General features: G+C 46.8%; 8 protein-coding genes and 1 pseudogene across 21 annotated transcripts; 4 read left to right on the forward strand and 5 right to left on the reverse strand.

The window, feature by feature from the left end:
• Positions 1-28,825: 28,825 nt before the first annotated feature.
• On the forward strand, positions 28,826-55,246 carry LDLRAP1 (low density lipoprotein receptor adaptor protein 1). 4 transcript variants are annotated; one of them, XM_049878312.1, is made up of 9 exons: positions 28,826-29,016; positions 39,299-39,441; positions 40,653-40,774; positions 42,850-42,964; positions 48,557-48,629; positions 48,984-49,070; positions 49,604-49,734; positions 51,140-51,205; positions 52,829-52,892. In XM_049878312.1, exons 1-8 carry the CDS (start codon positions 28,929-28,931, stop codon positions 51,179-51,181), a joined length of 801 nt encoding a protein of 266 aa, XP_049734269.1. In that variant the 5' UTR covers positions 28,826-28,928; the 3' UTR covers positions 51,182-51,205; positions 52,829-52,892. The 4 variants fall into 4 exon arrangements, with proteins under 4 accessions (XP_049734269.1, XP_049734266.1, XP_049734267.1 ...); XM_049878309.1 differs by having other exon boundaries at positions 28,827-29,016; positions 51,171-51,205; positions 52,829-55,246; XM_049878310.1 differs by having other exon boundaries at positions 28,827-29,016; positions 51,174-51,205; positions 52,829-55,246.
• A 52,954-nt stretch (positions 55,247-108,200) lies between these two features.
• Positions 108,201-282,596, forward strand: MAN1C1 (mannosidase alpha class 1C member 1). 3 transcript variants are annotated; one of them, XM_049878313.1, is made up of 13 exons: positions 108,201-109,819; positions 177,406-177,502; positions 227,564-227,704; positions 235,906-236,021; positions 239,022-239,102; positions 248,323-248,417; positions 257,344-257,470; positions 261,201-261,294; positions 271,509-271,624; positions 277,133-277,352; positions 278,418-278,590; positions 279,851-279,966; positions 281,036-282,596. In XM_049878313.1, exons 1-13 carry the CDS (start codon positions 109,280-109,282, stop codon positions 281,160-281,162), a joined length of 2,043 nt encoding a protein of 680 aa, XP_049734270.1. In that variant the 5' UTR covers positions 108,201-109,279; the 3' UTR covers positions 281,163-282,596. The 3 variants fall into 3 exon arrangements, with proteins under 3 accessions (XP_049734270.1, XP_049734272.1, XP_049734273.1); XM_049878315.1 differs by lacking the exon at positions 227,564-227,704 and having other exon boundaries at positions 281,036-281,816; XM_049878316.1 differs by lacking the exons at positions 108,201-109,819; positions 177,406-177,502; positions 227,564-227,704 and adding an exon at positions 219,752-219,843 and having other exon boundaries at positions 281,036-282,000.
• LOC126072739 (adenosine 5'-monophosphoramidase HINT2-like) lies at positions 120,444-120,935 on the reverse strand (annotated as a pseudogene).
• Positions 282,597-306,712: 24,116 nt separating the features above from the next.
• Positions 306,713-324,769, forward strand: SELENON (selenoprotein N). 2 transcript variants are annotated; one of them, XM_049878317.1, is made up of 12 exons: positions 306,713-306,904; positions 307,842-307,959; positions 311,660-311,793; positions 314,727-314,939; positions 315,145-315,269; positions 315,835-315,972; positions 318,198-318,279; positions 318,677-318,865; positions 319,155-319,260; positions 320,264-320,376; positions 320,468-320,569; positions 322,342-324,769. In XM_049878317.1, exons 1-12 carry the CDS (start codon positions 306,713-306,715, stop codon positions 322,510-322,512), a joined length of 1,683 nt encoding a protein of 560 aa, XP_049734274.1. In that variant the 3' UTR covers positions 322,513-324,769. The 2 variants fall into 2 exon arrangements, with proteins under 2 accessions (XP_049734274.1, XP_049734275.1); XM_049878318.1 differs by lacking the exons at positions 306,713-306,904; positions 307,842-307,959 and adding an exon at positions 307,967-309,272.
• Positions 324,770-327,544: 2,775 nt separating this feature from the next.
• Positions 327,545-340,563, forward strand: MTFR1L (mitochondrial fission regulator 1 like). Of its 5 annotated transcripts, none has more exons than XM_049878321.1 (7): positions 327,545-327,603; positions 330,619-330,759; positions 331,255-331,359; positions 334,169-334,278; positions 334,542-334,753; positions 335,954-336,275; positions 338,928-340,563. In XM_049878321.1, the coding sequence occupies exons 2-7, from the start codon at positions 330,745-330,747 to the stop codon at positions 339,031-339,033; spliced, it is 870 nt and encodes a 289-aa protein (XP_049734278.1). In that variant the 5' UTR covers positions 327,545-327,603; positions 330,619-330,744; the 3' UTR covers positions 339,034-340,563. The 5 variants fall into 5 exon arrangements, with proteins under 5 accessions (XP_049734278.1, XP_049734279.1, XP_049734277.1 ...); XM_049878322.1 differs by having other exon boundaries at positions 327,546-327,627; positions 330,689-330,759; XM_049878320.1 differs by having other exon boundaries at positions 327,547-327,637.
• AUNIP (aurora kinase A and ninein interacting protein) lies at positions 339,095-380,168 on the reverse strand. Its single transcript, XM_049878324.1, has 4 exons — positions 380,052-380,168; positions 348,015-348,156; positions 341,699-342,526; positions 339,095-339,162 (listed from the first exon to the last, which is right to left on the reverse strand). Exons 1-4 carry the CDS (start codon positions 380,127-380,129, stop codon positions 339,095-339,097), a joined length of 1,116 nt encoding a protein of 371 aa, XP_049734281.1. The 5' UTR covers positions 380,130-380,168.
• A 1,123-nt stretch (positions 380,169-381,291) lies between these two features.
• PAQR7 (progestin and adipoQ receptor family member 7) lies at positions 381,292-393,906 on the reverse strand. The gene is made up of 2 exons (XM_049875899.1): positions 393,850-393,906; positions 381,292-383,291 (listed from the first exon to the last, which is right to left on the reverse strand). Exon 2 carries the CDS (start codon positions 383,267-383,269, stop codon positions 382,223-382,225), a length of 1,047 nt encoding a protein of 348 aa, XP_049731856.1. The 5' UTR covers positions 383,270-383,291; positions 393,850-393,906; the 3' UTR covers positions 381,292-382,222.
• Positions 393,907-425,502: 31,596 nt separating this feature from the next.
• Positions 425,503-431,429, reverse strand: STMN1 (stathmin 1). Of its 2 annotated transcripts, none has more exons than XM_049878325.1 (5): positions 431,348-431,429; positions 429,623-429,690; positions 428,984-429,156; positions 426,664-426,855; positions 425,503-426,019 (listed from the first exon to the last, which is right to left on the reverse strand). In XM_049878325.1, the coding sequence occupies exons 2-5, from the start codon at positions 429,633-429,635 to the stop codon at positions 425,948-425,950; spliced, it is 450 nt and encodes a 149-aa protein (XP_049734282.1). In that variant the 5' UTR covers positions 429,636-429,690; positions 431,348-431,429; the 3' UTR covers positions 425,503-425,947. The 2 variants fall into 2 exon arrangements, with proteins under 2 accessions (XP_049734282.1, XP_049734284.1); XM_049878327.1 differs by lacking the exon at positions 431,348-431,429 and adding an exon at positions 430,410-430,428.
• Positions 431,430-478,457: 47,028 nt separating this feature from the next.
• PAFAH2 (platelet activating factor acetylhydrolase 2) lies at positions 478,458-509,471 on the reverse strand. 3 transcript variants are annotated; one of them, XR_007516567.1, is made up of 12 exons: positions 509,419-509,471; positions 506,315-506,455; positions 505,176-505,329; positions 504,267-504,363; positions 499,877-499,945; positions 499,361-499,502; positions 497,537-497,650; positions 492,868-492,959; positions 491,111-491,281; positions 489,142-489,293; positions 481,534-482,095; positions 478,458-480,758 (listed from the first exon to the last, which is right to left on the reverse strand). XR_007516567.1 is itself a non-coding variant. In XM_049878329.1 (11 exons), the coding sequence occupies exons 2-11, from the start codon at positions 506,402-506,404 to the stop codon at positions 482,001-482,003; spliced, it is 1,176 nt and encodes a 391-aa protein (XP_049734286.1). In that variant the 5' UTR covers positions 506,405-506,455; positions 509,419-509,471; the 3' UTR covers positions 478,458-482,000. The 3 variants fall into 3 exon arrangements, 2 of the variants coding, with proteins under 2 accessions (XP_049734286.1, XP_049734285.1); XM_049878329.1 differs by having other exon boundaries at positions 478,458-482,095; XM_049878328.1 differs by lacking the exons at positions 478,458-480,758; positions 481,534-482,095 and adding an exon at positions 486,680-486,857.
• Positions 509,472-537,449: the final 27,978 nt, after the last annotated feature.

Genomic DNA, 537,449 nt, shown 5'->3' on the forward strand with positions numbered 1-537,449 from the left:
CATTTACCCCATCACATCATCCCAAAAGTCTTAAATCAACTCCAAATCCAAAATCTCGTCTTCTAAAGATTCTAAATCAAATATGGGTGAGATTATAGGTGTATTTCATCCTGGGAAAAATTCCTATTCATCTGTGAACCTGTGAAATCTAGAATACAAGCTATCTGTTTCCAAAGTACAGTTGTGGAACAGGCACAAGGTAGACATTTCCATTACAAATGGAAGAAAATGGAGGGAAAGAAGGGATAACAGGCACCAAGCAAATCCAAAACCTAGCAGATCAAATTACATTAACTCTCAAGGCTTGAAAATAATCCTTTTTTCCCTGAGACCATCTGGCCAAAGCCCCACACTCCCGATTCTGGGTGTTGGACACACTCTCCGGATTCTAGGTGGAGGCCTCTTGGCCCTGGGCTTCAGCTCTGCCTTCCAGGCCCTCTGGGATTGCAACTTTGTTCCTTCAGCTTCGGGCAGGCCATTCACCTCGTCCGTCTGAGTGATGACCCCACCCCCTCAGCCCTAGCAGGCGGTGTTCTTCTTCCCCTTGGGCATGAGCCGTACTCCCTCAGATTTGGGCAGCAAGCCTATCCTCCTGGCACATCTTAATGGTAGCTGCACAGTCCAGACCCGAGTTGGAGAAGGGTCGACTCTTTGAAACCTAGGAGGCTGTGGCCCAGTCCTTTGAGATCCAGGAGTCTGTGACCCCACCCTTTGAAATCAAGAAGGCCCTGCTTCCTACGCTACTTCCAAGAGCTCTGCTCATCTCCAAGCTGCTCCAAGGATTGTCCTTTTCTTTTCTTGGAGAAAAATAGATGTAGCTCCTTTGGCCTGTTTCCTGCCTGTAGAATTCCAAGATGCAGACAACATTGTTCCCTTTCTTTCTTTCTCTGTCCTCTTAGTTCTAAGCTGATGGGTTTTCTGCTGTGGTAGCTAGTTAGATCCATCAGTCACAGGCTTAGTCGCTTTACCAAAAGATTTTGTAGTCAGGGCTTCGAACCAGTTCTAAACAGTTCAGCCATGGCTGAAGGAAACAAGGCAGGACTTTGAACCAGTTTGAAGCAGTTCAGTAATGGTTGATAGAAACAAGGTCAGTGTATGCATTTCATATCAATCAAATCTCTTGTGCATCAGCTTTTGACCCAAGTAGGAAACAGGCAGTGGTGCCCTTCTCAAAGATGGCAGCTGACTACACTGCTTTGAATGTGTGTCACTCTCCAGAGTCCTGCCGGTAATCCAACCTCCCACATCAGGAAACTTTTAGGAGCCAATAACCCACTCTCTTGCATCAGGAAATTTTCAGGGTTAACCACAGTCATAGAGGTTAGGATTTACAACGTATCATTTGGGAGAACATAATTCAATCTATAACAATGCTCAAGGCAGACATTCTTTACTAATTGAGCTAAATTGTTTTTTGGTTTAAAGAAGACTTCAGGAAATATTTTTGGTTTAAGTTTTAAAGAGTATCTCAGGGCAGTAATTTTGGGAGTTCATCCAGTTGGGCAAGTCTCTTAACCTCTCTGAGCCTTGATTTCCTCATCTAGAAAATGGGGGTGATAGTAATACCTACCCCAGAGGGTGATTGGGAGGATAAATGTATGAAGCATGCTCAGCAGAGTATCTGTTAAACTCTTAATACATATTTATTGTTGGCTCTGAGTATCTGCTGAATGACCAAGAGGTCAGGATAAGACTAATCCATGAGAGAGCTTTGTCTAGGTAAAGTTTCAGCCACTATGCAGAGAGATTTTTCTCAAGAAAATCAGCTCCCAAAATGTACATGCCGATCCCTTGGAAACTCAAGCTGCACAGCTTGATCTTGATTTTATCCAATTTGGCGCACAACTAATTGTTTTAAAAATATACCCAAGCTGTGCCTGTGCATATGCAAGCCTGGACAGTGTTCAGCGCACAGAGCCAGGTGGGTCCTGGCCTACGGAGGGCCGTGGCAGTCAGGAAAGATGAGGTCCTGCTGCAGTGACAAACAGCCAACAAATCTCAGTGCTTAGAATGATGAAGATTTCTCAGTCCCTCTTCATGGACATCGTGGGTCACCTCTGAGACTCAAACCCAGGACTCCCAACTCTTTTTGTGTGTGTGTGTGTACTTTAAGTGAAAGTTTACAATTCAAGTCAGTTTCTCATACAAAAACTTATACACACATTGTTATGTGACCCTAGTTGCTTTCCCTACAATGTAACAACACGCTCCTTCTCCCCACCCCATATTTCCCATGTCCATTCAACCAGCTCCTGTCCCCCTCTGCCTTCTTGTCTCGCCTCCAGACAGGAGTTGCCCACATAGTCTCATGTGTCTACTTAAGCCAAGAAGCACACTCCTCACCACTATCATTTTATGTCTTATAGTCCAGTCTAATCCTTGTTTGAAGAGTTGGCTTCAGGAATGGTTTTAATTTGGGGCAACAGAGAGTCAAGGGGCCATGACCTCTGGGATCCCTCCAGTCTCAGTCAGACCATTAAGTCTAATCTTCTTACTAGAATTTGAGATCAGCATCCCTCTTTTCTACCGCTCCATCAGGGATTCTCTGTTGTGTTCCCCATCAGAGCAGTCATTGGTGGTAGCCAGGCACCAACTAGTTCTTCTGGTCTCAGGCTGATGGAGTCTCTGGTTTATGTGGCCCGTTTTGTCTCTTGGGCTAATATTTTCCTTGTGTCTTTGGTGTTCTTCATTCTCCTTTGCTCCAGGTGGGTTGGGACCAATTGATGCATCTTAGATGGCTGCTTGCTAGCTTTTAAGACCCCAGATGCCACTCACCAAAGTGGGATGTAGAACATTTTCTTAGTAAACTTTGTAATGCCAGTCGACCTAGATGTCCCCTGAAACCATGAAGACTCCCAAGTCTTAATTCAAGGGGCTCTGCTCGTGGTAGACACTCAAGGGCCCAGGCTGATGGAGCAGCCACTGTAAAAACGGCATCGCAGTGTCATCTGAGCTCCTTGTCTAACTTCACAAGGAGGAGAGAGAATCAAGAACAACATCAGGCCAAGCCTGTTGAGTCCTATGAGGTGGAGGTCAGACATACCTCCTCTCTCCAAAGTTTTTACCAATTCTGACACCAGCCGTCCCTCCCACAGCACTCTCTACTTCTTCGCTGGGTTAGATAATTCATTGCAATGGCCACAGAGAACTCATAGACCATACTTGAAGTTATGGGGTTTATTAGGGAAGTAACAGGTTACAATTCAGGATCAGGAATGACTGAGGATATAATTCTTTGATCAGGACAGTTTTTCTCAGCCCTGCCTACAGGCAAGCCTCTCTCTGGCCCTTGGCCCCTTGGCACTCAGACCTGGCCTCTGCCGTGCTTGGGCAAGTATTACAAAACTCCTTACCTCCACCAATAAGTGCCTGGAGTCACCCCACTTTGCCAGTAAGCCTTGGCCAAAGGCTCTCAGCTCTCTGGCTCCATGGGTTAGCAAGTTCTGGAGGCACCCCATTCTGCCAGGAAGCTTCCTGCCTGAAGGTGCTCAGCTGTTTTCTCACTGGTCTCCTGGTTCTGCTGCTGGTGTTTGCCTGCTGCTGCTTCTTGCCATTTCACACCATCTTTGGTGTTACAGTTCTCTCTCTCTGTATCTTGGTCTAGGAGGTTCTCAGCACAAGGACCCTGAGTCCAAAGGACACACTGTACTCCCGGCTCTTCTTTCTTAGTGGTAGTGACATTCCTCCTCTGCTCTGGGATTGGCTGTCTTCTTAAGCCTAGCAGTATGGCAAAAGTTGTGACCAACCCGCTTGTTGGTGTTCCATATACTTTATTTGCAGGGTCCCACTGCCACATGGGTTCCATGCACCGTATTTGCATTGTTAGCAAGCTGTCCAATCCCCTTGGTGGGCCACAACACCTTTTTCCCATAGTCCCACCCAATCATTCTGTGGGAGTTGAAAAGCCCATGGCTAGAAGGGCCGTATTAAGTAATTCACTGCACCGCAGCCACCCACTCAAATGTTGCTGTTCCCTGTGCCCAAGGGAAAGAGGGCTCAGGAGGGTCTCACACTGGCAATTAAATGCCCTGACTTGGGAGGGAGTCACATCATTGCTTGAGTCCTGAAGTAGCTGCCGCTTCAATGAGGCAAATCCTTTAACCTGCCTTAGTTATCTAGTGCTACTATAGAAGAAATACCACAAGTGGGTGGTTTTAACGAAATGAAATTTATTTTCTTACAGTTAAGGAGGCTAGAAGTATGAATTCAGAGTGCCAGCTCTAGAGGAAGGCTCTCTTTCTGTCTGCTCTGGAGGGAGGTCTTGGCTCTTTTTCAGCTTCTGTTCCTTGGTTCCTTGATGATCTTCATGTGACATGGCATCTATCTTCCCCCATCTCTGCTCACCTAAGCTGCTCCTTTTATATCTCAAAAGAGATTGACTCAAGGCACAGGCTACACTAAAACTGCCTCTTTAACATAACAAAGAAAACCATTCCCAAATGGGATTATAACCACAGATACAGATAAAACCAAAAAACCAAACCCATTGCCACTGAGTCAGTTCCAACTCATAGCGACCCTATAGGTCAGAGTAGAACTGCCCCATAGGGTTTCCAAGGAGTGGCTGGTGGATTTGAACTGCCAACTTTTTGGTTAGCAGCCGAGCTCTTAACCACTGGGCCACCACGATTCAATCCATAACACTGTCTGTTTCCCATCTCCATAAAGGGAATCAGAACATACATACCTCTAGGGCTAATGTGTAGGGCTAACTGGTAGGAGGCTGTGAAACTCTTAGAACAGTGCCTGGAATGGTGAAAGTGCTTGATAAATGATGAGTCATAATAGCCAAAACGTGGAAACAACTTAAACATCCGCCGACTGATGACTGGATAAACACCATGTGGTATAGCCATACAATGGAGTATTATTCAGCCATAAAAAGGAACAAGGCATTGATGCATGCTGCAACATGGATGAATCTTAAAACATGATGCTAAATGAAGGAAGCCAGACCCAAAAGGTCACAAACTGTATGTCCAATTCCATTTATACGAAATGTCTAAAACATGCAAATCCTCAGAGGCAGAAAGTAGATGAGTGGTTGCCAGGGACTGGGGGTCAGGGAGAATGGGGAGTGACTGCTAACAGGTAAGCGGTTTCTTTTGGGGGTGATGGAAATGTTCTGGAATTAAATAGTGGGGCTACTTGCACAATATTGTGAATATACTAAAAACCACCGAATTGTATACCTTAGAATGGTGATGTTTATGTTATGCGAATTATATTTCAATGATAATAATGAAAAAGTTAAAAATAATAAATAAATGATGGATAAGGAATACTCCTCCCCCTACAGAGTTGCTCTCCCCCACCCAAACACTGTGAGCGCCCTCTATAGTCCTTACCTTTATGTCGTCATTGCCTGGGGACTGGCCTGTCTCCCTGGGCCAGGAGCCCTATAACGGTGTGGTGAAGCCTGGCTATTTGTGTTCCTCTCTGTGGCCCCAGGTCCTGGCAGCAGCATCAAGTGTGTGATCTGTACTCTTTCTTGCTGTTACTCATAGAGCTCTGGCCCCACGCCTTGTGTGTGCACTGGACCTGGAGGCTGCAGAGAATGGGCCTCACAGCCATTCCCTGGGCAGGGGCTTCCTGCCCTTTCTGGTCTCCCCAGACCTATCTCCTGCTGCCCAAGGATCCCATGGAGGGAAGAGCCTTTGTCCATCAGCCATCTGCCCCCTTCCATTTAGCAATGAGGAAAGCCAGGCCCAGAGAGGGAGGGACCAATGACCCAGGCACCTCTCAGCTGGCCCAGTGCCTTCCTGTGATGATAGATGTCAGAGGGCGGGCCAGTGGGGCTGGGCAAGCACTGGAGAGCTCTTGGACCTTCTTAGAGCACCTCCACCAGACAGGCGGTCAACCTAGTGAATGAGGAGGTGAAGAAGACAGAGAGCTGCTGGGATGGGGGAGGGCTCAAACTAGTTGGGAAAGGTCCCAGCTTCTTTCCCTCTGACACTTCCTGTTTTTGTCATTGTTTGTCAAGGGCGGCAGTTGTTACTACAAAACCACAGCAGCAAACCCACTTGCTCCAGTTGCTTCCTTCTGTATGTGGCCCTCCCTTCCTAGGCCTCTCTTTGGGATCCTGGCCCCCTTCGTCTCCTCAAGGCCTTCAGAACAAGGTCCCCTGTGTTGGAGATGGGGCTGAACCCAGAGAGGGACCAGCCATCGATGTCAGTGTAGTCAGGTCCACAGCCTCACTGAAGTTGGGGCCCATCCCTCTTCCAAAGGCTCTTCATTCCTGCATTTATTAAACACCTACTATGTGCCAACTCCGATATCATGTGCTGAAGTTACAGGGAGAGCAAAACTGACACAGGCCTTGCCCTCATGGGGTGGGCAGTCTAGAGGGGAGACAGGCACCCAACAATTCCAGAAATAAAGCTCTCAACTGCATCCGCCATGACTGAGTCATCGAGGATGGACAGGGAGCCATGTGATGGGGTGAGAGGTCCTGACATGGTCTGGGGGTGGAAAAATTTCTCTGAGGAAGAGAAGCCTGAGGCAGAAGGGGTAGAGGGTAATCTACCTTCCTCTTCTCTCCATGTCTTGTGTCTCCCCTCCTTGGGATAACTCCACAACATGGACCAGATGAAGAGTAGAGTCCAATGGATATGTGCGTATTGTGTGTGAATATGTGTGTTGTGTGTGTACTATGCTGTGTGTGTATAGTGTGTGGTGTGTGTGTGTATATGTGTTGTTACAGCCACTGTGTCAAGCTATCTCACTGAGTCTTCCTCTTTTTTGATGACCCTCTACCAAGCACGATGTCCTTCTCCAGGGACTGGTCCCTCCTGATAACACTTCCAAAGTATGTGAGATGAAGTCTCGCCATGCTAGCTTCTAAGGAGCATTCTGGCTATACTTCTTCCACGACAGATTTGTTCATTCTTCTGGCAGTCCATGGTATATTCAATATTCTTCGACAACACCATAATTCAAAGGCATCAATTCTTCTTCGATCTGACTTATTCACTGTCCAGCTTTCACATGCATATGAGGTGATCGAAAACACCATGGCTTGGGACAGATGCATCTCAGTCCTCAAAGTGACATCTTTGCTTTTGAACACTATAAAGACGTCTTTTGCAGCAGATTTGCCCGATGCAATGCGTCTTTTGATTTCTTGACTGCTGCTTCCATGGATGTTGATTGTGGATCCAAGTAAAATGAAGTCCTTAATAGCTTCAATCTTTGTTTATCATGATGTTGCTTATTGGTCCAGCTGTAAGAATTCTGGCTTTCTTTATGTTGAGGGGTAATTCATACTGAAGGCTGTAGTCTTTGATCTTCATCAGTGCTTCAAGTCCTCTTCACTTTCAGCAAGCAAGGCTGTGTCATCTGCATATCTCAGGTTGTTAATGAGTCTTCCTCTTAGGGCACAGAATTTAGGGAGACACTCATTCTTAATGATTACTCTTAGAGTAATTGTCTCCTTAAATTTTGCACCCTAGGCATCTCACTTGCCTCATATAAGTCCCAGCCCTGCAAAAGAGCAGGCGAGAAAGAAAGCCTGCTGGCTAGAAAAACATTCTGGAAGTCACTGGGGTTCTTGAGTCATTCTCACTGTAGTTCCCCCATAGGACCATACACTATTTCAGGAAGGCTGGCCAGCAAGTCTGCTGCCTAAATACAGTTGAATGGGTTGTGCATTGCACAAGAGCATGAAGCCAAGGAGAAAGCCTAGCAGAAATCTGGCTTGTTTCCACCCTGTGTGTTTGAGCGTGGCAGCTAGTCAACCTGGAGGAAGGAACATCTTTTAATATTTTGTCCACTGAAAGGGCACTTTTCAGTACTGCCTACAAAGGCATCAGGTGTGCTAGGGGTGGTCCTGCAGCCAGGGGAAAAAAATTAGAGAGGACGGAGACTTGCTCTAGGATACTCAGTAGCAGGGTCAGGATTCAAGCTTCTTGATCCCTTATTTAATCTTCTTCCCTCTACCTCAAACTACTTTTCACTGTAGTAAAATATCTTAAGGAACTGAGCATTCCCCATGGCAGAAGTAAATCTGGAATATGGTGTCTCTTTCTCTGTCCTTCTTGTCTGCATTCCCTCACCCCCACCCCCAAAAAAAAAATTTTTTTTTTTTTTTTTTCCACCAAGGCAGAGTTAATTCCCTCCTTGATGCCTTTCAGTAGCTTGGACTTGCCTTTAATCCTGCGCCTGTCCCCCCACCGGATTGTGAATTCCTTGAGGGCAGAGACCGTGTCTTTGTAGCCTCACTCTCAGCACAAGGTCTGGTAACTTACAAGTGCACTGTATGTGCATAACCCACGTACATATCTTGGGGCCCAATGGGACCCAGTCTCAGCACCATGTAGGCACTTAATAAGACACAGTCCGTTAACCAGAAGTAATTTAAAAATAGTTCCAACTTTTATTCGTGTCTCTCTAATACTCTTAAAGTCCTTTTCCTTCCATGTCCCTGTCCCTTTTCCTCTCACTTTTCCACTTCAGGCCCTCTGCATCCATTTTCTCAGTTCTGTGACACAAAACCAGGAAACCAGGTTGTCCAAAATCTGGGCTCACCTTAGAGAGAGAGAATAGGTGTTACAAAGACAGCTGGTTGTTCTCCAAAATCCATTGTCCTCTTCCTCATTGGCACGTGGCTGCTGTGCTAGACTGCATTTCCCAGTCTCCCTTGTGGTAGTGGCCGCAAGGCTAAGTCCTTGCCATTGGAATGTGAATGGAAGTGATGGGAGCCACTGCCCGGCCTAGGCCAGAAGTCACTGGGTGACTATTAGCTCTTTGTCCTCCCTGCTGCCTGAGCCCAGACATGGTGACAATCCAACTTCAACCATAAAGACGACAATAAAGTCTTATGGGATGGAGGAGTAACACCTTGGAAGGAAGGTGGGTCTCTGAATGACCACATGGAGCAGAACTGCCCTCTAGACCTGGAACACTCACCCCAGGACTATTTTACGAGAGGGAGCCATACTTTTATATTCTTTAATCTACTGTGTTTTGGCACCTTTTCCTTTAAATACATAACAACTGCCACCGCCTCCACCACTTCCACCACCTCCACCTCCACAACCACAACCACCTCCACCACATATGTCTGTTGGGAATCCTGTAGAACAGGGTCAGGACTAGGATGAGTCTAGCGAGGCACTTGTTGTTGTTAGCTGCCATTGAGTTGTCCCCATGTGATCAGCATGGAATTGGACCATTGTGATCCATACAGGGAAACCCTGGTGGCGTAGTGGTTAAGTGCTACAGCTGCTAACCAAAGGGTCAGCAGTTCAAATCCACCAGGCGCTCCTTGGAAACTCTATGGGGGCAGTTCCACTCTGTCTTATAGGGTCGCTATGAGTCGGAATCGACTCGACGGCACTAGGTTTGGTTTGGTTTTTGGATCCATACGGTTTTCATTAGCTGATTTTTGGAAGTAGATTGCCACACCTTAGGAGGCCTCAGCAGTTTAGTCTTACCCTAGGTAATAGAGCAGGGAAGAGGGAGAAGCTGGCTGAGGTGTTATTGCAGCACTAGATAACTAAGCCAGAATTTGATACTGAGAGGGGATGCTGTTCTAACAGATGCCTAAAATGTGGAAGAAGATGCCTAGAAGAAACTGTTGGTGGGATTATGGATGTCAGACAATTCTGGTGAGGACCGAGAAGGAAACGAGGAGGGCTATTACACTGGTGACCATGCAGATGGTAAAAAGCAGCATCAGAGAACTGGCAGCAGCAGAACCAGGAGAACAGCGTGACATGGCACTGCAGCCAACCCATAGAGGAAGAGGGCTGAGTGCATTTGGCGAGAGGCTTCCTGGCAGAGTGGGGTGCCTCTGAGCACTTAATGATGGAGCTAGGCTTGCCAACTCATGGAGAAAGAGAGCCGATTGTCTTCCAGTCGAAGCTTACTGGCACTCATCGGTGGAGCTACAGAGCTTTGGAACATTTGCCCCAGTAGGGCAGACATGGGCGGTGAAGCCCAAAGGGCCAAGAGGCCAACGAACCGGGAAGCAGAAGCTGAAGAGACAAGGAACATAGGAAGCAGAGTTGCCTCAGTCTCAAAGAGTAGGGCCATGACCTCTGGGGTCTCAAAGGGTAGAGCCATGGCCTCTGGTGTTTCTAAGGGTAGAGTCACCACTCAGATGGACTAGGAGAATGGTGTGCCTAAAGCCAAGGGAGCAGAGTTGCCATTCTGGGGGGCCTGGAAGGCAGAGCTGAAGCCCAGGGCCAAGAAGCCTCCACTCAGGATCTGGAAAGCGTTGCCAATATCTAGAGTTTGGAGGGCAGGGCTATTGTATAAATGGTCTCAGACACAGAGGATTATTTTCCAACCTTGAGAGCTAATGTAATGTGTTCTGCTGATTTGCTTGGTGCCTGTTATCCCTTCTTTCCATCCAGTGTCTCAAATTTGTAACAGAAATGTCTAGGTTGTGCCTGTTCCACTGTTGTACTTTGGAAGCAGATAACTTGTATTCTAGATCTCACAGATGCAGAGGAATTTTTGAATTCTGGACTCGGAGTTGATTTAAGACTTTGCTATGATGGGATGAATGTGTTTTACATGAGGCAAGGACATGAATTTTTGGGAACCAAAGGGTGAAATGTCATGGAATGAATCGTGTCCCCCAAAAATATGTGTATCAATTTGGCTAGGCCATGATTCCCAGTGTTGTGTGATTGTCCACCATTTTGTCATCTGATGTGATTTTCCTATGTGTTGTAAATCCTATCTCTATGATGTTGATGAAATTAGTAGCACTTATGTTAATGAAGCAGGACTCAATCTACAAGATTGGATTGTGTCTTGAGCCAATTTCTTTTGATATATAGAGAGAAGCGAGCAGAGAGACATGAGGACCTCATACCATCAAGAAAGCAGCGCCAAGAGCAGAGCGTGTCCTATGGACCTGGGGTTCCTGTGTAGAGAAGCTCCTAGGCCAAGGGAAGATTGATGACAAAGACCTTCCTAAAGAGCTGACAGATTTTCCCTGGAGCTGGCACCCTGAATTCGGACTTCTAGCCTACTAGACTGTGAGAGAATAAACTTCTGTTTGTTAAAGCCATCCACTTGTGGTATTTCTGTTATAACAACACTAGATAACTAAGACAGAAGTCAAGACCAGAGTTCTCTTTGAGAGAAAGGGCGAGCAGAGGCTGGGACTACTCCCACGTTTTGTGCTTTGTTCTATCACACATGCTCGTGGAATTTATGAATGGCCAGGTGATGGTTGCCATTGCAATAGAAGCTGACTGTTTTTCTCATGACTAAAGGAGAGGGAAGGAGCCCTGGTGGCACAATGGTTAAGCTCTCAGCTACTAACTGGAAGGTGGGTGGTTCAAACTTACCAGTGGCTCCGAGGAAGAAAAGACCTAAGGATCTGCTCCCATAAAAATTACAGCCTAGGAAACCCTGTGGAACAGTTCTACTCTGTCCTATAGGGTCTTTATGAGTTGGAATCAACTCAAGGCACACAACAACAACAAAGGAGAATGGAGAAGAGTAGGGTCATGGGCATCAGGGAAGCATCGGGGTGCAGCGTTCACAGCAAATAAAGCTTGCTGGAAGCAACTTCTTTTCATCCAGTATTGTTCCTCTAAAGGACTCAGGCCCCTGCCACCCCTCCCTGGGAGGAGGGAGGGACAAAGGCACTCCCTCCCCCATTCCACAAGGGACCTCTCAAGAGGTGAGTGGCTGGCTTGCCCAAGGTCAGCCTGGCAGTTAGAGACAGAAGGGGCCGAGGAAGCCCCAAGAGAGGTTTTGGAGCCAAAAAGGATTTGAAGCTGGAAGCAGATGGGGAAATCAGCAAGGGAACTTTTCCGAGGGGGAAAGATTGACTCCAGAAATTGCAGCCAAAGACAATCGATGGAAGTGACCTAAGGAATCCCAGGCGGGTGGGAAGCCTGTGCAGCTTGCAGGGCAGCCGCCATTTGCACCCACAGTGCTGGGGGACAGGAAGTCGAAAGGCTGAATCGCTGAGGGCCAAAGAGGAATGCCGGAACCCTGAAGTTCTACGTCTGGGCCAAATGGACAAAGAAAAAGAACTGAAGCCCAGACTGCTGGGAATAGAAAGCCTGATGGGCTGAAGTCACGCCAGAGAGTGTCCCTTCATTCAACATCCCTGGATATTAACCTCCCTGTCCTGGGAACCCCCATGCCCTGGGGGAAACACCACAAACTACACAGACAAAACCCCTGGCCTCCAGGCACCCACATCCTAGTTGGGGAAGCAGACCATAAGCGATAGTCGTGATAAGTAAGTCATACAGAATGTTAGATGTGATGAGTGCTATAATAAGGTGACTGGGAGTGACGGAGACAAGGCCAGCTACAGGATTTGCAGATCCTGTCCGAAATGAAAATGTGGGGCCCCTTGTTCAAAAAGACGAGAAAAAATTGCCTTTAAAGATACACATGAAACTTGTTCTTTCTTTCTGCAGTCTCTCTCTCAATCTGCCATTGCGTTTATTTGCTAGTTGTCGTTCTAAGTAAAGAAATATTAAACAGTTAAATTACTAGCATGGATTTGGCCATTCATCTTTGTATTTTGCAATGCTAGTTTTAAAGAGCCCTAGTGGTACAGTGGTTAAGTGCTCAGCTGCTAACCAAAAGGTCAGTGATTCAAACCCCGCAGCTGCTCTGTGGGAGAAAGATGTGGCAATCTGCTTCCATAAAGATTTACAGCCTTGGAAACTTTACGGTGCAGTTTTACTCTTAGAGGGTCACTATGACTCAGAACCAACTCAGTGGCAGTGGGTTTGATTTAATGCCAGTTTTAAATACACATGTCAGAACATTTAAAATCATATCTGAAATCACGGAAATTACACAATTCATATTTCATGGCTCATCCCTGGGGGTGCCTGGAGGTGGCCAGAAGATACAGACACGAACCAGACTCAGAAAGGTTGGAAAGAAGAAGAGACGATTCCCAGACACAGAGCGAGGGATGGTTTCTCAGGGCACAGGGACACTCTCAGGGCACAGGAATACTGTAAAAATGGTGTGGTGACAGCATTGGCCCTCATCTAACATCACAAGGGGGAAGGAGACTCAAGATCAACAGTTCAAGGCTGATTCCTACTAGGTGGAGGTCAGATACATCTCCTCTCTCCAGGCTTTTCGCCAATTCTGACACCAGTCATCCTTCCCACAGTACTCTCTACTTCTCTGCTGGGCTTGATAATTCGTTCAATGGCCACACAGAACTCACAGAAAATACAATTACGGGGTTTTTTTAGGGAAGTAACAGGTTACAATTCAGGATCAGGAACGACTCAGGACACAGTTCTTTGATCAGGACTGCCTCTTCTCAGCCATGCCCACAGGCAGGCCTCTCTCTGGCCATCGGCGCCCTCTCGGCCCAGCCTCTGCCCTGCTCAGCCAAGGGTTACAGAGCACTTTAGCTCCACCAATAAGTGCCCAGAGGCACCCCACTTGCTCAACCCAAAGACGCTCAGCTCTCTAGCCCTGTGGGTGGGTAAGCCTAGCTCCGCCAAGTGCCTGGAGGCACCCCACTCTGCCAGTAAGCCTCCTGAGCAAAGACGTGAAGAGCAAGAGGGAATAAGTTACCATGTGAATTTCTGTGGGAAAGATGTTCTAGACAGAGGGAACAGCAAGTGCAAAGACCCTGAGTTGGGAGTATGTCTGGTATGTTCAAGGAGTAGCAAGGAGGCCAGTGTGGCTGAAGTGGAGGGAGTGAGGGAGAGAGGGGGGCAAGTTGTGTACGGTCCTTGTCTTAGTCATCTAGTGCCGCTATAACAGAAATACCACAAGTGGATGGCTTTAACAAACAGAAGTTTTTTTTCCTCACAGTTTAGGAGGCTGTTGTTGTTAGGTGCCTTCCAGTCGGTTCCGACTTATAGCGACCCTATGCATAACAGAACGAAACACTGCCCGGTCCTGCGCCATCCTTACAATCGTAGTTATGCTTGAGCTCATTGTTGCAGCCACTGTGTCAATCCACCTTGTTAAGGGTCTTCCTCTTTTCCGCTGACCCTGTACTCTGCCAAGCATGATGTCTTTCTCCAGTGACTGATCCCTCCTGACAACATGTCCAAAATATGTAAGACGCAGTCTTGCCATCCTTGCCTCTAAGAAGCATTCTGGACGCATTTCTTCCAAGACAGATTTGTTCATTCTTTTGGCGGTCCATGGTATATTCAATATTCTTCGCCAACACCACAATTCAAAGGCGTCAACTCTTCTTTGGTCTTCCTTATTCATTGTCCAGCTTTCACATGCATATGATGCAATTGAAAATACCATGGCTTGGGTCAGGCGCACCTTAGTCTTCAGGGTGACATCTTTGCTCTTCAATACTTTGAAGAGGTCCTTTGCAGCAGATTTGCCCAATGCAATGTGTCTTTTGATTTCTTGACTGCTGTTTCCATGGCTGTTGATTGTGGATCCAAGTAAAATGAAATCCTTGACAACTTCAATCTTTTCTCCGTTTATCGTGATGTTGCTCATTGGACCAGTTGTGAGGATTTTTGTTTTCTTAATGTTGAGGTGTAATCCATACTGAAGGCTGTGGTCTTTGATCTTCACTAGTAAGTGCTTCAAGTCCTCTTCACTTTCAGCAAGCAAGGTTGTGTCATCTGCGTAACACAGGTTGTTAATGAGTCTTCCTCCAATCCTGATGCCCCTTTCTTCTTCATACAGTCCAGCTTCTCATATTATGTGTTCAGCATACAGATTAAATAGGTATGGTGAAAGGATACAACCCTGCCACACACCTTCCCTGACTTTAAACCAATCAGTATCCCCTTGTTCTGTCCAAACAACTGCCTCTTGATCTATGTAAAGGTTCCTCCTGAGCACAATTAAGTGTTCTGGAATTCCCATTCTTCGCAGTGTTATCCATAGTTTGTTATGATCCACACAGTCGAATGCCTTTGCATAGTCAATAAAACACAGGTAAACATCCTTCTGGTATTCTCTGCTTTCAGCCAGGATCCATCTGACATCAGCAATGATATCCCTGGTTCCACATCCTCTTCTGAAACCGGCCTGAATTTCTGGCAAGTTCCCTGTCGATACATTGCTGCAGCCGTTTTTGAATGATCTTCAGCAAAATTCTGCTTGCATGTGATATTAATGATATTGTTCTATAATTTCCACATTCGGTTGGATCATCTTTCTTGGGAATAGGCATAAATATGGATCTCTTCCAGTCAGTTGTCCAGGAAGCTGTCTTCCATATTTCTTGGCATAGACGAATGAGCACCTCTAGTGCTGCATCTGTTTGTTGAAACATCTCAATTGATATTCCATCAATTCCTGGAGCCTTGTTTTTCATCAATGCCTTCAGAGCAGCTTGGACTTCTTCCTTCAGTACCATCGGTTCCTGATCATATGCCACCTCTTGAAATGGTTGAATATCGACTGATTCTTTTTGGTATAATGACTCTGTATTCCTTCCATCTTCTTTTGATGCTTCCTGTGTCGTTTAATATTTTCCCCATGGAATCCTTCACTATTGCAACTCGAGGCTTGAATTTAGGAGGCTAGAAGTCCAAATTCAGAGGGCCAGCTCCAGGGGAAGGTGTCAGCTCTGTGCCAGCTCTGGAGGAAGGTCCTTGTCATCAATCTTCCCCTGGTCCAGGACCTTCTCCACGAAGGACCCCGGATCCAAAAGATGTGCTCTGCTCCTGGCACCGCTTTCTTGGTGGTATGAAGTCCCCTTGTCTCTCTGCTCATTTCTGTCTTTTGTAACTCAAAAGAGATTGATTTAAGACACAACCTAATTTTGTAGATTGAGTCTTGCCTCATTAACATAACCGCCTCTAATCCTGCCTCATAAACACCATAGAGGCAGGATTTACAACACACTAGCAAATCACATCAGATGACAAAATGGTGGACAATCACACAATACTGGAATCATGGCCTAGCCAAGGTGACACACATTTTTGGGGGACACAGTTCAATCCATAACTGTCCTGAAGGACAGTCTAAGGTCTTGGGTTTTTAATCTGAGAGAAAGGGAGAGCCAAGGGAGGGTTTTCAGTAGAGGAGCGGCATGATCTGACTTAGATTTTAAAAGGATTCCTGCTATCTTGAAAAACACCACGCTGAGTGAAATAAGTCAACCACAAAAGGACAAATATTGTATGAATCTACTTATATGAAATAAGAATAGGCAAATGTATGTTGTTGGGTGCCATCAACGAGCCAGAGCCCCTACAGTGCTATATTCAAAATCCTGTTTCCTTTGCTGGTCTTCCTCCACCCCAGCTTTGCATTTGAATCCTGCTTTTGCCTGGAGGTTATATGTAAACCCCATTGCGCCTACATGGTATGATCAAGAATGTCGCTGGCATAATTTGTATGAACTCCCTACTTGCAAACCCCTTAAAAGTAACTTGCCTGCCCGCCCTTGGGAAACGGTCTTGGCAGCAGCAGCTCTGACTGACTCCCTTTCCTTGTACAAGGAAGTAAAGGTGCCTTTCATATTCTCCCACCTGGGTCTCTTGTTTATCGGCCCATACGAGTCATGCCTAGCAAGCACCTGGGGTTTCCACCCAGTAACATCAAGCCAATTCCAGCTCATAGCAACCCCTGTGACAGGGCAGAACTGCTCCCGATTTGTTTGTTTAGCTGTGATCTATACGGGAGCAGATCACCAGGTCTTTCTCCTGTGTAGCCACTGGGAGGGTTCAAACTGCCGACTTTTGGGTTAGCAGCTGAGTGCTTAATCATTGCACCACCAGGGCTTCTTGGCACATGTACAGTCCTGAATTTGTTGTTTAGGAATCAATGAGTTTATGGTGGGAAATTTGCCAATGGTTATAGATGATGGTCGCACAACGTGATTAATGTATGTGTCATCACTAAATCATACACCTGAAAAATGTTGAATTGGCAAATGTTGTGTTTTACACACACACACACATTACAACAAAAGGAAAAAAAAAAAAGGATCCCTGCTGGGTTGAAAATTGGCTGCAGGGAGGCTGGAAGACAAGCAGGGCTATTGCAACAATCCAGGAGAAGGATGGTGGAGACCTGGATCAGCCTGGAAAGGTGGTTGTCAGATTCTGGATATTTAATAATAAGGGTTAATATAATGAACATTTACCTGACCCCACCTAGGCTGGGCAGGGTTTGAGGCTCAGAGTGGTGAGTGGGAAAGACGAAGCTCCTGCTCTTGACAGTCTGAGCAGGTGGTGTCAGATGATAAGAAAGAACTAAAGAACATCAGTCAGCAATAAATGTTCTATACAAAAAAAAAAAAAAAAAACCCAAACCCCTTGCCGTCGAGTTGATTCCGACTCATAGTGACCCTATAGGACAGAGTAGAACTGCCCCACAGAGTTTCCAAGGAGCGCCTGGTGGATTTGAACTGCTGACCTTTTGGTTAGCAGCTGTAGCTACATATGTAGTAACCACTACACCACCAGGGTTTCCAAATATTCTATAGAAGAATAAAATCAGGTAACTGGGAAAATCTTTCAGATTGGTGGCCAAGGAAGGCCTCTCTGAAGAGATGACATTTAAGCCAAAATCTGAGAGACAAGGAGGAACCCCCTCGAGAAGATCAGGGGAAAAGAATTCTAAGCAGTGGGAACAGCACGTGCAAAGGCCCTGAGTTGGGAATGAGCTTGGCTAATCTAAGGTAAAAGAGAGGCCAATCAGCAAGGGGGAGAGTGCTGCAAACTGAGATGGGAGAGGCAGGCGGCGGTCAGCTCGCATAGTCTTATGAGCCAGGCTAGGAAATTACTTCTAAATGTAGATTTTTATTGAGCACTTACCATGTGTCAGGCCCAGGTACGGTGCTAAAGGCTCTTCAGACATGATCTCATTTAATCATCACGGTAATCCTGTGAGGTAGCTATTATCTCTGCCTGTTTCTGTCAGTTTGTTGCACTGTGGTGGCTTCTGTGTTATCATGACGCTGGAAGCTACGCCACTGGTGTTTCAAATACCAGCAGGATCACCCATGGTGGACAGGTTTCCAGGGAGCTTCCAGACTAAGACAGACTAGGAAGAAGGGCCTGATGATCTACTTCCAAAAATCAGCCAGTGAAAACCCTATGGATCTCAACAGAACTTTTTCCAACTCACTTGCTGCGGACATGTCATCAGGAGGGATCAACTGCTAGAGGAGGACATTGTGCTGGGTAAAGCAGAGGGCCAGCATGAGGGTGAGCGTGACCCTTAATGAGGTGGATTGGCACTGTAGCTGCAATGATGGACTTGAACATGCTGGTGATCATGAGGATGACACAGGACTGGGCGACGTTTCATTCTGTTGTACACAGGGTTGCCCTGAGTCAGAGCCGACTGGACGGCTGCTATCTGTCTCTATTTTACCAGTAAGGAGACTGAAATCTAAGCAGCAGTGTTTAGAGAGGCAAGACTCCCTGCACTCGTCCCTCTTACCCCTCAGCCCTGGTCCCAGCGCCATCAGAGGACAAGTGCAGGAGCACCCCTGAGCTCAGCCAGGCAGGATGGGCCTTGCAGACAGGCTGGCCTCAGGAGCAAACACTGGACTCAATCCAACAAGCGCATATTGAGCACCTGGTCTAGGTGAGGGGTCATGGGTTCTCCAGGTGAATCAGGCTCAGTCCCTGTGAGCTAGGCCAGGGTTTCTCAAGGTCAAGTTCTCAGGTCACCAATATACACATCTCCTGGGGCACAGATGCCTGGACCCCACCTGTGGATACAGCAGCTCTGGGGTGCTGCTTGGGAATCTACCTTTTTAACCAACATCCCAGGGAGAACTCCTGCTGTAGGGGGAGGGGGCAAGGAGCTGGAGAAGGGGCAGTGGAGGCCTGCACACACGGTGCCTGCCAGGAGGGCTAGAGCCACTCCTGTTGGCCTGGAGGGATTCCAAATGACTTCCTAAAGGCAATGGTGTTTCAGTTGAGCATCCAAGCCGTAGTAAAGATTCTGTAGGATGGAGAATGGGGCATGGGGGAGAGGGCATTCCATGCAAAAGGACCTGTATAAGCAAGGGCTCGGAGGCCGGCACGACTAAAGGAGAGGGAGGCAGGAGAGGAGCTTAGAGGAAGTTGTACACAAGCTGTTTTTTTTTTTTTTATGACCAAGGGACACTGTGGGCAGGGCTATTGCAAACTGGCCCCTGTGTAGCTACACAGGCAGCTCCTACCTTTCCAGGCCCCTAAGAGTCATTGATGGATGGATCTGCTAGGCCCACTGTTCGTCCTCAGAGGGAGAAGAAAGATGAGCAATTTCACAGGCTTTTATCCCAGAGAAAAAATAGGCTGGGGGGCGGGGGAAGGAATGAGTGAGGACCTCTGTGTAGGGCATGGCTAACCTTCTGGCCCTTCCCTTGGGTGGCCCTCAATGTGCTGGCTGGACCAAAGGCATGGGAGGGCAGCCCACCCCCCGTTGGGGGCCTGGGCCTGCTCTGGCTGCTCCTCCGCTCAGAATAGTAACATTCAGAAGGGCGCTGGATCTGGACAGCTCACCAGAGCAGACTGTTAAGTATCCAGGAGTTTTGCAGGTTGGTTGTTAACTTTCAGTAGCTCGAAATTGGCCATGGTAGGTGTATTTACACCATGGAAATTGACAAACGCTCCAAATCAGGACTTCTCTTTTTTTCTTTCAGAGAGCTGGTTTATCAGCTCTCCAGTGAAAAGGAGCCACAACTGCCAGCACAATGCGGCAGGGACCAGCGAGAGAACTGTATCCAACACATCCCTCTGTGCAAGCCCTGTGCTAGGAAACAAAAACACCCAGGTAAATCGGATCTTTTCAAATGTCTGCTCTCAAGAAGCAACTGATCTAGTAGAGAGACAGACATAATATTAACAACAGCCACCACAGCTTGAGTCTCTGCTCTGTGCCGGGGGCTGTGAGCTTTTCACACCTCATCTACATTCCTCACAGTAGACCCCACTGTACAGATGGAAAAACTGAGGTTCAGCCCAAGATTACCCAACCAAAACCAAACCCATTGCCACTGAGCCAATTCCAACTCATGGCACCCCAGATTGTCCAAGATCATAAAGCGGAAAAATCAGGTCTGAAACCTACTGAGTCTGTAGCTGTAACCAGTACAATGTCCTGCCCCCACATATTATGCTGCACTGTGGGAGCATGGAGAAGGGAACAACTAACGCTGCTGCCGGGGGTGGCATTGGGAAAGGCTTCCCAGGAGTGGTGACATTTGTTCTGGGCCTTGAAGGATCAATAGGAGTTTGCCAGTTGGAGAACAAAGTAGGGAAAGGCATTCCAGGTACAAGGAATAGCATAGGTAAAAGCATGGCAGAGTAAGAGCGCATGGGGAGTTTGGGGAAAGAAAGCAGGGCTGTATGATGAGGGTGTACAGTTGGGGAGGAGGCAAGACAGGAAGGTAGCTTGGGATTAGAATGAGAAAGGCCTTGAAAGCCAGACTCTGTCGGACAGAGTAGAACTGCCTCATAGGGTTTCCAAGGAGTGGCTGGTGCATTCAAACTGCAGACCTGGTCAGCAGCCAAATGTTCAACCGCTGTGCCACCAGGACCCTTTGGGAGCTGTTGTTGTTGTTGTTAGGTACCATCGAGTTGGTTCTGACCCATAGCCACCCTACGTACAACAGAATGAAACACTGCCTGGTCTTGAGCCATCCTCACAATCATTGTTATGGTTGAGCCCATTGTTGCAGCCACTGTATCAAAACATCTCATTGAGGGTCTTCCTCTTTTTCCCTGAGCCTCTACTTTACCAAGCATGATGTCCTTCTCCAGGGACTGATCCCTCCTGATAACATGTGAGATGTAGTCTCGCCATCCTTGCTTCTAAGGAGCCTTCTGGTTATTCTTATTCCGAGACAGATTTGTCTGGTCTTTCGGCAGTCCATGGTAGATTCAATATTCTTCACCAACACCACAATCTAAAGTCATCAATTCTTCTTCAGTCTTCCTTATTCATTGTCTAGCTTTTGCATGCGTATGAGGCAATTAAAAACATCAGGACTTGGGTCAGGTGCACCTTCAAGGTGACATCTTTGCTTTTCAACACTTTAAAGAGGTCTTTTGCAGCAGATTTGCCCAATGCAACGCATCTTTTGATTTCTTGACTGCTGCTTCCACGGACATTGATCGTGGATCCAAGTAAAATGAAATCCTTGACAATTTCATCCTTTTCTCCATTTATCATGATGTTGCTCATTGGTCCAGCTGTGAGGATTTTTGTTTTCTTTAGGTTGAGGTGTAATCCATACCGAAGACTGTGGTCTTTGATCTTCATCAGTAAGTGTTTCAAGTCCTCTTCACTTTCAGCAGGCAAGGTTGTGTCATCTGCATAATGCAGGTTGTTAATGCATCTTCCTCCAATCCTGATGCCCATTCTTCTTCACAGAGTTGGAAATGAAGAAGGATCAGTTTTTGGAAAATATGACCTTGACGATAGAAACAATGGTGGAGATCGCATGATAGAATTTTGCAAGACTAATGATTTCTTCTTTGCAAATACCTTTTTCACCAACATAAACAGCAACTATACATGTGGACCTTGCGGGATGAATGCATAGGAATCAGATTGACTTCATCTGCGGAAAGAGACAATGGAAAAGCTCAATATAAGCAGTCTGAACAAGGCTAGGGGCCAACTGCAGATCAGACAAACCATCAATTGCTCATATGCAAGTTCAAGTGGAAACGGAAGAAAATTAGAGCAAGTCCATGAGAGCCAGAAGACCTTGAGTATATCTCACCTGAATTTAGAGACCATCTCAAGAATAGATTTGACATGTTGAACGCTAATGACCAAGGAGCAGACAAGTCGTGGAATGACATCAAGGACTTCATACGTGAAGAAAGTAAGAGGTCATTAAAAAGACAGGAAAGAAAGAAAAGACCAAAATGGATGTCAGAAGACACTCTGAAACTTGCTCTTGAACATCGAGTTGCTAAAGCAAAAGGAAGAAATGATGAAGTAAAAGAACTGAACAGAAGATTTCAAAGGGTAGCTTGAGAAGACAAAGTATTATAATGACGTGCAAAGAGCTGGAGATAGAAAACCAAAAGGGAAGAACATGCTCTGCGTATCTCAGGCTGAAATAACTGAAGGAAAAATTCAAGCCTTAAGTTGCCATAGTGAAGGATTCTACGAGGAAAATATTAAACAACGCAGAAAGCATCAAAAGAAGATGGAAAGAATACACAGAGTCATTATACCAAAAAGAATTGATCGATGTTCAACCATAAGGAGGTAGCACATGATCAGGAACCAACGGTACTGAAGGAAAAAGTCCAAGCTGCTGGGAAGGCACTGGCGAAAAACAAGGCTCCAGGAATTGATGGAATATCAACTGAGATATTTCAACAAACAGATGCAGCACTGTAAATGCTCACTCGTCTATGCCAAGAAATTTGGAAGACAGCTTCCTGGCCAGCCAACTAGAAGAGATCCATATTTATGCCTATTCCCAAGAAAGGTGATCCAACTGAATGCAGAAATTATCGAAGAATATCATTAATATCACACACAAGTAAAATTTTGCTAAAGATCATTCAAAAGCAGCTGCAGCAGTATATCGACAGGGAACTGCCAGAAATTCAAGCCAGATCCAGAAGAGGACATGGAACCAGGGATATCACTGCTGATGTCAGATGGACCCTGGCTGAAAGCAGAGAATACCAGAAAGATGTTTACCTGTGTTTTACTGACTATGCAAAGACGTTCGACTGTGTGATCATAACAAACTATGGATAACACTGCGAAGAATGGGAATTCCAGAACACTTAATTGTGCTCATGAGGTACCTTTACATAGATCAAGAGGCAGTTGTTCAGACAGAACAAGGGGACACTGATTGGTTTAATGTCAGGAAAGGTGTGCATCAGGGTTGTATCCTTTCACCATGCCTATTCAATCTGTATGCTGAGCAAATAATCTGAGAAGCTGGGAGCCACAGAAGTTGAAAACTTCCTGGAAATCAAACCCTAGAACTATGTAAATATTGTGGTGAGATTACCACCACACCTGTTTTACGAAGTCCCCTAAGCAGTCCTTCTCAAACCACCTGTGAAAAAGGACCTATTTTAAAAAATTTTCCTATTGTCACAGACCAATAGTTTTGTAAGATACAATGAAAATGAATTACTAGAAAAAAATAAAGACCAAAAAATAAACCTAATCTTTTTATTATTAGATTCAACAGACATAAAATTACGCTATCGAATTGCTCTACAAGTTTCTCCATCCTTAGTCTGTACTCACCTCGATAGGGATAGGCCTGTCCAGGGCTCTCCGTTAGAAGCAGAGGTTTAGAGCAAGTGTAGGCTCTCCTAGTAAAAGCTAAGTGCTCTCAAGCATCTCCCCATTTTACAGATGAGAAGTTAGTTGACCTGCCTAAGGTCACACAGCTACTGGGTGGCAGAGCTGAGATTCAAACCCGGGGCTGTCCGCCTTGTTGAACTCGACCAATTCAGTAGGTGCAGCCCAGTCCCTCCGCAGAGCCCCTTTAGCCCAGCCAGTTAGCCTTGTCCTTCCTTTCACCCCCTCTTAAGACAAGGGCTGGTTACTCTGTCCTATAGGGTCACTATGAGTCGGAATCAACTCGATGGCAATGGGTTAACACAAGGTCAAGAGCCCTGCAGAGGAGGAAATGGAGCTAATATAATAAGGGAACTTCTTTGCCCAGGGTCCCAGGGCAAGTGGGTGGTGGGGGCAGCCAGCCTCCAGACCTCCTGACACCAGCCTGTATTCAGTTACGCCACTCTGCCTGCCTCCTCATCTGGGCGGTGACCTCCAGGCCAGACAGTGCCAAGGAGGGCAGGGGAAGGAGGGGCAGGAAGAGGCAGGGGACTCGTCAATGGCTGGCAATTACCTGGTGCTTTGTCATTCTTAATTAGCTCAGCAGCTCCATAGCCCAGAGATCTCCCGTGGATGCCCAGGCTGGGGAGGAGACAGCTGCTGGCCCCCCTGAAGGAGAGCAGACTAGACAAGCAGGAGCCAAGAGGCCCCTCAGGAGCACCTCCCCCAGCCCCACAGGCACCGCTGTTCCTCCACATGCAGAGGGACACCGGGTCACTTGCCGGGCAAACACTGAGAGCCAGAGGACAGGTCTTAAGTCAAGCCCTGGGATGTGTATTGGGCACCTCCTCTGTGCCAGGCACTGGTCGGCTGCTCCAGGGGGTCCTGGGGTAGATGAGGATTTAGCCCTCTGCTTGAAGCATGCTCAGGCTGCTGGAGGAGGCAACAGGTTCACCAATAACCAAAGTTACTGTTTACTAAGCATGTGCCACATTCTAAGCTCTGGGCTAAGCATCTCCCACATATTATCCTATAGAAGCCTTACAAAGCCCTCCAAGGCAGGTATGATCCCCATTTACTGATAAGCAAACTGAGTCTCAGGGTCAGCTAAGGTTGTTAGCTGCCATCAAGTTGGCCACTGACTCACAGCAACTCCACGCGTGACGGATGGAAAAGCTGCCGGTCCCGTGCCGTCCCCAAGATCAGCTGTGGATTTGGACTGTGGTGGTCCATAGGGTCTTCACTGGCTGATTTTCAGAAGCAGATCACCAGGCCTTTCTTCCTACTCCATCTTAGTCTGGAAGCTCTGCTGTAACATGTTCAGTATCATAGTAACACCCAAGCCTCTACTGAGAGATGGGTGGTGGCTGCATGGCTGTGCATGAGGTGTATCAGCTGGGAATCGAACCTGTGTGTCCTGAATGAAAGGGAAGAATTCTACCACTGAACCACCAATGCCCGCTCCAGCTGAGGTTACACAGCTATAAATGGAGGATTTGGTTTTAGAGCTCAGGTATGTAGAAAACTCCAAGGTCAAATAGTGTGCGTGTGCGTTGGGGAGGGAAGGCTCGTGTGTGGGTAGTTGTGACTGTGGGTGTTGGGGAAAATGCCAACTAGACACTCTGGGCAAAAGCAGGGGAGCCGGGAGAGTCAGGGAGGGAATCTATCTGGATGTTTCTGGGAGAGGAAGCAGCATGAGAAGAGTCTAAGAAGGAGGGGTTCAGAGGCAACTGGTTAGGGCTGCCAGGTCAGCAGGGCACAGCAAGCAGCAGAGGCCCTGCGGGCGGGGTGAAAGGTCAGAGTTGCGTCTAAGCAGGAATCCCTGAGGCTCCCGACTCACCCTGTAACCCTGGTTCCCTGACTCCCTGGAAAGAGGCTGCCTTAGACCTGGGCCTGAGGGAGGGTAGGGTACTCTGCTCTGCCAGTTGTGCGGGGCGTTACAGGTGCTGTTGGGAGGCTGGACTGCTCAAGGCTCAGACTGGGCCAGGCTGCTTCCAATCCTGAAAAAGCTCCCTTGCCTGAGGACCAGCCAAGAATAACAATGATAATAACCACCCAGCCATTTGATCTTCACTGTTTATCCAGTCAGGAAAATGATGATTTATTTTTATTAAAATAAGTAACGTATATAACATGCACGATATGCAAATCATAATACAAATATTAACTCATTTAATCTTCACAACAACCTAATGAGGTATAAGCCCCATTTTACAGATGAGGAAACCGAGGTCCCTGGAATTTAAATGGCTTGCCTAACTCATGAAGTAAAGAAGCAGGGGAGCACAGATTCCACACCCCAGCATTCATATGTTTCTGTCTTCCATTGATAGCTTCCATTTTACAGATAGAAAAACTGAGACCCAGTCAGGTGGAAGATCTAGTTCAGGGAAGTAAAGAGAGAAAGATACACTACTTGAGGAAACCAGGGCTCCTGATCCCTGTCTAGGCTTCTGTCTTGGTCCCACTGTAAGCCCAAGCGACAGCTGGAGAGAAGCTGACAGCTCTGAAGCTGACTATCTCACTGGGGTCCCAGGAAGGCCCAGTGGGAGAAAAAGCAGTAAGACTGCAGTTCTGATCCCATTTTTCTCAAGACAAAAGCCAGTGATTCCTACAGGTACCTTTTGCTCCATGATTTTTTTTCTTTCTGCTTACTAAAGGATTGTCATGGATTGAATTATGTCCCCCCAAAAGTGTGTGTATCAATTTGGCTGGGCCATTATTCCCAGTATTGTGTGGTTGTCCTTCATTTTGTGATTGTAATTTTATGTTAAAGAGGATTAGGGTGGGATTGTAATACCCTTACTAAGGTCACATCCCTGATCCAATGTAAAGGGAGTTTCCCTGGAGTGTGGCCTGCACTACCTTTTATCTTACAAGAGATGAAAGGGAAGCAAGCAGAGAGTTGGGGACCTTATACCACCACGAAAGCAGTGCCACGATCAGAGCTCCTCCTTTGGACCTGGGGTCTCTGCGCAGAGAAGTTCCCAGTCTGGGGAAAGTGACAAAAAGGCCGACAGAGAAAGAAAGCCTTTGCCTGGAGCTGACGCCCTTAATTTTTACTTTTAGCCTACTTTATTGTGAGGAAATAAATTTCTCTTTGTTAAAGCCATCCACTTGTGGTATTTCTGTTATAGCAACACTAGATGACTAAGAAAAGGATATATGATCATGTTAGAAATTTTTGCAAAGACAGATCAGATAAGGCAAAAAAAAAAAGAAAACCATCTTAAACCCCCTTCTTGAATACTGGTGTATTTTCAAGATTTCTTTACTCCCTCCTTGGTTTTATAAGCATCTGGGCTGGCACACAGGAGACCTGGCTTCCAGTCCTGGCTTGCTGTGTGACCTTGGGTAAGTCACTGCCCCTCTCTGGGCCTCAGACTCTTCAACTGTGAAATGAGGGGTTGGACATAGTGACCTCGGAGAAGGCCCCTTGCAGCTCTGACCTTCTGTTTCTGCTTCTGTTTCTAGAACTTGCAGAAGGACACAGGCAGGCTGCCCTCTGTGGGGAACACGTGGCTGATAGCTCTCAGCGTGATCTCTGGGAGGATGTGAAGGCCCCACAAACAGCCTTCCTTGCATGTACATTTCCAGGCCTGGTTGTTTACCAGGCCCATATGGCACCCCCTTCCAGCCAACACCACCCGCTGCCCTTTCCCAGACAGCCCTGGGTGATTGCTTTTTCTTCGGACTCCAGAATGTTCTCTCTGCTGCTCCAAGGCCCAGCTGGCTCAGGGTAAGAGAGCTGGGGTCTCAGCCCTGAGGGCCTACCTACCTATCACCATAGCCCTTCTGTCCTGTGTGAGGAGGAAGCGTGGTGTGGTGAAAAACTAAAGAGAGGAAGGAAAGGACGGAGGAGGGAGGGAGGAAAAGAACACTGACTTTCTTCCAACTCCATTTGGACCCCTTGCTAGGCATTTGGGATTTATAAATGAATCAGAAAAACTTGCCGCCCTTGAAGGACACAAGGTCTGGTGGGTGTGAGAAGAGTAAAAATGGGCAGTGGCGACACTCGTAATGGCAAAAGCTCAGGCCTGTAAGAGCCCATGAGGAGAAACCTAACCCATGGGTGGCAGTCTTGGGAGGCTTCCTGGAGGGGGTGACTTTAAAGGTGAATTCTCAAGGTCAGGACTCAGTCTATCCAATTGCTTGCAGACAGTCCTGTGGAATAGGTATTGTTGCCCCTTTAACAGATGAGGCTCAGAAAGGTGAGGAGTTTGCTAAGGTTAACAACTACCTAAAGGAGGAGAGTTAGGTTCAAACCCTAAGCATTCTACTCTGCCCTATGGGCCTGAGTTTGAGTCTGATCTGGGTCTCTGACTTGCCAGAGTGCCTTGGTTAGTGCTTCACTTCCAGCCTCAGGCTCCTTCTCTGTAAAGTGGGTCTGTTGCTGGCTGCCTTACCCACCTTAGCCATGTTGTTGGGAGAAGCAAAGACAGAATGGTTGAAAAAGGCACTTTATTTATAAATAGGGAGTGGCAGTGTTGTCCAGGCCTCCCTAGCCAGCTGGGACTAGCACAGCTGCCTCTCTCCAACACAGATACCAGGCTCCTGGCTTCTGACCCTGGAGCAAGCACAGAGGCTGACATGAGGGTTAGCTTGCCCTTTTCTCTCTCCGGCTCGCCTGGCTGAGGCACTGCCACCCAGAAGAGGCCAGACCATGGGCCTGAATGTACATACTCTCCTTTAGACTCCTTTTGGCAGTCTCACAGGAAGTCACAGGATCCTACAGAGTCACAGTTCTAGAGTCCTGGCGTTAGGGCATCTGCTTAAGGAATTCCGGAATGGAGACTCCTTGGCCCTTCCAGGGGCCTCCTAGAAAAAGGGACGGGGTGGGGGTGGGGGCGGGGTGGCTTGGTAGGTCGGAAGGAACAATAGTGATGGGGTCCCCTCTTATGTTACAGATAAAGAACAAGACCCATAGAGGGCAAGGACTTGCCCGAGTCACCGGACAAGTCAGTGTCAGAAGCTAAGACATAACACCCCAGGCCCTACCACCTTCTGAGGCCTCCTGGGGGGGCGGGGGATGGGCACAGTGTGCCCGGGTGGTGCCAGGGAGCAGCCCGAGTGTTATGTGGGTAAGGTGCCAGCTGGCCTTGCTAAGGCAAACTTTTATACTCCCGCCCATTTCCAGCAAAGTTCTACAACCTCCACCCTCTGCTTCTAAGCCGCCCTCTGTCCCTGAACAGGGCCCTTCTCTGTGGCCCTCAGTCTTCCCATCCACAAAGTGGTCTCCAAGTACCTTTCGACTGGGCTGTCTAGGAAATCCTAGGGTCGGGCGTCCCGACGGGAGAGTCCTGCGGTGGGGCGGTGGCCCTCGGACCTGCCAGTTCCAATGGGGTGGGGGGAATGGGGTTAGAGAGAAGGAGGGAAAGGGGGAGCCGTCTTCCTTTCAGCTCGCTATTTTAGGGGTGCAAATCCACCAACCGCTCCTTGGGAATCCTACGGACAGTTCTGCTCTGTATTAACACGGTCGCTAAGAGTTAAAAACCACTCGCTGGCAACAGCTACTGGCTTTTTAAGGCGCACTACGCCAGGTAGCGCGGCGCGCCCAGCCCCGGGGGCAGGGAGGGCGGAGCGAGGTAGCGCCGCCGGGGGCGGGGCGGGGCGGGGCGGGGCTTGGCGGCATTGGCCCCGCCCCCAGGACGCCGCCGCGGAGCTCGCGCGGGGGAGGGGAGAGCGCGGAGCGCGCGCCGCCCGGCCCCGGCGGAAAGTTTTTCCTGGCGGAGTTTTGGCGGCGGCGGTCGGAGCGGGCCATGGACGCGCTCAAGTCTGCGGGGCGGGCGCTGATCCGGAGCCCCAGCCTCGCCAAGCAGAGCTGGGGGGGCGGCGGCCGGCACCGGAGTGAGTGTGCACGCGTCCCCCGGGGCCAGGCAGGGGTCGGGCCAGGGCGGACGGGCCGGGGCTCATGGGCCTCCCGCGTTGCCCGCAGTTCGGAGAAGTTGGGGAGAGGCGGGGCCTGACCCGCGTCCTGCCCGGCGCGCGGCTGGGGCGGCCGTGCCGGGGCCCGGCGGGGCTGGGGGGTCGCTCCGGGTCAAGCTGTGCCCCCCACCCCCGCTCTGTGCAGCTGGGCAGGAAGGACAGACATCGGGGGACGAGGCCGCATGTCCGGGTGCCCAGGTGCAGGAGGGAGTGGGACGGGGTTGCAGGGCAGGAGAAGAAACCTGAGCTGTCCTGCACAGCTTTGGGGAGGCGGGAGCTCGCTGTCGGTGGCCCGGGGAGGGGACTGGGCGCAGGGGCTTGGGAAGATGCCTGGGTCCTCGCACCCCTGCGCCACCACTGACGTTAACGGGGGTGGCAGCACACTTGCCTCTTGCCCCAGTCCGACCCACGAGATCCTCTCTTGACTCCTGGGCTCCCAGAGACCCACCCAGGTGTGAGCCTGGGGTTGCAGGTACCTGCTTGAGGTTGGGGCGAGGCTCGGCCTGGGTCTCTGTACGTAGGTCCCTCACACCGGGCGATCTACACCCCCTTTCCCCTCCACTAGCCGGGTTGAGGTGGTGAAGTTGGCGTCCTGGCTATTTTTGAAACCTGTTTTCTCTCGCACCTTCGCCCTCGGGCTTCTGAAGTCCCGGGGGTGCCCAGGCAAACGGCAGACTCGCCGCCACCTCCCAGGGGTGTCTGGGAGGCCGGGAGGGGCCTCATACGGCCTCCTTGCCCCATCTCTCTCACTTGTCTCTGGTTGCAACCCGTCACCTGGCACCTTCCCCTGAGGCCTGAGAAACCCAGCCCAGATCCCTCCTTTTTCACCAGAGGAAATGGAGGCCCAGAGAGGTGGAGTGGCTTCCCTGGGGTCACAGAGGCCTTCTTGGCAGATGTGGAGCTTAAAGCCCAGGACTCATGCACACTCCTTCCCTCACCTGGTCTCTTCCTCCTCCTCCTCTTTTTCCTCCTCCTTCTGTGTCATCTTGGCCAAGGCCTCTCCCCTCTCCAGGAAACAGCAGGCAGTACAGCCACACACACACACACACACACACACACACGGTCCATCTTTGCCTTCCCTGGTCCCACCAGGGGAGCCCGAGCTTCCTCTCCTAGGAGTGCCAGCGTGTCTGGGCCTAGGGAGTCCGCCCTGCCCCTCCTCTTGCCCCACTCTGTTGTTCCAGCTGTAGCCGCCTCCTATATGAGATGAGGCTGACATCGGGAACTTGGGCTGGTGCCTGCTGGTGGGAGTGCCAGGCCAGGCAGGGACCATCTTCTATACTTCTTGGCTCCCAAAATATCCCCTTTACATATTTGTGGGATTCCACCAGGGGTGGGAGTTGCCCACTGCTTCTGAGAATGATGGTCTGTTCCAGCGGGGGGAACTCTGTGGTTCTCTTCTGGGATGAGGGAGAGAGGGTGGGTGGGGCAGCCCCCAGGGAGGTGGTTATGAAGTAAGGAGGGCTGTGGGCCCTGGGCAAGGGAGGGTAGCTTAGCCACACCTCTGAATCTGGAGTAGGGACGAGAGAGCTGCTGTGGAAAAGAGTCTCTCCTGCCTGCTCTGATTGGGTGAGTCACTTATCCTTTATAAACCCTGTTTCCTCATCTGTAAAACTGGGATAAAAATTCTTTCCCAGCCAGGGTGTTAGAAGATTACTGATGGTAGCACCCCCTCCTGACACCTAATTGGTGGTTTCTGTCTTCCCCTCCCCTTCCCCCTGCCTGTCCTCTGGACCTTCCACATGATTAATCCTACAGTGGAACAGGTTTTGGGGGCTCAAAGCCTGTGGTCACCTGCAGAGGAGAGAAGAGGAGAGCCTCCGCCCTCCCTAGTAAGCCCAGAGTGCTGCTGGTCCTGAGCCTTCTGTGCCCAGACTGATCTGGGTTCAAATCCCCACCTATCTCTCATTATTAAGCCCCAGTTTCCTCATGTGTAAATTGCAAATAACACTAGTACCGGAGTTGGATGTTTTTGTGGGGGTTAAATGAAATCACACCTGGCATAGAGGAGGAGGAAGAATGCTAAGTATTGCCTTTATCACTTTATGGTTTACAAAGTGTTTTTGCTTCCATTATTTCATTTGCTCCTGTGAAGTGACGGAGCAGGGGATTCTTCTCATCAGACCCATTTTAGAGATAAAGGAACTGAGGCTCAAGGAAGTGGTGTCATTGGTCCTGGACATAGAGCTTCCAAGAGGCAGAGCTCCAAATCCCAGCCCAGGGGTCTCACCAGTGTGTCCCGTGGGCTCTGTGGCTGTGGGTAGAGCTGGTGCCCCTGAGGACAGTAGTCGTCACAGGGCAGGGAGGGAGGTTGTGGAATGTGTGCCGGATGAGGGGTGGGGGGTAGGTTTGCCTTAGGTCATAACCAGCCAGGCCCTTGGGTCCAGTGCTGTTGGTCTGAGCCTTATGGTTAAATGATGGTACTAAGCTGAAGCCCAGTTAAGGTTAGACCTGACCCCTGCCCTTGGCCTGTGACCCTTTCCTTACCCCTTAGGTCCTCAGAGCTGGGACCAACATTATGACTGTTTTTGTTAGTAGAGAAACTGAAGCCCAGATAAGGGAGGCATCTTGCCTGAGGTCACACAGCAAAGGCAGCTCCCTGGGCTTCTTTGCCTCGAATCTCTTGCTTCCTATCTTTCACTTAGTCTTGACCTCAAAGAAGGGCTCACTCCCTCTCCCACACATGGCTCTTTTCCTATCTCTTCAGGAACCATAAATATTTTATTTTAGTTCCAGGCCAGGGATTTTCCTTTCTTCCAATTGCCTGGAAGCATGGCTTACCCTGGCCTCTCAGAGTCTTTCCTTCCATCGAAAGGTTCTGGGGTTACTTTAACCCTGGGGCTCCTTCAAGGGTTGTGCCAGCGTTGAGGTGTAGGTTCCGGTAAAGCTACAGGCAGTCCCTGGGTTATTAGTGTCTGACCCAACCTCAAACCCAGTTTGAGGTACATTACTACTGTATTATTATGTTAAAAATGTTTTAGTGTAGCTGGAAGTGTTTAATGTTTTTTATGCATAAAAAGATACGCTATAAACCATATACTAAGACAAACATATGGGATTGCTGTGAGTTGGAATTGACTCGCCTGCAATGGGTTTGGGTTTTTTTGTTTTGTTTTGTTTTAAGACAGACATTTAACTAACTGTCGTTAGATAGGAACCGTACCTAACTGTTCTGATTTACATACATATTCAGCTTAATGATAGACTTAGGAGAGGAACTTGTAATCCAGGACTGCCTGTACTTTGTGGTGGGGGGAGAGGAGTCTGTTACCTTCCAAATATTTATCAAGCACTGACTGTGTGTCAGGCACTGATACAGGTGCTCGGGACTCTGGCGAACAATGAGACAGCCTCTCTTCGGACAGAGCTTATGGTATGTGGAGGAGGCAGACAAAATGACAGCCGTGGACGCAAATAAGTAATTCAGTTATGGGTAGTGTAGGTGCTGTGAAGAAAAATAAAGCGGGGTGAGGGAGCAGTGGGGACAGCTTTTTTAGATAGGGTGGTACCTTCATTTGGGTTCTTCCAGAAGCAGACCCTGAGGCAAGGATCTGAGTACAACTAATTTATTTGGAAAGTTGTTAAGGTGCTATCAAGTCGATTCTGACTTAAGGCTACCCATATGACGGAATAGAACTGCCCCATAGGGTTTTCTTGGCTGGAATTTTTCTGGAAGTAGATCACCAGGTCTTTCTCCTGTGGAGCTGCTGGGTGAGTTCGAACCACCAACCTTTCAGTTAGTAGCTGAGTGTGTAACCATTTGCACCACCAGGGCAGAGATCCCAAGAAACACCATTACAAGTGAAATGGAAAGGGAGTCCCAAGAGTTGACACAGAAAGCGATTACCACAGCGGGCTAGTAGAGGCAGGGGAGAATATGCTCTTCAGAGCTGTTCCATTTTGATAAGGGTACTTCTTGTCCCTGGTGGGTGAAGGCTACTGGGGATAGGTGATCTTAACTTTCCAGTTTGCATGGGCCTGGGGCATCTTCAGCAGCCAGAGTGAGCTCAGGTAGACAGATGCTGGCAGTTGGAAGTCAGGTGGTGTGCACAGAGGGGATGTGGGCGGGCACTGGTGGTGTCAGCTGCAGGGAGTCAGGGCAGGCCTCTGAGAAGGTACCACTGGAACAGAGTGAATGCAAGGAGGGAGGAGGCCGTGCACACAAATCTGGGGAAGAGCGGTCTGGGAGCTCTGCAAACAACAGTACTGGGCCCTGCTGGACCCCTCCCTCGCATCCAGAGGAGCATGGTGGGCTGCAGGAAGGAAGAGTAGGTAATGGTACCGGTCGGGGATTCAAGTCTCAGTGCTGCCTGTTATGTGACACTAACAAGTGGCTGAACTCTGAATGTGAAATAAGATATTAATATATCCTTGACTCTTCTCATGGACCGCTGGTGGTGCTGTAGTTAAGAGCTCAGCTGCTAACCAGAAGGTCCTCAGTTCAAACCCACCAGCTGCTCCTTGGAAACTCTACAGGGCAGCTCTACTCTGTCTTTTAGGGTCGCTATTTATGAGTAGGAATCAACTCGACAGCAACAGGCTTTTTTTGTTTGTTTGTTTGACTCTTAATAAAGGAAACCCTGGTGGCATAGGGGTTAAGTGCTATGGCTGCTAACCAAAAGGTCAGCAGTTCAAATCCACCAGGTGCTCCTTGGAAACCCTATGGGGCAATTCTGCTCTGTCCTGTAGGGTCCCTATGAGTCGGAATCAATTCGACGGCAATGGATTTTTCTTCTCATAAAACACCGTGAGTGGCTGTGTATGTGTTAAAACACTTAGTAGCTCAGTGACAGTAGCTCACACTTCAGTGGCACTTGGTGTATGCCAGACACTCTTCTAAGCACACCTCCTGTGTGAACTCATTTCTTACAACAACCCCATGGGCTGGATACTCTTACTGTCCATATTTTAAAGTGAGGTAACTGAGATCCAGGGAGGCTGAGTAAACGGCTCAAGTAGCAGAGCCAGGTTTTGAACTCCACAGGCTGGTTCCAGAGTTCGTATTTATAACCACAACAATATATTTTTTTCTTACAGTTTAAGTAGGTACTTAAGAAATGGTAGCTACTGCTGTTGTTACTGGAAGAGCCCTGGTGGGACAGTGGTTAAGCACTCAGCTGCTAACTGAAAGGTTGGCGGCTTGAACCCACCTGGCAGCTCCTTGGGAGAAAGACCTGGCAATCTGCTCCCATAAAGATTACAGCCTAGAAAATCCTATGGGGCAGTTCTGCTCTGTCACATGGGGTAGCTATGAGTCAGAATCGACTGAGTGGCAACGGGGCTTTTATTAGTATTTATCTGCTCTTCTGATAACAGTCTCAACTTTAACTTCTGAAGTTTGTCTCACACTGTCCACACCCTGATGGTTTTTCTGATGATGCCCCCAAAGAGGGGCAAGAACCCACTGGCCAGATAAGAAGGAGCAGCACTTCAGGTCAGGGCAGAGCTGAGGCTTGAGTCCCTTTCTGAGGTGTTGTCACTCTGCAGCTTCTGAAGCCATCTGTCCGCCAAGCTGGAGGAAGCTCAAGGCCAGGCCCTGGTTGGAGGTTCTCCCCGGGGCCCATGAGTTTGGCTACAATTCTGATGTTCTAGACACCAGCAGGGCTGGACTCCCGGGGCAGCTGAAGGAGCAGGGGGCACCCTGCCCAGCTCTGACTCGTGTGCAGGGCCTTAACCAGGAAAGGGCACATGTTAGCAGCTGAGAGATAGGCTGGGCATATGGTCTGTCCCTAGTTAACTCCGGCAGCAGGTCATCTGTAAAACTGCACAGTTAAAATAGCACAGTCATTACCCACCACAGGACCAAAAATAACCAGGACCGGAACAGGGCTGTGGACGCAGGCCTGTATTTGCCTGGGGGCCTCTGGGAGCTCTTCCCAAGGCCCTGGGCTCCCCCTGGGAAGGAGCATGTGGCCTCCAGCCATTGGACTTGAGCTTGGCCCTAGCCAGACCTCCATCTGAGGTAGCTGGATGGTGAGCAGGGTGGGTGTGGAAGTAAACCCTTCATGTCTTTATTTATTGAGTGCTTCTATAGGGTCGCTATGAGTCGGAATCGACTCAATGGCAATGGGTTTGGTTTTTTTTCTTTTCTAGGTGTTGGTTTCTATGGGGAGGGTGTGAGGTGTGAGAGACGCACCTCTGTGAAGAGATGAGCCACATGCACAGAAGTACAGGAGGGAGACAGGGTTCCCCAGAGGAGGAGGATCTCAGCCGGGCCTGGGAGGATGGGGTCCTGGGGCTAGGGGGCAGGGGACAAGCAGGATATGACTGGACAGCAGTACTAGGCAGGAGAGCGCCTTCTCTCTACTAGTTCCTGGGGGAGGGAAACACGAATGGCAAATCCTTCCCTCCTTCTTCTTGGGGAGGGAAGACACGTGTAGACAGCTGCTTGGCAGTAGGTGATCTGGCTTCAGAAGGAAGAAAAGGAAACCCACACTTGAGAGAGGCATGAGCAATCCATGGCCAGGAGCCTCATCAGAAGGCATAACGTTTACTGAGCATCTACCGTGGGCAGGGCCCCCTGTACTCAGCTCATATTTTATATCTCATTTCATTTTTAAAAATCTTATTCAAGGGTTATAACAACCCTCTGAGCCAGGGACTGTTGTTTCCCCCATGTTGCAGGTGAGAAAATTGAGCTAACTCACTCAGGATCCCTCAGCCATGAAGTGTCAGAACTGAGATCCTAGAATTAAGGCCCTTGCTCTTATCCACTGGTCCGTACTGCCTCAAAGAAGGCTTCCTGGCAGAGGAGGCTGGACGTGTGGGGGTTTGATCAAAGGAGGGAAAGAAGGGCATGTCGGGTAGAAGAAACTGCTTGAGCAAAGGCTCAGAAGTAGAAAAATGAATACTACAATATGAAGGAGAAGCACTGCATGGTTGGAACTTCTGGGTGTGTATGTGTGAGAGAGAGACAGACACATACACACACAAGGCTGATATTGTGGGAGAGGAGCCTAAGGGCCTCTATGGCCTCCTGAGCACTCTTTGTGGAAATTGCCTGTAGTGACAGAGCTGAGCTGGGGCTCCCTCTGACTTGCTGGGTGACCTTATCATATCCCTCTCTGGGACTCAGTTGCATAATCTGTCCAGTGACGGCTTTTGACATAGGGTCTCCAAATTCGAAGAGTGCTGGCTGGTCTATCAACGTCCTCATCCTGGAGATGGTAGAATCAGGGAAGGGTCAGGCCAGGGAAGAAGGAATGCAGAAAAATGCCTGGCATTTCAAAGGTCAGGGAGGACTGGGGAATGTTTGGACAGCAAAGAGGTCATCAGTGACCTTGGCAAACTTTGGCCCTTTGGAATGGAGGGAGCGGAAGTGGCTTTGGACAGGGGCCAGGAAAGAACAGAGCTGGAGGAAATGGGAGAGGAGGGATATTTGCTGAAGGGCAGAGATGGCTAATGAGATAAACAAGGCCAGCCCTCATTGATTGGCATAGCCTGCCTGGAGCCTTGTGTGGAGAAACAGTCCAAAGCCCCTCTGTAGAGTCAGAGGGAAATAGAGCCACAATTGATTAACTTTGTCTGCCAAGGACATAGGCAATAGGCGTGACAGCTTGTCATTTGCTATCCTTGCTTAGATGGGTCTGGGGTTGAAGGCGATGATCTGGGTATATTGGCCTACAGAAGGGAAACCTCAGGGATTAGGAATTGTGAGAGGAAATATCTCCAGCCCCAGGAGCTTCTCCCTGACTTTCTGCTAGAACTGAGGTATTTTGCCTATGGTAAGGTATGGCCTCATGGTCAGGAGCGTGGGCTTTAGAGTCAGAGAAGTCAAATTATGTATCCTTTGAGCCTGTTTCCTCATCTGGAAAATGGGAATGAAAGAGTGCCCGCTTGCAGAGTGGCTGTGAAGGTTAGAGGTAATGGTGATAACTGCTGCTTTATTATTGTCATTGTGGTTCCTTGATGGCTCTGTTGATGGTGCCGTTGTTTTCGGTTTTGGGGGGAGCAGGGCCCAAGTCTGAGTTGATCCTGGCTCCCATCACCAGCACAGGTTTGGGGACACATCAGGGACTTTCTGATTTTTTTAAGGATCAAATGGAATAGACTCCTGGTTGGTAGAACAGAGGATGGGTCACTGTGGGCTTTGGGACCATCACTGCAAGGACTGGCCTCATGTGAGGTGGCGGCCCAGGGGCAAGGGTTAGAGGACAGCGGGTCAGGGCCAGAGCTTGGGGTAGGGTTGGAGGGTAGGTCCTGACATTGCCATGGGAGTGTCCAGGTCATTCCTTCACTCAGCAAACAATGAGTGCCAACTGCATGCCAGACCCTGTGCTGAATGACCAGTAAATGAGTCCCTGCCCACCTAGATCTCAGTCCAGAGGGTAGGCATACCCCATAACACAGACATTTTTTTCAGATGAGGAAACAGTCTCAGGGAGGCCAGTGGCTTGCTCAAGGCAAGTCCAGAGAGGTGTGAGTGTACAAAGCTCCCTGGCTAGAGGTGGGGGTGGGGCAGAGCCCATAGAGGACAGGAACTAGAGGAGGCTGGGGATGAGACAGTAGCATGGGCCCAGGCTGGGTTGAGGACACAGTGGTGGTACCTGGGCCCCCGTTGCTGCTCCTGACAGTGCAGGAGCCTCAGAGTCGGGCTGTGGCTTGTAGGGGGAGCCCACTCCAGTCTTCAGCTGTCTTCTGTGGCCCTTCATTCAGAACCTGTGAGGAAGACCCCAGGAGGAGGCAGGAAGGACACAGGACTTCTCCCAGCTCCCCTCAACCTCTTGGTGCCCCCTGGAAGCTATTCCTGTCTGGATCCTGCTCTGTCCAGGATTGTATATGAGGCTGAAGAGCAGGCCCCTCATCTTTAAAATGGGTATAATCATACCTCCTACAAGTGCAGTTTCTGAGGGGATGATGAGGGACAGGAAGAGTGCCCTGACAGGCAGGAATGCGGGGTGTCCATTCATCCTAGAGATGGGGGTTTGGTAGGAGCCCTGGAGACCTTCTGTCTTATTCCAGCCTCATTGCTTCCCAGCTGAGAAATATGGTTCATCTGGCCTCAGCTTCCAGGAGGAGGATCCTTGGGAATAGTTAAAGCACTGTTGAGCACCGTGCTTCCCCTTTTGTCCCTCTGTCCCAGGCCCATCTCCTGGCATAAGTGGGGCAAGGTGGGGGCCTCTTTACAACTCTCCCTCCTGGTCTGTTTTCCCACTCAAGGAGCCGGCTCCTTCGCTCCTTTCCCAGCCTTCCTAACATCAGCTGTGATCAGAGTTTTCAGAGGGTGCTTTCCCTGTGCCATTGCTGCAGCCCGGGGAGGCAGGCATTGTTCATCCCCGGGAAGGGACTTGAACCCGGGTCTGCCAGATTCACATGGCCTCATGCTGCATCATTTGAGAAATCACCTCCCCTTTCCCCACTGGCCCTTACTGCCCCACCCCAACTCTCCCTTGCTGCTTCCCCCCCCCCCCGCTCCACCCAAACCTCTTGTTCTCTGTGGATGTGCAGGTGGAGGAACAGAGAAGAGTAGGCCGGGGCCATGGACATCACCCAGGTTTGCGTTCTGACTCCAACACTACTCATTGTATGTAGCCTTTGTCTAATGACTTTGCCTCTCTGAGCCTCAGTTTTCTTATCCGTAAAGTGGGATAATACCTAATTCACAGGATTGCACTGAAGATCAAGTAAGAAAATGGCATGGTAGACCCTCAGCAAGCATTAGTGGAGCATTGGTGTTGAAGTTAAGAGTTTAGGCTCTGGATTTGAAAATATGGATTCGGATCTTGCCTCTTGCGTTTAACGGCTCTGTGGATTTTGTTGTGATTTTGGCTACCTGGGCCTCAGTGTCTTTGTCTTTAAAATGGGGATGATAAAAGTGTCTCCTTTGATTCTCACAAGAATTGATGAAAACACGTGTAAAGCTTCTTACCATGGTGTTTGGTATATATCAGAAAATGTTTGCCCAGGAACCCTGGTGGTGCAGTGGTTAAGAGTTTGGCTGTAGACCAAAAGGTTGACAGTTCAAATTTACCAGCCGCTCCTCGGAAACCCTATGGGGCAGTTCTGTTCTGTCCTATAGTGTCGCTATGAGTTTGAATTGACTTGACAGCAACAGGTTTGGATTGATTTTTATTAAAAAATGAAAATAATGCTGGCTGAGAGAACCCCAGTGCCCCTTCTGGGTTTCCCTAGGAAATGGGGCTGGCTGGTTGCTGGTGGTGGGCCCTGCCAGCAGGGTCTGAGGTCCTGTCCTGCCCTGTCCCAGAGCTGCCTGAGAACTGGACAGACACTCGGGAGACACTGCTTGAGGGGATGCTCTTCAGCCTCAAGTACCTGGGCATGACGATGGTGGAGCAGCCCAAGGGCGAGGAGCTGTCAGCCGCAGCCGTCAAGAGGATTGTGGCCACGGTGAGAACCCCAGTCAGGGCTGGGAGGGGGACAGCCATGGGCCAAGGTCAGCTCCTTCCTAGGGTGCCCCTCCCTCCGTGCCCCTGCTCATTCTCCCAGTTGAATGTGCCTGAGCCTGGCCCTGCCCTTGAATCTTCTTTCATCCAGCTTAGGGACCCTTGGTGGAGGGGAACCGTTCTACTTGAGGGGTCAGGGTCAGTGTGCACCTTCCCAGCTGTGTGGCCATGGCCTCTCCTCCCCCAACTCAGGCTCCATGCCTGAGGGTTGGAGACTTACCAGTGCCAGGGAGGGTGGTGTGGGAGACAGTTGGGGGGCTGCTGTCACCTGACCGCTTGCCCAGTAGCCCAAGGGATTGGTCCTTGGAGAGTAGGGCAAGGACAAGGTAGCCCACCGGAGAGTAGATTTTCCCCTTCCCACCTCTGAGTGAGTGTGGGCCCTTTAAACCCACCTCCCTTGCTTGCCTGAGATCACCTCTGGCAGGTGCAGTGGGTGGAGTGAGTCTCCCGGAGTCATCTTGCCGGGTTGTGATGGTCCACTCAGTGTTCAGGATCTATGGTCCCTCCTAGCTGTGTGTTTTTGGGCAAGTCACTTAACCTCTCTGAACCCATTTCCTCCTGGGGAGAAACCCTGCTGCCCTTGAGATTAATGATGCCAGGTCCAGCGCTTGGCAGACAGTAGGTGCTCAATAAGTGGTAGTTGTTCTGTTCTACAAGAGGGTGCTGGCAGGAGTCCCTGGGTGGCACAAATACTCACTGAAAGATTGGCAGCTCAGACCTACCCAGAGGTGCCTTGGAAGTAAGGTCTGGTGGTCTGCTTCCAAAAGGTCACAGCTTTGAAAACCCTATGGAGTGCAGTTCTTCTCTACATATTGGGGTCACCGTGAGTCAGAATCTACTCAACGACAACTAACAACAAACCAATTGGGGGTAGACCAGAACAGGGATAGCCAAGGAAGGGGCTGGCTGAGTTGTCTTCCCCATCTCACCTGCCAGCCACCTGAGGCGAGGACTCTCTGGGGGCTAAGAGCAGTAGGTGTAGCCCACAAAAGCAGGTCCCAGCGGGACAGTCAGGTTCCTCTGACCCATGTCTGCTCTCAAGGCTAAGGCCAGCGGGAAGAAGCTGCAGAAGGTGACCCTGAAGGTGTCACCACGAGGAATCATCCTGACCGACAGCATCACCAACCAGCTCATTGAGAACGTGTCCATTTACAGGTATACTTTGCATGGGGGCAGCCCAGATCCACTTTGTCACTTGGGACAGTGATGGCAATCTCTTGTCTGGATCCAGGCTCTACCTGGAAGTGGAAACACCCTGCCTTACAGTGGTGTTACAAGTAAGAGCACCTCGTTCACATGAGCACTCTGTTAAATTACATACTACTGTCATTATCACCAATGGCAGAAGTATAGGCAGCTGAGGCCTGACCAGGCCTGGAGCCCACTCCCACCCCCATTCCCCACATGTTGCTGAGTCAGGCTTGGAGCAGACTTGCAGAGTCACTGCCTTTTCCTTCTGCCCTGAGTGCAGTAGCTCAGCTCTGGCCATCTGGCTGGGTGTTCCAGGGAGGCGTCTGCCAGGGTCTGAGGCCAGGGTGTAGATGGCTTCCATAGCGGGGCTCCTGTTCGATAGCGGGGCTCAGTCCTTAGAGCATCAGGCTACCCCCACCTCTCTCTCAGGCGGTCAGTTGTAAGATTTCAGAGCTGGAAGGGACAGCCTAGGTCCATTTTACAGATGAAGAGGCTAAGGCCCAGAGCAAATTGCCAGTGCTCCATGGTGAGGTAGTGGCTGAGCTAGAACCAGGCCAGAGCCCGGTCCAGTAGGCTCCCATCTTCCAGGCATCCCTCCTGCTGCTTTGTCCCCAAGCAGCTGGCTAAGCTGGCTGGAGCACGAGCCAGTAGTGGATGTAACTCGGGAGGTGAGGAGAGGGGATCAGAGTCTCTGGCTGGTATCTTTCTCTCACCTTCCTGATTCTGCCTTCCTTTCTTTAACCAACATTTCCCACATATTTGCTCTGCTGAGGTCTGTGCCAGGTGAGGAATTCATCCCCTGCTCTCACAGAGTTCCCAGTCCAGGAGTAGAGAAAACAAAGGAGATAGAGTATGATAAGTGTTTCTCAAGAGGGCAAAGGAGGGTCCTGCTTGGGGGAATCTGGGAAGGTCTCTTAGGAGAGGTGGCTGGGCCTTGAAGAATAGCGGGGTCTGATTGATTGATTCCAAGGACAAGTGGCGTTTGGGCAGGAGGCTGGATCACCTGGGGTGAAGAAGAGGCAGCCGGAACTTGGTGCCTAGGGGTTTTAAGTGGTGCTGATCCTGTGGCCATGCCTGTGATCCAAGCTCAGGCCAGCCAGGGAGAGGGAGTGAGCCTGCCACGTTCCTGTCCCACCTTGGGGCTGCCAGCTCCTCTCCTGTTTGATATTCCCAGGCTGACTGGGGCTTTGTGGAGGGAACAGACAAGTGAGAAAGGGTGGGAAGACTGTGAGTGTATGGGGAGCCAAGACTGTGGCCTGGAGCGTGTCTGGCCTCTGGACTGGGCGATCGATGAAAGGGTGGGCAGGGGAGGCCAGGCAGGGCAGGGGGAGGCCAGGGGAAGGGCATCGAGGGGTGGGGGCAGGGTGCTGTCCTGCTTCCCTCCCAGCTGGTTGGTACAAACCCTGAAGAGGCAACACAGCAGTGGTTACGGCCCACGGGTGAGTTCAGGTCTCAGGTCTGCCACTAGCTTGTGGTCTGTGACCATGATCTCAGTTTTTTTCATCTGGAAAGTGGCAATGATAATGAACCCATCTCAGATGGAAGCTGTGAGAATTAAACGATTATAAGCTCTTGGCACATTGCCTGTTACACGGCCAGGGCTCAGCTATTACTGTTTCAGGGTGAAGGCTCCATGTGGAGTGGGAGAGTAGAGAGAGGAAAGTGCCTTTGCTCTGGTCTTTCTGCTTTTGCCCAGCGGCTGGGGTTTGCAGCATCCCACACAGTCCTCCCATAACGAGCATGTGCTGTGAAGCATGAGAGACGCTGGCTAGATGAAGGAAGGCAGGATTCAGAGCAGGAAGCTTCTTTGGCTCTGAAATGATTAAGTCCCAGGAGGTGGGGTGAACTCCTTTCCTGGTGCTGACTTCTGTAAGAGAAGTCTGGGCTAAGCTCTGAGGGCAGGAGGGAGCGGATTACGTCTGAGGCTGCCTGGAGGCAGATAGTCAGTTGGTCCCCTGACTCCCTGGGAAGCTGGTGGGGTCAGGACACTCCATAGACAACTCAGGAAGCCAGGCCTGGAGACCAAGGCCACCTCTCCCGAGTCTTGCCCTGGTGTGGCTGGAATAGTGGGCCCTCTAGAAATCAGGGCGATGCCCCGTGGGATGTCCCGGATTTGGTCAGGCCCCCGTGCCGGGGTCTGGTGACGTCGCTTACCTTTCAGGATCTCCTACTGCACAGCAGACAAGATGCACGACAAGGTGTTTGCGTACATTGCCCAGAGCCAGCACAGCGAGACTCTTGAGTGCCACGCCTTCCTCTGCACCAAGCGGAAGATGGTCAGTGGGGAGAGGGCTGGGTGGGGGGGTGCTGGCCTGGCCTTGGTGGTCCTGCCTTGACAATCACTTTTTAAAAGGCCTGCAATCCCTCAGAACCCCAAGTGAGTCCTGAGAGCTGAGTGGGGAAGGAGTAAAGCTGTGGCCAGGCAGGTGGGACTTCTGGGTGGGCTTGTCTCCACCTCAGCCTCTGCCCTGCCTGGTCAGCCTGGCCTGTGGTACTGACTAACCCTGGGCATCTTCCTTCTTCCTTCCTGCAACATGATTTGTTGGATTTAAGATTTTTTTGATCCCCTGGAAACATTGACAGTTCAAACCCACCCAAAGGCACCTGGGAAGACAGGCCTGGTAATCTGCTTCTGTCTGAAAGGTCACACCGTTGAAAACCCTGTGGAGCAGTTCTACTCTGCACACACGGGGTCTCCATGAGTCAGAATAGACAGGACGACAACTAACAACAGTGTCATTAGTACAAGAGAGGGGTGTGGGGCCTTGTAGGGATTAGTCCTCGGAGATTGGAGATAGAGGGGCCCAGGGTACAAGGCAAAGACAAGGGCCCTCAGAAGAGCTGGCTTGCTGTGGTCAGAGCAGGGAAGAAAATGATCCTTTTTTTTTTTTTTAAACTTCTACTGTGTACCTGTTACAGTGCTAGGCTTTAAGGTAAATCAACTGTGCAAGGTGAGTCTGTTACTGTCTCCATTGTTTCTGTTTTTGTTTTTTAATGGGGAAACAGGCTCACGGAGGCTAGATGTCTTGCCGAAGATGACACAGCCAGCCAGGGGTAGAGGGAGGGCCTACACCTATGTTTCTTCCCCTCTTGCATGACTGGGAGGGTGAGTGTGAGGAGCTGAGAGCCCTCGTCCCATTCCTGGGCCACCTCCTGACCACATTTAGCTGGGACGAGGCGGGGGACCTCAGGTCTCTGTGGGCTGTCTGGTGAGGAGTCAGAGGGGTCAACCTTTGGTGTCGAAGCCTTTATTTCGGAGGCCCTGGCATCTGAGTGTCCTCCCTGGGAGGAGGTTCCTAACATTTATTGACTTAATGCTGGCATCTGTTCACCTGTTTGTACTGAGCTTAGAGCCCTGGCCTTCAAGCCCTGTGGTCCTTGGAGCTGAGGAGACAAGATTCTCCCCAGTCCCCCATCATCAGGACATCACAGCCTTTCAGTGGCCCCTAGGCCTTCTGCTCCCTAGCAGGGCACACCTAAGATATTGCGTAAATTCTCTACTGCTGCTGTAACAAACTGCCACAAACTTAGCGGCTTCAAAACTGCATAAATTTAGTCTCTTACACTTTTGGAGGACAGAAGTCTAAATCGGTCAGTGGGGCTGTATTCCTTCTGGAGGCTCTAAGGCAAGATACATTTCCTTGACTTTTCTAGAGCTTCTTGAGACCACCTGCATTCCTTGCCTGGTGGCCCCATCCTCCATCTTCAGAGCCAGCAATACAGCATCTTCCAGTTTCTCCATCTGCTGCTGTTGTTGCCTTTTCTAACTGACCTTCCTGCTCCCTCTTACGAAGATCTTGTGATTACATCAGGCCCACCTCATAATCCAGGATAATCTCCCCATCTCACACTCTATAACTTAATCACGTCTACAGGGTCCCATTTGCTGTGTAAGGTAACATAGTCACAAGTTCCAGGAGTTAGGATGTGGACATATTTGGGAGATATTATCCAGCCTAGTGCAGGTTTCATGAAAGGGCCACTGTAGGATAAGACAGACTAGTGGTTGGATCCTGGCTGATGTGCTGTGTGACCTTAGACAAGACTCTGCCCTTCTCTGGGCTGCTTGCCTGTCAGTAGAATGAGAAGATCTCCTCAGTGCCCTCCAGAATTAGTCTGAAAGGCCCCAGTTTCTTTTGTGCACCTTGTTTCTTTCCTGCAGACTCAGTCTCACTAGCTACTCACCCAGGGCCTCGTGACATTCGAGGGCCTGAGCTGCGGTGGCCTCTCCCGTGACAGCCTTGTTCCCACAGACAGTAACTCTTGGCTTTGTCTCTTATGGGGCCACACAAACTTAGAAATACAAGCTCATTATGTCCCCATTGTTAGTCTCTTCCTCCCCACTGACTGGAGCGAGCACTGGGCAGGGGCAGCTGGCCCATGGCCCAGATTGCTGCTGAACATGGGCCTTGGGTCCGAGGGGTTTTCCAAGATGCAGAGGCTCCCTCTGGCATGGGGGTCCTGGGGCAAAGAGAGAGTGGGTGCTGGACCAGCAGTTCCAGGGAGGCCTGGCCTGGGGCCAGAGGACTTTAGACAGGCCTGAAAGAAACTGCCTGCCCTCAGGCCAAGAGGTTATTACTAAGGAAAACAGAGCCTGGCCATTGCTGGCAGCTGGCTGTAGAGCCCTGAGCAGGCAGGGGAACAGCTACAGCTAGACCCCCATGGCCCAGACTCCCACTTTTCTTCATGTTCCCATTGTGGTTGGGGGCTACCTTGAGGCTTATCCTTCTTCTCCTCCACCCTTTCTCACCTGGCCTCCCCACTTCAAGGAATCCTTTCAGAGAGATGGGTCCAGCCCAGTGTAGGGTAAATAGACCACCTGACTGGAGGGTGATACTGTGGCTCCCAAGGCCTCAGCTGAGCCCAGGTTGGCTTGGAAATCCTGAGATTCTCAGAGTTCACATGGAAGTTTCTAAGGAGGAGACAAGAAGACTAAATAGGTACCTCAAGCTCTGCAGCCCGCCTGCTGGCAGGTACCTTCACGGACCTTTGCTGCAGGCTGTTCCAGGCCTGTGTAGCTGCTGGGGCCCTAAAGGATCAGTGGGGAAGTGAGCCTGGAGTCGGTACTTGGAGTACAGGGGGCTTGGTGTGGGGTGGAGGTTATTCAGTCTCCCTGGGAGATCAGTAAGACTTCCCAGAGGGGGAGACATTGTGAGTTGGGCTTTGAAGGATTGGTGATGAGTAGGTGTTGGCCAGGCTGAGGTGAGAGAGAAGTACACTTCAGACACAGGAAATAACATATGCAAACACATGGAGATACAAAATTAAATGGTGTGACTGGTGGTTCAGGAATTGGATGTCACTGGAGCCTGGGGGTGGGCAAGGTGGAGTCAGCCTGCAGGAGCCTTGAATTTGGATGTTAATGTAGCCTTTATCCAGTGCCAGAGGTCTGGAGTCTTTACATCTCCTGCCCATAAATAAGAGGCTTATGACCCACCCTGGCAGGGGAAAGAAGCTTCCAAAGGGGTCCCTTTCTGGGTCACCTAGCAATTCAACTCAAAGCTATCCAGGCCCCGCTCTCCCAGTGGCACCTGTTTGGCATAGCCAGGGTAAGTTTCCCTACAAAGTAATGTTACGTTTCCATCTGCCCAACTGGGTGGCCATGTCAGCCTCTGAGCCCTGGAGTCAAGGTGGAGTTTGCGGGAGGGGACGTTGATGTTGGCCAGGAGCTCAGGGTTGTAGAGCAGGTACTGAGTCTGGACTGACAGTAAGCAAACTGTCGCCCCCTAATTCTTTGGGGGCCTTCAGCCTCTGTTGCGGGGCAGGGCTGTTCTCCCCCATGTGGCCATTTGGTGTTCCTAGAGTATCCCTTTTGTGTAAGACTCGGTTCTGGGGCCATGGCTGCTAGGAAGCACAGGGTCCGACTTGGCCTAAGTATCAGGCTGGGATCCAAGGTCTCAGGGTCTCTAGCCCTAAGGTCGACCTGGCCACTGTGAAAGGCTAGCAGCCTGGTTATTGGGAACAAGACAGGGCCATGTGGACGAGGTAGGGCCTGGTCAGGGTAATAAGACAGACCCACAGGCCACAGGCACTCAGCGAGGGGTCAACAGCAGGCCTGAGGAATCGAGGAAGGAGGCCTCCTGGTGGGCAGGCCCAAGCTGTCCCTCAGTGTCTGGATTCCTGCACCCAGATTCCAGGAAGCAGGGTCACTCCCCTCGCAGTCCTTGCCCAGCCTGGGCTTGTAACCACCTGCACGCATCTGCATCTCAGGTTATATTTGGCTTAACTTGCAGCTCGGGACTTCAGGGTGAAAGGGTAGGGATGTATGCAAATGAACAAGCAGATTTACACAAAAACAGTATCAAGCTAGTGCCCCCAGATTTCCTAGAGGCAGAAAATAATGGTGTTTCCACATTCCTGCCACACTGGGTGACCAGCCCTTGCTTGGGTATATAGCGATGTGACTTCGGCTGGTAATTAGCTCGTATTTTTAGTTCATGGGCAATCCTCAATGGTAACTGGGTCTATTAAACTTGATTCAGACGTGACAGCTTAAATTGTAAACAGCTGTGAAGTTTCATACTTAATTACCATATTTAAGTTTTGCCATAAAGCACCCCTACTTCCATCAAAAATGTAAATGACGGAGATATTCAAATGAGTTTTTATACTTCGTGAAGTTTAATTGGCATGGATCAGTCAGCTTGTTTAGGGATTTAAGAAAATTTTTTTAAAAAAGAATTTTAAAGGCAGTAGCCACAAATTCATTTCTCAATTAAACTGCGCTGTCTGGGAGAGGCAGGGCGTGGGGCTGAGACTGGCTAGGCCTGAACTTGTACACATGCAGGTGAGGCTGGTGCTTTCTTCCTGAGGCCCAGCTTGCAGAAGGAAGCTCGATGTTGCTTCTGGCTACAGCTATGAGCTTGGGGGCTTCCAGAAGCTCAGCTTACTAACCCTGCACTGGAATCGTTGTTGGGGAGGCTGGGAGAGGAGGGGGTTGAGATGTGTGTGGCTTGGGGCAGGTCCTGGCTGGCGTGTGAGGCTTCAGCCCCAGGAGCCTGCCCCTTGGACACATTTGTTTCCGCCAGCATTGTTGGCACCTCTGGAGGGCTTTACCCTGTGCTGGGGCGCAGAGGTGTGTGTTCAGACATGATTCATGCCCAAGGGAGCACACAAATGGGGGTGACACAAGCATGTGAGCTGATGACACTTACACATGCCTGAGGCCAGAGGTGGGCAGGGGGCTGTAGCGACCCAGTGCTGGGTGGTGGTGGTGGCATTTGAGTTGGGTTTTAAGGGGTGGATGGGAATTCACCAGTGGTCAAGGGCCAAGGTGTGGGGAAGGTCTCCTTATGAATCCCTCCTTCCAGGTGGGTTATGGCACTGAGTGACTCCTCCCTTCCCTTCCTGCGATCCGCGCTGGGGATAGTGCTAATCAGAGTTAACCTTCTTCTCTCTGGCTGTGGCTCATTCAGACAGTGGCTGGGCCCTTCCAACTCTCACTTTATTGTTCTCCGGTTCCGAGGGCTAAGGTAGCATGTGAAGTCCTCAGGTAATTAGGGAGGGCTTCTCAGAGGAAGTAAACCTCAAAGTTAATTGAATTCAGCACAAAGGGGAAGGAGAGAAAGTGGAGGTGAACAGCTGTTGCTGGGGTGTGGGGCTGGGATGAAGGTGGTGTTTGCTGACACTGCAGAGCTCTGGCTTGGGGGGCAGGTGGTGGGGGTGGTGAAGACCAGGTGCCAGCTGCCTGAGGAGGGTGTGGCCTCTTACATCCTGGGCTGCCTTGGTGACTTCCACCCATCAGGCATTCCAGAGCCAGGGATGGAACCCTCAGCATCTTCAGGGAGAAGCCAGGGTCCTCCAGTTCAGACTTGCTGTCCCCTGCTGACACTGCATGCACCCCCCCCACCCCACTTCCTGTTTTTCAGGCCCAGGCTGTCACCCTCACGGTAGCCCAAGCCTTCAAAGTTGCCTTTGAGTTTTGGCAGGTATCCAAGGAAGGTGAGTGTTTCTTCCCATGAGGGGAGTGCGAGGGGTGGGGAGGAAGGTGGTAGAATAGTATTGGGGGTAGGGGAGGAAGGTGGGCCTGGAGTCAACTTTATCACTTACCCAATATGTGACTTTGGAGAGGCCCCTTCATGTGAATCTCAGCTTCCCCATCTGAAAAATGAGAACAGCCATCTTCCTCCCCCAGAATGCTTGTGGAGATTAAATGAAATCTGTGAGGTGTCTTTCCTCCCTGCTGGAGACCTGAAACCTGCCCCCTGGGATTGACCAAAGCCTACCCCTTCCCAGCGGTTGTTGAGGGGAGTGCTGGGGTCGGAGGTGCCAACATGCTGTGCCTTGGTCCCACAGAGAAGGAGAAGAGGGAGAAAGCCAGCCAAGAGGGAGGGGACATCCCAGGCGGGGCCCACCGTGACAGCACCCCTTCACTAAAGAGCCGTGAGTCTTGGGCAAGGGGAGAGAGCCAGATTCATCTCCTTAGGTTTGGGTCAGCCCTCCCCACGGGGCCTCACTCCCTCCTTGGCTGGGGCTGACTCTTGGTTTGTTCGTTTCGTTTTTAAATCAGTCATGTGAGTTGACTATAGATAAATTAGAAAATGTAGAGAAAGGGAAAAAAACAGCTACTTGTTTTGGTGCCTGTTCTGCATATGTCCCTGTGCAAACGTCTGTACGAGTCTCTGTCTACACTTCACAGCCTGTTGTGTGATCCCTTAAAAAATGGACTGTTGTGCCTGTAAAAGTTCCAGCCTAACCCCAACCGGCAGTGAGGGGAGATGTTCCCACCCTGTGGGCTGCTGCTGGCAGAGGTGCAACGGTGGGGCTCCCTGGGTGATAGGCCTGAGTCCTACCCCTGGGTCCTGTTCAAGGAGGGAATCGGGACCAGGACAGCCCAGGACGCCCCAGGACGAGTTACGGGGTGGGGTGGGGAGAGGAGGCTCACCTACTGACACACCTGACCAAACCCCTCGTAGCGGTCGCCACCGGGAACCTGCTGGACTTGGAAGAGACAGCCAAGGCCCCGCTGTCCACGGTCAGCGCTAACACCCCTAACATGGACGAGGCACCGCGGCCTCAAACCTTGAGCACCAGCAGTGTTGTCTGGGTGAGTGGTTGTGGGGCCTAGGGAACTCTGGACGAGGTCTGTGGCTGCTACAGGGCCCCAGCCCTGACACACGTGACTTGCAGGCCTCCCTCTGGGAAGGCAAGACCCAACCCAGCAGCACCCAGGCCCAGGGAGGGAATGAACAATGTCCCTTTTGAACTCGGGGCTACGTCCCCAGCAGGCCTGGCAGCCCGCACAGCTGTCTTCTCACAATGCCCAGGCTCTTGGCCTGAGCAGCCATGGCTCTGCCCACCACAGGACCAGCCAAAGGCTCCCTTGTTCGTGATGTGGGCAGAGTTTGCTCCTGGCACCCCTCCCCCTCAGCCATCCGAATTAGAAGTCAGGGGCTTGGGCAGTTGGCAGCCTGGCCCCTGACTTGCTGTGTGACTCAGGGCAAGCCCCCTGACCTCTCTGTGTCTCAGCTTTTTCATCCCCTCAGTGAGGGTGTGACCTCTGCCTGCAAGATTACCCAGAGGACCCTGACTTTTTTGTTTTGTTTTGGTATTTAAAAACATGTTTAACTTTTCAATTGGAAATAATTTCAGACTTTAAAAAAAGTTACAAAAATAGCACAAAGAATTCCTGTTCACCCTCATCCGGATTCCCCAAATGTTAACATCTTACATAGCCATCTTACAATGATCAAAATCAGGAAATCAACACAGATGCCATACTGTCATGGACTCTGCAGACCTTGTTCACGATTCTCCGCCTGACCAACCAATGTCCTTGTTCTGGTCCAGGACCCAGCGCAGGATCATGCCCACTTAATTTTTTACAATCTGAACGTTGAGAGACTTGAATATCCTTGAAAAACTGTCAAGTCCCTCTGACTGTTGGGGGCACTCATGAGCAGGCACCCATGAGTTCTCTGCTGTCTGGGAGCCGCTCTTGCCATGTGCCCATCCTCATGGGACACCATGGTGGGAGCCTCCCCCCTCATTTTTCTACTTAGGCCATGGGATCCCTGCCATTAGGTATCCCTCCTTCATGGGCTTGGAATTTGGCTCAGCTCTCGGAAGTAGATGAAAGCCACAAACCCTCTTTCTCTACTCGCTTCCTCTTGGGATTTGAAAGCTATAGAAATCATCTGGTCCAACCACCTCGTTTTGTGGAAGGAAAAGCTGAGCCTCAGAGAGGAGCAGTGACTTGCCCAAGCTCTCCCAGGCAGGTAGTGGTAAAGCTGGCAATTAAATCCACCCTAGTCTCCAGACGCTCTGTGTTGTGCCCTTCTCCTGGCCCACCATGACCCCACAGTCCATGCTCCGTGTCCATGAGCAGAGATGCTGCTGGCCCATCTGTTCCTCCAGGCACCCCCCAGACTCCTGTGCTTGTGTCCTGAGTCCCTATAGCTTCCCCAGGGCTGGGGACCGCCCCAGCGCTGAGCCTGGGCTCCTCCACTTAGGGTTCATGTCTCCTGCTTTGTTTCCCCCAAGGAGCTGGATGACGGCCTGGATGAAGCATTTTCAAGGTAACACAAGCTGGGTTTCTTGAGCTGGGTTGGGGGTGGAGGGCTAGCATTTGTAGGCTGTTCCTGCTTACCCTTTCCTCCTGGGGCCCTTTGCTGTGTTTGAGACCGGAGCCACTTAGACCTTCTCCAGAGCAGGAATTTCCATCCCCTCTGCTTGAATACCTCCAGGGGCAGGTTGCTGACTGTCTGTTGTCAGAGCCCCTCCAGTGGTGGCCAGGTTTCTTAAAAGCTCTTGCTTTTGAATAAGAAACTTTTTCTGGTCGCTGCTGTAAGAATCTGAGCTGAGCTAAGCTCTCTGCAGCTTAAGTGGATTTCCTCATCCTATACCTGGTGTAGTCTTCAGAAATTGGCTCTTTTGCAGGATTTGTTTCCTCCAAAGGTTTTACATTTATGAAAAGGGGGAGGGAGAAGGCAGTGCTTCATTAAGCGCCAGGATTGTTCTGTAGAGGAGGTATTTTGATATAGCCAGAGGGTGGTGACATTTCGCTGTTTTCCCAAGGGCCATCCCTGTAGCCATGGCTACCTTCAGCTTGGGAACATACCATCAAGAAGGCTGTGGCTGAGGGACATTTTGTCCTGGGCAGCTCAGAGTTCTGAGTGTTGGGCCCTGATCAGTCAGGCCCCCCTTTTCCCTTTGGGACCCTCAACAGCCCCCTACAGCCCTCCCACACCAGAGGCTTTGTTTGGAGTGAGAGCCAGTAGCTTGGGGGTTACCCGCTTCTCCCCACTCCTCATCCCTTCCTGCCAGAGCCAGGGTGGAAGCCCCTTGGCCCAGCCCTGGCGGGGTGTATGTGTGGCCCTTCACGGAGGCAAAGGTGTTCCTTTTACCATCTCCCCTGCCTGCTTCACTAACTGGAAGAAAATCATGTTTGCTTTTTCCAGGTCATTCAAGTATCGCATGCTCTTTATTGACAATTTTGAAATAGAAAATAACACCATCCCATAATCCCACAGCCCACACTTTGGTTTAATTCATGCTTTTCCTATACATACACATATACTTTTTTTTTTTTGGCCTTGATCAGCCCCTTGTGTTTGCATTGCGGTACCCTGATTTTTCACTTAACATCAGTAGAAGCATTTCTCCAGGCTGTTAAAAACTCCGTGTAAACACCATGTTCATTGAGTGCCTAACGTTTTTTTAATGGCACAGGCCATAATTTACTTAGCTGTCTGCTATACTTTTGGACATTTGGGTATCTCCTTTTCTAAATCTACACTTTGAACACCACTGTGTTGACATGTATCTTCTCACTGGTGGAAGGGCACCAGGGCCCCCTTGCCCACAGCATGTCCCTCACTGCCCTCCCCCATACTGCCCTTTCTCCTCTTCCTGGGCATGCCCTTGTGGAGTTGTGGCACTACGTGGGTGCTCTGGCCTCTCAGTGGCAGGGGTGCTCACTGCCTGCCCCACGTTTTTCTGAGCTGTTTGGCCCTCGGGGTAGGCTCTTTGGTTAGAGGCTCTACCCCCCTGGCATCTGAGACTTCTTTGCTCCTGTGTCCTGGCATCCCTGCTTCTCATGCCCTTTCACTTCTGCCGCCGGTGCTGACTGGGCTAGGCCGGCTCCTCAAGCCTACCAGCCCCTCACCTGGGCCCTCAGTTCACACAGCTCTGCCTTCCAGGCTGGCCCAGTCTCGGACCAACCCTCAGGTCCTGGACATTGGACTGACAGCCCAGGACATCCATTACGCCCAGTGCCTCTCACCTGTCGACTGGGATAAGCCTGATGGCGGTGGCACCGAGCAGGATGACCTCTTCAGCTTCTGAGGGCCTGGGGCTAGCAGAACGTGACCGACCACTACAAGAAACGGACCAAAGCCACAGGCGGGAGCCAGCCCTGGGCCCGCATCGCACCCTCTTCCGGCCTGCAGCACCTTCAGCCTTCACATCAAAGCTGTAGCCAGTCAAGCAGGGGGAAGGAGAGCTTTCCTTTTCACCCCACCCTTCTCTGAGAACTGAAAGATGCCTTGAATATTTATTCAGTGACTCTCCTGGTTCATGCTTGGGAGCCAGTTTTGCGTCAGCCACGTCTCCCTCTGTGTGACGTGTGCGGTGTGATAACCAGCTTCCTGCTCTCTCTCTCTATCAAACAAGCACCATTCTGGCTGCGGGTGTCAGGACATGACCAAAGCATTTCTTGTACCTTCTTTCTAAGGACCCAGATTTCCCTGGAGGCATCTCTGTCCCTTACTGAAAGCAGTTGGATTTCCGTCTTCTGAGCACAGACGGGCACTGGCACTCACAGCTGCAGGAGAGGACTGTGTCCTCAAGCTCACCTTCCCTGGGGCCCCAGCAGGCCTGGGCTTGAGCCCCTGGACCCAGGACCTCTCAGGGACAGAGGGGTGGGTCCTGACCAAAGACAACATGTAGCTTGGCACTTTAAAGCACAAACAGCCCGCTGGGGCTGCCTTGAACAGAGCTTTCTTAGTGCCCTTCTTTCCGGAGAAGGGGCCCAAAGTCCCTGTGGGGGATCCCCATCAATGCTTGGAACTAGTCTAACTGGCCACCCTGGGACTCCCGGAGTCTGAGTGGGACTGGGGATCATCACCGTGGCTGGCCTGTGTCAGGTCCCACCCCCACCTCCTGTCATACGGACAAGGCTTGCCTGCTCTTGTGTTTGTGTTTGTGGATTTCTCTGGTTCCCGCCTCCCCATACTTACTGTGTGAAACCTAATACCTACATTCACTTAAAACCATTTTATTGCCATTATACGGATGAGGAAACTGAGGCCACAAGGGAGGAAGGGGTAGAGACAAGAGTGGAACTTAGATCTGATGCCAAAGCTGCTTTCTCCACCCCCATCTCCCACAACTCACACCTACTTTTTTTTCCCCTAGCTTTGTTGTCCTCCCAGAAACCAAAAACCCCAGCTATTTTCTGACCAAAATGTGTTTCATAACAAACCATCTGGTGCCTTTCTACACAGAGCTGGCATGAGTCTCCGTGCCCAGCTAGCTGTCTCGCTGTTGATTTCCGGGAAAATGCAAGTGTTTGAAGTCTGCTAATTCAGAGGGTGAAACAAAATCAAACTCCATAAGCATCACGCTGTTCTCTTTCCTGACCCTCAGACTCTGGGTCGGGACACACCAGCAGCAACCTGTCATCAGAATCTCTTCTTCCTCACCCTTCTACCCCCACGGGGCTCTCAGCATCCTGAAACCCAGCAAAGCTAAAAGCATCTTTTCCGGCCTGAGGTGCCTGCCAGTGGCCTGGCTTAGAGCAGGTTTCATGAGCTTCAGGAAAAACACACATCATTTCTTAAAAGCCACTTACACTAATCAAAACACATTAGAGACTGAGTTCCCAGTGAGGGGGTGGGGTGAGATTTGTGGGGTCTTTATTGGAATATGAGGATAACTTCCTTTCCCGGCCACAGCTCCTGCTCGCCTCCCCACCTCAGACCTCCTTGGTGTCAGCCTCTGTGTTTGTCATAAGGCAGCAGGGTTGGGTGTGACACAGACTGTGCTTGGCAGGAGGGGCCAGGAATCCTGAGGAAGACTGCTGTGTTGGTGTGAGTACGCTGTGGCCTTCGTCCCCCTGTCTTGTCAACAAGCTGTGGCTATGCTCCCCGTGTGTCTGCCAGTAAGCCTTGGTTCTGCTGTACTTTGTGATGCTATAAAGGAAGTTCTAATGAGGGGAAAATAAACCTTCTCTTTCTGAAATACAAGCAGCACTTAGATGGAGTTGGCCTGGACACTGGCTGTGCACACTGGGTGGGGGCAGTCAGCCTCCGTTTCACAGCAGATGAGTGTGTGTGTGATGAGGTGACCTTTGGGTGATTCATCGGGGCAACTCCAGGAATCCTATGTGTCAGCACTGAAGAGGCCTTTGAAAACCTAGGTTGAGGATACCTGGCCAGGGGCCTGCGAACCCCCTGAAATGTATATAAGATCCTGTGTGTACATGCATGTGTTTGTTTTCCAGGGATATTCACTCGATAGACTTGTTCTCTGCCAGCCGTGAGCCAGGGCTGGGGCTCAGTGCTGGGACGGTGGTCCAGACAGGATCCAGATGAACCCAGGCTGTGGCTTGAGTGTGCCGGGGCTAGGGCGGGGCAGGGTGGGAAGTATGTTTTAGTGATGTGGGTACCCCTGGGTCTAGCTCTGGCTCTGCCACTTGGGAGCTGTGGCAATGGGTCAGTCACTTCTTCCCTTGAGCCTCAGTGCCCTCATCTGTGGAAGAGGTACAGTAGCCCTTCCTCTTCCTGTGCCCCTGGCTTTTATGAGACTCAGGTGACCATTATCATATGATAACTCTTGGAAAATGGATAGTGACAGTTCCACCGTGTTAGTAGTGTACTTATTAGCTCAGGAGCAAAAGGCAGTTTGGACCAAGTACTGTTTAAAAAAGATAAAATTCATAATAGCTACTGTAACTGGGCTCTTACCCTATGCCAGGCACTGTGCGAAGCTCCTAACTTATTAATGTCCTGTTGAGCCCAGATGGTACTATCTTCCTTCACTGCTGAGGGCATCAAGGCTCAGAGAGGAAGGCAGTATCAGGGGTGATGCCTCGTGGACTTTGCAGAGCCCTGGCCCAGACTCAGATCTGTCTGACCCTCAGCCCCACCATGTCCTGGCCCCCCAGGAACCAAATCTCTGGTCGTGCTGCCTGTGAGTCCTATTTGCATAGTGACCTTCACGGAAAGGCCGTTCTCTTCAGGCTTCTCTGTCTAGGCACACCCTAGACCTCTGCCCTCCCCTGCTCAGCTATAGCTTATAGGGTTTCTTCGGGCTTTTATCTCTTTGTCCCTTTCAAGCAGTGGTATTTAAAAGTGTGGAACCCAGAGGCGGAGCCCTGTGATGGCAGCCGTTGGGCAGACTTGCTGTGAATTCCGATTGGATCGAAGATGACTAAGAAATTCTCTCCTTCTTTTCTCATAATCTGAAAAGACACCCAACAAGTTCATCTTTCGGTTTAAATTTGGCCAGTGTCTTTAGTCTCCAGATGTCTCAAATTATGAATCCTGAGCACCCGCCGTCTGCTCTTTCATGCATAACGGATGAAGCCGGGAAGAACAAAGTCGCCTTTCAGATTTGATATGACCTTCAGCTTCAGTGGGGAGTGGGGTCTTCTCTCCCAGGAGTAGAAACCAGCCCACTTAAGCCTCTCCCACGACTTTCCAGCAAGCCCGAATAGGGAATCTGGGCTGCTTCTGTGCCTTCGGTGCCGGTTGGGGTCTGCTCTTCACCTGGCCTTCCTCCCTCCATCACTCCCCGTGTGTGTCAGAACAGGCGGCCTGCTTATTTATTAGGAAGTGAACCTTTCTCCAGTGCTTACCGCACTGGGGTGTCAGGGCCTCACAACCATTCTGCGAGGTGGGTGGTCATAGTCCCACTTTTCAAATGGGACAACTGAGGGTCAAAGGGTAAGTGAATTGGTCAAAGTCTCCCAGCCAGTAAAGGGAACGCGGGGCGGGGGGCACAGATTGAACCCCGGTCTGTCTGAATCCACAACTTGTATATTTCCGCTGCTCCCTATAGGATGAAGAGCAAGCCCAAGCCAAGTTGCCCCTGCCCTACTCTGCAGAACAGACTGGGAAGCTGCCAGGCTAGATACTAAAGCAAGGCCGACTCCATAGACTGGTCAGAACAGATCCTTCCCAGGGGACTGCCCTTTGGGGCGGCTTCCCTGGACATGCCCATCACATCAGGGTATGCCTCATTACATCAGGCCTCCCTCCTTGCCCCCAGCAGGCATTGCCCAAACTGCGACGGGGCCCCGAATGAGCTTCAGTGTCCTCGGAAGAAGGCTCCCTCTGGGAGCAGACTTGTCCAAGCCTTATGGCAGTGAATGCCAGCCTCAGAGTGGGCAGGAAGGTGGAGAAAAACACATCTCTGGAACACCAGCAGCATCTACGCAGCGTTAGCTAGTTAGAGCTGCTGCACAGTGACCGTGATTGTAGCTATTATTAGCCCGTTTAGAGGTGATGACACAGAGGCCCACAGAGGTTATATTACCTGCCAGCTCACACAGCTGGTAAGAGGCAGGCCTGGGATTCAGAGCCTGCTGTCCTGGGGTGGCCCTGCCAGCCCTCTGCAGGGCATTTGGAGAACACAATGACCTTGCTTATGTAGGAGCTCCTCAGGCCAGCACAGGGCAACCCTGAGATCTCCAAAGCATTGTTAAGCACTTGCACATGGGACCGAAAAAGAATAGTGCTTTTAAGCTGATAGCTGGATTGCCTTGTGGAAGTTACCCTCTCTGGCCTTAGTTTCTGCCTTAGTCCTTGATTAGGATAATGCCAACCTCAGAGCTGTGAGGATTTGGACCAGCCCTTAGACCAGTGCCTGGCACAGAGGTGCTAGATCAGGTTGATGTCTTTGCTTCCCAGCCAGGACAGAGGTCCTTGTTGCCAGGCAGCAATTCTGACTGCACCCACTAAGCCCCAGCATGGGATGACTGAGGCACAGTTCCTGCCCTTGACCTTTTCACAGTCCAGGGATTGTGGGTCATGGTGCCCCGTAAAGCTGCTGGGTATGGGCTAGGTTTGCAGTATACCGGCGGACATGTGAAGCCAGAGCTGAGAATGACGTGTGGGGAAGTCAGGGATTGCTTCTGGGAGTGCAGGGTGTGCCAGCTGGGCCTTGAGGGTAGGTTGGAAACTGTTCTCTGCTTGTCTGGAGCCCAAGAGGTCAGGGCCCATGTCTGAGTCACCTGGTGCAGGGTAGTTTATCAGAAGAGGGAGAACCAGCCCGGCTTCCCATGAGCTCTGCTGGGCAAAGGGACAGCCCTGGGTCAGCAGGCAGCACTGGAGCCTCTGCAGCTGGATGGCCCACTTTGCAGGCTGTCTGGTCAGAAGGCAAGCCCGTCCTGTGCAGACTCACCTGTGCCCACTGCGCTCAGTGCCATGGGTGCTCATCACATACAGACCTCAGGTGATCGTATCTCACTGCAGAAGCTTACTGCAACTCTGCCTCCAGGCGCACGGTCCCAGCCTGGTTTGGTCAAACGTGTGGTCCACTCTCTGCCCTCACCAAAGATCCGGGTTTTTTAAATGACCTCAAAGTAAGATTCTAGAATGGTAGTGCTGAAAGAGCTCCTAATAGTCCTCCAGCCTACCCACTGTTCACAGCCGGGTAATTGAGGCCCACGGGGGAACAGGACTTCCCCAGGCCATGCAGGCAGCTGAGAAGCAGAGCTGGGATTTGCATCCTATCCTTTGCAGAGGCCCCAGGCCCAGTCCTCCACCCCATCTCACCGGAAGGGGACCATGTGCTTGAGGTCTGTGGGGCTTGTGGGGAAGTGGAAATCATTATGACAAGAAGAGGCTGGAGTAAAGGACCTTGGTGAATTCTCAAGCACGTAACAAGCATCAACTCATCATCCATCTCTTCACTCTCCCTCCTCAAGGGCCCTGAGGCCTCATCTGCAGCTCAAGCTGCCGGCACAGCTGCCCGGAAGAGGCGGCATAGACTGGTGGTTACGAGCACCGCCTCTAGAGCAGACTGAGCTGTGCCTGATCTCAGCCTGGCCACCTACTAGATGCTTGACTTTGGCCAAGTGACCAGAAAACTTTGTGCCTCGGTTTCCTCATAGGTTGATAACACTCATGTCCGAATAGAGAGGTTGTGAGGAGAAAATGAGTTAAGAGCAAAGGTTAACGCTTGTGAAGTGCTGAGAACACCTTTCACTGTTGTCATTGTTCTTATTGTTGTGGGCTGATCCAGGGTGGGACAGGGCAGGGGGCTGGGCAAGGCTCACCCAAGGTGGCAAAGTTGGGGAGGGGGAAATCATGTCCCACAGGCATTCACCCTGCTGCCACTGTATTGGACACTCTGGCCCCTCCTCACCATCAGACTGTGCCCTCAGAAAGAGCCCTAGAAACCTCATGCTCAGCATTCGGTCAGGAAAGCGTTCTGTTCTAGGTGCTTCAAGAAAGAAGGTATTTAATAAAGGGAATCAGCTCACATTAGAAGGGCTGCCGTGTGGAGGAGGTCCCTGCGGGGTTCAGGGAATCAGAGAGGGTGGGAGTACACGGAGCTGCCACGAGCCATCTCGGGGGCCTCCTGCTGCTGCCAGCGGTGATGGCGTCCATTGCTTCAGCGTCTAGACCTCAAGTGGTCACACCTCCCTCGCCAAAGCTGGTTGGAACCCTGAAGACAAAGGAAGATGGGAGAAGTGGCTCCCAGGCTTTCAGCCCCTGTGTACAGTAGGGAACATAGGAGGGAAAGAAAATGGTGCTGAGCTGCCAACAGAACATCTGGTACCCCATCTGCCCTGACACTCCTGTGGGGTGGGCTGGGTGTGAAAGAAACTAGGGGTGGTTAGCCCAGAGAAAACCTTGCTGCCGTGCCTACTATGTGTCGAGTACTATGCTGAGAGTTCACGCATTGTCAATTAATCCTCACAACAGCCATGTGAGAGCTGAGAGTCGGAGGCAAAGTGACCGATCAAAAAGTGACAAAGCCAGGACTGTACCCCAGGTCCATCTGCACGTGAGCTTGGGCCTGTCCCCTGGAGGCCCTTTGAGCCAGGCTGGGGTCAAGAGTCATTCATTCAGCACGCACGCATTTGTTGAGCACCTACTATATGCCAGGCTTGGTTCTAAGTGCTCAGAATGTGGCAGCAAACAAGATGAACAAAAATCCCTGTTCTTGTGGAGTTGATATCCTAGTGGGGAGGATACTGACCCTCCCAACTATATGTACCTAATATGTGTCGTGCTAAGTATTGTGATGAAGAAAACTCGGAGGAGGTAGAGAGCGACATGGTAGGCAGAGGTGGCTAGAGATGTTGGAGTGGAGACCTAAAGGAAGTAGGGAGGCAAACCACGTGGTTACTTTAGGGAAGAGCATTTGAGACAGAGGGAAGAGCAAGTTCAAAGCCCTGAGGCAGGTGGAAATTTGGAATGATCAAAGAACAGGAGGGACAAGGAGGTCAGTATGGCTGAAGAGGAGCAAGCAAGGAGGTGAGCTGGGGAATGAGGTCAGAGAGAGCAGGACGAGGCCACATGGGACCTGGGAGGCCAGGTGAAGGCTTTAGACTTGCTTCAGAGTGAGGTGGAGAGTTGTTGGAGGGTCTTTGCAGGGAGAGACATAGTTACACAGAAAGCTTCTGTGAGGGTCGATGCTAAGAGACCTGTTAGGGGCTGTGGCAGCTGTCCAGGGTCAGGCCGAGAGAAAGCAGGCCACGGGATTTAAAAGGGACTGGTAGAAGATAGAAAAGGAGACAGCATTTCCCTCCCTGTTTTCTAATTGGGGACATCTGGGTTAGTTGAGGAAAAGGATGTGTGTGTGGCCACGGGGCTGGGTTTGCAAATCTCCATGTCATGTCTCTGGATGTCTGTATGTTTGGGGCTTGTGTATTCTTATGTGATATGAGGGGTTGTGTCTCCAAGCCTCTGCCAGCCATGAGGCTGTGATGCAGCCACTGTCTCGGGACACATTTTTTTCATCCACTGGGTGTGGGCGAACGTGTCAGCTCAGTAGCTCTGTGTGTGCAGCAGCAGGTGTGTGTACATGAACATGAGTGTGCATACATCTGAGTGCAGGGTGACGAGGCCTGTGTATCTGCATGTGTGTGGGTACCTGCTTATCTGTAGAGGGAAGCAGTGGGGCGGGGGGAGGGGGTATCCGATTTTGGCTCCGTCACTGTCTAATTTCTCTCCTTCCTTGAGTATCTACAGAGAGTTTACAGTGAATCAAACCAGATGGCCTCTGGGACCCAGTGGGGTTGGTGTGTGCTTCTTGGGGGCTTGGGTTGAGGTTCTGCTCCCTTGGGGTGGCGATCTTTGACAGATGAAGTAGGGAAGACATTCAGCCCCAGGCCCTACAATGCAGTGCTTTAAACCCAGAGACATCCCCCTCCAGGTGAACAGGTTGGACCAGAGGTCTTATCCCCCAGTTAGGAAGACCAAATGATATTTGGGCCCATCAAGCCCTAAATGACAGTCAGATTCCTAAGCTTGGAGAGCCCTCAGGGAAACCAGGGCTTCAGCACTGTGGAAAGAACACAACCTTGGAAGTCAAAGCCACCTGGTTTCAAATCCACTCCTGTAACTTACTAACTCCATGGCTCCGTTAAATCTCAGTTTTCTAATCTGTAGAGTGGGCACTCACCTCGTAGTGTTATTGTGAAGATTAAATAATACTAAAAGCTGGCACATATTGAGCACTTCCTGGGTGCCAGGCACTGTGCTAAACAGCTTTATATGAATTACCACATTTAATCCTCACATCAACCCTGTGAGGTGGGTACTCCTCGTCTCCCATTTTACAGAAGAGGAAACAAACTAAGAGAGGTTAGGCTACTTGCCCAAGGTCACACAGCTTAGAAGGGACAGAGCCTGGATTTTAACCAGGCAGCTGGACTTCAAAAGCAGTGCCTGGCTTACAGTAGGTATGTGGTCAATGGTGACTGTTATTATTGATGCCAAATAGCCACTCAGGATCAAACTTATGGCCCCCAAAAGTTGGCTCTGGACTTTCACACATTTCTTTTCTAAGTTCAAAATTGAAGAGGGCAGTAGAGCAGATCCGTGGGAGAAAGACCCAGTGATCTGCTCCTGGAAAGATCACAGCCTAGAAATCCCTATGGGGATAGTTCTACTCTGTCACACGGGGTCACTTTGAGTTGAAAGTTGACTCAATGGCACCTAACAACAACAACAACCACATCGGTGGAAAGGGGAACAGACTTGGGAGACAGAAGTGCAGAGCCAGCTCTGACTCACTCACCCAGTGACCTTGTACTAGTCACTTTCCCTCCCTGAGCCTCTGGTTTCCTCCTCTGTAAAACGACCCTAATTTTTGGCCTGCCAGCTTCCTTAATTATAAGGATCAAATGTGTACACAAGAACTTTGTAGTCTGTGACATAATACCCACCACTTTTAGCTGGGTGTTTTTGCAAACACACACCCTTACTGTCCCTGGGAAGAGATCAAGGCTCAGTGAGGTGCAGCCACTAGCCCAGGCACACAGCAAGTGGGCACAGTGTCAGAACTCGAACCCAGGTCTGTGTGAGTCCAAAGTCAGTGCTCCTCTGCCCAGGAGCAGGGCATACAGCTGGAGGCCAGGTGGCCAGGGTAAGGCTGGGGCAGCCCAGGAAACCAGCTCTGGCCTTCAGTGCTGCCCTGTGGTCCCTTCCCCTCACTGGCTTCAGCTTCCTCATCTGTTTAGTGGGGGTAGTTGCCTTGGCCTGCCTGCCTCCAGGGCCACTGGAGGTCTCAGGCCTGGGTCACAGGGTCCCAGAGGGCATCATTGGCCACTTGGCATGTGCAATGGGAGGTGATGATTAGTGGCTCACTGGTCTCAGAGCTGGAAGCCTGAGTTCATGTCCCGACTCCACCACTGCGTGGTTGTGTGCCTTGAGCAAGTCTCCAACGCCTCTCTGAGCCTCGGTTTCTTTGTGAAATGCTGACCATGGATGGAGCTCCACTTTCCTTGCAGGGTGATCGTGAATGTCCAGTGAGGTCAGGGTTGGGAAGAGGCTGCCCGAGCAGGGCCTGTAAATGGAAGAGATAAAGTCATGCCTGGGGTCACCAGAGTACTGCACCCCTGACACTGATCAGCCTGGCCTAACCCGGAAGGGAAAGAAAGGTGGTTTTGGCTTAGGAAGATTCTAAAACCCCTAACTTGCCTCTATCAGTCTATCCACCTGACTCACCTCTGAGCCCATTGCTGCAGGGAGGGGGCCATGGTGAGGATAATTAATAGTAATAATTTGTCAAGTGCTTTGTTTTTGTTAGTTGCCATCAAGTGGGCTCCAACTCATGGTGACCCCATGTACAACAGAATAAAATGTTGCACAGTCCTGTACCATCTTCACAATTGATAGCGTGCTCAAGTCCATTGTTGCAGTCACTGTGCATTTTGAGTGCCTTCCAACCTAAGGGGCTCATCTTCCAGCACTATAAACCTGTTGCCTTCCAGTTGATTCCAACTCATAGTGACCTTACAGGACAGAGTAGAACTGCCCCACAGGGTTTCCAAGGCTGTAATCTTTACGGAAGCAGACTGCCACGTCTTTCTCCCACGGAGTGGATGGTGGGTTCAAGCCACCAAACCTTTCAGTTAGCAGCTAAGCACCTTAACCACTGCACCACCAGGGCACCATTCCAGCAGTATAGCAGGCAATATTTTATTGTGATCCATAGGGTTTTCATTGGCTAATTTTTAGAAGTAGATCACCAGGTCGTTCTTCCTAGTCAGTTTTAGTTTAGCTCTGCTGAAAACTGTCCACACAGGTGACCCTATTGGTATTTGAAATACTGGTGGCCTAGCTTCCAGTATCACAGCAACACGCAAGCCACCACAGTAAAACAAACTGAAAAGACGAGTGGTGAATCAAGCAGTTAGGCTGTGCCATGTTCTTGTTTTAATATAATGTTCACAACAGCTCTGCAGAGGAGGTGATACTGGTTCCATTTTATAGATGAGAACATATAGCTCAGAGAAATGAAGTGACTGGTGGGTCACACAACCAATAGGGGCAGGGGCAGGGGCAGGGGCAGGATTGAGCCCAGACTTTTCCAACTCAACATGCCTCTGCTCTTTCACAGTGGCTCCATCATGCCCTCCCAGCCTGTCATTTGGTGGAAACTGAGATGGGGCCCAGAAAGGGCGTGGAACTTGTCTGAGGCCACACAGAAGGGAAGGAGAAGGGCAGGCGCTAGACTGCTGGCCCAGGCCTTTCTTCCTCTTTGGAGAGCGGGATGGGAGGGCAGAGACAGATGCCTGCACGGTTAGCAAGCCCCAACTACAGGCCTGGAGGAGGCCATGTGGTGCCATCGTGCAGTGGCACTGAGACTGGCCTGAGGCATGGACCACAGGAGGGCTGACAGTGTGGCCCGGGCCAACGCTTACCCTCTCTAGGAGGCAGAGGGACTTCTGCCTAGAGCACGGAACCCATGTTGGCTGGGTCGGGGAAGGCCTCAGCTGGGCCACAGGTGCCGGGCATGGTCCTGACTGTAGTGATGCACCTGCGGTCCTCCTGTGAGCACCGCACTCGCCCCCAAACAGCAGGGGCCCCAAGGCCAAGCCATCTCCTTTCCACTGCCCCCAAAAGATCAGGAAAGAGCATGTCTTGACTGCTGCTTTATCGCAATAAGTTTGTCGATTCAGCTCATTACATTTAATTAGAATTATTTAATTAGAGTCTTAATAAAAGAGTAAAGCAGGAAGGAGGCTGAGAAGCAGAGGTAAGGAAATCGTGCTAAGCCTGTGAAGTAGGCCCAGCTGGGGAGGTAGGGTGGCAGGGGGTGGGAGGGCTGCGAGGGCATTTGCTGGAAGGTCAGGTGAAGGGAAAGGGGCTGCACATGCCCAGACTGCCAGGGCTCAGGGACCCGGGCGTCGGGAGGAGGGGCAGCGTGCTGGGGACCCAGAGCTGGACTGAGACCCACACACCTACCCACCCACCAGCCAGGTCCTGGGCTGAGGTTACTGGTGATGAGACGAGCAGGATCTATTCCTGCCTCAAGGGAAACAGACAGGAAACCAGACAGTTCCAACGCCCAGTGCCGATGGCTCTGACAGGGGAGGCAGAGGTCATTGGCGACCCTCTCGACCACTAGCTGGGCATCTGACAAGGCCTTCTGGAACAGGGATGCCTGCAGTGAGTCCTGAATGTTGAGTTGGAGTCAGTCAAACAGAGAGGGGAGTGGACTTTGAGCACATTTGGAGAAAGGCAATGAGTTTGAGGCACCTGGTAGAGGCAGGGTAGAGTAGAGCAAGGACCTGGAGCCAGGCAGTTGGATCATACCCTAGAACCACCACTTCATGGCTCTGGGAAGTTGCCTTGACAAGTTATGTCACCCCCTCTGAGCCTCATTTTCCTCATCTGTAAATGGGGATAATAATGGAACTCCCTTCATAGGGTTTTTGTGTGGATTGTTGTTATTGTTAGGTGCCATCGAGTCAGTTCCGACTCATTGCGACCCTACGTACAACAGAACGAAACGCTGCCCAGTCCTGCGCCATCCTCACAATCGTTATTATGCTTGAGCCTATTGTTGCAGCCACTGCTTCAGTCCATCTCGTTAAGGGGCTTCCTCTTTTTCGTTGACCTTCTATCTTACCAAGGATGATGTCCTTCTCCAGGGACTGATCTCTCCTGATAACATGTCCAAAGTATGTGAGACGTAGTCTCGCCATCCTTGCTTCTAAGGAGCATTCTGGTTGTACTTCTTCCAAGACAGATTTGTTCATTCTTTTGGCAGTCCATGGTATATTCAATTTTCTTCGCCAACACCACAATTCATAATCGTGTGGATTAGATGAGCTCATACACGTAAAGCACTTGGAACGGCATCTGGCACAGAGTAAGTCCTGCCTGCATTAGCGATTACTATTGCAGCTATCATTGTCCAAGCGAAAGTGGCCAGTCGGCAGTCAGTTACATAAGTCTGGAGCTCAGGGAGATATCTGGGCTGGGTTCACAGCTTAGGGAGCATTAGTGAAGTCACAGGCGTGGGTGAGCTGCCTCCCAAGATTATGGTGGTAACTGTTGCTACCCACTCACCTGTATTTACCTCTTTCTTCATTCCCCGAAGAACCCTAGTTTTGTCCAGGCGTCTACCCCTAAAAGAGCCCTGGCTCTTCAGGGAAAGCTGACCCCATACCAGCTCCAGAGAGGATCCTGGGGAGACTGAGCCAATCTGATCATGGTCTTCCCCTGGTGCTGGCTCTTGGTGAGGCTGGAGAGCACGGTCTGTACCTGGTTCCATGGTCAGGGGAGAAATGTTTTATCTTTCTGTACTCTGCACATGAACAAAGAAGTAGTCGGCCTCCTTGCCACCCTTGTGTTGTTAGCTGCCATTAAGTCAGCTCCAACTGATGGGAACGCCATGTGCATACAACAGAATGAAACGTCTCCTGCTCCATCTTCATGATCATTGGTATGCTCGAGTCCATTTTTACGGCCACTGTGTATTTTGAGTGCTTCCAATCTAGATGGCTCATCTTCCAGCACTGTATCAGGCAGTATTCTGTTGTGACCCATAGGGTTTTCACTGGCTGATTTTCAGAAGTAGATTGCCAGGCCTTTCTTCCTAGTCTGTCTTAGTCTGGAACCTCCACTGAAACCTCTCCACCATGGGTGACCCTGCTGGTATTTGAAATACTGGTAGTATAGCATCTAGCATCATAGCAACACACAAGCCACCACAGTGCAACAAAGAGATGGGTGATGCATTGCCACTCTTAGTGAGTCAGATTTAGGATGAAGCTAGTGGTGTGCTCCTATACCGCCTCTCCAATTAAAAAAAAAAAAAAGCCCTGATTTGCAGCATTTGCATGTTTCCATGGTGTAAATACTCCCACCATGGCCGATTTCAAACTACCAAGAAGACACAACTGAGCACAGAGCTGGGATTTACACGATCAGCTCTTGCAAGCCACTATGAGCCAGCTTCACATACCACTGGATGAAGCCAACCATGAGAACGGCAGAGCAGAGAGAGGAAAGCACACGCTTCTGACAACATTGGTTGTTGCTGCAAATCTGCACAACGCCAGGTGCCTGCCTACCTCTGGACTGCCGCTTACACAGGATTTCCTGCTACTTGCAGCCAAATGCATCCCACATGCTGCAGCGAATGTGCAGGGTAAGAAAAGAAGCGGACCCAGGACCAGCCTGGAGGGACTGTCAGTATTTATGGGGCGGGCAGAGGAAGAGGAAGCTGTGCACCAACTGCCATTGTAATTTGGCACTGCAGACCATCAGACTTTGCGTTTGGTTCTCCACAGACCTAATCCTGCTGCAGTAAAAGATAAGAGATTTTTTTAGCCCAGTTATAGAAAATTCCCAAGCTGCTTTCTGTGCTGTAAGCCAAGAATTTAGGGATTTAAACTTGCCATTCTTTTTCTTTTGATTGTCCAGGGTCACAGAAGCAGCCACCCCAGCCAGCCTTCTCTGAAATTTCTGTGCCCTTCATGTATTCAATGGCAGTGGTGACTCGGGTCCTCAAAGCTTTGCTTTCAATGGCACTTCTTTTCCAGATGGCCATGGGCCATAACTTAATTAATTTAATTTAATTAGCTGTTTCACAACAACATTCCACAGGCAGCTAGGTTCTCATCCCTGGATACTAACTGGATTTTTACTACCTTTAGCCCCAACGGGACCAGTAATCATTTCCCCCATTTTTCTGAGGCTGTGTTGCCTGAAACCCACTCCCTAGACCAATTCCCAAACCAGTCAAGTTTCTGGGTTGAAAAGAGTGGAAACTGACCCTCCCTAATTTAAGCAGAACAGGCATTTATTGGAAGGACATCCAGGAGCTCACGGAATCAATGGGAGGAACAGGCTAAGGGAAAAGGGCAGGAAGCGAGGGAGGCTGGAGGTTCAGGACACAGGCCCCCTACAGGAAATGTCTGCACATCACAGCCTTGGCACTGCCCAGACCCTCTCCTCCTTATACCCCCAGTGAGCTCCGCCATCGTTCCCTGCAGCAGGGATTCAGGGTAGACCTCCTCACTGGCCGAACCAGATCACCTGGCTGCCCTGGGCGAAATGTCCGGCTCCATTCAGCTTCCACATTATGAGTGCAGAGCTGCCTCCATCTAAGGTTTGCCCAATGCAGAAGACTTCAAATAGCAAAGGGATTTGACTGCTAGGAAGAAGAAAGAAAACAAACAAACAAAAAAACCCCAGGACATGTCCACCTTGGCTAGGCACAGTGCTAATATATACATATATTTTTTAAATTTATTATAGTAAAATATAAATAGCACGAAATTCACCATTTTAACGATTTAAGTGTACAATTAAATGGCATTAATTACATCACAAGGTAGCACAACCATTTGTTGTTGTTAGGTATCGTTGAGTTGGTTCTGACTTATAGCCACCCTAGGTACAACAGAACGAAACACTGCCCGGTCCTGCGCCATCCTCACAGTCTTTGCTCTCTTTGAACCCATTGTTGCAGCCACTGTGTCAACCCATCTCGTTGAGGGTCTTCCTCTTTTTCACGGACTCTCTACCAAGCATGATGTCCTTACCCAGGGAGTGGTCCCTCCTGAAAACGTGGCCAAAGTATGTGAGACAAAGTCTCGCCATCCACAATTCTAAGGAGCATTCTGGCTGTACTTCTTCCAAGACAGATTTGTTCGTTCTTCTGGCAGTCCATGGTATAGTCAATATTCTTCACCAACACCATAATTTAAAGGCATCAATTCTTCTTCGGTCTTCCTTGCTCACTGTCCCACTTTCAAGTGCATGTGAGGCGTTTGCAAATATAGCTTGGTGCAGGAACACCTTAGCACTCAAAGTGATATCTTTGCTTTTAACACTTTAAAGAGGCCTTTTGCATCAAATTTGCTCAATGCAATAAGTCGTTTGATTTCTTGACTGCTGCTTCCATGGACATTGATTGTGGATCCAAGTAAAACGAAATACTTCACAACTTCAATCTTTTCTCCGTTTATCACGATGTTGCTTATTGATTCAAGTGTAAGGATTTTTTTTTTTTTATGTTCAAATATAGTCCATACTGAAGGCTGTGGTCTTTAATTGTCATCAGTAAGTCCTTCAAGTCCTCTTCAGTTTCAGCAAGCAAGGTTGTGTCATCTGCACATCGCACGCTGTTCATGAGTCTTCCTCCAATCCTGATGCCACGTTCTTCTTCATGTAGTCCAGCTTCTCGGATTATTTGCTCAGCACAGAGATTGAATAGGTATGGCGAAAGGATACAACCCTGATGCACAACTTTCCTAACTTTAAACCACACAGTATCCCCTTGTTGTGTTCTGTTCCAACAACTGCTTCTTGATCTATATACAGATTCTGCATGAGCACAGTTAAGTGCTCTGAAATTCCTGTTCTTTGCGATGGTATCCATAATTTGTTATGATCCACACAGTCAAATGCCTTTGAGTAATTGATAAAACACAGGTAAACATCTTTCTGGTATTGTTTGTTTCCATCCAAGATCCGTCTGACATCAGCAGTGATATACTTCTTTCCACATTCTCTACTGAACCCACCTTGAATTTCTGGACGTTCCCTTGCCACATACTGCTGCAACTGTTTTTGAATTATCTTCAGCAAAATTTTACTTATGTGTGATATTAATGATATTGTTCAATGATTTCCACATTTTGTTGGATCACCTTTCTCTGTAGTGGGAACATATATGGATCTCTTCCAGTCAGTTAGCCAGGTAGGTTGGTGTCTTCCAAGTTTCTTGGTATAGATGAGTGAATGTATCCAGCATTGCATCTGTTTGCTGAAACATCTCAATTGGTATTCCATCAATTCCTGGAGCCTTGTTTTTCGCCAGTATCACAGTGGAGCTTGGACTTCTTCCTTCAATACCATTGGTTCTTGATCATATACTACCTCCTGAAATGGTTGAACGTCAGCCAATTTTTTCAGTACAATGACTCTGTGTATTCCTTTCGTCTTCTTTTGATGCTTCCTACATTGTTCAGTGTTTTGCCTGTAAAACCAAAAACCGAACCAGTTGCTTTTGAGTTGATTCCAACTCATCGCGACCCTATAGGGCAGAGTAGAACTGCCTCATAGTGTTTCCAAGGAGTGCTGGTGGATTCCAGCTGCTGGCCTTTTGGCTAGCAGCCATAGCTCTTAACCACTGCGCCACCAAGGCTCCATTTTGCCCATAGAATCCTTCAGTGTTGCAACTTGAAGCTTGAATTTTTTCTTCAGTTTGAGAAATGCTGAGTGTATTCTTCCCTTTTGGTTTTCTAACTCCAGGTCTTTGCACATGTCATTATAATACTTTACTGTGTCTTCTCAAGCCACCCTTTGAAATTTTCTGTTCAGCTCTTTTACTTCATCATTTCTTCCTTTTGATTTAGCTACTTGACATTCAAGAGCAAGTTTCAGAGTCTCTTCTGACATCCATTTTGGTCTTTTCTTTCTTTCCTGCCTTTTTACTGGACTTTTGCTTTGTTCATGATTGATGTCCTTGATATTATCCTACAGCTCATCTGGTCTTATGTTATTAGTGTTCAATGCATCAAATCTACTCTTGAGATGGTCTCTAAATTCAGCTCAAGGAGACAAAGTATTATAATGAAATGTGCAAAGACCTGGAGGTAGAAAACCAAAAGAGAAGAGCACGCTTGTCATTTTTCAAGCTGAAAGAACGGAAGAAAAAATTCAAACCTTGAGTTGGAATATTGAAGGATTCTATGGGCAAAACATTAAATTACACAGGAAAAAAAGATGGAAGGAGTGTGCAGATTCACTGTACTAAAAAGAATTGGTTGGCGTTCAACCATTTCAGGAGGTAGCATATGATCAAGAACTGATAGTCCTGAAGGAAGAAGTCCAAGGTGCACTGAAGGCACTGGAAAAAAAAGCAAGGCTCCAGGAATTGACAGAATACCAAATTGAAATGTTTCTACAAATGGATGCAATGCTGGATGCGCTCACTCACCTATGCCAAGAAACTTGGAAGACACCTACCTGGCCAACTGACTGGAAGAGATCCTTATATGTGCCTATTCCAAAGAAAAGTGATCCAACAGAACATGGAAATTATCGAACAAAATCATTCATATCACATGCAAGTAAAATTTTGCTGAAGATAATTCCAAAATGGTTGCAGTAGTACATCAACAGAGAGCTTCCAGAAATGCAAGCTGGATTCAGAAGAAGATGTGGAAGGAGGTATATCTTTGCTGATGTCAGATAAATCTGGATTGAAAGCAGAGAATACCAGAAAGATGTTTACTTGTGTTTTATTGACTATGCAAAGGCATTCGGCTGTGTGGATCATAACAAATTATGGGTAAAATTGCAAACAATGGGAGTTCCAGAGCACTTAATTGTGCTCATACAGAACCTGTCCATAGACCAAGAGGCAGTTGTTTGAATAGAAGAAGGGGATACTGCGTGGTTTATAGTCAGGAAAGGTACGCATCAGGGTTGTATCCTTTCACCATACTTATTCAATCTGTATGCTGAACAAATAATCTGAGAAGCTGGACTATATGAAGAACATGGTATTAGGATTGGAGGAAGACTCATTAACAACCTGCAATGCGCAGATGACACAACCTTGCTTGCTGAAAGTGAACAAGGGCTTGAAACACTTGCTGATGAAGATGAAAGACCACAGCCCCCAGTATGGATTGCAGCTCAACATGAAGAAAACAAAAATCTTCACACCTGAACCAATTAGCGTCATCATGTTAAATGGAGAAAATACTGAAGTTGTCAAGGATTTCATTTTACTTGAATCCACAGTCAACACCCATGGAAGCAGCAGTCAAGAATTCCAATGATGTATTGCATTGGGCAAATCTGCTGCAAAAGTCCTCTTTCAAGTGTTAAAAAGCAAAGACGTCACCTTGAGGACTAAAGTGCACCTGAACCAAGCCGTGGTATTTTCAATCACCTCATATACATGTGAAAGCTGGACAATGAATAAGGAAGACCGAAGAATTGATGCCTTTGAATTATGGCGTTGGTGAAGAATATTGAATACACCATAAACTGCCAGAAGAACAAACAAATGTTTCTTGGAAGAAGTACAGCCTGAATGCTCCTTAGAGGCCAGAATGGTGAGAATTTCCTCTCACTTGCTTTGGACATGTCATCAGGAGGGACCAGTCCCTGGAGAAGGACATCATGCTTGGTAAAGTAGAGAGTCAGAGAAAAAAAGGAAGACCTTCAATGAGATAGATTGACACAGCAGCTGCAGTGATGGGCTCAAACATAGCAACAATTGTGAGGATGGCACAGGACTGGGCAGTGTTTTGTTTTGTTGTACATAGGGTCACTATGAGCCAGAACTGTCTCAGCGGCACCTAACAACAACAGTGGGTATGTGTTTATCCGTTCATCTGTTGCCGGACATTTGGGTTGTTCCCACCTTTTGGCTATTATGAATAACGGTGCAATGAACATGCGTGTACAAGTATGTCTGAGTCCCTGCGTGCGAGTCTTTTGGGAACATACCAGGAGTGGAATTGCTGGTCACATGGTATTTCTATGTTTAACTTCCTGAGGAACCACAGACTGTTTTCCACAGTGGCTGCACCATTTTACATTCCTTTTTTTTTTTATCAGCAAGGCATGGGGATTCCAGTTTCCCCACATCCTTGCCAACACTTGTTATTTTCCTTTCTTTAAAAAAAAGGAAAAACAAACTCTCTTAATTACCTACTGCTGTCATAATAGAAATACCGCAATTGGATGGCTTTAAAGAACAGAAATTCATTTTCTCACGCTTTTGAAGGCTAGAACTCTGAATTCAGGACATCAACTCTAGGAGAGGGTCCTTCCTTATCTTTTTCAACTTCTAGTAGCTACGGGTAATCCTTGGTATTCCTGGGCCTAAAGATCCATACGTCTCTGTTGTCTGTCTTCCTCTTGCCCTTTGTGTGTGTGTCTCTGTCTAATTAGGTTTAGGACCCACTGAGCGTGGGGATTCACAGGGCCGGGCAGCGTTTCATTCCCTTGTGTATGGTGTGGCCATGAGTCAGGGTGAACTCAATGGCAGCTAACGAAAAGAGCTACTCTGGTATGACTTAATTAACATAACAAAGAAAATTATGTTTCCAAACAGGATCATATCCACAGGTATAGGGGCCAGGACTTCAATACATATTTGGGGGGAAACAATTCAGTCCATAATACCATCCTAGTGGGTCTGAAGTGGTTTCTTATTGTGGTACCGTGTGCTCACGTTTTGGCTGCATTATCTGAGTCCAGTCTTCACAATGATCTTTAGAGAAGTGTTACTTTTATTAGCCTCATGTTACAGATAGGGAAACAGGCTCCAAGTTATTTCATCACTAACAACCTCAGACATTTGGGGTACTGTGAGGACCAGGCTGGACACACAGATGCAGAACAGCTCAGAGCCAAGCTCCCTGGAGGAGTCGCCCTTTAGGCCAACCGCGGTCCTTGTGTCTCACAAGACTCTGGAAAAGTCTGTTCAGTCTGAGTACTTCCTAGTTGTAGGGGCTGCTGTTTTGGCCTGACTGGAGCCAAAGCCAGACCCTGCAGGTCCTGGACCAAGGGCGAGTCACCCTGGGGACCAGCAACTGCAGCCAAGCCAGAGAGTTTCTCACCAAAAGCAGATGGCGTGTCAGGAACATGTGTTTTCTGTCAGGCCTCAGCAGTGGGCAGCCTCTCACGATGCTGGCTGCGGCCAACAGCCTGAGGCAGGACCCTCTGCTGTGTCAGCCCAGGAAGATGCTGAGGTCTGAGAAGCAGAGAGAAGCCATCCATTCACCCTGTGGCTGGGGAAGAGGGGAGGATATCTGAGAAAGGGAGGAGCCGACCAAAGCTCTGACAGAGGACACCTGCTGCCTGCTCAGAACATCCCCATCAGACTAGGAATTTCTGAATCTGAAGTGGCCTCCCTCTTCAGACTGGAGGCTCCTAACAGCAGAGCTATGCCTCTTCCAACATATCAGGAGCTTCTGTGTGTAGGACTGTGTCTCTCCCTTCGGGCTGAGGCGTCTAAGGGCGGGACTGTCTCTTTCCTTAGACTGGGGCACCAGATGGCAGGACTGTGTGTTCTAAGAAGTCAGTGTCAGCAAGAGGCCAGCAGATTTGAGGAATGGGACTAACACAGCTGGAGAAAACATGATTACACTGAAGGGGAAACTGAGGCCCAGAGAGGGGCAGAGGCCTGCAGAGCTCATCCACCAAGAAGTAACCAACTGGGACAGCATCCCAAGGCTCCTGCCTCCTGGCCAGGGGGATTTGGAGTGACAGGGTGAGGTGTGGCCTTAGGAATGTAGCTCCCAGAGCCAGAAGGAGGGGGCAGCCCTGCAGGGACCCAGGCTCGGCCCTAGGCCGCCAGCTCCACCCCTTGGAAGCACCTCCTGTTGTTCTGTCCTGGCTGCTTGAGTCCTTGGCTAGGTTCCTGGGTGATTGCCTCATCCCACCCCATCGAGGCTGACAGATGTGCACAGCTGGGAGAGGGTGCTCTCAGTGAAATCCAGCTCAGTGCGGGCCTGGGCCACGGGAGTAGAGATATGGGTTCTAGGCCTGGCTGTGCAGCTACCTCACTGTGTGGCTCTGGGCAATGCTCTGACCTTCCTGGGCCTCAGCTTCCTTCTCTGTCAGACACAGGAGGCTCTTCAGACTTTCATCAGACCTTGACTGAGCCCCCATGAATGTGCCAGGCACTGTGCTAAGCCCTGACCCAGTAGTCCCAGCCTCCAAGGAGCTTACGCTGCACGGAGAGCTGACGTTAACCATTTGTAGCCCATTTATTGAGCTCTTTGTGTACAGGGGTTGAAACAAGAAACAGTTTCATTTTTCTGCAATCACTGGCCTCAGCTGCACAATGGCAGAACCCAGGGTGTACGGTCACATTTCGTTAGTAGGATGCCATCAGTCTGAAATCCTAATCTCAGAAACAATGCTAAACTTTGCCCTCTCTTGTCCCCAGACTGTGATTTGAGGGACTTGGAGTGGGGTGTGTGTGTGTGTGTGTGTGTGTGTGTGTGTGTGTGTGTGTATGTGTGTGTTGGGAGTGGGGTGGCTGACTCCAGCATCTTTGGGGTACATATCCTGGTGCTGGGATACCTTTCCCCTCCATTTTTTAATAACAGCTTTATTGAGATATAATTCACATCTCATATAATTTACCAATTTGAGGTGTACAGTTGAGTGGTTTTTAGTATATTCATAGAGTTGTGCAACCATCACCACAATCAATTTTAAAACATTTTCATCACTCTTCCCCAGCCCCCATGCCCGTTAGTCACTTCGCCTCGTCCACCCTCCACCCTGTTGTTGTTGTTGTTAGCTGCCATTGAGTCAATTCCGACTCATGGCCATCCCATGTGTTACAGAGTAGAACTGCTTCATAGGGTTCTCTTGACTAAACTGTTAAGGGAAGCAGATCACCATGCCTTTTCTTCCATAGTACTGCTAGGTAGATTGAAACCACCAACCTGTAGAGTAGCAGCTGAGTGCAAACCATTTTTGCCATCCAGGGATCTCCCTCCATCCTAGGCAACCACTAATCTACTTTCTCTCTGTAGATTTCCCTGTATGGACCAAAACCCAACCCTTTGCCATTGAGTCGATTCTAACTCACAGTGACCCTACAGGACAGAGTAGAACTGCCCCATAGGGTTTCCAAGGAGTGACTGGTGGATTTGAACTAGTGACCTTTTGTTTAGCAGCCAAGCTCTTAACCACTGTGCCACCAGGGCTCCCCTGTATGGACATTTCTTATAAATGGAATCATATAACATGTGGCCTTTTGACTGGCTTCTTTCAGTGAGCATCCTGTTTCCAAGGATCATGCCTGTTAAGGCAAGTATCAGGACTTCGTTGCTCCCCTCCATCTTTAAGCTCTAGCTTCTCTGGTTGGGGGCTGAGGGAATAGAGGCTTGTAGGCAGCATCTCCATTCTTACTGTTCCTCTCTGGGTTACTCCTGCCGGCTGCCAATGCCCTCAGCACGGCAGGTGTCCCAACGCTGGCTCTCTGCTGGGTGTGTGTGTGCTCTTTGGGGTCTTGCGGGTTCCCTGATGTGGGTGATGTGGCTCCTCTGTAACCTCTTCCACCTCCCCACCAGCCCTGCCCAGAGCAATCTGCCCACGTTGTTTCTGTTGCTGGGCCCCCTTGGGTGGCAGGTGCCTTCTTGGGTGAGTACCAGAAGTTGGGTGGATACCGGAAAATACAAAGTAACACACAACAATGGCAGGCCTGAGGCTGCTTACTGCCGGCCCCCTCCCACCTGCCATCTCTTTCCACTTCTCTCCTCCTCCCCTTGCAGGAGCCCAAGTCCCCGGGAGGGAGATGCCAGCCTGGACTCCTAGCAGAGTGCCCCTCACACCCAGCATATAACAAGGGGTCTCTGGGGGAAAAGGGGGGATGAAATCCACCTTCCAAATGAAACTGAACAGGGACTCCTGTCTGACCCAATTCTTCTGGAAGAATCACTGTGGTTGGGCCAGCGAGTGAGCCCTAAAGGGAGTATCTGCCCCAGCTGCTGGAGCTTCTCTTCAGAATGTGAGATGTTCTGCTTTCTTGACCTCCACTTTGCACCCAGTTGTCAAATCTGGGGCCCTTGGAGAAGATCCTCCCAATATCCCGTGACACGTACAGTCTTGACAAGCTGTACAAGGGGAAGTGTAGAGAGTGTCCTGACCTTATCTGGGCTTGTCTTGAGGAAGCGACTTTTAAAGGGAAGACCAGTCCATGAGAACAGCATGTCCTGAGGTCCTGAAGCAGGAAGGAGTTGGCATGTTGGCAACACAGAGGGGCGGGTGTGTTAGTGACAGTGAGAGTGAGGGGCGGGTGGTAGGAGATGAGGCTGGGCTGCTGCCAGGCCTGCAACTGTGACAGCAGCACCAACGTTTGTAGATAATTTACCCTTTACAGCACTTCTTCTCCGATACAGATAGTCCCCGACTTACAACAGGGTTCCGTTCCCACGACAAAATTCGGTTCTGACATAAATCGAATACCTCTTTTTTTTTTTTTTTTTAGTTTTCATTATTATTGCCGTTTATTATCAGTATTTTTATAAAGCTGGTCTTTGAACACCTGAGAGTGAACATCTGAGAATGGTTACACTAGCAAATTACATGGTGCAAAATGGTATGTAGTTGTTGTTGTTGTTGTTAGGTGCCATTGAGTCGGTTCCAACTCATAGTGACCCTATGTACAGCAGAATGAAACACTGCCAGGTACTGTGCCATCCTCACAGTCGTTGCTATGCTTGAGCCCATCGTTGCAGCCACTGTGTCAATCCATCTCATTGAGGGTCTTCCTGTTTTTGCTGACCCTCTACTTTACCAAGCATGATGTCCTTCTCCAGGGACTGATCCTTCCTGAGAACATATCCAAAGTATGTGAGACACAGTCTCGCCATCTTTGCATCTAAGGAGCATTTTGGGTCTACTTCTTCCAAAACAGATTTGTTCATTCTTTTGGTAGTTCATTCATATTCAATACTCTTTGCCAACACCATAATTCAAAGGCATCAGTTCGTCTTTGGTCTTCCTTTATTCATTGTCCAGCTTTCACATGCATATGAGGTGATTGAAAACACCAAGGCTTGGGTCAGAGGCACCTTAGTCTTCAAGGTGACAGCTCTGCTTTTTAACACTTGAAAGAGTCTTTTGCAGCAGATTTGCCCAATGCAATGTGTCATTTGATTTCATGACTGCTGCTTTCATGGGCGTTGATTGTGGATCCAAGTAAAATGAAATCCTTGACAACTTCAATCTTTTCTCCATTTATCATGATGTTGCTTATTGGTCCACTTGTGAGGATTTTTGTTTTCTTTATGTTGAGATGTAATCCATATTGAAGGCTGTAGTCTTTGATCTTCATCAGTAAGTGCTTCAAGCTGTCCTCACTTTCAGAAAGCAAGGTTGTGGTATCTGCATAACCCAGGTTGTTAATGAATCTCCCTCCAATCCTGATGCTGTGTTCTTTTTCATGTAGTCCAACTTCTCAGATTATTTGCTTAGCATACAGATTGAACAAGTATGGTGAAAGGATACAACCCTGATGCACACGTGTCCTGACTTTAAACCACTCAATATCCCCTTGTTCTGTCCTTCTTCCTAGTCTGTCTTAGTCTGGAAGCTCAGCTGAAACCTATCCACCACGGGTGACTCTGCTGGTATTTGAATACTGGTGGCATTCAGTATTCAAATACCCCAGCATCCCCCACAGTATGACAAAGTGACAGACACGTAGGGGTTGTATGTAGTATATATTAGTAATGATACAATATTAAAAAAAAAAAAGTGATAAATGGGGTTTGTTGTAACTTGAATATGTCATAAGTCAGGGACTACCTCACAAAAGTGGAAGTGACTCTGATTATCCCCCTTTTATAGATGGAGGTTTCTATTTTGCTCAGAGAGATGAGGTGACTTGCCTGAGGCCACACAACAGTTTGCAGGAAAGGTGGGATTTGAACTTGGGCCTGTCTGGCTCTGGAACTGGAGCCTTCGCCAGGCCATGACAGGTATGGCTTCCGGGCCCATTTGACTCTGCTGGGCTCCATGATCCCAGAAGGACCAAGAGGGGGCCTATCCTGCCCCCTACCCACCCCTTTTTCTCTTCTACTCCCTGCGTGGGGGTGGGGGTTGTGCAGGGTGTAGTCAGCCTTGGAAACAAAGGAGAGCTGATGGGCAAGAGAAGGAGGGGCTTTGGAGTCAGCAGGCCTGGGTTCTAGACCCCACTCTGGCCCCCTCTGTCCTGCCAAGCTGTGTGACTGTAGGTTATTCTCTTCCCTTTCTGGTTGCCAGTTTCCTCATTTGTCAAATATCCATCCCTTTTAACTTATTTTATTCCAATTTTACAGATGGCCCAGAGACAGGAAGCAAGGCAGTGGTGCCCAGGCCCCTGGCACCTAGCCCAGGGCTCTTTCCACCTGGCCATCATTCTCCCAGGGACCCAGGCAGTGCCCAGGGGACCAGTGGTGGGCAGCGTGGGCAGTTGTTGCTGAGACTCAGGTTTCTGATGACTGTTGTTACCAGGGCTCTCACGACAGGCAGGGTGCAGGGGCTGCAGCCTGAGCCACCCTCCCTGCCGGCACTCATCTCTGGGCTGCCTGGGAGCTGCTCTGATTTCCCTGGAGCCCCACCTGATCTGGGCAGACTGCTCCCTGCAGACACCAGACGCCAACACTGCCACAGCATTCCCAAGGGCCTTATACCCTGAGCCCTGCTTCCCTTACACTGTGTGGGTGTGGGTGTGCTGGGCAAAGGAGGGGGGAGGGAGGGGGTTGAGTTAGGGGACCTGGAGCACAACTCCACAGTCGGGGTCTTGCTGGGTCTGGAGAGTGGGGTGTGTCTCTCTGTCCTCGCTGAGCGCTGCCCCACTCCCACCCTTGGCTCTGCTCAGACCCCAGGACTGAGGGGCTGAGAGCCCAGAGCTCTGATGATCCTCGATCCAGTCATGAGTGTAGGTTCACATCCCAGGGCCCTAGCCCAAGGCTGAACCCTGGTTCTGGTTCAAGGCTGAGACTCAAACCAGGCCCTTGGCTGAGCTTTGATCCAGCACCATGCTAAGCCCTAATTATAGTCCCCAACTGAGCCCTCATGCTTGTTCTCTGCTGAGCTTACCTCCAGTTCCAGGCTGGGTCTGGCCCTGGTTCCAGGCTGAGACCTGACCTAGTTCCAGGCTGAGTTCTGACTCTGATTCTAGGCTGAGCCCTGATACAAGTTTCAGGCTGAGCCTTGACTATACACTGAGGCCTAAACCTGGCCCTCAACTAACCCTCGACTGGCCAGAGATTTAGTTGTGATCTAGATTCAACTTCTGTTCTGACCTGAGTCTCCTGGCTGAACCCTGACCCTGGCCACAGTCCGATCCCTAATTTCCCAACAAACCTAACCCTTGAACCTCAAACCTAACCCAAATGGGAACCCAGGACCCCTTTGAACATCAGCCTGTGTGCCGGAACTAGAAGGAATATTAGTGTTTCATTGGGCAGAGTTGCAGAAACTGTACGCACAAAGGCACGGAGGGGGAAAGTGGAAAATGAAAATGGCCAGTCGTCCCCCAAAAGAGGAGAGTCACCAGGGCCTGGAATCCAAATTGCGAGTGGGTTATGGTGGGAGCATTTTGAATTCAGAGTCTGCAGCTGTGGCTCAAATCTCAGCCTCATCATTTATTGATAATCTTACTGTGGATGAGTCAGTTGGCCTGACTGAGGTTCAGTTCCCTCAGTTAAAATGGACCCACCCTGCTTTCGTCTTGGATTGTATCAGCTCCTTGAAAGTACTGTTTTCTACCTTGCCTTTAGGTCAGTAAGCACTATCTTGTCTTGACCACCGCGCATTCGCAAGATGAAATGTCCCTTCCTCTAGGAAGTCTTTGCAAAGCTCCCTCTTGTGGACATAAAATTGGCCGCCCAGATGCCCCTTTGGTGGAAGACTGACCTCTGGGAGTGCTGTCGGCAGGCAGCCTTCAGTCTCCAGCCATCACCCTGTTCAGGGCCACCTTTATACCCTTTATACCCTCGGGGTGAGGGCATAAAGACCCAGCCATCTCCGACCAACTTAGGACAACTCAGAAAGGCTGTACTAGCCCCAGAGCTCCCCACAGGACCAGCTGAGGATGTCACTGGGCCCGTATCACAGCTCAGTTCCCCCTTCCCCATTCCCTAGCTTTCTGCCCTTTCTTTGACAGGTGTTAATCCAAGGATAACCAGTTGCCATGGAGTTGGTTCTGACTCATGGTGACCCCATGTGTATTCGAGTAGAACTGTGTTCCATAAGGTTTTCAATGGCTGATTTTTCAAAAGTAGATCACGAGGCCTTTCTTCTGAAGCTCCTCTGGATGGCCTTGAACCTCTACTTTTTGGTTAGAAGCCAAGCGTGTTAACTGTTTATACCAGCCAGAGACTCCTGATCTGCGGATACTCCCTCATAAATACCCTGGCACCAATGGTTAAGCACTCAACTGCTAGGCAAAAGTAGATTGAGCCTACCCAGAGGCACCTCCGAAGACAGGCCTGACAATCTGCTTCCGAAAGGTCACAGTCTTGAAAGTCCCATGGAGTGGTCCTACTCTGCACACGTGGGGTCGCCTGGAGTCAGAATCGCCTCAACAGCAACAACATGCTGACCTCCTTTTCAGATTCTGCTTCTAGAGACCCTAGCCTGTGACACCCTCTGGCCAAGTTCAAAGTTACTCCCATGGCACGTGGCCATCTCCTTTGTAATACTCATAATAACTTAGGGTATTTGCTTGTTTCTTGTCTACTTTCGCTAGAATTGTCATGCTAGGGGGACATATATAGACACGCAGCACTAGCATCTCTCAGTGCAAATAGGGTTTACTGGGAGAAAACTTAGAGGCAGAGAAGTAGCAGAGTGTCCACAGCCCCTGAACTCTCATCATCTGCAGTGTGCAATCTGCATGTACACAGCCAGTGTTCTCAGCAGAGAGAGGCCTGGAGCTGCCAGCAGGATGGACTTGCAGCAGTCGCCAGGATAAAGGACCCTGCCCCATTCCGCTAGCCTAAGGGGAGGGAGGGAACGTGCAGTTGCTCTCAGTAGCAAGAAATATATTGGGATGTCCAGGAATGTCCAACACGGGGGAGTACATGTGCCGAGGCCCAGGTCTGCACGCCCAGGACTCTGCAAGAACTTGGAGAATCTCAGTGCAGCGAGAACTCTGATATCCACCATGGCAGACATCCTTTGTCCCTCCGCTGACTGGCCCAGTCCAGCTGAGCCAGCTGTCTGCTAAGCTACCAAGTGCGGGAAGAAGGCGAGTCTCCAGGCCCTCCAGATTTCCCTCTCATCCAGAATGTATGCTTCATGAGGGCAGGGCTCAGTCTGTCTTGTTTCCCTGCTCAGTGAATATTATGTGTGCTGTGGATAGAGGCCAGATCAGAGGTAAGGGATGAAAAAGCATCATGCAAGGCAAAGGATAACTGGGGAGACATGCTTCTTCTAGAAGTTATTCCTTAGGAAAGGGGAAAAAAAGGAGTCTATTAATAGACCCAGTTAATAAACATCAGCCAAGGTAAATGTTAACAGGAAGGACCTAGGCAAACATTGGCGGTCTCTCAGGCAGGGCTCAGGGAAGCTGGCGCGCGACTGGAGAAGGCAGCCTCCCCTTGTCTGCTCAGAGCACATTCTCAGTCCAAAGGGAGCCCCCTCCCTGAACCCCAACTCACTCTACTCCAGCTACTCCGGCACCCTAAAAAATCCCAAAACCAAACCAGTTACTGTCGAGTGGATTCCAACTCATATCGACCCCATATGTTACAGAGTAGAACCGCGCTCCATAGAGTTTTCAGTGGCTGATTTTTCGGAAGTAGGTCGCTGGGACTTTTTTCTCAGGCACCTCTGGCTGGACTTGAACTGCCAACCTTTCAGTTAGCAGCCGAGAGGGTTAACCGTTTACACCACCCAGCTACTTCTCTTTGGCCTCCTAGGGGTTGTGTAAACCTGCCAAGTTTGTCAGGGTCTTCATCCTTGCTATTCCTGTAGTCTAGAACCCTCTTCTCACTTCGTTCAGGTCTCTGTACAAATGTCATCTTCTCAGAGAGGGCTTTTCTGACGCTCAACCTGAAATAGCAGCCACTGGCCCCCATTGCCACCCATCTTTTTCTCCTCCAGCGCAAGGTCATCATGAGTTAGAGCCAACTCAAAGACAAGTAGCAACAACAACACTATTTTTAAAAGCAAACATGTCACTTTGATGACTAAGGTGAGCCTGATCCGATCGCCTTTTCAATTGCCTCATATGCATGCGAAAGCTGGGCAGGGAAAAGGAAGACAGAAGAATTGATACATTCAACCTGTGGTGTTGGAAAAGAATACTGAACGTACCATGGACTGCCAGAAGAATAAACAAACCGGTCTTAGAAAAAATACAACTGGAATGCTCGTTAGAAGGAAGAATGGTGAAATTTGGTCTTGTGTACTTAGAACAGGTCATCAGGAAAGACCCTTGTTATTGTTGTTAGGTGCTGTCGGGTTGGCCCCAACTCCTAGCGACCCTATGCACAACAGAATAAAACACTGCCCAGTCCTGTGCCATCCTTACAATCGTTGTTATGCTTGAGTCCATCGTTGCGGCCACTGTGTCAGTCTACCTTGTTGAGGGTCTTCCTCTTTTCCGCTGACCCTGTACTTTATCAAGCAGAATGTCCTTTTCCAGGGACCGATTCCTCCTGGCAACATGTCCAAAGTATGTAAGACGCAGTCTTGCCATCCTTGCTTCTAAGGAGCATTCTGGTTGTACTTCCTCCAAGACAGATTTATTCACTCTTTTGGCGGTCCATGGTATGTTCAATATTCTTCGCCAACACCACAGTTCAAAGGCGTCAATTCTTCTTCGGTCTTCCTTATTCATTGTCCAGCTTTCACATGCATATGATGCAATTGAAAATACCATGGCTTGGGTTAGATGCGCCCTAGTCTTCAAAGTGACATCTTTGCAGGAAAGACTGGTCACTAGAAAAGGACATCATGGTTGGTAGAGGGTCAGTGAAAATGAGGGTAACCCTCAGTGAGGTGGATTGACACAATACTCACAACAGATTCAAACAGACCAACAATTATGAAGACGGTGCAGAACCAGGCAATGTTTCTTTCTGTTATACAGAAGGCTGACGTGAGTTGGAGCTCACTCCACAGCAACTAATGGCAACAACAGCAACCCTGTTTTAATTTCTGGAAATGATTTATCACAACCTGAGATTGTATATATAATATATATGCATTTTTCTAATCTATGAATTTTCCTTTATTCAACTCCAGTACTTGAGGGCTTTCTTTACCAAGGAATAAAAAAGTTTCAACTGTTAAAAATACAAAGCAAGGGCCAAGTAAACCAGGGAATACATCAGCCTGAGACCAGAAGAGCTAGATGGTGCCCAGCTACAACCTATGACTGACTGCCCTGACAGGGAACACAACAGAGAACCCCTGAGGAAGCAGAGAGCAGTGGGATGCAGACCTCAAATTCTTGTAAAAAGACCAGACTTAATGGTCTGACTGAGACTAGAAGAATCCCGGCGGTCATGGTCCCCAGACCTTCTGTTAGCGCAAGACAGGAACCATTCCCAAAGCCGGCTTTTCAGACAGGGATTGGACTGGACTATGAGATAGAAAATGATACTGGTGAAGGGTGAGCTTATTGGCTCAAGTAGACACATGAGACTATGTGGGCAGCTGCTGTCTGGATGGGAGATGAGAAGGCAGAGGGGGTCAGAAGTTGGCCGAATGGACGCGAAAATAGAGAGTGGAGAGAAGGAGTGTGCTGTCTCATTAGGGAGAGAGCAACTGGAAATATAGCAAGGTGTATATAAATTTTTGTATGAGAGACTGACTTGATTTGTAAACTTTAGCTTAAAGCTCAATAAAAATTTAAAAAAAGAAAAAAAAAACAAAAACAAAGCAAGCCTCCATCAGACTGAGTTCATCACAACTAGGTGGTGCCCGACTACCACCACAGACTGCTCAGACAGGGATCACAATAGATCCTGAACAGAGTTGCAGAAAAATGTAGAACAAAATTCTAACTCACACAAAAAAAATAAAAGACCCGACTTAGTGGTCTGACAGAGAGTATGGCTCTTAGACACCCTTTTAGCTCAGTACTGAAGTCACTTCTGAGGTTCACTCTTCAGCCAAAGATTAGACAGGACCATAAAGCAAAATGAGACTAAATGGGCACACCAGCCCAGAGGCAAGGACGAGAAGGCAGGAGGGGACAGGAAAGCTGGTAAAGGGGAACCCGAGGTCGAGAATGGGAGAGTATTGATGTGCCGTGGGGTTGGCAAGCAATGTCACAAAACAATATGTGTATTAATTGTTTAATGAGAAAATAATTTGCTCTGTGAACATTCATCTAAAGTACAATTGAAAAAAAAAAAAAAGATTCCCCAAGAGCCTGGAGAATACTGGACTGAGGCACTAAAAAAATAAAATAAAATAAAGATAGAAAGCAGTTTTATTTTCATGCAACACAATTTCCCTCCTGCTATCTTATAAGGCTATCTTATAGTCTGTGGATGTTAAATTATAGACTGCAATTTAATTTTATGACTTTGAGGGTTCTTTACATTTTAGGGTTGTTGGGACATCATTTTGGGTAACCTGGTGGGGGGGCTCTACACAAAGGCATTTACATTCATAAAAAGAATTGGTCTACAAATTAAAATAAAATAAAAAGCCACTCAAATTACGTGCACATCTTGTGACCTCAATTTGACAAAATAGAAGCGGTCAGTGGTCCCTCCATCTGCAGATGCAGTTTTGAATCATATTTACCAGTGACTCACTCTGTCATGCCTTGTTTTATCCCACCTAGTATTCATTTAAGTTAATTTCATTTTTTTTCTTTTGGACCAGAATCTTTGACTTCTTTTTTCCTCAATATTAACTAAATCTATATGCTTCTCTGCCCCCCCCCTTTTAATTGTAAAATACATTGTTGTTGTTAGTTGCGTCAAGTTGGCTCCAACTCATGGTGACCCCATTTATAACAGAACGAAACATTACCTGATCTTGTACCATCTTCTTGATCTTTGATATGGTTGAGCTCATTGTTAGGACTATTGTGTCAGTCCATCTCAATGAGGGTTTCCCTCGTTTTTGCTGACCCTCTACATTATCAAACATGATGTCCTTTTCTAGTGATTGGTCTTTCCTGATGATGTGGCCAAAGTAAGCAAGATGAAGTTTTACCATTCTTGCTTCTAAGGAGCATTCTGGTTGTATTTCTTCTGATTGATTTGTTCATTCTTCTGGCAGTCCATGCTATATTTAATATTCTTGGCCAATGCCACAGTTCATGTTGGAAACAAAAAAGAAGGATCAGTATTTGGAAAACACGACCTTGGTGATAGAAATGATGCCAGGGATTCCACGGTAGAATTCTGAAAGACCAATGATTTATTCATTGGAAACACTTTTTTAACAACAGAAATGACCACACATGGACCTTGCCAGATGGATTACATAAGAATCAAATTGACTACATCTACAGAAAAAGGTGATGAGGAAGTTCAATATCATCAGTCAAGACAAAACCAGGGGCCAACTGTGGAACAGACTATCAATTGCTCATGTACAAATTCAAATTGAAGATGAAGAAAATTAAAGCAAGTCCACGCAAGCCAATGTACAACCTTGAATATATCCCATCTGAATTCAGAGACCATCCGAAGAATAGATTTGATGTGCTGAACACTAATGACTGGAGATCAGAAGAGTTGTGGTATGTCATCAAGGACATCATATATGAAGAAAGTGAAAGGTCATTAAAAAGATAGCAAAGAAGGAAAATACCAAAATGGGTATCAAAAAGAAACTCTGAAACTTGCCCTTAAGTGCAGAGTAGCTACTGTAAACCAAAGAAATGAAGTAAAAGAGCTGAACAGACGATTCCAAAGGGCAGCTCAAGAAGACAAGGTAAAGTATTACAATGAAATGTGCAAAGTAAAATATATACAACATAAAATTTTCCATTCTAACCATTTTTAAGTGTACAGGTAGTCTCCTACTTACAACAGGATTCCACTCCAACGACTCTGTCCTAAGTCGATTCTGATGTGACCCAAATATGTCATTTTTTTTAGTTTTCATTATTATTGCCTTTTATTATCAGTACCTTTATAAATCTGATCTTTATTTGTCTTTGGGGGTTGGAAACATTACATACAAATTTACAGATATATATAAAGTACATTAAAAATACATATGTCCGTAAAAAGTGGACAATGTTGGTGTTTTGTCAGTTGTGGTAATAACCCCACCTATGAAAGGTTCTGGATCATCTGGATTATTCCTGGGAAAGTCAGAAAATTAGACAGTTGCCTGTATGGTCCTTTTATGCACGGTAACATTGAATGTAGTACATATTACTAACAATGAGGTATACAAAAGCAAAAACAAAAACAAAAAAACACCAGAGGGTCGTAAGTGGTGCTGTTCGTTGTAACTTGAATATGTTGTAAACGGGGGACTACCTGCACAATCCTCTGGCATTAATCACACTTACAATGTTATGCAACCCTCGCCACTGTTTGTCTCCATAACTTTTTCATCACCTCAAATAGAAACTCTGTACCCATTAAGCAATAATTCCCCATTTCCACTCCCCCCAGCCCATGGTAACCACTAATCTACTTTTTGTTTCTACGCCTTTGTCTGTTCTATAGACTTCATATAAATGGGGTCATTTAATATTTGTGCTGTTAGATCTGGCTTTTTTCACACAGCGTAATGTTTTCAAGGTTCATCCAAGTCATAGCATGTATCAGAACTTTATTTCTTAATATTCCATTGTATGGATATACCACATTTTGTTTATCCATTCATCTGTTGATGGACACTTGGGTTGTTCCCACCTTTTCCCTATTGTGAATAATGCTGCAATGAATACTGGTATACAAATATCTGTTTTAGTTCTTGCTTTCAAATCTTTGGGGTATATACCTAGGAGTGGAACTGCTGATTCATACAGTAATTTTCTGTTTAACTTTTTGAGGGACTGCCAAACTTTTCCTCAGCGGCTGTACCATGTTACATCTCCATCAGCAGTGGATGAGGGCTCCAGTTTCTCCACAACCTCGCCAACACTTGTTATTTTCCTTTTTTTAAATAATCGCCATCCTAATGGATATAAAGTGGTATCTCACTGTGGTTATATATGTATTTTCATTTTATTACTTTTTGTCTGCCTCCCCTTCTAGGATGAAGATAGGGACTTTTTCTGTCCCGTTTACTGTTATTTCCCCAGCACCTAGAACAGTGTCTGGAATGTAAGTAGACATTCAGTAAAACTGTGCCAAATGAATAAGTGAGGGCTGAGCTGGACAGAGGCCCTTCCTCAACAAGCTCCCCCTCTAGTATACAATGCAGGCAGGTAAGTGAGCAGTGATGTGAGGGAGGCATGCAGGACACTCTGGAAACCTGAGGAAAGGCATATAACCCTGCCTGGGATGGTGGGAGAGGATTGAGGGAAGGCTTCCTGGAGGCGGCCACATCTAAACAAAGATCTGAGGAAAACCAAACCCACTGCTGTGGAGTGGATTCCAACTCATAGACTGAGTAGGAATTCTCCAAGTAAAGAGGGAGCAGGAGAGAATTCCGGGCAGAGATGTACAGATGCAAAGATCTGAAGGCAAGAAAGATCCTGGGAAGTTGGTAGAACATAAAGAAGTTTTGTATGACTTGATCAGAGTGGGGAGGAGGGAAGGGGCATGGAGGCGTCTGGACTACTTGGCTTAGCAGGGGTTGGCTCATGAAGGATCAGGAGTGGACGTGAAGCTAGCAGTGACATGACATACCCACTGCCGTCAGGTGGATTCCGACTCATAGCAACCCTGTAGGACAGAATAGAACTACCCCATAGGGTTTCCAAGGCTGTAATCTTCACGGGAGCAGGCTGCCACATCTTTCTTCCTCAGAGCGGGCTGGTGGGTTGAAACTGCCGACCTTTCAGTTAGCAACTAAACACTTTAACCACTGCACCACCAGGGCTTCTAGGGCAGTGACATGAGCAGAGCATATTTCTGCATGCTGGTATAAGTTTGCTGTGAGTTGAAATTGACTCGATGGCAATGGGTTTTGGCTTCTTCTTTTTTTTTTTTTGTATTTTCTAAAGGAACCCTGGTGGTGCAATGGTTAAAGTGATAAACTGCTAACCAAAACGTTGGCGGTTCGAAACCACCAGTGGCTCCGAGGGAGAAGGATGTGGCAGTCTGCTTCCATAGAAATTTACTGCCTTGGAAACCCTATGGGGTTGCTATGAGTCGGAACTGACTCTACGGCAGTGGGATTGGTTTTTTGGGTGGGTGTTTTCTAAACATTCAGTCTTCAGGAATTATGTCATATCCTGTTGTGTTAGTCATCTAGTGCTTCTATAACAGAAATACCACAAGTGGATGGTTTTAACAAAGAGAAATTTATTTCTTCACAGTAAAGTAGGGTAAAAGTCCAAATTCAGGTTGTCAGCTCCAGGGGAAGGCTTTTTCTCTCTGTCAGCCTTCTCATCAATCTTCCCCCGGATTAGGAGCTTCTTTGTGCAGGAACCCTGGGTCCAAAGGATGCACTCAGCTCCTGGTGCTGCTTTCTTGGTGGTATGAAGTCCCCCAGCTCTCTGCTTGCTTCCCTTTCCTTTTATCTCTTGAGAGATAAAAGGTGGTGCAGGCCACACCCCAGGGAAATTGCCTTTACCTTGGATCAGGGAGGTGACTTGAGTAAGGATGTTGTTACAATCCCATCCTAATTCTCTCAACATAAAATTACAATCACAAAATGGAGGACAACCACACATAGCCTAACCAAGTTGATACATACACTTTTGGGGGGACATAATTCAATCCATGATACCTGTCCTCTCTTGTCCCAGTGATAAATACCATTCACTCAATATTTTACTTTTAACTGACTCACTTGACTTAAATACGTTCACTTAAAAGGGAAACTCTTCATATCACTATCCTACTTTGTGTTACGTACACAAGATAGCAGTAAAACTAAACCTAGCAAAAACAAAATAATGCTATAGTCCATCTGGATTCGTACCTGCCTAAGGCTCTGAGCGCAAAGTTTACTATCTCTTTTTAAAAAGGGAGATTAACAAGTGACAGAGAGGTGTAGAACATAAGACAGCACCAAATGGGACTTTCCCTTGACATAATCATCAGAAAGATTGAAAGAGGATTCTCAAGGGAATATCTTTCTTGTTATATGATTCGATGTTACTTAAAGCTGTGTCTGGATTCCTTCTAAGATTATTTAAGTAACTGCATAAAATAATCTTATATATCACCAGTGGTATAATTTCCACATGTTGGGAAACTCACTCTAAATCTTCCAGGTGTCTTTGACTGAATGGAAGTAGAATATGGAAAAGGGAGGCTAGATGGCCAAAAAAAAAAACCAAAACAAGCAAATTAATTTTACATCAGGGATTTTATCCTCTCAGTCCCCTTACATTGTAAAGCCTACTCATCAGCTCATCCACCCATCCAACCCTCTGGGCATCCACCTGCCCGCTCATATGCCCAGCCACCTTTTTGTTCGTCTGCCTTCCCGTCTGAAAATCCATTTACTTCCTCACTTGCTGAACTGTCTGCCCATCTACCCAAACATCTGCCAGCCCATCAAATATATATCTATCCCCTCCACCCATATATTCTTTTGAACATTCCATTCATTCCATTTATCCACCCACCCACCCATCCACCCATCCATCCATCCACCCACCCATCCACCCACCCACCCACCCATCCATCCTTCCATCCTTCCTTCCATCCATCCAACCCATCCATCCATCCATCTACCCATCCATCCCACATATGTCCTGACCCCTAGTTCTCCTCTTCTTGCTAAAACAGAAACCATGGCTGTGACCTCTTTAACTGAATTCTGTCTTGGGGCTTGTTGCCCCTTACAAGCTTTAGTCCTGTTGGGCTGCCTTTGGGTTCTCCCTGAATGAAATCTCTGAAAATCTCATTCTTGCTGTCCCTCCCATTACCCTTCCTCACCATGGGTCTTAACCTTGCCAGGGCAGAGCCCTAGATCGTCAGAGCTGGAAGAGACTACAGAGACCACCATGCCCAAAGGTTTCATTTTATAGACAGAAAAATTGAAGCCCAGAGTGGGCAAGGCACTTCAGCGAGGTCGCAGGGTGAGCCATTTGCAGTATTGGAAGCCTTTTCTTTCCCAGGCTAAATCTCTCATCCATCCACTATTCATGGATCTCTAAAATGGTAGGGTTCGAAGCAGCCTTGGACATCATCTCATTGAGTAGTTTTCCACTGGGATCCTTGGGACCAGGGGCCTCTGGAGTGCGAGTGGTCTAGTCTGAGTCCTACATACCTATTCAGCCAGAGCATAGGTACCATATAAAATTTGTTTGAACAGAGGGTTTTGCTGCTACAAAAAGTGTTTAAACACTTTGTCCTCATCCAGTGCCTCATTTTATAAACAGGGATGTATGTGTGCTCAGAGAGGAGAAGGTTCTTGTCCAAGGTCACACAGCAGGTAAGTGGCAGAGCTAGGCTGCAAACCCAGGTTTCCTGGTCTTGTCTTTTTTCTTTGCTGAGCATCTGCTGGCTTCAGAGGGACTGAGTTGGGGTGGGCAGGCAAGAGGGAGTGCTGTTCTTCCATGCCAGTGATTCCCAGACCTAGCTTGGGGAGGGCAGGAGATTCCATTTGTTGGTTATGAACAGAGTCCATCAGAAAGGAGATATTACATTAAAAACACATCAGATGTGGTCCTCTGGGTTTCTGGGCTCCCTTCACAGGGTACTGGCTGCTGCGGGGAGGCAGGCAGGGGCAAAATTTAAACCCCAAGTTCCTCTTTTATGATGGCTCCCTCTCCTTAAATAGCTTTCTTTTGCCTTACAACATTCTGCCTGTTAAAGTTATGAGAACTCAGCACGTATGTTCACTCTGATCATGGGTTTTGCCACCAAAGTTGGTAATCCTGGTTGGGAAAGACAGGAGATACGTTTCCTCCCCTGACACATAGTGTAAATTGTTAAACAGTACAAACTGCTTTCCGCTCCTTGAGTGGAGGGCAGCAGTATCGGGGCTCTGTGGACTCCTCTAGCTAGTATTTGAAACTCAGCCTATCAATGCTCTCTGTGAGACAGGCCAACCTCCACAGCATCCACCCTGTACTGAGACCTCCCACCTGCACCTCCTCCACTCCCAGAGTTTTCTGGGCTCTTTCACCTTTGCTGAGCTGCCATCCCTGTTTATTTGCAGGACAGCTTTATGCCCTGCCCTTGGCCTTTTAACACAGGTGAACTCACCTTTGCATAACATAATGTGGCTGTGGCTCCAGAGCCAAGCTGCTTGTGTTCAAGTCCCAGCTGCATTGCTTACTGGCCCTATAATCTTGGACAAATTATATAACCTCTCTGGGCCTCCATTTCCTGATCTGTAAAATGGAGATATTAGGAGTCTCTAGGCGGCATAAACAGTTAAGGACCTGGCTACTAACAAAAAAAATTGGTAGTTCAAATCCACCCTGAGGCACCTTGGAAGAAAGGCCTGGCAATCTACTTCTGAAAGATAACAGCCATTGAAAACCCTATGGAGTGCAGTTGTACTCTGTACACATGGGGTAACCATGAGTCGGAATTGACTCGATGGCAACTGGTTTGGTTTTTGGAAAATGGAGATATAAAATAATAGGAAGATGAGAGAAGATTTCCCTGAGGAAGTGACACGTGCTGGGATCTGAAGGAAGAATTTCCCACCCCAGATGTATTGAGTCAGAATCTACACTTCAACGAAATCCCCAGGTGATTCTTAAATAAGAGTCAGTATATCTGGGGTGGAAACAGGGAGCCCTGATGGTGCAGTGGTTAAAGTGCTTGGCTGCTTGAACCCACCACTTGCTCCACAGGAGAAAGATGTGGCAGTCTACTTCCGTAAAGATTACAGCCTTGGAAACCCTACGGGGCAGTGCTATGCTGTCCCATAGGGTCACCATGAGTAGCGGAATTGACTCTACGGCAGTGGGTTTGGTTTTGGGTGGAAAGGCAAGTTCTCAGCAGAGGGTTGAACCGGAACCAACTGTTTCCAAGCCCTAGAAGGAAGAGGAAGAAGAGGAGAGGGAAGAGGATTGCAGAAAAAAGGGAACAGCAGGTGCACAGGCCCTGCAGCAGGAGGAAGCAGAACAATTACTAGGGATGGAAAGGCCCAGGACTGCGAAGATACTGAAGCTTGGCTCACTCAGCATCCTTTCTAACCCCTTTGTAGTGTGTCAGCCTGTACTACAGAGACTAGGAAGCTGGACTTTTCTGAAGGCAGGCTAAGCTCTGATTTAGGCTCTAGCAGCCACAGGCACTGTGGATTTTAACAGTGTGAGGCAGAGGCCATGCTTCTCTGGTTTGCGGCAAGTGGAGTTATGGGGGTATCTGTTTCTGCAGCATTGTAGCAGAGGCCTCGGTGTCCAGACCCGAGTTTTGCAACTGTAGGGGAAGGGCTCGGAGGACTCATTCTGCTGGCACAGCCAGGGCAGAGAGATCTGTCCCTGGAGCCAGGAGCAGTGATGGTGGCATCCTGATTCTCCAGCTTCTTGACCATGACAGAGGCTGAAGCTCCCATGGCAGGCCCATTCTGCAGTGTTACTCTGGGAATTGTTTCTGGAAGCTCAGCCTGGAGTCAGCTCCTCCAGTCCTCCCACTGGTGTGGTAAGCACCCCTTTCCCTGTATTAAATTCCTTTCTGCTTATATGAGCTGGGGTGGTTTCTGTGGTCCAAAACTCTGACTGACTGTGGTGGGTTAACCCAACCTGACCCAACCCACTGACATTGAGTCAATTCCAACTCATGGTGACCCCACATGTTACAGAGTAGAACTGCTCCATAGGATTTTCTTGGCTATAATTCTTATGGAAACAGATCACCAGGCCTTTCTTCCATGGTGCTGCTGGATGGGTTCAAACTGCCAACCTTTAGGTTAGTAGTTGAGCACAAATTATTTGTATCACCCCGGTACCAAGAGAGCCGCAAATTCATTATCATTCTCCTTTATAGAGAAATGGAGTATATTTCTCCTTTCCTTCAATCTGGGCTGTCCCTATGATTTCTTAACCTAAAGAAAGTGGCGGAAATGATGCTGTAATAATTCTAGGCACAGTCAGCATCAACACTGGACACATCAGCCATCTTGGAACCCCAGACCAGTCAAGCCTCCAGAGGACTACAGTCCTAGCCAACATCGCATAGAACAGAAGAACCACTCAGCTGAGCCTGGCCAGTCCCCAGAATCATGAGAGGCAATGTAACAATTGTTGTTTTAAGGCACTATATTTTGGTTTAATTGTTATGTGGCATTACATAACCAAAAAGATGACTGATACAAGGCAGAGGGAGTAAGAGGATATGAGATGAAGCTGGAGAAGTTAGCAGGGGCAGACCATATAGAACCTGGTAGGCCATGGTTAGGAGTTTGGTTGTTATCCGAAGAGCAGTCGAAAGCTGTGCAAAGGTTTTAAGTAGGGAGATGACATGATTCCATTTACCTCTTATATCTGCCTGCTGAGTGCAGAACAGACTGGAGGGGAGCCAGAGAGATGGGCCAACCTGTTCAGGCAAGAGATGAGGGTGGCTTGGGATAGGGAATCCAACCTTAGTGGTATAGTGATTAAGAGCTACAGCTGCTGACTAAAAGGTTGGCAGTTCGAATTCACCAGGGACTCCTTGGAAGCCCTATGGGACAGTTCTACTCTGTCCTGTAGAGTTGCTATGAGTTGAAATCAACTTGACTGCAAACGGTTTAGTTTAGTTTTGGTTTTTGGAATAGGAGGGTGGTGGTTGAGAGGGAACAAAGTGGATGGATCTGAGATATTTAGGAGATAAAATGATAATACTGGGTGGTGGCTGGGGGACTACAGGCTCTCTGTGTGGACCCTACCTGACTAGTTCTTTCCACTCTCTTGTGTTTATAGCTGTGTTATTCCAATCTCTGCCTCCATCCTCACATGGGCTTCCTTTCTGTGTGTCTCTGTGTGTTCTCCAGTCACTGGTATCTGTGACTGTTAATGTTATGTGTCACCCTGGCTAGGCTGATTCTCAGTGGTTTGGCAGATACTGGACTGGTTGCTCTTCCATAATGTGATATAATGTAATCATTTTTCATGATGAAATCTGATGTGATCAGCCAATCAGTCAGAAGGGGAGTTTCCTTGGGGGTGTGGCCTGCCTCTTGTATATAAAGGGATGTTCTAGCAAAGTTCGTTCTCTCTTGACCCTGCACTCCTCTCATCACCTGACCTGCGGTTCCTGGGATGTAAGCCTGCAGAAGTCTCCAGCCTGCTGCCTGACTAGAAGATTTAGAATTCACCTGCCCCTGCAATCCCATGAGCCAGTATAGATCTCCAGCCTGCCACCCGACCTACGGATTTGGGACTTGCCAGCCCCCACGATTGCGTGAGCCATTTCCTTGAAGTAAACATCTCTATCTCTGTCTGTAGATATATCTATAAGTCTCGCTGGTTTTGCTCCTCCAGAGAACCCAGCCACCCCTTGTCTGTCAATTTGTCATACTGTGGTGACTTACATGTTACTGTGATGCTAGAAGCTATGCTACTGTTATTTCAAATACCAGTAGGGTCACCCATGGTAGACAGGTTTCAGTGGAGCTTCCAGATTAAGACAGACTAGGAAGAAGGAGCTGGTGATGTACTTCTGGAAAAAAAAAAATGGCCAGTGAAGATCTTATCGGGAGCAGTGAAACATTGTCTGATATGGTGTTGGAAGATGAGACCCTCAGGTTGGAAGGCACTCAAAATAGGACTGAGGAAGAGCTCTCTCCTCAAAGTAGGGTCAGCCTTAATGACATAGATGGAGTAAAGCTTTAGGGACCTTCATTTGATTTCATTTTACTTGGATCCACAATCAACGCAGCAGTTGAGAAATCAAATGATGTACACAGTGGCGGTAATGATAGACTCAAATATAGCAACGATTGTGAGGATGGCACAGGACCGGGCAGTGTTTCATTCTGTTGTACATCATGTTGCTATGAGTTGGAACCAATTCGATAGCATGTAACACCAACGACAGCAGAGAGCCCAGACTAAGGCAGTACCATTACTCAGAGTGCTTTGTACCACTACAGAGGCACACAGTGGAAAAAGCAAGGGCTTAGGTGTTACAAACATTTGGGTGTGAATCCTAGATCCACCGCCTACCTGTTGTGTTACCTTGGGCAAGTCATCTAACCTCTCAGAACCTCAGCTTTCCTCTTCAGTCAAATGAGTGACAATAGGAAGAATGATCGTTGTTAATTTTATTGGCTTCTAGAACCAAGCCTGACACACAGTAGGTACTCAATAAATACTGGCTGAATGAATGGATTGAATAGACTGGGATTGATGAGACGTAAGGAGAAAAATGCTTTATTTTTCTCCTCCACCTGCAAACTTTTTCTGCCAAGGGCAGGTTTCCCTTCCTTGCCTCTTGATGGTATAATTCAGGCAGACCCGTGACTTTCTAGTCCCTTTTGGTCAAAATAATACTTTCATTTGGTAATTAAAACTGACTTTCAGGAACTAGAAAGTCTACTCAGACCCGTGAAATGTAGAACTTTAATTTCACATCCAGTTCAAAGCTCGAGCAAATCCCTCCTTCAATGAGTGCCTGGTATGTGCCAGAGCCAGTGCTGGGGGCAGATAGGGGTACCAGATAAAATAGAGGAAGTCCAGTTAAATCTGAATTTCAGATACATGATGAAAAATTCACTAGTATATGTATGTCCCAAATATTTTATGGGCCATACACATAGCAGGAATTATTTGTTTATCTGGAATTCAAATTTAACTGGGCTTCCCGCATTTTTCTTTGGTAAATCTGGTGACCTTAGGGACAGAGGACACGACAACTAAACTGACTTGGCCCTTGTCCTATGGGAGTTTGAGCCTTAGAGTCCTTTCCCTCTGCCTCTGCCAAAGGCATTTGACTCCAGGTGGGCAAACAGGTCCAGAATACCTGTTCCCCTGTTTTCCCCTTAGTGCAATTGACAGGTAAGATTTTCACCATTATAGCTACAGAGCCCTGGTAGCACAGTGTTTAAGACCAATGGCTGCTAACTGAAAGGTCAGCAGTTCAAATTCACCAGCTGATCCTTGGAAACCCTATGGGGCAGTTCTACTCTGTCCTTATAGGATCAACGTGAGTCAGAATCAACTAAATGGCAGTGTGTATAGATAGCTACAGTCGTTTGGTCTTTGGAAGCTTGTTTCTTTTCAGATGATTGGGAAGTGCTTTTGCCTCTGGGAGGGTGAAACTACATCAGCTGGGACTTTATATGACAGCCAGGTGGGGGCAGGGGTTTCTGAGAAGAGGGTTCAGTTTTGATTTCCTAGAAATGGGTGCCGTGCTGCCCAGGAGTGGGGGGAGTGGCCTGACAGAGGAGTAGGGGGGGTCCAAACTGGGGATCCTGGGCCTGGCTACCAGCTGAGTAGGACACTCGCTGTATGTCCCTGTCCCAAGCATGGGATGAAGAGGAAGGAACTGGAGCAGGGGCCTGGAGGAGGCCATTGTCCACCTGGGGGAAGAATGGGGGGCCTCAGAGACAGCTGGGGATGGGGAGATGGGCAGAGGCAGGCTAAACGGTGAGGATTTGGAGAGAAGCCCCTTCTCAGACCTTAGAGTCCAACTCTGCGTTAGTTCCCAAGGGCTTCTGAGTGGATAGTAAGCAAAGCCAATTTTTCTGACACCAGTTAGGAGGGTGTGACAAATCTCCACTTTCCATTTTTCTGTTCGGTTCTGACACCAGCTGCTCACCCTTCTGCCTTTGACTCTAACCACCAGGAGCCGGGGCAGAGCTCAGAAGTTAAAGGACACAGACCTCCAAATCGCCAAGATGGCACAAGACTTTAGATGCCAGCTGCAAGACTGGTAGTCCCCAGGGCTTCCCTGACTTCTGACCTGCTGGCTATAAATTTGGGGGTTCCCTCTACCCCCTCAGGATGCCAGCTGTAAGCTCTGGGGTTCCCAGTCCATCTCACTTCTGACCTGCTTGCTGGCTTCCATGACTCCCTCAGATTTGGTAGTTTGCTGGAACAACTCACAGAACCCACAGCTTTATTGTAGCAAAAGGGATACTAATAAGACACGTAGGATGAGGCCAGGAAGGGTTCCCATCACAGACCTTCAGTGTCCTGGGAGATGTCCTACCCTCCCACCGCATCCATGTCTTTCACCAACCAGGAAGCCCATGGAGACCGAGCATCAAGAGCTTTCACTGGAGGTCTCCTTACATAATACCAACTCCAGCCTCTCTTCCCTGAGGTCAGTTGCTATCATGAAGTGCTCACAGGTATTACATAATGGGTCTTTTTGGACTGGACAGCCCTCATCCCAGAATCATCTCATCACCTCACCTAACCTGTTAGTTATTTGTAGTCTGGAGTCCTTATTGAAGACACCTAAATTCGATAAGTTCTTTTTTTTTTTTTTAAGATTATCTCTCAGGGACTGAGGACAAAGACCAAATTCTTTGAGTAAAGTTAATGTTAACCCCACAGCTCCCATAACAAATGACCTTGGGTAGCTTAAAATAACAGAATTTATTCACTCACATTTCTGGAGGCTAGAAGTCCAAAATCAAGGTATGGGCAGTGCCACACGCCTTCTGAAGGCTCTAGGGAAGGATCCTGTCTCTCCTCCTCCTCGCTTCTGGTGGCTCTCAGCAATCCTTGGAGTTCCTTGGTTTATAGCTACATTATGCCAGTCCCTGTCTCTGCTTCATATGGCCACCTTCTCTCTGTGCCTGTGTGCCCTCCCGTCACTGGGTTTAAGCCCACCCACATCCAGCATGACCTCATTTTAACTTAACTAATTATATCTGCAAAGACCCTTGTATTAGTCATCTAGTAAAGCTATAAACAGAAATATCACAAGTGGATGGCTTCAACAAACAGTTTATTCTCTCACAGTCTAGGAGGCTAGAAGTCTGAATTCAGGGTGCCAGCTCCAGAGGAAGGCTTTCTCTCTCTGTCAGCTCTGGAGAAAGGTCATTGTCATCAGTCTTCCCCTGGTCCAGGAGCTTCTCAGTGCAGGGACCTCAGGTTCAAAAGATGCACTATTCTCTCTGGCCCTTGGTGGGATGAGGTCCCCATGTCTCTTTTATATCTCAAAAGAGATTGATTTAAGACACAACCTAATCTTGTAGATTGAGTCCTGCCTCATTAACATAACTGCGGCTAATCCCGTCTCATTAACATCATACAGGCAGGATGTACAACATGTAGAAATATCACATCAGATGACAAAGTGGTAGGCAGTCACACAATACTGGGGATCATGGCCTAGCAAAGGCGACACACGTTTTTGGGCGACACAATTAAACCATAACAACCCTGTTTCCAAATAAGGTCATATTCTGCGGCTCCAGTAAGACATGAATTTGGGGGGAACACAATTCACCCACTACACCATCTTAAAGGGGGCAGATAGAACACATGTCCTGGGTGAGACAGCCCCCAGACCTCCCCACCCAGACCCCCTTTGCTGATCATCTCTAACTCAGCATGGCAGGTTGCCCTTTCTTCTGGGCCTGGCAGAGTCTCACCTCCTAGGAGAGCCTACTTCTGCTGTGTTTCTGTGTCATCTCCTCACTCCCACCCCACACACCTGTGGCCCATCAAAGTGCCCAGCACAGAGCAGGCTGCATGTACCCACGGAGGAGCCAGCCTCTCTCACACCTGTCCTTCAGATCCTGGCCAGTGTTTTCCACCCAAAACAGGAACTGGATTCAGAGAAAGCCAAGGAAGAGGAGGGAACCGCTCCGCTGTGTGTAGCTCCATCTCACCTTGGCCTCTGTAGATAATTCCTGTTAGCAATTCCTGAGCCTTTTGGGGGTTCTGCAGTATAAATCAGGCTCCTCTCAGCTTTCTTCCCCATTGGCAGTTTAAGATTTGGGGTTCTTGGTTCCACTAAGTCAGTAACTATATTTTGATCTGCTTTTCTGCTTTCTGGAAACCCTGGTGGCATAGTGGTTAAGTGCTACGGCTGCTAACCAAAGGGTTGGCAGTTCAAATCCGCCAGGCCGTCCTCCGAAACTCTATGGGGCAGTTCGACTCTGTCCTATAGGGTCGCTATGAGTTGGAATCAACGCGACGGCACTGGGTTTGGTTTAGTTTTGGTTTTCTGCTTTCTAAATTTTCTTAATGTCATCTTCTCTTCTAAGCTCGTTATATTTGCGGTTTTATGCCTTTAAAAAAGTCTCTTTTGTGTTAGTGAAGCTTCCGGAGGAGCAGAGCTCTACGTGCGTGCTCGGTGTCTTACTTAACCAGACATTATAGTCTAATTTAATCTTTACAATAATACCCCAAACCTGTTGCCATCAAGTTGATTCCGACTCATAGCAACCCTATAGGACAGAGTAGAACTGCCCCATAGGGTTTCCAAGGAGTGATTGGTGGATTTGAACTGCTGGTGACCTTTTGGTTAGCAGCCAAGAACTCAACCACTGTGCCACCAGGGCTCCTCAACAATACCAAGAGGTAGGTATTATTATCCTCATTTCCCAAATAAGGAAGCTGGGGCTCAGAGAGAATATCCACAGAACCAGTAAGTGGCAAGACCTAGCACCACCCAGCCCTCTGTCTCCAGCACTCTTCACAACTTTACGTGGCCCTCCTGGTAGTGCTTGGAAAAGGCTGTGCCCCTCACCTCCATGAGACTTGGTGTCTTATGTGTACAACCTCAGTTTGCCAGAAGGATGCCTTGGGTGATCACCCCTTGGCCCTCTCTCCATCTGAATTTATCCCCTGACTGCCCATTCTGTCAAAAATGAGGCATTATGAGGATGATAATTTGTTTGGCAAATGCAATTGGCGAGTAGAAACTACCTAAATGCCCAGTGATAGGGGATTGGATAAATAAATTACGATATACCCATTCAAAAAAATACTGATCAGCTGTTCCAACTGATAAAGTTGAAGAATATTGAATTTCATGGGAAAATGCCCCTGAGGTATTGGTAAATTAAAGGAGCAGATTTCCTAAACAGTAGGCACAGTATAATCCCATTTTAATAATAACATGCACATAAGCCAGTTGCCATGGAGTCGATTCCAACTTATGGTGCCCCCATGTGTGTCAGAGTGGAATTGTACTCCATAGAGTTTTCAATGGCTGATTTTTTGGAAGTAGATCTCCAGGCCTTTCTTCCAAGGTGCCTCTGGTTGGACTCGAATGGTCAACCTATTAGTTAGCAGCTGAGTGCCCTAACCCTTTGTACCACCCAGGGACTCCAACACACGCATATATAATAGCAAATTAATTAAAATGTACCTGCAACTCCTGATCCTGGATGTACAGGCCCTAAGCTCACATTCAAAGTCAAAGGGAATTCGATCTACCCCAGGGGAATGAGATCAAGCTCTAACGCCTTAGTCTCCCCCCCCAACCCCCCACCCCAGTCCCTAATAATCATGAAGCCCACAGTTTATATTCTCTGGAGAAGAAAGTCCATCATGTGCCTCCCCCGACCCTACCGTAGTCTGGAGACTCTGCTCCTGGAGCTTTGTGGGTGCCAAGTACATTTCAAATAGAGTTTCTCTTTACTTTCTATCTGAGTCTCTTGAAAGTCCGATTTCTCTTGTCTTTGGGGGAGGGCGGGGTGAGCGGATTTTCGCTGTTATTAGGTGCCATCTAGTCGATTTTCAACTCACAGCGACCTCACGTGACACCAGGGATGCCTAGAACATAGTAGATGCTTTATACACCCTTGTTGAATGAATGAATGAGTTCATGTAAGCTCTTCCCTACGAGCCTATGAAGGCAAATGCTCTCTTCCTGCTCTGACCTTCCAAGCCACCTTCTGTCACTGCCATTACAAGATGGAGAACAGTTGATTCTGAACAACACAGAGGGCTCTGAGCCTGACCAAATGGGCTCAAGTCCCCCTCTCTATCACTTCCCAGCTTATGACATTGAGCAAGTTCCTTAACATCTCTGTGCTTCAGTTTCCACTTCTGTAAAATGTCAGTAATAATAGTACCTGTCTCATGGGGTGTCTGCGAGGACCAAATAAGTTAGCTTCTATGTTATTATGATACATAGTACAGGTTTCCCTTGCTATCCGAAAGTAGCGTGTTCCTACGAAACCTTTCATAAGCTGAAATGGTATAAAGCAAGAAGCAATTACCATTAATTTATATGGGAAATTTTTTTGAGCATTCCCAGATGAAAAAAATAACCTACCAAATAACACATAAAACCTAAAATAGCAGTAACATAGTAAAAGCAGGAATGATATGATGCTCACAGACAGTTCAAAGCTATGGCGGCTTGATGCTGAGATGTTGAGCATAGTTCCTGGGGACGGAGCTTGGTGACACTACTCTTGCTGCTTGGGGTGCATGCTGCCTCTTTAAAACTCTTTCATGACCCTAATATTTTTGCTTTAAATTTTTGGTTGATAAAACGTTTTTTCATTAATTGAATGCAGACTGAATCATTGAGTGTCTAAATTGAGTTTGTCCCTCTGGACTCTGTGCAGCGGGAGCATAGGATTGGTGGGACACATATGTAACTATGGACTCTGGGATAGGATTAGTAGGATGCATATGTCCCTCTGGGCTCTATGGGATTGGGTTGGCGGGATGCATATGTCCCTATGGCCTCTGGGACACACCTTTCCCTGTGGATTTGGTTTGAGGATTGTTGGGACACACAAGTCCCCACAGGATGCACCACCTCATACAATACCTGTAACAAGGGTAATTTTTGGCACACTCCCATTTCTTCCGTTTCAAACAGTGATAGAGGTCTTCTCCAGACAGCAGCATGTACTGTCAGTAGGAAAGTAACTTCCCAATGAACCCCAGAGGGAGAAGATCTATCTGAGAGCTGTATGCCCCTTGGGTCAAGAGAGCTTAATAGCTTGCTGCAAAACCAAAGCTGAATGCTATTTTCACCTTTTTTTTTTTTTTTTTGTAAAAGTGAGACTCCTCTTTGGGTTTCTTTCAGTTAGTGAAAAAAGGTATTAATGTAGGTCTTTCACCATACTTAATGGTCTGACTGAGACTAGAGGAATCCTGGCGGTCATGGTTCCCAAACCTTCTGTTGGCCCAGGACAGGAACCATTCCCGAAGATAACTCATCAGACATGGAAGGGACTGGACAGTGGGTGGGAGAGAGACGCTGATGAAGAGTGAGCTAATTATATCAGGTGGACACTTGAGACTGTGTTGGCATCTCCTGTCTGGAGGGGGGATGGGAGCATAGAGAGAGTTGGAAGCTGGCAAAATTGTCATTAAAGGAGAGACTGGAAGGGCTGACTCATTAGGGGGAGAGCAAGTGGGAGTATGGAGTAAGGTGTATATAAACTTATATGTGACAGTTTGACTTGATTTATAAACGTTCACTTGAAGCTCAATAAAAGTTAATAAAAAAAATGTAGGTCTTTCATAAAACTGAAGTGGCATAAAGCGAACTTTTGAAAAACGGGGAATACCTATAACTACTCGATTAATCTTTATTGTTGTTAGCTGCTGTCAAGTCAGCCCCTAGCTCATGGCAACCCCATGTACAGCAGAACAAAAGGCTGCCCGGTCCTGCGCCATCCCCATGATCAGTTTTGGATCGGACTGTTGTGATCCACAGGGTTTCTATTGGCTGGTCTTTTTTTTCTCAGGAGTAGATCGTCAGGCCTTTCTTGCTGGTCCGTCTTAGTCTGTAGGCTCCTCTGAAACCTGTTCAGCATCATAGCAACATGCAGTCCTCCACTGATGGAGAAGTGGTAGCAGTGCATGAGGTGCATTGGTCAGGAATCGAACCTGGGTCTCCCTGCTGGAAGGCAAGGATTCTACCACAATTAACCTTAGTTATTTTTCCCTCTGTGGCTTTGAACAAATGACGTCAACCACCCCGACCTTCAGTTTTCCCATCTGTTAAATTGGAATCTCAAGCCCTCCTCAGAGAGAGTGGTGGGGAGGGTTGGCTAGGATGTGAGTGAAGCATTGAGAAAAGTGCCTGATGCCTGGCGGTTCCCTTCCTGATGGGCTGAACCAGTCCATGTTGCCTTTTAGACAAGAAGCTCCCTGAAGGTGGGCTCCATGCAGGGGCGGATTACCCAATAAGCAAGGTGAGGCCAAGTAAGGCCATGCTTACCTCGCTTATTAGGTAATCCACCCCTGGCTCCATACCTGCCTCATTCACTGCTGTACCCCAGCCCTTCCATGCATGTTCAATAAATGATTCTTTACTGAATGAGTCAATGAGGACAGGGACCGTGCTTTACTCATCTTTGTGTCCAGTCGAAGACTAGTGTAGTAATCCCAAAAAATGTTTACTGGCAGAATTGTTTTTTTTTTAAATGGCTGGGTCATTCCCAGTTCCACATAAGTTTCTAAGTTAAACTGAGAAAGATAATTATTAACTTATCCCAAATCAATCTGAGCCTTAGTATTCTTATCTGTAAGATGGGGCTATTAATAATATCTACCTCATCATATTGTACTGAAAAATAAATGAGACAATGTTTTTGGCACACGCAAGCAAAAGGTCATTAAAAAGACAGGAAAGAAAGAAAAGATCTAAGTGGATGTCAGAAGAGACTCTGAAACTTGCTCTTGAATGTAGAGTAGCTAAGGTGAATGGAAGAAATGATGAAGTAAAAGAGCTGAACAGATTTCGAAGGGTGGCTCGAGAAGACAAAATAATGTATTATAATGAAATAAACAAAGACCTGAAGTTAGGAAACCAAAAGGGAAGAATATGTTTGATATTTCTCAAGCTGAAAGAACTAAAGAAAAAATTCAAGCCTCAAGTTGCAATATTGAAGGATTCTAGGGGGCTAAATATTGAACAATGCAGGAAGCATCAGAAGAAGATGGAAGGAATAGAGTTACAGTACCAAAAATAAGTGATTGACATTCACCCATTTCAAGAGGTTTATGATCAAGAACCAACGACACTGAAGGAAGAATTCCAAGCTGCACTGAAGGCACTGGCGAAAAATAAGGCCCCAGGAATGGAGAGAGTACCAATTGAGATGTTTCAACAAACAGATGCAGCACTGGAAGCACTTACTTGTCTATGCCAAGAAATGTGGAAAACAGCTACCTGGCCAAATGACTGGAAGAGATCAATATTTGTGCCCATTCCAAAGAAAGGTGATCCAACGGAATGTGGAAATTATTGAACAGTATCCCACATAAGCAAAATTTTGCTGAAGATAATTCAAAAATAGCTTCAGCAGTACATAGTCAGGGAACTGCCAGAAATTCAAGCTAGATTCAGAAGCAGACGTGAAACAAGGGGTTTCATTGCTGATGTCAGATGGATCTTGTCTGAAAGCAGAGAATATCAGAAAAAACGTTTACCTGTGTTTTGTTGACTATGCAAAGGCATTTGACTGTGTGAATCATAAGAAATTATGGGTAATATTTTGAAGAATAGGAATTCCAGAACACTTAGTTATACTCATATGGAACCTGCATATAGACCAAAACGCAGTCATTCAAACAGAACAAGGAGATACTGCGTGGTTTAAAATCAGGAAAGGTGTGTGTCAGGGTTGTATCCTTTCACCATAGTTATTCAATCTGTATGCTGAGCAAAGAATCCGAGAAGCTGGACTGTATGAAGAAGAACGTGCCATCAGGATTGGAGGAAGATTCATTAACAACCCGGGATGTACAGATGACACGCCTTGCTTGCTGAAAGTGAGGAGGACTTGAAGCACTTACTGATAAAGACCAAAGACCACAGCCTTCAGTATGGATTGTACTCAACATAAAGAAAACAAAAATCCTCGCAACTGGACCAATAAGCAACATCATGATAAAGAGAGAAAAGATTGAAGTTGTCAAGGATTTCATTTTATTTGGATCCACAATCAATGCCCATGGAAGCAGCAGTCAAGAAATCAAAAGACACATTGCTTTGGGCAAATCTGCTGCAAAGGACCTCTTTAAAGTGTGGAAGACTAAGGCGCGCCTGACCCCAGAATTGGTATTTTCAGCCACCTCATATGCATGTGAAAGCTGGACAATGAATAAGGATGACCAAAGAAGAATTGAAGAATTATGGTGTTGGTGAAGAACATTTAATATACCATGGACTGCCAGAAAAAGGAGCAAATTGTCTTGGAAAAAGTACAGCCAGAATGCTCTTTAGAAGCAAGGATAGTGAGACTCCATCTTACGTACTTTGGACATGTTATCAGGAGAGACCAGTCCCTGGAGAAGGACATCATGTTTGGTAAGGCAGAGGGTCAGCGAAGAAGAGGAAGACCCTCAGTGAGATGGACTGGCACAGTAGCTGCACCAGTGGACTCAAACGTCAATGATTGTGAGGATGGCACAGGACCGGGCAATGTTTTGTTCTGTTGTACGTAGGGTCACTATGAGTCGGAACCCACTCAGAGGCACCTAACAACAATAACAACCTCATCGTTTTGTACTGAAAAATAAATGAGGCAATGTTTTTGGCACATAGAAAAAATGTTAGGTCATTATTGTTCCCTTCCCAGACCCTCAGTTTCTTCATCTGTGAAATGGGCATCCTCTCACTCATTTATGCATTCATTTACTCAACAAACACAATGCCTGGGTGCAAGGCTTTGTGGTTAAGACCTAGGGCAGTTAAAGAGTTGATTAAGCCACGTCCCTGCCATGAGGAACTGTCTGCTCTTAGACAGCACGTCAATAGTAAAAATCCAGCAGAAGAAGAGCCACAGAATGTGTGAGGTCTATGGGGGTCCTGAGGTGTGACGGTGAGGAGCTCTCCTAGGGTTTCTGTGAGCTCGCTAGGGAGGTTGTAAAAGGTTATATGGCATCACCAATTCTGTGTAATCACATTCACCAACACTACATCGGTTTGAAATAAAGTTGCTCCCTGTGGGCTCTGGTTTTTATAGTCGGGGCCTGTGAAATGCATGTCAGTTCTGCTGCAGCCAGACTTTCTACCCTGGCTCACCAAGCATGCCAGAGACTGGCTGGAGTGTTGGAATCATGGTGCTAATCCAGTTCAGATAGGCATTTTGTCCTGAGACCCAGCCTTGCCTTCCTCCCCTTCTCCTGGGTCTTCCATTCCCAGGGGACTAAACAGTGATTCCCTTACACTCTCAATGTAGAATAACATGGACAGTGCCTCCAATGAATGGTGGGTCCCTGCCTAGTTTCCAAACACAAGCCTGCTCCTTCCCCAGGTGGGAACCAATGAAGAAACACTTGGGCATTGGGGGACTCAGGAGAGGCCAGGTCTCTGGGCTCCTGCATCCGAGTGGGTCACATGCTTTTCTCTGATGTTCACAGTTGGCTCCAGGGAAATGACTCCTGCCAACCAAACTCATGAGAGACTGAAACTCCTGCCTTAGAACTTTTCATTTAAATTGGGTGTATTTATGGGATTTAAAGAGAACCCTGGTGAAACAGTGGTTAAGAGCTTGGCTGCTAAATAAAAAGGTCAGCAGTTCGAATCTACTGGCCATTCATTGGAAGCCCTATGGGGCAGTTCTACTCTGTCCTGTAGGGTTTCAATGAGTCTGAATTGACTCAACAGCAATAGGGTATTCATATCCAGTGAGTAAGGTATTTTTGCCTTTTGTTTTTAATTGAAAGAAATTTACAGGCCAGGGCTATTTAAATACCAGGGGAGGGTCTGCTATCAGTGCTCTGGCCAGGGAAGGAGGGCAGCCTGAGTCCCAGTGGCCCATCTGCAGTAGGCCTCAGGGAAGAATCAAGATTTACGAGGTGAGAGCCTGGCTGGGCCGCTTCTTCTGTCGGGAAAGGGCTCCCTGCAGTATTTTCTATCTCCTCAACGCTGCATTTCATTTTAAATTGCAGCTGAAAGCAGATATTTTCCCTCATGCCTATTACACCTCTTAATTTGTCTCTCCCTCTGCTGTTATTTGTCTCTATAAAGTATTTTGCATGAAAGACCCACACAGCACAATGTTGCTTTGCCCTGGGATAGGTTTAACAGGATGAGAAGACGCCGGGAGGCTTAGGTTCAACGAGGAAGGTGTGGGGGCCTTGGGTGGAGACACACGTGTCCGAGAACATATACCTGCCAGTGTGTACATGTGTATGCTTTGGATGGTATCTGTTGTCTGACAGTGTCTGTGGGTATGTGTGTGCACATGTCAGTATTTGTACACATATATATACGTGTCTGTATATTTCTGTATAATCACTTGGGTATCCACACCTGAAGTATTTTTGTGCAAGCACAGAGCCTCACACCACTTTGTGTGCATGTCTACCTATGCACAGGAGTACAAGCATGCACACAGGCATGGAGGCGCATAAGCGCCAGGTGATGTGTGCGTTCCTCCGTGCCCACGCCCAAGGTTCCCTCTCTCTCCTTGCCCTCTCAAGGCTGGGGTTACCCTGTCCCTGCCCCCGTCCCCCAGCTGCCCTGGCCCATTTTGGGGTTATGGGAAACGGAAGGCAGAGCACTGGTCTGCGGGAGACCATGGAAACACTGTCTTAGCTCGGCCCAGCGGCGGCCACAGCTCCCTGGCTTGGCTCCAGCCACACCCCTCCCTCACGGTCCCCTATAGAAGCCCCCTCCCACCCCCGTGGCTCCCACGGAAGCTCTGGAGACCCCTGGACAGCCCCCAGGAGCGCGGCCCACAGCTATCTATACCGGGCAGGCCCTGAAGGGGTAAGAGAGGTCACCCAACGATTGGCAGAGACCTCCTGGCGAGCCCTGTCCCCTGCCCCCTCTGAGTGACCAACAACCAGAGCTGGGCAGGCGGTGGTGGGAGGGGGGTCTTGGTCGCTCCCAGTCCAGCGAACGCGGGGCAGTAACCAATGGGCGACTGCGGCCCAACGGGGATCCCTTGTAGGCAGCCAATGACCTCGCTCAGCTCTCCCCCCCCCACCCTCGCCAGCCCCGCGCAGCTGGACCATTGGTGCTGGTGGAATGGGAGGGAGTGTGCGCAGCGCTGGCCCTTTGGGGTGGGGCGTGGCTTGAAGTGCCGTCCCCCCTCCCCACCCTCGCTCATCCCCCGCACCCCCTACCCTCCCGCACGAGGCCATTGGCCTGGCTGCGGCGCCGCGGGGTGGCGGGCCGCGGGGCCGCGGGGTGGGCGTGGCCGGAGGGCGTGGCCCGGCGGGAGGCGGGGCCGCCCGAGCTGTCGCAGTGATAGCCCGAGCGGGCGGCGGCGGCGGAGGCGTCCAGGCGGGTGTGCGCGCGTGTGGGGCGCAGGCTCGGCGGCGGCGGCGGCGGCTCAGCCTGCAGCGGCGGCGGCGGCCCGTCTGGAGTGGCCGTTGCGAGGGGGCCAGCTGCGGCGGGGAGGCGCAGTCCTGGCTGCGCGCTCCGCAGAGCCGGCGGGGGCCGGGAACAGGTGATCCCAGCGGGAGCCCCGAGCCCCGCCGAGTTGGCGGGGCGGCAGCCGGCGCTCCCGGGCGCAGCTGCCGCCGTCAGCCGCGGCTCGAAGCGGACGGCGTCCGGCTCCGGACTTGGGCTCGGGCATCCCTCCGCTCCGGGGGGGCCCGGCAAGCCCCCTGCCCCGCGGGCTCGGCAGCGCCTGCTCCCGCTCCCCGGCGCCCGCCCCGCGGCGGAGCAAAGTTGTGGAGCAAACGGGTCCCGATAGCCGAGCCCGGGCGCTGTCGCGACCCGGCCGGGGCGGCGCGCTCTCGGAGCGGGGGGACACGCTAGCCCCGCCACCGCCTGGCCCCGAGCCGGCCTCCTCTGGAAACTGCTTCTGAGGCTGAAACTTTGGAAGCCGCCGAGCGCGGGAGGGAGGCCGAGGGGCTGAGGACAGCTCGGCGCGGGGGACTAGGACACTGCCCGGCCCGGGCCTGCGGGCGCCCCTCCGCGCCGACAGCCTGGGCGCTGCGGACGGCATGTGACGGCCCCGGCGGTGGCCGCAGCGCGGGAAGGCGCGGGCCTCGCAGGCCGGCCGTGTGGGGAGGGGCTGCGCGGCGGCCGGCGGAGAGGCTGCAGCGCGCGGCCGGCCGTTGCGGGCCCGGGCCCCGAGCCCTGCCGCCCGGCTCGCCCGGGCCCCGCTGAGGCCGCTGCGCCCCTGCCTCTTCGCAGGAGGACTCGTTGCAAACTCCGGGAACTTCGGGGGGCAGTCCGAGAAGCGGCGAAACTCTCCGGCTTGGCAGCTCTGCTCGCGGGCCCCCACCCCGGGCGGCGCCCCCCAGCGCCCTCCACTCGCCCAGCCTCTGCTTGCACGTGCCTGAGCTCTGAGGACCACAGAGGCCCTGGACGGAGCTGACTGCCTTCAGGCCCGTGCCAGGCCACGATGCTCATGAGGAAAGTGCCCGGCTTCGTCCCAGCCTCCTCGTGGGGGCTGCGGCTGCCGCAGAAGTTCCTTTTCCTTCTCTTCCTTTCTGGCCTGGTCACCCTGTGCTTCGGGGCCCTTTTCCTGCTGCCCCATTCCTCTCGCCTCAAGCGCCTCTTCTTGGCCCCGCGGACGAAGCAGCCCGGCCTGGAGGTGGTGCCTGATGTCGCTGGCTACCCTCCGGTCCAAGAGCAGGAGCCGCCTCCCAACCCGGCCCCTGCCGCGCCGGCCGCTGGAGAGGACGACCCCAGCAACCGTGCCAATCAACTCCGCAGGAATGGGTGGCCGCGGCGCACCCGTCCCACCAGGCCCCGGGAGGAGGCCACAGCGGCTCGGGGCAACAGCATCGCAGCCCTCAGGCCCCGGGAGAGGAGCGTCCCGTTTAGCTTTGACTTCAATGCTTTCCAGAGTCGTCTCCACCACCCGGTGCTGGGGACGAGACCCGACGAAAGTAAGGAGCACCAGAGCCGAGTGCATGCCCAGAAGGAGAAAATTAAGGAGGTAAGGATACCCCCTCCAAAAACAAACCAAAAAAAAAAAAAAAAAAAAACCCTCCAAAACCCATAACACCGACAACAAAAACTAACCCCTTGTATTTCCACCCATTTCTACCGGCCCTAGTCATACCTGGACCCTCGTCCACCCTAGCCCTCCAAGCACACTCTACACGCTCTTTCTCTTCCCAAACTTTGCACCTTCTCATCTTCCCTGTGCACTTTCTCAGCACCCAGTTCAGTTAATCATCCCCAGTCCTGACCATGGCAGCCCAGACCCTGGACCAGCTTCCCCCTACGCCCTGACTCTGGTCTTTCCTGCCCAGTCCCCAGCTCCCTGGTGGGCTCCAGTCTCCATTCCTTTTTGTCGTGGAGGTCCTGGTGAGACTGGAGTTCTGGTCCCTTAATCCGCACCATCTCTACTTGCATTTGTATACTGGGAGTCACTGGCCACATTCCTTCTCACTGCTTGTCCTTGTGTCCTAACTCCTGAAACCTCTTAGGACCTGCTACCTAGAAACCCAGGGTTTGGGGGGTATTTGGTGTCCTGCAAGTATTTTGTCATCTAGCCGGCAACCTACACACCAGAGGATATTGTGCATTCTTGCTGTTTCTATTAAGGTTTGGAACACTTGTACATAATTGCATGTGATGCAGGAAGCAGTGATCAATAAAGCGGTGGTAAAGAACACTGGTGGCGCAGTGGTTAAAGTACTTGGCTGCTAACCAGAAGGTCAGCAGTTCAAACCCACCAGCCGCTCCACAGGAGAAAGACGTGGCAGTCTGCTTCCATAAAGATTTACAGCCTTAGAAACCCTATGGGGCAGTTCTACTCTGTCCTATAGGGTCACTATGAGTCAGAAATGACTCAACGGCAGTGGGTTTGGTGTTTTGGTTTAATGTTACAGAAGCTCTGAGGTTATTGGGTTAATGAAGCAGGCCTTGGGCTTGTTCCCTGTAGCGACTGGACCAGGGAGGGGTTTAGAAGAATGACTTTGAGTCTGAGTCTTAGTTTAAGAAAACGGAAACAAAGGCATCCTAGCCATGGCTTGAAGACCATTGCCAGGTCGCCACCGGTGACTAAATATTCTGCCTGACCACTATGAGAGCTGCCTGTGTGAGGTTTGTGCCTAGCAATGCAGAGGGGGCTGCAGTGACACCCCCAGGCCACAAGGGGGCTGTGGGCAAGCAGTGGGCTGGGGTCTCCTCCCTAGAAAAGAGATGAGGCTCCCCCTTCTCCACAGACCCAGAAAGGGCTGGTTCTGTCTGTACTTCTTGGTTTACTGAAAAGGAGTCAGCAGATCTGCCTTGATTTCTAGGGAGAACAGCAGCAAGGGTTAGGACCCACCCTGCCAAGACCTTCTTGGAGCTGGTGTAGAATTTGGCTGTCCCTTTTTCCTTGTCCAGGCTGTGTTCCAGGACATGGCCTCTACTTCTTATTTCTGCTGTTACTGAGCCCTTCTGTGCTAAGCCCTGTTTAGAGACTCTTAACTAGCGATCACAGGGCAAGTCAAGAAGGAAGTCACAAAGAAGCCGAGTCCTTCTTATCCGTGTGTGTCTGTGTGTGTGAGCACGCAAGTGTACATGTTCTCAGGTTCCAGATTCTTGTTGAAATCTCAGAGGTTAATTGAAGGCTGAAACTTGCAATAGCTAGGGGGAGGGGACCTGTTTTCCCCTTTCTGTTAAGGAACTTTGTTATTTAATACTCATCTGGACCACCTGCAGCTCCCCTTCTCAAAGCCACCTTGAGCACAGTAGCCCATTCAGCCATTCTGGACCTCCTAGGAGGGCAGTAACTCTCACTGATATTACATATAAATTATATGCATCGGTTTTTCATGGGCTGTCCGGAGCTGCCATCAGATATTCAGGAGGATCTCTGGAAGGCTTAAGAATTAGCTCCTGTCCTCCTCAGAAGAGGTGCCTTGTGACCCGTTTCTGAAAGCCTTGGGCTGGAAGCAGTGGCAGGGAGGGTGGACTGGCTACTAGGAACTTGGCTTTGCCCATCTGTGTAAGGACAACCTCCTTTGCCAGCAGAGGCTACAGGTGGTGACTTGCAGCAGTGGCTGGGGGTTGGTGAGTGGTATGGAGGCTCAGTGCTTTGCAGGAGACTCTGCTTAACATGGCCAGTGGAGGTCTATGTTGGTTGCCAGGTGTCTGGATCTTTCTAACTGGCGTTCCCTTGTACCTATGTTAGTAGATAGAAGCATTCTTTTATACATCTGCAGTTGGTGTTCAGTGTCTGAAGCCCCCACCTGGAAGACCGTTGTTGTTGTCGTTAGCTGCAGTCAGGTCAGCCCCTAACTTGCAGCAACCCCGTGCATAGCGGAATGAAACGCTAACTGGTCTTGCACCACCCTCACGATTGGTTGCGGAGAGTACCCTTTTGATCCATAGGATTTTCAATGACTAATTTTCAGAAGCAGATCACCAGACCTTTCTTCCTAGTCTGCTGAAACCTGCTCAGCCTCGTAGCAATACACAAGCCTCCAGTGACAGATGGGTGGTAGCCAAACATGAGGTGCAGTGGCCAGGAATCGAACCCAGGTCTCCCACATGGAAGGTGAGAATTCTACCAGTGAACCCTCACTGTCCCTGATTTTAAGCTCTTTAGAATGGAGGGGTGCTGGGACATATACACTATTGTGTTTTAAAGCTTCTCATCTCCTTAGACTTCTTGAGCTTGACCTTCTCCCAGATAACGTGAAAAATGTGGGGCAGATTTTTTAGTTTAGCCGTTAATGCAGAGTTACCTTCCCGGGTGGCCCACCTGATGAGGAATGCCCCTGACTGCTGCTGGAGGATGTCGTTCCGTTCTTCTCATGTAAACTCCTATCTGTGTCCTGCCCAGGAGTGGAACGTTTTAGAGTGGTGCCTGTTTTCACAAAAATGACTGTTGCTTTCCTCTCTGGTTTATTTCCAGACGTGGATTGATTAGGCCCAGGGAGCAGAGGGGAGTTAACATCAGATAAAACAGGCCCAGCACTTGTAAGATGAGGTTTTTAAAGTGAAAGTAAACATCAAGAGAGAATCAGAGAGGGTGATAAATGAGAGTGTATGAAGACTGGACACTCGGGCTCTAGGTCAGCGAAGTATGTTTATGAACATTCTAGTTTGAGAGATGGACATGGCACAAGACCTGTGCTGATAAGATGGGCTGGAGGGGTGTGTTCTGGGTGTACGTGTATCAGGAAACAATCTAGAACCAACTTTTTCTCCTCACTTCAGGACTTTGGAACCTTGGAGGAGGCAGTGTATTAGAAAGCGGAGACCCAGAACATGAGTGCAAATCTCCGCTCAGCCATCAACTGGCTGACTTTAGACAGCCACTTCCTCTCCCTCCTGGACCCTCATTTTTTTCTTCTGAAAAATGAGATGAAGGAGGGGGAGAATAGAGTAGGGGCTATGGCCAGGTTTTAGAACTTAGCAGCTTCATGACCTGAGAGGCTTTTAAAAGTTGCAGTAATTTTCCAATTGCAGGTCTGCTTTGAAGGGAGCAGGGAGGTGGTACCCACGGGTAAAATCTTTTATGCCTGGGTAGCAGGCATCTGGAAGTTGGTGGCACAGTGGTTAAGAGCTTGGCTGCTAATCAAAAGGTCAGCAGTTCAAATCCACCAGCCACTCCTTGGAAACCCTATGGGGCAGCTCTACTCTGTCCTATAGGTTTGACAGCATTGGGTTTGGGTATTTTTGGAGGTTGCCCTGTGACTTGGCAGGAAGGGCCCAGCTCTTGCCCTCTGTGCCTGCTGCCTTAAGCCTCCAGGATATCGCTGGTTATGATATGTGACCATGTCTGAATAAGTCATCTTGGCAAATGATCTTTGCTCTCCATTAATGGCCTGGTTCGTTAGTCAAGTGTGGTTTCTCTGTATGTCTGATTTATTGTCGCTGGTGCCAGGGACAGGTATGAAAATTAAAAGGTGTTGTGTTCCTTGTAGCATGTGAATCTGACCCGGTGAGTTGTTCAGGATAATTAATATTAGGAACACCTCAGATTTAAGTAGATTTCAATAGCTCTGTTCGAGTTGCAAATCCTTTGAAGAGCTTTCTTCTACCCTGTCCTTCAGCTTCTTTGCTTCAGTTTCCCTCTTGCCCTGCTCTACAATACCTTTCATGTAAATGGGAAGACAAACCTATCATGACTGTACAGGTTCTTTGGGAGACCTTTATATCCTAAGCCCAGCCACAAACCTCATTCTTCTTCCTTAGAACTGAGTGCTGCAGGTAGGGAGAAGCTTGGAACTTGTCCCCACCCGGGGATACAACTTAGCCCCCACACAGTTGGTTGGGCTTCTCTGTTTTCATCTTGAGTTGTACCATCATTTGGGGGAATTACGGTAGGTATTTTATAGGCATTCCAGGAGCAATTGCTTTTCAGGCCTCACGTTCTTAACTCTATCTTTAATGTTAGGGCTAGAAACAAATAGAACGATGACTTTTAAAAGTCAGCTGCTTATTTCACAGTACAGTTAGCAGGGGGGCAAGAATATAGATTCCCTGGCGGTTTCTAGAGGACTGATTTACACCTGAGCAAGAGAAATGCCTTTTCTCTAGCTTTCCCCGAAGACTGATCCATTACTCTACCAAAAATAAATATTGTGATATATATCAAGCATACTTTGCTCAAAGGGACTTACATCTTTTCTCTTATTGAAAAAAATAAATCAGGCTAACGGGTTGTAAAGCCCTGTGCAGGGAACCTGTTCGGTAATCTTGGTGGGCGCCCAGTCTCATGGGTATGGACTCTGGCTTGGGGAAGGTTCTGGCTTCTGCATCCTAAGTGGAGTCTGTTTGGGGAGGTGTTGGGAGCTTTCAGAAATTCTCCCGTCCTGCCTTGTTTTTGTTGGCCTGGGAATGATGGACACAGGATTCAGGAGAGCACCTTAGGTGAGTTCATGCATATTTATTACTTTACTTTAAAACAGGGCTACACGTGGAGCAGGGATGAGTATCCTGAACCAAGGATAAATAACCAATTATTATGATTCCAGTTCTGTGCACCTGTGATCTAGAAACACCAGACTCATCTAAACAATAAGCCCTGGTTGTTGATTTCCCACCACCCTGAGATCAAAGCCTGAAGTACAGGTGTTTGTATAATTTTGGAAAAAGATACAGCAGACTTTGTTAACCCTGTTTTTCCATGCCAGATGATGGTAAGAAACCAAATTGGAGACCCCTCAAGGAATTCTGAAGACTCAGGGATAGAAGTCTAGATAGTTCCCTCTCTCCTTCCTTCCTTCATTGCCCCCTACACTCCCTCCCACTCAGGGGGGCTGGCCCATAGCCAAGGGCTATGCATCCCAGAGTTGATGCAGCCAAGATTGCTGTAGGTCAGACCTGCTTTGGTGTCTCCACACCCAAAGACAAGAGGAGGGCCAAGGCCACAGTCACAGTGTGTGGTCTCAGTGTGGTGGCCCAGTCAAAGGCGTGTTCTCCCTTAATAGGACTGGATTCTGAGATTTGGGGTGATAGCTCCCCAGGCTAGGTAGGCGGAGTTGCAACAGCTCTTACTCTCACAGGGGCTGAGTTTGTCTCTTAGCTTTGGATCTTCATTAATTAAAGGCAGTTGTCCATTTATCTCAGTGCAGTACCTTTAGTGGTAACCTTTACAGAAGAAACTTTGGCATATCGATTAGCACGCTCTTTAATAGATGAGTAATAGTTGTGCTTTTATGTGGACGTTCAGAGTCAGCTGCTCCACAGGTGAGTCTTCTAGGCAAACAGTTTTCGCCTAATAGCACCTGTTTTCAGTGGCTGAATAATGTGAGATTTTGCCCTCTCCCCCTACCGCTGGCTCCTTCTCTCTCTTTTTTTTAATTGTGCTTTAAATGAAAGTTTACAATTCAAATCAGTTTCTCATACAAAAACTTACACACACATTGTTATATGACCCTAGTTTCTCTCTCGACAATGTGACAGCACACTCCTTCTCTCTACCCTGTATTTCCAGTGTCCATTCAACCAGCTCCTGTTCCCCTCTGCCTTCTCATCTCACCTCCAGACAGGAGATGCCCACATAGTCTCATGTGTCTACTTGAGCTAAGAAGCACACTCCTTAACAGTATCATTTTATGTCTTATAGTCCAGCTTAATCTTTGTCTGAAGAGTTGGCTTTGGGAATAGTTTTAGTTTGGGACTAACAAAGAGTCCGGGGGCCATGATTTCCAGTCTCAGTCAGACCATTAAGTCTGGTCTTTGTACTAGAATTTGAGGTCTGCACCCCACTTTTCTCCTGCACCATCAGGGATTCTCTGTTTATTCCTTGTCAGGGCAGTCATTGGTGGTAGCCAGGCACCATCTAGTTCTTCTGGTCTCAGGCTGATGGAGTCTCTGGTTTATGTGGACTTTTCTTTCTCTTGGGCTCATATTTTCCTTGTATCTTTGGTGTTCTTCATTCTCCTTTGCTCCAGGTGGGTTGAGACCAACTGATGCATCTTAGATGGCCACGTACTTGCTAGCTTTTAAGACCCCAGATGCCCCTGGCTCCTTCTTAAGCATCATTTGTTGTCATATGCCATGGAGCTGATTTTTACTCAAAACCTGTTGCCACTGAGTCTATTCTGACTCATAGCGGCCCTATAGAACAGGATAGAACTGCCTTATAGGGTTTCCAAGGCTCTAATCTTTATGGCCCCCATGCGTCTATCAGTTTGTCATACTGTGGGGGCTCGTATGTTGCTATGATGCTGGAAGCTATACCACCAGTATTCAAATACCAACAGGGTCACCCATGGTGGACAGGTTTCAGCTGAGCTTCCAGACAAGACAGTCTAGGAAGAAAAGACTCGGCAGTCTACTTATGAAAAGAATTAGCCAGCAAAAACCTTATGAATTGTAGCAGAACACTGTCTGATATAGTGCTGGAAAATGAGCCTCCCAGGTTGGAAGACACTCAAAAGATGACTGGGAGAGAGCTGCCTCCTCAAAGTAGAATTGACCTTAATGATGTGGATGGAGGCAAGCTTTTGGGACCTTCATTTGCTGATGCGGCAAGACTCAAAATGAGAAGAAACAGCTGCAAACAGCCGTTAATAATTGGAACCTAGAATGTATGAAGTATGAATCTAGGAAAATTGGAAATCATAAAAAATGAAATGTAACACGTAAACATTGATATCCTAGGCATTAGTGAGCTAAAATGGACTGGTATTCACCATTTTGAATCAGACAATCATATAGTCTGCTATGCTGGGAATGACAACTTGAAGAGGAATGGTATTGCATTCATCAACAAAAAGAACATTTCAAGATCTATCCTGAAGTACAGTGCTGTCAGTGATAGGATAATATCCGTACACCTATAAGGAAGACCAGTTAATACAACTATGATGCAAATTTACACACCAGCCACTAAGGCCAAAGATGAAGAAATTGATTTTTACCAGCATCTGCAGTCTGGAATTGATCAAACATGCAATCAGGATACATTGATAATTACCGATGATTGGAATGTGAAAGTTGGAAAGAAAGAAGAAGGGTCGGTAGTTGGAAAATATGGTCTTGGTGATAGAAATCATGTCGGAGATCGCACGATAGAATTTTGCAAGCCCAACAACTTCTTCATTGCAAATACCTTTTTTCACCAGCATAAACGGTAACTACACAATGGACCTTCCCAGATGGAATACAAAGGAATCAAATCGACTACATCTGTGGACAGAGACGATGGAAAAGCTCAATATCATCAGTCAGGACAAGGCCAGGGGCTGACTGTGGAACAGACCATCAGTTGCTCATATGAAAGGTTGTAGAAACTGAAGAAATCTAGAACAAGTCCACAAGAGCCAAAGTAGGACCTTGAGTATATCCCACCTGAATTTAGAGGCCGTCTCAAAAATAGATTTGACGCCTTGAACACCAGTGACCGAAGACCAGAAGAGATGTGGAATGACATCAAGGACATCGTGCATGAAAAAAGCAAGAGGTCACTAAAAAGACAAGGAAGAAAGAAAAGACCAAAATGGATGTCAGAAGAGACTCTGAAACTTGCTCTTAAACACTGACCAGTGAAAGCAAAGAGAAGAAGTAATGAAATAAAGAAGATTTCAAAGGATGGCCTGAGAAGACAAAATATTATAATGACATGTGCAAAGAGCTGGAGATAGAAAACCAAAAGGGAAGAGCACGCTGTGCATTTCTCAGGCTAAAAGAACTGAAGAAAAAATTCAAGCCTCAAGTTGTAATAGTGAAGGATTCTATGGGGAAAATATTAAATGACGCAGGAAGCATCAAAAGAAGGTGGAAGGGAATACACAGAGTTATTATACAAAAAAGACTTGGTGGAGATTCAGCCATTTCAAGAGGTAGCATATGATCAGGAACTGATGGTACTGAAGGAAGAATCCCAGGCTGCACTGAAGGTATTGGTGAGAAACAAGGCTCTGGGAATTGATGGAATATCAACTGAGATGTTTCAACAAACGGATACAGTGCTGGAAGTGCTCACTTGTCTAAGCCCAGAAATTTGGAAGACAGCTACCTGGCCAACCGAGTGGAAGAGATTCACATTTATGCCTATTCCCAAGAAAGACGATCCAACCGAATGCGGAAATTATCAAGCAATATCATTAATGTCACACTCAAGCAAATTTTTGCTGAAGATCATTCAAAAGCGGCTGCAGCAATATATCAACAGAGAGCTGCCAGAAATTCAGGCCGGATTCAGAAGAGGATGTAGAACCAGGGATATCATTGCTGATGTCAGATGGATCCTGGCTGAAAGCAGAGAATACCAGAAAGATGTTTACCTGTGTTTTATTGATTATGCAAAGGCATTCGACTGTGTGGATCATAACAAATTATGAATAACACTGGGAAGGATGGGAATTCCAGAACACTTAACTGTGCTCATGAGGGAACTGTACATACATGAAGAAGCAGTTGTTCCTACAGAACAAGGGGATACTGCATGGTTTAAAGTCAGGAAAAGTGTGAGTCAGGGTTGTGTTCTTTCACCATACCTATTCAATCTGTATGCTGAGCAAATAATACAAGAAGCTGGACTATATGAAGAAGAGTGGGCATCAGGACTGGAGGAAGACTCATTAACAACCTGCGTTATGCAGATGACACAACTTCGCTTGCTGAAAGTGAGGAGGATTTGAAGCACTCACTGATGAAGATCAAAGGCTACAGCCTTCCGTATGGATTACACCTCAACAGAAGGAAAACAAAAATCCTCACAACTGGACCAATAAGCAACATCATGATAAATGGAGAAAGGATTGAAGTTGTCAAGGATTTCATTTTACTTGGATCCACAATCAACAGCCATGGAAACAGCAGTCAAGAAATCAAAAGACACATTGCATTGGGCAAATCTGCTGCAAAGGACCCCTTTTAAGTGTTGAAAAGTGAAGAAGTCACCTTGAAGACTACGGTGCACCTGACCCAAGCCATGGTGTTTTCAATCTCCCCATATGCATGCGAAGCCGGACAATGAATGAGGAAGGCCGAAGAATTGACACCTTTGAATTGTGATGTTGGCAAAGAATATTGAATATACCATGGACTGCCAAAAGAACAAGCAAATCTGCCTTGGAAGAAGTACAACCACAATGCTCCTTAGAAGCAGGAATGACGAGACTGCATCTTACATACTTGGGATATATTGTCAGGAGGGATCAGTCCCTGGAGGAGGACATTATGCTTGGTAAAGTACAGGGTCAGGGGAAGAGAGGAAGACCCTCAACAAGATGAATTGACACAGTGGTTGCAACAGTGGGCTCAAGCATAACAATGATTGTGAGCATGGCACAGGACCAGGCAGTGTTTCATTCTGTGGTGCATAGGGTCACTATGAGTTGGAATTGAGTCGTCCATCGTCGGCACCTAACAACAACAAGGATGCATAAAGCTGCTGTGAACATCTTATATATACATGTTTGTTTAGGCATATGTTTTCATTTCTTTTGTGTAAACACCTAGGAGTAGATAGAATCGCTGGCTCATAGCATAGGCATGTGTTTAACTTTATAAGAAACTGCACACACTTTTCCCAAGTAGTTAGAATATATATTCCTATTAGCAATGTGTGAGAGTTCTATGTCCTTGACAACTCTTGCTATTTGTCAAGCTTTTGCGTTTTAGCCATTCTGTGCAGTGTGTAGTAATATATCATTGTGGTTTTAATTTGTATTTCTCTGTCAACTAATGATATTGAGCATCTTTCTTGTGCTTATTTACCATTTGTATATCGTCTTTTGAAATGTCTGTTCAAATCTTTTGTCCTCCCCTTTTTAAAATTGGGCTGTTTATTGTCATCCTGTTGAATTGTAGGAATCATCATATATTCTGGATATAAGTTTTATCAGAGATATATATCTATATCTATCTCAAATACTTGCTCCCAGTCCGTGGCTTGCCTTTTCAATTTCTTACTGGTGGTGTTTAAAGAGAAGTTTTTAATTTTTATGAAGTTCAGTGCATCAGTATTTTCTTTTGTGGTTAGTACTTTCTGTGTCCATTCTAAAATATCTTTGCCTGCCCCCCATGATTATGAAGATAGTTTCCTTTTTATTTTTATTTAATTGCTTTTCAAAGCTGTAGGAGAGGTTTACTGACATCACAGGGTCCTTTTTCCTCTTCCCCATCCAAACATTCAGGCCTGACATCCTTGGTCAGTGGTTTCAACCTGGAGGCCACAGGAGCTGTTGGCCCCCAAGTATGCGAATGTACAGGTAATATACAGATTGTGCTTCCAGCTTCCCATCATTGATCACAAGGCAGTATCCATCTGCCAGGCCCTCATCCTGTGCTATTTTCTTGGCCACAAGGAGGAGGTATCCTAGAAGCTGCTGATCTTCCTCTTCAGACTGGCTAATCCAAGGAATGGGTTTCTTAGGAATAACCAGGATGTGCACAGGAGTCTGAGGGGCCACATCATGGAACACAAGACACTGATGGTCCTCATATAGAATGTCACCTGGGAGGCTTCAGTCTAGGATTCGGGAGAAGATGGTTGGGGCTGCTCCCCCAGGGGCTGCCTGCTGAGCCTTGGCCACTTCATTCCCATCAGTCACACCTGCACCTCCTCAGACCTGCACCCCCCGCGACCTGCCATCTGCCACAATCCTGCCCGGGGCACACAGCCCCGCAGCCAGCACAGTGGCCACCGCCATCTTCCCCCAGCCACTGCGGGAACTTTTGGATAATTTCCTTTTTAATTTCAGAAGATCTATAGTTTTAGTTTTTACGTTTAAATCTATCATCTACTTCAAATTAATTTTTATGTATGATGTGAGGTAAGGAGCGAGGTTCATTATTTTCCACATCTATATCCAATTGCTTACCACTACTTGTTCAATAGATTTTCCTTTCCCTCACTGAATTGCTTTGATGCTTTTGTCAAATTAATTGACCATATATATGTGGTTCTATTTCTGGACCCTATTCTGTTCTATAGATTTATCCTTATGCTAATGCCACACTGTCTTGATTACTGTATCTTTATAATACGTCTTGAAAACAGGGTGATTCCTTCATCTTTGAAACTATTTTTCAAAATCGCTTTGGCTATCATAGGTCCTTTGTGTTGGTCTATGTTTGAGGTCAATCTTGTCAGTTTCTATAAAAAATCCTACTGTGATTTTTTTTTGATTTGCCTTAATCTATAAATCAAATTGAGGAGAATTGACATTTTAACGATTTTGAGTGTTTCAGTCTACGTATGCGGTATCTCACTCCATTTATTTTTTAATTTCTCCTGACCGTGTTTTAGAGTTTTTGATGCAGAGGGCTTGAACACCTTTTATTAAATATATCTCTAACTATGTTTTTATGCTGTCATAATGGCATTATTTAAATTTTTATTTTCCAGTTGTTGTTAGTACATAGAAATGCAGTAGATTTTTGCATATTGACTCTATACCAAGTGGCCTTGTCAAATTCATTTATTATATTTTTTGTAAACTAGTTAGGATCCAGTATGTATATAATCATGTTGTCTAGAAATAAAGACAGCTTTACTTTTTCCTTTCTAATTGGTATGCCTTTTATTTCTTTTTCCTGTTTCATGACACTGGCTAGGACTTCCAGTACCCTGTTGAGTAGAAGCAGAGAGATCTGACATATTTGCGTTGTTTCTGATCTCAAGTGAAAAGTATTCAGCCTTTCACCGTTAAGTATGATCTTAGCTGTAGGGTTTTTGTAAATGCCTTTTATTATTGATGAAGTTCCCATCTTTTCATAATCTGCTGAGAGTTTTTATTGGGAATGGGATTGGATTTTGTCAAATGCTTTTTCTGTGTCTATGAAGATAATCATATGGTTTTCCTCTTTAATTCTGTTAATGTGTTAAATGATATTTATTTTTTTTAAGTTAAATCAAATGTGCATTTGATTTGCTAATATTGTGTTAAGAATTTTTGTGTCTCTATTCATGAGAGATACTGTCCTGTAGTTTTTGTGTGTGTGTGTGGAACCGTCGTCTGGTTTTTGGTATCAGGGTTATGCTGGTCTCATAAAATGAGCTGAAAAAGTTCCCTTTTCTATTTTCTGAGAGTTTATGTGACACTGATATTGTCTCTTTCTTAAATGTTTAATAGAATCCTATGTCTCTAGGTAGAGAGGATATTTTTTGTGTATGAGTTTTAAATTATGAATTCAATTACCCTAACAGGTACGGAGCCCTGGTGGCATAGTGGTAAAGAGCTTGGCTGCTAACCCAAAGGTCAGCAGTTTGAATCCACTGACCACTCTTTGGAAACTTTATGGGGCAGTTCTACTCTGTTCTATAGGATCGCTGTGAGTCAGAATTGACGCCATGGCAGTATTTTTTTTTTTTAGTCATATGACCTTTGTCCTTGATTCCTGAGAGATGAATCTAAACCATTGGAATTTTCTTGGTAATTAAAGTGACTTTGTTCTCTCAACTTCTAGAACACACCTGGGGGGTTATGGTAATGGGTAGAAGCTGGCCTGGCCAAAAAGACCACCATGTGGCCTGATATCAGCCAGGGCTTCAAACCAGTTAGTCTCAGTTCAAACCTTTGCCGAGAATTTGCATTTCCACTCCCGATATACTGAATCAGAATCTATATTTTAATAAGATGTCCAGGTGATTCTTATGTATGCACAAGAGTTCTTGTAGACCCCCAAGTGATTCTTATGTACACATAAGAATTCTGATGGATCCCCAGGCGATTCTTATGTACACATAAGTATTCTAATAGATTCCAAATGATTCATATGTACACATGAGAATTCTTACAGATCCCCAGGCAATTCTTTTGTATGCATTAGAATTCTTATAGATCCCAGATGATTCTTATGTACACATAAAAATTCTTACAAATCCTCAGGTGATTCTCATATATGCATAAGAATATCACCTGGGTATCTTGTTAAAATGTAGATTCTGATCCAGTATATATGGGGCAGAAATGCAAATTCTCAGCAGAGGTTTGAACCAGAACAAATTTGTTCAAAGCCCTAATATCAGGTGACCTCAGGGAAGGGAAGAAGGTTGATCTAATCAATCAACTATGTAATGAAACCAATAAGGCTGTGTTGATGCACGTGGGAGGGTAGTGTGCCATTTGGCACATGGGAGCTCCATGCTGGGAACCCTCCTAGACCCCATCCTATGCATTTCTTCATTTGTATCCTTTTTTTCCTGCAATAAGCCTGTAATTGTACATATTGCACCTTCTGTGAGTTTTGTGAGTTGTTCCAGCGAATTATCAAACCAAAAGGAGTAGGGGGAGCCAGCAGATCAGAAGTGAGGGAGTCAAGGGGAACTCTTGAACTTGTGACTGACATCCTGAAGGAATAGAAGGAAACCCCAAATTTGTAGCCAGCAGGTCAAAAGTGAGGGTGTCCTGTGGACTCCCAAACTTGTGGCTGTCATCTGCCTATTTGGCAGTGTGAAGGACAGTGACTTTTTAACTTGAAATCTGACCTAGCTCTCGGTGCTAGGGTCAGAGAAGTGCCGCACGGGAAGCTGGTGTCAGAGCTGAACAGAGAAGTAAAAAATGGAGATTTGTTATATCCTCATAGTTGAGAACAGAATAGCAGGACTCTGAGATTTCCACGTGATGCACCTATCTTCAAGTTCACTCATCTTTTCTTCTTTAGTGTCTGTCTTAGGCTGAGTTCTCTAGAGAAGCAAAACCAATGAAGAATATACATACATATATATACACACACATATGTATGTGTGTGTATATATATGTGTGTGTGTATATACGTGTACACACACATACATATGTATATATAGAGAGAGAAAGATTTATTTCAAGGAAATGGCTCATGTGGTTGCAGAGTCTGGCAATTCCTAAGTCTGTGGGTCAGGCATCAGGCTAGAGGCTTCTTCTGACTCATGTAGCTGATGAACCCAAGATCGGCAGGTCAGAGGGCAGGCTGCTGGCTCACAGGCTGCAGATGCTGACAGATCCCAAGATCAACAGGCAATATGGCAGGCTGCTGGTTCAAGTCCTAAGAACCAAAGGTCGGATGATAACAAGCTGGATGCAGGATTCAGAGCGAGCAAAAGCCAGCAAGTTTTGCCAGAACATCCATATATATTGGATGTAGGCCACACCTCTGAGGACACTCCTCTTACAATTGATTGTCTGATCACATCATGGAGGTGATTACATTATATCACAAACTGGAGGATAGCTGCATCATTCCATAACTGCCAAACTACATCATCACATAACTGCCAAACTATATTATTATATAACTGCCAAACCACTGAGAATCATGGCCCAACCAAGTTGACATACAACCTTAACCATCACAGTGTCCAATATAATGTTAAGCCCGACCAGTGATTTTTTTAATTTCATGTATTTTTTTTTTTATCTCTAGAATTTAGACCTTTTAAATTGTTATTGTTTCTCTGGTATTTCCCATCTATTTGCTTGTTTTCATCTTTTCCTTCTCCTAAAACCCTTATAGTAGTTTTTAAAAAAGTCTTTGTTTGCTATTTCCAACGTCTGTGTCATCATTGGGTCTGTCTGTATTGACTTTTTTCTCCTGATTGTGTTGTCGTTGTTGTGAGGTGCCGTAAAGTCTGTTCCAATTCATAGTCACCCTGTGTACAACAGAACAAAACACTGCCCAGTCCTGCTCCATCCTCATGATCATTGTTATGCTTGAGCCCATTGTTGCAGCCACTTTTCTCAACCCATCTTGTTGAGGGTCTTCCTCTTTTTCACTGACCCTCTACCTTACCAAGCATGATGACCTTCTCCCAGGACTGGTCCTTCCTGCTAACATGTCCAAAGTATGTAAGGCAAAGTCTCACCATCCTCCCTTCTAAGGAGCATTCTCGCTGTACTTCTTCCAGGACAGATTTGTTTGTTCTTCTGGTTGTGGGTCACAATTTCTTATGCTGAACGTTATAGATCCTGCTTTTTCGAGATACTGGATTCATTTGCTTTCTGTCTATTAGGCTGTTAGCTGTGGCTTCTTACAGCTTTCAGGATACCTGTGTCTGGCTGCTTTATTCTCCAGTTGTCATATCTTGCTCTTTTCTAACTTGCAGTTGGTTAGGAAACCATTTAATCTAGCTTGTTAACATTATATGTAAACGACAAAGAAGCAGCTTCGAATAGGTCTCTAAAGACTCCTGAATCAAATACATGAACTTTAATGTACAGATTTTAGCTTAGTTTAGCTATTTAAAGACTCTTACTTATTTTTTGTAATTGGCATTGGATGAGTAAAACGTAACTATGTTGAAACAGTGTCGAGGATAGAGAAAACATTTCTCAAAAGGGCTCCTAATTTCTGATTGATATCATCTTAAATTATTTGTGCATTGTTGCTCACCTGCTTTTAGGTATTAGAGGAAGGAACCTTTCTTGGTATTTGTGATGTTCCAGCAGCCTCTATTAGAGCTACTTTCCTCTCAGGATTTTATAATCTGTCAAATATTTCCTCTTGGCTCTTTACCTTAAGTCTAATGACTACTTTTTAAAACTTGCTTTGTAAATCCCCACATTAAGAAAGAATGAAGTGCTTATGTAGGCCAGATTGCTGAATTACTGATAATCTAAACCAAACCTGTTGCCACTGAGTCAATTCTGACTCACAGCAACCCTATAGGACAGAAAAGAACTGTCCCATTGGGTTTCCAAGGCTGTAATCTTTACAGAAGCAAACTGCTGCATCTTTCTTCCATGGAGCGGCTGGCGGGTTTATACTCAGACCTTTTAGTTAGCAGCCAAGTGCTTTCACCACTGCGCCACCAGGGCTCCCTTTACTGATCATAAAAGGGGGAAAAAAAAAACCAAACCCATTGCCACTGAGGTGATCCCAACTCATAGTGATCCGGTAGGACGGAGTAGAACTGCCCCATAGAGTTTCCAAGGAGCAGCTGGTGGATTTGAACTGCTGACCTTTATAGCAGCCGTAGCCCTTAACCACTGCGCCACCAGGGCTCCTTGCTGATCATAGGGAGGCTTAATATACATGACTGAAGGAATCTCCAAGGTGCATTCTGTGAGATGTAATCTCTTATCTCCCCTCATTCGGGGAAGTTGGAAGTGAAGTAAATGTTGTATCTCTTTGTAATGGCTGTCTTTAGTTTCATTTGTCTCCTTTTGGGTGGTGGAGGCTGTTGAATAAAATCTTATTTAAGACCCCTCCCTCCCACTCCCACCCCTGGAATGAGCTCTTCAGAAGTTAAACCTAAACTTTGCCAAGTAGATGCTGATCTCAAGGGAAGACATCCCAGCACCTTTTTTGTTTTTCTGCACTTGTGTTCTTGAGCTAAATCAGCAAATCTTCCTCCTTTTCAACTCTCCCAGAAGCCATTCTCCACCTCTGTCACATACCTTGCAGAGCTCTGGAGTAGTCTTGGTTTTTAATTATAAGACTCAGTGGAGAAAGAAGGCTTTAGTTTCTTGTTTTTAGAACTGGACCTTTTAGAAAACAGCCTATAAAAAATATAATCAATTTTGCTACTTCGGAGTATAAAGAAACCTTTTATAGAGAAAGCTTCGTGTTTTGGCAGAAAAAGAGCAGCTCAGTCTAGAGACTTCTAGCAGTCGTGATGCAGGCCTTCTTGGGTGTATAATTATGTGAGGGGTAGAGACCTCCCTGATCTATTCTCCCAGGTGGTCTTGCGTAGTAGCCTCCCTAGAAGCATGCAGGAATGTCTGTGTCTGATTATTGATCCTTGAGTAGCTACAGATGGTACCAGAGTGGCGTCAGTCCAGGTGGGGCTAAGGCAGACAAACAGCATTAGACATTTCCTGTGATTAGGCGCTGTATTGGATTAAAGTGTAATAAGATTTTCTCTGGTCTGAGTAAAGTGCTCTTAAACTTGGCACCAGTGGGAGCAGGACTCCAGCTTATCAGCCCTGTAATTTGAAGTCTACTCGCTTGTTAGAAAAGGAGTTTCTGGCTCTCTGGCCTCTGTATCACCCGTTGTTGCTTGTTTTTTAAAATAATTTTATTGTGGTAAGATATATATTGGAAACCCTGGTGGCGTACTGGTTAAGTGCTATGGCTAACCAAAGGGTCGGCAGTTCGAATCCAACAGGTGCTCCTTGGAAACTCTATGGGGCAGTTCTACTCTGTCCTGTAGTGTCGCTAGGAGTTGGAATCGACTCAACGGCACTGGGTTTGGTTTTTTGATTGGTTTAAGATATGTATAACAAAAAAATTGCCATTTTAATCATCATTAAGGCTACAATTCAGTCACATTAAATATATTTGCCATATTGTGCAACCCTTACCACTATCTATGGCTGAAAGTTTTTCATCACCCCTGAAAGAAACTCAGTGCCCCATAAGCCATAACTCCCCATTTCTTTCTCTTATCCGCCCTTGGTAGCCACTGTTTAAATTTTGTCTCTAGGCGTTTGCCTATTTTGGATATTTCATGTAAGTGGGATCATATAATATTTGTCTTTTTGTGTCTGACTTATTTCACTTGTTAGCTGCTGTCGAATTAGCCCCGTGACTTATGGTGACCCCGTGCATGATGGGATCAGACCATTGTGATCCATAGGGCTTTCATTGGCTGATTTTTTTGTGAGTAGATTGACAGACCTTTCTTCCTATTCTGCCTTAGCTGAAAGCTCCACTGAAATTTGTTCAGCATCATAACAACACACAAGCCTCCACTGACAGGTGGCTGTGCTGAGGGGCACTGGCTGGGAACTGAACCCCTGGGTCTCCTGCGTGGGAGGGGAGAACTCTACCACTGAACCACCACTGCTCTCGTTATTTCACCTAGTGTAATGTTTGCAAGGTTCCTTCATGTCCTACCATGATCAGAACTTCATTTCTCTTTATGGTTGACTAGCATTCCTTTGTATGGATTCACCATACTTTGTTAATCCATTCATTTGCTGACACTTGGATTGTTTCCACCTTTTAGCTACTGGGAGTAATTCTGCAATGAACATGGGTGTGCAAGTATGTCTGAGTCCTTGAGTGCAAGTCTTTTGGGTACATACCAGGGTGGACTTGCTGGTTACATGGTAGTTGTATGTTTAACTTACTGAGGAACCACAGACTGTTTTCCACAGCAGCCGCACCGATTTACTTTCCTGCCACCAATGGATGAGTGTTCCAATTTCTCCACATCCTTGCCAACACTCATTATTTTCCATGCGCCCCCTGCCCCAACGATAATAGCCTTCCTAGTGGGTGTGAATTGCCTGTTGTTTTTTAAATGTAAGAGTTTCCAAGGAGTCTGCTTTGAAGGAGGGTGGAGTGGGGCTCAGTTGGGCCAATGCCTGTACCCTTCGGTACAGATCAGATTAAAAATTCCTTGTGCATATGGCATTCTTAGTAGAGCCCTAGCACCCCGTTAGTAGTTTAGCTGATCCCCACAATAGCCTTGCAGCGCACAGGGCATGGGCTATAGTCCCATTTTATAGATGAGAGAATGAAGACCCTGAAAAGAGAAGTGACCTACTCACAATCCCTCCCTGGTGGCTCAGTGGTTAAGAGTCCCTTCAAAAGGTCAGCGATTCAAATCCACCAGCCACTCCTTGGAAACCCTATAGGACAGTTCTACTCCGTCCTGTAGGGTCTCTATGAGTTGGAATCAACTCGACAGCAATGGACTTAAAGCTCTTCTCTTGACTTCTAGGTGGAAGTTCTTTCTGTTATATTATCTGAAGGCTGAGAGGTGATAATTTAGGAGAAGCCTTTTCACCTTGGGATGGAATAAAGTGGAAATTGTCATAGTCTTGGTAGGCGTTCAAAAGAGCTGGTCTTGTGAATCTTTAGAACGGGTTTCTAACCTTTCTTGCAGTCTGCAATCGCCTGGGGCATCTTAGTAAATACTGATGCCTGAGTTCCTCCTCCAGAGATTCTGATTTAATTGGTCTGGGGTGCAGCCTGGGTGAGGGGATTTTTAAACACTTCCCGGGTGGTTCTGATGTGCAGCCATGCTTTAGGACTTACCGTGGTTGTATTGCCTTTCTGGCTATATTTCCCTTTTGCCCACTTCCTCTAAATTATCTTTTCTGCTTATTAGGACCTAGACTATGCTTGGCTGCTAACTGAAAGTTGAGCCATTCGAACCCACCAGCCGCTCTGTGGGAAAAAGATGTGGTAGTCTGCCTCTGCAGCGATTGTTGTTGTTGTTGTTAGGTGCCGTCCAGTCGGTTCCGACTCATATCGACCCTGTGCACAACAGAACGAAACACTGCCCAGTCCTGCACCATCCTTACAATCGTTGTTATGCTTGAGCTCATTGTTGAAGCCACCGTGTCAGTCCACCTCGTTGAGGGTCTTCCTCTTTTCCGCTGACCCTGTACTCTGCCAAGCATGATGTCCTTCTCCAGGGACTGATCCCTCCTGACAACACGTCCAAAGTATGTAAGACGCAGTCTCGCCATCCTTGCCTCTAAGGAGCATTCTGGCCGCACTTCTTCCAAGACAGATTTGTTCGTTCTTTTGGCGGTCCATGGTATGTTCAATATTCTTCACCAACACCACAATTCAAAGGTGTCAACTCTTCTTCGGTCTTCCTTATTCATTGTCCAGCTTTCACATACATATAATGCGATTGAAAATACCATGGCTTGGGTCAGTCGCACCTTAGTCTTCAGGGTGACATCTTTGCTCTTCAACACTTTAAAGAGGTCCTTTGCAGCAGATTTGCCCAATGCAATGTGTCTTTTGATTTCCTGACTGCTGCTTCCATGGCTGCTGATTGTGGATCCAAGGAAAATGAAATCCTTGACAAGTTCAATCCTTTCTCCATTTATCATGATGTTGCTTATTGATCCAGTTGTGAGAATTTTTGTTTTCTTTATGTTGAGGTGTAATCCATACGGAAGGCTGTAGCCTTTGATCTTCATCAGTGAGTGCTTCAAATCCTCTTCACTTTCAGCAAGCGAAGTTGTGTCATCTGCATAACGCAGGTTGTTAATGAGTCTTCCTCCAGTCCTGATGCCCCATTCTTCTTCATATAGTCCAGCTTCTCGTATTATTTGCTCAGCATACAGATTGAATAGGTATGGTGAAAGGATACAACCCTGACACACCCCTTTCCTGACTTTAAACCAATCAGTATCCCCTTGTTCTGTAGGAAAAACTGCCTCTTGATATAAGTAGTTTCCTCATGAGCACAGTTAAGTGTTCTGGAATTCCCATTCTTCGCAGTGTTATCCATGGTTTGTTATGATCCACACAGTTGAATGCCTTTGCATAGTCAATAAAACACAGGTAAACATCCTTCTGGTATTCTCTGCTTTCAGCCAGGATCCATCTGACATCAGCAGTGATATCCCTGGTTCCACATCCTCTTCTGAAACTGGCCTGAATTTCTGGCAGTTCCCTGTCGATAGACTGCTGCAGCCGTTTTTGAATGATCTTCAGCAAAATTTTGCTTTCGTGTGATATTAATGATATTGTTCTATAATTTCCACATTCGGTTGGATCACCTTTCTTGGGAATAGGCATAAATATGGATCTCTTCCAGTGAGTTGGCCAGGAAGCTGTCTTCCATATTTCTTGGCATAGACGAGTGAGCACCTCCAGTGCTGCATCTATTTGTTGAAACATCTCAACTGATATTCCATCAATTCCTGGAGCCTTGTTTTTCGCCAATGCTTTCAGAGCAGCTTGGACTTCTTCCTTCAGTACCATCGGTTCCTGATCATATGCTACCTCTTGAAATGGTTGAACATTGACTAATTCTTTTTAGTATAATGACTCTGTGTATTCTTTCCATCTTCTTTTGATGCTTCCTGTGTCGTTTAATATTTTCCCCATGGAATCCTTCACTATTGCAACTTGAGGCTTGAGTTTTTTCTTCAGTTCTTTCAGCTTGAGAAACGCCGAGCGTGTTCTTCCCTTTTGGTTTTCCATCTCCAGCTTTTTGCACATGTCATTATAATACTTCACTTTGTCTTCTCGAGAGGCCCTTTGAAATGTTCTCTTCCGTTCTTTTACTTCATCAAGTCTTCCTTTTGCTTTAGGTGCTCGTCGCTAAAGAGCAAGTTTCAGAGTCTTCTCTGACATCCGTCTTGGTCTTTTCTTTCTCTTCTGTCTTTTCAGGGACCTTTTGCTTTCTTCATGGATGATGTCCTTGATGTCATTCCACAACTCGTCTGGTCTTCGGTCACTAGTATTCAATGCGTCAAATCTATTCTTCAGATGGTCTCTAAATTCAGGTGGGATATACTCAAGGTCGTATTTTGGCTCTCGTGGACTTGCTCTGATTTTCTTCAGTTTCAGCTTGAACTTGAATATGAACAATTGATGGTCTGTTCCACAGTCGGCACCGGTCTTGTTCTGACTGATGTTATTGAGCTTTTCCACTGTCTCTTTCCACAGATGTAGTCAATTTGATTTCTGTGTGTTCCATCTGGCGAGGTTCATGAATATAGTTGCCGTTTACATTGGTGAAAGAAGATATTTGCAATGAAGAAGTCGTTGGTCTTGCAAAATTCTATCATTCGATCTCTGGCATTGTTTCTATTACCAAGGCCATATTTTCCAATTACTGATCCTTCTTTGTTTCCAACTTTCTCATTCCAATCACCAGTAATTATCAATGCATCTTGATTGCATGTTCGATCAATTTCAGACTGCAGCAGCTGATAAAAATCTTCTATTTCTTCATCTTTGGCCCTAGTGGTTGGCGCGTAGCTTTGAATAATAGTTGTATTAACTGGTCTTCCTTGTAGTCATATGGATATTATCCTATCACTGACAGCGTTGTACTTCAGGATAGATCTTGAAACGTTCTTTTTGATGATGAATGCAACACCATTCCTCTTTGAGTTGTCATTCCCAGCATAGTAGACTATATGATTGTCCGATTCAAAATGGCCAATACTAGTCCATTTTAGCTCACTAATGCCTAGGATATCGATGTTTATGTGTTCCATTTCATTTTTGATGATTTCCAATTTTCCTAGATTCATACTTCCTACATTCCAGATTGTAATTATTAATGGATGTTTGCAGCTGTTTCTTCTCATTTTGAGTCATGCCACATCAGCAAATGAAGGTCCCGAAAGCTTTACTCCGTCCACATCATTAAGGTCGACTCTACTTTAAGGAGGCAGCTCTTCCCCAGTCATCTTTTGAGTGCCTTCCAACCTGGGGGGCTCATCTTCCAGCACTATATCAGACAATGTTCCACTGCTATTCATAAGGTTTTCACTGGCTAATGCTTTTCAGAAGTAGACTGCTGGGTCCTTCTTCCTAGTCTGTCTTAGTCTGGAAGCTCAGCTGAAATCTGTCCTCCATGGGTGACCTTGCTGGTATCTGAATACCGGTGGCATAGCTTCCAGCATTACAGCAACACACAAGCTCCCAGAGTACGAAAAACTGACAGACACATGGGGGCTGTAAAGATTACACCCTTGGAAGCCCTATGGTTCTCTGTCCTACAGGGTTGTTATGAGTCAGAATGGACTTGACAGCAATGATTTAGACCAGGATTGGATTAAAAGGCGGGGGGTGGGGGGTTGCCAAAAAGACTCAACTGAAACTAAGTTTTCCAGACTTCCAGTTAACATTATCAAGAGAAGCCATGAATATATTAAAACTTTAAGAAAAATATTGAAAACACGGTAATCTATTGATCCTCAGTTACACAAAATGTACTGAAGGGAAGGACGCAAAGGTGAATCTCCAGCTCTACGGAATTTTGTAGAGTAATATTGTCACGTGCCTGAGCCACTTCCTACCACATTCAGATGCATTACCTGTTTACCTGTTGTCATCAAATCGATTCTGACTCATAGGGACCCTACAGGACAGAGTAGAGCCTGCCCCATAGGGTTTCCAAGGAGCAGCTGGTGGACCTGAACTGTTGATCTTTTTGGTTAACAGCCAAATGCTTAATCACTGCACCACCAGGGCCCCATTCAGATTCATAGAGGCAGGGATCCATTGGCTAGCTGCATAAATATTTGCCTGTCCCACCTAAATCTTTTTTGGGGGAAGCAGGCAGGACATAAATGTCTGAAATGAAAATATTTGGTGGTCCAGAAGTAGATTTCTGAAAAGACCTTCAGACTCTCTCCTGTGGGTGTCCCTGCTGCTTTCCTGTTAACCTTTTCATGTTGTTGCTTGGGCCTTACACAGACCCTGGGGGTCAGCAGAACAGGTTGTTATCTGTAAAATCAAGTAACGGGCCTTCAGACTCCACAGCAGCAGGGTTCTGTTATTTCCCATCATGCCAAGTTCTGGATATGATTCACCCTGGAAATTGCTGTCTTGGGTTGGTCAAATTATATCTACCCAGGCCACCTGTGGTGGTGGCTGCAGGGGGTGAGAATATGCCATAAATTAGTGCAGGTGTCCCCCAAATAGCTTTGTTTCTATGCAAGAAACCTGGGAATCCTCAACCTTTGCCAAGTGGCAATCTTTCTTTTGACTTGTCCCAATGATTTCTAACAAATTCTTTGGTTGATATGGCATATAAAACTCACCTGTTTGTCCCAAACTGGTTTCATTTAAGCTTCAAGGAGTGAGTGTTTAGCCTAGGCACAGCAATGGAGAGGCAGACTTCAGAGGAGAAATTTCCTTCTCCTGTTAAATCTCACATTAAACTGTGCTTACTCAGAGCCCTTGGCTGTAGGAAGCAGTGCCGAGGATGGAGCTTGGCAGATGGCTGTGGCTGTGGTTTCCTGGAGGCCTTTGTGGGGAGACGACTGTTTGTATATTGGTTTTCATTTATGTATTGGTCTTATTTTCATCTTCTTGAGGTACCCAGATGCTATGGTGATAGATTGATTGGAAACGACTCATTTGTCAGGGTTCCGTGGGGGATGTAGGTTTCCTTCTCGTGTGCAGTGGAGTCTAAAATATTTAATTAGATGCTGAGGCATTTCTGCTTGGGTCCATCTCTGCCAGTTCTCCCAGCTGGATGCCATTCCTTAGGTTGGTGGGTTTTCTGGGCTTGGCCTCCTCTTCCTCATTTTGCCTGGATGCAATACTCAGTCCCACCTCCTTCTAGCTGCTGTTTTTTCCCTGTCGTTTTTGTTCTAGAAACTGCCTTTATGTGGTTGCTGGAATTTGCAGAGCTCATTCGTGTTGGAAATCTAGTTGTCAAACAAGTCCAAACCAGACTTTATGAAATAATGTAGTTGAACTGATAGACAGTGAGAGGAATATTAACTACCTGCTGCTTATCTGTTTTGTTCAGTTCAACTTTTTCAGGGAGCTTACTTTGATCTTACTGGGAGCCAGGTAATGCCCTGGATGCTGAGGATGTAAAAATGGCACTTCCACCCTCAACAGGTAAAACATCTCCTTAGGGTGATATGGACATGCACACAATCACAGCACCATGGAGGTGCCCAAATAAAGGTGGGAACAAAGGACTGGTGAGTCACCTCAACGTGATGTTGGCTATGGGTTTGGAGGAAAGGATAGCATTATAGGCAAATGTGGACAATACCTGGGGTAGTGGGTTTGAGGCATAGCAAGAAGCTACATGGGCTGGATCTTGGGAGGTGTTCTAGGGGTGGACGTGGGAGGTGAAGTCTGGGATGGTAAAGGTTTCTACATGGGGTAGAGGATGACATCAGGAAGTGGGGGCAGGGAGAAATCCTGGGAAGGGGAGATGAGTTTAATTCTAGACATGTTAAAATAAATTGTGAAATCTAATGGGTGGTTGGGAGTTGGGTTTAGAAGTGGCGGGGGTGATGATACGGGTTTTGAATTTGTCATGTGTGCCGGGGAGAGGTTTCAGTGCAGTGCTATTTGAGGAAAAGTTGGATGGAAAAGCAGAGGGGTCAGAGCCCTAGAGAGCAGCGACATTTTAAAGAAGAACCAGAGATTTGGAGAGAAGGCAGAGTCAGGTGGCAGATGGGCTGAGAGAGTCATCTCACTGACTGGTTCTGCCACAGCTGGTCGTCCACAGAGCCCTAGGAGCCTCTCTTGTCCTCAGGCCAGGGTTCCAACTAAGTGTCCTCTCTGAGGTGCCTGCCCTTGGCTGCACCTTCTCTTTACCCCTCCCCCAGTTTACCGAGGACTGTTTTCACTGGCCACAGACCCCTAAGCTTTCCTTCCTTGCCAGCATCGAGTATTAGAAAGTCTGTCTGTCCCCTTCATTTTCTGATGGTGTGTCAGGACTCACCATTGGACATTTGCCAAGTACCCTGAGCTATCTGCTTTTAGACATCCAGTTGAGAGCCCAAGACCTCAGCTAAGGAGGGCTATGTGACCCTTCTTCTGGCCTATTGCTGAGCGAGCCCAGCTGTTATCACTTCCTCTTTATCCCAGCAGAACACTCCAGCCACTTGTGGAAATGGCATATGTGTGTCTCTCGCCTGGCTATACATGAGAGGTTCTCAGACCAGCTCCTTAGCATCAGAGAAAGAGAAGACCATGCATGGTGGGAGCAGGCTTGTTTTAATCTTCACCGCTGTTGAGGAAAGGACAAAATTGTGTAGAGTTGTAAAAGTGCATTTTATCTTATCCCAATGACCACAGGCAGGAACTTCTTTCTTAGTTTGCGCCTGGAACCCTCCACTTGAAATGTAGTCTCTCTTAAAACCAAGCCCCTGACCATTGAAGGGAGAGCCATTCGGCAAAGTCCCTGCTGAAACTGCCACCCAAGGAATGTCTAAGTGACATTCCCACGTTGGCCACACTTCCAGATTTTCTGCTGGTACCACCTCTAACTGCACCGCTAACGCAAAGGCCACCCTGTTTCCTGGCTCCAGCTCAGTGTGAAAATGGTCTCCTCCACTGGGCTCTATGTCTAGAAGAAATCCTGAAAGGTCTGGTACCAAAGCAGCCCCTGTCGCGTGGTCGCTAGGTAACCTTAGCTTTTTCTGCCTTGACCAAAGTATCCTGACTTTTCCTGTAGCAGCCTGGGCATCTCGAAGTCTGAGTACGTAGGTCTGCTCGTCTCCACAGGGCGGCAGGCGTGATGAAGCCCACCAGTTGCTATGGAGTCCGTTCTGACTCATGGCAACCCCCTGTGTGTCAGAGTAGAGCAGTGTTCCATAGGGTTTTCAATGGCTGATTTTTCAGAAGTAGGTTGCCAGGCCTTTCTTCCAAGGTGCCTCTGGGTGGGCTGGGACCACCATCCTTTTGGTTAGCAGCTGAGTGCATTAAGCATTTGCACCACTCAGGGTCTCTGTGGCAGAATGAGAAGTGTGGGTCACTGTGTTTTCAGTAGCCATTCTTGGTAGCGCAGCCTCCTCAGAAAGGTGCTGAAAGCTAAAACGAGTTCTTATTCCTTGATCCATGCCTGTCCTCACAGGGTTTATGCTGGCCCAAGGCCTGTGGCCATCTAGCCAGTTACACTGGAAAGTGTCCGAGTTCCTGGCTCCATGTGCATGTGCGGTGCTGCCCACCCACTGGCCCTGGTTGCTTACAGCCAGCACTCCCTCACCACAGCCCTGGAACCTTAAGACTCAAAAGTCTCGCTTCAGAAAAGGCCACCAAGGTTTCTGGGTAGCACTAAGGAACTGAGAGACTGTTGTGTGAGGTGGTGACTTTTTTTGTGTGGTAAAATACACAAACTAGCATTTTGATGTGTAAAATTCGTAGTTTTTAGTACATTCACAGAACTGTGTACCTATCACTGCTCTCTAGTTCCAGAGCTTTTTCATCTCCCTGAGCAGAAGCCTCATACCTGTGTTAAGCAGTCATTTCTTATTCCTGCCTCCCCCAGCCCCTGGCAACCACTAGTCTACTTTCCATCTTTATGGATTTGCTTCTCCTGGATATTTTATATAAATGGAATTGTACAATATGTGGCCTTTTATGCCTGGCTTCTTGCACTTGTCATAATGTTTTCAAGGCTCATCCATGTTATAGCATGTGTCAGTACTTGGTTTCTTTTTATGGCTGTATAATATTCCACTGCATGGATAGACCACGTTTTATTTAGTCATTCATCTGGTGACGGACATTTGGATTGTTTCCACCTTCTGGCTATTGTGAATAATGCTGCTATGAACATTCATGTGCAAGTTTTTGCCTGGACATGTGTTTTTCAGGTCTTTTAGACATACACTTAGGAGTGAAATTCTTGCGTCATAGGGGTATCCTATGTTTAACTTTTTGAGGAATCACCAAACTCTTTCCCACAACCGCTATACCATTTTACATTCCCACCAGCAGTTTATGAGGAGAGTGGTCACTTTTTGAAGCCAAATGTACCAGCCCCTCTGACATAAACCAAAATGTTACCTGGGAGTGAGCTTCGTGCAGGGTGGGTAGGACCAGTGGCATCAGGAGTTAGGGGGGAGGGGCAGCAGGACCTGGGGAGCTTAGATGGAGTTCATGAGGGCAGGTGAGCAGTTCGTGGCCCAGTATCCAGAGGTGGTTGAGCCCTCTCCAGTGTGGTGGGAGTATGTGATAGGTGGGCTGTGGAAGGGCTGCGTGGTGGGCTTGGGAGGCAGATCCAGGTGGTGCCTGTGGGCATGAGGTGTTAGACCCTAGCCTGGGATTGTGGCAGAGTGTGGCCTCTGTACCTCAACCCCCCAAAGGAAGATAGGGTTATAAATCAGAATAAGGATGCAGGCCCAAGCTCAGCCAGCAGATTAGGCAAATGCGCAGGAAGAGGAAGGAACCGCTGTGGTGGGGGCGGAGGGGGAATACTTCACTGGATATTCTAGATGTCTTAACTCTAACCAATGCCCGTCTCCTGATGTCAAGGCCACTGACTGCTTCCTCCCTGGGCTTAGGTTCTGAAGACAGCATGTGAGGTGAAAATCTCTCATTGCCAGGACCCAGACCCTTGGAAGCTCAGAAGCCAAGATTTAGCCTCTTTATTTACATTTCAGTGGTGCCTTCACTTTCCTTGGGGCAGTGGAGACCAAGCTGTAGTTTGAGTGGGGAAGGAGTAATAGGGACAATAAAGAGATTTGGGGAGGTGGGCAACTATAAGTGAATTAAATGTGTGTGTAAAATGACTGCACAGGTTTTCTGGTTGCTAGGCTGACTGGGGAAACCCTGGTGGCGTAGTGGTTCAGTGCTATGGTTGCTAACCAAAGGATCAGCAGTTCGAATCCGCCAGGCGCTCCTTGGAAACTCTATGGGGCAGTTCTACTCTGTCCTATAGGGTCTCTATGAGTCGGAATCGACTCGATGGCACTGGGTTTGGTTTTTTTTTTTTTGGTTAGGCTGACTGGCTGAGGACCTGGGGTGGGCGTGGGAGGACCCGAAAGCCTGACATCAGAGCCTCTGAGACAGGGCCAGTGCTGCAGGGCCGTCTTCTCACCACTGTTGTTCCAGCTTCTAGAGATGTAAAGTCAGCGCACATAAACCTGCAGCTCCAACTCGGCAAGCAGTGTTGGGGTGGCAGCTGTCATTGTACTCCAGCTCTGGAAGCCCAGCCTACCTCTGGCAGAAGCCTCCTTTGGGGTTCAAGGGCCAAGTTCAAGGGCCACATTATGGACTGTGTTATGGTTTAATGGTGATGCCTCTCCTGTCACTGCCTTCTTGAAGCATCGGCAGTCAGGAAGTACATTCCCAGTTTACAGATTGAGGTTTAGAAAGAGTGGCTTCAAGGTTCCATGATTAGGAAGAGAGAACCAGGACACAGATCTGGGACTTCTGGCTCCAGACAGACCCAGCATTCTTTTGATTGCATTCCACTTCTTCTGGGAAAGCTCTCTGATATTGGCGCTGGCATTTTCCTACGTTCTCTTTGTTAATGCAGGTGATAGCATTAGGATCGTGCGGTGCAGAGAACCTGGGGAAGGATCAGGGTCATGTCTGATCCTTTGGCTGGAAGCTTCCTCTCTTCCCAGACTCCCATCAGATGTGAGATGGGTCTGTTCTCCTGGCTCTGCCCAAGCTATTTTGGCCCCTGGCTATGCCCCTGTATGTCTGTGTCCTTTCTGGGCAGCAGCCTCCCAAAGAGGCACCCCTCACCTGAAGTCGACTGAGGTTTTCGAGTCGAACCTCAATTCTGATGAGGCACAGTTAGCATTCCCTGCTTCCGCCCCGGCTTTCAGCAAATGGTAAACTCTACTTGAGGGCAACATTCAATTATGAAAATCCATTTCTCTTGCCACATTCAAAAAGTCTCCTAATGTGCCTTTGTGCACACACAAATTTAGTGACACATCACTAAGTGTGTATGTGGTTGCCATGGCAATGTCTCCCTTCTAACATGGCATTCCAAGAGCAAAGAGAAGGGAAGTTTTCTTTGTAAAGAGAAGCAGAGCAGAACTTGGCTAATTGTCATCACACTAATCCCCAAACTGTCATTCTTCCCTGACTACCTGTCTCCTACTTCCTGTCAAAGACTTAGCAGTGGAAGCCAAATCAGCACGCACGACTGGGTCTGTTATATTTCCTTAGGAATTCCACAAGCATTGTTCTTAACCCTTAAGCCAGGCACATATCAGGAAGGACCCCAGGACTTCTTGATTAGAGTTTTCACTAAGAAGCTTAGGAAGTGTTCCTTCCTAGACTGCCGAGCACTTGCCAGTAGTGAGCATTCCAGTCTGAGAAGAACTCTAGGCATCAGTGTCTTTGCAGAAAGCACAGGTTGAGTAGGCCTTCTAAAGATGCTTTGCATTTTCCACCAGAGACCGTGAGCTGCAATTTTTGTCTTTGCGGCAAGTATGTGATATGATGGCATACAAAGTGTGCTAATATTTAGGCACTTTTTGAATGTCAGAAATCTCGAATATTTTCCTAGTAGTGGTGTGAATTAGAAGCCCCTGGATGGTGCAAATGTTAATGCGCTCCGCTGCTAACTGAAAGGTTAGAGGTTCGAGTCTACCCAGAGGTGCCTCAGAAGAAAGGCCTGGAAATCTACTTCTTCAAAATCAGCCATTGAAAACCCTGTGGAGCTCAGTTCTACTCTGACATACGTGGGGTTGCCATGAGTTAGAACCGACTAGATGGCACCTGGTAGTGGTGGTGGTGATGGTGTGAATTAATCCCCGGAGTGTGGACAAAGATGAAGAAGGACCCCAGAGACTTAAGTTTGGTTGAATGATTTCTAGACTTCCTGGCTCAGCTTTGACTGAACTTCACCGTTGCCCTGTTTTTACCTCTGTGCTCCTGATTTTCTTGACTGAGCTCTCTGTGGGTAAAGAAGTTTTTGTATTTCTAGACTTTAACCAGCAACATCTGCGGGGATCCTAGGTCCCTATTGGTTGATCCTTTGACTAGTTCACTGGGCTACGCTGGCTTCCCCTGGTTTGGGGGCTGAGTTGTTGTTGTTGTTAGCTGCCTAGTAGTCAGTCCCTGACTCATGGTGACCCCATGCTAATGGGGTCAGACTGTTATGATCCATAGGATTTTCTTGGCTGATTTTTGGAAGTAAATTGCCAGGTCTTTCTTTCTAATCTCTCTTAGTCTGGATGCTCTGCTGAACCCTGTTTAGCATCATAGCAACACAGGGGCCCCACTGATGGGTGGGTGGTTGCTGTGTGTAAGGTGCATTGGCCTAGAGTCCAACCTGGATCTTCTGCATGGTAGGCAAGAATTCTGACTATTCTTAATGGTTCTGAAATTCTTCAGGCTGATGGGTCTTTTGCTACCATGATTCGCCAGTGGCAAGCTCAGAAGCTGATGCCTTAGTGTCTTCCATGAATATCTGCCCTAGGAATTGAATTGTCATTTCCATCCTTGGTTACATGGCCAGCGAGGTGGGGCGCTCGGCCTGTGAGGTTTTCGGGTCAGGTTCATAATCAAGAGATGGTTTCAGAGGCCAGCTTTCTCACACATGTGTTCTTGTTTTTGGCATCTAATACACATGTGCCTTCTGAGCTGGAGATCCCAGAATACTGGACTATCTGCCTCTCAGACCTCTTGGTTTCTGGAGTTCTGATGGCCTGCTTGCGGCTGCTCCCTGCTGTCCTGCATCTGATGGAAGCATCTTGTTCCTGTCGGGTGTCACAGCATGAGCCCCTGAGGTTGAGAGTATTCCAACCTTGCTGCTTTTAATGGGGAAAGCTCTAGGATACTCCATCTTGTTCATGGATGCACTCGCTCCCGTGAAGACCTTTAGCCACTGGCTGTGTGGAGATGTCACATTGATGGGGCAGAACCAGCATCGATTCTCAAAGCAAGAGGTATAAATGGTGGACACCACCATGCACACAAATCTGCGTCCCCATGGGGGCCTCTGGGTCTTCACTAACCATGGCCTGAGTTGGGCCTATTCTGCCACAATCAAGGTGTTCCCAAATCCTTGTTATCTTCTTGCTCCTGTAAATGAGGCCCTCAACGTTCTTTTTTTTTTTTTTTTAATATTTTATTTTTGATTGCTATATGCACAACCAAACATACATCCATTCAGAATTTCTACATGAACAGCTCGGTGGCATTGGTTACATACTTCACATTGTGTCACCATTCTCATTCTCTACCCATATTGTTTCATCACCATTAATCTAGGCTCTCTGCCCCTTAAAGTTCTCATCTGTGCTTTAGTTTGACTGTCATCAGATTATGCTCATCTAGATAATTCTTTTTAAGAGTGCTATACTCAAGGCAAGGAGCCCTTGTGGCACAGTGGTTGAAGCACTCGATTGCTAACCAGAAGGTCGGTAATTAGAACCTACCAGCCGCTCCATGGAAGAAAGATGTGGCAGTCTGCTTCCTGACTGACCTGTGGGTTTGCTGTGAGTCACAATCCGTTTGAGGGCAGTGGGCTTCATGCTCAAGGCAAACATTTTTTTACTAACTGGGCTAAACTGTTGTTTAGTTTTACAATGGCTTCATGGGATAGATTTGATTCAAGCTTTAAAGGTTATTTTCGGGCATTAGTTTTGGGGTTCACCTAGTCTCAATGGATCCAGTAAGTCTGGTTTCCATATGAGTTCAAAGTTCTGCTCCACGCTTTTCCTCCTTTTGATCAGGATCTAGCTGTTGGGCCCTTGATCAAATGTTCAGTAATGGTAGCTGAGCACCATCCATTTCTTCTGGTCTCGTGGTAATGGAGGCAGTAGTTTATGGAGACAGTTAAACCTGCAGTCTGTTTCCTTCTCTGATTCCTGGGTCTCCTTCCTCTGCTGTTCCTGGTGAATAGAGACCAGTTGTGCCCTCCACTGTTATTTCTTAGCCAATATTTCTTTCTCCTGCCTTCAAGGGATTGATGAGCATGCGCCTGGCTGTGGGTAAGTTTGACCAAGAGCTGAGATGATCCAACCAGCTCCTCTGGAGGGAGTTTGGACCTTTCATTGCCAAATCAGTGCCTAGCACTTGCCCTGCCAAGCCCTCCAGGAGACCCGTCGGCCTCTGCCAGATGACTGACCACCTGTCCAAACCACTTGTGTGTAGTGTTTGCTTCTGAGGTTGGTCTGAGCTTATTTTAGGGCATGTGTTGGGAGTACATGACCCTCCCCCAAAGAGAATGGGTCAGACATCACCCGCTCAATTCTGTTGCCTCTCTGTGTCCTAATTAAATCTCCTCCTCTGGCAAGGGATGGGGTTTTAACAATAGAAAAACCCTTTTTGGGAAGAGGTAAAGCTCACCTTTGACATATCATGTTTTGAATTCTTTCTTTGTGCCTTTTGTTGTTGTTGTTGTTGTTAGTTGCCTTTGAGTCAATTCTGACTCCTGGACATCCCATGTGTGCAGGGTAGAACTTGCTCCATAGGATTGTCAAGGCTGTGACCTTTCAGAGACAGATCACCAGGCCCGTCTTCCAAAGCACCTCTGAGTGGGTTCAAACCACCAACCTTTTGGCTAGTAGTCAAGCACTTAACCGTTTGCACCAACCAGGGACTCCTCCTGCCTTTTTAGATTCCGATAAATCTACCAAATTTAGATGTATAAATGGCTGTTAGGAGAGCTGGCTGCCCCTTTTTGCTCTTAGCTTGTAAAAGGAAATATCTATTTAGTCCTTATAGAAAGAAAATAAAGGAGACTTGGTTGTCTCCCTAATCCATAAACCCTATAATTCTTACCTGGAAAATCTGGGTCTCCTATTTCAAATTGGTTTTAATGGCAAAGGCTAATGGAGGCTTTATTACTCTTATCCCAGCTTATTTTTAAACTTATTTTTTACCTGTTTATTTAGTAAATAAGAACCCCTCAAAGGAGACCTGGAAGGGATTAGCCTGGGAGAAAGAGAGAAGAGTAAATCACCATAGAAAGACTTGGGCCCAAAGGGAAGTGTAGCTTGGCCCTGGGGACAGATTTCCACCTGGTGGAGTCCCAGAATGGGGCTCACCCGACTAACGGAGCAGAAATTCTAGAAATCAATAGATGTTGAGAACCAGAAGAGACAGCTGCTGCTGAGTTGTGGAGGACCAGTTGGAAATCCTCTCCCATCCTCTCTTCTGTCCAGAGGGAAAGTGGGCAGACTGGCTCTCGCTAGATACTTAGGATGGTAGCCAGGCTCAGCTGCCCAGAAAGACAGTCTGAGAGGTCAGAGGGATCTGTTCTTCCAGGCCTGAGCCCTGGGTTTGCTTGGCTCCTCATCTGTGTTTCCTGGGGCCTGGGCTCCGTCATTGTCCTTGGTAAGCAGCTCTCCCAGAAGATGGGAAGAGCAGCCCACACCCGTGACTGTGGACCAAGACTTCTCAAGGAAGTGTCCAACCCTTCCTTGGTCTGCGGGGCTATGACCCGAGGGGAAAATCCACTTCTTAAAGTAATATGCTGTCTGCAGGGAGAGACTCATGATGTGCTGCTCTGCCCTTGTCCCTGAACAGGTTGCTCAGAATGAATGAGCTCATTCTTTTAACTCCAGACTAATCCTTCTAGAAGGAGCCCTGGTGGCTCAGTGGTAAGCGCTCAGCTGCTAACCAAAAGGTCGACGGTTTGAACCCACCAGCTGCTCCATGGGAGAAAGATGCGGCAGTCTGCTTCCATAAAGTTTACAGCTTTGGAAACCCTATGGGGCAGCTCTGTTTTGTCAACTATGAGTGAGAATCGACTGATTAAACCACGGCAATGGTTTAATCCTTCTGGCCTCTTAGAGGGCATTCTAATCCCCACCCTGGTTGTGCCCTGAGGTCAGATATCAGAAAGAAAGGTGTTCCCCACAGGGAAAATCTGTGTTTGAGGGTTACACCGGTTTATTTCAGGTGCTTTCTCAGACTGCTGGGGGTGAGATTTAAAAAAGTGACAAAGTCCTGTTCATTCTGAGGCATGTCAGCAACACGCTAAGATGGGTAGAATCAAGTGTCTGTTGAATAGCCTGCTTCAGTGCTGTACTTGGTCATGATGGAGGAAGGAAGACCCTGCTGCCTGCTTGCCCTGACCCAGGGCTGGCTTGAGCAGGGATTGCTGAGTCGTTTGGGAAGCGTGCAGGCCCATCCTGTTTCCCAGCAAGGGCAGTCCAACGCCAGATGCTTTATTTTCATGGCAGCTTCTGACTCCTAAAAGTCTGACCGGCTGACCCCAAGGCTTCCGGGCACTTGCCCAGGACACTTGCAGATACTCTTCTCCCAGGGTTCTAAGCTGAAGAGCCTTCACCCTGTGACCCATGGCTCCATGGCCCGTCTGGTCGCCTGCAGAGGGCTTCCTGACTACAGGTCCAGGCAGCGCAAGGGACTCCTGCTGTAGGACCTGCTGCTGTCTTCCTGGTTACTGTTGGGAAACAAATGGCTTCTTTAAATGACACTGGGACTCTTGCGAGTACTACTTGCAGCCAAGGAAGTCTGCTCCATGTGGTGGAGTCGCGCTCTCCTGTGAAGTGAGACTGCTAATGTGTTCCAGCTGGCGTCAGCTGTTGCCACCGTACAGGCTGGAAGGCCCCCAGCACCCACTCAGGCATGGGGCAGAGTCGCTGGCAGCACTTGGCACATGGCTGTTTAGCAAAGACCGCAGCCTGCTGCCTGCCTCATGCATGCCGTCTTTTTTCTGCCTCGGTGGGTCGGGCAAGCCTGGGCCAAAGCCTCATGGGCCACAGTCAAGTGGTTGCTTCCTCCTGAAGCTTCGGTGCCCTCTGGCCAACATGCAGGGTGAATGACGGACCTTGAGCGAGTTCCTTGACCACTGCCTCAGTTTCCTTTTCTGAACAATGGATGATAATGGCAGCAGCCTTGGAGTTATTGGGAGGATTAACAGACAGTGTGCATAAAGTACTTAACAGAGTACCTGGCACACCAAAAAGATTTTAAAAACCTGTTGCCATCGAGTTGATTCTGACTCATGGCACCCCCATGTGTCACAGCATAGAGCTGCTCAATAGAGTTTTTTGTTTTTGTTTTTAATTTTGTTATTGAGAATACACACAGCAGAACATACTGATTCAACCGTTTCTACATGTCCAATTCATCGACATTGATTACCTTCTTGGAGTTGTGCACCCATTCTCACCCTCCTTTTCTGGATTGTTCCTCCCCATTTGAAAAAAAAATTTCTTTCTTTTTTTTTTTTTTATTAACATAAACTCACTGCCTCCTAAGGTTCCTATCTAATCTTTCAAGTTGCTGTTGTCACTTTGATCCCATATAGATAGTTCTTAAAAGAGTGTAATGTTCAAGGCAGACAGTTTTTACTAGTTAAGCTAAACTAGAGTTTGGTTTTAAAAAGATTTCAGGGGATATTTTTGGTTTAAGTTTAAAGATTATCTCAGGCGATAGTTTCAGGGGTTCATCCAGCCTCTATGGCTCCAGAAAGTCTGGATTGCATTAGAATTTGAAATTCTGTTCTGCATTTTTCCCCTTTTGATCAGGATTCTTCTATAGAATCTTTGATCAAAATATTCAGTAATGGTAGACCAGTTTTTCCGGTCTCATGGCAATGGTGACAATTATTCATGGAGGCAATTAGCCTAACATTCCACATCCTCCTCCTTTTCCCGACTCCCCTTCTTCCTTTGCTGCTTCAGACAAATAGACACCAATTGTTGTGCCTTGAATGGCCGCTTGCAAGCTTTTAAGACTCCAGGCACTATGCAATGAACTAGGAGGTAGAACAGAAGCACTAAACACGTTATTAGGCCAATTAACTGGGATGTTCCATGAAACCATAACCCTAAACCCCAAACCAAGGAACCAAATCTCATGAAGTTTTTGGTTTTACATAATCAGCCTCAGCAGCTACTCTTTTTGTTGTCATGTTGTAAATTCATCTATCACACAACTTGCCAATTCAACTTTTTACAAGTGTACAACGTATTGACATCGGTTACATTAATCAGCTGTGCAACCCTACTCTTTATCAATGAGATTTTTCTATCACCGTTAACCTCCTCCCTTCCACCCCTGGTAACCACTAATAAGCTTTGGCCTCAAGACATTTCTTTTCTCTTTTTATATTAACGAGGTCATACAGTATTTGTCTTTTTGTAATTGACTTATTTTACTCAGCATAATGTCTTCAAGATCCATCCATATTGTGTAGTGTGTATCAAGACTTCGTTTCTTCTACTGGCTGAGTAGTATTCCATTGTATGTATGTACCACATTTTGTTTATCCATTCATCTGCAGATGGGCGTTTAGGTTGTTTCTACTTTTTGGCTATTGTGAATAGTGTTGCAGTGAACATTGGTGTGCAAGTCTCTGCTTTCAAGTTTTGTGGGTATATACCTAGGAGTTGAATTGCTGGGTCAAATAGTTCTGTTTTTAGTATTTTGAGGAACTGCCAAGCTGTTTTCCACAATGGCTGTGCCATTTTGCATTCCCACCAGCATTGAATAAGGGCTCCAGCTTCCCCACGTCCTCGCCAACATTTGTTATTTTCTGTTTTTTTTTTTAACCTTAGCCATCCTAGTGGAACTGAAATGGTCCCTCACTGAGGTTTTGATTTGCGTCTCTCGATGACTAATGACATTGAACATGTTTTCATATGTTTGGTGGCCATTTGAATATCCTCTTTGGTGAAAAGTCTACTCAAGTCATTTGTCCATTTTATGATTGGGTTGTCTTTTTGCTGTTAAGTTGTTGAAGTTTTATATACGTTGTGGTTTGTAGATTCTTATTGGATATATGATTTCCGAAGATATTCTCCCAGTTGGTAGCCTGTCTTTTTACTTTTTTGGTAAAATCTTTTGATGAATGAAAGCTTTTCATTTTTGTGAGATCTCATTTATTTTGTCTTTTGCTGTTTGTGCTTTTATTATTAGATTAGGTAATCCACTGTTAAAAGTTAGGCCTGACAGCATTGCCCCAGCAGTTTCTTCTAAGAATTTTATGGTTTTAGATTGCACATTTAGGTCCTTAATCCATTTTGAATTCATTTTTGTCTATGGATCCTGTTCCATTTTTCTTCATGTGGAAATCCAGTTTTCCCAGTACCATTTATTGAAGAGACTCTTGTTTCCCCCATCAAATGGTCTTCGCACCTTTATAAAAAATCAGTTGACCATAGATGTGGCTCCAGAGGATTTTCTTGGCTGTAACCTTTACGGAAGCAGATTTCCAGGGCTTTCTTCCATGGGGCTGCTGAGTGGGTTTGAACAGCTACCTTTTGGATAGTAGCCAAGAGCAAACTGTTTGCACCACCCAGGGACCTGCCTGGCACGTAATAGGCATTCCATAAATATTGGCTGCTATTGTCACTCTTCTGCTGAGACTGAAAATTTCCCAATGCTGCTGGTCATGGCCCAGCTCTCTAAGCAGCCTTTATAGGAAGCCATCTTTCTGTGTTGTCCTGTGACTACTTGTCTGCCCCTAGTTCAGATTCCTTCTAATTGAGTGTCCTGTCTCCTGCCTGGATGTGGTCCCCTGGCTTCTCAGGTCAGGAGCTCCATGGACTCCCTGGTTTTCCTGGACCCTCTTGGGCCCAGCAGGTGTCATTGTCCTGGGCTGAGGGGCCATGCCAGGGAGGGTCTTGGTCTTAAGCTACTTTCCCCAGAGCCGGGCTGCTGTGGCTTGGCCTCAGCTTCCCCTCAAGTCTAGCTCCTCAGCGATGCTTGCCGAGTGGCCCAGCTCTTTCCTAGGGCAGGGATGAGGCACATTTGGGAGGACAGTGCAGGGGCCTGCACTCTGCAACTTGCCATCCATCTCTTCCAGTGGTTCTGAACAGGGGTGATTTCCACCCTGGGGACATTTGCCAATATCTGGAGGCATTTCTGGTTGTCACAACTGGAGGTGCTACTGGCAACTAGTTGGTAGAGGCCAGGGATGCTGCTAAATATCCAATAATGCAAAGAATAATCTGGCCCCAAATGTCAATAGTGCTGAGGTTAAGAAACCTTAATCTAGTCCCAGCTGGACAGGAAGGCTAGTTTGGGGACTCCAGGGCTAAAGGAGCAGCATCATCCAGATAAATCAGCCTGAGTCCTTCATCCCTTCTGTCCCCCAGCCCAAGAACCCAGATTCCCTTGTGTCTCGCTGATGTGCTGTGAAACTGTGGACAAATAAGTTAACCCCTCTGAGCCTTAGTTTAAGGAGCCCTGGTGGCCCAAATGGTTAAATGCTTGTTTGCTATCTGAAAGGTTGGCAGTCCAAACCCACCCAGTGGCTGTGTGGGAGAAAGACCTGGCAATCAGCTTCCATAAAGATTACAACCAAAAACCCCTATGGAGCAGTTCTACTCTGTCACATGGGTCACTATGAGTCAGAATCGACTCAGCGGCACCTAACAACAACAACCTTAGTTTTAATTTCTTACACACAGGCATGGATTATCCAGTAGGCAAGGTATACATGGTGCTTACCTTGCTTACCAAATCACCTGTAGTGAGCAATTTCACATTTTTTCACATAAGGATCCTGTTTCTAGGTATGGCTGGCATCTCTCTCTCTCTACCAATCTCACAGCACCTTCCTAGAGAATCAAAGCTGCCTTTCAAATTCCTAATCCCTGACAGGGATGAATTATCCAGTAAGCAAGGTAAGCACGGGCTTAACTGTGTTTACTTACTAATCTGTGGTGACCAATTCCACATGGGTTTCACCACGTCTTTTTGTGAGCACGGGCTTACTTGTGCTTGCTTAATAATCTGTAGTGACCAATTTCACACGAGCTGCACTATGTGCATGTGAAATTGGTCACCAGAGATTAGTTAAGTAAGCGTAAGTAAGTCCGTGCTTACTTTGTTTACTGGGTAGTCTACCTCTGTTTGTACACAATGCCGGAGGTTGTCTTTCCAGATGAGAATCTATCAAAGACTACAAGTCTGATGTAGAGATTGTTGTTTTAAGGGACCCCAGGCTATTGGCCTGATTCATGAGGCCCCTGACTTCTTCCTGAGGGTAATGTTTTGTAAAAGGAAGCAGTTCAGACGTTTATTTTTCTTAGGGCTGTTGAGCTGATGCTGTTGAGCTGGTCCCAGGCTCTGAGTTGAGGAAACTCTATCCCTGGGGTTGAGCAGGTACTAGCCTCCCCAGCCCTGAACTCTCCAAAGACCCACAACTTACTGGTTACTGAATTGGTTTTTCTCTTCTCAAATAATTGTTCCTTCTTTATGCTTAGCAAGCTTTTGTTTTAATCTGTGTGTGGCCACATTGGGGAGCCTGACTTTCTGCTCACGTTTAGGCTGTAAATTTCCCATGGTTTCAAAGTGCTATGGAGTTCACTGGAACACAGGCTGTCCTGATAATTGAAGCAGCTTAAAACAAAGCAAGACCTTACTGGTTTGAAATAAACCATCTTGCAGGCTAGGCTATTTTTAAAGAAGCAAAAACAAAACTTAGAGCACGTCTCCAATTGAAAGCTCCAACCTACTCCATCCCCAGATGTCATGGTAGAGTAAGGAATTATTTTGCTATGCAATCTTGGGCAAGTCCTTCAACTTCTTCAGGTCCGAGTCTCATCTATAAACACAGGGACAAAACTAGACCTCCCAGCCCCCTTCCTGCGGCAGCCACTCGCTCAGCTCCTTGGGTTCCTTGGGAACTTAGAGAGGCCACCTGCTGCCCAAGACTGTTCTTTCAGGGTTAAAATTGCCCCTTCTGAAAGATGTGGGCGAGCTGAAGAAATGACCCTCTCTTCTCGCCTCCATAATTACAATTCTCAGATGCCCTCAAAATACCAAATGACTAGTTTCGTTACATAGAACTGGCGGCACTTGTAGTTTAAATCTCTTTCCTTGGCTTCAACGTGGAGTGAGCCCAGTCTGACAAATACAGATGGAGACTGTTCTATGGTTCTTTCTCCAGCCCTTGGGGATATGAGCCGATCGATGTGTGGGCTGGTTAGAAGGTGGCGTTTCCTCCCACAACCCTCCTCAACTCCTGGCTCCTCTCTTGTCTATTATCTGCCTCGAATCACGGTACTGACTTCCAAGACTATTGGATGAAATTTCTTCCTTTTAAAAACCCTCCAGGAAAACGCCAGTTTTCCCTCAGGGACTTGTTCAGGAGTTAATAGGACAGTGTAAAGAAATTCATTCTTGCCCGAAACCTCAATTTCTCCTCCTGCAGTTTGACTTAAAGGAAAAAAAAAAATCTTGTTCTTGAGACTGATAGTGTGAAATAGCACCTCCGGGGGCCAGGGGTGGGGAAGCCAGCCCAGGCCTGGTTCGGGGAATCTCAGGAGCTGCTTCCTCTTCTCTCGGAGTCTCCAGAAGGACTGTCTACAAAGCCAGTGTGGGTCTCGGGTTGGGATTAGCAGTCGTTTTAAAACATATCGTTTCACAATACAGCTAAAGGTAAGTTTGGCACCCTCACCAAGGCTAGCAGTGTGCCACTTTTAGTGGTGCTTTGCCCTGACGTTAACTGAAGTGCTTTCCTCAACTTTATAGGGTCCTCCTCATGTTTGAGGCAACAAGCCTGAGTGTGAAATTCCTTCTGGGCCGTCTACCTTCTGCACTTAATTCCACGTGTGTCTCAGCTGTACATCAGGCTGTGTTTATGGCTGCTTAATTGAAGTGGTTCATTGGAAAGTGCTGTTAGAAGTAGAATGAAAGGAGAAGATACTTGTTTAGTCATGCCCAAGCTGGCATCCTGCTATCTGTTCAGGTTTGCTGGTCAGGGAGGAGACAAAGAAGATAAAGAGGGAAATTGAGAGAACAGCCTGAGTCTTAACCAGGCTGAGGAATAGCCAGGTGCCTGGGCTGAGGAGGGAAAAAGGATCACCGCTCAGCCTTCCCGTGAGAGCTTGTCAAGGCCATGCTATCCTCACCTAGCTGTGTAGTTCTAGGTCCTGAAAACCCTCCTCTAGGAGTAAAGATCCTTGGCATGGTCAGGCATACCAGATCGTGAGGATGGTGCCGGACTGGGCAACGTTTTGTTCTGTTGTACACAGAATGCCCGTGAGTTAGAGCCCCCTCCATGGCAACAAACAACGGGAGTGAAAGAACTTGCAAACTGAGAAAATCTGGTTTCAACCCGTGTCTGTCTTGGTGCTTTATCTTCAGAGGTTGGAGAAAAGGAGGGGAAAGGGTTTTAAGGACAGCCTGGCCAGGGTTGGGGTGGGCGTGGGTGAGGCGCTTCAAGTACAGAACAAAGTGGTGAAGCAAGGCCCTGAGACGCAAAGTGGTGGCGCCTTCCTTCTTCCAGTCAGAGGTGCTTACCTTCTAGTGAATCATCCATATATATAGCAATTTATGCTCCTCATTATTCTTCAGCAGGAAATAATTTCCTACTTTTCTGTCACTTTAAGACTAAAGGGCCTTATACTCCCTGTGCTGAGAATATAGTAGCTGTTTGTACTTCAGTTCTATTTATGTCCTGGTTGGGGGCTTGGGTCCTGCCCTTTGACAAACACACAAAAAAGAGATTGATACAGCAAGAGCCACAGAACAATGAGAAGGCAGGACCGGTGAGCCAGTAACCTTGCGTTATGCCCTGTCACCCACACGGCTTTGGCCTCAGTAAGTTATCACTGGCCATAGCTGCCTTTGTATGTTATCCTCACTAGAATAAAAACCCGATATAGCTCTTGCAGGGCAAATCAGCCGCCCTGCAGTGTGGTCAGGGGGAATGAGCTCTAGGCTGCGGCCTACCTCTACATGAAAGGAAGCCATGACCACAGCCAAGCCTGACCCCCACTGGCTGGACTCCTGTCCACTTCCAGGGCTCACTCACTTAAGGAGCACTTATGGCCCCTGTTGTGATCCCCAGGCCTTGAAGACAAGACGACATTCTTTGCTCTCTGATAAGAGCACCAGGTTACACTCTGGGTAACCAGCAGATGTTGATAAGCCAAAACCAAAACTTAATGGCCACTACTAGGGGGTGGGCTGTCCCAAAGGTTATTAATCTTCACGATGGTTCTAGGAGGCAAGATTGCTCCCCTTGTTTTACAGTGGAGGAAGCTGAGGCTCAGAGATATTAAGCAACATCCCCAGAGGCACACAGCTATAAAGTGGCAGAGCAGGATGTGACTTTAAAAGGGGACCCTCGGTTTCCCCAGGCTTCCTTTGATCATGAGATGCACAAGTACAGACTCTAAAGGCTGGCATGAACAGGGAGGGGGCTTGAGGCTTTGTGGGAAGTGAAGGGGGTGTTCTCCAAGATTTGCAGGGGCATTGAATGACCCTGAGGATGGTTCCTCCCATCCGCTCAGCCCATTACATCTTACATAGATAGCCCTTTCTCATTCACTCCTTTGATCTTAAAGAGAGCACCTCAGAAGTTGCCTTCTTGCCTCAAGAAACCAATTTACTCTGTAAACCTTTATATAAAGCGTATTGAAAAAATAGTTGCCCTCTTTCCAGATGAGAAAACTGAAGCTCAGAGAGAGTCCCTTATTTAAGGTGGTATAGCACTTGACTTCGAAGCCCTGGTGGTGCAGTGGTTAATGTGGTTAGCAGTTCAAACCCACCAGCCTCAATCCATGAGAGAGAAGACCTGGCAATCTGCTCCTGTAAAGAGTACAGCCTAGGTAACCCTATGGGGGCAGATTGCTCTGTCCTGTAGGGTCGTCATCAGTCAGCATTGACTCGACAGCACACAACAACAGTGCTCAAGTATCAGTCAAAAGTTTGGCTGTTCGAACCCACCAAGAAGTGCCTTGAAAGACAAGCTTGGTGATCTTCTTCTGAAAGGTCACAACCTCGAAACTCCTATGGAGCAGTTCTACTCTGCACACGTGGGGTTGCTGTGAGTTGGAATCGACTCGACAGCAACTAACAAGAACAACAGCAAAGCAAACAGTTGAGGGGACGTTGGTGGTTCAGTGGTAGAATTCCTGCTCTCCAGGTGGGAGACCGGGCTTTGATTCCCAGCCGTGCGCCTCAAGCACCGCCACCACCTGTCTGTCAGTGAATGGAGGCTTGTGTGTTGCTATGATGCTAAGCAGGTTTCAGCAGAGCTTCCAGACTAAAAAAGACCAGGAAGAAAGGCCTTGTGATCTGCTCCCAAAAGGTCAGCCAGTGAAACTGCTATGCATCACAACGGTCTGATCCACCACCAATCGGGACGGTGCAGGACCAGGCAGAGTTTTGTTCTGTCGTGCGTGGGGTCGCTATGAGTCGGGGCCAACTCAATGGGAGCTGACAGTAACAAGCAAAAAGTAGAGCCCGTGGGACTTTGGGTCCTGAGGCACGCACTCTCTATTTTCTGCAACCCCCCGCCCACTATCCCTGTTTGTCCTACGTCTCCTAAGTGCCAGCTGCACTGTCACTTGAGATGGGCTCCGGTTGTGGCCTGGGACAGCCAAGGTTCATTCAGCCCATTACCTACTTCCCTTCTCTGGCCCACTGAGCCCCTCCACCCTCACACCACCCTCCCCCACCCCATGCCTCTCAGCTCCACTCATTTCTCTAGCTCACTCCAGTCCCTATGCATCCCTGCAAATTTTGAATCTACACACGTAGTAAAGAAGCTGAGAGAGTATGTCCTGCTTTCTTGTGTTATCTACAGCATGTATTGCTCAGTCCTGGCCAGCAGCCTAACCAGCAGCCTCATCAGCAGTGCTGGCCCTATCTGACTCTTCCCTGTGTGCCCCCATGTTGCTCCTGAGCCCTGAGCCCCAGGAGAGAAACATTAGGAAGAGCTGGACGCCATTGCAGTGCCCCTGGCACTCATTCCCAGCGCCTGATTGAAGGACCTGAACTGCGAAGTCAAGCACGTGCCTCAGATGTTCCCTAATTTAGACCCAGCTGGGACTCGGATGCGGAGCCTCTGAATGTATGGTGGGTGGGGTTGGTTTGTCTTGTTGCTGAGACAGCACTGTTGGCAGCCTTCAAAGTCAGCGCTCTCTTGTTCTCCTAGATCTCTTCTTCACTTCTAGTACTACTTCCATAGCACCCCTGGCACCCTCCTCCCTCCCTCCCTCCCTCCCTCCCTCCCCTCAGACCTGAATTGCCTCTCACCCATGTGACCTGCCTGAACCTCTGGGTTGGCTCTCAGGCCACAACTTTCGAGATTATGTGCTTTATTACCTACAAAGCAGGCTGCTGGCTACTCTCTCTCAAGCCCTCCATGAGAGAGCACCATTCCCTCCAGAGAACAAACGGAGCACACCTCCCCAGTTCTTGCCACAAACCTGGGACGGGGATGGAGTATGACCTTTAGAAACCCTAAATCCAAGAGAGATTATGGAACCCAAAGTGTAATTCAAAAGAATTTTGTTAAATTAATTTTTATTGCGCTTTAAGTGAAAGTTTACAAATCAAGTCAGTCTCTCATACAAAAATTTATATACACCTTGCTATACACTCCTAATTGCTCTCCCCCTAATGAGACAGCACACTCCTTCCCTCCATTCTCTCTCCTCGCGACCATTCGGACAGCTTCTGGCCCCATCTCCCCTCTCATCTCCCCTCCAGACAGGAGATGCCAGCATAGTCTCATGTGTCTACTTGATCCAATAAGCTCTTTCTTCACCAGTATCATTTTCCATCCCATATTCTACTCCAATCCCTGTCTGAAGAGTTGGCTTTGGGAATGGTTCCTGTCTTAGGCTAACAGAAGGTCTGGGGACCATGACCTATGGGGTCCTTCTAGTCTCAGCCTGACCATTAAGTCTGGTCTTTTTTCAAGAAGTTGGGGTCTGCGTCCCACTGCTCTCCTGCTCCCTCAGAGGTTCTCTGTTGTGTTCCCTGTCACGGCAGTCATAGGTTGTGGCCGGGCACCGTCTAGTTCTTCTGGTCTCAGGCTAATATAGTCTCTGCTTTATGTGGTCTTTTCTGTTTTTTTCGTCTCATAATTACCTTGTGTCCTTGGTGTTCTTCATTCTTCCTTGCTCCAGGTAGGTTGAGACCAATTGATGCATCTTAGATGGCTGCTTGCTAGCGTTTAAGACCTTGGATGCCACTCTCCAAAGTGGTATGCAGAATGTTTTCTTAATAGATTTTATTATGCCAGTTGACTTAGATGCCCCCTGAAACCATGGTCCCTAAACTCCTGCCCGTGCTACACTGCTCTTCGAAGTGTTCAGTTTATTCAGGAAACTTCTTTGCTTTTGGTTTAGTACAGTTGTTGTTGACTTCTCCTGTATTGTGTGTTGTCTTTCCCTTCACCTAAAATCAAACTTACCTACTATCTAATTAGTGAAAACCCATCTCCGTCCCTTCCTCCCTCTCCCCTCTCATAACCATCAAAGAATATTTTCTTCTCTGTTTAAACTCTTTCTCCAGTTCTTATAATTGTGGTCTTATACAATACTTGTCCTTTTGCAATTCACTAATTTCACTCAGCATAATGCCTTCCAGATTTCTCCATGCTATGTAATGTTTCATGGATTCGTCATTCTTCTTTATCGATGCATAGTATTCCATTGTGTGACTATACTGTAGTTTATTTATCCATTCATCCATTGATGGACACATTGGTTGCTTCCATCTTTTTGCTATTGTAAACAGTACTGCAATGAACATGGGTGTCCATATATCCGTTCGTGTAAAGGCTCTTATTTCTCTAGGATATATTCCAAGGAGTGGGATTGCTGGATCGTATGGTAGTTCTATTTCTAGCTTTTAAGGAAGCGCCAAATCGATTTCCAAAGTGGTTGTACCATTTAATGTTCCCACCAGCAGTGTATAAGTGTTCCAGTCTCTCCACAACCTCTGTAACATTTATTACAAAAGAATTTTTTTTTTTTAAATGTCAGAAGTTAAATGTTGTACATGTATTGGTACAGTTCCTTTATAGGTTTTCTAACTGCAAAGTTCTGGGTAAGTTTGTTGAAGCTGAACCTCCTATGATACTGCTTTGCTGGTGCCTAAAAGAAGACTTGGTCTGCCTGGTGGGCACATGTGTACCCAGTGTTGGGTTAAAGCTGACTCCTGAGAGCCAGTTGTTAAATTTTCAGAAAGTGTATAAGCTGATCGTTAAACACATAAATTGTATTAAAAATAAAGGTAGCAAATACTCAAAACTTAATGGCTTCCTAATTATTTATTTATCAATGCTCTTGAGGTTATGTCTATCATATCTCTGTATACTGGTGTGCTACTTTGTGTCTCTTCCCAACTTCTTGTTCAGTGCCATCATGTTGGAAGCTTGAAATTGGCCATGATAGGAATACTTACACCACAGAAATTTGGAAACACTATAAATCAGGACTTGCTTTATTGTTTTGATGCTGGTCTAGAGTTAGGACAGTGATGGAGAAAGTATTAATAATACAGGTTAAACTTAAAATGTGTCATTGTGAATAGTACAAAAATTGAAAACAAAAACGAAAAAAATAAGCTTTCTTCCAGTATTCAGTTCAGCAAAGAAGTTGCTCATGTCATTGACAAATAAGTGAAATTCCGATAAGTTTTTGCTATTTCGTGTTCATCTTCCTTGTTAAGGTAAATGAAAATATCACCCAACGTTCATGTTGGAACCACTGGGTGCAGCTTTGCTACGTGGCCCATGCATTTACCACCTCCATGGCTTTGCTTCTGGCTGTTTTCTTTGACTGGCATGCTCAAGCCCCCTTTCATTCACTGATTCATTTAACAAATAAGTATTGAGTGTGCAGTATGTGCCAGGCACCAGGGACGCAGCAGTGGACAAACCAGACAGAACTTCTGTTCCAGTGGAGGGACACGGACAATAAACAAAATAAATATGTTGACTCCATAGAATGCATTTTCAAATTCTTGCTCTGCATCAAGGTACACATGACCCCCTCTCTGTGTCTTGGTCTCACCGATGGCGGATGAGCTCTGCCTCCATCATGGTCGCATCTTTGAACAGAACTCTGATGGGGACGAGCCTCAGCTCTCCCAGTGGACTCACCTCCAGGGCAGGGTCTTAGCAGTTCATGTGTGAATGGCTTGGAACTGCAATGCCTAGGACTGAATACTGTAGTGGCATTATGCAAGAGGGCTGGCAAGATCATTTTCTTTAGAGTTTGTGAAAGCGGGTGGGGGGGCGGGGCTCCTGCCAATCTAATGATTTGTTAGATGTTCTCTCTGTGGTTGACAGAGCTCTAAGATAAGCCCACCTGAGGGGGCTGAAGAATATTTAATAAAAGAAATATCAAAAGGTAGCCTGCTCATTCACTCGTTTATTTGTTCAGCAAATACGAGTGCCTGCCCAGTGCCAGGTGCCATGTGTGAGCTCTGTGAGCTGCAAAGCCAAATGATCCACGGTCTCTCCTCTTGAGAAATTTCCAGACATGTGGGCCATTTTACAATCCAGGTTGCTGGCCAGGGAACGCACCAGTCAGAACTCTCCAGAAGTTCCCCGCACCCAATCTCTGGAATCATCAGGCCCCTTCCATCATCCAGTCTCCTTTTTCTCTGTTCTCCCTACTTAGCGGTGATCTCACTTTGTAATTGCACATCTGTGTGAGTGTTTGATGTCTGTCTCTCTCACAAGAACATCTGCTCCAGGAGGGCAAGGATGCATGTCTGTCTTACTCACAGGCCCTGGCACAAGTAGGCACTCAGGAAAAACCTGTTGAATGAAGGAAGGAAGGAATGAACATCGAGGAGGGGAGACTGGTATTGGACTAGAGGCCTCAGAGAGCACCCTGGAGCTGGAAGGGTGAAGCCTTCATTCTCTGGCATCAGGCAGTTGAAGCCACACTCCTTGGCATTTGTCAAAGTACACCCTAAACATCACCCCCTTGCAAAGCTTTTTCTTACCCCTTTTTCTGTGGACAAATCTCTGTAACAAAACAGAGCAATTCGCATTATAGCTTTTGTTTGGTTCTTAACCTTTTTTTGGGTCACAGACCCTTATGCTAATCTGATAAAAACTCTAAGGCTTCCTCCCCAGAATAATGCTCATGGCACATGCACAGACATACAAATAAACACACACACACACTTTTTACATCCAGTTTCAAGGGGTTCATAGGTTCCCTGATCCATAAACAAGTCAAAAACCCTGCTTTAAAAATTGTGATCTCCACTGCAGACATGCATCGTGTTCTCTGTAACCCCAATACCCATCATGATTCTTGGCACTTAGGCAGCACTTAATATGGAATATTAGATGGATGAATGGAAGGATGGATGGGTGGATGGATGTGTAAAAAAGTGTCCTGATTCACTATGACCTGTATAGAGTTCGGAGCCTTGGTGGCACGGTGATTAAGCATTCTGCTGCTAACTAAAAGGTCAGCAGTTCAAATTCACCAGCCACTTCTAAGAAACCGTATAGGGCAGTTCTACTCTGTCCTCTAGGGTCACTATGAGTAGGAATTGACTCAACAGCAACAGGTTTGGTTTAGTTTTTATATAGAGTTGAGCTAATAATTCCATCAAAGTCATAGGTGGAAAAGGGGTTGTCTTGAGCAGAGAATAGTAGCATTCTTTTTACCATTGGTCTGTCCTGGCCCTAGGAGTGTGATTCTGCCCACACGTGGGAGGCCCACCAATCCCATAAGAGCATTTTACAAATAAAATACAAGTGTATGGCATTTGACACATTGTTTGATAATGGGACAGAATATTTGAAATTGAGCCTCTCTCAGAAGATCAGGGACTACAGCATTTTAAAGGACCATAATTTAGTCCTGAGGTTGTTTGAGTTGTTCTTGGAGCTTCTTTTAACTCCCAGATGGGGATGATCAGGGACTGGACTGCACTTCCCATAGAGACTAGTTAGTCCTCCAACTTTGGGTAGAAGGGCCTAGCGTGGTAGACCATCTGCCAGTCAACAACTTTCTCCATGGTCACCTGGGTGACTGATCCCTAGTGGGTACTTCCAGATGCTGTCCATCTTCTGCTTCTACCAGTAAACTGCCCCCACAGCCACCACGCACACACACACACAAAGATGGTGAATCCCTGGTCTTTAGTTTTCAACTCTGAAGGCGTTTAAAAAAAAAAAAATTTTTTTTTTTTTTTTGCCTTTATTTTCATCCCTACTTTTCACATTAGGACACTTGGCAATGTTGATTTTCAGACACCAGAATAGTTCAAAACCATGGGGCTAAAAAAGAAATCCAACAAACCCTACAGTATTAGAATTTGCATGGAAAATGCTTGTCAAGGAAATTTATTTTGCGAAATATTTCCTCCTGGGAGAGCTCCCTTTCCTTGTATCCCCATATTGAACATTATTCTCCCGTGCAATCTTGGTAGGCAAAGGTACCATTGGCAGGTAATTTGTCTAGCCAATATCTAATTATGAATTAAAGCCCTTGTTTTTTCTGGCATGTTTTCAGCTCGGCAGCCGATAGGAGACGAAGCTCAGGTTCAGTTTATAGGGCATCTGAAATGTTCTTGGACATACCCGAATGACAAAAGATTTCTTGGCCTTGGCTACAGGCTGGGGAACAGGATTCTGTAAACTCTATTAGCAGACAATGGAAGCGCCTGATGGATGGAGCTGAAATTGCAAAACATTGTTCAATTAAAAGAAAAGGTGAAGACTCATGGGGCAGGAGCTGTGACTCTCACATAAGGAGATACTTATCTCATGGCGATGCACCAGCCAGTGGTAGTTGGCGAATCCGTCACTGTTAGACACACCAGTGTGTATATGTACTGCTCAGTTGTTGACTGGAGGGTTTAATCATCACTTGCGAGAACTTAGTCAAGAAAGCACTGGCCAGGTTAGAGGTATGGCCGCTGACACTGGCAGGTGGTTAATTACAGACTCCCCAGCTCCATGGAAGTGCATGGTCCCCGTGTAGACAAGGGGAGAGCTCCTGACAAAGAAGCAGAGAGCCAACCTTGTCTCTCCATTATTCCCATTTGTGTTGGGTCTATTGTATTTGCAGTAATCGTTAATTATAAAAGCTGTTACTGTGGAATGGATTATCAATGTTATTCATTTCTGTATTGTTGCCTGGTAACATCCCTTTGTGCCCAAGACACGCATGTTTCTGTAGTTACGGGTTGAAGAAGTGAAACCTTTCTCAGCCATTTTGCCATCAAGATATCATCAAAAGCTATTTTGAGAGAGGTGAGAACCAAGCCTGTGGGGTGAAAAATGGACTACAGTGTGACGACAGCCTGAGTTTTTGAAAAGGCTTAATTTTAACCAGAATAGTTCTTCATGATGCTATGTTCCCCAGCAGCAAGACAGAAAAATGCTTCTAAACAGTTAACTGCATTCCGCTGTCCTCTTCTGGAAAACTTTCTGTCCCATTACAGACCGATCTCTACTGTGGAACCCATTTTACACATCCCCAGGGACTGCAAGAGAGGCGAGAAGTTGTGAACCTTTCGGTTTTTGACAATTTCCAACCTAAGAAATGATCACTGATGGAGAAAATAGGGCATTAGATATTGCAGGTAGGGTCTGTTTGTCCCCCTGTGAAGTCAGGTTATCTCCATCACCCTGCTGGTTTTGAAAATGCCCCATTAGTGGAGGCAATGGTGGCAGAGCTATCACCAGAAGTACTCAAAATCATTCTCTTTAAAGGTCATACTGGTGGAATTTTCAGATAATACTTGGCATTGCTTTTTTCTTTTTTTTAAGTGGGGAAGCAGCTGCTCCAGGCCTGGGAAGAGGTCATCTGTTGGGTTTTAGATTTCCAGTTATGGCTGCAACCCCACAAAAGTGGTTATCGTGTAGAGATAATTACATTCCATATTGTTCATTCGAAACTCTCGAGATGGACTGATTGGCATATTTAAATCTCATCTCCTAGGCATTTGCTAATTATCATAGCCTGGTTGGGGGAGAAAACAAAAAAACCTAATCAAATAGCTGTTTAGAGATGCTTTGCATGTTAAAAATGTGCTGGGTTTATAGGAAAAGAAGAAATGTGCCACCCATTCTCCTCTGGTTCTCTTCCTGACCTCAAGAGAGTTTAAACTTTCAATGGTTTAAATAGCCATAGCTAATCACTCATGAAACATTTTTGTATTTAAATTCTCCCTTTTTGCATCCTTTCCATCCCTGACCCCCTTTCTTCATCCTCTGAGCAAAGCATTCTCACTCAGTGACTCCACATCCAGGAGGGACCATTGAATTCTAGCTAGTGAGGCTCATCCTTTCAAGTGGTACCAGCCAGGCCTGGAGTCAAATCTGAGAGCAAAGGGCTGCTCACAGCTTTCTCAGGTTCATAAATGGAACATCAGGTCCAGAGTAAAAGTGAGAGGCATTTCTTCTTTGCCCGAAAAAAAAAAAAAAAAAAAAGGCAGCTTCTCAGGTCAGCAGGTTGAGTGGCATCTACCCTCCTTAGAAAAGGCACCCGAGACTTGGTGTTATTTTGTTAGCAACAGCTGGAGGAGACCCCTACCCCCAGCCCCCACAACTGTTTGCTGAGCCGACATCTTTCTACGCAATGGATTTCCAGCCACTGTGCCTAGAATTGGGAAAACAGGATGGTTTCCTCCTTAATACAGAATATACAGTTTGTCGGTGACAGAAATCTCACTGAGGCCTTTCTTTTATAGAGAGTGTCTGGAAGGGCCTGTCTTTGAGATTTATGAAAGAGCCCTAGTGAGCCCCCGTCACCCGTAGTTGTACCTCAAAAGCAGGTACAGGGAAGAGGAACTTTGTGAAAGTTTGGTCAAATCACCTGTCATCATAGGCCATTAGCTCATTTGTCTCCCTTCTGTGAAAGGGCCTGCTTTGCCCACTCTGCAGGAGCTGCCATCTTCCTACTGCACTTTCACAAGCCCCGGCAGGAAGCCCCAGATCTGGAGGCAGCTTAGGAAGGAGAAAACCCAGGTCCTGTTAGAAGCCAGAGCAGTAGAGCTGGGGAAGGTATATCCAGCTATTTGGGAGCAGGACGCATGCATCTGAGGGAGGTGGGAGAAGAAAGCTAAAAATCAAGCCAGCTAAAAATCAAGCAAGCTGAAGGCCGGCAAGAGCTTTGACTCTGACAATTTAAACAATTCAAAAATCTGTGAGACGTGAAGATCTGAGTTTTCTCTCACCCTCCTTGCCTGTCTCATTCGTTCATCAAGATTAGAGCCTTTTGGGTTTTCATAGTTAAATATTCTTTACTATTCTATTTCAGGGTTTTGAAATCAAATTGCTTGATGTTTGACTCCGTCCTGTGTGATTAGGTTACCTTTTATAATACGGCTGCAGTAATCTTCAACTCAACACTGTCAAGGAAAATGTCCTAAGTGTCCCATGAAAGTCAGCCTTGTAGGGGTAAGAAAACACCACCCACCCCTTAGTATGAATCTAGACGTGCCACCGCACACCATCGATCATCACAGACCTAGAAAAGTGAAAGGAAAACCTACACTGAGCTGTCTGATTAATGCAAACTCAAGGAGGGCTTATGGGGTGGCAGCTACTTGGTTTCGTAGGATGAATGAGCTCTAAGACCTGAGTCATTTCCTGTGGTATTTGTAAGACTGGGCAGCTCTGTTTACTCCTTGGGAATGCTCTCTCCTGTTGTGAATGGGGAACCTTATCAGTGGGTTTTGCAAGCCTTTCTAGCCCAAAGAAGAAAACAGGTACTTTGGATTCTTTTAAGGACTGACAGGGCCTGGGAGGAATAAGGAGAAAAGTCAAATGCATCTGTTGGGCTATAAATGGGAATAAGGAGGAGTATTTTTTTCAGATACTAATTAAGGTCTCAGCTCAGTTACCATCTTGGAGAAGTTCCTTGACCACCCCTGCCCCTTACCTTGTTTGATTTTTCTTCATATTGCTTGTCACCATTCAGAAGTACCCTGCTTGCTTATTTGTTTTCTTGTTATTGCCTGTCTCCCCACACTAGGCTGTATAAGCTGTGAAGGCAGGCATCTTGCCAGTCTATGTACCAGAACCCTGCTCAATACAAATTTTCTGAATGGATGTCGGGGTTGAGGGGTGATGTCAAGGGAAAAACAAGAAGAGGCAAAGGTTGGAGGCAGACAGACCTGGGTTTGGCTGTGTGCCCTTGGACTAATGATTGAACCTCAATTTTCTTGACTATAAAATGGGCATATACGTATTTCCGAGAAAAACGTTGGGGAATTCAAAGACATAACCAACCCCCAAACCAAATGCACTGCTGTCAAGGTGATTCCGACTTATAGCAACTCCATAGGGCTTCCAAGGCTGTAAATCTCTATGGAAGCAGACTGCCACATCTTTCTCCTGAGGAGCCGCTGGTGGTTTCAAACCGCCAGCCTTTCGGTTAGAAGCCCAGCACTTAACCGCTGCATCACCATGGCTCCTGTAATGACAAAGCACATGCTAATATCTGGCACAGGGTGTGGTATGTGCAGGTGCTCAATAACACCTCAGCAAATACCGTTTCCTTCTCCAGGCCTTGGTAGCAGCAGTTTACAGGACAAGAATGTTCAGTGGTTCTCAGGTCTCCTTATTGAGTCTAGGGATGGAATCTCCAAGGAGAATCCTACTGGTGCTCTTTTGGCTCTGAGGAGAACCCCCGGAAAGTGAGGATGGTTCCATGTGGATAAATTAGAAATGGGCCCACAGGATGCTATAACCAAAGCTGGCTCCTCTAGGGATGGCAACACAGGCTAGGAAACCAGACTCCTGCCCTTCTGGAGCCTGCTTGTTCTCATCACCTGCGAGGGTTCCCCTGTGACCCCAGGAGGCCCTGAGACAGGCCAGACAGGCCCCTTGCTGACACAGAGATGCCACTGAGCAACGTTTAGAAAGTGAGTATCAAGGCTGGAGTTTCAGATTTCAGATAGCATCACCTCCCTGGGAAACTGGGCACTAAGAGATTACTTCTCTCAGAGCTCTAGTCCACTCAATTTGTTATTTTCCTTGTTTTTACTTAAACCTGTCTTTCCTCCTTCCTTCCTTCCATCCTCCTGTCCATCCTTCCTTCCCCCCTCCTCTCTTCCTCTCTCTCTCCCCTCTTCTCCCCTCCCTCCCTCGCTACGTCCCTCCTTTCTTCCTTTCTATTCTTAACATTTGGGCAAAAGAACTGGTTCTGCCTCTTTTACATTTCCAGGGGCTCCAGGCTCAGCTGGAGTATTTTTAAAGCAGGTCATCTCTTCCTTCTTCAGGGAGCAGGAATTTGGACATTTCTCATTTTTCAAAGAGAAGCAGACCTCAGGAAGGGCTGATCAGCCAGGCACCAGGCGGCAGCCAGTCCTGCTTTGATTCTCCGTGTGCCATGTGTGGTCCAGAGATGCTAGGTCTATGTTTTGTTCATTCATTCATTCGACAGCAAGCAGCCTGGTGAGATGGAAAGGGACAAAGGCTTTTGAATTGGCCGGACCTGGGCTTCAAACACTGGCTCTGCCACTTGCCAGCTGCACAGCCACAGATGTGTTGTGGGAAAAGCAGACACCAAGCCTTACCTTGGAGGGTTGGTGGGTGGGAAGCACTTGCTATATGGTTCAGAGTGCAGCTGCCCCAGTTCTCCTCTTACATCCCTTTTCTGGCTCTGCCATGTTTGTTTTATGTCCTTGGACAAGTTAGTCATTTAAACCTCTAGGACTCAATTACTCAATAGCTTCATCTATAAAATAGAGATAATAATGGCAACCCACCTTGCAGGGCTGGTCTAAGGGCTCAGCACATAGTAAGTGCCTGGTAGATGTCCATGAGATTAGATAACGTGCTGTACTGAGTTCCTCTGGTTGGCCAGACTCTGTGGGTTGGGGATGTGGAGGTGAATAGGTCCTAGTGCTCAAGGGGCAGGAAAAACAGATGTGAAATAAATCATTACCCTGCAGAGGTGTTAAATCCAGAATGCTGGTACCCAGGTTCTGGAATATCAGAATATCTCGTGCAGAAAAGGGCTGTGGTGGAGTGGAAAGCTCATTCGAGACTCAGTGGGTTGGTTTGTTCATTCAGTTTTTCTCTGGCAAGTGCAGAGTCCCTGAGACGGTGTATTAGTTTCATATTACTGCTGTAACAAATCACCATAGGCTTAGTGACTTCACACAATGAAAATTTATTATCTTTCAGTTCTGGAGGTCACATGTCTAGAATGGATTTGCAGGGTTGTGTTTCTTTCTGGAGGCTCTAGGGGCTGCCTGCATTCCTTGGCTCATGGCCCCCTTCTAACTTCAAAGCCAGCAATGGCCAGTGGAGTCATTCTCACATCTCATCGCTGTGGTACTGACTCTCCTGCCTCCCTGTCTCACGTACAAGCACCCTCGTGATTTCATTGGGGCCCACGCGGATAACCCGGGATAATCTCCACATGTCAAGATCAGCTGATTAGCAACCTGAATTCCTCCTTTCCATGCAACCTAATGTATTCCCAGGGTCCAGGGATTACGACATCATGGACGGTGGCGGGGGTTATCCTGCCTGCCACAGGTGGGAAGGGGCTGGGTGTGTTTGAGGTGATATCTGAAGGCACTGTGACTGGAGTGTGGGGAGCAGGGCAAAGGGGCGTGGGGAGAGGTCAGAGAAGCAGGCCTTTCAGGCATGGTGTGATGGGAGCTTTGGAGGGCCTTACACAGAGGAATGGCGTGAGGTGTTTTTTAAGGACTCTCCCTGGTGGTTGTGAGGAGAAGGGATGGAGGTGAGGTGGAGCGAGAGAAGAAGCAGGGAGACCAGCTAGGAGATCACTGCTGAGGTTCAAATGAGAGGCAATGGTGGGAGGGAGGCAGTGAGGGGATGGATCAGAGATACATGTCAGAGTGTAGCCAGCAGACTTCCTGGTGAGTTGATGTGAGGTGTGGTGCAAAGGAGACTCAAGGGAGACTCCAGGGTTTCCGGCTTCAGTAACCAGGGGACGGTGGTGCTGTTTCCTGACGTGTGGAAGACATGGGGAATGTGAAACCCAGGGCGGGAGTCAGGAGTGCTGATGTTTGCTGGGAGTTCCTTGTATGCCAGGCGCCGTGCTGAGCCCCTTAACATTGTAATTAATCCTTAATCCTTACCACATCCATTCGAGGTGGGTTCTGTCACCGATGCGTTCTCTGAGAGGCAGTGGAGCACTGTGGCCAAAAGCATAGACTGCCTGGGTTCAGACCCCAGCTGTGCCTCTTACTCCAGCAAGTGCCTCATTTTCCTTATCTGAGAGTGGAAGTAATGATATACTAAAAAGATTAGTGTGGAGATGAAGTAAGTTCATGCATATGTAAAGTACCAGTGACTCATGGAAAACTTTGAATAAGTGTAATATAATAGTATTATTTTTAAACAGATGAGAAAAATTGAGGCATAGAGAAGTTAACGATCTTGTTCAAGGACACACAGTGGGTACAGCTGGGATTTAAAGCCAAGCTCTTGGATACTATGCCTTATGCCCTCAAGAGCACCTCTCAGCGCTGTGCTGAAGACTGAACGTGGCTTAGTACGATGCGTGGCACATGGCATATGTTGTAGAAACATATGTATGTGTGTGGTGAGGTAGTTTCTTTATCTGCAAAATGAAGGTGATGGCCCCCACCCTGCCTAACTCATAAGTGGCCATAGGCTCAAACATGGGAGGCAAAACTCCTGGAGATTGTGAAGCTGCCTGCACATAGGCTGCTTTTGTACGGAACTCCTTGGAAAGGGCCTTATTCAACAATTTCCCCCCCGGGGAATGTTACTTGCAGATAATCTGACATCCGTCTTTGCCTCCCCTACTTTCTTTCCCCTCTTGCTTCTTAGCACGTAGTCTGTCATAGAGCAGAGGAGCAGGGAGGACATTTCATTTTGCAGTCAGGAAACCAATCTCAATGCACTAGCAGAGCTCAGATTTGCTCCTGGGTTCCGTGACACTATCCAGCCAGCATCTTTTATCTGTCTGGAGACTCTTCACCAAGATCACAAAGATGTCTCATCTGGAAAATGCGTCACACACCTGTGGCCTCCAAGTTGGAGCTGTTCTCTCGTTGGGGCATTCATTAAATCCTCATGGAGTCAAATAAGCCACTGGGTGGCGGGTAGCTCTGTCCTAGGTACCCCCTTTTCCATGGTCCTTACAAGCTGAGCAACCATGGGGGCTCCCCGTGTGTGGTGACCATCATTGGACATATATCAGCATATGTTTATGGAGGGACTCAGTGCCAGGCACTCTGCTGGGTGCTGGGGAGCTATAGTGAGCCAAGGGAGCCTCGTGGAGCTACATACTGGGGGCAGGGGCAGGGGCAGGGGCAGGGGCAGGGGCAGGGGCAGGGGCAGGGGCAGGAATAGATACTAATTAATCACACAATTAGTGTAAAATTACCACTTTAATAACCCTCTATAATAGGGGGATTCACCCAGATCGGGGAGGCCAGGGGAGGCTTCTCTAGGAAGTGGCAACTAAGCTGACATCTGGAAGATGAGTGGAACTCACTAGGCAAAAAGGGGAAAGGAGGAGTGTGTTGAAGAGAGGAGATACCTTGTGAAAAGGCCCTGTGGCAGGAGGAATCACAGGTCTTTGAGGAGCTGAGAAAGAAAGCTAGTATGGCTGGGGCAGAGACGGGGACGAAAAGCTGAGGCTGGAGGCCTGGGATTCTGCAGGGCTTGATAGGCGACATCAAGAAGTTTGATCTTTATACCTGATTGAAGTGTTTAAGTGTGTGTCTGTATCAGGGTTGCAGAGAGATATGAATAAATTTGCCTTTCAAATATCTCGCACTGTGTTGGCAGCAGTGTGGAGAACAGTTGGAATGAGGCCAGAGAGCCCTCTTATATAGTGGTAGGGAGGCTGCTGTAGGGGCCTCAGAAGCGGAGAGAGGTTTGGATTGGGGTGGTACTCATGGGGGTGGTGGGGTGAGAGAAGTGGTTGGAGAGGTACTTGGTGGGTAAATTAATAGGGTAGCACTCATCCTCTGTCTGCCTTTTATTAAGCACATATTATGTACCAGCCGCTGTGCTAAACAGTTGACGTTATTTACTCTTAGGGTTATTATAAATATTCTTGTCCTTCTTTTAACAGATGAGGAAACCGAGACTCTAAGGAAGCTGGGTCTTGGTAATCTCAGGCCCTCTGTAGCTGGTCTAGAGCACCAGAGTTGAGAGTGTGAGCCCTGGACACAGACCAACCCATGCTGCTCAAGGCTTGGTCCCAGGACCAGCAGCTGGGCATGCCCTGGGAGTGTTTTAGAAATGCAGCATCTTGGGCCCCACCCCAGAGCAGCTACAGCGGGGCTGCGATTACCAAGACTGCTCAAATCCAAGTCCCAAGGGCAGGGCATGGGGGAACCCTATGGACCTCAGATGGATAGAAAATCATATAACATTTTTGATTCCCTACCTTTGTCTTTCAGTAGCTCAAGCAGGACCCCCAAGTCCAGCCAAATCCCAGCCGTGCCCAGCTTCTGAAGTATAAACCAGGGGTTACGTGTGTTCACTTTGGGTTACACTGGGAGGTGGGGGTGCCTCAAGAAATCTAACATGGATAGTTTTCACGGACCAAGCTGTCAGCGGTTTCCCAGGGCTGTGCTGAAGGCGAAGAAAAAGTAGCCCATGGTTCTAATCTCTGTGAGGTCACTAGATCCTGGGATCATTAGAGACTAAATCCTCTCCTGATCAGCCGCTGCAAATGGGGCCTCCCGGAGTTCCTGTTGGGAGACACCAACAAGTCTTTTACCTCATGGTGTGAGCGCTTGTCCTTAAACACTAGGAAAATCCATTTTCCTTCTCGGCAGCTCTGAGAAGGTCCTGGGTCATTGCCAGACCTGGTCCTGTCTGTCTCTGTGGGGTTTTTTTTAATTATAAAAAGGGGGGGATGTCTTCCGGTTGAGGTACTTCCTTCCTTCCCACTTGCCTTCAAAGATTTTCCGATGTGAACTTTATGTTAGTTTTCCACTCTTGGGGCAGCCCGTCCGTGCTCCCATTTCCTCCCCTCCTCGAATACATCCTTTCTCTCTTGGCTGCACATTATCTGGGGCTCCTCAGCTCAGGGTGGTGGTGGGGGGGCTCTGTGCCTGGGTGACACCATGGAATTCTGGTCTCTTCTCTGCAGAATTCTTGGGCTCTCAGACAGGTTGAGAAACTTGAAATCATAACAAATCTGCCTCGAACTAGTAAATATTATGCATTTTAAGATTTTGTGTTGTTGTACATTGTTCAGGTGGACAAGAGCATCTTTTGTTTGAGAAAGAACTGAAGAGATGTCTTAGAATCCAGTTCCGGCTGCCCCACCTGTGTGTCTCCATCATTGCAGCCTTTTCTGCCTTTGAAGGGCTCAGGTGAAGGGAAGCTTTGTGGTCTATTGTTAGGTGCTCTTTGAACCTATAAAAGTCACAGACTGCTGGGAGGGAGGGGGCTTCCAGAGACATCCAGAGCACCCTCTGTCTCTAGCATGGGCACACACACACACACACACACGTCTGTTGTGTATTTCTAGAGCCCAGTGGAAGCAGAGTATGATTTCTCTTGGTATTTAGTTCTTATGTTTCTTGAGTCTTGCAGCCATGCTCTCATGGCTGCCCTATGTTTCTCTTGCTGTAGCTCAGGCTGCCCCTGCCCCAGTCACTTGCTTTGGCACCCTGCCCTGTGTTCTCGAAGACTAGATCGCCCCTGTGCTATTAACTTCTGTGTCCTGGCCGTGGCAAATCACTTCCCTCTCTGGGCCTCACACAGTTCTCGTAAAATGCGCCTCCCTGGAAACCCTATAGGGTCACTATGAGTTGGAAGTGACTCCACGGCAAAAGGTTTGGTTTTGGTCTGGCCCTAAATTTCCATTTGACCTGGTGTTCTGGCTCTGGGCTTCTATTTATGTTGTTTCTGATGCCGAATGGCCCTCTCTAAGGTTCCCAGGTGTAAAGCCCTTCTTCTCTTTGATCAAAACCCAGCTCAGTCACGTCCACCCAGCGGCCGACCACCCAGCGGCCGACCACCCAGCGGCCGACCACCCAGCGGCCGACCACCCAAGTGCTCTCTGAATTCCCTTTTGATTTAGGGGTAGCGTCATATCATTTCTTCTTTTTGTTTTCATCTTAACAGCCTTTATTTTTTAATTTACAAATACTTCTAGGTATTTATTGTAAAAAGCTGTAAAAAATTGAGAAAATATAGATCAGCAATAAAATAAAAATCATTAAACTTCTCGTTATCTCACATACCCACTGTCAGTATATTCGTGTATTTCCTTCCAGTCGTTTTTCTTACCATTCATACCCAGCCCAGTGAGTTTCATACTATATAATTTGGAATCTTGTTTTTCCACTTAATATTATATAATGAGTATTTTTACATATCTTTAAACATTTGAAAACATAGTTTTTTTTTTTTTACTGTATTTTTTAGAGCTGAGTTTTTTGTTTACAGAGAAATTGTGCAGAAAGTACAGAAAGTTCCCCTCCACGCACACACCGTTTTCCCTGTTATTGACATCTTCTGTTGCTATGGGACATTCATTACAATTGATGAGCCAGTATTGATACATCATTATCAGCTAAAGTCCATGGTTTACATTAGTGTTCACTGCTTGTGTAGTGCAGTCCTGCGGGCTTTAACAAACGCATCATGTCATGTGTCCACCATTTCAGTATCCTACAGAATAGTTTCACTGCCCTAAAGATGCCCTGGACTTCACCTGTTCATCCCCCCTCCCTCCCTGGGACTGATCTTTTTATTGTCTCTTTAAAAAGCAGTTGCTGTGGAGTTTATTGCTACTCATGGCAACCCCCCGTGTGTCAGAGTACAGCTGTGCCCCACAGGGTTTACAATGGCAGATTTTTCTGGAAGTGGATCACCAGGCCTTTCCTCCTGAAAACATGGTTTTTAATATCTGTTTAATATTTCACATCTCATACTTTATTTAGCCCTTGCATAGTTATTTCTAAAGAGGAGTGTTTATCCAGCCAAGTCCACTGAACTACCCAAACCAGATGAGATCAAGTATGCGAAGAGCTCCGCAAATCTAAGCAACGAGCATTCGTTATGTTAGTTTTCTCTCCCCAAATTAACTACCTTACGGTATGGTCACAAAAGGGTTATACTACTTTCCTATTCAACAGGTTTTGCACAGTGTTGGTTAGAACAAGCTGTCTGGGTTTAATCTTTAAAAGGGCATGTGGATATTGATAACTTTTAAATTCTGTCTTAGCAACTTCTTAGAGATTCAAGCCTAAGGAAATTATTTGAGACATAGAAAAAGGAGTGTACACAAAGATGTTCATCATGGCATTATTTACAAGAGTCCCAAACTAGAAATCACTTAAAATGTCCAATTATATGGGAGAAGGATTAAGTAAATGATGATGAGTATGGTTGCTGGGTTATTTACAAAGCCTTTGTCATGAAATGTAAAGTGTTAATATTAAAATCACTGGAAAAAGCAAAGATACGTGGATGGAAAAAGTGGAAAGAAAGATGGCCAAATGAGAACAGTGGTTAGGTGACTGTTTTTCTTCTCTCTGTCTGCTTTTCTATAATGAACACGTATACCTTTTATACTATATATATATATATACACATATATATTTTAGTGTATAGAACCATATTTTTTAAAAGATCTGGAAGGATATATACAGAAGATGGAAGTAGAGGGTACAGAACAGCGCTCAAGTGAAAGGAACGACCTAGAGGTGGGAGAAGAGAGAGTGGGAGGCTGAAGCCTGGATTGAGTTGAAACTTCTGGAAAATGCTCAGGACCACAAAAGGGGTCTTTTAATTTATTTTTGGAGCAAAAAGAACAGAATAGGGATGAGCACCTCATTTAAGCATGGTGATATAATAGGGAGTTGCTAGTTCCCAAGTGGCTTGCTTAGCTCAATCCTCAGACCAGAGTGGGCAGGACAAGTTTGCTGAGGGGCATGGAAGGCCCAGCAAGGCCCGTGAGGAACTGTGGGTAAGGAGAACTGCAAGAGACTGGCAAGGGGCACATTCTGTTGTGATATATAAAAAGTGGGAGAAAATAAAACTCTGGAATGTATAGACTTGCGTAAAAATGACTTCTACAACCTCCAGCAAAATTCTCTAATTTTTTTTTATTATTTTCAGACTTACAGAAAAGTTGCAAAAATCAACCAGAGATTTCACATTTACCCTTTACCCAGATTCTGCAAATGTTAATATTTTACTAAGTTTGTTCTTTTCCCTCCCTCCCTCCCTTCCTCTGTACTACCTTCCTCTCTGCTCTCTCTCTACAGATAGACACACAATTACTGTTTTCTGAACCATTTGAGAGTAAGTTCCAAACATCATGCCCTTTACCCTTAAATACTTCATTGTGTATGTCCAAAAAGATAATGACATGTTTCTGTATAACCACAGTAAAACCATCAAAATCAGGAAACCAACACTGATATAATTCTACTATCTGATGCCTGTAACCCACTTAGATTTCGCCACTTGTCTCCAGTGTCCTTTAGAATAATAATAATATTGGTCGTTGTCACTTCAGCTCCAGGATCCATCCACATGATTACATGTTGCATTTAATGGCTGTGTCTCCTTTGTCCCCTTCAGTCTAGAACAGTTCCTCAGTCTTTCCTTTCCGGTCATGACCTTGGTGTTTTTGAAGAGTATGGGCTGTTTAACGTCGTAGGTTTGTCCCTCAATTTGGGTTTGGTAACTCCATGTTTAACTTTTTTTTTTTTTGACCAAACTGTTTTCTAAAGCAGCTACACTGTTTTACATCCTCACCAGCAATGTATGAGGATTCCGTATTTCCCCACACCTTCACCAGCACAACACTCCATCTTTTTGATTACAGCCATCCTAGTGGGACTGACAGGTTTAAGTAAGTGAGTTGCAGGCATTTAGTACAACAAGTGATGATCCCTAGGAGCCAAAATAGGCTCTCTATGAACAAATCATGCCAGTCTACCGTCTTATTTTCCTTAAAAAGCAAACAAATGAACAACTTTTCCTCTTCTAGGGCTGAGTGTTTTTGTACTTTGGCCCCGTATTTCACAATATTGTTGTGGACAGAAAGTGGAATTACAGGGGTTGTGCTGATTACGTAGTAGATTCCCCATTTGCTGATGAATGACACTCAAAAGTAGCACTAGACCCAGCCAGGAGAGAAACCACTAATGATATTTCCCTGACTCTGTCCCCAGCCTGGCTCCTTAGAGTTTCTGTCAAAAATTTGGGGGAGGCTGCAGATTACCCAAAGCCAACAGGCATGTAACTAATACAGCCTGGTTCCAGAAAGATCCCAATGGCATGGAATGGTAGGCAGAGTCCGTGGAGATGCAGTTACTGCGGACAAATGGCGAGTCCACGCCTCCAGGATCTGGTCCAGATATAACCGTGGAGCATTTATGCTTTGGATTCTGCTCATTACTAGAAGTGTGGCCAACATAACAAACAGACAACAAAGTCTCAGGGCTCCCTGGAAAGTAAAGACCCTGGTCTAATGGGTCTTCAGTTTCAGAGGGACACTGCATGAGAGCAGGAATTCAGAGCTGTGCCATAGAGCAAGTGTCAAAGGAGCTGGCATTTCAGCTGGGAAAGAGGCAGCCTAAGGAGACATGAGAGCTAGCTCCCGTGGCTGAAGGTCTGTGGTATGGACACAGGATGAGCTGTCTTCCCTATGGCCCAGAGGGGGAAATAGATTTTGACCGATTAAGGAAGAACTTTGTGAAACTCCTCATTTGGAATGGGCTGCCTGGTAAGGTGGTGAGCATCCCATCACTGGGGGTGTTGAAAGAGAGACTGTTTGATCATTTCTTATGGAACTTGCTGTCCATTGGGCAGGAGGTGGTCTGAATGACCTTTGAGGTCTAATTGCTGCCTAAGTGTGCTGTCCATCTCTAAAGCCAAATTCAGGGGTCATCCAAGGCACATATCACCAGTTCCAGAGGGTTTGTGTAAAGATTAGCCTTTCTATGAGTCCTCCTCTTCTTGTAACCCATCAGGACACTTGGGTCCACATGAAGGTCTCCTTGAGACAAACACTGGCCCTCTTCTGAGCATGTCTCTTGCTCAGCAGCTCATTCTCTATGACCCATTTGACCATCACTGTGTGTGGTCTAAGTCAGGTCTTCTAGCTGATGTTAAACTCCTTAAGATCAGAGCCGATTTTCCTGTGTGTTCTTTCATTCATTCAGCAAATATTTAATGAGCACCTACTATGTGCTGGTCCCTGAATGAGAGTGGGGAGCAGGGGACTGACAAAATAGTTACAAGTACAAACATTTGACTATAGGACGCTGTGGGGCCAGGCAGCAGGACTGTGGGGTGGGAGTGGGCTGACTTAGGTGTACTGGAGAGCTGGCCTCCCTGCAAACGTGCCCTTTCACCTGGGACCTGGAGGGAGATGAGCAGTGGCAGTAAGGACAGGGGTGGCCAGGACAGCGCTCCCACCATGGGTGCAGCCCACACACAGGACAGGAAACCTGGTGGGGACTTTTTTAGAATACCTTGTTAGCTATCATCTAGTCAATTCCGACTCATAGCCACCACATTTGTTATGGAGTAGAACTGCCCTGTAGGGTTTTCTAGGCTGTAATCTTTAAGGAAGCAGATAACCAGGCTTATTCTTTATAGAATCAGATCCATGGTGCTGTTGGGTGGGTTTGAACCATCAATCTTTCAGTTACCATCAGAGTGCAAACCATTTGTGCCACCCAAAGGCCTTAGGGTGTATTAGGAAGAGAAATAAGGATTGCCTGGTTGGGGGTCTTTCTTCGTCCCCTGATCATCTAGTGCCTTCACGGATTCAGCATGACCTGAGGAGGTGGCAGGTGTGTGTCTGAGGGTCTGTGTGTGTGTGCGCGCACGCGCGCACGTTCACATGGGTGTGATGGACAGGCAGCTCTGCTTGCCTTCTGAATTCAGTTCCAAGCAATGCGGGGATCATTTGCACCTTCATCCCCCTCCGTCGTTGTGGATGCCTGTGAGAACGGGCCACACTCCAAACATCTCCACATCCCTGCAGTGATGTGCAGATACCTATGATTCTCTTAATTACGCCTGTACGCCCACTTCTCGCTGTCTTTTAAGCAGGAGGAGTTTTGAGGGTAAGGCACAGTCCTCCCCCTGCAGACCCCCACTCCTTCTCCCCCAACTGCCACTTATGCTTTAACAGCCCCCTCCTGCTCGCCCACCCAGCCACCTCCCCCACCTCACACTGACTCAATGGAGGGAGCCCCCCAGAAAAGAGAGATGGAGGGAGGAGGCCAGTCCCCCTCAAGCACTCATACCCAGCAATTACTTCCCGTTATTGCCAATTCAAGATAAGTAGAAAATAACAGAGGAATGGAACCAGGACTCGAAGACCGTGCCAAGTGGTTGGCATGCATTACCATGACATTTGCATGTGTGTCATATGAGGAGCTCCACGTCCTGCCAGCCATGGGGGTGGGCTCTGCTGGCGTGGGCGCCGAGAGACCTGGATTCCAGCCCTGGCTGGCTGTGCCACCCAGGCCCCTCTCCGTCTCGGAGTTTCACCACCTATAAGATACAAGGTGTACTAGATCATTCTGCCATTTCATGGAGAGTCCAGGCCACAGACCTGCCCTGTCGCCCTCCGGCTCTGTGCACTTGGGCAGCAGCAGCAAGCACAGCTGTAGTTACTGTCCAGATGTGCCTGAAAGAGGTGGCTTGTAAGCCTTGGCGGCAGAAGCAGCAGAGCATGGGGATGTCCTAGGAAGAGGGCTGCTGAGGCAGAAACATGTTCTGGGAGAGAGAAGGGCAAAAGGGTGTGGGACAGTGTCTGGAAGTGAGGTGAGAAATAGAAATACACATGTCATAGATCGCTGGTTCTCACATGTGGCCCACCGACCAGCAGCATCACGTGGAGATGTTAGAAAGACAAATTCTCAGGCCCCACCTCCAACCTGCTGGATTGGAAACTCAGGAGTGGGGCCCTGCAATCTGTTTAACAAGCCCTCCAGGTGATTCAGATGCAAGCTAAAGACCGAGAAACTAATCGAATGGATGGAAGGAGGGGTGGCTAAATGAGGCATGGGGGACCAGATGGGAACTTTGAAGACTGAAACGGGAAGAGAACTAGCATTGGTTGTGCACCTGTTGTGCAGGCAGAAACGGCTTTTCCAGCTATGTATTTTTCCATTTAATCCTTGCAGCATTGTGGCAAAGCAGCTCTTGTCATCCCCATCTCACAGATGGGGCAGCTGACGCTCAGAGACATTTCATCAATTGCCGAAGTCACAGAGCTAGTGGCAGAGGGGCAGAGACGGAATCAGAACCCAGGCCTTTCTGGCCCAGTAGCCCAAGTTCTTTTACCAACACCAGGCTACCTCCCCACCCGCCTGTGCTCCAGCTGTGCCTCCACTGCCTATGTCTGATTCCCTCCTCTGCTTCACCAGTCCCTCCAGAGCTCTGCTCTGCTGCCCTCCACCTGCAGCCAGCCATTCAGAGGCAAGAAGTGAGCACCAGAAAGGCAAAGAAGGGAGACCTAGGGGGACAGGGCAGGGGGCGGGGGGACTGCCATCCTGCATCTCCGTCAGCCTGCAGTGCTGAGTGCAGCCAGGGGAGCACGGTGCCGGTGTGATGCTCCTGAGGGGCTGAGACATGATTGCTTTTATGTAATAACTCACACACAGGCTGGGGGGCAAAATCGACAACTATTCACTGAAGCCTACCTGTGCCAAGCCTGTGCTGGGTGCCATGGGGTAAACCGAGGCAAGGCAAGTGCAGTTTTCAGCCTCAAGGAACTTATGGTCCACAGCCAGGGAAACAAAAAATAACACTACTAGCTAGGGTACTAGGGAGCCTGTCGGCCAAGACAGGTCAAGCCAAATGTTGGCAGAGTTCAAAAGGAGTCATGCAGTGGCTCTAGGGGCCAGAGCCAGGCTTTGAGGACAGACCTAAGGCTTTAGAGCCAGAGGCCATGGGCTCCATTTCCAGCACTTCCACTTACTCGCTGGGTAGCCTTCATGTCTTTGACCTGTTTTCTTATCTATAAAATGGAGTTCACGATATCTAGCTCATGGGGTTGTTGTGTTAGATTAAGTAAGATAATACGATCAGCACTCACTCAGAGATTATTAGTTTCCTTCCTTTCAGAGGATTACTTTAGGCCAGAGCAAAACAGAGAGGCTTCATGGAAGAGGTGGTTTTTCCATTTTGGCATTGAAGGATGGATAGAATTTGTTTTACTTCGTGCTTTTTTGTGTGTGTCTTCTCTGAGAAGTCTATGGATAGGCTTTGGACATGTGGAGTTGTCCAAGGAGAATGACCTTCCAGGCAGCTATGAATAAAATTATGGCAAGAGGAAGTTGCCTTCCTCAATCTGGAAAATGTAGAAGATTATTTCTTAAATGTGGTTTAAGATCCAGTTGCAAAGGGCAAAGCCAGGTGGTAGATCCACACTGTTAGGGACTGTCACACTAAGGTTCTCTATATTCTACTTTTTCTTGCAGATGATGCAGTTTGCCTGGCAAAGCTACAAGCATTACGCAATGGGGAAAAATGAGCTCCGTCCACTAACAAAAGACGGCTATGAGGGAAACATGTTCGGTGAGTTGTCTTAAACCAGTTTGGTGTAGGGGAAACCCGCTGCCCCCCTGGTGGCCGAGTGGAACTCTATTTTCAGCTTTTCACCTCCTAAGTTGTGTCCCTATTTCTCCAGACCTGGGGGCTGTTCAGGCTTCTGAGCCTTCTTGGATTGGGAGGGAACCCATATGCTTCTGTCTAACCTTGCAGACTTGTTTGCATACACTCATCATTTATTTTTTATAGCAAGGAAACTTGCAAATGTGAGTAGGGACAGTGAGGAATGGAGATTTGTTTCCATGGAGAAGGTTTGGAGCTGGAAGGACATAGAAGGCTGAGTTTCAGTCCAGTCCTCCCAAGCATGGCTGTAAAATGGTCTTGGGTGTTTTCATGGAGAAACCGAACCCATATGCGGTGGGGTTGGATGCGCCTGCTGCCTTTTGAGTCTCCGGGGTAGGGCTCTCCCATGCTGACTGGGTGGACAAATAGAGCTGCTGTGCCTTTGGGGTAGCAGTACAGTGCTGCTGGTTCTTGGCAGCTTGTTGCGTTTTATTTGCAGCCTCACTCACAGATGCCTTTGCTTTTTTCCAGCCATTGGGTCCTTCTAACCTAGAGCCTTGATAGCTTCTCAGGCAGAGAGACTGCAAGGTGCCATAGTGTGGGCATGGTCTCAGATTTCAGATTTAACACGAATCAAGTTGCCAGCTCTCCTCTCTGCAGGCCTTTCATGTGAGAAGATGCTAGAGATAGCCTGGCATCCTTCGTCCCTGGGAGACAGGTGCTGTCTGGAGCTGGAGGTGGGAAATTCATTACTTGTGTTCCCTACTCCTTGGAGATACAAACTTCTGAAGTCTGAAACCAAAGAAGAAGCCGGAGATGGAAATTCCCAGAGAAGTCTTAAAGAAACTTTTACAAGGGATAGCCTCTACCTACTGTATTTTTACTCAGATAACGTGAGACTTCTACATTTGTTTGCCACTGCTTCCCCCCCTCCACACACCCCAGGTATTTTTGTAAGCATGCTATGCTAATTTTTTTTTTTTACAGCAACATGTAAAACAATTAGCATAGCGCTTAGAAAAATAGCTGGTTGGAAAACAAATATAGGCGTGCACTATTTGCATAAAAATATGGTATATGTCCCCATCTGAAGTGTTTATGAGAGAGGTGGCACAGGACCCACCTTCTTCCTTCTAACCAGTCAGCATCGCAACCTCTCCCCTTGGGGGTACTTGTGGATTTTGGTAATTTTATTTTCTGACCATCGTAGGTATGTAGGAGGAAAAGGGAGGTATCAAAAAGTAACCCATTGCCGTCAAGTCGACTCATAGCAACCGTATAGGACAGAGTAGAACTGCCCCATAGGATTTCCAAGGAGCAGCTAGTGGATTCAACCTTTTGGTTAGCAGCCAAGCTCTTAACCACTGTGCCACCAGGGCTCCAAAAAGAGTAATGAAGGGGAAAAAACTCGTTCTGCCATACAGATGCAGCCTTTACTGGCATGGTGGCTCATTTCCTTCCAGCCTTTTCTCCTGTGTATTTATTTTTCCCTCATACACAATTTTGTGTCCTTTCTTTTTGGCTTAATGTTACGTCGGGAATGTCTTCCTAAGTCATTTAAATTTTTTTCATAAAGAATTTTTTAATGGTGGCAGTTTTTATATGGATGTGCCATAATTTACTTAACCATACCGCTCATGTTGAACATTTAGGTTGTTTCTGATTTGTAGCTATTAAAAATAAGGCAGCAATTACCATTTCTGTATATAAATTTTTATCTCAGGATAGATTCCTGGAGAGGAATTACTGAATCAGATGGGAGGAGGTATGGCGCTTTCCTTTTTTTTTTTGATTGCAGTAGTTATTTATTGCACTCAAGTTTATTTATTTATTTACCACTCAAGTTAATTTCTCATACAAAAATTTATACACATATTGTTATGTGACCCTAGTTGCAATCCCTGTAATGTGACACCATGCTCCCCCTTTCCACCCCAGGTTTCCCATGTCCATTCACCCAGCTCCTATCCCTTTCTGCCTTCTCATCCTGTCTCTGGACAGGAGCTGCCCATTTAGTTTCTTGTATCTACTTGACCTAAGAAACACACTCTTCACAAGTATCATTTTATGTCTTATACTCCAGTCTAATCTTTGCCTGAAGAGTTGGCTTCGGGAATGGTTTTAGTTCTGGGTTAACAGAGAGTCTGGAGGCCATGTCTTCTGGGGTTCCTCTAGTCTCAGTCAGACCATTAAGTCTAATCTTTTTATGTGAATTTGAGTTCTGCACCCTGCTTTTCTCCTGTGCCATTAGGGACTCTATATTGTGTTCCATGTCAGGGCGGTCACTGGTGGTAGCCAGGCACCATTTAGTTCTGGTCAGGATGGCTTTTTCTTTAACCTCAGATATGAAATGTGTAGGTTCAAGTTTAAGAGACTGGCTGCCTTACCTGCCTAGAAAACAGGCCTTTTCCCAATGTCTCATGTTAGCCCTGGGGAAAGATTGCTGGCATGGATCTCGTCGCACTACTAGTATAAATCACGGACATGATCAAGAGTGCTTCTCTACTCGCAGCAGTTTTGCAGATATTCCAGGAATTGGTGAGAAGGGGAGAGGTTGGGTACTGAAGCTGCACAGCGTGGGCATAACTATTGCTCAGACCATCCACAGGGTTAGAGGGAGTATCCATGGGGAGGGACTGGCTTAAACCAAGTTCCATTCTGTAAAATTCCTGAGGACCTGGGATTTAAATTGCAGCCCTCCAGCTCCTTTCCAATCACCTAGTGTGACAGAGAGTGGGCAGTCCAGAATGCCACAAAGAACCCGGACCTTGAGTCAAGGACCTAATTGCAAGTACTTGCTCTGCCCTGCACTATCTGTGTGACCAAGTCCAAGTCATCTAACCTCTCTGGGCCCCTATTGCTGGGGCTGCTATGAGTATATGAATGAGAGTGCGTATGAATATGTGCAGAGGACATGTAAGTGGGTTATGATTTCTATTGTAAGAAATGAGGTGGGCAGCTGCCCAGGTAAGCCCGCTGGGGGCTCTGAGGTCCTCTACCTGGTCCCCTGGTTTGTCTGTCTCCCAAGAGTGGCCTTGGCAGGACCTTGGGTCCCCCTCACCCAGTGCCTACAGCCCTACTGGCTACGAGGCACAGAGCTTCCTTCTGCAGCCAGCAGACCAGCCCCAGTGAGCTGCTGGCTCCTGGAAAACGAGGATGTGCAAGGACCCATGCACCTGGCAGGAGAGCCATACTTGATTCACTTACTCTTTCATTTGACAAATGCTTGTTGGGTACCAAGCCCGGTGTTAGCTGCTGGGGATACAGGGATAAATGTGGCACAGTGAAAGCCTCCCCCAGCTCTGATGGGACATACAGTATCAGCTGTTCCCAGGGGCCTCTTGGGGGCCTGTCTAGGTGCTCTCAGGGAGACAGACAAGTAGAAGATGATCACAACCAATGATGATCCTTTGCTGACTTGAGACTCTGTTTTCCTGGAGCCCAACAGACCTGGGTTCAAATTTTGACCTTGCTACTTCCTGGCTGTGTGACCTTGGGCAAGTCATTTCTCTCTGAGCCTGAGTTTTTCTGTAAAGTGGAGCTAATGATAACATAACACCCCCAGCCCAGGGCCTGCCAGACATATCACCAGTTACCGTCAAGTCAGTTCCTACTCATGGCGACACCACGTGTGTCAGAGAAGAACTCTGCTTCATAGGTTGTCAATGGCTGATCTTTGGAAGTAGATCACCAGGCCCTTCTGCCGTGGCACCTCTGGGTGAACTCAAGCCTCCAACCTTTTGGTTATCAGCTGTGCACGTTAACCATTTGCACCACCCAGGGACTCCTGCCCCACACATAGAACTTGCTTAATGCATGGTAGCTGTGATCATTGTTACCACAAATGTGTCTTATTTAGGGGCATTCTAAGAATCTGAGAGAAGTTCTAGTTGGGGGTAGACCATGATGGCTTTGAAGCTAGACTATGCCCAAAGACACCAAAACCAAACCAAACGCCTTGCTGTTGAGTCCACTCCAACTCATGGCAACCCCATGCGGTACAGAGTAGAACTGCTCCATAAAGTTTTGGCTCTCATCTTTATGGAAGCAGTTTTCCAGGAGTTCCTTCCGCAGAGCAGCTGGGTAGGTTTAAACCACTATCCTTTAGATTAGCAACAGGTTGCAAACCTCTTATGCTGACCAGGCACCTTCCCAAAGATAGAAGGAGATGAATTGGCCTGAATTAAGCAGCCTGTCACACCACCACTTCCTCTTTTGGACGTGCTCAGATGGCTCAGGTACACCATCCCTGATCTCTGGCCACTGCTGTCATCAATGAGCTCCCTGTAGGCTGAGCCCATGCACACCGAGGGCACCTCGTGTGAGGTCAGATGGCAGGTGGTGCCTGCTCCCCCCCCACCCCCTCCCTGGGCTAGTGGGCCATATAGAGAGGCTCTGAGCAGTCTCTGTGCATCCAGGTGCGCAGTTTGGACGTGGGCGATTGCAGCCTTCTCCTGGGGGAGGGCGCGTGTGGTGAAGGGTTACTGAGTTCACGCTGGCCTTGCTTTGCTGAGATTTACGGGAGCCAGCAGTGAGACGATTGGATGCCGAGCCTGGCCTCCCTGTGCAGCGTAGGCCGAATTGAATCCCCTCCTTTAGCCACCCACATGCCCCTTCCTGCCTCTGTGCTTGCTTTGAGGCAAGACCTCTGAGTGAGGCGTCTCGCAAGACAGTTTTTGTGTCCTAAACGGTTCAGTTTCAAAGTGGCTTCCTTTTTGCAAACATCATCTGGCCGAGCAGGTCCTGTGAGAAAGCCCTCCCAAGACCCCAGGAGCTGCCAGCAAAGACGACACAGCCTGCTCCTCACCTCGGGGCCCAGGCCAAGGCAGCATCTGCCCCTTCCCCCTCCTCTGAGAGGTGGCCAGATGGGACAGTTAGTGTCCAGCTGGGTGGCAGAAAGAGCATGGACTTTGGGTCCAAACAGGCCTGGATGGAACCTCTGCGCTGCAACTTAGCAGCTGTATGGCCACAGGCTGTGGGTGGAGCGGGGCAGAGACACTGACCTGTGGTTCTGGCCAGTGTGACAATTAGAAAGGAGACATGCAGAGGGCCTTGCCATGCCCGGCATAGAGCAGGCCTTCATTAGGGTGCTGTGATCACCGTTAGAAGTCTCCAGGAGTGAGCTTGCCATTTGAAGAATGCATGCAGGGAGGAATCAGCTGGAAAGTGGCTGCCAGCAATGCTGCAAAGCACAGTGGTCCAGCACACAGAGGCCCAGATTCTTCTAGGATTGGGGGAATGTGGATTTGGGGGCCAGATGGCTGGATTTTTTTTTTTTTAATACAAAATATATTTTATTTATTTTTATTGTACTTTAGATGAAGGTTTACAGAGTAAACTAGTTTCTCATTGAACAGGTAGTACACATAATATTTTATGACATTGGTTAACAACCCCACGACATGTCAACATTCTCCCTTCTCTACCTGGGGTTCCTTATTACCAGCTTTCCTGTCCCCTCCTGCCTTCTAGTCCCTGCCCCTGGGCTAGTGTGCCCCTTTAGTCTCATTTTGTTTTAGGGGCCTGTCTAATCTTTGGCTGAAGGGAGAACCTCAGGAGTGACCTCATTACTGACCTAAAAGAGTGTCCAGGGGCTGTACTCTCAGGGTTTCCATAGTCTCTGTCAGGCCATCAAGTCTGGACTTTCTTTTTCAGTTAGAATTTTGTTCTACATTTTTCTCCAGCTCTGTCTGGGACCCTCTATTGTGATCCCTGTCAGAGCAGTCAGTGGTGGTAGCTGGGCACCATCTAGTTGTACTGGACTCAGTCTGGTGGAGGCCGTGGTAGATGTGGTACATTAGTCCTTTGGACTAATCTTTCCCTCGTATCTAGTTTTCTTCCTTGCTCCAAAGGGGCAAGACCAGTAGAGTATCCTATATAGCTGCTCACAGGCTTTAAAGACCCCAGACGCTACTCACCAAAGTAGAATGTAGAACATTTTCTTTATAAACTGTGTTATGCCAGTTGAGCTAGATGTTCCCTGACACCATGGTCCCCACAGCCCTTAGATGGTTGGATTTGCATGCTGCTCTGCACTTACTAGCTATGTGACCTTGGGCAGTTTCCCCATCTATAAAACGGGGTCAATAACACTCCCTACTTCTCAGGATTATTGTGAGAACTAAATGAGTTAATACATGCAAAGTGTGTATATCCGTGCCTGGCAAACAGAAAGCATTCTTCAGGTGGCAACTGCCATGAGGATGACGGAAGGCTTCCAGCACAGGATGTGTTTCTCCTATTTTCACGGGGGTGTGCCCCAGTCCCCTGGACCCAAGGGCCCATGTGAGGGCTCCAAGGCTTTCCATGCCTTGATCCCTCCTGCCCTGCTGCCCCCAGGCTTCAGATGCTCATGGCAGAAATCTCAGAGAAGGGGGCTGTCCACCCAAAGCAACCCATTGGTAGGCAGTGTACCCCTCACCCTTACGCTGAGGTTTTTAACAAGGAAGAGGCTGGGGAAGGTTAGGGTTCAAGGCCTTGGAGTAAACTAGCCTCCTGCCAGCATGAGTCTTTCTGGCTGTCCAGTGCTGCTGAGCAGTAAGTGACACCTCATGCCCAGTGTCAGCTGCCAACCTTGAAGCACTTAACGGACATTAATCCTCCCAACTTGTCAGCGCCATCTGTGAGATCCTTGGAGCTGGGGAATTTGGCACAGGGCACAGAGTCTTCAGATGTTGCCACTGGAGAGGCCCTTTGAAGGCAAATCTGACCCCCCTCTCGTTTTAGAACTGGGGACACGGAGGCCCAGAGAGGGGAAGGGACTTGCCCGAGGTGCCCCGGCGTGTTGATTGTAGGTCTGGGACTTGAACTCTGGTGGCCCAAGTCCTAATCCACCACCCACCCTGAGATTAGCTGAATTGTTTGAAGCTGATTTGTTGAAACACAGGCCATAGTTATGGCCAGATCACCACCAGTAGCTAGAAATTCTCAGGAGCAAACCATCTCTCAGGGGGTGTATGATTTGGGAGCAAGACCTCACCCACTTCCTGCATACGCATCACGCCAGCCACTGTAGCTGCCTTCTCTCACGTCCTTTTCACACCCCCGTGAGATGTAAGTTATCTTATTCCCATTTCACAGATGAGGAAACTAAGACTTGGCGAGGTTAGGGATTTGCTCTGTTGCACAGTTAGCAACAGAGGCTGAACTCCAGGTCTGTCGGAGTCTAAAACCCAAGCCATAAAACACCATGCTGCCCTGTCCCTCAGTGACCACATACGATAGCTGCAGAGAAGGGACTGGGGCAGAGGGGTGGTCTTGGGGATGATGGAGTTGCATCTTCCATCCCACTGCCCCCATGGGAAGCCAGGCAAGACATGTGCTTCATGGCCAGGGTCATTATCACTCGACAATGTGTTGGATGTCAGGTGAGTATAGAGGGCTCAGACAACAGACTCAGATTTTCCTCTTATCTCTTATCTTTTATCCCTGCCCAATAACCTAAAAATACCTAATTGCAAAAGATATCCTCAACCATAAGTATGAGAGGAGTTTGAATCTCAGCTCCACCACTTACTAGTCATATAACCTTGGGTAAGTTTTCTAACCTCTCTGTACCTCAGTTTCTCCATCTGTACAATGGGGATAATACCTACTTGACCCAACAGTTGTGAGGATTAAATAAATTTGACGTGTGTAAGACACCTGGTATGGTAATTGCTCGTATGTATTCATTAAATGTAAGCTGCTGCTGCTGCTTTTATTATCATATTTGTTATAAAATAGTTATAAGCATGATTATATTCCGAAGAAAGCCTGGCACGTAACAGGCTCTCAATAAACATTGTAGACTGAATGAATTGCCTACCATAGTTTGTGCTTGCTCTGTTTTCCCTTCTGTCCTCCATCCTGGTTTTTGGCTTGGGGAGGGCTGAGTCCTCTGCTGTTGTGCTCTGTTCCGCTCATCTTCTCTGGCTGCAGTGACCTTCTCCTCTGTCGCAGTCCCTAGAATCAGCAAACTGACCCTGTGAAAGCTGCAGTCCCACTTAGTCAGCACAGCTGACTCTCAGGCATCTTTACCGTAGAGGATGGAGGTGCTTGCGTGGCCAAAAGCAATGGCCCCCTGTCCAAGCTGGCCCCAGGATGACCGTGAGAGCCCCAAATTGGATTCTACCTCAGCCTCCAGAATCCCCGCTAGAACTGCCAACCAAATCCCCATTTCTAGGGATGATTTATGGCCTTGGGTGAGTTAAGAGGCAAAATGAACACAGCATGATTTTCAGATCACAGGCTGGGAATGTTCGGCCTTGGCAGAGAGAAAAATCATCTTTGCCTTGTAAACCAAGCAAATATGATGTTGAAGAGGGAATAAATCCAGGTCCCAAGATGTCATTTTTACAATTGCTTTTTGGCATGTGACTTAGTAGTGCTGTCTGCAAAATGTTCACGCTCTCCTACACACATACACATATGCACGCGTGCACGCACGTACGCATGCCCGCCAGTCCTACTGGATCTTTTTGTGGGGGTGAGAATTACTCCACCAGAGTGGCTGCCTTGGGAACTGCATACTTTGCCAGCTAGATAATTTATGAAAACCACCTGCTTCCCGAGTTTTCCACCCATCTCCGTGTCATTTACTCTGAGTTTGTTTCTGGGAGGCAGTAGTTTTGACTTCAGAGATAGACCTGAGTTCAAATCCCATCCCCACCGTTTACCAGCTGAGTGAAACTGGACAAGTCACAAACTTCTCTGAATCTCAGTCTCCTCACCTATAAAATGGGGATGTAAAGTAGCATCGTACAGTGCCTGGCACATAGTAAGCCCTCACAAACAGGGCTTCCCAGTCCCTTTCCCTTCACCCCTCTTGGTGGGTAACTGAGTACTTTGACTCAGCTGGCCAAAGATACCATATTCACTCTCATGGGTTTTGGTGTTTTGATTTTATTTTTTTCTTCAAAAAAAAAAAAAATCCACGTTTCTTGGAAAATCAATGTCAGGATGTATTGCTCACTGATTTTGGCAGGCCAGCAGGCACACATTCATGACCCAGGCTTTGAGTTTGTTTTGAGAAGGAGCTGTCATCAGCCTTGGAAGTAGTGATGTTGCAATTCCTTGGATAGAATGGGTCAGGCTTAAGGGCATCGAGCAAACCTTCCTGGTAGTCACATGTTTTGGGAGGCCAGAGGCTGGAAAAGTGCAGAGAAAACGGATTAGACGCTCCGGTCACTGCTGGATGGAGGAGCATTTAGCACAAGGAGGGTAACTGGATGGAAACATGAGCCCCACACGTGTGAAGGACAGGCAGAGCCGCAGCGGCTGGGCAGATGCTGTGGCCCCCGGGGTGGTCTCCCTGTGGCCTCAATTGACGAATCCACAGTTTCTCGCCACCTTCTGACGACCAAAAAGTCCTCTTGGGTCACAGCGGGTGATTGTGAAAAGAAATCAGTCGGCTTTAAATTAGCCTGCTGGGTTTTCACACTCCCAAGCTGCTGACAGACCAGTCTCCACATGGTGCCCTGCCCCCTCCTCCCTCAAAGATTTTTCCAAGCAGTTTCTAATTAAGATGCATTTTGGCTGTTTTCTTGTTCTTTTTAAAAGGCTTCCCACCAGCACAGACCATAATTTATTTCTCTAGAAAATATAGTAGCAGGTTGTTGTAAGAAGAAAACCCAAGGCTAGGCGCCTTGGGTTCTCATCCCGGCTCTGGCGCCAACAGCCATGTGAGCTGGCATCCTCCTCTGGCATCGTCTTTTCACCAGAACAAAGAGGCTTGCGTTCCAGGCCCTCCACCATCCTCTCTGCCCAAGGTTCTGAGATTCCCAGTTGGCTACTAGGTTGATTTCTTTCTTTTTTTTTTCCCTTTTCTGAGAGGGTATTTGGGCTATTTTGCTGGCTTCCTTGGAGTCTGAAATTTTAGCAACAAGTCTTTTTCCTGTAAGGAGAGGAGTGAGTCAGAGTGTCTATTTGCTGGAGATTTATAAGATGATTCATACTGAAACTGACATTCCTTCCCGGTGGCGGTGTGTTCCCGCCCACTTTCCGAAGACCTTTCCTTCCTTGGAAACAAGGCTGAGCCCATAGCAGACAACCAGCCTCCTTTTCTTCTTACCGCTTGATGTCAAACACTTGCTAAGTTGCCCAGTAAACTCCGAGACAAACAGGTATGTGAATTCACAGAATTTCAGAATGTCAGAGCCAGTTGGATTCTCTTAAAACGTCTGGTCCAGTGCCTGAAGATAGGAAGACAGGCTCAGAGAGGGGGAGGGACTTGCCTGAGTCCTCACAGCCAGGATGTGAACCCTGGTCTTCTGCCTTGAAGGTCTTTGAGCGGTGCAAACAGCTTGTGCTCACCTGCTCACCTAAAGGTTGGGGGTTTGAACCCACCCAGTGGCACTGAGAAAGAAAAGGGCTGGTAAGCTACTTCCGTAAAGATTACAGCCAAGAAAACCCGATAGAAAAGTTCTGCTCTGTAACACATGGGGCTGCCAATGAGTCGAAATCAATTCAATGACAACAGGTTCTTCTACTTTGAACCCCTACTCTTTTTTCTCCTTTCAATTGCTTTTTTAACATGAGGTATAACTTATTAGAAAAAAAAAATAACTTATTACATACAGTAAAATGCACAAATCTTAAGTGTACAGCTCAATGACTATAACATATGGATACACCCATACAACCACCACCCAGATCAAGATAGGAAGTATTTCCATTACCACAGAAGGTTCCCTCATGGCCACCCTAGTCAGTAGTCCTAAGGGTTGCAACTATTCCATCTTCTATCACATTAGGTTAGTTTTGTCTGTTTTAAAATTTTATATCATACTAATAATATGTATGTATATATATACTCGTATGGTTTGCTTTTTTCACTCATAACTGTATCTGTCAGATGCATGAAGAGTTCATTCTTTTGCAACACTGCATGGTAGACCAGTGAATGAATGTAACAAAATTTATCCACCCATTTGTTTAATTGCTGAAAATTTTTGTTTCCAGTCTTTTGGTAATTATGAAGAGAACTCCTATGAACACTTTCGTTTTGTTTTGTTTACGGTGGTTTTTAGCATATTCACAGACTTTTGCAACCATTGCCAAAATCAATTTTAGAACATCTTCATCATCCCAAAAGGAAACCCTGTACCCACTAGCAGCTATTCCCCGTTTCTCCCCAACTTTTCCTCCCACCAAACCTTAGGCAACCGCTAATCTACATCCTGTCTCTATGGGTTTGCCTACTCTGACATTTCGTATAAATGGAATCATATAATATGTGGTCTTTTGTGACTGGTTTTGTTCACTTAGCATAATGTTTTCAAGGCTCATCCGGGTTGGGGCATATAAAACAAAACAAAAAATTATTCTTCTTTTTTCCTGAATAACAGTCTTCCACATTTTGTTTATCCATTCGTCAGTTGATGGACATTTGAATTGTTTTCCCATTTTGGCTATTATGAATAATGCTGCCATGACCATTCATGTACAAGGTTTTGTGTGGACATAGGTTTTCATTTCTCTTGGGTATATGCCTAGGAGTGGAATTGCTGGATCATATGGTAACTCTATGTTTAGCCTTTTGAGGAACTGCCAGACTGTTTTCCAAAGTGGCCATACCATTTTACATTCCCACTAGCAGTGTATGAGAGTTACGTGAACACTTTTGCATGTTTTTTCATGGACATAAGCAATCACCTATGGTGGGATATATACCCAACATTTGAATTGCTGGGTCATACCATATGTTAAGCTTTAGTTGGATCCTGCCAGTTTTCCTAAGTGGTTAAACCAACAGATGCTTCCACCAGCAATGTATGAGAGTTCTATTCGCTCCATTATCCTCACCAGTGCTTGCTATGATCAGTATATTTAATTTTAGCCTCCTGCTGTATGCTGCCTCCCTCCTAATCAAGCCTTCTGTGTTCAAAGCCCCAGCTTCCTGGGCCTGTGCTCCCTGGAGCTGCCCTGCACTGTCCATTCAGCTCTGGTACTGGAGAGGCCCCTGCTCTTCCTGTCTTAGCATAGGGGTGAATTGGAACTCCCAGGCCTGGCTGCCTCAGGTGCTCTTTGCAGCAGAGGCAACAGTCAGCAAAGGGTTCCTTAACCTCTCCGTCCACATGCTGTCTCCCTGATACTTTGGGATGGCCTCCCTGCCTCCCAGCCCACCCCAGCTGTGATGTGACAGGCCCAAGATGGCATGAATTAGAACTTCTCCAGCTTGGTTGTGGTGCTCAGAAAGGGGTATTAATGGAGTAAGTGTTGGCCTTGGACTCAGGAGATTTGAGTTCTTCAAATCCTGGCTCCACCACCAACTTACTAGGCAGGGGTCACATTTCTGTTTGGGCCTCAGTTTTCTCTCCTGTGGAATGGGAATGATGACACCCATCTCACAGGTTTGTTGTTGGGATTACAGGAGACCATTCCTTCACCTGTTCAGTGATTATTCAGTGCCTATGGTGTGCCAGGCACTGTTCTAGGCACAGAGGAAGCAGCAGGGAACAAGATAGATGCCCTTATGGGCCACTTAAGGCATATGAGATATAAGATTACAAGGACACCTTAACTCATTCCTGGAGGGATGAGGCTTCAAAAGCCTTTCCTGGGGAAGATGGCTCCTACACTGAGACCTGAGCATGAGTGAAGAAGCATGAGACAGGGGCCACTGGCATAAAATAGAGCCCATTGGAAGTCCTACAGGGGAGATTGAGCAAGATCATGGCTCCCAGGGTATCTGAAAGATGGCCAGTATGGCTGGAGTGGGTAGGTCGTGGCAAAAGACCTGTGAGCAGTGCCTGGCGTATAGTCAGCGTCTTCTGAATGCAGCTATTTCCTCCCCACCCCAGACCCCAAGAGCCCAGGAGACCTGGCTTCTGATTGTATCTCAGCTACCAGTCTCTTCTGTGACCCAGACAAGGCCTGCTCCCTTTCTGGCTTCCGGTTCCCTACCATACAGTGTGGGCATCTGGCACATGGACACCCATGTTCCTTCTAGGTCCTAAAATAGTAGGTGATAGCGCCACACTTGGGTATATTTTACCCTGGCTGATGAGAGCCTGGTGCAGCTCAATGGGCAGGGGGGTCAGTGGTGGAGGCAGAGGTGCTGCACTGGTCATGGGGCAGAGCAAGGATTGCTCTCTGGGAGCCGGGGGTGGGGGCTTCACTTTCCACCCTCCACTCAGGGCCTCCGAGGCAGGCAGATCGTTTCTCCCTCCCCAGACAGCTGCTCTCCCAAGCATAAATGGCCGGCCTGAGAACCACACAGGGATCAACAGAAATTGTGGAAAAATTCTGAAAAGAGAGCCTGGAGGAGGACAAAGAGACCCGGAAGTATGTTGTCAGCACAATTTGGTGCTAATACTCAAGTTTGTTTTTCTTTTCATCAAGTCTGAAAGGCGATTTGAAATCCACTGCCCTTGTTTCTTTTAATGACTGGATAAAGCACAATTGTATTTTCTCCCTCAGTAACTTTGAATTCTGGGAATAGACCACGTGGGGATTATTGCTATTGTCTAATCCCGCCAATGGCCACGCAAACGATTAGGACAGGAAGAAGGGAGCGGCCATGCTGGAGCCTCTGCCTGCTTCTTACTCCCAGCAGGCAGGGCGAAGCTCCCCAAATAATACTGTTCTCAAAATAGCAGCTACCCAGAAATGCATCTGCGTATTGTTTTGCAACAAGTAACTGACAGCGCGTGGGGATGGAAAAGTTTCAGTTATTTCTTAAGTTTTCATTCAATTCAGCAACTTTTTGTTAAGTACCTATTATGGAGCCCTGGTAGCACAGTGGTTAAGAGCTTGGCTGCTAACCAAAAGGTTGGTAGTTCAAATCCACCAGCTGCTCCTTGGAAACCCAATGGGACTATTCTGCTCTGTCCTATAGGGTTGCTATGAGTCAGAATTGACTCAATGACAATGAGTTTGGTTTTTGGTTTGGTTTATTATGTGCCAAGCTCTGAGCTGGGTCCGGTGTGGTGAAGAGGGTGCAAACACCAGCAAGATACAATGAGCACGTTGGAGATAAGACAAATAACATTTATCTGTGCTATCAGGCAGAGTATGTGCCTAAGAAACTCATCTGCAAGAGAGAATGTAAGCATCTTAAGAGAGATATCAATCAAGTTCCTTCAGACTATTTAATATTTTTTCGTATAAAGTTTCTCCATGTTTCATTGCTGGGGAATTACAAAGATGGCGGCACTTGATAGGCGTCGTAAGGAGGGGACAGATTCTTGGTGTCAGGGTATCTTGGTTGGTAGATTTTGACATCAATGAATTCTATGTTACAGGCGGAGGAAGAGTACAGGCCACCTTACCCAAAAACCCATTGCTGTTGAGTTGATTCCGACTCATAGCCACCCTATAGGACAGAGTAGAACTGCCTCATAGAGTTTCCAAGGAGTGTCTGGTGTATTTGAACTGCCAGCCTTTTCGTTAGCAGCCATAGCTCTTAACCACTACTCCACCAGGGTTTCCCAGGCCACCTTGGGAGGTGGAAAACTGGAGGTGTAGAGGGAGGGGGAGGGGAGTAATGGATTTGGGGCTGGGCAATACCAAGTAAAGTCCCTAGGTGGCGTGAACAGTTAAGCACTCAATTACTAGCCAAAAGGTTGGTGGTTCAAACCCACCCAGAGGTGCACTGGAAGAAAGGCTTAGTGATCTGCTTCAGAAAGGCACAGCCTTGAACACTCTGTGGTTCTGCTGTATCTACATGGGGTTGCCATGAGTCAGAATCAACTCCAGGACATGTCAGGACAACATTCCAAGTAGAGGAACTCCCACGAAATCTCTCTGATGGTGGGGACTCAGGGTGCGGTTAGGGCTGCACCATGCACAGGAGAGACAGAATTTGGGACGTGGGGGCAAGGGAAGAGAGGAGACGATGTCAGAGAGGGTAGTGGTGCTGCAGATGGGGGGCGGGTGCACGTCTGGAGGGAAGAGGCTGTGTCTGGGCATCCGGCACCCAGCCAGGCACTTCCCCAGGCGCTGCTGTGCAGGACTGGCGTCTCCATTAGGCACAGTAGGTACTGTACCTAGGGCCCATGAAGTTGATTAAGTTTTAATTTCTTTTAAAATCAGAAGGAAAAAATGAATATAATAATGATGAATACATAATAATGAATCCAGCCTGGCTTTTATTTGTCTTTTTACCAATGTGGTTATAAAAGATCATTTTTTATATTTTTTACAGAGGAAGGGGTAGATGAGAGCAACATTACCAGGGCCCACGTAAGTCATGATGCAGCCCTGCCCCTCGTCCTTGTCTTCCTCGCCAGTTCAGGGGCCTGGAAGCCCACATCTGCCCAAACTCGATGGAAGGATCCCCCTCCTTCTCACTGCTGTCACAAAAGCTGGCAAATAAACCCACTCACGACTGGGATTCTTTGTCTCTACTAGTGTCGGATGGGAAGGGCATAGCCACAGTTGCAGGCACCTTTGCGTGAGATTTCATGTATTCCTTACGGTAACTCTTTGAGGTAGGTGTCATTAGGATGTGGAAACTGAGACTCTGAGAGAAAGAACTTGCCCAAAGCTGTGGACCTGGGAGAGGAGCGGAGCAACAATTCAAACCCAGGCCTGTCTGCCCTCAAAGCTCACCTCCCCATTTTCTCTGCCTTGGGAACTGAGACCTCCCCAAGGACCAGGACGTTCCGTTTAACCTGCCGTGTGTACCCTTCAATATGGCATCAGGCCCAGAGATAATGGCGAATGGCCCAGAAGTGTTTGTGTGTGTGTGAGGCTCTCTGTTGACAGTGCTTGCCCATCGCGTCCCTCTTCTCCGCATTTAGGCTTTAAAAGTAAAGCCGGAATAATTCATTATTTTCCCCAAACCAAGGATGGTGAAACCCCAAGCACCCCAGACCAGGCTGTTGCAAACGGAACTCACCACAGTCTGAGGAGGATGGCATCACTGGTGGGCTTCTTTTTTGTTTTATTTTTAATTTGATTGTGATAAAATACATATGATGTCAAATTTGTCGTTTTAACCATTTTTAAATGTACAATCCAGTGGCATTAATTCTATTGACAATGTTGTGCAACCATCACCTCCATTTCCAAAAGTTTCATCAGCCCAGATGGAAACTCTGTTCCCACTGAGCAATGAACCTCCGCTTCCCCTTCCCCTGCCCCTAATAACCTCTTATCAACTTTCTGTCTCTATGAGTTTGCCTATTTTAGATTATATTTGTCCTTTTGTGTCTGGTTCACTTAGCTTGATGATTTCAAGGTTCATCCATGTCTAGCATCTATCAGAACTTCATTCCTTTTATGACTGAATAGTATTCCATCGTGTGTATATACCACATTTTATCCACTCATCTGTCAATGGACACCTGAGTGCTTTCCACCTTTTGGCTATTGTAAACAGTGCTGCTATGAACACTGGTATACAAGTATCTGTTTGAGTTCCTGCTTTCTAGTCTGTGGGGTATATACCTAAGATTGGGATGGCTGGGTCATGTGGTAAACCTTTTGTAGAAGAGCCAAACAGTTTCGCACAGTGGCTGCACCATTTTATATTCCCACCAGCAACGCACAGGGGTTCCAGTTTCTCCAGATCTTTGCCAATACTTGTTATTTTCCTTTTTTTTTTTGATAATGGCCATGCTAGTGGAGGTGAAAGAGAATCTCACTGTGGTTTTGGTTTGCATTTCCCTCCTGGCTAAGGGTGTTGGATATTTCTTTATGTGCTTGTTGGCCATTTATAGATCTCCCTTGGAGACATGTTTATTTAAGCCCTTAGCCCTTTTTTAAGTTGTGTTGTTTTTCTTTTTATTGCTGAGTTGTAGGAGTTCTGTATATTGATGAGGCTTCTTGAGAGGAGTTCTGAGCGGGTAGGGGTAGACTGGAAAAGTCAGACTCCCCTTCCAATTTCTTGCCCAAATTGAACAGCAACATTTTTATTTCCACTGGCTGTATAGTTTCATCAGAAGAGCCTTGGATTCCCAGAGCAGGAAACACACCCAAATTCAGATATAGGTGCAAAATCCCTCAGCAAGTGCCAGAGTCATGCTCTCTGGGCTCCCCCAGGCTGGGAGGGTCAGGGCTGTGACTCCACCTCCTCCAGACAGCAAAGCTGGACAGTGGCACAAGGACAATTCCTCAGAAATCATCCTAGAGTCTACAGCTCAACCCACTGACTCAGGAGGAAGCAAAAGCCCTGAGGGTAGATCCTAATATTTTGAGGCAGTTAAACCAACTGATTAGGAGCACAGGCTTTGGCACCAGGTGGTCTGGGTTCGCATTCCCTGGCTGTGTTACCTTGGGGAAGTTGATTAACCTCTCTGTGCCTCAGTGTCCTCTCCTGGAATAATAGTGCCTACCACATAGGGTGGTTGTGACAACTCAATTAGTTGATTCAAGTGAAGGGCTTTGACTAGAGCTTGAGATGTAGTAGGTGGTCAGTAAATGGCAGCTGCTGTTAGTACCATTATTATTATTCCCATCTTTATCATTATTGTTGCCAAAGCTGCCCAGACAAGCAAGTGGGTTGGGTTCTGTCACACTCTGCCAGTGGCTGCTTCATGACCTTGGACAGCTTGCTTCCCCTGCCGCCTGTCCCCAGGACTCAGTCTTGGTACCCATGAAACGAGCAGTTTGGACCAATTTGTGGCTCTTAACCAGGGAAGAGCATCAGAATCACCTGCAGGGCTTTTTCAAACATGAACTCTAGATTCTGTCCCCAGAAATTCTGATTCACTGGGTCTAGAGCTGGACCCAGGGACCTGTATTACAAACAAAACAAAAACTCCACTGGTGTTGCTGATGTACAACCCAGGTGAGGGACCACATGATCTTCTTGGTCCATGAATCCTGAAGCTGCCGGTCCCTCTCCTAGCCAGTGCCCCATTAGCCTAGGTGGTACCATTGGTAAGGGGGACCCCCACCTCCCTGTGGGTGCTGAGCCTGCCGCTTTCAGCCACCCAGACTGGTGAAGGTCCTGCTTTCTGGGGTGTGGCAGGCCACCAGCTCAGCAGGAACTGAGAGGTGGACCCCGCGTGTCTTCTTGGGGGTCTTCATTCAGCAGGTGTTTGATGAGTACATACCTGTAAAGGGTAGGCAGAGCATTTGTGAAAAGGAGGTGCTTTCAGACCTTTTGATACTTGGAGGCTAATCCTACCTTAGGGTAACGTAGGCTATTCCCAGTATAAGTTTGCAGTCTCTGAAGCCTGATTGAGAAGGGGTGTGGGGAGTGTTGATACATGTCAGCCTCCCATCTTCCTGTATAACCACCAAAAGAATCTTGAATGCCTTTGATAAGAAAAGCCTCCAAGGGATTTTATTATTATCACAAATGGCCCACTCTTTTGTCACTGGTGGGGCCTTTCTTCCCACCTCCCCCTGGCAACTTCATCCCATCACCCAGCCCATCAGCAGACCCCTGCCTGCCACTCTGACCTGGTTCCTCAGCCCTTCCTCCATTTCTCCACTCCTCTCCTCTGACCAGCAGAAAGCGGCCAGGAAAGCAGGAGGCCATGGTGTTTGTGACTCACTCCCTTTATCTCTCCCAAGGCTGTGTGGCAGCGCTGCCACTCTCCATACACCCATCCCCTTCATCTCCCCTTCTCCCTCTCCTCCCCGCTGTTTTCCTTGCCTGATACCAGTGAGGCACACTGGATTTGTGTTTCTCTCTGTGAAGAACAAGCTCTGCAGCAAAAACTGCTTCCTGAAGGCAGGTGCTGTGGCTGACGCACCATTACAGCCCCCGTGCCAACACTGACGAGCACAGATGCTGAGAGTGGACTGTGGGGCGGGAATCCATCTCCCGTCATGGGACCTGGTCCTGGGGCAGTGGGGCTCCATGGCCCCCAATGTGTGGAGAAGAGGAAGCAGGAGCGACATTCAGGTGGCCAAGACAGCACCACATCACCACTCTTCACGAGCTGGTGAAAGCATCTAAATAGTTATCATAGTTTACACATTTAACCACTTCAATTTGGCATATGTCTTGAGGTGCTGGGTAAGCATCTTGTCAACTTCAACACAGCTGACAAAATTATGACATGAAGGACATATAGACTTGGCAGTTTTCCCCGACCCGCAGCTGATCCTGTTAAAATGTCTCTCCTCTTTCCAGAGAGCTGATGTGTGCCCCAAATCTTCTTATCTCAGTGGGAACGGTCTCCTTGCAAGGGAAAACAGAAATTCGTTTTCATCCTGATACTCGGATTTACTGTTATCCAGGAGGAAGGTGCATTTCATTACTGGTTTGTCACTGATTTTCATGATCAGCTTCCCGTGGAATGGAACGATGGAGAAGGATGAATAAGGACAGCTGGAGACACTTTGGTTTCTAAGCTACTCTCCCCAGACACCAAACCTTTAAATATGTGGGATTTTTCCTCTTCTCCAGACTGCAGTTCTTCATGCTTCCTCTCAGGCAGGAAGCGGTGAAGTTTGAAGCAAATCCCTTTATCCCTGTCGGAATTATTTGAGTGTGAAAGTCCTTTTCTACCTTTAAAATTATTGTATCCATTTTTTCCTTTTTCTTTCTTTAAATGATAAAAGGAACACATGCCCATTGTAAAGAAATTAAAAATTACCAATAAGAACTAGAAATCTCACCACCCAGACGCGGACCATAGTTTCATGTGTCTCTCCAGACATGTCTCCTTGCCAGAGACTAGATATAAATTTGTGTTTTTGCATAAATACATTCACATGATAAAATCTACTTTTTTCACTGAACAGTATATTGTGATCACCTTTTCAAGCCTTTAAACACTAAAACCCAGTGCCCTCAAGTCGATTCCAACTTATAGCTAGCTACTCTATAGGACAGAGTAGAACTGCCGCATAGGGTTTCCAAGGATGTAATCTTTACAGAGGCAGACTGCCACATCTTTCTCCCGAGGAACAGCAGGTGGGTTCAAATTGCCGACCTTCAGTTAGCAGCCAGTTAGCACTGCATCACCAGGGCTTCTTCTTTAAATACTGTTGTTGCTGTTGTTGTTAGGTGCAGTCGAGATGGTTCCAATTCATAGCAACCCTGTGTGCAGCAGAACGAAACACTGCCGGGTTCTGTGCCATCCTCACAATCACTAGTATGTTCGATCGAGCCCATCGTTGCAGCCACTGTGTCAATCCATCTCATTGAGAGTCTTTCTCTTTTTCACTGACCCTCTGCTTTACCAAGCATGATGTCCTTCTCCAGGGACATGGAGAAAGTATGTGAGACAAAGTCTCACCATTCTCCCTTCTGAGGAACATTCTGGCTGTACTTCTTCCGAGACAGATTTGTTTGTTCTTTTGGCAGTCCATGATATATTCAGTATTCCTCACCAAAACCTTCATTCAAAGACGTCAATTCTTCTTCGGTCCTCCTTATTCATTGTCCAGCTTTCACATGCACGTAAGACAATTGAAAATACCATGGCTGGGGTCAGGGGCACCTTAGCCTTCAAAGTGACATCTTTGCTTTTTAACATTTTTTTGTTGTTGTTGTTCCAAACACCCCCATTTCTCAAGGCATTTGAAAATTTCTTTTCCTTTTTCTATTGCACTTTAGATAAAGGTTTACAGAACAAACTAGTTTCTCATTAAACAATTAGTACACATATTGTTTTATGACATTGGTTAACAACCCCACAACATGTCAACACTTTCCCTTCTCAGCCTTGGGTTCCCTATTGCCAGCTTTCCTGTCCCCTCCTGCCTTCTAGTCCTTGCCCCAGGGCTGGTGTGCCCTTGTAGTCTTGTTTTGTTTTATGGGTCTGTCCAATTTTTGGCTGAAGGGCAAGCTTCAGGAGTGACTTCATTACTGAGCCAAAGCGTGTCTGGGGGCCATGCTATCAGGGTTTCTCCAGTCTCTGTCAGGCCAGCAAGTCTGGTCTTTCTTTTTGAGTTAGAATTTTGTTCTACATTTTTCTCCAGCTCCGCCTGGGATCCTCTTTTGTGATCCCTGTCAGGGCAGTCAGTGGTGGTATCCCGGCACCATCTAGCTGTACTGGACTCAGTCTGGTAGAGGCCATGGTAGATGTGGTCCATTAGTCCTTTGAACTAATCTTTCCCTTATGTCTATAGTTTTCTGCATTCTTCCTTGCACCCGAAAGGGTGAGACCAGTGTCGTATCCTAGATGGCCACTCACAGGCTTTGAAGACCCCAGACGCTACTCACCAGAGTAGAATGTGGAATGTTTTCTTTATAAGCTATGTTATACCAGTTGAGCTAGATGTTCTCCAAGACCATGGTCCCCATAGCCCTCAGCCCAGCAGTTCAGTCTCTCAGAGAGTTTGAATGTTCTATGGAGCTTACATGACCTTGCCTTGTACAAGTTGTGCTGGGTTCCCCAGTATTGGGTACTGTCTTACCCTTCACCAAAGTTAACCCCTTTTCTATTGCCTATTTAGTGTTTTTCCATCCCCACCCCCCACTCGTAACCATCCAAGATGGTTTCTTTTTGTCTGTAAACCTTTTCATGAGTTTTTACAGTATACTTTTTAACACTTCAAAGAGGTCTTTTGCAGCAGATTTGCCTAACGCAATGTGTCTTTTGATTTCTTGACTGCTGCTTCCATGGGTGTTGATTGTGGATCCAAGTAAAATGAAATCCTTGACAACTTCAATCTTTTCTCTGTTTATCATGATGTTGCTTATTGGTTCAGGTGTGAGGATTTTTGTTTTCTTTGTGTTGAGGTGCAATCCATGCTGAAGGCTGTGGTCTTTGATCTTCATCAGTAAGCGCTTCAAGTCCTCTTCACTTTCAGCAAGCAAGGTGTGTCATCTGTACATCCCAGGTTGTTAATGAGTCTTCCTCCAATCCTGATGCCCCGTTCTTCATACAGTCCAGTTTCTCAGATTATTTGCTCAGCATACAGATTGAATAGGTATGGTAAAAGGATACAGCCCTGACACACACCCTTTCTGACCTTAAACCACTCAGTATCCACTCGTTCTGTCCGAACAACTGCCTCTTGGTCTGTGTGCGGGTTCCTCATGAGCACAATTAAGAGTTCTGGAATTCCTGTTCTTCACAATGTTATGCAGAATCTGTTATGATCCACACAGTCGAATGCCTTTGCATAGTCAATAAAACGCAGGTAAACATCTTTCTGGTATTCTCTGCTTTCAGCCAAGATTCATATGACATCAGCAATGATATCCCTCATTCCACATCCTTTTCTGAATCCAGCTTGAATTTCTGGCAATTCCCTGTTGATGTACAGCTGTAACCATTTTTGAATTATCTTCAGCAAAATTTTACTTGTGTGTGATATTAATGATATTGTTTGATAACTTCCACATTCTGTTGGATCACCTTTCTTTAGAATGGACACATATATGGATCTCTTCCAGTCAGTTGGCCCAGTAGCTGTCTTTCATATGTCTTGGTATAGGCAAGTGAAGGCTTCTGGCATTGCTTCCATTTATTGAAGCATCTCAAGTGCTATTCTGTCAATTCCTGGAGCCTTGTTTTTCACCAGTGCATTCAGTGCAGCTTGGACCTCTTCCTTCAATACCATCAGGTCTTGACCATATGCTACCTCCTGCAATGGCTGAATGTTGACCAGTTCTTTTCGGTACAGTGACTCTGTATATTCCTTCCATTTTCTTTTGATGCTTCCTATGTCATTCAACATTTTGCCCATGAAATCCTTCAATATTGCAACTCGAAGTTTGAATTTTTTCTTCAGTTCTTTCAGCTTGAGAAATGCTGTGTGTGTTCTTCCCTTTTGGTTTTCTAACTCCAAGTCTTTACACATTTCATTATAATACTTTACTTTGTCTTCTCAAGCCACCCTTGAAATCTTCTGTTTAACTCTTTTACTTCATCATTTCTTCCTTTCACTTTAGCTACTCTACATTCAAGAGCAAGTTTCAGAGCCTCTTTTGACATCCATTTTGGTCTTTTTTTCTTTCCTGTCTTTTTAGCAACCTTTTACGTTCTTCATGTATGATAGCCTTGGTGTCATCCCACATCTCATCTGGTCTTTGGTCATTAGTGTTCAATGTGTCAGATCTGTTCTTGAGATGGTCTTCAAATTCAGGTGGAATATACTCAAGATCATACTTTAGCTCTTATGGACTTGTTTAAGTTTTCTTCAGCTGCAACTTGCACTTGCATATGAGCAATGGATGGTCTGTTCCACCGTCAGTCCCTGGTCTTATTTTGGCTAATGATATTGAGAATCTCCATCGTCTCTTTCCACAGGTATAGTGAATTAGATTCCTGTGTATTCCATCTGGCAAGGTCCACAGGTGTAGTCACTGTTTATTTTGTTGAAAAAAGCTATTTGCAATGAATAAGTCTTTGGTCTTGCATAATTCTCTCTTACACTCTCCAGCCTTATTTCTATCACCAAGACCACATTTTCTAACTACTGAGCCTTCTTCTTTGTTTCCAACTTCTGCATTCCAATCACCAGTAATTATCAGTGTATCTTGATTGCATGTTTGATCAATTTCAGACTGCAGAAGTTGGTAAAGATCTTGAATTTCTTCTTCTTTGGCATTGGTAATTGGTGTGTAAATTTGAATAGTAGTCGTATGAACTGGTCTTCCTTGTAGGCATATAGATACTATCTTATCACTGACAGTGCTGTACTTCAGGATAGTTCTTGAAATGTTCCTTTTGACAATGAATGCAGTGCCATTCCTCTGCAATTTGTCATTCCTGGCATAGTAGACCATATGATTGTCCAATTCAAAATGGCCTATAATAGTCCATTTCAGCTCCCTAATGCCTAGGATATTGATGTTTGTGTGTTCCATTTTATTTTAGACAATTTCTAATTTTCCTACAGTCATACTTTGTATATTCCGTGTTCTGATTATTAATGGATATTTACAGATATTTCTTCTCATTTTGAGTTGTGCCACCTCAGCAAATGAAGGTCCCAAAAGCTTGACTCCATCCATGTCATACGATTGACTCTACTTTGAGGAGGCAGCTCTTCCCCAGTTGTATTTTGAGTGACTTCCAACCTGAGAGTCTCACCTTCTGGCACCATATCAGACAGTGTTCCGCTGCTATTCATAAGGTTTTCACTGGCCAGTTTTTTTACAAGTAGGTCACCAGGTCCTTCTTCCTAGTCTGTCTTAGTCTGGAAGCTCCACTGAAACCTGTCCACCATGGGTGACCCTGGTGGTATTTGAAATACAGGTGACATAGCTTCTAGCATCACAGCAACATGAAAGCCATCACAGTATGACAAACTGACAGACAAGTGGTGGCTTTAAACATGTTTAATGGATGCATAATATTCTATTATATGGACTATCTATCTAATATTGTTTTCACTCCATCCCAATTTCAGACATTTAGATTCTGATTTTATGCCATCATAAGCAATAGTGAAGTGCTTCCTAATTTAGTTCACTAATTTTTTTGTATGGAGTCCACGGGCGGACCACATGGTTAATGTGCTCAGCTGCTAACCGAAAGGTTAGAAGTTCAAGTCTACTCAGAGGCACCTTGGAAGAAAGGCCTGGTGATCTACTTCAGAAAAATCGACCAGTGAAAATTCTATGGAGCACAGTTCTACTGTGACACACATGGGGTTGCCATGAGTCAGAACTGACTTGACAGTAACTGGTATGGTATATGGCATATAATCTTTGCATATTTGTCCTAATGTTTTCTTAGGATAAATTTTTAGAACAGGACTAGCTAACATTTTCAAGCATTCACCACATGCCACTCTGCTAACTGCTTTATGTGTGTTATCTATTCAATCTTCTAGCCAATTCAACACAGAAATATCTACATTTTGCAGATGAGAAAAGTGAGGCACAGAGGGGTTGTGTACCTTGGCCATGGTCACACAGCTGGCAAATTGCAGAGGCAGAATTCAAACCCAAGCTTTTTGGCCCCAGAGGCTCCTGATACAAAAGACTAAATGGGGTATGAGGATGCCTGTTGGCCACTTCCTCTCCTCCAGCTCTTGGCTCTGTGACCAATTTGCCTGAGGCCGGGTCCTACCGAGTCCCCTCATGTCCACAAGTACATAAAAGGAAGAGTAAAGGAAGAATCGGTAGTGTTTGTGCCTGAAGAATCAGAAACCATTTTCCCACTGTGACCTAGATGTATATATAGGGATCCTTTCCCATGTTCTCAGTGCCTGGGAGGTGCCTTCTAAGAACCATCTATGGCCGGGAAGATGTGGCCACTGAAGACCCCATCTTAGGGAGTTGTGAGTGTCTGCGTGACTCCCAGGGCTGTCCAGCCTGTGTGCCTGGGCTGAGATAGAGCGTGGCTGAGTAAGCTCTTGGGCTGGGAGAGTCTGTGCTTTTTCTAGACCAGGTTCCTTGCAGGGACAGGGCCCTAGCTGGGGGGAATCCTTGCAGGCCACTCTGGGGAGAGTTAGCATGTACCAGGCAGCCTAGGTGCCTAGGACCACAACAGAGAGGGCACTGGGGAAAGAAGGGTGCTGAGCGAGAGGCAGATTCCAGGACAGGGGCTGTGGGAAATTTGCTTGGTGAGACTGCTGCCAAGACTGGGTGAATCCAAGGCCGGAGTCTTGCAAGTAAGGCCACTTGCTATGCAGGGACTCACCCATGGGCGCTAAGACAGCCTGAGGTTGGTGGCTGGGGAGTGAGACCAGGGCCCTCTTTCATGACCCTCACTGGGCCTGGCTGTTGGTCAGTGGCCCTGCCCTTTGGAGGTAACCAGGGGTCCACCTGCCTTGGACCCTGAACCTTTGCCATGGGGTTGAGGGGAGGGGACAGTCCCACCCCATCCATGGGGGACATAGACAGAACAAGGCAAAGCATCTTTAAGAAGTAGAGCCTCAAGGATTCCCACCTTAGCCACCTTGCAGGGAGAGTGAGGAGACGGAAAGGGGAAGAGTTGCCCCACTCGGCCCAGTTATCCCTTCCTGATTTATCCATAGATTGAGCTTGATGGTTGGGACTCATATTCATTCAACTAATCACGCGAGTTATTTCTGTAATTTAGGCCTTCGAATAAGTGCATTTGGTTGCTGAATATGTGATCAGCCACAGATTTCTCATTCTTTAAAACCCAGAGAGCGGAAATGCCAACATATAAAGCCATCAGCACAACGGCAGAGATTTCCCAAGCACTAAAATCAGACCTTTCAAAGCACTGGGCCCTGGACCTCCGGTCTCTCTGCCACTTGGTCCATCAGTGCTCCATGCAGAGCCCAGGTGGGGGGCTTTATCCGTGACACCCTGGGGATGGCAATCAATAAATAATCTGCTCACATTCTTTTTGCTTACCCAGAGAATTCCAGAGTAACTTGATCAGGAGGAGAAAACGCATTTGAAGGCTTCAAAAGGGCTGAGGCCAACTGGGAAAAGCTACTGGAGGCTTTGAGGTAAAGGTCAGCTGCCGCTCTAGCTGCCCTGAGCTTTGCTATAACCTGGAATAGGTTAGAATCACCTGCTTAGCATCAGCATCAGAGTCATCACCATCCAGTGAAAAGTCACTGGACAGGATTAATCGTTCATTCGCTCATTTGTTCATTCAACAAACCTTTGTTTGACTCCTGCGGGGCTCCAAGTATTACGTTATAGGTGCTAGAGATTTCAGAGATCAACTGGACCCGGACTCTGCCCTTAAATTCCTCCTAATCTCAGTCCCTGGGTAGCTCAAATGGTTAACGTGCTCAGCTGCTAACTGAAAGGTTGGGAGTTCTGTCCCTGGCAATCTACTGCCCAAAAATCAGCTGTTGAAAACCCTATGGAGCACTCTGACACACATAGGGTCACCTCGGCGGCTGCTGATTTTCTTAACCTCATGGGGAAGACAGCTGCAAACCATTTAAATGTGGGTGCTGGGAAACAAGTGTGGGGAGTACAAAGAAGAAGACCTCCAGCCCCTGCTCAGCCCCTCACTGTCTGGGCGACTAACTTGGGACAAGTTACTACTTGGCTTCTGTTCCTTGTGTGCGTGGCTGGGGATGGACCATGTCAGAGGTCTCAAACCAGCTATTGAGAAAGAGCTCTTTGCTAATTTCTCTGTGAAGCCAGAATGAGGTTGTTTAGAGTGATGGGTTCATTGGAGAGGGGGAGAAGCATCCCAGGAGCTGATGATAGCTACACCGTGTACCCTATTTGCATTCTTCCTGTTTCCCAGGACCAGTAATACCAACCCGCAGCTCCAAAACCCAGGGGGCGCTTAGGCGAAGGCTTCCATCAGAAATGATAAGTATTTGGGAACAGAATCCAGGAGTGTGGCCTGAGATACTAAGACATGGTGGAGGCATAATTCCAGGCCAGCCTTTATCCTTCCAGACCAGCAATCTCACTTATTTGAATTTTGAACTGAAAACTTTTTTAAAAAATCCTACTCAACATACATAAAGGACTGTCATTTCCTTCCAAGCGGTCCCTTTGAGAGGCTAGTTCATGTTTCCCCCCTCCCACCCCCTCCCCTCCCATGCTGCCCAGCCTCAAAGAACAGCCTCTTGTCTGAAAATGGCCTTCAGGAACCAGTGGCTAAACTGTGCATTGTTATGTTCCACTAATTTGTTGTCATTCATCAGACAGATCCTAATAAACTCTGGCCATTTCTAAATCTAAATCTGCCACTGTGGAGATTCAAGACCTGGGTTTGAATTTTGGTTTGCCATTTATTATTATCACTTTGGGCAAGTCACTCAGCTTCTCAGGATGTTTCCTCATCTGTCAAATGGACATGTAGCATCTCAGCTGATTGTGGTAAGGGTTAAATGAGATAACGTATAAAAGCACCTAACTTGGTGCTGGGGCCCTGCAACACTAATTCTGCCTTTCTCCCTGCTCCCATCTTGTTTTTGAGGCGACCTGAGATACAGTAGAAAGAGCACTGGATTAACGGTCAGGCAGGAGTCCTGAGTGACCCTAGACAAGTATTTAACCTCTCAGACCTCAGTTTCCTTGTCTATAAAATGGGGAGACAAGTTCCTAACCCTGTCCAGCCTCAAAGGGTTAGAGTTAGAAGGATTAAATGAAAAGAATCAAATGAAAATATTTTTTAAAATACAAAACACCAATGCCAACATGTGATCTTCATACCTGAGGCTGTGGGGAGTCCAATACCAAATCAGTACCAAAGGGCCACTGTCTTAGCAAGTATCTGAGAAAGTCCGCAGTAGATTTTGTACTCATTCAGCTCCAGCTGGGGCTTTGACTCCGTGTTTTCCTGAGCTCAGCAGCAAGAGCAAGGAAAATCCACACATCTGCCTGAAAGGAACACAGCTGATGTCCGCTGCCATGGAAGAGCCCAAGACCTGCTGGTCTGCACCCTCTCCCTCAGTCAGCCCCTACCTGTCCCAGGGTACTAAGCAATGGAGGGCTGGAGGGGGCGGAAGGTTATCTTGCCCTCACAAAACAGTACCCCCAAACAGGGAAATACTGTAGGCTTGCATGCTTCCAGGCTGGGAATAGGCTTTACTCCTTGAACAGGTGTGGTTGTCAGTCCATATCCGCGGGAGATGAGGATTGGGTTGCAAGTGACATTTCCTGCTGAAGGAGAGCAGATGCTCAAGGACCTGGGACAGGCTGTGGAGGAGATGACAAAGGCCAAGCAAGCTGGTTGAGTGTAGAAAAATCCCCATGACCACCTGCTTCTATTACAATCATAACAATAGCAGCTCCAGGCCTCAGGGCTGGAATATTGTAGGTGTTCATTAAATGTCTATGCAAGCAATGAAAGAGCCCATGGAAGGTAACCAGGGCTTCAAACCGGTTCATTTCAGTTTGAACCCCTGATGACTATTTGCCTTTCCACCCCAGATATACTGAATCAGAGTCTACAATTTAACAAGATCCCCAGGTGATTCTTATGTATAATAAAATTTTGAGAACCACCGCTATACTAGTGGTTCTCAGAATCGGTCCCCAACCAGCAGCCTTAGCATCCCCTGGGAACTTGTTAGAAGTGCAAATTATCAGCAGGGGTTTAAATCAGAATGAACCAATTTGAAGCCCTGAAAGTAACAGTGCTGGATCAAACCAGTGCTGTAGAGGCACACAGGTAGTTCTTTTCCACTCTAACTATTCAGCTCCAAAGCCCATGCTCTCAGTCATGGCTGTGTAAGACCTCTTCAGTTATGTTAATCAGTGAGACATATTTGCTGCCCCACCCTCTTGGTTACAGTAAATGTCCTTTCCAGTACAAGGACCCTGGATCTGGGGGTCAGAGGGAGGGAAGGAACAGTGCATGAGAGTTCCAGTTGGCCCACATCCTCACCAACACTTAATATTGTCAGTCTTTGTAATTTTAGCCCTTCTGGTGGGGGAAAACACCATATTCCTTGCTGAACTCCTTGAAATTATTTATTCTTTCAGCATTTTTGTTCATTCCCCACTCAGTACTAAGCACTAGAGAGGACAGAGATGAATAATGATGGTCCGTGCCCCCAAGGGATTCTGCTCTAGCCTTGAGCAAATTAATCTCACTGAGCTCCGGTTTCCTCATCTGTAAGATGGGGGTGATACTCAAAGAAGGGTTGTGAAGATTAACTGTGAAGTGTACGTAAAAGGCCTACACAGGCTGTGACTGTTGTTATTTATTCATTTTGCCTGCCTGCTGACAAACGGTAGCAGGCACCAAAGGTTAAGAAAAATTTGTGAGAGAATAACTTAATAAGAGCGAACATTTATTGAATGTATACTGCGTGCCAACTGCTATTCTAAGTGCTTTTTATAGATTAATGTTAATATTAAAAATCTTACTGATTCCCATAATTTTTTACAAATTGGGTAAAGGCCATTGTGGTTTGATTTTCATGGCAGAGCACATGGTTACAATTTATAGGAACCCAATGGCTTTCTAGAGGTAGAATTCTAGAACCTCAGAGGTAGCAAGCTGGGGACTACTGAGATGTGTATACTCTGCCTTCTTGTGGCTGTTCAGTGGCCTCCATGTCCCTGCCCCTGAGTTTCATTCAGAACCTGAGGACTGATAATTTAGTAAAGACATATATATTTTTTAAAAATGGATTATTGAAGACAGATCAGTGTTCGGTATAGTTGGAAGGGCCCTGGGTGAGTGGTTCCCATACTGAGATTCTTGTCACTTACAGGTGTGGTTTTAGAGAAAGCTTCTCCCCTCAGGGTTCCCACTTGTTTGGGCTGCTGAATTCAGTGTATCAGTTAGCTATTACTATGTAACAAGTCACCCCAAAGTTTAGTAACTTAAAACAAAAACCATAAGTCTGTAGGTGCTGGGTGAGCTAATGCATGTGCCTACAGTCAGCTGGCAGGATCCCCGGGGCTGGTAAGCCTAAAATGGCCTTGGTTGGATGACTCAGCTCTGCTCCATGTAGGCTCTTCTCTTCTCAGAGGCTAGCCCAGGCTTCCTCTCATGGCAGAGGCAGGGGCCCAAGAGAACAAGTGGAAGCATGCATAGTGTCTTAAGACGTAGGCTTAGAACTGGTACACCGTCACTTCCTCTGCATTCTGTTGGTCCAAGCAAGTTAAAAGCCCAGCCTGGAGACAAGGGATGAGGACATAAACTCCATCTTTTGATGGAGGAGCTGCAAAATCACATTGCCAAACGCATGGATATAGGGAGGTTGGAGAATCGAAAACATGTTTGCAATCCACCACACTTAGATTTGTTCTCACTGTAAAGTCTCTAAAATCAAATAACTCACTGATAAGTGTGGGAGAAAGCAGTCTCATTCCCATCGTCTTGGACCAAAGCTAGACATGCCTTTCCTGGGTTTGGGAATAAAAGAACCAGGTACTCAGTCACTGTTGGTGCTAAGCTCAGCTCCATATTGATCAAGTGGACGGAACTAAAGATCATATCTTTTACTTGGCCACTCATTCGGCATTTATTGAGCACCACTGTGTGCCAAGTAGTGAGCTAAGCCCTGTAGAAGCAAACTATACCCTGCTCTCAAGGCACCCTCAGTCTCTTAGGATACCAAAAAAAAAAAGTTGCTGTCAAGTCAGTTCCAACGCGTGGAGACCCCATGTGTTTCAGAGTAGAACTGTGATCCATAGGATTTTCAATGGCTGTAATCTTTCAGAAGGAGGTCACCAAGACTTTCTTCCAAGGTGCCTCTGGGTGGATTTAAACCGTCAATCTTTCCGTTAGTGGTCAAGCGCTTAACCATTTTTACCACCCAGGGACTCCGTTTGAGGATACACAGCTACATAAGTAATTATAATGCAGGGTGCACAGGTGATCACAGAGACCTGGAGAAGGCCTTCCTGGGGCATGATTTAACAAACACCAGAGGCACTGTTTGGGCCTTCTTCAGCCAGATGCCGAGGCAGATCCGTGGGCCTGTTTTCAGACCACAAGTAAATCAGGACGGCTCAGGGACCCAACAGTTCCACTTAACTCCGTGGCTCTGGACTTTGACAGCCCCATCCAAACCCCTCCGGCACTGGGCAGCCAGGAAATGGAAAACTAGAACAAGGTGTGCAGAGCCAGCGTGTGATTTGATTATGTCTCCGCCGTCTGCCATTTGCTGCAGCAGACCAAGTCCACAGGTTGCTGGTGTGCTTGCAAACAACTGGGACTTTGGAGGGATTTATATAAACCATCGCATTTCCTGCAGCCACTCCTCAAATAGGCACCCAGCTGTCATTTCCCCTTAAATACCACTCATTTTATGAAGGGAAGATAATGTTGGTGGCATTGAAATAGATCACACTTTAAAATGCAGAGTAGCAGAGGGTCCGTTCAAATTATTCTCTTAATAGAGTTCTTCAGAGTGAGGAAGTGAGGAGGGAACATAATCGTGTCTTTTGTCATTTGGGCAAAATCTGAGGACTGCGATCCATTTGTCTGCAGATGTGTGTCTTCAGTGCAAACTGCAGCAAGCAGTCCATTCCCAGGGTAAAGGGTCCTTCATTAAAGTCGGTCAGTCGTCGCGGGTGGCTGGGAGGTAAGCAATTTGATAGCCCAAACTGATGGAAATTTCTTTGCCTTCGAAAATTAAAAAAAAAGAATATATTTCATAAAATTGCACTTCCTCCTTGATTTGATAATTAGGGAGGAGCTTCATTTATAAGTGAAAATATTCTGGCTCCTATTCGTGAATAAAAACATTTGCAGTCAGGCCTCTGAGAAGCAGACGAATTTCTGCAGCAAGCCCGGTAAAGGCACGCCCTCAAGCACTGATTTTTGTAGCTGAAGAGCGTTATGTGTTTTGCACGAGCTTTTGAAAGCTTAGATAAACGATGTGGCTCAGAAAGCAGATACAAAAAATGAGAGGAAATTAGACTGATCCAAAAGAAGAGAAATGTCCACTAATTCTCAGATTAACATTTTAGACTACTGTGTTTTTATAGGGGAGTTTTCGCAATGCTGATAATACGAGATCGGTTTACAGCGTGTCACATACCAGATAGACTCAACGCGACCTTGTTTGTGTTCGCAGAGTCAGCTACACCAGAAAGAAGTGGAGTTAATGCAACAACCTGGTGATAATCGGGCCTCCACCTGTATTAGGTGGCAGCACTACCCGCAAGATGACACATTTTAAGAGTGACATTGACTCTTGAGATCAACTATGTCAGTTTGCACTTTCTGGGTTGCAAGAGACAAAAGACCCAAGCCCATTTGGTTTAAACCCCAAAGGAGTTTGTTAGATTGCTTGACTGAAAGTCATTAGGAGCGAACTTCAGCCATAGTCTGATCCAGGATGCAAATGAAGTCCCCAGAACTCAATTGCTCCTCCTCTGTCTCTGGTCTCTACTTCCTCTGGTTGGTTCATTCTCTGACTGGTCCTTCCTTCATGGTGGTAAGTTGGCTACAGCAACTTTAGCCTCCATCCACTTCTAAAAGTGTTTTAGTTTTAGCCTTACATTTAGGACCATGCTCCGTTTTTAGTTAATTTTTTTGATGTGGTGTGAGGTAGGGATCTGACTTCATTCTTTTGCACGTGGATATCCAGTTGTCCCAGCACCGTTTGTTAAAAAAAAGAAAAAAAATTATTTCCCCGATTGAACTGTCTTAGCTTTCTTGTTGAAAAATCAATTAGCCATAAATGTAAGAGTTTATTTCTGTACTCTCAGTTCTGTTCCATTGATTTGTATGTCTACCCTTATGCCAGTACCACACTGTCTTGATGGTTACAACTTTGTGGTAAGTTTTGAAATCAGGAAATTAGAGTCCTTCAATTTTCTTCCCCCCCCTCTTTTTTTTTTCAAGATTTTTTGCTATTCTGGGTTCCTTGTATTTTCAAATGAATTTTAGGATTAATTTTTTAATTTCTGCAAAAAAGCCAGTGAGATTTTGCCAGGGATTACACTGAATTGGTAGATCCGTTTGGGGAGTATTGTCATCTTAACAATATTAAGCCTTCTGATCCATGAATATGGGGTGTCTTTCAACAAATTTAAATCTTTAATTTCTTTCAACAGAAAGTTTTCAGTGTACTCATCTTGCAATTCTTTTGTTAAATTTGTACATAAGTATTTTATTCTTTTTGATGCTATTGTAAATGGAATTTATTAATTTCATTTTCAGAATGTTCATTGATAGCATATAGAAATAGAACTGATTTTTTATATTAATTGTGTATCCTGAAACCTTGTTGAAATTATTTATTAATCCTCATAGTTTTTTAGTATATTCCTTAGCATTTTTTATAGGCAAGATTTATGCCATTTGCAAACAGAGATGGTTTTACTTCTTCCTTTCTGTTTGGATGCCTTTCATTTCTCTTTCTTGCCTAATTGCCCTGTCTAAACCCTCCAGTACAATGTTAAATAGAAGTGATAGCGAGGCATCCTTGTCTTGTTCCTGATCTTGGGGGGAAACCTTTCAGTCTCTCACATCAAGTATGATCTTAGCTGTGAGTCCCTCTTATTTTAGATCCCCATTTGTTGGATCCCTTGTCTTTCTCTTGCTCGGTTTAATTCTATCTGGTAACTTCCTGGAAAAGGGCCCTTAGGGGTAAATTATTTGGGAAAAAAGAAAAAACCAAACCCACTGCCGTCGAGTCAATTCTGACTCATAGAGACCCTATAGGACAGAGTAGAACTGCCCCATGAGTTTCCAAGGAGCGCCTGGTGGATTTGAACTGCCAGCCTCTTGTTTAGCAGCCGTAGTACTTAACCACTACGCCACCAGGGTTTACAAATTATTTAAAGCTTTGAAATCTGAAGCCTCTCTCTTCTACTCTCATGCATAATTGACAATTAGGCTGAATGAAGAGTTATAGAATGGAAGTCATTTTCTATCAGAATTTTGAAATTGATCCATTGCTTCTAGCTTCTAACATTCCCAATGGAAAATTTGACACCATTCTGATATACAATCGTTTGGACGTGAACTGTGTCTTTTCTCTGGGAGCTTGTAGGATCTACTCTTTGTCCTCAGTGCTCTGAAATTTCATGATGATGTGTTTTGGTATGGGTCTGCTTTCATCCATTGTGCTGCGAAATTAGTGGACCTTTTGAGTCTGGAAACTCCTTGTCCTTCTGTTATACTTTCTGGGAAATTTTCTCATGTTTATCTTATAATTCTTCTATTGAGTTTTTTATTTCTGCTGTCAGCCCGTGTATTAATTTCCAAGAGCTCTGTTTTATTTTGTAAATGTTCATTTTTGAGCATCCTCTCCTTGTCTCATGGATGAAACATCTTCTTTTGCTCTCTAAGGCTTTTAGTTCCCTTCTTCCTACAGAACCTGTGTGTCCTCCAGGTTATTTTTCCTCTTTGTTTGTATATACAGATGTATGTCCATCTCTCATGTTGGTTTTTCCTCAAATGTTTGAGGATCCTAGGCTGTGTGCTCATACTAAATGTGGGGCAGAAGAAAGGATGAGTGGATGGTTAATGTGGTGAGTGAGCCCTGTTGACTCCTGCCTCACCGCAGGGTGATCCAATTGGGGGACTCCTGATACATCAGGGTTTTGTTCTCTAGGGCTGGTAAGATTCTGCATAAAAGATGTTTCCACTTTTCTACCCAGAAGGTGGACTCCTGGCTGCAGCTTTGTACGAGCCCAGTGGAGAAGAAGGCTAGGAGACAAAGTGGACAGCCTAAAACCCTTAACTTAACCCCCATGCTCTCCAGATGGTGCCCTCTTCCTCTACCAAGTATCCCACAGTCCAGAGGCCCTCTGTTTTACTGCCTCCCAAGACTCAATCTCCAATTTTTCTGCTGGGATTAGAGGGGGACAATTCATGACTGGGGAGAGATGAGGAGGGGATCTCAGGGTCTTACTGCCTTTTAAACTGACTTTCACTCAATCCCGCTGTTATTCCTCTTCCAGAGATACCTGATGTTGCCACTAATTCCAGAGCCTCTGGGGATTTTTAGTATAAACGTGAGTGCTTCCGTACTCTCGTCATCATGGTTTAGGATTCTGCTTTCTTTTCTTTGCTAAATCAGTGCTACATGCCTCTTTGCCTCTCAGCTTCCAAAACTTTGTTGCTATTGTCTTCTCCCCTGTTTGCCTTGTGTGGATTGATGCCTTTAAAAAAAAAGATTCTCATACTTTTGTTTTAGTGAGGTTTCTGGGAGGAAATAGAGGCTGATGTGTTCGTCCAACTCACCACCTTTAACCGCAATCTCTTGATCTTCTAATTCTTTGGCTCCCTGAGCCTCAGCATCATCATCTATAAAATGGAACAAATGATTCCTGCCCTGACAGCTGCCCGGGAGCCTCTGTGAGAATCAGATGAGTTCTTGTGTAAAGATGCGCTGTTCAAACACCAGGGTGTATGACTGTCCATTCTAAGTGACACTTGGGCCTGAAGGTAGAGGATACCTTCTAGAAGCTAGGGCTGGAGAATAGGCCAACGGGGGCTGAGAGATACTGTATCAGTTATCTATTACCACAATAATGCTGCATAACAAACAAACACCAACCTCCCTGGCATACAGTAGATAATATTCATCTAGCTTGGGAGTCTGCAGGGTTCAGCTGATCTGGGCTGGGTCAGCTAGATTTCTTAAATGGGCTCAACCTCATGTCTTGGGGCAGCTGCCTGTTGGCTGACCTAGGAGATCCTTGACTGGGACAGCAGGGGCAACTCAGCTCTGGTCTACCTGTCTCTTAAGGTCAGCAGCTTAGCCCATCAGACATGCTGTCATGGACATGTCAAAGGGGCAAGAGAACAAGTGGAAGCCTATAAATACTTTTCCAAGCCTCTGCTTACATCAGAAACCCTGGTGGCGTGGTGGTTAAGTGCCACGGCTGCTAACCAAAAGGTCGGTACTTCAGATCCACCAGGCGCTCCTTGGAAACTCTATGGGGCAGTTCTACTCTGTCCTATAGGGTTGCTATGAGTCAGAATTATCTCCATGGCAGTGGGTTTTTTTGTTTTTGTTTTTGTTTTTTGCTTACATCACATTTGCTGTCACTAGCTAAAGTTAGCCACATGGCTGAGCCCCGAGTAAGGGGACAGGGTGGAACACCCTACTCAGAGAGGCAAAGAGCATGGGTGCAGGGAGGGGAGAGGAATTGCAGCCATTGGTCAACCCCTCTACCATGGGTGCCCAGGTGTGGCCCTGGGACACGGCACCTTCTGCGCTCAGTTTTTCTCCTGCTAAACCCAGAATGCTCTGCCTAAACCAGGAACCGGCCACCCTGATTTGCACTCAGTTGAAAGCTGCTCCTTTACTTACCACTCAGAAGAAATGCAGCCCATCTCTAAAACAATCAGAAATGATCTCTTCCATGGAAAAATACACTCTTCAGGCTCAGGCTGGGGCTGCAGATCACAGGCAACCGATTTAATCTGCTTAATTATTTGATTCAATCAGAAGTTGGCGTAATTTTCTTGCTTCTCACCTCTTTTGAATCCATTCTGGAAACTGATTATGCCTTTAACGCCAGTCCAGAGATAAGCGTTTCAATTGGGAAATGTAATTAGCCAAGGAAAATGAATGTGGGAGCTGCCTTTTGTTAAAGCACCATTAAAACCCAACTCTGGTCAACACTGACGTGGTGTGAAGACAAAGGGCTCCTTTTTGCTCCTCTTGTGACTGGAGAGGCAAGGCCCAGCAGGAGGTGGGAAAACAGGCATCCTGGGATCTTAGCAGGAGAAGCTCAGTCATTCGGGAGGCATGGCTGGGCTGGATGCTAGAGAAGCAAAGGTGAATGGGACATGTCCCTTGCCCCCAAAGAATTCTCATTTTGGAGGGAGGGACCAACGCGTAATTACAAGGGTCAAAGTCTTGTGGAAATACAGAGGAAGGAGTTGCTCCTCAGGGAGCTTGGCAGAGCAGATGACACTGAACTGGGCCAAGAAGGGTGAGCAGGAGTTTACCAGGCAGAGGAGAGCAGGAGGCATTGTGTAGAAGACACAGCATGAGCAAGGGCATGCGGCGTGAGTACCAGTGGATGGGACCATCCTAGGCCTCCCTGAACCGAGGGGTGTAGTGTGTCCTTGGGCCATCCCACCTCACTTTTCAGCTTTTTTCTCCCCCTCCTGATTCTCTCCCTTCACCCCACCTTGCCCTCTAGAAGCAGTTATTAAGTGTTCTCCTAAGTGCTTGTTGTAATGGAAGTGTAAGGCATATGACTTTCGAGCAATACTGAATGATCTGAAAGCTAGCGGACAGATTCAGGTAATTAAGAACCATGGGTGTGCACTCTAGAGCTGCATACTAGGAGTGCAGGGCATTCTGGGTAGAGGGCACAGCCTGGGTGAAGGCTCATTGGTACGGCATGCTAAATACAAACATAATGTTAAGAGGAAAGGTGGGTAATGAGCTGCCCAGGTGGGCAGGGACTAGATCACAAAGGGCTTTCTAGAGGACAATTGGAGACCAGCTCATGGACATTGGCCTCTACGACCGGGGACCACAGACACGGGGCCTCATTCACATTACTCAGCTGCACCTGCCACTTCAGCCTCTCCCCTACAGCTCTTTGCTTTTTCAAAAGCTGTAAGTGCTCAGGGCAGCAACCACTGATTAGCTTGCATCTCTACCTGAGGCCTCTCTGGTCCTGGCCAGGTGCTCCTGCACTGGGGGAGAGGGAGGGAGGACCCCTTGCTGCCAGGGCCAAGGAAAGGTTGAGCCACCACACCTGCACCCACCCGGTTCCTAGTCACCTTAGCCCTCAGCCATCCTTACATGGGGCAATTCAGCCAAGAGCCGCCATGAGCTAACAGAAGCTGCCAGGCCCACTTGAACCCAAGACACCCTTGTCTACCAGACCCTGCCCGTCTGAGTCACACACACAGGTTTTTAGGGGATGGTGACCAGTGTGTGTGCGATTTTATATCCTGCTTTTTTGCTTGGTGGAATCTCATAGGCTCTTTCCCTGCCTTCCCCAGGCTGGACCCTTCTCATCTGTGAGGTGGCTGGTATAGGGAGAGAGCATCAACGCTGCAGGCGTTAAGGCCTTGGTTCTGGCTGACTTGCTGTGTAACCTCAGGCAGTTACTTCATCTCACTGAGCCTCAGTTTTGTCATCTGGAAATGGAGATAACATAACCACCTATACTGTAGAGTTGTTATGAGGATTAAGAATAAAATTCTCAGCCCAGTGTTTGGCATGTGGGATATACTAAACAAATCCCCATATTCTATTAGAACCCACCCAAATTACTGCCTAGTGTATATGCTGGGTGGCCTTGAGCACCTGGCATTTAATCTTCATGAGCTTTAGTTTCCTTCTCTGTAAAATGGGGATAATGGTGCCCCTTAGGGTTGGTATAAATATACAACAGATTAATTATCATACATAAAAGACTTTGAAAATGGATCATTTTTGTCCTTGTTGTTACTGCTTCTCTGCCTCCCACACAGCCTAGTCCAGGGTGTTGGTGGTTTTTACTCTGTGAGGTGATTGGGAAACTCCCCACAGACTCCCAGCTAGAGCCGGTGACCAGGGAGCAGGAAGGGGTGAGAGACAGCACGGGAGGCGAAGGGCAGTGGGGCCGTGTGCACAGGATGAGGGGCCTCTCCTTGGACTCCAGAGGCAAGGGTGGGTCATTCTCCACCCCCCACCACCAAGCTGTGGCAGAGGGAACCCTCAGCAAAAGGACACATAATGACCAGGTCCTGTTAAAGTTGCCTATGGCCAAATCCATCGCATCACATATCACTCAGCCTAACTCATGTCTCCCCAACAGAGTCTCAGCATCAGTCCTGGGCTGGGAGTCGGGGAGGCTCAGGCATGGGATACAGGTGAGCCTTGGCTACTGATACAGGCTTCCATCCTGAGTGCCTGCTCTGGCCAGATGGGCAGGCAGGACGCTCACTGTGCAAGGTTCTCGACTTGCCAAAGGTAGTGTGTGCTGTGAGCACAAAGCCTGATCCCAGGAGCTCAGAGCCTGGCCCAAGGAGCTTAGAGCCTGGCCCCAGGAGCATAAACCCTAGGACCCCAGCACAGGAATACACAGGGGCTGTACAGAGACATGACAAGGTTCTGATGATAACAGTCTCCCTGATATGCCTGCAGAATCAAGCATGTATCTTCCTGGCAGGGATTGCAATTTCCTGTTAATGAGTTGTGAGAGGTTGGAACCAGCTATCAAAGGGAGGCTGGGCTGCCTCTTCCCAGGGGAGCCCCCCAGGAGACAGAAGCCAGGCCAAGCCTCCTTCCTCATGGGGCTAAGCTATTTGGGGAGCATCTCTGCCGAGGGACAGAGCTAAGGCCTAGAGAGTCTCCAGTCTGGGTCAGCATCCTCTGGGAGACCTTGAACCCTTGCCTGGAGCTTCTCATGCCCTTGGCTGCACTCTCCCTGCCTCAGCAGCCTCGTGCACTCAGACCAAGTGAGTGACATCGGTGATGAGTGGCATTTCTGTAGTCTTTCCCGGCTTGCAAAACATTGCTTACATTTGTTGTCTTCTTGAAACCTCACAACATTCTATATGAGAAAAACTGAGGCTCAGAGAAGTGAAATAATGTTCCCAAAGTCATTTCATTTAGTGGATGTGTTATTTCAGGCAATGCTAGCTGCTGTAATGGATAAGCCCTGAGATCTCAGTGAACTGAGACAACAGACATTTATTTCTTGTGTGTGTAAAGTCAAACTGATGGTGTGGGAGCTCTGCTCCTCACAGTCACTCAGGGATCCAGGTTGCTGGAGGCTCCATCATCTTCACACTGTGGCTTCCAAGGTCACCTTGGCCTTGGAGGATCCTGCAGGAGGTTTTGTGGGCCAGGGTTTAGAGTCGTGTAAGTAACCTATGCATGCATTCCGTTGACTAGAGCTTGGTTAGACAGCCCCACCTGGAAGCGAGGAGTGCTGGGAAGGGCAGTGGCTGCCTGGGCAGCAGTTTCCTTAGCAGCTCTGTCCTGAGAAAGAGGAGAATAGATTGTGCTGGGCATAGTGGAGGTGTTTTCCTCCAAAAAAGGCTGGAGACCCTGGATGAGGTGGTGAGTGGTCCTGGGGTGGCGTCACTTGTTGCTAGGTGCCGTTGAGTCTGGGGGTCACTTAAGAGTCATCAAGTGCCCACTGTGGACAGAGACCTGAAGGAAGACGCAGGATGCAAGTCCTGACCCTGCGAGGGCCCCGACTCTCTGCAGCCTCTGCACTACCCCTCTTTTAGCTTCTAATCCATACAGCTGGTCTTGGGCACAGCCCTAACGACATACCTGTGTGACGCCCCGCTGCACTCGTGGAGTTCAAACCCCTTAGCCTGGCATTCATAGACCTTCACAGAAGGTCTTGCCAGTATTGCCTCCTGCTTGCCAGTGTTGCCTCTTATCCCGCTCCCCCATACCCTGTGCTCCTGCCTGATCAACCTCTCACCTCAGGGCCTTTGCACGTGCTGGACCCTCTGCCTGGAATCTCCCTCTTCTTCCAACTCTCATCTGCCCTGCAGACTCCTACTCAACCTTCCTGATCCAAATCAAAGGTCATCTATGAGGCCTCCTTCAACGGAGTTAGCTACTCAGCCAGCATCTATTGAGAGCTTACTGTGTACCAGGCATTGTGTTAAATGCTTTATAGAAATTAACTAATTCAAACCTCCCAAGCCTACAAGATGGGCAGCCCATTTTACAGATGGGGAAACCAAGTCTCTGAGAGATAGAGGAACTTGTCTGAGGCCAGACAGCTAGTGAGTGGCAAAGTCAAATTCTAAACCCAGCTCTCTAGGGCACCTAGAAGAACCTTAACCACTGGGTAAACTTCTACCTGTTATTAGCACCTATTACATTAAAAAAAAAAAAAAATCATAATTATTCATTTACTCACGAGTTTGTGGTTACTTTGCTTACTCTTCCCAAGAAATCAGCTGCAGACGCCCTGAGGGCAGAGATCACACTCGCTTCATCTTGGAATCTCCCTTGCTACTGTCACCACCACCACCAAAGCCTGGGTGGTGATTGTCCCTCATATAAATCCCTCGGCCCCTGAGAAGCAGACCAGAAATTCCTCCAGTTATCATCTGTCATAATCCCCTTCCTGCTTCCCTGTCAGTTTTTGAAAGTTACCCTGAAATCACTTGAAAATTCTCTGAGCGGCACGGACGGCCTCTTCCTTGCTTGATGAAGTACGATGGCTTTTTAATGATTTGCACCCTCCCTTCTCTGGGTTGACAAAAATGGATTACCATATATCTCTGAAAACTGTGCCTCCAAATCAGATTTTTTTGAGTTTTTTTTTGTCATCTGTAGAAACCTCAGCTGAGAATGACAAATACTGGGGCATTAATTGTTCGGTCACAAGAGGGTGGGGCCTCCTGGGTTCTGAGAACGGCTCCTGCCGGGAAAGCCTTAAAATGCTCCTGGGGTTCGGTCTTTAAGAAATTGAACTGTGTGTTTTCTCTGAAGTGGAAGAGCTGTCTTCTGGGCCAGGACACGTTTGCTGCATTTTCGAATTGCCTTGGCCCTGAAATCCAAAACGGAGGCAGTTCTCAGCCAGGCAGCATGTTCAGGGCTGTCATGGCAGAGGATGAGGCTGGGGGTGGCTGGGAGAGGATGGGCATGGGCAAGTGGGTGGAGGCCTCTCCCTGCATAGCCCATACACAGACCCACCCGCTTTCACCTCCTGCTTCCTCTTTCTGCTAGACTCCGTGCTGGAAGTTCTGCACGCTTTGCCTCATTGAAGCCTCCCACACCTTCACAAGACCCAAGGCTCAGAGAGGTTAAGTTACTTGGTCCTGGTCACACAGCTGGTGAGCTGCAGAGCCGAGGCTAGACTGTGTTGCCTCTGAAGCCTGTGCTTTGCTCCCTCTATCACTGCTGCTTCTAAAAACAAACCAAATGAAAGGCCCCTCACAGGCTCCCCTGCCACCCATCTGCATGTAAAGGAAAAAACCAGGTCACTGCACACCTGTCTGCACCAGCCACTCCAGTAATGTGCATTATCTAACATGACCCCCATTTCACAGATAAGGATGTTGTGGCTCAGGGGGTGAAGCTAATCAGAGGTCACATAGCTAGTAAGTAATAGCTGAGGTAAGATTCGATGTCTACTTGACCCTAAAAAACTGTCTCACCCTTTCTTTGTAGGAAATAAAATCTGCCCTGAGGCCACCTCTCTCAATTCGGTAGTCAGCACTGGTAAATCTGGCAGTGGGAAGGAAGCCTACGTGACTTTCTGGGTAAAACATATATAACTATCTCTTCAGTTAAGGGGCGGGGTGAGATGGGGTGGGGAGGGCTTGTTTTAGATGCTGGAAGAGGCCTATGAACCAAAGAAAGGGAAGGCCCCTGGTCTGTAGAGAAGGAGAATGGATCAGTCCCCTCCTCTTCACTGGATGCTGGGAGTGAAGCAGGTGGGAGCCCCTCAAGGGCCTGATGGACAGAGGGCCACGTGATCCAGCCTCTGCTCTTGCTTACTGGATTCCTTCTCATATATTCAGGTTGATTCAGCACAGGCAATCCCTGGGTTGCTAACGAGACCCGTTCCTAAGTATGTCTTTAAGAATTTGTAGGTAAGTCAGATCAGGTGCATATGGTTCTTATTTAACCTTACTTTAGGTCCCTGGAAACCCTGGTGGTGTAGTGGTTAAGTGCTACGGCTGCTAACCAAAGGGTTGGCAGTTCGAATCCAGCAGGCATTCCTTGGAAACTCTATGGGGCAGTTCTACTCTGTCCTATAGGGTCGCTATGAGTTGGAATTGACTCAACGGCACTGGGTTTGGTTTTTTGGTTTGGTTTAGATCCCTAGTATCACAGTAGTGAAGAGCTACAGCTGCTAACCAAAAGGTCAGCAGTTCAAATCCACCAGCCGCTCCTTGGAAACCCTATGCGGCAGTTTTCCACTGTCCTGTAGAGTCTTTATGAGTTAGAACCAACTCGATGATGATAGGTTTGGTTTTTCTTTTTTTTTTTTGGTTCAATGCAAGGAAGGAGCCCTGGTGGCACAGTGGTTAAGTGCTCGGCTGCAAACCAAAAGGTTGGCAATTTGAACCCCCAGTGGCTCCACGGGAGAAAGATGTGGCAGTCTGCTTCTGTTACGATTTCCAGCTTTGGAAACCCTATGGGCAGTTCTCCTGTGTCCTATAGGGTCTTTATGAGTCAGAATCGATTCGTTAGCAGTGGATTTTCAGGTGTTAGTGCCAGAAAAGGCTTGAAGCCTTTTCAGTGATTTAAAAGCCGCATGTGCAGCAAGCGAAGGTGATTGTGAGGAAGAATTTTTTGCAAGTAGGGGTTGGTTCAGTCATTTCAAAGTGAAGGCAAATTTACATAAAGGGCAAGTACAAGTTGTCCACGAGCCATAACCCGGGGACTTACTGTACACATTTACTGAGAACCTAGTGTTTACCCAGTATCGTGCCAGGCTCTTTGATGGTTCCAAAGAAGAACATGGCAGGATCTCTGCCTTCCAGGACTCCCACCTGTCAGGGAGACAGACCAACACAGACATCTTGTGAGTCAGCCTGGGCAGGTGACCAGCAGTGGGACTCAGAATGGCAAAGAGGAAGTGTCACCCCTTCGAGGGGATCTGGAAAGGTGTTGTGGAGGAAGTGGTGCCAGGCTGGGCCATGCATGTGGGTGGGCTCCCGCAGGGGGTACCCAGGGCCTCCAGGGAGAGGAATCCAGATCCTGTCACACGGCTGTGCCTGCTACAGAGGGGGCTTGGCTACAGCCTACGGGTGGAGGTACTGCCAGGCCTCGAGGCAGGGCCCTGAGGAGATGGCCTGGGGTCCTGGAACCATGGGCACTTCCTTGGGACCCTCTTAGACCCTCTGAACCGAGAGGCCCAATTTCTAGAAACTGCACAGGAGCAGGATAACACAGCAATGGAAGGCTTCTCCATTCATCAGCCTTGGGGAATTTGCATGACTTCGCTAAGCCTCACTTTCCCCATCTGTAAGATAGAACAGTAACAGCACCCTCCTCATAGTGTTGCTGCGAGGCAGCCCAGCAGCCGCTGACACACACAGGCCTGGCTGCCCAGTAGCTCTTGTTATCGTCATGCCACGTCAAGGCCTACTGTGGGTGGCTGCTGTGTCCAGTTGTCTTACACACACTATGTGATTTCTAACCCTCAAGACAGTCCTGCAAGGTGAGGATATCATTGCCCTGATTTTACAGATGAGGAAACTGAGGCAGCTAGTAAGTGTTGGATCCAAACTCAGGTCTTTGTGACTCCAGGACACGGCCCTTTCCCTGCAGATCAGCTACCCAGCGACAGAAGGACCCTCCACTGGGGCTCAGCTCCGTACCAGGCTCTCCCAGCACCGCCTGTGCCACCTCTTTATGTTTCTTGTGGTAAATGGGGCCTCTTTGATTTCCTTTCTTTTCCACTTTCCAGTAATCATCATTCATCTTGATATCAGGGCCTCACATCTGTGTCTCTTGGCACCAGTCCACAGGCCATGTTTGCCATCATCAATGCATAGTTCTGTGTGGCCAAGATGTATAGCCAAGATGGCATTGTGACCCTGCCCCGTGGGTCTAGGAGGCCCTGGCACCATCAGAGGGCAGCTGGAGGTTCCCCTGAGGGAGCTGAGGTGAGGCCACGGGCTAATGATGTCCTGAGGTCAGGTGTAATTCTTGTTTCTGGACTGGCAAACAGCTGCCCCCCAGCTGGGGAGCATCTCCAGTTGCCTTCAGGGGTCTCCCGCCAGCCGCCCCATAAGTGACTAATGGGTACTCACCAGCCAGGATGAACAGCCCAGAGTCCCCAGATGGCTCCACGTGGGATCTCCTCTGGATTCCCCTTCCTCCCGGCCACTCTCTACACAGCAGCCAGAGGATCGCTTCAGATCTGGTCCCTAAGCCACCCAAACCCCTTTCCTGTGCCCCAGGGCCCTGGTGTCTGGCCCCCACCCATTCACGTACCTCTGTGTTCCCTCCTTCTCACTACATGTGACCTCCTTTCTGCTCCGCAAACACTGTCAAGACTTGTCCCCCCTTGTTTGCTGTGATTCCGCCTGACATGCCCTCATCCCCACACCCTGCTCCTGAACATCCTTCCGGCCTCAGGGCCAACACTGCCTCCTCAGAGAGGCCTTCTGCTGCTGGTCCCTCCTTAAGCTCTCCCTTTCCCTTTATCATTCATATTATAATTTGTAACTAGATGTCGCTTGTGTGTGTATTCACAGTTTTTCTACCAGGACTGTTCTGTTCACCAGTGCCAGGCATTTGCTGAGCACTCAAAAAAAAAATTGGGGAGGGGGGGAGATAAATGACTAAATCCTGAGCAAGTGACTTAACGTGCTTTGTTGTGAGGTGTGAAAAAGAAGATGTATGTAATAAAACAGTGCACAGTCCCAAATTCTCATAAAAAGATCAGACTTAATGGTCTGACTGAGACTAGAAGAATCCCGGCGGTCATAGTCCCCAAAACTTCTGTTGGCCCAGGACAGGAACCATTCCCAAAGACAACTCATCAGACATGGAAGGGACTGGACAATGGGTTGGAGAGAGATGCTGATGAGGAGTGAGCTACTTGTATCAGGTGGACACTTGAGACTGTGATGGCATCTCCTGTCTGGAGGGGAGATGGGAGGGTAGAAAGGGTTAGAAACTGGCCAAACCGTCAAGAAAGGAGAGACTGGAAGGAGGGAGCGGGCTGACTCAGGGGGAGAGTAAATGGGAGTATGGAGTACGGTGTATATAAGCTTATATGTGACAGACTGACTTGATTGGTAAACTTTCACTTAAAGCACACTAAAAATTATTAAAAAAAAAAAAAAAACAGACTTACTTGTCTGACAGAGACTGGAGAAGCCCTGAGAATATGGCTCCCAGACACCCTTTTAACTAAGAACTGAAGTCACTTCCGAAGTTCACCCTTCAGTCAAAGATTAGACAGGTCTATGAAACAAGCAATAACACACGTGAGGAACGTGCTTGGTAGTTCAGTCATGTATATGAGACTAAATGGACATACCTGCCCAAAAGCAAAGACAAGAAGGCAGGAAGGGATAGGGAGACTGGATGAATGGAAACAGGGAGCTCTGGGTGGAGAAGGGGACAGTGTTAACACATCATGGGGTTGGCAATGAATGTCACAGAGCTATTTGTGCATTAATTGTTGAATGAGAAACTAATTTACTCTGTAAGCTTCCACCTAAAACACAATAAAAAGAAAAAAAAAAAAAAACAGTGCACAGTGCTTGGTTAATGCTAACTGCAATTATTTTATTAGCCACTGGTGAGGAAGGGGTTGGTGTTTGGCATTTAGAAGAATTCTACACTGCACCAGCAAACCTCACAGGGTCTGCCATGGACCAGGATCTCGGAGCACCCTGGAGTTGGTCTCTGGCTCTGAGAATCTCACACCATCTGAGAATTGCCTCTGCCGAGGGGAGAACCCTTTCTCCTGAGGATGACTGCACTGCTTGTCAGGGATGCTCCTCCGCAGGGAGGCCCGTGAAGGGAGGTGTCCAGTCCTTCATTCAGCAGATCCAGGTGATGCCTTGGCTCTGCAGGGCCTGTGTTGGCTTGGATTGCCCAGGCCTAGATTCAGCCCTGAAGATACTCACTGCCTAGGCTGGACCTGAGAAAAGGACACGTGTTAACAACACGTTTGAAAATAATTTCTTTGATAAAAGAGTTCAGAGGAGAGAAACATGGGTCCAGATGGGGCAATCAGGGGTGTCTTCATGAAAGAAGGAGCATTTTATCTGGGACTTAAAGTAGACGTTGAATTGAGACATATGCGGAGATACTTTGGGTTGGAGGAAGGCATTGCAAGCAGAGGGAAAAGTGAGTGAAGCGCTGGAAGCTAAAAAGAGTGGGCCACATGGAATCAATAGCTAGTGCAGGGAGCACGTGAGGACTGTTAGGAAATAGGGCTAGAAGGGCATTGTATCCGTCAGCTATTCCCATCAAAACACTGTGTAACAGATTACTCCACAGTGTGTGGCTACAGCAATGTTTGTTCCTCATTCATGTGGCTGCAGACAGCCTGGGGTTTGGTTGATCTAGGCTCCCCTCAGCTGGGTTCAGGTCTGCTTCATGCATCTCTCATCCTTCTTGGATCAGTGGCTATTTGAGGCGGGTTCTACTCATGGTGAAAGGCAGGAGGGCAAGAGGGCAAGCCCAGCCATGCCCACGTATTTTAAACCTCTGCCCCAGTTTTGTCCACTAATCCCACTGGTCAAAGGAAGTCTCATGGCTAAGCCTAAAGTCAAGGTCCTCACCATCATAAGGCCAAAGCAAGCTGCATGGACAAGCCCAAGGATAATGAGGCAGGAATGTCCTTCCTTCCCATCGAGGTGGCAGGAGGCAATGAAATATGGAGTCCAGAGTATGGAGGACTCTGGTTCTGACCTCAGGACCTGCCCAGAGCTGCAGCTGGGCTTAGGTGTTTCTTGGGATGAGCAGCCAAGGGCTCCAGCTTCTGCCATTCTCCCCATTGTGGCAAGAAGCGTGCTGTGATCATAGAGTTTTCAAAAGCGCCATTGTCACTACCTTCCTCAGGGCTCATGCCCCCTGCCTGCCTGACACGAAGGCAGTGCCATCCTTTCCTGCTGGGCCAAGTGTCTGCTAGCTTTTCCAGTCTCGGGTATGGCCTACTCTACTGGAACTGAGCCTTAAAATAACAGCCCCATGTGTTAGGTGCCTGCTGTGTGCTGGGCATTGCACAAGAGCTCTTTGTATATGTTCATCTGAACTCACCACAAACCAAACCAATTACTGTCGAGTCGATTCCAACTCATAGAGACCCCATGTGTGCAGAGTAGATCTGTGCTCCATAAGGCTTTCATGGCTGAGACCTTTTGGAAGACCTTTTGGAAGCAAATCGCCAGACCTTTCTTCCGAGGCACTCATTTGTGCCATCCAGGGACTCACCACAACCACCCTAAAAGGGAAGTCCCATTTTCCAATTTTACTGAGGCTCAGAGAGGTCAAGTCAATTGCCTAAGATTGCACAGCTAGGAAGGGACACAGGTGGGCTTAGAACCAGGGTCTGTTTTGTTCCAGAATTTGTGCTATTCCCCCCACCAAGGCTGTCATGCATGAAGCCCACAAGGTCGTGTGGTCTGGAAGGTAGTTTCTGGTTACAGCTCTGTCCCTAAGCTGCTGTGTGACTTTGGAGATATCATTGCAGCATTCTGGGCTCCAGTTTCTCCTTCTGCCCTTTTCCTCTCTCGATGACGTTCTAGGATGAAAGCCGCTCAGAGCTTGCTCTACAGCACTTAAGAGGGAATTCTTAAAGACAGTACCCTCAGCTCTTATTTAAAAACAAACAAACAAAACATTAACATGTTTTTAAATATACCATTGTTTTCCAGTGAGGAGCCCAGTCAAGTATTGCGCAATGAACTGTGTCCGGGCATTTGTCGCAGTGAACCACATCCCGTGGGCGGCCACAGCAAACATTCTCCAGCTGGCCATGGCAGCAGACGGAGGCATCTGTTTGGGAAGGGTGGAGGAAACCATTAGTTCCGCCACGGCTCCAGTGTCTGCAGCTGCCCATCTTGTCCCTCCAACAGGGCTTTCCTTGGATAGCTGGCCACTGCTGTGTGTGGTGTGTTCGGCCTCGTAAAGCGTTTGGTCATCCCCGAGAAAGCGCTGTCAGCATTTCCACTAGCTGTTCATTCATTCAACAGCCACATGTTCTCGCCTCTGCTGTGCCTGGCCTGGGGAGGGATGCTGGGGCCACTGGGAGAGTTGGATCCAGCCACCGCCCTAGGACCCACAGACATGTGAGCAAAGCTGTGCAACATGGGGCAAGAGGGGCTGGGATGGAGGCATGTGAGCATAGGGGACGGGCATAAAAGGAGGGAGTGGTCAGCTCTGCTCAGAGGCTCAGGGATATCTTGGCAGAAGACTTAATGCTTGAGCTGGGGCCAGGAAGATGAGTGGGTGTTTCCCAAGCCAACTCTGAAAAGGAAGGCATGCCCCAGCAGAGAGGCCACACGTCAGCAAACACTCCAGGGCATTTTGGGAGCCACAAGTGGTTTGATGTGGGTAGAGCATCTCATACAAAGAGAAGCAGTACAGAGGTAGAGCTGGAGAGGTTGCCAAGGGCTGGATCATAGGGGCCTTGGCAGCTGTGACCGGGAGTTTGAACTTGGAGAACAGAAGAGCATGGCAGGCTTTTAAACAAGGCAGTGTTTTAAACACGGTCGGATCTGATCATCTTTTATTATTCAGCCTCTATTAAATGAGAACTCTGTTGGGTTCCAAGAATAGTTCCTAAAAAAAATACCCTTAGTCTTCCAGAGGCTTCGAGAAACCCCTAGAAACACTCAGTTTCTGAACACAACTTTATGTGACCAGGAAATAGCTGTCACGGGAAGATCCAAAGAAAATATCCCAGCTGGAGAAAGAAAAAATCCAGACCAGATAGAAACAGAGATGTCTCAATCCCTTAAAGGATTTTATGCAACCAGAAGATCTTCCCATATAAGACGATGTGGTTTTAAACAATATACTTTGGAGCAAGTAGAGATGTCATTTTAATTAATCTTCTAGAAACCCATGAGGGAGAATGTTCCAGTTACCACTACTGCATAACAAATTACTCCAAAACTTAGTGGCCTAAAACAATTCTTTATTACGCTCCTAGATCAGTAGGTCAGGAATTCAGAGCGAACACAGTGGGAACAGTTTGTCTCTGTGGCACAGTGGTTGGGCTCTCAGCTGGGAACGCTTGAAGGCTGAGAATGGCTGCTGGCTGGGATCATCTGAAAGCTTTTTCATTCGCATGTCTAGAATTGGGGCTGGCATTCAGCAAACCTACACGTGGCCTCTCCATGTGTTTTCTCCTTGTGGGTACTTTGGGCTTCCTCACAGTATGGCAGCTGGTTCCAAGAGCAAGCGTTCCAAGAGGCAGAAAGTAGACAGTGCCAGTTTCTTAAGGTCTGGGCTTGGACACTAGCACGTCACCCCTTCTGCTTTATTCTGTTGGTCCAGGTAGTCACGAAGGCCCCCCCAGGTCAAGGGGAGGAGTCGCGGGGGAGCGTCAGTGTCACAAGCAGAGCGTCATTCTTCTCGTGGGATGGGATATGCTATGGCAGCCATCTTTGGAAAATACAATCTGTCACACAGAGCCAGGTTGGTTTCTTTGGAAACTGAGAAAAACTTTTGTGTTGTTTCTTTACAGATTAAGAAAAGTCTCTGTGGATTATATCATCAAATTAAATGCAACCATTAGTGAATGGCTCTGGGGACAATGCGGTAATAGGCTAGGCCTTGGTGGGTTTTTTTCCTTCTAAATGTTCTTCCTGGTGCTTGTGTTGCCCAGCCTGACCCATTTCTCTTGTATATTTTTTGTATCGCATAAAAACCTCATCATCGTTAACATGACAGAGGCAGTAGAGTGGTTACAAACAACAGTCCAGGAGGACAGGGCTGTTCCTGGCCAGGCAGCCGCTGAGGGAGGAGGTAATGGGGAACTGGTGTCTGTCCCCTTTTGTAGAGACTGACACACACACAACAAATAGCGTTTTGCAGGACAATGGCTCAGGTGCAGTCAGTCAGCGTGGCTGATCTGGCCACAGCTTGGTGGAGGGTTTGCTTTGTCTTCTGGCACCAGCCCCTAGCATAGGCAGTTAACCTTGCCCTGAACATGCTTTTGCCTGCAGAGGTAATGTGTTCAACTGGACACATTCATCTTGAGCTCCATCAGGCACTGAGCTACGTGAATGAGCCAAAGCCCCTTTGGAAGCCCTCTCCACCCAGTGGGAAGGAGCCCTTTATCCCCAAATACTCAGAGGCCCCTGCGATGAACTGGGCAGTGTGCTGGGCGTGGGATACAGCAGTGAACAAGATAGGCTCCTCCCCTCCAGTAGCTTACACCCTATTGGGAAAGACAGATAGCAAGCAAGCAAGCAAGTCACTGTATTATGTCCCCTAGTGATAAAGAAAAAATAAAGCAGAATAAGGGAATGGCTATGGGGGTATCTCAGTTATCTAGCACTGCTATAACAGAAATACCACAAGTGGATGGCTTTAACAAACGGAAATTTATTCTCTCACAATCTAGTAGCCTAGAAGTCTGAATTCAGGGCGCCAGCTCCAGGGAAAGGCTTTCTTTCTCTGTGGGCTCTGGAGGAAGGTCCTTGTCAACAATCTTCCCCTTGTCTAGGAGCTTCTCTGTGCAGGAGAGTCCAAAGGACGTGTTCTGCTCCCAGCACTGCTTTCTTGGTGGTATGAGGTCCCCCCTGTCTCTCTGCTTGCTTCTGTTTTATATCTCAAAAGACATTGACTTAAGACACAACCTAATCTTGTAGGTTGAGCCCTAACTCGTTAACATAATAACTGCCGCTAATCCTGCCTCACTAACATCAGAGGTAGGATTTACAACACAGAGAAAAATCACATCAGATGACAAAATGGTGGACAGTCACACAATACTGGGAAACATGGCCTAGCCAAGTTGTTACACATTTTTGGGGGGCACAGGTCAGTCCATAATCAGGAAGGTGCAATTTTAGCAGAGCGATCTGAAGTGCCAAAGCCTAAGCAGGGAGCAGGCTTGAAGGGTTCAAGGAGCAGCGAGCGGTTGGAGTGGAGGGAGTGAGGAAGGGTTGGGGGGAATGGGAGAAGGGGCAGAGAGGAAGCCAGGGGGTCTTGTCAGTGACTGTGAGGACTTCACCTTTTTAATGGGAGTCACACGGGAGTCATGCAGATTTTGGAGCAGAGGAGTGGCATGACCTGACTTGCATTCTTAAAGGACCCCTCTGGCTGCTATGTTGAGGACAGACTGGGGAGGGCAACGAGGGTAGAAGCCAAGGGGGCAGGTAGGAGGCCCTTGTAACACTCCAAGAGAGAGAGGAAGGCGACTGGACCAAAGGAGGTGATGTGACATGGGCAGAGTCTGGGAATCTTGTGAAGGTGGAGTCAATAGGATTTGCTGTAGAATTGGATGTAGGAGTGGGAGGCAGGACTGAATCAAGGGCTTGGGGCCATAGCCACTGGGAGGAGGGAGTCAGCATTTATCAAGAGGGAAGACTGTGGAACAGGTTTGGAGGGAGTAGTAGGATTTGCTTTTACCACTTACTGTCAAGTCCGTTTCAGCTCATGCAAGTTAAGCATGAGATGCCTGTGGGACTTCCAAGTGGAAATGTGAGGAGGGAGTTGGACATGTGAGTCTGGGGCTCGGGGGCAAAGTTCAGGCTGAAAACTTAAATGTGGGGATCATCAGAATGTGGTTGGGGTTTAAAGCTGTGAGATCAGATGGAATCACTAAGAAAAAGAATGAGGACGGAGAAGAAAAGAAGTTCAGAGGCTGAGCTCTGGGGTACCCCAGTCTTTAGAGGTTGGGGAAATGAGGAGAAACCAGCAAAGGAGACTGGGAAGAAGGAATCACAGGGTTAGAAGGAGGAGCAAGATGAACGGTGGCATCCTGAACGCCAGAATCTAGCACAGAGCAACCGTGATGCCAGGGACGGACCAGGATCTAGTATGGAACAACCATGATGCCAGGGACGGACCAGGATCTAGCATGGAACAACCATGCTAGATCCTGGTCCATCCTAGCATGGAGCAATCATGATGCCAGGGATGGACCAAGATCCAGCATGGTGCAACCATGATGCCAGGGACAAACCAGGATCCACCACAGAGCAACCATGATGCCACGGATGGACCAAGATCCAGCACGGAGCAACTATGATGCCAGGAACAGACCAGGATCCACCACAGAGCAACCATGATGCCAGGGGTGGACCAGAATCCAGCACAGAGCAACCATGATGCCAGGGATGGACCAGAATCCAGCACAGAGCAACCATGATGCCAGGGACAGACCAAGATCCACCACAGAGCAACCATGATGCCAGGGACAGACCAAGATCCACCACAGAGCAACCATGATGCCAGGAACAGACCAGGATCCACCACAGAGCAACTACGATGCCAGGGATGGACCAGCCTGGCTTCCTGCCTTCGTGCGGCAGCCGTGTCTTCAATATGGGGACAACTCTGAGTAGGCTGGATCCCCTTCTATTATGGAGGGAACAGGGACAAGTAAATTGATGACCCCCTTATAGTGATAACGAGGAAGGCGGCTTTGCACTGGAGATGGAGGTGTGCACAGTGCAGACATGCAAGGGCTCCAAGCAGGAGGCATCAGGCTGGACACCTAAGGGTGAGACTTCATGCAGACTGTGGGGTGCAGATCAGCGTGGCTTCCTAGGGGAGGGAGCATGTGAGATGGGCTGTAGATGTCCACTGACGCAGGTAGAATCGGTTGGGGGGAGAGCAATTCCCAACACAGTTTGATGAAGTTGAAAAAGTGGGGTGTGTGAGGAGGCCGCAGGGAATAGCAAGTGGCCCATTTGGGTTGGGGGAACCTGGCCATTGGGGTTCGTTGTAGACAAGGCTGAGAAGTTTGGGGTGGGGGCAGGATAGGCAGTGGGCAACCCTTGTCCTCAAGGAGCTCCCCATCTAGTGAGAGAGTGAGACAAAGCCCCACAGTGCAGGAGGAGCGATGGGTGCCTGAGCGAGAGGCCCAAGAAAGTGCTGTGGGCACCTTTTGGGCAGGGGGAGGTTACTTACAGCTGGTGGAATCAGGGAAGGCTGCCAGTGGGAAGTGGACCTTGAAGAATGTGTAGACTTGGAACATGCTGAGAGGCGGGCTTGGCAGAGGAGACCACATGTTCAGAAGCATGGAGGCAGGGGCGTACAACATGTGTCAGGCAGCAGAGCTTGATGGGAGATGAGATTAACAATCTCCTTTGGGACAGACCCAAAAGGCTTCACAAGCCTTATTGCACGGGTACTGGGGAGCCATTGTAGGTTCCCGAGCTGGGGAGGGACATAGTTGAAGCTGGTTCTAGGAAGACAGGTCAGGCAACAAGGTACAGGGTGAATCAGAGGAGAAGGGGTCCTGGAGGCAGTAAGACCCTTTTGGAGTCAGATGCATGTTAGGTCAGGATATTGATGGCCTTAGCGACAGATAGGACCCATGTGTCATTTTCTTTGAAGTTGGGCCAAGAGTTGCATATGCTGCAGCCTCCTGCCCGCACTGCCTAAGAGCAATATCACAGGCCTTGCTGACCTTCAGGAGCACCACAAGACCTTACCAGCCCAGAGGCCTTAGCAGAGGGACCAGTCAGGGGTGATGAGGGCCACACATTCCCACTTCTTTTTATTGGGCTGAGTTCACATGTGTCAACTTCTTTCCATCCACTGCTCCATTCAGTCCTCCCAGCAGCCTAATGAGATAGGTCTTACTGTTATCCCCATCTTACAGATGAGGAAAATGAGGCTCAAGAGGCAAAGTGACTCACCCCAGCACACAACTGAAAAAGGAGCTAAGATTCAAACCCACATCTCCCTGCCACCAAAGCCAGTCGAAGAGCAGAACAGCAGGATGGAGCAACCATTACCCCTCAAAGGGAAGGTGCAAGAGAGCCTCCCATATCTCATCCCCCTCTCCCCACTCCCTGGCCAGACCAGTGTCTCTAGGTGAGCTAAGAGACCCCAGACATAAGAACAGGAAACTGATTTATCAAGTACTTACTCTGTGCCAGGCACATACAGATGTATTTATGCCAGGCAGGTGTACAATGTATTTACCATAGCTCAGAGGTCTTAACTTCATTTTACAGATGAGGACTTTGAAACTTAGGCATATGGGTTGCTGGCCCAAGCTGGGATTTGAACCTGGGGCGGTCTGATTCCAGGGCCTGCCCTGGCAAGAAGGGAGTCCTTGTGAACAGGGAGGGTACAGGTGGGAGCTGGGATAGAGCCAACCTGGAACCTGCCCCAGGCCCAGGGAGGCTTCCAAGCTGGCTGCCTGACTTTTTGTGCCCTGTTGGCTCTTTGCATATGAATGGTGGGCCTGTTTCCTGTGAAGTCATGTGTCTTCTCCCCTGGGGAGCAGCCCTGGGGAGCTGCAGGTGCTGATAGAGTTGAATTCAGGATAGGACCTTCTCTCCTGCCTAGCCTGGCCACAGGGTGACTTGTGGCCTGAAATGAAAGGCTTTCCAATAAGTGCCTTGCTGGACTGCAGCCCAGCTGTGTGGTAGGTGGGGGCCAGGGTGGGAGATCAACTGAGAGAAGGATTCAGGAACCTGAGAACAAGGGCAGACAAATCTCTTAGCCGTCTCAGCAGCGAGCCCGATTGGGAGCATTTGGGAAGGAGAATGTCCCCAGGGTTGTCACAGGGCAGAGCGGGTCACAAGGAGCCCTGGTTGCCTGCCTGGCCCAGCCAAGGTCCTTGGGCCTCTGGGCTCATGCTTGGCGCAGGGGAAGGAGGACCTGTGGGGTGAAAACACCAGGCTGCCCAGGACAGGGTGCAGAAACCAGATATTCTGGGGCACCTCACCCCTGGCCTTAAAGAATTCTCAGCTCTTCGAGCTGTAACTGATCGTAGTGGCCTCCTGCCCGCTGCAGGTTGTGAGATGGGATGGGTTAGCAATCAGATCTGAAACTGTTTGCATGGAGAATTGAGAGGCCATGCTGGGCGGTGGAAGCACTGCATGAGCCAGAGCCCGCTGCTCCTTCCTTCTCTGTCTAATCTTGGATGTACCCTAGCCCCTCTCGGGGGTCCTCATCTGTGAAATGAAGGGCTTGGGTAGAGGGATTTTGAAAATCCCTCCAGCCCCTTAAAGAATCAGGACTGAGGCCCTGTGAGGGAACAGGAGTGACCCCAGCTTCAGAGCCAGGAGTGTGGACACCAGGCCCCATGCTCTGTGGCCTGAGCACCTCAACAGGGTGAGAAAGTGCCTATGAACCACACTCTAGCCCTGGATGCCTACAGGGGAAGCAGCCCCAGATAAACCCAAAAAGAATCAACTCTGTTTAGCTTTAGGATGTGTTTTCATACCAGTCCTTGAGTGTGGGAGGGATTCATATTCTGGAAATTCACTTCAACCCAAATACAAAAGCTATCCCAGGACCTGTGACTCAGAATTGGGGAGGCACTCCTTTTCCCCAGCATTCCTCTTCCTCCACTCTCCACTGCAAACCTTCCCTCTGGAGATGGATTCTTTAACTGCCAGCCTTATCTTTCTCCCTCCTGGTACCTCTCTCTCCCACCCATTCTATCCTGGCTGGGCCCTTCAAACAGGTTCTACCTAGCTTAGTCATGGCCAAGGAAGCGAATGCAGAACAGACCATAGTTTTTTAAATCTGGGGGAACCGGACAATAAACAGAATGGGAAAAATTATAGGTCGAAGCCCTGCTAGAGACTTAACCTCCCTTTTAGAAAATGAAAGCAGTGTACACGTTGCATAGCAACCAAATCTCTTGCCCATCGGATTTTGAGCAGAGCAGAAACAGTTGTGCCCTGCTCAAAGATGGCCGCCCACTGCGCCGCTTTGAATGTGTGTCACTCTCCACAATCCTGTCGATAGTCCAGTCTCCTGAGTCAGGCTCCTAAAAGGGCTCACTACGCGTCATCTGAGTCTCCCATTCCAGGGCTTCAACTCATAATTTTTCCCATTCCGGTTATGGTCCTGGTTTACCCAGATTTTAAAAATTCAGGTCTCTTCCAGTTTCACTTTGTCGGCCATGACTGAACCAGTTCGAACCAGTTCGAAGGCCTGACTTTATCAGACCTTGCCTGGCCTAGAGAGGTGGTTAAGTGTTTGAGTTTCAGAAGGATCTCTGCCTGCAAATTCAACACAAGTGAGCAGTTAGGGAAGCACTAATTAAGATTAGATGCTAACCCTGAATGTTGAAGGTGCCCCACAAAGCCAGTGCTTTACGCTCAAGTGGGCCTTAGCACCTGTCAGAGAACCGGTGAGAAGAGTTTCCTCTAGGGGAGGACGGGGTTATGATTCTTAATGCTTCAAGCCCTCTGCAAAAAGGACACTGAAGACACAATGACTCCTCTTGGGGCCTACACTCTGGTCCCTAAAGGAAATTGTTGCTCCCGGCAATAATTCTGTAGTTGTAAGGAATTGTTGGGAGGCAGCCATCTCTTCCAGGGAGCCCTCTGGTTGGTACCAGGCACATCTCTCCTTTCCCTCCTCCTTTCCAGTCCCCTGCACGCCAGGCCCTGATTGTGCCACATGCCCAGCGTGTGTTGTGGAAGGTGGTCGTTCTGCGCGGTTACCTCAGCCTTCACTCCCCTGACTAGATTCTGAGACCCAACAGTGGTAGCCAGTCGTCTCAGCTCACGCTGTGTATACTTCACCGTCCTGGAGCAAGCCTTGCCAGGAAGTCTGGGGTTTGTGCGTTTGTTGGGTTTCTTTCCTCTAACTTTCTTTTTCTTCTTCCTCCCCCTCCAAAAAAAAAAAAAAAACAGGAATGCGTTTCTGATCATAAACATAATCCAGGAGTTGAAGAAGTCAGAAAGCACCTATAATCTCAGCACTCAGAGATAACTACTGGGTCACATTCTCCCAGGCTTAGTTCTGTACACACACAATTTGTTTTACAACAAAGAGATTAGACTGTGCTTTTTTTGCAATCTTTTTTTTTTTTTTTTTTAACTTAGCAGATCCCATAGATAGCCCTCCAAGTAAATAAACACAGGCCTGCATCCCCCACGTGGATGACTACATAGCGTCTCATTTTGTTTGAGCCATAATTTATATAACTAATCCCCTATTAAGGAGCCCTGGTGGTGCAGTAGGAGCCCTGGTGGTGCAGTGGTTAAGTGCTCTGCTAACTGAAAGCTTGGCTGTTTGAAAGCTGCTAACTGAAAGCTTGGCTGTTTGAACCCACCAACTGCTCCATGGGAGAAAGATGTGGCAGTCTGCTTACATAAAGATTATAGCCTTGGAAACCCTATGGGCAGTTCTGCTCTGTCCTATAGGGTCGCTATGAGTTGGAATACACTTGACGGCAACAGGTGGGTTTTTCCCCCATTGTTATGGTACTGCAGTAAATATCCTCCTGGCTAACTGTTTATGAACTTTTTTTTTGTTAGAATAAAGTAGAGAGTGGAATTGAAAAGTCAGAGGACTTATATGTTTTTAAAGATTTTTATAGGCCAAATGCCAGGTCACTCCCCGACCCTAGCATCACGGGAGGGTGGTGAGCACCTGACTAGCCTTGGTAGTTGACTAGCTGACTGGTACAAGAGTGGATCAAGGTCTGGGAAATGGCTCAGCCTGTGAACACGGCCTCTCCTGCCTGCTCTTTGCCACCCTGAGGAGGAAGCAGCCCATGCGGAGGATGCCGGGTCTTGGTGGCACTGGGGCACCCCTGGACTCATGCCTCGTGCCTGGGGCCAGCCGTTGCCCTAGAGCCTACCCAGGCATTTAGAATGGGTCCTGGGGATTGTGGCTTGTTTAGTGGGGATGGAGTGGATAAGAACGACCCTGGGTCACGCCTTCGGTTTTCTGTCTTGCAGGAGGGCTCAGTGGGGTGACGATCATTGATTCCCTTGACACCCTCTACCTCATGGAGCTGAAGGAGGAGTTCCAGGAAGCCAAGGCCTGGGTTGAAGAGAGTTTCCACCTGAACGTGGTGAGTCACAGGCCCCGGGGCTCCACCCTCATCCCTGAGGCCCAGATACTGCACAGCAGAGCAATCCCTGAACAGGGCTTCAGTGCTCTCAGTGTCGCATCCCCTCCTCTAAGACCAGCCTCAGACATCACCCTCCCACAACCCCCCACCACCCTGGCTGGGCCCAGAGTATTGACCAGCCTGGCCACCTTCCCTGGAAGGGAGGACAGCCATGACCTTCTTCCCAGGGTCTCAGTCGTCATTCCTCTTAGGCTTATTGCTCACACCCAGGAAGTAGGACAGAATCGATCCTATGGAACAGCAGCTGCAGGGGAAATGGCTCTGCGGACAGGAGAAGCCGGCTCATCTCCCTGGAGCTGCTCCAGCACTCTGCACAGCTCTCTTGAGATGGGGACAAGGGCACGCCTGGTTAGAGGCCTGTGGTCAGGCTTGGGATCCCCTTGGTTTTCATCCTTGTGGGCATCCCGAGTCAGGGACAGGGGCCTTGCAGAGGGGATGGTAATGTGTCTTGATGTCACAAAAGCCCTGAATGCCAGACCTCACCCCCACTGATCGATCCTGGAGGTCTCAGCTCACCACAGGGGAGTGAGAAGTGGAGACAGATGACAGGGGGCAGGAGGTCACGATAAACACACCACAGGGCTCTGTCCAGGCTCCACCAGCGACAGGCCCTGAGGGAACGGGTCTGGGCTTGGTTCCTGTGGCTTGTACAAAAGTGAGGCCTATACCTCTTAAAAGAGGCCAATTTGCCGGCACAGAGCCAGGCAGAGAAACACAGGGGGCGGTCTGGAAGAGCAACAGTGCAAGAGCGTTTCCCTGGAAGGCAGGAGACCCTGAGTCCTGGCTGTTCTGCACCCTTTAGAAAAGTCATTTTAAATTCCTGAGCTTTAGTTGCCTCAACTATAAGATGACAACAATGTTATTATTGTCGTTAGGTGTTGTTAGGTGCCATCAAGTTTATTCTGACTCATAGCCACTCTATAGTACAGAGTAGAACTGCCCCATAGTGTTTTCTAGGCTGTAATCTTTATAGGAGCAGATCACCAGGTCTTTTCTCCCACAGAGCTGCTGGGTGGGTTTGAACCTCCAACTTTTCGGTTAGCAGCTGACCAACTGCTTCACTTTGCACCACCAGGCTCCTCACAACAACAATAATGCCTAATTTACAGGCTTGTTGTGAGGATTAAGCACAATGAGGGCTGTAAAAAGCATTTCATAACACTATAAAATCTAATACATATGTAAAATGGTATCATCCTAGTCATCCTGGTTAGTGTGGTTATTTCCATGCTTGCTGTGACTTCTGATAGTCTGTGTGAGGTGAGGAAGTTCAGAATCCGCCCATTACCTACTCAGTCGAATTGGAGAAGGCAGAGGAAGGAGAAGGAAGGGGAATATCTCCACAGGCCACCCCGTCCCCTCTGCAGACATGGCTTCTCTGGATGGAGAGGAGGTGTGAGGTGGTGGCAGAGCCAGGGGAGCCTGGGGACATTCAGGCAGGCTGGGGCAGGCTAGGGAGTGTCCTTGGAACAAGGCAAGATGGGGGCCAAACCACCTCTCTGAACTTTAGCTTTCTCATCAGACAAATGGGGAAGAGGGCACCTGTCACACTGACACGCCTGAGCATGGTGAGGTTAAGAGCAAGTGGCTTCAAAAGGGCTTTGTCAATGATGCACATAGATGAAATATCTAGAATAGGCAGGTGTAAAGAGACCACAAGGAGCCCTGTCGGCACAGTGAATAGGGTCGCTGTGAGTTGGAATCTACTTGACAGCACACAACAGCAATATAAGGACCAAAGTTTATTAGTGGTTACCAGGGATTGGCAGGAGGGAGGGGAAAAGGGAACACTGAGTTTCTGTTAAGGGCGATGGAAAAATTTGGAAACAGATACGGGTGATGGCTAAACACCATGATGAATGTAATTAACGTCACTGAATTGTACATGCGAAGATTGTTCAGTTGGCCGATGTTTTGCTACCTATGTTTTTACCACAATAAGAAAACAAGTACTTTGTCAGTGGAAAAGTTCTCCCAGGTAAAGGGACTGATATTGTTGTTATCAATAATAAAAGACCATGATGTAGGAGGCATTCACGGGGAGCACCTAGGGAAACGAGGTAATGACAGGCCCCATATATTAAGGCCACACTAGGCACTGGGCTGCATTTTACATGCCTTTCTCCCCCTCACGTCCACCTGGTGGGAAGCCTTGTCATTCACATCTACAGAGGGAAGAAACTCTGGCAGGAAAAGGCATCCTGCTCGAAGTCCCAAAGCTGAGTTAGGGGCTCAGGTGGGATTTCAACCCAGATCTGGGCCTCAGCAAGATGCCCCGACACCCATGATTTGCAGTCCAGACTTAGGAAAGAAAATAAAGATGATTAAGGCAAGCGTGGGTGTGCCCCGAGGGCTATAGCACTGAGGGCCTGAGAAATTGCTGACTATGGTACAAGTGTCTGCCCGGCGCCGCTCCCCTCTTAGCCTGGGCCCTGCCCTGTGGGCCCCGGAGCCACCTCTGAGAACCCTCCCCATGCCCTGTGACCCCCAGGAAGGGATGCCCTGTCCTCCTGTGAAGCTGGGGGCCTCCCTGGGATGGGGACGTGGCCGGAGTAGAGGAGAACTGCCTCCTGTCAGGGTACAAGCTTCTGCCTGCAGCTCCCACACAGGTTCCTGAGCGCCTCTGAGCAGAGCCAGCACACATTTGTTCCAATGGCCTCCGGCAAGGGCTGGGGAAGGAAGGAAGCCAAGCCGGTGTTTATTCCAAATGCTGTAAATGTGCATTTGCGCCTGCCAGGCAGGTACTGATCCCTCTCACCTTTTGGTGTGAAAACTATCTGACCACTGAGGGATGCTCTGGAGCTGGGCGCAGGTGTGGCCAGATGGACAGGGTATGGGATGAGGTGATCTGGTTCCAGGGGCCTGGCTGCCTTTGGGAGCCCTGCAGGCCTCTCATGAGTGTCCGCACTGTCCTCCCTTCTTCCTTCCTCTGTCCTACAGAGCGGGGAGGCATCCTTGTTTGAGGTGAACATCCGCTACATCGGAGGACTCCTCTCAGCCTTCTACCTGACCGGAGAAGAGGTGAGTAGACCCTCATGACCACAGGGTTACAACTCCTGGACTGTCCAGACTGGAAAGGGCTTTGGAGGTCATCCAGTCTCAGCCCCTCATTTCACCGCCGAGAAAACAGCAGTTCAAGGGGGCAGGAGATTTGCCCAGCTACTGTGTCCCACCCAGATTTCTCAAGGGCCTGTTTTCCACCTGAAGATGCTTCCTGCTGTCTCTCTGATGCCTTGGTTCTGCTGCCCAGGGAGCAGACTATCTTCACCAAAACCAAACCAAACCCGCCACCCTCAAGTTGGTTCCGACTCATAGCGACCCAACAGGACAGAGTAGAACTGCCCCATAGGGTTTCCAATCTTCACAGAAGCAGACTGGCACAACTTTCTCCCACAGAGCGGCTGGTGGATTCAAACTGCTGACCTTCCGGTTAGCAGCTGAGCACTTAACCACTGCACCACTAGGGCTCTTTCTGTCTCCCTCAGTAGGTAGTAAATCCTCTGAGGACAGTACTGTATCCACTTGCCCTCCACTCAGCCCCTCACACAGCACCCAGCAAACGTCTGGGCTCAGTCGTGCTTGTGGAGTAACTGGGTGGTTTTCGCAATTGTTCACTCTGGGACTGATGAAGCCAAGATCATTATTTCACCATTTCCATCCCCTGGGGCCCCTCAGCTTTGTCCTACCACAGCCATCCCTTGGTCTCCCCCTCTTCCTGCCTCTCCACCAGCCAGACCCCAGCTCCAGGTCTTGAGGGGCAAAACATCTGAGAGACAAAAGACCTGAGCAGTAGTAGGGTGGCTCTGTACATTGTAAGTATGAGGCCTCAGCCCCAGGTGAGCTGTGTTGGCTTCCAGGAGGAGGGTGTGGAGTGTGATGAGAAGGCAGAGCCCTGGGCCTGGAGTCAGAAAGCCTGATTTTGTTCCTCAGGCCACACTCACCTGCCTTCCCACCTTGTTGGAGTCCCTTCACGCATCCCTGGGCCTCACTTCTTCCCCAACATGTTGTTGTTAGTTATCGTTGAGTTGGCTCCAACTAACAGCACTGCCACGTACAACAGAAAGAAATGTTGCTGGTCCTGTGCCCTCTTCATGATCATTGTTATGCTCAAGTCCATTATTGCTACCATTTTGAGTGCCTTCCAGTCTAGGGGCTTATCTTCCAACACTATATCAGAAAACATTCTGTCGTGATCCATAGGGTTTTCACTGGCTAATCTTTGGAAGTAAAAAAGGCAGCCTTTCTTCCTAGTCTTAGTCTGGAAGCTCTGGTGAAACCTGTCCACTATGGGTGACCCTGCTGGTATTTGAAATACCAGTGGCATAGCTGCCAGTATCATAACAACATGCAAGCCACCACAGTACAACAAACTGAGAGACGGGTGGTGGTCCCCAACATGGTGGTGGTCTTAATACCTCCTTAGGTCAAAGAGCTGCTGTGAAATGGGATTGGAGGAAGGGGTTTGACCCAGTCTAAACACTGTAAAACCCACAGAGCATCTCCATCCCCTCCTTGTAAGTCCATAAAAGCATAGCTGAGTACCTGGTGATAAGGTTGTCTGAGTCCCCAAAACCTGGTCATTGGTCATTTCTACACCCTGTTACTCTGAGGTTCCTCCCTGCTCAGCATGACTCTTCTACCTCGGCCCTTTCTTTCCCTGCACTTCCTGTATAAATACCCAGAGCCAAATCATTATGTCTGCCCCCTATGGAGGAGCCAGGAGGTGAGGAAGGCAAGTCACAGGAAGATCCCTCCTCACCTCCACCACTGCTCTTTGAGAAAGTCATTTCCACTTCCCTTTAACTGTTAAGACGGTGCAGGGTGAAGTCGAGGGTTTAGAGGCAACAGGCATGTGCTTTATCTCTCCAGTAGCTTCAGGCTTCTCTCCATCAAGCATAATCTCCTCAGCAGAGATTACTGCTTGTACCAATTTGTCCAGAAATAATCGTAGATGGGAACCCTCGGCTTTGAGCCACCCAGAGCCTGAATTTCATTTGAAAACTTCAGGACAGGAAAATGACAGATCGAGCAGAAAAAAAGGCATCCATGTTCTTCCCTGGCGTTTGCCCAGCCTCCAGCTAGTGGTTGTAGGTAGCTGTAGGTGGGATGCAGGGGCAGGGGAGGGAGGGATGCAGCTCCTAGCTCGCAGGGGTTGGTTTGAGGACCAGCAATTCAGGAATTCAGAGACAAGATGGCATCTTGTCTCTGAGGGTGTCTGTGGCTCTGAGAACTTGCTTTGAGGCCTCAATTTCCTAGAAGAGACCATCAACCTGACTTCTCAAGATGAAGACCAGACAGTGGCATGGGGACAGGTGCACTTGTGACTGGAGAAACAGATCAGAGAGCTCAGGGAGACGCCGAAGTGGTGGCTCCAAGTCCCCGGATTGGCAGGCTTGTGAGGTCACCAGAGCAGGCCCTGTCTTCCAGCCACCCCATCCTGATATCATATCTGGCATTTCTACCTGCCAGATACCATGCTGTGTGCTGTATGCACGTGTCGTGTTTGATTCTCGCAACAGCCCCACGCCCTGAATCTTATCACTAGTTTGCAGATGAGGAAACTGAGACTTGGAGAGAAGTAACTCGCTCGGGGCTGCACAGTCTCCGTGGGCTGCACTGGGATTTGCATTGCAGGATTATGACTCCCGACCCTATGGCCTTTCCACCTCATGCCTGGTTGTTGCCCTGGTTCAGCCTGGCCCCTTGTTACTGCTTGTTACCAGGGCTGGGCCACACTGGATTCAGGCCTCCCTTCTCTCTTCAAGTAGGTGCTTGTTGAGTGGGTCTTTCCATTCTTCAAATTTCCCACAAATATTCACGGAGTGAACTTTGAAGGGTGCTCTGTGCCCCTTCCTGGACTGAGGCCCTTCTTTGCTTCAGAAGGAACCTTCAGGAGAGTCACCCTGGGTAGACCAGTCCTACCGAGACTCAACTCCCATGAGAATAACAAGCATAACCACATGGCATTGCACAGCACTTCAGAGTTTATAAAGCGCATTCACTTGTATCCATCCTCTCATTTGATTTCCACAAAAGTCCTGTGAAGCAGCCAGGGCAAATGTCACTGTTCTACCGTGCAGATGAGGAAACCAAGGCTCAGAGGCAGCGCATGGTATACCCAAGATCACACAGCTGCTACGTGGGAGGACCCAGGCCTCAGCTCTGGCTCCCAGCACAGTGCCCTTTCCGCTTCACAGAACAGAATTCTTGCTTGTTTCTCTCACCCCATTCTGGAACCACGGCCACTGCCCACTGCTTGCCGATAGCTATCTAATGCCATCTCTCTCCATGTTGGAGAGGCAGCTTGGTGTTCTAAAAAAGAACCACTTATTAGCTCCATGACCTTGGACAAGCCACTTCTCTGAGACTCAGTTTTCTCATCCTCAAAATGGGTCAACAACTTCCCTACAAGGCTGGCGCAAGGATGGAAGATCACGTAGATAAGGCACCCGGCTACACCTAGATATGACCAAGATGAACAGTGTGCCTCTATTCCCAGGGCACTAGTCCTGTCCGCGCATGCTCACCCAGCATCCTCCCTGAGGTGGCTGAGACCCTGCCATGCCAGCCTAGAGCAGTGCCTTCTCTGGGGCTTTCCAGGGACAGGAACTGGTTGGCTGGCAGAGAGGAGAAATTAAGTGGAGTTAGCTCAGAGTCCTCAGGGCAGGAGAGCGACTGAGAGCTGCCTAAGAGAACCACGCCCACCACTCAGAGTTCTCAAAGCCACAATTCAATTTAAAGTACCAGCAACGGGTGGTTTGGGGTTTAACACCCCACCCCCAACCCCCACCCCCGCATTTCCTGCACAGCTGCCTCAGCGTGTTTTAATTGCACCCGCTGCTCAAAAAACAAACAAACCAAACCCAGTGCCGCCAACTCACAGTGACCCTGTAGGACAGAGTAGGACTGCCCCATAGAGTTTCCGAGGAGCGCCTGGCGGATTCAAACTGCCGACCCTTTGGTTAGCAGCTGTAGCACTTAACCACTACACCACCAGGGTTTCCACCCGCGGCTCAGAGAACTCAAAAAGACTGTTTTGAATCAGCTTCAGGAGGTCAGCAAACCAGGCCACCCTGACACTCCAGATGTGACAAGAAACATGTCTCCCACCTGAAGTGGTTGCTTAGGGCTGGCTCTCATCTTCTGAAAAAACAAAAAACATTTATTGTGGGCCTCTTTCTATTATAAAAATAGCACAGAAAATAGCAATAAGCCAAAAGAAAAAAATAAAAATCATCCATGAGCCCATGGTGTATCTCCTTCCCATCCTTTCCTCATGCATGCGTATGTGAATGTGTGTGTGCATGTGTGTGTGTGTGTGGAGAGAGAAAGATACACACACATATACATACATACATACATACATAAAAAAAAAAACAGATGCTGTTGTTAGGTGCTGTCAAGTCAGTTCCAACTCATAGGGGCCCTATATACAACAGAGCAAAACCCCGCCGGGTCCTGCACCATCCTCTCAATCGTTTTTATGCTTGAGCCCATTGTTGCACCCACTGTGTCAATCCATCTCTTTGAAGGTCTTCCTCTTTTTCACTGACCCTCTACCAAGCATGATCCTTCTCCAGAGACTGATCCCTCCTGATAACATGTTTGGTTTTCTAACTCCGGGTCTTTGCACATTTCATTATAATACTTTACCTTGTCTTCTCTAGCTACCCTTTGAAATCTTCTGACTAGGAATAAAGACCTGGCGGTCTACTTCTGAAAAAATTGGATAGTGAAAAGCTTATAAATAGCAGTGGAACATTGTCTGATACAGTGCCAAAAGATGAGCCCCTCAGGTTGGAAGGCACTCAAAATACAGCTGGGAAAAAGCTGCCTCCTCAAAGTAGAGTCGACCTTAATGATGTGGATGGAGTCAAGCTTTCCAGACCTTAATTTGCAGATGTGGCATGACTTAAAATGAGAAGAAATAGCTGCAAACATCCATTAATAATTGGAACATGAAATGTACTTAATATGAATCTAGGAAAAATTGGAAGTCATCAAAAGTGAAATGAAATGCATGAAGATTGATATCTTAGGCATTAGTGAGCAGAAATGGACTTGTATTGGTCATTTGGAATCGGACAATCATATGGTCTGTTATGCCAGGAATGACAAACTGAAGAGGAATTGCATCGCATTCATCATCAAAAAAAACACATCAAGATCTATCCTGGAGTATAACATTGCCAGTGATAGGATAATATCTATAAGCCTACAAGGAAGACCAGTTAATATGACTGTTATTCAGATTTACACACCAATCACCAATCACTAAGGCCAAAGATGAAGAAATGGAAGATCTTTACCAACTTTTGCAGTCTGAAATTGATTGAACATTCAGTCAAGATGCACTGATAATTACTGGTGATAGGAATAAGAAAGTTGGAAACAAGAAAGGATCAGTAGTTGGAAAATATGGCCTTGGTGATAGAAACAACGCCGAAGGTCACATGATAGAATTTTGCAAGACCAGTGACTTCATCATTGCAGATACCTTTTTCAACAACATGAATGGCTGACTGCGGAACGGATCATCAATTGTTCATAAATAAGTTCCAGTTGAAGCTGAAGAAAATTAAAACAAGTCCACAGAAGCTAAAATATGATCTTGAGAATATCCTACCTAAATTTAGAGACCATCTCAAGAATAGATTTGACGCACTGAACATTAATGTCCAAAGTCCAGACAAGTTGTGGGATGACATCAAGGACATGATACGTGAAGAAGTTGAAAGGTCATTAAAGAGGCAGGAAAGAAAGAAAAGACCCAAAATGGATGTCAGAAGAGACTCTGAAACTTGTTCTCAAATGCAGAACAGCTAAATCGAATAGAATGATGACATGAAAGAGCTGAACAGAATTCAAAGGGTGGCTCGAGAAGACAAAGTAAAGTATTATGATGACATGTGCAAAGACCTGGAGTTAAAAAACCAAAAGGGAAGAACACCCTCAACATTTCTCAAGCTGAAAGAGCTGAAGAAAAAATTCAAGCCATGAGTTACAATATCGAAGAATGCTATGGGCAAAATATTGAACAACAGGACGCATCAAAAGAAGATGGAAGGAATACACAGAGTCACTGTACCAAAAAGAATTGGTCGACATTCAGCCATTTCAGGAGGTAACATATGATCAAGAACCTGTTGTATTGAAAGAAGAAGTCCAAGCTGCACTGAAGGTATTGGCGAAAAACAAGTCTCCAGGAATTGATGGAATACCAATGGAGATGTTTCCACAAGGCAATGCAGTGCTGGAAGTGCTCACTCGTCTACGCCAAGACATTTGAAAGACAGCTACCTGGCCAACTGACTGGAAGAGATCCATATTTGTGCCCATTCCAAAGAAAAGTAATCCAGCAGAATACGGAAATTATCAAACAATATCATTAATATTGGGAGCCTTGGTGGCACAGTCGTTAAACAATTGGCTGCTAACCGAAAGATCGGCAGTTCAAATCCACCAGCCACTCCTTGGAAACCTTATGGGGTAATTCTACTCTGTCCTGTAAGGTTGCTATGAGTCGTAATCCACTCGACAGAATGGGTTTGGAGTTTTTTTAATCATTAATATCACATGCAAGTAAAATTTTGCTGAAAATGATTCAAAAGTGGTTGCAGCAATACATCAACAGGGAACTGCCAGAAATTCAAGCCAGGTTCAGAAGAGGATGTGGAATGAGGCATATCATTGCTGATGTCAGATGGACCTTGGCTGAAAGCAGAGACTACCAGAAAGATGTTTACCTGTGTTTTATTGACTATGCAAAGCCATTCAACTGTGTGGATCATAACAAATTATGAATAACATTGGAAAGAATGGGAATTCCAGAACACTTAATTGTGCTCATGTGGAACCTGTATATAGACAAAGAAGCAGTCATTTGACTAGAACAAGGAGATACTGCGTGGTTTAAATCAGGAAAGGGGTGTGTCAGGGTTGTATGCTCTCACCATACTTATTCGGTCTGTATGATGAGCAAATATTCTGAGGAGCTGGACTATGTGAAGAAGAATGGGGTATCTGGATTGGAGGAAAACTCATCAACAACCTGGAATGTGCAGATGACACAACCTCGTTTGCTCAAAATCAAGAGGGCTTGAAGCATTTACAGACGAAGATCAGACTATAATCTTTAGTATAGATTGTATCTCAACATAAAAAAGAAAACAAAAATCCTCACAACTGGACCAATAAGCAACATCATGTTAAACAGAGAAAACATTAATGTTATCAAGGATTTCATTTCACACAATCAATACCCACAGAAGCAGCAGTGAAGAAATCAAATGATGTATTGCATTGGGAAAATCTGTTGTAACTTTAACACTTTAAGTGTTAAAAAGCAACGATGTCACACTGAAGACTGTCTTAGTCATCTAGTGCTTCTATAACAGAAATACCACAAGTGGATGGCTTTAACAAAGGGAAGTTTATTTTTTCACGGTGAAGTAGGCTAAAAGTCCAAATTCAGGGTGTCAGCTCCAAGGGAAGGCTTTCTCTCTCTGTTGGCCTTCTCATCAATCTTCCCCCAGACTAGAAGCTTCTCTGCGCAGGATCCTGAGTCCAAAGGATGAGCTCTGCTACCAGTGCTGCTTTCTTGGTGGTACAAGGTCCCCTGTCTCTGTGCTCACTTCTTTCTTTCATATCTCAAGAGATTGCCTCAAGACACAATCCAATCTTGTAGGTTGAGTCCTGCCTCACTAACACAACTGCAGCCCATCCTCCCTCATTAACATCGTAGAGGCAGGATTTACAACATACAGGAAAATCACACAATACCAGGAATCATGGCCCAGCCCAACTGATACACACGTTTTCAGGGGACATAATTCAATCCTTGACAAGGACTAAGGTGTGCATAACCCAAGCCATGGTATTTTTCAATTGCCTCAAATACATGCGAAAGCTGGCCAATGAATAAGGAAGACCGAAGAAGAATTGATGCCTTTGAATTATGGTGTTGGTGAAGAATATTGAATATACCGTGGACTACAGAAGAACGAACAAACCTGTCTTGGAAGAAGTACAGCCAGAACACTCATTAGAAGGGAGGATGGCGAGACTTCATCTCACGTACTTTGGACGTATTATCAAAGGACATCATGCTTGGTAAAGTAAAAGTTGGCGAAAATGAAGAAGACCTTCAACAAAATGGATTGACACAGTGGCTACAACAACGGGCTCAAACATAACGATTGTGAGGATGGTGCAGGACAGGGCAGTGTTTCGTTCCCTTGCACGTAGGGTTGCTATGAGTCGGAACTGACTTGACGGTACCTAACAACGACGACAACAACAGAATAAATAGACATAAAATTAAATCTTTATTGTTTCCTTAGAATAAATTCCTAGGAGGGAAACTGCTGAATGAGAAGGTCACAGGCCCTTTTGAATTAATCAGACATCTCAGATGCACAGTTTAGGGGGTCACAGGCTCACCAGGATCCCTAAGACCTGGAACCTCTTTATGGTGCCCTTGGTATGCTGTGGGTGGTTTGGGATAAGTCATTCACCCTGCCTTCATACCCCATCTGTAAAATGGGAACAGTGGGCAGAATAAGAATGTCAAAGTGGAAAGACCCTTGGAAACATCAAGCCCTTCCCCTTGTTTTACATTTGGAGAAACCAGAACCCAAAGGGAGGCCATGGTCTGCAGAAAAGTACATAGAAGTCAGTTTGGGTGGCAAGAACTAGAACCCAGAGTCTTGGCTCCCAGTCCAGTGCTCTTTACACTCTGCTCAAATGGCACCACTCTTTTCCCTTACACTCAGCCAGTGACATCATGGTCCCAGTGGTGTGGTCAGGCACCAACCATTGGTAAGCCCACCCCCTCTGGGCCACGCCGTCATCTGGATTTAGAGGTGTCCCTGCTGCCCTGACTGGTTTTTCCCTCAGCTTCCTAATGATCACGCTAAGCACAATCATCATCGTTAAGTAGCATCACAGTATTACCTGATTCCCATTTCTCCCAACAGCCTCTGAGGAAGGCAATGTTAGCCTCATTTTATGGACAAAGAAACCTGGGGTCAGAGAGAAGTGACTCACCTAAGGCCACACAATCAGGGAGCCATGTTCAGGGAGCCATGTTCACATCCAGGCCTGTCTGACTGTCAAGCCTAATGCAGAACTACCTCCTACCCATGATCCTGGGAGTGTGCTCATTTATCCTGCCGGCAGCAGCATTTTGGAGTGGCCCATCCCATCCGATTCACAGTGCCCTGGGAACCTTCCTTTACAGGTGTTCCGAATAAAGGCCATCAAGCTGGGACAGAAACTCCTGCCTGCCTTCAACACTCCCACGGGAATCCCAAAGGGCGTTGTGAACTTCAAAAGGTAGGGTGCTGTCTTCTTTCCTGTCTGCAGCTTCAACGGCTTCTATGCCCACCATCTGCACATCTGTCTGGGTGGGGGGTTTAGGGAGGAGGCTCTGGGGACAGTTAGGCAGTCAAATCTGGTTCTTCTCAGGGTTAAGGCCACACAAGGCCTGGTCTTCCTGGGTTGGGAGGGGGAAGTTGCCCCTCCGCAGACGTCTCACAGCACTGTATTGACTCACAGCCCACCGGTTTCTCCAGCCACCCTCCCTCCCAGCCAGGGTGCAGGAGCCAGTAGGCACATCACATTCTCCATCCACGAGGAGGGCCCCGAAACTGCTGGGTGACCTCAGGAACCCTGGTCTGAGGCAGGACCTACTTCTGCTCCTGACTCCACACCCAGCCCCCAGAAGTAACTCAGTGTCAGAGCCCAGAGGGACTTCTGTGGACCTGATGCTCAGGCTCCTGCCAGGAAAACCCTAGCCAAGGCCACATAAACCAGAAACTGACCATCCCAGAGCAAGAACCCAGGCCTCTGACTCTCTTTTTAATAATATTATTCATTGGAATTTCCTTCTCTATAAAAATAATAAATTCCCATTACTGATAATGTGAATTATACCAAAAATTTTAAATAAGACCCCAAAAATCATGTGTGGTTCTACTAGCCAAAGAAACCATCAGTAATATTTCTTTCTTGCGGCTGAGTTTTAAAACATTCCTTTTTTATTGGCCGCTTCCATCATTTCCCCCTCCTAATCTGTCACTGATGGCTCAGTGGTTAAGAGCTCAGGCCACTAACAAAAAACGTCAGCAGTTCAAATCCACCAGCTGTTCGTTGCAAACTCTATGGGGGCAGTTCTACTCGGTCCAATAGGGTCACTATGAGTCGGAATCGACTCAATGGCAACGGGTTTTTTTTTTAAATCTGTCACTAGTCCCTAGGTGATAAAAACAGTTCATGTACCCAGCTGCTAACTGAAAGGTTGAAGGTTCAAGTCCACCCAGAGCCACCTTGGAGGAAAGGCCTGGCGATCTGCTTCCGGAAAATCAACCACCGAAAACCCCATGGAGCACAGTTCTACTCTGACACACAATGGGCTGCCATGAGTCATAGTTAACTTGGTGGCAGCTGCAAAGAAAGAAAACAAACCTGTTACTTAATTCAGTATCTGAACTACAGCCTTTCTGGGCTGTCACTAAGTCACAGAATGCATGAGTGGAAGGGCCTTTGGTCACACAGCTAAAGAAGTATGGAGCCATGAGGGCAACTCGTCCAGCTCCAGAGCCTCCAGGACTCTGTCCTGTTCCTCCGACTGCCTTCCACGCTCGGGGTGGGAGTGTAAATGTATCTCCTCATTTTCCAGATGGAGCAACTGAGTCCCAGAGAGGGGAGGGACAGAGTCAAAGTCCAGTGAACTAAGGGCCAAGCCAGCTTTAAGATCCATTTTTAGAATGAAGGTCTTGCTCCTGAGATCCCAAAAGTGTCCCACACCAATTCCCCACTGGCTTTCCTTGCCTTATTCTGCCCCTTCCCCCGGTTGCCCTCTCTCATATTCCCTGGCCATCAAAGCACAGCTCAGAGTCATCTTTTCCATTACAATCAGAGGCTTCTTCCCCTCTTCTGACCTCCCAGTCACTTTATCAGCTTCCTTCAGGGCCCTGGCCACACTCATCCCTTACCGGCCAATTCTTTGCTCCTTTGACAAATGAATTCATTGGACACCTACCCCATACTAGGCACTGTGTGCAAGATAGAAGATTAAGACCAATAACAACAATGACAACTACTCCTACCGCTTACAGAGCAGTCGCCACACACCTAGCATTGTGTTAAGAGTTTCTGTACAGTACCTCACCGAACATCCTCTTCACAACAATCCTTTGAGCGTAGGTATGGAATCCTGGGTGGCACAAACAGTTAAGTGCTCGACTACTCATCAAAAGGCAGTTCAGACCCACCCAGAGGCACCTCCGAAGAAATACCTGGCGATCTCCTTCCAAAAGTTCACAGCCTTGGAATCCCTGTGGAGCACAGTTCTACTGTGCACACCTGGGGTTGCCCTGCCTTGGAATCCCTGTGGAGCACAGTTCTACTGTGCACACCTGGGGTTGCCATGAGTTGGAATCCCTGTGGAGCACAGTTCTACTGTGCACACCTGGGGTTGCCATGAGTTGGAATCCCTGTGGAGCACAGTTCTACTGTGCACACCTGAGGTTGCCCTGCCTTGGAATCCCTGTGGAGCACAGTTCTACTGTGCACACCTGGGGTTGCCCTGCCTTGGAATCCCTGTGGAGCACAGTTCTACTGTGCACACCTGGGGTTGCCCTGCCTTGGAATCCCTGTGGAGCACAGTTCTACTGTGCACACCTGGGGTTGCCCTGCCTTGGAATCCCTGTGGAGCACAGTTCTACTGTGCACACCTGGGGTTGCCCTGCCTTGGAATCCCTGTGGAGCACAGTTCTACTGTACACACCTGGGGTTGCCATGAGTTGGAATCCCTGTGGAGCACAGTTCTACTGTGCACACCTGGGGTTGCCATGAGTTGGAATCAACCCGGTGGCAACGATTTGTTTTTTTGGTTTATTTTTATTATCCTCAGTACTTAAAGAGAGACCCAGAGAGATGAAGTACCTTACCAAAGGTCTTAAAGTTAAGAGGTAATGGAGTCAGGACCTGAGCCCATTTTTAACTGACTAGAACTGCATTCTGAGCGCCTGCCTGGCTCTCCCCCAGGTGTGAACCCTGGTCCCTAGGTGCCCTAGCTGGCCCTGGAGCTGCATGCCCCTGGGAAACACTGGAGAAGACACACCATCCTCAGGTATCCAGGGAGCCCTCTAGAGCCGTCCTGAGGCCTCCGAGAACTCAAGCCTGAGAGGCAGGCTGTAATACTCCAGCTCACTGGACTTGGTTCTCCCTTCTGCACAGGTGATCTCTTATCTCAGGACTCTAACCAGCAAGAGTTTCAGGCAGCCTCCTGGAAGGGAAAGAGGTCACTGGAGATGAGGTGGGCCCTAGGCTCTGGCTGGAGTGCCTGTAGCTCCCTCTGTCCTGAGGAAGCTCACCCTCTATGCCAACCTCAGTGGCTTCACCACCACCACCCCAACCTTGGTGTGCCCTGTGTCTCCACCCACAGCCCTGCTCTGTCTGTCTGAAAGCCTTCCAGGATCCTTACTTACAAATCCCTCAGGAGGCCAGGGAGGGTCCCTCCAGAGGCAATAGAATCCCATTCTTGGGGCCACTTGGATCTCCCCTCGAATTCCTTTTCCATAAACGCTGATCCTGGAACAACATGGCCAGCTCTCGAGGTAGCCAAGAAACATCACCCTGTTCTTTCTGGCTCCTTCTCCCAGGTCCACCTTCTGGGGCCTCATTGCTCAGGGTTGGGAATAGGGCCTTAGCAGGGTGTCCTCCCTCTTCTGTGCCGTGGCTCTGCCCCCCCCGCCAAGTCCCCAAACCACAAGTTGGGCAGACTTTGCCATCTGCCTCACTACAACGTCACTCATAGCACAGGCCGACCCAACACAGACCCTGACATTTCTGATCAAGAATGTGTATGTATTTTTAGGCTCTGCATGCTGTCAGTGTGGGTACGTAAGTATGTACATGCATATTTCCTGGCAACACCTCCCTTTCGTTTTCTGGGTGAGAGAGGCTGTTGCTAAAAATGCCTCCCGGTTCCACCCGGGAGAACGTCAGGCCTGTGTATGTTCTGTGTGGCTCTGACTTTGCCATCTGGAGAGGGCTTGCACCTGGGAGCCGGCCACAGCCTGCTGTTCCTGTTCCCTGAAATGAAGCGCTAGAGCTTGGACCCCAGCAGGATGGACAGGTGACCTCCCCTGCCCCCGTGAGGGGAGGTGGTCCCCACATGAATGTAAGCTGCCCCTTTTCCCTGATGGGGAGGGGTGTGATGGAGTCTGTGCCCGGGAGGCCACAGGGGGACAGCCCGGGACCTGTGACCTGCAGGGACCACTGGACCGTCTGGGAGAGGGACAGTGGTCAATCCAGGGATCTCTGCCGCTGAATCAGCCTCTCTCACTTTCACACAGTCTCACACTTACAAAAACAAACGCATTAACCTCACCTGTTGTGTTAGGAATGCAAAATGATACAGTTGCTGTGGAAAACACTATGGTGGTTCCTCAAAAAGTTAAACATAGAATTACCGTAACCCCCCCCTAAAAAATAAACCCATTGCCATCGAGTCGATTCCAACTCATAGCGACCTTATAGGACAGAGCATAACTGCCCTGTAGGGTCTCCAAGGACCAGCTGGTTGATTGGAACTGCACACCTTTTGGTTAGCAGCTGTAGCACTTAACCACTATGCCACCAGGTTTTCCAGAATTACCATATGAACCAGCAATTCCACTCCAAAAGAATTGAAAGCAGGAACGCAAAGAGACACTTGTACACCAGTATGCATTGCAGCGCTACTCCAATAGCCAGAAGGTGGGAACAGCCGAAATGTCTGTCAGTGGCTGAGTGGATAAACACAAGACTGTAGATACGTACAATGGGATATTACTCAGCCACAAAGAGAAACGAAGTCCTGATACATGCTAGGACATGGATGAACCTTGACAACGTTATGTGGGTGAAATCAGTCAGACACAAAAGGAAAATATTCTATGATCCCCCTGAATGTGAAATAGGCATATACAGAGAGACCAAAGTTTATTAGTGGTTACCAGGGGTGGGAGGGAGGGGAGGTGGCGTCATGGCTTAGGGGCCAGTGAGTTTCTGTTACTGGTGGTGGAATAATTTGGAAAAGGGTGGTGGTGGTGGTTGGTCGACACGATGGACACGATCGATGTCATTGACTTGTACGTGTAAAGACTGTTGAATTCGCAAATGTTTTGTAATGTATATCTTTTACCACCAAAAAACTGACAAAACAAAATAACCCGTATACCCTCTCCTGCCACCCACACAAACCATAAACGCTTAGATACACAAGCTTGCCTTTGTCACACACACTCACTTACACATTCACAAACAAACATGCACTTACCATATTCTCTCACGGATTCTCTCTTTTCAACTCACAACCTTATGAGGCAGGTACATTGGGGGCCCCATTTTACCAGTGAAGAAACAGAGGCTCAGAGAGGTGAGGTAACTTGCCCAAGGTCATGCAGTCAGGAAGTAAAGTTAGAATTAGAATCCAGTTCTGTCTGGCTCCAAAGTTAACAAGTATGCCATACACATGAGTGCACGTACACACAGACACTTCAGCCAGGTTGGTGGGTGCGGGGGTCTATTGTGGAGGGGAGAAACCACCAGCAGGCCCACTTGCAGGCTTAAAAAGGCACCCAGAGTTGGGAGGCGAGGGCAGAGCTTTCCATTAACCCATTGGCTCAGCGGGTTCACCAGAGGACCCTATGGTCTCTGGGACTCTGCCCAGAGCAGATGCACCTGGGGGCAGGTGCCAGCGGGGCGCAATAACAGAACCTAGGATTTGGCCTTGGATTCAGCTCTACCTCCTACTCTCTGTGTGACCTTGGAATAGCATTTCCCCCTCTCTGAACCTATGAAGTAAGGATCAAGGTGTCTACCTCTGAAGTAGGCTGTGAAGGTGAAATAAGACACCATCGCCGCTGCCTGGCACATAGGAGGAATTCAATAACAGCAGTAACAAACAGCAGTGTAATGTACATGTACTTAATGGTAAGAAGGACAACAATCACAGGCCTCATTTAGTTGTGGGCACCATCACTTAATGGGTGAGGAAACTGAGGTCTAGGAAAGTTAACCAACCACCTGACGCCACACAGCTGGGAGCCGGTAGGAAAGACAGGACAGTGCCACCAAGTCACCTGCCCACCTCTGCCCCTGCTGGCTCCGCCTGTCAGTCTGGGCAGCTCCACTACAGGAAGCCTACTGGGGAGGGCGTGGGTGGGAGAGAGGAAGGAGAGGCCCAGGGGAAATGAAAACAAAAGATGGCTGGGCTGGCAGCTGTGGGTTTCCTTTTTTTTTTTTTTCACCTTCCCTCAGAGGGCAGGATGCATCAATTATTCAGGAAACCCTCTGTGGGTACCTGGGCTCCCACTGAGATCACAGACTGCAGAGACAAGTCTCCTCAGCCTAGGGAGGAGGGACAGAGAGGGGACAGCTTTCCCTTCCCTCTGGTGAGTGTGGGAGGGTCTGGGTGGGAGAAATGCCACGGCCTCTGGGCCAAGCTGACTCTGCCAACGCCACACACCAGGACTGTGACCTTGAACAATTCGTTTCCTCCCTGAGCCTCAGTTTCCCCCTTTGCATATTGGGATTAATGATGCTTTACCTTCTGGGCTTTAAATGAAGTAATGATGCAAGCTGCTTGCCCCCGTATCTGGCGTATTGTACCGGCTCAATTGAATGAATGCCATTTTGTTTATTATTATGCAGAAGCCCTTGCCCTGTCATCCCATCCTTCCCCACCTGCTCTCTGCCCTCAGGTCAGGGAAATTCCCAGGGAAGTAGAGAAAGGATGAAGGAGGCAGGGTTTGTCGCTAAGTTTGTTCAGGTCACCTGCCCCCAAAGATTTCAAAACCCACTTCCTCCATCTGGTTCAGGAGCTGTGTCGGGGGACAGCCCCAGCAAGGAAAGACCCTCACTGTGCATCCTGGCAGATAATCCGAAGAACTGACACGTAACCTTTTCCAGATTCATGCGCTCAGGGAAACTTACTGACACGGGCAAGTGGCTGCTCTCCAGTGGCAGCCGGCTGGAGTTTTTCCGCAACCACCTAGCATGAGACACAAGTCTATATACCATTGCAGCTGTGACCAAGGCTCATTGTTTTTCCCCCACATCCTTGGGAAGTCAGTGTTCCCAGAGACTTCACATCTAGGCCCAGATGTTTTCCTTCTTGTTGCTAAGGCATTCTTCGACCTTGGCCGCTGGCCCAGTCATGCCACTCCCGGCCTCGTACCTTAGCCCAAGTCTATCCCGGATTCATCCCCAGTATGCTTTGGGAAGAGCAAAGCTGATTCTATTAGGGAGGGGATGCATATAGCTGAATAGCATTACCCTATAAGCTGGGAGACTGATAGGCTTCCCCACTCTCCTGGAAGCCACGTCCAGGCCTGAAAATGGAGTTTAGAGAGGAGAGGGACAGCCTCAGGGGAGCTCCCAGCCCCACCCCAGGAAAAGCAGGACCCCTCAGGCAGCAGTGACCTCCCAGACCCACCCTCCCACCCCCAAGCCTGCCTACCTAGGTCCTGTCCCTGAGAGATAGAGGGACAGACAGGCGCCAGTTCCCAGCAGCCCCAGGGCAGAGCCAGCCCCCTTCCCCTGCCCCACACAAACTGCACCTTGGAGCCCTTACAAATGGAAGAGGCTCGTTCCATCCTGCCCTCTCCCCACCTCCATCCCCCACAATTTTCCTGCAGAAACCTGTCGCCCTGGTTGTCCTAAGCCTCCCACAGGAAACATATAATACACATGAGGAAACTGAGGCACAGGGAGGTTAAGCAGCTTCCCTTAATCCTCACAAAGGCCCTAGGAATGAAGACTGGGAGATGTTACCCTGACCCCATTCTACGGGTGTTGAAACTAAGGTGCACAAAGAGGAAGTGGTTTATGCAATCCTCTCAGCCAGCAGCCACTTGAACCTGTGCCTTCTGGCTCCAGATCTCAGGGAGATTTTAAGGGAGACGACCTGGGAGGATAGTGCTCTTGCTTATTGTTATATATTTAATAGGAAAGCAGGCTAAAGGATAAATAAGAGAGGTAGGCTGTGCTGTGGTTAGGTCAAGTGCTAGCATCAGAGCCGGCTCTGGGTCCCAGTGCTCCACTTATTATTATCCTACTCAGGCAGGTGGCTTACATGTTCCATTCCTCATTTCCCTTATCTGTAAAAAGGGCAGGTGTGAGGGTTAAATGAGATCCTGCCCCAGCGCTCTTACTCCTGGAACGCTCCCGGTAAATGGCAGTGGTTGCCAGCCCTCTGCAGCCAGGTTGCAGGGCCCTACTGGTGATACCTAATACTTTTGTCCAAGGTGTTCTTGGGAAGCAGGTGGTCAACGCGTAGGACACCTCTGCTCCTAGGGCCCCTGCTTCTTTCACCCCTAACCAAGGGCCTCCCCAGGCCACACCAGGAATGCCAGCAGGCAGGTGTAGGTTCTGCAAAAGTCAAGGCCAGGGCTTTTGCTGCGTCCTTGGGCAGCACTGCCGGCTCCCACAGCCCACGAGAGGGCAAGGGCTAGGCAGGTCCCCATCCCAGGTGCTGCCTACCTTTTGACCCGCCCCCATTGGAACCTGAGCCACAGCCCGGTTTACCTCTGTATACAGAGTCACTGATAGGGAGCAATCAGGGCTTTCAGCCAGAGCATGTCCACAGAGAGTTTTGTGGGGTCTTCGTGGCCCTTGACAACATTACTGGTAATCACCTGTAAGTCCAGCATCATTTGTTGCCAGTTTTTGGCCAAAAAGGCAGCTCTGCCCCCAAGTTTTGACAGGAACTGCCTGGTGGTAGAAGGAGCCCTGGTGGCGAAATGGTTAAGCGCTCACCTGCTTACAAAAAGGTCAGCAGTTCAAACCCATCAGCTACTCCATGGGAGAGAGATGTGGGAGTATGCTTCCATAAAGATTTATAGCCTTGGTGACCCTATGGGGCAGTTCTACTCTGTCCTATCAGGTCATTACAAGTCAGAATCGATTTGACAGCAGTGGTGGGCCTGATGATAGAAACAAAGACCACTGCAAGTCAGACAGGCCTGGGTTCAAGTGCCCTTCAGCAGGTCATTCCACCTCACTAGCCTCAATATCCTCATCAGGAAAATGGGGCTATTGATACTACTGACCCTACAGAGAGGATTACCTGAGGTTATATGGCGTAAGCACCTAGTATGGTGCCTGGCACACAGTAGGTGCTCTCCCACTAAGTAGCTGTTACTCTCAGCAGAGGCAGGCTGTGAGCCAGGCCAGCAGGGGGTGACAGCAGCTGCATCTGTCTTTTCAGCGGCTCCAACGGAAGCTGGGGCTGGGCGACGGCAGGGAGCAGTAGCATCCTGGCCGAGTTTGGATCCCTGCATTTGGAGTTCTTACACCTCACCGAGCTCTCTGGCGACCAGGTCTTCGCAGAAAAGGCAAGTCTCCCCTGCTGCTCCCTAAGACGGCGCCCTCTCTCTCCCTCCCTCGAGCAGGACAAGCACTGAGCTGGCGGGTGGGGAACCCAGGAGCCCCTGAGCCACCGCTACTGTAGTTAATAGTAATTTGCAGGAGATCTCACTGTACCTGATATGAGGTGGCCGGGAAGGTGGGCCCAGGGAGTAATCAGAATTCTCTCCAGGACAGGGAAGAAGCAACTCTGCCAGGGAGAAAGTTTTCACTGACATGTGTCATCTCGGTGGGAACCACACGTGTGAAATCCAAAGAAACCGGAACAACTAAAATCTAGGCACCATCTCACCTTGGCAGGAACTGGCCACCCAGTGCAAAAAGTCCCCTTTCCAGGGACATTTAACTTTTTCATGTGTGGTCTGCCTGCCTGTTCCTTCTAGATGCCAGTCTGGCTCATGCTGTCGGCAGGCTGGCAGGGAGCTCCCTCAAAAGTAGGTGAACAGTCTGCTCCTTCTCACTGTGATGGGTGGGGCTGCCTGCAGCCGTGTTGTCTGAGACCGCGTGGGGTAATGAGAGGTGGATCCAGGCTGCCATCCAATCCTGACACCCACCTGGACCTGGCCCTTCTGTAAACCCTCCAGGAGGGCAGAGCCTCAGCCTTTTGGCGGTCCCCACTGTCAGCAAGTGTCTCCTTAGGTCTACCCCTAAGCCAAAGAAGGGACAGTTGCACACACTGACCCTCAGAGTGGCACTCAGGCTCCGTCAGCAGCTGTCCCTTCCCAAGTCCTGCCGAGGGCAGAGGGAGTCCTGGCCCCCACTCCCAAAGCACCGCCCCCTTCCCTGGAGTGTTACCCTTTTAGAATGGGAAGGGAGCCGGGAGATCCTAGGTTCCCACCTCTATCCAGTTGTTCCCCAGAATCCAACTAGCTGCAAAGCATCAGCTGGCATAGCTGTTAGAAAGATCTCTGGGCCCAGGAATTCCCAGACCTGGGACTCTGAATTTTTAATAAGCATCGAAGTGCTTTTTGACTCCAGGTTTGAGACTACTGCTTACCCAGTATAGGAATCCACCCAAGTTTTCTTTCTAGATCACTCCATTTGACATGGAACTCATTCCCACCCTCAAATAGTCCATTGTACTGTCAGACCTTCCTTCCTTCAGAAACCTTTTCCTTATATTGACGGGACTCTGCCTTCCTGCGACATCCCACCTTGAAAGCTCACGGAATATATTTAATTCTCCCTCCCAGTGTCTTATTTTCTGACCTCTCCCCACCCCCACCCCCTGCCTCCAAGCCCCTCCCTTCCCATCCCCCAGCCTCCCAACTTCCATTGCTCTTGAGCCAAACTCCTCTGGGAAGATTCTGACCAGCTCAGAATGGAGTGGGGTGAGGAAGTCACTCTAGTCCCTGGTTGGCCTGGAAATAATAGCAACCACTGCCTGTACACCTACTATGTGCTGGGTGCCTTATATCTCTAAATGCTCCCAACAACCCTATGAGGTGGGTCTTCCTGTTACCCCCATCTTAAAGAGGAGGAAACTAAGACGCATGAAGGTTAAATAACTTACCCTGGGTCATCCAGCTGGTAAATGCTAAAGTCAGGATTCAAGTACAGGGCTGTTGGCTCTGAAGCCTCTGCTTTCCCAACCAGATTAGTCTTGCCACAGAGAAGTTTCTCGTGAGTCCGTCCACCTCTCTGTCTCTCTCTCTCTGTCTATATATTTACATTCTCCAGCTATTTTCATCCCCCAATCATGCTTCCCACAGAGGCGATTATTGGCAGTCAACAAATTGGCCCAAATTCTAGAAGCTCCTGCACCCTCCGGGGGAGCTCATTTAGCCTGCTTCAGTGCTCACCACCAGGACAGCCGAGAATAACTCAGGTACAAGCACATTCCTGTCCCCCATAATGGACTCCGTTAATATAAATGGATATGAAACCTGATGTGGCAAAGCAAAGTGCTGTCCCCTGGAAAGAAAGGGCCGACAGTTAAAAGGCTGCCTCCCCCTGCTCCTCGCCTTGTAGATAAATCTATTAGCGTGATGCAGTACTAGCCCGAGGACCTGTCTTCCCAGTGCATTCACTAGGGAGCAGATGCCTATGGGTAAAGCCTGTGGAATGTGCTTCCCGTCCTTCAGTGCCCCAAAAGTTGCAAGTCCAGCCTTTCGGCTCTGGCCAGGGCAGCCTCTGGCTACATGTTGCTGCATGGTCACCGCCCTGATCCGTGTTGGACCAGGGCAGCTCCAGGTGGTGCAGCGAACGCAGTCAGCGTGATCAGACAGACCTGACTCACGTCCTGGCTCTGCTGCTTGTCAACCGGGTTTCTCATCTGAGATGATAGTGCCTTATAGGTTGTAATGAGGCTTGGAGATAACGTGTATAAAGGGTCTGCCTCAGAGAACTGTGCTAACAGCTGTTATTGTTGTATTATCCGTATTACTAAGACCTGAGATGCCTATTCAGGCATGAGGGCGTTCAGGACCCCAGGCCTTTCCTCAGAATGGTTCCTACGGTGTCAGGTAAAATGACATGTTACTGGTCAGCAGTTAGAACCCACCAGCGGCTCCACAGGAGAAAAGACCTGACGAGTCTGCTCTTGTAAAAGTTACAGCCTAGGAAACCCTATGGGGCAGTTCTACTGTCATAGGAGGGTCACTAAGAGTTGGAATCAACTTGATGGCACGTGGTAACAACAAAGTTGAACCATATAAAATTGCCAGGACAGTTGGCCCTTGGTATCCATGGGTTCCATATCCACAGATTCAACCAACCACGCGTCGAAAACATTTGGGGAAAAAAAACATTTCCAAAAAGCAAAACTGGAATTTGCCGCACACTGAGCACTATACTGAATGCACTCCAATGAAGTGATGTGTAGGCACACCCTGCTGTAGCCTCCTGCCATTTCACAGATCCTCAGTCTCTCTCCGGCACTCTTTGTTGGAACATTGTTCACCTCCCGTCTTGTCCTTATTCCCTAAGCAATACAGTGTAACAACTATTCATTTAGAATCTGCATTGTATTAGGTATTATAAGTAATCTACCTAACCTGTTGTCATCGAGTCGATTCCGACTTATAGCGACCCTATATGACAGAGTAGAACTGCCTCATAGGGTTTCCAAGGAGTGCCTGGTGGATTTGAACTGCCAACCTTTTGGTTAGCAGCCGTAGCTCTTAACCACTACGCCACCAGGGTTTCCATAAGTAAGCTAGAGATGATTTAAAGTATACTGGAGGATATGCGGAGGTTATATGCAAATACTATGCCATTCTATATAATGGACTTGAGCATCCACAGATTGTTATCTGAGGGGGGTCCTGGAACCAATCCCCTGTGCATACCGAGGGACGATTGTATTTGACCATTTTTGGCCTATTTTAAAAAGGCAGTTTTACCTTAACACTTACAAAGGAGCTACTGTCACTTATATGAACCCCCTCAAAAAAAAAGGACCCATCCCCCAAAGTGATATCCAATAAGGAAGAGGTGCAGGCAGGGGGCTGGCAGGCAGTGGGCCCGGGCGAGGATTGGCAGGTCCAACACAGCGCAGTGGAGAGGTGCCAGGTCAGGCCTCAACAATGCCATGTCCTGCACGTGGGCACCAGGGCAAGCCTGTCTCACCGCCTCTGGGCACAGAGCCTGCTGCTCATTCCGCCTGGTAGGAAATGATTTCCTCTGAGTCTAAACCAACTCTTCTCAGCGTCTGGGACTCGGTCAGCGAAGGTGCATCTGGTGTCCATCTCTCGGCAGGTCAGGAACATACGCAAGGTCCTCCAGAAGATCGATAAGCCCTTCGGCCTCTACCCCAACTTCCTCAGCCCAGTGAGCGGGAACTGGGTGCAACGTGAGTATAAATGCGCTGCCCCTCACTGTCTTTGTGCCCGCACAGGCTGTGTCCACCTGACGCCTACCAAGGTGCCCTGGGTCCCAGATCAATGCGTTTTTCAGAGTTGCATTCCAATGAGGTATTCACTCCATGCTGCCGGATACCACCTGTCTTGCTAAACCTTATGGGGGTTTTTAATGGTTGTGATCACTCCCTATTGTGGTTGATGTGATGGCTGCCGTTTATTAATAAACACACCCTGTGCACCGCCTGACACAGGCTGCCTCGCGCCTTCCATCAATGCTACAGCCTTCAATCCTGGTGGTGCCCACTGAAGCCACCTTCATTATCCCCCAAACCTTTGGGAATGTTCCAGAATAGAACTGTCCACTCCAGAAATGGTTCCAAAAGAGACCATGCAATCTCTCCCAGCCCCTTCAATCTGGTTCTCCCACTTCCAGCCTTAATTTAAAAAACAAAAAAAAAGTTTAAGAGGGTTTAACTGGTGACTCAGTGGTTAACAGCTTAGCTGCTAATGAAAAGGCCACCAGCCACTCCTTGGAAACCCTGTGGGGCAGTTCTGCTGTCCCATAGGGTCCCTATGAGTTGGAATCATCTTGATGGCAACGGGTTTATTTTAGTTTTTTGGGGTATCTGTGAAAATGGTTTGAGGAAAGTATCTGACCTTCCCTAAGTTCAGACAGGGAAAGGAGATCAACAGCCCAAAACTGATTCCCATGAGGTAGAGGTCAGACATGCCTCTTCTGTCCGCCATTGTTACTAATTCTGACACCAACTGTCCCTCACACAGCACTCTCTGCTTCTCTGCTGGGTTCAATAATTCATTGCAAAGGCCACACAACTCACAGACCGTACTCACAACTGTTAGGGAAGTAGCAAATACAATTCACGCTCAAGAACACACAGGATATAGTTCTTTCATCAGGATAGCCTCTCCCCAGCTGTGCTTGCGGGCATGCCTCTCCCTGACCCTCAGTCTCTACCCAGAGGCCCTCTTCATGGGCCAGGAAGCCCACTGAGCCATCTCCTGCTGCCGGGTCTCTCCTCCTGGTCTCTCCTTCCTTGGTGGTGGTGGGCTCCTCCTTTCTGCTCTGGAACTGACTCTCGTTTAAGGCAAAACTGACCAGTCCCCTTGGTAGACCACAATTACTCAATCACACAATCACCTGGGTGGGAATTACAAGACCATGGCTAGAAAAGCCACGCACAAAAGTAATTAATCACACCACAGTATCTTAAGCTAGGAGTCCCTGGGTGGTGCCAACGGTTAACACACTCAGCTACTAACAGGAAGATTGGAGGTTCAAGTCTACCCAGAGGCCCCTTGGAAGAAAGGCCTGGGGATCTACCTTGGAAAAATTAGCCATTGCAAACCCTATAGAGCACAGCTCTACTCTGATACACATGGGGTCGCCATGAGAAGCCGTAAGTTGCCATGGTAACTGGTTTTTATCTTAAACCTACAAGAGTCAGCCCCAGGATTTCCTGTTCTCTGTTCAGAGGCTTATTTCTCAACCACGTGGTTGTCACTCATCTTTGGAGAATCATTCACAAGCTCTGCCCCACCTACTGAAACAGAATCAGGGTGTAGGGGCACTCAGCCACGACAGCACTAGAAAGTCTCCCAGGTTCCTGGGATCGGCACCCCCGTTGAGAAGCCTGGCTTCAGGAGAAATAGGTAGCCCCTCTAGCCTTGCTCACCTGACAAAGCCCTCATCACGTGGTCATGGTCAGCAGGAGTTGATGGTGGCAGATGCCACGAGCCCTGCCTCTAGGGACTTCCCAAAACCTCCCCAGAGCCCCACTACCTCCACTGCCTCTGCCCAAACAAAGACCCCTCTCCCTTTCCCCTACCTCCAGTTCCAGGTGTTGTGGCAGAAGCAAGGGCTCACTTTATGTCTTTGAGCCTTGATTTTCTCTTCTGCAAAATGGGAATAACTGTGCTTATATTTCACAGCTCGAGGCCACCCTGGAAAAGCTATTGGGTGCCGTGGTGGCAAATGGCAGGGATGCTGTCCCCGTAGTCCTGTGGCTGAGCTGAGACCCAGGAGCCCACCCTGACCCAGGGGGTTTGGAAACAAGGCTGCTGCGTTTTGCCCCAGGCATCACTGCACAGAGCTGGGGCCAGAGGGACTCCTGAACTAGAGTGGAGATGATCACCGTGGGTTTGCTGCATCTGCCCTGTGTGGTCCCCAGCAGACGGTGCATGACTATCACAGTGTCTGTGATATGTGAGGCTCCAAGGGGCGAACCACGTTCTCGGGCAGAGGCGGGGGCAGGGGCTCCTGCCATTACAGTGCCTTTCATTTGTGTGTGCACTCATGTAATCACCAACGGCTCTGAGTGTGCGGAGCACAAACATATGCAGAGCCCTGAGACAGGCCTGGGATGAGGGGCTGACCCGCCTGGACAGGAATCCCTGGGGTTCCAGTCAAACACAGACCACCCGCCCCTCCAGCCCCTCCCCAGACCCACTGAGTCAGAATCTTGGAGCTGGGGCAGGGAGATAGGGGTCTGTGATGCTGATACCCGATTCTGAGATTCAAGAGTTCAGGAGGTGGCACCAGGGAGGGCCACCTCGGCCTCCCATCAGAGCTGCTGCCGGAGACTTCTTTGGGACTCTTGAAAACAGCACATAATATTTCACGTGCTTGTTCCCCTCAAAGGGAAGTTAGGAGGATCCAAGGCCATTTTTGCTGACTCTGAATGCTATCACTGGGCCGCGTAGATAAGTCTGTGTTCCCAGAGCTGACTGTGGGGCCAGCATCACACTTTTAAGTTAAAATGTGTCCAGCTTTCAGTTCACAAAACAATGCACGGCTTTTAGTGCCCAGGCCACCCTGTGAGGTGGGGTGTGAGTCCCACCTTTTAGATAAAGAAATTGAGACTCACAGTAACTTGCCCAAGGTGACACAGAAAGTAAGGGATGGAGGCAGGATGCAATCCTGGGTCTCCAATGCCAGATTGTCCACCCCTCCACTAGATCTCATAGCACAGCACAGCACTAGGCTTGTACAAAGTAAGACCTTGTTTCTGCCCCAGTGCATCTGTGGTCATGTAGTTGGGGAATCAGGGTACCAATAATAAAATCATAATAATGATTAGCATTTATTGAGCATTACTGTGTGCACCATGAGTTAGAATCGACTCGACGGCAATGGGTTTGGTTTTCGGTTTGGTTTACTGTGTGCCAAGGACAGTACTAAGGACTTTACTTGTGCAAGTGCTTTACATGAGGTCATCTAATCCTCACAACAACCGTGTGAGGCAGGTACTATTATTACCTCCAGTGTTCAGATGAAGCCAGGGATAGATTACCCAGTACGCAAGGTACGCATATGTGTACTTAGGCTTAGTTACTAATCTGTAGTGGACAATATCACCTGTTTGTCACCACGTCAAACTGTGGTAAAACCCATGTGAAATTGTGCGCTACAGATTAGCAAATAAACACAAGTAAGCCCTTGCATACCTTGCTTAATGTAAGCCCATGCATACCTAGTTTACTGGTTAATCTACCCCTGGATGAAGTAATTAGGAAACAGGGAGGTTAAGAACCTTAAGCAAGGTTTCACAGCTAGAGGGTGGCACTGGTATTTAAACCCTGGTGTGCTTGCTCTGGAATCTCTGGGTGGTGCATAGGGTTAACAAGCTTGGCTGCTAATGAAAAGGTTGGTGGTCTGAGTCCACCCCGTGGTGCCTCGGAAGAAAGCCCTAGCAACCTACTTCTGGAAAATCAGCCGGTAAAAACCCTAAGGAACACAGTTCTTTGACACACATGGGGTCCTCAGGAGTCAGAACCAACTCGACAGCAACTGGGTTACTGGTGCTTGCTCTAGACCTCAAGCTTTTGGCCCTACAGTGCACAGCCTGAAGAGAACAAAAACCGCTGTACCGCATGCAACAGCCCAGAATCCACTGAGAGCCCTGTGATCACCAGGGTGGGATCCAAAAGGCAGTTGAGTGGAGAATAGTGGGAGGGGGCACTCCAGGTAGGAGGCAGAGCCCCAGAGAAGGAACCTGGCGCCCTCAGGATGCACATGAGCCCCTCGGGCAGGCGTGCACACCAACATAGGCCTGACCAGTTAAAGACAGGGCAACCATAGCAGCACCTCAGGGCAGCATGGCTTCCCTCATGGGTGACAGTTCCTTAGATCAGGGCCCTAGTGGGTTTTGTGCCCTGCTGTATCCTCAGGTCCAAATAGTACCCAGCATGCAACAAGTATCTGCTGAGTTAATCAGTTTATTAATCAATGTGATGGAAACCCAAGCTGTAATCCTGGTTCCAGCACTAACTGGCCAAGCCACTTAAATACTCCAAGACTCAATTTCTCTACCTGGAAAATGGGAATAATGACACCCTTCTTCCTGAGCTCCAAGTGGTGGAAAGGCCCTAAGCAGTACTGAGTGTGGTCCAGGTGTCAGACTTTATTTGAAGAAGTGTGCAAAGTGGAAGAAACCCCTCCAGAGTAGTCCTGACTATCTTACTATGTATCTCTGCAAAAGAGGTGATGTGGGGGCGACAGGGCAACACGTCACCTCCAAGTCTCTAGAAAACCACTTGAAGAAGAGACTGAGATGTGTTCCTTGGCACCACGCAGAGGGTATATGAGTGATGGTCAGAAGCCGCAGGGAACAGCATGCAGTTCAGTCTTCCAAAGACGGTAAGGGCTGTCCCAGCGGGAATGAGCTCACCCTGTAAGTAAGCCAGCAGGGCCTGGAGGACAGCGGCCAGCAGAGGTACTGCAGAGGAGCAGCAGAGGCCTGTCCTTCCCAACTCCAGGCATCTATCATCTTGTAGGCCCAGGAGACACAGAAAATACCACCCAGGAATTTTCCCCCACTGTGACCTCATTCCCCAGTAGCCTCCTGCAAAAACCACCTATAGAAATGCAAAGTATTTTTAACCAAAACACATTGCCAAATGCAGAAATTCAAGGAGAAAATGAAAGTTTGGATTACAGATTATGGCCACGGGAGAAGACAGTCCAATAACCGTTACTGCTCTTAATTGTAAGACCTGACTGGGTAAAGAGAGAAACTACTTTGCTGGCCTTAGCTGCTCCAGGACAATTCAGTAAGACCCATAAAAAGAAGTGACAGGAGTGTGGCTTCCCAGCCTAAACAGTTACCTTGGCAAATTATAGGGGAGCCCCAACTGAGAAGCATCATTTTCTTTTCAGGCTGCCCCAGGGGAGGCAGGTGTGGGCAAAGTTGGTCACATACGGAAAATGGCTTCGTATTAATAAAATACGAATCTGAGGACTGCTAAAGAGCACAGGGGAGGTGATAAGCCCTTGCCCATCTCAGTGCCTGCCTTCCTCCTCCCAGCTTTGGCATTTGGGGTCATCCCAGGATGTCTGTGGGTTTGGTGGGTGGTGTTTTGTTTGGGTGCATGTGTATTTTTTCAGCAGATGATAACTTTACCACCTTGCACAAACTGTGTTCACATTTTTTTTCTCTCCTTGAGTCCTCTGCACAGGCCTGTAGGCAGGACAGGCAAGGACTGTTTAACTCATTTGCAGCCACGGAAATTGCAGCTTAGAGAGGTGAAGTAAGAAAAAGGGCTACCTCCCAGGTATCTGTGCCTCTCCTCTTGCCTGCTGCCCACTCCTCCTTGGACCTGAGCTGAGCCAAGACCCTCCCTGCCTCAGGGATAAACCCACCAGCCTCCTATGGCCCCCAAGCAGATGAGAACAGCCCTAACAGAGCCACTTAGAGCTCAGAGTACAGCCGAGGAGGGTCACCAGCCACTCCAGGTGGCCTCTGGAGTAATGTGTCCTCCTGTCCATGGCCTGAATGCACACTTTTTTCAGTGGGAAGGAAGGGGCAAGTCCAGATTCTCCCTGGCCAGCAGAGACATGTCAGCTCCAGCCTGCAGCTTCCCCCAGCTTCATGCTGCCTCCCTGCCAACCAATTCCCAGGCTTGTAGCTCAGCCTCCTGCTGCCAAGTGTGCTGAGAGGGTAGACAAGGTCAGGAATCAGCAACACCCATCTCTCCTCTAAGGCTTATAGATACCAACTAGTGCTCCCCTTCTTACATTTTACAGATGGGGAGACTGAGGCCTAGAAAGGGCAATGGCTTCCCCAGAGCTATGGGCAGGTCCACATCTTCTAACTCTACTCCTGTGCTTCTCCCACCGTGCCACACACACACTAGAATTGACACCTCTGAGTGAGAGTTGTCCTTTTCAGTTGAGTCCCCCTGGGAGACTATATGCATATCCCAAAGAAGTGTCCTGTCTCAAACCTTCACGGGACTCCTGGCTTCCCTCTTCTGCACATCCCTGCCAGATAAAGCCCTAGACCAAGTCACACACACATTCTGTGGTCACATGGTGAAATCCAAACTCCTTAGCTTAGCATTTGAGGCCCACCCATCTTAGTTTCTTGGTGCCACTGTAACAGAAATACCACGAGTGGGTGGCTTTAAAGAACAGAAATTTTCTCACAGTTTCGGAGGCTAGCAGTCCAAATTCAGGGCACCAGCTCTAGGGGAAGGCTCTGTCTTGGATCTGGGGTAAGTTCCTTGTGGTGCGATTACTTTTGTGTGGCCTTTCTAGCCATGGTCTTGTAACTCCCACGCAAGGAATTGGGTAAGACTGTGTGATAGGATAATTGTGGCCCACCAGGGGGATTGGTCAGTTTTGCCTTAAAAGAGAGCCAATTCCAGAGCTGAGAGGAGGAGCCTACCACCACCAAGGAAGAAGAACAGCCAGAAGCTAGGACAGCACATTGAGATCCTTGAGCTGAGAAGCTCCTGGAAGCAAGAGACAGAGAGAGAGAGAAACCTGTATCTCTGAAGGTGGTGAGAAGTGGTGGCAGGAAAGACACAGCAGCAGGAGACAGTGCAGTGGGCTTCCCAGCCCACAGAGAGAGAAAGCTGAGTGCCTTTGGGCAGAGTCCCAGGGCCAGGGAGAGGCGTGCGTGCAGGCACAGTTGGGAAGAGCTGTCTGATGGAGGAACTGTATCCTGAGTGTTCCTGAGCCTGAATTGTAACTGTTACTTCCCTAATAAACCCATAATTGTGAGTATTGTCTGTGAGTTCTGTGTGGCCATTGCAGTGAATCATCGAACCCAACAGAGAAGTAGAGAGCGCCGTGGGCAGGATGGTTGGTGTCAGAATTAGTAAAAATGGCGGAGAGAGGAGGCCTGTCTGACCTCTGCCTCATAAGAATCATCTTTGGGCTGTTGATCTTGGTTCTCCTTCCCCCTTGTGGGGTTGGAGGAGGTCAGACACTTTCCCCAAGTTGTTTTTACAGTCCTCGTCTCAGCTTCTATAACCCCACTGTCCATCGGTTTCTTGGCAATCTTCACATGGCATCTATCTTCCCCCAGTTCTTGCTTTTTTTTTCCCCCCTCTGTGTCTCTGCTGCTCTTTTTATACCTCATAGGTGATTAGGTTTAGGACATACCCTACACTGATATCGCCTCTTTAACATAACAACGGAAACCCTACACTCATATGGGATTACATCTACAGGTATAAGGGTTAAGATTCCAACCACAGTTGGGGAGGCAGTACACAATTCAGTCCGAATACCACCTTCCATTCATTCATTCAGCACTGGGTGTCCTCTGTGTGCCGACCATAGAGGTGTTGGATGTGGAGGGGGAATTGTGCTCGGTCTCTCCCCTTAAGGAGCCCAGTCTAGCAGGGTGGCAGACCCCCACCCTGATGCTTTGAGCACAACATCCAGAGCCTAGCTCACAGCAGTGTTGAAAAGCACTGAGCCACCTGTTCATGTGCCGTGTTTTTACTCAATCCTCAGGGTAACTCTGTGGGGAGGGATTGTGAGTAGGCCTGTGAGAACACTGTGGAGGCATGTAACCAAGACCCAGGGTGAGGAAAGCCTTTCTGAGGAGGGGTGCTCTGAGTGGGTGAAGAATTGTCAGCTGTGCGAGGAGGGGGTCAGGCTTTCCAGGTGGAGGGGTCAGCACAGGCAAACCACAGAGGTGAGAAATAGTGAGGTGAGTGGAGGGAGCCAGGAGTGTTTGGGATGGCCGGAGAATAAAGTGAGAGGAGGCAAGGTGGGAGATGAGTCTGGAGAGGTTGGTGGCCTCAGCTGCCATGCCTGTGAGCCAGAGCCCCTTTTGGGCAGGTGGGGGCTGTGGAAGGGCTTTAAGTAGAGGCTGACCCAGTTTGACCTTCAGCCTTCCCCCACCCTCACCCCCTGCACTGGCCTCCTGTTCCAGCCATGGACACGCCATTTGCCCAACTGTGCCCTCCACCTGGGGATAAGGATGGAGGGAACACTGTGCAGAAACACTTCTTCACTCAACACTCTTGAAAGGCACCCAGCGCAGTGCCCAGCACACGGCAGACCCTCCCCCTGGGCTGGCTGTCCTTTTCTGTCTCTTCACCTTCATGAAGTTCAGCTGTCAGCTCCCGCCCTGAGCCCTCCTGGTCCTCCCCAAAGCTGCTGCTTTATTGTGTGCAGCCCAGTTTTTACAAGTGCATGTCCCATTCCTGAACCCTCGCTGGGTCAGAATTTGTATGTATAGGGCTAGAGGGGGATGGAGGACTGATCCACTGTGCAGTGAGCCTCTTCTTGGCCCCCTTTCCAGGCTCCCCATCTGTCATTACCCCTGTCTTTTGGTCCCTCTCCACACTTGTCCTTTCCTTCTCTGTGCATCTTTATTTTCACTCTCTGCTTGACCGAATAAAAGCTGCAGAAAGTGTGGGCTCCACCATTCACCATCTGCATGGCTTTGGATAACCGATTTAGGCCCACTCTCAGTTTTCCTATCTGAGAAATGGGGTTGATAATGCTTACCTTGCAGGAGAAGATTAAGTTCTAAACAATACAGTAAAGCTCCTGGCCCACGGTAGACAATAAATGGTAGCTGTTGACATTTTTTCTCTTCCCCGTGTACTTTCCCCTCTCTCCTCTCTTTCTACACCCTTTTTCTCAAGACTTTCCTGTCCCTTACCCCTCCCCGCTGCTTCAGCCCACCCCACTTCCCTTCCTCTCTCTGCTTGTCTGCTTAAGTGAATCATAACATGGAAATGAAGTGTGTTCTTTGTGATATCCGTTAAGTACTTTTATGTTTCCTGTTGTTAATTTGTGTGTGTGTGTGTGTGTGTGTGTGTGCGTGTGTGTGTGCGCTCATTAGGTGAAAGTTTACAGAGCAAATTAGATTCCCATTCAATAGTTTTGTACATAAAGTCTTTCATGGCCTTGGTTTCATTCCCCACAATGTGTCAGCACTCTCCCCATTTCCACGCTGGGTTCCCCTATTCCTTTCATCCTGATTTTCTACCCCTTCCTGCCTTCTCATCTTTGCTTTTGGGCAGATATTGCCCTTTTGATAGGATGTAATTTATCGTTCCAAGAAGCAGGTCCCTCTCGGGCGTTACTGTTTATTTTATGGGCTTGTTTATTGTTTGGCTGGAAGGTTGTCTCCAGGAATGGCTTCAGTTCCAGGTCAGAAGGGTTCCTGTTGTTAATTTTTAAAGCCTGTGAGTGAAATAATTTCGGTGTCTTGCTTCTGTGGTCAAGTGTCCTCAGGCAACCCATCTTTCTCCTGGGACAGCATGCCTCAAAGGAGAGAGGTCCTCATCCAGCCATAACCTCAACAGGGCAACTCAGGGCAGCCACAGGCTGGTCCATGGTCACATGGGCTGGGCGCCAGCAGGGGAGAGAGTGTGCATCTTCAAACCTGTTATTTCTCTCTCCCTGATCCTTTGAACTCCATTTATCCCAATTTGCTAAATTTAAACTTCGTTTTTCCAGAGTGGCTTTGCACTCGAGGGTCTGATCAACTAAATTAAGGTTCTCTTTCCTACTTTCCGTGGCCTTTTATGCCCAGCATTAATTATTGCTCTGTTTGTCACCGGGTAATAAAAACCTCTGAACTCCCTGCCACCAGATTAAGTTTTTAAAGAAATGCAACTCATTTACAGTTAATAACCAGGAGCCCTGCCAGGGGCCTGCTAAAGTGACGTGATTTATAGCCTTGGATGAGCCCGTGCACTTTCCAAGTGCTGATCTCCTCAGACGGCCCCGGCTTTCTCCTTTGCCGTTGTCCACAGTCCTCCAAGTTGAGTCGCAGGCTGTGTCTTCCTCTCAGCTGCCACCAGGTTTCCGTACTGCTGATTGAAATGCTGGCTCCCGCCGCCCCACACCACACTGGGGCCACCTTGTTCACCTGCCTCAGTGGTTGCAGATGGAGATGATGCTCTTGTCTTGTCCTCTTTCCCCTCACAGACCACGTCTCGGTTGGAGGACTCGGGGACAGTTTTTATGAATATTTGATCAAATCATGGTTGATGTCGGCCAAGACAGATATGGAGGCTAAAAATATGTACTATGAAGCACTGGAGGTAAGACAGGCTCTTGGTTCTTTGTGGGCGGTTGGCCATTAGCCACCAGCTCTCTTGGCAGCCTGCTGGGGGGCAGTGCTGAGCGGCAGCAGGGACCAGATGGTCCAGGGCTTACCCACCCTTCCCCAGGGTAACTGGCCAGGACCATGGCAAGACAGACCCCACCTGAGCCAGTCGCTTGACACCCTGTCTCATGACTTCTCTGGGCAACCCTCAAATTAGGGCTGTGTTGGCATTCTCGGTTTACAGATGCAAAACCCAGGCTTAGGGAGCTGGAGTGATTTCTCTGAGGTCTCAGTGTAGGTGACAGCCAGTGTGATTCAGAAACCATGGTCCAGTGATCCACTCTCCCCACCAGTGTTTATGTTCAGTTCGTGGTTCAGAGCCCAGAACGCAGCCAGATCCAGGGGAGGCTGCCCCAGGGAGACCCTCAGCCACCTTCCTGTTGAACCAGAGTCTCATCATTAGCATGTCCCTGCTGGGAGGGGCCTCCCTCAGTGGAACATCCAGCTCTGCTCCTCTTTCCCAGGATGAAAACCAAGGCCCAGAGAAGGGAAGGCACTTGCCCAAGGCCACACAGCACAGAGCTGGTACAGGAGCCAGGTCTCCCACACCAGCCCCAGAGCTATTCCCACTGCCCTGTACCACTGCTGGTCTGTTTGGTGGATTCATCCACAGGGCGTGGGATGAATGAGGAACAAGAGGCAGAGCTTAGTCCCTCCAGAGAGGGGGAGACTCTGGGGCAGAAGGGGAGATTATGGACTCCCATCAACAGACACCTTTGAACCCCACTAAGGAAAAGGTACTGGGCAGCCCCTGTAGTATGCCGGACACGTGTATGGTTACTTTGCTGCTCCAGGCCTCAGTTTCCCCATAAAGTAAGTTGAGCAGGTTGGATCTACTCTGCCACCTCCTTGATGTAAACTACCTACTTTTTGTCCTCTAAACTGGACTCCAGCTTTCCCCCTGCCTCTTCCACTCAGTCCATTCTACACACGCAGGCAGAGGAGCTGAAAATGCATGGCCTTCCCTTCACTGACTTCCCTTAGCACTTGGAATAAACCACACTCCTCTCCTTTACTGACTGGGTCCCACATGATCTGGGCCCTGCAGGTCACCAGGACCTCCTTTCCTCTTTCCTCTCTGCTCTCTTGGCTCTAGTCACAGGACTTCCTGCTCCTCCTCAGACATACCAGCCCCATTCCCACCTCAGGGCCTTTGCACTTGCTGTCCCCCTGTCCCTCAAATGTCATTAAAATGGCTGGGCCCCATGTGTCAGTCAACTCTCAGCTCTAATGTAGCCTTCCTCAGGCATTCTCCATTGTGTACCTCAGGCTTATTCTCTTCCTTACCTTCATCAGTATTTAAAACTATCATAGGCATGTACTTACTTGTTTATTGTCTGTCCTCCCCAGATAGAATACGAGCTACATAGGAGCCAGAGTCTTGTCTGGTCACACCCCTGTACACCCTGCTCCTAAAACAGGGCCTGGCACGTAGTAGGTGCACCATAACTATTTTATGAATGAATAATGGATGAATGTGAAAGGATGGAAGGAGAGATGGATGGACGGACGGACGGACGGACAGACGGACAGAGCAATGGACAAGATGCAAGCAGCTGGCTGGGTGGGTAGACGGATGGATGATCTCTAACTACCCTCTGATCCCACGAATCTGGCCAGGAATGGTAGTGCTTGCCTTGACATTGAAACAGGCCTTCAGAGCCATGAACCCTTTAAACTGTGGACTGGGTGCTGAATTTTCTCTCTTTGGTTCCTCAGCAACCAGCACCTCAGTCATGAAGCACCTACTGGGACTCCAGTCCCAGCTCCACCTGAGTCTAAGCTCCACCCCAACCTGGGCTTTAACTGGGGGAGACCGTGGCCTCCGACCCCTGGGTTAGGGCTCCGTCAGTGGCCAGGACATGCTGGCAAGAGGGGGAGTCTCTGCAGTTCCTTGCAAAACCAACATGAAGTTAACGAACAGCCCGTTTTGCTCCCCTCAGGGCATACTGTAGTTGAGGCTTCAAGGCAAGAAATGGCCATGAATTATTTAAGCACGCTGGGAGTCTTACAGAAGCACTTGACTGAACAGGATGGAACTTGGCTTTGCTCCCTGCATTTGATCTCCCCAGTGAAGAGTCTGGAGCCTCTCTGACCCCAGTAAAAACTGGGCCTCTGACAAGTTTGGGGCTTTGAAGATTGTTCTGGGAGCTGAAAGATCCCCTTGCCCAGGCCCACCTCTGACCAATTACATCAGAGCCTCAGGGGTGGGGGCCAGGCATCAGCACTGTAAATATCCCAAGGTGATTCCAGTGTGCAGCTAGGCTGGGAACCAGCTTTTAAAACTCCCTGTGCCCAAGTCCCACGCCAGGCCAGTTAAACCAGAATCAGCCCTTTCTGAAAGCCCCCACAGTGATTCGGATGTGCAGCCAGGGTTGGAAACCACCGGGTTAGACGAATGTCCGGCAGACGTAGACAGGTCCCTGTGCGTCACAGAGAGGCAATGAGAATAACAGCGAGAGCTGCTATCACTGCAGGCCTCCTCTAAGTATCTGGTCATATTTAGTCTCCACAACTTTGCGAAAGCAGGTATTATTCCCATCTCACGGATGCTGAAACTGAGGCTCAGAAAGGCCCATGGTAACACAGCAACAAGTGTCAGAGCCAGGACACAAACCTGGATCTGACTGACCCCCAATTCAGTGCTCCTGCCTCCACATACAGGCTGTCAGATCACAGAAGAACCTGGTTCACCTCAAAACCTCTCTCGTGCTCAGATGAGGGTTCTCCCCAGAAGGAAAAGGGAGGAACATTCATTGAGCATCTATCAGGCGCTGAGTTAGAGTGTGACTATTCTGTCCTTTAATCCTCAGTACCATTGCAGGAATTATTATCCCCACTTTTTAGGTGAGGAAGATAAGCCTTCAGAAAAGTAGAATAACTTGCTCAAATTGCAGAGCTGGGATTCAAACTCAGGTCTCTGACTCCCCACCCAGCTCTGTGCACTGTCTCTTGCTGTGATTTAAGCCTCTCACCAGTTGGTTGCCAACCTGTGCTGTTTTGCTCAGGGTTTTAGAAGGCCTTGTTTCTTTTCTTTTGCATCTGCCTTCTCTCAATTTTATCCTCAAAGAGAGACTGGCCTATAATTTCCCCTTTTCCGCAATTAGTTTGGGGTTAACCCCAAATGAAAATTGTTCTAAATTCTATGGGAAATGGTCTGGAGGGTGCAGATTTCCTGCTTCAGCGAAGGGCATCCTGGGATCTCTCCCTTCGCTCCCCAATGTCTGTGTTCTCTCCCAAATGTTGACACCTGGTAACTCTGAGCCAGGTGTCAGAGCCTGGACTCACCCTGACACGGCTCTGTGCACCTGTAGGCCCAGCGATGAACAGCAGCTGCCTTTGACCCAGCTTTCCCAGGAGCTAGGGCTGGCTCCAAAGTAGACCCCAGCCGGGTGGCCAGCCATCCCCCGAGTGCTCGTCCCCATTTGGAGCAGGTACCCTGGCACATCCCATCATCAGCGCTTCCCCATCTGCCGGCCCACCAGCCCTAGATGCTTACAGAAGAGGGAAAAGGAGGACACAGAGCAAGGGGCGAATATTGTTTGAGCACCTTCATTACACCAGGCATGGTGGCTTCTGCCCTCAGAGTCCTGGCAGAAAGACATTGACAGAAACATACCCAGATGTGTATACACAAAGCGGGAGGGGGCGGCATGCAGAAAAGCGACAAGCTGTGATAGAGAGAGGAGCAGGGACGGCCTCTCCAAGGCAGTGGCACTCCAGAGGAGGCCCGAGGCCCGGTGCGAGGTGGCAGGCAGTCAGGGTGGACAGGAAGGTGGGGGACAGGGAGAAAACAACATAAGTATCACATTTATAGAGACCATTTTTCTATCTCAGTCTCTCAATTTGTTTCATTCAAAATGCTGATCACAAATTATAGTGCTTACAAGTTGAGTTTGCTGGGAGGTTAGTCTGCTGTCTCTGAACTCAGGGGTGGCCCCCTGAGCACGGCCGGTTGCTCTTTGGTACAGCTGCACCCCAGCGCCTCGTACAGAGCTGGCACTGAGGAGGCGCTCATGAAATATTAGACAGAACGGGGTGGCCGGGGCGGGGTAATGCCTGAATGAAAAGAAGCCAATGGGGCTGGGCAGGGGCATGAGGGGTGGGGGACAGGCAGGAGAGGAGTCGTAATAGCCAGTGTTTAGGGAGGACTCTCTCTGTGCTGGGAAATATGCAAAGCTCTGTAGACATATCCCATTTAATCCTCATGATCCTGTGAAGTAGATAACGCTCTTATCCCCATTTTACACACGAGGAAACTGAGGCCCAGAGAACATATAACCTGCCCAGTGCCACACAGCTTGGAAATGGTGGAGGTGGGATTTGAACCCAGGGAGTCTGCCCCCAGGAGCCGTGTTTACAGCACTGGGTTGAACCTCAGGGTATAGATCAAAGTCTTAGAGGCCCTGCAGACTTTACCCCAAAGGGTACTTGGAAACTGCTCAACGGTTTTAAGCAGGCGCAAGAAACTATCTGATGTGTGGTTTACAGAGTACAGAGATGCCCCTCGAGAACAGATTGGAGGGGCAAGAGTGGAAGCAGAGGCCTGTGAGGGTCCCAGAAGGTCACCAACCAGCGGACCAGGACCCTCAGTCCATCCCAGAGCCTGGCCTGAAGGCTGTGTGCGTGGCTGCCACCGTCACATCCTATCTCCGGGCCTCCTGTCTCCAGGGGATGGGTAACGCAATGGTCTGTCAGCTACATAACCCCCAGAATCCAGGGGCCTGTACCAACAGCGTCACCTCCCACAGAGCAGGGAAGGGAACTCAAAGCCACTTCCCATCAAAGCAGAGCAGCCATCAGGTATGGAAGCAGCAGTGCTCTGGGCACACAGGGGTCCTGGTCCTAGTCCTGGCCTGGCTGGGTGACCTGGGACAAGTTTATAAGTGGTACTAGGATCCATCTGCCCGACTTGTTGAGAGCATGAAATGAGGAGGCGAGTGATAAAGTACCTGTGGAAAGCAGCTCTACATGCTTTGTGGGTCCTTTTAGAAAATCCCACAATGTACATGGACCCTCTCTTCAGAAAAATGCACATACACAAAACTGTTACATACAGCTTTTGGGCTTTCTAGACCTCCTGAAGCCCATTCACAGGCCAACTGGACTTCAGGTGAATGACCCCTGGCAGAGGTCGTAATGGAGGTGGAGGGTCATTTTAAAAGACTGAAGTCCCTGAATGTGTAAGAGAATCACCCCTGGGAGCACCCAGCAGGCCCCAGGCCTCACTCGGCAAGCGCCAGGACCCCCCACCAGCCCATCAGGAGTGCCGCCAGCAGTGCCTGGGACGCCTGGGCTGGAGGGCCTGGCAGAGCTTCAGGCTGGGGGGCTCAGCAGAGCTGCGTTGGCTGCTGTCTCCACCGTACTCACTTGCACCCTCTACCCCTCCCTTCTTTGTCCTCTCCTGTGCCTTCTCCCTGTTCAATTCCCACCCCACTCCCAGGCAATAGAGACCTACTTGCTGAATGTCTCTCCCGGGGGGCTGACCTACATTGCTGAGTGGCGAGGGGGGATTCTGGACCATAAGATGGGGCACCTGGCCTGTTTCTCGGGGGGCATGATCGCCCTCGGTGCTGAAGATGCCAAGGAAGAAAAGAGGGCCCACTACCGAGAACTTGCAGCCCAGATCACCAAGACGTGCCACGAATCGTACGCCCGCTCAGGTAACCCTGCCAAGGGAAGGGGCAGCAGGAGAGACTAAGGCTAGCCACCAGGAAGAACTGGAAAGACCAGCAGAGCAGCAGTGAGTGAAGGGAGCTCCCACTGGAAGTTATGTAGCGTGAGCGAGGGACATGCTTTCTATGCACTGAGGTTGTAGCCTACACTGAAGGGGAAGTAATGATGCTGTAATGAGCACTGCATGTGGGGGTATGCTGTAACACGCTTGACGCACATCCGCACTGAATCTCAACACGGACGAGGAAACTGAGGCTCAGACATGACTTGGCCAAGGTCCTACATGAGGGGCACAGAGTGGAGGGTCCTCCGGTTCCTGAGGCAGAAATGTTGGCTTCCTGAACCAACATTTGCAAATTCCTTCACCCCGTCCCGTAGTCCTAGACATGCCTGGCCTTTCCCCACCAGCACCTCTCCATCTAGTGGATCTCACCACCCCCTGGCACCCCACTGTTCAGCCCTTTGACCCAAGACCACCAAACACTTGAGAGCTACTCCACCATCCCGACCCAGCACTCATGGCAGAACTGCCGATGCTAGAGTCAAAGGTCACGTTACAGAGCATGAACTCAACTCCTCATTCTACACATGGGGAAACTGAGTCAGCCCAGAGATGGGGAGTAACTTGGCCAAAGTCACACTGCATGTGAGTAGCTAAGCTTGGACTAGAACCCGGGTCTTCTGATGCCCTATCCCACCTTGCATGCTGCCTCTCAAAACAGCATCTCTGAGAAAAATCCCTGGCTCCCTGGTTAACATCTCGCAGAGCTAATGTCTCAAAATACGCAGTTGGGGAACACTGCCTGAATGTTTCTCTTCCCAGACTGTGGAATGTTGTGGTTCATTTGAATTCTCAGAGTCCAAAACTGCAAACTGCTTGAGGCTTCAAGGGTCTTGCTTTGGCCAGGCTAGGCCGAGAGGGAAGCTGACCCTGTACCAGTCCATCACTAACCATTACCCCAGGCAAGGGCTTCTACACATGGGGCAACAGGATCCTGAAAAGCAGGAAATGAGAGGTCTGACCTAGGCCCTCTGGTTGGACATTCCTGCAGATACCAAGCTCGGGCCCGAAGCCTTCTGGTTTAACTCCGGCCGAGAGGCAGTGGCCTCCCAGCTGAGTGAGAGCTACTATATCCTGCGGCCTGAGGTGGTGGAGAGCTACATGTACCTGTGGCGGCAGACCCACGACCCCATCTACAGGGAGTGGGGCTGGGAAGTGGTGATGGTGAGTGAGACCAGGGGGTGGGTGACAGGGAAGCGGGCACCCCCAAGAATTCACAGGTGGGGTCCAAAACCCCCTAGCTCAGGCATCAAGCAGAGGGTCAAGCTAGGTTGACATCTGGATGAGGTTCAAAGTGCAGAGGGTCAAGGTTGTGTTTGCAGAGCCAAGAGCCCTGAGCTGGGCAGAGGATGTGGTGGGACCCAGCAGGTCAGAAACTTGTGAAGAGGGTCCTGGTTGCTGCCCTAGTCAACCTTGAGGGCCCACAGCCTTTGGAGGGGCCAACAGGAACTGGCTGCAGGGCCAACAGTTTACTTCTCTCCTCTTCCCAAAGCCAACTCAGACCCGGGTACCCCCTACCCTCTCTGGGCCCTGCCCCCCAGTCTCTCTTTCACTAGTCCTCTTGGTACACCCTCAGACCCCAAACTCCTAGCTGGAACTCTCCTGGCCGTCTTTGGCTAGATGTCAAAGGCAGCTGTGGATATTCCAGAAGGTCCCTCGGTGGATGCTTAGCCACAGCCATCCTCCCCAGCTTCTTGTCCCAACTCTCTGATGACCACACCACCAGCTCTAGGAGGCACGGGCCACCCTGGGTAGAGGCCACACTCAGTGTCATGCTCAGGCAGGGCACAGGGGTGCCTGCTCAGGTTGGTCCCTGTGACCAACAAAGCACCTGCATTGGCCTGAGTCTACCTGCTTCTCCGAGGCCCTGGTTCTTGACCTTCCAAAGGCAAGTGTTTTGTGCCCCTGGTACCATCCCACAATGTGTAAAAATTGCATATATATACAAAGTATGCTTATATACAAAAATGCAGATAGCCTGGTGTCCCACCTCCCTCTGGCTCAGGGACCATGTCTCTACAGAGAAGCCTGGTGGTGTCCGGGGTCCATTCTCCAAGCCCCACCTTATGAACACGACCAATGGCCTTCCTTTATCTCCTTCCACCACTATGGGTGCATTTGTCAGAATAGTTTAGTTTCCCTGAAAGGCAAAGAGAAGTACTCTCTAAGTTCAAACCGGGTACAGAGCTCAGGGCAGGCAGCCCATGGGGACTGAGTTCTCAGGGGGAGGCAGAGGGAGTGTGGTCCCTCTAGGACAGGGGGACAGGAGCAGAGCAGCCGAAACCTGAAAGAATAATTTGGCCTCCAGCTTCCACAAATGCCAGGGACCCCATTCACGGGGATAAGGGGGCCTGGCTGTCCACAAGCTCCAGCCCTCTGGCAGCCCTGCCCCTCCCCACACTATGGCAGCCTTCCTTTCCCCAGGCCTTGGAGAAATACTGTCGGACGGAAGGAGGCTTCTCTGGGATCCAAGATGTCTACAGCAGCATCCCCAGCCACGACAACAAGCAGCAGAGTTTCTTTCTAGCGGAGACACTGAAGTGAGCAGGGGCCCGATCCTTGGTTTTTCCAGGGGAGGACATGGGCTTTTCTTAAGGACAGAGGGGCGGGGGGTAGGAGGGTAGCCTCCCTCTCTCCTCACCAGCAGTTAGGTTCTGCAGCCACAGGATTGGGCAAGCAGGAACGAGGGGTCGAGGACCACAGCGCTACATCCCCAAGTGAGCCTCGAGCCCAGGACAGTTTCTTTCCTTAAGAGTGTGAGTCCAGGGACCAGGGGACAGGGTCAGCATCCAGCCCCCTGAGTATTAGCAGTATGATGTTTAGAACTCAAGTTCTTTAAACTGTTTGTTCAGGTTTCTTCAGCTTTCTGAAACTTTGTCCTCATTCATAAAATGAGAATAGTCGTAATGATGAAGGTGAAGTCCCTAATAAGGACATTCTGAGAATTCAGTGAGATAGTGCACCTGCCTGGCACGCTGTTAACTTCTCCTCCTCTGCAGCGTTGCTGCTGGGCCACTCCATCTCATTTTTTTTTTTTTTTTTTTCGGTAGAAGCTGGCCATCTCTTTTCCATGCGGTTCCCAAAAACAAGTCCTTTGTGTTGTAACCCTTTAGGATGGATTGGAATGGTCCAGTTCCCTCCAGCAGAAAATTCCCATGCCCTTGGAAGCTGTTTTGTTTAGTGCTCTCAACATACATTCAAGTGAAGAGTCTCCTCAGGAGATATGTAAGGGAGAAGTATACGAGTTTGGACTAGTGCAGCACTCGGCCGCTCTTAGAAAGAAAGGAGAATCTAGGCAGTAAGAGGTCCCAGCAGGGCTCATATACAGGGCAAGGTAGGCAAAGTACCTGAGTGAAGCTGACAGGTGTGCTGTCAGGGGACAGAGTCAGGATTAAACCAGGTCTGACTGACCCCAAAGCTCAGTGCTTTCCTTGGCGTCCACAGCCTCCTCCCCTGGGACCAGCCCTCCAAGCAGTTTTGGGTCTGGACCTCCCTGTGCCCTCGGCCCCAGCCCATTGCAGAGGTCTCTAAGGTTGCTTCCCAGCGTACCCAGCCTTCACCAGGCACTGACAGCTGTGTCTTGCTTCCCTGCTCTGCCCTGGGGCACAGGTATCTCTATCTTCTGTTCTCTGAAGATGACGTGCTCTCCCAGGAAGACTGGGTGTTCAACACGGAGGCCCACCCACTCCCGGTAAACCACTCGGACAGCTCGGGCAGGGCCAGGGGCAGACACTGACTCCACCTCTCCGCAGCTCCTGGGGCCGCCACAGACATGTCTTACATTTTCGGGATTTGGGACTGTTCTCAAAGGAGTTGGGAACGTAGGCCCCCTCTCGGGCAGACCCCAGGCAGATCTGCCGGACAAGCAACTTCTTTTCCTCTATGAGGAGACAAGGACTTGCAGATGCAGTTATGTCAGACAGGGGCCACCCTACAGCAGGCCCCAGACATTCCTTTCTACGGAGAATTTCTATGAAACCCACTCACTTGCCATTCCAGGGCCAAAGGACCAGAGGTTTGCATACCGACCCCATGTATTAACTCCAGTTCCTTTCGTTTTGTTCAGCTTGATTTTGCCTTTTCTGTATAGTTGGGTTTTATCATAATTACATAGTTTTCAAAACCATGTGCTTTCTAAAATGGTGGCTTCCTGATCAACAAAATCTTAGTGTTTGCACACACACACAAACCTGGGCCCCGTTTTCTATACTTTAAATGCCTTTTGCCAGCATTTACTATATTTTCAATTATGTGTCATTTACCTTTTCATTTCAGGAGGGGTTCCACTTTGACTTCGGTCTAAGTGTTACGAATCACTAGTATTATTTTCATTATCGTAATGGAAAAATCTGTGAACTAGAATAAAAGAGTTTATTGAATTATAAACCCAGTTAAGTTCTTTGTACATCAGTAACTCCTGGGAAAATCCAGCAATGTTATCATCAGAGAGAATTACCAACAAGCAGTTGCTGTAAAGGGTAATTCAGTAAACGAGGAATCAGTGACCCCAACTTCTGTTTCCTTCCCCTTAAATTGGTCCTAATATATTCAGGAGGTGTGATGCCAGTCCTTTAAACGGAGCTGATATTTATACTCAGGTTGAGGCTTGGAAGGAGCCCTGGTGGTGCAGTGGTTAAAGCGTTTAGCTGCTAACCAAAATGTTGGCCGTTCAAACCCACCAGCTGCTCCTCAGGAAAAAAATGTGGCAGTCTGCTTCCGTAAAGATTTATAGCCTTGGAAAACCCTATGGGGCAGCTCTACTCTGTCCTATAGGGTCACTGTGATTGGAATTGACTCATCAGCAGCGGGTTTGGTTGGTGGGTTTAGGCTTGGAAGAGCCCCAGAGAAGGGCAGCAACTTGCCTGAAGTCACGCAGCTAGTAAAAGACAGAGATGAACCTGGCCCCTGGGTTTCTTGACCCCCCTGTTCATCTGGTCAGTCATTCAGCAGATACTTGGGGAGTGCCTGCAATGGACCAGACATCGGCTAGATGCCAGGGACACAGCTGTGAGCAGGACAGTCATAACCCTGACCTGAGGGAGCATTCAGTCAAGAGACAGTGATAGACGGTAAATTGACAGATAAGCAAATAACTGCAGGTGGCATGAAATGCAACAGAAGAAATAATCAGGACCTACCTTTAGGGGGTCATGGAGGGCCACTCTGGGCAGGTGACCATCACACCGAGACCTAGGAGATAAGCAGGAGCAGCGGGAAGAGTATCCTGCAGATGGACCAGCACCCACACGTTCCAGCTCCGTTTCCACTCTCCTCAGTGACCATTACCTGTGTCCCCTGGGAGGAGGTGTCAAATGCTGAAGCCGCGCTCTGCAAAGCAAGGGGTTCAGGTCCCAACACTGAGTGAGGGTTTTTTCTCCCATCACCCCAACACCCTTCGCAGCCAGTCCAAGCAACTGCCGCTTCATCTGGGTTCTAGCAGTCAAACTGAGTAGCCCCTGGGGTGTCAGGGCTCTGGGCCAGGTGACCTGGCTTTAAATCCCACAGTGTGAGCCTGAGCAGGTTGTCTCGTTTCTCTGGGCTCCTCTTTTCCATAAAGCAGAGGGAAGAACCCCCACCTACAAGGTCGCTATGAGAATGGTGGGGTGACACTGGTGCAGGGGGTGTGGGAAGGGCTTCATCCTTTTTCTGGAGATGCAGATGCTCCCAGCATCCTCTTGAGCAGAAGCCAGAGCTACAGGTGCGCAGCCTCTGGAGCAGAAATCCTGGAGTTTGGTTAACAAGTTCGGCAAATCACTTCTACTCTTGACAAGCATCAAGAAGTATGGCTCCGGCAACCCACCTGTGCCCCTTAGAAACAAAACAAAACAGGAAAACTCTTCCACTACACAAACACTGTAGAAAGATTAGGAAATAAAGGTAAACAGAAAGAAAAATCATTCACCATCCTACCTTCCAGAATGAATACTGCTGTATTTTCTTCTAGACCTTTTTCTACAAACATAGAATATGTATTTTGCAAACGTGATGTCATATTATGCATACTGTTTTATTATTTGCTTTTGTATTTAACTGTATATCAAGAACATCTTCCCATGTCAACAAATATACATTCTCTCATCACCATCCCTGGTGGTGTGGAACTCCATTGGGTGCTATATCAGACTTTATCCATCTAAGTCCTAATACTGGGCATCTGGGTTTGTGTCAGTTTGGATTCCTGGTTAAAATTAATACAAAGCAACTCTGGCTAACTTAAGCAAAATGCTTGAGTTTTGGGGTGCCACATGGAATCTCAGGAAAGAGTGAATAGCCAGATCTCAAGAATGACCAGAATGAGGATATGGCTGGGGATCCAGGTTGCCAGAACCAGGTGGCAGCCCCCTCACACAGCACCATCAGGATGGGTAAGTCAAAATATTTCCAGAACCTACTGTCTCTCCCTTCAAGGAAGTGAGCTTCAAATTGGCCCAGCCCTGGTCATGGGCCCACCCCGGGTCACAGGCCCACCCCGGGTCACAGGCCCACCCCGGGTCACAGGCCCACCCCGGGTCACAGGCCTACCCCTAGTCAAGGAGAAAACGGTAGACCCATCCAGACCCCATGCAATGGACAAGGGACAATTCCCCGGGGAAAACTGAGGTTTGTTACCAAAATAAGGGGATCTGCATGCTGGATAGACAAAAACAGCAAGACCCTTTGCAGGTTTTGCTTTGATTTTTTTCAGCATTACAAGGAGAGGTATGAGGAGCCATACTTGACCAGCCATCTTTTCACCCTCGCGCAGTTATTTCCTGACAATCACCTCCTAGAACGCCTGTCTCTTTGGCCTCAGCACCACTTTGCAGTTCCCCAGGGCTCCCCCTCTGGGCCTGTGTCCCTGTCTCCCTTTCCTCTCCCAGTGTTCTTGTCCTCTGCTTTATTGCTGGAAGCAAGTTGTAAAAACAAAGGGTTTAAAATTCATCTTCCAGGAGGGCCCTTGCGGGTGCAGAAAAGAACATCTTTCTGGCAACTTAACTCCATACCAGGGATAAAAATAAGTAAGACCCAAGGTAGGCCGAGAGGAAAGGAGGAATTAAGGCCTGAGTCATCCTCCCTGAAAGTAGGAGGGCTCCTAGCAACCGGAAGAATCCACGCAGCCAGACCTGTCTCCAAAGCATCCCAGCCTCCCCAGTGGGGCCAGCTCCATGATCCGAGTCTCACTGGAAGCCTCATCTTCACCCTTTCTGAGGACACAACCACTCTTGCACCTGTTTTCGTCATAAATAGGCTTGATGCTGATTCCTTTCCAGAAAGCCTCATTAACACCTGGTTCCAGGCACTGAATGGAGTCCCTGGGTGGTAAAAACGGTTAAGTGCTGGACTACTAGGCCAAGCCGAAGGGCTGGCAGTTCAAACCCACCCAGAGGCACCTCAGGAGGCAGGCCTGGCAATCTGCTTCTGAAAGGTCACAGCCTTGAAAACCCTACTCTGCACACGTGGGCTTGCCATGAGTCGGAATGGACTCAACAAAAACCACCAGGGACTGAGGCCTGCGGAGCCACACAGCCCTGGGAAAGCAGAGGGACGCAGCCCTCTTCCCAGACTGGCTTTGTGCATCAGGTTGTGTCTTCGCATTTGCAAAGGTCAGAACCCAAATGCATTGGGAAGAAAAGCAAAACTCAAAAATCTCAATTAAAGGCGACATCCCTCAAATCCAAGCTGTGGGTCTCAGTCTGTTCCCTTTGCTTTGGCGGGGTGACCCCACTGTGGTTTGAGAGGGTGCTGGAGATGAGGAGTGGGCCGGCTCCCCACAGCTTCCCCCTGGGTCTGTCCTTGGGAATAAATATGTTTCCTGATCCCGTGGCCCAGGGTCTCAGCCCCCTGTGACTAATGCTTAGTCACACACCACTGGGGGGCGGGGGGGATTGGTGCTATTTTTTTGTACCTAAAAATATCTGGTTTCCTATATTTGGGGCATTATTTTGATCCAGCTCAGCCTATTGCTTAAGTCAGAGCTTCTCCAACTTGAACATGCACACGAATCACCTGGGGACCTTGTTAAAACGCAGGCTCATATTCAGTAGATCTGGAGTGCAGCCAGAGATCCTGGGTTTCTAACGAGCTCCTGGGAGAGGCTGATGCCGCCGGACCTTGGGCTGCACTTTGAGCAGCAAGGCCTTGGTTAATGGCCAGCCCTTTGGGGCCGGTCTTCTATTTCCGTCCCTGGAGTGGCGGCTGCTCCAGAGTGGAGTAGACGGGCTCAGGTGTTGGGATGACAGCTGCAGGTACCTTGGCTGCAGAGGGACCTATCTCGAATCAAGTCCGTCTGTCACCTGGGCAGCGGATCCCTCTCCTCCAAGACAGGGGTTTGACAAGGCAGGAGCAGCTTGCTGGTGACTCAGAACAGTGCTATCTAGTGGAACTTCCTGGGATGATGGAAACGTTCTACGTATGCACTGTCAAGAAGGCAGCCACTAGCTATTACCGCAAATCGCGGATTCGAGCCACCTGCTGCAAAGTCAATACTGAGACAGGAGCAGGTAAGTAGTAAGAGGGCTTTATTGAATACCGGTATTCAAGAGATAGAGGGGGTTAAAATTTCTCCCAAATTCTGCCTACCCTAAAGGGTTGATGAGAGGGTTTTATATGGGGAAGATCAGGGTTATCTAATGTTTTAAGCACGTAGTCCGCATATGGTCTTATACGTCACAAAACAATTATAAAAAAACTTTATTAAACTAAAGACATGACTGTCAGACATCCGGACTCTAATCAGTATATTTGTAACAGGCTGAAAAACTCACAAAAGAATCTCTCGGCTAGTGGAACTGTTTTGTCAAGTCTACTGTGGCTGAGATAGGGAGTAAGAAAGAAAGTTGTAGATTAAAAATGTCAGAGAGCCTTCCTGTCTGTTTTGTAGGCTAAGGCCATTTCTCAAGAGAACAAAAAAAGAAGAGAGACCAAGGCCACGGGAGCTGAGATAGCTCCACACCCCTTTGGAAGAGACGGGTGCAGCTGGTGCAATAAAAAAATGTTTAGAAATTACTTAGAGCATCTTTTATTGCGTTAGTCATGTCGAGCTCTCAATCACCTATCTCGAACAGGGGAAAACATGTTGTAAGGTATTAGGGTGTGTGTTACGTTTTAAGAGTGGCACAGGCGATATTTTGAACAGAGCCTGCACCGTTTTCCAAGGCCTAGAGATTAATCACAGCTTATACAGCTACACTAAAACAAATGAGAAAATATATCCTCTTTAATATTAAAACCCTAAAGAAAATGCATTTTCGCTACTTCACTAGCCACACATGGCTGTCGAGCACCTGAAATGAAGTACGACCAAGAAACTAAATTTTTTATTTTATTTCATTTTAATTTAAATAGCCAATGGATGAATCTTGAAAATATTATTATGGTGAGCAAATTAAGTCAGTCATAAAAAGACAAATACTATAATGATCTCATTTGAAATAAACAAATATATAAAAACCAAAGATTATATACGTGGTTACCGGGGTGAAAGGGGTTGAGAGGAAGAGGGAAAGGGGGAGTTTTTGTCCGGAGGGCACTGAGTTTATGTTAATGGTGGTGGAATATTTTAGAAAAGGATAGCAATAATGGTGGCACAAGGAGCCCTGGTGGTACAGTGGTTAAGTGCTCAACTGCTAACTGAAATGCTGGCAGTTAGAACCCACCAGATGCTCTGTGGGAGAAAGATGTGGCGATCTGCGTCCGTAAATATTACAGCCTAGGAAACCCTATAGGGCCGTTCTGCTGTCCTGTAGGGTGGCCGTGAGTCAGAATTGACTCGACGGCAAAAGGCTAATGGTAGCCCAAGATGAAAAATATAATTAACGTCACTGAATTGTAAACATGGAAGTTGAGGTGGTGGGGAATGTTCTGGTGTATATTTTCACCACAATTAAAAAAAATTTTTTTTAAGTGATTTAAATAGCTGTATGTGGTTAGTAGACAGCCATTTTGGACAGTGCAGGCAAAGGAATGTAGAAAGCAAGCCCACTGCTCACTCCCCCCATTCCCATAGGACCCTGTACCACCACCTGCATCTTTACAAAAAGAATCTTAGCACAAAACATATTGTTTGGGGACTTGAGGATTCCCTTGAACGCAGCTGGTTATTTTAATACTCGTTCCAGCATCTGTGATCTTTGCAAACCCTTCCGGTTTGTATTGTTTGTCCCATTCACGGTTTATTCGCAAATTGGCCTGCACTGGCCGAAGCTGGAGGTAGACAGGCAGAGTGGCATGACGGGACGGGACCATCCCAGACTTTGAAACCAGACAGCCTGGTTTCAGCTCCTCCCTGCCCTTTCCCCAGGCTGTGTGACCTTGAGCAAGCCCCTTAAACTCTCTGAGCCTCTGCTTCTCCCTCCGTGTAATGGGAGGGTTGTTTCAAGGATCAGTCAAGCTCCCAGGTGTAGGAACTCAATCATAGCAGCAATGATTGTTATTGCTGTTACGTGATCACTCTTTGTAAACTATAAAACCCGGCATAAATGGGAGGAAAAACACTACCGTCAAAAATTCTTCATTTTAAACAAAATGCTCGGAAACTTTCAGGAAACGGCATCAACCAGGCCCAGGAGACGGGCCAAACTCTCAAAGCAATAAATCTGAACATTTTCTGCTTTTCACACTGAGCAAGCATTTTTGTGTTAGCCCTGAAACTACGGAAAGTAGGAAATTGCAACAAAGACTCCTTGACTGTCCAAGGGCTTCCAGGGGCTGGCCTGGTCGTAGGGGTGCTGGACAGGGGTTGAGGGCCAGAGACAATGGTGAGTGCTTTAGGGAGAGGGTGACTGGCCAGGAATCTGGGAGGGAAGTACCTCGGCTTTGGAGCCCCCGTCAAATCCTTCCTACAACTTTGGAAGGGAGGCAGGGCAGGCCAGTGTGGCACCCCCATTTTACAGAGGACTCCAAGGCCCAAAGAGGCTTGCCCAGGTGAAACAGCTATTCCCTGGCCTCTAGGCAGCCTCCAGGGAACCCCACAGCGGCCCCCCTGCCTTTCCCCACACCCTTCATCTCCCCTGCCTTAACTTAAAGGACCCCAAATCTAGGGTGACCTTCATCCTGGTTTGCTCATGACAGTTTTGTTTTTAACCTGTTGTTCCAGCAAAATAGTAGTGCCTCTTCACTCTCAAAAATGTTACAATTTGGGCAATAAATTATATGGGCCAGCTGTACCAAGACTCACTTTCACAGATAGGTGAAAACAGTGATAACTGAGACAATTCTCCCAGAAGCCTTCCGTGCTCTGGGGAATGGCAAAACATGTAAATAAACCAGAGATTCTCTTCCTTTGGAAACCAAACGGAAAACTCCTCATGTTCTCACACACTTCCATGCCTTTCCACACCCTGTGCCCCCTGCATGGACTGTTCTTTGCCTGCCCCCCACCCCCCAGATATGCCTACTAAATTCTTCTTCATTCCTCAAAACTGCCCTCAACGTCACCTCCTCCAGGAAGCCTTCCCTGACTCCCCTGCCAACCACCACTCCTTTGGAAGGCCCCAGGACCTGGGGTGAGAAGTTCTGCTTAGGATCAGTGGTTCTCAGAAGGTAAAAACTGGACCAGCAGCATCAGCACCACCTGGGAACTTGTTAGAAATGCACGTTCTCAGGCCCCACCACGGGCCAGCTGACTCGGAAGCTGGGGGGGCAGGTGGGGAGGGAGTCTGTTTAACAAGCGCTTCAGGTGACTGTCACCCACACTGAGGGGTGAGAACTGCTGTGCTGAATTCTCTCCAAGGCCACCACAAGGGCTGGAGCAATTGAGTCCTGTTCCCACCTCCCATGACTCCAGCCACAAGCCACGGGGGCTCCTCAGAATTTCTGCAAGAAGAGAACTGCCCATCTTTGAACTACAGGAATACCTCTCCTCCAAATCTCCCCTCAAAAAACAGAATCATAAAATTCACAAAGAAATCTCCTTGGCCGTAAAAACCGAGGTCAAAGAAACTGAAGTCCAGACTTGTCCTTCTGCCATTTTTGTTCTGCTCAGTCTTGGCCGGAGGGGCTCTTCGGATGTCGTCAGGTCTCCTTAAATGCCGAGGTTCCTGCAGCCCCGGCTGCCTTCCGGCCGTCTCCTGCAGCACTGGGTGTGGCCTCTTCACCTTCTCCAATGTCCAAGTGTCTCCACGTCCTGCTTTTCCAGAGTTGGACTGATAGGACATGAAGAATCCCAGTACCAGCCCGAGGGTAGAAAGTATAAGCCAAGCCCAGCCTCTCTGGCTTCTCAGCAAAATGACACCCCCAGAGCCCAGATAATCCAGGCCCACAATGCCTTCACCATCCAGAATGTGAACAGAATGGAGAAAGGAGAAGACGCAGCCTCAGCCACCTCAGGATGTCAGGGGTGTACGTCACGTAGCATCCAAAGGACCACTTCTTCAAGCCTGGAGGGAAATCCCCCTACATGGTGGGCCTCCTTGCAAAGAGCGTGAGTGGCATTAGGGATACTCCTAACTTTTTGCAAAGTTTAGAAAATGTCAGTAGTGGCAGTCCCAGGCCTCAGGACTGCATGGGCCACCTTCTCCTTCAGGCACTGACCCCACACACTGGCAATGCCTAGGGCCCCTCTGCACCTGGGTCCTGACACCCTGGTGCTGACTGCAGTGTGGGCTCCGTCTGAGGTCACAGCCTCCACCCCTATCACAAGCTAGGGCCCCACATTTATCACAGGCACATTCCTTGCTAGGCCATCAGTTTCTTTTCTCTCTGCATTGCTCTATCCAGCAAGTTCTTGAGGCCAAGGTCTGGGGCTCATTGATTCTGCCCCGGCCGTTGTTCTGGAATCCTCCAGCGTTCGTAATTCAAGTAGTTATTGAGCATCTCATCTAGGCTGGGCAGTGGACAAGGTGCTGAAACTAAAACTGTGAACAACACGGACAAAGTTTCTGCTCCCCTGAGGCTTCCAGGGTAGTGACAGGGAGGGAGGCCAGGGACAGGAGTGCAAACATATCAGCAAGATGAGTGTGGACAGAGGGGAGAGTCATGGAGGCCATGGAGAGGGGACAGATGAGAGTAGCCAGGGGATGACACTGGAGGTAGGGCAGTCAGGGCAGCCCCCAGGAGCTGACATCTCTGATAGACGTGGGGAGAACATTCCAGGCAGAGGGAACAGTGAGTGCGAGCCTCAGAGGTAGGAAAGGACTGGTATGTCTGAGGAAGAGGAAGGAGGCGGGCAGTAATCGAAGACTGAAGGGAATCAGGAGCTCCATCCTGTGGGGCCTCATGAGCTATGGAAAGAGTTTAATTCTAATCCTGGAGCAGCAAGAAGCTTATTGTTTTTGGGTGCTGTTGAGTTAATTCTCATAGCAACCCCATGTGACAGAGTAGAACTGCTCCCATTGGGTTTTCTAGGCTGTAATCTTAGCTGCTGGGTGGGTTCAAACCACCAACCTTTCAGTTAGAAGCAGAGCACTTAACCAATGTGCCACCAGGGCTTCAGCAAGAAGGTAGGTAGGGTTTTAAGCAGGGGCAGGAGTTGACCTGCTTCTCACTTCTGAACGTTAGCTCTGACTTCTCAGTGGAGAACCTAGAAATTCTTGTTCCTCCTTGCTTTTGCATCTGTCTCGGTGGAAAACCGCCCTCAGATTCCTAATCAGAAGCTTCTGAAGCCTGTGCCCTCTGGAGGGGAGAGAGGACCAAGTACCTTGGGCCGTCTGTTCTTCCAACACTGCCTCCTGGTGGCTTTTGTTCTTTCCGGCCTTCAGGAGCCCGTGAGACATCAAACGCACCTGAAACATTTCTTCTGCCCCTTCTTCCCGGTATCCGGTATCCGGGAATTCAGCCTCCAGCATCTGCTTCCCTTGGTTTTAGCCTACTTCCTTCAAGCGGATCTGGCTGACCTTTTTAAAAAAAATTGAAGCTGCTTCCTAAAATGGCTCACATGTGCAGAACCAAGGCTGTTTGTGGGTCTAAAGCCTTGTTTTCTTTTCCCTTTAGAACCTACTGGATTTGTGGGAAGTGTGATGTCAGTGAGTTCTGGGTCAGTTAAAAGCAAATATGCTCAAACATATTCTGTCCACCTTCACCACTACCCCTGTGGAAACGGCCTCCCACCGGCCCAGTGTCCTACACAGGCCTGAATTCCACCCACCGTCCACAGTAGGTGCCTTCAGCTTGTCTCATCCTCCATGTACTCCCTCAGGGTCCTCACTCCATACATTCCTCAGGGCTTTTCCCTCTGGCACTCAGGCCCCACCTACAGTAACCATGTGGCCTCCACACCATCCCTGTCCAAAGTTCACCTGGTCACCAAGAGGACCACCCCTGCAGCCCTGACTGCTTCCCCCCATAGCAGCTGTAAGGGAGTATCTCAGACCCCAGCCCTGGGGACAAACAGCTGGCCTGCTCTTGCCTCTCCCTCTGTTAAATCTCTCTGGGCACCTGGATCCCTCTAGCTGACAAACAATTAAAATATCTCAGTCGCTTAATCCCATCTATGGGAGCAGTCAGGAACTCACCTGCCTCTTCCTTTATCTTTGTCTCTACACACTCAGCCTCTCTGTTAAGGAAATCCCTCCCTTCCTGCTCAATCAGCATGTCAGCCTGTCTTCTTCCATTTTACTTTCATTTTTCCATGCTCCAATTTTTTAAACCAATCCTGTTTCTCCTTAATTTTATATATATATATATATATATGGCTATAACCAAACCCATTGCTGTTGAGTCGATTCCAACTCATAGCAACCCTATAGGACAGAGTAGAACTGCCCCATAGGGTTTCCAAGGAGCAGCTGGTGGATTTGAACTGCCAAGCTTTTGGTGAATAGCCAAGCTCTGGACCATTGCACCACCAGGGCTCCAATATATATATATACATACACACATATATATTATTGTGGCAAATTATTGTGGTAAAATATGCTTAATATAAAATTTACCATTTTAACCATTTTTGACCGTACAATTCAGTGGTGTTAAGTACAATAACAATATTGTGTAGCCATTGCTACTATCTATTTCTAGAGTTTTTTTTATCATTTCAAAAAGAAACTCTATACCCATTGAACAATAACTCCCCATTACCCCCTCCCTCCAGTCCTTTCTAACCTCCATCCTGCTTTCTGTCTCCATGCATTTGCCTATTCTAGATACCTCATATAAATGTGTCTGGCTTATTTACCTTAGCATAATGTTTTCGGAACTTCATTCCTTTTTTTTTTTTAACTTTTATTAAACTTCAAGTGAACATTTACAAATCCAATCAGTCTGTCACATATAAGTTTACATACATCTTACTCCCTACTCCCACCTGCTATTCCCCTATTGAGTCAGCCCTTTCAGTCTCTCCTTTCGTGACAATTTTGCCAGCTTCCCTCTCTCTCTATCCTCCCATCCCCCCTCCAGACAAGAGCTGCCAACACACTCTCAAGTGTCCACCTGATATAATTAGCTCACTCTTCATCAGCATCTCTCTCCCACCCACTGACCAGTCCCTTTCATGTCTGATGAGTTGTCTTCGGGGATGGTTCCTGTCCTGTGCCGACAGAAGGTCTGGGGAGCATGGCCGCCGGGATTCCTCTAGTCTCAGTCAGACCATCAAGTATGGTCTTTTTATGAGAATTTGGGGTCTGCATCCCACTGATCTCCTGTTCCCTCAGGAGTTCTCTGTTGTGCTCCCTGTCAGGGCAGTCATCGATTGTGGCCGGGCACCAACTAATTCTTCTGGTCTCGGGGTGATGTAGGTCTCTGGTTCATGTGGCCCTTTCTGTCTCTTGGGCTCCTAGTTGTTGTGTGACCTTAGTGTTCTTCATTTTCCTTTGCTCCAGATGGGTTGAGACCAATTGATGCATCTTAGATGGCCGCTTGTTAGCCTTTAAGACCCCAGACGCCACATTTCAAAGTGGGATGCAGAATGTTTTCATAATAGAATTATTTTGCCAATTGACATAGAAGTCCCCTCAAACCATTTTCCCCAGACCCCCGCCCCTGCTCCGCTGACCTTTGAAGCATTCATTTTATTCCGGAAACTTCTTTGCTTTTGGTCCAGTCCAATTGAGCTGACCTTCCATGTATTGAGTGTTGTCTTTCCCTTCACCCAAAGCAGTTCTTATCTACTGATTAATCAATAAAAAACCCTCTCCCTCCCTCCCTCCCTCCCCCCTTCGTAACCACAACAGTATGTGTTCTTCTCAGTTTTTACTATTTCTCAAGATCTTATAATAGTGGTCTTATACAATATTTGTCCTTTTGCCTCTGACTGATTTCGCTCAGCATAATGCCTTCCAGGTTCCTCCATGTTATGAAATGTTTCACAGATTCGTCATTGTTCTTTATCGATGCGTAGTATTCCATTGTGTGAATATACCATAATTTATTTACCCATTCATCCGTTGATGGACACCTTGGTTGCTTCCAGCTTTTTGCTATTGTAAACAGAGCTGCAATAAACATGGGTGTGCATATATCTGTTTGTGTGAAGGCTCTCGTATCTCTAGGGTATATTCCGAGGAGTGGGATTTCTGGGTTGTATGGTAGTTCTATTTCTAACTGTTTCAGATAACGCCAGATAGATTTCCAAAGTGGTTGTACCATTTTACATTCCCACCAGCAGTGAATAAGAGTTCCAATCTCTCCGCAGCCTCTCCAACATTTATTATTTCATGTTTTTTGGATTAATGCCAGCCTTGTTGGTGTGAGATGGAATCTCATCGTAGTTTTAATTTGCATTTCTCTAATGGCTAATGATCGACAGCATTTTCTCATGTATCTTTTGGCTGCCTGAATATCTTCTTTAGTGAAACGTGTGTTCATATCCTTTGCCCACTTCTTGATTGGGTTGTTTGTCTTTTTGTGGTTGAGTTTTGACAGAATCATGTAGATTTTAGAGATCAGGTGCTGGTCCGAGATGTCATAGCTGAAAATTCTTTCCCAGTCTGTAGGTGGTCTTTTTACTCTTTTGGAGAAGTCTTTAGATGAGCATAGATGTTTGATTTTTAGGAGCTCCCAGTTATCGGGTTTCTCTTCATCATTTTTGGTAATGTTTTGTATTCTGTTTATGCCTTGTATTAGGGCTCCTAGTGTTGTCCCTATTTTTTCTTCCATGATCTTTATCGTTTTAGTCTTTATGTTTAGGTCTTTGATCCACTTAGAGTTAGTTTTTGTGCATGGTGTGAGGTATGGGTCCTGTTTCATTCTTTTGCAAATGGATATCCACTTATGCCAGCACCATTTGTTAAAAAGGCTATCTTTTCCCCAGTTAATTGACACTGGTCCTTTGTCAAATATCAGCTGCTCATACGTGGATGGATTTATATCTGGGTTCTCAATTCTGTTCCATTGGTCTATGTGCCTGTTGTTGTACCAGTACCAGGCTGTTTTGACTACTGTGGCTGTATAATAGCTTCTGAAATCAGGTAGAGTGAGGCCTCCCACTTTCTTCTTCTTTTTCAGTAATGCTTTGCTTATCCGGGGGTTCTGTCCCTTCCATATGAAATTGGTGATTTGTTTCTCTATCACCTTAAAATATGACATTGGAATTTGGATCGGAAGTGCGTTATATGTATAGACGGCTTTTGGTAGAATAGACATTTTTACTATGTTAAGTCTTCCTATCCATGGAAGCCTGTGTTTACATTGCTGACTGGGAAATCCCTGTCAGGAACTGTACACGGGAAAAGAGGTTTTGATTGTGTAGGAAGGTGCTATGGAGTTGGGAGGGAGATAGATGCCAGCTGCACCTAGAAGAAAATCTTTGATGTGGTGAAAAATGTGAAATTGTTCACTACAGATGATCTGGTAAGCAAGGTAAGCAGGGTGCTTACCTGCCTCTTGGATAATCCACGCCTGGGTAGGAAGTATGGGCCCCCCACCATTTGAGAGCATACGACACCTCTTATATCTGCGACCCAAACACTAAGAAAGTGTTCACAACACAAATGATGTCCACTTAAGTATGTCCTTTTGAATTTCTTGTAGTAGAGCTTTGTAGTTTTCTTTGTATAGGTCTTTTACATCCTTGGTAAGATTTATTCCTAAGTATTTTATCTTCTTGGGGGCTACTGTGAATGGTATTGATTTGGTTATTTCCTCTTCGATGTTCTTTTTGTTGATGTAGAGGAATCCAAGTGATTTTTGTATGTTTATTTTATAACCTGAGACTGCCAAACTGTTCTATTAGTTTCGGTCGTTTTCTGGAGGATTCCTTGGGGTTTTCTGTGTATAAGATCGTGTCATCTGCAAATAGAGATAATTTTACTTCCTCCTTGCCCATCCGGATGACTTTTATTTCTTTGTCTAGCCTAATTGCCCTGGCTAGGACTTCTAGCACGATGTTGAATAAGAGCGGTGATAAAGGGCATCCTTGTCTGGTTCCCGTTCTCAAGGGAAATGCTTTCAGGTTCTCTGCATTTAGAGTGATATTGGCTGTTGGCTTTGCATAGATGCCCTTTATTATGTTGAGGAATTTTCCTTCAATTCCTATTTTGGTGAGAGTTTTTATCATAAATGGGTGTTGGACTTTGTCAAATGCCTTTTTCTGCATCAATTGATAAGATCATGTGGTTTTTGTTTTTTGTTTTATTTATGTGATGGATTACATTAATGGTTTTTCTGATATTAAACCAGCCTTGCATACCTGGTATAAATCCCACTTGATCAGGGTGAATTATTTTTTTGATGTGTTGTTGGATTCTATTGGCTAGAATTTTGTTGAGGATTTTTGCATCTATGTTCATGAGGGATATAGGTCTATAATTTTCTTTTTTTGTAATGTCTTTACCTGGTTTTGGTATCAGGGATATGGTGGCTTCATAGAATGAGTTGGGTAGTATTCCGTCCTTTTCTATGCTTTGAAATACCTTCAGTAGTAGTGGTGTTAACTCTTCTGTGAAAGTTTGGTAGAACTCTGCAGTGAAGCCATCCGGGCCAGGGCTTTTTTTTGTTGGAAGTTTTTTGATTACCTTTTCAATCTCTTTTTTTGTTATGGGTCTATTTAGTTGTTCTACTTCTGAATGCGTTAGTGTAGGTAGGTAGTGTTTTTCCAAGAATTCATCCATTTCTTCTAGGTTTTCAAATTTGTTAGAGTACAATTTTTCGTAGTAATCTGAAATGATTCTTTTAATTTCATTTGGTTCTGTTGTGATGTGGTTCTTCTCGTTTCTTATTTGGGTTATTTGTTTCCTTTCCTGTATTTCTTTAGTCAGTCTAGCCAATGGTTTATCAATTTTGTTCATTTTTTCAAAGAACCAGCTTTTGGCTTTGTTAATTCTTTCAATTGTTTTTCTGTTTTCTAATTCATTTAGTTCAGCTCTAATTTTTATTATTTGTTTTCTTCTGGTGCCTGATGGGTTCTTTTGTTGCTCACTTTCTATTTGTTCAAGTTGTAGGGACAGTTCTCTGCTTTTGGCTCTTTCTTCTTTTTGTATGTGTGCATTTATTGATATAAATTGGTCTCTGAGCACTGCTTTTGCTGTGTCCCAGAGGTTTTGATAGGAAGTATTTTCATTCTCGTTGCATTCTATGAATTTCCTTATTCCCTCCTTGATGTCTTCTATAACCCAGTCTTTTTTCAGGAGGGTATTGTTCAGTTTCCAAGTATTTGATTTCTTTTCCCTAGTTTTTCTGTTATTGATTTCTAGTTTTATTGCCTTGTGGTCTGAGAAGATGCTTTGTAATATTTTGATGTTTTGGACTCTGCAAAGGTTTGTTTTATGACCTAATATGTGGTCTATTCTAGAGAATGTTTCATGTGCGCTAGAAAAAAAAGTATACTTTGCAGCAGTTGGGTGGAGAGTTCTGTAAAAGTCAATGAGGTCAAGTTGGTTGATTGTTGTAAGTAGGTCTTCCGTGTCTCTATTGAGCTTCTTACTGGATGTTCTGTCCTTCTCCGATAGTGGTGTGTTGAAGTCTCCTACTATAATTGTGGAGGTGTCTATCTCACTTTTCAATTCTGTTAAAATTTGATTTATGTATCTTGCAGCCCTGTCATTGGGTGCATAAATATTTAATATGGTTATGTCTTCCTGATCAATTGTCCCTTTTATCATTATATAGTGTCCTTCTTTATCCTTTGTGGTGGATTTAAGTCTAAAGTCTATTCTGTCAGAAATTAATATTGCTACTCCTCTTCTTTTTTGCTTATTGTTTGCTTGATATATTTTTTTCCATCCTTTGAGTTTTAGTTTGTTTGTGTCTCGAAGTCTAAGGTGTGTCTCTTGTAGGCAGCATATAGATGGATCGTGTTTCTTTATCCAGTCCGTGACTCTTTGTCTCTTTATTGGTGCATTTAGTCCATTTACATTCAGCGTAATTATAGACAAATAAGTTTTTAGTGTTGTCATTTTGATGCCTTTTCATGTGTGTTGTTGGCAATTTCATTTTTCCACATACTTTTTTGTGCTGAGACGTTTTTCTTAGTAAATTGTGAGACCCTCATTTTCATAGTGTTTGACTTTATGTTAGTTGAGTCGTTACGTTTTTCTTGAGTTATGGAGTTGTTATACCTTTTTGTGGTTACCTTATTATTTACCCCTATTTTTCTAAGTAAAAACCTAACTTGTATCGTTCTATGTCGCCTTGTATCACTCTCCATCTGGCAGTTCAATGCCTCCTGTATTTAGTCCCTCTTTTTGATTATTGTGATCTTTTACCTATTGACTTCCATGATTCCCTGTTATGTGTATGGTTATTTTTTTTAATTAATCTTAATTTGTTTGTTTTTGTGATTTCCCTATTTGAGTTGATATCAGGACATTCTGTTTTGTGACCTTGTATTGTGCTGGTATCTGATATTATTGGTTTTCTGACCAAACAATATCCTTTAGTATTTCTTGTAGCTTTGGTTTGGTTTTTGCAAATTCTCTAAACTTGTGTTTATCTGTAAATATCTTAATTTCGCCTTCATATTTCAGAGAGAGTTTTGCTGGATATATGATCCTTGGCTGGCAGTTTTTCTCCTTCAGTGCTCTGTATATGTTGTCCCATTCCCTTCTTGCCTCCATGGTTTCTGCTGAGTAGTCTGAACTTATTCTTATTGATTCTCCCTTGAAGGAAACCTTTCTTTTCTCCCTGGCTGCTTTTAAAATTTTCTGTTTATCTTTGGTTTTGGCGAGTTTGATGATAATATGTCTTGGTGTTTTTCTTTTTGGATCAATCTTAAATGGGGTTCGATGAGCATCTTGGATAGATATCCTTTCATCTTTCATGATGTCAGGGAAGTTTTGTGTCAGGAGTTCTTCAACTATTTTCTCTGTGTTTTCTGTCCCCCCTCCCTGTTCTGGGACTCCAATCACCTGCAAGTTATCCTTCTTGATAGAGTCCCACATGATTCTTAGGGTTTCTTCATTTTTTTTAATTATTTTATCTGATTTTTTTTCAACTATGTTGGTGTTGATTCCCTGGTCCTCCAGATGTCCCAGTCTGCATTCTAATTGCTCGAGTCTGCTCCTCTGACTTCCTATTGCGTTGTCTAATTCTGTAATTTTATTGTTAATCTTTTGGATTTCTACATGCTGTCTCTCTATGGATTCTTGCAACTTATTAATTTTTCCACTATGTTCTTGAATAATCTTTTTGAGTTCTTCTACTGTTTTATCAGTGTGTTCCTTGGCTTTTTCTGCAGTTTGCCTTATTTTGTTTGTGATGTCTTGAAGCATTCTGTAAATTAGTTTTTTATATTCTGTATCTGATAATTCCAGGATTGTATCTTCATTTGGGAAAGATTTTGATTCTTTTGTTTGGGGGGTTGGAGAAGCTGTCATGGTCTGCTTCTTTATGTGGTTTGATATGGACTGCTGTCTCCGAGCCATCACTGGGAAACTAGTTTTTCCAGAAAATCCGCTGACTGGTACGCTGGCTCCAGGCTCTGAAAACAATCGCTGCCTCTCCGTATTTGTTCGTTCTCCGTCTCTAAATCTGTGTTTGTTGTTCAGGGTTCGTAGATTGTTATGTATGTGATCGATTCACTTGTTCTTTCTGAGTTTTTGTTGCAAGAGGGATCCGTGGTAGTGTCCACCTAGTCCGCCATCTTGGCCCCGCCTCCACTTCATTCCTTTTTATGGCTGTATAATATCCCACTGTGTGTATACATCACATTTTGTTTCTCCCTGGGTTTTTAAGTGAACATTTTTTTAACATTTTGACTGAGGTGTAACGACGCAGTAGTCACATGCACAAAGTGCACTAATCTTTACTGTACAGCTCCAGGAATTTTGACCTATGTATACACTCGTGGGAGCCCAGGTGGCACAGTGGTTAAGAGCTCAGCTGCTAACCAAAAGGTCGGCAGTTCAAATCCACCAGCCACTCCTTGGAAACTCCATAGGGCAGTTCTACTCTGTCTTATAAGGTTGCTATGAGTCAGAATTGACTCGATGACAACAGGTTTTTTTTTTTTTTGGATATACTTGTGGGAGCCCTGGTGACGCGGTGGTTAAGAGCTTCGCTACTAACCAAAAGGTCAGCAATTAGAATCCACCAGCCACTCCTTGGAAATCCTATGGGGCAGTTCTACTCTGTCCTAAAGGGTCACTATGAGTCAGAATCGACTCAATGGCAATGGCTGTTGTATATACCCATGAAGGAGCCCTGGTGGTGCAACAGTCCAGTGCTCAGCTGCTAACTGAAAGGTTGGCGGTTCCAACCCACCCAGCTGCTCTTCAGGAGAAAGACCCAGTGATCTGCTCTTATAAAGATTATAGCCTAGAAAACCCTCCGTTACATGGGGTTGCTGAGTCGAGATTCATTCAACAGCATCAAATAACAACAACATACACCCATGTAACCACCTCCACGATCAAGATAGATAACATTTCCAGCACCCAGAAAGCTCCCTCCTGCTGCGTCTAGTCAGTACCCCACCCCCATACTGAACCCTGTACTGACCTCTATCATCCTCAACTAATTTCAGGCACACAACTTTTTTTTTTAATATTTAATTTTATTTTTGGTGAAAATACACACAGCAAACCCCGCTCCCATTCCACAGTTTCTAGACATAATGATCAGTGACATTGGTTACATTCTTCACATTGTGTCAGCATTCTCGTTATTTCTGTTCTAGTTGTTCCACTTCCATTTACTTCAACTTCCTGGCCTTCAACCTTCTCATCTGTGCTTTAAGATAGCTGTTGACCCTTTGGCTTATAGAGATATATTTTTCTTACGTAAAGAACACAATACTCAAGGGTGACAATCTTTACTCTTTGAGCTACACTCTTACTTAGTTTAAAGATGACTTCAGGGGGTTATTTCAATCGAAGTTTGATAAGCAACTCAGAGCCATTTAGGCACAAAACGTTTTGATTCCCTTCTTTGTCTTTGGATTAGAAAAATTCCACTGAGTTTTCTCTGTCTCAGTCCAAGATAACAACTTATCTCCTATATAATAAGGGTCCTCATCCTTCTTGTTGGTCATCACAAAACCCAATCCTACCTAAATGCGGTTAAAACCTTGTATCAGAGTTTATGAAATAAAAAATCTCAGGGGCTGTCTGAAATGTTCCCTCCCTTATTAGGGTGGCCGACTCTTCTCGGTTTGCCCGGGACTTTCCGGGTTTTAGCACTGAATATCCCTCATCCTAGGAACTGAGGTCTTCATCAGACTGGAGTGGTTGATCACCCTATTCCCACCTTGACCTAAGACACACTTCAAAATAGATGTGAACAGCAGCCTGCCTGCACCTCACACTAACCTTTAAAAAGACCCCTAAGAGTCGTACTCATTTTCTGTAGCTTCTGTGGAACTCAGCTGTCTTTGCAATTGAAAACTTCAGCCTCCCTTCCTGAATGAGCAACAGGGGAAGGGTGGGGGAAGATCTCATAACGCAAAAGTTCTTTTGGATTTAGGTATTTGGTGCTCAGCATTCCAAAAAACTCATCCAGGGAAACGCCAGTTAGCAATTGCTCCAGCCCAGTAATTCTCAATGCATCAGAATCACCTAGGAAACTTGCAAAAAGGGCCCCCTCCCAGACCTACCAGGAGTGGGGCTAGGTAATCGGTCCCTGTCCAAAGGCCCCAGGTGACTCTAGTGGGCAGTCAGGCTAGATAATCGAGGACCTCTGCACCACGAAGCTGATTATAAAGCTGTCCTTTTGGGCAGAGTTCCCAGAGGCCTTTTCTGACCCCAGGAAACAAATCTCTCTCCTCGCCTGGACAGCATGAGAGTTTAGCTAAGCCTGTCGTGATCCCTAAAATTAATCTAGTTTCTGGCTAATCACAGCCCCCAGCCCCGTGCCTGTGAGTCCAGCCAAAGGCACTTAACATTCCAAGCTCAGCCATCTCTGTGGCCCGCCGCACATCAGTTGCTGTGGCCCACACAGTCCAAAGGCTAAATTTCTTCTCTCTCCTTCGATGATCTCATTGAATCTCATGGCATTAAATGTCATTTAGAGGCTGATGACTTCCAAATTTACAGCTCATGCCCCACCTTCCCTCTAGCTCATAGCTCCAGACTCATTCACATAGCTGCCTCAGTGTTAAGAATCTGTAGCTTTGAGCTAGAGGGAAGGTGCCTCACCTCCACGGGCACGTCCCCACGTGGGCAGCTCAGGGGTTTCTCATCTTGGCTGAGACTGAACCGAGGTTTCCCCCCAGGCACCACCATCTACCTGAGCTCAAGCCAAGAGTGGATGGTTGTCTTTCCTCTAGCTGTCCACCTCTAGCCCGGCCTTTCTGCCCCCACAAAATGCCTACCAAATCTCATCCTCTCTCCAGCTTGTCAACGTCCCCCCTAGCCCAGGCCCCTGTCACCTTTTGCCTGGCAGACTGCAGTAGCTTCCTGTCTCCTGCCTCCTAGTCTTGCTCCCTTCAGCCTACTATTCTCCACCCAGAAACCAGAGGCTCTTAAAAAAAAAAACAAAACTTTACTGAGTTTGTATAATTTACATGCAATATAATTTAAGTGTACATGCCAATGGTTTTTAGTATATTTACAGAGCTGTGCAACATCACTATAATCTAGTTTTAGAACATTTTCATCACCCCAAAAAGAAACCTTAATTCGGCAAAGTTGCAGGGTACATGATCAACACACAGAAATTAAATGTGCTTCTATACACCAGCAATGAACAATCTGAAAAGGAAATTAAGAAAACATTCCATTTACAATAGTATCTAAAAGAATAAAATACCTAGGAATAAATTTAACTAAGGAGGCGAAAGAGTTGTACACTGAAAACTATAAAACATTACTGAAAGAAATTAAAGGAGAACTAAATAAGTAGAAAGACATCCTGTGTTCAGGGATTGGAACACTTAATATTGTTAGGATGTCAACACTAGATGAAGCAATCTACAGATTCAATACAATCCCTATCAAAATTCTAACAGCCTTTTTTGAATAAATGGAAAAGCCTGTCCTCAAATTCATATGAAATTGTAAGGGGCCTGAACAGCCAAAACAATCCTGAAAAGCAAGATAAAGTAGGACTCACACTTTCTGCTTTGAAAACTTACTACAAAGCCGTTGTTGTTAGGTGCCATTGAGTCCATTCCAACTCATAGCAACCCTATGTAGAACGAAATGCCGCCCGGTCCTTCATCATCTTCGCAATCATTGCTATGTTTGAGCTCATTGTTGCAACCACTGTGTCAATCCATCTCTTGAAGGGTCTTCCTCTTTTTGGCTGACCCTCTCACTACAAAGCTACAGTAATCAAAACAGTGTGGTATGGTATAAAAACAGACATGTAGAAAATGGCATGGAATTGAGAGTCCAGAAATAAACCCATACTTCTACGGTCAATTGATTTTCAACAAGGGTGTTAAGTCCATCCTATGGGGAAAGAAGAATCTCTTCAATAAATGGTGCTGGGACAACTGGATTCATGCAAAAGAATGGAGTTGGATCCATACCTCACACCATATATGAAAATTACCTAAAAATGGATCAATGACCTAAATATAAGAGCTAAAACTATAAAACTCTTGGGGGAAAACATAAAGGTAAATCCTCAGGACCTTGTTTTTGGCAATGGATTTGTAGATATGAGTCCAAGATCATGAGCAACAAGAGAAAAAATAGATAACTTAAACTTCAAAATTAAAAACTTTATTAACTGTATCTTTATAGAGTTAGGCCAGGGTTCAAGGCAATGACCCTGCACCTAAAGTTGCTGCTCCAAAATCAGGCTCTCCGCCATATCATCAGTCACAGAAATGCCTCCTCTTTTAGTGGGGGGATGGAGTGGGGCTGAAGTATTTGAACCTGCTGTGCAGTGAGGCAAGCGGGAGAATCAAAACTCCACCTCCAAGCAGAAGAAAGGACTTAGCCGGGAGGAACAGGACCCTCCCTCAGCAGTCTGCAGGGTGCCTGGGTGACTGAATGTCACTCTCCTCTGATGACTCTGCGTTATCTTGAGGAGAAAGTGCAAACTCTTCGCAAGCTGGTCAATGCAACTTTTCCTGCCTTCTCTCCCTTCATACTCCCCCATGGACCCTCTGCTCTAATTCTCTAATCTATGTCCTTGCGTGCTGCTTCATGCTGCTGTGCCTCTGCAGCTGCTCTTCTCCCTCCACACCCACCCCCCAGCATGCTGTTCCTTCTCTGGGACACTCTTCTGAAATGGTCTAGAATGCCCTCCCCTGATTACTCTGGGGACCTCCTGAGCTCCAGGCCCAGCTGGATCTCCTCTGTGGAGCCTCTTCTGACCCGTCCTGGCAGTTAGTGGTGCCCTCCTCTGTGGTTACCCCTCCCTCAGAGTGCTGACCTTGATGGGTCATAATATCCATTGACTTGTCTAGAAGAGTTCACTGGTGGCTCCCCAATGCCCACAGCAGAGCATAATGGACCCACAATAAGTATTTGTTGACTAGATGAATGAGCGATTTCCCTGCTTACCTGTGAGATCCTCAAGAACATGGCCAACAGGTTGCTCTTGGTGTATACTAGTTTCCATTGTTGCTTATTCCCAAACATCACCCTTGCTCACTTGGGGCCTAGAAACAAGGTGCCGGACAGATCCTGCAGGGTGGCTCTTGGCCAGAACTGCCCCACTGGCCCAATCTCACAAGGCCCTGCCCTGCTTGGTCCCTTGGTTTGGAGACAAGCCCACCTGAGAAGGGTGCCCACCAGCAGGAGACCCAGCCCTGCTCCACTGTCAATGCCCAGAGCTGACACATCTCCAAGCCAGTCCCCAAAATTGATCCTTTGTCCAGAGGCTTGCTGACCTGAGCCAAGCTGTGTAAACCCCCCTCTGCACCTCCCCTGGGCTTTGAGAGCCCCCCACAATCCCTAACAACCCATTTCTCCACCCTGGGCAGCAGAGACCAGTGGAGTGTCTGTGTCTTTAACAAATAGCAAGTGTAATAAATAACAGTAATCTGGCACAGAAAACTTCCCTCTTTTATTTTCCAGGGGCCTTGGCTCATCGATCTTCCCCTCCTAACCTGTTTTGTGCTCTGTTAGCTTTGCTTCCTGATGGAACAGAATTTGGTTTTCTAATAGCATCTGTCGTATGCAGGGTGTCCCCAAACATTAGTGATAATGAGTCGGAAGTGGCACAGTTGGAAGCCTTCGGAAGCCAACACCAGATGTCAGGCCCTCAGTGGGTCCCTCCGAAAACACAGGGCCAGAATGCTGTGCAAGGACTGGGTGCAGAGCCCACAACTCTGGGTCCCTAGGAAGCATTCATTCAGCAGACACTGTGTGGGCACTGGGGAGACAAGTCCCCGCCCGCATGGCACGATCATGCCTGGTTACAAAAGGAGAGAAGTGGTGGCAGAGGCGAGGCCCCCACTCAGTAGGCTGCACCATCCCCTGGAAGGCCTGGGAGGCAGGATGGCAAGGGACTTGCACTCAGGTAGTCCTGGGTGCCAGAGCTCAGGCTCCTTAATTAAAAAAGTAGCACAAATAATCCTTACCTGCCTTAGCGACTGGAGAACAAACTGAGATAGTGTGGTAAATCACTCAGTACCACCTCTAGCACATAGTAGGTGCTCAATATCTATTAGATTCTCTCAGATTTCCCAGGCTGGCTGGGGTGCCAGGACTGGGGATTGATCTGTGGTCTCCCAGGGTGGCACTGCTTGCTCCTCTGAGCTGAGGGTTCATATCCGGAGGCTTCTGCAGCTGCTGCCTTCTCCTGGGAGAGTGTAGACAGAGCCATCCCCTCAGGGTTCCTTGGGGCCTTGTTATAATGGAAGAGAGTCCTAGCCCAAACCAAAGGCTCCTGGGGACTTGACAGACATGAGAATATTTCCCCTGAATGCCACCAGCCTCCTTTCTCAAGGCCTCCTTGAAGCAGGTGAAGTGCTGTTCTGGGGAATATCGTTCTGTCGCCATATGCCAGGTCCAGTGGAGGGGAGGGCGGCTGGAGGCTCAGAGGCGAGCCTGGCCACACACTGAGGAGCAGCCAGCAGCACCAACCCTTCGTTTCCTCCTCACCATAACCTCAGGAGAGGGCCCCTCCTGATTCCTCCTCATGGGTGAGGAAATTTGGGCCTGCGGATGCGGAGGCTTTGGTGCTGCACCACCTGTGTGGCCGTGAACTAGAAAGCTGCTGTCACTGGCCAATCTTCGGAGGCAGGCTTCCAGTTGAACTGTGAAGGGAATGGGGCTGGACTTTTAATGTTTTTCCCTAGATGACTAAAGAAATTTTAGAAAACAGGTGGAGGGTGGCGGTGCCCACCAGGTGCTGGAGAGCAGGGAGTGGCAACCTCTGGCCTTCATCACACCTGCCCGGAGACGGGAGTGAGGAGGTGTCTCATCACAACCACCACCAACCCCACCACCCTGGCCCCCGCCCCCCGCCCCTCACTACCCCCAATCAAGCTTCAGAGTGTGCAGGATTCTCCCCACCCTCCAGCCCTAGCCCCAGTTCCCAGCCTGGAATCGCTCTCTCAGCCTCCAGCAGAGATGGGAAGCGGATACAGGAAAGAGGCACAGAGAAGGCAGGAAGGGATTGGTCTGTGAGAGCTAGGAGGGACTGCAGGGTCCTGGCATCCCCTTACGGAGGCTCACTGTGCATCAGGGTGCAGTGCCAGGCGCAGAGCGCCACCATAACCAAGGCCGACCCGCCTGCCCTGGCCTCCGGAAGAGGACCCTGTGGGCAGCAAGGGACGGCCACAGAGTCCTGGCATTCCTATATTGTCTTTACTGACTTGCTCAGCACCAATTGAGTGCCCACTGTGTGCCAAAGTGCTGCACCAGGTGCTGGGGGTGGTGCCTTGATGCCCAGACGGACAGGAACCCCTATCCCAGCCCTTCGGCCCGGCCTCGGCCCGCACAGCCCCCTGCGCCGCCCCGGGCTGCGATGCCGCCCCGCCCCGGCTGCCCAGGCCCGGCCCGCAGGGACCTCCGGGCCCGCCCCCGGCCCCGCCCGCGCCGGCCGGTTAGTCCGCGCCTCCGGCCGCCGAGGAGCCGCCGCGGAGCCGCCGCCATGGGCCGGGCCCGGCCGGGCGTGCGCGAGCCGCCCAGCTTCGGCCCCGCCGCGCCGCCGCCGCCGCCCGAGCCGCCAGGCCGCCGCGCCCGTGGCCTGGCGCTGCTCGGAGCCTTGATCGCTGCAGCCGCCGCCGCCGCCGTCGCCCGGGCCTACGTCCGCCACGCAGAGGCCCAGGCGGCCGCGCGGCAGGTCCGGCGCGCGCTCGGAGCCGGTCGGAGCGCGGGGGTGGCGGGGGAGCGGGCGTGGGGACGGGATGGAAGGTTCGGCCACCTCCTTGCAGAGGGACCAGGAACTGGGGATAGATAGGGTGGGGGTCGAGACAAGAGACAGGGATGGAAGATCCGGACAGGGGCTCAGAGGGGGACAGGGTGAGTGGGCGGAGGGGAGGCGGCCAGGGGAGGATGGAAGGTTGACCTGGAGGAGGACTTTCTGAGGATGGGAAGGTGGCCGGTGAGTGAAGGAGTAGGAGAGAGCATTCCTATGGGTTGGGGCAAGTCAGGGGCTCCAGCTGTGCCTCTTCAGGGGATAGGTAGGCCCTGGGGGGGGATGTGAACAGGAAGGGGCAAGGAGGACCAGGACTGACTTGAGATGGGATGACAGAGTTGGAAAGACGAAGGGAGGAAGGTGACAGGACTGGCCCTGTGTGAGGCCTGGAGGGGCCAGCCCAGAGGCCTGACTTGGACAGTGGACAGCAGCTGAAGGCACAGAGTGAAGTTGGGACCTGGGGAGTCTGGAAGGGGTACTAGGGAGCTGGGGGCAGTGGGGAGGGGCACAGGAGAGGACCATGGGGGAGAGAACAGGGTGATGCAGGGATGACTTGGCTGGAAGGAGAACTGGGGAAGATGGGACAAACCAGGAGGGGACACTTAGAGAATGGACAGTGGATGAAGGCCTAAAGTGAAGCAGGGACCAGGAGGGACTGGCGGGGAGGGGGCTGGGAGGACTCAGGGCAGTTCAGAGATGACATTTGGACAGACGGACTAAGAGGTATTGAGAGACCTCAGGAAGATGATTGGGAGGGGCCCCACCATCAACTCTCCCCTGGGGTAGGAAGCAACCACCCATTTGGGGTCAAGGAGACTTGGCCATCCAACTGGTGCTCAGGCTTGCCCTTCCTCCCAAGCAGGAATCCGCGCTGAAGGCCCTGGGGACAGAAGGCCTCTTTCTCTTCTCCTCCCTGGACACTGACCAGGATATGTACATCAGCCCCGAGGAGTTCAAACCCATCGCTGAGAAGCTGACAGGTACCAGGAGAGGCTGGGAAAGAGGGAGCCCAAGGCACTGCCCTCAGCCTCTTGGCAGCTGTGTCTTCACAGCCAAGGAGAAGCAGCAGCCTGGAGTAGGAGGAAGATTGTGGGCTTTGGTGGCTCTGGGTTCTGCCACTTTCTAGCTGGGAGCTTGGACAATCCACTTCAGCCTCCCTGAACCCGTTTTCCTCCCATGTGAAGAGAATGCCAGTTCACATTCCTTGGCCACCTCTTTGGTGGCAGACATCATCTGAAGCACGTTAGGTGTATTACCTCTTTAATCTCCACAATAGCCCTGGGAGATGGACACTATCATGCCCCCCATGGTTATAGTTGAGGAGACTGAGGCACGGGAAATTAACCAGCTGGCCCAAGCTAGAAAGGTATAGAACCAGGATTAGAACTGGAGCCACTGGGCTCCAGGATCCTACACCAGCTCGCAGCTTTGAGAATTAAGCACCTGGCTGCTAACCGAAAGACTGATGATTCAAACCCACCCAACAGTTCTGTGGGAGAAAGACCTGGCCATCTGCCTCTGTGAAGATTCCAAAAAAAAAAACCAAACCCATTGCCATCAAGTCAATTCTGACTCATAGCGACCTACAGGACAGAGTAGAACTGCCCCACAAGGTTTCCAAGGAGCGCCTGGTGGATTTGAACTGCCAACCTTTTGGTTAGCAGCTGTAGCACTTAACCACTATGCCACCAGGGTTAACCTAGAAAACCCTGTGGGGCAGGTCTACCCTGTCATGTGGGACTGCTGTGAGTCAGAATCAACTCAGCAGCTCACAACAACAATTACTGTGTTATTACTAGGTAATAAACTCTGCTTGGGTGCCATCAGATTCCCGTTCCATTCTTGCTATGCATTTTTGCCTAGATGTAATCAGTGATTTTTTTTTTTCCCAAAGACCAGGGGCTGAGACATTCGAATGAATTATAACTTTTCTCACTGCGCCAACCCCCGCTCCCCATAACTCGGTCTCCATTTGCCTATAACTTCCTGTGACATCCCTTAAGCTGATGAGCTGGGACGCCTACTTGTCACCCAAACTGCCTGGTGCAGGTACATCAGATGGGAAACACAAAAACAAGAGACACCAGCTGCTCTCAGCCACATAAAAGTCAAAGCCGTGATAGACTTTCTGTGTTTCAGGGCATGTGTCCGGTAGGTCAGCTGCCTGCTGGCCTGGTGACCTGTTGTCATTGCCAGAGGGGGAACATCAGGTGGAAAACGCTAATTAGCTGGAGCGGATGTGTGTCAGTGGCTCTCCGTGGCAGTCAGTTCTATCTTGAAAGCAGACAGGCAGGTAAACAGGTCATCCCCTTGTGGATCTGCTTTTCCTTCTAAGTGTTATTTTGCATACACTTCTCTGAGCGTCCACACAGGCTACTTCCTTGTCCTTTTTTGTGGCCGGAGAGCAAGAGCGTCCTCATAGTTGACATATTGGCAAAGCTTGCTAGGCTTGGGGATGCTTTTAATTTTTTTCTCAGAAATCCTGGGAGAATAATCTCTCCCTCCATTACCTCCAAGGCCACTGTGAGTGCAAAACAGGACCAAGTGCTGGGAAATCAAAAGGCTAAAAAAAAACTCTAATCCTAGCAGGAAATAGAGGCCAGTTGGTGGAATTATGAGTTTTTAATTTTCTGCATTACACAGTACTTTAAAATTTTTATAAATTGTCTACAATGAGCAAATATTACATATAAATCAGGAAATAACATTTTTATTAAAAAACCAAAGGACTGTAAAATGCTGGGTATCATTATTAATAATTATCTGTGGTAACAATAAAATAATTGAATATGCAAAGCAGACTAATCACCTTGGATTTCCTTATTGCTCCCTTCCTCTGAGGTTTCTGAGTTGCTATTTCAGGAAGTTTCGCTGCATTGACTTACAAATGCAGAGCTAACAGTGATTCTTTAGAACAGGGATTTGCATCAGGAACCACTAGGGAGCGCTAATTAAAAAGTACAGTGTCCTCATTCTAGGCCCTGAAGGTTCTGATTCCGCAGTCGGAGGTGGAATCTGGATGCCTGTAATTTAAAAGGGCTTTCTGGGTGATTCTGGTGACTCCTGGTTAAGACCTGCTTTTAATGCATTAATTCAGCCAGTCAGTCAGTCAATCAACAAACACCGAGTATTGTCTCTGTATCATAAACGGTGCTAGGCCCTGGGAGAGCAAACATGACAAGACTTACCTCTGCTTTATTCCGTCATATGCATCCAGGGGCCCCACACTTTTGAACTGGCTTCTTCTCTCCCTTAAGCCTTCATAGTCATTCCCTCCACACTTGGCAGATCGCTGAGCAAGAAGGGATCTGAGAAATCAAATTCAACCACTGTCAGTCCAGCCCCTCCTTGTACAGATGGGAAGGGTGCAGCCCATGGTCCCCCAGAAAATCAGAGAGAAGCAGGGCTCCTCATTCCAGAACCAGCGCTCTTTCTTTGCGGCCAGAGATAGCCTGAATCTGTCTCTTGTTTTCATTTATGACTTTGATTCCCTTGACTGAGTTCTCTCCGAGCGACCATTGGTTTTTTCACCAGGTCCCCATGACAGGGACAGGAATGGTAGTATTGTCTCCACATTTTTCATGTACAAAAGGCAGAGAGGCTAAATGATTTGTCCCAGTTGTTGTTGTCAGTTGTCGTCGATTCCAACTCATGGTGACCCCATGTGTGCAGAGTAGAACCGTGCCCCATAGGGTTTTCAAGGCTGTGACCTTTTAGAAGCAGATTTCCAGGCCTGTCTTCCCAGACTCCTCTGGGTTGGTTTGAACCACCAATCTTTCAGCTAGTAGTCAAGCACTTAACTGTTTGCGCCACCCAGCGAACTCTGGCTTGTCCCAAAGAGCCCAGGAAATGGAGCCAACCTTAACTAGGGGCTGAACGGATGATGCCTGCCCCAGTGTGTTCTCAGCTCCATGCCCCAGAAAGTGGCTTCTCTCTGTGGTGCTAGGGATTCCAGCAGCTGGAAACAACAGCTGCCTGCCTGGGTGCCCCCTTTCATGTGCCCAGCACTTCTTTATGACAGACTCGGTTTGGAGAACAAAGGACATGGGGACAATTGGTAATAGCCATTCTGCAGCCAGCCTGGCCTGGTAGGAAGAACCCAGGTTGGAGACAGAAGAATTAGGTATGAGCCCCAGCTCTGTGATGCCCCACCTTGGTTAATAGTAAGACAGCTAAAGGTTATTATGGGTTTACTCTGTACAGGCCCAGAGCTAAGCACTTTACACAGATTATCTTATTTAATCCATGTAACAAGCCACTGGCCAACACTCACACAGCCAGTGAGTGGTGGGGCTGGGTTCTGAATCCAGGTCAGTCTGACTCAGAGCCTGTGAGAACATAGGACTTGAGAGCTTATCTTCCCGCAGAAGAGGGTCGTGGTTGAGTGTGGGTTTGAATCCTTACTCATCCACTACCTAGCTGTGTAACTTTGGGGAAGTCACTTCACCTCTCTGAGCCTCCACTTTCTCCTTTGGGAACCAGAGTTGGCCATAATATTATCTCCCTCACAGGGCTATTGTAAAATTAAAATGTGGTAAATATTGTGTGTTATTTTGGTGCTTGTTAATTCCACCCCCTGTCAACCCTGGCACCCTTAATCACTAGGCCAGTGTGGGCACCCATAGAGAAGCGAGGCCCTGCAGCCTGAGTACAGGGCCTTCAGCGATCTGTGTCTCTTAGGGTCAACTCCTGCGACCAGCTATGAGGACGAGGACCTGCCCCCAGACCCCAGTGAGGAGACGCTGACCATAGAGGCCCGATTCCAGCCTCTGCTCCCAGAGACCATGACCAAGAGCAAAGATGGGTTCCTGGGGGTGAGTTGGGGGTGGGCAGGACAAGGCCCCATGGGCGGGGCACAGACAGCAGCCTGGATCATTGGATCACTCACCTCCTGCACTCAGTCTGTCCGTTGTTCCTTCCCTCCTTCCTTCCTTCAGCTGCCCATTGAGTGCCCACTGTGCCCAGCCTGGGGGTTAGAAGTAGGGCGATGTTGTCCTTGCCCCCCAGCACAAACTCTAGCGGGAGAGGCAGGAGAGAAGCAGGAGCTCCTAACCTGGGCAAGTAGGGGAAGCTGGGATGATGTCCTGGAGGGAGTGTCAAGTGACAGAGACTAAAAGATGAGCAGGGCTTAGCCTGGTGACAGCAGGGAGGGAATAGCTAGTGCAGGGGCTACGTCACAGGTTATAATGATGACTTGCTGCAAGTCTCTGTCCCCGCAGACCATGAGTTTCTTGGCGACAAGGCCCATGTCTCACTCATCAGTGCACCCCAGCCACTAGCCCAAGGCCTAGCCCCTGCTCTGCTGTGCTCAGATGATCTAAGTCTGAGAGTCAGCCCCTGGCAGGGGGCTGAAGGGTGGGAGGGCTCCCGAGAAGGCAGCCCCCTCTACTCACTCTTCCCACGGGAGGTAGACCATTGGATCTTTACCAGCCTTCCCCTTCGCACGGCCCTTGGACAAGGTGTCATACCTGTCCCCGGCCCTGAGCATCCCAGCCCTCCTGCCTTTCTTCCAACTGTGAGCCTTCTCATATGCCACTCCATCCCTTTGCCTAGTGCACACCTACTCAGCCTTTATATCAGCTGACGTGGCTTCATCATGAACACAGGCCAGAAGGCAGAAAGTGCCAGGCCTGGTCAGGCGAGGACTGGACTCAGGGCACGTGGGGCACGTGTGGGGGCATCCTGGCAAGCAGGGCTGGAAGGGAAGTTGCCTGACTACAAAGGGCCTTGGTTGCTGGGCTTGGGGCTTGGTTCTGTAGAGCAAGAGCCATGGCTGATTCTGAAGTAAGAGAGTTCCCTCATCAGACCTGTGCTTCCCAGGCTGGTGGCTGGCGCGGGGGGTGGGATGCTGGGGAGAGGCGGGAGGCAAAGGAGTCCAGAGCCAGGAAGGCCAGTTCCTGGGTGCGGGGGAGGAGGTAGGAGGCTTGGGGGTGGCAGCAGTGATGGAGCAGAAGGGCAGAGGGATGATGGGAAATGAAAGGGTGGGGTGGGGTGGGGTGGGGCAGGGCTACTGATGGAAAGTGGTGGGAGGAGTTGGGGTAACTCCTGGGCATCTGACTGATAACCAGAGGGGAGTGGGTCTGGTGGCAAGAGAATGAGATCAGCTTGGACGTGTTGAAGTTGAGGCACCTGGGGGACATCCAGGTGGAGGGTCCAGCAAGTGGTTTGAAACACAGGTTTGATCTTGCACAGAAAGATCTGGGGGTGGCCATGGGTTGGGTGGTGATGGGTTTGGGTGGATTTGGGGGTGATGGGCCCAGAACAGTGGTTAAAGTATGGGAGCAGATGAGTCACCCACAGAGCAGTGAGCGGGGGCTGGGGGGGGGGGTGGTGGGAGTTAGGGCAGGTACCTCGGGCGCACCTGCCTTTATGTGGGGAGACAACAGGAGCAGAGCTACACAGAGCCTGGCTCCCTTCTCCAGCAGCTCCCTGCATAGGGTGGCCAGCTGTAAACAGGGTCCAGCAAGCGAGCGAGTGAGGGGCTGGCGGGTAGGTGGGCAGGCAGGCGCGCAGCGTGGCCCTGCACAACCAGCCCTGCTCTGAGAACCTGCTTGTTAAATCCCTCGCAGTGGGAGCTCGTGGCTCTTCCTTCCTGCTGCCTCCCACTTCCCACTGAGCCTGGGGCCGCAGCTGCTTTGGAGGTGGGGAGGGCTGGGAAGCCTGCTGCTGCCAGGCTCCCTGGCTCCCTGCCAGCCCCCTGGGGCTCCCTGGGGCTGCTCCCTTGAGTGGGCAAGGTACTCACTGCCTGGTGGCTGATACCTTGTGAGGGACCACCTCCTACCTGCACCCCAGAACAGCAGGAAGCGGCTTCTGAGGGTAGAGCTTTTACAGAAGGGCCCTGCTCGCTCCAGGGTCGTGCCTCTGCTCAGGCTGAGGTGTGGGCAGCCCTATCAGTTTCCAGTGCTCATTATCTCCTGCCCGTTGATTCATCAGACAGAACAGGTGGGCTACTGATGAGGAAAAGGGCTTCGGGAGGCCTCTTGCCACAAGTGCACAGCCAGTGTGCAGCAGGCAGCCCTGGAAGTGGGGGCCCTCTCCAGAGTGGCCTTCCCCTTCCTCTGTGGTCTCACCCTGCTCTTGACCCTAGAGATTTCACCCCTTCCTCATCAAACTTAGCTCCAGATCCAAACTCTGACTTCCTCAGTAGGACTGTCAGCCTCCAGGGAGGGATTAAGAGCAGAATTCTAGGCCGGGGGTAGGGGAGAAGAAGCCAAGCAGGGCTGTGGCACAAGGGCTTGGTCTTTGTCCTTGGGCTTGTGCAGAGGAGTGGAGGCAGGAACACATACGGCCTGGGAGCCCTCTGACTGGGAAGTAGCAGAAGCAGTCAGAGGGCTGGGGCAGGGGAGAGGGACATGAGCCTGGGCTCTGGCAAGACAACGCCAAGGATGTCTCCCTCGGGCTTCCTTTCTTCCCTGGGCTCATGGGCTGGCTCAGGGTTTGAACAAGACTCCACCCACTCACGGGCCACATCACCACCAGCTGCCAGAGAGTCAACATCGACTCATTGGGACCCCATGTGTGTCAGAGTAGAACTGTGCTGCATAAGGTTTTCAATGGCTGATATTTTGGAAGTAGATCATCAGGCCTTTCTTCCAAGGTACCTCTGGGCGGAGTCGAACCACCAACCTTTTGGTTAGCAGCCGAGGACGTTAACTCTTCACACCACCCGGGGGCTCCTACTCATGGACCAGGGGACCCCAAAGTCATGGTTGCCAGTGTTGTAAACTTTGGCTTTCCCCTGCCCCAGGTTTCCCACCTGGCCCTGTCCGGCCTCCGTAACTGGACCACCGCAGCCTTGCCAAGTGCAGTGTTTGCTGCCCGCCACTTCCGGCCCTTCCTCCCGCCTCAGGGCCAGGTTGGGCTGGGCGAGCCCTGGTGGATCATCCCCAGCGAGCTGAGCATCTTCACCGGCTACTTGTCCAACAACCGCTTCTACCCACCACCACCCAAGGGCAAGGAGGTGAGGGCAGCCTGTGGTGAGACCTGGGGCCCCTCTGCCCCTGCCCAAGTCCAACCAGGGGCCCCCTCCCCGGCTGCACCTGGAGCCCCAGCATAAGCCCTGCCTCCTCCCTGGCCCCACCCCAGCAGGCCCCTGGGTCTCTCTCCTCCTGGGTCTCTCCTTTCCTGGGCCAGCAGGCCAGCCTGGTCTCCACCCTCTCTGCCAGGTCATCATCCACCGGCTCCTGAGCATGTTCCACCCTCGGCCTTTTGTGAAGACCCGCTTCGCCCCCCAGGGCGCTGTCGCCTGCCTGACAGCCATTAGCAACTTCTACTACACAGTGACGTTCCGGTGAGTGGCCCTCACAGCCCCCCATCCTTGCCTCTCACCTGGGCCTGGGACTCCAGGGCACCAGGGGAACCTCAGGAAGGGAACGGCACTGGGAGGGGCCAGACTCGAAGCCCCGAGCTTCACCACTTAGCACCCCGTGGTCTTGGGCGAGCACCTTTGGCTCTCTGAACCTCAGTTTCCTCCTAGGGCATGTGAGGGTTCAGTGAGAGGAGGCGTGAAAGGTGCTTAGCCCAGGCCTCATGGCCATGATTGTGTCACCAGCACAGAAGGGGGGTGAACGATACCTGCGATACCAGGTCACACACATACTAGAGAGGCTGTGGGAGCCCAGAGAAGGGTCAAGGCATGGCTTCTGGAGAAGGCAGCCTGCAGGCTGGGCCTTGAAGGATGGGCAGCATTGGAGGGTTTGGTCCCCTCTCCCTGCTCCACACACCCTCCTTTCTCCCCCTCTCCAACCTGATAGTCTGGCCTCCTTCGCCAGGTTCCCAGCCTTTGAGGGAGGAAGTGGGAGGGTTGGGTCTGGCTCAGCAGGGGATCTGCTCACAGCTGGGCGCTTTCCCCACAGGATCCATGCGGAGTTCCAGCTCAGCGAGCCACCGGACTTCCCCTTCTGGTTTTCCCCTGGCCAGTTCACCGGGCACATCATTCTCTCCAAAGACTCCACCCATGTCCGCGACTTCCGACTCTTTGTGCCCAACCACAGGTAGGCGCCCTGGCCCAGCCCTGGCACCCTGCTTTAATCTGCCCCCCTTCCTCAGTTCCAGGAGCTCAGAAGCAAGGGGTCCCCAGAGGGCCCTGCAGTTGGAGGCTGTTCCTTTGTTCCCTAGAGCCACCCTTCTTGGAAGTGACCTGGACCCCCTCTTGGAGGGCCCACAGCTGTTGCTCCCCACCCAGAGGCAGCAGAAGTAATCATTCCATCATCAGTTCCTCAGGCGCTGTGTGGACCAGGTCCTCTACTCTGCCTAGAACCCAGTGCAGCTACAAAGAGACCCTTCCTGAAGCTGATGCCTCCCTGCCCTCATACTGCTGACAGGCAGACCTCAAAAACACCCATAACCACAGCCTGCTCTCACTACCCTAGGGGAAGCCAGCATATGGGCAGGGACCTGGCTGGTTGGGATCCAAGAAGACTTCCCAGAGGAAGCGACATCTGAGCAGAGACCTGGGGGATGAGGAAGGTTAGCTATACAAAGGTGCTACCCTCAGCCTTCAGGTGCTACCACAGAGCCTCAAAGGGGCTTCTGGGATGAGTCATACCAGCCTCCTGCCTGCCTTCATGGCCTGCTCAGGGTCAGTCACCTGTTAGGGGAGCAGGGAACCCAGAAAACCTAGCTTCAGGTTTTCTAGATTCCTCCCCAACAACAAATGGCCACATATTGAGCCTGAGTGGCTTAGTGCACTCCTTGGAAACTCTGTGTGGCAGTTCTGTTCTGTCCTATAGGGCCACTGTGAGTCGCAATCGACTCAACGGCAGTGGGTTTGGTTTTTTTTTTTTTTTTTTGGCTTAGTGCAGGGGCTGGACCTGGGCTGGGAGCCAGAGGCCCATAGTTAAGCCTTGGCCTTGGCACCAGTGGGGTCTGTGGCTGTGAGCAAGATCCTGGCCCTCTCCAGGTCTGTCTCCTCATCTGCCAGATGGGGGGCTGACTCCTGGCCTATCTCACCTACAGGATAGCCTAGAGGGGACAGCTGCGCCAGGCCAGTGGTGTCACGAGAGAGGTGCAGGGATGCGGACAGCACTGAGTGACACTGCCAGATGGGGTGATACCAAAATCAGGGGGTGACACCAAAATGACTGTCGATAAAATTTTTGTGCAGTGTTTCAGTAGAAATTTGTTATTTTTTATAAAAATATCCCTGTAGTTATAAGAACAAAAAATTTTTTCCTAAGGCCAGCTTACATGTGACAATATACTTACAAGGTTAAAACTCTATGCTAATTTACCTTTTGAACCCTCTAATAAGTCTGGTCAGAGCTGTTATTATTACCCAATTACAATGACACTTCGAATCACGTGGTTTTGTCTGCCTCATGCTATAAGCATGTGCTGTTGTTTTCGTTGCTGCTGGGGTTTTTACAGTTGTTGATTTTGTCAAATTTTCTGGTGTTTTAGCTACAATACTGTGGTAATTAGCATGGGGGGGGTGATACCAACCCTAGTGATGCCACTGCCCCCAAGGAGCAGGCGTGGCTTCCTCTCCCTCCCTGAGAAGGCAGGGCAGGGGCATCCTGGGCCAAGGGGGAAGTCCAGCTCCACTCCTCCTCCCTCCTTTGTGTGCCTTGGGGCCCAGCCCAGGGCTGAGGATGAGGCTGGCCACCAGGCACATCTGCCTCCAACCCAGCATTATTGAGATGGGCCAGAGGGGAAGGTGTCCTGGACTGGATGAGATGGAAGGAGAGAGGGGCAAATGAGCAGCTCTAAGACCAGCTGCCATGGACCCATGTCTTAGGACCAGGCAATAGGGACTCCCAGCTCACCTTGCCCAAGGTGACGTTGATCGGTTGTCAGTCCTGGAGCTCCCCCATGTGGTAGATCTGTAGATTGCATGTGATTAGAACAGGTTTCCTGCAGTCTGGAGGAGGCCAGCACAGGAAGGACAGTGCCTCAACAAGGCGTTCACCATCTGTCTGCCTCAAAGGGTCATGGGTGACACATGACACGTGATGTTAAAGTCCTCTGAACTGTAAAAGTGGAGGGTGATGTTGGGGTACCCTTAGGGAGAGGCAGTCTGAGGAGAGGGAGGGGCCCTGGCTCTGCAGCCGGAATACCCCTTACTGAGCCTCAGTGTCCTCATCTGTAAAGTGAGGACAAGAATTGTATCGAGACTTCAGCCTGTTGTGCACACTCAGTGAGATGAAGCCTAGTACCTGGTTAATGGCTTTTGATGACATTCTGCTCTTGCCACCCCCCTCTCTCATCCATGTCCCAGGTCTCTGAACGTGGACATGGAGTGGCTGTATGGGGCCAGTGAGAGCAGCAATATGGAAGTGGACATTGGCTACATACCCCAGGTGAGCGTACAGGTGGTCCCTGGCCAGGCAGGAAGATGGGCCTCAACTACAGGGCCCTGCCGCAGGGCCACTCAGCTTCCTGTAGCAGAGCCCAGCTGGCTAGGAACTCAGGACAGCCCAAGGTGGAGGACACAGCCCCTGGATTTCTGGAAGCCATATGTTCCTACACACAGTGCCCAGGGTCTGACTGGGGCCTCAGGAAGCAACCAACAATAGAAGGAGCCCTGACTGGGCACTCTGGCTCTGTCCCTGACTCACTGCATAACCCTGACCAAGGCCTTGCCCTTCCCTGGGCCTCAGTCTCCCCATCTCTACAATGGGCAAGGGTCTCTCAGGGCCCCCTTGAGTATTCTCACCCAGCTTTGAGACATCCCTCACCCACTGACCTCTGGCACAGATGGAGCTAGAGGCCACGGGCCCCTCAGTGCCCTCCGTGATCCTGGACGAGGATGGCAATGTGATCGACAGCCGCCTGCCCTCAGGGGAGCCCCTCCAGTTTGTCTTTGAAGAGATCAAATGGCAGCAGGAGCTGAGCTGGGAGGAGGCTGCCCGGCGCCTGGAAGTGACCATGTACCCCTTCAAGAAGGTGAGGCTGGGCAGGCGGGTGGGCAGGGGTGACGACAGCCACTGGTGGGGGGCGTGCTGGGGTCAGGGTCTATGGTGCTGAGGCTGGGATTTTGGGGGCATCAGGTGGGTACAGGGATGCTGGAATACGTGAGCAGCTTGCTGCTGAGGGCATCTCCTGACAGGGCCCAGCCTCGTGCCAGGGAAGCCCTCCCCCATTCCCTGCCACACACACACATACACTACATACTCAGAGCCCCTGAATGGGACCTGGACCCAGACAGCTTTTCTCTTTCTCGGCTTGGCCCCAGGTCAGCTACCTGCCATTCACTGAGGCCTTCGACCGAGCCAAGGCTGAAAACAAGCTGGTGCACTCGATCCTGCTGTGGGGGGCCCTGGATGACCAGTCCTGCTGAGGTGAGGGAGGCCAACAAGTTCCAAGAGGGGGTGGAGAGGAGACTTCACACTTTTGGGGTATAAGAGGTACCAAGCAATGGGGGATTCGGGATTACATATACAGGGTCGGGGGAGGATTGAGGGGTTTCTGTGCTGGATGCATAGAAAGACCCCTGACAGACTGAGTTCAAGTCCCAGCTCAGCCATTTCCACTACCCCTCACTACTCCTGAAAAAACTGAGGGTCAGTTTTTTCAGCAGTACAAAGCAGGTAACATACCTACCCTCACTGTGAGAACAGTTATGAAAGTGTCCAGTACTCTGTAAAGTGGTATCCATGCGTAGGAGAGAAAATAACCTCCGAGGCTGGCCTTGCATTCAGCCAAGGCCTGCTAAGTGCAAAGTTCTCTGGGTACCCAGCAGTGGGTACAGGATGGCCTTACCCAGTCACTCATCAAACACATTCTGGACACCTGCTGTGCCCAGCCCCAGGCTAGGTGCTAGAGTGCTGCTGCCAGGAAGTCAGAAGAAACCCCTGCCCTCAGGAGTGTACAGTGTAGTGCAGAAGCCAGGCACTGAGTAATGACAAGTGCGTTGAGTGTTACGCAAGGCGAGGTCCAGGTAGCCACAAGAGTGTTACTGGGGGCAATCAGGGAAGACATTTAAATTGAGACTTTGAAGGATGAGTAGGAGTTTGTCAAGTGACAGGAGGAAGAGTGTTTCAGATAATGGGAACAGTCTGTGCAAAGGCCCTGGGGCACAGAGTTCCATGGATTTAAAAAGCTGTCACTGTCTATAAATCCCTGAGCCGGGTGAACCCCATACCCCAAATCTCAACCTAGGACATCCATATGTTATTGTTGTTCATCACGGCTACCACTTATTCAGCACCTACTATGTGGCAGGCTGCAGAGACCAATCTACAGCCCAGGAGGTTTATCCAAAGCAAAATTGTTGCTGACTGAAAACCCCAGTAAGACATTTGGGACACCTCACCTTTCTTGCCTTGGCCTCTCCCTGAACAGGTTCAGGGCGGACTCTCCGGGAGACTGTCCTGGAGAGTTCGCCCATCCTCGCCCTCCTCAATGAGAGCTTTATCAGCACCTGGTCCCTAGTGAAGGAGCTTGAGGACCTGCGGGTGAGTGGGCAGGTGGGTAGGGTCCCTGCGAGAGCCCATAGGACAATGGTGGGGGTTGAGGTGTCAGGACCATGCCCAACTGTCCCCACAGAACAGCCAGGAGAACCCATCCCACAAGAAGCTAGCTGGCCTGCACCTGGAGAAGTACAGTTTCCCGGTGGAGATGATGATCTGCCTGCCCAATGGCACCGTGGTAGGCAACCCCACCAGCCCAGCCCAGCTCGGGCCAGGTGCCGGGGGCAGAGGGAGCAGCAAGCGGCACGGTTCACAGACTTTGTCAAGCTTTGGGCTGGCTCTACCTCTTCTTGGCTACAAAACCTTGAGCTAATCTCTTAACCGATTTGGGCCTCGCTTATCCCCATCTATAGGGTAGGAATTATAATGCCCACTTTGCCTGCCTCGTACAGGTGTTTGGAAGCTCCCATCAGCACTTTGAAGACCTCGTAGCAATGGGCACAGTTAATACGTTCCCGTGTGGAACAGACAGGTTCAGTGGATAGAAACTGGAAGGGAAGGCTCACCTCAGACCATTGCAGTCAGCCCTGAGGTGAAAGGAGCAGGGAGGAGATAGGCAGAGGATTCCAGGGGCCATCCTGGGAGAGGGCCATAGCCCGAGCCAAGGCTCAAGACCCTATGTCTCCTCAGGGCCCCTTACTCAGCGCTCATTACGTCATGTCATTGGCTCCTCACCACAACTTTGAGAAAGATGACCATGAATGCCCGTTTTACAAACAAGGCAACTCAGGCTCAAAAAGTACAGAGACTTGGCTAAAGTTGTACCACGTTAAAAAGGGCAGCAGGCCTGTGAGGCTCAGGATCTCCTGCTCTTCTGGTTGAAGCTGCCCCTGATCCTTTAAGCCCCAAGCCAACCATGGGTTGGTTAGTGTGGGACTAAGGGCTGTAGGGGTGGTGGCCAGGTTCCCCAGGACCTCAGGGCAGGGAGCAGTGTAGGAGCAAGAGCTGGGGCTGGCTGGGGAGATGTGCTCAGCGAGTGCTTGTTGGAGAGGAGGCACCAGCCAGGAGGCTTCTGCTGTCCCAGGCTCAGGGTAAGGAGTGCAACCCGGGAGGAAGGGCCCGAGGGAGAGCCAGCCAGCTGCCCATGCGCACTGACAGCTGCCACGGTGGGACCAGGACAGGGCCCTGGGGCCAGGGAGATGAGCAGACAGGGTTGGGCCATGAGAACCCCATCTATCATGCTTTCTTTCAGTCGTTGTTTATATTATTTGCTTGCTCACTCGTTGACTCATGTGTCCATTTCCTGGGCACCTACTCTGTGCCAGGCCTCTGCAAAAAGATAAAGACATGGCCCTGCCCTTCAGGAGCTCACTGGCTAGAGCAGTAGATGGGGAAGCAGGCCCTTCAAGTGTCGGGGGCATTTTGAGGGAAGTGAGTATGGAGTTCAGGAGTCAGAAGAACAGAGGAGAGAGGAGTCAGTTGTTTTTTTTTTTTGGTGGGGGAAGGTAGCAAGGAGTCAGGAGACCTGTGGCACAATGGTTAGGTGCTCAGCTACCAATAGAAAGGTTGGTGGTTTCAAAGTGGCTCTCTGAAAGCCCTGGTGATTTGTTTTTGTAAAGATTACAGCCTAGGAATTCCTACGGGGCTGTTCTACCTTGTCATATGGGGTTGCTGTGAGTCGGAATGGACTCAATAGCACCTAATAGCACCAAAGCGAGGAGTAGCAGAAAAGATGGCATTACAAGACGTCAGGTTTCCACCTGGTGGGCGGGTGTGGAAGAGCTCTGGTCAGAAGGCCCTGAGCAAGCAGCCGGAAGACAACAGCCTGCCTTTAGGTGGGATTCGGGAAGGGCTTGTAGCTACGGCTGCTTATCTGTGATCTCGCAGCAAGGAAAGTCGAGGCCTGTGAGGGGCCCCTTCTTCCAAGAGAGCATGCGTGGGCGGGCAGAGGAGGGGCCCAGTGAGCTGGGGTGGCCCCTCCCCTGCTCTCCTGACCCACCCTCCTCCCAGGTTCACCACATCAACGCCAACTACTTCCTGGACATCACCTCCATGAAGCCCGAGGATGTCGAGAGCAACGTCTTCAGCTTCTCATCCAGCTTTGAAGACCCGTCCACAGCCACCTACATGCAGTTCCTGAGGGAAGGGCTCCGACGAGGCCTGCCCCTCCTCCAGCCCTAGTGTGCCCACCAGGCCAGTGGGAGCCAGGCTGCCTGGGGGATCTGGAAAGAAGGACCTCCAGCCCTGACAGATAGGCCTCTAGCCCCTCCCACCCCAGAGCCAGAGTGGTCCTTGGCACATTTGACTTTAGACACTCCCACTCCCAGCTCACTCTTAGGCAGCCTTGTGGGGTCTGAGGTCAACTAAGGGTGGCCATCCCAGCTTTGCCCAATGACAGTGAGCAGACAAGGGGTACCTGGGCTGGCTGGTAGGGTAAGACTCCGGCTTGGGCTGCCACTCTCTCCCCTTCCCTACCCATCTGGCCCTGGACCTCACCACTCAGTCATACAGTCCAGGCCCTTGTGGGGTGAAGAGTAAGGAAGAGTGAATTCTAGGGAGAGTGGGCCGCCCCTCTGTCCTTACTTTCACCCCCTGCCCAAAAGAAGCATTAAGAAATCGGGGCCCAGGGGAGCCAGGCTGCCAAGGAACAACTCCTGTTTGTCTGGTGCCTTCCTTCCTGGCCATACCCTGGCTGCCCTCCTGGTCCCAATGTCCCCAGCCTTCTGGAGCCCCTGGGTAAAACTAGGGTCACTCCCACCCTTCAGAAGTTATATGGTACCGCCTGCTGTTCCCCAAGTTTGGGACTTGCCACTTCATCTGACCTAATGATGGGACCCCAGAACCTTATCTCATGACCTAAGGGAGGCCAGCTGCCTGGGGAAGTTTACTGTAAAGTAGGCTTCTGCCCTTAGCAAGGGGAACGAGCATGGGGCCCCTGAGGCCCAGGGCTAAGGCACCCCCACCACCTACTCCAGCACAGTCACAGAAAGACTGCTGGAGCCAGCGTCCCTCAAAATGCCTCCTGCCCCTCAACTTCATAGAAGTGCAGTCCAGCCAAAGGACTCTGCTTCCCCTAGAGCCGGTGCTGTCCCGTCCATCCAGGGCTGCCCCCCAGCGTGTCCGCCAGTGACTCTTCTTGTGGCAGTCCATGTCCTGAGCCACTGACCACAGCCAGTCTTTTTTATATATGCCGAAAATGTTTCTATGTGAACTTTCTCACAGTTAGTATGTATTTTTGATAACCCCAGTGCTGAGGAGAAAGAAGGAAGTGATGGTTTCCCCAAGCAACTGCCCCATGACAGCTGGGTCTGAAATCCTAGATGGACCCAGTTTGATGTCTTTGCAGTAGCACCTCTGGGAAGATACCTCTCTTCCGTCTCGTCTTCCAGCTTTTTAAAACATTCCTCAGAGGATCAGTGCATACTCAGACCTCTCCTTGTCCTCCACTCAGGCCCACAAGGGGCCTCTGGGCTTTTATGGGGACCTTGGGGCCAGGCCACACCCCCAGCCCTCAGGCCAGGGGCTCGCTCTTAAACCTGGCAGAGAAAGAACAGACATTTCATCTCTGATATGCCAAGTTCCCGTTTGCCCTCAAAGTGTCCACATTGAGGCTTCCTTACAGCTAGTGTTGGTCTCAACTGTGTATCAAATGAAAATGTAGCCAGTCATCAGGAGCCTTCTCTATCCAAGGCACTTTGCTGAGATTACATGTATTTCTCATTTCATCCTCCCAGCAAATCTGCAAGGTGGCTGTGACTTGTTCCCATTTTGTAGATGAAGAAACTGAGGCTCAGGGAAGTGAAGTGACTTGCACAAGATTACTTAGAGTGTTAGATTCAAAGTCACATGTGACTCCAAAGCCTGTATCTTGTTTTGGGGGTGTTTTGAGCTGCATCCCCACCTCTCCCCCCTGCCTGTTTTCACTGAGGTGGAATGGAAAGTCTTTCAAGCCAAAATGTCTCAGTCCCCTCTGATCTCAGATTAAATGAGGCAGGAGCCAGCAAGCTCAGCCAGGCTTTGCGTCCTGGGAGGCAGTGCTATCTGGGCCCCTTACAGGGAGGGAGGGCAGCTTCACCTATCTCAGTGGCTCCACCATCTCATTAGAGGTGGGTGACAGTAGCCCATCCAATGAGCCACCCAATGTCATCAGAGGGACCACCCAGCATCAGCAGAGACTCAGTCTCCCCACCTCAGCAAGCCCTCACCATCATGCTGCTCCAGCAGGGCCGAGTCCACACAGAGTGACCCTTGTCCTATGGCCTCCAGGCCTGCCCTGCTTTCCCGTGAAGGCATTGATTTATTAGGCTTTGTGCCTCCTCAACGGATGCCTCCATCTGTCCCCTGCTATGCCTTGAGGCACATGGTAGGTGAGGGCCTCCAACTGCCCTCTTGTGGTCCCTCTGCTGTCCCCAACATGTTGTATAATAAAATTGGAGAGACTGTGGTGGTTCTGAGTGCTTTTCCTTTGAGCAAGGTGTTCATTCTGCCCTTCCATGGTCGGACTCCCCTGTTGAGCTTGGCTTGGCACATGGAGTCACTTGTCTAAAATAAGTTTGTGATGGTACAAAGATGGCATCTCACGGACTAACTACAGCCAGTGGATAGTGGCTGCCTGGTGCTCTGTGTTGAGAAAGATTCTGAAGTCAAACCCAGTGTCTCAGGGTGGGTTCCCTGGGAACAGATCCTGAGACAGGCATTAGGGTACATGGGATTTTTTGAGTGAGTGCACTTCAGAAAAAACCTATGAAAGGAGTGAAGCTGTGTAGGGAAGGGAAAAATGCTGAGCAGCAGTAGAGTCTCAAACCTAGCCCCGGCCTAATTTGCAGGGAAAGGGCCCCAGAGCATACACCACACCGCAGCTGAGGCATTGAGCCAGCCTTTTGTCCCTGTATCAGTCATTGGCTTCAGAGTAGAGTAACTTCCCAGGCTACGGGGGCTCTATCCTCCTTCCAGCCAAGGGCAATTTTCTTGAGAAAAATCCTGTTCAGCTGGGAAATGGGTTCGCTGGCTGGGTAAAGGCATCTGGCGGGGGTGTGGGAGGGGCCCAGAACAGCATCTACCACACCCAGGCTAGAGTGCTAGGGTGGGTTTGCAATATCCATGGCCCAGGAGTGGGGAAGCAACTTTTGTGGGTGTGTGTGTGTTTTAGGTGAAAGTTTACAGCTCAAGTTAATTTCTCATTCAAAAATTTATATATTATTTTGTGACATCGGTTGCAATCCCCAAAATGTGACAACACAGTCCCTCTTTCCACCTCTTTCCCTGTGTCCATTCCACCAGTTCCTGCCCCTTCTTGCCTTCTCATCCTGCTGTTGGACAGGAGCTGCCCATTTGGGCTCATATATCTGAATGAACTAAGGAACATGTTCCTCATGTGTATTTTTGTTTGTTTTATAGTCCTGTCTCATCTTTGTCTGAAGAGTGGGCTTCGGGAATGGTTTCAGTCATGGGTTAACAGAGCGTTCAGGGACCATAGTTCCAGAGGTTCCTTCAGTCTCTGTCAGACCATTAAATCTGATCTTTTTACATGAGTTTGAATTCTATTCTACATTTTTCTCCTCATCTGTCCAGGCCTCTCTGTTGTGTTCCCTGTCAGGGCAGTCATTGGTGGTAGCTGGGCACCATCTACTTCTTCTGGTTTCTGGCTGGTGGAGTCTCTGGTCCATTTGGTCCTTTAGTCCTTTGGGCTAGTATTTTCCTTATGTCTTTGTTTTCTTCATTCTCCTTTGGGGAGCAACAATTAATCCAACAAATATGCCATTCTGGAAGTCAACTTTTGTCCTTTGAAACATGGTAGGGATCAGGTGGGACAATCTCTGAGGTGTCTGGCCAGGAGCAGCTACATTATTTGTAAGGCCCAGTGCAAAATAAGAGTCCAGTGCAAAATTAAAATGTGGGTCCCTTGTTAAAAAATTAATAATTTCAAGCTGGTGATAGCAGAGCATTAAACTAACCATGAGGTCTTTCTGAGCATGGGCCTTTATATGACCTCATAGGTTGTTGGTCCAAAAAGCTGACCCCGTTCCTAGCAGATTGGGATTGCTGGCTTTGGGACCAAGGAGCCAGGCATCGCCCTGTGCTGAGGACAGAGGAGATCAGACCATGAGGGTTCAGGCACAAAGAGGGACTGGGTTACTGAGCACGGAAGGAATGTGGGGGCCCCTCTGAATCTATTTCCCAATACCTATGGTGTCTTTACATCTATCTACCCATAAAAAAAAAAAAAAATTTTTTTTTTTCACCCATACCATCAACAAATTCTCACTGAGGCCTGCCCTGAGTCAATGGGGATATAGCCGGACCTTGAATGTGTATAAGGAGCCCTGGTGGCACCGTGGCTAAGCTGACCATCAACAAGTTCTCACTGAGGCCTGCCCTGGGTCGATGAAGATATAGCTGGGCCTTGTAGGCACAATGGTAAAGAACTACTAAACAAAATGTCGGCAGTTCGAATCCACCAGCCGCTTCCTGAAAACCCTATGGGACAGTTCTACCGTTGTGTACGGTCGCTATGAGTCGGAATCGACTCCCAACAACGGGTCAACGTGAGAGAGAGAGAGAAATACATAAAGGCTAAAAATAGAAGAAAGCGACAAGCACTGGAGAGCAGGAATCAGAGGAACGACAGGCTCATTTCAGCCGGCGAGAAAGTCTTTGTGAAGGAGGCACTGACATGGACCAGAGTGGAGGGTAGGGGATGTACAGCGGGAGACAGACGAGGAAAAGAAGGGAAAGCGGAAAGACAGGACTTGAATGGGAAGCATGAACTGTGAAGGGGCTAGATGAGGCGCGGCAAGCACCAGCCCCAGAGGGCCGTGAACGCCGGGTGAAGATTTTTCAGTTTGCAGTAGGGGTGGGGCACCAAACGCTTAGGAGTCGGAGCAGCGACAGACCCCTCGGCTTCCAAGCTTTCAGACGCCGTATCCGGACGAAACTTGGAGAGAAGCAAAGAGGCGGAAACCAGCGGGGTGATGCAGCCAATCAGATCTCGGGCTCTCCAAACGCAGCGAGCGTTCGCCCTGTGCTCAGAGCCGCAGGTGGGGCGTGGCCTCGAAGGGGCGTGTCTCCCCTCCAGATCGGCACGTGCCACCGCCTCCAGCCCGGGCCACGCAGAGGCAGCGCTCGCCCTGCCCCAGGGGTGGGCCCGCCACTGAGGGCGCGCGAGGACGCGGCGCGATGCGCAGCCGCAGAGGATCGCTTCCGGGGGGGGGCGGGTCAGCGGAAGTGAGGGCGGCGAGGCTGGCTACCCGCTGTGGTAGGAGGGGCCGTGAGGTAAGTCCTGGAGCCGGGATTAAGGTGAGAAAAGGTGCGTGTGCCACTCCAGAAGCGAGAATGCAGGCTTCTGGGCGGGCCAGATACGGCCAGACGCTGTGCGGAGCCTGTGGCTCCTGTTCCCGCGCTAGTTCTCGCGGGAGCCGGTGTTGGCCGCCGCATTTGGCAGGAGGGGAAACTGAGTCCCCGAGGGGTAGTTGTTGCCCCGAGTCACCCAGCAAACGGTGGCCGGGCTAGACCAAGTGCCTTCCCCTTTCGGCCGCGCTCCCAGACGGGCGGCGGCTCCTCAGCCATCTCCTCGCCCCTCCTGAGACCCGGCCCCGGCTCAGAGTCCTCGGGCCTGGGGGTCCAGGGGCCGCCTGGGCAGGCGGCGAAAGTTTGGCCGACCTTGGCTCTGGTCGGGTCGAGCTGTCGCGGAGGAGGAGAGGCTTGTTTCCCCTGCCACCGCAGCGGTTTCCCCTGCCAGCGCAGCTCCTTGAGGCCCTCGCGGGGTGACTGTCGGCGCAGGTCGCCAGTCGCTGGTCCGCTCAGCAAAGTTTCACTGAGCACAGCGGCGCCCGGGACCCAAGGGTGATGAGACAGGTCCAGCTCTGGCGGAGCGCCCAGTCTCCTTAGGGAGACTGTGTGTAAACAGAATGACAACAACCTCATAAGGGGCTCTGGGAGCGCAGAAGTGGTGAGAACCAACCACTGGCCAGCGAACTGCGGGAAGATTTCGCTGAGACCGTGATACTTGCGTGTAGGGTTTTGAAGGCTAAGTTAGTGTTCTCCTTCATTGATTCATTTCTTAATTCCACAAATGTTTATTAAGGGCTTACTGTGTCCTGTGTACTAGGCAGGTGTGTTGTGGGCTGGGGAAATCCCTTCCGTTCTGACAAGCAGCAGTTACCTGATACTATTGTGAGAGGATTCAGAAGAAATGTAGGGTGCTGTGGGATGAACAGTAAAGGACCTGACCCTGTCGCGGCAGGGGAAATGATGCTTGAACTGAACTCTGAGCAGTGAATAAGAATGAAGTCTGGTGAAAGGGGTGCTGATGTTTCTTCAGTTAGAGGGAGCAGTGTAGACAAAGCCTCAGAGGTGGCATTCCTGGCCACTGAAAGAAGGCCAATATGGCCGGGGGCAGAGGGAAAGCAGGACATGTGGCTGGTTAAGTGTGCAGGGTCAAATTGTAGGAGGCTGTGTAGGCTCCAGTGAGTTTGGTCTAAGAAGGGGGAGACCTTGCATGCAATGTTGAGGAATCTAGGTCTTATCCCATTGTCTCTAGCAAGCCAGTAGAGGGTTTTGAACATAGGAATAATATGATCAGCGTGTGTTTCAAAAAGATTCCTCAGCCTGTGGTGTGAGTGTTAGGCCCAGCTGAGTCTTTGGAGGTAAGATCGGGGGGAAGTGGTTGTAATGAGTAAAGCGAGAAGCAGAGAGAAGTACTGTACTTGGAGATTTCTGCAGGCACTGACATCAGCACAGAGCCTGACACAAAGAGAAACTTTGATAAAAGGCTAGAACAGAAGGGAGAATACCGAGCCTCTGTAGGAGGCGGTAAGATCTGGACCGGTCTTAGGTTTTTGCTACTAGCACGACCACTGAGTGACCTTAGACAAGTCCCTTCTACTTTCCAGTTTCTTTTCCCCATCTACATCATAAAGTGCATATCTCTTCTCTCAGGGGTGGGAGAGACCATCTGAGGGAGGGTTCCAAAAAGCTGTCCAGTCCGTCCCTTCTTCACAGTTTGTCCATGGCTCACTAGCGACTTCTCACTCAGCCATTCCTGGCCCTCATGACCTGACCCCCAGTCTGTCTTTGCAGCCTTACCATCCTCTGTTTCTCTCTACATATCCTTCACCTTCCTGTCCTGGACCTTTGCACTTGCTGCTGTTTTTCTGTCCTTCCTAACCCGCTGAACTCACCATGGGGCTTTGGGGCCATAGGACTGAACTTACCTAGCCACCTGCCTAGCCTGCCTCTCTTAAAAAAAAAAAAAATTGCTGTCAGTTGATTTCAACTCACGGTGACCCTGTGTGTGCAGAGTAGAACTGCACTCCACAGGGTTTTCAAGGCTGTGAACTTTCAGAAGCAGATCACCAGGCCTTTCTTCCAGGGTGCCTCTGGATGGGTTCAAACCTCCATTAGGTAGTGTTATTCAGCCTTAGTTAGAGTTATGTACTCAGGTTCTTTCTCCCTGCTAGACTGTTGAGTTCCTTGAAGGCATGGCTATATCTTAGGATTCCATAGCCCCAACAGTGCCCGCACAGGGCCTGGTATCATTGGTGTTTGGTGAACAAGGGAATGAATGAGCTCATTGATTACATCTGCTTAGCACGAAGGACAGCTGTGAAGAGGCCAGTCAGTAGTGACCCCAACCATCTGTGCTATGTTTTAACCGTTCATTAAGCACTTTAAAATTGCCTGTTTCACTGATTGACCCTCAAGGTAACCTGGCGTAGTAGTCTTACCCACTTTTTACAGATGGAAAAGCCAGTGTTCAGAAAGGTTAAATGGCTTGCCTAAGGCTACAAAGCTAGTAGGTGGCTGGGCCAGGATAAAAATGTTTGGCTCTTCTCCATGTAGCCCAGTAGACTGAGTCTGCCAAGAGCTGGCTGTTAACTTTCTTGTTCTCCATCTTGCCTTTCCCCATTGTGGGGCCCTAGCGGTGTTAGGCTTGGTGGCAAGGGCAGGGCTCTTTCATCCTTCAAGAGTGAATGCTGGGCTTCAATGGTACCTACAGTTTGGCTTTTCCATGAACGTGTAGCTACCAAAGGATTCTACTTACATCCAGTCTTGCCTCAGGAAACCTAAGGGTCCAAGAAGTCTCCCAGGGTTGGCCAAGCTCACCCAGCAAGTCTGGAACAAAACCTTTAAGAAGCCATTATTGGGCGAGGACATCTTGGACTGGTTTTCTCTGTGAAACATCAGAAAAGCTCTGTTGCTTTGCTGTTAGTCATAACTCTGGAGGACTTGGTTTAGTGGGGCTTGTGTCCTGGCCATCAAGTATCCACTCTGGGGGTTGTTGCACAGGATGGGAAGTGTGTTCCTCAAGATGGCCTGATATGAAGGAGCCCCGCCTCCTACCTCCCCGATCCTCCAGAGCTGCCCTGTGGTTGCCTTGTCCTTGAAGTGCAGGAGCCGGTTGAAACATCAGGGATGGAAGCCAGTGTGGTAAGCAGCATCCACAGAGGGGTGGTGTGGTGGGGAACGCTGAGCACTGGGCCTGCTGAAGTACTGTTCCAGGCTCTGAGACTCTCGGGTTATCCCTTCCTTTCCCCTGGAGGCCTGGAATTAGAGACAAGCCACCTCTCCATCCCCTCCCCCAGGCATAGCCAACTGTGTTCTTGGGGCCAGTCAGGAGTCAGTCCTACCTTTCTGTACAGAGGGAGGGGAGGGAAGCCTGGATGACCCCTACACCCAGCTAATGTTTCACCCCTCCACTGGATCCTCTCAATGCCTGGGGCTGAGGAGGACACAGCTCTTAGGTGGCTGGCCAAGGCGAGGTTGGGAACAGGGAAACTTGCCCTCATAAATGACACTTGAGCTACCCCTGAACCGGGGTGCTCTGTCCTTGGGATTGAGGAATTCATTCCCCCCAAGGGCAGGGACAGTCGTTGGAGTCTCTTAGTCTGAGGTTGTGGCCGTCTCTTTCCCTCTCTATTCTAGACCATCCCAATCTGGCAAAATAAGCCACATGGGGCTGCTCGCAGTGTAGTGAGAAGAATCGGGACCAACCTGCCCCTGAAGCCATGTCCCCGGGCATCCTTTGAGGTGAGTACGCTAGAAGGAAGGGCAGGAAGAGTAGAGGCTGAGAGTATGGGAAGACAGTGCTGCTCTTGTGCCCAGACCACTCGGCATTGCCAAGGCAGGTTGCTTTCCAGATCGTTGTGTCATTTTGTCAATAAACGTTTACGAAGTGTTTATAATGGATCCTGGTCAGTGCAGCTTCCTAATCGCACACAAACCTCTGACCACAACAGTCAGACGTCCATTTGGCCCATAAATTAATAATCATGTCTCTGTTGCTTCTGCTGATTCTGACTTCATCAGCCTCCAGAGATCGAGTTTATCACAGCAGACCGCAAGGCCCTGGATCACATCTTTAGACCAGTTAGGTATGTCTGTGTACTGAGGTTTTTGCCTGCAACCTTAGCATGTCCCCACATGGGACACTGAGTGATGTATATAACTCTGAGTTGAGCTCTGGTTTTCTTTACCAACTCTAAGGCTAGGACACTTAGCCACCTATTTTCAGTGTTTCCCTAAGGCCATTACCCCCATCCGCCTCTTTCTGCTAAGTCTGGCCACTCCTTAGCTCTGTGTCTGGGGGGCCTTTAGCACCACTCTGTAGCAGAGATTCCTGCCTGGTCCCCATCTCTGAGAACCCTTTGCAATGGAAAACTACCATTTTTTAGGCCCAGACACAGAGCTTGGAAGTAATGGTTAAGTACCAACTCCAGACTAGATGCTTAAGGTGTGTGGGTCTGAGGAGCTGGGACACAAAAGAAATCCTTCTGATTTCTGCCTGCACAGAGGAGACAGCAATATATGCATGAAGGCACATGGGCCCAGGTGAAAACAAATGAAGGAGTTGAGTTTGTATATCAGATGCTGAACTGTGAAGTTTACATAGGAGCTGGAGTGAGAAGTAGTGTCAACGTTGGTATTAGAATCAGGAACGGGGTTGGAAATTAGTGTGTGCGTGTTGTTAGGAAGGGAGTGTCCCATGACCCAGATTGCCAGTCATCTAGAATTGCCTGAAGGGGTAGGCACGATGTGGTCCTAGCTATACCAGAAGCAAAGGGAAGGAAGGCCAGCTGGTGAATGGGACTGACTTCGTGGAGGGTGCCCCACAGTTGGCTACCTCTCCAGTCCTTTGGCCAGATGCTCCTGGTCAGAGACCATCCAGGGCACAGGGTCCCACAGAACAGGAGCATGTGTGAGTAGTGTTAGTAACACTAGCTAACATTTACAGAGTACATACTATGTGCCAGGCACTGTGTGCCAAGTACCTTATATGCACCAACTCATTTAACTGCCCAGCATAAAGGAGCACTCAGAACTAATCCAGGAAAGCAAGTGGAGGCTTCCCTAAATGGCCCATCTTAGCAGCACCTCTTGGATCTGTGGGCATCCTCTGTGTGACCTTGGAGTGTCACTTAACTCCTGGGAGTCTGTTTAAAAGCTAGAGGTATCAATCCCTGATCTACCTACCAAACAATTCAGAGCAAAAACATCTGGATTTAACTTGTGTGTAGGTGTGCTTTTGAGAAATTATTCCAGATTTCTATTATAAATTATTAAATAATATTTAAGGGAATCTTATAATTTTCTTTTATATTATATAGATATTAAATTATGGAAAGTAAAAAAGGAGAAAGGAAAATAAATTACCTATAATCACACAGTCATGACATAATTTTGTAGGTCCTTACCATTTTTTTCTAGATACAGCCTTTTTACTTTGCTGTCATCATAGTCAGCACGTGATTGAATCCTCCAGACTTATTTAACATAGTGTTAATTAGTCTCTCTGTTCTGTCCTAGTTCATTTGGTTGAGGGGCTATTTTAAGGAATCTTGTTATGCTTCTGGAAACCCTGGTGGCATAGTGGTTAAGAGCTACAGCTGCAAACCAAAAGGTCGGCAGTTCAGATCTACCTGGTGCTCTTTGGAAACGGTATGGGGCAGTTCTGCTCTGTCCTGTAGGGTCACTGAGTCAGAATCAACTTGACAGCAACAGGTTTTTTGGTTTACTATGGTTCTTTGTTTAATTCATCATTTCTTTTTATTTAAATCTAGATAATCAAATTATCAACCTTGTTTAAAACAACAGTGCTATAACAATATAAATCCCAATTTGTAAAGGGGTTGCAAAGATTTAGCCTGGGAGAAATTTCCTGGTGATGTAACAGGTTGTTGATGACCTTGCACTTGTATTCTTGCAACCAGCAGACAAGACGGTCTTGGACAGTGGCCATTTCTGTCAAGAGGTAACTCAGGCCAGACATGCTAAAGACCCTTTTGCTGTAGGCCAGCGTCAGGAAACTTTTTCTCTAAAGGGCCAGATAGTAAACACAGGCCATACAGTCAGTTCAACTTGAAAGCAGCCATGGACATTACATAAACCAGTGGGCGCGGCTGTTTCCCAGTAAAACTTTTTATATAAAAACAGGCACCAATGCCTGCTCTAGGCCACCATGTTTTGGTTGGATGATAACAGCAGCCTGATAGCTGGTCTCTTCCACCTTCCCGTCCATGTTCCACGCAGCAGCCAGAGTAATCTTCCTAATCCTCAAACTTGATCCTTAACTACTTGAAAGCCTCCAATGGCTTGTCATTGGTCTTAGCATCAAAGCTCCTGATTTACTCTCTAGCCTCTCTGTTCCAGCCATGCTGAACTGTCTGTAATCCCATGAACTCCCTTGCTTCTGGCCTCTTACCCAATCTGTTCCCAATCAGGAACACTCTTCCCTTTTAGGACAGCCCCTTGACACATCTTATGTGTTTTGCACAGTCCTCTCTGCATGTCTCGTCACAGGGTCAGTAAATGTTTGCTGATGAATTTTGCCTCCCCATAGGCCCTACCCAATATCTCTGACCTGTGTCTGAGGGATGCGCCCCCGGTTCCTACCCTGGCTGACATCGCTTGGATTGCTGCAGATGAAGAGGAGACCTATGCCCGGGTCAGGTAGCTGAGGCAGTAGCCAGTCTGCCAAGGGATGGGAAGCATCTTCCCAGACAAAACAGCAGGCAGCAGAGAGAGTTCTCGTGAGAGATGAGAGCCCAGGGCAGTAGGAGTGAGAGCTGTTGCCGTTCTGCAGTCACAGTGCCAGGACCCAGAGAGGGTGCAGAGCTGGGCTGTGTTACTCTTGTAAGAAAGGGTGGAGTAATTTGAGTAGGAGTTCAGTGGCTAGCTGTCTCTAACTGAAAACTTGCCTTTACCTGGTCCAGGAGCGATACACGCCCCCTGAGGCACACCTGGAAGCCCAGCCCTCTGATTGTTATGCAGCGCAATGCCTCAGTGCCCAACCTGCGTGGGTCCGAGCAGAGACTCCTGGCCCTGAAGAAGCCAGGCCTGCCAGCCCTAAGTCGCACCACAGAACTGCAAGATGAGCTGAGCCACCTGCGCAGCCAGATTGCCAAGATCGTGGCAGCTGATTCAGGTAGGAGCCCCTGAGAAGGGCCAGAGTATAGCAGGCTGTCACTTTTACCACAGGGTTTTGGGCAGAGTAAGGGTAAGGAAAATGGTGGTCCCTGGTTGCCCTCAGGCCAAGTTGGCCTGTGGTATCCCTTGGATGTTTTCCACCATTTTCAGCTGGTTTCGTTAGGAGCAAAATCACTGACCCTCTAACCCCAGGCAGACTGATACCTTGGCTACAAAAACCAGCATCCCTTTCTAAGTGCCTTTAAGATCACATCTTCCATGAACCCTCAGTGGCTTTCCTTTTCAGTATAAGAAATAAGCATTCCCCCTCCCTACCACTGAGAGATGTGTCCCATTTAGGCACCTGTTTTCTGTTTCTTTGTCCTCTTAACCAGAGACCACCATTCTGTGTGTAGTTAGGGCAGAACCACTGGACATGGATGGGAGTCTGCCTTGACTACACTGCACACCAACGGGTGGACTGCTCCCGAGATGCCCAGGGGGTTTATCTTCATATTCCTCCCATCCTCTTATTTTTGTTTTTTTGATCCTCATTGACTAGTAGCTCTTGAACCTTATCAGTTGGTAGAGTACATGGAAATCATGGTGTTCTCTGAAATCATCATGTATTTAATACCCTTGTGTGGAAGTTTTATTAAGGAATTGTCACTGAATTTTCCACTTGTATTTCTTGGCTACTTCCTTGTTTTGTCATCCAAGAGACAAGCAGAAACCGTTTTTGAAAAAACTTAAAAATTGAGGAAATATTCTCCATTAAAATTTGGGAAACTAGGAAGATCATTACCATTCTTTTTTTTCTGCAGACCACTTCTTCCAGCTCAGCAGAATTCAGAGGGACACACAGTCAACAGCACTAACCCTGTTATAATGGAGAAAAAAATAAACTCAGGCCTTGATTTTGTTACTCTTGCTTCAGTCTGAGACAGTGTTGTCACTCCAGTGACTGCGGGGCTTTGGGGTCTTTCTGCCCTTCCTAAACGTTGGAAGAGCCTGTTGCTGTCTACATCTTCCTGAGACCCTGAGTAGGGAGGGTGCTGAAGGGAGCATCTGCTAGCTCCAGACATCATCCTGGGAGTTCCCAGGATGTCATGGTATCAGCCCAGGAAATGAATGTTCAGTAGGCAGTGATGTGGAAAGAAGATAGTGCTGTTATGTTCTGGCCCCAGTGTCCATCCATGCCTGTTGTTTTCTCTTTCAGCTTCGGCTTCATTAACGCCAGATTTCTTATCTCCAGGAAGTTCAAATGTCTCTTCTCCCTTACCTTGTTTTGGATCCTCATTCCACTCTACAACTTCCTTTGTCATTAGTGACATCACTGAGGAGACTGAGGTAGAGGTCCCTGAGCTTCCATCAGTCCCCCTGCTTTGTTCTGCCAGCCTTGAGTGTTGCAAACCAGAAAACAAAGCCACCTGCAGCTCATCTGAAGAGGATGACTGCATCTCTCTGTCCAAGGCCAGCAGCTTTGCGGACATGATGGGTATCCTGAAGGACTTTCACCGGATGAAACAGAACCAAGATCTGTAAGTATTATTTGAGAAGCTTGGTGGTGTGTTTACTGTTTGTTGTCCATAGCCAGTGAGCTAACAGAATGTGAAAGCTTTGTGCACAGTATCTAGGACATGGTATGGCCTTAGTAGTAGCCATCTATTAATTGTTCACAAAGCTTGCTGACTACCGTGCCTGCTAGTACCTGGGTCCCGCCTTGAGGACAGAGCAACACTTTACATTCGTCAGATTATGTCCCCAACCCAGTAACTCTCTATGAAGCTTCTATGACTTTGCCTTGGTCAAGTCGTGTTGACTTCCCCAGTATTGTGTACTCTTACTCTTCACCAGTTACCACTTATCTATTGTCTAGTTAGTGTTTTGCCCTTCTCAACCCCTCCACTCCCTCGTAATGATCAAAGATTGATTCTTGCTGCATGTAAACCTTTTCATGGGTTTTTACAGTAGTGGTCTCATATGGTATTTGTCCTTTTGCAACTGACTTAATTTCACTCAGCATAATGCCCTCCAGATTCATCCATGTTGTAAGATATTTCATAGATACATCATTGTTCTTCGTTGTTGGGTAATATTCCATTGTGTGCATATACTAGTTTACCCATTGATCTGTTGGTGGGCACTTAGGTTGTTTCCGTCTTTTTGCTATTGTGACTAATACTTGTGAACATGGGTGTGCTCGTGTATTCGTGTGACGGCTCTTATTTCTCTAGGATATATTCCTACGAGTGGAATTGTTGGATTGTATAGTATTCTATTTCTACCTTTTTAAGGAAGCACATACCGTTTTCTGAAATGGTTGCACCATTTTGCATTCCCCCCAGTGGTGCGTAAGTGTTCTAGTCTTCCCGCAGCCTCTCTGGCATGTTATTGTTTTTTTTTATTATTATTATTAGTGCCAGTAATGTCAGAGTGAGATGGTATCTCACTGTAGTTTTGATTTGCATTTCTCTAATGACTTAATGATCAGGAGCATTTCCTCATGTCGATTAGCCACCTGAATGTCTTCTTTGGTGAAGTGTCTGTTCATATCCTTGGCCCATTTTTTAACTGGATTATTTGCCTTTTTGTTGTAGAGGTGCTCTAGGTGTTTCTGACAGTGTGAGGGATTTTGGGAACTGCATACCTTGAGAAACTCATCCAGTAGAGAAGCCCTAGAGCCCCGACCTGAGGGAGTCTCTCCTAGGGTGGTCTGTGCTCCTGCACGGGCTCATCAGCGAACTTGTTTAAATGCAGGTTCCTGGCATTTTTGTTCTTATGTTTGAGATCCTGACCTTGAAGGCCAGAGCCCAGGGTGCGCAGCTACATTTGTTAACACAGATTTTAAAAAGCTGTTGTGGGAGCATGGCAGTAAGGGCTCTCTCTTGAGTTGATGAAGTTCCTATAGAAGGGAAGGTTACTTGCCTTGTGCAAGGAGCGCTTTGTGTCTCCTGGGCCCCATTTCCCTCTGAAAACCAAACAAGGCTAAGTGATTCCCCCATTGCTTCCTTTAGGGAAGTAAAATTTTTAAAAATATTTTATTAATTTTTAGGGTAAGTTTACACAACAAAACAGGTTCCCATTCCACAATTTCTGTACATAACGTTCAGGAACACTGGTTGCACATTCATCACATTGGGCCAGCATTCTCATTACTTCCGTTCTAGTGTTCCACTTAGGGAAGTCATTTTACTTTCCTTTTCTGGCCCTAGCCAGGTTGGTCGTACTGACCCATAGTTCTTTGTCTTTCCCATCCCAAATTCTGCTGCTGCTGTTTCTGGGCTCCCTGAGTCTTTTTCTTCTGGTCACAATATTTTATAGATCAATTCTCAGACTTTGTCGTACTGTCCTCATGCACCAAATTAGATCCAAGACCCTCATTGCCAAGTCTCTCCTTCCCCTGGTGTCCTGGAATCTTTTCTGTCTTGTTAGTACAAGAAGCTGAGTTGGTGAGGGAGAATGGGAAAGAAGCCCAGTCTCAGTAGAGGTTCAGAAATGTGACAGACTAAAGGCAGATCCTCTCATTTTTGCTTTCAAGCTTTAATAACCAATCTTGACTCTGATGCCTAGTTTAATGGCCAATAAAACGTCTTCATAATGATCTGTTTAAGTTCGCTAGAATTTCAGTTGTTTTCCGGGTATCTGGATATATTGGGTAATTTAAACCTACCTCAGTCTGGATCTCTCATTAAGAAAAAACAAAAACAACTCTACTACCTTGTTGAGGAGACAAGGTAACAGGAAATCATCAGCAAACCTTTTCCCCAAAAAGGTAATAAGGGTCAGAATGGCCAGGAATCATCGCTTAACTTTCTCTGCTGGCTCTCTGGAGAAATGCTACTAAGATACAGCCAGAAGATGGAGCAGAGGCTTAGCCACCAGAGGCCAACTGTGACAGGTTGATGGCCCTTTATTTTGCCCACATTTTAGAGTCATTTCAGGAGATAGTAAACCATTCTAGTTAAGAGCATGAGATTTGGAACCAGCTACCTTGGTTTTAACTTCTCGATTCACCACTTAGTGAATTGGACAGATTGAATAAATTTTCTGTGCTTCAGTTTCCTCATCTGTAAAAAGCGACTGTAATAGCATCTACCTCATGTGACTGTTAAGGATTAAACAAGATAATGTATGTGAATACTGTCCAGGACTAACTACTCAATAAATACGAGCTGTTATTGGGTCTCCAGGAGCCGCAGTTTATTGAAGGAGGAAGACCCTGCCGTCCTTATCTCTGAAGTCCTAAGGAGGAAGTTTGCTCTGAAGGAAGAAGATATCACTAGAAAAGGAAACTGACAGTACCCAGCTCTGCAAACTCAGTCTCAGGCTCCTGGAAGGCCTTCAGTAGCTGCCTTCCTCACCGCAGATGTTTCTGCCTCCCAATTAGAAATGTGCAGCCATCTTGCCGACAGGCTAGAGCATGGACTGAGAGAGGAGCTACATGATGTCTCCCACACTTCAAACCTTAGCAGAAGCTAAGGCCTGTGTTTTGAGCTGAGACATTTGTTACAGGTAATTGTGGAGGGTGGAGTGTCTCAGTTTAAAGGGTGAGATAGAAGTTGCTGGTTTTTCTTTGCCCCTATATGAAAATAGGTCCTAAATGGATGACTGACTTCACTGCATTAGACCCCATAACTGGTCTCACAGGACACTTTGTGCCCAGCTGTCACTCACTCTCAGCTGCTTTCTTGCAGCAGAGCAGGGCTGAGGGGAGGAGGCTGTAAACGTTTATGTACATGTCCACAGGGCAGGGAGAATCTCACGCTGCTCCATTGTAAACCTACACCAATGCCTGGCAATCACCCTCTGCCCTTCCCTGTCCAATACCTAGATACAGGGGTCAGGCGGCTGGACCAGCTGACACTGGGCTGCTGCTGGGAGGCCTGGGCTGTTTTTTTCTTACACATTTTGTAATACTGTACAACCACATATACCGCCCTGGGGCCTCGTCAGATCTACTGTTTGAACTTTCTCTTCCTCGGACTTTTCGTTTAAGCCCAGTAGGAAAGAGTAATGAGGAGGGGAAGGAGTGCACCACCCTTCTTCTAGGCCCCTGACTCCTCCTTTGGGCTGGGCCAAGGTTTGTACCTACCACACCACTGCATGACTCAGATGCCCTCAGGTCCCTTTCTCTGCGGTATGTATACTGTGTGTTCGGGTTGAAGCACTACTTGACATTAAAGGATTTGGAGAGATTGTATTTGCCTTGTCCATCTGAGTTGTGATTACCCAGTATCCCTCAAGATTATAGTATTCCTGTTAATTTGAAGGTACATGAACCTTCTTAAACAGGCTCCTGGCTTCCCCTCTTATAAGGTCCTGCCCTTTAGAAGACTTCCCTAGTGAGCTTCATTCATCTCCCTTTCTGTAACAAAATAATTGTGCCCTTTGCAGGGCTTCAGGCCAAATTGTTCAGGTTCGAACCCCTGCTGGCAGTTTGCATTTCTGACAAGTTCCCAGGTGATGCTAATGCTACTGGTTAGGTACCAATTTTGAGAACCACTAGTAGAGCACGGTTCTCTAAATTTATACATAAGAATCACCTGGAGATCTTGTTAAAATGTAGTCTGTCTGATTCAGTATATCTGGAGCAGAAATACAAATTCTTAACAGGAGTTCAAACCGGTTCAAAGTCCTGGCCCTACGCTCTTAAAAGCAGTTCCATCTTACTAACTTTGCAGGCTTTCCCTTAAGCCTTTTAGATATCACACCTGCATTATGGGAAACTGCCACCTGGTGGATGATGTCTTGAGTACAACACAGGTCAAATTAGACTCGTTTTCTCATCTGCCCCATGGAAATGACAGCATATGTATACTATTAAAAAGTCACTTGTTCAAAAAAAAAAATTGGTAATGTTTTAATTACCATCACCCTGCTTTATAGACAGTCATTTACTTAAGATTGAAAGTTTTACAAAGAGGGTTTCCTCTCACCTTGTGAAAGAAAATAGTATAGTCACATCTAGACTAGTATATAAAAAAAAAAAAAGTATATAGCTAAGGCTTTTTTTTTGGAGCCCTGGTAGCACAGTGGCTAAAGTTCTTGGCTGCTAACCAGAAGGTCAGCAGGTTAAACCCACCAGCTGCTCCACGGAGAAAGATTTGGCTGCCTGCTTCCATAAAGATGTACAATCTTGGAAACCCTATGGGGCAGTTCTACTCTTGTCCTCTAGGGTCACCATGAGTCGGAATCAACCTTGACCATAAGGGGTTTGGTTTGCATTAAGGCTTTAGGGAGAATGATTTAAATATCAAGTATAAAAAAAAAAAACCAAACCCACTGCTGTCGAGTTGATTCCGACTCATAGCGACCCTACGGGACAGAGTAGAACTGCCCCATAGAGTTTCCAAGGAGCGCCTGGCAGATTCAAACTGCCGGCCTTTTGGTTAGCAGCCGTAGCACTTAACCACTATACCACCAGGGTTTCCAATATCAAGTATATAAACTTAAAATGCTATAAAGTTACCACAAAAATAACATAAAACTCCCACCAGCCTACCTTTTTCTGTCCTCACCTCCACAGGCAGATTTGCCTTATCACTCAAAAAGTTGTCAAAAATAATGGTCCCAAGTGTAGGTTTAGTGGGTAAGATTATAGCCAGCGAGTAAAAGAACATAATAATAAGCAGGATCCCAGTCAGGCATCTGGAAGGGGAGGCTCATAAGAGGCTCTTCAGTGCAGGGACAAGAACCTACCTGCCTCCTCAGTGCTCATCATAGACTTGTTCAGGGCACTTACTAGCCACCACCTTCCTCAGGAAAAGGTACCAATGCCAATCACAGTGTCTCAGATGGCACCACCTGCTTTATTTACACAAAGAAAATGCTCAATAATGACAACAGTTTCATCCTGTGCCCCCCCCCCCAAAAAGATCAGTTTTACATATCTCCATTTCAAGGCGCTCTTACAACCAAATCTTCAAAGGCATTCAAAATTGGTGCCTGATAACTTGATTACCTTCAGAGTCCTGGGTAAAGAGCCAATTAGCCTGCAGATTTAACTGAGCGGGCCCATCCTGGCACCAAGCCTGAGGGCTGTTAGGAGCCTGCTGTAAACCCTGATTCTGGTCGTTGGTGACATCTCGGAAAGGAGCTCTAGGGTTGTGGGCAATGACCCGCTGGCCCTGAGAATCGGCACTGAAAAGCTGACTCCAGGAGTCCTTGTCTCTCCTTTCACTGTCCCAGGAAAACAGAGATACGGGACAGGGGCTTTGCTTTGCTGACACTGTGTTTTCTCCACTCCGGGAATCCCTGTAAGGCTGAGTGCGAGGGGCCCGCCTGTTCTCTTTGGCAGATACCTTGCTTTCCAATTTAGTCCTGTCCAAGGGCTGATGGCATTTGCCCCCATGCAGTTTCACATCTCTCTCAATGTCCTGATACTTATTTTTCTTAGATCTCTGAAGCCCTTCCCTATTCCCAGAAGAATCTTCCTCTCCCTTGTCCTCCTTTTGGTCCGGCAAACAAGAACTTTCCCAGTCCTGGGTGAAGGAAAAAGCCAGTGAGGCTTTCCTCTCTCCAGCACAGACTGGAGTGTCAGGCAAAGACAGCGCAGTCAAAACTGGGGTTTCCAGTCTGGGGGGACCAGAAGTCTCCTGGTGGGACTGAGGACAAAATCCAGTGTCCTGGATGTCTGCAGGGGTTGAAGTGGCTAAAGGGGCTGCCATACAATCATCATGCAAGCCGTGGAGAAAATGCTCCAGCTGGGTTGCATCTTTCTTAGACTCTTTGTCGGTCTGACTTTCTCTATGAGAGGAAATGCTTGTCTGATTACCATCACTGGTCTTTCCTAGAAAAAGAAAAGTGAACAATTTTTTTAAAATATTTAATAAAGTATTTAAAGTAACAATCATAAACCCATTGCATGTTTAAAAGTGAACAACTATTCTACAGGAAAATTCAGTTGGCTTTTTCTGAAATCAGTATCGGTTACTACTACGTAGTGTTGAGGTCTTGTTTAGACTCTTCAAATAACTTCCTAGTGGATCTTACTGTTTTCAATCTCTCTATTCCCTCCCAATTTCCCGACTCAAATATTTGGATGCTTCCTTTGCTTAGTGAAGTCAAACATGGATTACAATCAGACTACATCCTACATTCCCAGCTGAATTTCCACATGTGGGTTTGTTTAATATAGGGCACCATTAGTTTTTCTTTTGTTTTTTATTTAATGTGACTTTTGCTGAATAGTGGTCCTGGCCAAGTATATACTCCTGGCTGTTGTCCTGTGAGCATACTCAACACACAGTATTATTTTAAGGTCCCAAAGATCACATTAACTCTGAGAAACCTTCTGGTGACAACATAGGCTCCCCACACCCCAAACGTTTCATGGGAAAAGCAGTAAAGACACAGAAAGTTAAGTCAGCTAGTACCAAAAAAACCAAACCCACTGCTGACAAGTTGATTCCAACTCATGGTCACCCTATACAACAGAGTAGAACTGTCCCATAGGGTTTCCAAGGCTTTAAATCTTCATGGAAGCAGACTGCCACATCTTTCTCCCTTGGTGAACTCAAACCACAGACCTTTTGATTAGCAGCTGAGGACTTATCCAAGTCAGACAGATGTTGTTAGGTGCCGTCGAGTCGGTTCTGACTCATAGTGACTCTATGCACAACAGAATGAAACACTGCCCACTGCCCTGTCCTGAGCCATCCTTAAAATCGTTGTTATGCTCAAGCTCATTGTTGCAGCCACTCTGTCAATCCACCTCCTTGAGGGTCGTCGTCTTTTCCGCTGACCCTGTACTTTGCCAAGCATGATGTCCTTCTCCAGGGACTCATCCCTCCTGACAACATGTCCAAAATATGTAAGATGCAGTCTCGCCATCCTTGCCTCTAAGGAGCACTCTGGCCATACTTCTTCCAAGACAGATTTGTTCGTTCTCTTGGCAGTCCATGGTATATTCAGTATTCTTTGCCAGCACCACAATTCAACGGCGTCAACTCTTCTTCGGTCTTCCTTATTCATTGTCCAGCTTTCACATGCATATGATGCGATTGAAAATACCATGTTTTGGGTCAGGCGAACCTTAGTTTTCAAGGTGACATCTTTGCTCTTCAACACTTTAAAGAGGTCCTTTGCAGCAGATTTACCCAATGCAATGTGTCTTTTGATTTCTTGACTGCTGCTTCCATGGCTTTTGACTAGATCCAAGTAAAATGAAACCCTTGACAACTTCAGTCTTTTCTCCATTTATCATGATGTTGTTCATTGGTCCAGTTGTGAGGATTTTTGTTTATGTTGAGGTGCAGTCCATACTGAAGGCTGTGGTCTTTGATCTTCATTAGTAAGTGCTTCCTCTTCACTTTCAGCAAGCAAGGTTGTCATCTGCATAATGCAGGTTGTTAATGAGCCTTCCTCCAATCCTGATGACCCGTTCTTCATATAGTCCAGCTTCTCAGATTATTTGTTCAGCATACAGATTAAATAGGTATGGTAAAAGAATACAACCCTGATGCACACCTTTCTTGACTTTAAACTAATTAGTATCCCCTTGTTCTGTCTGAACAACTGCCTCTTGATCTGTGTAAAGGTTCCTCAAGAGCACAATTAAGTGTTCTGGAATTCCCATTCTTCGCAGTGTTATAAATAATTTGTTAATGATCCACAGAGTCGAATGCCTTTGCATAGTCAGTAAAACACAGGTAGATATCCTTCTGGTATTCTCTGCTTTCAGCCAAGATCCATCTGACATCAGCAATGACATCCCCGGTTCCATGTCCTCTTCTGAAACCAGCCTGAATTTCTGGCAGTTCCCTGTCGATATACTGCTGCAGCCGTTTTTGAATGATCTTCAGCAAAATTTTGCTTGCGTGTGATATTGATATTGTTCTATAATTTCCACATTCGGTTGGATCACCTTTCTTGGAATTAGGCATAAATATGGATTTCTTCCAGTCACTTGGCCAGGAAGCTGTCTTCCACATTTCTTGGCATAGACAAGTGAGCACCTCCAGTGTTGCATCTGTTTGTCGAAACATCTCAACTGATATTCCATCAATTCCTGGAGCCTTGTTTTTCGCCAGTGCCTTCAGAGCAGCTTGGACTTCTTCCTTCAGTACCATCAGTTCCTGATCATATGCCACCTCTTGAAATGGCTGAATATCGATTAATTCTTTTTGGTATGACTATGTATTCCTTCCATCTTCTTTTGATGCTTCCTGCGTCGTTTAATATTTTCCCCATGGAATCCTTCACTATTGCAACTCGAGGCTTGAATTTTTTCTTCAGTTCATTCAGCTTGAGAAACGCCGAGCGTGTTCTTCCCTTTTGGTTTTCCATCTCCAGCTCTTTGCACATGTCGTTATAATACTTTATTCTTCTCGAGCCGCCCGTTGAAATCTTCTCTTCAGTTCTCTTACTTCATCAATTCTTCCTTTTGCTTTAGCTGCTTGATGCTCAAGAGCAAGTTGCAGAGTCTCCTCTGACATCCATCTTGGTCTTTTCTTTCTTTCCTGTCTTTTCAGTGACCTCTTGCTTTCTTCATGGATGATATCCTTGATGTCATTCCACAACTCTTCTGGTCTTCAGTCACTAGTGTTCAATGCGTCAAATCTATTCTTCAGATGGTCTCTAAATTCAGGTGGGATATACTCAAGGTCATATTTTGGCTCTCGTGGACTTGCTCTGAGTTTCTTCAGTTTCAGCTTGAACTTGCATATGAGCAATTGATGGTCTATTCCACAGTCGGCCCCTGGCCTTGTTCTGACGGATGATACTGAGTTTTTCCATCATCTCTTTCCACAGATGTAGTCAATTTGATTTCTGTGTGTTCCAACTGGTGAGGTCCATGTGTATAGTCGCCGTTTATGTTGGTGAAAGAAGGTATTTGCAATGAAGAAGTTGTTTGTCTTGCAAAATTCTATCATTCGATCTCTGGCATTGTTTCTGTCACCAAGGCCATATTTTCCAACTACTCATCCTCCTTTGTTTCCAAATTTCGCATTCCAATCACCAGTAATTATCAATGCATCTTGATTGTATGTTCAATCAATTTCAGTCTGCAGCAGCTGATAAAAATCTTCTATTTCTTCATCTTTGGCCTTAGTGGTTGGTGCATAAATTTGAATAATAGTCGTATTAACTGGTCTTCCTTGTAGGCATATGGATATTATCCTATCACTGACAGCGTTGTACTTCAGGATAGATCTTGAAATGTTCTTTTTGACGATGAATGCAACACCATTCCTCTTCGAGGTGTCATTCCCAGCATAGTAGACTATATGATTGTCCGATTCAAAATGGCCAGTAGCAGTCCATTTCAGCTCACTAATGCCTAGGATATCGATGTTTATGTGTTCCATTTCATTTTTAATGATTTCCAATTTTCCTAGATTCATACTTCGTACATTCCAGGTTCCGATTATTAATGGATGTTTGCAGCTGTTTCTTCTCATTTTGATTCATGCCACATCAGCAAATGAAGGTCCCGAAAGCTTTATTCCATCCACGTCATTAAGGTTGACTCTACTTTGAGGAGGCAGCTCTTCCCCAGTCATCTTTTGCGTGCTTTCCATCCTGGGGGGCTCATCTTATAGCACTTTATCAGACAGTGTTCCGCTGCTATTCATAAGGTTTTCACTGGCTAATGCTTTTCAGAAGTAGACTGCCGGGTCCTTCTTCCTAGTCTGTCTCCGTCTGGATGCTCAGCTGAAACCTGTCCTCCATGGGTGACCCTGCTGGTATCTGAATACCGGTGGCATAGCTTCCAGCATCACGGCAACACGCAAGCCCCCACAGTACGACAAACTGACAGATGTGGGGGAGTCAGCCAGTAGGAAGGACAATAATAAAAAGCAACTACTATTGTCCATCCTGTCCATTTTATCACTTGCAGATTGGATCCTATCTCCCTTAAGATAAGGGTGAATGACACAGAATTTCCACTCTCTCCAAATTATACAAAATCTAGTTTCGAAATTCCGATAGTTCGTTTTCTTAGATCCATGGGCTTGATGACTGATTTCCTCTTTCCTTCTCCAATAAGAATTTATAATGCAGAAACTTGTGAAAGCATTTTCAACTTTGCCTAAGAATTCAATATAGACTATAAACTATACCAGAGTTTTTTTTTTTATTAACTTTTATTGAGCTTCAAGTGAATGTTTACAAATCAAGTCAGACTGTCACATGTAAGTTTATATACACCTTACTCCGTACTCCCACTTGCTCTCCCCCTAATGAGTCACCCCTTCCAGTCTCTCCTTTCGTGACAATTTTGCCAGCTTCCAACTCTCTCTATCCTCCCATCCCCCCTCCAGACAGGAGATGCCAACACAGTCTCAAGTGTCCACCTGATATAATTAGCTCAGTCTTCATCAGCATCTCTCTCCTACCCACTGTCCAGTCCGTTTCATGTCTGAAGAGTTGTCTTCGGGAATGGTTCCTGTCCTGTGCCAACAGAAGGTTTGGGGACCATGACTGCCGGGATTCCTCTAGTCTCAGTCAGACCATTAAGTACGGTCTTTTTATGAGAATTTGGGGTCTGCATCCCACTGGTCTCCTGCTCCCTCAGGGGTTCTCTGTTGTGCTCCCTGTCAGGGCAGTCATCAATTGTGGCCGGGCTATACCAGAGTTTTGAGATGGAAAAGGGTTAGGAAAAAATCGGTCCTTGATACTTAAACCAAAAAGGCATTTAGGTTTTTGTTTGAGGAAAGACGAGTGCATTTTGAGGGTTTATGCCAAGCAGTTCTGGGAATCAGACCAAGAGCTGAAGCACTACTCCCTACTCCCTCCAACTGGCAGGAACCCTGCCCTGTAAGCCCCAGCCTGCTGTGAGGTAGTTGCTTCCATGAAGAGGGACATGCAAGCAAAAGACTGCCAAAGGATGATGAGACACAAGCCAACTTTACATCAGCCTTTCTAAGAAAACAGCATCTTTAAACTTTGACTGACGTGAGAAGTATCATACAGAAATGTCAGTTCTCAATTAGCCTTATAAAGACTACTCATTGTGGCCAGTCCACAAGACATACCAGACTACAGCAGGTCAGCTCCCCTACTCACCCAACCTCAAGTACAGCTGTCCCCTCTGCTCTATCAGGGAATACAGATATTAGTATCAGATTGAGCAGAATAGAATCAGAGAGAGATGTTTATAAAAGCATGTATATATTGCTTTTTAGAAGGGAGTGATTTCTTGTGTTTTATATAGCCTCTCCCAGTAGGTCAGCAAAGTGGTTATCACCACTTGTCACAAATGTTCCAACATGGAAAAAAACACTCCTTTTTGCTTTATGGATAATGATGTGTTCCCAGTCGGGTCACCGTACCTGGCCGCAAGGTGAAGAAGGAAGCGATGCTGGTCTGCCGGATGCCTGCAGGTGGAGTACTTCTTTGAGTAAAAGAAATCTTAGCCTTCCTCTCTCCTGGAAAGAGTGTTAGCATTTTGATGCCAGATTTGATTAGATACGTCTGAGAAGGGGGAGAAAAAGAACAGAACCAACTGATATCAAAACAGCAGCTAGACAGGAGAGATTCAGTAAGTACCTGTGACCCTCCTGGAACCACACTGGGCCCTCTAGGCTCCACTCATATCCTATCCTCTAGGTAGTCTGCTAGACACCACCTTCCACCATTTCCTGCCATACACACGGTGTTTGTTTTTCTCAGGAATCACATCCTCCAACTATAGCCCCATTTTTTTGCTTCCCCGTGCAAGTCAGTCAGACTGACTAAACAGGATTTGTTAAAAGATAACATTCAGTAAACTCTTTCCATCATATTTAAAGATAATTAATGATTCCAGATAAGCAGCAGTTTTCAAATAGTCACACAGTGGTTAAGCCATATAGCTTGGGTTCAAATCAGTCCCAATTCTGCCATTGCTACCTAGCTGCGTGACTCTCTGCAAACGGCATAATCTCTCTGTGTCTCATTCTCATGTAAAATGGGACAATAATAGTACTCATTCTCATGTAAAATGGGACAATAATAGTACTTATCCCACAGGCCAGAGCCCTGGTGGCACAGTGGTTGAGAGCTGGGCTGCTGGCCAAAAGGTCGGCAGTTCAAACGCACCAGCCACTGCTTGGAAACCCTATGGGGCAGTACAGCTCTGTCCTATAGGGTCATTATGAGTCGGAATAAGACTCAACGGCAACAGGTTTTTTTTAATCCCACAGGGCAGTAATGAGAATTTAGTGAATTCACATAAAAGGTGTTTATAGTACCTGGGTAGTAAGACAGCATTCAGTAAGAGGCAGCGCTATGAGACAGCTCCAATCTCATCGCACCTTCATCTCAGGCCCGTTTACACTTTATGGTGTGGAACTGGAAGGTGGATGGGAAAGGTTTGGGAAGTGGGTTTTGTCAACTAACTATAATCTCACCCTTATTTAGTGTGCTTTGTTTTTACTTCCACTTGTTTGTTATGGAATGCCTGAGTGGTAGGGAGTCATTGTTAGGTGCCATCGAGTCAATTTCGATTTACAGTGATGGCCATGGGACAGAATAGAACTGCCCCATGGGATTTTCTTGGCTGGCACCTAACAACAACAGTCTTTACAGATGCAGATTGCCAGCTCTATCTCCCACTGAGTGGGTTCAAACTTCCAACCTTTTGGTTAGTAGCTGAGTCCTTAAACCGTTTGTGCCACCAGGGCTCCCTGAGAAGTAGGGAGAGTAGGATTAAATTCAGTTTATAGAATGAAAAGCTGTGACCATCAAAGAAGAAATGGGATTTGCCAAAATTCATGCAGAAAGTTGGAGGTAGGCCTAAAACTTGAACTCAAATTATTAATTCTAACCCAAAGTTGACCTCATTTCATGTTTATATTTGGAAACTAAATTGCACATCGAGTAGTTTAAAGAAGAAATAAATCATGAATGAAAAATGCATACACTTCAGCTTGTAGTAGTACAGAACTTAACTTTCTACCGTGAACAACCAGAAAACCAAACAAGATATATGAAACCACTTGTTTTAGATCATGGACAACAGGTAGTACAGGACTTCGATGCCTGAGGGAAGGGAAACAATTGAGGTGAGCTCTGCAATCTTTCTAGCGTCCTGCCTGGAAGCATTTTCCAGACTGCAACGCATAAAGGAGGTACCCGGCCAGGCAGAGCACTGCAGTCCTGAGGAGTTCAGGAGACTAGACTGGAGATTGGGAAGCTGAGGTGGCAGAATGCACAGGAGCAGAGAAAGACTTCCAGAAATCTTCATGGGGATCCCTTCCGACCACATCTGAATACTAAGCTACACATGTTAGGTGAAACTCCATGAGGCCAGGCAAAGAAATGCTGGGGAACTAACTGCAAGCTGAACAACTCCCAAAGCTCACACAAGGCTGGGAGACATCCAAGTTCCCCTACTAGTCAGAGAAGAGAAACTAACATCCTTGAACACCAGGGGCATTCAGTAAAGCTCTGAAAAGGATCACCTGTTAGTAGTAGAGCTAAACTAACCCTAGAACAAAAGTTATTCTAAATCTGCCCTAACAGAGCTTTAAAAGGAAGCCTTGAAAGTATCAAGCTGATTAGCAAGTAATTACCTGCCAAAGCAAATTTCAATACTCTTTTTAAAGACAACAAAATGCAACAACAAGGTAGAATTCATAATGTCTACTATCCAGTAAAAAACTACTAGACATGAAAAACAGGAAAATATGATCCATAATCAAGGGAAAAAAATCAGTTAATAGAAACAGACCAAGCAATGATGACAGAACTAGCAAAGACTTTTAAAAAGCTACCATAAATACACTCAAAGATTTAAAGAAAAATATAAACAGAAATGAAAGATGAAAAATTCACTACATAGACTTAACAGATTAGGGACTAAAGAAGACAATACAAACTATCCAAAATGAAGCAGAGAGAGAATAAAGACAGAAAAAGGGTAAACAGCCTCAATGATCTGAGGTATATCAAGCATACTAACGTATACGCAATTAGTGTCCCAAAAACCAAATTTAAAGTGGATAGCAGAACGTGAGAAGAAAATACAGATGAAAAAAATGGTCAAAATTTTTCCAGATTTGATAAAAATCAAACAACTGCAGCAAGACTGTCTTTTTCAAAGATGCCCAATAAAAGATCTCCCTTCCCAGATATTCTTCTTATGTGACCTTGACACTCCTCTCATCAAGTGGCAGGGTCCACATTCCCTTACTTTGAACTTGGGAAGAACTTTGTGACTGCCTTGATCAACAGAGTATGATAGAAGTAACATTACATGACTTCTGAAACAAGGGCATAAAAATGTCGTGCACCTCCCCCCTTGCTCTCTCGGGATGATGTAAAAATGTCATGTCGGGGGCATCCGCTGACCTTCTCTAACTTCACAAGAGGGAAACAGAACCAAAATCAACAGCCCCAAGGCTGATTCCTATGAAGAGGCGGTCAGACATGCCTCCTCTCTCTCCTTTTTCCCAGTTGTGACACCAATCATCCCTTCCCTGGCACTCTGTACTTCTCTGCTGGATTCAGTAATTCATTGCAATGGCCACACAGAACTCACAGACCATACTCACAGTTATGGGGTTTATTCCAAAAAAAAAAAAAAACAAACCCAGTGCCATCAAGTTGATTCCGACTCATAGCAACCCTATAGGACAGAGTAGAAGTGCCCCATAGTTTCCAAGGAATGCCTGGCAGATTCAAACTGCCGACCCTTTGGTTAGCAGCCGTAGCACTTAACCACTACGCCACCAGGGTTTCCATGGGGTTTATTAGGGAAGTAAAAGTTTACAATTCAGATTGAGGATCACTCAGGATACAGTTCTTCGGTCAGGACAGCCTCTTCTCAGCCATGCCCAAAGGCAGGTCTTTCTCTGGTCATCAGCCCCTCAGCCTGGCTTCTGCCCTACTCGGGCAAGTATTACAAAGCTCTTTTAGCTCTGCCAGTAAGTACCCTGAGGCATCCCACTCTGCCAGCAAGGCTCCTGCCTGAAGGCACTCAGATTTCTTGGCCCCTGGGCCGGGAAAGCCCACCACTCCATCTCCTGCCTCTGTTGTGGCCGTATCTCTGCTGCCACTTCTCACCATCTTTGGTAATACAACTCTCTCTGTCTCGCAGTCTCCTGGTTCCACAAGCTGCTTAGGGCAGGGGTCCCAGGTCCAAAGGACACACTCCACTTCTGGTTCTTCTTTCTTGGTGATGGTGAGATCCCTCCCCTCCCACTTTTGAGATGGCTCATTTTAAGCCTAGCAGGATGGCAAAACTGGCCAATCCCCTTCATAGGGTTCCATACACTTTATTTGCATGGTCCCACCCCCACAAACCACCCCACACCTTCCAGTTTGTCTTACTGTGGTGGCTTGCATGTTGCAATGATGCTGGAAGATATGCCACTGGTATTTCAAATACCAGCAGGGTCACCCATGGTGAACAGGGTTCAGTGGAGCTTCCAGACTAAGACTGGGATCAAAGACAAGACAGTGTGTTGTTGTTATGTGCTGTTGAGTCAGTTCCAACTCATAGCGACCTTATGTACAGAACGAAACACTGCCCGGTCCTGCACCATTGTTACAATCGTTGTTTTGCTTGAGCCCGTTACTGCAGCCACTGTAACAATCCACCTCGTTGAGGGTCTTCCTCTTTTCCGCTAACCCTGTACGTTACCAAGCACAATGTCCTTCTCCGGGGACTGATTCCTCCTGAAAACATGTCCAAGGCATGTAAGATGCAGTCCCGCCATCCCTGCTTCTAGGGAGCATTCTGGTTGTACTTCTTCTAAGACATATTTGTTTCTTCTTTTGCCAGTCCATGGTATATTCAATATTCTTCACCAGCACCACAATTCAGAAGCATCAATTCTTCTTCTGTCTTCCTTACTCATTGTCCACCTTTCACATGCATATTATGCAATTGAAAATACCATGGCTTGGATCAGGCGCACTTTAGTCTTCAAGTGACATCTTTGCTTTTCAACACTTTAAAGAGGTCTTTTGCAGCAGATTTGCCCAATGAAATGTGTCTTTTGATTTCTTGACTGCTGCTTCCAAGACTGTTGACTGTGGATCCAAGTGAAATGAAATCCTTGACAACTTCAGTCTTTTCTCCATTTATCATGATATGGCTTGTTTGTCCAGTTGTTAGGATTTTTGTTTTCTTTATGTTGAGGTGTAATCCATACTGAAGGCTGTGGTCCTTGATCTTCATCAGTAAGTGCTTCAAGTCTTCTTCACTTTCAGCGAGCAAGGTTGTGTCATCTGCATATAGCAGGTGCTTAAAGAGTCTTCCTCCAATCATAGTGCCCTGTTCTTCTTCATATAGTCCAGCTTCAGCTTCTCGGATTATTTGCTCAGCATACAGGTTGAATAAATGTGAAAGAATACAGCCCTGATGCACACCTTTCCTGATTTCAAACCACGAAGTATCCCCTTGTTCTGTTTGAACAACTGCCTCTTCGTCCACGTACAGGTTCCTCATGAGCACAATTAAGTGTTCTGGAATTCCCATTCTTTGCAATGTTATCCATATCTTGTTATGATCCACACAGTCGAATGCCTTTGTATAGTCAATAAAACAGGTAAACATCCTTCTGGTATTCTCTGCTTTCAGCCGGGGGCCATCTGACATCAGCAATGATATCCCTGGTTCCACGTCCTCTTCTGAATCCGGCCTGAATTTCTGGCAGTTCCCTGTTGATAGACTGCTGCAGCCACTTCTGAATGACCTTCAGCAAAATTTTGCTTGTGTGTGATATTAATGATATTTTTCGATAATTTCCGCATTCGGTTGGATCACCTTTCCTGGGAATAGGCATAAATATGGATCTCTTCCAGTCGGTTGCCCAGGTAGCTGTTTTCCAAATTTCTTGGCATAGACAAGTAAGCACTTCCAGTGCTGCATCTGTTTGTTGAAACATCTCAATTGATATTCCATCAATTCCTGGAGCCTTGTTTTTCCCCAGTGCCTTCATTGCATCTTGGACTTCCTCCATCAGTACCATCGGTTCCTGATCATATGCTACCTCTTGAAATGGTTGAACGTCGACTAATTCTTTTTGGTATAATGACTCTGTGTATTTCTTCCAGTGTACGTCTGAAAAAACTGGCCAGTGAAAACCTTATGAATAGCAGTGGAACACTGTCTGATACAGTGCCGGAAGATGAGCTCCTCACCTTGGAAGGCACTCTGGAGAAGAGCTGCCTCCTCAAGGTAGAGTCGATTTTAATGACGAAGATGGAGTATAGCTTTTGAGACCTTCATTTGCTAATGTGACATGATGCAAAATGAGAAGAAACAGCTACAAACATCCATTAATAATCAGAACATGGAATGTATAAAGTATGACTCTAGGAAAATTGGAAGTCATCAGAAAAGAAATGGAACACATAAACATCAATATCCTATGCATTAGTGAACTGAAACGGACTGGTATTGACCATTTTGATTCAGACAATCATATGGTCTACTATGTATGAAATGACAAATGGAAGAGGAATGCCATCACATTCATCATCAAAATGAGCATTTCAAGATCTATCCTGAAGTACAAAGCTGTCAGTGATAGGATAATATCCATACGACCACAGGAAGACCAGTTAATAGGACTATTATTCAAATTTATGCACTGTCTTAGTCATCTAGTGCTGCTGTAACAGAAATACCACAAGTGGATGGCTTTAACAAACAAGTTTATTCTCTCAGTCTAGTATGCTAGAAGCCCAAATTCAGGGCGTTAGCTCCAGGGGAAGGCTTTCTCTGTCGGCTGTGGAAGAAAGTCCTTGTCATCAATCTACCTCTGGATTAGAAGCTTCTCTGCATAGGAACCCTGGGTCCAAAATACTCGCTCTGCTCCCGGCGCTGCTTTCTTGGTGGTATGAGGTACCCCCCCACCCACTCGCTTCCCTTTCATCTCTTGTAAGATAAAAGGTAGTGCAGGCTGCACCTCAGGGAAACTCCCCTTACACTGGATCAGGGATGTGACCTTAGTAAGGGTGTTAAAATCGTACCCTAATCCTCTTTAACATAATCTAATCTTGCCTCAATAACTATTGGCAGAGATTAGGATCTACAACACATAGGAGAATTACAATCACAAAATGGAGGACAACCACAGAATACTGGGAATCATGGCCTAACCAAACTGCCACATATTTTGGGGGGGACACAATTCAATCCATGACATGCACCAACTACTAATGCCAACGAAGAGGAAACTGAAGATTTTTACCAACTTCTGTAGTCTGAAACTGATCAAACATGCAATCAAGGTGCATTGATAATTACAGGTGATTGGAATGTGAAAGTTGGAAACAAAGAAGGATCTGTAGTTGGAAAATATGGCCATGGTGATAGAATTGACGGTAGGGATGACACGATAGAATTTTGCAAGACCAACAACTTATTCACTGCAAATATCTTTTTTCAACAACATACAGCGACTATACATGTGGACCTCACCAGGTGGAAAACACGGGAATCAAATCAATTACATCTGTGGAAAGAGACGATACAAAAGCTCAATATCATCAGTCAGAACAAGGCCGGGGTCAAATGCAAAACAGACCATCAATTGCTCATAACCAAATTCAAGTTAAAGCTGAAAAAAATTAAATCCACAAGAACCAAAGTATGACCTTGAGTATACTCCACCTGAATTTAGAGACCATTTCAAGAACAGATTTGACACACTGAACACTAAGGACCAAAGACCAGAAGAGTTGTGGGATGACATCAAGGACATCAAACATGAAGAAGGCAAAAGGTCATTAAAAAGGCAGGAAAGAAAGACCAAAATGGATGTGAGAAGAGACTCTGAAACTTGCTCTTCAATGTAGAGCAGCTAAAGTGAATGGAAGAAATGACGAAGTAAAACAGAAGATTTCAAGGGTGCTCAAGAAGACAAAGTAAACAATGAAATGTACAAAAACATGGAGTTAGAAAACCAAAACGGAAGAACACACTAGGCATTTCTCAAGTTGAAAGAAATGAAGAGAAAATTCAAGCCTTGAGTTATAATTTTAAAGGATTCTATGATGTTTTAGTCATTTAGTGCTGCTGTAACAGAAATACCACAAGTGGGTGACTTTTGTTAGAGAAATTTATTCTCCCACACTCTGGTACATTACAAGTCCAAAGTCAGTGTGTCAGATCCAGGGGAAGGCTTTCTTTCTCTCTTTGTCCACTCTGGAGGAAGGTCCTTGTCCTTAATCTTCCCATGGTTGAGGACCTTCTCAGGCATAGGGACCCCAGGTCCAAAGGATGTGATCTGCTCCTGGCACTGCTTTCCTGGTGGTATGTGGTCCCCACTCTCTGCTAGCTTCCCTTTCCTTTTATCTCTTGAGAGATGAAAGGTGGTGCAGGCCACACCCAGGGAAACTCCCTTTACACTGGATCAGGGAGGTGACCTAAGTAAGGGTGGTGTTACAAACCCACCCTAATACCCTTAACATAAAATTACAGTCACAAAATGGAGGACAGCCACACAATACTGGGAATCATGGCCTAACCAAGTTGACACATTTATTGGGGGACACAATTCAATCCATAACATATGGGCAAGATATTGAACGACACAGGAAGCATCAAAAGAAGATGGGAGGAATACAGAGTCACTACCAAAAAGAGTTGGTCAATGTTCAGTCATTTCAGGAGGAAGCATATGATCAAGAACCGATGGTTCTGAAAGAAGTCCAAGCTGCACTGAAGGCACTGGCAAAAAACAAGGCTCCAGGAATTGATGGAATACCAATTGAGGTGTTTCAACAAACTGATACAGAGCTGGAGGTGATCACTCATCTATGCCAAGGAATATGGAAGACAGATACATGGCAACCGACTACAAGAGATCCATATTTGTGCCCATTCCAAAGAAAGATGATCCAACAGAATGAGGAAATTATCAAACAATATCATTAATATCACACACAAGTGAAATTTTGCTGAAAATCGTTCAAAAACGGTTGCAGCAGTACATCAGCAGGGAACTACCAGAAATTCAAGCTGGATTCAGAAGAGGATATTAAATGAGGTATATCACTGCTGATGTTAGATGGATCTTGGCTAAAAACAGAATACCGGAAAGATGTTTACCTGTGTTTTATTGTCTATGCAAAGGCATTCAACTATGTGGATTATAACAAGTTATGGATAATGCTGCAAAGAATGGGAGTTCCAGGAAATTTAATCATGCTCATGCGGAACCTGTACACAGACCAAGAGGTAGTCATTCAAAGAGAACAAGGGTATTGTCATGGATTGAATTGTGTCCCCCCAAAATGTGTGTCAACTTGCCTAGCCTATGATTTTGAGTGCTGAGTGACTTTGCACAGGAGGCTTCCTGGTGGAGTAGGGTGCCTCCAAACACTTATAGGTGGAGCTAGGCTTGCCGACCCATAGGAGCAAGAGAGCTGAGTGCCTTCTGGCCAAAGTTTACTGGCAAAGTAGAGTCCCTCCTGGCACTTATCGGTGGAGCTAACGAGCTTTGGAACACTTGCCCCAGCAGGGCAGAAGCAGGCAGTGAGGCCCGAGGGGCAGAGAAGCCAAGGAACCAGGATGCAGAAGCTGAACAGACAAGGAACATAGGAAGCAGAGCTGTCTCACTCTCAAAGGATGGAGTTACCACTCAGATGGATTAGGAGAATGTGGCCGTCCAAAGCCAAGGGAACAGAGTTACCCTTCCAATGGGCCTGGAAGGCAGAGCTGATGCTCAGGGTTGAGGGGCCTCCACTCAGAATCCGGAAAGTGGCCAACACCCAGAGTCTGGAGGGCAGGGCCATTGCCTAAGTGGCCTCAGAGAACAGAGGATTATTTTCAAGCCTTGAGGGCTAATGTAATATGTTCTGCTGACTTGCTTGGTGCCTGTTGTCCCTTCTTTTCCCCCAGTTTCTCCCATTTGTAGTGGAAATGTCTAGCTTGTGCCTGTTCCACCATTGGGCTTTGGAAGCAGGTAACTTGCATTTTCAGTTTCACAGATGAAGAGAAATTTTTGGATTTTGGACTTGGAGGTAATTTAAGACTTTTGCTATGATATGATAGGGTGACAATGTTTTACCTGTGGCAAGGACATAAATTTTGGGGGGCCAAAGAATAGAATGTCATGGATTGAATTGTGTCCCCCAAAAATGTGTGTCAAAGTGGCTGGGCCATGATTCTCAGTATTGTGACTGTCCACTATTTTGTCATCTGACGTGATTTAGATGTGTTGTAAATTCTACTATTATGATGTTAATGAGGTGGGATTACTGATAGTTATGTTAATGAGGCAGAACTCAACCTAAAAGAGTAGGCTTTGTATTAAATCAGTCTCTTTTGACACATAAGCGATCAGAGAGACATAGGGACCTCATACCACCAAGAAAGTAGTGCCAGGAGCAGAGTGCATCCTTTGTACCCAGGGTCTCTGCACTGAGAATCTCCTAGACGAGTAGAAGACTGATGACAAGGACCTTCCTCCAGAGCTGACAGAGAGAAAGCCTTCCCCGGGAGCTGAGTTTGGACGTCTAACCTCCTGAACTCTGAGACAATAAATTTCTCTGTTAAAGCCGTCCATGTGTGGTATTTCTGTTATAGCTGCACTAGATAACTAAGACAGAGATACTGCATGGTTTAAAATCAGGAAAGGAGTGCACCAGGGTTGTATTCTTTCACCATACTTATTCAATCTGTATGCTGAGCAAATAATCCAAGAAACTGGACTATATGATGAAGAATGAGCACCAGGCTTGGAGGAAGACTCATTAACAACCTGCAATATATGGATGACACAATCTTGCTTGCTTAAAGGGGAGCTGAAGCACTTACTGATGAAGGTCAAAGACTATACAGCCTTCAGTATGGATTACACCTCAACATAAAGAAAACAAAGTCTTCACAACTGGACCAATAAGCAATATTATGATAAATGAAGAAAAGACTGAAGTTGTCAAGGATTTCATTTTACTTGGATCCACAATCAATGCCCATGGAGGCAGCAGTCAAGAAATAAAACGAGGTATTGCACTGGGTAAATCTGCTTCAAAAGACTTCTTTCAAATGTTGAAAATCAAAGATGTCACTTTTTCAGGACTAAGGTGTGCCTGGCTCAAGCCATATTTTTAATCGACCCATATGCATGTGAAAGCTAGACAATGAATAAGGAAGATTGAAGAAGATTGATGCCTTTGAATTATGGTGTTGGTGAAGAATACTGAATAAGTACCATGAACTGCCAGAAGAACAAACAAATCAGCCTTCGAACAAATACAGCCAGAGTGCTCCTTGGAAGCAAGGAAGGCGAGACTTTGTCTCACATACTTTGGACATGTTATCAGGAGGGACCAGTCCCTAGAGAAGGACATCATCTTGGATAAGGTAGAGAGGGTCAGCAAAAAAGAGGAAGCCCCTCACTGACATGAATTTACACAGTGGCTGCAACAGTGGGCTCGAACATAGCAACAACTCTGAGGATAGTGCAGGACTGGACAATGTTTCATTCTGTTGAACACAGGGTTGCAATGAGTTGGAACCGACTTGATGATATCTAACACCACCACCACCCCACAAGGGTGCTATGCACCTTATATTATTGGCATGCTATCCAATCCCCCTGATGGGCCACAAGCACCTTATTTGCAGGGTACCACCCAATCATTTGGTCAGAGTTAGAAAGACTATGGTTAGAAGGGTCATATCAAGTAATTCACTGCACCTCAGATGATCATTCTTGGAACCAGGAATTCCAAGCAGGCACATGGTTCTCTAAACTTTGTGGGAGCCACATTCTAGATAAATGAAATAATTTGGGTTGTATGTCTACAACCTGATATGGAATATACTCATGAACAAAACAGAGTGCTTCTGCCCTGGTTATATTTATAGCTTAAGAAACAAGAGGTGGGGCCAAGATGGTGGAGTAGTCAGACACTTCCAGTGATCCCTCTTTATGACAGACCCAAAAAAAAAAAAAAAGTGAAACAATTATATATGTGACAAGATAGGAATCCTAAACATCAAAGGCAAAGTTAGAAAATGGACTGAGCAGCCAGGGGAGAGAGACACGGTTCAGAAACCTCGAGGAGTTGCTGGACCTGAATCAGCGGGAACTGGTGCCCCTTGGGCACAATCCCCTGGAGCAATTGCGGAGGGGCTGGCAGTAGCATCCGGGACATGGTTTCCTCAGGGAGAGACCATGAGGTTCACAGTCTACTCACACCTCCAGAATCAGAGAAGAATGGTGCTCTAAGCAAAAGCTAAATACTTGCATTTATTTCACTGCATCCCCAGCCCAAGCCAGCATCAGTGGCTGTTGATTTCCCTGGGCCTGAGATAGGTCCTGTTGTGTGCTCTGAGCCATACTCCTGGCCTTGGAGAAGGAATAAAATTCACAATTGGGGGAAAAGATAATCTGCTGACTCCACTAAGCTGGAGAGCTCAGGACAGAAGTGGCCCCTGTCAAAGCATAAACGGTCTGTGGACTTTGAATACCATTCACCCCTGGATGGACCTGTGTGGGCCCATTTCAGGAGACTAGGCCCTTGCTGGCAGACTACAACTGTTTCAGCTGTGCAGTGGAGAGGTGGGTTTTTGATGTTTGACACCTCTTTGCCTTCTAAACAGGGTCCTCACCTACCCCTATCAGGGGCCTAAGGACTGGTGGCTCCACCCATGTGACCTAGCCACCCAAGACAGGGGTCCAAGAATAAGTGGTACCTCCCAGTCCTTATAACCAAAAGCATTGAGTGCCCATGGTCTGGCTGTAGAACTCATCCACCTATGCGTTCTAGGAAACAAGGGTGCACTTTCCTCACAGACACTTGGGGGACTGTTGGCAGCCCCCTGCCTTGTTCAGAGTGTGATCCCCTGCTGCAACCAGATACCTGTGCCTACACCAATCACCTCTGCCCCTCTAAGACTGTATGACAGAGCCTGTCACTTGATGACCAACTACCTGGACACCTGAGCTGAATCCATACAAGAAAAATGAATGGACTCTTAGGCTCATACACCTGGTAACAGCTCTAGCCATCTGATGACAGGAGATTAGAGCTTCAAAGGCAAAAATAATCAAGTTATATCACTCCAGCAGCCTATCTGGGCATATGAAAACAAAGCAAGAAGCAAGGATACAGTAAGCAAACGTAAAATTAATATAGTAACTTACATATGGCTGGGAGACAACAGTCAATATCAAATCACAAAGAAGCAGATCATCATCGCTTCAACAAGCTCACAAAACAAAAAATCAAGGAATCTTACAGACGAAGGTGTCTTCCTGAAATTAACTGATGTAGAATACAAAAGATTAATATACAGAACTCCTCAAGACATCAGGAACAAGACCAGGCAAAATGCTGAAGAAGCCAAGGAACGTACAGATAAAGCCGTTGAAGAAATTAAAAAGGTTATCCAAGAACATAATGAAAAATTTAATAGGCTGCAAGAATCCATAGAGAGACAGCAATCAGAAATTCAGAAGATTAACAATGAAGTTACAGAATTAGACAACTCAATAGAAAGTCAGAGGGCAGAATCCAGGAAACGGAAGGCAGAATTAGTGAGACAGAAGATAAAACATGTGGCACCAATATATTCAAAGAAAAATCAAATAAAAAATTTTAAAAAATGAAGAAACCCTAAGAATCACGTGGGACTCTATCAAGAGAAATAACCTATGAATGACTGGAGTACCAGAACAGGGAGGGATAAGAGAAAACACAGAGAGAATTGTTGAAGATTTGTCAGGATAAAACTTCCTTGATTACCATGAAGGATGAGAAGATATCTATCCAAGATGCTCATTCGAACTCCACATAAGGTAGATCTGAAAAGAAAGTCACCAAGACATATTATAATCAAATGTGCCAAAACCAAAGATAAAGAGAGCATTTTAATAGTGGCTAGGGATAGATGAAAAGTCACCTACAAAGGAGAGTCAATAAAAATAAGCTCAGACCACTCGGCAGAAACCATGCAGACAAGAAGGCAATGGGATGACTTATATAAAGCACTGAAGGAAAAAAATTGCCACCCAAGAATCATATATCCAGCAAAACTCTCTCAAATATGAAGGCAAAATTAAGACATTTCCAGATAAACAGAAATTTAGGGAATTTATAAAAACCAAACCAAAACTACAAGAAATACTAAAGGGAGTTCTCCGGTTAGAAAACCAATAATATCAGTTATCAACCCAAGAGTGGAACACAAGACAGAGCAACCAGATGTCAACCCAGATAGGGAAGTCACAAAAATAAATCAATATTAAAAAAAACACTCAAAACAGGGGAACAGCGAAGTCATTATGTAAAAATGACAACATTAAAACAATAAAGAGGGACTAAAAAATGTAGTCCTAGATCCTTCATATGGAGGGAAGTCAAGGCAATATAAAGCAATGAAAGTTGGGTTTAAACTTAGAAAAACAGGGGTAAGCATTAAGGTAACCACAAAGGAGACTAACAATCCTACTCATCAAAATAAAACACTAGAAAAAAATAAAAACTTAGCAAAAACAAAATCAACAACAACGAATGAGAGGAAAAGAATATATATAAACTACTCAGCACAAAAAATTAAGTGAGAAAAAGAAACTATCAACAACACAAAAAAAGACATCAAAATGACAGCACTAAACTCATACCTATCCATGATTATGCTGAATGTAAATGGACTAAATGCCCCAATAAAGAGAGAGTGGCAGAATGGATTAAAAAACATAATCCATCTATATTCTGCCCACAAGAAACACACCTGAGACTTAAAGACACAAACTAAAACTCGAAGGATGGAAAAATATATATATCAAGCAAACAACAATGAAAAAAAGAGCAGGAGTGGAAATATTAACTTCTGACAAAATAAACTTTAAAGTTAAATCTACCACAAAGGATAAGGAAGGACACTATATGATAATTAAAAGGACAATATACAAGGAGGATATAACCATATTAAATATTTATGCACCCAATGACAGGGCTTCAAGATACATTATACAAACTCTAACAGCATTTAAAGTGAGATAGACAGCTCCACGATAATAGTAGGAGACTTTAAAACACCACTTTCGGTGATGGACAGAAAATCCAAAAATAAGCTCAATAAAGGCACGGAAGGTCTAAATGCCTCAATCAACCAACTTGACCACACAGACATATACAGAACACTCCACACAACAGCAGCCAAGTATACTTGCTTTTGTGGCACACATGGAACGTTCTCTAGAATAGACCACATATTAGGTCATAAAGCAAGTCTTAACAGAATCCAAAACATCAAAATATTACAAAGCATCCTCTCTGACCATAACACCATAGAGGTAGGATCAATAACAGAAAAAGTAGGGAAAAGAAATTTAACACTTGGAAGCTGAACAATACCCTGCTCAAAAACAATTGAGTTATAGAAGAAATTAAGGATGGAATAAAGAAATTTATAGAATCCAATGAGAATGAAAACACTTCCTATCAGAACCTTTTGGACACAGCAAAAGCGGTGATCAGAGGCCAGTTTATATCAATAAATGCACACATCCAAAAAGAAGAAAGGGCCAAAATCAAAGAATTATCCCTACAACTTGAACAAATAGAAAGAGAGCAACAAAAGAAACCCACAGGCACCAGAAGAAAACAAATAATAAAAATTAGGGCTGAACTAAATGAAATAGAAAACAGAAAAACAGTTGAAAGAACTAACAGGACCAAAAGCTGGTTTTTTGAAAAAAATCAACAAAATTGATAAACCACTGGCCAAACTGACAAAAGAAAAACAGGAAAGGAAGCAAATAACCCAAATAAGAAATTAGATGGGCAATATCACAACAGACCCAACTGAAATTAAAAGAATCATATCAGATTACTATCAAAAATTGTACTCTAACAAATTTGAAAACCTAGAAGAAATGGTTGAATTTCTAGAAACACACTACCTACCTAAACTAACACAAACAAAGGTAGAACAGCAAAATAAACCCATAACAAAAGAAGAGATTGAAAAGGTATTTTAAAAACTCCCAACAAAAAAAAGCCATGGCCCTGTCGGCTACACTGGAGAGTTCTACCAAACTTTCAGAAAAGAGTTAACACCACTACTGCTAAAGGTATTTCAGAGCATAGAAAACAACAGAATACTCCCAAACTTATTCTATGAAGCCAGCATATCCCTGATACAGAAACCAGGTAAAGACGCCACAAAAAAAGAAAATTACAGACCTATATCCCTCATGAACTTAGATGCACAAATCCTCAACAAAATTCTAGCCAATAGAATTCAACAAAATACCAAAAAAATAATTCACCATGACCAAGTGGGATTCATACCAGGTATGCAGGGATGGTTCAACATAAGAAAAACAATCAATGTAATCCCCTATATAAACAAAAGACAAGAACCACATGATCTTAACAATTGATGCAGAAAAGGCATTTGAAAAGTCTAACACCCATTCATGATAAAAACTCTCAGCAAAATAGGAAGAGAAGGAAAATTCCTGAACATACAAAAGGCCATTTATACAAAGCCAACAGCCAACATCATCCGAAATGGAGAAAGTCTGAAAGCATTCCCCTTAAGATCGGGAACCAGACAAGGATGCACTTTATCACCACTCTTACTCAACATTGTGCTGGAGGTTCTAGCCAGAGTAATTAGGCTAGATAAGGAAATAAAGGGCATCAGCATTGGTAAGGAAGAAGTAAAAGTATCTCTGTTTGCAGATGACATGATCTTATACACAGAAAACAATAAAGAATCCTTAAGAAAACTACTGAAACTAAGAGTTCAGCAGAGTATCAAGATTCAAGATAAACATACAAAAATCAGCTGGATTCCTCAACACCAACAAAGAGAACATCGATGAGGAAATCACCAAATCAATACCATTTACAGTAGCCCCCAAGAAGATAAAACACTTAGGAATAAATCTTACCAGAGACGTAAAACCCATACCATTGCCATCGAGTCATAAAAGACCTATACAAAGAAAACAACAAGATACTACTGCAAGAAACCAAAAGAGACCTATACAAGTGGAAAAATATACCTTGCTCATGGATAGGAAAACTCAACATTGTAAAAATGTCTATTCTACCAAAAGCCATCTATACATACAATGCAATTCCAATCCAAATTCCAATGACGGTTTCTAATGAGATGGAGAAACAAATCACCAACTTCATATGGAAGGGAGAGGCCCTGGATAAGTAAAGCATTACTGAAAAAGAAGAACAAAGTGGGAGGCCTCACACTACCTGATTTTAGAACATATTATACTGCCACGGTCATCAAAACAGCCTGGTACCGGTACAACAACAGATACATAGACCAATGGAACAGAATTGAGAATCCAGACATAAATTCATCCACACATGAGCAGCTGATATTTGACAAAGGCCCAAGGTCAGTTAAATGGGGAAAAGACAGTCTCTTTAACAAATGGTGCTGTCATAACTGGATATCCATCTGCAAAAAAATGAAACGACCCGTACCTCACACCATGCACAAAAACTAACTCAAAATGGATCAAAGACCTAAATATAAAATCTAAAACAATAAAGATCATGGAAGAAAAAACAGGGACAATGTTAGGAGCCCTAATATAGGGCATAAACGGTATACAAAACATTACTAACAATGCACAAACACCAGGAGAGAAACTAGATTAACTGGGAGCTCCTAAAAATCAAACACCTATGCTCATCCAAAGACTTCACCAAAAGAGTAAAAAGATTACCTACAGACTGGGAAAGAGTTTTTACCTATGACATTTCCAATCAGCGTCTGATCTCTAAAATTTACATGACACTGCAAAAACTTAACTACAAAAAAAACAAATAACCCAATTAAAAAATGGGCAAAGGATATGAACAGGCACTTCACTCAAGAAGACATTCATGTAGTAACAGATACATGAGGAAATGCTCACGATCATTAGCCATTAGAGAAATGCAAGTCAAAACTACAATGAGATTCCATCTCACTCCAACAAGGCTGGCATTAATACAAATAACACAAACAAATGTTGGAGAGGTGTGGAGAGACTAGAACACTTATACACTCCTGGTGGGAATGTAAAATGGTACAATGAGTTTGGAAATCAATTTGGCACTTCCTTAAAAAGCTAGAAATAGATCTACCATACAATCCAGCAATCCCACTCTTTAGAATATATTCTAGAGAAATAAGAGCCTTTACATGAACAGATATATGCACACCCATGTTCACTGTAGCACTGTTTACAATAGCAAAAAGATGGAACCAACCAAGGTACCCATCAACATATGACCAAAAAATAAAAACCAAACCCAGTGCCATCAAGTCAATTCCAACTCATAGCGACCCTATAGGACAGAGTAGAACTGCCCCGTAGAGTTTTCAAGGAGCACCTGGCGGATTTGAACTGCCGACCCTTGGGTTACCAGCTGTAGCACTTAACCACTACACCACCAGGGTTTCCTCAACAGATGAATGGATAAATTATGGTATACTCACGCAATGGAATACTATGCATTGATAAAGAATGATCATGAATCCGTGAAAGATTTCATAACATGGAGGAATCTGGAAGGCATTATGCTGAATGAAATTAGTCAGTTTCAAAAGGACAAATATTGTATAAGACCACTATTATAAGAACTCAAGAAACAGTTTAAACAGAGAAGAAAATATTCTTTGATGGTTACAAGAGTGGGGAGGGAAAGGAAGAACAGGGGTATTCACTAATTAGATAGTAGACAAGAACTACTTTAAGTGAAGGGAAAGACAATACACAATACAGGAGAGGTCAGCACAACTGGACTAAACCAAAAGTAAAGAAGGTTCCTGAATAAAACAACCGCTTCAAAGGCCAGAGTAGCAGGGGTAGGGGTCTGGGGACCATGGTTTCAGAGGACATCTAGGTCAACTGGCATAATAAAATCTATTAAGAAAACTGCATCCCACTCTGAAGAGTGGCATCTTGGGTCTTAAACACTAGCAAACGGCCCTCTAAGATGCATCAACTGGTCTCAACCCACATGGAGCAAAGGAAAATGAAGAACACCAAAGACACAAGGTAATTATGAGCCCAAGAGACAGAAAGGGCCACATAAATCAGGGACTACATCAGCCTGTGACCAGAAGAACTAGACAGTGCCCAGCTACAACCAATGACTGCCATGACAGGGAACACAACAGAGAACCCCTGAAGGAGCAGAAGAATAGTGGGATGCAGACCTCAAATTTTCATAAAAAGACCAAGCTTAATGGTCTGACTGAGACTAGAAGGACCCTAAAGGTCATGGTATCCAGACCTTCTGTTAGCCCAAGACAGGAATCATTCCCAAAGCCAACTCCTCAGACAGGGATTGGACTGGACTATAGGACAGAAAATGATAATGGTGAGGAGTGAGCTTCTTGGATCAAGTAGACACATAAGACTATGTGTGCAGCTCCTGTCTGGAGGGGAGATGTGAAGGCCAAGGGGGATAGAAGCTGGATGAATGGACACGGAAATACAGGGTGGAGAGAAGGAGTGTGCTGTCTCATTAGGGGGAGAGCAACTAGGAGTATACAGCAAGGTGTATATAAGTTTTTGTATGAGAGACTACCTTGATTTGTGAACTTTCACATAAAGCACAATTAAAAAAAAAAAAAAAGCGTGTTCTAGACAGAACAAGGCTGACGTTAGAATGTCTTTTATAAAAAAGACCTAGCCTTGGAATTCTAACACTACCATTTCTACCACATTCTATTCATTAGTCACTAAATAAAGCCCATGTGTAAGGGTAGGGGAAATTAAGCTCCATCTTTTAAAGGAAAGAGTATCAAAGAATTTGGGGGCTTATTAACATATTTTAAAACCACCACACTCCTCAACCCACAAAGCAAATGTAATCATCTTCCTCTGAACCTCAAAACACTTTGTCTTTAAGGCACTTATAGTCTGTTTTGCATTACATTTATTTGTGTATTTAATTTTACACCCTGCTGCTAGGTTTGGGTCTATCTTATTCATCTTTTTATCATCTGAAGACACTTTGTTGTTGCTGTGTGCTGTCAAGTTAATCCTGACTCATAGTGGCATGGATGGAATTCTGTCCCCCAAAAAGTATGTGTCAACGTGGTTAGGCCATGATTGCCAGTATTGTGTGGTTGTCCTCCATTTTTTTATTGTAATTTTATGTTAGGAGGATGAGGGTGAGATTGTAACACCAAGTTTACTCAGGTCACCTCCCTGATCCAGGGAGTTTCCCTGGGGTATGGTCTGCACCACCTTTTATCTCTCAAGAGATAAAAAGGAAAGGGAAGCAAGCAGAGAGTTGGGAACTTCATACCACTGAAAAAGCAGCAGCAGGAGCAGAGTGCATCCTTTGGACACTGGGTCCCTGCGCCTGAGAAGCTCCTCGACCAGGGGAAGATTGAGGACAAGGACCTTCCTCCAGAGCTGACAGAGAGAGATAAGCCGCCTGGAGCCAGCGCCCTGAATCTGGACTTGTAACCTACTAGACTGTGAGAAAATTAATTTCTTTTTGTTAAACCCATACACTTGTGGTATTTCTATTACGGCAGCACTAGATGACTAACACGCATAGTGACCCTATATGACAGAGTAGAACTGCCCCAAAGGGTTTCCTAAGCTGTAATCTTTACAGGAGCAGATCACCAGGTCTTTTCTCCCACGGACCCACTGGTGGGTTTGAACCACCAACCTTGTGATTAGCAGCCAAGCACTTAACCAGTTAGACCAAGAGTTAGAAGACCTGGAATCAACCCTGCACGTACCTTTTGTGATCTAGAGCAAACCTCTAAGTATCAGAACTTCAATTTCTTCATCTGTAAAATGGGGATAATGTTACCTCCTTCACAAGGCTATTGAGAAGGTTAAATAAAATACCACCGCCGCCACCAGTCGCTGTACAGTCAGCTCCAAGTCACGGGGCAAACGGAACTGTGCCCCACAGGGTCTCCATGGCTGATCTTTCAGACGTAGATCGCCAGAACTTTCTTCCAAGGCATCTCTAAGTGGACATGAACTTCCAACCTTTCAGTTAGCAGCCAAGCGCATTAATTGTTTGCACCACCAAGGAACTCCTAAATAATACATGTAAGAAAGTTTTAAAAATCCTAAGCCACTATGTAAAGATAAGATTATATTGATAAACATTTGTTAAATAATATTTAGAGACTGTCCCCCCCTTACCAGTCTTACAGTACAGACCCTAATAGTGCTGCTACCTTGGACTTCAGTATTTATTACGCCTTTTCAGTTTCAATGAAAATATACTTTTCGTCTCTATTTTTGTTTTTTTACCATTTCAACAAGTATCCGAGAAGGAAGTTTTTATTAAGTATGCATTCATACTACCATTTTCTTGGAAGTCCCCAGCTTCAAAAAGCTGGAAGTCCTTCTACTTATCCTCTCACCAGAATGAGAGAGAATAAGCAATTATAACCCTATCTCAGTAGAAAAAACAAAGCCCATATAGGTTAGTTCATTCGTTCATTCGCTTATTCAGCAAACATCTACTGACTTCCTACTCTGTGCCAGACACTATTTGAAGACTGCCTAATGCGGCACTCATTCTAGTAGAGGAAGACAGACAACAAACGGGAACAAATAAATATACAGTACGTCTGTGATATGAAGAGAAAGCGCCATGGAAAAAAAGCAAGAGTAAGACGGTTAGAGAGTATGGAGAGTAGGGAGCTAGGGAACGGTTGTTACAGTGAAGAAAGAACTCACGGATAAACTGATCTTTAAACAAATAAAGTAACAAACCCACATGGCAACCGAATCTCTACTCCAGGCAGAAGCATACAAAGGCCCAGGCAGGGGTGGACAAGGCTTGAAGAACAGGAAGGCCAGTATGGCTAGAATAGAGGGGGCCAGAGACAAGAGGAGAGGAGGTCTCAGAGGAGGGGGAGGCCAGACACAGCCAGATGATGCCCTGTGGGCCTCAAGAGATTTTGGTTTTTACTACAAGATGGGAAACTACTAGATGGTTTTAAACTTAAGAATGATCAAAGGATCAATCTGGCTGTAGGGTAACAGTGGTGGAGGTGGCAGGAAATGATAAAATTCTGAACACATGTGAAGGCAGAGTCCAGAGGATTCCCTGACTGACTAAATGTTAGGAAAGGTGCAGAATACCAAAAATACACTCAGTGTTCTGTCTCCAGGCTCTGGCCCAGAAACCACTAATGACTCAGCCAAGATTTCTGATATCTTCACATTTCCAACCCTCTCTTAGTTGTCTCTGCTTCTCCTTCTCTGATACATATTTCAAGAGTAAGAAACTACAGTGCATTGTAAACCCATTGCTGTTGAGTTGATTCCAACCCATAGTGACCCTATAGGACAGAGTAGAACTGCCCCGTAGGGTTTCCAAGGAGAGGCTGCTGGCTTCAAACTGCTGGCCTTTTGGCTGGCAGCCAAACTCTTAAAACACTGCGCACCTGAGCTCCTAAAATGCATTATAGGTGAGAATAAAAAAATATTTTTGAATCATAACAATATTTTAAATATAATTTGCCTTGGCATGGTGGTTAAGAGCTACAGCTATTAACCAAAAGCTTGGCAGTTCGAATCCACCAGGCGCTCCTTGGAAACTCTGTGGGGCAGTTCTACTCTGTCCTGTTGGATCGCTGAGTCGGAATCAACTTGATGCCAATGGGTTTGGTTTTGCTTTTTTTCTTTGAGACAGCAAGTGTACAAATCACATACTAAATCTTTTTGCCTGTTTAATTTCTAGAAAAACTTTCTAGAAATATTTCTCAATGTTTTAATACAGAAGAAGCAAAGCTGAAGTACAAAATTTGAAAAACTATATAAAGTGGCCTTTCAAAGAAACCCATACTAAAACTTATGTTTCACATGGAGAGCTGTCCATTGTATATTTAGTAAAAGGTGAGTGGCAGAACAATATGTTTCATATAATCCCATTTTGGGGTAAAAATATGTACATTTATATACATGTAGAAAATGTCCTGAAGGATGTCAAATTGTTAACATTAGCTACCAACAGTAAGACTTTTTGTTTTCTACTCAATAAAATCCCCTATTTGATTTTTTTTTTTTTTACAAACGTGTAATTGTAAAACTTCTACAAACTTTTATACTGTTGTCATGTGCCATCAACTCCATTCTGACTCATAGCAACCCTGAATGACAGAGCAGAATTCTCTCAGAGGGTTTCCTAGGCTATAATCTTTATGGGAACAGATCACCAGGTCTTTTCTCCCTCAGAGCTGCTGGTGGGTTCAAACCGCCACTTCGTGGTTAGCAGCTGAGTGCTTAACCACTGTGCCATCGGGGCTCCTACTTTTGTAATGTTGTTGTTGTTGTTGTTAGGTGCCATCGAGTCGGTTCCAACTCACAGCAACCCTATGCACAACAGAATGAAACACCGCCCGGTCCTGAGCCACACTTACAATCGTTGTTATGCTTGAGCTCATTGTTACAGCCACTGTGTCAATCCACCTCGTTGAGGGTCTTCCTCTTTTCCGCTGACCCTGTACTCTGCCAAGCATGATGTCCTTCTCCAGGGACTGATCCCTCCTGACAACATGTCCAAAGTATGTATGACGCAGTCTTGCCATCTTTGCCTCTAAGCAGCATTCTTGCTGTACTTCTTCTAAGACAGATTTGTTCATTCTTTTGGCAGTCCATGGTATGTTCAATATTCTTCACCAACACCACAATTCAAAGGCATCAATTATTCTTCGGTCTTCCTTATTCATTGTCCAGCTTTCACATGCATATGATGCAATTGAAAATACCATGGCTTGGGTCAGGTGCACCTTAGTCTTCAAGGTGACATCTTTGCTCTTCAACACTTTAAAGAGGTCCTTTGCAGCAGATTTACCCAATGCAATGTGTCTTTTGATTTCTTGACTGCTGCTTCCATGGCTGTTGACTGTGGATCCAAGTAAAATGAAATCCTTGACAACTTCAATCTTTTCTCCGTTTATCATGATGTTGCTCATTGGTCCAGTTGTGAGGATTTTTGTTTTCTTTATGTTGAGGTGCAATCCATACTGAAGGCTGTGGTCTTTGATCTTCATTAGCAAGTGCTTCAAGTCCTCTTCACTTTCAGCAAGCAAGGTTGTGTCATCTGCATAATGCAGGTTAATGAATCTTCCTCCAATCCTGATACCCCATTCTTCTTCATATAGTCCAGCTTCTCAGATTATTTGCTCAGCATACAGATTGAATAGGTACGGTGAAAGAATACAACCCTGACGCACAACTTTCCTGACTTTAAACCAATCGGTATACCCTTGTTCTGTCTGAACAACTGCCTCTTGATCTATGCAAAGGTTCCTCATGAGTACAATTAAGTGTTCTGGAGTTCCCATTCTTCGCAATGTTATAAATAATTTGTTATGATCCACAGAGTCGAATACCTTTGCATAGTCAATAAAACACAGGTAAACATCCTTCTGGTATTCTCTGCTTTCAGCCAGGGGCCATCTGACATCAGCAATGATATCCCTGGTGCCACATCCTCTTCTGAAACTGGCCTGAATTTCTGGCAGCTCCCTGCAGCCGTTTTTGAAAGATCTTCAGCAAAATTTTGCTTGTGTGTGATATTAATGATACTGTTCTATAATTTCCACATTCAGTTAGATCACCTTTCTTGGAAATAGGCATAAATATGGATCTCTTCCAGTCTTTTTCCAGTCAGTTGGCCAGGAAGCTGTCTTTCATATTTCTTGGCATAGACGAGTGAGCACCACCAGCGCTGCATCTGTTTGTTTAAACATCTCAATTGATATTCCATTAATTCCTGGAGCCTTGTTTTTTACCAATGCCTTCAGAGCAGCTTGGACTTCTTTCCTCAGTACCATCAGTTCCTGATCATATGCCACCTCTTGAAATGGTTGAATATTGACTAATTCTTTTTGGTATAATGACTCTGTGTATTCCTTCCATCTTCTTTTGATGCTTCCTGCTTCGTTTAGTATTTTCCCCATGGAATCCTTCACTATTGCAACTTGAGCCTTGAATTTTTTCTTCAGTTCTTGCAGCTTGAGAAACGCCAAGCGTGTTCTTCCGTTTTGGTTTTCCATCTCCAGCTCTTTGCACGTGTCATTATAGTACTTTACTTTGTCTTCTCGAGCCACCCTTTGAAATCTTCTGTTCAGTTCTTTTACTTCATCAATTCTTCCTTTTGCTTTAGCTGCTCGATGTTAGAAAGCAGGTTTCAGAGTCTCCTCTGACATCCATCTTGGTCTTTTCTTTCTTTCCTGTCTTTTCAATGACCTCTTGCTTTCTTCATGGATGATGTCCTTGATGTCATTCCACAACTCTTCTGGTCTTCAGTCACTAGTGTTCAATGCGTCAAATCTATTCTTCAAATGGTCTCTAAATTCAGGTGGGATATACTCAAGGTCATATTTTGGCTCTCATGGACTTGCTCTGAGTTTCTTCAGTTTCAGCTTGAACTTGCATATGAGCAATTGATGGTCTGTTCCACAGTCAGCCCCTGGCCTTGTTCTGACTGATTATATTGAGCTTTTCCATCATCTCTTTCCACAGATGTAGTCAATTTGATTTCTGTGTGTGCCACCTGGCGAGGTCCATGTGTATAGTCGCCGTTTATGTTGGTGAAAGAAGGTATTTGCAATGAAGAAGTTGTTGGTTTTGCAAAATTCTATCATTCGCTCTCCAGCATTGTTTCTATCACCAAGGCCATATTCTCCAACTACTCATCCTTCTTCTTTGTTTCCAACTTCTGCATTCCAATCACCAGTAATTATCAATGCATCTTGATTGCATGTTCGATCAATTTCAGACTGTAGCAGCTGATAAAAATCTTCTATTTCTTCATCTTTGGCCTTAGTGGTTGGTGCGTAAATTTGAACAATAGTCGTATTCACTGGTCTTCCTTGTAGGCTTATGGATATTATCCCATCACTGACAGTGTTGTCCTTCAGGATAGATCTTGAAATGTTCTTTTTGACGATGAATGCAATACCATTCCTCTTCAAGCTGTCATTCCCAGCATAGTAGTCTACATGATTGTCCAATTCAGAATGGCCAATACCAGTCCATTTCAGTTCGCTAATGCCTAGGATATCAATGTTTATGTGTTCCATTGCATTTTTGACAATTTCCAGTTTTCCTAGATTCTTACGTCGTACATTCCAGGTTCCGATTATTAATGGATGTTTGCAGCTGTTTCTTCTCATTTTGAGTCATGCCACATTAGCAAACAAAGGTCCCAAAAGCTTTACTCCATCCACATCATTAAAGTCAACTCTACTTGAGGAGGCAGCTCTTCCCCAGTCATCTTTGGAGTGCCTTCCAACCTGGGAGGCTCATCTTCCAGCACTATATCAGACAATGTTCCGCTGCTATTCATAAGGTTTTCACTGGCTAATGCTTTCAGAAGTAGTCTGCTGGGTCCTTCTTCCTAGTCTGTCTTAGTCTGGACGCTCAGCTGAAACCTGTCCTCCATGGGTGACCCTGCTGGCTTCTGAATACCAGTGGCATAGCTTCCAGCATCACAGCAGCACACAAGCCCCCACAGTATGACAAACTGACAGACACGTGGGGGACTTTTGTAATAAGAAGCTTAAATTAAAACAAATCCAGTATTAATCTCCATATTAAGGCCTAGGTAATAAAGCCAACCTGTCTTGCTTCTGTTGGTAGTCAGACCAGAAGAAAAGCAAAGGTGCTTCACACATAGGCCCCTATTTTCCACTGATCGGACTACAACCCCTCCCCCACACCACCCTTTCAAAAATAACAGACAATTCTATTTAGGAATTAAATAGGAAGGGACATGTTTTTAAAACACTGGCCACTAACTACTACCTATCCATCCCTGACATTAATACTCAAATGATCATGTGCTTATTTGATAATCACTTGAGAAAGAGGCTGGTTTCTGCATCCTATGAAAGGGAATCTTTAGTACTTTGGGCTGGAAGTCTTAATAGTCAGAGCAACAAGCAGTAGTCAGGGAACCAAAGCTCCTAAAGTATCTTCGGCAATACAGTAATAAGAAGGGTAAATGGTGGCAGCGAATGTGGTCATGCGGTATTTGTCATTGTTAGTTGCCTGTGGAGTGGATTTCGACTCATAGCAACCTTATGTCTGCAGAATAAAACTCATCTATAGGGTGTTCAAGGCCGTAACCTCTTGGAAGCAGATCACCAGACCTGTCATCTGAGGCACCTTTGGGTGGTTTTGAACCGCCAACCTTTAGGCTAGTAGTGTAGTGCTTAACGGTTTGCACCACTCAGTTGTTGTTAGGTGCCATCGGGTCGGTTCCAACTCATAGCGACCCTATGTACAACAGAATGAGAAACACTGCCAGATCCTACACCATTCTCACAATTGTTATGTTGAGCGCATTGCTGCAGCCACTGTGCCAATCCATCTTGTTGAGGGTCTTCCTTTTTTTGGCTGACCCTCTACTTTACCAACCATGATGTCCTTCCCCAGGGAGTGGTCCCTCCTGATAACACGTCCAAAGTACATGAGACAAAGTCATGCTTGCTTCTAAGGAACATTCTCGCTGTACTTCTTCCGCGACAGATTTGTTCGTTCTTTTGGCAGTCCATGGTATATCCAACATTCTTCACAAACACCCTTATTCAAAGGCATCAATTCTTCTTCAGCCTTCCTTTTTCACTGCCCAACTTTCACATGCACATGAGGCAACTGAAAATACCATGGCTTGGGTCAGGCTCACCTTAGTCCTCAAAGTGAAATCTTTACTTTTTAACACTTTAAAGAGGTCTTTTGCAGCAGATTTGCCCAGTGTAATGCATCATTTGATTTCTTGTCTGCTGCTTCCATTGACGTTGACTGTGGATCCAAGTAAAATGAAATCCTTGACAATTTTAAGATTTCCTCTGTTTATCATGATATTACTTATTGGTCCAGTTGTGAGGATTTTTCTCTTCTTTATGTTGAGGTATAATCCATACTGATGGCTATAGTCTTTGATCTTTGTCAGTGTCTTAGTGATCTAGTGCTGCTGTAACAGAAATACCACATGTGGATGACTTTAACAAAGAGAAATTTATTCCCTCACAGTTTAGGAGGCTAGAAGTCCAAATTCAGGGTGCCAGCTCCAGGGGAAGGCTTTCTCTCTCTGTCAGCTCCAGGGGAAGATCCTTCTCATCAATCTTCCCCTGGTCTAGGAGCTTGTAGCGCAGGGACCCCAGGTCCAAAGGATGAGCTCCCCTCCTCCTGGCTCTTCATTCTTCATGACACTGAAACAGGCTGCTCAGCCATATTGAAAACCCCAATCAACACCCCTCCCCACCCCTTGTCTTGCTAACCACAAGCTTGTTTTGAGCAACATTTTTCAGGAAGTCGCAGCAGGTAGTGGCTCCATCCACTGAACTAGCCTGAGTTATGCCTTGCAGATTGAAGAAATCACATCCTTCACTATCCAACTATTTTGTGCATTAATGACATATTTCTGGAAGCAACAAATGCCAAGGTGCAAGGCAAGAGTAACGCTGGCTCTGATGGTTAATGTTATGTCGCGGTTATGTAATGATGTAATTTGGCAGTTATATAATGAGATATCCGCTGCTGTTCATAAGGTTTTCACTGCCTAATGCTTTCAGAAGTAGACTGCCGGGTCCTTCTTCCTAGTCTGTCTTAGTCTGGAAGCTCAGCTGAAACCTGTCCTCCATGAGAGACCCTGCTGGTATCTGAATACTGGTGGCATAGCTTCCAGCATCACAGCAACATGCAAGCCCCCACAGTATGACAAACTGACAGACATGTGGGGGCAGTTGTTCGGACAGAGCAAGGGGATACTGATTGGTTTAAAGTCAGGAAAGGTGTGCGTCAGGGTTGTATTCTTTCACCGTACCTATTCAATCTGTATGCTAAGCAAATAATCTGAGAAGCTGGACTATATGAAGAAGAATGGGGCATCAGGATTGCAGGAAGACTCATTAACAACCTGCATTATGCAGATGACACAACCTTGCTTCCTGAAAGTGAATAGGACTTGAAGCACTTACTAATGAAGATCAAAAACCACAGCCTTCAGTATGGATTGCACCTCAACATAAAGAAAACAAAAATCCTCACAACTGGACCAATGAGCAACATCATGATAAACGGAGAAAAGATTGAAGTTGTCAAGGATTTCATTTTACTTGGATCCACAATCAACAGCCACGGAAGCAGCAGTCAAGAAATCAAAAGACACATTGCATTGGGTAAATCTGCTGCAAAGGACCTCTTTAAAGTGTTGAAGAGCAAAGATGTCACCTTGAAGACTAAGGTGCACCTGACCCAAGCCATGGTATTTTCAATTGGATCATATTCATGTGAAAGCTGGACAATGAATAAGGAAGACCGAAGAAGAGTTGACGCCTTTGAATTGTGGTGTTGGCGAAGAATATTGAATATACCATGGACTGCCAAAAGAACGAACAAATCTGTCTTAGAAGAAGTACAACCAGAATGCTCCTTCGAAGCAAGGATGGCGAGACTGCGTCTTACATACTTTGGACACGTTGTCAGGAGGGATGAGTCACTGGAGAAAGACATCATGCTTGGCAGAGTACAGGGTCAGCAGAAAAGAGGAAGACCCTCAAAGAGGTAGACTGACACAGTGGCTGCAACAGTGAGCTCAAGCATAACAACGACTGTAAGGCTGGCTCAGGACCCGGCAGTGTGTCATTCTGTTGGGCACAGGGTCACTATGAGTCGGAACCGACTCGATGGCACCTAGCAACAACAATAATGATGTAGTCATCCTCTATTTTGTGATCAGATGTGGTAATCTTCCATTTTCACAAAATGCCAATTTTCACATAACGTGATCTTTGAAACCTAACCATGTCGGTGAAGAGTAGGTACATTCCTAATTCACAAGTAATAAACAATAAACACCCACTGCACATTCTGACCATTTTTGATAAATATGTATATTTCCCTAAACCAAAACCCAGTGCTGTCAAGTAAATTCCAACTCATAGCGGCCCTATAGGACAGAATAGAACTCCCCCATAGAGTTTCCAAGGAGCGCCTGGTGGATTCAAACTGCCTACCCTTTGGTTAGCAGCCGTAGCACTTAACCACTTCACCACAGGGTTTCGGTATATTTCCCTACCACCTATAAATTAGCCCTTCCCAGTATATTTGGGAAAAAAAGATTACCGTTTTAACTGCTATAATACAATTACCAACCAAAACCAAACCCACTGCCATCGGGTCAATTCCAACTCATAGCAACCCTATAGGACAGAGTAGAACTGCCCCATAGAGTTTCCAAGGAGCGCCTGGTGGATCTGAACTGCCAACATTTTGGTCAGCAGGTGTAGCACTTGGCCGCTGCGCCACTAGGGCTTCCTTTCACCAATACCCAAAAACCAAACCTATTGCCATCGAGTCGATTCCGACTCATAGCAACCCTACAGGACAGAGTAGAACTGTACCATATGGTTTCCAAGGAGCGCCTGGTGGTTTCAGACTGCCTACCTTTTGATTAGCAGCCATAGCTCTTAACCGTTATGCCACCAGGCTTTCCCCTTTCACCAACAGGGCCTAGTGAATATAAATATATAGTAATACTATTACACTGTAATGGATTCTATTCCATATAATGGAATACAAAGTAGCCTTTTAAAAAGAATGAAACGCTCTTTATGAATGCATATAAAATGATCCATAAGATGCAGTATGTGAAAAAAGCAAAGTGGAGACTATGTATAATATGCTACCTTTTTGTAAGAAATAAAAGATATGCATTTGCTTGTGTATCTCTGAAAGGAAACACAAGAAAACTGTGGCCTCCAAAAAAGAGGAAGGATCCTTAGGAATATGAGAGATGTTTCATTACATATCCTATACATTTTAAAACTATATTGCACATGAATGTATTACTTCAGTCTCTTTTTTAAGTTTAAAAAACATTTTTAAAAGAAGGTGATCATTTTTTGTATTTCAAAAAATGACATTAGCTGTAAGATGCTTTTTATTTTAATAGTCTGTGATTGATTTTGTTCGGCAGTTACAGCTGCCTATAGGAAAGATTCTCACGCCTGGTTTAGACACTTTGGTTAACTACCTGGTCTTTAGACCATTCTCTTCTAGGCTCTTCAAATCTTAAATCCTTTGGTACCTGCTTAATTAAACCCTCCTTGATAACCTCAGGTCTTGGTAATCTTTCTGGCCTCCACTAATCACAATTCCCTTGAGACCACTCACCTGGCCATATCTTACTTATTCTGCCTTGTAGTGAAGAGCTCTGGACTTTACAGCAGTCAGAACTGGGCTTCAGCCCCTGCTTAAGTGGGTAAATTTCTTAACCTAAGCCTCAATTTGTTCATCTATAAAACAGGGATAATGACACTATCTACGTCATTGAATTTCTGTTGAGTACCTATAATTGATAAGGCATGTAAAGTACCAGCAAAGTGCCTGGCATGTACTAAGCACTCATTAATGTTAAGTATTGTCACCATCTGCATATCTCTTTTCTTCACCCATAAGACTATAAGCTCCTTGAGGACAAGAATTCTGTCCTTAGTGTCTGTGTGGCCTAGCCTCTTTGAGCCTCAATTTTTCATGTGTAAAATGGATATCCTTATGGTATCTACCATGTAGCATTGTTGTATGAAAACAAGATAACATATTTCAGCACACCATCCCTTCTACTTCGGCAAGCCTGGGTTTAGTCACTTAACCTGTTTCCTCATCCCATAAGGACAATAATACATATAATGACTATTAACTACTTAATACAGTATCTGGTACCCTTCCCGTCTCTCTTATCCTCCCCCTCCCCCCTCACCAGAGTTACTAGTTCTAGGCAGGTGGTGGCCTGAAACTTGGCAAGGGACTCTCCCAGAGTCAGAATTTTCCAAATTTGCATATGGATCCTCACCCATCTTCCAATACTTCAGCCTCTTCAACCACCTACCGTCTTGCAGGCACTGTGACCTCTCGAGGAGTGGGCTTAGCTTAATCAAAATTCTCACAACAAATTTTCTTTCCACCTTCTTCCCAGAACTCGAAAACCTGCTGTTCCCGTCTCTCCACATCCCTCCACAGTTTACTGCTGCCTTCTGCCCCCCATTTTTTCTCATCCTCTCCAAACCTTCTTCAGACCCCATTCCCTCTCGCCTCTAAACTCCCAAGGCTGCTCCTTTCTCTATCCAACTTTATCTCCACCACCTCCAAACCAAAACCCATTGCCGTCCAGTCGATTCCAACTCCTAGAGGCCCTACGGGACAGAGCAGAACTGCCCCATAGGGTTTCCAGGGCTGTAATCCTTAAGGAAGTAGGCTGCCCCATCTTTCTCCCGCCGAACAGCTGGTGAGTTCAACTGCCGACCTTCTGATTAGCAGCTGAGCGCTTACCCACTGCGCCACCAGGGCTCCCTTCCAGCACCTCAGTTTCCCCCAAAACTCCCTTCTTACCACTCCAGGCCCCTAACGCCCTCCCTCAATCCCCCTACCTCCCACCTGTGCTTTCCGTCTCTTCAGTGCCGCCGCGTCTAGCCACACGCCACAAGCCTCCTCCTCGGGGCCTCTCCGCCTCATGGCCGCTGAGGCTAAGTCAACACGGCACGGAGCTGCGGATTGGACCACCTCAGGGAATCGCCAGAACGGCGCCCGCCGGCGTTCGGATCTCGCGCCAACGCTGGGGGCGGAGCTACGCCTGGGCGCCTCGCACGCAGGCCCCTCCCCCATCGTCAGCCCCGCCCCGGCTCAAGCCCCGCCCCTTCCTTAAACCCCGCCTCAGCCATCAAAACTGCTGCTGTGCAGTGTACGGGTAGTGCCTTTCCCTTTTATGAAGATGTTCGTGTTATTTCTGATCATCTCTTTCAAGAGTTATATTCCGGAAACCATGCTGTGTGAAAGGTTCTTGACATTGTACAAGGAATTTGCATTTTTTTATTTTTGCTGAATTGTACTTAACTGTAAATGAACTACCCAGGGCCTGAAATCTTGTCTCATCACTGAATCCTCACCACCATCCCAAAAGCTGGGGTCCGCAACGCTACCCTAAATGGATACACCTTAAATCTGTCAATCACAAGGCTCCCCAGGATATTTGGCAGCGGAGCGGTATCTCTTAGTCATTTGTTTCGTTTTGTTCTTATTTGTGCTTGCTAATTTTCCTTCCCTGTACCACCACCGTACATGTACTGGTTGTGTACTGCGGGGGAAAAAAGCAATATTATAAAAATTAGCATTTTTATAAATATTGACCTTTGAAGAAAAGTCCAAAAAACAAAATTTTTGTCACATTATAAAGTGGGATTGTGTATGTTTTAAACACATTCTTTTAGGCTCCTTTAAAGCTTATTTTGTAAAACTGTCCCCCTCCCCTGTCCCTCAGTAAAAGTGTGCAAGGCCCTCACCCTACCCAAAACCCCAAAAAGAAAAAAAAAAACCATTGCTGTTGAGTAGCGATCCTATAGGACTGGGTAGAACTTCCCCACAGGATTTCCAAGGAGTGTCTGTTGGATTCAAACTGATGATCTCTTGGTTAGCAGCCAACTCTTAACTACTGCCCACCCCTAAAAAAAGAAAAAACCCCTAGGCAAGGATAAACAGGAACTGCCTTCCCACCCTGCCCCCACCCCCAGGGGCCCCATTTTCCTCTGGAAAACCTCCTCCAACACTTACCGGAGCCCACAGGGGACCCAGGGCACCCTCCCTGGGACAGGAGAGAAAAAGCAGAGAGAGGCAGTTGCTATCACAGTCACTTTATTGCATCCAGGACACATTAGAGTCCAGCTCATCCATAGCCTCAGCCCCACAGAACTCCTTCCCCACCTCTGGGCCTTGCACAGATTTTTTCCTCTGCCTGGAATGCCTTTCCTCTTCTCCACCTGCAAACTCCTACTCACCCTTTCCGGCCCAGGACCCTGAGGTCAGGGCAACACTGATTAAAGCCTCGATCATCTGGCACTGATCCCCAGCCTGTGGCCTGTCGCTGAATGGATCACTGAATCGTGAATGAAGGAGCCAGGCGAGAAGCTGGGAGCAGGGTTTGTGGACATGGAGGCCAGAGCTAGGAGAGTTGGGGCTCACCATCTGAGATGGTGACTGAAGGGGTGTAGCAGCACTGGATAGGCTCCATGTAGGTCTGGCACAATCTTCTACCTCTGGGGGCTCTCTGGAGCTCCAACACCCCAGCCTAGGGTTCAAGGGATAGTAACATCCTGTACACATTTTAAGCCTACACTTTCCCCATCTACCAATGAAATCTGGGTAGAGTGGGGTGCTGAGGCCTCCCCTATCTCTCAGATCAAATCGATTCTAGCCTAAATTCCACCTTCTCCCCAATAATCTGGGAGGACTCCAAACCAGGGTCCTGGCCCAAGCTGGCCCCTAGCTCCACCCCTAATGAGAAGCAAAGGAGGGACTAGCCAGGGTACCCCACACCTTTATCTCTTTCCCTCTCCCAGGGCAGAGAGCTGGGGCACACCCAGGAGAGGACCCCAGCAGCTCCCAGCCGACCCCCAAATCCAAGGACTAGCCAGTGCTGCCCTTGGCAGCTGAGGTGTACACAGAGAGTTACCGCGGGCCAGACACAAAAGGCTTTACCAGGCCTTGTTCCCACCTGGAGCCAAGCCTGGACCCTTGAGCCCCTACACCTCCCTCCCCAGCAGCTGCCACCCCCTTCACTTGGCCTTCTTCTCAAGTTTGCGTCGCACCAGCTGGCTTAGGAAGAGCGCGGTGAGGACACTGCTGCCCACAGTAAGCAGGAAGAGGGCAAAGAAGTTGTGGGGCCAGCGGGTGTGCAGGGGCTCATAGATGGGCCGCCGGGCCTCATAGTCCAGTGCCACGGCCTCCAGCTGAGCCAGCGTACACATGACCAAGAAAACATGGAAGAGTTGGTGGCCCTGCCCAAAGACGTGGCAGCTGCCAGGGAACCAGCGTTCAGGCATACAGGCCGAGAAGAAAGCAGCAGCCAGCAGGAAAAAGATCACCTGGCACTTGTGGTAGAGAAGAGCAGGGTCGTCCAAGCTAGGATCAGGGGACACCAAGATGCGGTGCACCACAGGGCTGATGTCCAGCGCATAAGCCAGCGCCGAGGGCACCTCCTGGCAAGTGCGACCCAGCAGGCCTGGCTTCTGGCTGTATTTGTTGTAGCAGGAACCAGTGCAGGAAAGCCAGGCAAGAAAGGCAGCCATAGGCAGGAAAATGCCCTGCACCTGGGCATGCCAGGCGGGCTCGATGGCGTAGTAGAAGTGAGCCAAGGCACTGCCAAACTGGTACACGGCCACACCCACGTAGTCCAGGAAGAAGAAGCTGTAATGCCAGAACTCAGACTTGGCCTGCAGGAGGTGAGCCAAGGCACTGAGGGAGAGGTAGGTGAAGGAGGCAAAGGCGATGATGAAGAGGGGCAGGGCATGTGGGTCCCCCCAGAAGTCCACGGTACCCACAAAGATGGCCAGCCGCAGCAGGAGCACCAGGGCCGCCAGCAGGTGGGTCCACACGTTCACCACCTCATTGTGCTGCAGGAACAGTGTGCGGAAGTAGAAGCGCCAGGTCTGGTGCAGTGGCCGGTAGCCCACATAGATGTATGGCTTCCAGAAGAGGGGTGGCACCTCGGCCCGGTCCACCGTGAAGACAGGCCCTGGCTGCATAGATGGCTGAGACTCCTGGCAGATGTGTCTCAAGCTAGGGAGGAGATGACTGAGCTTCTGGGCCATTGCTGTGGCCATGGCTGTGGGCCCGGACAGGGAGCTGAGGAGAGAGGCCAGAGCATAGTCAGTGGCCTGATGTCATCAGCGCACAAGCAGCAGCTGGGGGGGCTTTGATGCCAGGTCCTACTCCCTCCCCCCACCCCCTTATGCCTCCACTGGGTCTAAGAGGAGAGGGGAGCTCCATGAGAACAGGGATCTCGGTCTGTTTTGTTCCTTGATGTATCCCAAGTGCCTATAACACTGCCTGACACAGAGTAGGTGCTCAATAATGTTTGAGGAATGCATTAATTAATGACTACCTCCTGACCTCCCTTCCCCCTCCCCCACCCACTCTACAGTAGCAGTCTCTTCATTAGACTCCCTGCCTTAGTTACTCCCATTCAAGGCTCCACACAAAAGCCCCAGCTGTTTTCTTTCCTAAAGCACAGATCTGGCATGTTGAACACATGAGAGGGTGACAGGCTCTCCTAGCCCTGTGTTCATACCACCATCAGCACTCACTTGGGTGGAGACAATGATCTCGTAACAGACCTGCTGCCTCCAACTTTAGCCCTTTCAGAATGGCCAGGGCCTCTCACTGACCCTTCTGCACAATCTCATCCCTGCTACCCTTTCCAGCCTTATTATTCAACCATAAAAAAGTGCACTTCAAATTCAGCCACAGGCTAATCAAACTCCTGGGCCTGCTGTCTCACGTGCCTATAGCTTTGCGCAACCTGTTGCCTCTGCCTGAGACATTTTCCTCATCTTGCCTGCCTGGCAAATGCCTCTTCATCTCCCAAAACCCATTTATTCTGTTATGCTTTCCCTAGCCTCCTGAATCCCCTATGATGACAATTCTACTTGAGGCATAACTACCCTTTGACCATTATAACACCTCTCATGGATTTGTTATTTTAAACTCAGCAAAGATAAGCAGTTTGTCTCCTTATTTTGTAGGCCCCTGGTGCTTTGCAGGTAGCTGGTACTCAATGTTTGTTGAATTAAAAAAGAAAAAAATGACATAACACCCGCTCATACTCTCCAAGACCCAACTCAGAAAGCCACTTCTTCCTTAAAGTCCCCGGCTAACAATTGATCTAGTTGTACTTTCCCTCAGTCATGCCCCTGTTCAGAAGTACTCCACAACCCAGTCCTCCCACACTCCCGTGTGGTTGTTGATTCCAAATAAATCCAGGCCCCCCATGATCTGCTCCCACCCTCATTTCCAACCGAACCCAAATGCCACACCCTGTGCTAACTTCCCTTCCCTCCACGGAAGTGTTTGAAGGCCAGTACAAGCTGCCACCTCCAAACGATGTCTCGGACTGCCTTCTCCTTTCCCCTAATTTCTTAAGGCATGTATAATGTTGTGTTGTTGTGTACCATCCAGTCCATTCCCACTAATAGCGACTTATAATGAGTTACACAGTGTAGCATTCACTAGTTTATCCAACACTTACTGAACCCCTTCTCTGCCTCAGGCCCTATGCTTGGGTGCAAGAAGAGTCAAGTAAAAAGAGATTTGATCCTTGCCCTCAGGGACCTCATGGTCTGGTGAAGATTACAGACAGGAAAACAAATAACAGCAAATACTTAAATAGAACTCGCTATGTGCCAGGTACTGTGTTACACCTTCATGTCTAATTGACTCATTTAAGCCTTGAAACACCCTATGAGGTAGATCTGGGTTATTTCTATTTTCCAGATGAGGAAATAGAGGCACAGAAAAGTTAGGTACCTTGCCCAGCTACCTGGCTAGAAAGTGGCAGAGGCACAATCCCAACTCAGTCTACGCTCTTAACTGCTACCTAAACTGCCCTTTGTAAGATGAGGTTGTTATTGTTGTTGTTAGGTCCCGTCGAGTCATTTCTGACTCACAGTGACCCTATGTACAACAGAACGAAACACCACCCGGTCTCGCGCCATCCTCAAAATCTTTGGTATGTTTGAGCCCATTGTTGCAGCCACTGTGTCAATCCATCTCATTGAGGGTCTTCCTCTCTTTTGCTGATCTTCCACTCTACCAAGCATCATGACCTTCCCCAGGGACTGGTCCCTCCTGTTAACATGTCCAAAGTACATGAGACGAAGTCTCTCCATCCTTGCTTCTAAGGAACATTCTGGCTGTACTTCTTCCCAGATAGATTTTGTTACTTCCTCTGGCAGTCCATGGTATATTCAATATTCTTCCCCAATACTATAATTCGAAGGCACCAATTCTTTTGCCTTTCTTATTCATTGTCCAGCTTTCACATGCATATGAAAAAAAAAAAAATATGAGGCGATTTAAAACACCATGGCTCAGGTAGGGTACACATTAGTTCTTAAAGTGACATCCGTTGCTTGTTAACACAATTTTTTTTTGTGACTCTCTTTTTTTTTTATTTTTATTGTGCTTTAAGTGAAAGTTTACAAATCCAGCAGGTGCTTAAAGAGGCTTTCTTCAATCCTGATACCTCATTCTTCTTCAGATAGTCCAACTTCAGCTTCTCGGATTATTTGCTCAGCATATAGGTTGAATAAATATGGTGAATGGATACAACCCTGATGCACACCTTTCCTGATTTCAAACCACAAAACAACTGTCTCTTGGTCCACATACAGGTTCCTCATGAGCATGACTAAGTGTTCTGGAATCCCCATTCTTTCCAATATTATCCATAATTTTTTATGATCCACACAGTCAAATGCCTTCGCATAGCCAATAAAACACAGGTAAACATCTTTCTGGTATTCTGCTTTCAGCCAAGATCCATTTGACAATGGCAACATTATCCCTCATTCAACGTCCGCTTCTGAATCCAGCTTGAATTTCTGGCAGTTTCCTGTCAATGTACTGCTGCAGCTGCTTTTGAATAATCTTTAGCAAAAATTTTACTTGTATGTGATATTAATGATATTGTTCAATAATTTCCACAGTCTGTTGGGTCACCTTTCTTTGGAATAGGCACAAATATGGATCTCTTTCAGTTGGTTGGCCAGGTGGCTGTGTTCCAAATTTCTTGGCACAGACAAGTGAGCATTTCCAGTGCTGTATCCGTTTGTTGAAACATCTCAATTGGTATTCCATTGATTTCTGGAGCCTTGTTTTTCACCGATGCCTTCAGTGCAGTGTGGATTTCTCGATCATGTGCTACCTCAGTTCTTGATCATATGGTACCTCATGAAATGGTTGAACATCTACCAACTCTTTTTGGTACAATGACTTTGTGTATTCCTTCCATCTTCTTTTGATGCTTCCTGTATTGTTCAATATTTTCCGTGTAGAATCCTTTAATATTGCAACTCAAGGCTTGAATCTCTCCTTCAGTGCTTTCAGCTTGGAAACGCTGTGTTCTTCCCTTTTGGTTTTCCAAGTCCAGGTCTTTGCACATTTCATCATCATACTTTACTTTGTCTTCTTGAGCCACAATTTGAAATCTTCTGTTCAGCTCTTTTACTTCATCATTTTTTCCTTTTGCTTTAGCTACTCTATGTTCAAGAGCAAGTTTCAGAGTTTCTTCTCACATCCACTCTGGTCTTTTATTTCTTTCCTGTATTTTTAATGACCTCTTGCTTTCTTCATGTATGATGTCCTCGATGTCATTCTACAACTCATCTGGTCTTCAGTCATTAGTTTTCAGTGCATCAAATCAAAGACGAGGTGGCAAGTGCTATTAATCATGATGTACTGTTTTGCCTGGTACAGGTTGCTTAATTCAGGCTTATCATCATTCATTCTGTCATTCATTAATTCAAATATCTATTGAAAAACTAGCACCTGCCACACAACTCCCCTTCCCCCCCCCTAATAAATTCCGTCCAACAAGCCTCTTGGACTGAGTGCCCAGGCTTTCTATCTACTGTTAATCAGTTATTTATTTTAACTACTGTTGCACCAGGCATCATAGAAGGCAAAGAAATTCAGGCAAGAATAAAGCATTCAGGTTCCCTACCACCACCAGCACCATATCACCTCCCAAAGCCACCCAAATAATTCACACACAGTCCAAGTATATGCAGGGTACTTGCTATGCAGAAGTGGTGTCAAGACAGCCCCCCAGCCTCCCTTCAGCCTGATTTGCATCCCTAGGCTCCTGCTGCATAACACTTCTGGAGTCAGCCCTGGTCCTTGGCCTTGTGTTGTTGTTGTTAGTTACCATCGATTCCAACTCACAGTGACCCCTTGTGTGCAGAGTAGAGCTGTTCCCTAATGTTTTCAAGGTTGTGACCTTTCAGAAGCAGATTGCCTGGCTTGTCTTCTGAGGCACCTTTTGGTGAGTTCAAATGCCAACATTTCAGCTAAGTGGTCGAGAGCTTAACCATTTGCGACACCCAGGGACTCCCCTGGCCTTGTGCAGTCAGGTGTTAAATAAGTAATTACTATGCAGAATGGCTGCTACAACAGGGGAGTACAGAACTTGTCTACTTCCTATCCCCCACAGAGCCTGGCACAGGCAGGTCTAGGAAGCAGACCTTGCTGATGAATTAATTAGTGGAGCTGCTACATCCAGAGCAAAAGAACCCCCTGGCTCACCTTGCTCGCTGGGTAGCCAGCATTGGGTTTCTAATAGACTGGGTTTCAACCTCAACAATCTGCTCTCCACCCTTGCACACAACTTTTGTCAGAACCTTAGGGGGCCAGAAGAAAAGGCCTTTCAGATCATCTCATGCAGCTCCTTTGTTTTATGTTGAGGAAACCAGAGGCCACAGACAGGAAGGCCTTTCCCAGAGTTGCCCAACCTACCATGGGGGGCAGAGGCCAGGACATAATGAATGCAGTGGTACTCTGGGGATACCTACTTCCCTGGTCCTTGTGATCTGTTCTTGGAACTTCCCAATGTCTAAGAGTACGTTAAAGGTTCCAGAAAGTCCTGTAGTAAAGAAGCCTGCTTAGCTTTAACCCGCAGTTGCCAAGCTTATGTGCCCAAGGATTCCTTTCCCAGTAATATTTCTTTTATAAAGCCAGGTGAAATGTAAGCAGCATCTACTCTATGCTCAACTCTTTACAGCTTTGGTGCATTTAATTCTCATGACTAGCCTGTGAGGTAGGTATTACTATGCCCATTTTGTTGTTGAGAATATTGAAGTTCAGAGGGGTTAAGTCCCTTACCCACAGTCACACACAGACAGAGTGGTGGAACCGGAATTTGAATCCAGGCCTCTGACTGCAGAGCACAGACATTCTCAGCCACTCTGCTGCTGCCCTGCCCTGTTACACCTATCTACATCCCACAGAACTCCTCTGGAAAATCCTGGTCTAGAAGCAGGTCCCTTCTCATAAATTATTTCCCTAGGCTTCCAGCAGTTTACTCGCATGCAGGGACCTCAGTCTCCCTTCGTTACCACTCGCTCCACATCAATGAAGCTTTGGTTCATAGACGCCTCCTCAGGTGAGTGATAGCTTTTACTCACAACCCTCCCCTGCCCCACTCAAGACATTTAGGCCCTAAGAATAGAACCCAGAGACAACATACCAGGTTGGCAGAGGTCCTGCTGCCATATTTCCTTTAGACCTAGGCCAGAGGCCACATTCCATCTAAATGGGTCTGTTTTCAGAATTAGTTCCCATCTTCTGACTCCATGAATCCAGGAGAAAGCAGGGGGCAGGGCAAGCATGAAGCAGCAGCTGCAGGATGAGGGGAGGTATCCAGAGGGTACCACCGAGGCATCATCTGAGCAGTCTGCCCACAAGGCTGCCAGGCCCTGCCTGTCCAGGCATCCTATCCCAGCCTAACACACCTCCATGGGCCCTCTCCAAGCCTCCCAAATTGACCTGGTTACCTTGGGGTTTCTCTGGGCAAATTGGCCAGATGCCAAGTGCTGGGTAGCACCTCCACAGGTGAGGGTCACTAAGGGCGGGGCTACCAGGGACTAGAGGTGTCTTGTGTGATGTCACCAGAGGGTGGGGCTAAAGACAGTCTCCCCACATCCTTCCCCTCCCCCATCACCACTCCCACATTGATCAAATCCAGGCTGAACTCTGTGTCCTCCTATACAGGCATCAGCTGTGGAAGGAAGCTCATCATTAACCTCTGCATGGGACATATGGGGAAAGTGAGGGCTGCCCACAAGGCAAGGGCAAAACTGGGCTGGGACAGGTATCCAGGGCCTGGCTGACAAACGTCAGGCAAACTGGGCTTGCTTCTGTCCCCTACTCAGTGAAAACAGAAATGGAAGGAAGTTAGGAATAAAGGAGAGAGCAGACATTCTAAAGGCTCGCAAAGGAGATGGACTTCAGATTCAGACAAACCAGGTTTGAATCCTGACTCCACCATGTACTAGCTGTGGTACCTTAGGCAAGTGACTCACCTTCTCTGATCCTTAGGTTCCTCAACTGTGAAATGGGAATAATAATATTATCTACCTCATAAATTGCTCTGAAGATTAAATTTATCGGAACATATAAAGCTTTAGCACTTTTCAGATATTCAATAAATGGTAGCTATTATTTTTATTATTAGTATTAATAGTGGTAGTAGTATTTGAAATATCCCCAGCCTGAGAGATTTTTTTGGGTTTCCTTAAAAAACTCAGTCCTCTTTTAGCCCTCAGCAGCTGGTTCCACTGGATTTCAGGGCCTCAGAAAGTTAACTGTGTCTCTTTAAAAGTCTAACTTATCCCTGGGCACATTTGGGGACCAGAGAAATTTGGCTGGAGTTTCAACTTCTAAGGACACTGACCTTATTTAATAATTAAATTGTTCTCAGCAAAGATCATTCAAGATAACCCCTTTGGATTCACCAGTAAACAGTTGCCATCGAGTCAATTCCGACTCATGGTGACCCCATGTGTACCAAAGTAGAACTGTGCTCCATAGGGTTTTCAATGATTGGTTTTTTGGAACTAGATCACTAGATCTTTCTTCCGAGGCACCTCTGGGTGAACTCAAACCTCCAACATTTTGGTTAGTAGCCAAACCCTGTTAACCGTTTTCACTACCCAGGGACTCTGATGGATTCACAGGGCCATGAAAATTGGCACTTGTCTACAGATCCGAGTAGGTGGCTGGGAAATAAAATCCTCAAGGGGAGGGGCTTCTGCTCCAGCAACCCCAGCAGCCCCCTCCCAGAATGGGATGGTAAAGGTGGGTGAACAATGTGAGCAAGTAATCCAGAAGGCAGCTGGACAGGCCTGACATGTCTTGTAGGAGGATTGGGAGGCTCTGGGTTAGCTGAACCTCAGAATTCAGATCTACAGGGCTAAGGACAAGCTCCTCCTCCCCTCCCCACCCACCTCTTCAGCCCTCCCAACTCACATTCCCCTTTTCCTAAACTCCAGGCCAGCCCTTCTCAGCCCCCTCTCAATCAAGGCCTGACACCCCTAGTTCCTCCTGGTCTCCACCTGGCACATGCTGTCAGAGCTTCACAAGATACCCCATGGGGCAAAACAGAGGACCAGACTGTGAGATGGGGTAGAAAACTCAGGAGCTTTGGAGTGGGAAAGTCCTGGATTATATCCACCCCACAGACTTTCCTCAGTGCTTACTATATGCTGGCACAATGCTACAGGGGCTGCGGCACGTGGTGAATGCCTGATGGGGCTCACCTGCACGAATGCCCATGGGCCTAGGAAGATCCAGCCCAGGAGGGAAGCTGGCCAGGTGGTGACCTTGGAGACTGGCCAGAGCTGCTGCCCCGGGGCGGGGGGGCGCCCAGCAGACTGGCTCGAGAAAAGCCAGAATCCCCATTTCTATGTGAGGGTGAGATTTCTAGCTGTGTGACTTTACATAAGTCCCCTCATCTCTCTGAACCTGTTTCCTCAATGATAATAGCTATCTCTTGGGCTCTTGTGAAAGAAAAATAAAGTCCTGGGCACAAGGTGCCTGGCACAGTATTGGCTCTAATATTTTTGTTGGGTTCTAGTTCTGGCTCAGCCACTCAATGCCTGTGTGGCCTTGGACAAGTCCCTTCCCATCAACCCTGCTTCCCCAAATGTCAAGTGATAAAGTGAACTCATCAGTGACCTCAAAGGGCCCTTCAAGCCTTAACATTCCAACAATATTTACTTTAGGCCTACTATGTGCTAGCCCTGAGGTGGTGCAAATGGTTAACGTGCTCAGCTGCTAACCAAAAGGTTGGAGGTTCAAGTCCTTCCAGAGGTTCCTTGGAAGAAAGGCCTGGTGATCTACTTCTGAAAAATGAGCCGCTGAAAACCCTGTGGAGCACAGTTCTGCTCTGACACACACGGGACACCGTGAGTCAGAATCGGCTTAACAGCAACTGGTTTTTATGTGCCAGGCAGTAGAGCTTCAACAGTGAACAAAGCAGTTTAAAACACTTCAAGGGACTAATAGCTTAGCTAATTAATACCTAAGGGCATTAATACCTAAGGGCATTAATACCTAAGAGTAACACCAAAGGGTACTAATACCCTGCCTTCTTGGAGTTGAAAGCCTAACTAAATAATACCTAAGTATCGTAAGTATTATTTGGTTATAATTCTGCTTTCTCTTTTGCCTCCTTCCTGGTATGCAAAAATATTCATTGTTGCTTTTCCGGGCCCTGACTGTTCAGCACAGTCTCTTAAAGATGATTTTATCTTGCCATGGAAGGCAAAGTCTAACTTCATTAGATGAAGATAATAAGGCTGGACCAGTGTTAATACTGGGGCTGTTAAAGGTAAACCCTCTCAAGGGGCCTGAGGAGGAAGACACAATGTGGGAGAACCAGAAAGAGAAAACCATGAAAATATTAACCCGTAGATGTCGAGTGGATTCTGACTCATAGTGACCTGTAGGACAGGGTGCAACTGCCCCATAGGGGTCCCAAGGCTGTAATCCTTACAGAAGCAGACTGCCACATCTTTGTCCCACAGAGCAGCTAGTGGGTTCAAACCGCCAACATTTCCGTTAGCAGCTGAGCACTTAACCACTGCGCCACCAGGGCTCCTTATGAATAAGATTAGGCACTGATATTAATCATTTACAGTGGCTTGCTGTTTACAAAGAATTTTCACATTTCACCTCCCCCTCACAACTCTCTGAATCTCCTAACTTGGGGGCTAAGCCGATGTCACAGCCTCTGAGGCTTAAAAGCAGAGCAGGTCTGTCAGACTCCAAACTCAGTGCTCTTGCCCTTCCACCATCCACCATCGACAGTGGTCAACTCCAGGCACCCAGCCGGGTGGTCACAAATTATTCCTGGCTGGCCTCCCAATCTCTCAGCAACTGGGTCACCTCCCTCAACGCAAACCAATTCCCCAACTCAGCCCAATGTGTTTAAAGAAAAAGTCCCTCCATGTATTCCAAAACCGAACAGAAACGAGTATTGTTTTTTGTTACTGCACTTGGGGCCTCCATTTTGTCCTGAAAAAAAAAATGTGATCAGCATGAAACAAGTACCTCTTAAAGGAATTCTTCACCAAGCTCAGACTCACAACTGCTCTGAGGTGTGGAAGAGCATGGAGGAGGAAATCAGGCCCAGTGTCTACGGTCACCCAGGACAGGGGACAGAAAAGGGACCGAAATTTCACCAACTAATTATCAAGGGCCCCTCTGAGCAGGGGAACTGAGGCTGAAGAGGGGAAGCTTCTCCCCAAGAGAAGGAAGGTGGCCCCATGACGGGAGGCTGGGTCCCCACTGGGATCCTGGGCCATCCGCCCAGGAGTAGCCAGGCTCTGAGAATCCATCAGACTCCTTAAGCCACCAGCCTTGGCCTGACCTGGCCTCCTCACTTCTCCCAGGCCTCCAGACGCTCCAGGAGAACCTCTGGGGGTCCTCAAAGCCCACAGGCTTGAGGCAAGTGCTGTGGGCTTTGTGCAATCCCCTCTTCCCCTTCCCTCACTGGGTGTGGGGAAACCTCCATGCTCTCCTGACACCAGGGGAGGCTTCCTCTTCTCAAGGGGCTAGGCTGCTTGGGCTTTTGAAGTGAGAGCCCCTCCTGGTCCCCAGCAGTGCTGTTCCGGCTGTTCCCTTACTCCAACTAAATCCCCTGACATCACCCAGTTCCTAGAACCCACAGCACTCCTTGACCCCAGGGTCTCACCTAGATTCCTCCTCCAGCACAGGCCTTGAGCTCCTCCCTCCAGCTTTCCTCCTCCACCCTACTCCCTCACAGACTTGTTCCCTCTCCACTCTCCTCTTCTCCATCCTTTACTCTCCCCCTGCAATGCTCCTCCTGGGGCTGGCTCCCTCCCTGTCCTCACACCCTCCCCAGATAGGCTGTCTCTCCCTTTGCCTCAGCCCCATCCTCCCACTCCCTCCTAGCTACGCTCCCCTCGCTCCCCTCCTGGACGATCTGTCCAGCTTTTCCACCCTTCTCCACCTCTCTCCTGCGCCCACTCCCTTCCCACATGCTCCCCCTCCAGCTCTGATTTCCTCCCGTCCTCCTCCTCCTCCTCCCACTCTTCTCTCCCCTGAGATGCTCCCCCCACCAGTTATGCTCCTCTTTCCTGCTACCCTCTAGCTGATTCCCTCGATAATCACCCCACTCTTAGCCAGAAATGCTCCCCCTCCAGCGATGCTCCCTGCCCGCCCTCTCACTCCCCTCCACGTGCGCCCCCATACACACACAGCCTGAGCCTCCCACGGCACATAGAACCCCTAGCCCCGCCAGCCCCGCCAGCCCCGCCGCGCCCCCGGGGAGCACTCCCTCTGCACCCGGTAGGGCCGCTCCCTGTCCTCCTCAGCCCCGTACCTGCGGCCAGAGCAGAGCTGGAGAAGTTGCCGTCCGCCGCTTCCGTCCCTGACCGCAGACGGGCCGGCAGAAAAAGGGGCGGCCGGGCAGCAACCCCGCCCCTTGCCGGGGGAGGGCAGGCGGGCCGGAGTGGCGCCCCAGGGTGCTCCCGCTGCCGCTGCCTGGCCGGGGCCAGGGCGATCCTGGGCGCGTCACCGCCCCCGCCTTACGGTTACACAAACAGCCGCCCTCCCCCCTTACGTCCACGTGTTGCACGCGAAGGAGAGAGGGGTCACCCACAACAGCGACGACAGAGCCTTGGGAGTTCCTGTGGTCGCTGTCCAGATGGGGAAACGGAGCACAGAGAGCAGAACTGGCTGCCCGAGGCCCACCTAGGCAGTGGCTGCTGAGGCTTGAGGGGAGCCAACTTGAACCACAAGCTCCAGTTTCTGGGCCTGATTGACACAAGTTGGGGTAAGGGGCTGGGGGCAAGTAGCAGGAGGGCAGACAAGTTTCCCAGTTAGAGCCAGCGGCCCAGCTCTGCACCCACTTAAACCCACACACCCCACCCCTCACACAGGCTACTTCGGGTCTATATATGCCAGACCTATCCCACCTTCATTTCTCTGCCTGGGGCCTCCATCTCCTCTCCTGGCACCAGTTCCCACAAATTAGGCAGGTACTCTTGTTGACTCATTTTACAGATTGGAGAACTGAGGCTCAGACAGGTGCCCTGGGATTGGCTAAAGGAGATGCATCTGCCCTCTGCAAGGGACCTGCAGACAAGAGACCCCCACATGAGTGCCCCCCTCAGACTGCACCCATGGACGGTTCCAGTGCTGACCCCAGCCCCACCCAAGGTACCCGCCAGGCCTGACTTCACTTTCCTGCCTCAGGGCAGTCCCTGAAACTGAGGGAGCCAGCTCAGCCTGCAAGCTTAGATGCAGGCTAGAAGTGCAGGCAGTTAGCACCCTGGGGCAATCCTTGCCCAGTGGAGTATGGGAGGTGGGGGATAAAGCCCAGCTTCCTGCCTAACAGAAGACAGCTCTGGAGGCCTTCTGGATGTGCGGGTCTGGACTTTCGGGCAGTGGAATTGAGGCTCCATGCCCTGAAATAGCGACCTGGAAAACATTCCAGTGCTTCTCCTCCCTGTCTTACTCTCCCACTCCCTCCCTTCTGCTTCCTGGAACAAACTTCCTGCACTTCAGTCTTTGTTTCAAGCTCTGTTTTAGAGGAATATCAAACCAAAACTTCCAGGAAAACAACCTCAGCAGGAGAAAGAGTTGACTTTAAACCCCTGCCAGCCCCAAAGAGCATCGAGACTAGCTCAGGACAAGTATAAGTTAAATAAGACATTTCCTGACTTTGTAACCCCTCCTTGCTCCCTCCTGCATCAGCACAGTGGGCAGCTGGGGGAGGAGGGCAAAACACAAAGGGCAGAAATGGTGAAGAAGCCAACCATACCCTCCTTTTCTACTCCAAGACTCAGAGATGCCCATACCTTCACACCTCAGAACCTTTGCACTTCACGTTCCTTCCAGAACTAACTGTGCCCCACGTGGGGCTGGTTACTTAATTTGTGGGGGCCAGTGCAAAATGAGGACCTTTGTTCAAGGATTAAGAATTTCAAGAAAGAGACAGCAAAGCATTAAGGCAAGCAGGGGCCCTTCTAAGTGCAGGGCCCCATGTGGCTGCCCCAGCCGCATGCCCGTGAAGCTTAACCTGTCTGTCCCCAAAAAGGTGAGCAAATGGCCACCTCACTGCCTTCAGATCTCTATTTAAATGTCACCCTATCAGAGGCTTCCTCTAACCACCTTTAAAAACTAGACCCTCATTTTCCTTAGTGTACCTGTCACCCATGGCATGCTGTCTGACTCCTCTGGCCAGAATGTAAGCTCCCAGAGGTCATGCCTTAGTTTCCTTGTGTTGCTGAAACAGTGGCTTTAAAGAACAGAAATTAATTCCCTCACAGTTCTGAAGGCTAAAAGTCCAAATTAGGGTCTCAGTCCTGTGGATTCCTTCTCTGTCCATAGCCCTGGGTATTCCTTGGTTCTTTGGCTATCTGCATATGGCATCTGTCTTCTCCAGTTTCTACTTGCATCTGTGTCTGATCTGCTCTTTTTATAACTCAAAAGTGATTAGGTTTAGATCCCACCTTTAAAAAACAACATGAGGGTGATATCTGACTTCCTCTAACTTCACAAGGGGGGAGGAAAATCAAGGTCAACAGCCCAAACCTGATCGCTATGGGGTGAAGGTCAGACATGCTTTCTCGCTCCAGTGTCCTTACCAACTCTGACACCAACCGTCCCTCCCACGGCACTCTCTGCTTCTGCTAGGTTCGATAATTCATTACAATGGCCACACGGAACTCATACACAGTACTCACAATTATGGGGTTTATTAGGGAATAACAGTTAACAGTTCAGGCTCAGGAACACCGAAGGATACAATTCTTCCATCAGGATAGCCTCTTTCCAGCCATGCTCACAGGCACGCCTGGCCCTGGCTCTCAGCCTCTGCTCAAGGCCATTCAGCTTTCTCACTCTGTGGGCCAGGAAGCCCACTGTGCTCTCTCCTGCAGGTCTCTCTTGCTGGTCTCTACTTCCTTGGTGGTGGCGGGCTCTTCTCTTTCCTGCCTCTGGGATGGCTCATTTGAAGCCCAGTGGGATGGCAAAACTGACCAGTCCTTTTGGTGGGCCACAACTGCCTTATCACACAGTCCCACCCAGACTCTTGGGTGGAAGTTACAAGACCATGTCTAGAAAGCCCACACAAAAGTGATCTATGGCACAGCACCACACTACTTGAGTATGATCTAATTAGCATAACAAAGAAGACCCTATTTCCAAATAGGATTATATCCATGGGTATAAAACCAAAAAACCAAACCCATTGCCACAGAGTTGATTCCAACTCATAGTGACCGTATAAGACAGACTAGAACTGCCCCATACGGTTTCCAAAGAGTGTCTGATAGATTCGAACTGCTGATCTTCTGTTTAGCAGCACTACACCACGAGGGTTTCCATCCACGGATATAGGGGTTAGGATTCCAACACATATTTTGAGGGGACACAATTCAGTCCCTAACAGGTCAGCAGTGGTATCCAGTGGCTGCTATATCCCCAGGGCCTGGAACAGTTCCTGACACATAGTAGGTGCTCAACAGAAAGGAAAGGAAGGAGGGAGAAAGGAACCTTCCCACCTGGGGAAGGCCTAGGCTGAGGGAGAGGAAATCTTTGACTTGGAATAAAGTTTCCAGTTGTGACTATTACACTTCTGAAATGAAATGAAAAATTTTTTATGACTTTTTTTTAAATCTGAGCATGCCTAGTCAAGTCATGGAAACTGTTCCCAGGTTCAACCAAGGGAACAGAAGAACCAGCCCACAGAAAGTGTCTGAACAGGCACCCTGTTACCGTCGAGTCAATTCCAACTCATGGTGACCCTGTAGGACAGAGTAGAACTGCCCCATAGGGCTTCCAAGTTGTAACTTTTACAGCCTTGGCAACAGTATGGGGCAATTCTAGTCTGCCTATAGGCTTTCTGTGAGTCAGAAATGACTCGACAGCAATGGGTTTTGGGTTTTAATCTTTATGGAAACAAACTGCCATATCTTTCCCTTGCAGAGTGGCTGGTGGGTTCGAACAGTTAGCAGCCAAGCGCTTGACCACTGTGCCACCAGGACTCCTTTTCTGAACAGGCAGTGGGGGCAAAAGACAAAGCTGTTTGGTACTGAAAGATTGGCAGTTTGAAGCCACCCAGTGGTACCTCAGAGCCTTGCAGTGTGCTTCCAGAAAATCAGTCATTGCAAACCCCACACAGTGCAGTTCTACTCCGTACACATAGGGTTGCTGTGAGTCAGAATCGGCTTGTCAGCAACAGGTTTGGGTTTATTATTATTATTATTGTGGTTTGATTAATCCTCTTATTTTAAGACTACAATTTCTGAGGTTTAATATCCTCTTTTTTTCAGTATATTAGGCCTTAATTTTCCACCAGTTAAGGAAATTGAGCCTAACATCACAGACATGAACACTATACAATTTTCTTTAAAGCAGATAATATTGAAGGAGCCCTGGTGGCACAATGGTTAAGCACTTGGCTGCTAACTGAAAGTTCAGCCGTTTGAGCCCACCAGTGGCTTCACAGGAGAAAAGACCTGGTGATCTGCCTCCATAAAGATTACAGCCTAGGAAGCCCTATGGGGCAGTTCTACTCTGTCACATTGGGTCGCTATGGGTCAAAATCGACTTGACAGCACACAACAACATTAGATACACATTGAGCATCTAGCCTGTGTCAGGCTCTCTGCTCAGTCCTGGGATTAAAAAAAAAAAAAAAGCCTGTTGCTGTCAAATCATAATGACCTTATAGGGCAGAGTAGAACTGCCTCATAGGGCTTCCAAGGCTGTAATCTTTACGGAAGCAGACTGCCACATCTTTCTCCCATGAAGCAGCTGGTGGACTCAAACCACCAGCCTTTTGGTTAAGAGCCAAATGTTTAACTACTGCACCACCAGGGCTCCTTAGAACTGGGATGAGCTAGATGTGGTCCCTGCCCTAAACATTCTCCATGGTCCTACACGATCAGAGTGATCTCTGTGGGGGAAACAAAAAGCAATCATTTTTAATAGCTGCTGCAGAGCCTCCCCTCAATCAGGCAGGCCATTATTTGCTCAATCATTTCCCAAATACTGCATGGTCAGGTTTTTCTTTTCTTTTTCTTTCAGTACAAAAATAGCATTACACATAATCATATCAAAAAGAATTAGATAGTTAATAAATTTAACAAAAGTAGTACAAGACTCGTATACTGAAAACTACAAAATATTTCTGAAAGAAACTTAAAAAAATCTAAATAAATGGAGAGATATTCCATGTCCATGGGCTGGAAAACTCAATATTGCCATTCTCTCTAAGTTGGTCTATATATTCAACACAATCCCTATCAAAATCTCAGCAAGCCTTTTTGCAGAAATTGACAAGCTAATCCTAAAGTTTATGTGAAAATGCAAAGGACCCAGAATGGTGAAATAACGTTGAAAAAAAAGAGCAAAATTGGAGGACTTAGACTTCCTAATTCAAAATTTACTGTGGAGCATATTACTAGCGTAAAAACAGTACACAGTAGTATTAGTATAAGAATAGACATATGGACCAGTGAAACAAAACAGAGAGTTCAGTAATAAACCTTTATATTTATGGTTGCGATGTGATGGATCGCTTTTGTGTAGCCTTTTTTGCTATGGTCTTGTAACTCCCACCCAGGTGATTGAGTGGCGCTGTGCAGATAGGGTAATTGTAGCCCACCAAAGGAATTGATCAGTTTTGCCATCCCACTGGGCTTCAAATGAGCCACCCGAGGGGTGGGAAGGAGATGATCCTACCACCACCAAGGAAGAACAGCCAGGAGCAGAGACCTGGGATCCCTGCCCTGAGAAGCTCCTGGAACCAGGAGACTGAGAGAGCAAGCTGTAACATTGGAGACAGCAAGAAGTGGCAGCAGAGACCCAGCAGCAGGAGACAAGGTGGTAGGCTTTCCGGCCCACAGAAAGAGAAGGCTAGTGCCTTTGGACAAAGCTGAGGGCCAGGGAGAGGTGCGCCTGAGAGCACGGCTGGGAAGAGGCTGTCCTGATAGAAGAATTGTAACCTTGAGTGTTCCTGAGCCTAAATTGTAACTGTTACTTCCCTAATAAACCCCATAATTGGTTGTATTGTCTGTGAGGTCTGTGTGGCCATTGTAATGAGCTATCAAACCCAGCAGAGAAGTAGAGACTGCCGTGGGAGGGACAGATGGTGTTAGAATTGGTAAAGATGGCGGACAGAAGAGTACGTCTGACCTCTGACTCATAGGAATCAGCCTTGAGCTGTTGATCTTGATTATCCTTCCTCCTTGTGAAGTTAGAGGAGGTCGGACACATCCCCATGCCGTTTTTACAACAGTAAATTTAGTGAAGAAAAAAAAAAAAAGATAAACCACAGATTAGGACAAAATATTTGCAAATCATGTATCTGATAAAAGGTTTGTATCTAGGCAGGAGAGCAGTGGGATGCAGACCCCAAATTCTCATAAGACCAGACTTAATGGTCTGACTGAGACTGGAGGGAACCCAGTGGTCATGGCCCCCAGACCTTCTGTTGGCCCAGGACAGGAACCATTCCCAAAGCCAACTCTTCAGACATGGATTGGACTGGACAATGGGTTGGAGAGGGATGTTGGTGAGGAGTGAGCTTCTTGGATTAGGTGGACACTTGAGACTATGTTGGCATCTCCTGCCTGGAGGGGAGATGAGAGGGTGGAGGGGGTTAGAAGCTGGTGAAATGGACACAAAAAGAGAGAGAGGAGGGAGAGAGTGGGCTGTCTATTAGGGGGAGAGTAATTGGGACTGTGTAGCAAGGGGTATATGGGTTTTTGTGTGAGAGACTGACTTGATTTGTAAACTTTTACTTAAAGCAGAATAAAAATTATAAAAGAAAAAAAAAGGTTTGTATCTAGAACATATAAAGGACTCTTAGTACTCAATAAAAAGATAAATAACCCATTTAAACCTGGACAAAGGATTTGAATAGACATTTCAACATTTCAACACAGAAGTCATATGAATGGCCAATAAGCACATGACGAGATGCTTAACATTATTAACATTCGTTCTAGGAATGTAAATTAAAAACACTTTACACCCACTACCAAAAAACCAAACCAAACCAGTGCCATCAAGTCGATTCCAACTCATAGCAACCCTATAGGACAGAGTAGAACTGCCCCATAGAGTTTCCAAGGAGCACCTGGCAGATTTGAACTGCAGACCCTTTGGTTAGCAGCCATAGCACTTAACCACTATGCCACCACGGTTTCCTTACACCCTCTAGGTTACTATAAAAAAAAAAGATAGGTAATAACAAGTGTTGTCCAGGTTGTGAAGGAATCGGAACCCTCATACATTGCTGGCTGCTGTTGTTGTTAGGTGCCATTAGGTCAGTTCTGACTTATAGTGACACTATGTATAACAGAATGAAACATTCTCTGGTCCTGCACCACTCTCTTACTTGTGTGTGATATTAATGATATTGTTTGATAATTTCCGCATTTCGTTGGATCACCTTTCTTTGGAACGGGCACAAACATGGATCTCTTCCAGTCAGTTGGCCAGTAACGGCTTTCCAAATTTCTTGGCATAGATGAGTGAGTGCTTCCAGCATTGCATCTGTTTGTTGAAACATCTCAATTGGTATTCTGTCAATTCCTGGAGCCTTGTTTTTCCCCAATGCCTTCAGCTTGGACTTCTTCCTTCAGTTCATCAATTCTCGATCATATGCTACCTCCTGAAGTGGTTGAATATTGACCAGTTCTTTTTGGTAAAGTGACTGTGTATTCTTTCCATCTTCTTTTGATGCTTCCTGCATTGTTTAATATTTTCCCTGTAGAATCTTTCAATACTGCAACTCGAAGCTTGAATTTTTTTTTCAGTTCTTTCAGCTTGAGAAATACCAAGCGTGTTCTTCCCTTTTGGTTTTCTAACTCCAGGTCTTTGCGCATATCATTATAATACTTTGTCTTCTCGAGCTGCCCTCCGAAATCTACTGTTCAGCTCTTTTACTTCATCATTTCTTCCTTTCACTTTAGCTGCTCTATGTTCAAGGGGCAAATTTCAGAGTCTCTTTGGACACCCATTTTGGCTTTTTCTTTCTTTCCTATCTTTTTAACAACCTCTTACTTTCTTCATGTATTATGTCCTTGATGTCATTCCACAACTTGTATGGTCTTCAGTCATTAGTGTTCAATGGGTCAAATTTATTCTTGAGACAGTCTTTAAATTCAGGTGGGATATACTCAAGGTTGTACTTTGGCTCTCGTGGGCTTGTTCTAATTTTCTTCAGCTTCAGCTTGAACTTGTATATGAGCAATTGATGGTTTGTTCCACAGTTAGCCCCTGGCTTTGTTCTGACTGATGGCACTGAGCTTTTCCATTGTCTCTTTCCACAGATGTAGTCAATCTGATTCCTGTGTGTATTCCATCTGGTGAGGTCCACATGTGTAGTTGCCCGTTACTGTTGCTGAAAAAGAGGTATTTGCAATGAAGAAGTCGTTGGTCTTGCAAATTCTATCGTGCGATCTCCCACTTTGCTTCTATCATCAAGGCCATATTTTCCAACTAGTGTTCCTTCTTCTTTGTTTCCACCTTTCACATTCCAATCACCAATAATTATCAATGCATCTTGATTCCATGTTTGATCAATTTCAGACTGCAGAAGTTGGTAAAAATCCTCAATTTCTTCATCTTTGACATAGCAGCTGGTGTGTGAATTTGAATAATAGTCATTTTAGCTGGTCTTCCTTTTAGGTGCATGTCATGGATTGAATTGTGTCCCCCCAAAATATGTGTCAAGTTGGTTAGGCCATGATTTCCAGTATTCTGTGGTTGTCCTCCATTTTGTGATTCTAATTTTATATTAAAGAGGATTAGGGTGGGACTATAACACCCTTGCTCAGGTCACATCCTTGATCCAATGTAAAGGGAGTTTCCCTGAGGTGTCCCCTGCATCACATTTTATCTTATAAAAGATAAAAGGAAAGAGAAGCAACCAGAGAGTTGGGGATCTCTTACCACCAAAAAAGCAGTGCCGGGAGCAGAGTGTGTCCCTTGGACCTGTGGTTCCTGTGCGGAGAAGCTCCTAGTCCAGAGGAAGACTGATGACAAGGACTTTCCTCCAGAGCCAACAGAGAGAGAAAGACTTCCCCTGGAGCTGACACCCTAAATTTGGACTTCTACCTGACTAGACTGTGAGAAAATAAATTTATCTTTGTTAACCATCCACTTGTGGTATTTCTTTTTTAAGAGCAGGACACTAGATGACAAAGACAGCATATGAATATTATCTATAACTAACAGCATTGTACTTCAGGATTGATCTTGAAACGTTCTTTTTGACAATGAATATGACACCATTTCTCTTCGATTTGTCATTCCAGGCACAGTAGACCATATGATTGTCTGATTCAAAATGGCCAACACTAGACCATTTCAGCTCACTAATGCCTAGGATACCAGTGTTTACGCATTCCATTTCATTTTTGATGATTTCCAATTCTCTTAGATTTATACGTTGTACGTATCATGTTCCTATTATTAACAGATGTTTGCAACTCTTTCTTCTCATTTTGAGTTGTGCCATATCAGCAAATGAAGGTCCCAAAAGCTTGACTCCATCCGTGTCATTAAGGTTGACTCTACTTTGAGGAGGCAGCTCTTCCCCAGACATCTTTTGGGTGCCTTCCAACCTGAGGGGCTCATCTTCCAGCACTATATCAGACAATGTTTTGCTGCTATTCATAATGTTTTCTCTGGCTAATTTTTTCAGAAGTAGACTGTCAGGTCCTTCTTCTTAATCTGTCTTCGCCTGGAAGCTCTGCTGAAACCTGTCCACCATGGGTAACCCTGCTGGCATTCAAAATACCAGTGGCATATCTTCCAACATCACAACAACACGAAAGCCATCATAGTACGACAAACTGATAGACACGTGGGCACATTGCTGATGGGGATGTAAAAATGGTTCAGCCACTTTGGAAAATGACTTGGCAATTCCTCAAAAAGTTAAACACAGAATTACCATACAATCCAGCAGTTTCACTCTAGGAATCTACCCAAGAGAATTGAAAACATACATCCATACAAAGACTTGAATGCAAATGTTCATTGCAGCATTATTCATGCTACCCAAAAAGTGGGAACAACCCAGATCTGCATCAGCTAATGACTGGATAAATAGAATGTGGTATATCCATACAATGGAATTTTATTTGGCAATAAAGAGGAATGAAGTACTGGTACATGTTACAACATGAATGGTCATTATGCTAAGTGAAGGAAGCCAGACACAAATGGTCACATATTGTATGAATCCATTTATGTAAAATGTCCAGCAAAGGCAAAACATAGAGCATAGAAAGTGGAGTAGTGGTTGCCTAGGGCCGGGAGTAGGAGTAGTTAGTACATGCTAAGGGGCACAAGGGCTTTCTCTGGGGTGATCAAATGTTCCATAATTGGATTGTGGTAGTGCATTGTAAATTTACTAAAAGTTATTGAATTACACACTTAAAACAGGTGAATTTTATGGTGTGTAAATTACGCCTTAATACTGCTGTTAAAAAGTAAACTTGCAATTTTTCTTTAAACGACACATTTAATTTTTTCAATTTCGTCACGGTACGGAGGAGATCATTTTTCAGATTGCCGCCTCACTACCTGAGGCCTAAGGTTTGTTTCAGATTCTGGGGTCAGGATCCTTTCAATTTTCCTGCCTGGAACTGACAGGTCTCGGTTCTTTTTACAGATTGGCAAAGTCTGGCAGGGCCCTTTGAAAGCAGGAGCATTTCACAGCTAGGAAGCCTGAGGCCCAGAGAGAGAAAGGTCCTTACCGAGGCTGCACAGGCGTTTGTCAGCAATCTCAGCAACGCCCGTTGCCTCACGATAAAAACACCAGGGGAACGAGTCCGACCAGGCGACCTTGATTCTTCCTCGTCACCATGCCGTGCCTGTTGCCCGCGAGTCGACTCCGACTCATGGCAGCCTCGCGTATGTCAGAGAGCTCCATAGGGTTTCCTTTCTTTTTACATGGATTTTTACTTATTTATATATTTCTTTTCATTGTGGTATCCATAGGGTTTTTTTGGAAGAAGCTCTCCAGGCCTTTCTTCTGAAGTGTCTCTGAGTGGACTCGAATCTCCAACCTTTTAGTTACTGGCCGAGTGCCCGATCCGTTTGTACCACCAGGAACTCCTCTTTTGTGCCAGAGCCCGTTCAAGTCCTCCGGGCATTCTTCCTGCCCCTATTGGAAATGCTCCTGTAGCCTCCCCCTCTCAGGTGTACAAGCACAGCCTCCTTACCGAGTGGCTTCCCATCTTCTTCTCTTCAGTGTAAAGCCTCTACTCCCAAGCAGCTCAGCAGGCCTCAGGCTAGAAACGGATGGGGAGAATGTGAGGCTGTGATCAGCTTACCAGTTCCTGGCCTTGATCTTCCATATTGGCTCCCCTGGGGCTACAGCCACAGAGGGTGGAAGAGGTAAGTGCAGGGATGGTCTTCTTTAATCGGTGTGGTAGTATAGTAATTGGGCTTTGGCACCTCTGGGCAAGCTGATTCTGTCCCCATGGGGCACTTTTGTGAGTTCCGAGAAGAACTTCCCACCATGGCCACCCTCTGCATTCCCAGACAACGGGGACACTCTCCAGCTGTCCCTTATTACCCTCCACCCCCTTGGTTTCTGCAGCCCCCTTTCACCTTCAGCCTCTTTGCTGTGGTTGCCCTACCCTGGAAGGAAGCTCTCTTGCGGGGAGTCCTTTTCAGAAAGCTCACCACCACCTTCTTTCCTAGGGATCCACTTCCTACCCGTGGAAACGTCTCCTGACATCCGGGCAAAGCAGCGTGCTCCCAGAGCTGCTAGTTTGCGGGCTGCCTGGCTCTTTACATATGTAGTGTCTCTGATCCTTAAACTGCCAAGTAGGCATTTCACTCCCCACCCCCCTCCGCCTCCTATTTCCCCCCACTCCCCCCATCCCTGTTTCACAGATGAGTAAACTGAAGCCCACACAGCAAGCAGAGCTGGCTGCTATGAGAATCCAAGTCCGACCGGCCCCAAAGCCCTTCTCTTTCTTCCATGTTAAGGGTCCTCTTGGCCAGGCTGTTCATCAGCTTCAAGGTCATTGTCATCATCAATAGCAAATATTTATTAAGTTTCTGATCATAATGAGACAGGTCAGACCAGGCAATCTAGGCAGACTGGAGGATCAGGAGTAGAAGGGAGACAGGACTGCTCAACTGAAGTCTGTCCTTCTGGGGTCTAGGCCCATAGATTCTAGAAAGTAGATCTGGGGAAAAAAAAATCACCAGGCAATATGCAGCCCAGGGGCCAAGAGACAGGAGGTGGAGATGCCATTAATCAAGGCTTCCAGAAGCTAAGACGGTGGTCCCTAACCTTTGCTGCCAGTGTAATCACCTAATGATATTTAAAAAATACTGATGCCTAGACCCCACCCGCAGACGTTTTGATTTAGTTGGAATGGGGAGCAACCGGGGACATCAAGACTTTTAAATGCTACCCTGGTGATTGTAATGAATATCAAAGCTGGCAGGGAGAAAGGTGTGGGGAGGAGAGGCAGGCAGCTCCAGAGGTTGGATTGCAGGAGGTGGCAGCAAGGTAGCCTGAGGAATCCAGGGCCTGGGATACTAAGGTGACCCAAAGTAGGAACTGGGAAATGCTAGTTGGAGGACAGGGGAAGAGAGCGGAAAGAGTGAAGAAGGGAGGGAACAAAGGAAGAAGAGAGGCAGAGATCCAGGCAAGTACAGTGAGTTTGAGTTTATGTCACTGACTTGCTGTGTGACCTTGGACAAATTGTTTCCCTTCTCTGGGTGTCTCCATTTGTAAAAGGAAATTAAACTTGATGATGGCTAAAGATCCTTCCAGCTCCTGGGTTCTAGGATGTTCCAAGCCCCAGCCAGCTGGGCTCCTAGTGTGAGCTGATGAGATAAACCCCAGATCTGTAGACATGTAAACAGTCTGGTACAGACATCCATGAGCAACTTTGACCCCTCTCCGGACTCCCCAGCCACTCCTCTTCCTCGCTGCCAGACCTGGCCTTGGCTGTGGAAATTTCCTCTCAGCCCCTCTAGGCCAGCCCGGGTAACGTGACTATCCTGCTTCCAAGTGGAAATTTCCACTCATCCTCTGACAGCTGGTGGGAGACGCAGAGGCATGCAGTTGGAGACGAAGAGCCCATGGAGATTGGAGGAGGGGTAACTCCTGGTTACAGGCCACTCAGGCTTAGTCACCAGCTGTTCAGGCATCCTTCCTTCACCAAGTATTGATTGAGTGCCTCATCTACTGTGCTCTGGGACCTATTCTTGGTGGCAGGGACACAGCTGCAAATAGGACAGACTCAGTCTCCACCCTTTTGAAGCTTATCTTCTAATGGGGGAAAGAAAATGCTGTATATATGAATATGTATTGTTGCTGTTAGGTGTCGATTCTGACTTATCACTACCCCACGTGGCAAAGTAGAACTGCCCATAGGGTTTTCAAGGCTGTAATCTTTACAGGAGCAGACGGCCAGGTTTTTCTCCCACAGTATAAAAAAAAAGAAAAATGCAGCAGGGCAGTGGTTAAGTGCTCAGCTGCTAACCAAAAATTTGGTGGTTTGAACCCACCAGAGGCTCCTCGAGAGAAAGATGTGCAGTCTGCTGTCCTATAGGGTCGCTATGAGTAGGAATTGACTCAATGGCAATGGGTGGGAAGGAAATAGGGAGTGATGCTGGGAGCAGGGTCAGCAAGCAGGGCCTTGCTGCTGCTGAGGACATTTGTGATTATCAGAGGGAACAATAAGTACAGAAGCTCTGAAGGAGGGCCTTGGCTGGTATGTTGAGGAAGGCAGTGGGGAGAGTAGAGGTGATGAGGCTAGAGGGACAGCAGGCGTCCTGCGGACCTTCTGACCACGGGGAGGACATTGGATTTTATGGTTGAGGCTCTGGGGAGCCATGTTGGGCAGGGGTCGGCTTGAGCAGTGGGGTTACATGTTCTGACTTCTTGTTGTTAGTTGCCATTGAGTAATTTCTGACTCACAGCAATCCCATGTGTCCAGAATAGACTGTTCCATAGGGTTTTCAAAGCTGTGACTTTTCAAAAGCATACTGCCAGGCCTGTTTTCCGATGCACCGTTGAATGGGTACAAACAGCCAACATTTTGGCTAGCAGTGCGTAGCCATTTGCACCACCCAGGGCACCACATGCTCTGATTGACATTTTATTAATTCATTAATTTTACAACTCACTGCAATATTTATCTTAATATCAGGTACAGGCTTCAAAGACAATTTTCTTCTCAAAGGCTTGCTCCCATTTTGTGGGGCCAGCATACCAAAAAACCCACTGCCATCGAGTTGACTCTGACTCATTAGCGACCCTATAGGACAGAGTAGAACTCCCTCATATGGTTTCCAAGAAGCGGTTGGTGGATTCAAACTGCTAACCTTTTGATTAGCAGCTGTAGCTCTTAAACACCGTGTCACCAGGGTTTCTGGGGCCAGCATAAGTGACTATATTTTGCAACTTTATAATTGTGAATTAACTTCGCACAGCAAATGCTAGGCAGTTGTATCATTCAGGATCATTTTCAATGGACAAGGTGGGCCCGACACATCTTCCTGCTGCTTACTGATCTAAGTCTGAGGGAAGGTGGAGAGAGCAGCCAGCACGGAAGTCACCAACACAGTGTTCTTGGTGCCAGAGGAACCACCCTCTTCATTTTCATTAGAGTGGGTGCCAAGGGTGTGATTTCTTCTGTATTGTCAGCAACACCAGAGCACATGGTGGAACCAGCAATGCTGTGTGGGCACACAGGTCCTCGGATGCCAGCATCACATTTCAAGACTGAGTAGGAAGTGGTTTCATGAAACGCCACAGGACTCCAACCCTAGGAAAGAAGGCCGGAGAAGATGCTCTGGACGCTTTAATCTCTCATTGCCAACAGTGTCCTCCTGACCATCCAGAAGCTCATCGCCCTTCTCCAGGGAGAAGGAAGAGGACCGTGCAGCAGTGGCCGACTCCTGTTCTAGGTCCAGGGTGACATAGCACTTCTCCTTCATGTCACATCATGTCCCTCTTAGCTGTCGTCGTGAAGCTATAACTTCTTTTTGTCAGGATCTTTATAAGGTAGTCTCCCAAGTTATGGTCAGCCAAGTCCAGATGCCAGCATGGGGCAGAGTATCACCCTCACTAATGGGCACTACTCCAGAGCCCATAATGACCCTGTAAGTATGAACAGTGGCAAGCAGGGACGCAAGCCTAAGCAGCAGCATACACGGTGGGTGTTGAAGACCTCAGACCTGATCTGGGTCATCTTCTCTCTGTTGGTCTTAGAGTTCAGGGTCCTTTGGTAAGGAGAACAGGGTGTTCCTTGGGCAACACAAATCTTGTAGTAGAAGGTAAGGTGCTGAATTTTTCTACATGTCAGCCTAGTTCAGTGGGGCACTTCAGGGTCAGAACACTGCACTTACTCTGAGCCCATCACCCACATAGCTATCCTCCCCCAGTTTACAATGATACTCTGGGGGCATCATTCCCAATAAAGCAAGCTTTGCGCATGTGCTCCAAAGATCCCACCAGTCATTGTCAATGATGAATGAGTACAGCAATTTCTTCTTCCACTTTGCTGTAGTTGAGTTGGCAAAGGCATTGGGCAGACCACTGGGTTGGGGAAACTGACTTACATTTTTAAGGACCACTCTGGCTTTCTGTGGAGAACACACTATAGAGGGGCAAGGGCAGAAGCAGGGAGACTAGTGTGGAGGCTACTATGAAGATCCCACCAAGTGATGGTGGTGGCCCGAGTAGGGGAGTTGTGGAGGAGGGGAGAGGTGGTTAGCTAGCTTGTCCTTCCACTGTCCACTGTCCACCCACCTCCCTGAAGGACACATTCATGGAACTTCATAGTTATCATTCTTCTTTCATGTGTTCATTACATCAAGACATATTTATGGAGTGCCTGGACCCAACCCAACTCACCACCCATTGGCAGCTCCCAGTGCCTACTGAATCAAGTCCAAACTTCTTGCCCTAGATAAGGTCTTCCATGGCCTCCCAGCTTCATGTCTCTCTACTCCACCCCCTACTCATAGCCCAGCCATCACCAAATGACACCTCTCCTCTGTCAGCCTTCCACATGCTACTCCCTCTGCTGAAACAACCCCTCCTGCTTTTTCACCTATTTAACACCTGCTTTCTCCTTTGTGACTCAGCTCAGGTGCCACCTCTTCCAGGTAGCTCCCCCTCCCCCTGGTCTGAATTGTTTGTCCTTTTCTGTGCTTCTCTGGTACCCTCACAGCTGGACTGATAAACCTATCATGATAAATGAAGAAGAAGCTGAACTTCTCAATGATTTCATTCTACTTGGATCAACAGTCAATGTCCATGGAAGCAGCAGTCAAGAAATTGAACGATGTATTGCACTGGGCAAATTTGCTACAAAAAAAAAAAAAAAACCTCTTTAAAGTTTTAAAAAGCAAAGATGTCACTTTGATGACTAAGGTATGCCTAATCTAAGCCATAGTCTTTTCAATTGCCTCATATGCATGCAAAAACTGGACCACAAAAAAGGAAGACAGAAGAATTGAAGCGTTTGAATTATGGTGTTGGTGAAGAATATTGAACGTACCGTGGGCTTCCAGAAGAACAAACAAATCAGTCATAGAAGAAACACAACCAGAAAGCTCCTTAGAAGTGACAATGGCAACACTTTTGCTCGCTTACTTTGGACATGTCAGCAGGAAAGACCAATCGCTAGAAAAGGGAACAAAAACAAGGGAAACCCTCAATGAGATGGATTGACACAGTAGCCACCATGATGGATTTAAACATACCAACAATCATGAAGATGGCACAGGACTGGGCAACATTTCTTCCTGTTATACATAAGATCACCCTAGGTCGGAGCAGACTCAATGGCAACTAATAGCAACCTGGTCCCCTGTGATCACACACCGTAACCAAAACATGTTGTATTTGATGTTCATTGCCTGTCTCCCTCCTGGGCTGTGTACCTTTTCCTGTGACTTGTCCTCGATTTCCAGCATCCAGCACAGAGAAAGTGTCTTGAAGTGGATGAATGAATGAAGGGTGCAAGGTGCTGTGGTAGGTCCTGAAATGCAGAGATGAACAAGAGATACAGTTCCTGTGCAAAGCAAAAAAAAAAAAACAGGAAATGTTTGTCAAACAATGACAAAGAGGGATGCAGGAAAGGGAGTCAGGAGGTTGCCCAGGGGGGCGGTGCTGTGGAGGTGCTAGAGTCAGAAAGCTTGGTTCAAACCCTGGTTCACTCACTTATTAGTTGTGACTGGGGCTGCTTTCTTAATCTTTCTGTAAAATGAGGATCCTAATAACACCTCCTTAATAGAAGAGAATGCAAGTACAATGAGCAGCGGGGAGCTTGGCTCATAGAAAACAGTAGAGAAATATATAGACCATTTTGATTTGCTAACATAATGGGTGGGTGAAGAGGGCTCCACCCCTGTTAGGTGTTCATACTTCAACCCTACCACCTCTAGGATCAAATGAAAATGCAAAAACCCAGAAGTCAGGTCTGACTTCTAGATTACACCAGAATATAAATTCCTCAAGGGTAAGGCTTTTTGTCTATTTCATTCACTGTTGAATTCTCAGCACCTAGAATAGAAGCCTAGCACACAGTAGGTCCTCAATAAATATATCTTGAATGAATGAATAAATGATTGAATTCTGCTTGGTTACCTTGGTGCGTATAGTTAACTCCCTTTCCTCCGTTGGGCCTCAAGTCTTCTTTCAAAATTTCAAACTCAACATGACTCCATCAGTTATGACTTCATTCATCCATAAGCAATGAAAATCCACAAAACAGCAGCTTAAACAAGTAAAAGGATGAATTTACCTCTCACAACAAGGACCTTGAGGGTAGGCAGTCCAAGACTGGCAGGCCAGCTCATTCATGGAATCAAGGACCCAGTTTTCATCTATCTCTCTGCTCTAACTGTCTTATTATGTGGCTTCTACCACCATGACTACAAGATGGCTGCTATGCCTCTGGGTATTGTGTCTCCATCCCAGGTAGAAAATAAAGGAGGATGGGAAAACGGCAATTGGTGGAAGAAGGGGCTAGGCAGGTTGTTATAAGTTTATGTTGAGTGGCTTTGATTCATGACTGCCTTATGTATAACAGAATGAAACGTTTCCCGGTCCTGTGCCATCTTCATGATTGTTGGTATGTTTGAGTCCACTGTTTAGACTCTTGTATCAATTCATCTCATAGAGGATTCCCTTCATGTTTTCTGACCCTCTGCTTTCCCAAACACGATGTCCTTTTCTAGCAATTGATTTTTCCTGGCGATGTGTACCAAGTAAGTAAGCCAAAGTTTTGCCTTCTTCGTTTCTAGGAGCATTCTGGTTGTATTTCTTCTAAGACTGATTTGTTTGTTCTTCTGGCAGTCTACAGTATATTCAATATTCTTTGCCAATACCACTACCCTAAAAAAATAAACAAACAAAAAAATTCCGAGTTTTTGTTATAAGGAAGAGGAGAGAATGGACACCAGGAAGGCAACGAGAGCGCCTGCCTGATGGTCAAAAAGGGGTTGCTTCTTGCCATCCCCTATACCTGTTCCTTCGCCAGGCTTCTTCGTTTTAGTAGATGGTACCTGCATCCTCTCAAGCAAAAACTCCAGGAATCATTTCTCACCCCACCGTCCACATCCAGACCGTCAGCATCCCCTTGGCCCTACTGTGAAATAAATGAGGGATCTGACCATGTCTCTCCACCCTGTTGACCTCACCCCAGTCCAAGCCACCCTCATGTCTCTGTTCTGCACTCCCTTCTGCACTCCTGCTCTCTTACCATCCATTCTCCTCACAGTGCCCAAAGGATTCTTTTTTTTTTAATTGTATTTTAGATGAAGGTTTACAGAACAAACTAGTTTCTCATTAAACAGTTAGTACACATATTCTTTTCTTTTTTTAATTTTTATTGTGCTTTAAGTGAAAGTTTACAAGTCAAGTCAGTCTGTCATACAAAATTTTATATACACCTTGCTAGATACTCCTAGTTGCTCTCCCCCTAATGGGACAGTACACTCTTTCCCTTCACTCTCTATTTTCATGTCCATTTGGCCAGCTTCTGACCCCCTCTGCCCTCTCATCTCCCCTCCAGACAGGAGCTACCCACATAGTCTCATGTGTCTACTTGATCCAAGAAGCTCACCTTTCACCAGTATCATTTTCTATCCCATAGTCCAGTCCAATCCTTGTCTGAAGAGTTGGCTTTGGGAATGATTCCTGTCTTGGGCTAACAGAAGGCCTGGGGACCATGACCTCCAGGGTCCTTCTAGTCTCAGTCAGACCATTAAGTCTGGTCTTTTTACGACAATTTGAGGTCTGCATCCCACTGCTCTCCTGCTCCCTCAGGGGTTCGCTATTGTGCTCCCCCTCAGGGTGGTCCTGGGTTGTAGCCGGGCACCATCTAGTTCTTCTGGTCGCAGGCTGATATAGTCTCTGGTTTATGTGGCCCTTTCTGTCTCTTGGGCTCATAATTACAGCCAAAGGATTCTTGATAACATAATCCAATCACACTATTCCCTGCTTAATACCCCAAGAGGCTTCACATCGTGGGTAGAATATCATGCAAACCCCTCACCCAGGCCCACAGGCCCTGCTTGGCTGGAACCTGACCACCCTCCTCACACCAGCTGGATCCTGCCTCTGGGCCTTTGCACTAGCTGTTCTCTCTACCATGAACACACTCTCCCTGCCCACCTCATGTGTAGAGGCTTCCTCACCCCTGCCACTGTCTATTATATCACCCCTTTTCATTTTCTTTATAGCAGCCATTATGATCTTTTTCACCCTCTGTCTCTTCTACCAGAATATAAACTCCATGAGATCAGTAGCCTTGTCTGCCTTGTTTACAGCTGTATCTCTAGGTCCTACTATGTGCCTGGCATGTAGGTAGACTCAGTATGTATTTGTTGGATGGTTGGATGGGCTGTTTTGGGTAATCTCTTAGAGAACCTGCAGCTCTTGGTCATCTAAAGAGAAGGGAGAGGTAGGTTAGAGTTTGTTGCTGTTGTTGTTAAGGTGCCATCGAGTCAGTTCTGACTCATAGCAACCCAATGCACAACAGAACGGAACACTACCTGGTCCTGCATCATCCTCAAAATCATTTCTATGCTTGAGCCCATTGCTGCAGCCACTGTGTCAATCCATCTCGTTGAGGGTCTTCCTCTTTTTTGCTGACCCTCTACATTTTAGGAGTAGGGAACATGGTATCTGAGACACAAGTAGAAACTGGAACCAAGAAATGATCATCTTTCCATCAACATCCAACACTCTTCCTGGACTGCCCAGGCAATCTTGTGAACAGGAGCATCTCTGGGGCAGGAGTCAGAAACCATTTAGGGAAAACAGGAGAGAGGAGGTGAGCACAGATACCTGCCATATCAAATCCGCTGAATCCTGACCAGACTGGGACCTGACCATCTGGGAATGGTGTTGAGAGAGCAGCCTGCTGGCTCTGCTACTGACCAGCTATGAGTAAGCAACTTAATCTCTCTGAACCTCAGTTTCTCCATCTGTAACATGGGATAAAAATAGTATTTACTTCATGGGGTCGTTTTAAGGATTCAATAAAATGGAATATGTAAAAATGCATGGAAAATAGTAAGAGCTCAAAGAATCTTAGCCATAAAAAAGGAAAGAGAGAGAATGGCACGAGGAGCTAGAAAGGACATAAAGAGACAACACAAAAATGGATGGCCTAGTAATCCAGGCCAGCCTAGTCTGACATGCTGGGAATTTGGCCCTTCTAGAAAAGACACAGAAATTTATAGCATTTAAACTTTAGTACCTCCTACCCAAAATGGACTTTTGAGCTCTTCTGGTTCAACTCCCTCATTTTATAAGCTTCTGAGTCCCAGAAAGGACAAGGGCTCTCTCTAAGATGCTCAGAGAGTTGGCAGAAGAGTCAAGTTCAGAGCCAAGGCTAGTTGTGGAGGCAGAAGCTCAGATGGGCTGGCACGGTGGGTTATGAGCCCCCTGTTCTCAGTCTGGGGGAGAGGGTATGACTTTCTCCTGTCCCCTCATCCATAGGAGGCGGGGATGCCAGGTTCCCAGGATGGCTGGGAAGATCCATGTAGCCAGTAGGAGGAACACTGGGCAGAGAGGGGCAGGGGACTGACCCATCCTGCTTACCCCCCACCCCCAGGTCCCCTGTGCTAGGCCCTTTACAGGCAGCACTTAGTTGGGATAATACCCATTTTACAGATTCTGGTATGGATGCCCAAGGCCCCTCTATAGCTAATATAGACAGAACTTGAATCTTGTGTTGTGTGACTCCAAAAGTCTGTGACCTTTCCATTTGGTACTCTGCCCTGCCTTCTGCCAGGGAATTGGAAGGCCTGTATTTGGGACCTCACCACCAATAACTGGCTTTCACCTCGACCAGTCCTCTTTCTCTAGCCTCAGATTTCTCTTCTAAGCATAAAGGGTAGATGCGCTAGTCACAAAGGCCCTTCCAGCTATAGCTGACATTCCAGGGGCTCTAGATAAATGCCTCTCCTGCCTGAGTCAGAAGGAAAACCTGCTGGGCCTCTGAACAGAACATCTCCACAGCCTCGCATCTTGCCCCACGCCCCCAGGCTGGCCCTGCTCACGGTGAGCCCCTTGGTCCTATCCCAGGCCCAGGCCCAGGCAGCCCAATGCCTCGGTTTCCTCCCATGAAAGGTGGTACCCATCCCTCCACCCTTCCATTCCTCTCAACAAGGGAGTCAGGGGCTTCTACCCACTCCATCATCTGGGGCAAATTTCTACTTAACGGTTTGGGGAAATCAAGCTAAACATTTAACGTAACCAAGCTCTTCAATCAGGCACCTATTTCCACAGAAGCCTTCATGGCTTCAGGCAACCTACAGGTCAACACTGAGGCCAGTGCTTCTCAAATTAATTAATTTTATTCAATTTTCAATTTGCCAAGGACTCATATTTTGAAAAAAAATAAGTTACTAAAAAAATTAAATAAAAAAAGATACAAACTACTAGTCATAACTTTTTTTAATAGATTAAAAAAAAAAAATTGCCATCAAGTCAATTCCTACTCATAGCAACCCTATAAGACAAAGTAGAACTGCCCCATAGTGTTTCAAGGCTATAATCTTTATGGAGGAGGAGCCCTGGTGGCACAGTGGTTAAAATGCTCAGCTGCTAACCAGAAGGTTGGCAGTTCGAATCCACTAGCTGCTCCACAGGAGAAAGATGTGTCAGTCTACTTCTGAAAAGGTTACAGCCTTGGAAACTCTATGGGGCAGTTCTACTCTGTCCTGTAGAGTTGCTATGATTTGGAATTGACTCCATGGCAACAAGTTTCAGGTTTTTTGGGTAATCTTTAAGGAAGCAGACTGCCACATCTTTCTCCTTCAGTAGGTTCAAAAGACCTTGTCAAATAGTTACAAACGTTTCTAAATGCTTACTTTCAGTTTCTGTACTTATCTTGGTGCAGACTAGTAACGCTTTGGGGACACGCAGCAGCCTGTGAACTGCATGTTGTTAGCACTGATTTAGGCGGCTGAGAGATGGACTCTGGCTTTGTAGATGCTCTCAGGAGACTTTCCAGAAGAAACATCTTTACCCTTCTCCTACAGGTCTCTCTGGATACTAAGCCAGTCAGCCTGACCACTGCCTGCCTGCCACACCCATCTGGCTTCTGGCTAGACCCCTCCTTCCACCCCAGTCCATGTCCTGGAAACTTCTTTATTTTTAAAATGTATTTCACTTTTTGTTGTTGTTGAAAATATACACAGCAGAACATAGACCGATTCAACAATTTCTACACGTACAACTCCATGACATTGATTACATTCTTCAAGTTGTACAGCCATTCTTACCCTCCTTATCCGAATTGTTCCTCCCCTGTTAACATAAACTCACTGTCCCTAAGATTCCTATCTAATCCTTCCAGTTGCTATTGTCAGTTGGATCCCATATAGATAACTCCTAAAAGAGCACAATGCTCAAGGCCAGCATTCTTTACTAGCTAAGCTAAACATTGTTTGGTTTAAAGAAGACCTTAGGGGATATTTTTGGTTTAAGGTTTAAAGATTATCTCAGGGCAATAGTTTTGAGGGTTCATCTAGCCTCCATGGCTCCAGAAAGTCTGGAGTCCATGAGAATTGGAAATTTTATTCTGTATTTTTCCCCAGGGCCTTTTTTTTTTTTTTTGCAATATGATACACTTTATTTTAATTAAATGTAAAATACACTTTATTTTAATTAAATGTAAAACACACAAAATAATACTCTCTGTCATGGTTACATATAACCCATTGCTGTTGAGTCAATGCCTACTCACAGCTGCCCTACAGGACAGAGTAGAGCTGCTCCATAGGGTTTCCAAGGCTATAATCTTTACAGAAGCAGACTGCCACATCTTTCTTCCGCTGGTTACATACACATGCAAAAATATACACATATATAGAAAAAACATGTAAAGAGGAGACTACATCTAAACTTCAGAATCCTGGGTACCCTTGGAGAGGGAAGGGGGAGCCATGGGTAGGTTGAAGGGTGGGGACTTTAGTAATGTATTTATCAAGACTGTTTGCCCTCCCCAAATCTAAATTTTTTTTAATAATTTTTATTGAGCTTTAAGTGAACGTTTACAAATCAAGTCAGTCTGTCACATATAAGCTTATGTACACCTTACTCCATACTCCCACTTACTCTCCCCCTAATGAGTCAGCCCTTCCAGTCTCTCCTTTCGTGACAATTTTGCCAGTTTCTAACCCTCTCTACCCTCCTATCTCCCCCCCCCCCCGACAGGAAATGCCAACACAGTCTCAAGTGTCCACCTGATACAAATAGCTCACTCTTCATCAGCTTCTCTCTCCTACCCATTGTCCAGTCCCTTCCACGTCTGATGAGTTGTCTTCAGGGATGGTTCCTGTCCTGGGCCAACAAAGGGTTGGGGACCATGACCATCCCAGGGCCTTTTTGATGTATGTTGTTGATTCAAGTGTCCCTGTAGGTGGCGCCCCTGATAAATACACTGAGTCTTGGTGGTGTGAGGTGGGATGACCCGGGAATACAGGGTAAAGATGTGCCTTCTTAATTGGAACCCCTGTAGCAAACTTGGCCCAAGCATCACTTCCTGCAGGAAGTCATCCAGCCTGCTGCCAGACTGAGGAGCCTCTCACCGTGCCCTCATCATGGTGCAGATGTTCATGTACTGAGTGGGGACAGTTGTCTTTCTGTCAAGTAGAAAACAGAGCCCGCTCCTCCAGGGCAGCGCAGCTTGCGCCTCGGTTCATGGATGTGGCTGCATTCCCCGTGTCCCCTGGGCTGGGTGCCCTTGTGCAGGGTACAGCCTGCACAGTTATAAGCAGTGGCCTTGATAGTCAGCGCGCCCTGTCCATCTCCACCAGAGTGTGGGGGATGAGAGAGTGGGAATCACGTTTGGGATGTTGGATCCTATGTACAGAGGTCTCTGCTTGACTGAGCAACAGAAAACACTGGGCTTTTCAAAAAATCTAGACACCTGGGCTCCAGTCTTAGAAATCTACCTTCAGAGGTCTGATGAAGGGCCTGGGTCTTATATTTTGAGAAAGTGCTCAGCTAGTGTCTGATCCTTCCGAGGGGCCAGCAGGTGTCTGGAGACTGCTTGCAGAGGCATGGTACATGTCTGAAAGGAGACGCCAGGACCCGCGGCCTCTGGGGAGGAGGACCGGGCACCTCACAGGGAGGGAGGTTCACTTCTCATTGATTGGATTTTTGATGTAAAAAAAAGGGTTCGGTGACTGACTGACTAACGGAGTGGCCGTCCTTGTTGTCAGGGACGGGGGCGGGTCCTGTAAAGGACAGAAGTGGGTGGACCAGAGGATGGAGAGCTGTAGGGCACACGTCCCGCCGCAAGGGGCAGCAGCTGCTCGCAGTGGGCTGATAGAGCTGGATAGGCTGTGGTCCTGCGGCTGCCAGACGTGGCTTTTCAAGATAAGCCAGGAATCGGATTTTCACAGGAAATTGTCAGCTAATTCAACAATTTAAAACACTGCGTGAACAAATACAATGCTGGCAGACTGACTGTGGCTGCAGGCCACCAGTTAGTGTTCTCTTGTCTAGGAGGGCGTCCTTAATGAGTGGACACCTCAGACCCAACTGCAAAGCCAAGGGAGAACCACCTTTTGCTTCTAGAAAATCAAGTTGACTCCCTATGGGGTGCACACAGGGCCACAGAAGTCACCCACTCACTCATAATTATTGAATTCAGCACAGATGTATAACCTCCAACCATGGGCCAGGCACGGTGCTGGACTCCAGTGGTGAATGTGCCATACCCGGTCCTGCTCTCAGGAACCCTATGGTCTAGCTGGGCAGACAGACTTGAAAAAATAACTGTATATGATTAAAGAGTTTCAGTTGCGATAATGTGAAGAGCTGTAGTACAGCATGGGGGTTAAAAATTCAGGTGTGACTCAATATAGGGGAGGTCAGCACAACTGGACTAAACCAAAAGCAAAGAAGTTTCCTGAATAAACTGAATGCTTTGAAGGTCAGCAAAGCAGGGGCAGGGGTTTGGGGACTATGGCTTCAGGGGACATCTAAGTCAATTGGCAAAATAAAATCTATTAAGAAAACATTCTGCATCCCACTTTGAAGTATGGCATCTGGGATCTTAAACACTAGCAAGCGGCCACAGGTGCATCAATGAGTCTCAACCCACCTGGATCAAATGAGAATGAAGAACACCAAGCTCACAAAGTAATTATGAGCCCAAGAGAAAGGGCTACATGAACTAGAGACTACATCATCCTGAGACCAGAAGAACTAGATGGTGCCTGGCCACAACCGATGACTGCCCTGACATGGAGTGCAACAGAGATCCCCTGAGGGAGCAGGAGAGCAGTGGGTTGCAGACCCCAAATTCTCATAAGAAGATGACTTAATGGTCTTACTGAGGCCAGAAGGACCCCGGTGGTCATGGCCCCCGGACCTTTTGTTGGCCCAGGACAGGAACCATTCCTGAAGCCAACTCATCAGACATGGATTGGACTAGACAATGGGTTGGAGAGAGATGCTGATGAGGAGTGAGCTACTTGTATCAGGTGGACACTTTAGGCTATGTTGGCATCTCCTGTCTGGAGGGGAGATGGGAGGGTAGAGGGGGTTAGAAACTGGCAAAATGGTCACGAAAGGAGAAACTGGAAGGAGGAAGCGGGCTGACTCATTAGGGGGAGAGTAAATAGGAGTATGTAGTAAGGTGTATATAAGTTTATATGTGAGAGACTGACTTGATTTGTAAACTTTCATTTAAAGCACAATAAAAATTATTTAAAAAAAAATTCAGGTGAGAATCCTGACTCCACCACTAATCTAAACCTCAGTTGCCTCATTTCTCACCTGTGAAATGGGCATGATACTCTCATAAGGTTATTCTGAGGCTTCATTGAGATAATGCAAATAAATGTTAGGTGCTGCTGTTAAGTACAGGGAAGATCCCTGGTGGCACAAACAGTTTGTGCTCAACCACTAAATGTTGATGGTTCAAACTCACCCAGCAGTACCACAGAAGAAAGGCCTGGTGATCTGCTTCTGTAAAGATTACAGCCAAGAAAACCCTGTGTAGTTCTAATCTGCACACACAGGATTGCCATGAGCCAGAATCGACTCGACCACAACGGGTGTGTTTTTAAGTACAGAAAGCTCTGAGATCTGTAAGAGGGGCACCTGGGCTTAGCTGGGGAGCTCCCACCAAGCCTCTGCTTTCCCCATCCCAGTGAATCCTGGGGTTCTTTGGCAGTCAGGGGAGCAAGAGGCCTCAGGGATCAGAAGCCCCAGGCCCAGAAGCTGCCTGCAGTTGCAGAGGCTCTGTCCTTCCTTCAGTCACCATTCTCCCGAGATGGCAGTGATGGCGTGGCTGGCCAATCTCCCTCTTGTTTCTTCCTTTATCTGTTTCAGCAATCAGGCCTGGTGGGGTCTTCTCATCTACCCCCAGTAAGATCTGGTGCCCAGGGGAAGGGAATACTCTAAAGGATCCTCTTGCCAGTCAATTCATCCCACCTCTGCCTCCACTTTCTTTTCCTTAAAATGGCTTTGTTGACCAACCACTACCACCCCTTGCACTTGACCATGCTGGGAAAAAGGAAGGCCTTTCCAGCTACCAGACAGAGCCACTCCACCGAGGCTGAGACATTTTGGGTCTCATGGACCTTGTTATGGATTGAATTGTGTCTCCCCCAAAACGTGTATCAACTTGGTTAGGCCATAAGTCCCAGTATTGTGTGATTGTCCACCATTTTGTGATCTGATGTGATTTTCCTATGTGTTGTAAATTCGACCTCTACGATGTTAATGAGGCAGGATTAGAGGCAGTTATGTTAATGAGGCAGGACTCAAGCTACAAGACGAGGTTGTATTTTGAGTCAATCTCTTTTGAGATATAAAATAGAAAAGACAGCAGAGAGACAGGGGTACATCCTACCATCAAGAATGAAGAACCAGGAGGGAAGTGCGTCCTTTGGACCTGGGGTCCCTGCGCTGAGAAGTTCCTAGACCAGGGGAAGATTGATGACAAGAACCTTGCCCCAGAGCTGACAGAGAAAGCCTTCCCCTGGAGCTGCCATCCTGAATTTGGACTAATAGCCTCCTAGACACTGAGAGAATGAATTTTTCTTTGTTAAAGCCATCCACTTGTGGTATTTCTGTTATAGCTGCACTAGATAACTAAGACAGACCCCTACAATGGAAGCTGAAGTCAGAAAGCCGCCTTTGTGCTTTTTACACGCAGAATACCTCTAGCAGAGGCCTCAGCCACAGGATCACTTTGGTAGCTACTGTTTGACCTGGGTGAAGAGGGAGGAGGCAGATGGCAAGGGACTGAGGACTTGGCTCACCAGCAGTGTTTCTGGGGTCCTGAAGTTTAGCTTAGTGAGAAAATCTTCAGTGTCCAAGACATAGTCATTGATCTCAAAGAGTCTGCAATCTAAGCAGGTAGAGAAGACCTAGAATTACAGGGTCTTGGTCTTGGATATAGGAAGGGGACTTCCAGGGTACCTAACCCAACCTCTTACCCAAAGGGGTAAGCTCCTCTAAGGAACCTGGCCGTCATGTCATCCTGTGGGAATGCAGAATTCGGGAGCAAAATTTAACAGTGATTACGCCAGCTGGACTAACATAAGGCTTGTTATGGTTGTCTGGGACCACAGATTTATGTGGCGTGCTAAAACATCACTGGAAATCAAAACTCCCCTCTGGGAAAATAATAAACCTAGTAGGAGGGAACACCTTTATGAAGTGGGTAGGGGAATGAGACCTCTACCCAAGAGCATGCCAGGAGAAATGGTCACTAATTGCCTTTTTAAGAAGGTGGCATTGGCTGAATTCAGGGCTTCAATTTGTTTGCTGGTGTGCAGGTTTAGGATGTAGGGGAATTGTTTAGGATAATAGAGACGCTGAACTGCCAGGGCAGTGCCCCTCCCTGTGCAGGGCCTGGAGTTAAGACTGCCAGGGTTAGACTCTTAGTAGCTTAGGACTTTGGGTGAGTTACATAACCTCCCTAAACCTGTTCTAACAGGAGAGATGATAATCCCACCTACCTCATGGTTAGTCCTGAGGACCTGGAAGTGCTCCATAAAGAGTAGTTCTTATTGCTGACCCCACTTTCCCAGTCAACTGTGGAATGGTTTATTTCTTCTCCCATTTCCCATGGTCAGCAGGAAATTTTAGTTCTCTGGGGCAGTGTCTGTCACATCCGTCCCTCCAGAGCACATCACCCTTCTCTGGTTCAGGCCCTCATTGCCTCAACCCTGTTGGTTCCATCTTCCACTGTGGTCTCTATAGCATTTTTTCTGGTAATTAACCATGTGACTGCCTCCATTTCCTCTTCCTTAAAATGGCTTCATTCACCAATCACTACTACCCCCTGTTCAAAAGCCTTCTAAGGGTCTCTACTGCTTAGGATAAAGGAAACAAAGGGAGGGGACTTTGACTGAGAGCCTGCCTTGAGCCAGTAATGATGGCCGGTTCTCCATGCATGCGGCAATCCCACGCATATTAAGTGCCTGAGGACATCATTCTCAGGCGGAGGTTCTCTAACTCCTCACCCCTTCATGAGTAAGCACATGATATGCTGGGACCCCATTTCATGGTCTTTTCTTCCCTAGCATATAGCTCATTGTGAGCACATTCAAGAAACCTGTCAAATGTTGATTTAAGGGGCTCCTTTACACCCGCAAACCTTTTTTCTAATGAGGTCAACCAATTGTGGAAGTCCAAGTACAAAAGCCTCAGAAAGAAGGGGCAAGCCTCATTTCCACTCAAGCCAAAGGGAATGGAGTTCTGCTCCTTGGTGAGTCCCCAGGCTGCAGTCAAACCACTCTGGCCTTTCAAGACTAACCTATGACAGAAGCACCACCAGGAAGATGGCTCTGCTAGGACAGAGGCACACTCCTAAGACCAGAATACCTAGGCCTGGGGAAGCACGCAGATGAGACGCTCCCCAGAAGCTCATGGCTACCCACCATCCCTCCAAGTTGTATGCAAAAAGTTTGGAAGTTACTTAACTGACCTAGCCCAACTTTCTCATTTTATCTGAAAAAACTGAGCCCCAGCACCAAGTGCTTCTCCAAAGGTCGAGGTGAGACAGAAAGCCAGGGCTTCTGATTTTGTGGGTGAAGATGCATCCCCTTCACAGCATTGGTTCCAACTGGGGAATCCTTTCTCCCGCCCATTTTGACCCTTTCCTGCTTTTTCCTGGTCTATTCCCTTCCCTAGCTCCCCATCATGGATTGAATTATATCCCCCAAAAAGTGCGTGTATCAATTTCACTGGGCCATGATTCCTCCCCGGTATTGTGTGATTTTCTTGTATGTTGTAAATCCAGCCTCTGTGATGTTAACGAGGAAGGATGGGCAGCAGTTGTGTTAGTGACAGGATTCAATCTACAAGATTGGATTGTGTCTTCAGGCGATCTCTTGAGTTATATAAGAAAGAAGCTAGCAGAGAAACACGGGGACCTCATAGCACCAAGAAAGCAGCGCCAGGAGCACAGTGCATCCTCTGGACCTGGGGTTTCTGTGTTTTCTGTGTAGACCCAGGGATGATGGATGAGAAGGCCGAAAGAGAGAAAGCCTTCCCCTGAAGCTGACACCCTGAATTTGGACTTTTAGCCTACTTACTGTGAAGAAATAAACTTCTCTTTGTTAAAGCCATCCGTTTGTAGTATTTCTGTTACAGCAGCACTAGACAACCAAGACACGCCACCCCCCGCCCCCGCAAATCAAACCAGTTGATGTCAATTCTGACTCACAGCAACCCCCTATGTGCAGAACAGAACTGCACTCCATAAGGCTTTCAAGGCTGTAACCTTTTGGAAGATCACCAAGCCTTTCTTCCAAGGAACCACTCAGCAGGTTCAAACCACCAACCTTTCGGTTAGCTGCTTAACCATTACACCAGGGTTCTTTGTTCCCTTCCCTACGTGTCCTATGTAAAAGTTTACTGCCACCTGTAGGCTACCTAATATCATTACCACAAATTTCTATCTTAAGGCTTTCTATTCCCATCTACCCAGAACTGACCTCAGTGTCCCTGAGCTGGAATTGACCTGATGGCAACAGGATTGGTTTTTACTCAGAACTGGTGTTGTTAAAGATTACCAGTAGGTACCATCCCACCATGCAAATATTTCTCTAACATCTACTACATACCAGAGGGAAACCCTGGTGGTGTAGCAATTAAGAGCTATGGCTGCTAACCAAAAAAGTCAGTTCAAATCCACCAGGTGCTCCTTGGAAACCCTAGGGAGCAGTTCTGCTCTGTCCTATTGACTCCACAGCCACGGGTTTGGTTTTGGTTTTTCGATGTGCCATAGACTGAGGGTCCAAGGGTGAATAATGCTGGGTCCCTGCAACGAGCCTCACCTCCTCCCGTCTGTGTAGTGTCTACACCTATTGTTTACACTAAACTACATTTCATCTTGTTTCTATTTGACCTACATGGCCCTAACTTTTTTAATTCAGCGTTTTCAGAACTCCTACAGTTGGTCATCTTGGTCTAAGTAAATTCAGAAGTCAATTCAAGTCACACAAAAGCTGCATAACCATTTCCGATTCAAGAGAATAAACAGATCACTCACCAGCCTCTGCTGAAAAGAGTAATCACTATTTATATTTAGTGCTAAGTACACAGTAGGCACAGCTCTAAGTGCTCGCTTCTTCTCTCTACACACACACCCCAAACTCGTTTAATCCTAACAACGAGGTAGGCTATTACTATCCTCATAAATAAGTTCCATAAAACCGAAACCCAGGAAAAGCCAGGGCTGCAGAGCACGCGCCAGCATCGTGCAGACCCACTGCGTTATCGGCAGTCACCCTGCAAGCACCTAGTGCACAGCTTCGACGAGCTTTTATACAGATGTCTGACAAGCAAATGCTCTTATGTAACTAAGGCCATTTCCCAAAGAGCAGAGGAAACCTGCCAAAGATTTTCCTTGAACTGAGAGGCAACACTCCGGAGGAGGTGAGTATCATAGCATCTGGGTACAAAATGAAGTAACTGCCAACTTTAATCACCCGAGTCAAATGCTACTGTGGCACATAAGATTCTTTTAAATCACTGTATAGGAGTTGCTACACCAACACAGAAAGCTTTATTAGTAATATTTTGATTCCTGAGTCATAGCTTCTATGGTAGGCAAGTATTAGGGCACAATCCTGTTCTCAGTATGTAACATAAGGCAAATAAACCATCTAATATCTGTAACTAGGATTTTAAGAGTTCATCTAAACTGTTATCTAGAAATACCATTTGTGCCTTTAATCTGCTTTTTAACAGGGACACAGGAACAAAAAAATGCTTGTTTGCAAATAAACATCTGAAAGAATATACTAACAGCTGATCTGGGCCAAGGCATCAAAACAAAGTGATGATTGTGGAAGAAGACAATGCAAACAACTCTGCAGCAAGAAACTCTGAGGGCAGAGAATTCGCAGTAATAATGTGACGCTGGGTATTCCCACCAGCCCAGAGGTTCTATCTGGAACAAATATAGACGAGAGGGTCTCTACAGCTTGACAATTACCTGAACAAAAAGAAATCACTGCCACCAACAGCACTGTGCAGTTTTATTAACCATTCAAGTACAGTAGCATCTGGTAAAATTGGGACAGAACTGGGATTTAAAAGTGAACAGATATTCAGTATCTAACGGTTTTGAAAGAAGCCACTACATACTCTTTTCACAAACATGTTTCCACGGAGCCAATACGGTACTAGCCATTAACCCAGCACACCAAGTGTACTGAAGTAGAAAAGATGCAACAAGAAAAATAGCTACATTAGAAAGACTTCAACACTTTAGAAAAAGAGTAAAACACTTTTCGTTTCTCCCCTTGAGCCCCTAAAACAACATCATACAGCCTGGATCTACCTATACAGTCCTACATCAGCTTCTAGAATATTTGTCAGGAGGGAAAAAAAAAAAAAATGACACTGGCCAGTACAGTCTTTGGATATTTAGGAAGGGGAAGGGGAGAAAGTCAGTTCTCAGAACAAATTAGTCAGCTTCGGCCTCATCAGCAGGATCTTTGGATTCTTTGTTCTTCCGCACTTCTTCAATGTGCTTGTCCTGTAAATGGAAGAATACGTAAATACAATCAGTCAAAGAAAAAAGCCTGCCACGTAATGGCCCAACACAGTCTCAGTACACGTACATTAGAGCCTGTCGGGAATCAGGTAATTAGAGTTCTAAGACATCATCTTCAAACCTCCTGGGTCACTTGTGGAACCTAATGACTCAACTTCCCACTACTGCTCTTCAAAGAACACACAATTACACTAGAAATTATTGAATATTCCATTTTAAAATAAGGTACCTCTTGAGTGAGCTTCTTGGCTCAAGTAGACACATGAGACTACGTGGGCAGCTCCCGTCTGGTGGGGAGATGAGAAGGCAGAGGGGGACAGAAGCTGGCTGAATGGACACAGGGAATACAAGGTGGAGAAAGGAGTGCACTGTCTCATTGCGGGAGAGCGACTAGGCGTACACAGCAAGGTGTATATAAATTTTGTACCAGAGACTTGATTTATAAACTTTCACTTAAAGCACAATGAAAAATAAATAATAAGGTACCTCTCATTTTACATGTTAAGCACAACTAGTAACAAAAATACACAAACACCTTTTACCAAGGGAATTGGTTCAAGCCACTTCATTGGTGCCTCAAACTTTAAGCTCTTAACCTCTCTACAAAGCAAAGACGAGAAGCCAACCTTTTCTCGCAAACGCTCCAGTTTGGCAGCCATCTGTGCCTCTCGGTTCTCTTTGTTGGCTTCCATTTTGTGGGTCAGTTTCTCTTCCGCCATTTTACTGAAGTTGTTGTTCTCTTCTATTGCTTTCTGAAGCACTTCTTTCTCGTGCTCTCGTTTCTCAGCAAGCTGCTTCAAGACCTCAGCTTCATGAGACTGGGAAAAGAGTTTGTAACAGGCTAGGCTCTCTGAAACGTACTTAGCGTTAGTTAAAATTACAACAGAAACTTACTGGGGGACTGAAAAGAGGCAGAAAATAAAGTCCGTTTAAATAATTCTTAAGTCAGGACCTGAATTATTCCTACCATAAAACACTGTGAAAATCATATTCTTTTCTAGTGTTTGTATTTACTTCAGAAAACTGCCTGTATTTGTTCAGGGATCTCTTACCCAATTATTCCTGAAGAAAATCATGGTAAGATTTACACCTTAATGGGATCAAGATGATTTGAGTGATAGTCACTTAAGAATGGAGCTTTCACGTAAAGAATTTCAGGCTACCCAAAGAAAACCAGGGTATTATAAAAAAATTAACCATAATTGGTTAAAAAAATGTATGTGAATGATAAAAATTTAAGACTAAGTCTCTAGATTACTATTTAAGCCAGTGAGATTTATTTCAAGGAAAGGCTTGTTAGTTTTTATCTACGGACGATGTACCAACTTCCATCCTGCTGGAGTTGTTACCACGGTGTGCCTCCTTCAACAGAGACTCAGAATAGCTTGTTACCAAACAGATGCAGACGCGTTTGGAAGCAGTACTTCCAGGATAACAACAGAGCATCTGCTACAACTGCCACTGGCTGTTAATTCTCTTCCATAAAATCCCAGTAATGATAAGAGTTTCACTATATTTAACCAGTTACTATGTAAAGCACAGGCTAATGACAACAGGGCCAGGGATGATTCCTAAAAAAACTTCTGTCCAGCCTTTGGTTCCATCTCTTCCTCTTACTCTATGAACACCAACTCCATAGGAGAGCAGGCAGGAGACAAGGCACAGTGCAAACACTGCTCTTACTGGGGAAATGGTTTACAGCATTGACGTGAGTCAGTGCACGTGCAGGTAACACGTGGCACTGAAAGGCACTTGCTATACAGCAGCTTAAAAGGGGGCCTCTATATGTGTGTGGAGTGCCTGGGTGGTGCAAACACTTAAGACGCTTGGCTAACCTAAAGGTTAGAGGTTGGAGTCCACCTAGGGGCACTTCAGAAGGAAAGCCCGGTGACCTCCTTCTGGAAAATCAGGCGATGAAATCCCTAGGGAGCACAGCTCTGATACACATGTGGTTGCCATGAGTCTGACAGTAACTAGTTATATATGTGTACACATCTGTGTGTGTGTGTGCACGTGAGAGCCCACTTACACATACTAGACTTCAGATCTCACTGGTTGTGTGATCTCAGGCAGGTCGCTACTTTACCTTTTTCTGCCTTAGTTTCCTCATCTTTAAAATTAAACCCAGCCTCCAATCAGGGTTGTTAGGAAGGGGATCTAAACGGTAATTTATGTAAAGTCCTTAATCAGTAGAATAATGTTGACCAGAAGGAAATACACCAAAATACTAACAGTGGTTATTTCTGGGAAGTAGGTTTATGAATACTTTTAATGTCCTATTTATAACTTTCTGTCTCCCAATTCTTCTACAACCAGCACATTAATATTTGATTTTTCTTAGTTCTTCTTAAAGATGTCTGCTTATAACAGAATCGCTTAGATAAGAAAAAAGCTGCCACAATGCTAGTTAAGCAACACAACCACATTACTAGCAATTTAAAATGTTTTTATTGTATAGCTTTCAAAAAAATTAAACTAAACAAAAAAACACCAAGGGACAAGGGAACAAAAGGAGGGGGAAAAAAAAAACCTCCAACAAAATCATCCTGCCAACAAATGCTCTATTTTTTACACAGAAAGCACAAGAAGCGTGAGCTTTAGTTTAAGACAGACCTGGGCTTAAATTCTGGCTCCAACACTTACTAGTTGGGTGGCTTCGGGAAAACGACTTAACATTCATTCCTGAGACTGTTTTCTAATCTCCATACCTTAGACAACATCTACCTTGTAGGGCCACTGTATTAAAGGAGAAAAGTAAAAGTAAAGGAGCTGGCATATAACAGAAGCTCAATAAAAGGCAGCTGGTAATTCTCCCAGCATGGGCATGTGTAATTTTCAATTATAATCGGTGTAGCTGCAATTCTATCTTCCTCCTGTATGGAAATAAAACTGACTTGTTATATTACATTAGTAAATATCCTGTTTTCTCTGAATTCTGATGTTTACCTTGCGTCTTTCTTCAGCAGCTTCTAATTTCTTCTGAATTTCCTCCAGGGAAAGGTCCTTCTTCTTCGGAGGGGAAAGGGGGAATTCTGGGACAGACTCTTTTGAACGAGGGCTGAGTATCAGCTCGAAGGCCTGGCCTGAGGCCCGCTTCTCCAGTTCTTTCACCTGGATATCTGCAACGCATTCAGAAAAATGGGCTTCTCCTATTCTATTGTTTTATAATTTTCTAAAAACCAAATCAAATTAACGAAAAGCATTAGGGCTGATGAGGAAGCTGAGTTTGCAGGTAAGAAAAAAGACTACCTCCCCAAAAAACAAAGCTCAGCATTTTTAGATTAATAAACATCGCTCTGCAACATCCATTTTGACAATCACTTTCATAGACAAAAGAAATTCTCATGCAAAACTCCGGTTTTGCTTTGGACCAAGCCAAACAGTCTTAACAATGAAAAAAATTACGTGCTCTCACTACATTCAAGTGATATCTGTCTTGGTTTTTTTCTTTATTCTCCTATTCACAAAATAGGTTTTCTTTATAAAATGAAAACACAAGTGTCGAACGAAAGGCTTTAAAACCTGAGCCATCTCCTAAAACTCTAAGCCCATCACAATTTCAGCTTTTCCAAACAGGTTACCTACCAGAAGAAGCCATGGTGAACAGAAGAGACTGGCAGTGTATTCTATGCAATCCACTGATAAGGAAAACCCTGAAAACGATTTTCAAAAGCATGCAATCAATTTCTGTGTATTTCTATATCCCATCGATATAAAGGGACCTCAAATCACATCCACACAAATCAGTATTAGAAAAATCACTACTATGGAATTAAGTAAGACTCATTAACCACGAGAGAAAATTATCAGTATCTGTAAAATACTGAAGCATATCTGGAAATTCGAGCTGAATATTCACATTGAAGAAAAGCAAGTTAACTGAGCTTACGCATTCAAAAAACAACTCTGGGATCTTTAAAATTAGACGAGGTTAAGCTACAAGCTTGGATTTTGTTTCAATAAGCACTAAAATATTTTTTCCAAATAGTGAGAATATATTCCAGATTCAACTCACAGCACTGAGACCGGAGCCATCTTAACACTGTCTACAACTCATTGTGCAAATGAAATACCCACCCCTGCTTTGTCTGTGTCTGCCACGGTGGGAAACAAAACGCCCACGCTAATACTAATCAGTAATGTTCAACTCCTATTGTTTCTAGGGTTGAAACTCCTTGCCCAACAGCGGGCAGTAATTAGCTTTATAAACCTCTGAGTTTTAGGTTACATTTGCTACCTTATGTCATAAAAAACCTTACATCCCTTGTTAATTTTTTTAAGGTCATGATTCTTACAGACCCCAGGCTAGTAACAAAATGGTAAGAATATAGATTCCCAACTCCTTAGAGATTAAAATCAGAGACAGCTAAACCTTCAAGCCGGGGCACAGCAGTGGACGCGGCACCTGCCCCAGGATGGGCGTGGCCCTGGTCCAGGCGAGGAGAAGCAGCAAGCCACCCTCAGCCAATGAGACCGCGCCCTGAGCTCAGCAGCCTGGCCCCGCCCCCTTCCTCCCCGCGCCTTTTCGAATCTCCCGGAACTCTCAACACCCCGGAGCGCGCGCGCGTGGGAAGGGGAGGGATGGGAGGGGCTAACGGTCCTATCCGGGCAACTCCGCCCTTCCCGGGCTCGCCCCCGCCTTGATGCCCCCCCCACTCCCGCCAAAATTACCTCGAGGGCGCCCCCGCTGCAGCTCAGCGGGTGGCGCGAACCCCCGGACGCCCCATCCCCGGGAGCAGGCTCGATACCTCCTTCCATCGCCCCCACCCCCAAACTGTCGACGCCCAAGCAGTCCGCGCACCCCGCAGCACGGCCAGGGGCGTTCTTTTGGGGCGTCAGTCCCCCGGGTGCGGCCTCTAAGTCACGGCGTGAGGGCGACTGCGACCACAGGGAAGGGGTCCAGCTCTGGCTGCCCGCAACTCCGCCCTATGGCCACTGATCCCAGGGGCCGCCCCGCCCCTTCAGACAAAGGGGACCCCGGCGGGGCCGCGCTCGCAAAGACAGGGACACGACGAGGGCCCACGCCCCCTATTGTCTCCTCGATAGCACCCCGAGGATGCCGCCCACAGCTCGGCCGGCTGGCCGCGCCCCTTCCCCAGGACAGCCGCGCCCCCCAGGGAGCCAGGACAAAGCCGGCGCTCCGCCCGAACTACACACAAAGCCAGCGACCCCCGCCCGCCAGCCCCTCTTGGGCTCCCGGCCCCGCCCGCCGGCCTCCAGCAGGGGGCCGCCGCCAAGGCCCAGCCCCTCCGGCTAGCTCCGTCCCTCTTGCTGCCCTCACCCTTTTTCCTCCTGAGAGCCTGAACCCACCTGCTCGGTCCGAGCCGCCTGGCCACACTCTGAGCACCAACAGACCCCGGCGCGCACAAAAGCGCCAAACAGCGGCACGTGACCTCCCCGCAGGGCTCCGCATTGGCTGAGAGGGGCGGCACGTGCCGGCCCCGCCCGCCACAACCCAAGTGGGGCCCCGCCCCTCGGGACCCCGGAGCACCTCGGGAAGTGTAGTTCAGGCTGGGGGGCTGGAGGACAATGCGAGGGGTGGGGGCTGCTTGCGGGGTGTCTCCCCAGGTGTGAACGAAGGCCGGGGGCGGTTGGTCTCGCTCGGGAAGCGGGCGTTGCCGTGGTCCCGGACCGAGTCCGAACTGGCTCTCCCATCACTAGGAAAAGGGCGGGGCGGGGGCGGGGGCGGGGGCCCTCCCTACCTCTCGGACGGTGGCAGCCTCGACTCCGCTTCTGTCGAGCCACGTGCCCTGCAACGCCCAAGGGCTGCACTTTGACAGCAGTCTTCCCTCTGGTCCCCCACCCCTCGCCGCCGCGTAAGACGCCCGAGCCCTTGTGACAGGACAATGCCACTCCACAACCCTTTATGGCCCCCTGCCTCTAGCGCCTTACCCCATACACCTGCGTGTCACCTGTATTGTGACATCATCATAATCCCTATCCCATTCAGCCCTAACATGTCGCGGGCGTGGCCCTCTCCACTGCGCACTTTCTCAAAACCATCCCAGAGTCCCCGAACTAGTGGCCAGGGACCCGTGGGGGAAAAAAGCGTGAGGCTCTGGAATTTGATCTCTGATCTAACAAAGGCACTCGGCTTAAATGCAGACTCCATCTGTTCTGCCAAGCTTTTGCCTGACGATAGGAAAAGAATAGCAGTAGCAGTTCTAGACTACAGGGACTGCAGTTAAGTGTTGCTTTTGTTCTTACAGCACGTGCTCCTCAGAGCGGGCTGGGCTCTTTTTAAGAATCAGAACAAAACGAACCACAAGGTCACAATTTCCCATGGCCTAGGTAGATCGGAAACACAAAAGAAATTGGTTTGACCCTGGACAACTTAAAATGACTGGCCTCTCTCCCTCCCACAAAAAGGTCAAAGGAAAAATAAAAAGATCATGGTTCCCAGACCAAAGCTGTGTCCTCTAAAAAAAAAAGGTGGTTATTACACCTGGACACCTGTTTTATGGTCCCGACTAGGAGAAAGGACACATTCATTGCATTAATCAATGGACACTGCCTCCTAAAATCCGGAAGCAAGTATGACCAACTCTCCAGAAACAACAGTCCTAATTTAAAAAAAAAGACTCCCAATGTCCAGGTCATACTAGCTATGCACCAGAGATAAAAATACAATTAACAGGTGCCTGGGACAATTAAAACTGGATCACACAGCAGACACACCACACAAAACAATCAACAACGCACTGTTGCCTAAAATATGCTTGTTGCGGCATTTTTCTCAACAATCTGCTCTTGTATGGGGTCGGCCTCCCCGAGCCAATCTAAGTGGTTTTCCCATAGCTTGTGAGCAGGACCAGGAATAATTCCTACTCTGAGCCTTGAAAAGCCTCTCCCTCTCAGACCAAACTTAGCCACAAAATGGCCAGGTGTTTCTATCTGTCACTGTTCTGATCCGTATCTCAGAATTCCTTAGAAAAGCTGGAGAAGAGTGGGGTTAAGACCTGGCTGAAAACTGACAGATTGCCAGGCACACAAATGAGCAGGGAACCCAAGGTCAAAGGGCCTATTATCCCTGAGCCTGTCTTTTATCTTGAAGTCAGTGTACTTGATCTGGAGGTTCGCAGAAGATCCCACCCATGCGATGCATATATATATATACATAAAATACAAGAAATTGCCACACAAGAATCTCACATTTCTGACTACTAATGTTGTGACAAGAAAAAAATAAATCTTTCAAAACACTGATTATTTTAAAGCACTTACACTGCTTCTTCCCCCACCTCTTTCCCCTTAGAGCCCATGTCTATTTCCATGGAAACCACAGCCAGGAACGTAGATGTTAGAACTCATGTAGATTTTTAATCTTTTTTAATGAAGCCACTTGGCTTTTAGATTTGTTGTTCGATGCCTGATGCTACCGGTCTATAACAAGGACATTCTCACTGCTGTTTATGTAGCCCCTTGAGGACTAAAGGAGCTGGAGTAAGATTTCCCCTAGAATGACCCTAGGAATGAAAAGCTGCTTGTGAGGTACAATAATCCCTGTTCTCTTCAGGGTACCAAAAAAAAAAAAAGAACCAGTTGCCATCAAGTTGATTCTGACTCTTGGCGACCCCATGTGTGTCAGGGTAGAACTGTTCCTCATAGAGTTTCCGGTGGCTGACTTTTCACAAGGAGATCACCAGGCCCTTCTTCTGAGGCACCTCTGGGTAGACTTGAACCTCCCACCTTTTAGTTAGCAGCAGCTGAGCGCTTAACCATTTGCACTCCAGGGACGTTCTTCAATGTGGGGCTACTTTTTCGAGAGCTAGATTAGCTATTTCTTGCCAACTCCTATGGGTGTTCGTATCTCGGCCCTGGAATACAAAGGGTTTTAAACTGTAAGGAGGTAACATAGTTGTTTCGCCACTTCACTTCGAAGAGGGCAGAAACTCCCTTCTCTGAAGCTTCCTAAAACTAATTTCAAAATCACTACCTCCTGCAAGGAGTTAATGTTCACATTTTGGAACCGTCTATCTTTGCCTGTGAGAATTATTTTTGCCTCTGTTCAGATGGTTTGGTAGGATTGCTGTGGAGCTGGCTGTGATCATGGGTTAGCACAAAGTGAAGTCTAGATATGGCAGTCATCCAGTTTATTTGATCTGTGTAGACAGCTAAAGGGGAGCACTTTAGGCTTCAAAGTCCAGAGGAATGTCTACACTGATCAAATGGGCCAGGCTGTTGTCAGATCTGCTGTGTTCCCAGAAAGCATCAGGCAGCCTTTGTTCATTGTTGGTTCTGAGGCTGCAGGGGTTGTCTCCCACATAGGCGCCGCCGAGTTCCACAACTGCTTACAGAGCCTGTCCTTGGCAAAAGGGTGTCGTGGGAGAGGTTTTCTCCTTGTCACCAGCTTGTCTGTTCTCTTTGTGTCCTAATCCTCAGGCACCTGTGATCTAGCACTCCCTTCCCTCTTCAAAACCTGTCTGTGAATCTGGTATTTTGCACATCTGTCTCCCTCACTAGACTATTAGCTACTACAGGTAGGGGTGTGTCTGCATTGGGCCTGGCGCAGCATAGTGGGGCCTGGATGTTCCCAGCTGACTTTAAAAAAAAAGCAAGAAAAACCTCTTTCATCTACTTCTGTGATATTAGACACCTGCACCATATGGGGGTGATGAGGGTAAATGAGATAATGTACATAAAAGAGCTTAGCAAAATGCCTGGCCCATCCTAAGTGTTTAACACTTATGAACTATTATTGCTATATTAGTTATTCTGTTGTTACAGGTTACTGAATGAATGGATATTTTCACTCCTTGGTGGGAATCATACTCACTGGGTTAACTCTTCCTATGAGGCATTTTTAATAATTCAATTAATTTAGTATTTTGAATAGTTAGCACATTCACATGGTTTAAAAATAGAGTCCTTGTGGAATAAAGAACTTGATTTGGCCTTCGGTCTCTGGTTTCTGAAAATAGCCTTTGGAACTCCCCAGCAATTCAAGATGTCTTTGTTTTTCTAAAACGGTCAAGCAAAACTTTAATGTGGGTGAATAAGGTGGGAGCCCAAGGACCACATGCGGTGAATTGACTTCATGAAAAGGAGGGGCATGATGGAATCAGTTATGCATATCAGTGATTTGGTCAATTATTGACTATGCATTAAGGGCTCAGTCATGCATTGTTGTTGTTAAGTGCCATAGAAAAAAATTCTGACTCATATCAACCCTGTGTACAACAGAACGAAATACTCCCGGGTCCTGCACCATCCTCACAATACATGTTCTGCTTAAGCCCATCATTGCAGCCACTGTGCCAGTCCATCTCATTGAGGGTTGTCCTCTTTTTTTGCTGACCCTCTACTTTATCAAGCATGATGTCCTTTTCCAGGGACTGATCCCTCCTGACAACATGTCCAAAGTATGTGAGATGTAGTCTTGCCATCTTTGCTTCTAAGAAGTGTTCTGGTTGTACTTCTTCCAAGACAGATTTTTTCATTCTTTTGGCAGTCCACATTCAATATTCTTCTCCGATATTGCAATTCAAAGGCGTCAATTCTTCTTCGGTCTTCTTTATTCATTATGAACCTTTCATGTGCATAGAAGGCGATTGAAAACACCATGGCTTGGGTCAGGCCTTAGTCTTCCAGGCGACATCGTTCCTTATCAACACTTTAAAGAGGTCTTTTGCAGCAGATTTACTCAATGCAATGCGTCTTTCGATTTCTTGATTGCTGCTTCCATGGGTGTTGACCGTAGATCCAAGTAAAATGAAATCCTTGACAACTTCAATCTTTTCTCCGTTTATCATGATGTTGCTTATTGGTCCAGTTGTGAGGATTTTTGTTTTCTTTATGTTGAGGTGTAATCCATACTGAAGGCTGTGGTCTTTGATCTTCATCAGTAAGTGCTTCAAGTCCTCTTCACTTTCAGCAAGCAAGGTGTCCTCAGCATACGCAGGTTGTTAATGAGTCTTCTTTCAATCAGGATGCCCCATTCTTCTTCATATAGTCCAGTTTCTCAGATTATTTGCTCAGCATACAGATTGAATAGCTATGATGAAAGAATACAACCCTGACACACACCTTTCCTGACTTTAAACCACGCGGTATCCCCTTGTTCTGTTCGAATGACTGCCTCTTGAGCTATGTACAGGTTCCTCATGAGCACAATTAGGTGTTCTGGAATTCCCATTCTTTGCAATGTTATCCATAACTTGTTATGATCCACACAGTCAAATGCCTTTGCACAGTCAATAAAACATGGTAAACATCTTTCTGGTATTTAGCAGCAGAACATTGCTTGATATAGTGCTGGAAGATGAGCCCCTCAGGTTGGAAGACGCTCAAAAGATGACTGGGGAAGAGGTGCCTCCTCAAACTAGAGTTGACCTTAATGATGTGGATAGAGTCAAGCTTTCAGGACCTTCATTTGCTGATGTGGCACAACTCAAAATGAGAAGAAACAGCTGCAAACATCCATTAATAATCAAAATGTGGACTATACGAAGCACGAATCTAGGAAAATTGGAAGTCGTCAAGAATGAAATGGAACGCATAAACCGTCAAGCATAGACTCCAATAACTATTAAAAAGGACCCCCGGCCTCGGAGTTTCCTTTTGAGCTTTTGTATTGCTGATACACGTATGAGGACTGGCACATCTCTGGGGACAAGAAGCTCAGTGGTGAAAACTTCCACATCTTGCCTGCATCTCTTCAGGTATGTCCTTTTGTGGTTATATTAAAAACGTTATAGTGAGTATAACCCTTTCCATGAATTTTGTTTCATTCTAGTGAGTTAGCAAGCCCACTGGGGGCAGTGAAAGTCAGTGGGCCTGGTGTTTGCCTATCTGGCAGTTGATTAGATGGACAGAGTCCTAATTTGTAAGGAACCAGCCTTGGGTGGCTGGTGGACAGAGAGGGCTATGCAGGCAGTTGTTTTGTAAAGACCTAACTCTGGGTGGTTAGGGATTGAGAGAGAGAATGCCACATGAGTGGCTGGTGTCAGAGATGGAGAAGTGATAAAGTGGGAATGTGAATTATCTTTGCATTTTGGGGATTGGCCTTGTGTCAATTATTACTGACTCAGTCCTCCTCCCTTCTCTATCTCCGTCTGCCAAGTTGTCTATCCACCTACCCCCACCGTAATCATCGTTACCAGGTTCCAGTGTATCCTTCTAGAGTTTCTTCATGAGTACATAAGCAAATGCATAAATATGTATTCTTATCCCCACTTTAAAAAAAATTTTTTTTTATTGTAGTTTAGATGAAGGTTTACAGAACAAACTAGTTTCTCATTAACCAGTTAGTACACGTATTGTTCTATGACATTGGTTAACAATCCCATGACATGTCAACACTCTCCCTTCTCAACCTTGGGTTTCCTATTACCAGCTTTCCTGTTCCCTCCTGCCTTCTAGTCCTTGCCCCTGGGCTGGTGTGTCCCTTTAGTCTTGTTTTGTTTTATGAGCCTGTCCAATCTTTGGGTGAAGGGTGAGCCTCAGGAGTGACTTCATTACAGAGCTGAAAATGTGTCAGGAGGCCATGCACTCAGGGTTTCCCCAGTCTCTGTCAGCCCAGTAAGTCTGGTCTTTCTTTTAGAGTTAGAATTTTGTTCTACATTTTTCTCCACCTCTGTCTGAAACAAACCATCTACTGTGATCCCTGTCAGAGCAGTCAGTGGTGGTAGCTGGGCACCATCTAGTTGTACTGCACTCATTCTGGTGTAGGCCATGGTAGATGTGGTCCATTAGTCCTTTGGACTAATCTTTCCACTGTATCTTTAGTTTTTTTCATTATTCCTTGCTCCCGAAGGGGTGAGACCAGTGGAGTATCCTAGATGGCCGCTCACAGGCTTTTAATACCCCAGACAATACTCGCCAAAGTAGAATGTAGAACAATTTCTTTATAAACCGTTATGCCAATTGAGCTAGATGTTCCCCGAGACCATGGTCCTCACAGCCCTCAGCCCAGCAATTCCGTCCCTCAGGGAGTTTGTACATGTCTATGGAGCTTCCATGACCTTGTCTTGTACAAGTTTTGCTGGCTTCCCCAGTATTGTGAACTGTCTTACTCTTCACCAAAGTTATCACTTATCTATTGTCTATTTAGTGTTTTTCCATCCCCACCACTCCCCTCCTGCGTAACCATCAAAGGCTGTTTCTTTTTGTGTGTAAACCTTTTCATGAGTTTTTACAGTAGGGGTCTCATACAATATTTGTCCTTTTGTGATTGACTTGTTTCACTCAGCATAATGCCCTCCGGATTCATCTGTGTTGTGAGATGCTTCACAGATACATCGTTGTTCTTTATGGTTATGTACTACTCCATTGTGTGTATGTACCACAGTTTGTTTATCCATTTATCTGTTGATGGGCATCTAGGTTGTTTCCATCTTTTTGCTATTGTGAACAAAGCTGCAGTGAACATGGGTGTGCATATATCTATTCATGTGAAGGCTCCTATTTCTCTAGGATATATTCTTAGGAGTAGGATTGTTGGGTCATATGGTATTTCTATTTCTAGCTTTCTAAGGAAGTGCCATATCGTTTTCCAAAATGGTTTATCATTTTGCATTCCCACCAGCCGTGCTTAAGTGTTCCAATCTCCCTGCAGCCTCTCCAACATTTGTTATTTCCTATTTTATTGGTTCGCCTCACACCTTTTTTTAAAATACAAGTTGATTCAACTCATAGCTACCCCATGTGACAGAGTAGAACTGCCCCATAGAGTTTTCTAGGCTGTAATCTTTATGGAAACAGATTGCCAGGTTTTTCTCCTGCACAGCCGCTGGATGAGTTTGAACCTCCAACCTCTTGGTTAGCAACTTACTGTACCTGTTCTGTGCTTAGCATTTTTTCACTTAACAATACATGTCAGGGACTTTCCCTTTCATACACTGATCTGGTTTCCAGCTGTGTAGAGTACATTGTGCGAATGTTCCACAATCTATTTAACCAGTCCCTTATCCACGGCTCATAGGTTATTCCAAATCATTTGCTATTTCAAACAATGCCGTAATGAATAACCTTGTACATATGGTGTTTCCCACATATGTGAATGTATCTATAAGATATATTCCTAGAACTGGTATTGCAGGTTCAAAGAGCAAATGCATTTGTAATTTTGATACTGCCAAATTGCCTTCCATAGACGTTGTACCAATTTTATATTCACCATGTGGTGTTTTAATTTATTATCTCAATTCATTCAAAAAAGGTATTGAAAGGCTTTGTTACTAGAAATATCAGGTATCAGGGAAAAAGAGGGGGAGGACCAGAAAGCCTATGTAAGATGTGGCTGTCATTTCTGTCTATATTAATAACCACTATAAATACTTGACAGACACCAGCTGATCTCAGAACATTTCTGGTGCCTGCATCATAGCATTGTTTCAATCAGTCCTGTGGTAAAAGTATCTGTAAGTATTATCTCTCTATGAGATGGGAAGCTTCTTTGTTTTCTTTTTTATTGTACTTTAGATGAAGGTTTACAGAACAAACTAGTTTCTCATTAAACAGTTAGTACACATATTGTTTTATGACATTGGTTAACAACCCCATGACATGTTAACACTCTCCCTTCTCAACCTTGGTTCCCTATTACCAGCTTTCCTGTCCCCTTCTGCGTTCTAGTCCTTGCCCCTAGGCTGTTGTACCCCTTCAGTCTTGCTTAGTTTTATAGGCCTGTCTAATCTTTGGCTGAAGGGTGAACCTCAGGAGTGACTTCATTACTGAGCTAAAAGGGCGTCCTGGGGCCAGACTTTCGGGTTTCTCCAGTCTCTGACAGACTAGTAAGTCTGTTTTGTTTTTGTGTGTGTGTGTGAGTTAGAGTTTTGTTCTACATTTTTCTCCAGCTCTGTCTAGAACCCTCTGTTGTGATCCCTGTCAGAACAGTCATTGGTGGTAGCCGGGCACCATCTCATTGTACTGGACTCAGTCTGGTGGAAGCTGTGCTAGTTGTGGCCCATTAGTCCTTTGGACTAACCTTTGCCTTGTGTCTTCATTTTTCTTCATTCTCCCTTGTTCCCGAAGGGGTGAGACCAGTGGAGTATCTTAGATGGCTGCACACAGGCTTTTAAGACTTCAGATGCTGCTCATCAAAGTAGAATGTAGAACAATTTCTTTATAAACTGTTATGCCAATTGAACTTCATGTTCCCTGAGACCATGGTACCCACAGCCCTCAGCCCAGCAATTTCGTCCCTCAGGGAGTTTGTACGTGTCTATGGAGCTTCCATGACCTTGTCTTGTACAAGTTGTGCTGGCTCGAGATTGGAAACTTCTCGAAGGCAGGGTCTTTTTCATCTCTGTATTCCATTTTCCTTCCTATGATGCCTGACACAGTGCCTGGCGTATACTTTTTCATGAATTCTAAGACATATTTTTTTCACAGTTTTTGTATCTTTGAAATTAATTGTGCCTCCCTGTCAATAACCAAAAAACCATAGCAACCCTATAGGACAGAGTAGAACCGCCCCATAGGATTTCCAAGGAGCACCTGGTGGATTTGAACTGCCGACCTTTTGGTTAGCAGCTGTAGCTTGTAACCACTAAGCCACCAGAGTTTCCACAGTCAATAATATACCATAATTATTGATAGTATTTCTTCTGTACTTGTACATAATGGTACACCTTAAAATCAATGGCATCTTTGAATCAATGAAATATGGCAAAGTGCACACATTACAAATGTGTAAATGGAATGAGGCCAAGATGTTGCTGCCCTGGCCCGTCTTCTTACTACATGCTCTAACTCTCGTCTCTCTCATCAGGTCTGTGCCTTCTCCTAACAATTTCTTTTATTGGGATGACTCTCCATCTGCCTTTTGGGACTTCATCCCTCTCTTGAACCCTGTCCACATTTCCAGCTCCCTAAAGGACATCTCGTCATGGATGCTCCATAAGGCCCTCAAACCCCATATGATCCACACTAAACTAACATCTCACCAATGTCTGAGTTTCCCCGTTCAAGTAATTCAAAGTAATTACTTTGCCATTCTCTCACCCTCCATGTTTAAACCCTCAGTCAGATTCAACTCCTCTCCCTTACCCGAAGCCTCCAATCATAGAAACTTAGCATTTTCTAGTAGAATGGAATTCTTTAAATAAGAATAGCCAACATACTTATGGAATGCTTATCACATGGCAAACCCTGATATAAACACTCCACATGCATTAACTCATTTAATCCTTACAACGGCCTTCTTGTTGCTGCTGTCAGGTGCTGTTGGGTCAATTGCTACTCACAGCGACCCTATGTACAACAGAATGAAATACCGCCTGGTCCTGTGCTATCCTCACAATCATTGCTATGTTTGTGCCCATTGCTCCAGCCACTGTGTCGATCCATCTCGTTGAGGGCCTTTCTCTTTTTCCCTGACCCTCTGCTCTATCAAGCATTATGTCCTTGTTCAGGGACTGGTCCCCCCTGATAACATGTGCAAAGTATGTAAAACAAAGTTGCTTCTAATGAGCATTCTGGCTGTACTTCTTCCAAGATAGATTTGTTCATTCTTTTGGCAGTCCATGGTACATTCAATATTGTTCACCAACACCATAATTCAAAGGTGTCAATTCTTCTTGGTTATTTCTTACTCATTGTCCAGCTTTTGCATCCATATGAGGCCACTGAAAACACCATGGCATGGATCAGGCACACCTAAGTCCTTAAAGTGGTATTTTTGTTTTTTAACACTTTGAAGAGATCTCTTGCAGTAGAATTGCCCAATGCAATGTGTCATCTGATTTTTTGACTGCTGCTTCCATGGACATTGATTGTGGACCCAAGCAAAATGATCCTTGACAAAGTTCAATATTTTCTCTGTTTATCATGATGATGCTTATTGGTCCAGTTGTGAGGACTTTTGTTTTCTTTACTTAGAGGTGCAATCCATACTGAAGGCTGTGGTCTTTGATCTTCATCCGTAAGTGCTTCAAATCCTCTTCACGTTCAGCAAGCAAGGTTGTGTCATCTGCATATTGCAGGTAGTTAATGAGTCTTCATCTAATCCCAATGTCCCGTTCTTCTTCATATAGTCCAGCTTCTTGGATTATTTGCTCAGCATACAGGTTGAATAAGTATGATAAAAGGATACAACCCTGATGTACATCTTTCCTGACTTTAAACCATGCAGTATCCCTTTGTTCTGTTCGAATGACTGCCTTTTGAGCTATGTACAGGTTCCTCAGGAACATAATTAAGTGTTCTGGAATTCCTATTCTTCACAATGTTATCCATAATTTGTTATGATCCACAGAGTTGAATGCCTTTGCGTAGTCAATAAAACACAGGTAAACATCTTTCTGGTATTCTCTGCTTTCAGGCAGGATCCATCTGACATCAGCAAGGATAGCCGTAGTTCCATGACGTCTTCTGAATCCAGCTTGAATTTCTGGCAGTTCCCTATCAATGTACTGTAGTAACCGCTTTTAAATGATATTCAGCAAAATTTTACTTGTGTGTGATATTAAAGATACTGTTCCATACTTCCTGCATGCTTTTGGATTTCCTTTCTTTGGAATGGGTACAAATATGAATCTCTTTCACTCAGTTGGCCAGGTAGCTGTCTTCCAAATTTCTTGGTATAGACGAGTAAGCACTTCCAGCACTGCATCCACTTTTTGAAATATCTCAGTTGGTATTCCATCAATCCCTTCAGCTTGTTTTTTTGACAACGCCTTCAGTGCAGCTTGGACCTCTTCTTTCAGTACCATCGGTTCTTGATCATACGCTACCTCCTGCAATGACTGAACGTCGATCAATTCTTTTTGGTACAGTGACTCTGTATTCCTTTCATCTTCGTTTGATGCTTCCTTCGTCATTTAATATTTTTCCCATAGAATCCTTCAATAGTGCAACTTGAGGCTTGAATTTTTTCTTCAGTTCTTTCAGCTTGAGAAATGCCAAGCATGTTCTTCCCTTTTGGTTTTCTAACTCCAGGTCATTGCACATGTCATTATAATACTTTACTTTGTTTTCTTGTGCCACAGTTTGAAATCTTCTGTTCAACTTTTTTACTTTATTATTTCTTCTTTTTGTTTTCGCTACTCTACATTGAAGAGCAAATTTCAGTCTCTCCTGACATCCATTTTGGTCTTTTTTTCTTTCTTTCTTGTCTTTTTAATGACCTCTTGCTTTCTCCAGGAAACCCTGCTGGCGTAGTGGTTAAGTGCTACAGCTACTAACCAAGAGGTCAGCAGTTCAAATTTGCCAGGGACTCCTCGGAAACCTACAGGGTCGCTATGAGTCAGAATTGACTCGACAGCAGTGGGTTTGGTTTCGGTTTTTGCCTTCTTCATGTATGATGTCCTTCATGTCATTCCACAACTCATCTGGTCTTCGGTCATAGCGTTCAGTACATCAAATCTATTCTTGAGATGGTCTCTAAATTCAGGTGGGATATACTCAAGGTTGAATTTTGGCTCTCGTGGAGTTGTTCTAATTTTCTTCAGCTTCGACTTGAACTTGCATATGAGCATCTGAGGGTCTGTTCCACAGTCAGCCCCTGGCATTGTTCTGACTGATGATATTGAGCTTTTCTACCATCTCTTCCCACAGATGTAGTCAATTTGATTCCCATATACTCCATCCGGCGAGGTCTGTGTGTAAGTCGCCGTTTATGTTGAAAAAAGGTATTTCCAATGAAGAAGTTGTTGGTCTTACAAAACTATATCATGTGATCTCTGACATCGTTTCTATCACCAAGGTCATATTTTCCAACTACCAATCCTTCTTCTTTGTTTCCAACTTTTGCATTCCAATCACCAGTAATTATCAGTGTATCCCGATTGCATGTTCGATCAAATTTCAGACTCTTCAATTTGTCATTACTGGCATAGTAGACCACATGATTTGTTGATTCAAAATGGCTATACCAGTCTATTTCAACTCACTAATGCCAAGGATTTTGATTTCTATGTGTTCCATTTCATTTTTGACAACTTCCAATTTTCCTAGATTCATACTTTGTACATTTCATATTTCCATGATAATGATGTTTGCATCTGTTTCTTCTCATTTTGAGTCTCATGTCTTGGAAAACTCCTCAGTCCCAGGCAAAGCCAGATAGTTGGTAACCCTTGTTTCCTTGTTTCCCTCATCTAAGGTTGTTATACCACCACATGTCTGTCAGTTTAATGTACTATGGTGGCTTGCGTGTTGCTGTGATACTGGAAGCTTTGCCATCGATATTTCAAATACCAGCAGGGGCACCCTTGGTGGACAGGTTTTAGTGGAGCTTCCAGACTAAGACAGGCTAGGAAGAAAGACCTAGCAGTGTACTTCTGAAAAAATTGGTTAGCAAAAACCTTATGAATAGCAGTGGAACATTGTCTGATATAGTGCAGGAAGACGAGTGCCTCAGGTTGAAAGGCACTCAAAATACAACTGGAGAAGAGCTGCCTCCTCAAAGCAGAGTTGACCTTAATGATGTGGATGAAGTCAAGCTTTTGGGATCTTCATTAACTGATGTGGCACTACTCAAAATGAGAAGACAGGGATGACAAATTGAAGAGGAATGGCATTGCATTCACTGTCAAAAAGAACATTTTAAGATCTACCCTGAAGTACAATGGTGTCAGCGATAGGATAATATCCACATACCTTTTCAAGGAAGATCAGTTAATATGACTGTTATCCAAATTTACACACCAACCACTAAGGCCAAAGATAAAGAAATTGAATATTTTTACCAGCTTCTTCAGTGTGAAATTGATCAAACATGCAATCAGGATGCACTGATAATTACTGGTGATTAGAATGCAAAAGTTGGAAACAAAGAAGAAGGATTGGTAGTTGGAAAATATGACCTTGGTGATAGAAACGATGTCAGAGATCACATGATATAATTTTGTAAGACCAACAACTTCTTCATTGGAAATACCTTTTTTCAACAACATAAACAGCAACTATACACATGGACCTCGCCGGATGGAATATGTGGGAATCAAATCATCTACATCTGTGGGAAGAGATGGTAGAAAAGCTCAATATCATCCGTCAGAACAAGGCCAGGGCTGCTGTGGAACAGACCATCAGTTACTCATATGCAAGTTCAAGTTGAAGCTGAAGAAAATTAGAACAACTCCACAAGAGCCAAAATTCAACCTTGAGTATATCCCACCTGAATTTAGAGACCATCTCAAGAATAGATTTGATGCACTGAACACTATGACCGAAGCCCAGATGAGTTGTGGAATGACATGAAGGATATCATACATGAAGAAAGCAAGAGGTCATTAAAAAGAAAAGAAAGAAAGAAAAGATCAAAATGGATGTCAGAAGAGACTCTGAAACTTGCTCTCGAACAGAAAAAATGGGTAGCTGAAGCAAAGAGACAAAATGATGAAGTAAAAGAGCTGAACAGAAGATTTCAATGTGTGGCTCAAGAAGACAAAGTAAAGCATTATAATGACATATGCAATGACCTGGAGTTAGAAAACCAAAAGGGAAGAACATGCTCAGCATTTCTCAAACTGAAAGAACTAAAGAAAAAATTCAAGCTTCAAATTGTAATACTGAAGAATTCTAGGGGCCAAATACTGAATGACACAGGAAGTATCAAAAGAAGATGGAAGAAATACACAGTCACTGTACCAAAAAGAACTGGTTGACATTCAATCGTTTCAGGAGGTAGCATATGATCAAAAACTGATGGTACTGAAGGAAGTAGTCCAAGCTACACTGAAGGCAGTGTCAAAAAACAAGGCTCCAGGAATTGATGAAATATCAATTGAGATGTTTCAACAAACAGGTGCAGCGCTGGAATTGCTCATTTGTCTATGCCAAGAAATTTGGATGACAGCTACCTGGCTGACTAACTGAAAAGCTCCATTTTTATGTCTATTCCAAAGAAAGGTGATCCAACCAAATGTGGAAATTATCAAACTATATCATTAATATCACATGCAAGTAAAATTTTGATGAAGATCATTCAAGAGTGGTTGTAGCAGTACATGGACAAGGAACTGCCAGAAGTTCAAGGTGAATTCAGAAGAGGAAGTGGAACGAGAGTTATCATTGCTGATATCAGATGGATCCTCGGTGAAAGCAGAGCATACTACAAAGATGTTTACCTGTGTTTTATTAACTATGCAAAGGCATTTGGTTGTGTAGATCATAACAAATTATGGATAACATTTTAAAGAATGGGAATTCCAGAATACTTAATTGTGCTCATGAGGAACCTATACCAAGAGGCAGCTATTCGAACAGAACAAGAGGATATTGCATGGTTTAAAGTCAGGAAAGGTGTGTTTCAGGGTCGTATCCTTTCACCATACTTTTTTAGTCTGTATGCTGAGCAAATAATCTGAGAAGCTGAACTATATGAAGAACAGAGCATCAGGATTGGAGGAAGACTTATTAACAACCTGAGTTACACAGATGACACAGCCTTGGTTGCTGAAAGTGAAGAGGACTTGAAGCACTTACTGATGAAGATCAAAGACTGTATACAACCTTCAGTATGGATTATGCCTCAAGATAAAGAAAACAAAAATCCTAACAACTGGACCAATAAGCAACATCGTGATAAACGAAGAAAATATTGAAGTTGTCAAGGATTTCATTTTACTTGGATCCATCATCAATGCCCATGGAAACAGCAGTCAAGAAACAAAATGCCGTGTTTCATTGGGAAAATCTGCTGCAAAAGACCTCTTTAAAATGTTAAATAGTAAAGGTGTCACCTTGAAAACATCTTGCACCTGACCCAAGCCATGGTGTTTTCAGTTGCCTCATATGCATGGGAAAACTAGACAATGAATAAGGAAGACTGAAGAAGAACTGACATCTTTGAATCGTGGTATTGGAGAAGAATATTGAATATACCTTGGACTGCCCTAAGAACAAACAAATCTGTTGGAAGAAGTACAACCAGAATGTTCCTTAGAAGCAAGGATGGCAAGACTACGTCTCACATACTTTGGACATGTTGTCAGGAGGGACCAGTCCCTGGAGAAGGACATCATGCTTGGTAAAGCAGAGCGTCAGCGAAAAAGAGGAAGACCTTCAAGGAGATGGGTTGACACAGTGGCTGCAACGATAGGTTTAAGCATAACGACAGTCATGAGGATGGCGAAAAACTGGGCAGTGTTTCACTCTTTTGTAGATAGGGTCACTAAGAGTCAGAACTGACTGGACAGCACCTAAGTAAGAACAACAACCTTGGATTAAAAATTAAAAATCCAAAGATCCTGGCCATGGCAGTTGAGGTCCTCCGTAAGGTAATCCCAATCTACCTCAAGATCAATTAAACCCTGAAACAGTTTAATTCTTAAAGATATTTGAATATCTGTCATCTCAAAGAGGAATGATTATAAGGAAGCACAATTAAGACGAATAGACTAAGAGGCAGTGGTGGTTCAGTGGTAGAATTTTCCCCTTTGCTGTGGGAGACCTGGGTTTAATTCCCAACCAAAGTACCTCAGGCACAGCCACCACCCATGTCTTAGTGATGGATTTTGTGTTACTATGATGCTGAACAGGCTTCAGCAGAGCTTCCTGACTAAGATGAGGAAAAAAGGCCTGGTGATGCACTTCAGAAAATTAACCAATGAAAACCTTAGGGGGGAACAAAAAAAGGAATGGAAGAACTTTGTGATCATAACCACGGTACATTTATCCAAACCAAAAAAATTAACGTGGGTACAATACTATGAACTAAACAGCAGACTTTAATTGGATTTCCCATTTTTCCACTGGGGTCCATTTTCCAATCCAGGACACCACCCTACATGTAGCGTCATATCTACACGTAGTGACGTTTCTTCTAATGGGGAGGCTTGGGAGTGATTGCTTTCTATTGTTTCCTGCAACCCACCTTTTCCAAATAATCAAAATGTGAGAAAGACAATGTGGGATGATGAGGCAGCAGCACTTGCCCTCTGCTGGGCTTCTAACAGGTGGGTATATTGACTGTTCCTAAGATTGCTGGGAACAATGGGGCTAAAACCAAAAAACTAAACCCGTTGCTGTCGAGTCATTCCAGCTCACAGCAACCCTACAGGACAGAGTAGAAACCCTATAGGATTCCCAAGGCTGTATTCTTTATTGATGCAGACATATCTCTCTCCCACGAAGTGGCTGGTGGGTTTGAACCACGCTTAACCACCGTGTCACCAGAGCTCCTTACAACAAAGGAACGGATGATTTTCCTTTGGGATCTAAGTAGTGTATTTCCTGAATGGGCTCTTGTGAGCCTAGCAGGGGATAATTGCTCATTTCTTTTAATTCATTAAATTTCTGGGCCATTCTACAGCCCATTCTCCCATGGCTGGCACGGGCTTACGCTCTAGTCCCTTATAAAACTTTCAGGTGGTTGGCATTTATCAGCAATCTTAGCAATTCAGTGAGAACGGGAGTTACAGCTATCTCAGGAAGTTGGAAGGAAGGCTGTTGAAATCACACCCATTCCAAGGCAGGCTGAAAGTATACACTGAGTAGAATTCCAGCCATGAAGGTGGAGGTGGCTGGGGTGTCAGGTAGAGGAGGGTTGGATGCTGGGCAAGACAAAGTACATGAGGGGAAGAGAAGTAGAGTGTGTCACTGAAATTCAGGGGTGATTTATAGACCTCTTTTTAGGGGCATATTGCTAGGAGACAGCAGGACCTCTTCTAGCTAAGTCTTAGATCAGTAAGCATTTGATACTACCACAGTGTTTGCACAGGCCCTACCAGTCTTTAATTGAATTGCTACAGCAGCCTCCTAATTTGTCTTCAGTCTGCTCCCCTGCCCACAACCATTCCCAACAGGGGTACTTGCCAGCACAAGTCCCTTCCAAGGCCAGGAGAGAAGGAAGCACTGGTGGGGAATGTAGCAAACTGTAGAGCACAGGTCCCATCTGAAGAGGGGAGGGGTTGCTTCCACTCGGCGTTGGCTGATGGCTGTCCTGTAACCATGTGTGGCTAGAGAGGCTGGAATTTGGAATTTTTTGTGAAATCTCCTGACTTTTAAATATTGATATACATAGCTGCCATTGAGTCATCTCTGACTCATGGTGACTTTACATACAACAGATGAAACATTGCCCAGTCCTGCACCATACTCATGATCACCAGCATGTTTGAGTCCATCTTTGCAACTATTATGCCAATCCATCTCAACAAGGTCTCACCCTTGTTGGCCCTCTACTTCACCAAACATGATGTCTTCCTGTAGTGATTGGTCCCTCCTGATGACATGTCCAATGTTCTGTTGTGATCCATAAGATTTTCATTGGCTAATTTTTGAAAGTAGGTCTCCAGGCCTTTCTTCCTAGTCTGTTTTATTCTGGAAATTTTGATGAAACTTGTCCACTGTGGGTGACCCTACTGCTATTTGAAATACAGGTGGCATAGCTTCCAACATCATAGCAACACATAAACCACCAAAGTAGGACCAATATTGACATCTGATCAAATATTAAGAAACTTTCTTAATACCGTGCTGGCCAAAGGCAAATCAACCTCTTCTCCATTGTCACCACAGGGTTCTGTCTAAAAATCTGATCATGTCCCTTCACTTTACCCCAATGCCAATGGGATTAAAGCCCAAGCTCCTTAGCATGGTAAATGAGGCCCTTCATAATACAACTCTACCCCCTCTCCAAGATCCTTTCCCACTGCTCTCACCACGTCCCCCACCCACTGTACAGTCATGTCAAAACACTTGCCCTTCTCCAAACACGCCATCCTGTTCCATACCTCTGTGATTTTCCACTCTCCCTGTGTACTCTCCCCTAGAACCTACTAGGAAGATCCTGGCCATCTTTCAGCCGGTAACCAGTTGCTGTCAAGTCAATTCCTACTCAGGGTGACTCTGTGTGTGCCAGAGTAGAACTGTTCTCCACTGGGTTTTTAATGGCTGATTTCTTGGAAATAGATCACCAGGTCTTTCTTCCCAGGCACCTCTAGGTAGACTCAAACCTCCAACCTTTTGGTTAGCAGTGAAGTGCCTTAACTGTTTGCACCACCCATGGACTTCTGCCATCTTTCAAGAGCCCTCTTATTGTCATCCCTTCTGTGAAGTCTTTCCTGGCTACTCCCCCCAGAGTTAATCTCTTCTTTCTTTAGGCCTCAACTGCACCCTACATTTCTCTGATAAAACACTTGACAGTCTGTTTACTCTTATTTAATTACGTGTCTGGGCCACGAGTTCTTTGAGGCACACCTACGACAGACCCTAGCACAGTAGGTACTCAATAAATGTTGATTAAATGAATACTTTTTGCACAGCACCTGACTAGGTATCATGGGGTACACAAAGTAGCACCATGTGTAGTCTCTGTCTTCAAGGTCCTTACAGTCAAGGTGGGGACACGAGATACACACCAAAGAAAAGGCAAACCACAGTGGTGGTGTCTGACAACATGCATAAAAAAAGACTACTGAGGCCTATGGTGGTCAGTGAATTCTCATCTGGGACAGAAGAGATCCTGTTCCGGTGGCTTGATAGAGCCAACTCCAGCACTGCTTTTGTGTGAAGAAAGGTAAAGATAATCTAATAAATCCCACCTAGAATCAGAATTGGAAATTGCGGCACTCCATGCTCGAAGAGAAAGTGGGGCCAGAAGACAGCAGGAGAAAACACAGAAATACAAGAACGGACAAAACCAAAAAACCAAACCTGTTGCCACTGAGTCAATTCTGACTCATAGCAACCCTACAGGACAGAGTAGAACTGCCCCGTAGAGTTTCCAAGGAGTACCTGGTGGATTTGAACTGACGACCTTTCGATTAGCAGCCATAGTTCTTAACCACTACGCCAAAGAATGGACAAAGAGGAGGGTAAAAGTATGAAAAGGAGGAGCTGTGAACCTCATACTTGTATCAAATCCCTTGCCAGCATCAGTTTTTCCCACCCTACCAGATCTCTCCCAACAGTATATAAGCATACTGGAATTCATCCCACATAAAAACCCTCCAGTGACTTCCCAGCCCCTCCCAGAGCCCCCCCATCTCTCTGCACTACATTATAACAACCTTCTCTGAAAGGGTTCTTGCCTTGCCATCTCCAACTCCTCTCCCCCCGTTCTCTTTAAACCCTCTTCACTCTGGCCTGTGCTCCCAACATTCTACAGACACTGCTCTTAATATCACCAATGACATCCACGCCATGAAATCCAATGGCCAATTCCCATTTCTAGTCATGCTGGACACAGTTGACCTTGAACCACTTCTCAGTTGGCCTCCAGGGTACTCTACTCTTCCAGTTTTCTTTTTTATTGCCTGTTCCTTTTTAGTCTCCTTCACCAGCTCTTCCTCATCTTCTTCAACTCTAACTCTTCTCTGTACCCAATCACTCCCCTGATGATTGCAACTAGTCTACTCTGCTGACTTCCAAATTGATTTCTACAGATCCCGGACTCCTTTAATCCAATTCCTACTCTGTACCTTCATTTGATATCTCATAGGCATCTCCAACTAAATGTGCCCCAAACTGAACTCCTGACCATCCCCCACCCTCCTCTATTTCTGAATATTCAGAACATTCCTGAATATTTCATTCCTCTTATCACAAATTGAAAAACTATACTTTGTTTACTTATTTTCTGTGTCCTCCCACCCCACCACCACCACTTTAATGTAAGGTCTATGAGAAGAGGGGCTGTGTCTGTTTTCTTCATTACTGTAGAACAACGGGTGCCTAACATGTAGTAGGCTCTCTACATATTTGGTGCATGAAGAAAAACTGAAGGCATTAAGGGCTCAGAGCATACTGGGTAAGAGAGTGGGCTCTGCCACGCTAGGAGCCCCAATACATGGCATAAACAGCATACAAAACATTACTAACAATGCACAAACACCAGAAGAGAAATTAGATAACTGGGAGCTCCTAAAAATCAAACACTATGCTCATCCAAAGACTTCACCAAAAGAGTAAAAAGATTACCTACAGACTGGGGAAAAGTTTTTAGCTATGACATTTCCGATTAGCATCTGATGTCTAAAATCTACATGATACTGCAAAAACTCAACAACAAAAAGACAAAGAACTGAATTAAAAAATGGGCAAAGGATATGAACAGGCACTTCACTAAAGAAGGCATTCAGGTAGCTAACAGATACATGAGGAAATGCTCACGATCATCAGCCATTAGAGAAATTAAAATCAAAACTACAATGAGACTCCATCTCACTCCTACAAGGCTGGCATTAATCCAAGAAACACAAAATAATAAATGTTGGAGAGGTGTGGAGAGACTGGAACACTTATACACTGCTTGTGGGAATGTAAAATGGTACAACCATTTTGGAAATCGATTTGGCACTTCCTTAAAAAGCTAGAAATAGAACTACCATATGAACCAGCAATCACAGTCCTTGAAATATATCCTAGAAAAATAAGAGCCTTTACACGAACAGATATATGCATATCCATGTTCACTGTAGCACTGTTTATAATAGCAAAAAGATGAAAGCAACCAAGGTGCCCATCAACGGATGAATGGATAAATAAATTATGGTATATTCACACAATGGAATACCACACATTGATACAGAACAAGGACGAATTCATGAAACATTTCATAACATGGAAGAATCTGGAAGGCATTATGCTGAGTGAAATTAGTCAGTTGCAAAAGGACAAATATTGTATGAGACCACTATTACAAAAACTCAAGAAATAGTTTAAACAGAGAAGAAAATATTCTTTGATGGTTACGAGAGTGGGGAGGGAGGGAGGGAGGGGGTATTCACTAATTAGATAGTAGACAAGAACTATTTTAGGTGAAGGGAAAGACAACACACAATACAGGACAGGTCAATACAACTGGACTAAACCAAAAGCAAAGAAGTTTCCTGAATAAATCGAACACTTTGAAGGCCAGAGTAGCAGGGGCGGGGGTTTGGGGACTATGGTTTCAAGGGACATCTAGGTCAATTGGCATAATAAAATCTATTAAGAAAGCATTCTGCATCCCACTTTGGAGAGTGGCGTCTGGGGTCTTAAATGATAGCAAGTGGCCATCTAAGATGCATCAATTTGTCTCAACTCACCTGGAGCAAAGGAGAATGAACACCAAAGACACAAGGTTATTATGAGCCCAAGAGACAGAAAGGGCCACATAAACCAGAGACTACATCAGCCTGAGACCAGAAGAACTAGATGGTGCCTGGCTACAACCGATGACTGCCCTGACAGGGAACACAATAGAAAACCCCTGAGGCACCAGGAGAGCAGTGGGATGCAGACTTCAAATTCTCATAAAAAGACCAGACTTAATGGTCTGATTGAGACTAGAAGGACCCCGGAGGTCATGGTCCCCAGACCTTCTGTTAGCTCAAGACAACCATTCTAAAAGCCAACTCTTCCAACAGGGATTGGACTGGACCATAAGATAGAAAATAATACTGGTGAGGAGTGAGCTTCTGGGATCAAGTAGACACATGAGACTACACGGGCAGCTCCTGTCTGGGGGGGGAGATGAGAAGGCAGAGGGGGACAGAAGCTGGCTAAATGGACATGGGGAATACAGGAGGTAGAGAAGGAGGGTGCTGTCTCATTAGGGGGAGAGCAACTAGGAGGAGTATATAGCAATGTGTATATAAATTTTTGTATGACAGGCTGACTTGATTTGTAAACTTTCACTTAAAAGCACAATAAAAATTAAAAAAACAAAAAACAATGTGGGTTCTGAAGCGTGACTCCTTGAGTTCAAATTCTGGTTCTGCCTCTTGGCTGGGGAAGTAGAACCCCAGTTTCAAGAATGAGCACCAGGAAACTCATTCCAGAGAAGTTGCTGCCTTGTATCCTGATCATCCATTCATTCAGTTAACAGTGAGGAACTAAGAGGTGTCAGGCCCTGTGGTAGGCCCTGGGAGCACTGGAACAAAGAAAGCAAGACCCTGGCCTCAAGGCCTTAGTCAACAAGCAATCAGCTCAGAGTGCTGAGAGAGTGCTGAGAAGCAGGCAGGGGAGGGAGAACAGGGAAGGCCTCAAAGAGGAAGGGATAGCTGAGCTGATGAGACCTGAAGGAAGTTTGCAGGCAAATAGGACCGGAGAAGAGTATGTCAGAAACAGGAAACAGAACAAATGCCCAGAAGAGAGATAGCATAGCACAGTAGGTGAACAGCAGGTACCTTGCCCTGACTGCAGCTCACAGGTTTCAAATGGAGGAATGATAAGACTGGACTCAAGAGAATGAAGAGGGACCTGGGGCAGTACCACTGAAGGCCTTGTGAGCATTCAGATGGTGCCTGGCTACAACCGATGACTTCCCTGACAGGGAACACAACAGAAAACCCCTGAGACACCAGGAGAGCAGTGGGATGCAGACTTTAAGTGGGAAGCTAGGACTTTAAGGATAACTACCTAGAATCAAAAGATCACAGGCTCTGTGAGCTGAGAGCATTTATGAATTACACAGTCACTCTTGAACCTCTTCCCTGAATTTTAAAAAAGTAAAACAAAGAAGAAAAGAACAATTACTTGTATTCTGATCACCCCAAACTATTGTTTACATATTCATTTTCAGTTTTCTTTATGAATATACAGTTTTAAAATCCCTATATGGGTCAGAGTAGAACTGCCCCATGGGGTTTCCAAGGCTGTAATTTTCACCGAAGCTGACCACCATATCTTTCTCCGACAGAGCAGCTAGTGGGTTTGAACCACTGACCTTTCAATTAGCAGCCAAGCACTTAACCACCACACCACCGGGGCTCCTTAGATTCTAGGGTAGAAAACAAGAAATAGAATAGTCGAGGCATAGGGTATGAATGTTTTCAGTTTTACTGTTGTTAGGTGCCACGGAGTTGGGTGCTGACTCATGGCGACCCCATGTGTTACAGGGTAGATCCCTCTATAGGGTTTTCTTGACTGTGATCTTTACAGAAGCAGATCCCCAGACCTCTCTTCTGCAGCACTGCTGGGTAGGTTCCAACTGCCAGTACAACTTCATCAGTACTTGACCTGGCCAGATTTTATTCCTTCCCTGCATTTTTATGGGTGAGAAAGCTGAGGCCCTGGGCCTTCACTGTCTGCTCATAGGGTAGGGACAGTGCCAAAACTAGACCCCAGGTCAACTAGTTCCCTTGACCTAATCTTTGCCCCACACCATATTTGGGGGTGTCAGTTTTCCCTGGAAGGGAAGATCATTGTGTTAAAGGGGTGGGCCTGGAGGAAACAGCTGAAATTCTGCAACATGACGATTCCAACACAAGAGTAGAAATAACTCCACATGCTCCCAGAAAATGGCTTCTCTACGCTCCACAGCTCTGCTCTCCGGCCCAGGCAGTTTCCACCTGCAGCTTCACACCCCACAAGGACTGCGATTGGCTCTCTTCCTCAGCCGAGCGGGGTGGGAACAGACATGGCGTCGTCGCGAGCTGCCGATTTCTCAGCGCAGCAGCTCTCCTGGGAGGAGGGGCAGGCGGTGCTCGCTGGACCTGTGGCGGTGCAGAGGGGCCCACAGCGGCCACCCCGCACCTGGGTAGAGGCCACCCCACACCCGGGTAGAGGCCACCCCAGACGAACCCCCAGCGCGCAGGCGAGCAGCTACGACACCTCCCGCCACGGGCGGAGGCCTCGGGGCTGGTGGGCTGCCTGCGGCTGCGGGGCGGGAAGGGGGCCATGGCTCCCGAGAAGAGCACTGATTAGACTTCCTAAGCGTCGGATGGAGCCCGGGCACCTGGGACCGCCACCGCGAGTGCAGTCGGCGGCACACACAGCCGGCTCTCAAATATTCAGCTACCCGGGAGGCTGGCAGCCACGCGCCCGCGCTAAGATTTGAAAACGACATGGGAGGCTGGGCCAGCGCTTCTCCCTTCCCGGGCTCTGATCGCCGGTGGGAAGCTGAGGGATTGGGCTCCTTCAAGGTGGCCCTTCTTAGGGGCCAGTCCTGTCAGCAGTGTTTCTCCCCACGCGCTGGTGGCCAGATTTCAGCTTTCCTCTTCAAGGCAGGGAACGCCCGCCAGAGAACTTGAGAGAAAGAACAAAGCTCCAGGCACCGCCCAGCCTACTTTTCAGAGCCTGGCAGACTCCTTTCCTCTGACAGTTGTGATGACTTGGAGGTGGGGCATTTTTTCCTTAAGCATTTCTTCTTGGCCACCATCTTTTGAGCTCTTGCTATATGCCAAACCCTTTATTAAGTGTATTGCCTTATCTCCTCCTCTTTGCAAACATTACAGGCTCACAGAGGATAATTTGTTAAGGTCACATACGGAGTGGCAAAACTGGGATTAGGAAACTCTCCCAGAGCCTATGTTTAAAAATTTTTTTTTAATTAACTTTTTGCTAACCTTTCACAGTTTTTTTAATAAAAATGACTACTGACCCCAAACATGACCAGACTATTTTTCACCTGTAGGTTAGGTCAATCAGTGGGAGGAGCAGACAGGGCACTGGCTTATTGCTAGTGAGAGTGTAAACAGGTAACACTTTTCTGGGAAGCAGTTTGGCCATTTATCTTGAGGAGGCCTCAGAGAGGGTGGGCTGCCTCTGGACAAAAAGTGACTACTGAGGAAATGGTGGACATAGCAGTAGCCATCAACGTGTAAGATGCACATTCCCTCGGAACCAACAATTCCACTTAAAGGAATCTAGCCTACAGATGGATGTACTAGTACACACAGAAAATGGTACATAAGTAAGGATATTCATTACCACACTGTGAATAGCAAAAGATGGAAAATAACCTAAATTTTATCAATATAATTAATTTAATTATGGCACACTCATTTAAAGGCAGTCTGTACAATACTTTTGGAGCCCTGCCTGGTGGTGTAGTGGTTACGCATTCCGCTGCTAACCAAAAAGTCTGCAGTTCAAATCTACCACCAGCTCCTTGGAAACCCTGTGGGGGAGTTCCACTCTGTCCTATAGGGTTGCTATGAGTCAGAATGGACTCAATGGCAATGGGATTGGGTTTTTTGGTGCAATAGTTTTAGAAAATGAGGCATCTCTATATTTTATATATGAAATAATTATCAAGAAATATTAGGTGAAAAAGTGTGTATCTTGATGCACTACTATTTTTATATGAAAAAAGAAATATATATACATACACATGCATATATATATATGTATGTTGTTGTTGTTGTTAGGTGCCATCAAGTTGATTTCCAACTCATAGTGACCCCGTGTGATAGAGTAGAACTGCCCCAGAGGGTTTTCTTCATTGTAATCTTTATGGGAGCAGATTGCCAGATCTTTCTCCCTTGGAGCTGCTGAGTGGGTTTGAATTGACAACTTTTTGGTTAGCAGCTGAGTGCTCGACTGTTGTGCCACCAAGGCTCCTGCATATATGTATACACACATATTAAAAATAATATATTGAATAATTTTAATTTATAAATATAAATATGTACGTATATATACATATATATTTGGAGGGGGGGTTCCTAAGAAAGATACACAAGGACCCAGGTAATAGTGTTGCCTTTATGAAAGAAAACCTCTGGCTGAGGGACCAAGTAGGAGAAAGACATTCTTTTCATTGTGTAATCTTTAGTTGAATCTTCGTACCATGTGTACATATTAGCAGTTCAAAATGAAACTAAAAAAAAAAAAATAGATTTACTAAAACCCAATCTCTAGACCCAGTAATTCTCCTTTTGAGAATAGTGTTTAAGAAAAGTATCAGATTTCTGACAAAGATTTATGCAAAAAGATCTTCACTGAGGTGTTATAGTTATCATAGTGAAAAAATGTAGACAATTTAAAAGTCCAACAACAGAGGAATAGCTCAGAAAGTTATGGCATGGTACATACAATTTACATAATACATTTATGTAGATTTAGAAATAAAATAGGTTTATATATAACCATTAGTTCATGATAATGCCTATTATGAAACCATAAAAATGATGTTCACAAAAATATTTGAGTGACATAGCTTGTAATGTTAAGTAAAAAAAGCCAGATAGAGAATTATCGATACATTTGATCTGAACGCTGTAATGATAACAAGCGTTAAAAATGCCAGAAAGACACATGCCAAAAAGTAAACAGTTGTGGCCTCTGGTGGAAGAACAGGGAGTGATGTTTCCCCCTCTATAGCTTTCTGTTCTTTTCAAGTTCTCTGCAATAGGTATCTATACTTGGATAATTAGAAAAAAACAAAACTTAAAAGAGAATCCCAACATAATTTAGAAATATTAAAGCTAACAGGCATGTTAACCCAGTAATTCTACTTCTAGAAATAAATCCTATATAAATACCTGTAAAAATGCTTAAAGCGTTATTTTTTTTTTTATTGAAAGAGTCTGCCTAAATAAGTTATAAAAAAAAGACCAAACCAAAACCGTTTTTGTGGAGTCAATTCCAACTCATAGCAACTCTATAGGACAGACTAGAACTGCCCCACAGGGTTTCTATGGTGAATTCAAACTGCTGACCTTTTGGTTAGCAGCCAACCTCTCAACCACTGTGCCACCAGGGCTTCAAATAATGTAGAATGTTAAGCAACAGTTACAGAGAATGGGGTAGACCTGCTAACATGGAAAAATTCCCAGAAAAACATATTACTGAGAGGGGAAAGTAGCTTGCAAAACAATGTGGATGTTATGATTGCATTTATTTTAAAGAAAAAAATTGAAAGTGTATATTTTCATTTGTACATAAATAAATATAGGACATTGAACTGTTAACCATAGCTGTCTCTGTGGAGAAGGAAATTGACTAAAAGGAATCTTTTGCTTTTGACTCTACATTTATCTGTGGTGTTTTTGCTTTGTTTTAGAATGTGTTATTATTTCATTTATGTATTTTAATAATAATAATAATAATATAAGGAAAAGGATAAGCATATAGAAAGATCTGAAGATACATGACAAAATTATCAGTAGTTACCACCAGGGAAGAGCAATGGAGGCTTGAGGTGATGGGTAATATCCTCAATTTACTTTATATGCTTTGGCATTGTTTGACTTTTTTCTTCAATAATGCCCACACATGAATTACCTTCATAATTAAAACAGCAATATAAAAAAGCCCCAGGGTGGCTGGCAGGGGCCTCCACTTTTCTCCAGCTCTCTCCTGTCCCTTGACGCTAGGCCTCTGTTCTCTTATGTAACCACCCTGCTCACATCCAAAGCCTAGGAGCTCAAAGCCCTAAATGATACCAGCCTGGTTTCTTCTTTTACCAAAGAGTGTGAAACCAAGATGCTGAGACACGACATCCTGGCAGCTCTGCTGGGAAAGCAGACCCAGGCGACCTGAATCCCGGCCCCTCCTCTCCTCCCTTCAATTTCCAGAGATAACCCCTAGGAGGGGGAAGAGCCAAGGACTGTTTCTACTGGGGTCAGGAGGACGGGACTTTGAGGGCGGCCAGCCAGGCAGTGTGGCTGGTGAAGCCACAAATTAATGCTATCAGTGTAGCATCAAATGAGGGAACAATAACCCTATCAACTGCTGAGTTCCCTCTGGGCTCAGCTTCAAGCTCCTTTCTTAGACAATGGTGGGTCATGTCCCCAGACAGCATCTGCCAGGCTCTCCAGAGAGACTGCGACAGAGCACTGGGCCAAATTGGCCTCTGGTGGCCAGCTCTCTGGGATTCACCTCTAATGACTTATCCACTTCCAGGAGGTAGCATGGGAACCCTCCCAGGTCCCAGGAGCTCAGCGCTGGAAGATCTGTTTGCTCCAAAAGCTGAGCAGGAGGCGCTGGCCTAGAAGCAGGAAGCTGGGCTTAAGATCCTCTGCCACCATCCCATTGTTTGGCTCTGGCAACCTCACGAGATCCCGTGACTCTGGGAGCTGAGGGCAGACGGGGGCCTCTGTCTCTGGAGGAGAAAGGGCGGTATCCAGCCCCCTCCCCCGCTAGGGCTGTCTCAGAATCCTACATGTCGATGAAGCTGCTGTTCCCTCTTCTCGTGCAGCTGCTGCCTGTCTGTCTCCATGGCAACCAAGCCAAAAGACTAATTTGCCGGGATCCAGGCTCTGGAGCTTACCTTGTAGCGGGGTTTCCAACCTGTCTTTCTGGAAGCCAGGCCATACCTCCTCCAGGACCCCCCAACAGACAGCATCCCCTAGCTATTGCATGGGAGGCACACTGGCCAGCCAGAAAAAAACACTCCTCTTATTCTTTATAAACCCCGTTGAGGAGAGAAAAGACGAACAGTCCCTTACTCAGAGCCTGGTAATTGCTGGTGATTTGTGTTTCAAAGACCTCTGTCGCTCTCCCTAGCTGCTCTGGGCTGCTCGTAGGGATTTGCAAGAGGAGATGACTTAGGGGACAGCCACATGCAAAGAGGTCCCCACTCTTACCCCTTTCCATGCTCTCAGGCTCCTGTCTGCTATCTGCTGGGCTATGGCTGGGTCCTGAAGTCTTGCTGTGACCTGTCTGGCTCTACCAAGACACAAACAGAAAAAAATCTCTGATGATCACCTTTCTCAGAAGGGCAGTGAGGCCTCAGCTTTACAGATTTTTCCCTTGGACACAGAGTAATTTGCCTGTCTTAGTTTGGCTTCCCCTGGGGCCATTTTAAATCAACAGCTGTCTATATTTGTGCTCTGACACCTTGCTTGCAAACTTCCTAGAGGAGCCCAAGACAGGAACCACTCCCAAAGCCAACTCTTCAGACAGGGATTGGACTGGACTATGGGATAGAAAATGATACTGGTGAAGAGTGAGCTTCTTGGCTCAAGTAGACACATGAGACTATGTGGGTATCTTCTGTTTGGAGGGAAGATGAGGGCAGAGGGGTTCAGAAGCTGGCCGAATAGATGTGAAAATAGAGAGTGGAGGGAAGAAGTGTGCTATCTCATTAGAGGGAGAGCAACCCTAAGGGGTATATAAACAAAAAAACCAAACCCCGTGCCATCAAGTCGATTCCACCTCATGTATATAGCAAGGTGTTTATAAGGTTTTGTATGAGAGACTGAGTTGGTTTGTCAACTTTCACTTAAAGCACAATAAAAAATTGAAAAAAAAAAAAAAAACCCTCCCTAGAGGGCAAGGACGATGTGGCCTGCCTATTCCCAGGACAGGGCACACTGCCTTGCACACAGTTGGTGAGCTCATGAACACCTCAAAGCACCTTCGCGTACTGACCAAAAAATTGGGCTGGAGTCAGGAAGACTTGGTTCTAGGTCTAGCCCTTTGGCTAACTTGCTACACAACCTTGAACAAGTCTACTGGCCTGGGACCTCACTCTCCCCATCTGTAAGTTGGGTTATGATCTCTAAATGTTCCGTCTCAGCTCTAACTCTTTCTGTCCAATGGAGAAATTAACAAAACTCTCCATGGAGGAAACTGGGTCAAGGTCAGAATAAAAATCATGAAATGGCAACCTTGGACCCTAATATCCCAACTAAAAAGGGCTCAGAGAATAGATAACTCAGTTAATACAGATTAAATCCTATCTAAGAGATAAGTTCTGGGAAGCTAAGTACCTGCCCTACTCACAACCCCTTCTGAGGAAGGTGGTCTTGGGGAGTTCTGTCTGCATAAGGTTGTAGTGGGTTGTGATCTTGCTACAAAAACCAGTGCTGCTTGGACCTGGGATCAGGTGCTGGATCCAGTGGAAACTGACTCCTACCGTGGTGGTTTGGCTGAAAACCCTGCCTGATGGGAGAGTCATGCAGGTCAGCAGCAAACCAACCCAATTGGACCCTTTTTCTCTCAGAATACGCCCTCTTTCTCTAGGTGCTCACGGAGAGGGTGAGACCCTGGAACTCAGCACTGCATTGACTTGGAAGCTTAGGGACTCAAAGCAGCTGTCCGCCTAGCGACTGAGATGGTTTCCTAAAAACTTCTCTATCCATTACAGCGCCAACAAAGCTCTATCACTGAACGTTATTTACATGGGCCTCTTCCTAGGAACCCAAAAGAGTCGAACCAATGCACATAGATACACATACCTAAGCATGCCCAAAGAGAGCTCTATCTGACAATAAGAAAAAGCTTCCAAACTCCCCTCAAACAACCAGTGTTCCAGCCACAGTAAACTCTCCAGAGCATTTGTGCATGTTGTTTCCCCTGCCCTTACCCCCCTTACACCCTCCTTTTGTGATACTCCACAGCACCTTCTAGACACCTCAAAGAATGATCTCACCAATTGTTGATATCTCTGTAAAAGGCTTCACCTCTGTGTACCATAATTTGTTTAGGCCTGTGCTTCCTCCCTTTGGTTTCCTCAGAGCCTGGGTCTCGAATACTTAGCACAGCATCTAGTGCAGGGGAGGTATTCAATAAATATTTGTCCAGAGTTGAGCGAATGAATGAAAGACACAACCAGAGGGCCACCCACCCCAATTTTTGTATGAAGATGTTCAGTATCATGCCTGGCATTGGTATCACGCTTTTAACTTTCTCAAACCATTTCTGACATTACTTGTTTCATTTGATTTTCATCATACTCAAGAGGTAGGCTGGAAAGAAGTGTAACTCCTGCTAGAAGATAAAGACCTCATGATGCTGAGAAGTACAGTGACCTGCTGAAGGTCACAGAGAAATGGCAGCAGAGTGGGATGAGAGCTCCAACCTCCTAACTCTGAATCTGGGGCTCTTTCCGACCCACTGCACTGGATTCCTGATGGCTCTGTGGATGTAAAAGGCAGCCTCGGGAAAAGAAAAGGAGCTTTGTCCCCAAGGATCCTTTGGCCCTTTGGCAGAACCTCTCCTTAGCAAAAGCCCAAATCCACAGCCCCAGGGACGGAGAAGCACTGACTCAGAGCCAGCAAGCCAGGACCTACTCTAGGGATGTCCGCTTTCCAGCTGTTTGATCTTGGACATGTTGTTGACTTTCTCTGAGCCTCAATTTCCTGAAAAGTGATGGGTGCCTGCTTCACAGGGCTGTTATAGAATCTCTGAGGATCCAAGGTTGAACATAATTTGTACCCTTTACAATACCATAGCATCTCTGGGTGGTGCAAATGATTAAGTGCATGGCTGCTAACTGAAAGGCTGGCGATTCAAACCCACCTGGAGGTTCCAGGCAAGAAAGCCCTGGTAATTGGCTTCTGAAAGACCATAGCCATGGAAACTGTCTGGAGTCCAGTTCTATTCTGCAACACATGGGGTCTCCAGGAGTCAGAACTGCTTGACAGCAACTGTTTTTATTTTGTTTTGTTGCTGAGAAGATACGCAGCAGAACATACACTAAGTTAACAATTCCTACGTGTATAATTCAGTGATGTTAATCACATTCTTCAAGTTGTTCCTCCGGCGTTAACATAAACTCACTGTCCCCTAAGTTTCCTATCTAATCTTTCAAGTTAGTGTTGTCACTTTGATCCCGCAGAGTTCTTAAAAGAACACAATGCTCAAGGCCAACATTCTTTACTAGTTAAGCTAAACTATTGTTTGATTTTAAGAAGATTTCAAGGGATATTTTTGGTTTCAGGTTTAAAGATTATCTCAGGGCAATAGTTTCAGGGCAGTGACTGATTTTTTTAACAGTGTCATAAACATGTAAGGACAAAGACAAAAATGACATGGCATACACAAATCTGGGTGGACAAGCGTCGGGTTCAAACCCACACCAGGATGTGGCCCTCAGATGGAGCTGTCTGTCAGAGGCCACTGTCAGTGCTACAGGTAAACCACCCCAGTCACATCCTCCTGCCCCTTCTGCTACCACCCTATTTCCAAATGAGGGTAGGGCAGGGCAGAGGGTTTCATTTCAACCTAAACCTTCAAGAAGGCATTTTTCTGGAATCCTCAACCTCATCGAAATGATCTTCTAACTGGTAGTTTACAGATTAACCAGGTTCTGGTTAACCAGGTTCTCAAATTATCCTTTGTCCATTTTGCTACTTATTTTCTCCTCCATGAGGTGAGCGGGGGGTGCATAGCACATGAACACTGACCCCACTGGCCTCCAGTGGAGCCAGGAGTAGAAGTAGGAGATGGTATGCACAGGACCTTAAGGATAGTTTTATTAAAGTCCCCCAGAAAAGCCACACTCCGTTCGTCAGTCACTCATCACCAAACCTTATAAGGCCTTAAGGAAGATAAAATGAAATTTCTGTGACACCTCTCCCTGGAAACTGCCAACTGCTAGTTCACTATTATTTTTTTACGTTTCCTTTATTAAGGTCATGGGTTCAGCCCCTAGTCACACCCAATTAACTTCACCCAGAGGCAGGAAGATTTAGTCTGAAGCTATAGACAGCACCACTCCTTCCGGTGAGCACCACTCCCGCTATACTGAGTGGTCCATGTTTACTTGCCTATCCTATCCACAAGACAATAAACTCTAAGACAAGGATTCTGCCTGATTCATACAGAGGCGTTTCCAGGGACTGGCAAAGTGCTTGGCACATTGAAGGCATTTAACAATGATAGTTATTTTTTATTGTACACCCTGCTAGGTACTCTATCTATTATCTCATTTAATCCTTACAACAACCCTGCAAGGTAGAAATATTCTTAGTCCTATTTTATAGATGAGGAAATTGAGGCTCAGAAAAATGAAGTAACTTCTCCATTGTAACGCAGCCAGCGAATAGCAGAATCAGGATTGGCTAGAGGCTGACTAGCTTCAGAACCTGTTTTCTTTTCCATTTCTTGTAGTTGGTTCCCTGCCATCCACCTCTACCGCTGAAGACCAAAACCCTTTACTTCCTAGCACCATTTCTAAATGGCTCCAGCGGTGAGGCAGAGGCTAGCTCTGATTCTGTCTTGTATTCCTGCCTCTCTGTGGGGCCCTTGCCCTTTTTGGGCCTCAGTTTTCCCAATAGTAGAACAGGCACCTAATCTTCCCTACTGCCTTTCCTCATACCATTTCTGCTCCGCAACGGTGGGTGGCCAGGACTTCTTATCACAAGTGCACTGGGACTAACTGAAAAGGAAAAATTCATAATGATTAAAATAACGAGGCAGTTGAGGGACATCTCGGGCTCCAGTCTGTCCTCAGGGGAGCCTGGCATCCCAATCTGGACCGTGTCACTGCCTCCCTCCCCAATGGGCCTCATTTGATTGTCTGTAAAAGGATGATAATAATGCTGACCCTTCTGGTGGGAAGGAGAAAGGGAGGCAGTACGTGGGAGGAGTTAAGGCTCAAATGGGAGTAGATTAGAAATGAAAAAAGCATGAGTTTCAGGCTGGTTTTAGAGCATGACATCATTCTTTTTAGGAGTCAAGAATCGCTTTTAATTCATGTGTATGAAGCTGCTTCTTGGAGTGCCTTGACTTTGCATTTTACTCATTTTCCACCTCCTAGAACAAGGGTCAAAGAAGGGGAGACTTAAGTCCACAGGGTGCTTGGATTCAGGCTTACAAAGCCTCCTTGTCCCCTCAGAGGAATGAAGGAGGATGAGAACAAAAGGAGAAACTGTGGTGACAGCTTGGAAGGTTGGCTCCACGTGGAGGAGATTTTTCAGGCGGGAGACAAACAGGTCATTCGGAGGGAAGCTCACTCTGAGCTGGGGAGGCAGGGCCCTTCATCACCTGTCTATTCCTTCAGGCTCAGGTGTGAACTGCTAAAGCAGAGACTGTCATCTCAGGACTTGTGGGCTCAGCAAAGATAAAACTGGTATTTAGCAGAAGAGAGAAAAATGTATTCCTCTCCCAACCCGGTTATGATTTGGATGTAGCCGTGGGCAGAATAGCAACGAGCTCTTTATTTTAAGCGAGCAGCAGAGAGATGAAAATAGATCAAGTGTGTTGAATCGATCCAGGTTTTTGCAATCAATGGAACTGGATTTCAGACCATACCTTTATTAGGCCGGGAGAACAGAGAAATATGAGGAGTCTTGCTTAAAAATGAAACCCCTCTGTTTTTAGAGAGGAACGTCCATGTTGCTGCAGAGGGAATTTCATCTAAATTATCATTAAAGAAGATCTAGACCTCATCGTGGTGCTGGAATCAGGAAGGGAAGAGAGCTCCAGGCCCTCCCCTTGGGTCTCTGGATTCAAGGAAAAAAAAAACAAACCATCCCCCAAAAGACAAGTTGCCTGCAAGTATCTTCCTACTCATGGCAATCCTTTGTGTTTCAGAGACAAACTATGCTCCTAGCATTTTCAATGGCTGTGATCTTTTGGAAGTAGATCGCCAGATGTTTCTTCCAAGGTGCCTCTGGATAGATTTGAATTGTCAACCTTTCGGTCAGTAGCCAAGCACTTAATCGCTTGCATCACCCAGGGACTTCTGGATTCAAATAAGGCCCTCCAAAAATAAGGGAACCTTGGAGTGGATGGACTGTCAGGATCATCTAGCAAAAGCTATATGAGGATGGTTTCCATGTGTGTCTTTGTTGCCAGACACTTTATATGTATTATTCCACTCCAACCACTCAACACCCTCACAGCGCAGGCATCCTAATCTAAAGCTCAGGGAGGTTAAATTTCCAGCCTGAGGGCATACGACTAAAAGTACAGAGAGGTAATTTGAATTGAGGCCTGTCAGACTCCAAAGCCCCCTTTTCTCCACCAGGGCACTGACCTTTGCGCAATCATCCCTTCTCACTGAGGCTGACCCCCCAGGCTGACCCCAACCACCTATTTACACAAAAACTGCCCCATCCCTGGCACTTCCTATGCCCTGCCCCTATTTTCTTGTTCTTCTTAGCACTTAAAAGAATTTGACTTACTGTATGTTGTATTTGATAATTTGCTTATTATCTATTTTCTTCCTGTGACAAATCCTGTCCCTTGTGTCCTTGGGCCTGTGGGCCTGCCTCTGGCTGCTGGCCCCATGTGGGATGTGCTGCAGTGCAGTCGGGGGGGTTAGATGTGGAGGTGAAAGCCACACAAATGGACAACCTGGAATTGAAACGCAAGTTTGAGGAGCTCCTTGTGAAATGCCTGGAGATGGGTTTGAAATCTAGAATCCAGACGCCACAAGGGCAAAGATTTTTTCCATATCCCCAGTGCCTAGAACAATGTCTGGAAAGTTAATGAATATTCAGTGAATAAGTGTGTCTTAGTTATCTAATGCTGCTATAACAGAAATACCACAAGTGGATGGCTTTAACAAACAGAAATTAATTTTCTCACAGTTTAGGAGTCTAGAAGTCTGAATTCAAGGTGCCAGGTCTAGGGGAAAGCTTTCCGTCTCTGTCAGCTCTGGAGGAAGGTCCTTGTCTCTTCTGGGCTTCCGCTCCTGGGTGATCTTCAGGTGGCTTGGCATCTCTCTTCCCTCATCTCTGCTCTGCTGGTTTGTTTAATCTCTTTTATATCTCAAAAGAGATTGACTCAAAATAAGCCCTACACTAATTCTGCCTCATTAACATGACAAAGACAACCAATTCCCAAATGGGATTATAACCACAGGCATAGAGGTTAGGATTTACAACACATATTTTGGGGGACACAATTCAATCCATAATAAAACGAACGCTCGCGGGGTTTTCTGTTGGAAAGCTGACAGAGATACATGCCAATTTTGACAAAAAGCAACCCAACGATCCTTTAGAAAACCTGAAGGCTCTAGGCTGACAGGGTAAGTAGAAGAGTAAACAGACAAACAGATGGGCTTTTTAAAAGAAAGGACATTTACAGGAGGAAATGGCATCCAAGCTGACAGGGTTTGTTAGATGCAGATAGGAGGTGCTAGTTCACAAGTTAATTTTAGTGCACACAGAGGTCTGTGAATAAGAAAATAAAATAGGGGAACTGGAGAAGCTGGGATGGAGATGGCGGAGCTCAGTCTCTAGAAGAGTCAGCAAAGCCACTCCACCACTCAGTTTGGCATGCGTGGTGTGCTTATCGCCAATAATTTTTTCTTCATTTAGGAAGATGAAGGGGAGGGGCAGAGATAAGACTGCCTTGGAACACTGGCATCGAATATGGTAGAGAAGAGATTTACTTTAAAGAAGTAGTTCTTCAAGCTGCCCAAACTGATAACCGGGGGCAAGTTTCTTGACCTCAGTAAGGATTAAATGAGATAATGTATGTAAGGTCCCTGGGTGGAGCAGTCGGTTTGTGTTCGACTACTAACCTAAAGGTTGGTGGTTCCAATCTACCCAGCAGCACCGTGGAAGACAGGCTTGGTGATCTGCTTCCATAAAGATTACAGTCAAGAAAACAAATGAGCGGCGGAGAGTCTGAGCCTGGCATTTGCCCTGCCTGGGCCCAGGCCCCCTCTGCCAGGAGACTGATCACTGGCTAATAAAGAGTACTGGCTGGGGAAATGAGCCATCTGAGTGTCAGTCCAACTGTGCCTCAAAGCCGGGCAATTTGGCAAAGCCAATTTGACGTAGGGGACATTTTGACATGGGAGACGCTGTGACAGAACTGAGTCAAAATATAAAAGTCGCCATTAAAAAAATTATGAGGTAACTTATGAAAGACATTCCCTACCCTGCTTTTTCTCTGAGTCTTACCCACCGCTGACTTTCATTCCACCATTGACCTTGACTCCTTTTCTGATTTTCACCACGCCTCTGATTCCCTCTCCAGTGCTGAGCATTCCAGATTTCCAGAGGTGGAAACTGGCACAGGGCCAGGCTCAGATTGGAAGTAAAGGTGTCTGCTTTGCACAGAACTTCTTGGTAGTTTAAAAAAAAAAAAAAAAAAAGTTATAAATTTAATGAGTTATATTTAGGGTAAATGTCCTCGTATGAAAAGTGCTGTGTCAATTCATCCATGATTAAATGGCTACTTCAAAATATGCTAAAGGTATTGGAAGTGCTTTCTAGACAAAGTGACAATCTTCTTAGAAAGGGCTTCTAACTGAAGAAGCCAGAAGCTCCAGAGGGGAAAGGCAAGCCCACCTGGCAGTGAAATACCCTAGAGACCAATCACTAGAAAAGCAGTGAAAACAAGGGAAACCCTCCATGAGATGGATTGACATGGTGGCTGCAACAATGGACTCAAACATACCAGAGATTGTGAGGATGGTGCAGGACCAGGCAATGTTTCTTTCTGTTATACATAAGGTCTTCATGAGGTGTAGCTGGCTCCATGATAACTAACAACAGAGTCCTTACGTAGGCGGTCTGCGTGCCTGGAATCCTGCCCTTTGGGTGGTGCATGCCCTTCAGCTATCTCACATGCATGTGGTAAAGAGTAAGCCACAGGGGCATGCCTGCTCTGAGCATTAGAGGTGAGCCATGACCCAGGCCTAGCCAATCTTAGTATCTGTCCTCGATCCATAGTGACTGGAATGGGGTTTAATAATAATCTCCAGTGTCTTCCTCAGGATTGTGGCCCATAAGGATGATGTGAGTGAGAGGCTGCTGGGAGCCATCTTGCCACCATGTAGATATCCATCTGTGCCTAAAGACACTGGCAAGGGCAACTCTACTTCAAGCAAACTTCAAATTCCCTCTTTGCTTACTTAAGCTGGATCAAGCCTGTCTTCCGTCTTTTGCAAATAATAGATCGCTAACACACTGTTGACACACTGTTAAGGGGAGTCCCAAGACTGCCTAAAGGGAACCTTGCTTCTTGACAGGCCCTGCCCACTTACCCAGAGCCCATGGTCAGGCTTTCCATTCAGAAAAGATATGCTCTACGTAAAAAAAAAAAAAAAAAAAACTTAGCTTCAAAGGAAAACTACCCCAGCTATCTGTCTATGCTAATCAACCAAAGACATAAAAGTCTTTGAATCAACAAGAGACACATACCTAAGCACATATTGGTGAAATTTCTGACCTTTAAGGATAAAGTTCAGCCTCCAAAGTTTCCAGAAATAAAGGATCAAGACTTAGATTGGCATCAGATATCTTACCAACAGTCTAGATAGTGAAAGACAAAAGAGTGAAGCTTTCAAAGTTCTGAGGGAGAAAATAAACTCGTACCTAGAATTTTCTACCCAGCCAAAAAGCATGCACATATGAGGTTCTGCAGAGTCCAAGGTTCCCTCTCACACATTCTTTCAAAAAATTATGTATACTCTAGTAAAATGAAAAAGGAACTTCTGAAAGAAAAGAACCCGTATAGGATACAGAAACAGGGTAACGAACCCAAGAGACCTATGGAGTTGACACTTTACAAATTCCCTGAATAAGAATCTCAAAATTATTGAATCTAGGTGGTGGATTTATAGGTATTCTTTATACTATTTTAGCTTTTCTCTATGTTTGAAATTTTTCATAATGAAAAGTTGGAAACAATAAATAGAAGTACAAGGATTAGGAAAAAAAAAATGGCACGTACCTTTTATATCAAGGAGCCCCGGTGGTACAAATGATTGCTCACTCAGCTGCTAACCCAGAGTTTGGTAGCTTGAACCTACCCAGCAGCTCTGCAGGAGAAAGATCTAGAGATCTGCTTCTGTAAAGATTACAGCCTAGAAAACCCTGTGGTTCTCTCTTTCACATGGGGGTCTCTATGAGTCAGAATTGACTCTATGATACACAGCAACAACATCTTTTATATTAACAAGCAAAACCAAAAGCCCAACCTGTTGCCGTGGAGTCGATTCCGACTCACAGTGACCCTATAGCACAGAGTAAACTGCCCCACAGGGTTTTCAAGGCTATAATCTTTATGGAAGCAGACTGCCACGTCTTTGTCCTGCAGAGCAGCTGATGGGTTTGAACTGCTGACATTTCAGTTAGTAGGTGGGCACTTAACCACTATACCACCAGGGCTCCTTCAACTATTAGATATTGTCAAGTCACTTTCCAAAGTGGTTGTACCAACTTATTGCTGGCTCCCAGGAGAATATGAGGGTTTCCAATGCTCCACATCCCTGCCATCACTTGCATTTTTAGGCTTACATATTCTTGGAGTGGAATCTGATGCTGGCTTTTTATGGAGTGGGGGAGCCAAACATGATCTGTCAGCCTGGCTTAAAGGTGATGACAGTACCCAACACCTGGTCCAGCAGCAGACATCAAGCAGGTATGTGGTGTTGATTGAATGGAATTGGCCAGGGAGATGTATCCTTTAGGAAGTCCTTTGTATTAAGAGGGAACCAGTGTGCACACAAAGGACCTGAATAAGAGAGTTACATAAAAAGAAAAGTAAAACTAAGAAACCTGAGGAATAGATCCAGGTGTTTACAGCAGACAGGAGAGATAGGATGCTGCAGATTACACAAGGCTTGCAGGGTAGTTTTCTTAGAGGAAAAGAGTCGGCAGCAAAGCTGGAACAGAGCAGAGGAACAGAACTTGGTGAAGAGAAAAGAGGTGAGGGGGTCTTTAAGAAGCTATGGCCTATTCCAAAGCTCAAAAGCAGGAGGGAATTCTCAAGCATTGGGGGAGAGTAGGTGGGTGTGTCTGGCAGAAACAGAATACAAGGCAGAGAATAATCAGAAAAGAATAAGACCCTGAAGTAAAATTACTAAATTGACCCATGTCTTCGTATCTTCATTCATAAAATCAGGATACTAATACCTGATACCTACATCATATAATTGTTAGGAAAATTAAATGACATAATATCTCTAAGGCACTTAGCTTAATGCCTGGAAAATTCAACACATGTTGAAAGAGACCAGTTGCCGTCAAGTCACTCTAACTCATGGCTACCTCATGTGTGTCAGAGTAGAACTGTGCTCCATAGAGTTTTCAATGGTTGATTTTTCTGAAGCATATTGCCAGGTCTTTTTTTCAAGGTGCTTCTGGGTGGGCTTGAACCACCAACCTTTCAGTTAGTGGCCAACTGTGTTAGCTGTTTGTACCACCCAGGGACTCCCCAATAAAGTATTAGATCTTGTTAAATAATTTGTCCAAGATCACATAGCTAGTAAGTTGGTGTCTAGGATTTGAATAGTTTGACTCCAAAGCCCAGGTTCTTAGTCACTATTATTCAGTAACTACCTATTCTACATTAGTTCTCTCACTTAATCCTGCAGCACCCCTGAGCTGGGTATTTCCATTTACAGAAGAAGCTATTGAGCCTCTTTTAACTCACTGGCCTAAGTTCCCACAGCTGGGATTCACACCCAAGCCTGCCTGGCTCCATGCCCTCTCCCCAGCGCCACACTAGGACTCAGGAGGCTTGGGTCCTGGTCCCAGATCTGCTACTGATCAACCTGTATCCCTGAGCCTCAGTTTCCTCATTCTGTAAAAATAATGGGGGCTGAATTAGAGAATGATCTCTATGGTCTCTTTAGTTTGACTGTTCTAGGAGGGTGGATTCAATGAAATCTAACAGGGTTCCAGGTAGGAGAGAAGGGTATATTTGAGTCAAACAGGATCCCCATTCCCGTCTGACTGAACAACATCAGTCAACAGAGATCCAGAGGCGCCGAGCGATGAGTCCAGGTCTCCAAAGCATTTGTCATCATCTGCTCCCACTCCCCAGGGACCCAGGAGGGATTCTGCTCCAATTATACTGGGCTGATGAGGGATCTCTGAGATGATGAAAGGGTGGGAGAAGAGCTGTCAGGGACACAATGGGAGATCTGAATCACTCAGTCTGGAGAAAAGAAAGCAAGAAGGGCCAGTCTTCAAGTCTCCAGGGAGTGGTGAGCCGGTGGCAGCATGGAGAGAATACTAGGCCAAGACTTAGGGTATCTGGGACCTGGGCCCCCGGCCTGGCTCTGACGCTCACAGGTGGAACAACCACGGACAAGGTACTTCCTCTCTCCAACCTTCAGTTTTCACGTCTAAAAAGTTATAGTAGGGAAATAAATCGGAAGGAAAAAAAAAATCATCCCATCAATTTATGCAAAGAAATATATTATTGCTAAAAACTAGAAATGGCTCCAATAGCTGGCAATGTGGAGAACTGCTAAGGAGACTGGGGTGAGTTGATACAACAGAGTATTAGAATGCCATTTGGAATGCTGAATAACAACTAATGTCTACTGAGCATTTGTTATTTTTTAGGCACTGGATAGAGGTCTTTATTTTTTATTATTTTTATTGTGAAAGTTTACAAATCAAGTCAGTCTCTCATACAAAAATTTAAACACACCTTGCTATGTACTCCTAGTTACTCTCGCCCTAATGAGACAGCACACTCCTCCTCTCCACCCTGTATTCCTCGTCTCCATTCAGCCAGCTTCTGTCCCCCTCTGCCTTCTCATCTCCAGACAGGAGCTGCCCACATAGTCTCACGTGTTCACTTGAGCCAAGAAGCTCACTCCTCACCAGTATCATTTTCTATCTTAGTCTAGTCCAATCCCTGTCTGAAGAGTTGGCTTTGGGAATGGTTACAGTCTCGGGCTAACAGAGGGTCCAGGGATCATGACCTTTGGAGTCCTTCTAGTCTGGATAGAGGTCTTTATACACACTGTCTCATTCACTAGCCTCAAGAATCTTTTGAGGTAGGTATTATTGCCAATTTTCAGATGGGTTAACTGAGACCCTGAGAAGTTAAGTCACTCACTAATTAATCAGTGATGACGTCAGCACTTAAATTCAGAGGTCCTTCTGCCTCTGAAGCCCAAACCCCCAACCTTTACACTCTGTTGTCTCAGACTGCTGAATATGAGGACCATGCGGACATAGAGAAAGGCACACAGGAAACAGTCCTAGTGGAAAAAAACTCAAGAGGGGTTATGAGAATATAAGAATATTGGTATCAACACTAAGTTTGGCAGTTTGTAAACAGTTTGGCGATTTAGGATGCAGAAAACGTCTGGGTTGCCGCTGTGGATGGAGGCAGTGGTGTCTCAGTGGTAGAATTCTCACCTTCCATGTGGCTTGGTTCCCAGTCAGTGTACTTCAGTGTAGCCACCACTGTCAGTGAGGACCTGCATGTTGCTATGATGCTGATCAGGTGTCAGTGGAGCTTCCAGACTATGATGCACTAGGAAGAAAGGCCTAGTGATCTACTTCTGAAAATCAGTCAGTGAAAACTCTGTGGATCACAGCAGGGTGATGTGCAATGGTGCGGGATGGTGCGGTGTTTTGTTCCATTGTGCCTGAGTCAGGGGCTGACTCAGTAACAGTTTAGCTATTTCTGCTTCAATTTTGACTGCAGAGATGATAAAACATGTCTAATACCTGAGTGAGGGGGTGAGCATAGACGACAGGGCCTTTCTGGCTCTAATACATTTCTAGACGAGCAGAGAAGAAAGGTAGAGCTGCTCTTCTTCCCCACTGAGGACTGGAAGCCTGATCACATGGCTCCAGCTTCAAGTTGCTCAATTATTTCATGTTGCCTACAGCAGTGGTTTTCAACCTTGGCTGCACACTGAGTCACCTGGGAAACTTTTTAAAAATACTGATGTCCGGGTCCCATGCCCAGAGATTCTTATTTAATTGTTGTGGGTGTAGGTTTCGCATGGGGAGTTTTTAAAATCTCCTTAGGTGATTCCAATATACAGCGACATTTGAAAACTATGTGATAAAGGCTTAACTCCTTCACCTGGTATCGGAGGCGCTCTCCGATTTCTTCAATATGCTTTCTTATACTCTTTAATTTTCACTTACCTTCTCCAAATCAAAGGAGCCCTAGTGGCACAGTGGTTAAAGCGGTCAACTGCTAACGAAAAGGTCAGAGGTTTGAAACCACCAGCGGCTTCGAAGAAGAAGGATGTGGCAGTCTGCTTCCATAGAGATTTACAGCCTCAGAAACCCCATGGGGTTGCTATGAGTCAGAATTGACGCCGTGGCAGTGGGTTTAGTTTTGGGTCCTGAACATGCTCTGCCTTTCTATTTCACATTCCTGTGCCTTTATTTTATTCCCTCTGCCTGGGATGCCCTTTCTCATGTTATCTCGCAAACTCCATTCAGCTTCAATACTGGGGTAGCCAGCCTCCAAGATCGCCCTCAGTGATCATGCCCGTACTGAATAGGGCTGACCTGTGTGATTTGACGATGTTGTGGAAATTATAGAGTATGACTACCAAGGATGGGTCACAAAAGACACTGTGGCTTCTGTCTTACTCTCTGGGATCACTGCTGCCATGCTGGTACGTGGAGTGTGCCTGGAAAAGCCAGCTGCCATGTTTTGAGCAGCAGTCCTATGGAAAGGTCCACATGACAAGGAACTGAGGCCTTTTGCCAAAGGCCATGTGAGTAAGCCATGTTGGAAGAGGATCCTCCAGCCCTAGTCAAGTCTTCAGATGACAGTAGTCCCAGCTAACATCTTGACTGCAATTTCATGAGACCTTTAGCCAGAACCATGCAGCTAAGCTGCTCCAGAATTCCTGACCCACAGAAACTGTGAGGTAATAAATGTCTGTTGTTCTAAGGTGCTAAATTCTGGGATAATTTGCGATAGATAATACAAACCCCAAGGTCAAGTATATAATACACTGTGCAGCCTTCTTAGGCCTCTCCCATGCTGAAGTTGATCACCTTGTGCCACTTTTGAGCCAAATATATGCCCTATTATAGCACTCATCGTATGGGATCTGCTGTAGACCTGTCTTTCTCGCCCTCCAGATTGAGTTCCAGGAGGACAGAGCCAACCACAGTACAAGCATCAATAAGTGCTTGTAGAATGACTGAACAAAGATGAGAACTGCCATCTGAGTCACAGTCCTTCTAGCCCAGGTTTCTGCCTTACACAAAAACTCCAAGTATGGTTGTTGGAAATCATGGATGTCATGGGGAATGGAGTTTGGGAATTTTCTTAATAATCCAATGAAACCCTGGCACTCATGGATGTATCTAAAGCATGATACTGGAAGTCAGGAGATCTGGATTTTAATTCAAGCCTGCCAATTATCTGCTGAACTTCTCTGAGCTCTGGTTTCTTCACGGACCAAATGACTTAAGGGCTCTTCCAATTCTAAAATTTAACAATTCTATGTTTTCAGCTTGTTACTCTTATTCCATAAATGAGGAGAAAACAGGTTTGAACCATAGTTAAGGATTCTCATACTGGGGTATATATCAGGAACATCTCTGGAACTTAAACACACACACCTAGGCCCCACTCTGGACCTTCTGAGTGAGCATTTCTGGAGGCAAGACCAGGGCAAACATATTTTTATATGGTTCCCAAGTGATTCTGATGTGCACCTAGAGCTGAGAATCCCTGATATACCATATGTGGGTTAGAGATTTAAAAAAACTTTCCTGTCAGCTGCTTGGCTCCATGGTTTATAGAGTACTAAGACAGTCGGCTTATTTTCACCGTCTATATAGTACTAGTCGGCTTATTTCTGAACTGTTAACTTTATATGAGGTGTATGGATGGATGGATGGATGGCGCCCATCTGCACTGCTAGAAAAGCAATTGAAGGTGTTTACTGCCACGACTTATTTGGATCTTCCACAAAAACAGCCCTTTGTATGACCCAACTGATTAGTGCATTTAACAGGAGCTCAAATTGTGGGTATTTTAGCCTACATAGGGTCGAGAACCTCTTTCTTTTTGTGAGACAGTAATGAACAGGAGTTATGGGCACTGCTGTTGGAGCCCGACAGTTTAGGCTCAAATCCTGGCTCCAGCACTTACCTGCTGGGTGACTCTGCCTGGCTCAGTAAATCTTTCTGAACCCCACTTTCCTAGGATGGGCATAAAACTCACAACCCTCCAGAATGTTGTCAGGATTAAATGATACATTATATGTAAGACACGTAGCACTGTGTCTGGTACAGAAAGAGGATATGGCACTTTTATTAATAATAATGCACATCTGTCCGGTGCTTTGTAGACTACAAACTCTTACATCCTACATTGAGCCCCTCCCCCCAGAAAACATCTTGAGGTGGGCAAGGAAGACATCAGTGACCTATTTTACAAAAAAAGAAGAAACAAAGGCTCAGAATGGTTTACTGGCTCCAGGTCAAACGGCAAAAAAGTTACCAGTGTCTGGACGCAAAGCTGGGTGTGATTTCATGAAGATGAATAATTATATACACAGTTGGCATGCCGAGCTTCTAGGGACCATCTGGCTTAGCAGGCTGAGGAGGACTGTATTTCTGAGCAGATTCTTTTTTTAGATGAAAGCAAGATGGGAAAAGTGAGGTGGCAAACTGCTTTCCCTCATTTTCAACATTAGTGTGATCTGTCCTCAGTTCTGCCCTCCTTCTAATTCCCAAATGCGACATGGCCATGTATCTTAGAAGTTGGCTCCTGCTGCCCTAGGCTGCACTGTTGCTGGCTCTGCCCTGGGCCCCACAGCTGGGATCTGAGAAAACCAAAAGAAAAGGAAGCAGGGGCAGCTGGAGACCTCGGAGGGCTGGGTGAACACCAGCTGTTCCCAAGGCTGGCTGGGGAACAGGAAGCCTGCTGATGGGGTGGGGCCGCCATCCCTGCTCCCCATGTCAATCAACAGGAGGCCGATTTTTCTCATCCAACAGATGGGTCCTGCTCCTGGCATAATGTAATAAATGCAATACTAAATAAGGCACAGGCTATATTTCTCTTGGGGAGCAGGAGGCCAGGAGATCAAATGTTAGAGCAATTTAACCAAGAAGGCTTTTCACAGAAGAGCTGGGGCTAGGAATGGGCCTAAAGGATCAGCAGTATTTGGGTTTACAGAAAGGAGGTGAGGAAGCTCCGTGAGCAAGAAAAATACAGGGAGAAAAAGCATAAATGGAGATGAGGGAGGTGTATTAGAGGGCTGTGGGAAATGAAGAGTGCATGGTGAGAAGTAGGGGGCAGGAGAGGAAGGGCGAGCCCAGACAGAATGAGGAGGCGAGGTGCAGCTCTCCGGGAAAGGGGAGCCATGCAGATTCTTGGCAGTTCAATGACAGAGACACAAAATGCTAGAACGGGTGGGGTGATAGAGATCAGTCAATTAAAAAACTACCCTTCCAGACCCCCAGTTTACAGACAGGGAAACTGAGGTCTAGACAGGAGAAGCCTGCACACAAGATCACAGAGTGAGAGAGAGTTAACAGTCATGAAAAGAACCCAGGGCTCCGGATCACCAGTTTGGCCCTGTTTACATTAGACCACCTTGACAGGCTGGTATTTCGATACAAATGTGGTTTTCAGTAAGATCTGGCAGCAGGGAAAAAAAGGCAAGAGAGATTTAGAGTCCAGTAGACTGTGAAAATTAATCCAGGAGTGTGCCGATAGGGAGATAAGACTCACGTGAAACGGAAAGGACAGGCTGGGTTCGAGAACTACCAGGAGAGAAGGAACAAGAGGACTTGGTAAGAAACTGGATGTGGCAGTGAAGGAGAGAGCTGGGCAGAAGGTAATTCATGGGCCATTCTCTCCCTCCTGAGCAGTTACTTCTGAGGTCACAAGGCCCCTTTAACCTCCCCTACCTGACCTCAAAGGCAGCAGACAAAAATTAATGCAATTAGCCTCTACTACAAACTCCCTACCCCAGCCCCCTCCCCTTTAGACAACCCCTACATGGTCCTTCTCATCCCTTCTCCCATTCAACCTCTTAGGACCTTTGGTTTACATGGTGTACAGCCATGTGTGTGCGGATGATTAGGGGTGAAATTAAAACCCAAACCAAAGCATACGAGTGTGAATTATTCCTGGTGGTACAGAGAGTTTGAAAATTGAGAACTATGTATGGTGTATTTCGATTTCTGACATGAGTAGTAGGAAAGTGAGGGCAAAGAGAACAGGAAACTGAACATGAGAACACAATGGCGGTAGTTGGGTGGCAGCTAGCAGGCTTCATGTGAGGGCGGTAACTGTGTAAAACTATTTGAAGCTAGAGTCAGAACTTAGGCCAAGATCATCTGGGGCCATTAAGTGCAAGGACAAATTATACCTAACCTTATAGATATGTAAAAGGAGGACCAAATGAAACAATGCTAGTAGTAAAAAAAAAAATAGTAGCTAATCTTTTTTTTTTTTAATCTTTATTAAGCTCTTATGTCCTGTTTTTTTTTTTTTTTTTTTTTATGTCCAGACACTGCTAAGCCCTTTATCTGGGTTATTTCATTTAATTATCACAATCACCCTAATTGGGTAAATGCTATTAGAATTCCATTTTATGGATGAGAAAACTGAAGCTGAGAGAAGTTAATAAATTAACATAATGTCACAGTGCTAAAAGTGTGGGGGCTGTCTGATTTTAAAGACCATGTTCTTAATCCCCGCATTTCCCCAACCTGTCAAATCAACAGATCACCTAGCCCACAGTGCCCAGTGAAGCTCAGTTCTCTTCCCCAACTCATTTCTTAATAGCGCTGGAGACAGCACTGAATTTCTATACAGGTCATGTAGAAATTGCTGGAAAATCTGATATCCTGGATTCGATCTATTATAAAATTATATTTTCTATATTCTGCCCATTGGAAGACACAGGGGGAAGTGCAAAACCAAGTGTGTACGCTAGGCAGTAAAAAAAAAAAAAAAAAGTTGGCAGTACAGCCCAGGAATTCCAAGCTCAGATTTTGATGCCTAGGTCCCAGCTTTGCCACATTCTTGCTGTGAGAGCTTGATCAAGGCACTTCTCTAAGCCTATTTCCTCACATAAATGAGACTAATACCACCTGACCCCACAGGGTTACTGTGAGAAGTAAATGAGATAATGCATGTAAAGCACTTAGCACAGTCCCTGACAACACTAAAGGCCCAGTAAATGTCAGCTCTTATTATTTTATTATTGGCATTGGCATTTGAGCACATAGCTATGGCCAGGGACACTCAGCCTCTGCATCAGGGTGTGATGGGGGAGAGTTTCCTCATGAGGCTAGGTCCCGGGTATAGATGTGGCCTCTCCTGCCCCTTTGCAGCCAGAGGGGTAAGTGGTGCTCCAGGAGACGAAAAAGAGGGCCAGATTAAGGTTCCCACAAAGCCAAGACAAGGAGTTGGGGCCTATCATTTGACATTTCAAAAGCCCAGAGTCTTTGTGGGGAAGGGGCAAGAGGGGCAGCTGTGTCAGGACGCACACTGGAAAGGAGCTAGGGTCTGTGTTGGGGGCACAGTAAGAACCCAACCAGCCCGAACCCAACAAATCCCAGAAGTGGGAGGATGAATGAGGAGGATAACGATGCAGAATAGAGCCTCCAGCCAACCCACAGTGGACAAACAGCACGGGCAAGAAATGAGTTTTGTTGTCTAGCTATCTTGATGGAAACATCCTACAAAGTTAAGTTCACTTTGATCAGGAAGTTGTTCACTTTTATCAGGAAGTATGTGTGTTATTTTTTTTCTTTTTGGTAGATTACCATTCAATATAGTCAATATTATGTTTTGGGGCTTAGGGGATAATTTTCAGTTACATGGAAAATCCACCTACTCCAATGTTGCCGGATAAGTCCTTACCAGAATATGAGCTGAGCAGAGGTGATGAATCCAGTTTGTGAACGTCATTCTCTAGGGAGGTTCCAGGTCCTCTGCTCAGGGCTTTACAACATGTATCCGAATTATTTATGAGTCTGTGGTGGAAGCTGGGTCTCGTGCTATTACTGCCGGAGCTAGCCCCTCAGCACTTGTATAGCCGGCTCCACGCACAAGGTGTGGCACCTACTCAGGGTTGGCCTGCAGCTGGCTCTGCAGGTGCTGAGGAGCTCTGGTTCCCATTTGGGAGGTGGAATGCCCCGTTCTATACTGTGTGTGCTCTCATGGTATGTTGTGGAGTAAAACAGCAAGCCAACAACTTCAAAACATACAGTCTTTTTAAGCATACGTGGGTCATTTACAAAACTGACCTCGCACTGGGCCAACAAGCAAGTTTCCACAAACCTTGGTGGGTGGAAACTATATGCGTCATCTTCTCAGACCACAAAGGAATTAAACTAGAAAACGGTAACTCTAAACAGACAAATCCTGTGTTCGTCAAGTAAGAAAGACACTTTTAATTAACCCATGGGTTATAAAAAAAAAAAAAAAATTCTCATTTAGCTCGTGTAACTATTCATAATGCAGGTCCTACTTTAGAGATTAGAAACAGCATACGATTTCCTCAGATTTACCCAGTGAGTAGTGTGGAGCCAGAACTCAGGACAAGGCCATATAACTCCAGAGCCCAGGGCTTTAATGATGCCTTCCTTCTGCTACATCGCACTGGAACCCATACATCCTTCCAAAGGTCACAGCCTCAATGGATCTGCTGTTTTCGTCTCTTAGAAGAGCTGGTGAGAGGGGGGAGGCCTGGTTCCAGCATGCTTTGGTAGCACTCACCTTGGGCTTACTGTATAGAAACACATTTGCCCTTTGCTCTTGCTTCCTCTGAGGCTCCCCACTTGGACTGAGGTAAGAAGTGGAGAGGGGTGTTTCAGGTTGATGTTCCCAAATAGCTTTGAACTAGATCCCTAGGAAAGCTTCCTTTCCGTTAAAAAAATTTTTTTTTCTGCACGGACCCAAGTGGTAAGTGAACAAATAAAGACAGGAGGTAAAGCCATTTCCAGATGGCTCCCCAACTTGCTCTAGTGCAGATTAAATAAAAAGAAGAGTCCAACATATCATTAGATAAACATGAGTATTAATATCATTCATATTATAAAACACCAAAAATGGAACAGAATGGAAATGCACCCTATATCCTGACGTAAACTTGGGGCTGGGGCGTCAGCGCTAGAAAACAAGACAACCAAAGGACCCTGATTCTGAGCAAGTTGGAAGTTCACAATATCTGAGGTAAGAGGCCAAGAACAAGTTGTTCCTAGACCCTGCTAGGTGTGGCCTCCTGAGTTCCAGCTGACCAACTACCCTGCTCTTGTGGCAAGGGCCTATGCAAATGGCTGCTTAACACTTACTCTATCTTCCCCATCTCAACCTACTTGTGTTAATTCCTTGTCTATATTTTTAGCAAAACCCCAAAGACATCCAGAGCTTCTGAGGTACTCCTGTGTACCCCAGCTTACCTCCCTGTGTTATGAGAACAATGCCGTCTGCCCCTCTTGGACTCACAAGTATAACTGAGTACTAAGTACCCAGTTTCATGCAGTGGGAAAGCTCGAAAATAAACAGTATTTGAAGATGGTTCATATCCTAAGAATTTACCTAAAGTGTTCAGAACTCACCACGTGGCCTTGGGTAAGGAGAAGGTTGAGAGGTAGGAAGAGATAGTGCCAGGTTGGGCGACAGTTCCTGAAGGAGAAGATTTCAACTCCATGCTTTGGCGTCTTCTCTACCACTGCAGAAGTCACACTGGCCCAAGGTGAGGGAGTAGGCCCCCTGGCTAAGTCTGTACATTCTGGCCTCACAGTGCTCAATTTGAGCCCTGCCCTACTGCTTGTTCCCCACACCATCAGGGCTCAGGCCCCAGAAAGTCAGTCTGCCAATCAGCAAGTGATTCAAGTCCTGGCATGAGCTGAAAATCAACAAGTCCGAGATCAAAGTCCCCAGTTACCCAGTCAGCAGTGTGATTATATCCTCTCTCTGTGAAGGGTCATGTTAACCATTTCCTGATGGAAGATTAGGGGTACTCCTGGGCAGCCCTCAAATGGAAACTCAGCTCAAGTGACCTTTTGAAAATTGCCACTTGTGCCTACAGGCTGGACAGATGGTGTGGGGCCCCGGGGGTGAGTGATGGTCCAATGCCTTCAACGAGGTCGTTCCATTGATTATAGTCCTCCTTCAGGTCTGAATGGGAAAAAAACAGGCAGGTTAGGCAAATTGTTCTAAGGTTAGATCAAAGAGTAGCCACCATAGATTTAGTGGGTCATCCTAAGAGAAGGGGCACTGGGATACTAAAGGGCCTGATTACGGTGGTCACGATGGTGGTAGCAGTAACAGTAGCACTATTTATTCAGTGCCTTTATAAATGTGCTTTACCTGTGAACTTGCTTAATCCATAACAATTCAGTAATGCTAGAGGGTAGCACTCACTGAGGGATCATTCATGTCAGGCACTGTGTGCTAAATGTTCTACATGCACTGTTTTGTTTAATTTTCACAACATCCCTATGAACCAGGTACTATTAGTAACTCAATTTTATAGTTCAGAAAACTGAGGCTCAGAGAAGCTACCTGACTTACCCAAGGCCATTATAGTTGGTAAGTGGTAGACAGAGAATTCAAACCCAGATCAGAAAGATTCCAAAAACGGAAAGCCTACTTCCAGGCTCAGGGATGCTGTGAAGCAAGGAGAGGTCCCTCTTACCCCAGCACAGTAGATGCAAAGCCAGCGTTACCTCAATTAAGGAACAAACAGGGGGACAACATTTTTTTTTTTTTTTTAATTTTTATTGTGCTTTAAGTGAAAGTTTACAAATCCAGTTGTACTCTCATACAAAAATTTATAAACACCTTGCTATATACTCCTAATTGCTCCCCCCCAATGATACAGCACAATCCTTCCCTCCTCTATTTCTTTTCGTGTCCATTCAGCCAGCTTCTGACCCTCTCTACCCTCTCATCTCCCCTTCAGGTAGGAGATAGGGTGGCAACATCTTGAAGCAGCTTAAGACCTAACATGATTAAAGAGAGAGGCCTGGCGTCATGGGCAGATGGGGCTAACTATGCAGCAAGGACAGTCAGAAAGGGCCCAAGGCCTTAGGCTGAGGGAATAAAGCACAAGCTGAGCTGGCAAATGTGTCCTTGTTCAAAACAAACAAAACCTGGGAAGAAGGCAGGGATCCTTCTCATTAGTCTTTGGATGCCCTGTGCCCTGCCAACAAATAACGGCTGCATATTCATTAGCCTGATAAACACTGAGGACACCTACTATGTGCCACACTGTATTCTAGGTGCAAAAATACATTTCTGAACAAAACAGACAGAGCTCCTACCCTCAGAGCTCACAATCTAGCAGTCAGGATGAACAACAAACATAATAAATTATATAGTAATGGAAAGGCAGAAAGTGTTATGAAAACAAAACAAAAGAATCAGATAAGGAAAGCAGGGGTGGTGGCTGAGGGGCGAAGGCAAGGGAGGGTGCAATATTTTTAAAAGGGTGATTAGGGTGGGCCTCACTAAGAAGGTGAGATTTGAGCAAAGACATGATGGAGGTGGGAGTGTGCCATGAGACTACCTGGGAGGTGTACTCCAGGCACAGGGAACCCCAGAGAACAGGCCCTGAAGGAACAGTATGCCTGCAGTGTCAGGGCTAGTGCTGTGAGACAAAGCAGGCCAGGGGAAGGGCAGAAGGCAAGGAGGTCACGAGGTACTGGAGGGTGTATCACATAGGCCCAGCAGGACAAAGAACACCGACTTTGACTCTCAGAGAAAATGGGGAGCCACAGGAGGATTCTGAATGGAAGAGGAACAAGTTCTGACTTACCTTCTAAAAGAATTGCTCTGGCCGCTCTATTAAGAAAAGACTGTGTAGAGGGCCAAGGATGGCAGTGGAGAGGCCAGTTAGGAAACTATAGGGGTAGTTGAGGTGAGAGATGACGATGGTGGGGCAGGAGGTAGCTGTGGCAGTAATGGGGAGTGACTAGATTCCACATGAATTTTGAAGGTAGAGCAAACAGGATTTTCTAATGGACTGGATAGGAGGGTGAGGGAAGAGACGAGGTGAGGACCTTAGCCTGAGTAACTAGAAGGGTAAATTTACTGTTAGCTGAGAAAGGAAAGACTGCAGGTAACACAGGTTTTGGTTTGCGATGTCTATTAGATAATCAGGTGAAGATGTTAAGTAGCTGGTAGTAGGTTATATAAACCCAATGTTCATAGGGGAGATCAAAGTGGAGACATAAATTGGGGAGTTGTCAGCAGAGAGATGGCATTTAAAGCCACGAGACTAGATGAGAATACAGACAGAGACGTCATCCAAGGACTGAGCCCTGGAAGCAGCCAAGTGGACTGAGAAAGAGCAGACACTGAGAAAGGAGAAAATGTACCGTTTTTACTTGGAAGCCACGTGAAAACATTGTTTCACAGAGAAAGGTGTCACCAACTATGTCTAAAACTGCTGCAAGCACCTGTAGAATAAGGAGTGAGAACTGACTGTTGGATTAATACTGCAAAGGTCATTAGTTACCTTGACACAAGCAGCTTTGATGGAGTACTGGGATGCCACAGTCTGACTGGAGTGGGTTTCAGAGAGGATGAGAAGAGAGGAATTAGAGAAAGTGAAGCTAGACATTCTTTTGAAGAGTTTTGCTGCTGGGGGGAACAGGGAAATGGGGTGGTAACTGGAGCGGAGAGTGGGGAGAAGAGAGTTTTTTTTTAAGATAAAGGGAAATGTCAGTATGTTTGTATGCTTTTGGAGAGGGACTTGTAAAGAGGGAAAAACTGATGATATAAACGAGGAAAAAATTGCTGGTGCAATTGTCTTGGGCAGACAAAAGTGGATGGGATCTAGCGTGCAGGCGGAGGCACTGGACTTGGGAAACAAAGTAGGAAACACTAGCAGCTGGGGAGGGGAGTGTATGCAGGCAGGTGGGCAGCTGCAGCGTCGGAAGTTTAAGGAGGTACCGATTGCTTCCACTTTCTCAGTGAAGTAGGAGGCAAAGTTAATCAGCCGAGAGACAGGCTAGGGGAGGAGGTATGGGAGGTTTCAGGAGAGAGAAGAAGGTGTGAAATAGTCTTCCAGGAGAGTGGAAGAGAGAATGAATAGGTGGAGACAGGAGCTGCATGGAGTTCACGTGAAGGAAGCACCAATCTTCCTCAACAGAAGATAAACATTTCTTAACCTGTGTCGGTGGAACACATGCTCTGAGAGGTATTTTTCAGGAGGTGGAGAGAAGCTGTACCGAGCTACCTACAACCTATTTTAGTTTCCCATGTGACAATGTACTGTGGCCACCAAAAAGCTTTTCTCTTTGTAAAGCTAATCAGCCCAAGATGAGAGCCTCTGCTTTTTTTCAGGCTCTGCCTCCTCACTTCTCACCTGGATTACGGCAGGAACCTCCTACCTGGGCTCTCTGCCTCTCCACTTGCCCCACCTCGCACGTCCTCCACAAAGCAGCCAGATGCCAACACAAAGCTAATCACGAAATTTCCTTGCTTAGAACCCACCAAGGTCTCCTCACAGCCTTTGAATAAAATTCAAATTTACTCCAGCAAATACACAGGCTTCTAAATCTGGCTTCTGCCCACTTCTCTAGCTTTACTTCCCAACAATTCACTATCCTGAGCTCCAGATATACCAAACACAGTTTCCCAAATGCGCCAGGCTCACTCAAGCCTTTGTGTCTTCTGTCTGGAAGATCCTTGCCCCTTCCCTACCTGGTGAACTCTCCTCAGCCAATAAGATTAAAAGCAAGCTTTGCTTTGTCTAGGAAGCCTCCTTCCTTGGCTGTCCTTATCCTCTCATCGCAGTTAGGTGCCTGTCCTCCGTGTCTTCCAACAACGGAGTGCACACCTTGGTCATGGAACTTGTCATCATAGTCACTGACAGTACGGTGCAGTGACTTAGCACATGGACTGTGTAGTCACAGAGCTTGGGTTGCATATTGACTTTGCCACTTAATAACCAAATAACCTTGGACAAATTACATAAATTAAACTTCATAACCCTCATCTGTAAAATGGAGTTAATAATAAAAATACCATCAGATAGCGCTGGCTTTGAGATTACGTGACATAGCAGGGGAAGCACATAGCAGGGGAACTGGCATAAAGTAAATCCTAACAATCTTCCTACAGACTGAGCCCTCCTCCCTTCCATCTCCTCTTCTGCTGGTCTCCAGCAACGAGCATCTTAACCTACAGGCACTGCTACTCCAGGTTGCCCAGTCATGCTACAGTGGGCTCCCCCCAATTTTTAATCTTTAGCTCTGACCTGATGCCTAAGAGGAAATGGGGAAAGTGGGCTGAGGAGCATGGTCTGGCCCCACCAGTCTTGAGACATAAATCTATTCCTCTCCTGCTCAGTGATAAGAAGGATGCTCAAAGGTCTCTGTTAACTCTGAAGTCTTTAAACCCAGGCTGGAATAATGACTCACAATGAGCAAGGTGAAATGAACAGGCATAAAAGTAAAAATGCAAATTTGGCCTAAAAAAGTCAGCACAATCATATTTGGCCAGATAGGTTTTAAAAATGAACTCAATCTAAACAAATTTGTCATATAATTGTTGGAAATGTTAACACACTCAGGCCATCTGACTAGAAGTCAGGTGTCCAGAGTACAGAAGCGACAGTCCTGCTATACCAGGCACTGGTCAGACCACATTTAGCATGTCACCTTCAGGTCAGGATACCACACTTTAAAAGGCACGTGACAAACAGTGCATCCAATGGAAGGGGATAATAAATGGCAACAGCACTGCATGGGGAACAGGTAGAGGCACCATGGTCATTTAGTTTAGTGAACAAAAAACTGAGGGAGAACAGCACAGGTGACTTCAAACATCTGAAGAGCTGCCATGTGCAAGCAGTGTGAGGCTTCCATGGAGGGCTCTTGACAGGATAACCAGGACAAGTAGCAGGAGTTACAAAGTATCAGATCTTGGCCTAAAGTTAGAAATCAGTCAATGTTGAGCAATCCAGACAAGCCTTGACTCCCTTCTGAAGAAAACTGCCCTACACACAGCACCTGCTGAGGGATCAGTCTCATTTATAGATAATGGCATCTCACACCACTTTAACTGGATCAGAAAGGGACATCTCATCAAGAGAGCTCCAGGCCTAGGCTGGACAGTGACCTACGAAGTATCTTGGCAGGTAAAGATGGGCGGGTACAATCAGACTCTCTTGGGTATCCGGTCTAAGAAAGCCAGGAGAATATGGTAGTGAGCAGTGGGAGTTGAAGAAGAATTTTTGCCACAAGGTGGAGATAACAAGCCATGAGTGGTTCAAGCCAAATAAAATTATGAGGAACCAGGAACTATGAATGAGCAGACAGTATCAGTGAGAAAAAAAATACAGAGCTGAAAGAAAGAAAATCGCAGATTGGAACAGAGAGAAACAGATGTCATAAGAGGAAGACACAAAGAGACTAAGCCCATTACAGCGACCAAGAAAGAGGTCAGTACTGCAAGCTACCTTGGCTCCTATAACCCTTCACTTCCCACTTAGTCCAAGTACACTCTCATAAACAAACTCTCCTTTTTTCTTAAGGTACATTAGTGACTGTCTAAGTCCTTGTAACCAAAAAAACTAGAATATCAACTCCTAAAACTATTGAAGTCAAGCAGCCATGTAAGATACAACTATTGGTCTCTACTTCTCTGGAGGAAAAGAGAAGGAAGGAAACTCAAGACTCAGAGAAGAAGCCAGTCTACAGGACTGTCTACATGAACCATGGCCACCTCCACCCTGAGACCAGAAGAACGAGATGGTGCTAGCTACCACTATCGAACATTATGATCAGGACCACAATACATGGATCCTGATAAAGAGTGAGAAAAAAGTACAGAACTTCAAATCTTCAAAAATATCCAGACTTAATAGACTCATTGAGACAGGAGGAATCCTGGAGACTACTACTCTGAGATATTCTTTAAACCCTGAACTAAAACTATCTCCTCAAGTCATGTGTTAGCTAAACAGTAGGTTAGCTCATAAAGTAATGAATATCCCCTGAGATAAACTTAAATATTAAACCAATAATATCCCTTGAAGTCTTCTTAAAACCAAACAAGAGTAACTAGTAAAAAATGTCTGCCTTGAGCATTATGCTCTTTTAAGAACTATCTACATGGGATCAGTGAAAACAACTCGAAACATTAGGGAGGAACTTTAGGTTGCACTGAGTTTATGTTAATGGGGAGGAACAACTCAGAAAAGGGGGATGACAATGGTTGCACAACTCAAAGGATATAATTAATGTCACTGAATTGTACATGCAGAAACAGTTGAATTGGTGTATGTTTTGCTGTGTATATTCTCAACAACAAGATAAAATTTAAAAAATGCTAATAATGTAATGAATATCACCCTTGAGTACAGAGCTCTTTTAAAAAATTGTCTATGAGACCAAATGGCCAACAAATACCTAAAGCAAAGTATAGATGAGAAGTTTGGGGGGCTGTGAGACTAGGTCAATGGGACTAGAACATCTAGAGCTGGAAATCATGAGAATGTTGATACAATGTGAAAACTGTAACCAATATCACTGAACAATATGTGTAGAAATTGTTGAATGGGAACCTGTTTTGCTGTGTATACTTTCACTGAAAATACAGTATTAAAAAAACAAAAACAAACAAACCAAAAAAAAGAAAAATCAAAGTTTCCAGTGGTAGAGAGAGCTGACTTGAGTACCCGTACTCTTCCATGTGAAAAGCCATGCTGCTTGAACATGGGGCAGAGAAGATCTGAGAGGATACCTCTTCAGGGTGGGCAAGTGGACCAAATGACCTCTAAGGGCCTTACGGTTCAGTTGGCCTGAGTTATCACATTAGTCATAATCCTTCCATGGTTTGTTTTTTAAAGCAGTTCCACAAACTTAGCCCATTTATCATCATAACTGCCCCCACAATGCAGACAGGGAAGAGATGATAAGCTTGGAGTTGGATAGGTGTAGTGGAGAGAAGGGAATGTTCCATAAAAGCAATGGAACGGAGGCTCAGGGAGGTTAAATGACTAGCCCAAGGTCATGTAGCCGGTAAGAGGTAGAGCCAGGATCTCCAAACTTCCAGGTACTTTTTCTTTAATTCTGTGCAACTCTCCTTCACTCAGGTTTTCCTTTTGCCATGAAGTCTCCCTGATCCCTGACATGTCAGCATAGACCACTGTGCCACAGGAAAATCTAAGGGACCCCACAGTTGCCCCATGACCCCAGTTCTCTCCTTACCGAGGTGCTTCTGCAGGAAGGCCAGCATGGCCCGCACCACGATCTCCTGACCTTCATAGGGGTCCAAGCTCCCACGAGTTTGAGAGAAGAATTTACCAATCAAATTGCCAGTCACAAAGGCAAAGTCAGTTTGACTCCGATGAACAGACCCACTAGAACAAAAGGAAAACAAGTAATTGGTAGGGTTCAGGGGCTGGGGTGCACACGTATTTGTTAAGCTTTACATGTATTATCTCACCTAATTTTCACAACTATATAAGGGAGGTATTTACCTTTTGACAGAGAGGAATCTGATGCTCAGAGAAGTGAAACGATCTGCCCAAAGTCAAACAGCTAGGAAGGGATGGAGCCAGGATTTTTAACCCAGGTGTGCCTGGCCTTCAAAGCTGGCTTATCCCCTGGACCACACTGCTTGACAGTGCAGGGAGGAGGGTGAGTCAGCTGGACAGGGATAGCAGCAAAGAGGGGAGGTCCAGCACCTGCCATTCCTACACTGTTAGAGCCTATGAGACCGTGGCTTCTACCTGGTGACTTCTGAGCATTCACAAAACATAAGCTCCTACTTCAGAGCCACATCATAAACAGAGAAAAAAAAATTACTTGCCTTCATTTAAAAAATCAGAAAAGTGAATGCAAGCACACGTTAAAGGGGGTTTCTGAATTAAAACTTAAGTCCTTTGACATCAATACATTGAATTTTCAGGCGAAATCCTGACTAGGTTCATTTGGCTAAATTACTCCTAACTAAACTTATTAGTCAACTCAATGGGGAGGCGAAATCTAAATGTTAAACTATTTGTTTGATGTCATACAGAAAAACTGACTTTAAACAAAATGCATTATTTAAGGCACACAAAAAAGCGTTCAAAATAATATAATGGATACTTGGTATCCAGCACCTAACTTAAGAAATAATACATTACCAATAGTTAAATCCCCTTCGCATATCCCTTCTCAGCTGCTCTCGCCTCCCTTCCCTCCAGAGGTCAAATCACCCTGAATCTGACGGACTCGGGCAACTTTTAAGTAGTCCTCTGAGTGCCATGAAATCAAAATGAAAGATAGGTTAGGGGCTGACCCCAAAGAAGAAAGCCTGGCCCAGGTGAGCAAGAGAAGATGTCGTTAACTATTGAGCAGACCCCCAGCATTCAAGGTTACCTGAGTGATTCCAAAGGACCACGGCACGCAGTCACTTGTTGTTTTGCTGAAACAGAAACTGGGATCCCTAAACCATGTGTGTTTCGAGGCTCAAGTGCAGGTGAGAGGAGTGGGGAAGGACACATGGGGGATTTAACTATTGGCAATGTATCATTTCCTAAACTAGCTGCTGGATACTCAAGTCAGAGAGCTAGTCCCTGAGATTTTAGCCCTCCACCTGAAGCTCAAAGCCACTTCCTATATAAATTTCTTAAAGTGACTTAGAACAAATTCTTTCTCTGTGAGAAATGGCTCCCAAAATAAAGCCAACTGATAGTAGTGGTGATGGAAGTGCAGAGAACGTGGTCTCTCTTATTGAGAATATAGATGTTTTATGGGAGAAAACATATGCTAGAGTGCTATCTATGAATTTAGATATTATGAGGCCTTTAAAAATCTGAATGTCAAAGGTCTACCATATCCACACTCTTCGAATGGTCCAATAAAATTCCCAGCTAAGGCTAAAGATCTCTGGAGCCCACCCTTTCTTCTCCAACACATAACCCCAGGATACCCTCTTCTCAGAAAGCAGCAGGCAAATCCTGTCATGAAATCACGTAAATTAATGAAGAAATCACTGTAGGTGGAGCTAAATAGAGCAGGAGAACAGATATAAAATTGTAAAAGAATTACAGTTTTGAAATTCAGAAGTATTCAGGTACTCTACTAATGGGTAGAAACTTCTGGGTAATCCAGAAGAAATTAAGGGAGCCACAGGTGAGTGGAAAACAGAACACTGTGAGCATGGCCTCGGTGGTTGGGGTTTACTCACAGGACAGTTATGATCTTAGATTGTTCATGCTGGGTGCATATCTTCTTCATCAAATTGATACTCTCCACTGTCTGGAATTTTTCAGTATTGATGAAGAATACAGGGCCTCGGGCCTTGGAGTAAAAGTCACGTTCCAGTGGAAACATCCAAGCATCCAGAGCCACAGCACACCTGGAAAAGAACCAAACAAAACCCAAGCAAGAACAGTGAGCGTGGAGGAGGAAGAGTAGAGTTCTTTCCTTCACTGAACTGAAGGCTCAGAAAGCCGGGAAGGGGGTGCCAGGGACCACATCCTTCTGTCAGGCTCTAAGACAGGGATCACTTTTACCTGTCACCAAAAAAAGCAACCAAACCTGTTCTCGTCAATTCCGACCTAAAATGACCTTATAGGACAGAGCAGAACTGCCCCGAAAGGTTTCCAAGGAGCAGCTGGTGGATTCTAACCACTGACCTTTTGGTTAGCAGCCATAGCTCTTAACCACGACACCACCAGGACTCCACCTGTAGCCAAGGATCCTTTTAAATTTTAAACTCTCTGACCACAAGGATCAGATCTTCTCCATCTTCTGGATCTACTTGCAGGTGACTGACTTGATTTACAGAATGACACTTTGTTCATTCAATCATTCATTCACTCAACATTCATTGAGTACCTACTATGTGCTTAGCCCTGGGCTGCGGATATGGAAATAAGTAACGTAATTCTTGCTCTCCATGAGCCCTCTCTCTAGCAGAGGACACGGAACAGACAACGCAGTATAACAATGCAGCTAAGTGCCCTCATCATACAAAGTGCCACGTGAGCCCGTAGCGTACACGGCACAGGAGGTTAGGGAAAGCTGGTGCTACAACTCAAGAGACCTGGCCAGCTTGTGAGGCAGCAATCTCTGTCACCAAAGGCAAAACTAAGACCCAAAGACTCGTCCACCTCCTCCCAGAATGCTCCTCCAGTCTTCTCTGTCTCAGTGAGGAACCCTATCATCCACCAAATGGTAGACACACAAATGAAAAACGTTGATTCCTTTCTTTACATCACATATCACTGAGTCCTGCAGACTCTCGAATACACCCTGACTCCACTCACTCTCCCCACCCCACTCCCTCCATCCTAATACAGATCTGTCATCTCTCATCTGGATTCTGAAATAGCTTCCGTCTAATTTGCCTCCGTGTTTCATTCTTGTCCTGCTACAATCCAGTCTTCAAGTAGTAGCCAGAGGAATCTTTTAAAATGTAAGATTTTTAGAAAATGTATGTAAGATTGATTTTTCTCGGCTTAAAATCTTTCAATGGTTTCCCATCATACTTAGAATAAAATCTAACTGCTTATCTCTGGTCACATGGTGAGCTCTTCCCCGACACACTGTGCTCCCCTCGCACTAACACAGCAAGCTTGTTTCCACCTCAGCCTTTGCCTTAGCTGTTCCCTCTGGCTGGAAGGCCTCCCCCTGGGCCTTTTTATGGCTGACTTCTTTGCCATTTGGGTCTTGGCCTGCGTCACATCTCAGAGAAGCCTCCGGACACTCTAGCACATCAGCCTGTTTTATTCTCCTCATTGCACTTGGCTGCTGGGGATTTTATTTTTGGTCAATTTATTTACTAGTCTATCTCCTTCCGCAATAACATAATTCCATGAAATCAGAAACCTTGTTTTCTTGTTCACCACTGAATCCCCAGCCCCCAAAACTTGTGTAAAAATACTTGCTGAACAAATGAATACTGTATGGAGCTAACAGCAGCATCACTGGAAAACTCACCGAAACTGGGTTTCCTTGGCCAAAGCCAGAATAGCTGTGGCCCCTCCAAATGAATGTCCCATCACAGCCACACGGCTCATGTCAATGCTGCCCTGAGGAAAGTGAAGAACTTAGCCAAGTCAGAAATGCAAGGCTCCTTCTATACGAATTCCTCAGGGGCAAGAGGAATAACCAGTGAGGCAATGAGGCAGAAGGCACAATACAGTGGGTGAGTCCTCCAAAACCACACCATCGAGAACCTCTTGCCTACTGGAAAGCAGCCAGCCAGGCAATCCGTAGACTGAACAGCCTTCTGTAGGCAGGGATCCTGAGTACCACGTTTTTCGTCTTTATTTCTGTAATCTTACCATCTGCAGTGGGTTGAACAGCGCCCCCCACCCCAAATTCATATCCATCCAGGACCTCAGAATGTGAACTTATTTGGAAATAGGGTCTTTGTAAATATAATTAGTCAAGGGATTGCAAGAGGAAATCATTCTGGGTTCAGGGTAGACGCTTAAGTCAATGACTGGTAAGAGAAAAGAAAGGAGAGGGATATTTGGACAGAGGCAGAGGGAGGTCACGTGAGGACAGAGCCGGAAATGGAAGCTATGCTGCCCTAAGCCAAGGAACACCAGGAGCCACCACAAGCTGAAGTGGCAAGGAAGGATTCTCCCTTAGAGCCTCCAGAGAAATCATGGCCCTGCTGACACCTTGATTTGGCCTCCAGAACAGTGAGAGAATGAATTTCTGTTGTTCTAAGCCACCAGGTTTGTGGTAATTTGTTACAGTAGCCTGAGAAACTAATACAGAAGGCAGAAGTCTGACAACCATGTTCTTCATCTTTATTTTTATGACCTTTACCACTTAACAATACCTGGACTAAGATAGACATCCAAATATCTGTTAAAAAATAAATGGAGAAAGATGATGTAAAATCTAAACCACCTCTTCAATCTGAGCGTGTACTAAGAATGAGAATTCTCCCCATCCTCCAGGATCCCTACCTTATGAACCGGTTCGTAAAGGAGGAGGGAAGGACACAGGGGCCGAGTCAAGGATGGATGTGGGGAGCTCCTGCTGCCTAGTCCACTTTGCTCTGGAGCAAGGACTGACTGTACAGAAACCAACTCAGGGTCTACTTCCTCTGGGTACCTGTCCTAATTTTCATCTAAAGCCTGGGTGAGTGGGTTGAGGGGAGAGAAGGTCTGCTGGCTCTAACATGGTCTGTAAGTATCTATTTCTGGTTGTCCCCAGAAGCCTTCAGGGCATGGTTATATAAAAAGCCACTGCAGCTGCCTCTAAGGGGCTCAGGAAATCTCTCCAGGCTTTGCTGCCCAGCCTTTGCTCTGACCCCTTGCTTTCCTCTGCTCGTCCCAATTTCTCTCCCAAAACTTTGTACCCAAGTTATCCCTCTTTGCTCAGCATCTTCTGATCATCAACCTGGATGGATCAGTGTTTTTATTTTTTTTAATTTTCTTATTCCTTTATTGTGCTTTAGGTGAAAGTTTATAGCTCAAGTTAATTTCTCATATAAAAATTTATACACATATTGTTTTGTGACATTAATTGCAATCCCCACAATGTGACAGCACACTCTGCCTTTCCACCCCAGGTTCCCTGTGTCCATTAGCCCAGTTCCTGTCCCTTCTTGCCTTCTCATCCTGCCTCCAGACAGGAGCCGCCCATTTGGTCTCATGTATCTGACTGAACTAAGAAGCATATTCCTCATGTGTATGATTTTTTCTTTTATAGTGCTGTCTAATCTTTGAAGAGTGGGCTTTGGGAATGATTTCAGTTCTGGGTTAACAGACTATCCGGGGGTCATAGTTTCGGGGCTCCTCTAGTCCCTGTCAGACCATTAAGTCTGGTCTTTTTACGTGAACTTGAGCTCTGCTCCACGCTTTTCTCCCAGTCCCGCCGGGACTCAGTTGTGTTCCCTGTCAGGGGAGTCACTGGTGGTAGCAGAGTATTTTTTTAGCTTTTTAAACATAGGCTAATTTATTCATATAATTCTAAAATCAAAGGTATACAGAGAAGCCTCCTACCACCCCATTTCCTATCCACATAGTTGTCTACCTCCTACCCCCAAATGGGTAACCACTCTTGTGTGTCCATGCAGTGGTTCCTCATGAATACACAAGTAAACATGAATGCGTATATACTTTACCCCCTTTTCACAGAAGGGGTACTGTGTCTTATTCTTTTGCCTAACAATGTTAGTACGTACAGAGCTTCCTTATCATCTTCTGCAGCTACATTTGATTTCATCATGGTATAGCCAGCTAGCTGATCACCAGACTTGTTCCTCTTCCTCCAGAACACGCAACTAGATCGTATCTTCCAGCTTCCCTTGCCGTTACATGTGTCTTTGTGACTGAGCTTTAACAAATAGAATATGAGCAAAATGATATCTCCACTTCCAGACCCGGACCATAAAAAACTCCCTTGTACAAACCTTCATGCTCATTCCCGTTCTGCTGGCTTACTGTACACGGTGAACTTGGGTTTCACAGGTTGAACAGGGGAGAGCCGTAAGATGAAAGGAGCTTGGGTCCCTGATACGCTTCTTGCAGAGGGCCACCTATTCTCGACTTTATGTGGGAAAGAAATAAATTTCTACTGTGTTAAGCCACTGAGATTGGGGGTTTATATGCTATAGCAATTACCATGACCCCAATTAATATATCCATTGTACCTTAATCTATTAAACCAGTCCCCTTACTGGTGTGGACATTTAGGTTATTCGGTGCAGTGAATTACTTAATATGGCCCTTCTAGTCACAGTCTTTCTAACTCCTACCAAATGACTGAGTAGGACTATACAAATGAGGTACTTATGGCCCAATAAGCAGACTGGATAGTTTGCTGATAACCTAAATAAGATGCATGGCACCCTTGTGAGAGTGGGACCATGCAAGTAAGGTGTATGGAACCCTAACAAGGGGATTGGTCAGTTTTGCCATTCCACTAGGCTTAAAACGAGCCATCCCAGAGGTGGATCTCAACATCACCAAGAAAGAAGAGCCATGAGTAGAGCTTGTCCTTTGGACCCGGGATCCCTGTGCTGAGAAACTCCTAGATCCAGGAGACAGAGAGAGAGAGCTGTAAAAGGACAGATGGCAAGAGGCAGTGGCAGAGAAACAGCAGCAGCAGAACCAGAGGACCGGCAGGAGACCAGCAAGAGATGGCATTATGGGATTTCTGGCCCACAGAGCAAGAAAGCTGAGCACCTTCAGGCAGGAAGCTTGCTGACGGAGTAGGGTACCTCTGGGCACTTAGTGGAGCTAGGTTTGCCAACCTGTGGAGCTAGAGCTGAGTGTCTTCTGGCCAAGGCTAACTGGTGGATTAGGGTGCCTCTGGATGCTTGTTGGCAGAGCCAAGAGAACTTTTTAACACTTGCCTGAGCAGCGTAGAAGCCATGAGGCCAGAGAGAGACGTGCCTGCGGGAATGGCTGAGAAGAGGCTGCCCTGATGGAAGAACAATACCCTAAGTGTTCCTGAGCCTGAATTGTAACCTGTTACTTCCCTAATAAACCCAGTAACTGTTAGTATGGTCTGTGAGTTCTGTGTGGCCACTGCAACAAATTATCAAACCCAGCAGAGAAGTAGAGAGTGCTGTGGAAGGGACAGTTGGTATAAGAACTGGTAAAATGGTTGGAGGGTGGAGGCATGTCTAACCTCCGCCTCATAGGAATCAGCCTTAGGCTATTAATCTTGATTCTTCATCCCCCTTGTGAAGTTAGGAGGTCAGATGCCTCCGCCATGACATTTTTACAGGTTACTACCAATCTTTTGCTTTCACAAACAACACTGGAATGAATAATCTCGTACATACATCATATTGCATGTGTGCAGGTATCTGCAGGATAAATTCCCAGGACTGCAAACTGCTGGGTCAAAGACTATGTGCATTTGTACTGTTGACAGCTATTGCCAAATTGCCTTTAATGGGGCAATTTGTACTCTCACCAGCAATGTAGGCAAAGACTACCGACTTCCCCACAGCTTTGTCAACATAGCAAGTAATCAATTTTTGGATCTCACCCAATCTGATAGGTAAAACTTATCTTTTTAATTCTGTATGTCCCTGCAAGGCTGCCTTGCAACTATTCAACTGTCCTGTCATTTCCTAATGTCTGTCTCAGGCTCACAGGCGTGCAGGCCTGGACTTGAGTGACCTGGGCCCAGTTTGGCAGGGATTGAAGATACACAGCTAATAGTTGGTACAGTACCCTAGATTTCAGGTTCTGCCTTATCTACTAGCCATCCAAGCAGATGCTCTCCCTGGAAGACTTGACCAGAGCCTTAAAAAGATATTTCCTGAAGGGGCACACAGCATAGGCTTTGGGATCAAAAAGTCCCTGTTTAAAGTTTGACTCTACCACTTACTTAGCTGAGTAACCCTGGGTGGAAACAGCCTCTTTGGTCCTTGGTTTCTTTCTACATAAAAAGGTAATAAATAACATTTCATAAGTTTGTGTAAGGCGCTCTTATCATAAAACAGTTATTTTTTTTACATATACCATCCTTATTCATACAACAGTCCCTGGATCCAGCTACACTGGCCTAAAGCCAGTCTGCCTTTGGTCTTCCCAATTACGTGAGCCGATAACTCTCTGTTAGTGGTTATAACCAAGAAAGTCCCGATAAATACATTCATTCCAGCTAAAACCAAATTCTGCCATACCTCGAAGGGCACCAGATCCAATCCACCAGGCAAGATGTTGGGGACAGTTCGCCCAGCAGTGACGTCTTGCAGGATCCTCAATACCCGTATACATTCACTCACCCTCTGATGCACCTGCAACAGAGACAGTCCCAATGGGAGCTGGAACACTACACGACCAGCCGGGGAGAATCTTACACAGGGCCAAGGATGTTTGCCCACCCACATCTCAGCAAGCACTACGGGCCCCATCATCCGAGAAAGCCTCAGCTCCTTCCCAGCCCCGTGTTGTTTTGCTGTTAGCTGCTGTTGAGTCGACCCCCACTCATAGCAACCCCATGTGTGCAGGGCAGACTGCTCCACAGGGCTCTCAAAGTTGTGACCTTTCAAAAGCAAATCACCAGGCCTGTCTCCTGAGGCACCGCTGAGTGGATTCAAACCATCAACCTTTCGCCTAGCAGTTGAGCACTCAACCCTTTCCACCACCCAAGGATGCCTACAGCCCCCAGAAGCACCACCTAACAGTATAACGGAGTCAGCCAGATGTTTTTCAGACTCTACCTTCCTACTGTTAAGGCTGTCAGGGGGATCAAATGAGATAATGTATAAGGAAGTGTTTTGAAAACGAAAAGAAATAAAGCGCATTATTGTAAATCTAGCATGCAGCCACCACCTATCTGTCAGGGGAGGTTTGCGTGTTGCTATGATGCAACAGGTTTCAGCACAGCTTCTAGAATAAGATGGGCTAGGAAGAAAGGCCTGGTGGTCTACTTCCAAAAATCAGCCAGTGAAAACTCTGCAGGTCACAATGGTCTGACCCACAACCCATCCTGGGGATGGTGCAGGATTGGGCAGTACTTCGTTCCATTGCACGTGGGATTGCCGTGAGTCAGGGCCAAGAGGACAGCAGCTAAAAACAACAACAAAACTGGATTTAGAGGGCACACTTATTGTTTTTGTCTGCTTAGCAGCTCTCCTCCTTCTCCTTTATTTCTGGTGGGGACTTTCAATTTTGGTACAAGTAGTCCCCAACTTGCGACACATACGAGTTATGCATGAACTACAATTATGACCATCCTTCTTTTTTTGTTAACATAACGTCCATAAAACTGGAGAAGCAAGAAGTGCCAATGTTGAAGCTATAAGTTTATACGTAATGTTTCCAACCTCCAAAGACAAATAAAAGTTCAGATTTATAAAGATACTGATAATAAAAGGCACAAAGAATGAAAACTATAAAAAAAAAAGAGGTATTCGACTTATGTCAGAACCAACTTACAATGGAGTCGTGAGAACGGAACCCTACTGTATGTCAGAGACTACCTGTACTTTTCTCTAGCCCTGGAAATGCTCCCAGGATTTCTGCAACTGCTGCTTGGGTCAGAGGTAGGGACTGGAAGAATACTCCCAAAATAAGCTCTATTCTCTCAGATGGTAAGGCTGAACATATGCAAGCTCAGAGCTGTCAAGAGCTGTAGTTCTAACCTCATAAAGTAAGCCAGTTTGCAGATGAGGCCAACCAGCAGAAGAAACGGAGCTGAGAAATGAAGAGAAAGCCCTGATGGCATTCGTGTCTGGTGTCAACGGTTTTGCCTTTCCTACAGCCTGCTTATATGAGCCAATCAATTTCCTTTTTTGCTCAAGCAAACTTAAATTGGGTTTCTATCACTTGCAAATGAGAGAGTCCCGATTAATACACCATTTCGCCTCACTGATGTGGCAAGTTCAGACTCACAATGATTGAGATTTCAAGAGAAAGAGTGAGCTAAAAGTCTCATTTAGTAAATGTAGTACAGGAAGGACAGGTTTGTTAACGTTTTTTTTACCTGACTGGCACAAGCCTACCTGAGGATTCCGAACACGGAATTCCTTCTCCCCTTCCCCAACTTGACGGTATGGGATCCATTCTTCCTCCAGTAACTCACTGATGGTCTGGTTCTCCTCTGGAGCCTTCTTACAGAAATAGGTGGTCGCAGCTGACTGGTCCCTGAAATACACATGCCATCAGAGAGAAGCCAGAAGACACTCCTGAGCTTTCTTTTCTCCTTTAATAACTTCTCTCTTTGGGCCAAGGCTCTCTGGATCATCCTTTGGCTAGTAGAGGAGATCTAGGGGCATGTATAGTACAGTAGAAAAAATACAGACTTTAGAGGCAGACCTGGCCTTGAACCCCAAGCGAGCTGCATCACTTTGGGCATTTAACATCTTTGAACCTTGGTTTCTTCACCTTTGAAATGGGGATAATATCTGCCTTGCATGGTTGTGAGGTTCAGAAATAATTATCAATAGGTGACTAGCCTATATCCTAGCCCACTGCAGGGACCGAATTCAAAATAGGTCACTATGACTGTCATCACTCACCTGTGCTCTGCCACAGCAACCACAAAGCCACGGGAGGCCAGTTCCATGCAGAAAGCCGAATACAATGTCCTACAGATTCAGGAAGGAACAGAGAAAAGTGCTCAAAACAATGGCCCAGCCGTAGCCCCCATTCCTATCATGCTCCACTCTAGTGGCCATCTCAAAAGTTTCAATGGAGGGAGTTTCATGTGGGGCAGCTCTTGTTGAGGTGCTCTCTCCAGCCAGCACACCCTTCTCTCACCAAGGCTCCAAGTCTCATACCCTAGGAAGCACTCGTAGAGCAATCCGTTGTGCTTTCCAACTCTATGGAAACACTGACTCATCTCTTCTCTTGAAATGCAGTTTGGCTACTTCAACAATGGCATTTTTATTGATTACATATCTGTATATCTCCCAAATAAGCTGGTAAACTCTTTGAGGACAGGGACCTTGGCTAATTCTTTAATATGCAATTCAACTGTGATTTACTGTGTGGACTTTCTGTTTGTCTCCCAACTTTGGAGAAAAAAAAAAAATGTATATACATACACACACACACGCACACACACACATATACATACATATATGGAAACTGCTGCTAATTGCCTACACCAAACACCTATTTCTCCCTTCCTCCTTAGTAACAGGATCCAATTTTCAGCTGAAGACACTGTCACTATATCAAAATACTACATTCCCCAGCATCCCTTGCAGCTAGTTTAGGTGATTAAGTTCTAGCCCAGCATGGTCCAATAAAAATATAACGCTACCTTCATATATAATTTCAAATTCTCTAGTAGACACATTTAAAAAAGTAAAAAGAGCGGGGGAACAACTCAGAAAAGGAAGATGAGAATGACCGCACAATTCGAAGGATATAATCACTGTCACTGAATTGTACAGGTAGAAACTGTTGAATTGGTGTATGTTTTACTGTGTATATTCTTAACATCAACAGCAAAATAAATAAATAAAAAGTAAAAATAAACAGGTGGAATTAATCTTAATATTTATCTAACCCAAATATCTAAAATACTATCTTTTCAATATATAATCAAAATTTTAAAATTAATGAAATATTTTCCTTATGAACTCTTTGAAATCCAGACTATAGTATATATTTACAGCACATCTCAATCTGAACCAGCCACAGTTCAAGTGCTCAATAGCCACATACGGCTGGAGGCTACCACACTGGACAGGGCAGCTCTAGCTAATGCGTTATAAGCAGTTGTGCTGTACAGAACTTCCAGGAAGTCTCCTTAAAAAGGAGACTGTTCCCTTCCTGTTGCCTGTAATGAAGATGTAATGGCTAGAGCTAAAGCAGCTACCCTGGGTTATGAGATAATCTTAGAAATGGAAGCTGCACAAAGCAGAGCAAGATTATAGAAGTCTGGCTCTCTGATGACTTCACGGTGCTACCATATCAACTCTGGAGTGCCTGAGAGAGAAATAAACTTTTTATCTTGTTTAAGTCAATATTATTTGGGGGTTTTCTGTTAAATAGCATTTGTCCTAATCCCAGTTCATTCAGGATGGTCAGTTTCTTAAGTGTCTTTTTTACCTTCTCCCAACAGGGGAGGTAGTGAAAGAAATACTGGATTTAAGAGCCACAGAGATTTCTGATTCCTTCCCAGTGTAAACCGTATAACCTTAAGCAAGTCTGTCTTTCTGAGCCTATTTGCTAATCTGTAAAATACGCATCCCTGACCGCCTACCTCCCAGGACTATGGAAGAACCAAACCAGGGAGTGGTGATAAAGGTTTGTTGTATCTAAATGCACACACTCCTCCCTGGGATGGGAAGTTATAGGTCCTTGACCTATGGGAAGAGTTGCAGAGCCCGAATTAACCACTGAAATGAGAAGGGAAACTCTTGTGGAGGGAATTCCACTCGAAGGCAATGGGTTTGGTTTTTGTTTTTTTTTATAATGAGAAGAGGAGCCCTGATGGCACAGTGGTTAAGATCTCACTTGCTAACCAAAAGGTTGACAGTTCCAACCCACCAGCCGCTCCTTGGAAACCCTATGGGGCAGTTCTACTCTGTTCTATAGAACCACTATGAGTCAGAATCAACTCCATAGCTCCATAGGAACGTGTTTTTTTTTTTTTTTTTTTAATAATGAAAGGAACGACATCCCTTTTCCTCCCTATCCTTTTTCTCTGACTTCACTCTGGTTAATGAAGAGTATTTATAACTGGCTCACCTAAGCCTACAGAGGTGTGAAGTCTCAACTCAGGTTCTTAGGCCAAAAAGATCACTCTTAAAAGTTGTGTGCTTCCCTGCTCTCTATATAAAATACCTGTGGGGCTTAGGAGGGGATGCTTCTTAATTTCCCTTCCCTATCAGACTAAAATCTTCCCGAGAGCAGAACTTGAATGCCCAATGCTGGCACAAGCTCTGGCACCTAACAGGCATTCAATTTATTAATAACAAATGGCACTGAAAACTATCTACTTGCCTTTCTAGCCTCATCTCCACGCCTACTGTCTACTTCCTGCTATGTGCTATAGTTACGTGAGGCCCTATCCTGGCTCGCCCAGTGGGTACAAGTTCCCTGAGGGCAGGGACCATGATTTATCTACCTCTGTATGTCCCACCTTCTTCTCATACCAAGAGGCTGGCACAGAGCAGGTGTTCAACAGTTGTTTGCTAAGTGAGTGAGTGAGAACCCAGCAAAACAGTCTTTCTATGCATTCTTTCATTCATTCAGGAAATATTTGATGAGAATTATTACTTGCCAGGTGCTATCCTAGGTACTGGGAAAGATATAAGAGAGACATGGGCTTTGCCTTCATGGAGTTTAAAATCTAGTAGGAAAGGCAGGTATTAAAGGACTGCACAAAGAATTAAATCATTACAATTATGGAAATGAATGGCAATTATGTATTATGAGATCACATTACTGGAAAATTTATATAGGGACTCAGGATGGGTGTCCCTGAGGCAGTGACATACAAACACCTTGAAGGTAATTAGAAATTAGCCAGGCAAAAGAGGGAGAGAAGGAAGAGAAAGAGAGGAGCAGAACAGCAAATATTGCAGGCAAAGGGAATAGCTATGAAGCACAGCACACATAAAAACCCTGAAGCAGGAAATCACATAGTGCCCTTAAGTAAGTGAAAGAAGGTCAGTTTGTCTAGAGAGCTGGAGGTGGACAAGCAGCAAGAAACAAGGCTGGCAACATTTGTCTTGGACCTGCTTCCAGGTAAGACCATGTAAAGAGCTGGATTAAGTTCCACGAGCTATTAAAATGTTTTAAGTAGGGGAGCGACATTCCTTCATCCATCAAATATTTATTAAGTACTTACTACAGGCAAGCAGAAACCCTGGTGGTGTAGTGGTTAAGAGCTATGGCTGCTAACCAAAAGGTCAGCAGTTTGAATCCACCAGGCACTCCTTGGAAACCCTATGAGGCAGTTCTACCTATGAGTTGGAATCGACTCGACAGTAATAGTTTTTTTTTTATATGTGAGGCATTGTTCTAGGTGTGGGAATGACAAGATCTGGTTTTGAAAGAGAGCTCTACAGCTGTAGTGTAGACAATAGTTTAGGGGGTAAGGAGGCAAGAATAGATGCCTTTGAGATGTAGAACACTCTGGGACATAACTAGACTCTATATATGTTGATGGATGAAGATATACAGAGAACATTCACAAGCTTAAATTGGAACACATGTACTACAGATATTAAGTACTATAACACACAGGTGCAGAAATAGGAATTCACAGAAAGAATTCTGAATAAATACTGAATTATAAAACTCAGTTTCTTGAAGTCTGGTAAAGTATATCTTACAGTTCAACATCACCATGTTCTTCCATGGAAGGAAATGGAGAGAACAGACCAGCATGTATACCTACTAGGTGCCAATCTAATCGAATCCTCATAAGCAACCCGGTGAGAGTGGCTTCCACGTTGGACAGATGATGAAATCTAGGCTCCGAGAATTCTAAAACTTCACCAAGCTTACACAGAATACAAGTGGTACAGCTGAGACCTGTAGGTCAGATCATGGGTGCAGGGAACAAGCCTATCTTATTACTGCTACACCAGCGCCATGTACACAGTAGTCACTCAATATATGTTGTATAAATGACTATCTGTCTATGAGGCTCAAGCTCCTTCTAGTACTTTTGGGCTGCTACATAAGAAGAAAGCTAAAAGTGTATATTTACATATATGCTGGAATATGAGAAGTGAAGAATATGAAGCTGAGAGAAGAGATAAAAGGGGCATAGGAAAGGCCTTCTAGAGAAGGTGAACCCAATGCTATGGAATGAGGCAGTCAGTAGATAAGACAACTAGCACATTGAAATGTCTATTTCTCTGCTCTTTGAGAATAAGTTCCGAATTAGCAGTTGTCAATAAGCAAGGACTATGACAAAGTCTGGGGGAGAGAAGCTCTTACCTGAAGCCTCCCAGGCCATGGGAGAAGATGATCAAGGGATATCCAGAGTCCTTTGTTTTAAAGGGGCCATTCCAGCTGACAGGCAGACGACAAGATCCTAGCAGAGACATGGGGTATAGTACCTCTGGCTGCCCCAAAGCTGTAATCTCAAGGGCAGCCTAGGCACAGGCACTGGTGAGGGCATGCGTTCCTCACCTCCGGAGAACAACTGTTCCCCCCTGGGTCCCAGGGTGGTTATCATATTCTTTCCCCTTTTTCTTCTCTAGGGAGTGGGAGCACAACAGAATATGGAAAGATAAATCCAAAGGGGCAATACTGAACAACTATGGGGTAAATCCCTGACATGCCACGGCTGCTGGCAGAGCTCCTACAGGTGAGGCCTTTGGGGGAGCTGGATCATTCAGTGTGACCCTACCCAGGAGAGGGGAGAACTGCAGGAGGCTGCATGCTCCTTGATAGCTAAGAATGTTTCTTCGATCTACACAACAGCTGGCACCGAGTGGGTGTTAATACACGCTGAATAAATGAGTAACAGCCACCATTTACAGGACACGTTCTATGTCCCAAGCACTGCACTAGAGTGCTTTACATACATCCACACAACAACCCTAGAAAACAGGCATTTAACAGATGAGAAAAACCAAGGCTCAGACAGGTTAAGTAACTTGCAGAAGGCCCACAGCTAGTAAACTATTAAGTCTGGATTTGAACCCAGGAAAACCTAACTACGAAATCCAAGCTCTTATGTATGTAATTCTCTCCCAGCTCTCCACACTACACTGAGCAAATGAATACCCCACTACCAAAGGCCTGGACAATGCAAACTATAAGGTGCTGTGTCTGCCTGGTGATCTCCCAGGAACACAACCAAGCAATTGGAAAAGCATCCAGGGGTAAGCCAGGCCTTACCCATAGCCAGGTTAAACAGCAACCCCCCCCAGCGCTTATTAAACTGCAGGTAATCAGCCAGGCCAGTGCAGTACTCATAGCGGGGAATCCACAGGGGCTGCTCCGTGGTCTCCACTGCCTCTTGGCAGGGGTAGAAGAGTCGAAAGAAGCTCCCCTGCAGGAAAGAAAAGAGGAGCTGCTGAGAGCAAGAAGCCCAGGCACTACTAGATTTCCCAACAGACTCACTCAGCAGATGCCTGGGGTACTAGTAAAGCAGGGCACCAAAATGGGGAAACTTAAGGTTCAATTAATATATCTGAATTTTGCATTCAGAAAACCCAGAAAAAAGCAAGTTTGTATTCAATATACATGTAAGTATTACGTTATTTCAAATATCCAACTGTATTTTGAATTACATCTGGGGGACACCAAAGGATTTTCAGTGCTTGGGCCCTCCCAAGGTTCAAAGCTGGCCCTGAGCTCAGGCCTGGAGGAGCCTCGGGAGCCAGACATTAGACCTCGAGTTGCATGGGGTGGGATCGGTGGGTGACTCAGGCCACTCCTCCAGGCTGGCCCTAAAGAGGCAGCAGCACACTCATTTTACATGGGAGTAGGTGAGGGGTTACCATGAAGTGTGTGCCTCTCACAAGGGAGAGGGCAAGTCCAAGGGCCATCACAGAAAGACCTGGGAACTGACGAGGGAGAACCCAGAAGCCAAAAATGGAGGAGAAAACAGATGGAGGCACGAGAGGAGAAAAGGGGGCTGTCTTCCTACTCAGCTTGGAGAGTAAAGGCCAAGGGCATGCAGGCCATTGGTCTTCCTCTCATATACTCAGACTACGGTGAAATCAGAAACCTCTCCAGGATCTGCCCTCAACAGGATCTGAGAGCTGCCTTTGACAACAGAGCCCCCTTTCCACCTAGCTAGAAAAAGAACCCGCTATCTCTGTGTACGGGATGTTTATAATTAGAAAGAGGAAGAAAAAGATCAGGAAAGATAGACCTGGGGTCTGAGAGACAGAATTACTTGGGCTTTATAAGCAAATCCAGACCAGCTCTGACTCAGTTATCTGGGACTGCACAGTCAGACTTGCTAGCAATGAGTCATGATGAGGTGGAAGCAGCAGGGGATAAGCAGGGACAGAGAGAGAGACGCTTACCTGGAGACTCTGACCCTCCATCACATCCCCGCAGCCTACAAGGTGGGGTCCTGTTACAGGTGGAAAGCCCATGGACTGGTTGACTCCCATTTCATCACCAGCTGAATCAAATGACAACTTGAGCAGTGCTCAACTTGATGGCTGGAGGGTGGAACACAGAACAGCATCTTGCTGGTTTCCTCTTAGCTTCCTGTTGCTTACATGAGCCATCTGCCACCCCCTCTGTCGCCTTAACCTCCTCACCAGTCCCTCTTTTATAAAATCATCTTGTACATTACCTACTGTGCTACACTGACTCTGCCAAGGTTTGTTGTTGTTAGGTGCCATCAAGTGGGTACTGACTCATAGCTATCCTATGCACAACAGAAGGAAACACTGCCCCGGCCTGTGCCATCCTTACAATTGTTGCTATGCTTGAGCCCACTGTTGTCACCACCGTGTCAATCCATCTCATTGAGGGTCTTACTTTTTTTCGGTGACCTTCTACTTTACCAAGCATGATCTCCTTCTCCAGGGACTGATCCCTCCTGATAACATGTCCAAAGTATGTGAAACGTAGTCTCATCATCCTTGCTTCCAAGGAGCATTCTGGTTGTAGGGGCTACTTTTTTCTTTCTTTTTGGGGGGTGGTTGTGGACACGAGAGCTTCTGTAGTCCTCAAAATCCTTTAACAAGTGTTTATTCCGCACCTATTACGTGCCCAGCACAGGAGTAACTGCTACAGAGACCGTAACACAGAATTTGCTCTTATGATGCTAGTATCACAATAATAACCACTAATATCTATTACTTATTGGAGCCCTGGTGGTGCAGCGGTTAAGAGCTCAGCTGCTAACCAAAAGGTCGGCAGTTCAAATCTACCAGGGGCTCCTTGAAACCCTATGGGGCAGTTCTACCCTGTCCTCTAGGGTCACAACAGGCTGGAATCAACTTGAGGGCAATGGGTAATAGCTCTTACTCTGTGCCACCACTGTACTAAGCTCTTTACACACAATACCTCATTTAAATCTCTCAACGGACTCTCTGAGTAGGTACTAGTAGTAAGACCCTATTTTACAAATGAGGAAACTAAGGCATTGGGACACTGAATAACTTTCCCAAGTTACACTGATAATAAGTGGCAAACCCAGGTCCAACTCCCCAACCTGAGCTTTTACCCATTACTGATTCTGCTCCTGGGGAGACTCAGTTACACAAGTCACTGACCTAAACCATGAACTGTGAGTTCAACTGGAATTTCAAGACGAAAGACAATGAGAGTAGTCAAGGAAGGCTACTTGGAAAAGGTGGCACTTTTGCTGGGCCTTGAAAGGTGAGGAAGATTTAGAGAGGGAGAGGAGACGAAGGAAAGCATTTCTAGACAGTAAAGAATATAAGAGCAAAGAAAGGCAGATAGGGAAGAGTGTGATGTCGGCAGCAGATCTAACAGTAGTCTTCGACGTGACAGGTATGCATGCATCTGATTCATACCTTTCTGATAACGTAGCTGCTTCTTCAATCGGGGCTAATGTCATCACTCCCTGTTCCTCAGTTTCAGCATCCCCAACACCAACATGAGCACCATTTGCTGAACACTTACTCTGTGTCAGGAACTATGCTAGGTGCTTTTCACAAACCAAAAACAAAACAAATCCGCTGCCGTAGAGTTGATTCTGACGCATAGCGATCCTACAGGACAGGGCAGAACTACCCCATAGGGTTTCCAAGGCTGTAATCTTTACAGAAGCAGACTGCCACATCTTTCTCCCATGGAGCAGCTGGTGGGTTCCATCAGATAACATTTTGGTTGGCAGCCAACGGCTTAACCACTGCACCAAAAGGGCTCCAGTACGTTTTAAGTCCTCACAAAATGTTAGTAATTTAACAAAGCCATGTCTCCCTTACATTATAACCAGTCAAGGTCTCTTTTGTCTTGCACAGATTAAACCCTTTGGCCAAATGGATTCTCTCCTCTCAGGTTTTTTGGGCCTGAGACACCCCTACCAAAGCCAGAGTCTAACAAACAGGGCCAGAAGACACCACAGGGAATAGGTGGGCCTCAAAATGCAGCTGTCCATCTCCCGGTGAGGCTCTATTTGGACTGAGCAGGGACTGCCCCTCTGCCAGCTGTGTAAACTTTTCATCACCAGCTATTTCAGGACGGTGTCCAAGATAAGCACTTCTCCCCTGCTTCCTTTCAAAGGAAGCTCTCTGGACACTTAAAGCTCATTGGTCCGACCCTTGGACTCTGAAGTAAGTGAGGAAATATCACCTTGCCTTTAGAGAAATTAGACACCAAGCCCTCAGGGAACGGGCTGAACAACAAGATGGCAAAGCTAGAAAAGGAGGCAAGACAAAGGGGTTCCAGAGCATTGCAATCGTAATAAAAATAATCTCTCGGTTGTGGAGGCTTTACAGTTACAAAGCACTTTCACAAATATTAACCCAATGGCTCCACAACACAGCCACGGCCAAAGAGAGACACATAGGGCAACTGTCATCTCCATTGTACACGAGGGAGGGCAGTGAGTCCCAGAGAGGTTGTGTGATTTGTCGAATCACACACTGAATGAATGGCAGACCTGAACTAGAAGCCGGATCTAGAGAGAACCCGGTCTGCTGACGACGAGCCTAGGGTTCCTCCGCGGAATGGAAACATGAACCAGGGAGCCTTCTTCCACCAGCACGAAAAACAGGTAAGGTAGGGCCAAAATGAAACGCATCGAAGGTGTGGGACATAAAGAAGTCCGGGTTTCAGAGAGGTGGGGCCAGGAGCTCAGGGTGGGGAATGGGGGCTTAAGACACGGGTGAGGGGGTCCAGGTAGGGCTGTGGAGCTGTGGGGGCTCCGCGAGGGGCTGAGGCCCATGGTGGGGTTGTGAGGGCTGCGTCTTGGGAAAGGAACTCAAGGTGAATTCCAAGGGCGCCGGGAGTAAACGCTATAGTTAAGGGTAGGCTTAAACGTGTAGGTGAATATCGGACGCGAGTGAATAGGAAACTGAAAGGACAAAAGACTAATGTGGAGTTCCTCGGATTGGGAGACAAGAAGGCCTCAAACCGGGCTGGAATACGAAAAATTTTGCAGAAAACGAGGCTCAAAACAGAAGCCTTCTGCAATGAAACTTACCCAGTCGAGTTGACCTCTCAGAATCGGCTCCAGACGTCTAACGCGACGGAAACGAAAAACCGCCCAGAGTCCGTTGTACCTTGGTAGTTGTAGTTTTCCTAACTCAACGTGAGCGCTCAGAAACATTACCCACCTTTCGGTCCGGAACTATACCTCCCGAGGTGCACCGCGCAAGACGGCACGTTACCAGCCTCTGACTACAATTCCCAAAGTCCCACGCGACTCCACATCGTTGGGCGAAACCGCCCAGGTTCAGGATGCGGTGCGATTCCCCCCTCTAGTGGTCCGAGGAGCTGCCGCCACGATTACAACTCTCGAGCGGAGGGTTATTTTCTACATTTCGATTAGTAAGCGTCCGCCCGATTGTTCTTCAAATAATCCCCAGGCGTGCTTACAAAGAGCTACCGGCTTCTGACAATGCAAATTAAGCGCACATACCCTACCAACCTGTACCTTTTGACACCTGTGATTTCCCACTTTCCTTCTCAAGAAACTCACTGGCCGAGAAGGGGGAAGAACTGACAGATAGCTGTCACACACACAACCACAACAACAACGGGGAAGAACTGATCAACCGTCACACACACGGACACATACACACCCCTATCCAGCTCCTTCACCTTAGTGGCCTTATGCTTGCTTTTAGGGACACGATGGTGAACCAGATACGGCCCCTAATAACAATTCACAATCTAGCAGGGGATTCAGACAAATGAACAATTATAGCACAGCGTGATAGTGCTCTAATGGGGAAACACAAGGGGATTGTGGGAGCCTTGGAAACCGGCACCTGCCAAGTCTTATGGGGGAGGAAGCAAGAAGACTTTTTAGAGGAAAAAATGATAAAATTGAGACCTGAAGGAGTAGGTCTTAACTAGGAGTAGGGGGAGTGCAAAGAATATTCCAACAAAGTGTGGAAGGTTCAGTGCTGGCTGGCGCACAGAGTGTAAAGGATGAAATGGAAAGAGATACACCTGGGGAGGAGGTAGGCAGGGTCCCATGATCAAGGGTCCTGTAAACTTCCATAAGAAATTGGATCACTCGGGCAGCTCGAAAAAACTTTGAACAACTCCTTACTGCCTGCTGAATGAGGTTCTAACTTCTCAGCCTGGCTTTCAAGGTCCTCCCCAACCTGTCCCCTCACTTTCCCAGAGGTGTTGCTCAAACTACTCCCTGAAATGAACCCCCTCTCCTCTGCCTTGCCCCAGCCGCATTTACCTCCTCACTATTCTCCGGAGGCATCAGGCTCTCACTGTTACCTCCACACTCTTACTCATGCTGTTCCCCCAACTAAATATTCTCTTCAGTATCTTCATCTTTGTCCTTAGTGGTTGGTGCATAAATCTGAATAATAGTTGGGTTAACTGGTCTTTCTTGTAGGCATGTGGATATTATCCTATCACTGACAGCACTGTACTTCAGGATCTTGAAATGTTCTTTTTGAGATGAATGCAATGCCATTCCTTTTCAAGTTATCATTCCTGGCATAGTAGACCATATGATTGTCTGATTTAAAATGGTCAATACCAGTCCACTTCAGCTCATTAATGCCTAGGATATCAATGTTTATGCATTCCACTTCATTTTTTATGATTTCCAATTTTCCTAGATTAATACTTCATACATTCCACATTCCGATTATTAATGGATGTTTGCAGCTGTTTCTTCTGATTTTGAGTCATACCACATCAGCAAATGAACGTCCCAAAAGCTTGACTCCATCCACGTCATTACAGTCAACTCTACTTTGAGGAGGCAGCTCTTCCCCAGTCGTCTTTTGAGTGCCTGCTGACCTGAAGGGCTCATCTTCTGGCACTATATCAGACAATGTTCTGCTGCTATTCACAATGTTTTCACTGGTTAATTCTTTTCAGAGGTATACAAGGGATATCTTTGCTGATGTCAGATGGATCGTGGCTGAAAGCAGAGAATACCAGAAAGATGTTTACCTGTGTTTTATTGACTATGCAAAGGTGTTCAACTGTGTGAATCATAACAAATTATGGATAACATTGAGAAGAATGGGAATTCCAGAACACTTATTTGTGCTCATAAGGAACCTGTACATAGATCAAGAGGCAGTCCTTCAAGTTCTCTTTCCTTTTGGCAAGCAAGGTTGTGTCACCTGCACATCACAGATTGTTAATAAGGTCGTTAATAAGTCTTCCTCCAATCCTGATGCCTTATTTTTCTTCATATAGTCTAGTTTCTCTAATTATTTGCTCATCATACAGATTGAATGAGTATGGTGAAAGGATACACTCCTCACACACTGTCTTAGGCTGGGTTCTCTAGACAAGCAAAACCAGCAAAAAGTATGAACATATGTATAGAGAGATTTATATCAAGGAAATGGCTCACGTGATGTAGAAGCTGGAAAGTTCCAAGTCAGTGGGTCAGGCTGAAGGATTCTCCTGACTTATATAGCTGCAGAGGCTGGCAAACCCAAGACTGGCAGGTCAGACAGCAGGTCTCTGGCTCATAGGCTGCAGAAGCTGACAAAGCCCAAGATTGGCAGGTAAGATGGCAGGTAAGATGCTAGATCAAGTCCCAAGAATCAGAGATCAGATGAACAGGAGCCAGGTGCAGGAGCCACAGCGAGAAAAAGCCAGAGAGCTTTGCCAGAAAGTCCACCTATATTGGATGCAGGCCACACCCCCAAGAAAACTCCCTTTCAGCTGATTGGCTGTTCAAAACAAATCTCATTATGGAGGTGATTACATCATTGCATAGCTGTCTAACTACATCATCACTGCTAAACCACTAAGAATCATGGCCCAGCCAAGATGACATACAACCTTAACCATCATACACCTTTCCTGATTTTAAACTGGAACAGTGTCCTGTTACACAGGTAAAATATATGCTTAATAAAGGTCAATAACAGAAACTGTCCTCTATTATTGTTACCATAATAACTCTTCCATTCAAAAATCATTTACTGAGCATCTGACATGTTCCAGGCACTGTATTCAACACTGGAGATAAAGTAATGAGTGTTGCTAGGTGTTGCTGAGTTGGTTCCAACTCATGGCAACCTTGTATATAATAAAGAAACATTTCTTGGTACTCTGCCATGACCACTGGTATGTTTGAGTCCATTATTGTGGTCATTGCATCAATCCATATCCTTAAGGGTTTCCTTTGTTTTCACTGACCCTCTACTTTACCAAACATGATGTTCTTTTCTCATGATTGGTGTTTCCTGATGACGTATCTGTAACATTTTCATTGGCTGATTTTTGGAAGTAGATCACTGGGCCTTTCTTCTTAGCCTGTCTTAGTCTGGAAGCTCAGCTGAAACCTGTCCACCATGGGTGACCCTGCTGGTGTTTGAAATACCAGTGGTATAGCTTCCAGTGTCATAGCAATCAGGGGTGGATTAACCAGTAAGCACGATACAAACTGACTTAAGTAAGCAAGATACACATGGGCTTGTGTTTACTTACTAATCTGTAGTGCACAATTTCACATGAGTTTCATCACATCTTTGATGTAGTGAAAAACAGATGGAATTGTGCACTACAGATTAGTAAGCAAGCACAATTAAGCCTATGTGTACCTTGCTTATTGAGTAATCCATCCCTGATAGCAACACACAAGCCACCCACCACAGGTTAATTCCCTGCCCACCTGGTGCTTTTATTCTGGTGAGGATAGACAGAGGATAAACATATAACAAGGTAATTACATACTATGTGTCTTAGTTACCTAGTTTTTTGCTGCCATAACAATTTGGTGGCTTTAAAGAACAGAAATTTGTTTTCCCACAGTTCTGGAGGCTAAAAGTCCAAATCAGGGTCTTGGTCATGTCATGGCAATTCCTTCTGTGGCCTCTCTCCTAGTTTCTGGTGTCTGACCATAGTCTTGGCATTCTTTTGCTTGTAGATGGGTTTTCACATGGTGTCTGTCTTCCCTGTGTGTGTCTCTGTGTCTATTCTGCTCTTTTTATAAGTCAGAAGTGATTAGGTTTGGGACCTACCTTGCACTGGCATGACCTCATTAACATTAAAAAAGGAAACCCTTATTTCCAAACAGGATGGCATCCACAGGTACAGGGGCCAAGGCTTCGATACATATTTGGGGTGGGGGAGGGAAACAATTCAATCTATAACACTATGTTAAATGCTCTGATGGAGCATTTGAATGCTTCGATGGAGAAATAAAGGGATGAGATACTCTCAATAGGACGGTCAGGGAAGGATTCTCTGAGAAGTTGGCATTTCTGGTATAGTGAATTACTTAATATGGCCCCTCTAGCCATTGTCTTTGTAACTCCTACCAAATGACTGAGTGGGATTATGCAAATAAGGTGCATGTGGCCCATCAAGGGGATTGGATAGCTTGCTAATAATGTAAATAAAGTGCATGGTACCCTTGTGGGGGGTGGGACCATGCAAATAAGGTATAAGGAATGCTAATGAGGGGATTGGTCAGTTTTGCCATCCTGCTAGGCTTAAAGGGAGACATGGAGAGAAAGGCAGGAGCTGTAACACAGAAGACAGTGAGAGACAGCAGCACAACAGTAGCAAGAGTGATAACGGCACCACATGGCTGCGGTGGGGCTTGACAACTCACAGAGCTAAGAGTTGTAACATTGCCTGAGAAGGTCCCCAGCAGGGCCTGGCAGCAGAGGACAAGAAGAAGCTGCCCTGACTGAAGAACTGCGTTCTTAGTTATTCTTGTTACGTCCAAGTTAATCCCGATCCTGAGTTGTCCTCTGTTACTTCCTAATTACCTTGTAATTAACAAGGTAATTACATACTATGTGTCTTAGTTACCTAGTTTTTTTGTGTCATAACAATTTGGTGGCTTTAAAGGACAGAAATTTGTTTTCCCACAGTTCTGGAGGCTAAAAGTCCAAATCAGGGTCTTAGTCATGTCATCTAGTGCTGTCATAACAGAAATACGAGTGGATGGCTTTAACAAAGAGAAATTTATTTGCTCACAGTCTAGTAGGTTACAAGCCCAAATTCAGATGTTGGCTCCAGGGGAAAGCTTTCTCTCTGTCAGCTCTGGAGGAAGGTCCTTGTCCTCAATCTTCCCATGGTTGAGGAGCTTCTCAGGTGCAGGGACCCTGGGTCCAAAGGACATGCTCTGCTCCTGGTGCTGGTTTCTTGGTGGTATGAGGTCCCCCAACTCTCTGCTTGCTTCCTTTTATCTCTTGAGAGATAAAAGGTGGTGGAGGTCACACCCCAGGAAAACTCTGTTTACCTTGGATCAGGGAGGTAACCTGAGTAAGGGTGGTGTTACAATCCCACCCTAGTCCTCTCAAAATAAAATTACAATCACAAAATGGAGGACAACCGCACATGACCTAACGAAGTTGATACACTCATTTTTGCGGGGACATACTTCAATCCATGACACTTCCCTAATAAACCACTTAATTTTAAGTATGGTTCCTGAGTTCTATGAGACATTGCAGTGAATTACTGAACCCAAAAGAGTACTGAGGGGAGGGGGTAGTTGATGTTAGAGATGATGGAGTGCTACAGCAGTTTGGAAAAGTGGGACATTTGGGACATCTTTAACCTCTGCCTTGTAGAAACCTGCTTTGTGCTGATTCTTATAAAGGAAATTATTCATTTAACATTCGAGCTGAGACCAACCAGAAAACCAGAAAAAGCAAGTTGCCATCAAGTCGACTCTGACTCATGACGATCCCATGTGTGTCAGAGTAGAACTGTGGTCCATAGGGTTTTCGATGGCTGATTTCTTGGAAGTAAATTACAAGGCCTTTCGTTCAAGGTGCCTCTGGATGAACTCTAAATGCCAACCTTTTGGTTAGCAGCCAAGTTTCTTAGTTGTTTGCACCACCCTATGATTCTGAGACCAACCATGCAAAAAAAAAAGAAAAAAACAAACCATTGCCGTTGAGCCAGTTTCAATTCATAGCGACCCTATACCATTTATTGATTATCTAATATGTACCACTTTTATGGCACTTTAAAATACTTTAGCTCATTTAACTCTTTTTAATGTATGACATATTCTTTCCATTTTTCAGATGAGAAAACAGAGGCTCAAAGAGGTAATAGCAGATGCTGTTGATACCCACCTCATATCCCCTGGCCCTCCTCTGAGTTCTGTCGTTGACGGCAGACAGCTTCCAGCGCACCTAGCTGCCCCTCCACCCCAAGACCTGCTTCTCTCTGCTTCCTTGCCTGAGGGCTTTCTCAGGCACCTATGAACCAGGGAGGTGTGAGTGGGAGGGTTGTCAATGCATCCCAGAGACAGCCTTCAACCATCAGGGAAATTGATGCATAAATGCCCAGCCTCATTATACTCAGGTAGGATGATTTTGGGTGCATTTCACACTGTCTCTTGGAGAGTCCCCAGTAGAACTGAGCCTAGTTGCTCACAGCAGCAACCCACACATTAATGTACCTTTTCTCCTTCCTGTCTCACTTTTCCATGCCCTTGCTTCTGCTTCCTGAAATCACCACCCAAAGGTTGCTATGAATCGGAATCGACTTGATGGCACTGGGATGAGGGGATATAAGTCCTTGCCTCAGAGTCTGCTTTTGGGTGGATGCGAACTAAGGCAGATCTTGAGTGACTTTCCCATGGTCACTCAATCAAGTGGCACAACTGGAATTCGAATCCAGATCTGCATGGATCACAATCTCAACATTGCAACCGCTACACCACATGACAAAGAGCCTGAGGATGAAGTCCAAGCTCTTTAGCCTGGTTCAAGGTCCTTCACATCCTGACCTTGGCTGATCTTTCCTATCTTCTCCCCCATCTCCTCACACTCAGCCACCCCTTGCCCCAGGCACAGCAAACTACCTTGAGGATGTAACACTCTCCAGTTGTACGATGCTCTGTCACCCGTCTGTACCTTTGCAAGGGCTGTCCTCTGCCAAAACACAAGTTGAATCTATTGTGGTCCATCCAGTGTCCACTTTAACTCCATCCTTGCCACCTTCCACCTGATAAATTCGAACCATCAGTGTCCAATTCTTGGCATACCTGATCTCATTCAATTGCAACAATAATTCTGAGAGGTCAGTAGCACCATCCCCATTTTGCAGGTGAGGAAACGAAGGCTTATAGAAGCCAGATGATTTACCCAAGGTTATAATTAGTGGCTGGCAAAAGCAGGATTGAAACAGCTCTACTTGCTCTGCTTCTGTGCCTTGATGCTTGGCTGAATGGAAAGGACAGGAGTTAAGGGTCTCTGGGGCTGCTGTCACATTCTTCCTCCATCAGGCCCAACTCTAAGTAAAAGCTGAGGGAATGTCCCCTAAGGCAGTTGCCAGAGCCCCAGGAACAGGGACAATGGAGCCCAGAGGAAGGAGACCAGACAGAAGAGACTTCCTGCAAAAGAAGAGGCTGGGTCTCCCTCCTACCCCTACCTGGAAGCGGGGTGCTGCCAGAGTTTCTCCTTTCTGGTTTCTTCCAAACCTCTGGGAGTTTACTTTGCTTCAGCAACTTCCTGCTTCCAAGAATCTCTCATCAAAAATGATATTTGGAGTGGGGCCAAGTCAGGGATGCCCAGAGGCCAAGATACGCCCGAATTCCTGCCTCTAATCTTCTTTTCCTGACTCCCAGCCTTGTTATCATCAGGCCCACCAAATACCTGGTAAAGACTTACCAGTCTGTACAGCATAAGCTGGCCTGGTGGGTACCACATCCTCAGCAGGCATCTTAGTCATCTAGTGCTACTAAAACAGAAATACCACAAGTGGATGGCTTTAACAAAGAGAAATTTCTTCTTTCACGGTCTAATAGGCTAGAAATCTGAATTCAGGGTACCAGCTCCAGGAGAAAGCTTTCTCACTCTGTCAGCTCTGGAAGAAGGTCCTTGTTAGCAATCTTCCCTTGATCTAGGAGTTTTCCACGCAGGAATCTGAGGTACAAAGGGTGCACTCTGCTCCCAGCGCTGCTTTCTTGGTGGTATGAGGTTCCCCGTCTCTCTGCTTAATTCTCTCTTTTATATCTCAAAAGAGATTGGCTCAAGACACAATCCAGTCTATTAGATTGAGCCCTGCCTCATTAACATAACTGCCACTAATCCCATCTCATCAACATCATAGAGATAGGATTTATAACACATAGGGAAATTACATCAGATGACAAAATGGTAGACAATCACACAATACTGGGAATCATGGCCTAGCCAAATTGATACATATGTTTTTGGGGGACACAATTCAATCCATAACAGCAGGTTTGGGGAGAGGAGAAGGCAGGTGTAAGCCTTACCAGCAATATTGTGTCAGTCCCTGCTTCAAATCCTTTTAGGACTTCTTGTAGCCGCCACGACAAAGGTCACAGTCCCTACCAGAAGTCCTTCAAGTTCTGGATCAGCTTCCCTCAATCACTCCGATTCACTCTTCCTTCTCATCCGGTGACCACCTGGCCCCCAGACATGTCATGCACATGACCACTACCATCTGCTTGCTTGTGCTATTCCCTCTGTCCAGAAAGCCTTTCAGCTCTGTTTCCTGTCCAGTCTTTCAAACCCAGCAAAAATGTTGGTTTCTCTGGGAACTCTTCCCTTGCTGATTCCCCTCCACACTCTCCAATACTCCCCTAACACTCATGAACATCTCCATGATAGCACATATAACAATACAGTGAAGTGACATGTGTGCAGGCCAGACCCTTCCATAAGTGTGGGCTCCTCAAGGGCAAGGATGCCATCTTATTCACCTCTGTGGGCCTAGCACAACGGCTGGCACAGTGAGCAGAATGAGTAAGAGGCACTCAGCACAGGCATTGCAAACACAAATGGCTTCAGCATCCAAGCAAGTCAGGTAAATTGGTTAAGTGGGCTGGTGTAAGACAATAGGGAGCAGGAGCAATTGCAGCAAACTGGACAGTGTGTAACTTGCCTGAAGGAATTCAAATTCAATTACAGAGAATTGGTGGGTGAAGTTCAGCCTCTGATAAAAACAAAAATAGTAGATAATCTGTGCCAGGAAACACAGTGCAGTAGTTCAGAGGGAACTTTGGAAACAAGCTACTGGATTTGAGTTCTGGCTTTCTTGCCTGTTAGCTGTGAGACTTTGTTCATGGCACTTAAACTTTCTGACCCTCAGTCTCCTCAACTGCAAAATCAAAAGGATAATAATACGTACTTTATAGGGTTGTTGTGAAGGTTCAAATAGTGAATGCATGGAAACTACATAAAATAGTGCCCGGCTATGGAAAACATCCAAGAAGTGTTAGCTATTATTATTCCTTGATGATGGGTACTCAGAGCAGGCCTCTCTGAGAAGAGACATGTAAACTGAGACCTAGATGTTGATAAGAAGTCGCCGTGCTGACTCTGGGAGAATGTTCTAGGCAGAGGGAACATCAAGAGAAAAGGTCCTAAGTTGGAAATGGCATGGCTGTGTCTGAAGAGTAGAAAGAAGGTAGAGAAGCTAGAGTGCAGCGAATAGAGGAGACAAGGTCCCTTGCAGAGGGCAGGCAGGGGCCAGATCACAGAGGGTCTTGGAGGCCATGGAAAGAAGTCTGGATTTTATTCTGAGTGCGATGGAAATCCACTGAAGGATTCAAACCAAGGAGGGGGTGGGCTTATATTTTAACAAGATCCTCTGGCTGCTATGAGTAGAATTTTAGTGAGACGAGAGGGACACAGAGACCAGGGAAGAGGCTATTACAATGATACAGGCACGACATGATGACTAGGGTGAGAACAGGGAAGGTGGGAGCAAAGCCGGTGTAATGGTTAATTTTGTGTGTCAACTTGGCTCGGCTATGGTTCCCAGTTGTTTAGCCAAACACTCGTTTGTCAGTTTATCAAATTGTGGGGGCTTGTGTGTTACTGTGATGCTGGAAGCTATGCCACTGGTATTCAAGTATCAGCAGGGCCACCCATAGCAGATGGGTTTCAGTTGAGCTTCCAGACTAAAACAGACTAGGAAAAAGGACCTGGTGGTCTACTTCTGAAAAGAATTAGCCAGTGAAAACCTTATGAATAGCAGCAGAACATTGTCTGATACAGTGCCAGAAGATGAGCCCCTCAGGTTGGAAGGCACTCAAAATACAACTGCGGAAGAGCTGCCTCCTCGAAGTACAGTTGACTTTAATGACGTGGATGGAGTCAAGCTTTCAGGACCTTCATTTGCTGATGTGGCATGGCTCAAAGTGAGAAGAAACAGCTGCAAACATCCATTAATAACTGGAACATGGAATGTATGAAGTATGAATCTAGGAAAAATGGAAATCATCAAAAATGAAATGGAACACACTAACAGTGATATCCCAGGCATTAGTGAGCTGAAATGGACTGATATTGGCCATTTTGAATCAGACAATCATATGGTCTACTATGCCAGGAAAGACAACTTCAAGAGGAATGGCATTGAATTCACCATCAAAAAGAACATTTCAAGGTCTATCCTAAAGTACAATGCTGTCAGTGATAGGATAATATCTTTATGCCTACAAGGAAGACCAGTTAACCTGTTATTCAAATTTACGCTCCAACCACTAAGGTCAAAGATGAAGAAATTGAAGGTTTTTACCAACTTCTGCAGTCTGAAATTGATCGAACATGCAATCAGAATGCATTGATAATTACTGGTGATTGAAACGTGAAAGTTGGAAGCAAAGAAGAAGGATTGATAGTTGGAAGATATGGCCTTGGTAATAGAAGCAATGCTGGAGATCACATGATAGAATTTTGCAAGATCAATGACTTCTTCATTGCAACCGCCTTTTTTCAACAACATAAACAGCAACTACACATGTGGACTCCGCCAGATGGAATACATAGGAATCAAATCAACTGCATCTGTGGAAAGGGTTGACAGAAAAGTTCAATATCATCAGTCAGAACAAGGCCAGGGGCTGACTGTCGAACATACCATCAATTGTTCATATGCAAGTTCAAGTTGAAACTGAAGAAAATTAGAACAAGTCCAAGAGAGCCAGAGTACAACCTTGACTATATCCCACCTGAATTTAAAGACCATTTCAAGAATAGATTTGATGCATTGAACATTAATGACCGCAGACCAGTTGAGTTGTGGACTAAAGAAAGCAAGAGGTCATTAAAAAGAAAGGAAATAAAGAAAGACCAAAATGGATGTCAGAAGAGACTCTGAAACTTACTCTTGAATGTAATGAAACTAAAGTGAAAGGAACAAATGTTGAAGTAAAAGAGCTGAACAGAAGATTTCAAAGGGCAGCTCGAAAAGACAAAATCAAGTATTATAATGACACATACAAAGACCTGGAGGTAGAAAATCAAAAGGGAAGAACACGCTTGGTGTTTCTCAAGCTGAAAGGACTGAAAGAAAAATTCAAACCTGAAGTTGCAATATTGAAAGTTTTTATTGGGAAAATATTAAATGATGCAGGAAGCATCAAAAGAAGATGGAAGGAATACACAGAGTCACTATATCAAAAAGCGTTGGTTGACATTCAGCCATTTCAGGAGGTAGCATATGATCAAGAACCAAAGATACTGAAGGAAAAGTCCAAGCTACACTGAAGGCATTGGTGAAAAACAAGGCCCCATGAATTGACTGAATACCAACTGAGACGTTTCAACAAATGGATGCAGCACTGGAAGTGCTCATTTGTCTATGTCAATAAATTTGGAAGACAATTACCTGGCCAATCAACTAGAAGAGAGCAATATTTATGCCTATTCCCAAGAAAGGTGATCCAACTGAATGCAGAAATTATCAAACAATATCGTTAATATCACACACAAGTAAAATTTTGCTGAAAATCATTCAAAAGTGGCTGCAGTAGTATATCGACAGGAAACTGCCAGAAATTCAAGCCAGATTCAGAAGGGAACATGGAACGAGGGATATCATTGCTGATGTCAGATGGCTCCTGGCTGAAAGCAGAGAGTACCAGAAAGTTGTTTACGTGTGTTTTATTGACTATGCAAAGGCATTCGGCTGTGTGGATCATAACAAATTATGGATAACATTGAGAAGAATGGAAATTCCAGAACACTTAGTTGTGCTCATAAAGAACTCGTACATAGATCAAGAGGCAGTCATTCAAATAGAACAAAGGGATACTACATGGTTTAAAATCAGGAAAAGTGTGCATTAGAGTTGTATCCTTTTACCAAACCTATTTAATCAGTATGCTGAGGAAATAATCCAAGAAGCTGGACTTTATGGAGACCAGGGCATCAGGATTGGAGGAAGACTCATTAACAACCTGCATTATGCAGATGACACAACCTTGCTTGCTGAAAGTGAAAAGGACTTGAAGCACTTGCTGATGAATATCAAAGACCACAGCCTTCAGTATGAATTACACCTCAACATAAAGAAAACAAAAACCCTCACAGCTGGACCAATAAGCAACATCATGATAAATGGAGAAAAGATTGAAGTTGTCAAGGATTTCATTTTACTTGGACCCACAATCAACATCCATGGAAGCAATGGTCAAGAAATGAAAAGACACATTGCATTGAGCAAGTCTGCCTCAAAAGACCTTCTTAAAGTGTTGAAAAGCAAAGAAGTCATCTTGAACACTAAGGTGTACCTGCCCCAAGCCGTGGTGTTTTCAGTCACCTTTTATGCACGTGAAAGCTGGACAATGAATAAGGCAGACTAAAGAAGAATGGACGCCTTTGGATTGTGGTGTTGGTGAAGAATATTGAATGTACCACGGACTGCTGAAAGAATGAACAAATCTGTCTTGGAAGATGTACAACCAGAATGCTCTTTAGAGCAGGGAAGCTGAGATTATGTCTCACATACTTTGGACATGTTATCAGGAGGGATCAGTCCCTGGAGAAGGACATCCTGCTTGGTAAAGTAGAGGGTCAGTGAAAAAGAGGAAGACCCTCAATGAGACAGATTGGTGCAGTGGCTGCAACAATGAGCTCAAGCATAACAATGATTGGGAGGATGGCATAGAACCAGGCAGTTTCCTTCTGTTGTACGTAGGGTTGCCATGAGTCAGAACCAACTTGACAGCACCTAACAACAACAGTCTAATTTCTGTCATGGAGTACTTACATGTGATTAAATCAGTCAGCCTTGGGTAGAGCAGATTATCTTCCAAAGTGTTATCATCTTACACATAATGCAATGTAATATAACCGCCTTCCATAATGCAGTCTAATATAATGTAATCGATCAGTCCATTGAGGTCCTACCAGTGTACGTGGGTCCTAAACCTAATCACTTCTGAGTTATAAAAAGACACAGATTTGGTCATCAAACGACTTTATCAGTAAAATGAAGAGATAACCTACAAATTGGAAGAAATATTCAGGAACCATGTATCTGATAAGGTTCTAATATCCAAAACATATTTTAAAAAGCATCTACAACTGTCATGGATTGAATTGTGTCCCCCCAAAAAATATGTGACAACTTGGTTAGGCCATGATTCCTAGTATTGTGTGGTTGTCCTCCGTTTTGTGACTGTAATTTTATGTTAAAGAGATTAGGGTGGGTTTGTAACACCACCCTTACCTAGGTCACATCCCTGAGCCAGTGTAAAGGGAGTTTCCCTCCGGTGGGGCCTGTACCACCTATTATCTCTCAAGAGATAAAAGGAAAGGGAAGCAAGCAGAATTGGTGACCTCATACCACCAAGAAGGCAGCATGAGGAGTAGAGTGGGTCCTTTGGACCTGGGGTCCCTGTACCTGAGAAGCTCCTGACCATGGGACGATTGAGGACAAGGACCTTCTTCAAGAGCCGACAGAGAGAGAAAGCCTTCCCCTGGAGCTGATGCTTGAATTTGGCCTTTTAGCCTGACCTAATTTTTTTTTTTTTTTATAGGGTGTGGCAGTGAGTCGGAACTGACTTGACAGCACCTAACAACAACGACTGTAATGACTAATGAGGAGCTCGGGTGGAGCAATGGCTACGTGCTTGGCTGCTAACCTAAAGGTCGGCAGTTTGAACCCACCAGCAGCTCCTTGGGAGAAAAGAGGAAATAAATTTCTCTTTGTCAAAGCCATCCACTTGTGGTATTTCTGTTATAGCAGCGCTAGATAACTAAGACAACAACAACAAAAAGACAACCCAATCATAAAATGGGCAAAGGTTTTGAACAGACATTTTAGTAAAGAGGATGTTCAAATGGCCAACAAGCACATGAAAAGATGCTCAATGTCAGTTACTAGCCATTATTGTTGTTAGGTGCCGTCTAAGTTGATTTTCAACTCATAGCAACCTCATGTGATAGAGTAGAACTGCCCCACAGGGTTTTCTAGGCCTTTTTTTTTTTTAATCTTTACAGAGGGAGCCTTGGTGGCACAGTGGTTAAGTGCTTGGCTGCTAACCAAAAGGTTGATAGTTTGAACCCACCAGCCGCTTTGTGGGAGAAAGATGTGGCAGTCTGCTTCTGTAAAATTTACAACCCTGGAAACTCTATGGGGCAGTACTACTCTGTCGTATAGGGTCTATAGGGTCGCTATGAGTTGGAATTGACTCGACAGCAATGATTTTTGTGTGTGTGTGTGTGTGTGTGTGTGTAATGTTTTTTAATCTTTACGGGAGCAGATTACCAGGTCTTTCTCCCACAGAGTGGCTGGATGGGTTCAAACTGCCAACCTTTAGGTTAGCAACCAAGCACTTAACTGTTGTGCCACTAGGGCTCCTTTATTAACCATTGTTGTTATGTGCTGTCAAGTTGATTCCGACTCATAGCGATCTTATGGGACAGAGTAGAACTGCCCCATAGGGTTTCCTAAGCTGTAATCTTTACGAAAGCAGATAGCCAGGTCTCTTCTCCCGAGGGGCCACTGGTGGGTTCGAACTGCCGATCTTTAGGTTAGCAGCCAAGCACTTAACCATTGCACTGCCCGAGCTCCTCATTACGCATTGCTGTTGTTGTTGTTAGGAGCTGTCCAGTCGGTTCTGACTCATTGCCACCCTATAGGTGACAGTAAAACTGCCCCATAGGGTTTCCAAGGAGTGGCTGGTGGATTTGAACTGCTGACCTTCTGGTTAGCAGCTGAGCTGTTAACCACTATGCCACCAGGGCTCCTCATTAGTCATGAAGGGGCTGCAAATCAAAGCCATGAGAAGATGTCTCCTCACTCCCATTAGAATGGCAATGATCAAAAAACAGAAAACAAATAACTGGCGTTGGTGAGGATGTGGAGAAATTGGAACCCTCATCCATTGCTGGTGGGATTGTAAAATGGTACAGCCACTGTGAAAAAAGTTGGACAGTTCCTCAAAAAGTTGAACATAGAACTACAATATGACTCAGCAGTCCCAATCTTAGGTGTATACTCAAAAGTAGTGAAAACAGGAACGAAAACAGAAATCGGTACACCAATGTTCATTGCAGCACTTTTCACAACAGCCAAAATGTGGAACAACCTAAAGGTCCATCAACTGATAAATGGGTGAGCGAAGTGTGGTATATATATACAATGGAATATTACTCAGCCATAAAGAGAAATAAAGTCCTGATGCATGAACCTTGAAAACGTTATGTTGAGTGAAGTAAGTCAGTCAAATAGGACAAATACCGTATGATCTCACTTATATCAGATAAACAAATATATAGAAGCAAGGATTATTAGTGGATACTAGGGATGGGAGAGGGTATGTGATGGTTAAGATTGTGTGTCAACTTGCCTGGGCTATGATTCTCAGTGTTTTGACAGTCATATAATATTCTGATCACTTCCCTATTGAGAGTTCATATATGATCACCTCCATGATGGGATCTGCTATGAGTAGCCAGTCACTGAAAGGGAGTTTCCTTGAGCATGTGACCTGCATTGAATATAAGCAGACATTCTGGTGGGGCTCAGGGGCTTTTTGCTTGTGCTGGATACTGCAGCTGGCTCCTGTTCATCTGACCTCTGGTTCTTGGGACTTGAGCTAGCAGCTTTCCTGCAGCCTTGCCTGACGATCTTGGGATTCATTGAACTTCACAGCCTGCTTGCTGACCTGCCAGTCTTGGGTTTGCCAGTCCCTGCAGCTATGTGAATCAGGAGAAGCCTCTATCCAGACCCATATACTTGGGATGTTCCAGTCTCTATAACTGTGTGAACTACTTCTTTGATATAAACCTCTCTCTCTCTCTCTCTCTCTCTATATTTATACACTTTACTGGCTTTGCTTCTCTAGATAACCCAGCCTAAGGCATTTGGTACTGAGCGTGGTTCTAGAGAAACAAAATTTTAAGGACCAGTTTTCTAAATTGGTTCTCAAGTCTGGTCAGTCTTAAAGATGTTGATGACTCTACTTCCAGTAGTAAAGAGGGCACTGCTAATCCATGGCTAAGGTGACAATACAAATATGCAAAATATCTCCACCAATAGATCAAGTATTGGTGAAAGACAAGGCTCTGGGTGATTGCATGTGTGATATCTTTCTACAATTTTGTCATAATGAGAAGTATAAGGAAGCTGGTTGGTTGGTCCTACTTTTGCTAGACAAATGTGAAAGAAAGAGATGCCCTTAGGGCTTCAAAGTCAAACCTCAAGTACTACATAAACGACCTTAAAGCTTCCACCTGTGCTTTAAAAGAAAGCCTTATTTCTCATAGTAACAGAGCTGATACTGCCGAAAACCAAACCCAGAGTCTTACTGTAAGAGTCACTGAATTATACACCAACTCAATTGCCAACCTCCAGAGGTGTCTGAAGTTAAAGTGAGGATGTTGGTTGGGAAGAAATGGGGTCCTGAAATGGGATGGGGACATATGGCAGATAATCAGGAAGCTGGGGACACTGAGCCCTTAAATTCCATTGAATCACTCCTGCCAACAGAACCAGCCCCCCACTCTCATCTGAAGAGATTACTCCATGTTTCTCTGCTAAACCACCCTTCCCAGTAAAACCATTAGCCCTTCCACTCTCATCTGAGATTAACCCAGCTGTGTCTAAAGAGCCCTTGTCTGAGTTGTTGTCTGGGGCATCACGTGAGGCAGATGCTTTACAAGACAATGCTGAATGTTCTCAAAACACTTCCCCACTACCAATTTTGGCTTCTAGACCTGTAACTAGACTTAAGTCTCAGTGAGTCCCAAAAGGTGAAGTACATACAAAGTATGACCCAGAAGGAGGTACGCTACACTTCAAAAGAACTGCTTGACTTTTCTAATATGTACACAGAAACCTGGGGAATATGTGTGGGAATGGCTATTAAGGGTGTGGGATAATGGTGCAAGGAACATAAAAATGGATCAGTGTGAGTTTATTGATGTGGGCCCACTAAGTATAGATTCTTCATTCAATGTTTCAAGCTCGAGGAGTTAGGAAGGGATCTATAGCTTCTTTAGTTGAGTCGCTGGAGCATGGATTACGCAGTGGCCTACAGTAAATCGAGTTAAAGAACCGGACCTGCCTTGGTATACTGTAGAAGAAGGTAGCCAAAGGCTTAGGGAAATTGGCATGTTAGAGTGGATTTATCAGGTTAGACCCACAGACCCACGCATGGCGTACCCAGAGGACACACCTTTTACCACAACTGTGAGGAACAAATTTGTGAAGGGAGCTCCAGCATCCTTGAAAACCACTGTGATTGCTATTTTATGTAAGTTAGATTTGACAGTGGCAACCTTCTACAAGGAAGACCAGTTAATACGACTATTATCAAATTTACGCACCAACCACTAGGGCCAAAAATGAAGAAATAGAAGATTTTTATCAGCTGCTACAGTCTGAAATTGATCGAACATGCAATCAAGATGCATTGATAATTACTGGTGATTGGAATGCAAAAGTTGGAAACAAAGAAGAAGGATCGATAGTTGGAAAATATGGCCTTGGTAATAGAAACAATGCTGGAGATCGAATGATAGAATTTTGCAAGATCAACGACTTCTTTATTGCAAATACATTCTTTCACCAACATAAATGGTGACTATACACGTGGACCTCACCGGCTGGAACACACGGAAATCAAATTGACTACATCTGTGGGAAGAGACAATGGAAAAGCTCAACATCATCAGTCAGAACAAGGCCAGGGGCCGACTGTGGAACAGACCATCAATTGCTCATATGCAAGTTCAAGCTGAAACTGAAGAAAATCCGAGCAAGTCCACGAGAGCCAAAATATGACCTTGAGTATATCCCACCTGAATTTAGAGATCATCTGAAGAATAGATTTGATGCATTGAACACTAGTGACCGAAGCCCAGATGAGTTGTGGAATGACAGCAAGGACATCATCCATGAAGAAAGCAAGAGGTCATTGAAAAGACAGGAAAGAAAGACCAAGATGGATGTCAGAGGAGACTCTGCAACTTGCTCTTGATCGTCGAGCAGCTAAAGCAAAAGGAAGAATTGATGAAGTAAAAGAACTGAACAGAAGATTTCAAAGGGTGGCTCGAGAAGACAAAGTACTATAATGACATGTGCAAAGAGCTGGAGATGGAAAACCAAAAGGGAAGAACACACTCGGCGTTTCTCAAGCTGCAAGAACTGAAGAAAAAATTCAAGCCTCGAGTTGCAATAGTGAAGGATTCCATGGGGAAAATATTAAATGAAGCAGGAAGCATCAAAAGAAGATGGAAGGAATACACAGTCATTATGCCAAAAAGAATTAGTCAATATTCAACCATTTCAAGAGGTGGCATATGATCAGGAACCGATGGTACTGAAGAAAGAAGTCCAAGCTGCTCTGAAGGCATTGGCGAAAAGCAAGGCTTCAGGAATTAATGGAATATCAAATGAGATGTTTCAACAAACAGATGCAGTGTTGGAGGTGCTCACTTGCCTATGCCCAGAAATACGGAAGACAGCTTCCTGGCTAACTGACTGGAAGAGATCCATGTTTATGCCTATTCCCAAGAAAGGTGATCCAACCAAATGTGGAAATTTTAGAACAATATCATTAATATCACACGCAAGCAAAATTTTGCTGAAGATCATTCAAAAACAGCTGCAGCAGTATATCGACAGGGAACTGGCAGAAATTCGGGCCGGTTTCAGAAGAGGACGTGGAACCAGGGATATCACTGCTGATGTCAGATGGATCCTGGCTGAAAGCAGAGAATACCAGAAGGATGTTTACCTGTGTTTTATTGACTATGCAAAGGCATTTGACTCTGTGGATCATAATAAACTATGGATAACACTGCGAAGAATGAGAATTCCAGAACACTTAATTGCGCTCATGAGGAATCTTTACATAGATCAAGAGGCAGTTGTTTGGACAGAACAAGGGGATACTGGTTGGTTTAAAGTCAGGAAAGGTGTGCATCAGGGTTGTGTTCTTTCACCATACCTATTTAATCTGTATGCTGCACAAATAATCCAAGAAGCTGGACTATGTGAAGAAGAACAGGACATTAGGATTCGAGGAAGACTCATTAACAACCTGCGTTATGCAGATAACACAACCTTGCTTGCTGAAAGTGAAGAGGACTTGAAGCACTTACTAATGAAGATCAAAGACCACAGCCTTCAGTATGGACTGCACCTCAACATAAACAAAAATCCTCACAACTGGACCAACGAGCAACATCATGATAAACAGAGAAAAGATTGAAGGTTGTCAAGGATTTCATTTTACTTGGATCCACCATAAACAGCCATGGAAGCAGCAGTCAAGAAATCAAAAGACACATTGCATTGGGCAAATCTGCTGCAAAGGACCTCTTCAAAGTGTTGAAGAGCAAAGATGTCACCCTAAAGACCAAGGTGCGCCTGACCCAAGCCATGGTATTTTCAATCACATCATATGTATGTGAAAGCTGGACGATGAATAAGGAAGACCAAAGAAGAGTTGACGCCTTTGAATTGTGTTGGCAAAGAATATTGAACATACCATGGACTGCCAAAAGAACGAACAAATCTGTCTTGGAAGAAGTACAGCCAGAATGCTCCTTAGAGGCAAGGATGGCGAGACTGTGTCTTACATACTTTGGACAGGTTGTCAGGAGGGATCAGTCCCTGGAGAAGGACATCATGCTTCGCAGAGTACAGGGTCAGCGGAAAAGGGGGAGACCCTCAACAAGGTGGATTGACAGAGTGGCTGCAACAATGAGCTCAAGCATAACAACGATTGTAAGGATGGCGCAGGACCAGGCAGCATTTCGTTCTGTTGTGTATAGGGTCGGTATGAGTCGGAACCGACTCAACGGCACCTAACAACAACAACAACAACTACAGTGGGGTTGATTGGACCCTGTGGTGGTAGGGGCCAAGCGGTGGCACTCAATCGATAAAGACAGGGTGGGCATGGTTAACGTAATGGACAGCAGAGTGAAAGCAGTAATCAGAATAGTCTGACTCATATGGGCTTATGGCATTGACTACTTAGTCATGGTGTTCGTAGGAGTGAAATAGATTTGAAATCTACTAAATATTTACTTGATCTGTACAAGCAGATATATTCTAGGTCAAGTGACCAGCAGCCTAACTCGAATCACCAGAATAGACAGTCATGGTCCCTCAAGCAATTCAAAGACTTGAGTGAGTTTAAAGACCCACAACCCCTTGAATGAAGGGGGAGGCTGGATCACCTTGAGGAAGGACTCCAATACACTACCAAAACCTTATACTGTTAATCTTTCTCCCAGCCTTCCCCAAAGGGATCTATGGCCTTTTACAAGAGTGGCTGTTCATTTGGAAAAAGGAAGTAATCAGACTTTTCAGGGATTACTGGATACTGACTCTGAACTGACACTAATTCCAGGAGACCCAAAACATCACTGTGGCCTACCAGTCAGAGTGGGGGCGTATGGAGGTCAGGTTATTTATGGAGTCTTAGCTCATGTCCGTCTCACAGTAGGTCCAGTGGGTTCCTGAACCCATCCTGTAGCGATTTCCCGAGTTCTAGCATGCATAATTGGAATAGATATACTCAGCAACTGCAAGAACCCCCACACTGGATCTCTGACAAATGGAGTAAAGGGTTATTATGGTAGGAAACGCCAAGTGGAAGCCATTAGAACTGCCCCTATCTAGGAAAATAGTAAACCAAAAGCAATACCACATTCTTGGAAGTATTGTGGCGATTACTGCGACCATCAAGGACTTGAAGGGTGCAAGGGTGGTGATTTCTACAGCATCCCCATTCAACTCGCCTATTTGGCCTATGTATAAAACAGATGAATCTTGAAGAATGATGGTGGATTATTAAAAACTTAACCAGGTGGTGACTCCAATTGCAGCTGCTGTTCCTGATGTGGTTTCATTCCTTGAGCAAATTAATACATTTCCTGGCACCTGGTATGTAGCCATTGATCTGGCTAATACCTTTTTCCCCATACTTGTTTCGAAGGACCACCAAAAGCAGTTTGGCTTTAGCTGGCAAGGCCAACAATACACCTTCAGTTGCCCATCCCAGAGCTACACCAACTCTCCGGCCCTATGTCACAATTTAGTCTGCAGGGACCTTGATCGCCTTTCCCTTCCACAAGACGTCACACTGGTCCATTACACTGATAACATTATGCTGATGAGACGTAGTAAGGAAGACGTATCGATGACTCTGGACTTATTGGTAAAACATTTGTGTGGTAGAGGGTAGGAAATTAATCTCACAAAAATTCAGGCGCCTTCCACCTCAGTGAAATTTCTAGGGGTCCAGTGGTGTGCGGAATGTTTAGATATTCCTTCTAAAGTGAAGGATAAGTTATTGCATCTGGCCCCTCCCACAACTAAAAAGGAGGCACAACGCCTAGTGGGCTTCTTTGGATTTTGGTGGCAACATATTCCTCATCTGGTTGTGCTACTCTGGCCTATTTATCAAGTGACTTGAAAAGCTCCTAGCTTTGAGTGGGGCCCAGAACAAGAGAAGGCTCTGCAACAGATTTAGGCTGCTGCGCAAGCCGCTGTCTCCCTTGGGCCATATGATCTGGCTGATCCAATGGTGCTTGAAGTGTCAGTGGCAGATAGAGATGCTGTTTGGGGTGTTTAGCAGGCCTTTATTGGTGAATCACAGCGTAGACCCTTAGTTTTTTGGAGTAAAGCCCTCCTATCCTCTGCAGATAACTACTCTCCTTCTGAAAAATAGCTTTTGCTTGTGTCATAGATAGAATTGTGTCACCCAAAAATGTCTGTCAACTTGGCTAGGTCATGATTCCCACTATTGTGTGCTTGTCCACCATTTTGCCATCTGAGGTGATTTTCCTATGTGTTGTAAATTCTGTTTCTATGACGTTAATGAGATGGAATTAATGGCAGTTATGTTAATGAGGAAGCACTCAATCTACAAGATTAGATTGGGTCTTAAGCCAATTTCTTTTGAGATATAAAAAAGAGAAGGTTGTAGAGAGACAGGGGGACCTTGTACCACCAAGAAAGCAGCACCGGGAGGAAAGTGCATCCTTTGGACCTGGGGTTCCTACACGGAGAAGCTCCTAGACCAGGAGAAGATTGGTGACAAGGACCTTCCTCCAGAGCTGACAGGGAGAGAAAGTCTTCCCCTGGAGCTGGCACCCTGAATTCAGACTTCTAGTCTACTAGACTGTGAGAGAATAAACTTCTGTTTATTAAAGCCATCCATTTGTTGTATTTCTGTTGTAGCAGCACTAGATGACTAAGATAGCTTGTTACTGGGCCTTAGCAGAGACTGAACAATTAACCTTGGGACACCAAGTTACCATGCAGCCTGAGCTGCCCATCATGAACTGGGTGCTGTCTGACCCATAAATTCATAAAGTTGGACGTGCACAGCAGCACTCCATCATTAAATAGAAGTGGTATATATGAGATCAAGCCTGAGCAGGGCATGAACGCACAAGTAAGTTACACGAGGAAGTGGCCCAAATGCCCATGGTCTCCACTTCTGTCCTCTTACCTCCCATCTCCCAATCTGCACCTATGTCCTTATGGGGAGTTCCTTATGATCAGTTGACTGAGGAAGAGAAAATTCGTGCCTGGTTTACAGATGGCTCTGTGTGATATGCAGGCACAGTGGCAGTGGCAACACTATAGCCCGTTTCTGGGACCTCCCTGAAGGAAAATGGTGAAGGGAAATCCTCCCAATGGGCAAAATTTCAGCAGTGCACCTGGTTTTTCATGTTGCTTGGAAAGAGAAATGGCCAGATGTGTGACTGTATACTGATTCATGGACTGTGGCCAATGGTTTGGCTGGATGGTCAGGGACTTGGAAGGAACATGATTGGAAAATTAGAGACAAGGAGGTATGGGAAAGAGGTATGTGGATAGACCTCTCTGAATGGACCAAAGAAGTGAAGATGTTTGTGTCTCATGTGAATGCTCACCAAAGTGTGGCCTCAGCAGAGGAGAATTTTAACAATTAATTGGGTGGGATGACCCGTTTGTGGAAACCGTTCATCCTTTTTCTCCAGCTACTCTTGTCATTGCTCAATGAAAAAAGTGGCCATGGTGGCAGGGATGGAGATTATGCACGAACTCAGCAACATGGACTTTCACTCACCAAGGCTGACTTGGCTAAAGCCACTGCTGAGTGCCCAATCTGCCGGCAGCAGAGACCAACACTTAATCCCCAATATGGCACCATTCCTCAAGGTGATCAGCCAGCAACCTGGTGGCAAGTTGATTACATTTGACCACTTTCATCATGGAAAGGACAGCATTTTGTTCTTACTGGAATAGACACTTACTCTGGATGTGGATTTGCTTTCCCTTCACACAATGCTTCTGCCAAAATTACCCTCCATGGGCTTGCAGAATACCACACAGCATCACCTCAGACCAAGGGACTCACTTCTCAGCAAATGATGTGTGACGATGGGCCCAGGCTCATGGAATTCACTGGTCTTACCATGTTCCCCATAATCCTGAAGCAGCTGACTTGATAGAATGATGGAATGGCCTTCTAAAGACACAATTACAATACAAGCTAGCTGGCCATACTTTGCAGTGCTGGGGCAATGTTCTCCAGGAGGACCTAAACCAGCATCCAGTATCTGATGCTGTTTCTCCCATAGCCAGGATTCATGGGCCCAGAAATCCAGGGGTGGGAATGGGAGTGGCACCACTCACTATTACCCCTAGTAACCCACTCGCAAGATTTTTGCTTCCTGTCCCCATGACCTTATGCTCTGCAGGTCTAGAGGTCTTAGTTCCAAAGGAAGGAATGCTCCCACCTGGAGACACATCACTGATTCCATTGAACTGGAAGCTAAGAATGTCACTTGGCCACTTTGGGGTCCTTATGCCTCAGGATCAACAGGCAAAGAGGGGAGTTACCTTACTGGCTGGTGTGGACTGATTCTAATTACCATGAGAAAATCGTGTTGATATTACATAATGAAGGTAAAGAAGAGTATGTCTGGAATGCAGGCGATCCCTTAGGGCATCTCAGTACTGCCATGCCTTGTGATTAAAGTCAATGGAAAACTACAACAACGCAATTCTGACATGATTACTAATGGCCCAGACCCCTCAGGAATGAAGGTTTGGGTCACTCTACCAGACAAAGAACCACAACCAGCTGAGGTGCTTGCTGAGGGCAAAGGGAATACAAAATGGGCGGTGGCAGAAGGTAGTTCTAAACACCAGCTATGACCACATGACCAGTTGCAGAAATGAGAACTGTAATTGTTATGAGTATTTCTGCTTCGTATGTGTGCATCAAATATTTTTTGTTTTCTTCACTTATATAAGATGTAAACAGGGATAGTGCATTTTTGGCTGTGTTTGTGTTGTATCATGTTAGGTGCAAGTATGACTTTAAAATTGTCTTTATTCTGCGATTACGTATGGTTTAAGGAGATGTGTACAGGTGCCAGGTTGACAAGGGGTAGATTGTGATAGTTAAGATTGTGTGTCAACTTGGCTGGGGTGTGATTTTCAGTTGTTTTAGCAGTCGTATAATTTTATGATCACTTCCCTGTTAAGATTTAATATGTGATCATGCCTATGATGGGATCTGCCGTGAGTAGCCGATTGGTTGAAAAAGAGTTTCCTTGGATGTGTAGCCTGCATCGACTATAACTAGACAGACATTCTGGCAGAGCTCAGGGGCTTTTGGCTCACACTGGATCCTACAGCTCACTCCTGTTCCTCTGACCTCCAGTTCTTGGGACTTGAGCTAGCAGATTACCAGCAGTCTTGCCTGATTATCTTGGGATTCATCAATCTTCACAGGCTGTGAGCAAGAGCCCTGCTCTCTGACCTGTCAGTCTTGGGTTTGCCAGTCCATGTGGCTATCTGAATCAGGAGAAGCCTCTATCCTGACCCACTGACTTGGGACATCTCAGCCTCTACAACTGCTTAAGCCATTTCCTTGATATAACTCTCTCTCTCTTTATATGTATATATACATATATAAACACTTTATATATATATATATATACACTTCACTGGTTTTCCTTCTCTAGAGAACCCAGCCTAAGACAGAGCAGAGGGAAATTTTTGCTTAGGCATTGAGTTTATGTTAATGTTGTTGTCAGGTTCTCCTGGTTCCAACTCATAGTGACCCTATGTACAACAGAACAAAACACTGCCTGGTTTTGCACCATCCTCATAATTGTTGGTATGTTTGAGCCCATTATTGCAGCCACTGTGTCAATCCATCTCCTTGAGGGTCTTCCTCTTTTTCACTGACCCTCTACTTTACCAAACTTGATGTCCTTCTCCAGGGACTGCTCCCTCCTATTAACATGTCCAAAGTATGTGAGATGAAGTTTTGCCATCCTTGCTTCTAAGAAGTATTCTGGCTGTACTTCTTCCAAGACAGATTTGTTCATTCTTCTGGCAGTGCAAGGTATATTCACTATTCTTTGCCAACACCACAATTCAAAGGCATCAATTCTTTGGTCTTCCTTATTCATTGTTCAGCTTTCATATGTGCATGAGGCAATTGAAAATACCGTCACTTAGATCAGGCGCACCTTTGTCCTCAAGTTGACATGTTTGCTTTTTAATACTGTAAAGAGGTCTTTTGCAGCAGATATGCCCAATGTAATGCGTCTTTTGATTTCTTGACTGCTGTTTCGACAGGTGTTGATTGTGGATCCAAGTAAAATGAAATCCTTGACAACTTCAGTGTTTTCTCCATTTGTCATGATGTTGTTTATTGGTCCAATTGTGAGGATTTTTGTTTTCTTTATGTTGAGGTGTAATCTCTACTGAAGGCTGTGGTCTTTGATCTTCATGAGTAAGTGCTTCAGATCCTCTTCACTTTCAGCAAGCATGGTTGTGTCATCTGCATAATGCAGGTTGTTAATGAGTCTCCCTCCAATCCTGATATTGCATTCTTATTCATATAGTTCAGCACCACATGTCTGTCAGTTGGTCATACTGTGGTGGCTTAAGCATTGCTATGATACTGGAAGCTTTGCCACCAGGGTCACTCTTGGTGGACAGGTTTCAGTGGATCTTGAAGACTAAGACAGGCCAGGAAAAAGGACCTGGCAGTCTACTTCTGAAAAAACTGAACAGTGAAGCCAAATTATTACGTTAAGAAAAACAAAACAAAATAAACCACCAAACCCCTTGCTGTTGAGTCGATTCTGACTCATAGTGACCCTGTAGGACAGAGTAGAACTTTGCCATAGGATTTCCAAGGACAGGCTGGTAGATTCAAACTGCCAACCTTTTGATTAGCAGCCAAGCTCTTAACCACTGTACCACCAGGATTCCATTTTAAAAGGACAGTGATAATGCTTGTACAATATGAAGAACATAATTAACATCACTGAATTTTACATGTAGAAATCGTTCAGTTGGTGAAAATTTTGGTGTGTATATTTTCACCACAATGAAACAAAAAGAAAGGAAAAAGAAATGACTCAGAGACACACAGGGAAAGAGAGACGTGTGAAGATCATCTGCAAGCCAAGGAACCAAAGATCACCAACAGACATGAGAACTAGGAGAGGCTCACAGAAGGAATCAACATAGCTGAGACCCTGATTTGGACTTTTAGCCTCCAGAATTGAAAGATAACAAATTTCTGTTCTGGAAATCCACTCACTTGTATTTCCATTACAGCAGCACTAGCAAACTGAGACAGCTGGTTTCAGGGTTTGTTTGGAGATGGGACGATGAATAAAGAAGACTGAAAAAGAATTCACTCCTTTGAATTGTGGTGTTGGTGAAGAATATTGAATATACCATGGACTGCTGAAAGAATGAACAGATCCGTCTTGGAAGAAGTATAGCCAGACTGCTCCTTAGAAGCAAGAATGGCGAAACTTCATCTAACATACTTTGGGCAAGTTATCAGGAGGGACCAGTTCCTGGAGAAGGACATCATGCCTGGTAAAGTAGAGGTTCAGAGGGAAAGAGGAAGACCCTCAATGAGATAGATTGACACAGTGGCTGCAACGATGGGCTCAAGCATACCAATGATTGTAAGGATGGCACAGGACCAGGCAGTGTTTCTTTCTGTTGTATATAGGGTCACTAAGAGTTAGAACTGACTCAACGGCATCTAACGACGACAACAGGGCTACCCAGCTAGTGGGTGATAGAGCAGGAACCCAAACCCTGGTCTGTCTGATGCTACATCTGCTGGGCTTTCTACTTTCTCTCATAAAAGAGAAATCAGTCCATTTGTTGAGTGCCTACTATGTGCCAGGTACATATGTTGTTGGACACGTATGTCTGTCTCTAATTCTGAAGATATTATCCCCTATAATTTCTCTTGTTGTTGTTAATTGCCACTGAAGAGACTCTGACTCATGGCGACCTTATGTATAAAAGAATAAAACATCGTCTGGTCCTGTGTCGTCTTCATGATATGCATATGAGGCGATTGAAAACACCCTAGACAAATAATTTCACCTCTCTGCATCTCCCTTCCCTAATCTGGAAGCAGAGATAAGAGCACATAGCCCTCTGGTACTTATGAGCATTAAAAGAAGTAATGTATGTAAGGTGCCCAGCCCTTCCTTGCAGACACACTATCAATCATAGCAATAATTATCACAAATTAAGGAATGTCAGCCTGGGGCCAGGCTCCCAAGTTGGGGCCAAGACTCAGAGAGGGATGAGACTGACCCCCTTTCATTTCCTCCTTGAAGCCCACCTCTGGGCCTGCCTCCGCCTAGGCCTGATTCCTGCCCCCAGCTCCCACCCCTTTGATGAGCATCTGCTCAAAAAGCCAACAGAAAGCTGTGTTTACTCTGCCGAGTGGCATCCCTGGGGAGGGAAGGAGAAATAAATCTTCTTGCCTTGGCTTGGGAAAACAGGCTGCTAATTACGAGGGTTCACAGC

The sequence above is a fragment of the Elephas maximus genome, chromosome 3 (genome assembly GCF_024166365.1).
Source record: "Elephas maximus indicus isolate mEleMax1 chromosome 3, mEleMax1 primary haplotype, whole genome shotgun sequence".
Taxonomy (NCBI): domain Eukaryota; kingdom Metazoa; phylum Chordata; class Mammalia; order Proboscidea; family Elephantidae; genus Elephas; species Elephas maximus.

What these genes read in the sequence shown, in the direction of transcription:
- MTFR1L (XM_049878321.1), top strand. An exon ending in GTCCCCGGGCATCCTTTGAG is followed by an intron (nt 331,360 to 334,168) that starts GTGAGTACGCTA and finishes GCCTCCCCATAG; the next exon opens with GCCCTACCCAATATCTCTGA. An exon ending in GATCGTGGCAGCTGATTCAG is followed by an intron (nt 334,754 to 335,953) that starts GTAGGAGCCCCT and finishes TTTCTCTTTCAG; the next exon opens with CTTCGGCTTCATTAACGCCA.
- LDLRAP1 (XM_049878309.1), top strand. Translation starts at nt 28,929, where the DNA reads ATGGACGCGCTCAAGTCTGCGGGGCGGGCGCTGATCCGGAGCCCCAGC. An exon ending in TCTGCACCAAGCGGAAGATG is followed by an intron (nt 42,965 to 48,556) that starts GTCAGTGGGGAG and finishes CCTGTTTTTCAG; the next exon opens with GCCCAGGCTGTCACCCTCAC. An exon ending in CACCCCTTCACTAAAGAGCC is followed by an intron (nt 49,071 to 49,603) that starts GTGAGTCTTGGG and finishes AACCCCTCGTAG; the next exon opens with CGGTCGCCACCGGGAACCTG.
- PAFAH2 (XM_049878328.1), bottom strand. Translation starts at nt 506,404, where the DNA reads ATGGGAGTCAACCAGTCCATGGGCTTTCCACCTGTAACAGGACCCCAC. An exon ending in TCCGTGTTCGGAATCCTCAG is followed by an intron (nt 497,651 to 499,360) that starts GTAGGCTTGTGC and finishes TCTCTGTTGCAG; the next exon opens with GTGCATCAGAGGGTGAGTGA. An exon ending in CTTCCTGCAGAAGCACCTCG is followed by an intron (nt 486,858 to 489,141) that starts GTAAGGAGAGAA and finishes TTCTAACTTTAG; the next exon opens with GCCAAGATCTGATACTTTGT.
- AUNIP (XM_049878324.1), bottom strand. Translation starts at nt 380,129, where the DNA reads ATGAGGCGGAGAGGCCCCGAGGAGGAGGCTTGTGGCGTGTGGCTAGAC. An exon ending in TGAAGAGACGGAAAGCACAG is followed by an intron (nt 348,157 to 380,051) that starts GTGGGAGGTAGG and finishes CCCCCTTCTCAG; the next exon opens with ACGTATCTAATCAAATCTGG. An exon ending in CTTCTTCACCTTGCGGCCAG is followed by an intron (nt 342,527 to 348,014) that starts GTACGGTGACCC and finishes TTCTTTTTCTAG; the next exon opens with GAAAGACCAGTGATGGTAAT.
- STMN1 (XM_049878325.1), bottom strand. An exon ending in CTGCTGAAGAAAGACGCAAG is followed by an intron (nt 426,856 to 428,983) that starts GTAAACATCAGA and finishes CTCTTTTCCCAG; the next exon opens with TCTCATGAAGCTGAGGTCTT. An exon ending in TGGAGCGTTTGCGAGAAAAG is followed by an intron (nt 426,020 to 426,663) that starts GTTGGCTTCTCG and finishes TTCCATTTACAG; the next exon opens with GACAAGCACATTGAAGAAGT.
- PAQR7 (XM_049875899.1), bottom strand. Translation starts at nt 383,269, where the DNA reads ATGGCCACAGCAATGGCCCAGAAGCTCAGTCATCTCCTCCCTAGCTTG.
- MAN1C1 (XM_049878313.1), top strand. Translation starts at nt 109,280, where the DNA reads ATGCTCATGAGGAAAGTGCCCGGCTTCGTCCCAGCCTCCTCGTGGGGG. An exon ending in AGAGTTTCCACCTGAACGTG is followed by an intron (nt 236,022 to 239,021) that starts GTGAGTCACAGG and finishes TCTGTCCTACAG; the next exon opens with AGCGGGGAGGCATCCTTGTT. An exon ending in CGAATCGTACGCCCGCTCAG is followed by an intron (nt 277,353 to 278,417) that starts GTAACCCTGCCA and finishes ACATTCCTGCAG; the next exon opens with ATACCAAGCTCGGGCCCGAA.